The sequence below is a fragment of the Ambystoma mexicanum genome, chromosome 10 (genome assembly GCF_040938575.1).
Source record: "Ambystoma mexicanum isolate Mex_15411 chromosome 10, UKY_AmexF1_1, whole genome shotgun sequence".
Taxonomy (NCBI): domain Eukaryota; kingdom Metazoa; phylum Chordata; class Amphibia; order Caudata; family Ambystomatidae; genus Ambystoma; species Ambystoma mexicanum.
Genome location: NC_090932.1, coordinates 1591051174 through 1591627889, shown reverse-complemented (window position 1 = coordinate 1591627889; position 576716 = coordinate 1591051174). Strand labels below are relative to the sequence as shown.

Here is a 576716-nt window from a genome sequence, read left to right as displayed (position 1 = left end):
GGAGTGATATTGTCCACGCTGCGTGATCCACCTTTAGGACGCGGCACTCACTCTTCGATGCCCTCCTCTCCTCTGTCCAGGTCTTCTCTGCCTCCGTCTACTGTGTCTCCATCAGAGCTTGCTTCCCTGGAGTGGCGAGAGGGTCTTCCCTCTTCGTTGTCCTTACTCCTGTGAGAGAGGCATGGGGACAAGAGGCACACAGACTCAGAAAGTAAGATTTCAAAACCTTTATTTAAAGTTTCTGGGTTGGTGTAATACCTAACTAAGAAGGCAATAAGGAGTACGATCAATGTGGAAGGCGCTAAGGTCCTGAGAATAATCAAGTAAATTAACAAAAGGTGGGGGACAGCGAACTCCAGAAAAACCTATAGACCACCCGTCAGGCCTATGACATTGTACAGTGAAGGAAAAGGCGGGTATCTGGCATTATCGCTCTCCCCAAAGCTTGAAATAACAATGTATTCCAATAGTTAGGTAAAACAGATCAGCAGAAGAGTCAAATCAATGAATACAGTATGTTTAAAAATCTTGGTATACTATCGGTCAGCCGACACGAGTTTCGACCCCTTTTGGGTCGTCCTCAAGGCTGATAACATACATGTAAAATTACATAAAAAACGAAGAACACAAAAAGGTAATCATAGATTACAAATGTTTAAATTCCAAAAACAAATAACATGGAATATTCATGAAAAAATAAAATTATGTAAATATATGCAGTGTACATACCACATTTCCAAATGCCAACAGTTCAGATTACTATAGATTGGTCAATGCAACAATTAAAAAGTGAGAACATTCTATACTAGGTTTTTACAATGAGAGCAAAGTGACTGCAACAGAAGAAGGTGCATCCCAAACTGCCAAACATATACCTTAAACAGAACAAATACTAATAATAGGATAAGAGTCAGGAATGTATGTTAATGTTGCAGAATGTCTGTTAATGATGTAGTGCACGCGTATGTTTCAGACAGCCATATAGCAATGGTGCGGAAGAGGCCACCTTGCCAACACCTGGGAATGGTGAATATAGAATGTGAGTAATGTCAAATACAACACTGAAGATCCCTTAAAAGTATTAAGAAGTATTCCTGTGAAAATAAGCGCAAGAAGTAAGGAGATGAATAACCCCGTTTTAGTCGGGTCCGGAATAAAAGTGTGTGCTGAAGTGTGTACTGAATGAGAAGATTGGCTTTGAAATGCATACCAATTGTCTTTCTCGTGTGGGAAAATGCAGATAAAGTATACCAGTTGCACATTTAGAGTGGTCAATGGCTGTAGCTAGTCTTGTCGTGCCTTCTTCATAAAGTACATACCTAAAAGAGTGAAGTCCAATCATAAATGCATGGGTGTTCTAAATGAAAGAAAGTCCAATCAGAGTATTTGGCGAATTGTTGAAATAACAAGTCTAAACGAAATTCTTACCAAAATTCAAGAAAATCCCTTTGCTCCAACGGGTTAGAAAAGTTCCTGTATTGCTAATATTGGAACAGGTTCAGTCCAAGAAATGATACAATTATAGCGGGTTCAATTCCTGAAAGAAGTGAAAATAAATAAGGCCATTGAAAGGGTGACACGCATTTTATGGTCTGAAATATGAAGAAAATGCGTTGAGCATGACAGAAATTGGGGCAAGGATTTAGCGAAAAGCTTACCTCGTATGGAGTGACAGTTTCCCTGGTAGGGACGGCGATATGCGCTACGGTGAACGCGCGAGCAGCATTGTAAATTAAAAGGCTCTGTAGTATAATTCTTTCAATGAAGACAGGAGCCTCTGATCTGGTGACGATGTATTTAATTACTCAAACAGATTTATGCAGTATACACACAACGGGTGTGCAATAATGATCAAGGCCAACGGGCCAAAGGTGGCAGAGAGGAAGCTTCCCTTGGTAAAAGTCCAAGCCTTGTAAGGAGCGGGCCCCCGTAGTAGGAGGACTATGCAGGACGCGCCTTCTCGCGTCCTCCGCTCGTCCGATAATGCGCGCGAAGCGCGCGGGGGCGGAGCTTGATGCGGCCGCGAGATCTCGCGAGAGCGCGGGCTCTCGCAATGTCTCTACACATCTCCCCTTTTCAAACGCACATCAAACTCATTGCAAAACATAGTCATTATATCTCACCGGCCTTCTGTGTTCCCTTCTGGGACGATCAACAGTCCGGGTGAAATTCTCTCGTTGCTCCTGATCGGGATCTTCCCCCACTGGTTCCAGTTCCTCTCCTGTTTCACTCCTCTCTCTGTCGTCTCCTTCTGGTTCTCCTTTCTCGCCTGCTCCAAAGTCCCTTTCAGTTTCCGCTGGTGGTCTCTCTGGGGTCTTCGCTCTTCCTCGATTCTTTTGGTACAGTGCTACCCTTTCTAAATTCCACGCTCGCCCATCTTCCGTGCGGATGTGGTTTGCCCCTTTGTGAGTTACTCTGATGGGTCGGCTAAACCGAGACCCTGTGCTTTGATCCTTCTTCGGTAACTGGATTTTAACCAAGTCTCCCTCTCCGATGTCTGCCGTCTGCTTGGTTCTTCTTCTTCGATCGCTCCATGATTTCATGTGTGCCTTATCGCTTTCAATTCTCCAGACTACTTCTGCCATGTCCACCGCTTCATCCTCTCGTATTTTCGACAACCATGGTGGGATCAGCGTGGATGCTGCACTCCTCCCTCTCAACATTTTGAACGGGGATATTTGGCCTCCTTGGTAATTTTGAGCGGGTCCATGCCCGAAGCTGTCGCCAATTGGATGGCGCCCTTTATGAACCTGTTGGCCCTTTCGACAAGCCCATTTGCTTGTGGGTGATACAGGGCCGCTTTCTTTTGTTTTATGTGGTTTCTTTTTAAGAACTCCTCCATGTCTTTCGAGACTAGTTGCACCCCATTGTCGGTGACTACTTCCTTTGGAAGACCTTCCCTCTGAAAAATGTCTGTGAGTACTTCTATAACCGTTGCCGTGGTTATGTTCGGGACGAACGCGGCCTCCACCCACTTGGATAGGTAGTCAACCAGTACTACACCGTACCGGTGTTCAGGTGCCATTGCTTCCAAAGGTCCTATGAAGTCAATGCCGACCTTTGACCACACCGCTTCTGGAATTTCTGTGGGTATAAGGGGTGCTTGGCGAACCTTGAGTCTCTTGTCGCTGTTGAGGCATTCATGGCAACGTTCTATCATGGATCGAATTTCCTGGTCCATGGATGGCCACCAGTAGGCCTCTTTCACTCTGCGACGGGTCATGGTGTTTCCCAGGTGGACTCTACCTAGGATGATTCTTCTCATTCCTGTGGGAGGAATAATCTGGTCCGACTTCATGATTATTCCCTCCGTTTCCGATAGTTCGTCCGAGACCTTCCAGTAGGGTCTCATGCCCTCGGGTAACGCCTTTTCACTTGGCCAACCTTCCTTTGTCCATTTGCGGATCATGGCCATGGTGGGGTCTTTTCCATCCTCCTCTTCCCAGTGTCTCTCACTGAGTTCCAGGTACTCTGGCGCTCTCACGTCCATAATCGATGCTACTATGCATTCTCCATGGAGAAAAGTGGTGGCTTTATCCTTACCCTCCGGCAGTCTCGACATGCAGTCGGCTTGTGAATTTTTCCAGCCTGAAATATGCTGGATCTCGAACGTGTACTCTTGCAGCTTGGCTGCAATGCGCGCCAATCTGGGCGTGGATACTTTTGTGCCTCCCGGGCTAAGCATATGGATCAGGGGCTTATGATCCGTCACCAACTTGAATCTGGTGCCCCATACATATGTTCTGAAATGTTCCACCGCCCATGCGCAGGCCAGCATTTCTTTTTCGATGGTGGAATAGTTCTGTCCCGCCTCTGATAATGCTTTCGATGCAAAGGCCACGACATGTTCGGTGTCGCCTTTCTTTTGTGTTAGCACTGCTCCCAGACCATAGGCACTGGCGTCGGTGGTGATAACTGTTTCCCACGCGGGATTAAACGGTTGGAGGCATGGTGCTTCTACGATGTGCTGCTTTATCTTCACCATTGCTGTCTTTTGGGGTTCTTGCCACACAAATTCCGAGCCCTTTTTGAGAACTTCTCTAAGGGGTGCCGTGGTTTCGGAAAACTTTGGTATGAACTTCGCATAGTACTCAGCCAGCCCCAGAAATGACCTTACTTCTTCTTTGCAGACTGGTTCCGGTGCTTTAATGATTGCTTGCATGAGATTCTGTTTGGGACTGATCCCTTTTTCTGAAATCTTATATCCTAAGTATTCTACTTCTTTGACTCTGAGCAAACATTTCTCATAGCGCAACCGCACCCCTGCCTCCTGTAGTTTGTTTAAGACAATTCTCAACGTGGCATCGTGCGTCTGTTCATCCTCCGCATACACGAGGATGTCGTCCTGGAAGTACACTACGTTTTTGACTTTCTTCAGCAAGACGTCCATCATGCGTTGGAACGCCGATGCTGCCAATGACAACCCGAATGGCATTTTGGTGAATTGGTATGTGCCAAATGGAGTGATGAATGCCGTGAGGGGTTTCGATTCGTCATGTAGCTGTATTTGATGATATGCATTTCTCATGTCCAGTTTCGAAAATATCTTGGCTTCTTTCATTAGCAGAATGAGTTCATTTATGCTTGGAAGGGGGTAGTTATCAGTGACGACTTCCAGGTTTAAGCTGCGTAAGTCTATGCATACCCTGAGTTCTTGTGATTGGGGTTTCTTTATGAGCACGACGGGGCTCAGCCATTCAGATGCTTCGATTTCTTCTATGACGCCCTCCATTTTCATCTTTTCCAGCTGACTTCTAAGGGTATCCCTTGCCGTGGCTGGTACTGGCCTCACTCGGTGCTTTACAGGGACAGCATTCCTTTTGAGTATTATCTTGTGGAGAAATCCCTTGATGTGCCCCGGCTGCTCTGAGAACAGAGTAGGGTAGTCGCTTTTGACCACAGGTCCTCTTGTCGTCCTGACTGACAGCACTTGTTCTTCAGTGCTGGGATCCAGTCTGATTTTCAGCTTGTCCTGGTCGTCCCACCCTAGCACTGCTGGGCCTTCATGACTGAAATAGACCCTGGTCATGGTTTCCCTTCCTTTAAATTCGACTTTGGCGTTGATGTATCCTAGTAGATCGACTGACGCCCCTCCAAACACTGTGGGTTTGTGCTTCGTTGTGAGCACTTGCACCTTTTCCTTTCCCACCATGTCCTTGTACGTGCGAAGGGGAAGGATCGTTAGATCGGACCCTGAATCCGCCATGACCCTAGTTTCTATTCCATCAATTTTGATCACGCAGTGGGGCTTCTCTCTCCTCACTCTTGTGCTGTTAACCATGATGACAGTGGGTCTCCCTTCATCGTCGGAGGATGACTCTTTCTCCGGATTGCGATCTGCATTGAGGCTGGAGACTTTCTTGTTCCTCCACCGACACACGATGGAGAAATGGCCAATGCGTTTGCAAATGGAGCACTCCTTGTCTCTGGCTGGGCACTCCCTGTCAAACGCCAGGTGTTTCGTGCTGGTGCACCTGTGACACTTTAGGGGTTCTTTTCTGTTCCCTCTCCCTTCTTTCGTGTCAGCAGCCAGCCTCTCTCTTCTTGCATGGTAACCCACTGCTTGTATTTCTGCCGAACTTTGGGCCCCAGTAAGCTCCCTACGTCTTCCTGCCGTTTCTTCGACTGCCCTGGCGATCTCAATCGCTTTCTCCAACTGCAGTTCTTTTTCAACTATAAACTTATCTTGGACCTTCCGGCTGTTGGTGAGGACGACCAACATGTCACAAATGAGACTCTCTGCGTTGTTGCCAAAGTTACACAGCGCCGCTAATTCCCTCAGCTTGGTGACGTAATCGTCGACTGGTTCAGATATTTCTTGCTTTCGTGTGTAAAACCGTATCCGGTGGAGCACTGTGTTCTCTTTACTGGCAAACCTTTTTATGATTCTCCTGACCGCCTCCTTGAAGACATCGTCATTGTCGCCAGCCACTGGTATCGGGGCGAGACTCTCGAATATTCTCTGTCCTTCCACCCCCAGGGCATTTAATAGCATGGCCCTGCGCCTCGCCGCTGAAAACCCCGCCCCACCTAGGGCCTCCACATATGTCGTGAATAGGGGCTGCCATTGTGGCCATGGAATGGCAGGCCTACCTGGAGTCTGGAGAAATGGCGGCGGTGGCGTTGCTCCTTGCATGTTCTTCCGTGGGTTCTAATAGTGGTCCTCGTCGCCAATTTATGTAGTATAATTCTTTCAATGAAGACAGGAGCCTCTGATCTGGTGACAATGTATTTAATTACTCAAACAGATTTATGCAGTGTACACACAACGGGTGTGCAATAATGATCAAGGCCAACGGGCCAAAGGTGGCAGAGAGGAAGCTTCCCTTGGTAAAAGTCCAAGCCTTGTAAGGAGCGGGCCCCCGTAGCAGGAGGACTATGCAGGACGCGCCTTCTCGCGTCCTCCGCTCGTCCCATAATGCGCGCGAAGCGCGCGGGGGCGGAGCTTGATGCGGCCGCGAGATCTCGCGAGAGCGCGGGCTCTCGCGATGTCTCTACAGGCTCCTTTAATGAACGTCATCAACATGTGACGTCACGCGCTCAGCGCTGCCTCGGCATCGCGCGTTGTTAAGTGATGACCTCATTTGTTTACAATGGGCCTCATTACGACCCTGGCGGTAAGGGGTTAACGCCAGCGTTAGCTGCGCCGACCCCTTACCGCCAATTACGAGGTCCCCTAGCGCCATGGTGCTTTTAACACCTGCTTTTAGCAGGTGTTAAAATCCATGGCGCTAAGGGACCATGGAGTTAATTACGCCACCGTAATTTACGGTGGCGTAATTAACGCCTTCCCCACTCCCATTATGCCCTATGGGGCAAAAATGGGAATGGGGAAGGGTAAATGGGGATTGGGGACTTACCGCCCCGCCTAGGTCGGAATGGGGCGGTAAGTCCGCCAACCACCATGGCGTAAACATAGTTTACGCCATGGTGGTAAAGTCACGGTCCAGGCGGTAACTTACCGCCTGGGTCGTAATGAGGCCCAATGTGTCTACAAACATGCGCAGTCAGGATGTGCCCGAAAATTGGGGAAAAGTATAGAAATTGAAAAGTTTCGAGTCTGTATTCGGTTACATTACTACAGAAGGATTGTAACATGGATTGGGGAATAAAAGAAAATAAAAGTTGAACTTTGCTATGAAAATAAAATCTTACCAGAGCAACTCTAAATGTGCAACTGGTATACTTTATCTGCATTTTCCCACATGAGAAAGACAATTGGTATTTCTTTGAGTTCCTTGGGGTTCCCTTCCACAAGCTTCAACTTATTCAATTTTCAAACACCACAAAAGAAATGTGCCACAGTTCCATTTGAAGCTGCTCGAGGTTCCCTTCCCTGTACTTGAGTCCTTTCAGCACTATAAAGCAACCAGTAAGTCTCCAACATGGTTGGACCTCTTAGGGTTTCCTTCCCCAATATCAGACCCCTTCCAGCTTTCAAACAGAAAATCAGTTTTTATCAGTATGCTTTTTCTTGCATACAAATCCTCTCATGGGGCAGAATTAGAGGCTTTTGAAAAATGCCAGGCTCTTTGTTTTTCCTTAGCGTGACTATTCTGATACTGTGCCCTTCTCTTGATTTCCTACTCGCTGTTGCATAGTGACTACGCAGTGTTGCGCATGCACGGCCAGGAACGAGGCTCGCGCATGCGCAGTTGAAATAAAGACGGTCTCCCGGCAGTTGCGGCCGGGAACCTAAGCAACACTCACACGTCCTGTGTGTTCTCTGCAGCTTGTGTGGATGCCTGCGTGTGAGTGCGGGTGTGGGCCCTGGGCAGCCCACACCATATAACACTGGCAACGAGGACGACGCCGGAGCCCTGTATCACCGCTCCGACTGTGTCGGAGACAGACGCTCTACTCCGCGGCGACACAGACTCATGCGTACGGCTGGTGGCCATTTTCTTCATACGTGTATCGCAGCGGTTATGGCCCAGGAGGGTGCTCGTGCGCCGGCTGCGATCCTCTCGGCTGAGAAGCACATTTTTGGAAGCTTCCACAGCCCTTGTTTGCCAAAGGGCTGTGGCATCAAAAAAAACAAAAACATTTTCAATAAGGAAAGAAGGACAAAGGGAGGTTGTCCCTGGCTATGCAAAGGAAGTGCCTGGAACTTTCTGCACCCAAGCATACAGGGCCCTTTTACCATCATCCATTGGTGCTGGACACCCACACTCCCATCCAGTGACTGGGGCTGTTTTTCCACATTTGAAGAGCGCCAGTCTGTAAGTACTTTGCCCTGCTGCTACCATGGGTGAGGGAGGAGAAGAAGAGGGTGCCCCTGCACCTGTTCCACGCAGGATGCACAGCACATTAGCCCCCATGCCCGAATTTGACACCACTGGCCCACCATCCAAGCTTGGGCCAAAATGGCTTCTGTGGGTCAAGAAACTGGAAATGTTTTTCAGGGCCTCTGGGGAAGAGGATGATGACACAAAGATCGCCACCATGGTGTACTCTGCAGGCACGGAGGTCCACAGAATCTATGACTCTCTCAACATCCCGGTGGTCACGTATGACGCTGTGAAACAGGCTCTCCGAGATCATTTTCTTCCCATGGCAAATGTCCATTTCGACAGATTCATTATGTGTGCGGAGAGGCAGCAAGAAGGGGAGTCGCAGGACCAGTTCTGTGCGCGGCTGAGGCACCTAGCGAGCACCTGCAGGTGGGTGAATGAGGAGGAGATGGTACGGAACCAGCTGCTGCAAGGGTGCAGTTCGGGGAAGCTAAGGAGGCAAATGTTGAGAGAGCCTGGTTTGACCCTACAGCAAATCCTTGACACAGGGAGAGTTTACGAACTGGCGGAGTCCAGGGGAGCGAAGATGGATGCGGTAGTGCACCCTGGCAAGGGTGTAGAAGCTTTCGCTATAGGACGCTCTGCCCCACGGAGGGCGCGATGGACACCAAGGCGGTGGGATGGTCCTCCTGCGACTGGCAATGCACAGTCGTGCTCCTATTGTGGTTATGACCTGCCACATGTGGGAGAGTGCCTGGCAAAGACACGAGTCTGTGGCCAGTGTGGCACACCGGGACATTACGCGAGGGTGTACAGAGCATCCACCCCGGTGATGACATCGAGGGGGCCAGCGAGAACAGGAGGGAGCAACGCCCGGAGAGTGAGGGGTGTGTCGTCGGTCGAGCAAGGCATGCAGGACCTGGACATAGCGGAAGAGGAGATCTTTTTCATCTCGAGCATTGCCACTGGTCCCAAAGGAAGCCGACAACCGACGTGCACGGTGAACATCGGGGAGGTCCCCACTCCGGTTCTTATAGACACGGGCGCGTCAGTGTGCATGCTAGCGAATGAACATTATCAAGCTCTCCCAGGCCCTCCCGTGTTGTCGGATTCCAAGGCGCTGATATATGCTTTTGGAGGAAACACCCCGCTTCCAATCCAGGGAGTGTTTGTGGCGCCAGTGTCCCATGGGCAGAGCAAGATTAAGGCACGGTTCTTCGTGACAAGTGTAAGCCCGCACTCTCTCCTAAGCTGTGCTGCCTCCAAAGCCCTCAATATAGTGCACTTCACGCTGGCCGTCTATCACACGGACATGGAACGCCTACTACAACGTTTTGACACGATCTTCCAAGGGGTCGGAAAGATGAACGGGGACCCCATCAGGCTTCATATCGATGGATCGGTGAGACCAACAGCCCTCAAACATCGCCGAATCCCGTTTCACCTGAGGGCACAGGTGGAGAAGGAGCTACAATCGCTCATTGACTTAGACATTATTGAGAGGGTGGAAGGCCCGACTCCGTGGGTTTCTCCGATTGTGGTTGCCCCAAAGCCCAAACAGCCGGGAGCAGTCCGCATCTGCGTGGACATAAGGTTGCCGAACATGGCGATCAAAAGGGAACGCCATCTCACGCCCACCCTGGATGACATTGTCGGCGAGCTACAGGGAGTGAGAGTATTTTCCAAACTGGATCTGAGGTCTGGCTACCATCCACTGGAGCTTCACCCCGAGTCAAGATACATTACCACCTTTACGACTCACGAGGGGCTGTACCAGTTTAAAAGACTCAGCTTCGGGGTCTTGTCGGCAGAAGAAGTTTTCCCAAACGCCATCCGGGAAGCTGTGTCGGGGCTGAAAGGGGTGATCAGCATGTCGGCCGACATCCTGGTGTTCGCACACTCGGAAGCAGAGCACCTGAAGCGCTTGGAGCGGACACTGGAGAGACTCCGAAGCCTGGGGCTGACCCTGCACCGGCAAAAGTGTGAATTTTTGAAAGACCGTATAGAATTCTTTGGGTTTGTGTTCCACGCCGGGGGAATCTCACCTGACCCGGAGAAGGTTCGGGACATTCAAGAGGCGGCACCGCCAGAGTCTCCCGCAGAGATAAGGAGCTTCCCGGGGATGGTCAATTATTGTGGACGATTTATTCTCGATTTGGCCTCGCTGTCGGAACCCTTGCGGGCTCTGACCAGGGCTGATGTGGCCTGGACGGAGAAGGAACAAAGAGCGTTCGCCGATATCAAGAACGCCCTGTCGGGGCAAGAGACTATGACGTATTTCAGTCCAGACCGGGAGTCAGAGATCGTGGTGGACGCCAGCCCGGTGGGACAGGGGGCGGTCCTCATGCAAGCGGACCCGCAGGGGACCATGCGACCCATCGCCTATGCCAGTAAGGCGCTCACTGAGACTGAGAAGCGATATTCGCAAATAGAGCACAAAGCCTTGGCCATCCTATGGGGCTGCAAGCATTTTCGGATTTACATCCTAGGCAAGCCAGTAGTCGTCGTAATGGACCACAAGCCCCTGATTCCGATCATGTCCGGGGCATCGTCCAAGCCCCCGCCGCGCATCGAGAGGTGGATGCTCTCGCTCATGGAATACGGAGTCAAGCTGCTGTATCTCCCCCGGCACACACAATCCAGTGGACTACCTGTCATGCCACCCCAGGACGGGGCGCCCCCAAGACTCTGCTGAGGTGGCGGACTGTTTGGAAGTGGTACAACTCGTGGTGGAGTCGGCGCTAACTGTAGCCCTGGCGCGCCAAGAAATTGCAGATGCTTCGAATGTGGACGAGGTGTTCCTGATTATCAAGGAGGCCGTGGCCAGTGGAGAGTGGCGTGAAGTGCTCATGAACAATGCCAGGAGGGACTATGGTGCACGGAAGGACTTACAGGCTCTATGGCCGGCCCGCCACGAGCTGTCAGTGGCTGACGATGGTCTCCTATTGAGGGGGTACCAAATTGTTGTCCCACAAGCACTGGTGGGTAAGGTGCTGCAGCTCGCGTATAAAGTGCACCAGGGGACCGCAAAGACTAAGGCACGCCTCAGGTTGAAGGTGTGGTTCTCGGACCTTGAGAGCAGGGTAGACAAATTTATGCGGGCATGCATACCATGCCAGGCGGCGAGTCTAGTGGAGAGAAGGCCGCCCATCCAGGCCATGGAAAGGAGTGAACACCCGTGGGGGACGGTGCATGCCGACTTCGGGTCCGCAGGCCGAGGAATGTACTTTCTGGCAGTGGGAGACCAGTGGTCGCGTTATCCCGAGGTGGAGCTGGTGGAATCCACGGCCAGCGACGACACCATTCTTGCCCTGGAAAAGATGTTTGCCACCCATGGGTTCCCCATTGAGATCTGTTCGGATAACGGGGCGCCGTACCAGGGGCAGGAATTTGCTCAATACTGTGAGGAAAGGGGGATCAAGCATCGGAAGGTCACGAGGAATGTGTCGTTCTTCAAGCGGATTGAGGCTGCGCCCACCCCCAAAATGAGCGACGTGCCTGGACCAGATGCTGGAACGGGATCTCCACCAAGGGACGATGGACCACCAGAGGCTACTGGACACCCGAGACACCCTCAGAGGAGGCCAGAAGGTACCCAAGCCGGGCGGGGCGCAAGCCACCGCAGAGGTTTCAAGACTTTATCATGGACCCTGCCTCGTAACTGGTGGAAGACTGTTTGTATACATTTAAACTGTTGTTTTTGGTTGCACATGTTATAACTGTTTCTTGTTTGAAGGAAAAGGAGAGATGTTGCATAGTGACTACGCAGAGTTACGCATGCGCGGCCGGGAACGAGGCTCGCGCATGCGCAGTTGAAATAAAAACGGTCTCCCGGCAGTTGCGGCCGGGGACCTGAGCAACACACACGTGTTCCGTGTGTTCTCTGCAGCGCGTGTGGATGCCTGCGTGTGAGTGCGGGTGTGGGCCCTGGGCCGCCCACACCATATAACACTTGTGCTTTCCTTTGTACCTTTCTTCTTCAGTGGCTTGTCGTGTACACTTGCACTGTCTTTTGTTCCTTTCACTTTGTTGTGCACACTTGCGCTGTTGTTTCCTGCTCTATATTTCTTCTGCACCTATTGCAACTTCCTGCTTTATTGTGCTTCTTGCACCCTGCTGTTTCACTCACTTCTGTCTTTGGTCGCACACTTGCAATTTCTTTCCTTTGCAGTGTTCCCTTGCACATTTAAACGGTCACTTTCCTTCTCTGTGCCCACTGGCACCTTTTCCTTACTTTCCTTTTGGGCTGCTTGCCCTCTCTTGACTTTATCGTGCACCCTCGCACTTTCCTCTTGCTTTACTTCTGTCCGCTTTAACTTTGCATTCGGCCACTTGCCTATTCTTTCAAATCCATTTGCTTTCTGTCTTTTATTTCTCCTCTGTTCGCACAAACCGTTTCCTTTCCGTCACATTCTTTCACTCGGTTTCTCTCTTTCTACTTTTCGGTTTCTTCTTGCTTTCCACTTCGTGCCGTTTTGCCAATCTTGCTTTTTCCTCCCTTTCCCGCTCCAGTCAACTGCACGCTCCCCCGTTTCTCACTCTGTCATCCGAAACTCACTGGGTAGCGTAGCACTGCAAACAGTCTCTCCAGGATTCTTCGGGTCAATGCCTGGGTCTCAACAACTGCTGCTCAGGCACCTTTTGTCCCGGCACTTGCCCAAGGGAATGAGCTATTGCATGGACTCTGCCAGCAGGGTCCCAGCGGCCTCGCTCCGGCTCTCAGGAGACATGGCTCCACAGCCATGCTGCAGTCCTCCTTGTACACCGGGCCAGCGTCCCAGCACACTGCACTCCTCCGGATCCTCCTTCCTGCAGCTCCCAGCTTTGTGCTTCACTGGTCCAAAATCAAAATGCCTCATCATGTTACTCTGCTTTAGCTTGAAAATCTGTCCTGGTGCCGAGAAGGGATCCCTTGCTGGACTCAGCCATGCAGCCTCACTCCTGCTCTCCCAACTACTTCTGACTCTGCTCTCTTAGCAGCTTTCTTTTATAAACCTGTGGCGTATCAATGGGCTGCAGGTGTGTGGTCAGGGTTGGGCTTGCTTGACCTTCAATATTCCAATTAAAAGGACATGCCTGTCCTTTGGTCCTGAAAAGAAAGTCAAGTGGAGTCAGGTGTGAGTGGTCAGTTAAAAATGCCTGATCCTGCCTGACTCTATTTATGGGACAACCTGATGGTAGTTGGTACCAGTCTTTACTTTGGTTCTCATAGGTAATCCTCACTACTTGCTTCTTCCTCGTCCCAGTATTTGTTGGAAATTGGGAGGGGCAGATGGACTGGGTTTGGAAATACCCCATGGAAGCTGAGGCAGAATGCTGTAAAGGGAAATGGGATCAGAAATTAGATTGATGGCTAAATCTATTTACTAGAATACTATTAGGAGGTCGACAATGGAGATAGGAACATCTTCTAGCCTTATTTTTATTTAATGAGAAAGATTCCCCTTGTGGCAGAGTATTCCGTCTCTCTGATGTTTTATTATACAAGCATGGGTCTTGATAGTATTCCCTGTGTTCTAGAGGGGTAACAGATGATGGACATTAATATCACAGTCCTGTCTCTGTTGTGCTTGATCTTTCTTCTCACCTGATCTCAGGTACTTAACTCTTTTCCTCCTCTTACTTGGACCATGGGAAATGGGTCTTGAAGAAGGAAAGATACTGTTAGGGTCAATAAAAGGGTTTGTCTCCCTAGCCGTCCAGGATACTTTAGTTCCCTTTTCATGAGGGAAGGTCGAAGGATAGGACGGGATTCGGGTGACAATATCCCATGAACAACGAAAGTGGGTAGGATGGATTGGGCAAGGAATGGGGGGGTAGCCATGTCTCGCCTTTGAACGCCCTCCTACAGTCCTCGAAGACCCCCTGCCCAGGTGATCCTCTCTCGTTGGTCCATCCCCAGGGTTGGGATCCAAGAGTGATGGCCCTTCCCTGGTGTGAGAAACCTGAAGGTGTCTCCCTAGCTAGTCCCGGGGATCTGTCACCCAGGTGACCAGGACATGGCCATTGATATTGGATCCAGTTCCTGGGTGGTAGACCAGTGAGGGAGGATCACCTGGATGGGGAGTCCTCAAGGAGTGGGAGTGGTACACCGAAGAGTGAGACACGGTATCCCCCTTCCTTTGACACCTTTTCCCCATCCTCTCAAGTAGGACATTCAAAGCCACTCCCCCGCCCTTTTCCAATTTTCCAACACAATCACTTTTGTACAACACAAAGGACAACGACTAACACCAGAGCTGTTTACCTGACATGTCCCAATACAAGGCAAAGTCAGGCAATTAATCAGAATCACACACACCCGATGGTCCTTTCCCTTCCCCACAGGGATAAAAGGTGGAGCTCGAGAGCACAGGGCGAGCATGACAGACAGCATGATGAGACCGCTAATCAGGCACGGAAGTTCAAGAGAAGGAGAAAGGTGGCAGGAATCAAGAGGGTTGTAAGGAGAGAAGTGGTCTCGCTCTTTTCGTCCCAGACCCACGGAACCTTCCTGGAAGAGAGCCTAAGACCGCAGACAATAGCGCAAGTGTCTTGCAGCAGATGTCAATGGTACACAGGGCAAGCCTACGCTGATAGGAAAGAGCAAGGGAAGCTCCCATGACCATGGTACCGGCCTTGACTCCAATGAAGAAGAAAAGCCAAGCGGTTCATCACAGCTGGTGAGTCGAAGGGGAAACGATAAGAACCAGTATGTGTGGAATGAGAATCGCAAAGTGGCAAGTTTGAACCAAGTGCAATGAACTGTGAAAGAACTGTAAAAGGTGTCAAAGGGGCACATTTGTTGAAAGCCAAAATATTGTTACCTTTTCAAAATTGTTACAAAAGTTATAAAGAGACAGTGGGGAGGAGGGAGGGATGATGAATTACAAATGAAGAAATTGGAGACAAGTTACGCAGCAACGGGTGACGGTAACCCTGAATGGAACGTTGGTCTATGCATTATGACAACAAAGTGTAACGATCATATGTTCTAATTGATTATGTCTCCATTGAAAAATAAAAATGGTTAAAAAAAAAAAGGTGTCAAAGGGGAGACCAGCTGCAGAGACTCTGGTCGATCCCCATCTGAACGAAACTACAGATACCAGAAGGATTTAGGAGAGCCACTGAAAAAGGTCAAAGTAGTCATACTGAGGGTCAAGCAAAATCGTGCCATCTTAATCTCCTTTGCCTTCAAACAGCATCTCTATGCTCTCGTCTCTGTCACACTCGCATCTCTGCGCTTCTTCTTCCCAGTGTTAGCATTCTTTCACAAGCCGCTTGACTTCTGACCTCCTTTTCTCTTTCTTTATTTGAAATAGCTTTTCCCGGTCTTCTTCTGCTTTCCTCCTTGCTATGTCCTCTAGCTCTCTCTGCTTTCTTTTCTCCTTTTCTTCTCTTTCTCGTGCTTCTGCTTGCTCCCTATATTTTCACAACCTTTTGCTTTCCTCCTTCTCTTCCCTTTCCCTTCTATGCACTTCCTCCATTATCTCTGCCCATTCTTTAGCTTCGTCCTCCGCGTCTTTACTACTTGGTAGTTCCTTCCCCACATGCCCTGTCTCACTTGCTGCTTTCCTGTCTAGTTAGAGCCATATATGTCTGCCTACCGATCCTTTCGGGACTATCAATTCTTAGCCCTCACTAATCCCTGTCTTCCCCAAGTCATACTCCTTTAGCTTTGAGTGCAGCTCGCTGCACTTCTTACATTCGCTTTTGATATCTCACTTTACTTTACTTGTTTGCTTTGGTGATTGGTGTATCTCGCCGCTGCTTTTAACGCCTTTACGGGGTAAAATACCTTACTTTCTGTTGCTGCATCTACGTCCGCGGTTTGAGGAGGCAGAGCCGAGAGCCTTATTTATCCCATTGACTCAGCATCCAATGCCGCTGGATTGAGTCCCCTTCCTTGACCTTAAACATTTTCCATGGTTCTAATATGGCCAGTCACTTGCTTAATTTGTTCCCCTTACAGGCTGCATGTAAATAAGTGGTCAATTGTTGCTGCTCACATTTGGAAAAGCTCCCGTCTTTGGGCCACGGCTTTGCCAACTTGCCGCAGTACTGCAAGTCCAGTCTGCGCTATACTTGCATATTTTGTCTTGATACCGCAGGAGGGACTTGCAGAAGTGTTGGAGGGGTGTATCCCTCATTTCGTCACCTTATGTAACACTTGCCAATACTTACTTGACTTCAAATCAGGATTTTGACACATCCAATTCTACCCTGCAATATTGCAATTCACAATCTCATTACTGTCTCTCAAATACCATGTATCCAAATCATGACAGTGTGATGAAATCTTTTCCTTAGCCTCTCCGGCTCACCACCATCACTGCGGGCGTGCTTCGTACACCACCCCACTTCAGCCCTTCGCGAAGGCTCAAACCACAACTCCTGTTGTGCGCTTCTCAAGTTACGCCCCAATGGCCCAACACTAGTTCTCAAACTCAATTGACAGTCTAACCACTGAAATCCACCACTTCCAGTGCACCTCAAGTCCTATTAAACAATCTCGCCGGTGAAGTCACCAATAGCTTGGGAGGAACACTCTCGATGCCTGACCCTTCAACATATATGTTTGCATATTAACTACCCAAACTTAACGACAAACATGACGTAACGCATACATGTCAGTTTCCCTGCCTCACTAACAGGGTAAACCATTAAGTCACGTGGTCCCTCTTCTATAGCATCGCCATATAGGAATACATCTCAGATACATACATTAGGAAACCACCTTCCGTGATATAAGCTAGCTTCTACCGCTAAAACCTATACACGAGTAAACCATACATAATCATCCATGCCCAAAGCTAAATTGCCTAACTTACAGGGAAACCAATATGTTTTATTTATTTATATTTTTCAATGTTTTTTCATCTGCAAGCTAAGCTGCCTGGCTAAACTGACCGCCAAAACTGACGGCCTAAAGATCGGAAAAGACAAATGGTAAGTACTTGGCGACAGCAAAGACCACCACAAGAAAACCCTCACAAAGCAGGAAGTACCTGGTTCACCCTGTTTTATGAGGGTTTTCTTGTGGTGTAATTACCCTTGTAATTGAAAGGAACAAGAATGGAATTTCCCCTGTAAGTATAGAAAGGATATTAGATTCTATTTTGATGGTTTCAGATAGGGTATATTAAATAAGAGTTAAGGAGGTCTTACCAGAACAGGATTTGAAATAACCTAATCAATCCAAGCTAAAAAACAACGGAAGTACAAAACAATAAACAGGAAGGTTAGTAGGGAGGCTATACCCGGGCGGCACGAGGAGCGCACTAGATACGGGTAGGTGCACTTCTCAGCAAGGCGTCCCTGTGTGCACTTTCAGCAATGAGTCCTTTTGTACAATCAGCAAAGCGTCCCTGGGTACACTTGAGGAAATAGTTCCAAAACAACTGAATGGAGTCGGAATCCGCAAAAAGACACTTGAATTGAAGAAGAGTGCAGTTCACAGTATGCCTAAGGTGGAAGTATTGCAGGAGGCTACACAATTAATGTCACAATGTTTCCGTAGCTCAAATGTCCCAAAAAGTAATAGTAACAGGAAGAACTAACCCTTGATTTTGAGAGGTTGAACCTGAGAGCTTGGAGTCAGCTGGGAAGGTGAGGAAAACCAGGTGTAGGCGGCGGTTGGGTAGTTCAGAACAGAACGAGAGAAATTTCGGTTCGTATGGCAGGCAAAGTCCGGTACACGGGTAGGCAGAAGAATAGAGGAATCTCAAGGCAGTCCGTAAAGGGAAAACAGGAAACGGTACACGGGAAGGCAATGGTTAGGAAAGGCACAGAAGACGAAACTTCGGATGCCGGTTGAAACGTTAATCAGAAGCAGCATCCTTCCCGCTACAGTGACTAATATCACCCAGGAGGCGGAGCACCGTAAGCCCGACAGAGCTCATGTTCCGCATAGTCGGAACTACACGCAAAAGGTAGGTTTCCTGTGAGTTGTAGGCAAAGGCTGGGTTGTTGGTAATTTTGATGTTGTTGACCCCAATCTCCAGGGTAACCGCCACCGAGAAAAATAAGGAGCTGATAAACGTCGGATACTGCGACGAAGCGCCACGACTTTGGTAGGTGCTTTGAAAGTGGTCTGTTTAGCCTGGCGTGATGAAGAGGCGAGCGGATCATTCAGACCACGATGTGTGACAGCATCCACCCCCAAAGGCAGCGCCAACCCCTTGCGGGCATGGAAGCGGTGCAGGAGCACAGGAGATCGGATGTTTCCCAGCGGTTCCCAGGATCTATCCTCCGGGCCGTACCCCTTCCAATCAACAAGGTAGAAGGGACGACCCCTGCGCAGCTGAAAATCCAGGATATCCGCCACCTCGTACTCAACATCGCCCCCCACCCTGATCAGGGGAGGACGAGCAGGCAAACGAGTAGAAGGCCGGCAAGTCTTTACCAGGGAAACATGAAAAACAGGATGCACTTTCCAAGATGAAGGCAGAGAAAGCCGCACAGCAACCAGACTAATCACCTTAGTGATGGCATACGGACCCACGAATTTGGGAAAGAGCAAGTGCTTTCCAGGGATCTTCAGGTTGCGAGTAGACAACCAAACTTTTGCACCCACTTTATACCTGGGAGCAGGAATCCTATGCTGATCCGCATACTTTTTGGCTTTAACCTGAGCACGGAGGGGATGTTCCAGAACAGATTTGCGAACAGATTTGAGATCCCGAACACAAGCTTGTGCAGCCGGGTTGTCAATGGGAAGCGCAGGATCCAGGGGCAAGGACCGTGGCTAGTAGCCATACAATGCGAAGAAAGGAGAAACACCAGAAGCCGAATGCCGCGAGTTGTTATAGGCGAATTCGGCGGGTGGCAACATCGCCAACCAGGATGACTGAAAATGAAGACAGAGACAACGCAGGTATTGTTCAAGAGTTGCATTGAACCTCTCAGTTTGTCCATCCGTCTGCGGATGGTAAGCAGAACTGAACCTGTCATCAACACCAAGAGACGATGTCAACGCCCTCCAGAAGTGGGACGTAAACTGAGGGCCGCGGTCCGAAACCACAATGGAAGTGAGCCCAAAAATCGGAAAACATGCTTCAGAAACATGGAGGCCAACACAGGTGCCGAAGGCAGCCCCGAACACGGGATAAACAGTGCCATCTTAGTGAAATAATCGATGACAACCCAAATGGTATCAAAGCCATCCACAGAGGGCAGATCGACTATAAAATCCATAGAGACCATATATCATGGTTTATGCGGTACCGGAAGAGGCTGCAACAAACCCACAGGTTTAGAACTAGAGGTTTTACACTGAGAGCATACAGAACAGGAGGCCAAATAATCAATTACGTCACTAGACATAGAGGGCCACCAAGCCCAACGGCGCAAGGAGTCAAGGGTTTTTTGTTGTCCCGGATGAGCCGCCATCAGTGAATCATGAGACCAGGCAAGTGCGCGTAAATGCGCATCACCAGGAGGTAGAAACAATCTGCCCTGAATGTAGGGCAAGCCCTGCACTATATCGAGGTTGAGAGCCTCAGAATCCCCTGCATGCGAGGAAACCCAATCAGATATCAGGGAGCGAAGTGGGGGCTGAGGGGTGCACCCACAGACCACTCTACAGGGTAGCAGGGGAGAGTGGTCGCTCGTTTTACCACCGGGATTGGAAGGCAAACGTGACAAGGCGTCAGCACAAGTATTGAACCGGGCTGGCCGATAAGTAATGGTGAAGTTAAATTGTGAAAAGAAAAGATGCCAGCGAGCCTGTCTAGCGGTAAGACATTTCATTGATTTGAACGCAAGGAGACTCCGATGGTCTGAAAAGACCGTGACAGGACGACGCGCACCCAGCAAATGATGTCTCCATTCAGAAAAGGCGTCCTTGATGGCCAACAGCTCTCTTTCCGTGATGGGATAATTCTGTTCATACAGAGTCAATTTCCGTGAATGAAAAGCAACCGGATGGATCTCTCCCAAATCAGGACAACGCTGGGATAGTACTGCCCCTGTGGCTGAGCCTGAGGCATCGGCCTCCACTAGGTATGGTAAGAGCGGATTAGGATGCTGCAGTACTGGAGCAGTCGAGAAAGTGGCTTTCAAAGCCTCAAAGGACTGTTGCGCCTCCGGACTCTATTGAAATGACCGTTTAGAGCTGGTCAATGCTGTCAGAGGAGCTGCAAAGGATGAAAATGAGTGAATGAAGCGCCTGTTAAAGTTTGAGAAACCCAAAAAGGATTGTAAAGCCTTGGTCGTAGTAGGCACAGGCCAGTCAAGAACAGCTCTAACTTTAGAACGGCTCATTCTAATTCCGTGATTAATAAGGTCGTACCCCAAGAACTCCAGTTCAGTAGAATTGAACACGCATTTTTCTGCTTTGACAAATAAATGATTGTCTCGTACTCTCTGAAGCACAAAGCGAACATGGTCAATGTGTTCCTCTATGGAAGAGGAGTATATCAAAATGTCGTCTAAGTAGACAATGACAAATTGATCCAGACAGTCATGAAAAATATCATTCATGAATGCCTGGAACGTAGCAGGCGCATTACACAGCCAAAGGGCATCACCAGGTACTCGAACAGTCCATACCGAGTCTTAAAGGCTGTTTTCCACTCATCTCCTTTTCGTATTTGAACAAGATTATATGCACCCCGAAGGTCCAGTTTATTGAAATCTGTCAAGACTTGATGGTCGTGTAGCCGATGAAACCTCCGTCACCAAGTACCACTCGAGCAAACAAGAAATTACTGCCCGAGCAGTCCTTGAGGCCACAGGTGGTGATCTTCGTCAGCCGCAACCAGGAATGCCTGAGGATGCCGGAAGGTGCCCCCTATGACCACTGTAAGGTAAACACGAAGTTAGGTCGAAAACACAGAACCCCAGACTTGTATATGAATGTGTAATAAGTCTAGAATAAGGCTTACCCTTAGGAGTTGGTCGAGACTTAATAATGGTGTAAAGATGTTTGTCGGAGGCAGCCGGCAAGGGTGACGACCAGATGACAGGTTGGTAAAGCTCTAGTATGAATGAAATCACCACCTTACGTAGAAGCCAGAAAACGTACGTCAATCAGTTGAAAAGTGCGTAATCCAAGAACATAGTTCATAACAAAAGGGCAATCCAAATAGCAATCCAGGGACAGAAATGTGGTCGAATCCAGTAGAAAATAGTTCCAAACAACGGTACCGTGAAGGAACAAGCCAAAATCAGAGTCCAAAATCAATCCGAGGTCAATGGTAGTTATCTGAGTCCTTAGTCCGTAATGCGCCCAACAGGATCAGCTGTGAAGCGCTGAAGGGCAGTCAGTGCGTCCCTTTTGAACGGTGACTAATGATCACATGACTCTCATCATCCGTCACGTGATCGAACGTGCTGAAGGAGGAGCTCTCAGGTGCCGGCAACGGAGACGTTGTAGAATACCCGTGGCGCGTCTCCATGGCAACTGCCACCGCCGGAATGGAAACCAACGCTGAGATGGCAAGAACCGGCATCATTGACCTTGTCCCATTCCTTGCCGGCAAGCCTGCAGAGGAGAGTGTTTTTTGGCATGTAGTTTGGTGGAGATAGTGGGAGCTGTTTCGTGAGATGTGTTCATGGAACGTAGGGGCGTGACAGAGCCCCCCCTCAAAGGCCCATGACCCCGTGGGCTAGAAGGGTTCTCCCGATGGAACCTAGACACCAATAACAGGGCATGTACATCAGACGATGGGACCCAGGACCTCTCCTCAGGACCATAACCCAACCAGTCCACCAAGTATTGTAACCTCCCTCTAACAACCCGGGATCCCAGAATAGCGCTAACTTCATAATCCTCCTGGGAAATCACAGGGACAGGACCAGGAGTGGGAGCAATGTGTGTATCATCAGGACAAGGCTTGAGGAGAGATGTGTGAAAAACAGGGTGTAATTTCCATGAAGCGGGGACGGCGAGTCTATAGACCACCGGGTTCAGGACCTTGGAAACCCTATACGGGCCGACAAAACGGGGCAGCAGTTTACGACAACCCGGAATATGGAGATGCCGTGTAGACAACCATACCCGGTCGCCTGGCTTATATGACGGGGCCTCTTTCCTTTTTTTGTTAGCGGCAGTACTCATAGACACCTGGGCCTCCTGGAGATGGACGAGGGTTTGATCCTGGACGGATGCGAGATCTCTGACACAGTCATTTGCCGCAGGGGTGCTGGTACTCAATACAAGGGCATTGGCAGGATTCGAATCAAAAAAAGGTAAAGTACGTGGATGTTGGCCATAGAGCGAAAAAAACGGAGAAAACCCAGTGGACGAGTGCAGGGCGTTGTTATATGCAAATTCCGCAAAATGAAGAGACTCAAGCCAGGTATTCTAGAATTGCAAAGTTAAACACATCAAGTACTGTTCCAAGACCTGGTTTACTCTCTCAGTTTGGCCGTCGCTTTCTGGATGGTAAGCTGAAGAAAAACGGGCATCTATACCTAGTAGTTTGGTAAGAGCCAACCAGAAACGTGAGGTGAACTGAGACCCCCTGTCTGACACAATGACACTCGGCAAACCGAACAGACAGAAAACAGATTAAAAAAACATACGAGCCAATGAGGGAGCAGTAGGAATGCCTTTATATGGTAAAAAACGGGCCATTTTTGTGTATGAGTCTACTACCACCCAAATCGTGTCATAGCCTTGTATCCGTGGTAGATCAGTTATCAGGTCCATGGATACCGTATGCCATGGTTTCGGGGGTATGGGCAATGGATGTAGCAATCCTAGTGGACGACCCTTCCAAGTCTTGCATTGTGCGCATATGGAGCAGGTGTTAATATATGTCTCCACGTCTCGCCGCATCGATGGCCACCAGCACCAGCGTTTCAACAACTCTAGAGTACGTCGCTGACCTGGGTGGCCATTGATAGGAGCATTGTGGGACCACTCTAAGGCCTGGTTGCGAGAGTCATTGGTGGGGAGGAACAGTTTTCCTTGAACAAAAGGCAACCCATCCTGCATAACGGTATCCCAATCATCCAATACTAGGGGATGTTGTATAACCCATTGGCGTATAGCCGTAATCATAGGAGGAGATGGAGTACAGGTACAAACAACATGGCCTTTACCTAAGAGAGTTTCGGGATATGAAGGGAGAGGTATTCCCCCAGGTGAACGGGACAAAGCATCCGCTTTACCATGTGACAAACCCGGTCTGTGTTTGACAAGGAAATCGTATGCAGCAAAAAAGAGATGCCAACGAACTTGTCTACTATTGGTGCATTTCAGAGACGCTAGGTCCTGTAAGTTTTTATGGTCTGTGTAGACGATAGTCTGATGTCTTGTCCCCAGAAGATGGTGTCTCCAGACCAACAATGCGTCTCTGATGGCCAGGAGCTCTTTTTCAGTGACCGTGTAGTGAGTTTCGGTCGGTGTGAATTTCCTGGAATGGTAGGCCACCGGGTGTAGTGCACCGGTGGTAGGACAAGGCTGGGATAGGACGGCCCCTAAGGCAAAGGAAGAAGCATCTGCTTCTACGATATACGGAAGCTCTGGGTCAGGATGCTGTAGGACTGGGGCCATGGTGAACAAGGTTTTAAGGGAGTCAAAGGCTGCTTGATGTGCATCGGTCCAGATAAATGGTACTGCAGGACTGGTCAATGCAGTTAATGGTGCTATAATGGAAGAAAAATTTGCAATGAACCTCCGGTAAAAATTTGCGAACCCTAGAAAGGATTGTAATTGTTTCAATGTAACAGGTACTGGCCAATTTGTGATAGCCTGGACTTTAGATCGGTTCATTGTTAGCCCCCCAGGTGAAATATGGAAACCCAGGAATTCAACTTCAGCTGTATGAAACAGATATTTCTCAGGTTTAGCGTATAGTGAGTTCTTCCTGAGTCTTGTGAGTACCTCTCTGACATGAATGACATGTTCGGCCAATGTTTGGGAGAATATCAGTATGTCGTCCAGGTACGCCACGACATAAACATCCAGAATATCACTAAATATATCGTTTACCAATTGTTGGAAAATGGCAGGGGCATTACAGAGGCCAAAAGGCATCACCATGTATTCATACAATCCTTGGCGAGAGCAGAAAGCAGTCTTCCACTCATCCCCAGGTCGCATGCGGACTAAATTTTTTCCCCCCCGGAGATCTAGTTTGGTATAGATGGAGGCATTGGTCAACTTGTCTAATAGGGTAGAGATGAGTGGAATAGGGTAGCGGTTCTTTATGGTAATCGCATTCAGGCATCTGTAATCTACACAGGGGCGGAGATCGCCTTCTTTTTTCGGGACAAAAAAAATGGGACTGGCCACGGGTGATGAAGAAGGCCTGATATGTCCTAACTGTAGGGCGTGGCGGATGTATTCTTTAAGGGATGTTTCTTCAGATGGTGATAGTGAATATATGCGTCCTTTGGGAAGCGATTCCCCATCAATTAGGTCAATAGAACAATCATACGGTCTGTGAGGGGGCAGTATCTCGGCAGATGTTTTATCAAAAACCGAATGGAAATCATGGTATTCTGGGGGTACTCCTGACAAAGTGGCTCCCACCGTGTGGGTTGTTTCGGGTGGGTCGTTCTCTCCTACAGAGGCTAAGTGTAGGGCCCCAAGTGCCCTCGCAGGGTTGTTGAAATCATCTTCCAGTAAACAAAAGTGTTGGCAAATATCTGATTCAAAAGAAACCTGCCCCGTACCCCAGTCGATGAGTGGGTTATGCTTCTTTAACCAGGGAAGGCTTAAGATTATTCCAAACTGTGGTGTGGATATCAAATCAAAGGACAACTGTTCTTTATGGTTACCCTGAATAATCACGTCCATCTGGGCGGTCTGTTGTTTAATCGGACCAGAAATGAGAGAGGACCCGTCCACAGTTTGGACTGGTTCGGGATGTGTCTTGGTCACTAGTGGAAGGTTCAATGCTTTGGCCAGAGGTATATCAATAAAACAACCAGTAGCCCCTGAATCAATAACTATATGTACTGTGTGTGAACACTCCCTATCAGGATGAAGCACTGCCTGAACGACCACTGGTCTTACTGGGCCGAAAGTAGGAACCCTGGGGTTGTGAATCGAGCTTGTCTTGTCCCCCATACTCAAGAACGAGCTTTCTGAAAACCCGAAGACTTGTTCTTCGGGCGTTTTGGGCACTCTTTGACGAAGTGACCACTGAGTCCACAGTAGAAGCATGCATTGTCGGTTCTCCGACGCTCCCTTTCGGTCTGAGTGATGGGACTTCGTAGACCACCTATTTGCATGGGTTCACTTGCACCATCTGGTGGAGAGGGTAAGGGTTTACCTGAAAAACCAGATTCCGCCCGACGTTCGGTCTTCCGAGCGTCTACCTGAAGAGTTAGGTCTACTAGTTCGGGATATGCATCAGGAAGGGAAGGAATGACAGAAAGAGCGTCCTTCATAGTGTTACACAGACCTTTGTAAAATACCACAGCTTTCTTGTTTTCAGGCCATGAAATCTCAGCTGACAATTGGTTAAAGCGTGTGATGTATTCTATTAAGGTTTGTCTGCCTTGTGATAGTTCTAGGAGCTCCAGATCCCGAGACTGGGCTTTGTACCGGGTATCGAATACTTTGGCCAACTCGCTCACCAGAAGATCGAAATCGTAAAGGGCTGGATGGTTGTTCTCAAGAAAAGGATTAGCCCAGGTAGCTGCAACCCCGGTCAAATGGGATAACAAAAAGGCAGCTTTTGTGGTGGAATCATGGAACACCAGTGGTCGGCAAAGAAAATGAAGTTTACACCGATTAATAAAAGTGCGATATTTTCTAGGATCACCCTGAAACTTCTCAGGAGGTGCCAATGGAAACTGAGTAGGTAACACCACGGGAATAGGTGGTGTAGGAGGTACAGAGGGAACTGGAGGTGGTGTTGCCTGTTCGCCAAACTCAGCATCTGCCGGTAAAAGGTTGCGGGTACATTGGATATTATCTAAGCGATGATGTATCGCGGTTGTGGCAGCCACTACTTCGGCTCTAAGGGATGCAACAGCTTGCATTAGAGCAGCCACAGGGTCCCCGGCAGCAGGTTCCATCGTCTGAACGACCAAACAAATGGCTTCACAGTCTGTCAAGACTTGATGGTCGTGTAGCCGATGAAACCTCCGTCCCCAAGTACCACTCGAGCAAACAAGAAATTACTGCCCGAGCAGTCCTTGAGGCCACAGGTGGTGATCTTCGTAAGCCGCAACCAGGAATGCCTGAGGATGCCGGAAGGTGCCCCCTATGACCACTGTAAGGTAAACACGAAGTTAGGTCGAAAACACAGAACCCCAGACTTGTATATGAATGTGTAATAAGTCTAGAATAAGGCTTACCCTTAGGAGTTGGTCGAGACTTAATAATGGTGTAAAGATGTTTGTCGGAGGCAGCCGGCAAGGGTGACGACCAGATGACAGGTTGGTAAAGCACTAGTATGAATGAAATCACCACCTTACGTAGAAGCCAGAAAACGTACGTCAATCAGTTGAAAAGTGCGTAATCCAAGAACATAGTTCATAACAAAAGGGCAATCCAAATAGCAATCCAGGGACAGAAATGTGGTCGAATCCAGTAGAAAATAGTTCCAAACAACGGTACCGTGAAGGAACAAGCCAAAATCAGAGTCCAAAATCAATCCGAGGTCAATGGTAGTAATCTGAGTCTGTAGTCCGTAATGCGCCCAACAGGATCAGCTGTGAAGCGCTGAAGGGCAGTCAGCGCGTCCCTTTTGAATGCTGACTAATGATCACATGACTCTCATCATCCGTCACGTGATCGAACGTGCTGAAGGAGGAGCTCTCAGGTGCCGGCAACGGAGACGTTGTAGAATGCCCGTGGCGCTTCTCCATGGCAACTGCCACCGCCGTAATGGAAACCAACGCTGAGATGGCAAGAACCGGCATCGTTGACCTTGTCCCATTCCTTGCCGGCAAGCCTGCAGAGAAGAGTGTTTTTTGGCATGTATTTTGGTGGAGATAGTGGGAGCTGTATCGTGAGATGTGTTCATGGAATGTAGGGGCGTGACAAAACTACTGAAGAACCAAGCTGATCCAAAAGAACAGATATCAGCGGGAAAGGGTATTGATTCTTTACAGTTTTTTTTTTTTTTTAAATATTTTTATTCAAAGTTTTTTTTTTTTTTAAACCAAACATACATTTCAACTGTTGCAATATACAAAAAGCATCACGTGTCATTTCGTGTCCATTAGAACTCCCCAACTCAACCCCCCCCTTCAACTAGAGCCAAATCTTCCATGTCAGTTGCTGGAGCATTATCGGGCAGAGCAGTGTCTAAAGGGACAATGCCCAAATCTTCTGTTTCGTCGTTACTCCGGCAGGAATTAGCTATGGAGGACACCAATGGCCGCCAGGCCAGCAGGGGCCCCACTTCCTCTTCGCCCCCCCTGGTGACCGCCTCAAACCAGACAACAGATTCGGCTTCCGCCCATTTTAAGAGGTCTGCCCACCACAGTTCCACCCTGGGTCGATGGGCCGCCTTCCAGCCCATTGCGATCCTGCGCTTGGCCAAAACATAGGCCAAGTCCTTCATTTTACTTATGTGTTTGGAGTGCCTGGGTCTGGGAAAGAGCCCTAGCATGCATGACCAAGCCGATTCTACATCCAGCACCACTCCCCCGCCAGCCAGCCTCGTTTTGACCTCGTTCCAGAACTTGAGCACTTCCGGGCAGGCCCAGAACATATGCAGCAACCCCGCGTCCACCTCCCCACACCTAGGGCATTGCTGCGTGGCTGGGCCCCCGAACCTTGCAATCTTCCCCGGGGTCAGGTAGGCCCTGTGGGTAACATACAGCTGAAGCTGTTGAAATCTAGCATTGCGTGACACCTTTTTATGGTATCTCTGTGCCCATTCCCATTGTCCCAGCATAGGTCCTCCCACCTCCTCCTCCCATTCCTGTCTTAGTCGGGGCAACTCCTTCCCCGCCCTCTCTCGTAAGAGTTCATATATTCTCGAGATTTCGTGCCCGCCCTCTGACACATCATACATGGTTTCTAGGGAGGTCTCAGGGTCCTTCGCAAGCTCTGTCTCGGGCCATCTTTCTCTAGTCTTATTAATAAGCCTGGCATAAGTAATATATTGGCCTTCATGCACCCCCGCCTCCTCCTGCAATCTCTGGAAGTCCAGCGCCTCATCACCCTGCCATATATCCCCGAGGGTGACCAGGCCTACCTGCTCCCAGTATCTTCGGATTGATTCGAATAGCTGAGGGTCGTCCCCGCACAGGGCCACCAGCGGGGCCTGCCGGGAGTATGGCTCTCGATCACCCATCGTCTTCCAAGTCCTTTGCCAGATCTCCCAGCCCAGTCTCAACAGCCGTCCCCTGCCCACCATTTGATCCCTGCGCAACCACACCACCTCCTGCAGGAAGTACGGGGCCGAATCTCCATGCAGAAGTCGAACCTCTGCCGAGTCTTCCACTGAAAGCCACCTAGCCACATACAACAGCTGCCCCGCAAGGTAGTAGAGCTCAAAATTTGGCAGGCCTATGCCACCTTTGTCGTTCGGGTTCTGGAGCTTCCACAGGGCCACCCTATTCCTGGAGCTTCCCCATAGAAAACCCCTGCACATGCTATGTAGTTTAACAAATAGGCTTCTTGGTATCAGAAACGGGATGTTCACAAAAAAGTGCAAAAGTCTAGGCAGGACCACCATCTTGAGCAAGGCCGCTCTCCCCATCATGGTCAGGGGCAATTTGGCCCAAAAAACCATGCTGTTTTTAATCCCTTCCAGCGCTCTTTCCGTATTGTGTTTGTGTTCTGCCTCTATTTTATGGTAGATGTTTAATCCCAGGTACCTGAACGTTTCTGTCTGCCATGGAATCGGTAGGACAGGCAACCTCTGCGGCGGGACGTTCCTGTATCTGCCCAGAGGAAAGAGGCTGTACTTTCCGAGATTCACCGATATGCCAGAAAGGGTGGCATATCGCTCCATTACCTCTAACACATACTGCAGGTTTTCCTCTGGATAACGCAGGTAGAGCAACATGTCATCCGCATATAGTGATATCAGGTGCGTGCCGCTATTCGTACCTATGCCCACCTCCCCGTATTGGTGACGCAGACACACCGCCAACGGTTCTAATGCTAGTATGTATAGCATAGGCGACCAAGGGCACCCCTGTCTGGTCCCTCTACTAAGTTGCCAGGCGTCAGAGATTATGGCCCCAGTTCTAACTCTCGCCAGCGGGGCGCTATAGAGCAGCTGGACCCACCTGAGGTATCCCGGTCCCATTCCGAATCCCTTCAAGACCGCTTTCAGCCAGGGCCATCTCACCGAGTCAAAGGCCTTGACTGCGTCTAGTGACACTATGGTTAGCTCACCCGATTCCCTTTCAGTCTGATCAATAACATGGTGTAGCCTTCTGTGGTTATCTGTAATGTTTCTACCCGGGACGTAACCTGTCTGGTCTGGGTGTATCAGCTTCCCAATCACCCTTTTCAACCTGTTGGCCAGCACCGCCGTGAGTATTTTGCTGTCCTGGTTGAGCATGGACAGTGGTCTATAAGACCCGCACTCGTCGGCTGGCTTCCCTGGTTTCAGGAGTGGGATGATCACGGCCTCGCGGAGGGACGACGGGAGTTCGCCCTGCTCGTAGGCCTCATTAAAAGTAGCTAGCAGTGGTTGGATTAGCTCCTGCTTATATGTTTTGTAAAACTCGCCAGGCAATCCGTCTGTGCCAGGCACCTTACATGTGGGCAGATTCTGGATCACTACCTCCAGCTCATCAGAGGTGATAGGTGCGTCTAACTCTGCACGCTCTAGGTCATCCAGGGTGGGCAACTCTATGTCCTCCAATGTATCCCGTATAACTTGTCCCATGTCCTCCCCAGTGTCCTCGTACAGGTGCCTATAGAACTTATGGAACCGCCTGTTTACCTCCACTTGGGTGTTACACATACAATCTCCATCGCCCTTGACCTCACTGATCACAGAGCGGGGAGTCTCACACTTATATAGCCAGGCCAGCAGTCTGCCTGGCTTGTCGCCACCTGCATGTATCCTCTCCGTGTATCTCCTGTGATTAAGTCTGCACAGCCTGTCCCAGAGTTCACTGCAGGTAGTCTGCAAGTCTTTTATCCTAGTTCTGTTGCCATGAGCGGTGTTTTCACACCGCGTAAGGTCTTCTAGCTCCCTTTCCGCTGCTTGGAGTTCCTTTTCTACACCCCCCTGGAGCCCTTTAGTCTTAGAAATGGCCACCCCGCGCACCACCACCTTAAACGCTTCCCACAGAGTGCCCATTGAGCGTACACTGCCCGTATTTATATCAAAGTATTCCTCAATGGAATCCCGTAGGCCTTCCCGGAACCCCTCATCCTGCAGCGCCTCGGTCCTAAGCCTCCATGTCGGAATCTGCGGTCTTGGGGGCTGGTGTTTCCATTCCACTATCAAGGGCGAGTGATCAGATAATACTCGAGCCCTATATTCCGCCCCAACTATGTCCCCCAATATCTCGGCCGTCGCAAATATGTAGTCAAGCCTGGTATGCAAGTTATGTGGCGCTGCGTAGTGTGAGTATTGCCTATCCTCCGGGTGCATTCTCCTCCATACATCCACTAGGTTTAGGTCCCTTAATAATGTTCCTAGCGCTCTGGCCGCCGGCGACATTTTTCCCGCCCTGTCCATTGATCTGTCCATCCTAGGATTCAGGGTGCAATTGAAGTCCCCCCCCCACACTACCGTACTCCCTGCCAGGGATCCCAGTGTACCATAAAGAGTCCTAAAGTAAGCTGCCGTATCGTTGTTGGGGGCATACACGTTTACAATGTGCACTTCTCTGTTCTCCAAGAGGCCCGTCACCACCACCATCCTGCCCTCAGAGTCTGCCGTGTGGCTAAGCACTCGGAACGGCACGTGCGGCGCCACCCACGTGATGACCCCTCTAGCATATGCAGAGTACGCAGCCCCCACCACCGTGCCCTTCCATTTCTTCTTAACCATCTCCTGCTTCTCGCTAGTAAGGTGTGTCTCCTGCAGCAGAGCTATATCTATGCGCATTCTCTTTAATACAGCATTACTTTATTCCGTTTCAGGTAGCTGTTGAGGCCCCGTACGTTCCAGGTCACAACTTTGAGATTACCCGACGCCATCCGTTCTGGCCGTTCCCATCCCAACCCTACTCCCGATGCTCCCGTTACTGATTAGTTTTCCGGCTCTTTCCCAATAAGTTACAAACAGAATCCCCTTATCCCATCCTCCCCATCCACCCCACAGCACACAACTCCCACCCTCCCCCCTTCCTACCAACCCCCAACAGTTGCCCAGCTCCATCCCTGGATCTCAGGCCTACCCACTTCTGGACCTGTCCCGTATCTGAGGACCCGGACCCTGTAGGGCGTCACCGATCTAACGGTGACCTAACTAAACAAACTACTATTGGGGTCAGAGAGCGCTCCACGGGAGCTCTACCATCTGTGTCAGGAGAGGCGCGCCCGACGGGGCCGCCGGCAAATACCTTGGCTTCCGTCCCACCAGCTCAACAACATCCTATATTCCAGTCCCAATGTCATAACTATGGCACTTAGGGTGCTCTCGTCACGTATTACTTATCCTCAGCCTCTTCCGTCTGGGCCTCCAGTTCTTGAGGTTGGCCCTGCAAGTCCAGCCAGTCCATCGCCTCAGTAGGAGTCTCGAAGAACAAGGATTTGTTCTTGTAAAATACCTTCAGCCTGGCGGGGTAAAGCAGCATGTAGCGGAGGCCTGCTTCCCTGAGCCTCCTCTTTACCGCTCCGAAGTTCATTCGATTCCGCTGCACCAGGAGCGTATAATCCGGGTACGCCGTTATATTCGCCGACCCCCTTTCACTCGTTCCTCCTTTCCGAAAAAATTCAAGAATCCTCACGCGGTCACGATAATTCAAGATCTTCGCGATCAGCGGCCGTGGGGGGGCCCCCGGGGCCGGCCTCCTGGTCAGGGCCCTGTGCGCCCTTTCTACCGCAAACCCCTGGGTCAGCACCCCACCAGTTATCTCCTGCAAGAGCATTGTTTTGACATATTCCGTGGGATTCGGCCCTCAATTCCTTCTGGGACACCCACTATACGGATGTTGCTGCGTCTGGCACGCCCTTCCGCCTGCTCTGCTCTATCCTCCAAGTTGCCAACTCGCTGAACCAGGGCATGCAGCTCCTTAGCATGTGAAGCGCACGCCTCCACATTCGGGATCAACTCCTTTTCCAGTGCCCCCGTGCGCTCTGCGATCGTACGTACATCTTGTCGCAGCAGGTTCACCTCTTCCTGGACCGCTCCGATCTTGAGGTCCAGGCCCACCTGCAGCTCCTTCATGGCCAGGCCCAGCTTCGTTTCTCAGGCCACCTTCAAATCAGCAATTGCTGCCAGCACCTCCTGGATTGTGCCCGGTGGGTCCCCCGCGGCCGCTGGGGCGCTCGGGGGAGACTTGGTGTAGGCTTCCATCGTGGGCTGCTTGGCCCGGGGTCTCACCGCCTTGGCAGACATCTTGTCGCGACAGTTGGGCGCGGTCTCACCGTGCTGTCCCTTACTGGAGTCTGTCTTGTCCACAGCCCCCACAGTGTTCGCTCCCGCTCCGCTCTTCGAACACGCTTCAGGCGACAAGCGAAAAGTTCGTTATTGGGATCTCAATAGTTTCAGGCCCAAGACCACCGCTCGCGTCGTCTTCTTTGTGCTGGCCGCCATTTTGTCTACGTCTTCGGTCCTGGACCCGCTGCACTGCGGCGAGGATAACTCGAGCCCGGAGCACTCCCCACGCACCAAACTTTCAGCGAATGTCGCCACAACATTCATACACGGGTGTGTGAGTTTGCAGCGCCGGCTGGTCACCGCGTGCGCCCCTTCTTCCCAGGATCGATGCAGGATCTGCGGAGCTCCGTGAAGACACGACCTCCTACGTGGCCATCCAAGCCACGCCCCCATTCTTTACAGTTATAGCGTTCAAGGCCCTGTAATCGATGCAAGGGCGAAGGTCGCCCTCTTTCTTAGGGACGAAAAAGAGGGGAGATGCCGCAGGAGATCTAGATGGTCTGATGAACCCGGTGATCAAGGCCTTGTCGATGTATTCCTTAAGTACCTTGTCTTCGGGCAGAGTAAGCGAGTACACCCTTCCTGCTGGTATCTTAGCTCCTGGCACTAAGTCGATAGGGCAGTCATAGGTTCTATGAGGGGGCAGAACATCTGCACCCCCTTTGTCAAAGACATCCCAGAAGGCACTGTATTCTGAGGGAACATGGACTTCTTTGAGAGTAGTAATGGCACCGATAAGTGCATTGGAGGCTGCCAATGCCTGACAAGAAGACACCGGACACACGTTCGAGTCCTGGAAACATTTCTCATTGCAGATCAGGGAAGGAAATTGGACAGTTTTAGCAGCCCAATCAATGGCTGGGTTGTGATAACGTAACCATGGAACACCCAGGATGATCCGAAACTGGGGTGCTTTAATCAAATTGAAGGAGATTGTCTCCACATGTCCGTCTTCTGTTTGCATGCGGATGAGAGAAGTGTTTTGGGTTACCAACCCAGAGATAAGAGAAGTACCGTCCACGGCGTGGACTGCCTCTGGTTGGGCCTTGTCTAATACAGGAACCTTGTTACTGATGGCGTAATCATAGTCCATATAATTCCCTGTTGCCCCAGAATTGATGATAGCCAGAGAAGAAAAAGAAGTGTCAGTAGTTGCAGTAAATACTATTGGCAAAGTGACAGGGGCGGAGGCTGTACCATGAGAGTCCAATGATAAGGTTCCCGGCGTAGGGACTCTATCTATCGCCGGGATTTGGCGTTTCCCGCCTTCTTTTTGGGTTTCTTAGGAAAGTCTTTCAGCGGATGTTCTGCCAAACCGCAGTACATGCATAGATTGTGAGATCGTCGATACTCACGTTGCGCAGGGGTTAGAGGGCCCCGCACCGCCCCCACTTGCGTTGGCTCTGGAGCAGGAGAGTGCGTGGGAACAGAGTCAAAGGTGGGGGTTATGTTTGCTTGTGGCTTGCGTTCCCCCTTTCTTTCGGACCTTCTGGTGTCTATCTGCAAGACTAAATCCAAAAGTTCCCCAAAAACAGTAGGAACCACGGGGACAGTAGCTAGGGTGTCTTTCAATTCCTCAGACAACCCTTTATAGAATACTGCCGATTTCTTCTCCTCAGGCCAATCTGTTTTAGCCGCCAATTGGTTGAAACGGGTGAGGTAGGTAAACAGAGAGGAAGTGCCCTGGCGCAGGTTTAAAAATTCCAGGTCGGTGGCCTGTGACTTGTTGCGGGTATCAAAGACCCTGTTCATGGTTGTGATAAGAGCATCACAGTCGTATAGAACGTAACTGTTAGATTCAAGTAAAGGGTTAGCCCAAGCCGCTGCCGTCCCACCCAGATGAGAAAGAATGAAAGCCGCCTTTGTCGTAGAATTGGGGAAGGCAGTTGGGCGGCAAAGAAAGTGTAGTTTACATTGATTAATAAACGTACGGTATTGTTTAGGGTCACCTGTGAAGCGCTCCGGGGGGGCCAACGGAAACTGTGTAGCCATGAGCACAGGGGTCGCAGAAAACCCGGAGGCGGCAGCCGTAGGGGCGCTAGAACCCGAAGCCGTAGGACCAGAGGAGTCTATGTCCAGAGTCTGAGAAGCTGGAAACCTCTGCAGGCTGTAAATCCTGTGATGCAATGCATCATGCGCTGCCGTCATGTCCGTATGGAGTTCGGACACCAAGCGAACCAAAGCGTTCAGAGAGTCCGTTTCTTCCATGGCTTCTGATTTTGTTACTCACCGGCCGACGAGTCAATAGGGCAAGCGACCGGGATGGTTGTACTGGATGTTGCTTGAAGAGCTTGAGATGGAGCCTCCACCTGAGCCTCTTCTCTATTGAGGGAAATAAGTTCTTTCGGCATCGGAAGGTCACCCCGCTATGGCCCAGAGCTAATGGGGAAGTGGAACGCTTCATGCGGACGCTGAATAAAATCTTCCAAATATCGCTGAAAGGAGGGGAGGAACTCCGACGCAACCTGTTTGAATTTCTGCGTGAATACCGCACAACCCCGCATCAGTCTACCGGGGTCGCGGCAGCAGAGGCCCACTTCAAACGAGCTCCCAGGGACCTACTGCCCGAGGTCGAAGGTCGCTGCCCAGGGGTGATAGACAACAACCGAGTGCGAGCGGAAAGGGCCATTCAGAATGAGCGGAAAGCGCCAGGCGGAACCTGCCGGAGAAGGCGATTGCAGTGGGGGACACAGTGCTGGTCCGGAACAGAAGGCCCGAAGGAATGTTGTCATTGCCGTACAAAGCGCAGCCGATGGGGGTGACCCACGTCAAGGGGTCTATGGTCACAGCGGCCAATGCCCGAGGCACGGTCACGAGGAATGTGTCGTTCTTCAAGCGGATTGAGGCTGCGCCCACCCCCAAAATGAGCGACGTGCCTGGACCAGATGCTGGAACGGGATCTCCACCAAGGGACGATGGACCACCAGAGGCTACTGGACACCCGAGACACCCTCAGAGGAGGCCAGAAGGTACCCAAGCCAGGCGGGGCGCAAGACACCGCAGAGGTTTCAAGACTTTATCATGGACCCTGCCTCGTAACTGGTGGAAGACTGTTTGTATACGTTTAAACTGTTGTTTTTGGTTGAGCATGTTATAACTGTTTCTTGTTTGAAGGAAAAGGAGAGATGTTGCATAGTGACTACGCAGAGTTACGCATGCGCGGCCGGGAACGAGGCTCACGCATGCGCAGTTGAAATAAAAACGGTCTCCCGGCAGTTGCGGCCGGGGACCTGAGCAACACACACGTGTTCCGTGTGTTCTCTGCAGCGTGTGTGGATGCCTGAGTGTGAGTGCGGGTGTGGGCCCTGGGCCGCCCACACCATATAACACTTGCGCTTTCCTTTGTACCTTTCTTCTTCAGGGGCTTGTCGTGTACACTTGCACTGTCTTTTGTTCCTTTCACTTTGTTGTGCACACTTGCGCTGTTGTTTCCTGCTCTATACTTCTTCTGCGCCTATTGCAACTTCCTGCTTTATTGTGTTTCTTGCACCCTTCTGTTTCACTCACTTCTGTCTTTGGTCGCACACTTGCACTTTCTTTCCTTTGCAGTGTTCCCTTGCACATTTAAACGGTCACTTTCCTTCTCTGTGCCCACTGGCACCTTTTCCTTACTTTCCTTTTGGGCTGCTTGCCCTCTCTTGACTTTATCGTGCACCCTCGCACTTTCCTCTTGCTTTACTTCTGTCCGCTTTAACTTTGCATTCGGCCACTTGCCTATTCTTTCAAATCCATTTGCTTTCTGTCTTTTATTTCTCCTCTGTTCGCACAAACCGTTTCCTTTCCGTCACATTCTTTCACTCGCTTTCTCTCTTTCTACTTTTCGGTTTCTTCTTGCTTTCCACTTCGTGCCATTTTGCCAATCTTGCTTTTTCCTCCCTTTCCCGCTCCAGTCAACTGCACGCTCCCCCGTTCCTCACTCTGTCATCCGAAACTCACTGGGTAGCGTAGCACTGCAAACAGTCTCTCCAGGATTCTTCGGGTCAATGCCTGGGTCTCAACAACTGCTGCTCAGGCACCTTTTGTCCCGGCACTTGCCCAAGGGAATGAGCTATTGCATGGACTCTGCCAGCAGGGTCCCAGCGGCCTCGCTCCGGCTCTCAGGAGACATGGCTCCACAGCCATGCTGCAGTCCTCCTTGTACACCGGGCCAGCGTCGCAGCACACTGCACTCCTCCGGATCCTCCTTCCTGCAGCTCCCAGCTTTGTGCTTCACTGGTCCAAAATCAAAATACCTCATCATGTTACTCTGCTTTAGCTTGAAAATCTGTCCTGGCGCCGAGAAGGGATCCCTTGCTGGACTCAGCCATGCAGCCTCACTCCTGCTCTCCCAACTACTTCTGACTCTGCTCTCTTAGCAGCTTTCTTTTATAAACCTGTGGCGTATCAATGGGCTGCAGGTGTGTGGTCAGGGTTGGGCTTGCTTGACCTTCAATATTCCAATTAAAAGGACATGCCTGTCCTTTAGTCCTGAAAAGAAAGTCAAGTGGAGTCAGGTGTGAGTGGTCAGTTAAAAATGCCTGATCCTGCCTGACTCTATTTATGGGACAACCTGATGGTAGTTGGTACCAGTCTTTACTTTGGTTCTCAAAGGTAATCCTCACTACTTGCTTCTTCCTCGTCCCAGTATTTGTTGGAAATTGGAAGGGGCAGATGGACTGGGTTTGGAGATACCTCATGGAAGCTGAGGCAGAATGCTGTAAAGGGAAATGGGATCAGAAATTAGATTGATGGCTAAATCTATTTACTAGAATACTATTAGGAGATCGACAATGGAGATAGGAACATCTTCTAGCCTTATTTTTATTTAATGAGAAAGATTCCCCTTGTGGCAGAGTATTCCGTCTCTCTGATGTTTTATTATACAAGCATGGGTCTTGATAGTATTCCCTGTGTTCTAGAGGGGTAACAGATGATGGACATTAATATCACAGTCCTGTCTCTGTTGTGCTTGATCTTTCTTCTCACCTGATCTCAGGTACTTAACTCTTTTCCTCCTCTTACTTGGACCATGGGAAATGGGTCTTGAAGAAGGAAAGATACTGTTAGGGTCAATAAAAGGGTTTGTCTCCCTAGCCGTCCAGGATACTTTAGTTCCCTTTTCATGAGGGAAGGTCGAAGGATAGGACGGGATTCGGGTGACAATATCCCATGAACAACGAAAGTGGGTAGGATGGATTGGGCAAGGAATAGGGGGGTAGCCATGTCTCGCCTTTGAACGCCCTCCTACAGTCCTCGAAGACCCCCTGCCCAGATGATCCTCTCTCGTTGGTCCATCCCCAGGGTTGGGATCCAAGAGTGATGGCTCTTCCCTGGTGTGAGAAACCTGAAGGTGTCTCCCTAGCTAGTCCCGGGGATCTGTCATCCAGGTGACCAGTACATGGCCATCGATATTGGATCCAGTTCCTGGGGGGTAGACCAGTGAGGGAGGATCACCTGGATGGGGAGTCCTCAAGGAGTGGGAGTGGTACACCGAAGGGTGAGACACGGTATCCCCCTTCCTTTGGCACCTTTTCCCCATCCTCTCAAGTAGGACATTCAAAACCACTCCCCCGCCCTTTTCCAATTTTCCAACACAAACACTTTTGTACAACACAAAGGACAACGGACTAACACCAGAGCTGTTTACCTGACATGTCCCAATACAAGGCAAAGTCAGGTAATTAATCAGAATCACACACACCCGATGGTCCTTTCCCTTCCCCACAGGGATAAAAGGTGGAGCTCGAGAGCACAGGGCGAGCATGACAGACAGCATGACGAGACCGCTAATCAGGCACGGAAGTTCAAGAGAAGGAGAAAGGTGGCAGGAATCAAGAGGGTTGTAAGGGAGAGAAGTGGTCTCGCTCTTTTCGTCCCAGACCCACGGAACCTTCCTGGAAGAGAGCCTAAGACCGCAGACAATAGCGCAAGTGTCTTGCAGCAGATGTCAATGGTACACAGGGCAAGCCTACGCTGATAGGAAAGAGCAAGGGAAGCTCCCATGACCATGGTACCGGCCTTGACTCCAATGAAGAAGAAAAGCCAAGCGGTTCATCACAGCTGGTGAGTCGAAGGGGAAACGATAAGAACCAGTATGTGTGGAATGAGAATCGCAAAGTGGCAAGTTTGAACCAAGTGCAATGAACTGTGAAAGAACTGTAAAAGGTGTCAAAGGGGCACATTTGTTGAAAGCCAAAATATTGTTACCTTTTCAAAATTGTTACAAAAGTTATAAAGAGACAGTGGGGAGGAGGGAGGGATGATGAATTACAAATGAACAAATTGGAGACAAGTTACGCAGCAACGGGTGACGGTAACCCTGAATGGAACGTTGGTCTATGCATTATGACAACAAAGTGTAACGATCATATGTTGTAATTGATTATGTCTCCATTGAAAAATAAAAATGGTTAAAAAAAAAAAGGTGTCAAAGGGGAGACCAGCTGCAGAGACTCTGGTCGATCCCCATCTGAACGAAACTACAGATACCAGAAGGATTTAGGAGAGCCACTGAAATAGGTCAAAGTAGTCATACTGAGGGTCAAGCAAACTCATGCCATCTTAATCTTCTTCGCCTTCAAACAGCATCTCTATGCTCTCGTCTCTGTCACACTCGCATCTCTGCGCTTCTTCTTCACAGTGTTAGCATTCTTTCACAAGCCGCTTGACTTCTGACCTCCTTTTCTCTTTCTTTATTTGAAATAGCTTTTCCCGGTCTTCTTCTGCTTTCCTCCTTGCTATGTCCTCTAGCTCTCTCTGCTTTCTTTTCTCCTTTTCTTCTCTTTCTCGTGCTTCTGCTTGCTCCCTATATTTTCACAACCTTTTGCTTGCCTCCTTCTCTTCCCTTTCCCTTCTATGCACTTCCTCCATTATCTCTGCCCATTCTTTAGCTTCGTCCTCTGCGTCTTTACTACTTGGTAGTTCCTTCCCCACATGCCCTGTCTCACTTGCTGCTTTCCTGTCTAGTTAGAGCCATATATGTCTGCCTATCGATCCTTTCGGGACTATCAATTCTTAGCCCTCACTAATCCCTGTCTTCCCCAAGTCATACTCCTTTAGCTTTGCGTGCAGCTCGCTGCGCTTCTTACATTCGCTTTTGATATCTCACTTTACTTTACTTGTTTGCTTTGGTGATTGGTGTATCTCGCCGCTGCTTTTAACTCCTTTACGGGGTAAAATACCTTACTTTCTGTTGCTGCATCTACGTCCGCTGTTTGAGGAGGCAGAGCCGAGAGCCTTATTTATCCCATTGACTCAGCATCCAATGCCGCTGGATTGAGTCCCCTTCCTTGACCTTAAACATTTTCCATGATTCTAATATGGCCAGTCACTTGCTTAATTTGTTCCCCTTACAGGCTGCATGTAAATAAGTGGTCAATTGTTGCTGCTCACATTTGGAAAAGCTCCCGTCTTTGGGCCACGGCTTTGCCAACTTGCCGCAGTACTGCAAGTCCAGTCTGCGCTATACTTGCATATTTTGTCTTGATACCGCAGGAGGGACTTGCATAAGTGTTGGAGGGGTGTATCCCTCATTTTGTCACCTTATGTAACACTTGCCAATACTTACTTGACTTCAAATCAGGATTTTGACACATCCAATTCTACCCTGCAATATTGCAATTCACAATCTCATTACTGTCTCTCAAATACCATGTATCCAAATCATGATAGTGTGATGAAATCTTTTCCTTAGCCTCTCCGTCTCACCACCATCACTGCGGGCGTGCTTCGTACACCACCCCACTTCAGCCCTTCGCCCCGAAGGCTCAAACCACAACTCCTGTTGTGCGCTTCTCAAGTTACGCCCCAATGGCCCAACACTAGTTCTCAAACTCAATTGACAGTCTAACCACTGAAATCCACCACTTCCAGTGCACCTCAAGTCCTATTAAACAATCTCGCCGGTGAAGTCACCAATAGCTTTGGGGGAACACTCTCGATGCCTGACCCTTCAACATATATGTTTGCATATTAACTACCCAAACTTAACGACAAACATGACGTAACGCATACATGTCAGTTTCCCTGCCTCACTAACAGGGTAAACCATTAAGTCACGTGGTCCCTCTTCTATAGCATCGCCATATAGGAATACATCTCAGATAGATACATTAGGAAACCACCTTCCGTGATATAAGCTAGCTTCTACCGCTAAAACCTATACACGAGTAAACCATACATAATCATCCATGCCCCAAGCTAAATTGCCTAACTTACAGGGAAACCAATATGTTTTATTTATTTATATTTTTCAATGCTTTTTCATCCGCAAGCTAAGCTGCCTGGCTAAACTGACCGCCAAAACTGACGGCCTAAAGATCGGATCATCCTTGCACAGAATAAAAACCGCAACCCAAAGCATCAAGCAGAATATTTCCTCCCTCCCACCTTCGCCATATAGCTGAGTTTATACTTACATTCTGTGGTTCGCTGAACCTTCTCTCCCACAACCTGCTACTGTTACTCACCGGCCGGCGAGTCAACAGGGCAAGCGACCAGGATGGTTGTACTGGATGTTGCTTGAAGAGCTCGAGATGGAGCCTCCACCTGAGCCTCCTCTCTGTTGAGGGAAATAAGCTCTTTTTGATAATATGAATCTCTGCTGTGCTTGATCGCAGACAGAGAGACCGATCACCCAAAAGAGCCGGGAGAACACACCACCACGGACCCAGCTGAAAGAAAAAGACAAATGGTAAGTACTTGGCGACAGCAAAGACCACCACAAGAAAACCCTCACAAAGCAGGAAGTACCTGGTTCACCCTGTTGTATGAGGGTTTTCTTGTGGTGTAATTACCCTTGTAATTGAAAGGAACAAGAATGGAATTTCCCCTGTAAGTATAGAAAGGATATTAGATTCTATTTTGATGGTTTCAGATAGGGTATATTAAATAAGAGTTAAGGAGGTCTTACCAGAACAGGATTTGAAATAACCTAATCAATCCAAGCTAAAAAACAACGGAAGTACAAAACAATAAACAGGAAGGTTAGTAGGGAGGCTATACCCGGGTGGCACGAGGGGCGCACTAGATACGGGTAGGTGCACTTCTCAGCAAGGCGTCCCTGTGTGCACTTTCAGCAATGAGTCCTTTTGTACAATCAGCAAAGCGTCCCTGGGTACACTTGAGGAAATAGTTCCAAAACAACTGAATGGAGTCGGAATCCGCAAAAAGACACTTGAATTGAAGAAGAGTGCAGTTCACAGTATGCCTAAGGTGGAAGTATTGCAGGAGGCTACACAATTAATGTCACAATGTTTCCGTAGCTCAAATGTCCCAAAAAGTAATAGTAACAGGAAGAACTAACCCTTGATTTTGAGAGGTTGAACCTGAGAGCTTGGAGTCAGCTGGGAAGGTGAGGAAAACCAGGTGTAGGCGGCGGTTGGGTAGTTCAGAACAGAACGAGAGAAATTTCAGTTCGTATGGCAGGCAAAGTCCGGTACACGGGTAGGCAGAAGAATAGAGGAATCTCAAGGCAGTCCGTAAAGGGAAAACAGGAAACGGTACACAGGAAGGCAATGGTTAGGAAAGGCACAGAAGACGAAACTTCGGATGCCCATTGAAACGTTAATCAGAAGCAGCATCCTTCCCGCTACAGTGACTAATATCACCCAGGAGGCGGAGCACCGTAAGCCCGACAGAGCTCATGTTCCGCATAGTCGGAACTACACGCAAAAGGTAGGTTTCCTGTGAGTTGTAGGCAAAGGCTGGGTTGTTGGTAATTTTGATGTTGTTGACCCCAATCTCCAGGGTAACCGCCACCGAGAAAAATAAGGAGCTGATAAACGTCAGATACTGCGACGAAGCGTCACGACTTTGGTAGGTGCTTTGAAAGTGGTCTGTTTAGCCTGGCGTGATGAAGAGGCGAGCGGATCATTCAGACCACGATGTGTGACAGCATCCACCCTCAAAGGCAGCGCCAACCCCTTGCGGGCATGGAAGCGGCGCAGGAGCACAGGAGATTGGATGTTTCCCAGCAGTTCCCAGGATCTATCCTCCGGGCCATACCCCTTCCAATCAACAAGGTAGAACGGACGACCCCTGCGCAGCTGAAAATCCAGGATATCCGCCACCTCGTACTCAACATCGCCCCCCACCCTGATCAGGGAAGGACGAGCAGGCAAACGAGTAGAAGGCAGGCAAGTCTTTACCAGGGAAACATGAAAAACAGGATGCACTTTCCAAGATGAAGGCAGAGAAAGCCGCACAGCAACCGGACTAATCACCTTAGTGATGGCATACGGACCCACGAATTTGGGAAGGAGCAACCGCTTTCCAGGGATCTTCAGGTTGCGAGTAGACAACCAAACTTTTGCACCCACTTTATACCTGGGAGCAGGAATCCTATGCTGATCCGCATACTTTTTGGCTTTAACCTGAGCACGGAGGGGATGTTCCAGAACAGATTTGCGAACAGATTTGAAATCCCGAACACAAGCTTGTGCAGCCGGGTTGTCAATGGGAAGCGCAGGATCCAGGGGCAAGGACCGTGGATAGTAGCCATACAATGCGAAGAAAGGAGAAACACCAGAAGCCGAATGCCGCGAGTTGTTATAGGCGAATTCGGCGGGTGGCAACATCGCCAACCAGGATGACTGAAAATGAAGACAGAGACAACGCAGGTATTGTTCAAGAGTTGCATTGACCCTCTCGGTTTGTCCATCCGTCTGCGGATGGTAAGCAGAACTGAACCTGTCATCAACACCAAGAGACGATGTCAACGCCCTCCAGAAGCGGGACGTAAACTGAGGGCCGCGGTCCGAAACCACAATGGAAGTGAGCCCAAAGAATCGGAAAACATGCTTCAGAAACATGGAGGCCAACAGAGGTGCTGAAGGCAGCCCCGAACACGGGATAAACAGTGCCATCTTAGTGAAATAATCGATGACAACCCAAATGGTATCAAAGCCATCCACAGAGGGCAGATCGACTATAAAATCCATAGAGACCATATATCATGGTTTATGCGGTACCGGAAGAGGCTGCAACAAACCCACAGGTTTAGATCTAGAGGTTTTACACTGAGAGCATACAGAACAGGAGGCCAAATAATCAATTACGTCGCTAGACATAGAGGGCCACCAAGCCCAACGGCGCAAGGAGTCAAGGGTTTTTTGTTGTCCCGGATGAGCCGCCATCAGTGAATCATGAGACCAGGCAAGTGCGCGTAAACGCGCATCACCAGGAGGTAGAAACAATCTGCCCTGAATGTAGGGCAAGCCCTGCACTATATCGAGGTTGAGAGCCTCAGAATCCCCTGCATGCGAGGAAACCCAATCAGATATCAGGGAGCGAAGTGGGGGCTGAGGGGTGCACCCACAGACCACTCTACAGGGTAGCAGGGGAGAGTGGTCACTCGTTTTACCACCGGGATTGGAAGACAAACGTGACAAGGCGTCAGCACAAGTATTGAACCGGGCTGGCCGATAAGTAATGGTGAAGTTAAATTGTGAAAAGAAGAGATGCCAGCGAGCCTGTCTAGCGGTAAGACATTTCATTGATTTGAACGCAAGGAGACTCCGATGGTCTGAAAAGACCGTGACAGGACGACGCGCACCCAGCAAATGATGTCTCCATTCAGAAAAGGCGTCCTTGATGGCCAACAGCTCTCTTTCCGTGATGGGATAATTCTGTTCATAAAGAGTCAATTTCCGTGAATGAAAAGCAACCGGATGGATCTCTCCCAAATCAGGACAACGCTGGGATAGTACTGCCCCTGTGGCTGAGCCTGAGGCATCGGCCTCCACTAGGTATGGTAAGAGCGGATTAGGATGCTGCAGTACTGGAGCAGTCGAGAAAGTGGCTTTCAAAGCCTCAAATGACTGTTGCGCCTCTGGACTCTATTGAAATGACCGTTTAGAGCTGGTCAATATTGTCAGAGGAGCTGCAAAGGATGAAAATGAGTGAATGAAGCGCCTGTTAAAGTTTGAGAAACCCAAAAAGGATTGTAAAGCCTTGGTCGTAGTAGGCACAGGCCAGTCAAGAACAGCTCTAACTTTAGAACGGCTCATTCTAATTCCGTGATTAATAAGGTCGTACCCCAAGAACTCCACTTCAGTAGAATTGAACACGCATTTTTCTGCTTTGACAAATAAATGATTGTCTCGTACTCTCTGAAGAACAAAGCAAACATGGTCAATGTGTTCCTCTATGGAAGAGGAGTATATCAAAATGTCGTCTAAGTAGACAATGACAAATTGATCCAGACAGTCATGAAAAATATCATTCATGAATGCCTGGAACGTAGCAGGCGCATTACACAGCCCAAAGGGCATCACCAGGTACTCGAACAGTCCATACCGAGTCTTAAAGGCTGTTTTCCACTCATCTCCTTTTCGTATTTGAACAAGATTATATGCACCCCGAAGGTCCAGTTTATTGAAATCTGTCAAGACTTGATGGTCGTGTAGCCGATGAAACCTCCGTCACCAAGTACCACTCGAGCAAACAAGAAATTACTGCCCGAGCAGTCCTTGAGGCCACAGGTGGTGATCTTCGTCAGCCGCAACCAGGAATGCCTGAGGATGCCGGAAGGTGCCCCCTATGACCACTGTAAGGTAAACACGAAGTTAGGTCGAAAACACAGAACCCCAGACTTGTATATGAATGTGTAATAAGTCTAGAATAAGGCTTACCCTTAGGAGTTGGTCGAGACTTAATAATGGTGTAAAGATGTTTGTCGGAGGCAGCCGGCAAGGGTGACGACCAGATGACAGGTTGGTAAAGCACTAGTATGAATGAAATCACCACCTTACGTAGAAGCCAGAAAACGTACGTCAATCAGTTGAAAAGTGCGCAATCCAAGAACATAGTTCATAACAAAAGGGCAATCCAAATAGCAATCCAGGGACAGAAATGTGGTCGAATCCAGTAGAAAATAGTTCCAAACAACGGTACCGTGAAGGAACAAGCCAAAATCAGCGTCCAAAATAAATCCGAGGTCAATGGTAGTAATCTGAGTCCGTAGTCCGTAATGCGCCCAACAGGATCAGCTGTGAAGCGCTGAAGGGCAGTCAGCGCGTCCCTTTTGAACGGTGACTAATGATCACATGACTCTCATCATCCGTCACGTGATCAAACGTGCTGAAGGAGGAGCTCTCAGGTGCCGGCAACGGAGACGTTGTAGAATGCCCGTGGCGCGTCTCCATGGCAACTGCCACCGCCGGAATGGAAACCAACGCTGAGATGGCAAGAACCGGCATCGTTGACCTTGTCCCATTCCTTGCCGGCAAGCCTGCAGAGGAGAGTGTTTTTTGGCATGTATTTTGGTGGAGATAGTGGGAGCTGTATCGTGAGATGTGTTCATGGAACGTAGGGGCGTGACAGAGCCCCCCCTCAAAGGCCCATGACCCCGTGGGCTAGAAGGGTTCTCCCGATGGAACCTAGACACCAATAACAGGGCATGTACATCAGACGATGGGACCCAGGACCTCTCCTCAGGACCATAACCCAACCAGTCCACCAAGTATTGTAACCTCCCTCTAACAACCCGGGATCCCAGAATAGCGCTAACTTCATAATCCTCCTGGGAAATCACAGGGACAGGACCAGGAGTGGGAGCAATGTGTGTATCATCAGGACAAGGCTTGAGGAGAGATGTGTGAAAAACAGGGTGTAATTTCCATGAAGCGGGGACGGCGAGTCTATAGACCACCGGGTTCAGGATCTTGGAAACCCTATACGGGCCGACAAAACGGGGCAGCAGTTTACGACAACCCGGAATATGGAGATGCCGTGTAGACAACCATACCCGGTCGCCTGGCTTATATGACGGGGCCTCTTTCCTTTTTTTGTTAGCGGCAGTACTCATAGACACCTGGGCCTCCTGGAGATGGACGAGGGTTTGAGCATGGACGGATGCCAGATCTCTGACACAGTCATTTGCCGAAGGGGTGCTGGTACTCAATACAGGGGCATTGGCAGGATTCGAATCAAAAAAAGGTAAAGTACGTGGATGTTGGCCATAGAGCGAAAAAAACGGAGAAAACCCAGTGGACGAGTGCAGGGCGTTGTTATATGCAAATTCCGCAAAATGAAGAGACTCAAGCCAGGTATTCTAGAATTGCAAAGTTAAACACCTCAAGTACTGTTCCAAGACCTGGTTTACTCTCTCAGTTTGGCCGTCGCTTTCTGTATGGTAAGCTGAAGAAAAACGGGCATCTATACCTAGTAGTTTGGTAAGAGCCAACCAGATACGTGAGGTGAACTGAGACCCCCTGTCTGACACAATAGCACTCGGCAAACCGAACAGACAGAAAACAGATTCAAAAAACATACGAGCCAATGAGGGAGCAGTAGGAATGCCTTTACATGGTAAAAAACGGGCCATTTTTGTGTATGAGTCTACTACCACCCAAATCGTGTCATAGCCTTGTATCCGTGGTAGATCAGTTATCAGGTCCATGGATACCGTATGCCATGGTTTCGGGGGTATGGGCAATGGATGTAGCAATCCTAGTGGACGACCCTTCCAAGTCTTGCATTATGCGCATATGGAGCAGGTGTTAACATATGTCTCCACGTCTCGCCGCATCGATGGCCACCAGCACCAGCGTTTCAACAACTCTAGAGTACGTCGCTGACCTGGGTGGCCATTGATAGGAGCATTGTGGGACCACTCTAAGGCCTGGTTGCGAGAGTCATTGGTGGGGAGGAACAGTTTTCCTTGAACAAAAGGCAACCCATCCTGCATAACGGTATCCCAATCATCCAATACTTGGGGATGTTGTATAACCCATTGGCGTATAGCCGTAATCATAGGAGGAGATGGAGTACAGGTACAAACAACATGGCCTTTACCTAAGAGAGTTTCGGGATATGAAGGGAGAGGTATTCCCCCAGGTGAACGGGACAAAGCATCCGCTTTACCATGTGACAAACCCGGTCTGTGTTTGACAAGGAAATCGTATGCAGCAAAAAAGAGATGCCAACGAACTTGTCTACTATTGGCGCATTTCAGAGACGCTAGGTCCTGTAAGTTTTTATGGTCTGTGTAGACGATAGTCTGATGTCTTGCCCCCAGAAGATGGTGTCTCCAGACCAACAATGCGTCTCTGATGGCCAGGAGCTCTTTTTCAGTGACCGTGTAGTGAGTTTCGGTCGGTGTGAATTTCCTGGAATGGTAGGCCACCGGGTGTAGTGCACCGGTGGTAGGACAAGGCTGGGATAGGACGGCCCCTAAGGCAAAGGAAGAAGCATCTGCTTCTACGATATACGGAAGCTCTGGGTCAGGATGCTGTAGGACTGGGGCCGTGGTGAACAAGGTTTTAAGGGAGTCAAAGGCTGCTTGATGTGCATCGGTCCAGATAAATGGTACTCCAGGACTGGTCAATGCGGTTAATGGTGCTACAATGGAAGAAAAATTTGCAATGAACCTCCGGTAAAAATTTGCGAACCCTAGAAAGGATTGTAATTGTTTCAATGTAACAGGTACTGGCCAATTTGTGATAGCCTGGACTTTGGATCGGTTCATTGTTAGCCCCCAAGGTGAAATATGGAAACCCAGGAATTCAACTTCAGCTGTATGAAACAGACATTTCTCAGGTTTAGCGTATAGTGAGTTCTTCCTGAGTCTTGTGAGTACCTCTCTGACATGAATGACATGTTCGGCCAATGTTTGGTAGAATATCAGTATGTCGTCCAGGTACGCCACGACATAAACATCCAGAATATCACTAAATATATCGTTTACCAATCGTTGGAAAATGGCAGGGGCATTACAGAGGCCAAAAGGCATCACCATGTATTCATACAATCCTTGGCGAGAGCAGAAAGCAGTCTTCCACTCATCCCCAGGTCGCATGCGGACTAAATTGTATGCCCCCCGGAGATCTAGTTTGGTATAGATGGAGGCATTGGTCAACTTGTCTAATAGGGTAGAGATGAGTGGAATAGGGTAGCGGTTCTTTATGGTAATCGCATTCAGGCGTCTGTAATCTACACAGGGGCGGAGATCGCCTTCTTTTTTCGGGACAAAAAAAATGGGACTGGCCACGGGTGATGAAGAAGGCCTGATATGTCCTAACTGTAGGGCGTGGCGGATGTATTCTTTAAGGGATGTTTCTTCAGATGGTGATAGTGAATATATGCGTCCTTTGGGAAGCGATGCCCCATCAATTAGGTCAATAGAACAATCATACGGTCTGTGAGGGGGCAGTATCTCGGCAGATGTTTTAATAAAAAACCGAATGGAAATCATGGTATTCTGGGGGTACTCCTGACAAAGTGGCTCCCAACGTGTGGGTTGTTTCGGGTGGGTCGTTCTCCCCTACAGAGGCTAAGTGTAGGGCCCCAAGTGCCCTCGCAGGGTTGTTGAAATCATCTTCCAGTAAACAAAAGTGTTGGCAAATATCTGATTCAAAAGAAACCTGCCCCGTATCCCAGTCGATGAGTGGGTTATGCTTCTTTAACCAGGGAAGGCCTAGGATTATTCCAAACTGTGGTGTGGATATCAAATCAAAGGACAACTGTTCTTTATGGTTACCCTGAATAATCACGTCTATCTGGGCGGTCTGTTGTTTAATCGGACCAGAAATGAGAGAGGACCCGTCCACAGTTTGGACTGGTTCGGGATGTGTCTTGGTCACTAGTGGAAGGTTCAATGCTTTGGCCAGAGGTATATCAATAAAACAACCAGTAGCCCCTGAATCAATAACTATATGTACTGTGTGTGAACACTCCCTATCAGGATGAAGCACTGCCTGAACGACCACTGGTCTTACTGGGCCGAAAGTAGGAACCCTGGGGTTGTGAATCGAGCTTGTCTTGTCCCCCATACTCAAGAACGAGCTTTCTGAAAACCCGAAGACTTGTTCTTCGGGCGTTTTGGGCACTCTTTGACGAAGTGACCACTGAGTCCACAGTAGAAGCATGCATTGTCGGTTCTCCGACGCTCCCTTTCGGTCTGAGTGATGGGACTTCGTAGACCACCTATTTGCATGGGTTCACTTGCACCATCTGGTGGAGAGGGTAAGGGTTTACCTGAAAAACCAGATTCCGCCCGACGTTCGGTCTTCCGAGCGTCTACCTGAAGAGTTAGGTCTACTAGTTCGGGATATGCATCAGGAAGGGAAGGAATGACAGAAAGAGCGTCCTTCATAGTGTTACACAGACCTTTGTAAAATACCACAGCTTTCTTGTTTTCAGGCCATGAAATCTCAGCTGACAATTGGTTAAAGCGTGTGATGTATTCTATTAAGGTTTGTCTGCCTTGTGATAGTTCTAGGAGCTCCAGATCCCGAGACTGGGCTTTGTACCGGGTATCGAATACTTTGGCCAACTCGCTCACCAGAAGATCGAAATCGTAAAGGGCTGGATGGTTGTTCTCAAGAAAAGGATTAGCCCAGGTAGCTGCAACCCCGGTCAAATGGGATAACAAAAAGGCAGCTTTTGTGTGGAATCATGGAACACCAGTGGTCGGCAAAGAAAATGAAGTTTACACTGATTAATAAAAGTGCAATATTTTCTAGGATCACCCTGAAACTTCTCAGGAGGTGCCAATGGAAACTGAGTAGGTAACACCACGGGAATAGGTGGTGTAGGAGGTACAGAGGGAACTGGTGGTGGTGTTGCCTGATCGCCAAACTCAGCATCTGCCGGTAAAAGGTTGCGGGTACTTTGGATATTATCTAAGCGATGATGTATCGCGGTTGTGGCAGCCACTACTTCGGTTCTAAGGGATGCAACAGCTTGCATTAGAGCAGCCACAGGGTCCCCGGCAGCAGGTTCCATCGTCTGAACGACCAAACAAATGGCTTCACAGTCTGTAAAGACTTGATGGTCGTGTAGCCGATGAAACCTCCGTCCCCAAGTACCACTCGAGCAAACAAGAAATTACTGCCGGAGCAGTCCTTGAGGCCACAGGTGGTGATCTTCGTAAGCAGCAACCAGGAATGCCTGAGGATGCCGGAAGGTGCCCCCTATGACCACTGTAAGGTAAACACGAAGTTAGGTCGAAAACACAGAACCCCAGACTTGTATATGTATGTGTAATAAGTCTAGAATAAGGCTTACCCTTAGGAGTTGGTCGAGACTTAATAATGGTGTAAAGATGTTTGTCGGAGGCAGCCGGCAAGGGTGACGACCAGATGACAGGTTGGTAAAGCACTAGTATGAATGAAATCACCACCTTACGTAGAAGCCAGAAAACGTACGTCAATCAGTTGAAAAGTGCGTAATCCAAGAACATAGTTCATAACAAAAGGGCAATCCAAATAGCAATCCAGGGACAGAAATGTGGTCGAATCCAGTAGAAAATAGTTCCAAACAACGGTACCGTGAAGGAACAAGCCAAAATCAGAGTCCAAAATCAATCCGAGGTCAATGGTAGTAATCTGAGTCTGTAGTCCGTAATGCGCCCAACAGGATCAGCTGTGAAGCGCTGAAGGGCAGTCAGCGCGTCCCTTTTGAACGCTGACTAATGATCACATGACTCTCATCATCCGTCACGTGATCGAACGTGCTGAAGGAGGAGCTCTCAGGTGCCGGCAACCGAGACGTTGTAGAATGCCCATGGCGCGTCTCCATGGCAACTGCCACCGCCGGAATGGAAACCAACGCTGAGATGGCAAGAACCGGCATCGTTGACCTTGTCCCATTCCTTGCCGGCAAGCCTGCAGAGAAGAGTGTTTTTTGGCATGTATTTTGGTGGAGATAGTGGGAGCTGTATCGTGAGATGTGTTCATGGAATGTAGGGGCATGACAAAACTACTGAAGAACCAAGCTGATCCAAAAGAACAGATATCAGCGGGAAAGGGTATTGATTCTTTACAGTTATAGCGTTCAAGGCCCTGTAATCGATGCAAGGGCGAAGGTCGCCCTCTTTCTTAGGGACGAAAAAGAGGGGAGATGCCGCAGGAGATCTAGATGGTCTGATGAACCCGGTGATCAAGGCCTTGTCGATGTATTCCTTAAGTACCTTGTCTTCGGGCAGAGTAAGCGAGTATACCCTTCCTGCTGGTAACTTAGCTCCTGGCACTAAGTCGATAGGGTAGTCATAGGTTCTATGAGGGGGCAGAACATCTGCACCCCCTTTGTCAAAGACATCCCGGAAGGCACTGTATTCTGAGGGAACATGGACTTCTTTGAGAGTAGTAATAGCACCGATAAGTGCATTGGAGGCTGCCAATGCCTGACAAGAAGACACCGGACACACGTTTGAGTCCTGGAAACATTTCTCATTGCAGATCGGGGAAGGAAATTGGACAGTTTTAGCAGCCCAATCAATGGCTGGGTTGTGATAACGTAACCATGGAACACCCAGGATGATCCGAAACTGGGGTGCTTTAATCAAATTGAAGGAGATTGTCTCCACATGTCCGTCTTCTGTTTGCATGCGGATGAGAGAAGTGTTTTGGGTTACCAACCCAGAGACAAGAGAAGTACCGTCCACGGCGTGGACTGCCTCTGGTTGGGCCTTGTCTAATACAGGAACCTTGTTACTGATGGCGTAATCATAGTCCATATAATTCCCTGTTGCCCCAGAATTGATGATAGCCAGAGAAGAAAAAGAAGTGTCAGTAGTTGCAGTAAATACTATTGGCAAAGTGACAGGGGCAGAGGCTGTACCATGAGAGTCCAATGATAAGATTCCCGGCGTAGGGACTCTATCTATCGCCGGGATTTGGCGTTTCCCGCCTTCTTTTTGGGTTTCTTAGGAAAGTCTTTCAGCGGATGTTCTGCCAAACCGCAGTACATGCATAGATTGTGAGATCGTCGATACTCCCGTTGCGCAGGGGTTAGAGGGCCCCGCACCGCCCCCACTTGCGTTGGCTCTGGAGCAGGAGAGTGCGTGGGAACAGAGTCAAAGGTGGGGGTTATGTTTGCTTGTTGCTTGCGTTCCCCCTTTCTTTCGGACCTTCTGGTGTCTATCTGCAAGACTAAAGCCAAAAGTTCCCCAAAAACAGTAGGAACCACGGGGACAGTAGCTAGGGTGTCTTTCAATTCCTCAGACAACCCTTTATAGAATACTGCCGATTTCTTCTCCTCAAGCCAATCTGTTTTAGCCGCCAATTGGTTGAAACGGGTAAGGTAGGTAAACAGAGAGGAAGTGCCCTGGCGCAGGTTAAACAATTCCAGGTCGGTGGCCTGTGACTTGTTGCGGGTATAAAAGACCCTGTTCATGGTTGTGATAAGAGCATCACAGTCGTATAGAACGTAACTGTTAGATTCAAGTAAAGGGTTAGCCCAAGCCGCTGCCGTCCCACCCAGATGAGAAAGAATGAAAGCCGCCTTTGTCGTAGAATTGGGGAAGGCAGTTGGGCGGCAAAGAAAGTGTAGTTTACATTGATTAATAAACGTACGGTATTGTTTAGGGTCACCTGTGAAGCGCTCCGGGGGGGCCAACGGAAACTGTGTAGCCATGAGCACAGGGGTCGCAGAAAACCCGGAGGCGGCAGCCGTAGGGGCACTAGAACCCGAAGCCATAGGACCAGAGGAGTCTATGTCCAGAGTCTGAGAAGCTGGAAATCCTGTGATGCAATGCATCATGCGCTGCCGTCATGTCCGTATGGAGTTCGGACACCAAGCGAACCAAAGCGTTCAGAGAGTCCGTTTCTTCCATGGCTTCTGATTTTGTTACTCAGCGGCCGACGAGTCAATAGGGCAAGCGACCGGGATGGTTGTACTGGATGTTGCTTGAAGAGCTTGAGATGGAGCCTCCACCTGAGCCTCCTCTCTGTTGAGGGAAATAAGTTCTTTCGGCATCGGAAGGTCACCCCGCTATGGCCCAGAGCTAATGGGGAAGTGGAACGCTTCATGCGGACGCTGAATAAAATCTTCCGAATATCGCTGAATGGAGGGGAGGAACTCCGACGCAACCTGTTTGAATTTCTGCGTGAATACCGCACAACCCCACATCAGTCTACCGGGGTCGCGCCAGCAGAGGCCCTCTTCAAACGAGCTCCCAGGGACCTACTGCCCGAGGTCGAAGGTCGCTGCCCAGCGGTGATAGACAACAACCGAGTGCGAGCGGAAAGGGCCATTCAGAATGAGCGGAAGCGCCAGGCGGAACCTGCCGGAGAAGGCGATTGCAGTGGGGGACACAGTGCTGGTCCGGAACAGAAGGCCCGAAGGAATGTTGTCATTGCCGTACAAAGCGCAGCCGATGGGGGTGACCCACGTCAAGGGGTCTATGGTCACAGCGGCCAATGCCCGAGGCACGGTCACGAGGAATGTGTCGTTCTTCAAGCGGATTGAGGCTGCGCCCACCCCCAAAATGAGCGACGTGCCTGGACCAGATGCTGGAACGGGATCTCCACCAAGGGACGATGGACCACCAGAGGCTACTGGACACCCGAGACACCCTCAGAGGAGGCCAGAAGGTACCCAAGCCGGGCGGGGCGCAAGCCACCGCAAAGGTTTCAAGACTTTATCATGGACCCTGCCTCGTAACTGGTGGAAGACTGTTTGTATACGTTTAAACTGTTGTTTTTGGTTGAGCATGTTATAACTGTTTCTTGTTTGAAGGAAAAGGAGAGATGTTGCATAGTGACTACGCAGAGTTACGCATGCGCGGCCGGGAACGAGGCTCACGCATGCGCAGTTGAAATAAAAACGGTCTCCCGGCAGTTGCGGCCGGGGACCTGAGCAACACACACGTGTTCCGTGTGTTCTCTGCAGCGTGTGTGGATGCCTGCGTGTGAGTGCGGGTGTGGGCCCTGGGCCGCCCACACCATATAACACTTGCGCTTTCCTTTGTACCTTTCTTCTTCAGGGGCTTGTCGTGTACACTTGCACTGTCTTTTGTTCCTTTCACTTTGTTGTGCACACTTGCGCTGTTGTTTCCTGCTCTATACTTCTTCTGCGCCTATTGCAACTTCCTGCTTTATTGTGTTTCTTGCACCCTTCTGTTTCACTCACTTCTGTCTTTGGTCGCACACTTGCACTTTCTTTCCTTTGCAGTGTTCCTTTGCACATTTAAACGGTCACTTTCCTTCTCTGTGCCCACTGGCACCTTTTCCTTACTTTCCTTTTGGGCTGCTTGCCCTCTCTTGACTTTATCGTGCACCCTCGCACTTTCCTCTTGCTTTACTTCTGTCCGCTTTAACTTTGCATTCGGCCACTTGCCTATTCTTTCAAATCCATTTGCTTTCTGTCTTTTATTTCTCCTCTGTTCGCACAAACCGTTTCCTTTCCGTCACATTCTTTCACTCGCTTCTCTCTTTCTACTTTTCGGTTTCTTCTTGCTTTCCACTTCGTGCCATTTTGCCAATCTTGCTTTTTCCTCCCTTTCCCGCTCCAGTCAACTGCACGCTCCCCCGTTTCTCACTCTGTCATCCGAAACTCGCTGGGTAGCATAGCACTGCAAACAGTCTCTCCAGGATTCTTCGGGTCAATGCCTGGGTCTCAACAACTGCTGCTCAGGCACCTTTTGTCCCGGCACTTGCCCAAGGGAATGAGCTATTGCATGGACTCTGCCAGCAGGGTCCCAGCGGCCTCGCTCCGGCTCTCAGGAGACATGGCTCCACAGCCATGCTGCAGTCCTCCTTGTACACCGGGCCAGCGTCGCAGCACACTGCATTCCTCCGGATCCTCCTTCCTGCAGCTCCCAGCTTTGTGCTTCACTGGTCCAAAATCAAAATACCTCATCATGTTACTCTGCTTTAGCTTGAAAATCTGTCCTGGCGCCGAGAAGGGATCCCTTGCTGGACTCAGCCATGCAGCCTCACTCCTGCTCTCCCAACTACTTCTGACTCTGCTCTCTTAGCAGCTTTCTTTTATAAACCTGTGGCGTATCAATGGGCTGCAGGTGTGTGGTCAGGGTTGGGCTTGCTTGACCTTCAATATTCCAATTAAAAGGACATGCCTGTCCTTTGGTCCTGAAAAGAAAGTCAAGTGGAGTCAGGTGTGAGTGGTCAGTTAAAAATGCCTGATCCTGCCTGACTCTATTTATGGGACAACCTGATGGTAGTTGGTACCAGTCTTTACTTTGGTTCTCATAGGTAATCCTCACTACTTGCTTCTTCCTCGTCCCAGTATTTGTTGGAAATTGGAAGGGGCAGATGGACTGGGTTTGGAGATACCCCATGGAAGCTGAGGCAGAATGCTGTAAAGGGAAATGGGATCAGAAATTAGATTGATGGCTAAATCCATTTACTAGAATACTATTAGGAGATCGACAATGGAGATAGGAACATCTTCTAGCCTTATTTTTATTTAATGAGAAAGATTCCCCTTGTGGCAGAGTATTCCGTCTCTCTGATGTTTTATTATACAAGCATGGGTCTTGATAGTATTCCCTGTGTTCTAGAGGGGTAACAGATGATGGACATTAATATCACAGTCCTGTCTCTGTTGTGCTTGATCTTTCTTCTCACCTGATCTCAGGTACTTAACTCTTTTCCTCCTCTTACTTGGACCATGGGAAATGGGTCTTGAAGAAGGAAAGATACTGTTAGGGTCAATAAAAGGGTTTGTCTCCCTAGCCGTCCAGGATACTTTAGTTCCCTTTTCATGAGGGAAGGTCGAAGGATAGGACGGGATTCGGGTGACAATATCCCATGAACAACGAAAGTGGGTAGGAAGGATTGGGCAAGGAATAGGGGGGTAGCCATGTCTCGCCTTTGAACGCCCTCCTACAGTCCTCGAAGACCCCCTGCCCAGATGATCCTCTCTCGTTGGTCCATCCCCAGGGTTGGGATCCAAGAGTGATGGCCCTTCCCTGGTGTGAGAAACCTGAAGGTGTCTCCCTAGCTAGTCCCGGGGATCTGTCATCCAGGTGACCAGTACATGGCCATCAATATTGGATCCAGTTCCTGGGGGGTAGACCAGTGAGGGAGGATCACCTGGATGGGGAGTCCTCAAGGAGTGGGAGTGGTACACCGAAGGGTGAGACACGGTATCCCCCTTCCTTTGACACCTTTTCCCCATCCTCTCAAGTAGGACATTCAAAACCACTCCCCCGCCCTTTTCCAATTTTCCAACACAAACACTTTTGTACAACACAAAGGACAACGGACTAACACCAGAGCTGTTTACCTGACATGTCCCAATACAAGGCAAAGTCAGGCAATTAATCAGAATCACACACACCCGATGGTCCTTTCCCTTCCCCACAGGGATAAAAGGTGGAGCTCGAGAGCACAGGGCGAACATGACAGACAGCATGACGAGACCGCTAATCAGGCACGGAAGTTCAAGAGAAGGAGAAAGGTGGCAGGAATCAAGAGGGTTGTAAGGGAGAGAAGTGGTCTCGCTCTTTTCGTCCCAGACCCACGGAACCTTCCTGGAAGAGAGCCTAAGACCGCAGACAATAGCGCAAGTGTCTTGCAGCAGATGTTAATGGTACACAGGGCAAGCCTACGCTGATAGGAAAGAGCAAGGGAAGCTCCCATGACCATGGTACCGGCCTTGACTCCAATGAAGAAGAAAAGCCAAGCGGTTCATCACAGCTGGTGAGTCGAAGGGGAAACGATAAGAACCAGTATGTGTGGAATGAGAATCGCAAAGTGGCAAGTTTGAACCAAGTGCAATGAACTGTGAAAGAACTGTAAAAGGTGTCAAAGGGGCACATTTGTTGAAAGCCAAAATATTGTTACCTTTTCAAAATTGTTACAAAAGTTATAAAGAGACAGTGGGGAGGAGGGAGGGATGATGAATTACAAATGAACAAATTGGAGACAAGTTACGCAGCAACGGGTGACGGTAACCCTGAATGGAACGTTGGTCTATGCATTATGACAACAAAGTGTAACGATCATATGTTGTAATTGATTATGTCTCCATTGAAAAATAAAAATGGTTAAAAAAAAAAAGGTGTCAAAGGGGAGACCAGCTGCAGAGACTCTGGTCGATCCCCATCTGAACGAAACTACAGATACCAGAAGGATTTAGGAGAGCCACTGAAATAGGTCAAAGTAGTCATACTGAGGGTCAAGCAAAATCATGCCATCTTAATCTTCTTCGCCTTCAAACAGCATCTCTATGCTCTCGTCTCTGTCACACTCGCATCTCTGCACTTCTTCTTCCCAGTGTTAGCATTCTTTCACAAGCCGCTTGACTTCTGACCTCCTTTTCTCTTTCTTTATTTGAAATAGCTTTTCCCGGTCTTCTTCTGCTTTCCTCCTTGCTATGTCCTCTAGCTCTCTCTGCTTTCTTTTCTCCATTTCTTCTCTTTCTCGTGCTTCTGCTTGCTCCCTATATTTTCACAACCTTTTGCTTTCCACCTTCTCTTCCCTTTCCCTTCTATGCACTTCCTCCATTATCTCTGCCCATTCTTTAGCTTCGTCCTCTGCGTCTTTACTACTTGGTAGTTCCTTCCCCACATGCCCTGTCTCACTTGCTGCTTTCCTGCCTAGTTAGAGCCATATATGTCTGCCTATCGATCCTTTCGGGACTATCAATTCTTAGCCCTCACTAATCCCTGTCTTCCCCAAGTCATACTCCTTTAGCTTTGCGTGCAGGTCGCTGCGCTTCTTACATTCGCTTTTGATATCTCACTTTACTTTACTTGTTTGCTTTGGTGATTGGTGTATCTCGCCGCTGCTTTTAACGCCTTTACGGGGGTAAAATACCTTACTTTCTGTTGCTGCATCTACGTCCGCGGATTGAGGAGGCAGAGCCGAGAGCCTTATTTATCCCATTGACTCAGCATCCAATGCCGCTGGATTGAGTCCCCTTCCTTGACCTTAAACATTTTCCATGATTCTAATATGGCCAGTCAATTGCTTAATTTGTTCCCCTTACAGGCTGCATGTAAATAAGTGGTCAATTGTTGCTGCTCACATTTGGAAAAGCTCCCGTCTTTGGGCCACGGCTTTGCCAACTTGCCGCAGTACTGCAAGTCCAGTCTGTGCTATACTTGCATATTTTGTCTTGATACCGCAGGAGGGACTTGCATAAGTGTTGGAGGGGTGTATCCCTCATTTCGTCCCCTTATGTAACACTTGCCAATACTTACTTGACTTCAAATCAGGATTTTGACACATCCAATTCTACCCTGCAATATTGCAATTCACAATCTCATTACTGTCTCTCAAATACCATGTATCCAAATCATGATAGTGTGATGAAATCTTTTCCTTAGCCTCTCCGGCTCACCACCATCACTGCGGGCGTGCTTCGTACACCACCCCACTTCAGCCCTTTGCCCCGAAGGCTCAAACCACAACTCCTGTTGTGCGCTTCTCAAGTTACGCCCCAATGGCCCAACACTAGTTCTCAAACTCAATTGACAGTCTAACCACTGAAATCCACCACTTCCAGTGCACCTCAAGTCCTATTAAACAATCTCGCCGGTGAAGTCACCAATAGCTTGGGGGGAACACTCTCGATGCCTGACCCTTCAACATATATGTTTGCATATTAACTACCCAAACTTAACGACAAACATGACGTAACGCATACATGTCAGTTTCCCTGCCTCACTAACAGGGTAAACTAAGTCACGTGGTCCCTCTTCTATAGCATCGCCATATAGGAATACATCTCAGATAGATACATTAGGAAACCACCTTCCGTGATATAAGCTAGCTTCTACCGCTAAAACCTATACACGAGTAAACCATACATAATCATCCATGCCCCAAGCTAAATTGCCTAACTTACAGGGAAACCAATATGTTTTATTTATTTATATTTTTCAATGCTTTTTCATCCGCAAGCTAAGCTGCCTGGCTAAACTGACTGCCAAAACTGACGGCCTAAAGATCGGATCATCCTTGCACAGAATAAAAACCGCAACCCAAAGCATCAAGCAGAACATTTCCTCCCTCCCACCTTCGCCATATAGCTGAGTTTATACTTACATTCTGTGGTTCGCTGAACCTTCTCTCCCACAACCTGCTACTGTTACTCACAGGCCGGCGAGTCAACAGGGCAAGCGACCAGGATGGTTGTACTGGATGTTGCTTGAAGAGCTCGAGATGGAGCCTCCACCTGAGCCTCCTCTCTGTTGAGGGAAATAAGCTCTTTTTGATAATATGAATCTCTGCTGTGCTTAATCGCAGACAGAGAGACCGATCACCCAAAAGAGCGGGGAGAACACACCACCACGGACCCAGCTGAAAGAAAAAGACAAATGGTAAGTACTTGGCGACAGCAAAGACCACCACCAGAAAACCCTCACAAAGCAGGAAGTACCTGGTTCACCCTGCTGTATGAGGGTTTTCCTGTGGTGTAATTACCCTTGTAATTGAAAGGAACAAGAATGGAATTTCCCCTGTAAGTATAGAAAGGATATTAGATTCTATTTTGATGGTTTCAGATAGGGTATATTAAATAAGAGTTAAGGAGGTTTTACCAGAACAGGATTTGAAATAACCTAATCAATCCAAGCTAAAAAACAACGGAAGTACAAAACAATAAACAGGAAGGTTAGTAGGGAGGCTATACCCGGGCGGCCCGAGGAGCGCACTAGATACGGGTAGGTGCACTTCTCAGCAAGGCGTCCCTGTGTGCACTTTCAGCAATGAGTTCTTTTGTACAATCAGCAAAGCGTCCCTGCGTACACTTGAGGAAATAGTTCCAAAACAACTGAATGGAGTCGGAATCCGCAAAAAGACACTTGAATTGAAGAAGAGTGCAGTTCACAGTATGCCTAAGGTGGAAGTATTGCAGGAGGCTACACAATTAATGTCACAATGTTTCCGTAGCTCAAATGTCCCAAAAAGTAATAGTAACAGGAAGAACTAACCCTTGATTTTGAGAGGTTGAACCTGAGAGCTTGGAGTCAGCTGGGAAGGTGAGGAAAACCAGGTGTAGGCGGCGGTTGGGTAGTTCAGAACAGAACGAGAGAAATTTCGGTTCGTATGGCAGGCAAAGTCCGGTACACGGGTAGGCAGAAGAATAGAGGAATCTCAAGGCAGTCCGTAAAGGGAAAACAGGAAACGGTACACGGGAAGGCAATGGTTAGGAAAGGCACAGAAGACGAAACTTCGGATGCCCGTTGAAACGTTAATCAGAAGCAGCATCCTTCCCGCTACAGTGACTAATATCACCCAGGAGGCGGAGCACCGTAAGCCCGACAGAGCTCATGTTCCGCATAGTCGGAACTACACGCAAAAGGTAGGTTTCCTGTGAGTTGTAGGCAAAGGCTGGGTTGTTGGTAATTTTGATGTTGTTGACCCCAATCTCCAGGGTAACCGCCACCGAGAAAAATAAGGAGCTGATAAACGTCGGATACTGCGACGAAGCGTCACGACTTTGGTAGGTGCTTTGAAAGTGGTCTGTTTAGCCTGGCGTGATGAAGAGGCGAGCGGATCATTCAGACCACGATGTGTGACAGCATCCACCCCCAAAGGCAGCGCCAACCCCTTGCGGGCATGGAAGCGGCGCAGGAGCACAGGAGATCGGATGTTTCCCAGCAGTTCCCAGGATCTATCCTCCGGGCCGTACCCCTTCCAATCAACAAGGTAGAAAGGACGACCCCTGCGCAGCTGAAAATCCAGGATATCCGCCACCTCGTACTCAATATCGCCCCCCACCCTGATCGAGGGAGGACGAGCAGGCAAACGAGTAGAAGGCGGGCAAGTCTTTACCAGGGAAATATGAAAAACAGGATGCACTTTCCAAGATGAAGGCAGAGAAAGCCGCACAGCAACCGGTCTAATCACCTTAGTGATGGCATACGGACCCACGAATTTGGGAAGGAGCAAGCGCTTTCCAGGGATCTTCAGGTTGCGAGTAGACAACCAAACTTTTGCACCCACTTTATACCTGGGAGCAGGAATCCTATGCTGATCCGCATACTTTTTGGCTTTAACCTGAGCACGGAGGGGATGTTCCAGAACAGATTTGCGAACAGATTTGAGATCCCGAACACAAGCTTGTGCAGCCGGGTTGTCAATGGGAAGCACAGGATCCAGGGGCAAGGACCGTGGATAGTAGCCATACAATGCGAAGAAAGGAGAAACACCAGAAGCCGAATGCCGCGAGTTGTTATAGGCAAATTCGGCGGGTGGCAACATCGCCAACCAGGATGACTGAAAATGAAGACAGAGACAACACAGGTATTGTTCAAGAGTTGCATTGACCCTCTCGGTTTGTCCATCCGTCTGCGGATGGTAAGCAGAACTGAACCTGTCATCAACACCAAGAGACGATGTCAACGCCCTCCAGAAGCGGGACGTAAACTGAGGGCCGCGGTCCGAAACCACAATGGAAGTGAGCCCAAAGAATCGGAAAACATGCTTCAGAAACATGGAGGCCAACAGAGGTGCCGAATGCAGCCCCGAACACGGGATAAACAGTGCCATCTTAGTGAAATAATCGATGACAACCCAAATGGTATCAAAGCCATCCACAGAGGGCAGATCGACTATACAATCCATAGAGACCATATATCATGGTTTATGCGGTACCGGAAGAGGCTGCAACAAACCCACAGGTTTAGATCTAGAGGTTTTACACTGAGAGCATACAGAACAGGAGGCCAAATAATCAATTATGTCGCTAGACATAGAGGGCCACCAAGCCCAATGGCGCAAGGAGTCAAGGGTTTTTTGTTGTCCCGGATGAGCCGCCATCAGTGAATCATGAGACCAGGCAAGTGCGCGTAAACGCGCATCACCAGGAGGTAGAAACAATCTGCCCTGAATGTAGGGCAAGCCCTGCACTATATCGAGGTTGAGAGCCTCAGAATCCACTGCATGCGAGGAAACCCAATCAGATATCAGGGAGAGAAGTGGGGGCTGAGGGGTGCACCCACAGACCACTCTACAGGGTAGCAGGGGAGAGTGGTCGCTCGTTTTACCACCGGGATTGGAAGACAAACGTGACAAGGCATCAGCACAAGGATTGAACCGGGCTGGCCGATAAGTAATGGTGAAGTTAAATTGTGAAAAGAAGAGATGCCAGCGAGCCTGTCTAGCGGTAAGACATTTCATTGATTTGAACGCAAGGAGACTCCGATGGTCTGAAAAGACCATGACAGGACGACGCGCACCCAGCAAATGATGTCTCCATTCAGAAAAGGCGTCCTTGATGGCCAACAGCTCTCTTTCCGTGATGGGATAATTCTGTTCATACAGAGTCAATTTCCGTGAATGAAAAGCAACCGGATGGATCTCTCCCAAATCAGGACAACGCTGGGATAGTACTGCCCCTGTGGCTGAGCCTGAGGCATCGGCCTCCACTAGGTATGATAAGAGCGGATTAGGATGCTGCAGTACTGGAGCAGTCGAGAAAGTGGCTTTCAAAGCCTCAAAGGACTGTTGCGCCTCCGGACTCTATTGAAATGACCGTTTAGAGCTGGTCAATGCTGTCAGAGGAGCTGCAAAGGATGAAAATGAGTGAATGAAGCGCCTGTTAAAGTTTGAGAAACCCAAAAAGGATTGTAAAGCCTTGGTCGTAGTAGGCACAGGCCAGTCAAGAACAGCTCTAACTTTAGAACGGCTCATTCTAATTCCGTGATTAATAAGGTCGTACCCCAAGAACTCCACTTCAGTAGAATTGAACACGCATTTTTCTACTTTGACAAATAAATGATTGTCTCGTACTCTCTGAAGCACAAAGCGAACATGGTCAATGTTTTCCTCTATGGAAGAGGAGTATATCAAAATGTCGTCTAAGTAGACAATGACAAATTGATCCAGACAGTCATGAAAAATATCATTCATGAATGCCTGGAACGTAGCAGGCGCATTACACAGCCCAAAGGGAATCACCAGGTACTCGAACAGTCCATACCGAGTCTTAAAGGCTGTTTTCCACTCATCTCCTTTTCGTATTTGAACAAGATTATATGCACCCCGAAGGTCCAGTTTAGTGAAATCTGTCAAGACTTGATGGTCGTGTAGCCGATGAAACCTCCGTCCCCAAGTACCACTCGAGCAAACAAGAAATTACTGCCCGAGCAGTCCTTGAGGCCACAGGTGGTGATCTTCGTCAGCCGCAACCAGGAATGCCTGAGGATGCCGGAAGGTGCCCCCTATGACCACTGTAAGGTAAACACGAAGTTAGGTCGAAAACACAGAACCCCAGACTTGTATATGAATGTGTAATAAGTCTAGAATAAGGCTTACCCTTAGGAGTTGGTCAAGACTTAATAATGGTGTAAAGATGTTTGTCGGAGGCAGCCGGCAAGGGTGACGACCAGATGACAGGTTGGTAAAGCACTAGTATGAATGAAATCACCACCTTACGTAGAAGCCAGAAAACGTACGTCAATCAGTTGAAAAGTGCGTAATCCAAGAACATAGTTCATAACTGTCACGAGTGGGGCTCACCTGTGATTCGGTGTCTGATTCGCAGGAAGATATTTCAGCCTCAGCAGATGGCGTAGTCCGGTCCGAAGTCTTTTTTTTAGAGAAGAGATACAGTCTGTTCCGGGAACTCGCCACAGTGGTTGCGTAAGAAGGCAGACAGCAACCAAGGCGGAGGATTCCCTGCATAGCCTGTTAGGGGAAAAAGACAGTGGCAGAAAAAACCCCTGAATTGTTTGAATGTGCACAGGGCTGAATGGAAGTCCAACGATCTTTCAGTTCCGGGAAGAAAACAATCACTGAGGTGCGCTCCTGTAAGCGCTGCGAGGAAATAAGGCCAAGAGGTTCTGCAGCTGGGAATCCGGTAAGTGCCAGGTGGCAAATCCAGCGTAGTACCCGACAGAAGAAGGCTGGGAAACCAAGTTCATTCATCCATCTAATACAGGATCGGCAGCAGGTAGGGAGTAAAGAAAACTGGAGAGAGACAAAAGAAACTACCAACCCGAAGCCGTGAAACTAGACGTGATACCGCAAAGACAAGAATAAATAGAAACCAAGGAGCAAACCAGATAATCCTGATGAAATCACCCAAATGTTTACGAGGAGAAAAAGAAAGTATGCACAGTGAAAAAACCAGAAGCTGGAAGGAGCTGTGAAAATGGTAGGGTGAAAGTAACGATGCCCCGGAGGAAAGGCAATACGAAAATGCCGAGAGAAGGAGGCGGAGTTACCTGGAAGTGAAAAGCCGAGTGGAGGCAGAGAAACGGAGGAAAAGCACATAAAGAGAAAAAGGATACCGAGAGTGGTAACGCCAAAGGCGGGAAAATAAGGCTAGGAAACCACGACGCTATGAAAGAGAAATGTCAGACGGGAGGTAAACACAGAGGGCACGGGAACCAAAGGCAACCGTGTAGCGAAGAACAGGAAACAGTTGCAACGCAAGGAGGGGGCGTGGCTAACCTCAATATGAGGCGCACAGAACGTAACAGCTAGAACGCTGCACAGGGCGCCGTGAAGGGTAAATTAATGGCGCTTCCATCGTGTCCAACACTTCCATCGTCCTGCCCTCATGACAGTATGCCCCCTTCTAGGGGCACCTACCCGGGTTTACCGGGATGAAGGGCATGAAACTGCTGTACACATCTGGGAGCTGAAATACTGGTCACGGGTTCCCAGGAATCTTCAGCCTGAGAGTATCCTTTCCACCGGATCAAGTACTGAAGTCTGCCTCTGTAATACCTGGAGTCCAGGATCTTGTCTACTTCATAGACTTCTGGGTCAGGTTCCCTGCTCTTTATCTGGAACCTTTTCTTCCGGTCGTGAAGATCCGGGATAAATGACTTCAACAAGGACGAGTGAAATACTGGATGGATTCGGCTGAGTTAATGAGGAAGTTTTAGTCGAAATGCCACTGGATTAATCCGAGCAGTGATAGAATATGGACCTAGATATTTGGGGGCCAATTTTGATGGATGAGTCCATCTGGGTAGGTACTTAGTAGAGAGCCAGACCTTATCCCCGACTTGCCAGTTAGGATTTTGGGTGCGGTGAAGGTCGGCCTGGTGTTTATTTCGGGTTCGACTTTCTTGTAGATTACTAACCGCTGTCTTTTGGGTCTTGTGGATGTTTTCCAACAAAGAATCCACCGTTGGTAGGTTCGAAGGTTGGATCTTATCCAGCGGAAAGGATCGGGGATGTTGTCCATAAATGCAGAAGAAGGGTGACATCTTATAGCTGAGTGTACTGTATTATTATAAGAGAATTCGGCCAAGGGGAGAAGTGACACCCAGTCGTCTTGTTGATCGTTGACGAAGCAACAGAGGTACTGCTCCATGGTAGCATTGAGTCGCTCTGTTTGTCCATTTGACTGGGGATGGTATCCAGAAGTGAGAGCTCTTTCAATCCCTAGTAGGTCACATAATGTCTTCCAGAATGTTGAAGTGAATTGTGAGCCTCGATCAGATAGAATGGTAGTCGGAATACCATGGAGTCTAATTACGTCTCTGAGAAATACCTGTGCCATCTCCGGAGCCGAAGGTACTCCTTTCAGAGGGCTGAAATGACCCATCTTGCTGAAGCTGTCAACAGTAACCATAATTGCAGTGTATCCTTGTGATAACGGAAGATCGGTTACAAAATCTGTGGAGACATGTGACCACGGAGTAGTTGGTAGTCTGGGTTGTAGTAGTAGCCCCGCCGGTTTGGAAAGGATTGCCTTACTTCTGGCACAGATAGGACAAGAATTAACAAATTGTTTGATGTTAGAGAGCATGGATGGCCACCAAAACATCCGTCGGATCAGGTCTGATGTGGCAGCGAAGCCCTTGTGCCCTGCGATCCGAGAATTGTGACCCCAATGAAGGACTCGTTCTTGGAGATTGACATCGGGTACAAAGAGTCTTCCTAGATGGAACCACATTCCTTCTTTCTTGGTTAGTTTGTTTCTTATCCATCTGGGAAGAGGCTTGAGAGCCTCTACTGAGGTTTCTTTGACTTTCTGAAGAAACCTTGAAATCGAATGGACAAATCGAACTTCTGGGAACATTCCTTCTCCTTTAAAGGGTGGACTGGTGAAAGAAGAAGGACTTCTAGATAAGCAGTCTGCCAATATGTTCTTGCTACCCGGAAGGTAGGTAATGAAATAATCATATTGAGCAAAGAAATAAGCCCACCGGGCTTGTCTGGAATTCCTGCACTCCATTTGTTGTAATACCTTAAGATTGCTATGGTCTGTACGAATTTCGAATGGGTGTCTTGACCCTTGAAGCAGATGTCTCCATTCCGAGCAGGCCTTTTTAATGGCCAGCAGCTCTTTCTCAATTACAGAGTAATTGTACTCACTGGAGTTTAGTGTGCGCGAGAGGTAGGCAATAGGGTGTTCCACCCCGTTATACTCTTGTTTGAGTACTGCCCCCAAAGCCCCAGCTGAAGCGTCTGTTTCAACGATGAAGGGTATTCTTTGATCAGGTTATTTCAGAATGGGTGCGGAACAAAAGGCTTTCTTCAATCCTTGAAACGCTTGTTCAGCCGTGTGATTCCAACTGAAGGGAACGTCTTTTTTCAGAAGAGTAGTGATGGGGAGTACTTGTTCAGAGAAGTTTAGAATGAACCTTCTATAAAAGTTGGAGAGACCCAAGAAGGCTTGTACTTCTTTTACAGTGGAAGGAGAGGGCCATTCGAGAATAGCCGTGACTTTCTTCTGATCCATTTCAATGCCTTGTTCGGATAGGATAAATCTTAGATAGGGTACAGAAGACACAGCAATAAGACATTTTTCAGGTTTTGCAAAGAGTTGATGGCGCCTCAAACGCTTCATAACCTCGGTAAGATGTTCCTGATGTTGATGAGGGTGACGAGAAAAAACCAAAATGTCGTCCAAGTAAACAATTACCGAAACAAACAATAAGTCACCAAATAGATGGTCCATAAACCTCTGGAAGGCTGCAGGGGCATTGACTAGACCAAACGGCATAACTCTGTATTCAAACAGTCCAAAAGGGGTACGGAAAGCCGTCTTCCACTCGTCCCCTTTCTTTACCCTTAAGAGGTGATAGGCACCTATTAAGTCTAGTTTACTAAACAGGCGTGCCCCTTCTACTGCTTCTAGTACGTCCTTGATCAAAGGCATTGGGTAGCGATCTCTCACAGTGATCTTGTTTAGTCCTCTATAATCGATGCAAGGACGCAGTTCGCTGGTATCCTTCTTGGCGATAAAAAACAAAGAAGCCCCTGCTGGGGATTTAGAAGGCCGGATCAATCCGTTTTGTAGGTTCTGATCCAAATAGGTTCTTAAAGCTTGCTTTTTGGGTATGGTCAGGGAGAACATGCGCCCAAAGGGGACCGAAGTCTCCGGAATCAGGTCGATGACACAGTCTTCAGGACGGTGTGGGGGTAGATCCTTAGGTAATCGGTCTTCAAATACGTCAGCATACTCCTGAAATATTGAATGGATATGATGGACCTGAAGAGATTCAGAAGCCACTGAAGGGCACGAGACAGCAACTCTTTCTGTTTGATTATGGAGACAACAATTTTGGACACAAAACTCAGAATCAAACCTTATGGTGTTGAGGGACCAGTTTATCGGTGGATTGTGTCGGCGTAGCCAAGGAATCCCTAGAATTACCGGAAAATGTGCTGCTCTTATAACATCGAATTCGAGGGTTTCCTTGTGATGTGAAATACATACTTGGATGTTGGTCGCTGCTTGCACAATGGGTCCAGAACTCAAGGGGCGTCCGTCCACTCCTTCCACCTTTTGTTTCTCCTCCTTATTCACTAAGCAGATGCCTTCTTGTGTGGCCCAGTTTACGTCGAGGAAATTACCAGCTGCTCCGCTGTCAATGAGGGCTAGGGCGTTTTTCTTAGGTTGATCTTTCCACTGCAGAGTGAGTTGTAAAACCATAAGATGTGGATCTTCTCCTGAAGTTTGAGCACAAGGTGAGCCTTTCACTACACCCCGGTAAGCGGCTCCTTCTAGAACCGGGGTCTGTCGTTTCCCCGACGCCGTGGGGGTACTTCCGGGCAGTCCCTAAGAAGGTGGGCGTCTGATGCACAATACATGCAAAGGCCTCTTTCTTTTCTTCTGTTTCTTTCCACGGAGGAAAGGGGGCCCCTGGCAGTGCTGATTTGCATAGATTCTTCCCCACCCCGGTGGGATGTTTGAGGTGCCGAGGATGGGGGTCCAGGAACTGGGGATATCGGGGATCGACCCTTCCTTTTCTCTGTCTTACGTTCCATAATACGATAGTCTATTTGAAGAACCAGAGAAAATAATTCGGCTAGCGTAGCAGGTCTAGGAACCCTTGCCAACTCATCTTTTAGATCTTCATGCAGACCTCTTCTGAACGCAGTATATTGTACAGCCTCGGGCCAACCCACTTCGGCTGCCAGTCTCTTAAATGCCGAGATGTAGGACATTAGGTCTGTAGATCCTTGCTTGATGTCAAACATAGCTTCACCCGCCGAGAAGCCGATCTCCTGACGTTCAAAAGACTGTCGTAACAGGTTAGTGAAGGCGTTATAATCTTGTAAGACCGGATTGTTGGACGTGACCAATGGAGTAGCCCAAGCTAGGGCATTCCCAATCATGTTCGATATGAGAAATCCCACTCGAGTGCGGTCTGAGGCATATGTATTTGGCCGGAATGTAAAATAGACCATGCAAGCATCCAAAAACTCCTTAACTTTCTTGGGTGCCCCATCAAATTTGCCAACCGCAAGAGAGAAAGGCGGTAGGTCGGACAGATGGGCGTCTCTGGTGGTTACCAGCTGTCGGAGCACAGCATTTTCCGCCTTCACTCCCTGCATCTCCAGGGAGAGGCTCTCACCGCATTTATCAACTCCTGGACTTGCTCTGCTGTGGCCATAACTGGGCGTTGCAAACTGTCACGAGTGGGGCTCACCTGTGATTCGGTGTCTGATTCGCAGGAAGATATTTCAGCCTCAGCAGATGGCGTAGTCCGGTCCGGAGTCTTTTTTTTAGAGAAGAGATACGGTCTGTTCCGGGAACTCGCCACAGTGGTTGCGTAAGAAGGCAGACAGCAACCAAGGCGGAGGATTCCCTGCACAGCCTGTTAGGGGAAAAAGCCAGTGGCAGAAAAAAACCCTGAATTGTTTGAATGTGCACAGGGCTGAATGAAAGTCCAACGATCTTTCAGTTCCGGGAAGAAAACAATCACTGAGGTGCGCTCCTGTAAGCGCTGCGAGGAAATAAGGCCAAGAGGTTCTGCAGCTGGGAATCCGGTAAGTGCCAGGTGACAAATCCAGCGTAGTACCCGACAGAAGAAGGCTGGGAAACCAAGTTCATTCATCCATCTAATACAGGATCGGCAGCAGGTAGGGAGTAAAGAAAACCGGAGAGAGACAAAAGAAACTACCAACCCGAAGCCGTGAAACTAGACGTGATACCGCAAAGACAAGAATAAATAGAAACCAAGGAGCAAACCAGATAATCCCGATGAAATCACCCAAATGTTTACGAGGAGAAAAAGAAAGTATGCACAGTGAAAAAACCAGAAGCTGGAAGGAGCTGTGAAAATGGTAGGGTGAAAGTAACGATGCCCCGGAGGAAAGGCAATACGAAAATGCCGAGAGAAGGAGGCGGAGTTACCTGGAAGTGAAAAGCCGAGTGGAGGCAGAGAAACGGAGGAAAAACACATAAAGAGAAAAAAGATACAGAGAGTGGTAACGCCAAAGGCGGGAAAATAAGGCTAGGAAACCATGACGCTATGAAAGAGAAATGTCAGACGGGAGGTAAACACAGAGGGCACGGGAACCAAAGGCAACCGTGTAGCGAAGAACAGGAAACAGTTGCAACGCAAGGAGGGGGTGTGGCTAACCTCAATATGAGGCGCACAGAACGTAACAGCTAGAACACTGCACAGGGCGCCGTGAAGGATAAATTAATGACGCTTTCATCGTGTCCAACACTTCCATCGTCCTGCCCATGACAATAACAAAAGGGCAATCCAAATAGCAATCCAGGGACAGAAATGTGGTCGAATCCAGTAGAAAATAGTTCCAAACAACGGTACCGTGAAGGAACAAGCCAAAATCAGAGTCCAAAATCAATCCGAGGTCAATGGTAGTAATCTGAGTCCGTAGTCCGTAATGCGCCCAACAGGATCAGCTGTGAAGCGCTGAAGGGCAGTCAGCGCGTCCCTTTTGAACGCTGACTAATGATCACATGACTCTCATCATCCGTCACGTGATCGAACGTGCTGAAGGAGGAGCTCTCAGGTGCCGGCAACGGAGACGTTGTAGAATGCCCGTGGCGCATCTCCATGGCAACTGCCACCGCCGGAATGGAAACCAACGCTGAGATGGCAAGAACCAGCGTCGTTGACCTTGTCCCATTCCTTGCCGGCAAGCCTGCAGAGAAGAGTGTTTTTTGGCATGTATTTTGGTGGAGATAGTGGGAGCTTTATCGTGAGATGTGTTCATGGAATGTAGGGGCGTGACAAAACTTCTGAAGAACCAAGCTGATCCAAAAGAACAGATATCAGCGGGAAAGGGTATTGATTCTTTACATTTATAGCGTTCAAGGCCCTGTAATCGATGCAAGGGCGAAGGTCGCCCTCTTTCTTAGGGACGAAAAAGAGGGGAGATGCCGCAGGAGATCTAGATGGTCTGATGAACCCGGTGATCAAGGCCTTGTCGATGTATTCCTTAAGTACCTTGTCTTCGGGCAGAGTAAGCGAGTACACCCTTCCTGTTGGTATCTTAGCTCCTGGCACTAAGTCGATAGGGCAGTCATAGGTTCTATGAGGGGGCAGAACATCTGCACCCCCTTTGTCAAAGACATCCCGGAAGGCACTGTATTCTGAGGCAACATGGACTTCTTTGACAGTAGTAATGGCACCGATAAGTGCATTGCAGGCTGCCAATGCCTGACAAGAAGACACCGGACACACGTTCAAGTCCTGGAAACATTTCTCATTGCAGATCGGGGAAGGAAATTGGACAGTTTTAGCAGCCCAATCAATGGCTGGGTTGTGATAACGTAACCATGGAACACCCAGGATGATCCGAAACTGGGGTGCTTTAATCAAATTGAAGGAGATTGTCTCCACATGTCCGTCTTCTGTTTGCATGCGGATGAGAGAAGTGTTTTGGGTTACCAACCCAGAGACAAGAGAAGTACCGTCCACGGCGTGGACTGCCTCTGGTTGGGCCTTGTCTAATACGGGAACCTTGTTACTGATGGCGTAATCATAGTCCATATAATTCCCTGTTGCCCCAGAATTGATGATAGCCGGAGAAGAAAAAGAAGTGTCAGTAGTTGCAGTAAATACTATTGGCAAAGTGACAGGGGCGGAGGCTGTACCATGAGAGTCCAATGATAAGATTCCCGGCGTAGGGACTCTATCTATCGCCGGGATTTGGCGTTTCCCACCTTCTTTTTGGGTTTCTTAGGAAAGTCTTTCAGCGGATGTTCTGCCAAACCGCAGTACATGCATAGATTGTGAGATTGTCGATGCTCACGTTGCGCAGGGGTTAGAGGGCCCCGCACCGCCCCCACTTGCGTTGGCTCTGGAGCAGGAGAGTGCGTGGGAACAGAGTTAAAGGTGGGGGTTATGTTTGCTTGTGGCTTGCGTTCCCCCTTTCTTTCGGACCTTCTGGTGTCTATCTGCAAGACTAAATCCAAAAGTTCCCCAAAAACAGTAGGAACCACGGGGACAGTAGCTAGGGTGTCTTTCAATTCCTCAGACAACCCTTTATAGAATACTGCCGATTTCTTCTCCTCAGGCCAATCTGTTTTAGCCGCCAATTGGTTGAAACGGGTGAGGTAGGTGTAACGCTCACCTGATTCCCATAGAGGCGCCGGTCTTGACTGGGCGTATACCGTATCTTCAAAGGTGATGTGTAACACACGGGTGGCTCTTTGGGCTGGACCTCTGTGCACTGTATGTCTGACTCGAAGGGTAAGATGTCTGCAGATAGAAAATATGGGATTAAGGAACTGGGTTATTGAATGTCTCTCTCTTCTTCCCTTTCTCTTCTCCTGTAGAACCCCAAAGGTTAACGCTCTCACCTTAGGTAAGTGAACGCCGTGCTCTCCATCTGCCTCGGGGCAGGGTGCTGTAACCAGTTTCTTCACTGGATAAGGGGAGCAGGCCTCTTGACTTCAGAGGACTGCTGTCCGTCGTTTACTGCACGAACGGTAAGTTTCGAGTAATTCTAATGTCTTTAAAGTCTTTAGTAATGATGTTTCTTGTTTTGCAGGGTTCCGGCGATGGCGGATGACGGGCTGAAGTGAGTTGAAGATGGAGCCCGTGTGATGAATAGAAGCGCCTGGAAGCACGTAAGTAAGCGCTTGTTGCCTGCTTCACGATGCGCTCTAACTGTCTTTTTATTTTGCAGGTACAAGTTCGGAGCGGCTGCAGGGTGCCGGAATACCCACTTAGTTAGATGTGGAAAGGAGTAATGGCACGTGAGTATTAAAGTTCCCCAATGTCTTTAAACGCACCTTGTTTTGTCTTTCAGATGCGGGATGCAGCGCCGAAGGCCTCCGGAGCGTGCGAAGAGTTGATAAGCTTTTGTCTTTCAGATGCCGGAATGCAGTGTGAAGACCTCCGGAGCGCACGAAGAGTAGGTAAGCCTTTGTCTTTCAGATGCCGGAATGCAGAGCGAGGCGTTGGTGACAGCCGATGGACCAGGTAAGTGAAGAGCTGTCACTGAAGACCGTAATGCTAACCTGTTCTTTCTTGTCTTTATAGGTGTTGCTGAAGACTGGATTCAGGATGGTAAGCCTTTTTCCTTAGGCCCAGGATCAGATGCAGAAGACACGATGAGCGTTCTGCTGCAGAGGATGCAGAATAACGCAAAGCAAGATTCATCCATCGGGTGTGGTTTAAATAGCCTCCTGTAGTGCTTAGGTGTCTCCTTCCACAGCCACGCCTAGGTAAGAAAAGAGTTCCTGCTTTCCAGAAGAGTTCCAGTGTTCTGAATCTAGGGAGTGGCTCCTGCCCCACCCAACAGGAAAAATAGTTCCAAACAGAAGAGGATCAGAGGCTCAACTGGCAGGCAAGTAAGCAGCATGGTCTGCTGCAGGTAAGTCCACCCAAGCATTATGAGCCCGGCGCTTCCAGCGCTGGGACTGGGCATATTTATGAGCCTGGTGCCACTGGCGCCAGGACTGGGTCCAAAAGGTCCCAATTGGGACTGGTTGGCACTCGGAACCTGGGTTATGGATCTGCTTCCAAGGGAGTTGGGAAAACCCTGACCTTTTGGAAGCAGAGATCATGACAGTAGGTAAACAGAGAGGAAGTGCCCTGGCGCAGGTTAAAAAATTCCAGGTCGGTGGCCTGTGACTTGTTGCGGGTATCAAAGACCCTGTTCATGGTTGTGATAAGAGCATCACAGTCGTATAGAACGTAACTGTTAGATTCAAGTAAAGGGTTAGCCCAAGCCGCTGCCGTCCCACCCAGATGAGAAAGAATGAAAGCAGCCTTTGTCGTAGAATTGGGGAAGGCAGTTGGGCGGCAAAGAAAGTGTAGTTTACATTGATTAATAAACGTACGGTATTGTTTAGGGTCACCTGTGAAGCGCTCCGGGGGGGCCAACGGAAACTGTGTAGCCATGAGCACAGGGGTCGCAGAAAACCCAGAGGAGGCAGACGTAGGGGCACTAGAACCCGAAGGCGTAGGACCAGAGGAGTCTATGTCCAGAGTCTGAGAAGCTGGAAACCTCTGCAGGCTGTAAATCCTGTGATGCAATGCATCATGCGCTGCCGTCATGTCCGTATGGAGTTCGGACACCAAGCGAACCAAAGCGTTCAGAGAGTCCATTTCTTCCATGGCTTCTGATTTTGTTACTCACCGGCCGACGAGTCAATAGGGCAAGCGACCGGGATGGTTGTACTGGATGTTGCTTGAAGAGCTTGAGATGGAGCCTCCACCTGAGCCTCCTCTCTGTTGAGGGAAATAAGTTCTTTCGGCATCGGAAGGTCACCCCGCTATGGCCCAGAGCTAATGGGGAAGTGGAACGCTTCATGCGGACGCTGAATAAAATTTTCCGAATATCGCTGAATGGAGGGGAGGAACTCCGACGCAACCTGTTTGAATTTCTGCGTGAATACCGCACAACCCCGCATCAGTCTACCGGGGTCGCGCCAGCAGAGGCCCTCTTCAAACGAGCTCCCAGGGACCTACTGCCCGAGGTCGAAGGTCGCTGCCCAGGGGTGATAGACAACAACCGAGTGCGAGCGGAAATGGCCATTCAGAATGAGCGGGAAAGCGCCAGGCGGAACCTGCCGGAGAAGGCGATTGCAGTGGGGGACACAGTGCTGGTCCGGAACAGAAGGCCCGAAGGAATGTTGTCATTGCCGTACAAAGTGCAGCCGATGGGGGTGACCCACGTCAAGGGGTCCATGGTCACAGCGGCCAATGCCCGAGGCACGGTCACGAGGAATGTGTCGTTCTTCAAGCGGATTGAGGCTGCGCCCACCCCCAAAATGAGCGACGTGCCTGGACCAGATGCTGGAACGGGATCTCCACCAAGGGACGATGGACCACCAGAGGCTACTGGACACCCGAGACACCCTCAGAGGAGGCCAGAAGGTACCCAAGCTGGGCGGGGCGCAAGCCACCGCAGAGGTTTCAAGACTTTATCATGGACCCTGCCTCATAACTGGTGGAAGACTGTTTGTATACGTTTAAACTGTTGTTTTTCGTTGCGCATGTTATAACTGTTTCTTGTTTGAAGGAAAAGGAGAGATGTTGCATAGTGACTACGCAGAGTTACGCATGCGCGGCCGGGAACGAGGCTCACGCATGCGCAGTTGAAATAAAAACGGTCTCCCGGCAGTTGCGGCCGGGGACCTGAGCAACACACACGTGTTCCGTGTGTTCTCTGCAGCGTGTGTGGATGCCTGCGTGTGAGTGCGGGTGTGGGCCCTGGGCCGCCCACACCATATAACACTTGCGCTTTCCTTTGTACCTTTCTTCTTCAGGGGCTTGTCGTGTACACTTGCCCTGTCTTTTGTTCCTTTCACTTTGTTGTGCACACTTGCGCTGTTGTTTCCTGCTCTATACTTCTTCTGCGCCTATTGCAACTTCCTGCTTTATTGTGCTTCTTGCACCCTTCTGTTTCACTCACTTCTGTCTTTGGTCGCACACTTGCACTTTCTTTCCTTTGCAGTGTTCCCTTGCACATTTAAACGGTCACTTTCCTTCTCTGTGCCCACTGGCACCTTTTCCTTACTTTCCTTTTGGGCTGCTTGCCCTCTCTTGACTTTATCGTGCACCCTCGCACTTTCCTCTTGCTTTACTTCTGTCCGCTTTAACTTTGCATTCGGCCACTTGCCTATTCTTTCAAATCCATTTGCTTTCTGTCTTTTATTTCTCCTCTGTTCGCACAAACCGTTTCCTTTCCGTCACATTCTTTCACTCGCTTTCTCTCTTTCTACTTTTCGGTTTCTTCTTGCTTTCCACTTCGTGCCATTTTGCCAATCTTGCTTTTTCCTCCCTTCCCCGCTCCAGTCAACTGCACGCTCCCCCGTTTCTCACTCTGTCATCCGAAACTCACTGGGTAGCGTAGCACTGCAAACAGTCTCTCCAGGATTCTTCGGGTCAATGCCTGGGTCTCAACAACTGCTGCTCAGGCACCTTTTGTCCCGGCACTTGCCCAAGGGAATGAGCTATTGCATGGACTCTGCCAGCAGGGTCCCAGCGGCCTCGCTCCGGCTCTCAGGAGACATGGCTCCACAGCCATGCTGCAGTCCTCCTTGTACACCGGGCCAGCGTCGCAGCACACTGCACTCCTCCGGATCCTCCTTCCTGCAGCTCCCAGCTTTGTGCTTCACTGGTCCAAAATCAAAATACCTCATCACGTTACTCTGCTTTAGCTTGAAAATCTGTCCTGGCGCCGAGAAGGGATCCCTTGCTGGACTCAGCCATGCAGCCTCACTCCTGCTCTCCCAACTACTTCTGACTCTGCTCTCTTAGCAGCTTTCTTTTATAAACCTGTGGCGTATCAATGGGCTGCAGGTGTGTGGTCAGGGTTGGGCTTGCTTGACCTTCAATATTCCAATTAAAAGGACATGCCTGTCCTTTGGTCCTGAAAAGAAAGTCAAGTGGAGTCAGGTGTGAGTGGTCAGTTAAAAATGCCTGATCCTGCCTGACTCTATTTATGGGACAACCTGATGGTAGTTGGTACCAGTCTTTACTTTGGTTCTCATAGGTAATCCTCACTACGTGCTTCTTCCTCGACCCAGTATTTGTTGGAAATTGGGAGGGGCAGATGGACTGGGTTTGGAAATACCCCATGGAAGCTGAGGCAGAATGCTGTAAAGGGAAATGGGATCAGAAATTAGATTGATGGCTAAATCTATTTACTAGAATACTATTAGGAGATCGACAATGGAGATAGGAACATCTTCTAGCCTTATTTTTATTTAATGAGAAAGATTCCCCTTGTGCCAGAGTATTCCGTCTCTCTGATGTTTTATTATACAAGCATGGGTCTTGATAGTATTCCCTGTGTTCTAGAGGGGTAACAGATGATGGACATTAATATCACAGTCCTGTCTCTGTTGTGCTTGATCTTTCTTCTCACCTGATCTCAGGTACTTAACTCTTTTCCTCCTCTTACTTGGACCATGGGAAATGGGTCTTGAAGAAGGAAAGATACTGTTAGGGTCAATAAAAGGGTTTGTCTCCCTAGCCGTCCAGGATACTTTAGTTCCCTTTTCATGAGGGAAGGTCGAAGGATAGGACGGGATTCGGGTGACAATATCCCATGAACAACGAAAGTGGGTAGGATGGATTGGGCAAGGAATAGGGGGGTAGCCATGTCTCGCTTTTGAACGCCCTCCTACAGTCCTCGAAGACCCCCTGCCCAGATGATCCTCTCTCGTTGGTCCATCCCCAGGGTTGGGATCCAAGAGTGATGGCCCTTCCCTGGTGTGAGAAACCTGAAGGTGTCTCCCTAGCTAGTCCCGGGGATCTGTCATCCAGGTGACCAGTACATGGCCATCGATATTGGATCCAGTTCCTGGGGGGTAGACCAGTGAGGGAGGATCACCTGGATGGGGGGTCCTCAAGGAGTGGGAGTGGTACACCGAAGGGTGAGACACGGTATCCCCCTTCCTTTGACACCTTTTCCCCATCCTCTCAAGTAGGACATTCAAAACCACTCCCCCGCCCTTTTCCAATTTTCCAACACAAACACTTTTGTACAACACAAAGGACAACAGACTAACACCAGAGCTGTTTACCTGACATGTCCCAATACAAGGCAAAATCAGGCAATTAATCAGAATCACACATACCCGATGGTCGTTTCCCTTCCCCACAGGGATAAAAGGTGGAGCTTGAGAGCACAGGGCGAGCATGACAGACAGCATGACGAGACCGCTAATCAGGCACGGAAGTTCAAGAGAAGGAGAAAGGTGGCAGGAATCAAGAGGGTTGTAAGGGAGAGAAGTGGTCTCGCTCTTTTCGTCCCAGACCCACGGAACCTTCCTGGAAGAGAGCCTAAGACCGCAGACAATAGCGCAAGTGTCTTGCAGCAGATGTCAATGGTACACAGGGCAAGCCTACGCTGATAGGAAAGAACAAGGGAAGCTCCCATGACCATGGTACCGGCCTTGACTCCAATGAAGAAGAAAAGCCAAGCGATTCATCACAGCTGGTGAGTCGAAGGGGAAACGATAAGAACCAGTATGTGTGGAATGAGAATCGCAAAGTGGCAAGTTTGAACCAAGTGCAATGAACTGTGAAAGAACTGTAAAAGGTGTCAAAGGGGCACATTTGTTGAAAGCCAAAATATTGTTACCTTTTCAAAATTGTTACAAAAGTTATAAAGAGACAGTGGGGAGGAGGGAGGGATGATGAATTACAAATGAACAAATTGGAGACAAGTTACGCAGCAACGGGTGACGGTAACCCTGAATGGAACGTTGGTCTATGCATCATGACAACAAAGTGTAACGATCATATGTTGTAATTGATTATGTCTCCATTGAAAAATAAAAATGGTTTAAAAAAAAAGGTGTCAAAGGGGAGACCAGCTGCAGAGACTCTGGTCGATCCCCATCTGAACAAAACTACAGATACCAGAAGGATTTAGGAGTGCCACTGAAATAGGTCAAAGTAGTCATACTGAGGGTCAAGCAAAATCGTGCCATCTTAATCTTCTTCGCCTTCAAACAGCATCTCTATGCTCTCGTCTCTGTCACACTCGCATCTCTGCGCTTCTTCTTCCCAGTGTTAGCATTCTTTCACAAGCCGCTTGACTTCTGACCTCCTTTTCTCTTTCTTTATTTGAAATAGCTTTTCCCGGTCTTCTTCTGCTTTCCTCCTTGCTATGTCCTCTAGCTCTCTCTGCTTTCTTTTCTCCTTTTCTTCTCTTTCTCGTGCTTCTGCTTGCTCCCTATATTTTCACAACCTTTTGCTTTCCTCCTTCTCTTCCCTTTCCCTTCTATGCACTTCCTCCATTATCTCTGCCCATTCTTTAGCTTCGTCCTCTGCGTCTTTACTACTTGGTAGTTCCTTCCCCACATGCCCTGTCTCACTTGCTGCTTTCCTGTCTAGTTAGAGCCATATATGTCTGCCTATCGATCCTTTCGGGACTATCAATTCTTAGCCCTCACTAATCCCTGTCTTCCCCAAGTCATACTCCTTTAGCTTTGCGTGCAGCTCGCTGCGCTTCTTACATTCGCTTTTGATATCTCACTTTACTTTACTTGTTTGCTTTGGTGATTGGTGTATCTCGCCGCTGCTTTTAACGCCTTTACGGGGTAAAATACCTTACTTTCTGTTGCTGCATCTACGTCGGCGGTTTGAGGAGGCAGAGCCGAGAGCCTTATTTATCCCATTGACTCAGCATCCAATGCCGCTGGATTGAGTCCCCTTCCTTGACCTTAAACATTTTCCATGATTCTAATATGGCCAGTCACTTGCTTAATTTGTTCCCCTTACAGGCTGCATGTAAATAAGTGGTCAATTGTTGCTGCTCACATTTGGAAAAGCTCCCGTCTTTGGGCCACGGCTTTGCCAACTTGCCGCAGTACTGCAAGTCCAGTCTGCGCTATACTTGCATATTTAGTCTTGATACCGCAGGAGGGACTTGCAGAAGTGTTGGAGGGGTGTATCCCTCATTTCGTCACCTTATGTAACACTTGCCAATACTTACTTGACTTCAAATCAGGATTTTGACACATCCAATTCTACCCTGCAATATTGCAATTCACAATCTCATTACTGTCTCTCAAATACCATGTATCCAAATCATGATAGTGTGATGAAATCTTTTCCTTAGCCTCTCCTGCTCACCACCATCACTGCGGGCGTGCTTCGTACACCGCCCCACTTCAGCCCTTCGCCCCGAAGGCTCAAACCACAACTCCTGTTGTGCGCTTCTCAAGTTACGCCCCAATGGCCCAACACTAGTTCTCAAACTCAATTGACAGTCTAACCACTGAAATCCACCACTTCCAGTGCACCTCAAGTCCTATTAAACAATCTCGCCGGTGAAGTCACCAATAGCTTGGGGGGAACACTCTCGATGCCTGACCCTTCAACATATATGTTTGCATATTAACTACCCAAACTTAACGACAAACATGGCGTAACGCATACATGTCAGTTTCCCTGCCTCACTAACAGGGTAAACCATTAAGTCACGTGGTCCCTCTTCTATAGCATCGCCATATAGGAATACATCTCAGATAGATACATTAGGAAACCACCTTCCATGATATAAGCTGGCTTCTACCGCTAAAACCTATACACGAGTAAACCATACATAATCATCCATGCCCAAAGCTAAATTGCCTAACTTACAGGGAAACCAATATGTTTTATTTATTTATATTTTTCAATGCTTTTTCATCCGCAAGCTAAGCTGCCTGGCTAAACTGACCGCCAAAACTGACGGCCTAAAGATCGGATCATCCTTGCACAGAATAAAAACCGCAACCCAAAGCATCAAGCAGAACATTTCCTCCCTCCCACCTTCGCCATATAGCTGAGTTTATACTTACATTCTGTGGTTCGCTGAACCTTCTCTCCCACAACCTGCTACTGTTACTCACCGGCCGGCGAGTCAACAGGGCAAGCCACCAGGATGGTTGTACTGGATGTTGCTTGAAGAGCTCGAGATGGAGCCTCCACCTGAGCCTCCTCTCTGTTGAGGGAAATAAGCTCTTTTTGATATTATGAATCTCTGCTGTGCTTAATCGCAGACAGAGAGACCGATCACCCAAAAGAGCGGGGAGAACACACCACCACGGACCCAGCTGAAAGAAAAAGACAAATGGTAAGTACTTGGCGACAGCAAAGACCACCACAAGAAAACCCTCACAAAGCAGGAAGTACCTGGTTCACCCTGCTGTATGAGGGTTTTCTTGTGGTGTAATTACCCTTGTAATTGAAAGGAACAAGAATGGTATTTCCCCTGTAAGTATAGAAAGGATATTAGATTCTATTTTGATGGTTTCAGATAGGGTATATTAAATAAGAGTTAAGGAGGTCTTACCAGAACATGATTTGAAATAACCTAATCAATCCAAGCTAAAAAACAACAGAAGTACAAAACAATAAACAGGAAGGTTAGTAGGGAGGCTATACCCGGGCGGCACGAGGAGCGCACTAGATACGGGTAGGTGCACTTCTCAGCAATGCGTCCCTGTGTGCACTTTCAGCAATGAGTCCTTTTGTACAATCAGCAAAGCGTCCCTGCGTACACTTGAGGAAATAGTTCCAAAACAACTGAATGGAATCTGCAAAAAGACACTTGAATTGAAGAAGGGTGCAGTTCACAGTATGCCTAAGGTGGAAGTATTGCAGGAGGCTACACAATTAATGTCACAATATTTCCGTAGCTCAAATGTCCCAAAAAATAATAGTAACAGGAAGAACTCACCCTCGATTTTGAGAGGTTGAAGCTGAGAGCTTGGAGTCAGCTGGGAAGGTGAGGAAAACCAGGTGTAGGCGGCAGTTGGGTAGTTCAGAACAGAACGAGAGAAATTTTGGTTTGTATGGCAGGCAAAGTCCGGTACACGGGTAGGCAGAAGAATAGAGGAATCTCAAGGCAGTCCGTAAAGGGAAAACAGGAAATGGAACACGGGAAGGCAATGGTTAGGAAAGGCACAGAAGACGAAACTTCGGATGCCGTTTGCAACGTTAATCAGAAGCAGCGTCCTTCCCGCTGCAGTGACTAATTTCAACCAGGAGGCGGAGCGCCGTAAGCCCGACAGAGCTCACGTTCCGCATGGTCAGAACTACACGCAAAAGGTAGGTTTCCTGGGAGTTGTAGGCAAAGGCTGGGTTGTTGGTAATTTTGATGTTGTTGACCCCAATCTCCAGGGTAATCGCCACCGAGAAAAATAAGGAGCTGAGAAACGTCGGATACTGCGACGAAGCGTCACGACTTTGGTAGGTGCTTTGAAAGTGGTCCGTTTAGCCTGGCGTGATGAGGAGGCGAGCGAGTCATTCAGACCCCGATGTGTGACAGCTACTCTGCCGTCTGGTCTGCTAGGTGTGCCGCTGGAAACAGACAGGAATTTCCTCCAAAGGTGGCTTCTGTCGACCTCTTGTCTTTTTGGCAATGTGTGGGTTTTAGGCGTCGGTTTCCGCGGGTCGCCATTGTTAGGGAGAATTCTCTGTATAGGCTAATTTCCCAAACCTAGTGAGTCCCCCAGCAGCTTTGCTGGATTTTTGGGGTTTATTTTTTTATTCTGCTAAGAGTGAGACTCTTTTTCTCCCACTCTTAGGCATGATTTGAGAATGTCCTTTGAATTTGTAATGTGTTTTATGGGCTATGGGGTCTTTTACTCCATAGGGCTTCATGTGTTTTTGGTATGTGTGTGTCGTAAATCTCCCCCCGTGTCACCTGTGATCTGGATCTCTCTTGTTCGGCCGCAGGACTCTTCCTGTGGGTGGTTCGGGTCTTGAATAGGCTTGCCCGAGCCTCGTCGGGTTGCAGAGCACGTTCAGAGTTCCGGGAAGTTCGTGGTTCCAGGGTGTCCAGGATTAGCGATAAACAAGCAATGTAGGGGGGAAGTCCAGGAACAGGAAAAAGGCAAGGAAGGAAGTATGAGGATCAAGGAAGCAAATGTAGAGAGCAAACACACGTCGGGTCACTATCGAAGATAGAGTTGAGACGCGCTGACCCGCAAGGGCGTGACCAATTTATAGTACGCGCTACGACGTGAAAGCTAGTGCGTAGCACGGAGCTTGGTACGGCCATGTTGGGAGGAACAAGGAGTACAAGCCCTTCGTGACAATGACCATGAGGTCCAGAAGGGGCAATTTCGCCGGGTCATGACAGCATGCCCTCTCTGAAGACTGGTTCCTCCAGGCTTGCCTGGGTGAATAAGATGGAATCTTCTGAGCAAACGAGGGGTCTTTAAATTAGAAATTGGTTCCCATATTCTCTCGCTAGGGGGGTAGCCTTTCCACTCGACCAGATTTTGTAATCAACCCCTTCTATACCTGGAATCACATATCCTGGACACCTCATATTCCAACTGGTCGTCCACAACGACAGGTGTGGGTTTGAAGGGTTTTCGAGTAGAACTAACGTAGGGTTTCAACAGGGAAGTATGGAAGACTAGATGTATCTTCTTCCAGGAATCCCAGAGCTTAAGTCGGAAGGAGACAGGATTGATGATCTCCTTTATAGAAAATGGACCATAATAGCGAGGAGCCAATTTGTTTGGTCGTAGATGTCGAGGTAACAGTTTCGAGGCTAGCCAGACTTGATCGCCAACTGAATAGGAAGGTGATGGTCTTCTCTTAGAGTCCGCATATCTGTTCTAACTGATTCTTTACCTCTCTTTGTAAGTCGATCAGCGTCTCAATCCAACAGTCAAGGGTAGGTACCGGAGTAGATTCTGGAAGAACTGATGGTAAAACAGACGGATGATAACCTTGACTGCAATAGAAAGGGCTGATCTTGAGAGCTGAATGATCTGAGTTATTGTAGGAGAATTCAGCTAAAGGTATAAGGAGAGACCAATCGTCTTGAACCTTGGTGGCAAAACAACGAAGATATTGTTCCAGGGTTTGATTTACTCGTTCTGTTGCCCCATTGGTTTGTGGATGATAGCCTGAAGAAAGGGCACGTTGGATTCCTAGAACATGACAGAGATGTTTCCAGAATTGTGAAATATATTGAGGTCCCCGATCCGAAATAATCTTGGAAGGGAGGCCATGAAGACAAAAAATATGTTCCAGGAAAATTCCAGCAAGTTCTGAGGAAGATGGTAGTTTATACAATGGTGTAAAATAAGCTAGATGAGTGAACAAGTCAATGGTTACCATGATGGTTGTACATCCTCGGGAAGGTGGTAATTCAACAATGAAGTCAGTGGCAATAACTTCCCAGGGTCTGGTTGGCAATGTAGGTTGTAGAAGCAGACCCGCCGGCCTCTGATTATCGTATTTGTTCTGACTACAAATTGCACAGGTCTTGATGTATTGAACTACACTGGACTTCATCCCTGGCCACCAGAACTGTCTTTGTATAAGACGGAAGGTGTTGGTTACCCCTTGATGGCTGGAGTGAAGAGTATCATGGCATAGATACATTACCTTCTGTTGAAGTTCTTTTGTCGGAATGACCACTGAATTGTTCTTGAATAAATATCCTTCCTTGATTGTCAAACGCCAGGGATTCTTCTCGGATATGTCCTTCCAGAGTTCGGATGATTGAGTCTGTACTCTGATTTCTTCCAGGAGATTGATCGCTTGAGCTACAAAGATTGTAGGTGGAAACATTTTAGGATAGATCTTATCCTCCAAGGGAATGTAGTCGGGACGCCGAGAAAGGGCATCAGCAATCATGTTTTGCGGTCCAGGAACATGTGAGATTTGAAATTGATATTGAGCAAAGAAGTAGGCCCATCAAGCTTGTCTACTGTTGCTGCACTCCATGGATTGTAGGACCTGAAGATTTCGATGATCAGTACGGACTTGAACTGGATATTTAGCACCCAGGAGTAGATGTCTCCATTCAGTGAAGGCATGGCGAATGGCCAATAACTCCTTCTCCAGAACTGAGTAGTGAGTCTCACTGGTAGTCAGGGTCCGTGAAAGGTAAGCAATGGGATGTTCCAACTTATCATCGGATTCTTGTTTTAAAACTGCTCCTATGGCGTAATTGGAGGCATCTGTTTCCACTAGAAAAGGACGATTTATGTCAGGTTGGGCCAGGATGGGGTCCTGAGTGAATTCTTTTTTCAAGCTTTGGAATGCCTTGTCTTGTGGTATAGACCAGTCGAATGGAACGTCTTTCTTCAGGAGATTAAGAATGGGTTGAACAATCTCGGAAAAGGTGGGAATGAATTTCCGGTAGAAATTGGCAAGCCCCAGGAAGGACTGTATTTGCTTTACAGATGTTGGGGCGGGCCAAGCCAGTATGGCCTTCACCTTTGAAGGATCCATACTAATTCCTTCTGAACTAAGGACAAACCCCAGATAGTGAACTGATGTAGCATGAAACAAACATTTTTCTGGTTTGGCTAAGAGTTGATTTTCACGGAGATGTTGAAGTACTGCCTTTACATGTTCTTCATGTTTCAAGGAATCCTTTGAGAAGATCAATATGTCATCCAGGTAGACGATAACATTGAGAAATAACATGTCAGAGAACACCCTATCCATAAAACGCTGGAAGACTGCGGGAGCATTAGTCAGACCAAAGGGCATGACTAGGTATTCAAAGTGACCAAAGGGTGTTCTAAAGGCTGTTTTCCATTAGTCTCCTTCCCGGATACGGATCAAATGGTAAGCACCTCGGAGATCCAGTTTCGTGAATATCACTGCACCTCTCACAGCTTCAAGGATATCCGAGATCAGGGGTAGTGGGTATCTGTCTTTCAGGGTGTGTTGATTTAGGCCCTGATAGTCCAGGCAAGGTCTGAGCTCTTTGATATCCTTTTTAGGAACGAAGAACAATGAAGCACCAGCTGGTGATTTTGAAGGTCTTATGGCGCCATTCTCAAGATTAGTGTCTAGGTATTCCCGGAGGGCTCTCTTTTCTGTTTCTGAAAGGATAAACATCCTGCTAAAGGGAATCACTGCTGAGGGTTCAGTATCTATGGCACCGTCTTCGGGTCTATGTGGAGGTAAGGCTTGAACGATGGCAGTAGAGAATACATCAGCATACCCTTGATAGATCTCTGGAACTTGTACAATCTTGGAAACCATGAGTGGTGTCTCTGGACACCTTGGTGGACTTTTAGGGGCTGTGAATGAGGTATCCAGGTTTAAACAATGGTTCATACAGAACTCCGAGCCCAGGAATAAGGATCCGGCCGTCCAGTTGATATATGGATTGTGCCTTTGTAACCAGGGCATGCCCAAAACCAAGGGGTAATGGGCTGATTTTATAATGTCAAACACGTTTCTTTCTTGATGATGATTTATGGAAAGATGGATCTCCCTAGTTTGCAGACTTATGGGTCCTGAGGAAAGAGGTCTTCCGTCAATCGCTTCCACTGGCTGTGAAAAACTTCTTACTTCATACGGAATGTTCTGACTTCTGACCCAATCTTGATCAATGAAGACTCCGATTGCTCCGCAATCCACCAAGGCCAGTATGGGGTAGACCTTGTCCTTGGATGGCGATAAAAAGGCCTGTAATATCACCAATTTGTTTTGTCCAGGAGAGTTCAAGGATGGAATTGATGTGGAGCAAACATCGCTCTCCCGAAAACTTGCTCCATTTAGGATCGGGAGCTGGCATTTCCCGAGCGTCGGGGAGGAGCCAGAGGACATACTTTAACTAGATGTTTATCCGAGGCACAATACATGCATAAGCCTGTGTGTATTCTTCTTAACCTTTCCTGCGGGGAAATTGGTCCACGAAAGGCTCCAAGTTGCATGGGTTCAGAATCAGTGCTCGGACTCTTGGCAGATTCTGTCCTTGTAGTATTCTCTAGGGAGTATCTTTGAATTGATACTTTATTCTTTTTCTTTTCGGCCTTTCTTTCTTGGATTCTAAAGTCTATTTGCATAGACAAGTCCAGGAGGGCCTGGAATGAACTAGGACGTGCCACCCTGGCTAGCTCGTCCTTAATCTCTTCATTTAGACCTCTGCGAAACAAAGCAAAACTGGCTTCCAGGGGCCAGTCCGCCTCTTTGGCTAGCTGTTTGAATCTGGTAACATAGGTCAACATGTCTTGGGATCCTTGTTGGAAGTCAAGTAGCTTTTCTTGAGCACTGTGAACCAGCTCTGGTCGTTCGAACATGGTCTTGAGTTCCGCGATGAAACCTTCATAATCATCCAGGAGAGCATCCCCTGAATTGAGTAATGGAGTGGCCCATGTAAGGGCATTACCGGAAAGATGCGATATAATGAAGCCAACCTTAGCCCTAGGAGTTGTGAAATAGTAGGGCTTGAAGGTAAAATGTACCAAACAAGAATCCAGGAATCCACGTAAGGTCTTTGTTGAACCGTCGTATTTATCAACCACTCCTCCCAATAATACGCTATCCTTGTTCGCGGAGTTGCGTGACAAGACGAGCTGTCTTAGCGCCGCATTCTCGGCTTTTATATTCTGCATCTCTGTGGAAAGTTCTTGCATTCCACGCATCAGGTCCTGAATAGCATTCTCCATGGTAGAATCCGTATTGATCGTTTGGCGTCTCAAACTGTCGTAAATCTCCCCCCGTCTCACCTGTGATCGGGATCTCCCTTGTTCGGCCGCAGGACTCTTCCTGTGGGTGGTTCGGGTCTTGAATAGGCTCACCCGAGCCTCGTCAGGTTGCAGAGCGCGTTCAGAGTTCCGGGAAGTTCGTGGTTCCAGGGTGTCCAGGATTAGTGATAAACAAGCAATGTAGGGGGGAAGTCCAGGAACAGGAAAAAAGGCAAGGAAGGAAGTATGAGGATCAAGGAAGCAAATGTAGATAGCAAACACACGTCGGGTCACTATCGAAGATAGCGTTGAGACGCGCTGACCCGCAAGGGCGTGACCAATTTATAGTACGTGCTACGACGTGAAATCTAGTGCATAGCACGGAGCTTGGTACGGCCATGTTGGGAGGAACAAGGAGTACAAGCCCTTCGTGACAATGACCATGAGGTCCAGAAGGGGCAATTTCGCCGGGTCATGACAGTGTGTTACACAGCACCCTCAGTGCAGTAACACAGGGGTGTCATAGTGACCCCCAAACATAGACTCCATACCCTGGGACTGACTACTGTCTCCCAGGGCATGTAAAGTCACCATTGGCTTTACTAGTCTCAAATTGTGAACAGAACCAGTGCAAACCATCATATTGTGGAAGTACTGGTAGGCGTAATTAGATTGCCCCTGGGTCTGTTTTTCGAGAGGGCACTGTGCAGTCCCCCCCTCGTCGAGTTTCTGGCTGGTGGCAGTGGTTACCACGCGAAATATTCCACCAGAATATTTCCTATGGGATTTTCCCATTCATTTTAAACGCACCACTTTTTTGGTGCAATGTTAAAGATACCGCCAGGTTATTTATTTAATATTTATTCCCCGGTTGGGTCTTTTTGCCAGGACGCGGTTTTAAAATGGAGTTGGTGTTCGTCTCTGTAACTCTAACCCAAGTCGAGCCCTTTGTTCCACTTTTGGCAGGCTTCTGCACAAGAGCCTCCAAAAGTGGTGCCACTCTGTCTGGGTCTACAGGATGTGTGGGAGGGGGGAATAGGCACCCTGTACTGAGTTGCCTCGGCAACTCAAGTCGCACTCTTGTGTGATTGGCTCAGTGGTGAGCCGCCCGGCTCACCGCTTAGCATGTTTGAGTGACAGCTAGGACTGATGAATGGGGGTTTTCTGCATAAAAGCAGGGCTTTGGGGACTGGAACTTCAGAAGTTGCCACAGGACCTAAAGAATCCGAAGAGGGAGAAGCTGAGCCGACTTGCAACGACGACACCACCGGTGGAGCCCTGCTGAACCGACTCACCACTTCCCAATGACAGAGAAGATCTTCTTCCAGCAGAGTCTTCTTCCTTTGAGCTGGTGGGGTTAACCAGTTCGCCCTTTTTCGCCTTCCTGGATCGTCTCGTGGTCGAATCGCTGTGCCAAGAACCCGAGCGGCCGGATAGCCACGCTTCACCACTACCGCGAATAAAAGGGTAGTACCTTTTAACCGGGAAAATAGAGAGTCAAGGATTTACAGGACACTTTGAACAGTCTGTTGCAAGGGAGACCAGGCGGGACACAGTACCTGAAATGGTGAGAAAGCTCCAGCGGGGGCAGTTGTTCCTAGCAGCAGGTGCAAGTCGGTGCTTCATCCAGAGAGAAGAGAAGAGCTCGACGTGGAGGAAAGCTGGAGGTCGTTGCACTGCCAGGGAAGAACCCACGCAGGTCGCCATGCAGCCCCTCAGGCATGTGGCAGGATGAGGCGGTTTACTGCCGAAAGGTCTTAGCGACCATCCCTCTGCTACCACCTGTTGGAGAGCGCAAGAGGCTCTATAGTAGTCACCCCAATTACCAGCAGAGAAACACTCCGGCCCATCAGAATCTCCCCGACGCAAGAACAAAAGACTCAACTATGGGGCAAAGTTTACTGTCTTTATTATCTAATAAACGACAGGGATCACACTAGAAAAACATGAATTGTCCAGGGGTCTCGTCTTCTGAGCGTGTGTGTCACCCGGTTTTCTTCAGGTGGGACGTCACAAAACCAAGCTCCGTCCCCGAAACCTATCAGGCATTTACATTGGTCAGTTTAGGGAAGCTATATACACATTCTATAAAGGTTAGCTCTCCTACTCAGTAGCCTTATCTGGTGCTCCTCCTGGGATCACCTCTACATGTTTCAATCTACAATGTTGCAGGGTCGCAGGAAGGCCGCTGGCCCCTACAACATATATCTTCATGTGAAAGGTGAGTCTGGATTGGGTAGAATGAGACCTCCCAGCCCTGGGACCCTGGACAATTACCAGGCTGAGTTACCTTCTCAAGGCAATGAGAATGAACAAGGAGGGGATCCATAATGTTCATAATGTTGCCATCTCTGATCACATAAGCATGGGAGAGTGCATTCAGTTAGCAGTTTGTGAGCAACACGTGTATCTTACCACCTCCGAGTTGGTGGGAACATCTTCTCTCCGTCCACCTCGGTTGAATGGGCATTGTCTTGTTCTACTGGATCACGTGTGTTGAGACCAAGAAATTGAGCACTCTTGTCTGTAACTGTGAGGATTTTAGTCTGAATGTCGTGCAGGTGGCTTATTGTCTTGGTAACCAGGAACTTTCAGTCTCTACTCGTCCTTGGCTGGGTGCATCGTTCTTCTTGCCTCTGGTTGCATCGATCATGCAAGCCCTTCCATGTACTCGAAGCCTGTCTCCCCTTCCTCATCCATTTCAGTGGGCCTGTGGTTTATATATTTGTCCTTATGGCTTTTCCATGTAAGTGGCAGTCAAGCATATGCAAACTTGGTATACGTATACTTTGGCGTCTTGCGGTTCAGCTTTGGCAAAGAGTGTGACTATATAGAGATATGTATGCGTGTCTGTCATTTACCTGCGTGAGTCATAAGCATGTGTTTTGTGTCTGTATGCAATAAACTAAGGCATGTTTGTATCACTTTGTGAATGGATGGCTATGTACTTCATGTCTAAGTGCTGCTACTTAGTGATGTCAGTGATGACATCATTCATTTCTTGATTTGCAGTCAGTCGACTTGTTCGATTCATGGCATCTCTATCTCCTCCAGCTCATCAACTGGGTGTGGCCTGAATGGCTATCTGAGAGAGTAACGTTTCTCACATCTGCAATATATCGACGATTGCGGTGAAGGACCTAAGAGTGAGGTGTATCTGTTGTGTCTCAGTCTTCGGGCTGAGAGTCCTGTGGGGTCATGAGGGCCATACTTGGACACACAGCCCGTCCATGTTAAGCTAAGGAATACCCTCAATCTGGTCTGGGCTAATGAAAGCCTGTTGTCTGCTTCCCTAATTCAACCAGTAATTTGGTCCGACCACTATCTGGTGACCTGTTTGCTTAAAGTGGCTCGGGCACCACAAAAGTCTGTACCCTCGAAAAGGTGGCAGCATTGTTGGCTCTCAGTTGGCCTTCAGTGCCTTGCTTCATTAATAAAAGGTAAATGTGATGCAGCCCCTGTAGTTACACTATCTGTACTTTCTCAATCATTGATTGAGGCAGCAGATGAGGTGGCTCCTTTACGATTAGTCCAGCCCCGGAGGCTCCCTTCTGAGCCCTGGTTTTCAGAACATCTTAAAATGGCTTGTCTGTGTCTTAGACATGTATAGCCTATGATGATGGCTTAAGAACTCAATATAAACTTTCTGTAGCCCATTCTGCAGCAGTTGCTGATGCCAAGAAAGTTTACTTTGCACAGAAAAGTGAGTTTTCATTGGGTCAGTCTAAAGCTCTCTTCGCTGTAGTGAACTCTCTTTCGTCCTCAGCCAAACTGGTGCCATCAGTCAGCCCTTCTCAAGAGCTATGTGACCGACTGTCACAGTATTTCATTACTAAAACTGAAAATATTTGCGCTAATATTGCACTGGTTACAATGTCTGCGGCTGTGATGGAGCCCCACGTTCTCAGCCGTTTAACCTGCTCTGAAGGATGGTCCTCCTTTCCACATATCTGAGGCTATTCAAATCACTAAGTCAGGTGCTCCGCCTGATGTTGTTCCTCTTGCTGGGATGAAGAAGTTCTCCTCTGTGCTTCTGAACGATATCACAGCGGCAGTTAACACTTCATGTCAGACGGGGTGCATCCCTCTGGAGCTTAAGGTCGCAACTGTGATCCCCCTCCTAAAAAAAAGCCCTCCTTGGATCCTATTCTGCCTTCTAGCCATCATCCTATTTCACTTTTATCTTTTTTGATGAAACTTCTTGTATCGCTTATCTCTTCACTGCTTTCTTTTATGACAACTTTTTGACCCCGCCCAAACAGGCTTTAGACCTGGCTGGGGCACAGAAAGTGTGTTGATATCAGTCTTGGAGCACATGGCCAGGTTGGCTGATGCAGGTGGGGTGGATGCCTTGATATTATTAGATCTATCAGCAGCCTTTGACACCGTAGATCATCCCATTCTGCTAGCCCGTCTGGCCCAGACTGGCATCTCAGGTCAGGTGTTCGCCTGGTTTACTTCTTTCCTGGTCGATAGAGCTCAAATTCTTTTACTTTGACCCTTCTTCTTAGGTTCTTCGGTTCTGGGCTGTGGGGTCCCACAGGGCTCCGCCTTGTCACCCATTCTCTTAAACATCTATATTTGGCCTCTTGTGTTTCTCATCTGCTCTTTCGGCATCAGGTGATATTCATATGCCAATGACACTCAGATCCTCATTGGTTTAGATCAGGACCAGGCTGAGCTGTCATCATGCTTGCATCAGTGCCTGTCTGCCGTAGGAATCTGGATGAACCACAATTGGCTGAAACTTAATGGAGACAAGACGGAGGTTCTGGTGGTGGTTGTCCCCACCATCCCCCGATCCTCTTCTTTGGGTTTCATCTTTTTGACCGTCCTCTCTTGGTCCTCTTCCGGTTCCAGTGGACAAGGTAAAGAACTTGGGCGTAGTCATTTCTGCCACCCTGTGGTGGCAGCCCTAGTTGTGAGCCGTCTGGACTATTGCAATTCACTATACTTGGCTCAGCCTAAGAGCCTAGTCCAGAGGCTTCAGCGTTTGCAAAACCTAGCTGCATGTACTGCCACAGGCTCCCCTTATGGGGCTCACATTACACCAGTACTGCGTTCTTTGCACTGGTTTCCAGTTTGTCAACGCATTAGGGTCAAGACTGGTTCATCGTGCCAGGGGCTGAATATCTTTGTGCCAAGTTTATGCGTTACGCCCCTTCTCTGCCATTACGTTCAGCATTGGCAGGCCTGCTATGTGTTCCCTCTTTTCGCCGTGCCCGTATTGGAGGCCGGGCCTTTTTTGGTGGCTGCAGCCCGGATATGGAACGATCTCCACTGCACACTGAAAAATCTGTCTAACCACTTGGCATTTAGAAAGGCCGTGAAAACGCGCCTGTTCTACATGTACCGCTTGATGGTTTAGGGATGTTGACCTCTCTTCATAGCGCCATGATACCTTCGAGTGACAGTGCGCTCTATAAATACATATAACATAACATAACCTACGTCTTTAATTGGTTATGCTGTGTTATGTTAATCTATTAGGTTTAATAGAATTTCTTTAGGATATTTTTCAATTTGTGGATCTATCATAGAGTTGATGTTATTACAAACATGCCAACATTTGATATAAACCCAGGAGATTTTGTGACCAAATGTAATTCAAGTTGACAGATTGGCCCCGACTTGTGTTATTTTAATTCGGGCGAGAAAATAAAGAAATCTGCATGCAATATTAACATTTTCGTTAAAAAAACATCAGAGGACGCATCTCCTAAATAGGGAGGGCTGACATGAATGAAACTATTGTTAAGTTACAAATATGTTATGTTAGTGTGTTTTGGTACTGCGCCGAATCATCATCGTAGTAAAAGCGCCCATTATTCTTATATTATATTATCATCACTTTATCACCTAATTTGCGTTTCTGTCTGTTATTTTATCATGCAATCCGTTTATTTGTTTACCTTTGGTGTTTTCCGTATTCCATTATTTTACTAATCCCCATCTTTGATGTTTTAAAGTGGTTTGTATACAAACATAAAGACTACAACCCCCGACAGGCATATCGCGGGAGGCGGGACAGACACGCCGCCTCTGGCCGCACCAAGTACTACGGGACTTGTAGTTCGGGAGTTATTCGAGGTCTAGGGGAAGGCGAAGATCTATTCCCATTTCGGTTCCTCTTCGCCGTTCTGTTTACCTTGGCGAGGTACTCCAGTGGCAAGGCGAGTCCTTGTTGTCGTTCTGACATTCCGTAGGCTTCGATATCGGTCTGAACATCTGCGGCCTAGCACAACGCACGGAGCCCCGGCCTCCCGTGATGGAGGCAGCCGGGCAGGGGGTAGCTCCTTCCCCCCTGTCACTGGTGGCTGTGAAGGCGACTGACTCCGCCTTGGCCGTGAAGGAGCCAGAGCAGAAGAAGACGCGGGACAATAAGAAAGTTCTGAACGAGGAGAGCTACATCGAGGTGAGGAGATGGGCAGGACCCCGACTACTCTTATACGCACAGGAACATAAACCCCTTCTCACGGACTCTTAGACTAGATCAGGAATAACACTGGCATAACACATTCCCATTTGGTTCTGGAGCTGTCCGGCCTGGTGTTTTTATTTGCCTGCTGGGTCATGTAGTCATGTGTTTTCCCAGTATAAGTCTGGGAATTACAAGCCCCTGAATGCAAAGAAAAAACAATACTCGTCTTTCCCCCAATGGAATGGAGCATGTTGATATCTATTAAGGCTAGTAACAAGGGAGACTACTAACACCAGCCAAGTGAGAGACTCTCATTTCTGGGTGGTATCAGCTACTTCGAAGTTATGATCACCACAGGCGCATGCCCAGTTAGCCAATAATTATCCAATTAAGAGAACGCATCCCAGGGGGACACCATCACAGCGATAGAGCACACTGAACAGAGAACCTCAACATGTTTACATACAATGTTAGAACATCTTAATCAAAAGAGGGAGAACCCCAGGGGTGACAGTCAACACCCTCTCAGAGTTGGTGTAACCCGGCACATGCATGGTTGACCTCCATAATCAAAAGGTAGGGGAGACCATCTCAGTGAGAATAATTCCAAGAGGTAGCATTAGCAACTTCTCTAGCAGTTCACACCAGGCACGTCATCAAAGGACCTCCCTAAGAAAGAGCTAGTGTGATTTACGACATACTGCGTGCTAGAGCCATACAGTTGATCTGCCTTCTCTTCTCAGCATTGCCTCACCTGCCAACGGGGCCCCCTTGACTCAGTTACTTGCCCTCCCGGACATCCTCGCGGACTGCCTCCCGGGCCCCTTGCACCAGGACCTGTTATCTGTACCCTTACAGGTCCCCCCACTCCTCTCCTGCACTTATCAGATGTTACCCTAGCTGACTTGCCCCACACTGCTCCCTTCACTGGCTGCACCAATCACTGCTCTTATCACCTTATTTATTCACTTATTTTATCCACTAACTTATAGTTATCCTATGCCCTGCACTTCTTTGCCACCCTCTCTTTTTCCTTGCACTTTTCCCCCTTTCCCATTCACCTGCGCGTTCTCAATGTCACTGGGCCTAGTAAGATCGTTTTTGTTTTTATTTTCTCCTCTGCTCCCCCTCCCTTTGCCTGGTCGCGCTCTGAAACACCTGTGTATGGGTACGATATAAATAAAATATCATATCATATCATACATCCACTCCAAAGGTGGTCTAAATGCTCACGTTGGGCTCTGGCAGGTTCTGTGACAGAGAATAGTGCTGTAATCTGAAGTAAGGCTCTGGAGAAAGTTTGGTCTCTGTGCTTTAGTGCAAGAGAAACTACTACCCCAAGGCACCTGGCATGCTTATTGTTGCACAGAAGTATTGTCCGTGTACTTTCTGGGTGAATCTTTGTATCAATGCTTTTTAGCCTTGTATGTATGATAAACATTAGATGGTATCAATATCTTTCCAACAGTTTTATCACTAGCCCAACAAGTGTTTTCACTTGCAATATATTGGCCTCATTACCAGTGTGGGGGTCCAGAAACAAGGATGCTGGTAAGCGTACCGGCACCCTTGTGGCCGGTCTGCCACACTACGAGTTTTCCTGCCGGGGTCGCTGCGCCCGACAAGTCTGACCCTGCCGGGTGCACGGCTATGGCATGCAGAGTTGCCATGGAAGCACTGGCACGGTTGGCAACGGCGCCGGTGCTTCCTAGTCCCTTTTCTAATGGGATTCTATGGGAAAGGGGACGCGGTAGCATCAGGAAGTCAGATGGTGGATCCGGTGTTTTGTCGCGTTACCGCTGACCTCGTTTAATGAGGCCCATTGTCTTTTAATAGAATCACATTTGTGCCTTGAAACACCTTTTGCTGTATCGTTGCATTATAAATAGAAATTATGCCCTCACTATCTTGTTCATCATTTTTGTATATTTACTGTCTTGTAGATATAACATATGGACATTCAAATAGATTAGTCAAACAATAAAGTAGCTGAGTGGAATCCCAGCATCATACTCTCACATTAACTTCTAAAATATCGACAACCAATCAACAATGTGTGTGTGTGTAGCCATTGGTGGCCCATTATCACTCAAAATCATAAAATTGTGATGCCGGGGATTGGCGAGCCAGAGGACAGATAAGGTTCTACAGTGTCTTCCAGACCAGGCCCCTCTGTTGTCCACAGTGTTGTAGTCTTGAAATTTCAGGAACTTCTTTGACTTGTCTGATCTGATATGTGACATGATAGGTTATTTATAATCCGCTTCATACCCAGAGGTTTCTAAGCGCGGACCCAGGGATCGAACCTGTGTTGCTCTGTGTCGTCTTGATTCCAAGGTGAGCACGTTGCCCCCGAGCTATCCTCAGGAGACGAAACAACTGGGTTAAAAAGTCTTAACTCCCAGCCCTGTTAGCCAATCCAATAGGAACAGGTAATGAAGTCCTTCATGTAATCAGCAGAAATCTTGATCGTTAGCATTTGAAATTATGCCATTCTTGTATCTGATTCATGGAATTTTTTGCGTGTAAAACGGCGGGGATTTCCATGCCATTCTGCCTGCAAATCCCTGTTTGACGAATGGGGATTTGCGGGCAGAATGGCACGCAAATCCCCGTTTTACATGCAAATAATTCCATGATGAATCAGAGCCTTGTTGCTCATCTTTCGAGTTGGCATGTTTGAACAAGCTGAGTCTGTGCCAAATAGTAAAGGACAACAATTTTCTTCATAACAATTCATTTTTGGCTTTCAGCTTGTCCTTATGAATTATTAAGCGTTTTTGCTGGCTTGGCTTATTGTCATTAGTTTGAACTTCTATCCTTTTTGTTTACGTAAAGATTATTGGATGCAGCTATGTTTGCAGCCCATGTTGCGTTTGTGCTCCGGTTTACAATGAAATCTTTTCTAAATCATTTTCTTCAACAAATATTGAGTTTGTTTTGAAAATCCTGCGCTTTCCATGACTATGGTTTAAAATGTTGCTCAAACCTAATTGTAGCAAAGCAGAGAGATTATTTGTTTTGAAAAACAATTTGCAAGTGAGGCCTCTTCTTGTAATAATGGTGTAATAATCGTTAGCATGCGCCACATCTAGATAGAATTGTAAATGTCAGCATATGCCGCACTTAGTTGGAATCCTCAACGTAGCCTGCCTCGCATCTAGATAGAATTGTGAATGTTGGCATGTGCACACATAGAGGGAACTCCTAAGCTTAGCATACGCGACATCTAGATAGAATTGTAAATGTCAGCATATGCTGCACTTAGTTGGAATCCTCAACGTAGCCTGTGTCGCATCTAGATAGAATTGTAAATGTCAGCATATGCCACACTTATTTGGAATCCTCAACATAGCCTGCGTCCCATCTAGATAGAGATGTAATTCAGTGATTGATATACGACTCTCCTGCCAAGCCTAGACGAAGTGTGCAATCGTGAATCAATAACCAACCCACTAACAATTTCACTCCTCTGCATACACCTCTCAAACTCAAACCAAACACAACCACAAGCCTTAAACGCAGCAAACCGCACAAACTTCACTACACTGCAACAACGAAACAAACCACACATAGACTTGCGCAACAGCACACGACGACTACCAACCGAAAAACACCCGAAACCCAGCCAACGGACCCACCGGGTTGAGGTTGCCAACAGCACATCACTGCTATCTTGCACTTTTCCAGCTCATTCCCACTAAATCGCCCCCCTCTTCCTTTTTCAGAGCCGCCAGAGCGCCAGGGGACCATTCCGGTGGTGGTAGTGCGGGGTACAAATATCCTTTAACATTAACATTAGGATTGCAACTATTTTGACGACACATGGATCCCACAATGTGGTAACTTTGCTGAAAATGTTGGTGGGGGGGAGGGGGTACATGACATCTAAATGAAAGGGCCCCTGCCAAATGAGTGGGAAAAAATGTTGTGCCAGAAAAGTTGGGGCGGGGGGACAACCACTATTGTTCCCCTGACCCCCTAAAATTACTGGAACAAAATGAAGAACTCTATCTTCTCCGCAGCATCCTCTTCAAAAGCCACTTCCTTTTACAGCCCAGCTTCTTTCACCTAACGAGGCATTATTCCCAGGTGATTCTTTATGCTTGTGAAAGAAAAAGAAACAGAAGCCCTCTCAAAATCTCTTAAACTTGAACTTGAGCTGATCAAACAACACAACACAGCCGCTGCACTCTTCCATAAGACCCGACTCCTTTCTCCCCAGACATGAACAACAACAAAAAACCAGCCAACCTGCGCCTTCCGTCAACATGCTGCACAAACCAAAAGCCTTCATTTAAAGCGAGCTTGCAAGCTGAAAGAGTTCCCATGAGGAAGAGTTTTGGGTGGGGAAAGGCAGGCATGGGTTGGAATGGCTATGGGGCTGGCAATGATGGGCTCGTAACCAACCTATGTTATTGTTTAGAGCGTGCCTAGCTCGAGAGCAGCAGAGCGCTGTACAGAGAGTGTACAGATAGTGTGGGTAGCTAGCATTTGGGATGGCATCTTTGAACAGCAGGACAGTACTGTGAGGTCTGTACACTGTGTGTCCCTCCTCAAATGGCATTCCTCTGTGTCCCTCATCATATGCCATTGCTCCCTATCTGTACTTGAGTCAGTACTCAAATGCAATAGTTTGGGCTGTTGAGGTGTTTCGCAAGCAACACCTAATAGCCCAAACTAAAATTAATGTTTGTGGTATGCACCAATTCAAAGTAAGGGCGATGTGCTTGCTGAAAACTAGAGAGAATTGAACACATTTGACGTGGTTGTTCAGAAGTGACCAGATCAGTTTCTTACCTTATTTGGTGAATGTTAATGGACAAGATCAAAAGTTAAAGGAACATGGTTCCTCGTTGAATGACATTCGGACACAAGTTAGCTATGTTTTTGACCTAATACTTTTATTGAAAATAAAAGGGTTGGGGGGGGGGGAAAAGCCTTTCCAACCCTGCTCTAAGAGGCATTTCCCTACTTAAACCAAAACTAAGGGTCTGTCTGGGTCAAAAAACAAACTGTCTTGTGTCCAATGTTCTATTCTGAGCCTCACACTAAAATTAAACTGAAATGGGAGGTTTAGAAAAGTGTTCACAAAAGAAGAATAAATGGCTCCAACACAAAAGTTCACGATGAGAGTTACTTGTTCCAGAGGGGGGTTCCCTTCCCCTGGATTTCTCTTTGCTCTCCGAAGCTTCACATACAATAGTTCTTTCGGCCTCTCTCGGCTCACAAGAATTAATGTACAAACTTGTTTGTCTTTGCAATTGTATTTTTAGAACACCTGGTATGCTTTCCTGGCAGGCTTTTATTTTGCTTCTCCCGCACAACACAATTCCTATTCTAGTCCTGATATTTCTTCTCAGGAACTTTTGTTTTGTTTAATCAACACAATCCTTTCTTCAACCTGATGTTTTTTCTCAGGATCTGTTTCACACAGGTTTATTTTCCTGGCCTATTCTTCTGCCAGGATTTTCTAGTTTCACACACTTGTGATTGCCTGATATACTCTCCTGGCAGGGCTCCTGCTGTTCATGGACTTCTAATTGCTTGGTATACTCTCCTGCCAGGACTACTTATATTCGCGAAGCGTTTATGCCCTTCTCCAAAGTTGTATCTACACTCCTTTTGTCAATCTGTCCTCTGCATATATTATCTGATCTGAGTTTCTCCTATATGTGCATAGCATATATCCTTTTAATTGAAAGGGATTTGTTTAATCTTAACTCCCCTTCCCACATCCATTTGTTTTTTCTCTCTCAGTTGCTTGTTCCTTAATTACTTGCACTTGGCGTTGCCGCCGACACACCCCAGGGTCCCCACTGCCTCTGGGTGGACTCACCGGCTCCTGTCGGTGTCTTTCATTTCTCCCGCGTTCATCCAGAGAAGAGTCTCTGTCTACTTCCTTCTTGTGACTGCTTCCTCTTGGTTCCTTCGTTTCTCACTGCTTCCATTTGGCGTGTCTGTTTCTTTCCGGGCTCTGGTAAGTAAAGTGCTGCCCTTGGTTACTTGCGAATGCCCAGGAGTCTCTCACTGGCTCCTTGCGTTCCTGCAGCATGTCCTTCTCGAGCAGCCTCTTCCTTCTTTGTTGGTGAACTGCATGGCTCCACCATGCCGGTAATTTTCTTTCGGTATCTTTACTTTCAGAGTGACGCATCTCCCGCCAGCAGCAGACCTCGATTCCCTGCTTCAGTTGCCATTTAAACTTCCCGGGAACAGGCGCATGGAAGCAACCAATAGAGAGCGCGCTGGGCTTGTGGCCTATCGCTCTGTCCTGCTCGATTTCCTCTTCCTCGTCACAGTATTTTGGTCATTCTGGGAGATGATGTTCAATTTTGAGAATTGATTTAGAGAACTTGAATAAACATTTCCAGTAGTCTTGAATGGTAAATGAGTGCTGAATGATTGATAAGTGGAATTGGAGAGGGTGATGTCCCTATTCTTCGTAGGATAAGGACTGGATGCATCACAATAGGCCATGAGGGTGTTAGATATGGGAGGGTTGTTTTCAATAAAAACATGGTGGCTACCATGTCTCTCCCGATGAAGCCATGACATCTCCCGGGGGTTGTCTTCCCCCATTGTGATCCTCCCTTACATAGCCACCCCCGGGGTCTGGATCATGTAGCGGTAAATAGGTGATTACTCCATTGGATTCATCACATTATCCTATTTAAAGTGTCATGCCATTATCGCAACACCTATCATCTATGAATATGGAAAGTTGCCCATTTAAGGCATTTCTTCAGGAGTATCATCTATATTATCTACAACCAAAAAGATTACATCTATACATATGAACACACTCTTAAGATATTTAGAGTTCCTCACATATTGTGTAAAACTCACTAACCTGAACTATACGTCATAGTTGTCTGTCCACAAGCAATATATATAGATAATCTATCCAGACAAAAAAACGAAAACCTACCAGCCGGTAGACAAACCACACTCTGGATCAAGGGCTTCCATAGTGTAAAGACACGATTACCAGGAAGAAATAATTTGGAACATGTTTTATTGGGAAATGCACAGCATGCTAAAAACACAAGGGACAAAGTTACGCATTTCGCGCTCGCTGAGGGCTTGATCACACAAAGAGGTGGCGGTATTGTTACATTCGTGGTTAAGAAGAACCCTTTGTCCTTCTTTCATGTCTGTGTTGCCGTGTGTATGGAAATCATTGCACTAAACCACACGGCAGACATCTTTATAAAGTAAACAAAATGATAAAGCAGTAATCAATTCATACCGCAGCAGTGAAAAATAATGAGACTGTGGACAAAGTAAAATTGCAAATGCAGCACCTAGTGTGCAAACATATTCATATACACTTACCACATATTTGTTAAAAACATGCACAATAAAAGAATATAGTTTTGGGGTGTGGCCTGGAGCGCGATGTGGCTGCTCCTTTAATGGCCTCCGTTCGAGTCCCGCGGCACCCGACGAAAAGCTGACCTGTCGGTGGCCATCCAGCGATAATTTTCTCATCCATGATAACGTGAGAGGCTGAGGCACCCATGATGGTCTTGTGGGGCTCCTAATTCCTTTGGAACCCCCGAAATAGCCCGGTCTAGTGCTCTTCCCTCACCCCCCCGGCTCGGAGCTCCACTTTCAAGATGGTCGCCGGGAGTAGCAACCCCCATCCAACGCTGTGAGTGGCGGGCGGGGTGGCTTTGGTGCAGCCTAATGGAGGAATGAATGGTGGGAGAGCCAAATGATCAATCCCCGTACAGTCGGAGAGGAGCTGGTGGATCGGCGGGACAGCGGGTGCCCTCGCTCACTGGGCACAGGTGAGTGCAGTGGCGGAACCCCAAAGGGTAACAAACCCCCACCGCCGATGGACCTGCGGTGAGAGGGGGGCGAAGCTACAAGTCCAGGGAGGCGGTTCCCTGCCGACGTATCTCTGGAGGGAGGCGGCGGAGACACACCGAGATCCCGGCGGACATCTTCGAGGCGGGTTATGGCCCGCACCAGAGGCGGAGATGGCGGAGCCCAAGAGCTTCTGGTACAGACGAGGTGGTGGCCTAGCCCCGACGGCCCCCGCACCCGCGCCCGCCTCGAGAGCCCAGCGGGAATCAGTGTAGCAGTGAAGCCTAAGAAGCGATGGGGACGGACGGCGAATCAGCCCGGGAGAGACCTGACCCCCTCCCTTCCCTCTTACCTGATCCGGGTTGGGGCGCCATGGTCTCACGCTGTGCGGGAGGCAGCCGAGATGAGAAGCTGAGGCCCGGGGAGTCAACGCCAACACGACGCACAGAAGAAAATCTACGTGGTGCCTGAATAGGAAGTTAGTAACTACTCCTGGATCCAGGTATGCGCCTCCAAGGCATAGCTCAGCCCGCGCCCGCAGCTGGCTTCCCGCTGCTGGTGAGGGCGCAGCGCCGGTGGGCCCCACTCCGAATCTCTGAGGGGCTACCGTTGAGCTGGGCTCCCTGGACAGACTCAGAGCCCAACAATAAAGTGATTCTGGTGGGGCTCCAGACTTTCCCCCCTTAGCGGTGGCAGAGGTCATTGTGCCTGCAGCTGACCGCGCGCTTGAAGCCCCGGTGCCAGCGAAGCCTCCAAATTGGGTGACACCCCGCTGCTCAGGCCACCCCGGGGATAGCTGTTTCCTGGGCCCCCTTCTTCAGTGAAACCCTCGCTGGGTGACATATCCAGGCCAGCCTGTCACCCATGTTACAGTGGACCTGGGCTAACCCACCCTCTGATCGGCCATTGCAAAGTGCTCAGGTTGGACCTCCCAGCCCAATAACTTCCTGGGGCGTCCCAGCCCACTTTCCTTCCCGCCAGGCTGCCCGCACGCGGAAGCAAGACGCACCAGCAGTCCCTGAGAATCCCCCTGTCGCTGGAACCAGGCAAATACCACAAAGGATCTCGCCCGAAGGGGTGCCTGCTGACTAACTTCGAGGCATCGCTCTTTACGAGTCATAAGATCTTCAGCCAAGTCAGGAGCGTACAGATTGACCCATCGCAGGCCCCCTTCCAGACCCCCCAAGGTAAAGCTCTGAGGCCGTTGCAATGACGAAATCCGTAAAGGGAACCAAACATTCTGATATCTCCACGATGCTGTTGGCAACAGACAAGACCAAGAAATCGGACCCTCCGAAACTCACCCCACAGAAGACCTCAGAGGAGCAGGGAATGTTGGCAACAAAGGGGGATATTCAGGCCTTTATGCTAGATATCAAAGAAGAATTTAGATCTTGCATAGCCGAATTCACCGCGAAACTAGAGCGAACGGACCAACGGGTCACAGAGGCAGAGCAAAGACTGAGTGAGGTTGAGGACTTGACCCAGAGTCATGATGCAACCATTATAGAGATGCAACAAGCGATTCAGGCTCTCCAGAATAGAAGTGAGGTATTAGAATTTAAACAGGATGACCTGGAAAGCAGGGCTCGAAGAAATAATCTGCGCATCCGAGGGGTGCCCTCGTCCATACAGGATAAAGACCTCCCAGAATATATAGGAAACTTCTTTCAAACCCTACTCCCACAAATGGACCAGACCCAACTGATCCTCGATCGGACCCATAGACTACGTCAGAGGCGGGGGGAGAACACAGATTCCCCACCAGACGTGATAACTAGGGTCCATTTTTATACTACTAAAGAAGCACTTGCAGCAATTAGCCGTACCAAAGACGAACTGTCCTTCATGAGCTCCCTGCTCCAGATCTACCAGGATCTCTCCCTGATGACCCTACAAAAAAGAAGAGCTCTCAAGCCCCTGACCCTATTTCTGCAGAGCCAGAAGATCCGATACCAATGGTTATTCCCTACGGCCCTCCAATTCACCTACCAAGGGACTCAGTGCTCAATGTCGCCTGGAAGACGCTGAATCTATTCTCCACCCAGCTTCTCCGAGAACTTCGCCCTCTCACAGTCCGACCTCCACTCCCGACGACCCAAACCAGCCTCCCCGGAAGCAGGCTTATCCGGCTTGGTCAAAGACGCAGAGATGCCGAAAATAAGACGGATCTATGGGAACCTCAGCACAGAGTTCTCCTACTCACTGATTTATGAAAGTCAATAATGATGCCGCAGGACCCACGCGGTCCATACCCCCACTCCAAAGTGTATGCCATCGTCCCACCTTTGGAGACAAACCCAGTTATGTTTGATGGTCCTAGCCGTGTTGGCTACTTGGACAAAGAAGGCCCGGTTGGCCATTGGAATCGCCGAACAGGAACAATTGGCCTCCCCCAAAATGACAAGTTTACTCTCCCGTTGGAGAGAACATAAAACGCGACCACTGGAGAACGACATCGGAATCAAGTCCACAGATGATGCCTGACCCCCACCGTCCCTCCCCTCAAAAGTCGCCCCAGCCACCCGGAGTAGAGCATGAGACCCCACAACCACATCGGAAAGTGAGATTCCTGACGATCAATGTCAGAGGCTTGAATGCGCCGCAGAAGAGAAAATCCATGCTTCGACGTATGCAGAACGAAGAGGCCTCGGTAGTATTCCTCCAGGAAACCCACCTGATCCCAGCGGATTTCACTAGACTCCACGACAGACAATTCCCGTTACAGTTTCTGGCATCGAATGGCACCAAGAAAGGAGGGGCAGCAATACTCTTCGCCAAGGGTCTTCGACCACAAATCCCAGACACCCTACTCTGTCCGGAAGGCCGCTTTGTAGCGATCAAATGCCAGATATACGGCCAACTATACTCACTAGTCTTGGTCTACGCCCCTAATGAAAAGCAGGAAGAGTTCTACACAGCCCTAGAAGAAGCCTTGCCGCAATTTATAGAAGGCCAGACGATAATAGGCGGGGACTTTAATGGGGTCCCAGACCCAATTAGAGATAAGTCTCACCCCCCCGGCTCGCAAAGACTATAGCATTGCTACGGCCCTACTCAAATTTTTCCGAACCCTAGATGTTGTGGACACGTGGAGAGTTCTTCATCCGGAGATCCGCGACTACTCATTCTATTCCTATGTACACAGAACCTAATCCCGCATTGACCTGCTGCTGGCTTCTCCCCAAACGTTGGCCTTCACGGATGATGTAACCATTGGCCCTAGAATCCTATCTGATCATGCCCCAATCATCCTAACCATGAGAGCCCATGACCCGGATCCGCTCCCGACACGCAAGTGGTCGCTCTATAACCCGATCTTGGGTGACATGTCACTGAGGGACGTAATAGCGAAAGCTATCAAAGAATTCTTTAAGGAAAATAAAAACGAGGACACCTCCCCGGCCACTACATGGGATGCAATGAAGGCAGTGGCGAGAGGGGTCTTAATCTCGCAAGGGGCAGCCTCTCATAAAAAGAAGCGGCAAATCCGCCAGGCCCTACAAGACGAAGTAGAGAAAGCGGAAGCAATATGTAAAGCAAAGAACTGGCCGCATAGAACCCACCGGACCCTGCAGGTAGCCCGAAAGAAGCTGGAAGCACACTATGTGGAAAGCACAGCACAGATCCTAGCTAGAACTGAACAAAGCTACTATGCTAAAGGAAACGAAGCCAACAAATTCCTGGTGGAAAAGCTGGCGAAGGTTAGGAAGAGGAACGCAATACTAAGCCTCCGCGATTCTCAAGGTAGAGTCCAATTTGCAGAAGAAGAAAAACGGCATATTGCAGTAACTGATCTCACTGACACGATGACTGCGTCCCTGAGATCGCCTAGAGACCAACAATCTTACCTCCGAGACGCAGCCCTTCCTCCAGATCCCCCCTCCGATCAGAGACGAACAAGAGGCCCTGATCTCAAGTGAAGAGGTGGACAAAGCTATCAAGAGTCTCAAACCAAGAGCCCCAGGCCCGAATGGGTTCTCGACCCGCTTCTACAAAATCTTCCGCCCCCAGCTGGTAGCCCCTCTGACGACTCTTTTTAACTCTTTCGCTGTCTCTGGAACAACTACCCCATTGATGCAAGAGTCGATCACAGTCCTCGCATTGAAACCAGGAAAAGACCTGAGAGATGTCATGGCATATAGACAGATCTCCCTATTAAATCTAGACGCTAACATATATTCAAAAGTCCTGGCTAACCGATTGGCGAAGGTGCTCCTAGACATTATCGACCCAGACCAGACGGGTTTTATAATGAACAGGTCTGCTCCAAACAACATACGCAGAGTCTTGAACTTGGTTGAAATTGCACAGTGGAACTCACGAAAATTGGCTGTGTTGGCTCTGGATGCGGCTAAGACCTTCGATAAAGTAGACTGGTTGTTCCTCCGGCTCACCCTAGAGTCCTTTCACTTCGGCCCTGCATTTCAGAAATTCATCCTGGCGAACTGTCAATCCCCAAAAACCTTGCTTCGAGTCAATGGCCTCCTGTCTAACCCGATCCCCCTGACATGTGGAACCAGGCAGGGATGTCCCCTATCCCCCCCTGCTCTTCGCCCTGGTCATGGGACCCTTGGCCCAACGAATCCGCCTTAACCCCAGAATTAAAGGTCTCCAAGTAGACCCTTCCCAACATAAAATAGCGTTATACGCAGATGATGTGATGCTAACCATAACAGACACCGCCCAATCGTTGAGGTCCTCCCTGGCAGAAATTCACTCCTTCGGTAAAGTCTCAGGATTCGCTATAAATTTCACTAAATCATCTGTCCTAGGGGTGAGACTGGATCCGGAAGATAAAGAGTCCTTCAGAACCCTCTGCTCGATCCAATTGTCTGAAAAGGCGATACCCTACCTGGGAGTCCGGATCACAGCCCATCCGGAAGACACCTATCGGGCAAACTTCCAGCCGTTATTTAAGTCCTTAGAAGAAGACCTCGATTGCTGGCGCTCACAGGAGATCTCGCTACTGGGCCGCATAGCGGCATGTAAGATGATCCTCCTCCCACAACTTCTTTATGCTTGCTCAGCCCTTCCTGTTATGATCCCCAGGCCACCGCTTCACGTCTCCAGAGGAAGGTGCTCCATTTTATCTGGAAGGGTAAAAAATCGAGGATCCCACTGAAAGCGATGCTGACCAGTCCGAACCTAGGACGCCTAGGAGTCCCAGATCTCCAGAAATATCAGATAGCGGCTCAATTAGCCCGCACCCTTGCCTGGATAATTAGCTCAAACCGACCAAGATGGACAGAGGTGGAACAATCCCGCTTACCCCTCCCCCTCCGTTTCCTCTTACATCTGCCTTCCGCCTCACGGAGAACATGGCCAGCCATTCTATCCTCCACCAAGCACACCCGGAAAGCCTGGGAACGGACACATAAACATAGGGGTATTCAGAGAGACTTGGGCCCATCAGCCCCAGTTTTTCATAACCCGACGTTTTCACCAGGACCCCACCCCGCAAATTTTAAAAACTGGATTGCGGGAGGTCTTAGCTCCTTGGGTCAGCTCTTTGAGGGAGATCGCCCACTTACCTTTGAACAATGTAAGAGCGCCTTTAGCTTAATGGAATCAGACAGATGCTCATATGCGCAGCTACCACATTGGTGCTCCCATCCATCAATTAGCTTGGCAGCTACTCGAGATTTGGACCCCATAGAGCTGATACTCGCAGACCCTCCATACCAAGGACGAATCTCGACGATATACAAGCTGTTGCAGACAAACTCTCTCGTAGCCAGAGCAGCCTACATGACCCAATGGGAAACGGACCTGGGTCATTCAGTAGAGGACCAGGCGTGGATAGATATCTGGTCTCGTACCCGATCCTCCTCCTATTGCATCACGAATCGAGAATGTGCTCATAAACTACTCTTAAGATGGTACTATCCGCCACTCCGACTACACCACATCAACCGATTCTTAGACCCCCGATGTTGGCGCCAATGTGGCCTCCCGGGATCGTTTATACATATGTGGTGGTAATGCCCAGTGGTAGCAAATTTCTGGTATCAAAGCATACTGACAATAGAAGACATAACGAAGATCACATTGCTCCTGGAGCCAGAATCAATTCTACTAGGAGCCCCGATCCTGGGCATTTACCCAAGATCTGGCAGAGCGGCTGCCCTCCTAACTCAGCTACTTTTAGCTGCTAAGATCACGGTGGCACGAACATGGAAATCTCCAGAAGGCCCCCTGATGGTCTTGTGGTGGCTGAAACTATGGGACATTTTCATAGCGGAGAAAATCACAGCGGCAAGCAGAGGCCTACACCATCGCTTCACGAACGTTTGGTCACCGTTGATAGACTACGACGGGAGCTACACGGCTCTAACATTCAAGCCACGTGCGAGAACACAGACGTGATACAGCGAGCGGAGGAGCGAGAGTTGGATGAAGACTGAGGGTTAATGGGAGGAGGGTGGAGTGCTGGCTGAAAGAAAGGGGACTAATGGGCTTGATAAATTGCTAATATTTCTATTGCTGTAATGTATGTTTCTCCTGTGTGTCGAACAAAAATAAACATGTTTAAAAAAAAAAAAAGAATATAGTTTTCAGAGTGCAATTGCATTCAAACAAAGGGTACAAGTCAAAATCCATTTTGCACAATGTAAAAACAATGGTACAGACAATATCACATGGTTTCAGATTGATGAGGCTGATAATGTGCTTAAAGATAGCCATCAATATTCCATAATCAAATTGTAGCAAGGCATGACACCCAAGCACATCATTAGTGTTGCAAACGTTTGATGCAACAAGATTTTAAAAAAACTGCAATTCAATGACATTGACCATGGTCAGTAAGAAGCTAAATAGTTGGTGATTCATTGTGTGCTACATGTGGAATAAGAATCTGCAATGTCAATGCAAATTGAAATAAAACAGCAATTGCAGTAAGTGGTCACAGGGCTGACAGTGCTGACCCTGTGCCAGATGCACAGAAAACTGAGGAACAAAGTGAAAGTACATTTGAACCCAAATTCACCAATGCCACAAGTGTGTGACAGCTGTCATGTAATAGAGCAGCACACACTGTCAATGGGAGATGTCAATGAAGTACACGTGCATACAGGACCACGTGGAGAAATATACCCACAATGGCCATATGTAAACATAGCTGTCTTGAAAAAAACGTACTAAATCCTATAGGACTGAGAGTCAAAGTGCAATGGCATGAATATCCAGATATCTAATCCTATGTGAATATCATACTGGCTGTAAACATTGACAATAAAGGGCAAATGTAAGGAATATAAGACGGTCAAATAGGCCAACATGGTCCAAATGTAAGCCTGTCTTAAGACGGAAAAATCCAACCTAATACCAAATTTCATGCCAACCAAGAGCTGACACAATAATGTCTAAAGTGCTGCGTGCCTGTCAAGGCGCTACTATGACTAAAAGGAAAGAATAATCCACAACAAATACTAAAACATGGTAAACACCACATCAAATGAATTGTGGTACCAACAGACCAACCTATTCCATAAAGCAATACAACAGAAACCAGACAAAACCAGAACACAACAAGAGTCTAAAAGTAGAGCCTCCCAAATTCAACAAGTACCTAATAAAAAACAAACCAAGGAAAAAAACGATATGCCTCTTTCTAGGTTAGCACCAACAATCAATACCTACCAAAAGTGGGCATGCCCAAAAATCACATATGCAGCTTTCCAAACAGTCAATCAAGAATACCCCAGTGAAAACCAATAAAGACAGAAATGAATCAAATTCAAGATGGCCTGAGAGAACAAAAACCAACGAAAAACAAATGAACAAAGGAGCTGCCATGCCTAACGAAAGCACATAAAAGAGTCAACAACAACCATTCAAATAAGTTAAAAACAAGCTTGAGGCAACAAGAGAGTTTTTATAGAGGAACAAATAAAAAGAATCTGAATTTATCAAAAACCCAACAGCAGAAAAACGCCATCAAAAACCAAAGCCATAATCAAGTTCCTACCCAAAGTAATTGTCCATGTGTTGCTAAATGGAAACTAAGTATGTGACAAAAGAGAAACAGAAGATCACCAACCTGTTAAACTCCTATGAACTTGTACAACTCGTCATCTATATTATGACCCAGCGGGGCCTTCGTGTCCAAATCCAAAATGTATCTGGTCTCAAGCTGGTAGAGCCGTACTTGATCACCGCCTCTGGGGTTTATATATGTTCTAGTAAAAATAATCAGTTTTCTGTATTGTGGTAATAGTGCTTCTGTCCGCTATGGGCTGGGTGGAGAAACTTGTAAGTCCTTCCGGTCAATAGAGGGATAAGGCAAGGTTGCACTCTGGCGCCCTTATCATTTAACTTCTATATTCAAGAGGTTATTGATACTCTATTGAAGGAATGTCAGGACTGTCCTAAAATGTCCCCAAACCTATACCCAGCATTATTTGTTGCGGACAACGCAGTTCTTTTGGATACCAAACCCCAGTGCCTGGAGAAAGCTTTGGCGATTTTCACTTCATGGCACTTGGGTACAGACTCTGTTAGGAGTTACTACAGATGCCAGTTAGTTACATAGGGTGATTCATAAATCAAGCCCCTCGCTCTACCAACATCACTTCTCTGCCTCTCGGGCCTACTGTTGCTGCCTGGCACTACCAGCTTGACAGCCACTCCACGATTTTGCTCCATCGCTCCTTCCCTTTGCTACTTTGTTTCCCCTGTCTTTCACTTTCTGACGCTCTGCCTCTCACCCTTACGTGTTGCAATGCCACTTTTTGTGGTCTGTTGCTCTGTCACTCTGCCTCTCCCATCTTGAATCCTGTTGTTGATTTTCCCCTGCTATATCTCGCTGTATCGGTTGATATAACTCCTCTTCCTCTCTCATGTCATCACTCAGGCTAAATCTGTTTCTTTAATTTTCTCGGTTGTGGTTGCTAGTCTTTTGATTATCTTTCTTGCACTGTCTCTTATGTTATTGGCCTGCCCTTCTCTAGTCTTGCTTTTCTATGTCCATCTCTCCCCACCTGCTGTTGATCTGTGTTTTATTTTACTGTCTCCAAATGTCTCTTTTGCTCTGCTTCTATCCCTCACTCATATTGTGTGTTTGTCCTATTATGCAGACCTTGCAGGATATTGCAGAATGAAATGGCAAATTTTGCGGCACAAAATGGCAAATATTGTGGCACAAACCTGTATTTATTGCTGTAAGACCATATATGGAATAAAGGCACAATAACCATATAGTAATGACACGCCAGTCGTGAGGTTCATTTCCCAAACAAGTCTGGTTTATTTTCAGAGTATCTCAGTCGGCCGACCGGGTCTCAACGCCTCACGACGTGTTTTCACAGACACCGTGAGAGGAGAGAGAGTGAGCATCGGTAAAGCGGTAATATATATACACATAAGGCATCGGTCTGGCCATAAACGTGACATGCAAACTAGGGTTCAGTAATTGACAGTTATGCACGTAACTTTATTCAGTCTAAACATTTGGTGTTTTTAGCCGAGGCTGCAGAGACAGCTTTCTGTTTTGGGGAACACGGGGCACTGGCATGGGGAAGGATATTGTGTTCTAGTAGGGAGACATTCCAACTAACGTTATCTACTCACTGCGCTCATGGGCTGAGAGTCAGACAGTTCTGAAGCAGGGAAAATACCATCTTTCATGAAAGAGCACCGTTAGTTGCATATAATTCTTGTTTAACTGTCTTCTAAAACAGCGTTTGCAAGACAGGCTGGCACCGGGGTTGCTGATTAGTCGCAGCTTTTGTACAGCTTCAAGGCTTTCTGCAGGGTTTCACATTCCTGTCTACGTTAGCATTCAAAGTTCAAGCTGTGGTCTCACACCGTGTGTAGGCCTGAAGTACAGAATATATTTGCCAAAAGCATTACAGAAAAGAAAATGGCAGGCAATTACAAAATGGACTCCCAATGGTCACATTCAGGCTCCATGGTTTGCTATGTTTGTCACATGATGCAATTCGCTTTTGGCCAACATACTATTCGGGCCATACGATTGCATTACAGTTTTACAAACCCTCCTTTCGGCCTTAAGCCAATAGCATCATCCAAACATTGCGTCATCATCGGAACAAGTATCACTTTCCAAACTACCCAGGTCACTATCATAATCATTATCAGAAATATTGATTGTCATAAAGTCCTTGATTATTTCATTTTCATGTTTCAGACCACCAAATATCATATTGGGTTCGGGCTTCAGGACCTTTTTGTACTAATCTGTACACCATAATTTATAATTATGGAGCAAATGGCCGGCAAACATTGTATGCAACAACAGCAGAGTACGAGAATACTGAATATCCTGATCAAAATTGCAATCAATTTCCATCCCCAGGATCGTAACAGTTCCCAGAACCACGTACTTGGATTTAGATTCCAGCCACCTGTGGGAACATGGATTTCAGAACTTAGAACGTGTAATTTCTTAATCGCTTCAAATATTGTAGGGGAGGAGTCGCTTACAAAAACACAGCACGCTGATCCCACTAATTTGCATACACCTCCACGGTCAGCCAAAATAAAGCCAAGAACCATTCTATTTTGAAGTGCAACTAGCCTGATTGTTTTTTGTTCCAGTGTCATGTTATATAGTATGTCAGTGATTCCATTAATTGTTTTTTCTAACACACTGGACAGTCTTCTAATATTCCATGAATGTATTGCTTGTCCCCAAAAGGGTATAAAGGATTTAGCTATGTCACCAAAAATGTGCCCAGCAGTATCATCTTTTTGCTGCCGAGATCTGGATACTTTTGCTATTTCAGAGGTTGTAGCGAGAAATACACCAGGCAAAAGTATCCCTAAACAACAGGCACCTTCCCAGTTTCTAGGTAACCATGGATAGGCTTGATCCCCACATACAAAATAGACTGGGCCTCCTATATATAATGTTTTTTCTTCGTGCTCGAGTACAGCAGTATTCATACATCTGGTAAATGTTCCCATTGGGTGAGAATCTTTTTTCTGCAAACAGAATGGAACAGAATGTGGGCTATGGTTAATGGTGTAGGAAGAAGGCATGGCATCTTTGTTACCTACAGGTGCCATTTTAAAAGTAATCAGTGACTGGTAAGGTCTAGAGAGATGGGACTGTTCGATGCATTCATTTTGCTTCTATTTGAGAACACAGAACAACCCAAGGGTGTCCATACCAATTTTTCAAATTCATTTATGTTCGTTCCATCAAAGTTTCCAGTGACACTATCATAACATCTCCCAAAAAATTGAGCTCTTAGTGATGCATAACAGGCAGTACTCAGGGGCAGATGATGTATATACCAACCTATTCCTCTTTCCCCATGCTGGGGTAATGTGAGCACACCCAACAATTGGATCGATTCAAGATTACATGTGTCATATTCGTAATTAATAACAGAGTATTGTTAGCACAGCCTTTTCTGTGTTTAACATCTCTTGGAGGGAGAGTGCAAGAAAGCACATGAGCCGGGGCCATAGTGGGAGCATTGCCCTGCTAACCGTCTCATGTACCATGTACTCTTGACTTCGGCCTGCAACGTCTTATTTTCCTGACACTCTGCTGGCCCATGCTAACTATCAACAGTAGTGCCTATCCTAAACCTCTGCACACTAGTCCTCGACCTACCTTAGCCTATGGACACACGTGCTGGTACAGTCATTATGCACTGGCAACTCGCACCCTTTTCTGCCAACCATCTTGCATCGTGCCTTCTCCCCAAGTTAATAGCCTTGATTGGGACCTTCATATTTTACTTTAATACCTTACCTACAGCCCTATCACATACTAGGACCTACACACATCCACTGCTCCCCTGCGCTCCTCAACCTAGGCTCAGCACGTATCCCATTCTATATGTCCAAAGCCTTAGTGCTACTCTGCTCAACAGCTTGCAGCCCCACCCCATCTCAGCCATGGCCACTCTCACACACTGCACCAACCCATACCTTAACTCTCCAGCCCTCTGGCTTGAACACTTCGCTACCAAACCTACACCTAACCAACCATGCACTGTACCCTTGAGGAACCTCAGCCTTGGTTCCAGACTCCATCATGCCTCACATCACTGCACGAACACTACCCGGCACACCAACCCATCACCACCAGCTGCAGCAGCCTACACCCCTTTACTACCACCACTAACCACGAATACTAATCTCGATATGAGCACCCCACCCACTCCTAAAACCTTTATCAAGGGGGCATTGATCAATGCCAGATCCCTTACGGCACACACACTTCACATGGCCTATCTTATCATATCACATGACCTTAACTTCATAGCCATTACAGAAACTTGCCTCAGAACTGCTCCTTTCACTAGCTATCCCTACAGGGTACACCATCATTAGAAGCGATCGCAATACCAGCCAAACCAAAGGAGGTGGCATTGCCTTTTATACATAAAAACTCAATCTCTGCATTACCCCTGCACATCAAATCACTTCAGCGGAACTACTTGCAGTTAAATTGGCACTAGCTCCTAGTCAGACTATCACATTCCACCTAATATATAGGCCTTCTGGTCCTATATCTAAATTTGCTGAAGACCTATCTTACATCCTTGCCGATAACTCTAAAACTAAATCTCAAATCATTGTGCTAGGTGATTTTAAATCTGGGTCTCCAAGACCCCAATGATGCCCCAGCCCAAGATATCCATAACATGCTGTCCATTTAGGTTTTATACAACATATCAATGAGCCAACTTATTCCAAGGGCAGAATCCTTGACTGGATATCTGACCTAAATTGCAAAATCAATGTTGAATCCACCCAACCGTGTGCCTGGACAGACCACCATCTAATCACCTTCAGAATCCCTGCCAGAATTATCCGTACCACTCCTGACATTGCACCTGCGATCTCCACAAGAAATAAGAGAGACATAACATGTGAAAAACTACTCCTGTTAATCCTCCCAGCTCTCAATGAACACGCTTCCTTCTGTACTGATCCAACTGTCCTGATAGACATGTTCAATCAGACTATGCTGAAAGCCCTCGACTACATTGCTCCCATTAAATCTAGAAACCCCAAACCACGGGCTCACCTCAACTCATGGTTTACAACACAGTTGCGAGTTTTTTGCAAAGAAAAATGGAACCTTGAAGCGCATTGGAAAAGTAACCCCACTGAAATAAATAAAGCGAGCCTGGCTGTAGGCACCTTGAACTACAAAGAGGCTTTACTTCAGGCTAAAAAAGACATGTACAACAAGCATATCGAAAAAGCCAAATAAAACGCAAAAGAATTATTCAGAATACTAAAAGAACTGGAATCCCCTGTCAGCCCACCTGACACTTGTACCAAAGATAGCATGTGGTGCGCCAATATCCAAAAGGCGCTCCTTGGTAAAATAGCCACTCTTCAAACTAAAATCAATGATGAAAAAACCTGCCTACAAATCGACCCACAACCTAAACCCCATCAGGTCAGAAATAATACTAATCTCCTCTCTTTAGCTTTTTGCCCCTCACCATCAGTAGAAAATATTATCAACAACCACAAACCCTCCAATTGCTAGGGTGACTTATGTCCTGCCCCTATTATCAAGGAGGCCTCTCATAATCTAGCTCCTTTCATTACCGCGTTCATAAATTTAGCTCTGGGATTGTCCCTGACAACCTGAAGGATGCTTGGGTCATCCCGCTTCTTAAAAAACCCTCACTAGATGCAAACATACCAACTAATTACAGGCCCATCACCACGGTGCCGTTCCTGCTAAAAATCCTTGATCGAGCTGCCTACTTGCAGATCCAAGATTATCTGGAAACTAACAAACTCCTGGGACTTGGACAATCTGGGTTCCGCCCGGAAACTGCCCTCATTGATCTTAAAACACACATTGAAGATCTAAAAAAAAAGGGTAAACTGGCCCTTCTACTCCTACTGGACTTATCTACAGCGTTCGACCTAGTAAATCACCAAATCCTCTGACGACACTCAAACTAGCTGCTCACTTTTCGGACAAAGCAACAACCTGGATCAGTTCTTTCCTAGATAACAGATCCATGAGGGTCTTCTCTCCTTCTGCCGCTGCTGAACCCTCACCAGTCACCTGCGGTGTACCACAAGGATTGTGTTTTTCCCCTACACTCTACAATGTGTTTTCAAAGCCACTATTCGATATCTGGGTGTCACCTATATCAATTACGCGGATGATACTCATCCCCATCACCGGTGACCATATAGCTGACACACTTGCCGTCAATTCCATCTACCAAGTCATCCAAGCCTGGATGGCGCAACATGAACTCTGTCTGACAGAGCTTCTCATTCTAGGCTCTCACCATTCCACAAACTTGACCCCTCATTTAAATCTTTTGTCATTGATGGTAACATCATTAAAGTTACAAAGGACACTAAAACTATAGGTGTTTATATTGACTCCACCCTCTCTTTCGCCAGACAAACGAACGCAGTATCCTCTGCTGCAGCGCATAGGTGCAAGGTCATTACAGCGTGCCGACCTTTCTTATCACCAGCCAACTGTACCACATTAGCCAGGACCCTGGTCATGTCTAAAATGTACTATTGCAACGCCCACTATCTTGGCACCAACCAATGTAACATTAATAAGTTACAGATTATCCAGAACAATGCTATAAGGGCTGCACTAAACATCCCCAGGAACCATCACATTTCTGACACCAGACAGAGCCTCCGATGGCTCTCAGTAACACAAAGAATCTCTCTAAAAACACTTGCACTAACCCATAAATGCCTCGCCAACCTAGCACCTAGTTATCTGGCCAGTAGATTCACTGTCCACATTATCAGCAGACCCCTCAGAAGTGCCCAGACTAATTACCTCTCATACCCTGCTTCAACCTTCAGAGATCTGGGGGACCAGTTTCCCAGTCATGGCGGCAAAACTCTGGAACTCGCTACCCAACCCCCTTAGAGCAGAATCTTCCTTCCTGGCGTTCAAGAGTATGGCCAAAGCCTTGCTGTCTGCCCAGGATGTGCCCTTAAAGCAGACTGCCCGCTAGCCTCCCCTTATGCTCTTGCCTACGATGTAACTCTGTTTTGTACATATGTAATTAACTGGCCCTATAATTTGAATCTGTATATAATAATATGTACCTGCACATAATTTGTAAATATTCTCCTGCTTCTTGTACTGCCTACTACCCTGTTCTACTATGCCTATACTATGTTGTAACCTAAGTTATGCGCCCGGATGCCCTTGGACCAGGTGCGCTATATAAATAAATAAAATATAAAATATATCTTCCAAATACCAGGACATTCGGAATTAGTGTAAATATAATGCAAATAAGTATGATGGCCAGGAGCAGTTTAGTCTTAATAGACCAAGTCTTTCTCGGAGCAGATTCAATGTCAATATCTATAGTTCTATTTGCTTCTTGGTGACCTTAACTTGGGCCTTCTCGACACTAAGGATCACCTGGCCTTTGAGGTTGCTACCACATTAGTTAACTTAGGCTTCCAACAACGCATTCACAAACCTACCAATATTAAGGGCAGGACGCTCGATTGGATCACTGACCTTAATTGCAACACATCCATAACCTCCAACCACCCTGTGCCTGGCCTGACCACCACATCATCATCTTCCACCTACCAGCAACCAACCCTCTCATTAAGCCCACGACAGCTCCTGCCATTCCCACAAGGAATAAAAAAGACATCACCAAGGACAAACTCCTCCCACTCATCCTTCCCATCTTGAATAAATACGTGTCCCGTCATAACGACCCTACAGTCCTAGTAGATATCTTCAATCAAACACTGCTTACAGCCATTGACAAAATAGCACCACTCAAATTACGGAAAGCCAAACAACAGGCCCACTTGAACTCCTGGTTCACCCCGCAGTTAAGAACTTTACGCATAGAAAAACGTAAGGCTGAATCTGGAAGAGCCACCCGTGTGACGCTAACAAAGATCGCCTCATCATCACCACACACAATTACAAAGAAGCGATTCTACAAGCCAAAAAGAGACCTACAACAAACGTATCTTACAAGCGGAATCCAACACAAAGGAGTTATTTAAAATCCTTAAAGAATTGGAATCCCCATCCCCTACGCCTGACTTGCATTAAAGACAGTAAATGGTGTAACAATATCCAAAACGCTCTCCTCAACAAAATCACTACCTTGCAATCAAAAATTAATGCCTAACAAACTACCTTACTCACCAAACCAACCAGCAAACTTTCCAATACTCAGACGGCCTCTTTTACCCACACCCCCTTTAGCTTCACCCCACTCACCATACTTGAGGTCGAAAACATCATGTGCAATTTATAACCCTCTAACTGCCAAGGCGACTCTTGCCCAGCAGCTATCATCAAGGAAGCAGCACATGACCTCGCTCCTTTTTATAACCACCTTCATTAATTCTTCATTCCTAACTAGTACGGTACCCAATAACCTAAAGGACGCGTGGGTTATCCCTCTCCTAAAAAAAACGACTCTAGACCCTGAAACACCAACTAACTACAGACCAATCACCACCGTACCGTTCCTTCTTAGACAGAGCAGCATACCTGCAGATTCAGAACTACTTAGAGACCAATAACCTCCTCGGCACAAGACAATCTGGCTTCAGACCTAAGCACGGGACTGAAACAGCTTTACTTGATCTCAAAACGCAAATTGAGGACCTTAAAGACAATGGTAAACTGGCCCTCCTACTACTTCTGGACCTATCTGCTGCTTTTGATTTGGTCAATCACCAAATACTTTGTCGGCACTTGAAGTCATCGGCACATTTCTCTGACAACGCCTCCAACTGGATTAGGTCATTCCTTGACAACAGGCACATGAGAGTTTTCTCCCCTACTGCATCGGCCGATCCCATACCAGTCCCGTGTGGAGTCCCGCAAGGATCCTGTGTCTCCCCAACCCCCCACAATGTCTTCACCAAACCATTATTTGATGTGTTTGATTATCTGGGTGTCACCTACACGAATTACGCTGATGACACCCAGATACTCATACCCATCACTGGTGACTACATTGCTGACTCTAAAGCCCTTAATGACATTTACCTTGTCATACAAGCTTGGATGGCCCAGCGGAACTATGCCTCAACGATGACAAGACTGAGCTTCTTATCTTAGGCACACAACAGAGACTTGACAAACTAAGTCCACTGTTCGGCTCCTTCAACATTGACGGCAATCTGATTAAAGTAGCTAAAGACACCAAAACTCTGGGTATATACCTCGACGCCTCCCTGACACTCACCAGACAAACCAATGCAGTTGCCGCTGCATCCGCATACACATGCAAATTGATCTCGGCCTGCCGCCCTTTCCTTACTGCCCATAATTGCATTACCTTGGCCAGGACCCTGGTTATGTCCAAATTGGACTACTGCAATGCACTGTACCAAGGCACCAACCAGGGTAATCTCAACAAACTTCAGACAATCCAAAACAATGCTATTAGAGCAGCCCTCAACATCCCCCGATCAGCCCACATCTCAGAAACCAGGAAGAACCTCAATTGGCTCTCAGTTGCCCAAAGGATCTCCCTGAAAGCACTGGCCCTCACATACAAATGTGTTAACCACCAGGCCCCTACTTACCTAGCCTCAAGATTCACTCAATATAGTCCAGCACGTGTACTCAGATCTGCACAAATTCAAGGTCTTGCAATCCCTAGATTCAAGCTTCATTCTGCCGGTGGCGCTAGCTTCCCTGTCCTGGCAGCCAAGCTCTGGAACACTGTACCACTCATGATCAGAACACTACCCTCCTTCAACCAATTCAAACATAAAGCCAAGCTCTGGCTAGCAACATCCCACTAACAACCGCTCGTCTATTTGAACGGGCAGTCGTGGTCCTAGCTCTGTTCTGCTCCGCCCTGACTACTGCTTGATGTTGTAACGTCCTCTGTATACTCTGGGTATAATCTGCTGGGACTGCTATGATGACTCCTCCACTATTGATTGTAATATTACACTACCTGTATTGTAAAGGGACTTCTTGTTGCTATGTCTACTACTGTAATGTAATGTAATGCTCCACTACCTGTAATGTAATGCTCTACTAATATATGCGCCCGGTTGCCCATGGGCCTGGTCTGCGCTATACAAATAAAACAAATACAAAAATACAAATAAATGTATTCATCAGCGCAAGAGGCAGCAGGAGTGAATACAGGCATGATCTATAAAAGGATTATCTCAAAAGTTTCTCAGCGTCTATCGAAAAAAGTCTCACACGGCAACACAAGTTTAATCAGTAGAGCGTAAGCAAGTTCATTTCGGCCTGCTTAAGATGGCAGCAAGCTGGTGTTTACCTCCGAGGCTCCAAAATATAGGAGCAAGTATCAATATCAGATTTTCATAGTGTCGGTACCTTTGCCCCTGCTTGTCCACGCTAGGTTGCAAAGCCCTTCACTTTCAATGATAGTTCTGGGAAATTGCGTGTCAGAGCTTTCATCCGATACAGCTCATACGCTTCCTTTCCCTAGGCCTCCATTTCCAGCTCCATCTCTGAGCTAGAAACACATGCTGTTACAATTACTTCCGAATTCGTGAACGCAGATTGTACCTTAAAGTTCCAGGTACACTGTGATCGAAGAACAGTGCACTACCATTGTTCGTAGGCAAACAAGGTTGAGGTAACACTGCCGTTTCAGATTTTGTTGCAGTCTCCGCAGGCTCCTTCTTGGGCTCAGGAAGTGATTTCGGCTGAATTTCGGTGATGTCTTTGTGATAAATTACAGCTGGTTCACTCTGGAAATCAGAATCATCGGTCTCTTTCTCATGTGGCAAAAGACACAGAATTCTTTTCATGTGCGTTGCATGGATCCAATGCTTCCGATGGTTTACTCGAACCGCAGTCTGCGTGGCCAGGAGTACCTGGTATGGCCCCTTCCACCTTGGTGCAAGTGAAGACTTTCTCTCAAAGTTCTTTATCAGGAACCTGTCCCCTGGTTGCAGACTATGGCCTGGGCCCGTGTATCTGACAGGAAGAGCCTCCTGCACCTGCTGATGAATCAAACACATGTTTTCAGTCAACTGTTTACAGTATTCAATAACTAATGGATACTCTATATCCTTCAACCTTCTCGAACGTGGCACATTCCATACATTGGCTGGTCTCCCCATTATAATTTCGTAGGGGGAGAGACCAGTCTTTGCTTGCACAGACGTATGCCTAGATAACTAGGCTAGCAGTAAAGCATCTGGCCATTTCAAATTACTTTCGGCGCATACTTTTGCCAGTTTATTTTTAAAAATACCGTTTTACCATTCCAAAAGACCGGCACTCATCGGATGTCTGGCTGAATGGAATTGTTTATCAATTTGGAGGCCTGCACAAATCTGTAGTATCACGGCAGCTATAAAATGCGGCCGTTATCTGACCATATCACACGTGGTAGCCCAAACCTCAGAAAATATTCTTTTAACATGGATTTCACTGTTGACATAACTGAACAATCTTTCAGGGGATGGGCCTCTACCCATTTGCTAAATGCACAGACTACTACAAGGACATAATTGAAGTTGTGGTATCTCTCAATTTCTATAAAGTCGAAATGGATTACTTCAAATGGCATTGAGGGAGGACCAAAACTTCCTACTGATGTCACTGTTCCCTTTCCAATGTTGTGTTGTAAACAAGGCATGCAGTTTTGAACCAATATCTCTGCAGTTTTCGTAATATTTTCATTGTACCATACAAAATCAAGGTGCTGACAAATCCTTCTCGCACAAATGTGTTGGACCATGGGCCATAGTAACCATTGCCATAACATATGCATTTGGCAACATCCATCTACGGTTCACTTTGTCTACACAACAACTATCGTGATTTAATTCTGCTGGACTTTTGGCCCATTGTTTTATTTCTTCAGGAGTAGCTTCTGCTTGTGTTTCTTTTACATTCCCAATTTCATCCTCTATCTTGCAGGACAACCTCTCTGTTTCTACATACATTTTGGTGTGCAAAATCAGTAGCAGTTTGTTTCGCGATTCTGTCCGCAAATAGGTTTCCTTTTCCAACGTTACACGTTACCTTTTTATGGGCGTTACATTTCATTATTGCTAATCGCTTAGGAAGTGCAAGTGCTGACAACAGTCTCACTATTAAAGTGCCATGTTGAATATTGGTTCTATGTGAAGTCAGAAAACCCCTTTCAGTCCATAATTGGCCAAAGTTGTGGACCACCCTGAAGGCGTATTGACTGTCAGTGTATAGGTTCACACTAAGGTTTTCAGAAATTTCACATGCTCTAGTCAAAGCTATTATTTCCGCAGCTTGTGCTGAGTTATGTGGGATTCGTTTGCTCTCTATAATAGTTTTCAGTGTAGTAATGGCATAAGCAGCAGTTGATATGCCATTCGGAAATTTAAAACAAGAGCCATCACAAAACAGTTTTCCATCTAGCCCTTTCAGGGGTATATCGGTTAAATCAATTCTTCCTTTCGTCTCGTGCTCAGTTATAATTAAGCAATCATGTGATAATTTCTCCTCACTCCCTCCTTTACTTTGAGGAGGCAATAACTCTGCTGGATTCAAAGAGCAACATCTCTTAATTTGGATATGCGTTGCAAATAGGCTCAGTTCATACCTTGTTAGTTGGACGGATGTGAAATGTTGTGTGTGCGTTCTATTTAAAAGAAAGTCTACTGAATAGGGTACCATCACGGTTAAAGAGTGACCTAAAACCATCCCCTCGGTTTGTTTCACTGATGCGGCAGCAGCAACTGCTTGCAAGCAACGTGGCAAAGCACATGCAACAGGATCCACCGTAGAAGATAAAGAACCAAATGGTTCTGCCCCTGTGTTCCTGAGTCAAAACAGCCAAAGCACATCCATCACTTTCATGTACAAACAACATAAAACACTTCTCATAATTTGGCGTGCCCAAAACCGGAGCTGAACATAGCGCAGCTCTGAGCAGGTCAAAAGCTTTTTGACACTCCATGTTCCATGGCAAAGGTAAGGTAACATCCTTCCTTGTCAGTGCCACTATGGGTTTCACAATCATAGAAACATTCTGGATCCACTGCCTACAATATGAAGCCATGCCAATTAGTCCTGCCTTCCTTTCGCGTATTTGGAATGTCAGAGATGCTTTCTATGCATTCTGGTGTCAATCTTCTTCCCTCCTTCGATAGGAGGTAGCCCAAATAGGCCACCTCCTCTTGACAATACTGGAACTTCTTCAATGATGCCTTGTGTCCGTGTGCCTCTAAAAGTTTCAATAACAATACATTACCTTCTTTGTAAATATCCTCTGAATGCGCTACTATACGCAGATCGTCAATGTATTGCAATAATATGCAGCCTGTCAGTAACTCAAGCATATCTAGCTGTTCCTTCAATGCTCTACTGTAAATACTTGGACTTCCAGTGTAACCTTGTGAAATACGTGTGAACGTGAATGAGCGTCCTCCTAATGTAAACGCAAACAAATATCTACTGTCTGGATGAACGGGAATACTAAAGAATGCATTTTTCAAATCAATCACGCTAAAATGTGATGCAGAAGCTGGAATCATAGTCCAAATTGACATCGGTCACTAACAGGAATTGCAGAGCAACAGCTTCGTTCACTGCACGTAAGTCAATTATAAAATGGTAAGGGATTTCATTACCTCCTTTCTTGTAAACTGGAAGAATCAGACAATTGCATATACTTCCAGAAATATCTTCAATTACATTTCTGGATATCGAATCGGTCACAATGCATTTCAAAGCTTGCTCACCTTCAACCGAAATTTTGGATTGCGGAATACGCTGCAGTATAAATCCTTCTTTCAAAAATGTTTGACTGGTTCCACTTTCAAACATGCTACATCGTTATCATTTACTGCCCATATACAAGGCGGTACTTTACTTAATTCAGTCGGTAATGCCAGAGACACAAATTGCGATACGGGAGATTGTTGTGGCGAAATCGTCAAGTACACTCCATCAGGAGAACAATAAATTACTGCATACAATCATCAAAAGAAATGGACAAGATTCAGTAAATGGACCTAACATGATTGGCACTGGCTGTGAAACTGGACCTATTACTGGTATACCTGAGAACCCTACTGAAACATTACTATGCCCTGACAGTGGTATATTTGGAACCCGCTGATGGTCGATCGAACATTTCTTTGCACCTGTGTCCACTAGAAAAATATGCTCCCTATTCCCAACCTTCATTTCTATGTAGGGCCCTTTCTGATTAACGGGAATAGGCACTGGCCCGTAACCCTGCTTCGGGCTGTCCTATGGGAACAGTACATCATCAGATGTAAAGTCTCCGGAGTAATATGCATTGGAGGGATTATCAAACACATTTCCACCATTCCTGGTGTTCTGTTGCTGATTCTGATTAACTTGATTATCCTGAAATAGTGGCTGTATCTGACTTCTGTTCTGGCCCGCTATTCCTGGACGACCTCTAAACAGTCTTCTCAAAATAGTCCCATTGCTAGAAAAAACTATGACTACGAAAGACAGCAGCCTTATCCAACTTCATCTCGTACTCTACATCATGATTATAGAGCTGCCCAGCAAAATCACAACAAAAACTACAGAGCCGATCGTAGCTTGCCCTGATAAATTATCTAAGAAAGACAAATGGTCATGGATCCGGAATGCCCTAACACCGGGCTTCAAAAGATAGCAACCACCAAGGGATGTTGCTTTACTGCCACCCAGACCAAACTATGAATACTCCTCCAAATCTACTCTGAGTATAGCGTCTTGGAACACTAGAGGTCATGTCCACCTTACTAAGCCTGATGGTCATGACCTGGGAGACTATGATGTACTTTGCCTCCAGGAAACCTGGTTGTTGGAGAAACCGGCTCTTGACGGCTGCTCCATAGAAATATCACTGGCCTCTAGAGGTCCGCTGGGTCGTCCCTCGTCTGGTCTACTGATAGCCACACGTACAGGTTCCGGCATATCCATCACAAAGTTAATAGTCCATAGTTACAAACTCCTGGACGTATTGACCACGCGGAACACCTCAATTCAAGTAGACCAGTCCGCCCCGTCTGACTTCCTAGCTATCAACATATACTGGAATCCTCAAAAAACATCAACAGAGAATTTCTGTGACACAGTGGCAAACATCGACGAGATTGCTATCAAATACCAATCTCCAAATATTCTAATTTGCAGAGATCTCAACGCGAACTGCACCACCTCAAACACCATCAAGAAGAAGCCGCCCACTAACACATCTACAACTATCAGGGGACTTGCATGGATAACCCTTATGAAATCTAGGAACCACCGCAGTACAGCAACTGTCAGCAACACACATACTCTAATGCCAACGTGGGAGCGAGACAGATCCTCAGCCACACTTGACTATATTTTCGCTTCAGAATCTGTGTTCCTCGACATAATGTCCTTCAAAGTAATTAGAACCAAGGTCAGTGACCACAACTTGCTGAAACTTATTTGCAGTAATAATACTCGTCAATTGCAAATCTACGAACCGATCATAGAGACCAACTCACAACAAACTCGTCGCTGCATGTCCTCCGCAGATGTTCATAAGATCACGGAACAATACAATTTCCTAACATCTGACATGACGCGGCACTCCAGAGTTCACTTTCAGGTCCAGCTACATTCCCCTGCTTCTTGCTTTCAAAAAACCTAAGAAGAGCTATAACAACCTTACTCATCACTATAACCATGAGGACAACATGACTCTGGTTTCCAAATGCAGACACCTGAGAAAGTTGAAAAGAGAGGCAGTTACCACGAATGTAACCAAACTTTGGGAAACCTTCAATCTTGAAACAAGAAAATACAAGCAGTGGCTTAGAAACACCAGATCTGCCCTATACCAGTCTGACGCAGAGGCGATGATGACAGCATTAGCCAACAAAAAATCTTGTGCGTTTTGGTCGCTCATCAACAAACCTATTAACCACTCTAATACTCATATGATCAACCCAGTCTCGGAAGAAAACTGGCACACTCCCTTTTCAAAATTGTTTGAATCCCCAAAAGAAAATCTTCTAAAAATTAAGAGACCAAGTGATTCAGATTGGGTGGATCTGTCTGACATTGACGAGATAAAAAAAAATCTTAAAATTGAAGATGTCGAGAGCGCCGGGCCCTGACGGCCTCACCAATTGTGACCTAAAACAATACCCGGAGGACTGGTCAATTCTCATTAGCGCAATCTTCAAGGACTGTGGAGAAAGGAAAACTATCCCTGATTCATGGACCGAAGCTGTGATTGTCCCGATCTTTAAAAAGGGTTCTAGAGAAGACCCCCTGAAATGCCAATAGCCCTTCTTGATGTTATTGGGAAAGTCTTTGCTACAATACTTTTGGCCCGCTTCCGTGAATGGGCCATTACCTCGTCGAGCACTGATCCCCTGCAAACAGGATTCCAAAAAAATGCTAGTACAAGCATCAACATTATGCTCCTGAACATACTGAAGGAAAGAGTCTTATCAGGCGCCCCGCGTGGCTTTCTAGCGTTTGTTGACTTGTCCCAAACGTTCGACAGACAGAGTGGACAGACAAAAGTTATGGTTCAAACTAAAGGCCTGGAATTGCCCAGAAGAAATCCTGGACCCTATAATTGCCCTTCATTTGAATACCAAACTTACCGTTCGCCTAAACCATCAAGGCCTAATTTCCGATCCAATACCTTCATACCGCGGAGTGAAGCAAGGTTGCCCACTGGCACCGGCCCTTTTTCTATCCTTCCTCTGCGACTTTAAGGTCAGTCAAAATATTATTTGGTCATTCGCACCCAAAATAGGAAATGAGACGGTCCCTAGACTCTCATACGCTGATGACCTCATACTGCTTGACCACACTCAGATCGGTCTCCAACGACAGCTTGACAACCTGATGCAATATACTAAAGAAAACCACCTCGAGATTAACAAATCAAAAACTAAAATACTGATCTTTCAAAAAACAGGGACCAAAAAGAAAGAGACCTTACAGTGGCACCTACATGGGACACAAATTGAAGTCGTCCGTACATTCAAGTATCTCTGAGTCCAAATTGACTCCTCCAAGAAAGCCTTGAATATTCAAGAAGCATTGTGGCTAAAGGCTAAGAATTTAGCTGCTCAATTATGTGCAGTTGATAGAAAATACGGCAAATTTTCACTCCAACCTGCTATTAATTTCTACAAGGCTAAGATCATTCCAGCACTGACTTATGGGATGGACACCACACCGACAATTCCTCCTTCATTGTGGCAAAAACTTGAAGGTTTCATTTGGAGATCGGTACTAGGACTCCCAAACTCAACGTCACAGCCTGCGATAAGACGTGAACTTGGTCTTCTTTCCCTGAAAGCAGTGGTGGACTACAGTACCATTCAGTTATATAGGAAAACTCAACATCCAGGGAGTCTCCGAATTTATCATCTGATAGCAGAAGAACTTGCTAAAGGAAACAACTGCTTCCTGAACAATTGGGCAAACGCCCAAAAACTCAAATTACGGGAGATTGCATGTACAGAGGAGGAACTAATGGCATTAAGGATTAAAACAAAAATGGAGTGCCTAGACTGGATAACAACAATCGAGAAAGCCTCAAACAAACTTCTAGCCCATCTTCCTTTGACACCCAACAAACTGAAAGAGCCCATGTTGTACTGTAAGAAATACCCAAGTAAACCCCTAATGAGGACTCCATTACAAGCACGTCTTAACTTACTACCAACCCAGGAAATCATAGCCATCACAACAAGATCGAAGGAAAAAACATGTAGACTTTGTAAAAACCTGGAAAGTACAGAATCTATTGGACAGCTCCTGATGATTTGCCCTGTTCTACATCAGGATCGGAAAGCCTTCTTTAGCCCTCTGCTTGTAAACTCTTTCGTCAGTAACGAAGCACTGTGGTGGAACCGTCTTATCACAGGCGACAAGACTAGATGGTCCACAGCGACAGCAAAGCATTTGAACCTTGCAATGGAAAAGATTAAACTCGGCACAGCTGCTGAAACACTTCCTATTTGAAAATTCAATCGACGTGAAGACTGCTTGTTGTCTTTTTTTCACTGTTTACTTCAATGAAAACTCTGTTGTAAAAATCTAAATGATTATACACAAGTAAAATAAAAAAATAAATAAAAAAATAGTCCCATTTAACCTCTGTAATTGCGGGCACTGTGCTTGCCAATGGCCTTCTTGTCTGCAATAGGCTCATTGATTTATACCTATCGGACCCCCATGTAAGTTGGAAGATAATGCAAATTGGACTCTAGATGGTGCGTTTCCGCCGCCTCTATTACCTAACACTCTTGTTTTCAAATCTCCTTTCTTCCTTATTTCCCCTATCCTTTTCTGAATTTACTCGGTTTTGATAATATTGGGCCATATGTAATACTTCACTTTGCGACTTTGCTTGCCATGCACTTTCAGATGTCATTATCAGTGGCTGAATTTCCGGTAACAATCCTCACACAAATGTATCAACAAATAATCTCTTTCCAGGTTCCCAGGTTCCGTACTTAGATCTTGCCCACTAAAATCTGCAAATACTTCTTCAAACCGGTTAAAATAAATCTGTCGCTCCTTCCGATTTACCTTGTAAACAAGCAGTCAATTTATCCCAAACTATTCTCTTACCAGGCACTAAAGTTTTCAATTTCGCTACTATTCGTGAGGGCAAAGTCAGAATTACTTGCAGAGGTTTCTCTCCAGCTTTTCTCTCACTATCGATTTTAATCAAAGTTTCCCATGTATCGCCTAGCATTGGTGCATCATTTATACTTCTAATTTGTTTACATATGTCAGCAGGAAGAATCACGGGGAACAATAAATAAATATCACTCAGTGTAAAAACAGTTGAATTCAAAACTGGTTCAATTTCCTTATAAAAAACAGGGGACCGTCTGTTTTATAGTGTTCACGTCTTGCCTAGAAAAGGGCACATGTACAAACTGTGCGATATAATGGGCTTCTATCGTACGTGCAGGAATTTCTACTTTCGGGACAAATGTGGGAGACACCTCCCTCATAGGTAATTGTAATGTAGCGGATTCTGGATCTGAGCGTCTATTAAGTAACAAAGCTAAATCAAGGGAAAAAGCAGCAGTTCCGGTGTCAGACGAAAATGCTCTTTTATAAATCATCATCAAATCAGCAGGACAACAAACCTTCTTCTTCAGGCATTCATCCTGTAAATATTCCACCATAACCTGTAATACCTTTTTCTGCATTTCCGGTGTATATTGACTAAATATATCATGTACTTCAACCGGGGCAATGGCAGCATCCGTAATCCATCTAAGTGCATCTCGCGTACATATTCGCATCTCTTCACTAACAGGTTTCAACGGCAGAAGAAATCATTTCTGGACATATGACATATGCGATTCACGCTGACTCATTATATCGTTATGCAATTGGTCAAGTTCTCGCTTAAACACAAATATTCGCCCTACATGTTCTCGTATTTTCGCAGCACTATCGCGTGAGTACGAAAGGACAATCAAATCGCGTACCTTTTGCGGTATCACACTATCAGTTAAGTCACTCCATACATTAACAAGATAATCTCCCATATATTCTAACAATACATGTTGTTCGCTTAGGCCTCTATGATCAGATATGGAACTTTGCACAGCCACTTCATTGCCATCATTAATATACGTCTGAGCCCACTGTTTCAGTCCGTCTTTTCGTTCCTTACTAATCGTATTACCAGTCTGTCTAATACTTCCTCTTTCAGGCCCCACTGATGTAGAACTGCCAGCTAAAGCGTATAACTCATGCTCTGTAGGAGTTGGAGGAAAGTATGTCATTGGCGTAAGATGGGACGGTTACTGCAGGTACAGATGCAAGCATGGGAATAGCAGCAGGAGGAGATGCATATGGAGGCGGTTCTACTGGGTCAGTACTTGGATGTTCATTTCTTTGCTCATTCAGTATCTTATTTATTAATTCATCTGATGTATGTGTAAAGACTGGAGGGAGATGTCTGTACTTCTGCTCTCTATATGGTAGAGGAAAGGCACAGAGGACCTCAGCCAAGATTCTCTATTATTGGTAACGTAGTCGAGCAATCAAGGCCTAGCTTCTCAGGAGGTGATGCAGGCTGGTTCTTAAGTACAGCGTAGTCCCCAAACCCCCACAAAGGAATATCCACACACTGTATTAGTTAAAACACAGTCTTTATATAATTAATATTCAAGATTATGTACACTATCACAATAACTCACTTTTTGCTCAGAAAATCCACAATGGCAAATATATACAGTTCTAAAGTGGTACCACAATTATTATCAGATCTCATTAAAGTGCATCAATTATACTCTGGTCAAATGTCGCACAGATCAAGGAATAAAAGTAACCAACAATAGTTAAAGGAGGAATGCAGTTGGTTAGAACAATGGGCAGCATATTTACCCCCCTACCAACTAGGCACAACTCTGTGTGGAGATCCCCCCCCCCCAAACCGGGCAACCTGTAAATTAAAGATATATCACAAGCCCAGTCCATATATTGTTCTATAAGTCTTATTTCCTTCTATAAGGCTTCTATCCCCCCCCCAAATGTACCTGGTAGAGCAGAGTTCTTCGATGAGGCGTCAATGAATCCTTCTTGAGTGACTCCCTTTAAAGCAGCAGCCACGGATCGTCGAGAGGCGTTGAAGAAGGTGAACTTGGCGTCAGCGGGGTCAATGAAAAGTTCGATGGTGCCGATCCAGGCGGTGCTTTTCTGCGACGTCCTGCGAGGATGAGGTATGCGTGGCACCTCAGTGTTTGATAGTTCAGGACCGCAAAGGGTTTCTGAAGAACTGTGGCCCAACGAGGGCGTTCGAGTCGTCAAAGTCTTTGTGGTCTTCGGGTGGCGGGAAACCCACCGGCGGATGCTCCTCAGCGCGTCGACGGCCTGGCCTTCTGTGGCGGGATAAGGCAGGCGGCGGTGCAGAAGAGCGCGTCCGTGAATCAAGTCTTAGGCAAAGGAGCGTGCGGTTCCGGTCGTCGGCGACACAGCATCAAGCGGTCCCCTCTTCTGGGCAGCACAGCTTCGACGGGCCTCCAGTTGTTACGGCGATACTCCGAACCCTGGTCGAAGGCAATGGACTTCGACAGCGTCGATGTCGGGTGCTTTACTTCGTTCTCCTCGGTGGTCCCCGTCTCTGGTCAGCAGCCTTTCGAGGGTCTGACTTCCAGGGAGCTTCGGCGAAGGTTAGCGGTGCTCGATGGTCCCTCGGAACAGGGGAAGAGGACGCCTAACCAGGTCCTCTCTCGGATCAGTCCTTGAGGAACTCGACCGCTTTCGGATCAGGTCGAAGCAAATGCAGCAGCAGTTCTTTTTCTTCCAACTGGGCGTCAAGGATAAGCAGTTCCAGTTACTCTTCAAGTGTCAACTCGCCTTCTGAACAATTTCCAGTGGGGAGAGGTACCCAGATATACTATTCTGTGTCTCTTCCACACTGCTGGGTCACACTCAGCAGCCAATCATACAGAAAGGCATTCATGCAGTCACCCAGCCAATCAGGCATACAGTGCATTCAGGCCATACTCCTCCCTCTCAGACACTCTCAACAAGGAATGTGAATTGGGACAAGTACCCATCCATTCAACACTACACACTGCATTCATACCAGTTTCGGGCAGGTCAGGTTTCTCAGTCATTGTGTCATACACCAGAAACCAAACATCCACAACAAGAAGTGCATATTGGTCACACACTCCATTCACCCAGGTCCCACCCACAGGGTGTACCCACAACATACAGTCACTGGAAAGGCTCCAGCCAGTCTTGCCTGGACTTCACAACAACACCATATATGGAACTTCCACCCAACAGCCAGTCAGGGGGAAGGGACAGAGTCAGGGCTTCCCAGGACTTTGGGAAAACAAGGTAACAGGCAATAGAAAGCAAGAGGCCACAGGGGCCATCTGATTCCAATGGCAGAGCCTGCATATCCCAAAATGGAGGATACTCATAGCACCTGTCAAATTCAGCATGGAGCTGCCACCAGCCCATACCCTGCTCCGTGGGCCACACAAAGGTGCCCAAAAACATACACTAGGGGCACAGGGTTGCACCCCCACCCATGGGTGCCATAAGGGTATACCATGGGTCTGCACACCAAACCAGAAACAGGAAGAGCTGCACTGCCAGGAGTCCATATGGACTCCTGGGCAGAAGAAAATACAGAACACAAATGAAAAAGGCCTACAGGACAAGGATAGGGAGGCCCTGTCCCACCAATGCGTTTCCAGCATCACAGTATGCAAATCCTGTGAAGGGTATATTTTCTGTATGTCTATTTGGAAAGCCCTATCCATGTTCCGAATGGCTTCTGTCTGCTTCTGTTGCTCATGCACTAACGCTTTCACTGAATTTGACATATGTCTACATGCGTGTTTTTCTCTACTTTTCAAGCGTTGATTTGCTTCCTTCCTCCAGTCCCTTATACCGTCGAACGATGCAGGCCTGGCCTTTTTCCGTAGCAATGCTGATTCCAAATGTTCTATGCACGCTAGTTCGAAGCTCCCATTGTTCGGCCACTGAAGGTCTGATATAGTCTGGTCTGCCTATGCCTAATCGCATTAAACACTATTGCCCCTATACCATACTTAATGTACATATCATATGCCGGCGACCCCTCGGCTGGTGCGGCCTGGCCAGTTTCCAAAGACTGTCTACCGCAGTGAAAAAAAACTCACTAAGCAGGAAGACAATTTCCCAGGCATGGTTAACTCTTACCATTTTCACTTGGGCGTTTGTACTTACAAGTGCAACACTCAACCAATATCAGGTCGGTTAAGAATCGGAGCACGACTCACCTGATCAATCAATTCGTCACTCAGGACGCAATTCGCCCGTATACAGGCACAACCAAGAATTGTCACAACCACATGTCTGGCTCAATTTGCCTCTGGGTGCTGCTCGTTGATCGGGGATCAGCTGTGTACAGATCTGCAGAGGAGTCTCTAATCACTTCTGCAGGGGCACCCCGAACACCTTCCGGTCCTGGTCCGACAGCTTCGTCCTTGACTCGTCCTTGCCTTCAACGTACGCGATGGAGCATCAAACGGACAGTCCCTATTCGGGCGCCATTTTTGTAAGACCATATATGGAATAAAGGCACAATAACCATATAATAATGACATGCCAGTCGTGAAGTTAATTTCCCAAACAACTCTGGTTTATTTTCAGGGTATCTCGGTCGGTCGGCCGTCCGGGTCTCAACGCCTCACGACGTGTGCTCACAGACATCGTGAGAGGAGAGAGAGCGAGCATCAGTAAAGCAGTAATATATATACATAACACATCATCATTGTACAGCATTATTCGGTCCACCCATATACGTGACATACAAGCTAGGGTTCAGCAATTGACAAATGCACGTAGCTACATTCAGTCTAAACATTTGGTATTTCTAGCCTAGGCTGCAGAGACAGCTTTCTGTTTTGGGGAACACGGGGCACTGGCACAGGGAAGGATATTGTGTTCTAGCAGGGGGACATTCCAACTAACGTTATCTACTCACTACGCTCATGGGCTAAATGTCAGACAGTTCTGAAGCAGGGAACATACCATCTTTCATGAAGGAGATTACTTTGTCGCATTAGGCCATATCTTAATGCCAAAAATAGCGCCACCATCGCTGGAGCCTCTATCCTGTCTCGACTCGATTATGGTAACGCATTAATGCTTGGGTCTAGCAACAACTGCATTAAACAATGCCAAATGATCCAAAACAACGCTGTCAGATCCATCACCGGGAAACCCAAGCGTGACCATATTACCCAAGACAGAATTGGCCTTCATTGGCTCGCCATAGAGGAGCGCATTAAATTCAAATCCTTGACATTGATCCACCGCTGCCTATATGGCACGGCTCCATCATGCCTCAAAAAGGAATTCAACTGGTACGAGCCAAGCTGTATTGCTCTCCCCAGAGTGCACGGAAAAACATCAATCACCAATGCAATTATAGAGCCAATACTTTGAACGCAGAAAGACGCAATAACTAGAGGGTGCGAGAGGGCCGACCAAGATGGCCGCTCCCCTGTGAGCTCCCGGCTACCTCCCGCATGAATCCTGATTAATCGTGGCAATCCTGTGGTGAAATCACTAAATCCGCAAGAAATACTCTATCCCAGCGCAGCACCTCATCCCTGTCGAAAATTCAGAGTGAATCGGACTCGCCCTCCGTGAGAAATCCGCTGCGTAGTGCGGCCGGCACAACCACGAACTGCGAGGGGCCTGGAAAACCCGACCCGCCTGTCCAAAATCCTTCAAGACGGACAAGAGCCACCCGCGGGACCTGCCGCGGCCACCTTCAGTGGAAGGCGGCATGCTGGAAATCGCTCGGAACCGGGGCGCCGCCCCGCCGGCCCTGAGGAACGGCCCCACAGCTCTCAGCCAGCAGTAGGACAGTGGCGGAGCGAACCACCCGCAGGTGAGGGGCAGGAGGTGCGCAGAGACCCACAGAAGCACGCAAAACAGGCGGGACGGTGAGACTACGCTTGGCCAACAGACCAGGGTCGCTCTGCGGCGCCCCCGCCATTTTGGCCCATAACGACCCCCGCGCGGCTGGGCCTCGGCCCCTTGCACGGCACAAAGCGGCCAAATCTGATTGCCTCGACCACGCCTTTGCTACACCCGAAAAGCAGACGCTCCGACACCGTAGCCAAGTTCAAGATGGGGAAGCCGGACAAGTCCCAGAAAAGACTCATTTTTGATGCAGGCCCAGCGCCTAAAACACCCAGGCCGGAACACCGCCCAGAATCTCCGAACAATCAGTCGGAGGCCGAGCTGCAGCACCAAACGGACATTAGGGAAATCCTGATGGAACTTAAAGCTGGGATAGTCGGCTTGGACAGCGAGATAGACTCGCTCTCGTCCAAGGTGGACCTGTTACAGCACCAGCTCGACAAACACAGCGGCAGGCTCGACTTCGTCGAACAGAGTGTCAGACCTGGACGACGGCACATCAGCACTCGCTTCCCGTGTCTCCACGCTTGAGGGCCAAATGAAAACCGTACTCGCCAAAAACTAGGACTTGGAAGGCCGCTCCAGACGAAATAACATCAGGATAGTTGGAGTCAGAGAAAGACGAATATCAGTCAGAATGGAAGAACACATCGAAAAACTATGCACGGAGCTATTCGGTCCCCCAGTCCTGTCGCAAATGTTCATAATGGAAAGAGCCCAGAGAATCCCTGCAACAAGACCTGCTGCGGGAGCCCCTGCCCGCCCGATCATTGCCAAGCTCCTAAGCTACAAGGACAGGGACTCCATCCTCAGAATGGCAAGGGAAAAGGGCAAACTACACTTCGACGGGGATGACATCCAGTTTTACCCGGACTTTTCGCTGTCAGTCCAAGCCCAAAGGAGATTGTTCACCCATGTGAAACACAGACTATGCGCCAACCAGATTACGTACTTGATGCTCTTCCCGGCGAGGCTTCGCATTCAACTGGAGGCAAATACCCACTTCTTCAACTCTCCAGAAGAAGCCACACTATACCTCGACCGGCAGGGATGTAAATCCGCAAACCAAATGCCCGGAACCTCAAACAGAGAAAGAGTGGAGAGAGTCCCGCCGTGATAAACACCTGCGACACTGATCCAAAGCAAGCAGGAATTAAGCCATCAGGACAATCTTTGCAAACGGGAGGTTGGGGACTAAGCCTCAGAAGGCCACCCGCGCCCCGTGCACAGCACGCATTATGTGCCAGTTGGGAGGGGGGGTTCCAAGCGGACGAGTTGGGGGTTGTCCGTGTAAGGAAAATTATTTTATTGTTGTTGTCGTTCGAAACGCACACAATGCGCCACCGCCTAACCGCCTCATCCAGATCCCCGCCGCCGCCCCCCACAAGCCCTCCCGCCTGACGCTGCTCCCATGCAATCCAGCCGTCCCATGTATAGGGACTCCGACTCCGGTCTTGCTGCAATCGGGTGTCATATAAATCATCACCGGTACATTCAAAGTAGCAACCTGGAACATTAGAAGGGGCAACATCCCGGCCAAGACACGTAAGATCCTGCAATTACTCAAACGCCACAAGGTTGAGGTGGCAATGATTCAGGAAACCCACCTTTTACCGCAAAACGAGCACCTGTGGGCCCGCAGCTGGGGATGCCATCGCTACTTCTCTTCATATTCATCCTATGCCAGGGGAGTCGCAATTCTTCTTCACTCTTCACTGGGGTTTCGCCTGATCCAAACAGAAAGAGATAACGAGGGAAGGGCTCTTCTGGTTCGGGGCATACTGGAGGGAGAGGAGGTGGTTTTCGTCAATTCCTACGCCCCCAACACAGACGGTGCAAACAACTTTGACTGTGTGCTGTCCCGCCTCTCGCAAGTGCGAAACTCTACCATAATCTGGGGAGGCGACCTGAATACTCATCTTGACCCACAGAAAGATAAATCAAAGCTAACAACCGCACATCCGTCCAAAGCTAGCCTACAACTGCAGGAGATCTGCAAAGCGTTTGACCTATCGGACATGTGGAGGATCCAGAATTGGGAAGCCAGAGACTACACATACCACTCAAGTGTTCATAATACGAACTCCTGCATCGATTATCTGCTAGTCTCCGCTCACAGCAACTGGCAATGGGGCACATGTCAAATACTCCCCAAAAACTTCTCGGACCACGCCACAGTAATACTCGGATGCCACTTGCTGACCACCAGACCACAACCTCCCCAATGGCGTTTCAAACCCAGATCTCTCGCTGATCCGACATTCGCCACGGAGCTAAGCGAGGAAATCAACACCTTTCTTGACATTAACCAAGGCACCGTCAACTCCGCCGGAATGCTATGGGAATCTCTCAAATGCTATGTAAGAGGCGTCTGCCTAGCCAAAGAAAACGGAATCCTGAAACTTATCAGATGCGAACTAAGGACCAGCGAAACACACCTGAAGGAATTGGAAAAGCAGCAAGCCGCTCACAACTCGGATCACATCCGGGCGCGGTTGAAAGAAGAACTTCTAAACTTTAGAAACTTGGCTGAACGGGAGATTAAATTTTTGGGTCACAATCACAGAATTAGACAATACAGCGAAGGCCAGAAGCCTGGAGCCCTTCTTGCTCGTTTTATAGCGGCAGACAGGAGGCCAACAAGGGTGGACAGCATCTGGACGCCGCAGGGAAATATGCTGCACAAAGAAGAAGACGTAGTCGAAGTATTCAGGGCATTCTACCAAGATCTATACAGCGCCGGGTGCCCAGCAGATTCCGATGCGATCCAGAACTACCTCCACGACACAGAAATGTACTGGGTGGAAGGGGAACTCCGTGAGCCACTGAATGCGCCCATAACGCTGGAATAGATCCAAGAAGCCATCAAAAGTCTGCCGCCATCCAAAGCCCCAGGGCCCGACGGGCTAACTGGTGAGTTTTATAAACACTTTGCCCCTCTCATTGCCCCTCTCCTGCTAAATGTCTTTGAAGAAGCGATCTAATCCGGCATTCTCCCACAAACATTAAGAGAAGCCAACGTAATACTACTACACAAAAAAGACAAGCTGGTCTCACTCCTCCATAATCAGCCCCTATCAGCAATCGCGCTCGGGTTGACTCGCTCGGCACATATCAACCTCCAGCGTGGCACTAGGCAGGGATGCCCACTATCCGCCATGATATTTGCCCTTGTGATGGAGCCCTTAGCAGCGGGCCTAAGGGAACGCCATATCCAGAGAGGGCTTAAAATAGGACCTCACCATCTAATAATATCCCTCTATGCCGACGACATACTCCTGTTCATGCAAAACTTTAGCGAAAACCTTAATCCGATCATGCGAGAAATAATTACGTTTGGGCTGGTATCAGGGTTGAAAATTAACCAATCTAAATCAATCGTCTTTCCCTTAAACACAAAGATCAAAATAGTTTAAGACGATTTTAACTTCCGTTGGGAGACAGCCCACGTCCGATACCTAGGAATGAAATCATTAAGAGACGAGGTGAACAGGTGGAAATCGCTACCGCTCACCTTCTGGAGAAGAGCCTCATTGGTAAAAATGGTAATCTTACCCAAACTCCTGTACCTTTTCGCCAACATCCCCATCCTGCTGTCCTGGCGCTTCCTGGGTAATCTGAGAAGCCTGGTTCTGGACCTCATGTGGTCGGGCAAACCCGCAAGGGTGGCATACTCATCCCTCGTGCTTCCTGTCACTAAGGGTGGCCTAGCTCTACCCGATTTGGAACGGTACTACTTGGCAGCACAAGCCCAGTTTCTCAGTCACTGGTACGAGCCCCAATTCGTAAGACCACACGTACAGGTCGAACGGGCACTAGCCTCACCCAACTTGCTAAGGGCCGTGATTATCAGCAATCAGAATGTGCCACACACGACACTGAACATAGTGCAATCCACTCACACAATATGGCGGAAAATGGCCCAAAAGTACAAGATTCAGCTTAGATACTCTCCTCTTCTACCCGCGAAATTCATTCCCGGGATCCCACTCACCGCTGAGAAAGTGTATCTGATCTGGGCGGAAAAGTGCAAAATAAAAACACTTGGCGACCTCTTCACACAAGACACCTTCATAACACCCCAGCAGGTGAAGGAGAAGGGTAGCACGTCCTCCCTTGACATCGTTTTGTACTTCAGAGTGCTTTACACCTTGCAGGCCCTCATCCCATCATTCCCACAACAACCTCCCACCTGGCAACTGCTGCATGGAACCATTCAGGCACAAGGAGAGGGAAAACTGGTCTCATCTATCTACAAAGCCCTGCTCACGGACACTCTTCCCTCGAACCCCAAAACAAAGGCAAGATGGGAAACCACGCTTCAAACCCCCATTCTAGATGAAGACTGGAGCTATATCTTACAACAGACTCAAAAAGTGGCACTCAACTCCTGCTTCAAACAAATCCACTTTAACTTTCTGCACCAAACCTATTATACCCCTAAAAAGAGAAACAGTCATCACCCCGGGTCTAATGCATCTTGTGACCGATGCGGGTCCCCGAATGCTGACTTCCTGCACCTAGCGTGGAGCTGCCCACCAGTGTCTAAATTCTCGTCAGATGTGCTTGACGAAACTAACACAATAATCGGCGAGAGAGTGGGGCACTCACCACTGGTGGCACTCCTCGGACTAACGAGACCCCTGTCCTCACACGTCTGGAAACTGGCAAGCATGCTATTGGTTCCGGCACGTAGAAGAGTAGCCATGGCGGGGGACGAGGCGCACCCCCCACTCTTGCGAACTGGAGGAGAGACATTACATACTGCCAAGAAACGGAAGGAGAATTTATAAAGACACTTCCTCACCACGCAAGACCCCCAGATATTTGTGGCCCGTACATCTCGCACCTCCTCTCCAGCGCAGCACCAACCGAGACAACTGATCAGCCACCACAGACTTCACCTGTGTAAATGCAAATGCGTTAACTGCTTGTTGTGTGATGGGACTGTCGGAGGGTGGGGGGGCGGGCGTGAGGGGGCAACGGCGGCATGTTAGTAGCTCACTGTTTGGGCTTATTGGTACACATGTTTACTAAAATGCAAAAATAAAGTAAAAAAAAAAAAAGAAGGCGCAATAACTCACAACCACACACTCTTAGAAGATAATCAGCACTTATACGGCTATTTATTCAAAGTTTAAAAGCAACCAGTAATTACATAGTAATAACTCACAGCAGTAACATAGACATAAATCACAGAAGAAGCAAATAATGCAAAAGTAAATACATCACCGTGAGCGTAACTGGATTCCTCATCTCGCCCAGAAGCTGCTGGAAGACCCCGGGAACAGCCGGGCTGAGAGCACGACAGCTCACAGGAATGTGGGACGTAAGCGTCCTCCTCCGGCTGAAGTCTCGCCTGACCACCTCTGGGTTTCCGCATATATACACACTCCGAAAAGGGGTGGCAGTTCTAAAACCTTCTGGAAATGGCACTTGCGCAGTTGATGAGCAGCCGTCGGTTGCCAGCTGGGTCAATCGACAGCCACCCTCAAGGAGCAGAGTGCCTCCCTCCTCTAAAAACACGCTCCACGGAGAACAGTAACAAACCATAACAAAGTTAGCTTTCCCAGCAGAAATGTCCTTGACCGCATACCAGGTCTAGAAAGCATGTTTTCCTCAGCACCGTGAATCTAACACTCAGCAAAATGTGTGCAGCTTTTCACTGCGGCATGAAGTAAATATCCATCATGGCTCCGAGCACTCCCAGAATGCACTGCGCACCAGCGCCATTTTAGTTCAAGCATAACACAAGCTAATGTTTAAGATCAGCTAAACAAGGGCTACTCAAATCCGGCCATACCAGAGTAAAAGCCACTGGACTTGGGAGGGCCTTTCCCACCAAGGCAATTGCTCTCTGGAATGAGCTTCCGGGCAATCTTAGGCTGGAAAGTAACTACCTCTCCTTTAGAAAGCAGCTGAAAACATTACTCTTTCGGTAATCTGGTACATATTCAGCTTCTGACTCATATTGAGTCCATCTCTCCTCTGTTTTATGTAGTCCCGTGATCTCTGCACCCTTTGTGTTTTTGTCGCGCCCTGATGCTTGCGAGCTGCGGCGCGTTATAAATATATAAAGAAATAAAAATAAATAAAATAAAGGATCACCGTTAGTTTCATATAATTCTTATTTAACTGCCTTCTACAATAGCGTTTGCAAGACAGGCTGGCATCTGGGCTGCTGGTTAGTCTTGGTTTTATGTACAGCTTCAAGGCTTTACAGAATAAGAAAAACAATGTATTTCTGCAGGGTTTCACATTCCTGTCTACGTTAGCATTCAAAGTTCAAGCTGTGGCCTCAAACTGTGTGTAGTCCTGAAGCACAGAATATATTTGCAAACAGCATTACAGAAACAAAAGTGGCAGGCAATTACAAAATAGACTCCCAATGGTCACATTACAGCTCCATGGTTTGCAATGAGGGTGTAAGATTGCCACATTGCATGAAAGAGGCAGAGTGCAAGGCCACAAGAGAGCCAGGGTGTCATTAGTATGCATCGTTTGTATTAATTTAATAGGAAGAGTCCCTCCCAGCTGTGTCTAGCTTGTCAGAACAGTTTTTGTTTTGGCTACATTTTTGGTTTAATGTGCATGCCTTTTTAATAGTATTAACTAAATTGATCATTATCAGTTGTAATGCTGAAAATATTCCCCTTCTATGTTCTCCAATCCCTCATACACCTCTCTCACCAACGCACATCTCATCAACTCCCCATCACAACTTGCATTCCTGAACCTCTCATTCTGTCATACAAATACACTGTCGAGTCACAATTTGCCCTCCTCAGCCCCTGCCACACTCCAAATCATACTCCCAACTCACACCTTACACTCTAAAATTCCTTCCGCAAAATATACAATCCTTCCTTCTTTTGTGCTGCTTCTGAATCTTGCGTCCTTTCTATCACACTCTTTATTCATCCGTTTTCCCAATCTGCAGCTCACTGCCTCTTTCGGCCAACCGCTTCCTCTCTGCTTTCTGGCTCACTGCTCCCCCTGACCACACACTCCCTCTACTTTCTGTACCCACGCTTGCTCTCAGATTTCTGGCCCACCGTATCACTGCTTCCTCTGCTCTCTTGTACACTGCTTCCTCCTCTGACCCACTGCTCTCCCTCTGCGTTCTTGCCTATCACATCACCTCACCCATCACTCTCCCTCTCTCCTTTCCCTCTCATAGTGTGACCATTTTTTAATGTTTTAAAAATATTGATTTTGACCTAGATCCTCAAACAATGGGGCATTTAAAAATAGAGCCGAGGATATGCTATTTTTAGATAACCCATTTTTGGAAATGAGCAGGTCACCTTATTCTCAAAGGTGACCTGCGCATTTCCACGGGGCTGAGCTGTAGTGCAAATTGTGTGCTGGCCAGCTGCTTTGAATAGGGTTCTGGGTTCTTTAACCGAAGTGTAATTATTTGCGGCGGAATTGACCGTAGTCAATTTCACTGCAAATTGATTTGCCCTTCAGCCAAACAACCCAAAACGTACCTTTCAAAACCACCTCCCCTACTTAACTGTTTGGTCGCTGCCGCTTCCCCTGCAAACCTGCAGTGTCAGATCCGTCCCTCTAACGCGGGTCGGATCCGACGGTGCAGGGTTCCTTTTTAGTTCTTTTTTTTTCTGACCCCACCTCCAATTTTGAGGAAGCAGGGGCCACCCCTGCAGCCCCAAGCCCTAAAATACCGAACATGGGGAGCGGGTGACACCCCTGGAATCCCCGCTCCACATGTTCGGTATTTATAAGAATCGATCGAATGGTACTGGCCGAAATAGGTCAAATTCTACCATTCGATCAATTTTTGTCAGTGGAAATGGGTAGTACCTTGAATAGAAGCGCTCTCCCGACAGTGTTCTGCAAGCTCCCTGCGCCTTTCACAGTGACGGGCCCTTCAGGTGCCTGCCACTGTAAAATGCGATCCAAAAAATGCATTTCTATCCTGGTTTGAGGAACAGAAATTCAAGCGATACAGCAGCGGTTCATACCTTAAAATAAATGTATGACAGGGTCAGGAAAGACCCTGTCATGCAGTGGCAACCCCACCTCCCGTGCCCGTAGAGTTGCCTACAATTTCTGCACATTTAAACGTGCATCTTGCTTGAAATTTTAGGATGTGCTTTTAAATGGGCAAAAACGCTCCCCGATTTGCCCACTCAGGTGTCCCTTGCGGATTGGGCTCCTTTTTTTTGGGCACAAGTAATGAGATGTGTTAGCGCATTTAATTTCTTGCATTACAAAGCTTTGGGAATCTGGTACTCAGAGTATTTTTTTTAAAAAACAGTTTTTGCATGTTTTTTGTGTGTGCAAAAACAGCAATTTTTGTGCAAAACAGCTGTTTTTGCAGTATTTTGCGGGATCGCTATAAGCTAGAGGGTCTGATTATGTTACGCTCACCTGGCTCCCACAGGGACGTCGATCTGAACTGGACAGTTGCGGTCTCCACCAATGTGACGCATAGTGCCGAGATGACGGACTGGACTGGCCCACCTAGCTTCGTTTGCTTGTCCCGTAGGAATATTCTTCTGCAAATGGAGAAAGGGAATTAACTACCCGTGGAGTTGAGCGTAAATCCCCCCACCCCCGCTGTTCTCCCCACTGATCACCTTTGATGTCTCCTCTTATAGTCTCACCTGATGGTTTGGAAAGATGAGCTCTCCATCCTGCATTGAGCGTAGGAGCGCGTAGATAACCAGTTGTTTCACTGGCTCGAAGGAATTGGTGAGTTCCAGAACAATATTGACTCTGAGATTTCCGGCAAGACGCCGTAAGTATGTAGTTCGTAAGAGTTCAAATGTCTGACTTTCACTCTTGTCCGATTCCTTGCAGGTTGCAGCTTGACTCTAGCGAAGAGTTCCTCGTGGCAACCGGTAATGTTCAGGTAAGGATTTGTATTATCCAGCTCAGTTCGATAAAATAATGTCAGTATGTAACCTGTTGCTTTCTCCCTTATTCAGACGTTGAGAGAAAGTATGAAGTCTCTGGGAATAATGCCTCTGGCGGTAAAATCTGGTAAGTCTATTGTGGTGAGGTGGTCTCCCCTTGTTTGTCCTTTTGTTCCACCTTGCTGTCCTTTTGTTTCCCCTTAGGGGCCGGGGTACGGCGAGGATGCAGTGGAGGCTGCGCCGACCCGTGAAGAGGAATAGTACCCCTGGTGGTAAAATCAGGTAAGTCTATGGGGGTAACTAATATTGCCTCTGTTTATTCCCCTGGCTCACCTTGCTGTTCTTGTGTTCTCCTTAGGTGCTGGAGTGCGGCGGGAACATGCAGAAGCATGCGGTGGATAGTGAAGATGCTGCGAAGGCCGGTGAGTTCAGCGCGGCGCTGCAGCAGGTGAGGCGACGCGCATAAAATAACTTCTTTCTTCCAGCTCGAAGACGCGTTGGATCGGGAATTCAGGTAAGGATCATAGGTATTGCTCTTGTTCTAACCTTTTCTCCTTTTTTCTCCCTTTTTCTAGGAGCTCCAGACTCGAGGCGGGCGTGGCACAAGACTGGATGCAGGCTTGCAGGCACGGCGAGCGTTACGCTGCTGGATGCAGAATAACGCGAAGCGTGTGCTGCTCTTCGGGCGTGGTTTAAATAGCCTCCAAAGTAGTCCCAGGTAAGTATTCCTCCCCAGCCCCACCCGAGTAAAAAATAGTCCCTAGGAAAAGTAGTCCCTTCCAAACCAGGACTCACTCTCCATATGAGCCTGGCTCCATAGACGCCAGGACTGCACCCAAATAGCCCCTAGCAGGGGTTGTTGGGCTTGCTTGGAATAACTTGATGCCTGCTTCCGGGGTTGCTGGACTTGGTCTGGGTCCCCGGGGGTAGGCATCATGACAGATTATTAACTCTGTTTCCCTTCTGTCTTTCTTTGTTGGCCTATCATGTAGCTCCATTGTTCGCTCTTCCTGTTGCTCTAATTCTTGGTTTGGAATGTCTAGTCTGTCCCCTCGCCCCACCACACCTTTGTTCTTCTGTATTGCTTAGGTTCACAGTTGCTCTTCCTCTCCTGTTTTTCTGTTTGTCTTTTAACATAGCACCAATGAAATTCCAAGAAGGTGCGTGTTCTGAGCCATTCCAAGTATAGCAGCCCAGATGAGATGTGTCTGTTCTGAGCCATTACAAATATAGCAGTCCAAATAGGATGTGCTTCTTCTGAGCCATTACAAGTATACCAGCTCAAATGAGATGTCTGTTCTGAGCCATTACCAGTAAAGTAGTCCTCATAGGGATGTGCGTGTTCTACTTCTGAGCCATCACAGGTATAGCAGCTCTGATGAGTTGCGTGTTATGAGCCATTACAAGTAGAGCATCCTGGATTAAATGTGTGTGTTGTTCTGAATCACTGAACATTTAGTAGTCCTTTTGATAAGTCGAAAGTTAAGTCAACTGTGTCACAATTGAATGTTACCTGCATCTTAAAATGCATATTCGGGGGTGGAGAATGAGAAGAGAGGGTCATGGAAGGTCCTTGGCATGAGTTTACTCAAATAGATAATTTTTCACCTGCTCTTAAAGAGTTGCAGATTAGTGCAGGACCTCAGGTCTAGAGTGTCATGCCTGCGCCATGGGCACATCCATTTTTGCTCCATTTGGACTTTGCTACTTAATGATTATTGTCAACTAACTACGCATACCATAATGCACCTGGCCGCAAGCATTGTTTCCTGGCCGTTCCTATTGGATTTCTATGGAACTACACCCCCCAGAAGCCTTAGAGTCTGGTCCTGCTTCCACCAGCCCAGGAACAGAAAGGGAGGTGGCCGATTGCCTGCAGGTGTGATTCGCCGGGTGAAACCAATTGGCCTGCCTCTGTGCTGGGCTAGGCAGTATATAAGGCTGCTGTCTGCAGTGGCTCCGCCTCTTGCATTGAGAGTCCTTCCTCCACCTTTCGCGAGTGTCTTCGGATCCTTGTATGCTGTTTACCCTCACTATTGCTTGGACCCTGCCTTGCAGCTTGTTACACCCTGCTGCCTACAGCCCTAGCCTTTTGGGCTCCCTGCCTTGTTGCTTGCTCCACCCTGCTGCCTCCAGTCATAGCCTTCCAGGCTCCCTGCCTCTCAGCCCTGCTCCTCCGGGCTCTCCACATTGCAGCGGATCACGCTCTGCTGCCTTCCAGTCTCCGCCCTTGCCCTGCCGGGCTCTCCACACTGCAGCTGATCACGCTCTGCTGCCTTCCAGTCTCCGCCCTTGCCCTGCCGGGCTCTCCACATTGCAGCGGATCACGCTCTGCTGCCTTCCAGTCTCCGCCCTTGCCCTGCCGGGCTCTCCACATTGCAGCGTATCACGCTCTGCTGCTTTCCAGCCTTAGCCTTTGTCCTCAGGGCTCCCTGCTCTGCAGCCTGCCTCTCTCCGGCTGCCTTTGCCCTTGTCCTCTGGGCTCCCTGCTCTGCAGCCTGCCTCTCTCCGGCTGCCTTTGCCCTTGTCCTCTGGGCTCCCTGCTCTGCAGCCTTCCTCACTCCGGCTGCCGTAGCCCTTGTCCTCTGGGCTCCCTGCTCTACAGCCTACCTTTCTCCGGCTGCCAACAGCCCTTGTCCTCTGGGCTTCCTACTTGCAGCTTATCACGCTCCGCTGCCTACCCCCTACCTTTTTCCCCGCTGGGTCCTCGGCCTAGCAGCCCTCTACAGCCCTCTGCAACCTTCTACATTTGGCGGCCCTGCCCCTCAGGGTTCACTCCTTACTGCCCGGCCCTTCTGGGATCCTTGCCGTGCAGTCTGCTTTACTCTGATGCCCTAAGCCCTTTTCCTCTGATATTTCTACCTTACCGTCCCACTCTTGTGGGCTTACTCATTGCCTTCCTGCTCCTCTGAGCTCTCCACCTACCTTTCTGTCCTCTGTTATCATATCCTGTTACTCGACTTTCCCTTCCTATCCTTCTGCTAGTTTGCTATCATCTCCTTTCCTGGATTTGTCTGTTGTATCTTCTCTTGTACTGTTTGTAGACCCTTTGTACAGAGCTTGTCTGCTGGTTCCCATCCGTCAACCTCTGCCCCTTCCCTTGTCTCGTTTCTATATCACAGACACCCATAGCTGCTGTTCCAAGTTATGAGCAAACAGCGTGGGACTCTGTTATAGCAAACTGTGCAGAAAGCTAGAGAATTTCCAAGGTTCGTGGAATACTCTTTTCCTATTCTGCATACACCCCAAGAGGGTATTCACTCTGTACCTTTTCCCTTGCTACTCTTCCCTACTCTTCACTCCCTTTCCTTTCCGCTGTGTGTGTTCCTATCTGTCCACTTTATTTCAGCACCCAAACTCTTCTGGGTGTCTTGTGCCACTCTTATTAGAGTGCCATTCGTGACATAGAGGAAGGGAATTCCATATCCATGGGGCAGCATGAGGAAAATATCTATGCTCCACATAAGACAAATTGTTCTCTTGGTGTTTCTAGCAAGCTAGTGTTGTTAGATCTCAGCACTCTACGTGCCGATAGGCATGAGATACGGTTGGCCAGATACTTGGAGGCATGCCCTGAGAGACAATTGTGCGTCATGCACAACACGCTGTAGATAATACGGCTGCAAATGGGGATCCAATGTAATGTTCTACTAGCCGCTGTGACGTGTTCTCTCCATTACAGGCTTGCTATGATGCGCTCTCGTTGTTCCGAATCACCTGCAACCGGGTCATGTCTTGTTTGGAGATTCCTAGCAGTAGGCTAGAGCAGTAGTCTATTTTAGCTCCAATAATTGCCTGCGCCAATATGGCGCGATTGGCTGATGACAAAAAGGGCTGTAGCTGAGCTAGGAGCTTCAAATGGTAGCACGTACAGGAGACAAGACCATTGACCTGATTTTTCATAGACAATTCTTGGTCTAAAATCAATCACACCGAGTGTCTTAACCTTATTCTGGGTATTGATATTGCAATCTGCAATTTTGAAGGATAGGTATTCGGCATTGAGCTTCTTTAGTTGCGTAGTAGTACCTTGCATCATAAGTTCTGTCTTTGAACTATTTAGGGCCAGCTTATTGACTTGCATCCAGGATTCAAATAGTTCATAGGTGGAATTTAATGAAGCAGAGTCAAGAATGTAATCCCCTGTCAGAGGCACAAGGCACTGTCTATCATCCGCATAATTCGCGTATATCACACCAAGTTTGTCTAATTGCTCGATTAGTGGGAGCATAAAGATGTTAAAGAGTGGGTGAAATACATGAACCCTGTGGGACCCCGCACATGACAGTGAACTCCTCAGCCATGACGTCATCGAAAAAGACACTTGCTCTACGTTCCTGATGCAGATTTATTAACAGGATTTGAACTAACAGGTTACACAATAATCTCTGCAGCAGGGTTATTGACCCACTGAGCAGCTTTCCCAACAGGCTGTTGACACTGAAAGCACAAAGGGTTAGGGCACTGGCAGTTCCATGTGAGGCTTGCCTGACATAAATGGCTTGCCAAAAGCGCGAAGCCTGTTTGGACTAGCCTACATTAGTGTGGAGATTCATAATGAGGCTTTGAAATGTGCTAGATTTTTGGCAGCGGGACTCAGTAATCCGACATGGGAGAAGCAGAAGTTTTGAAAAGTGCAAGACTGAGCAGAAGGGATTGAAGTATATGATAGCAATGCCATTTTTCTCACACTGTCAGAGGTTGGTGGAACGAGCTCAGACATTGTTCTTGCTCTGTGCTTTAGCTCGCTGAAGAAAATGCCAACACATGTTTGTGCTTTCTTAACAGCAGCTCTGCTAAGAAATTCAGTTACTGTCCCAAAACATAGCAGTCCTGCTAAGAAATGTGGGCATGATGCAATCATTGATTTGGCATTGTGCAATGACATGCGTACGGTATAGCAGCTCTGTTGATAAATTAGGCTACTTTTCCTGAATATATAGCAGTCCTGTTGAGAGGTAAGGGTACAATCTGTGCCACTGAACCTTTATTAAGGTTAAGCACTACTTCTACCTGTATCCATTATACCTGCCTGCGGTGGGTGGTCAGAAAGGGAGTTAAAGTTCAGACCACATGCCTAGCTATGCAATTGGTGTCCTTCTGTGATGAAAAGAAAACAAAGTATGAAATGCCCATGCTGCTGCAACTGCGCTACCCCTATTAAAGCCAATTAAGCAGAATTGCAGACCTTGTTTAAGACCATTTTCATTGTACACAATACACCACACTGCCTGTGTCCTAAAGCAAAGTGAAAAGCATGTTCGTGATTCAAGATAGTTTAATAACACTGTAACCTACAAAATGCAGGCAGTTGAACAAAGTGAACAAAACATCCCCTTTTACATTACTCAAAGTATTATCTTGATAGAATCATTAACAGAGGAGAGTGTTAAATCGGACCAGGACTCATTCCAATTGCTTCTTTCAAGGAACTGTGTTGATTACTAAATTAAAGAGTGGACTTGCAAGCTGCTGCTAGCCAGGCTGTCACCAGTGAGCTCCATGATTTATGGGGGTGCTGCCATAAATAGCTTATGTAAGTGGTACGCAAGGACGAATTAAAAGGGCTGTATTGACAAGATTTCTGTGCGTTAAAAGGCCTCATACGCACCTAATCTGGAGGGCTGGGTGAGGTTCCCGGATACGGGAGATTGGGTAGAGCAAGTGAGGCGTTCAATTACCACTATGGGGAAATTTAGCAGGTCTATCAAGTCCTTCCATGTAAGTCACGGAAGCAGTGCTATTTCCTCTGCCTTGAATCTCTACGAAAAACAAGCTTTACCAGCAGCCATATATGGGTTGGAACTATGGGGCAATGCCAATGTAAAAAGATATTACCTCAAGTGAACATAAGGTCCTAAAAACTGTTGTTACTGCCAAAGAATGCTCCCTGCGCATTGGTTCTCATGGAGCTTAATATTGTCCCTGTGTCTGTTCAGTTCAAACTTCAAGCTTAGACTGTTTTTATTTTGGCTAAAGCTGTGGACCCAAGCAGGGTTGGAAAATTCTCGGTTAGCACTCGGCCATTTTATGACATCAGATGGTGGGAAATCCTTAGCTTGGGTTCTACATATAAAAAAAAATCCTTTTTGATGTGGGCAAAGTCAACTTGTGGATTAACCCTGAGAGCCAGCCCATGGCCATAAAGAAAAGAATTAAAGAGGTCTTGGTTAATAATGCCCGTGACAATTTGCTGTATGATGCAATGAAACCTAAAACCGGTCTGGCTTGCCTCGAAATCACCACTTTTGGCTTCAAATCATATTAGGTCTTTATGTGGCCATCATTTGAAAAGTATATGTACCTAGGCCTAAGAATAGCCACATTACCAGTGGCTGTTCTTACAAAATCATGGGCTCTGGTTAATACTGCGCAGTGATCGATGTGTGGTAACATAAACTAAATGGTCCTACGTTTTATGCTAGTTTGTGAAAAATCTAAGCATTTAAGACGTTTGTATTTGAGACCGGTCCTGTTGAAGGTTGGATGTAGGGATATAAACTCGGCAACGAAAGCATTAAGGCAGAGTTTGGACCCTTTTGTGGTGTTCGGGTGTGCATGCTATATACACAGAACTTGGCTTTTAAGAATAAGCTGCCGAGTCACACTTAGTGTTAAAAGCCTGCTTGGAGTCAGTAGGACGGCCGATGGCGTCTTCAATTATGCCCCACTGAAATATCTAAGCAAAGGAGTAATTCAAATTTATGGTAAAACTGTGCATTGAAGTTGCGAGCTGGGCTCCCCTCACTGTTATCCATCCTCCTGATTATATTTATTTTAAGATTTTAATGTTTTTATGTACTGTACATTTTCCAAGCACCATTATGAGCTAACTATGCATTTTTACTTATATCTGTGTTTAATGTGTATTTTGTTCTTTTACTGAAAACTAAAACTATGGCAAATGGCAAAATCGTGCATTGAGGTTGAAAGCAAGGCTCTCCTCGTTGTTTTCTATTACCTTGACTGACTGAGTACCTGATATTGTGATTTTCTTTTATTATTATTTTTTTTTACGGCTTTTATGAATTCCAAATTTTACCAGCACCAACTGTATATTAACCATGTATTTTATATATATTTGTATTGACTATGTATTATTTTCTTTTTTTGTCCTTGTGAAATGATTATGTTGACTTTTGCAGGCGCAAAACCGAATAAAAGTTTATTAAGGTTAAGGATATTGTATGTGTGTGTGTGTGTGTGTGTGTGTGTGTGTGTGTATATACATAATTTTATTTATTTATTTTTGACTATGTAAGCCAAGTCACACATTCCACACATATAGTAACCATCACTGGAAGTACACCTCCAGTTCAGAGCGACATCAACAAGGCATTGTGGATGTGCAAATGCTCAAAAACAAGCAAGCAGTTTGCTCCAGAAAATTCCCTGTCTCTTACAGGGCAACGGCTTGCTTTTGAGCTAATTTGCATACCCACAATGACTTGCTGATGTGGCTCTGAAATGGAGGTGTACTTCCAGTGTTGGTTACTAGGTGGAATATTACACTTCCACAATTCAGGTGGAAGTTTCTTTTCAATCCTTTTCAAACCCACCATAATTTAGCTGGTGTTTATATATAATTACATTTTGCTTAGAGTGTTGATCCGAAAGAAAACAAGTTGATACCTTAATTGGGCTAATAGTCATTTATTTGGTTATTTGCAAGCTTTTGTGGTATTTTACCTCTTCCTCAGGCAGGGCTGAAATAAAGCCGTATAAATAACCCTTCCTATTTCCATGAGGGTCTATTTAAGCTGTAATGCTGTCATGATAACATTACTTTGCAATTTGTGAAGGCATCATGAAGTAGGCACAGACAACTGAACTGAAGTTTGGACTACAAACCTTTATTAAAACCAAAAGGTTGTTGGAAAAAGGTCCATATTGCCCTATGCTAAGGTGGGATTTCCCTACCTAAATGGACTAAGGATAGTCTGCGTCAGGAAGTCCAAAGTAAATATCTGTGTGTACCGAAAACCTATACTTAACCTCGCATCTATTTGTGTACAATGTGTAGGGGTTTCAATGTCAAAAGGATAAGTGTTCAAATAGCTGTTCAGAGCTTCTTACAGCTCCTGGTCTACACAAGGGATTCCCTTCTCCAATGTTTGAAATAATTCACAATGCAAAAAAGGGTTCCCTTACCATAGGTTCCAAGTCTTTCAACTCCTTCAAATACACAAGTCTTAGTGATACTTCCCAGCTATTCTGGTTTGGTTTTCTTTCACTGGTTTCACAAACCACAGTTCCTTAAATGTCAGCTCATACAAAAGCTCTTTCAATCGCTAGTCTCTTTACTGGTACTTTAAATGGCTTTTCCCTAAGGGGGTGTTTACGGTCTAGGCGCAGTTATCGGACCACACGGCCCACCCATTACAGGTCACGCAACCGACACACCTTACTTGTTTCTTCTTCCTTGTATGCATGTGACCACTGTTTCAACCCCATAGTGAAACGCCACTCGCTTTATTCTCATTTCATATCCTCATGATGCTTTACCATAGCTTGTTTTGCCACTATTCATCTGCTGCAATTTCACATGCTCGTGTGACTATTGCCAATGCTTGTGCTCTCAGGTTATACAGTTCTTTTATAGCGTTAACAGATCAGTATTCAATACTACGTGCTTTCATTCGGATTGATATTCAAAAGTACTTGCTTTACTTCGAATCAGTATTCCAAAACCCCATGCTTTCATTTGGTATGCAAAATTACTTGCTTTCATTCAATTCGGCATTCACTAAAGTTCCTACCGGTTTTACATGCTCTCCTGCCCTCCCGGTGTCCCCCTGCTCAGGTTGACTCACCTGTCGGTGCTTCCGGCATTCCCATGAGGCTTCCCGTGCCTCGCTTGACCTTCACAGCTGCTCTCCGTGGCTTCGCTCCTCCAGCTCGGGCCACTCCAAAGCTTCGCCAGCTCACGCCGGTTCCTTTTCCGTAGTTCGCCACAGGCCTCCAGCCTTTCTTCCCGCTGCACTGCATCCACCTGGGGTTCTGGAGCACTCCGTCTGCCATGCCGCCTGTGTTTCTCAAGCAATCTGTAGACTTGCTGATACCATTTTCCCCGTTCTTGCTGCTTTTAAATCTCCCGCCAGGTTGATTGGTCCAAAAAGGACTAGATCACTCATTGAGGCCTGAGAAGTTTTGCATCGCTCTTGCTTGCTGTCTCCTCATCTCAGTACCTGTGGAGTGTGTATGTGTGTGAATCAGTAGAAGGAAGATGTATTACTATGGTTTGTCTCTTCCTCATCATAGTACGTAACTGGTTTCTATTGTGGCATGATTTAGGGGCGAACTGGGTAGGGACTGACAAAAGCCTATAAAGGGCTGAGGGATATTTGACTCCTTATGGAAAGAAATGGGCGATACCATGTCCCACCCAAGGGTGTGTCACCTCCTCCCTCCAAATCTCCCCCACCCAGGTAGTCCTCCCTCGCATATCCACCCCCCAGGGTCAGGATCCAATACCGACAGTCTTTCCCTGGCCACCCGGGAGGAGGCTATCTTGGAGAAAGAAGTGAAGACGCCGTCAGATTTTTCATATATCCTAAATAATGTTATCGGCTTGTTGTTTTTTCTTTTGATCAACACTGTATATAGCCTATGGATAAGGCATTTTGTAGTATTAGGAGACCTCAATTTACGTTTTAACTCCCCTAGACCTGCCAATACAAACTTTTTGTTTGATGACCTATCCGACCTCGAGCCACATCAATTAGTTCAAGATCCTACACATATATTGGGTAACACCCTCGATTTGATTTTTTTTCCAAAGATTCTTTGCTGAGCCTTGTCACCATTGAACCAGTGGTTTGGTCAGATCACTTTTAGATATCTTGTACATTTAAGTCCTTTGATCCTCCTATTAAGTGCCCGGCGCCTAAAGTACTGTTACGCTCCTGGTGCTCGGTTAATACTAAGGATCTTAGCGCTCTGATTACTTCTAGATGCAACTCTGTATCACCTATATCTCTGTCACTGCTGTCTCGGGTATTTCAAGACACGCCCAATAATCTTGCCCCTCTGAAATTGATACAATGTCGTAGACTGCCTTTGCAGCCATGGTTCTCTGATCAACTTAAAGCAGCTTGTCTAAAGGCAAGGCAAACTGAACGTAAGTTGCGTAAATCCCACGATCTCCTTCTCAGAGAATCCTACAAATCCTGCCTCTCTACTTATTAAACAGATATTAAAACTGCCAAAGCAAACTACTTCTCCAGTAAAATCGAAACGGCCTTGTGTCAGCACATTATTCTCCATTGTTAAATCACTGTAATCCTCAGACTCTCTTATCTCTAGGGTTAAGCCAACTCAAGAATTATGCGATGGTCTCTCCCACTTGTTTCTCACTAATATCGATAATATCCGGACTAGTCTTGCTGAATCACTAGCTGCGCCTGTTGACAATACTGGTAGGATCCCCATTGTTAAATCTTTAGAGAAAAATGTCAAATGGTCCACCATCCCCCTCTTTACAGAAGGAGAAGTAATAACAGCTATTAAAAAGATCAAATCCTCCTCTCCATCTGACGCCAGTCCAGTGGAGATTATGAAAAAGATTGCACCAGACCTTCTTGAAGCTTTAATTATGGCTATAAATGACTCTTGTCAATCGGAGATTGTTCCACCCAAGCTGTAATCCGCTAGGGTCATTTCGCTTCTTAAGAAGCCTTCACTGGACCCTACCGTTCTAGCCAACTTCCACCCTATCTCTTTGCTTCCCTTCCTGTCCAAGTTACTCAAATCAACACCCTTGCTTTCTTCTTTTGTTGAATCCTCCAATGTTTTCAATTCTGCACAGGCTGGCTTTAGACCTGGTAGAGGTACCGAAAGTGTGCTAATATCCGTCCAGGATGACATGTCCAGGCTAGTGGATTCAGGTGGGGTTGGGGCCCTGATTTTATTAGACCCATCAGCGGCGTTCGACACTGTTGACCACCACATCCTGCTATCTCGCCTTGCCCAGATAGGCATATCTGGTCATGTGCTAGCCTGGTGGTTCACCTCATTCCTGGCGGATCACACAGACCCTCTCCATGCCACCTCCCCCCCCACCCACTTAGTAGATCAGGAGCAATATCAGACGAGAGAACTGTGGCGAATCACAGCAGCGTGGAACCATAGTGACGGATACAATGCACTGTTCCTAAGGGACGGTGCGTTGATAAACAAATGGTGGCCATCTTGGGTGAGGGCTAGACTGTGTTCTGTGAAGCGTCACAATGATATTAATACTTCCACCTATGCCACAGCTTCCAGCCACGTAGCCTGACAACTACTTGTAGAGAGTGGGCTGGATAAAGTGCCTAATGAAAATGATATTCTAGTGCATGGCTTGGATGCGGAGAGGAATATGAAATGTGCCTTAGTAAATCACGCTCCCTATTGAAGCATGCTATCGATATTGAAGATTATATGCAAGAGCAGAGTGTTGATTTACTAGCCATTACAAAAATCTGGCTGTATTCCTGTCTATAGCTGTATTAGTGGGATTTAATATTCTCTGTGTGTACAGATGGGAAGGGACGGGAGGAAGAGGGGGAGTGTGGCTCTGATTTATAGATCATATTTGAATATCGGGGAGGTTGACATTATTGCTCCCACTGGTTGTCATGGATTATTTTTTTAAATTAGCAGTGGATTTGAATACCACCATCAGCTGTATATATTATATTATAATATTATATTAGCCGCCTACTGGAATGCCTCACTTGCAAACACAATTCTCTGCCATGCTGTTTCCTGTGGGTAAGCAAACCACCAGAATGGTGATCTGTGGGGGCTTTATAATGTGACAGATCATAATGGTACTGCCGTAGAAGCCTTGCTACAGGAAATGGGATTTTCTGAGCATGTTTTTGAGTCAACATATTTTAAATGTACAAGTGTCAGAAGCGGACATACACCCATGTTCATGGTCAGACCATATATTAGTGGATTTCTTCTGGAGATGCCTGTATGGTCTACGAAGAAAAATAAGTCAAAGGATTGGGAATTGTCACTAGATGTCTTGAATCCACACCTTACTTCCTTAACAGATCAGCTGGATAGTTTTTTGGCAGAGGAAATGGCACACGTGTATCAGGATACCCTAATGAAAGCAGTAGATAATATTGCCCCATTAAAGTCTCGTAATATGTTGAAGAAAATGTCTAAAACATGGTACTCGCCAGAGAGTCACAAAATAAAAGTGATAGGAGCTCCTCACTTTAATAAATGTCTGTCTGAAAACATCAGCGAATAGAGACGTTTTTGTGAAGGTGTCTAAAAATTAAAAACTGGCTATTTTGGAAGCAACAATATCAGAATATGATGCTAGGATTAGCAAGGCTGGTAATAACGCAAATTAGCTTTTTACGGTTCTGAGAGAATTAGAGAAATCATTTGTGATAGAAGATAGTATCACAAAGGATAAATCATGGTGTACTTATGTTCAAAAGGCCATGAATGATAAGCTCCAAAACAATTAGATGAGACTTCAGCAGAAGGAAATGGTAATAATTCTTGTCTTGTGGAATTGGGTGAAATGAGGAGCCTGGGAAGGATCTCTTTAGAAGAATCATAACACCCATTAGAAGAGTAGGTACTATCTGTAGAGAACCATTATCCATTATTAGACTCACTGTTAGAGAATCATTAGAGACACCATTACCCAATCACCATTACTTTGCTATGGAATCATTCCATTATTGTATTCTGTTTAGTTCTAATTAGTACATTGCTGAAGTAGACACTATCTACATATTAGACTGTCACCTTTGTATGCATTTGCAGATTTGCTTATAGATTGATATGTATGCATATTTTGCTTTCCATTAGGAGAGAAACATGCTGCCACTTTGCACTTTGCCATTTGCAAATAGAATGACACTTGCATATATCTGAAGTGCCATGTAGTGTTTTAGAGACACGATATATACTCACCATGATATGCTATATATTTATGTTTGTATTAGAAATACCGCTTAGGCTGTGAGAGAAACTTATGTTTGCACTAGAGAGAAACGAATTAGGCCTGCAATGACACACACACTGGCATATTTGAAATGCACGTAAAGCCATTCACACATTGTTATGCTTTGCAGAGACACATTTAGAGATATGTTTTGTATGTCATGTATGTATGTATGTATGTTGAGTATGTATTTAGAATGAGTTTTGCATTATGTTAGTGCTTGCATTGCGAGAATAGCGTGAACGGTAGAAAGCATTAGGCTGGTATTTGAATCCATTTTTCTGATGGAGAGAGACAGAAGCACACTGGGCTCAGTGCGCAGAATAGTTATGAATTACACTGAGAAAGTATTGGTAAACATTGGCAGAGAGACATAGATAACATGAACCCTTGTCCGAGAGGGAGCCTAATCAGCTTGGCTGGCGTGCTTCGCAGAGAGACTGCAAAGGTTGGGGCTGCGCCATGAGCACGATGGAGAGGTGCCTTTTGTATGAGAGGGACGGGGCCTAAAACAGCATTTTTGTAAATGCACACAGAGCCTACAGTGGAGTGAATGGAGAAACAGGGAATAGATGGTGTCTTTCACAACAGACTAAGAATGGCCATGAAAGAAAGATATGATGTTCTAATGTCACGCTGACAGCCCACGAAGTGACAGGACATGCCGTGCAAGGAACACGCAAGCAGACAGGCAGGCATTTTGCTATACGCTGAAAGAGACATTAATAGAATGCAAGTAATTATAGAAATGTGTGCGTTATTGGAGCTATAACCAAGGAGGCTAGAATTGGCTGGAGAGAGGACTGCATGAGAGATCGAGAGAGCCAGAGAGTTGCAGAGAAGTTGTTTGCTGGAGCTAGTTCGAGGGAGTTCGGAAGAACCAGAGAGTTGCGGGGAGTTCCAGTTGTTGATTGCTGAAGGAGAGTTGCCAGAGAGTTGGAGAGAGCCACAGAGGGGTTGCTGAGGTTGCTGGCTGTTGGCTGGAGATGGTGATGAGGCTCTGATGAGATTGAGAGCTTGGCAGTTGGCAGTTACCAGATCTTGAGGCCTGGCAAAGACAGAGCTGGAAACAGAATGGGAAGTATGGTTTTGGCCTAGGCTAAACTGATGGAACAGACACACACACACACACAGAGCCTTGGGTGAAGGGGAGACTAGACAGGGATTGTCTAGAGTGAGAGTGTGGATTGAAGGAGAGGATTGTTGGATGCTTGAAGCTTGCATTAGATTGCATTAGAACCACACACTTGCAGCACAGGCTTACATAGTTACTGCATGTTAGCTTTGCACCAGAAGTATAAAAGGATAAAAGGTGCAAATTAGACCTAGCATTAGAACTGCCTGCATTGTTATGCATTATGCTTAGCTTTGTGTATATAAATAAATGTATCCCATTGATATAAATTGAATCGATTCTTTGTGTTTTCTTTGTGTCTTAATGTTATTTGTTATTGCACACGGTAGTAAGATGGGTGTATATTATTAGGCGTAATCTAGGAGTACACGGTGCACATAGGGCCTTTGATACGAATGCAGGGGTTGTATAGTGATCCACACCACAATAGGAGATTGTCTAAGATTGTCTGAAGACCGGAGCGTGCTTGCCCAAAAGGGGGGGGGGGCAACACGATGGTTAGGGGTTTGGTTTATTCAGACTGACAGTCTGTGTGAAGATGCCCTGAAGAATTCTGGGGCTGATAAGTCACAGGAGTTGTTTAGTTTTAGACCAGTCGCAGAAAAGAAGGCGTGAGACATGGTTGCTCCATTGAAACCTACCTCTTGTGAAGGAGACACCTTCCCAGCTCTGGTGGTTAAGGTGCTACCATTGCTGAAAAAGCACATATTGGACCCCACAAACAGCCAATTATCAACCTATTATGAATGCCCAGTGTTTACTTAAGATACTGGATTGAACAGTGTATTTGTACATTCAGGAAGTCCTGACTGCAAACAAGTTCCTGAGTAAGCATCAATCTGGCTTTAGGTCAGCTAGTGGTATAGAAATGGCCCTTCTAGTTCTGAAGGATAACATCTTGGACCTTACGGATAAAGGCAAAATGGCATTGTTTATGCTTCCTGATTTATCCGCTGCTTTTTGATCTGGTGGACCATAACCTTGTGGTAAAAAGGCTATTACACTCTGCGCATTTCTCAGAGCCTGAGGCAGCATGGGTAAAGTCCTTTTGGTGAACCGCACGTCAAGAATATATGTAGTAATCACACTGGTGATCATAGGGACGTATGCTAGATTGAAAAAACCTAGTAAGGATTATGATAACTTTAATATTGCAGGCTGTTCATAAATTAAAAACGCTTGGAGTGTTTTTTGATCAAACCATGAGCATGAAAGCCCATTAAGTGAGAAAGGGCCAGAGTACCTTGTAGAAAAACTTCTATGGTTACGTAACAGGAGAGTGCTGAGATCTAACAACTTGAAACTATTGAAGGTTACAAGCGCTAATTTAGTTGTCGCTAGTCAAGAGGCCTTCCACGTTCTAATTCCTAAGCCATGGAAGACTCTGAGATGGTTTAAGAAATTATTGAAAACACATTTGTTTGCTTGATTTATCTCTGGCCTAGATATGTTGGATGACGGCTTTCTGGTTGCTTTTTCTTTATCAGTGCCCTGATTCCGAGGGCTTGATAACTGGCACTATATAAGTATAAAATAGAAATAGAGAACCATTGACATCCTTATCGATTCTGAACTGGAGAACCCCCAGCCCTTTAAGACGGGTCAGCAATACGTTTGAGAGGAATGGGGATGCAGAGGTTACTCAAACATCAATAAACAAAACGACTCAGGAAGTTGGCAAAAAGATAACTGTTTTAATATCAGTTATCTAAAACAGGGAGTACAGCAAACGTCATCGGATGTATCATAGTAAGGTCTCAACGAACTTCATAAAAAGCACACCTTTATACTAAGATCCCATCCTAGTTTACGTACAACTTGCGTATTAATAACGTCGTCCTACCTAGCAAACTACAAAAACCTACTGAAGAAAGTGATAGGGTCTAGGGGAAGATCTAAGTATACAATCCATCTCATCTAATGGGCGTGAGAAAGGTGATTGGGTTTCTTAACATCCGGTGGGGCAACTAAGCCCTTCCCTCAAAGCAGGTCACTATGAACGTCATTAAATACACAACGTCCCATTGGTTACAACATTATAGGACCGCCAATCATGTAATCCTCCATAATTGGTTGGCTTCTAACCTCCGTCAGCATCCATCAGCCCGCGCTAGCCGCACGCAGGCCAGACTGCCAGGTGCTGGTCAGTTAGCCTTAAACAGCCGCTTCCCACCAATTAGAACATCATCCATCATCACCTCAGTGGTCGGTTGTCAATTAGAGCCTTTGAACTTGTCCTTGGGAGTGTTCTTTTGCTTTGGAAGATACAGGGGAGCAAAGGCGCGCTCTGCCCTCATGCGTGGGTGTGACATCATGCTCGTCCAACTCCTCCTCCCCACGTGACTGGAGACTACGAAATTGAGCTTTCGGTGTATTAAAAAGAGTATTTTTCAATGAGCCTCTGACGTCTTCTTTGTTCTCTCCACGCTTCTGATCAGGAGGTTCATTCCTTCACAAGATTGTAACTAATTTCAGTTTTTCTTAGCCCAATATGACCTTGGCTTTCTGAGATTTGTTTTCTAACTGCACCATACGTGGAAAAGATGGCCTTTCTTATTTAGCTCAGCTCTGTTTGTAGTTCATAATGGGACATCCATTCTTTACTCATGCCTATGTACCCATACATTGGCGCTTGCCGCAATCTATTTTACTATAAAGCTATCCTCATGAAAACTTCATCTGCTTGCGTTTATTTGCATTTGTACACGTGTACACTGGCTAAATAACTTCACTGTTTCTTCAGCATGCGCCTCTTCATCTTGAGCCCAAGATGTTGCTTATCTTTGATACTTTCTTGATGCTTTATAGAATAGCCGCATTCCCTGTCTCTGCATCTCTTCTATGTATGTCAGCTTGACTCTCGCGTGATGTCACCAATCTGCTTCGTCAGTCAGACGTCCTGCTTCCTCCTGAATTTTGTTTAAACTGCTATCATACTGTCTTGAATGCAAGTATGGTTTTCTCAATGGGAACCTTGCCTCCAGGATTTCCTTTGGCATCTGTCGTTTCAATTGTTCTGCATAGGTCACAAACCCTGGTTTCCAACATAGAGGCATTCTGGACAAAGTGGTTGAAGGGGTGGGGGTACTTAGCTCCTCCTCCACACCCCTTCTCCCCCCGGGCGATTCATAGACCACTCTTCCTTTCTCCTTCATATCCAAACATCCTCGTCTGAAGAAATGCTTTTTTGGGACCCATATCTTTATGGCTCCCCTCGAGCATCCAGCTGTCTTCACATGCTCATCCTTATTCCAGGTCATAAGCATGCACTGTCCATTTGGACTGCAGTAGATCCATCTTCCCACATACTTCTATATGGTCCTTTAGATACAGGAATTTAGTTACCTCGGGTGGAATTAACAAAGTCCCTGATTTCATCATCTGTCAGCTCTTTTGGTTTGAATCCAGATTCAACATCAATCATAATCTTCATCCCTATGGCTTTCTTTGCTGTCTTTCTGCATTGTGAGATTATTATCTTTATGTCAGAACGTTGCCTACCCTCCCGAACCTTCTCCTCACCTGATATTTCAGATGTGCTGTCCTTACGTTCAGAAGTTCTCTTCTGGTGAGGTTTCCTGGCGTCAGTGTCCTTTATGTCCTTGGTTTTCTTGTCTTTTTTGTCGTGCAAGTAAGGTCTAGCTCCCTCAGAGGCCACCTTGGCAGCAACTGATACCTTCCCTCGGAGGACTCCTTGGAGCCAAACCCCAGACCAGGGAAAAAGCCGGTTGGCAACAAAAAACCCTGATAGTAAGACACTGGGATAGTACTGGGCTAGTAGTAGAAGATGATGCAGTTCTTGAGTGATGACTTATGAAGGTTTTCATAGAAGGCACTGAACACTGGGAGGTGTAATCCGTAATCAAGAAAGGGAATGTCTTCGAATGGCTCGGGCAGGAAGAATTGGCCACCAGGTACTGCTTCAAATGCCAAAAAGCAGCTGAATGGCCAAAGGAGAAAAGAACCGTTGCACGGTCTGTCCTTCTCCAAGAGATGGGTACAAACAATACTCCGTAATGAACCAGGCTGTCACCCCCACAATGCAGAAGGGACAGCAGCCCTCCAACTAGGAACAGAAAGGTATGCAAGAGCGCGAAGGCAAGTACAGAAAGGAAAGGAGAATACCAGAACGTGACAGAAAACCACTGAGTACAGGTAAGTATGACCAGGTAAGGTTGAGCAAGTACTTTGGAAGCAAGCAGTCTGAAAGGATTGAAGAAGATGAAGGCAGAGTGAGGTGCTAGGGCACGGGAACCATAGTAACAGTAAAAGGAGGGAAAGAACAGTAGAATGCTGCGGTAATAGTCCGCCTGGAAAGGACCGGGTACAGCTGAAGAAAGGCGAGTAACCCTAAGAAGGCAGGCTACCCAGCTAAGACAAACAGAAAGGAGGAGCTAGCGAGCGAAAGTCAGCAGCAACAGATAGAAGGGTGAGAGAGAGGATAGTAGAACTTAGCGGTGATAGTCCACCCGCGAACCTGAAAACTAACACAGTGGATACAGAGAGAGATGGAACAGGAGTCGAGGAGGAGAGGAGTACCTAAAGGAAAATTACCGACAAAACTGTCGGAATCAAGGCAGAGATCAAAAAGATCACTTAGGGCAAACGAGCGCAAGGAGAAGGAACTCTGTGAGACACAGCAGCGTCGGCAAGTCAAACGACGGATACAACGTGCTGCAGAGGGGGCGTGGCTCTAAGATATACCTGCGGCGGCCATCTTGGGGGTAAGCTAGAATGCACCGCCGGTTCCTCACTAGGTATACCTAATGCTTCCAAGCTTGCCATAACCTCCAGGGGCGAAGCCTGACACTTGATCACACAGATTCCTAAAACACTATCAAGATCAGTGCTCCAAGGAATTTGAACATATCTGCCATCCATTGTGGAATCCAAGAAAAGAGCAATCCAAACCAACTGTCATCAGCAATGTCTTCTACTTCTTCTATCATCTGGCCGTGCAGTTTTGTCAGCATTCCTATGGCTTCTGTCAAGGTGCCATTCTCGTCATCATGAGAAGGTATGAATGTGCAATATGATTCTCCAATTTTTGCACAAACACCTACATCCATTGTCGTAATCCTCTGTTCTGAAGAGCCATCATTCTTACAGATCTCAATTCTTCCTTGATAGCATTGAATCCCTTTATGGTCATGTTGATCCTCTGCAGCAATTCCCATCTGGTAATCTGCAGCCATTTGGTATTTGCTCCAACCTGGATTCTCGGCATGAAGATCATCGTAAATATTGACGAAGTCTGACTGAACAGTTTGTGCTTATAGGGAATAGAGTCAAAAGCTTCTATTGATTTGGCTGGGAAATAGTTCTCTCTCTTCATTCAATATATCATTCTCCACAGATCTCTTCTTCCTCAGGTGAGCATCTGCTTTCGGGAAACTGTCAATGTTCAGATCACTTTTTGGAATCACTAATGCTGGAACATGAACATTCACCAAGGTGCATATTCCTCCCCAGTCTTCGGGTAGTTTCATGTAAGCCTTGGCTCCGTATGGCCAATAGTGATCCATGATCACTGCTGTCCCAATACTTCTTAGTATCTCAGAATGTACATTCACCTCAGTTATGATGTCACTCAAGAATTGCAACAGTACTGTATTGTTTTTCGGGTCTCTCAAGAATGTTCAGACATCGGTCCGTCTTCCAACAACATATGGAAATTCATGAATTATCAAGAAGAATATTTGAAGAATCAGTATAATTGCTTTATCCGGTGGCAGGAGCATTTGCGTTTCCCCACTAACTCACAAAGCCTCAGAATTCGTTTAGTGATTGCTACTGCGGCTATTTTATTTTCGACCATTCTTAAGAGTCTGAAGGAATCTTTGGTTGCCAAAGTTCTTCTCCTCTTTAGCGAAAGATGAGCGCACAGTGCGAACCGAAACCTTGCTCAAATGTTCCCTACAATGTTTTCATTGGGCACCACCATAGGCACTTTCAAAAAGAATTTCAGTAAAAAATGAATCAGGGCTACTGCTCCCTTTTCCAGTTATCGAAACGGGAACTTCATATCTGGCCTCTTTGCCTTCGAGATCGAGACTTGTATGTCTCAGTCCAACATCGGCAAGCTCCAGTGGATTAAGATCCTAGAACTTCCCCTAACTCTTTGATTTTCAGCGACTGAAAGAGTGTCTCGAAACAAGCCACAGTCAATTGAACTACTTGACTGCTTCTACGTCCTTCTTCCTCAGCACACATTTAGTCTGCATGTGCTGAGGTTCTTCCCCGATGCTTGCTTCCGATCGTTGCTTTCGCTGGGGTTGGGGGTGAAGGGAATTTTTCAATTAATATCTTTGTCTTTACGGATGACTAGCCCTGTGCCTTTGTCTTGCACCTTGGCTGCAGGTAAAGTCACGTCCCTCCCTAATGGACAGCTACTTGAAGTGCAACTCGCTCCTCTCCTTAGTGAAATTTTGCAAAGTTCATGACCTGATGTCTGGTGAAAAATTTGGGAAGACAAAGTCCTTTAATTCCATTTGTTGTGGCATCTCCTTCTGTTTTCTGCACTGCCCCACATCCCTTTCTTTGGAGCTCATCTGAAATGACAAGGATACTTGAAGTTGTACACATAAGGAACACACGTATTTCCTTTCCCCAATTCTATTGCTGCTTGGGCATCAGTTCTAAGTCTAGATGGAGGGGTGAGGGACTTCCTCATCTGCCTCTCTGTCACTTTCTCTTTACGAGATAGGATGGTGGTCCACCCCTGGCCAATTCCATATCTCATACAATGCCGGTGATAGACAATGCAACACATCCTTTCTTTCATAATAAATTCCCATTTGGCTATTCTTTCCTTAAGCAGGCTGTCAAGTTTCTTTCTAACTCTTGTCTAAAAAGACATATTTGTATCAAATCCGTTCTATTTGCATACGGCAAAAAGGGTATTCCTCAATATAATTTAGTCATCCTTAAACTGGAGTCTACTCAATGTTCCTTCTTTCCTTCATCAAAGCCCCTCTTTTATTCTCCTCAGCTTCATTCAGCAAATCTTTATCCATAATAAACTAAACTAACATTCTCCATGATATCCTAATCAAATTATTCCTAATGTAAAAACACACCATACTCCTAATTAATGAACAAAATCATTATAATTCAACCTTTCTATTACTAAATCTCAATCTACAATACTGATACATTTCGGTCTTAATAATACCCAGGCTGAAACATGTTTGGGGATGCTTGTGGTCTCGTGCAGAAGGGATGTGACCTAGCAGTTTGGACTGGACTGCCCCTTTTGGGGTGGGACCAAGCATGATTTGCATATGGTCTTTCCCCTTCTGTAATGGCTTGGCAGGCGAAGAACGATGGTCTGGAGGGTTGCCCAGAGCAATGCCATTGGTTAACATTAATTCTAAACCTTCCAACCATCACCTTTGTTTTTGCTTAATAATACCCATAACACAATCATGTCACACTCTCCTATAAAGACTAACAATCCTCCAATAAATAAATTCTTCTTACAGCTCCTTTAAAGACTTAATTATTTATAACATTTCCAAACCTCAAAATGTCCCCTCATGTATACATGTATGCATGGCATTGGTGTCTAAACGAAAACGTTTACCTCCCAAGTCAACAGTGACACCCCCTTTATGCTAAAATCATCAGGTGTACTATACTTCTACTCTGCTGCTTCTGCATGGGTGACTGCCGTGGCTACCTTTTTTTTTATAGCAACGTCATTGGGATCTGTTTTTCCTAAAGCCTTATGGCATCCTCGGCGCTCACTTTTGCTGCCCTGTCTGATCCTGAGCAAACCTATTTCCATTCCTGTTGCAAATATGCATGCAGGCTTCTCGTCCCCCCTCTGACCATAGGGTTGTCCTTTTCTTTTAGATTGATACAGCCGCGCCAAAAGTCTTTTGGCGCCCGAGAGATAGGGAGGCCTGGACTCGATCACCTAACTTACTTGTTTTTTCCAACAACCCACCTGCAGAAACCCCTGTATTTTCTCCCTCTTATTACCAGAAGGCTTCCATATCTTCGCCTAATTTATCCTATCTTTAATTTGTGCGACTTCTCTCCTCTTTGTTTTTCTTCAGAGTCAATCTGTCTTCAAACAGCTCTCTGGGCTCAAAACTAGATGAGCCTCCCCTTTTATACCACGACTGCGTACTTTTAAAGCGATCATTCGTATCCTTCCCTTTGTCTTCCTTCCTTTAAAAAATTCCTGTCGTCGAGTGTTTGGACACAATCTAACCATCCCTCCTTCATCCTGCATGGGCACTGAACCATCAGTCCTTATCCTTTGTTTTCTTCTATCTCCTTATTTTTCATCTCATGTCTGAGAATACACTTGTCCCATCACTCTTCTCCTTATCGCGTCCCTCCCTCTCCTTTGGGATCTTGGAAATTACATCTTTTATCAGGAACTTTATCTGTTCTCTCATCGCCACTTTACGCAGGCGGCTCATGCGCTTGGTCACTTATACCTTGTTGCTACCTTAAGCCTTCTCAATGGGCACAGCCCTTCATCTTTCTTAGTATCGCTGTCTACGTCAGGTGTGGCGGGTGGAGCAGAGGCCTCATCACCCCCCTCTTTGCATTTGTTTAAATATCCCATCCATAGGAGGTGGATATTCTCTCTCTCTCTTCCTCATTCATTCTTCCCAGACGTCTAAGCTCGCTAGTCGCTTATCTAACTTCATCCCATATACGCAACATACAATCATGTCGTCATGTGTTGCAAAAAAACTTTCAATCCCTTTTATGATCACGGCATGATCATAATGCCTGTGGTCTCTTTACCCCTGATACACTACACTATTTTAACTCGAGTGGATGGTTGTAGCAATGTATAAATGGAGCAATGCTTCTCATGTTGACTCGTGATTTTTGACAGTCAATGCTCCCCTGTACACTTTGCAATTTCATAAAAATAGTTTATCAAAAAAATAACGTAATATGAGCTTGCACTAGTCGTGGCATGCTCCAATCCTTTCTACGTCACATTTTCTCTTCTCACTTTATATTGCCACTATGCACCATCAATATAATATCATTTGAATTAATTTCCTTATCTAGCAATGTCTCCATTAGTTTTTCACCATTTACATACATACATAAAACAAACAGACATACTTGTCCGGTGACATATATCAGTCTATGTTTCAAGACTCGTCCTCTTTATACCCCTAAAAAATACTCCGGTTGAGTGTGATCTTCCCTCTTTAGACTGTTCTTTAAAAGAAGTTTGTCTCCTACGTCACCCATAATAGGGCTCTAGGGAATAGATCCTGCTGACATTCTTTAAAACTCAGGAAACTGGGAGTCCCACACTGTGGCGCTCCTTGTCTCACAGGGTTTGTTGCTTGAAGCTCATCGCCTCAAGTCAACCTTCTCTAAATGACTTGATGCTCTTATTGTCTCGAGTCAATTATCCCCATTAAACTCGACGTTCATCGTCTTGAGTTGATCATCCCTTTCCAACCCACTGTTACTCAATTTTCCCCTTATCACTCTCCTTTCTTACTGCCCGTTCATACTTTTTGCCATCTTGGTCAGTTTGTACTCACCATTCGTATGTTCGGCTTCCGATCCTTGGGATCGCGTGGCCTCCCCAACCTTATGTCCGTTCTGCTTCCTGTAGATGCCGGCAGGGGTTATCATTGAAACCGAGGAACCTGTCACACCCACGCTTGTACAGGCCTTAACCTATTCTAACCGCTATCCACAGGGAGCTTCACATCCTTCCAGAGGTCATTCGATCTTGCCGGGGACCCCAAAGCTTACTTATCTCGATGGAAATCTAACCATCCTCTCTCTGCTACCACATGAACTGGAGAACTCCCAGCCCTTTAAGACGGGTCAGCAATGCATTTGAGAGGAATGGGGATGCAAAGGTTACTCAAACATCAATAAACGAACCGACTCAGGAAGTTGGCAAAAAGATAACTGTTTTAATATCAATTATATAAAACAGGGAGTACAACGAACGTCATTTGACGTATCATAGTAAGGTCTCAACAAACTTCATAAAAAGCACACCTCTATACTAAAATCTCATCATAGGTGACGTACAGCCTGCGTATTACTAACGTCATCCTACATGGCATCTACTGAAGAAAGTGATAGGGTCTAGGGAACATCTAAGTATACAATCCATACTCGTCTAATGGGAGTGAGAAAGGTGATCGGTTTCTTAACATCAGGTGGGGTAAGCCCTTCCCTCAAAACAGGTCACTGTGAATGTCACTAAATACACGACGTCCAATTGGTTACAACATTATAGGACCCCCCAATCATGCGATCCTCTGTCATTGGTTGGCTTCTAACCTCCATCAGCATCCTTCAGCCCACATTAGCCGCACGCAGGCCAGACTGCCAGGTGCTGGTGAGTTAGCCTTAAACTTCTGCTTCCCACCAATCAGAACATCATCCATCATCACCTCAGTGGTCGGTTGTCAATTAGAGCCTTTGTGCTTGGGAGTGTTCTTTTGCCCTGGAAGATACAGGGGAGTAGAGGCACAATCTGCCCATATGCATAGGTGTGACCATCATGCTCGTCCAACTCCACGTGACTACAGACCAAGAAATTGAGCTTTCAGTGTATTAAAAATACTATTTTCCAATGAGCCTCTGATGTCTTCTTTGTTCTCTCCAAACTTCTGAACAGAAGGTTCATTCCTTCACAAGATTGTAACTAATTTCTGATCTTCTCAGCCGAATACGACCGTGGCTTCTTGGCTCGTTCAACCTTGCCTTTCTGAAATTCGCTTGTAATCCATTTGTTTTCTAACTGCACCATACGTGGAAAAGATGGCCTTTCTTCTTTAGCTCAGCTTTGTTTATAGTTCATTATGGGACCATCCATTCTTTACTCATTCCTATGCATCCATGCATATGCGCTTGCCGCAATCTATTTTACTATAAAGCTATCCTCATGAAAACTTCATCTGCTTTCATTTCTTTGCGTTTGTACACATGTAAACTGACTTAATATCTTCATCTTTCTTCAGCATAAGCCTCTTCATGTTGAGCCCAAGATGTTACTTATCTTTGATACTTTCTTGATGCCTTATAGAATATCCGCATTGCCTCGTCCCTGCATCTCTTCTATGTACGTCAGCTCGACTCTCGCATGATGTCACCAATCTGCTTCATCAGTCAAGTGTCCTGCTTCCTCTGGAATTTTGTTTAAACAGCTATCATACTGTCGTGAATGCAAGTATGGTTTTCTCAATGGGAACCTTGCCTCCAGGATTTCCTTTGGCATCTGTCGTTTCAATTGTTCTGCATAGGTCACATACTCTGGTTTCGAACATATAGGCATTCCGGGAAAAGTGGTTGAAGGGCGGGCGGAGTACTTACTTGTACTCTGTACAATGGAAGTGTAGAGGAGGAGCTAAATTACTTTAGTTTAGGGCAAGTCAGTGAGACTTTTAGTCTTCATGGCTAGGTTCTTGTTTTTTATTTACTTTGTTCTTAATGAAACTATTCTAAAGAACCTGAAGTCACAGGTTACATCTAGTCATAGGGAATTGGGTGTACGCAAGGAGTACAGTGCCAGCTCCTTGACGCCCAGGTAGTGCGAATCCTGCACTATCCTTCCTAGCGGTGAGATTAACCCCTTACATTGATTTCCGAATTTACACACTACCTACATTAAGGCCTGATCGCTCTTCAACATTGGTAAGACCAATATTTTTCTATATTATGCTGATTCTTTGTGCCTTTCCTGACCCTCATTCCACGTTATTAAAACTACTACAGAAAAGCTGCTGTCCGATCAGCTTCCTCACCATACTTATTATCACAGGCAGCCAGACTGGGCCAGTGATCGTTGCTTACACATAAAGCAAGGGTCCCTAACTGCATTGGTGGTTTAGCAATATTCTTCTGGCACCGACCTTCACATTTGAACACTTCAGGTACTAGCAGTCCCTTCTCTATGTGCCTGTGTGATTGAAAATGGCACCACTGTTATCTCTCCATACCTCCATTTCCAAATGAGCGGCAACAGCCCGTAAAATCCTCTCCAATGGTACCCTGAGTCGGTGCCTCCCAGCCGACAGCACAACACCATAGAACCGCCATGAGACCTGAAAGAATAGACAGACCCAAGTGTTAGCATGTGTGCGCAATGCTGTCATCCGCTCCTTGGAACAATCGGCATGCCCATACATCAGACCAGGGAGTGGCGTTTCAACACAAACTGTCAGCCACTTAGCCGCTTAACTCCTAGCAACTACTGGATAGTGTGGATAGCTCATGTGTTAAGTGATAACCTCAGCCATGTGCCCAGCCTATACTTCACGAGTTCAAATCCCATCGAGCCCAAGTCAAGCCTTCATTCTTTTGGGGACTTTAAATTAAGTACCATTAAACTGCGTCACACTCACAGCTAATGTTGGAGAACTTGGGAGAGGGAGCAATTTGGCATTGAAATTATAATTAAAAACCTGATGATGTTGGTATTGTATTTATGTCGGTTTGGTCAAGGTTTAAAAAGAGGCCCCTTGTTTTCAAGATAAAAGCTGTACAATCATTTGAAAGATCATTATAGTGACTGTTTTGCCTTTTTGTCAACAGAGCGTGCAGAAGATTATCCAGCGAGATTTTTACCCTGACGTGGAGAAGTTGCGAGCTCAGAACGAGTATTTGGATGCTGAAGAATGTGGCGACTTAGAAAGAATGAGACAGATCGCCATCAAGTTCGGCTCTTCACTGGGGAAGTTCTCCAGAGACAGCCCAGCACCTTGTAAGAACCACTTACTGAATGAAGCGAAAAGCCGCAATATTCTCCTCCATGAGACCCCCCACCCAATCTAGCAGCAACTAGGCTCCAGATCAAAAATTAAGTTGTTGGAGGCTTTAACGGGCCGCATGTTGATACTTTTTTCTTCTTTTAATGAAGTCCTCTGTGGGTTTGTGGCCGTGTGCTCTCCTAAGAGGACAAGCCCATAGGAGAGCATCCAGCATGCACTTGTCACTGGTATATTCCTCACTACACCACCTACCTTCTCATACCCTCCCGCCCCCAGTCTCCATCATTTCTCCATCATTTCAAAATGGTTCCTACTGTCGACCAAATTAGAGCGAGGGTGAGCGGTCTACAGAACGCTTTTACTGAAGAAGCTGAATTTGCATTTTGTTCAGAGGAGGAGGCTAATGGACAAGAGAAAGGTTTGACCATTGTACCTTGTCTCTCAACATTTCCTGGTATGTAGCTTCTTGGACTGTCAGAAATTACTTGCTGGGATTGCCGAGTATATGCGCTGACAGTGGTCACTTAGCCAAATGATTTGCTTACATACTATGTTGGCCATGCCAAGAAAAACTTTTCAGTTTGCTGTTCTTTAGGGGCCGATTAGTAAATGGTTTCCTATTTAATTGGTTGAGACACCTTTGCTATAGGCTTTATTGGAGGCCATCCTTTGATGCTAATACCTATCACAAATACCACCATTATTGAAGTTGTAATTAACACTGTGAAGGCATCATGAGTCAGACAATAGGTTCAAGTTTCATTTCAATGAAGGTAGCAGGCGCTCCTCTCCAGAAAGAACATGGCATGATAACCTGTTCTGAGATGAGAGTTTGCAGCACACGCTTTTTGCTCACTGTACCTTTCACAGATGGGAAATATCCATTTGCATATCAGTCTTTGTCCCGCCCACATGGGCAGTCCAGCACCCAAATGCTATGGCAATTCCTCTCTGAACAAGAGTACCAAAAGCAACCCCATACACGTGTTTCAGCCTTGTTGGGCCTCATCAGTGAGGTGAAGCTTTGTCTCTCTAAGCACAGTGAGCAGGGAGTTCACGTCTGGCAACTCAGGCAACTCAGGGTGACCATCCCCAACTTCCTTACAAACATTTCAAAGAAGGTAGCAGGCAGGTTCAAGTTTCAACTCACAGAATCTTATTAACTTAAAGGTCAGGATCGAGTAAGACCTAACTTGCCCTATGCAAAGGTGGGATTTCTCTACCTAAAGAAAACTAAGGATAGTCTGCACCAGGCAGTCCAAATCAAAAGTCATTCTGTGTCCAAAGCATATACTTTCCCTCACAATTAACTAGATACAAGGATATTGCATGTGTAAGGATATCGGCATGAAAAAAAAAGTGTTCAAAATAAGTTCTAAGTTTCTTCCAGCTCTTGGCTTGTAATCAGCTTCCCCTTCCCAAAGTTACCAAAGTTCACAAAATATCGGGGTTCCCTTCAATAACAGTTCAAATCTTCCAGCTCTTCCAAAATAACACAGTTCCTTGGGACTCTTTCCAACTCTTATCAGTACTTTTCTCTGCATCACCAAAATGAGTCCTGTCTCTTGACTTGAAAATCACTTGAGCAACTGTAGCAAGACACAAACATTTTTTTATAGTGACTTTTTTTATTTTTCAAAAGGGCCACTTGGTTTAGGCGCAGTTGTTTGAACACACGGTCCACCAGTTACAGGTCACGCAACCGATACCCTGGTCTTATTTGGTTTTCATCAACAAATGTCCACTGCTTTTCCTTGATGGCGAAGATTGTTCCTTTTCTCAGGATTATACTTTTCCAACACTTTACGTGGCTAGTTTGGCCACCATTCACTTTGTTACACTTAATCTACTCTTCCGGCTCTTGCTAATACAGGTTTCCTCTTAAACTGCAGTTCCTGAACACTGTGCTTGTGCAATACTGGTTTCTCCTTTCATTCCCTTCTTATTGACTTGTCAACATTTTTTCAAACAATTCACTTTGTGGTATTTGCCTCTTGTACCGCCTTGCTTTCATACACACTACACCCTTCTTGGGATTCCATTGACTTTTTAAATACGTATCTTTCAAACAGTTAATTCCGTTCAAACATGCTCATGACTTGCTTTAGCTCTGTGCGGCATTCATAAACACTTCATTACTTCCAGAAAGGTTCATAACTTGATTTGGTTTTTTACGGAATTCAGAACTACTTGTAAAGTCTTTCACTTCTTTCGGTATTCAAAATCTGTTCAGCATTGAAACTATTTTCAGTTTGTTCAAGATTTATAGGCACTTATTTCAACAATCAAAGGTGTTTACGGCACTTCCCAGTTCGTTCGATATTCAAGAAATGCTTTCTTCATGTTCCCAGAGCGCCCTGTTATGAGTGTTCCCTGATAACGCTCACTGGCTTCATGCAGCAGCCCCGCCGGCTTCGATCCTTTCCTCGTTCAGCATTCAGCTTACAGTGCTCTGCTTTACCCTCGCAGAGGTGGGAGAGAGCACCACTCACTGTCCTGGTGGTTCAGAGTGCTTTGGCGCCCCACAGCTCCTGCTGCTTGCGCCCGACAGGGGGTGTCCAGGCCCTCAAGACCTTCTCTGGGTCAGCCCCGCCGACTCATGTCTGTGTTCGAACCGACTTCAACACTGTGTCTCCCTCCTGCTCCTGTCTCTCTGGTCCGCCTCTCTCCCGCACAAGCTGGGTCCAAGCTCCAGCCTGCTGTTTCTCTTCTGACGATTTGCCAATCACAAGACTCAACCCCAGCCTCACAGGGTCCTCGGTCTCGGTGCACCCGACAACACGGCACTACTCTCAGTGTTGGTGATGTTTCTGGGGAACATTTTGGTGGTAAGAGAAGGGACTGACAGTAGCCTACAAAGGCTGTTTGAACAGAAGGTTCATTCTTAAGGGTAAAAGGGGATACCATGTCTCACCGTCGGGTTCCACTTCCTCCACATGTCACCTATCACCAAGTAGTCCTCCCTCGAATATCCACCTGCAGGGTCAGGAACTGGTAGTGACGGCCATTTCATGGCCACCTGGGAGGAGGATATCTGGGGGAAATGAAGGGAGGATGCCCTCAGTTTTCTCACAACACCCTCATTATAATGGTTAATTAATGCCATGGTGTCGAGGCAAATAACACTATTTTAAAATGTGTATTTTGTAATACCACCTTTGCTTAAAGCCGTTAGAACCTAAAACGTTTGGAGTCTACAGCGTGGTTCCCATTAATCTTGAGCTCACTAGGTACCAGATTATCAAGATTTGCAGTAAGGGCAACATGCATTTCGTGCCACATTTGCTGACTAGGTAACAGGAAATTTTGCAAACGTGTTTACTCTGAAACTATATTATTTAAAGCTGTTTGAACTAAGTCAAAATGTAGCAATGTGTTCACTACATTACTTATTACTTTACTCAGGATACATACAAAGAAAGTCTAAATTTTGAATGGATTGTGTCCTCCCACGTATTTCTCATCTTTGACACTCCCAAGTCTGCTTGCACCTTGCTTTGGAATTCTTTTTTCATACAGTCGAGCGTCTTGCGGCAGGCCCTCAACGGCCTCAGTCCTGTCCTCGACTTTGACGTCGACGCTGAAATAACAAGCAAGCGCATAGACCGTTGCCTTGTTTTTTCTGCATGCTATCATGCTTCGGAGCAACATATCCTCTGCACATTTTTTAACATGTACTACTATCAACCGTTGAGATTTAATCTATTCGTTGAAGACTGTATTTAAACGGGTGTGCTGAGTGTGGGGCAGAAATGTCAATTACAAACTTGCACCAAGTCTGTCTGTGGTGCCTCAATGACTGTGGCTCCTGCCAGTCAATGACGGCCAAGGCCTTGCATGATAGTAAGGGGAAACTCGAAGCAAAAATCTCTACAAAATCTCCCTCCATTACCCCTTTGAAAAGAAAATCTTCCTCTGAATCTAGGGATGTGTCCCCTTAGAGTGAATGCACTAGGCATCAAAAGCGCTCTAGATCGAGGTCACAACACTCGTCATCCTCCCACAAAAAGAGCAAGATGCGAAGCCGCCGATCTTCATTGTCTACCTCCTCTCCTGACGGTGTCTCCTTCCTGACTAAGACATCGACTCCTGCGGAGTGGGAACATTTCCGCTTGAATATGTTTGATATTTTCCAGAGCACAGCTCCTCTGAGTGCCCCTCTGAAGGAGTCGAAGAAATCGGCACACTCTTATGTGTCTCTTAAGACCGGCAGGACGTCTGATGTTTCACCTTCTCATGCACCTAAGAGCCCGGGAAGAAAGATTCCTTGACAAAAGTCGAAGGTGTCTTCCTCAACGCACAGAGTTAAATCACAGTCTTGCTTCTAGAAGAGCAAGAGTTCAGGTTCCTCGACACCGGTCTCGAGGCATTCACCTTAACCGTTGAGGCATTTACCTTTTTGTTCCTTTGAAGCCCCCTGCCCCCTCGACCTCATCAGTGCCTTCAGTACCTTTGAAGCCTTTAAAGACTTTGGTTGACTCTACAAAGTTATATAAGCCCTTACCAAGGCCAGATTTCTTTAAATCCATGGTATCAATATTCCAGGGAGAGTGGAGGAATGAGGAAGCTCCCTTTGGGTACAAATATGGGACTCCCAATGTGCCACAAGAGCTCATTTCAGAAGAGTCCAAGATGAAGTATCTTGTTGCGGAGGTGAAGGGGGGCGGATAACAGTTGGGAGACTTCTCCTGAGACAATTTTGGCAATCCAGAGGTGGCTGGCTACTCTTACCCAGTAATAAGTGAAGTGTCGGAGTATCTTGGTTGGGGCTAAACCAGCTGCTATGGTAGAAAAAGGTGACCGTACGGATATACTCGACAGTGGACCAGTGAGGGAAGCGGTGTTGCCTTTCCACACTGCATTGAGCATCAGGGTCCAGGAGAATTGGCTTAGGCCAGATTCCATTCGGCCAGTGAACGAGACACTAACAAAGTGTAGACCTGCCTCCATAGATCTATCTTTTCTCACAAAACATCCCACGTCAGAAAGTGTGATCGTTCAGGCAGCAACATCTTCATCTAGGGTATTAGCTTATCCTTCTGTTCCAGCAGATAAAGATGACAGAAAGATAGATGCCCTAGGAACAAGGATGTTCAGTGCTGGTAGTATGGTGCTGAAATCTGCTCTTGCCAAATAGACACATAGCCTTTGGGGAGGTGCTGCCTTGGCAGCAAAACATATACCAGAAGGTGAAGAGAGGGAAGGATTTTTGAATTTTATTCAGATTGGTAAACATGGCATAAATTCGTTTTCAAAAATTGATTAGCAGAGTTTGCCAATTACATTTTTCTTGATTAGCAAACACACCCATTTGATTAGCAACGTTGTACTAATATTTGTAATGTCAACAGAAGTAATTTGCATCCAAAACATAAAATGAGCATCAATACCGCATTTGTGTGTACCACTGAAGTAAGATATTACTGAGACGAAACAGGCCGTGCAAATTCTTTAAAATGACACTAGACCTATAGGTTAAAGTAATTTAGTTTACCTATTCTACCTAAAAAAAAAATGCACTCGACCCATAGCAATGGGTGACAAAGAATGTAAATGCGCTTTCTGTAAAATCGTGCATGTCGCCACAAAGCCACTTTGTTTGACACACTACTTCCAGCTATGTGCAGTGAAACCTTTTTGACGTTTATTGCAAAAAAGTAAATGTTAAATAAAAATCTACTTGACTATGAAAAGTGTTCACTCATCAATGTGATGCATCTTCCCCAACAAAAAAACAAATCTAGTTGACACTATGAGATTTAGATACACTAAAAACAATGCAGTGTTTTACAGAAGCAATACTGTAGTTATGCGTTATGTAACAACTTAAATTGTTAGGAATGGAATTGCATGGCTGTTTTATTCTGTTACACCTGCTGGTCTTTGCCAAAGAAGAGATTGTTCGCTTAATAATACTATCAACCAGATTACTTCTGGTTTTCAATTGTTTGAAAAAGAAATAAAATCATGCCTAGCACTCCCACACAAGCATTTGGAACTTAAGAGTGAAGGAGAGGATTACTAATGCACTCTCTCCATTAGCCCCTTTGAACTTGCAGTGAACAGAGAAGAGGGTGGTGAGAACCTTGGGACCCAGAGAGGAATTCAGGGTGAGCAGTGCTTTCATTGAACAGGGTAACTTGAATAGCTACACAAGTGCCAATTTAATTAGCAAAGCTTCAGAATTGCATAGCAAAGTGCTATTTGGCACTGCTTATTCTATGCATTGGTAAAGAAGCTGAGGCAGTCATTACAATCAAGCTTTGACATGGTAGACTCAGTAAGCAGGGCGATGGCAGCCAGCACGGTGTTAAGACTCCTGGCATGGATCAGGAAATCAGGTTTTGCGTCGGATGTCCACGCATGGTTGCAAGACATACCTTTTGATGACACTCAGTTGTTGGGTGAACAGGCAGATGGCAGCATGGAGAAGCTGCAGGCTTCTAGAGCAGCAGCAACATCTCTGGGGGCGCCAATAAGTCAACCTTCACTATCTTCTGCACAGGCATGGAGAGGATGTCCTCTTCTCTTCGATTTCGAGAGGACAATACTCTCAAAGAGGTCAGAGAAGGACACCACATGGATACAGAGGTAGAGGGAGTAGAACTCCCATGCAACACCCTCCGATTTGCCCTCCGCTGCGGCTGGGTCAGCAAAAACTCTTTGACTCCCTCACCCACAAGTGGTAGGGGGAAGGCTGTTACAGCATCTCCAGAGTTGGTGGGGCATATCAGGTGCATGGGTTCTACAAACGGTGGCTAACGGTTACTGCCTTCTATTAATGGAAAAGCCCCTGGATTGTCCACCAAGAGACTGATCTTTGTTGGTTCCAGATCTGCTCTTCCAACAGGAAATTCTCGTCCTGTTGGAGAAAGGTACAATAGAACTGGTACCTGCAGCGGAGAGAAACCAGGGTTGGTACTCTCCCCATTTCCTAATCCCCCAAGAAGGACTTGAGATGCTTGAACAAGTTCCTCAGGAAGGACAAGTTCAAGATGGTAACTCTTTCACAGATCCTGCAGGGCCTTCGACTCCAGGATTGGTTAGTATCGGTATCCAGGCATTGCATCAAATACATAGTATCGAATGCAAAAGCATTGAAAAAAATGCATTTTTTGTAGGTAAAGTTTATTATTATTTTTTTTTACTATAATGGGTTTTAAGGGGTAAAAGGTGTTGGGCGGGACCACCCATTACATTTTTTTCTTAAATTAATTTTTTCGATGCATTTATTTAAATGCTTTTGCATTCGATTCTTTTGCATTCGATGCAATCACTAGGAACCGTTGGTGTCATTGGACCTTCAGGATGCTTACTTCCATGTGTCCATCCATCAGAAGCACAGAAAGTACCTGAGGTTCGCAGTTGGCAGTTCTCTCAATCAGTTTTGAGTTCTGCCATTCAGGCTCACCTGTAGGCAGAGGATCTTCACCAAGCTTGTGGCAGAGGGATTCACATCTATCCCTACTGTGAGATGCCAGAGTAACAAGACACCAACACAGTGGTGTGCTTCACAATGCTTTATATTTTAATTGAAGAGGGGAGGAAAAATGCCTCACTGTTCCTAATTATATGAGGGGTTTCCTTGCCTCATCATAACTAAATAATGGAGCATTTGCCTGGATCAGCAAAATTAATGTTCATAGTCCTGTGTGCACAAAAAACCTACTCTGACCCTCACACTTAATATATTAAAACTACTCCTGGGAAAAATACACAAGACTTGGCTGTCTTCCTAAAGCCGTGGGATGCCTTTTACACCCACTGCACTGTCCTTGAAATATATGCCAGACGGACACTTCCCTTCCCTGTTTTTTTCCCCTACTCAGGGCTTTGGAGCTCATAATGCCAGAGGGATACTCCCCTTCCGTGGTCTTTTCCCATGTGTCAGGGCTTTGAAACCCGCAATGCCAGGGGGACATTCCCCTTCCCTGGTCTTTTTCCACATGTCAGGGCTTTGAAGCCCACTGTCTCTGTCCTTCCATGTTGGTCACTTTGTACATTTTCCTGGCCAATTGTGCAATCTGTTTGTTTTTGTACAAGCCTGTCACTCATTCTGAATCTATTGTATGCATAGCCACTCAGACGGTTGGAGAATGACACCATCCCTTTGACGTTCGAGCTCCCCCTGGCAGGGGGAGCACAGGGTCCTCCAGCCTCCGTTGACTCCTGCAGTTCTTTCGGGTCTGGCGTTGATCCTCAGTGGCACACACCTCTCCTCTTTGGCTGCGAGCGTTCACCTGCTGATTCTCTCGGGGTGGCACACTTCCCCCTCCCCTCACATAACCACCACGCCACGCTCCCATGACTTCTACTTTCAAATGGATTATGTCCTCCCACGTATTCCTCATCTTTGATATACTCCGATATCCTGTTGCAGCTTGGAAACTATTTTCAGCAGAGGGCGTCGTCGTCGACTTGTGCCCCTCGAGAACCTCCGTCCTCCTAGAATATGACATTGACGTTGGTGTATACATGGCATGCACCGCGCCCGTTGCCTCAGTTCTGTTTTTCCGCACAGTGCTGGAAGCAGTTCTTCGCATTGGCGTGTTATTTACTGCATGGTTACAAGTTTGTTACAAACAGGTCTACTCAAATCCCGAAAACGGGTTTCAAGAAATGTGCTGAGGGTTCGGCTAAGAGGTCTATAACCATTCCTCATCGAGCATGTCCCTGGTGCCTGGGGGTGGGCCACATCGTCGAAGATTGTGGCTCGTGCCAGTCTATGACTGGAAAAGTGTTAAAGGAGAGGAAGGGGAATCTTGCTTTGGGCAGACCATCCCTGAGTTCGTCGTTGGTGACCCCACATAAATGTTGTCTGAAGATAAGAGCCCAAGAGGGAGATCTCTGCACTGGGCCAAGAGGCACAGTTAAAGTTCAAAGCGTTCGAGATTTCGGCGGTCCTCTTCGTCATCTTTGAGGACATCAAAGAAAATGAGTTATCACTCCAGATTGTCCTCTACGGATTCCTCGCGTAGAAGGGAAACGTGTAAGATATCCTAAAAAGGGGGCTAGTAAAGTGGAGCTGGAAAAGTTCAGATGGCAGATGGTAAAAGTGTTTTGAGACGGCGGCAGAGCCAGCATCTTCAATGAAGTTGTGAGACTCCCGACCCAATTGCGCGAAAAAAGCCGACAGGGTGTCGTCTGTGAAAACCACTGACCGGGACCTCGAGGTCCGGACAGTAGTCCGTAGGCTTTGAAGGATTCAAAGGCCTCGACGGCATCTCGTGCGCCTCTCATTGCCTCCACGCCTCGAAGGGATCCTCCTTCTCCGACTCATTCGTCGACGTTGAAGGCATCGAAGCCGAGTCTATCGACGCTGAAACTTCAGGGTCGAAGCCCTCAAGGACTTTTGAAAGTCCGTTAAAGGTTTTTAAACCTCGGGGGGGAAAGGAGATTTCTTTTTTTGTTAAGTCCATGGACTCTATTTGGAAGGAAGAGGAGGAAAGCCCTATTTATATTATTGGTAGGGAATACGACACTCCTGGTGTTCCAGAGAAGCTGATATCACAGGAACCCAAAATGAGCGACCTTGTGGACGCCCTGCAGGATGCCAGTGGTATAGACACCTCTCCAGAGGGTGGTTTTGGCACTCCTGAAGGTTCAGGTCATGCTGATGCATCTTCGATCAGTAGTGGCAAAGGTTATTGAATACCTTGGATGGGGTAGATCATCTGTTGAATTGGAACAGGATGACCTTACAGATATTTCGGACAGGGGACCTCCTAAGGACCCAGACCTTCCCTGCCATACAGCAGTCGATAATAGAGTTCTAAAGAACTGGAAACATCCAGATACCATACCAAAAATACAGACCTCCTCAGTGAATCTAGAGCCTTGTTGTGCACGCAACAACTACTGTATGTAACGGAGCAGCCTATCTCACAGTACCTCCGGACAGGGAGCATAAAAGGCTTGATGCCATGGGAAAGGAAGTTTTCTCCGCAGGGAGTATGACACTGAAAGGCACAAATGCAACTTGTGCTATAGCGAAGTTCACCTACACTTTGTGGGAGGTGACAGCCATGACATCTGAACACATCCCAGAGGATGAAGAAAGGGATGGCTTTATGAACATTATTCAGGGCGGTAAAGATGCTATGTGCCGATCATTGCAGTCGGGGCTAGACACTGCAGTTTGTATTAGCCATTCTATGGCTGCTGGTACAGTGCTTAGACGATTAGCCTGGCTTTGTAAATCGGGGTTTGCTTCTGACATGCAATCCAGATTATTGGATATGCCGTTTGAAGGGTCTTACTTGTTTGGATCTAAAGCATACGAAAGTCTTGAAAAGTTGCAGTCGTCCAAGGCAGCAGCAAAATCTTTGAGTCAGGCTATTAGGCAGCCTCAACAAGGTCGAACAGCTCCATCTTCTGCTCAGGGATGGAGAACTCGTTCATTTCATTACTATTACTCAATTAGCAGAGGAAGAGGTCAATTTAACCAGAGGGGACAGAGAAGGCAACCTTGAGGCAGTCAAAGACATACAGGTAGAGGAGCTGCCTTGCCTTCTGCACCAACCGGTGCCACAAAACCACTTTGAAAACTTGAATCAATTGACAGTGGTGGGAGGCAAGTTATCCCAGCATCTGAAGGTACCACTACATATTATCCCCACCAAGAATATTGCCGTATATATGGGCGTCTGGAACGGTCATAGGTGATATTTTTGGGGAGAGGGGTTATTTTTGTGGTTTTTGGGAGCAGAGGTTGCGGTGGTGTGCCCCGCTCCTTTAAAAATAATGCAGGGGTTGCAGGGGTGTCCCCCACAGGTTCCATGCCTTAATATCACCGCAAAAATATGGCAATATATTTGTATGGCGATATCTTTGCAGGGATATTAACACATGGAACCCATCTGAAAGAATGGCAAAGTATTACAACAGATGTATTGGGCACTACAAACAGTCGGCCATGGTTACTGCCTCCCTTTTCTAAAGAGACCACCAGCCTGTCCCTCAGGAGGCCAGTCCTTGAAAGTATCAGATCCGCTCCTCCTATAGGAAGTTCAGACACTGTTGGCGAATGGTGCAATCGAACAGGTACATGAAGTGGAAAGAAATCGAGGCTACTACTCTCCTTATTTTCTGATCCTGAAAAAGGACAGAGGGTTGGGACCTATCTTGGACTTGAGATGCTTGAACAAGTTCCTCGGGAACAACAGTTTCAAGATGGTCACTCTCTCGCAGATCCTCCTGGCCCTTCAGCTCCAGGATTGGATGGTGTCATTGGAACTTCAGGATGCTTATTGTCTTGTGCCGATTCCTCTCAAGCACAGAAAATACCTGGGGTTGGCCGTTGCCAGTTGTCACTATCAGTTTCGGGTACTGCTGTTCAGACTGATCTCCGCCCCAAGGGTTTTCACCAAGCCGATGGCGGTGGTGACAGCAAATTTATGGAAGGGGGGTGGGCGCGGATTCACATCTACCCCTACTGGAGAATTGGCTTATCAGAGTCTGTTCTCCTAAACAGGCTCTGGAACATCTGAACAGCACCTGTCATTCTCTCCACAAGCTGAGCTTCTCCCTCAACTTCAAGAAGTCCCACATGACACCTTTCCAGAAGCTGCAATTCATTGGCACAGTCCTGGACTCTTCCTCATGGAAAACTTTGCCACCCAAGGTGAGGGCTATCCACATAGCACAGAAGGTATACAAATTTCAGAGTGCCTCAAATCTTATGCCCTTCGAATTTTCTGAGTTTGCCTCGTCTCATGGCATCCTGAATTTTTCTGGTGCCAAAGTCCGTCTGAGAATGAGGTCTCTTCAGTGGCCCCTCAGGACTCGGTGGTCACAGTTTTCCGGCAGGATGACAGATCTGGTATGGACCGTAAACAGGGTCGCGCAGGATCTCCTGTGATGGTCCGTCAAGGAGAATGCGTTGAAGGGGTAACCCTTAGGGCACCAATGGCCGGAGATTACAGTGGTTACAGACTCCTCGCTATCAGGTTGGGAAGGTCACACTGACGGTCTCACAATCACTAGACGCTCGTCTCCGTCAGAGTCCAAACTGTATATCGACCTTTTGGAGCTGATGGCCTTCCTGCCCTCGGTACGAGACGAGGAAAGAGGGTCCTGATAGTAACGGGCAAGACAGTGGCCATGCATTACCTCAACAATAGAGGAGGTGTAGGGTCACTGCCTCTGTGCTGTCCAGAGGCAATGCAGCTCTGGTTTTGGGCACTGCAAGAAGGCATCCCTCTGTCGGCAGTTCATCTGGCCGGAGAAGAAAACGTGACGGCGGACTCTCTGAGCAGGCAGACTACAGTCTCCGACGAGTGGGGGTTAGCTCAGGAAGTCCTTCAAGAGATCTTCACCCATTGGGGAACCCCACAAGTGGATCTGTTCACAACCAGTGTCAACCGGAAGTGCAGACCGTTCTGCTCCAGGGAATGTACCCCGAGAGGAGCTCTACGCGTTTCCGCCAGTCCACGTCATTCCTCATGTTCTCAGGAGGCTAAGAAAAGTTTGGAAATCCATGTTCCTGATTGCCACGTCTGGTCCAGGAGGGCTTTGTACCCGGAACTTCTGGAAATGTCCATCTTCCCTTGAATTCCTCTTCCACAAACAGAGGACCTCCTCTCGCCAGAGGGGGGTTGCATTCTTCATCCAGAGATCAGGACCCTCAATCGCCACGCATGGTTTCTGAGAGGTTGAGGTACAAAGATTGGGACCTTCAGGAAGATGTCATGGAGTTGTTGCCGTGGGCCAGAAGGCCAGCAACAACATCTTTATACCGTTGCTATTGGAACACATTTTGCAGCTGGTGTAGAGATAAATGAATTGATCCATTTGCCTGTGACACACCATCGGTTTTATCTTTTCTACTACATTTAACCCACCAGGGTCTACTGGTTGCTACAGCCAAGGGCTATCTGGCTGCGCTGTCTATTTTCAAGCGCTCACCGGAACAAGTTTCCTACTTCAAGGTTCCTATAGTCATCCAGTTTTTTAAAGGGTTGACCAACATCTTCCCAACGGTCCCATTTTTTCCAGTCTGGGACCTTAACCTAGTTTTAAGCTTCCTGATGGGTTCTCCATTTAAACCATTACATTCTTGTCCACTTAGGATGTTGTCTTTAAAATCTGTATTCTTAACAGCCATTCATTTTGCTTGCAGAATGAGCGAGCTTCTGGCCTTTTGTTCAAAACCACCATACACAGACTTTCGTAAGGACGAGGTAGTTTTGAGGGTTTGTTCCTCTTTTCTGCCAGAAATAGTGTTAAATTGTCATCTGACATAAAAGATTGTCATACCGGCCTTCTACACTCCTCCTCATCCATCTAAAGAGGAGGAGTGATTACACAGGCTTGACCCTAGAGGAGCCTTGAGATTTTACATCAACAGGGTTTCTAAAATAAGAGTAGACAGCCAACTATTTGTTGGCGGTGCCTGCCACAGAATGGGACAAACTGTCACTACACAAACACTGTCTTTGTGGATAATACTTTGTATATTCCAATTTTACAACCTGGCCCGGAAAGAAGTTCCTGAAGCTCTAAGGGCACACTCGGTCAGAGGTGTAGTCACTTCTTCTGCCCACCAGAGAGGGTTCATCTGCAATGCTACCAACTGGTCTTCTGTGCATACGTTTGCAAAATATTACTTTTTAGATTCCCTTTCGGGCCGGGCATCCAGATTTGGAAAGGCTGTGTTACACAGCATAAACCAAAATGAAGCAAAAATAAAAACCCTTCTTTCCAACCTCCTGCAACACACTGCTATGGATGAATATCAAAGATGAGGAATACGTGGATAAAAAGTATTCCTCATCGCCTTCCCCTCTGTCAAGGAGTTTCTGTGGTTTACGCCTTCCTCATCGTCAAGTATTCTTATCTTCGAGACTGCTGTGTTGGTTAGAGGAAAAACATGAACTGAGGCAACAGGCGCGGTGCTTGCCATATATACCAACGTCAACGTCATAATCAAGGAGGACGGAGGCTCTCGAGGGACCCGAGGTAGACTATGCACGGCACCCTCTGCTGAAAAAAGTTTCCCAGATGCAAGCAGGATATCGGAGTATAAGCAAAGATGAGGAATACGTGGGAGTAACATCGAGTCGAAAGAACATTACTAGGGGTAAGTCATTTGTTCTTCTGCTGGTATCTCCTGACTACTGTCAAGCAAGATAGGACTGAGATTCTGCCTGGTAGTTTTCACTCCTTTTGCCTCCGGATGCAGCCTCCTCGTCCTGGTGATTTGCCTTACAGTAATACATATACCCATATGGTATTTAATTGGTACGGTGTGGTGGGATTTTACCTTAATTTTCTAGATTTTGGTGTGGGAATTCCATTCCTTCTCATTAACTCTGGGACACGATTTCCTGATTCGTCACACTACCTGGACTGGTTGATCAGGGCTTGTGCTCCGGAAGCAGACTTAGTCACCTATGTCGCACTCACCACTTCCTCCGCGAGCTTGGCTTCTCTCTGAACTTCAAGAAGTCCTACTTGACACCATCACAGAAGCTTCAATTTATTGGAGCAGTCCTGGATTCAGCCTTGTGGGCGAAAATCCTCCCCACCCGAGTAGAGGGCTCAACATCTCCCGGCCTTTGGCTTTCTAAGGTTGCTCTGCCTCATGGCAGCCTGCATTTTCTGGTTCCAGAATCCCATCTGAGAATGAGGTCCCTTCAGTGGGCACTCAGATCTCAGTGGTCTCAATTCTCCAGACTTCACAACAACCTATTAGAACCAAAGACAATCAGACTAGCACTGATGGTCTGCCTGCCCTCGATACGGGGAAGAATTGTCCTGATATATACAGACAACACAGTGGCCATGCATTACCTCAACAAGAGAGGGAGTGTGGGGTCCCGGCCCCTGTGCAGAGAGGCAGTACAGCTCTGGTTCTGGACACTAAAAGAAATAATCTCTCTTCTGGTATTTCATCTAGCCGGAGAAGAAAATGGAGCAGCTGACACTCTGAATAGGCAGAGCGCCATCTCCCACGAGTGGAAGTTGGCTCAGGAAGTCCTACTGGAGATCTTCGCCCTTTGGGGAACTTCTCAAGTGGATCTATTTGCGACCAGTCTCAATGGGAAGTACGAGCAGTTCTGCCCCAGGGAATTTCCCCAAAGAAGAGCTCTAGGTGACGCGTTCGTGGTGGACTGTGAATTTCCACTCCTGGATGCATTTCCGCCAGGACCAGTCATTCCTCATGTCATTAGGAGGTTGCTCCAGATTGGGTACCCAGAACATCTAGAAATGGACATCTGCCCTCCAATTGTCTTCCCCCAGTGAGAGGACTGGCTTTCACAAGAAGGGGGTCTCCTTCGTCATCCTGAAATCAGTGCTCTATACCTTCATCCCTGGTTTCTTAGAGGGCGAGATACAAAGATTGGCACCTTCTGGAATATGTGATGGAGGTGTTGCTTTTAGCTAGAAGACAAGCAACTAAAACCCTATACCACTGCCGTTGGAACACATTTCTCAGCTGATGCAGGGAGAAGTTGATTCTTTTACATGTAAGTTAGCCCATTCAGGGCTACAATCAAGTGCTACTTAGTTTTAGGGCAAATTCTCAGAAATGTGCTAATTCCCTCCACCTTAGAGACTCCCAGCACCTTTGCTGGATTTTGAGGACTTGATTTCTTTCCTGGAGAGAGTGAGACCTTTTTTTCCCACCCTCTCATGTATTTTAAATGTGATTTTTGAACACTGTTTCTTTTGGTTATGGAGTTTGACAAACCATAGGCATCATCTTTTACATTGTGTCACACAGCACCTTCAGCGCAGTGGCACAGGGTAGTCTTTCAGAATTCCCCAAGGTTTAAATACCTTCTCTTGGATAAACTACTGTTTCCAAGAGCAGTAAAGTGAAATTGACTTTACTTACATTTGTAACTTTCTAGACTTAGCACACACTATCTTACAATAGGGTGCTGGAGGAGTTACTTAGTATCCCCTTTGTCTAGCTTCTCATGTAACAATTTTATGTTACCCTTTCCTCGATGAATGGCTGGTGGCAGTGGTTTACTTTTAACTACCGTGGTGTGCATTTACCATGGGATGCGTTCGCAGCTGCAGCTGCAGTAAAGCACCCAAGGATGCCATTTTTGTCAAAATGTCCCTGGCCCTGGTCTTCTTTTTTCGCCATTTCTTCATGGAAAGGTCCTTCTTGAGATTTACTGTGTGCCAAACCAGGTTTGGTCCCTTTGTTCACTTTGCCTTTGGCAGGATTCACGAGGGAAGCCCGCCTCTGGCTCCAGGGTGTCTGGTGGGTGCAGGAAGTGAGGGAGGTGCCCGAAACTCCCTTTGCTTAGTCTCCCAGGAGACCCAAATACACTCTGCGGGTTAATGACAGGTAGGCTGGAATTAATGGGAGAAACCTGCATAAAAAGAGAGGCTTTTGGCTTGGAAGGCGTAGTCGACCACTGGATGAAAGAACCAAAGAAGTACTTGAAGAGGACGCCTGCTGCAACCTCTGGACCGTTGGTTTGCCCAGTGAAGCCCTGCTGCTGTGCTGAAACTCATAATTCATATCGACAGAGAAGCCCCTGCAAGGACGACTTCTGCCCTTGAGTTGGTGGGACCAATCAACTCCACGGTAAGCCACCTTGACATCCTCTCTGAGCTGGTTGAAGTTGCTGCTGGAAACCGCAACGCAAGGAAGAGGAACACCAGATTGTGTGCATTGCTTTTGAGTTGGCCAATAACTCCAGGAAGATCCTCCGGACTCCCAGGAAGCAGGACTGACCAAGCCTGAGCCACCTCAACAGAGTGCTGGACCCCAGATGCAAGGAAAGTCTATCTTGGCAGCACGAAACCGCAGTGTTACTATTTGCAGTAGTTGCAAGGAGCTGAAACACCGAATTGCCACTTGTTTGAAGATTGCCGGTTGCGAGCAGTGACAGTCCCATTGCAGTGCAGGAGTCCCCAGAAGTCCTCCCTCTTGTCCCCACGACTGAGGCCCAGGAACAGTGAGATCTGCAGAGCTGCACAGGAACAGAAGTCATCTGCTGCACTTTTCTTCAATCAAAAGGTACTGTAAAGTCTGAGAGAACTTACCTCTTGTTGTGTAACTACTTTTGTTCTCTGTTGGTGAGACTTGTTGTGGTTGCTCTGTAAAGTTGCTGATAGCTTCTTTACCTCACAAGCCTAAACAGCTTGTGGCCTTACTTTGAATTCTTCTTTTCCACAAAGACTTTGAAAAACATTGTGCAAGACATTTACCTAACTCTGAGAAGTGCTTCAGCTTCACCTAGACTTTTGCTCAATTGACTTTGGCTTACCCTGGCTCCCTGAATGACTCTTCTTCCCTCTGTGAATGTGTTTGGTCTTCCTTCCAGGAAAGGGTTAACTAACTTTATATATATATATTTTCAACTAAATGTACTTACCTGCTTTTAAGAATCTTGTTGTGTCATAATAACCTTTCTCTTTGACACACTCAAGTGTGTGTTTTTAAGTGTATTTGCTTGTTACTGTTATATTGTCTCCTTCTGAGGAAGGCTTACTCTAACTGACTGGTAAATAAATTAATAATTGTTTATTCAAGAAACCTTGTGTGTATGAGTTTATTTGAATAATTGTAACTGTGAAACTCTGTGTACCTCCCCTACTAATCACATTGACCCCTCTTAAGATAAGCATGGCTGCTCAACACGCTACCAACCTGTGTAGTACAGACATATACCAAAGGTTGAAATAGGAAAATCTGGGGGTCGTAATGCTGATTTCTTGCTGCTACTTTGTCATGGGGATTTGACCCCACTACATCACAAGAGCTATTGAGCTTCAGATATTCCTATTCACTCCAAAGATGCATACCCACTGGAGGGCAACAATTTTCTTGCTTCACATACTAATCTGCTCTTCACGACTCTGGAACCACGCCTTGATAACGACCTGAAAGGTCGAAACACGTGTCGGCTGTTCAATAAATTGGGACTTTAAGCCAAAACAATACGCTGTTTTATGGACTTTCAATGAACTTTGGGATCTCCGCACTGAGCTTACCTTCCATCTCCAACTTCATGTACACCAAAGGTTGGGTACCTATTGCCAGGAGGTCAAGGTTGTTGTAGTGCACCCAAAGGGTACTGCATACAAGCTTGCCTAACACTTAGCGGCACCATCAATCTTTGAGAGATCACCTGAGGGGTCTTACTTTAAGGTGCCGATTGTGATCGTTTCCAAAGGGTCTAACAAACTTGGTTCCACCGGTTCCTTTAATCATACAAACATGGGATTGGAACCTAGTGTTAAAGCACCTCCTAGAAGCTCCCTTTGAGCCCTTACATTTGTGCCCCTTAAGGATGCCAAGACTCAAGACTACTTTTTAGTTAGCCATCACATCTACCCGCAGGGTGAGTGAACTACAAGCCCTGTCCTTAAAACCACCTTTCACAACCTTTTTTTAGAAAGACAAAGTAGTGTTGAGGGTGCGTTCATCTTTTCTCCCAAAAGTGGTGTCGTAGTTCCACCTGGCACAGAGGATAGTCTTACTGACTTTTTATCCACTACCTCATCCGTCGAAAGAGGAGGAGAGGCTTCACCGACTAGACCCTAAAAGGGCGTTAATTTATTACATTTCACGAATGACAAATGTTAGACAAGATTACCAACTTTTTGTGTGTTAAGCAGGACAGAGATTAGGTTTGACTGTGACAAAGCAAACCATTTTGCGATGTATAGTGTGAGGTTGGTGGGCAGCCGTCTCTAACGTGCACGCTCCGGCCTTGTACACGGGCCAGACATTCAAGAAGGCGCAGGACACGTAGAGGAGGTTTCACACGTCGTACTTTATTTTTTAAATTTTTTTTTTATTTGAAAAAGACTACAGTTTTTACATAAAGAAAAAACTTTGTTTCAAAACTCCATTCCTTCATTACATATACAATAGTTAACATACAGTTCGCACTTCTAAAACATCAAAGAGGACAGAATAGATGATTGGGGCCTTAACTCAACGTTTCATCAACCTATTGTCTAAAGGCAGTCAACCCAGACCTACTTCTGAGAAACGGGGGGAAAGGAAAAAAAAAGAAAACCTAAGCAGAAGAGACGAGACAAAAGAGAAAAAGAAAAGAATATCCAACGCGGTTATCCAAGCAGCCAATTTTGACACAACAAGTGGTGTGGAATTACTCCACCCAGTTGGTGAGCTCCTAAGTTATCTACTTTGTAGTAATCAGATTAGAGAGGGAACTTCAAAAGCGCATTCAAATAATTTACAATAGCACAAACATGTTTGGTGTTGTTGCCAGAGGAAATAACACACCATCATGCCGCCATGTCCCCATCTAGGGGTGCAAATTGTCCCAGATGTAAAGAGCGTAGTCACAAATTGCCTGGCAGTCCAAAATTAAATGTTTCAAGGATTCAACTGAATCAAAGCAGAGGCAGCATTGGATATTTTTTTTCCAGAGGATTTTTTTCTTTGTCATAAGATTTCTTTGGATTTCAGGATGTTTAATCGAAATCTAAGGAATTGCTCATGATAGTATTGAGAATAGCATTGTGTCAAATAAGATGTCTGAGAGTTACATTTTTTTTGTTCATTGCCTAGCCAGTTGGATGAGGCCAGCTTTTCACATTTTTCTAGGTTGACAATCCATTCCCAGGCTTCAAATTTTCTTTTAGCATGTTGTGGCCGAGAGAACAAGTCGAAATTGCTAATTGCTGCAGCATCGATCCATTCTTGTACTCTTGATCGCCATAGGTCCAGCAGGCAGCCATGTTTTGACTCATGACTGTTTGTGAATATGTGATAGGCTGAAGCTCTACTATCCACTCTTACCTTTCGCATGAGCAAGATGGATTTCCAGATCACGTGACTAAACAGAGAGTTCAGTGATAGTTCATGTCGTATAGATATAATTGAAGCACATTGCGGAAGGTTAAGGGCACGTCTCCAAATGTTACCTTCAAGTTGGTTCCATGTTTGCTCATTAATGTTCCAACCTGCTTCTGCGCAGAACGTTAATATTGGCACTACCTTTTGTAGGTAGAACATTAGGATTGGTGCTAGAGAAAATTTGCCAAAACTTTTATTTCGTTTTACCGCTTGAAGAGCTAAACTTGAGGACTCAGTTTTAGATCTTTGACCCATTGGTCTTCGCAGATTGAGTTGTTAAACTGAACTCCCAGATAGCGAATGGAGTTGACTGAGGACAAAGGCTGGCCACCAACAACCCACCTAAAAGCTCTGTCTTTTCTACTAGTCACAGATCTAATTGACACAATTTTCGTTTTGTCTGTGTTTATTAGGAGTTCGTTAGTAGATAAGTAGTCATAAAGACAGAGAAGAAGGCGTTGTAGGCCGATCTGAGTTCTGTCCATCAAAACCAGATCTGAATAAGCAATATATCTTACAGGGATCTGGTTTATTTTAGGTGGAAAACAATGAGCCTGGTCAAGATGAATGGGAAGATCTGCCAAAAACAGTTTAAATAGATCAGCTGCAAGGGGGCATCTTTGCTTGACTCCCCTTGTTGTTGGAATATTAGCTGATAATTCTCCGATCTTGTTGAGACGCTCTCGAATCGAAGTGTTCGAGTGAAGAGCCATTATTGGATTGAGGATATTGGCAGGGCAGTTCCATTTATGCAGTTTTGACCAGAGCAGGTCACGATTTATACCATCAAAGGCTTGCTTCAGATCGATGAAGGCTAGATGGATTTTAGATCTCATTTTCAGGCCATCCAATTTCAAAGTTGTTAGTATTTAAAGGTTTACATCTACACCTACACCCTTTGAAAAGCCAGTTTGACGTGCATCAAGGATTCCTGTCCGTTGAGCCCAATTCACCAGCTACATTCTTAAGTTGGAACCAAAGATTTACCGATTGAATCCAAGAGGGCAATGGGGCGATAATTTTCGGGGAGATCCCAACTGCCCTTCTTGTGTACCGGAACCACAATTGCTGTTAACCATGACTCTGGAAGTTTGTTAGAGTTGGCAATTTTCTTGAAAAGGCACTGAATGAAGGGAGCCCACAGCAATATGTTTTTCTTTAGCATCACATTGCTAATCATATCGGGGCCAGTGGCGCGAGAGTTTTTTAACATCGTGATTACTCGAGTGATATCAGTCTGTGACATTTCTACTTCCCAGGGCGGGGTTTTGACCCTAGGAACTTGTTTAGTCACATGGGTCGCACTGTTGAATACTGTAAAGAAGTGTTTGCACCAAATATCACCAGAGATGGTATTCTGGGTTGAGTTTAGGCTGTTTACGTAGCCTATGTTCAAGATTTGCCAGATATCACGTGTGTTTTTCGTTATCATGAACTTCATCATTAGTTCTGCACGGTCTTGCTCAACGATAATTCTGTGAGATATTGCCCAGTTTCTATAGATTACTCGAGATGTTTTTTTTTTTGTCGCAGGTCTCTTCTTAGCTCTTTCTTTTTGTCATGCATAACCCTACTAAAATGTTTATGGCATTTATGTTGTTGATTTAGGTCATTGTTATCTATTATGTAGGTCGATAGTAGGGGGGTGTAGTCCACGCCATTTGGCGAGCTCAGAAGTTGAGCAGCCGATCTGATTCACGCTTAACCGAAGGCGGTTGCCGCCAGTATTCACCTCTACTAGTAGAGTGTATAAAGAAGCAGTGGCTGGTGCTGCCAAAAGGCAGCCAAGTTTTAGCAGCATATGGTCACTATTAGTCATTTTTTGAGAGTGGAGTGTGGTGACTTTCGACTCGAAATTCCTTGAGACCCAGAAGTAGTCAATAATGCTGTGCGATGACTCTCGATAGCAGGTAGGTTGCGCAGGGTAGTCGCCGCTAACTGCGCCATTCAGCATCACACAGTCACGCATTTTCATTGCATTTGACCATCTTTGCTCTTTCTCACCAAGATCTTCGTAGGAAATTTGACTAAAACTTTGGTTTTTGGGATTTTAATTGAACCATGAGCAATTTAAGTCTCCACAACATATGATTATCAAATCGTTGTGCCTCAAAATTGTGTCATCCATTAGAGAACATATAGCATTAACAAAGACCTTTTTGTAGATTTTAGCAGGATTCCAATAGCAGTTGATAATCGGAAGAGATGATTTTGCCTCTGGGTTGTCGCTCATTGAGTGCATGATTGAACCTTGAACAAATGGATTTGGGTTTGAGCAAACCGGAGTTGACCAGTTTTGAGACAGACGCACCATGGTCAATAGGCCTGCACTTCGACGGCCTTGTGCATTTTTAATTGCCGGGTTTGACTAAAATGGTATAACCGTCTATCATGGGCGCTTCAAGAAGCCACGTCTCCTGTAGGCAAATTGCGAACACATCTTCAAGTGGTACATCAAAGCCATTGTACAAGTGGTGAAACCCACGAATATTCCAGGAGAGAATGGAAAAGGGTGCATCCTGAGGTCTCAATCATGGCTATTCCTGTATGTGTTGTCTCGAGCGATTTGCTTGTTTGCCATTTGAGTGACTTGAGTGACCGTGTATAGCAGCAGAACTCAAAATGCTTCGTAATTGTGTTGCATCTACTGCCTTTTTTGCAGCTGAATTGTTGGCAGGACGCTCAAAGTTGTTATTCCAATTATCCTTCTCAGGTTCAACAGAAATGTCAAAACGGAACATCATTAGGTCATCAGCTGCTTTAAGTATTGTGCTGCAGACTCCAGCTGACTCAATATGAAGCAAGACTGCATCAGAGCATTGTTCGGTTACATATTCAACGATTTTGATGTTGTCAGAGTTGATCAGACGCAGCAGCGGTATATGTTTAAACAGCCTCAACACATTTGCGCGGTTGAGGTTCAACTCAGTATCATCTCTGTGAATATTTTGTAGTCTTAATTTGCAGCTGTAGTTAACAGCCTGATGTGATTTATTTTCTTGTGACCTTGATGTGAAACAGTTAAGCTGTTTACGTTGATTTAAAGTCAGTTTAGGATTTAGGCTTGGACCAGCCACGGTGGATTTTGCAGACTCCTTGTCTGCAGTGGCCAGACTTGACATCTGGGCTGCTTGCCACTTCGGAGGTGAGAAGCTCTTCCTGTGTTGTGCTGCTCTAGAAGGGGGCCGTAAGAAATGCCGGGTCACTTCATCAGGAGTTTGAGACTTTTCGTCCTCACCTGGAGTTGAATACGTGGATAAATCGCATAAATCAGGTGAGGCCGATTTCACTGAGGTAACATATAGGCAGTTGTCCGAACTTATGTGATGCCGTTTTGTTCCAGGTTTCGAAGGTAACAATTGACAGTTTTTTTGGGATGCTGAAGGGTCTCTGTCAACATCAGCGTTGCGCTTAAACAGGCCCAAGCGAGGTGGTGTAGTGAGATTCCTTATGAAGCTTTTAGTAGATGAAAGGGTTGATGGCTTCAGTTTCTTTGTTGTCATAGTAGGCTTTGCCTTTCTCGCTGGGGCCAATGGCTTGGTAGTTGAGGCAGCTACTTTCGTTTTTGGAAGGGTTCCCACTGCGCCTGTTTTGGCTGGACCTGAAAAGATGCCAAATGAGGAAAATGGATTTCCCGGTAAGTCAGTTTGTGGTGCGGCTTGTGGTATTAACCCCTCATCATTTGTAGGTGCATCGACAGCCACAGCAGGCAGATTATTTTCTGAAGAGGCTTGCAAATGGAAGGCATCAGATGAAGATTGTGCAAGTGCCTCTGCAGATTCTTGGGCGCTTGAGGTTACATTGAATGGATCTGCCAAGCGATCGTTTTGTGCAAGATTTAAGTCAGAGATCTCTGCTCTTGAGTTTGTAGCAGGAGGCTTGGATATTAAGCTTGACAGTGTAGCAGAGATCGACTTGGCCACCTTAGAGTTTTTTGGACTGCGGGCCGAGTTGGACGTTTGCGCCAGCTCTTTTAACAGACCTTTTATCAGGTGCTCGTGCCTGTCCTTTTGGATTGTGACAGTCACTGAGGTGCGATTGCCAATGCAAGCTTGTCTGTTTCTTCTTGCATGTGTTGGTGTATGAACTTGGTAAAGTTATCGATTTTTTTTTTTTTTTTTTTTTTTCCAGTTTTGTAGAGAGATTCGATAACAGCGCCCCTTGATCACGAATGGTTTAGTTCATGGCCTCCTACAATTTCACGAAGGGAATCATTGCTTGGTACGTCGCCGCAAGCACATTGTTGTGTATCTGAATTGCAGCGGCAACTGAAAGACTGGCTTTTGAGTTTTACGTCTTCAGGCACTCCTTTCCTGGGCTTAGAGCATTTAATGTCTCATTATTAGAAGTAGGGAGGTTCGACAGAGTCGATGCGATTACAGATACGTTTGTTCTTTTTGAACTGAAGCGACCTTCCGACTGTTTAGCTGCGGACAGCGTTTTTGATGATCTATTTTGTTGGCCACATTGCAGCGTGGGCTGAGGTGTCAAGGTTAGTGGAGCCATCAATGTGATATTAGATAAATCCGAATTCTGCTGATTCAAGATGAGTTGGGATCGTTTCAAAGGCAGCCGCTCGTCATTCTGGAATGGCTGCTGAGTTGGTACATTAAATATGTCATTTTGTGCTTGTAGTTGAAAGGGCACCTCAAAGATAGAAGTCGATGCGCCATTTGCTGACTTTGCAGGAGCATAGGTAATGTTTCGAATGCCAGGTGCAGGAACAGAGTCATGTTGTAAAATACGTGCCTTTTTAAAGTATGAGCTCCGCTATCCATTGGCGTGGAGTTTAGCAAAGAATTCGATGATGGCCGCAAATCATGAGTCGATATATGCGGCGATGATGGCAGAAAGATTTTCGGTGTCGTTGGCGACCTACTGATAGGTATTTGGGTTATCAGGCCAGACAAGTTGTGGTCGCTTTCAAGTTGGACACGGGGAAATCAAACTAATACATGCAGGCACCGTGTTAGCTGAACGGTCACCCGCACATGCATTATCGTCGATTTCGTCAGCTGAAACGGGCAGAACTTCAGTAGATTTCTCCTGTACTACAGTCGATGTGCTCATAATTTCCGCATCAGTTAAATCCAAACGGAGAAAAATAAATGTCGGGAGAGGCGGTTTGCCTTGACAATGAAACTTCTGCCTTGTCATTCTCCACTAGCGGCACCGGAGCTAGATTAGCAAGAGAAAGCGGCGCAAGTGGTTTCATTGGATTTTCAGGTAACGCGACACACTGCGTTACTGGTTGAAGGGTCAGCTGCTTTTAAGGATGTATGGCATATGGAGTCAGGGGTAGCATGGGAGACAGCTTGGTGCACTTGAGCAGTGATCTGAATAGGGACAGCAGGTGGCATTAAGGTAACTACTTGCTTGCTTACCTTATTGCCTGCGGTGCACTTTTGAGGGATAGCAGTCCAGGGGTTCAGCATTCGACGTTGCTGAGGCCTGCTCGTTCAGGAGTCCTTTGGAGAAACAACCATACCAATGTCCGGCACCCCGGGCACACCCGGCCGAACTGGGCAAACTGGGACTCAGTGCCGTCTCTACGCCGCGCTCCGCGCTGGAAAAGAGGTTTTATGCAAAAACCTAATGGAGATAGAAATAGGACTGCTGTTTCCATGGCGTTGTATCAGCAGCTCCTCAAATCAAAGCACAAGGGTTCTGGGCAAACTGGGACTCCGTGCCGGACTCCGCGCCGCGCTCTGCGCGGGAAAAGAGGTTTTATGCAAAAACCTAATGGAGATAGAAACAGGACTGCAGTTTCCACGGTGTTGTAGCAGAAGCTCCTCAAATGAAAGCACAAGGGTTCTGGCCAAACTGGGACTCAGTGCCGGACTCCGCATCTTTATTTTACACTCAACTGGAACTGAACTCCTCCCGGACTGCCTGCTTCCCTTACCCCAGCGTCACTTCCCTTGAGGGGATGACCGCAACGGCAGCCATCCCACATAACGACGTGGTGGGGCTGTCTGAGCATTCCTGCACACCATGACAGATAGTTCTGTGCATTACTAAATGCTACTCTCTAGCAGGGAAAGACTCGCCTGATGGCTTGAGGGCGCATTCCACTAGTGGAGTGGCTGCTTCTTTGGCTCTGGAAAGAGGGGGTGCCGGTGCAGGACATCTGCAAAGTGACAACTTGGCCGTCCCTTCATACCTTGTGCAGGTATTAGTGCCTAGACTCTGTCAGGGGAGGAGGCTAAATTTGGCAACGCTGTTTTCATAGCATTAACAAATAGGAATTCTTAGCACCCACCTCCTCATACAAACTGCTATTGGAGAATATCAAAGATAAGTAATTTGTGGGAGTACACAATTCGAAGTGCAAGTTTCTTACCTGTGGTAACGTTCTTTCGACTGGATGTTCCTCCCTTGCTTGCCATGAATTTCTGTGTTACACCTTCTTTCTCGCAGCAACAAGTTTGTCTCCATCAATGGCAAAGCATGCAAAATAGGAAAAAAAATAGAACTGAGGCAACGGTCACCGCACATGCTTCTTGTACCAGACTCAACGTCGCGGCCGAGGACAGGACGGAAGGCCGTTGAGGACCATGACTCGGATGTTGCACGGCACTCCGTGGAAGCTGCAAGGGAGTAGCAAAGATGAGGAATATGTGGGAGGAACATTCAATCAAAAGAACGTTACCACGGGTAAGTAACTTGTTCTACTGAAAACATTTTTAGAGCATAGAGATTGGGGCAAAATCTAGTTGCGACATTCCCTATTTTACAAGCAATGAAATTGTCGGTAAATTAATTCCATTTTTTTACTCAAGTGCGAAGTTTAGATTATTTGGCCTCAGAATGTTATTCAAGCTCAACGTGATGGGCTCAAGATTTTACTCAAACTTGCACAGGTGCCCTGCTTGTTGGTCGGGGGGCATATTGAAACAAATGTTTGGAATCTTTATTGACCGTGAGGGTGTTGGATGATTTTTAGATTCTGGGGTCTCCTTCAGAAGTACATGTCACCTTCTCCACTGGTACCCAAGAGTGATGGTACCTTTCTCTCTGCTTAGCTGGGTGCAGCTGCTGCCTGTTTAACTATATGTGGCTCTTAGGACTTTCTACCTAAAGCACAGACACGGGACCTGTCTGGTTTCCTTGCCTTTTTTTGGCCTAGTTAAATTTGTCAAATTATCTTTTTACCCGTTTTGCTGTTATATTTTTAAATGGCAAAAGTGGGAGGGGGTCCCCACAACCACCTACCACGCTCACTAGTCTGCACTCTCCCCTTTCTATATACCTAATCCAAACGCACCAATTATCTATTTTGCTGTAAAATACAATCCAAAAAATGCAGCAAAAGTAATTTGCCAAATAGAGGGCTGAAAAAACTGTAATGCCCCTTTTCCTACCTTGCACTGTTGCAACCCTTCTGTGGCTCTTTCTTGCTAATCCGGTGCTGTGGCCATTTGGTTGGGTGGCAAAGGCAATGTACCACAGTGGGCAGGATTTATGAAGTTTTCTTAACTTTAGGTTGTGTTCTTTCATTGCTTTCAGTGCTCCTCTTTAAACTTTTGCCTAAAAGCTCACATTCATGTTTGTCTCCATAGCCCTTGTTGGAATGAATCGAGAAGCAATACATTTTGCATTATGTTCAAAAACTCACACCTGCTTCTGTATCTACGCCTGGATGGCTGGTGGAGGTTACAAATGGACATGCACATTTCCCACTAATTGTTTTGTAAATCTGCTCACAACAGTAATTTTCTTGTTGCAGATGTTACTCCTGCCACGTTTGAAACACCAGAGACTGAGTTTGGCTCCCCCTCCTTAATGAATAAACTCCGTTCTGGAAGCAAAGCTACGGGAGAAGGTAAGAATACGAGAGAATTGTGGTGGGCACATCTATAAGGCCTGTAAGGATATGATGGTGATGAAGAAGTGGCTGGCTATAGGACATATAAGCATGAGAGAATAATGGTTATTGGATAAGAGTCTTGGGTGGTGAAGGAGAGACATAGTATGCGAAATGTTAATAGGAGAGGTCTGCTGGATGAAAACAGGGGTTGATGATGGGAAAATGTAAGGAGAGAAGAAAAAGATCATCTAGATGTGAGATGAAGGTGATTTGACTAAGTCAGTGCCCTGAACCTTCCGAAGAGCTAAGAGTGACTCTAGAGACCACACTGACAATGGCCCATGGATCACAGATTTGAGCTACCTGGAAGAGGTTATTATTAGGGTCCCCCATAGCCAACCTCCCAATAACCAGAAAGTCCATCCCTCTGATCCATTCTGCCTCCCTGACCGGCTCTATAAATCTCTCATTGATGTGATAAGTTTGGCTGTGAATACTCCAGGGAATAGGAATGCAATGCCGAAAATACATGGGAGCGATAAGGGTAGAATTATGAAGAAGCCAGTCTCTGCTGCATCCCTACTTCAAGAAATGAAATTGCTTGTGCTACATGAATGGGTCAGAAGCAGATTAACGCTTACTATAATGACTCTGCTTTTTTTCACCTGTATGTCAATGGAAGGACATTGCAGGAGAATAGCCAGCCGACCATGAGCAGTGGCAGGACTTCTAAATTTTGACCCGAAATGGCCAGTGAGCCATTTGAAGACTTGACGGTATGTGCAGAGCTTGCATGTAAGCCATATCACCAATCCAAGCCTGCTAGACGATCTGAAGGACTAAAGGGAATCTCAGCTTGGAATAGTGAAACCTGAGCACACCTGTTAAGGTGCAAAAGAACCAGACCAAGTGATGCAGTGACCAGGAACCTGCAGAGAGAGCATATAGAAGAAAGATGGAACCAGAGGTCAGAGAGAGCTGAGGGGCCAAACAGCTGAAAGTCAATGAAAGAACAGGGAAACTTAGAAATGCCTAGTTGCCCTGGAGAACCTAAAGATCCAGAGCGGAATCTGATGGCTCTGGGAATCCCAAGAGAGCTGTGCAAGGAGCCAGGAATGAGACGTGGACCCAGAGGAGATATGTTTGTGGTTACATACTTAAACAAAAATGGGGTTTGGAAAATACCTCACTATCCCTAATCTAAGTTAAATTTCCCTACCTCAGCCAAAACTAATGAATCTGTCCATTGTCAAGATGTCCAAACAAAAGGTCTGTCCTGTGTCCGTATTCCTATTCTGGCTCTCACACTGTAAATAAACTCCAAGGTGTAAGGTTATTGACTCTTGAGTTTTTCAAAGTATTCAAATGTTAAAGTTCAACACAAAAGATCCAATCCAACAAAACAGGTTTCCAATCAACAATGTGTACAGTTTAAGGGATCAGCTTCCTTCCTGTGAGAAACCTGAGGGCGCTCTCCCTTATACACCCTAGGGCTTCTTTGTTCAGGTGGCCGGAGCACAGCCATCGCCTTTGAAACCCGACCCTGGGGGTGGTGGACCAGTGCAGGAGAGTCACCTGGGCAGGGGTCCTTGGAGACTGCTGGAGGAATGCCCTCGGGTGAGACGAGGTATTTCCACCTTTACGACGCACCACTATCCAACATTTCCTCCACCTTTATAGGTTGTTATAGGTCCTGTCCCGTTGCCCCCTACCCAAGTCCAATAGGTATCCACATCAAGGGGAGTCGTGGGAAAACAAACCTACCACCCTATATTTCACAATAACAGAATCGGCCCCTTCTTCTGACAATATTCTTCTTCCATTTTCTTTTTAAACTAATCGTATTATTCCATAATGTTTCAAAATAGGTAAAAACAAATTTTCATTTGAACTAGTCGCGTTATTCCATAGTTTTTCGAACGACAACATAAAATCACAACATAAAATGGAAGCACTTCTTCCGCGGAAATTTGCAGACTACCATTTAATACTTGCAAACCTTCCTCAATTATACTCACAAGTCTCACTGTTTCCAGAATGATCGAGTTGCTATGTCCCCACATACAGCGCAACCAGACCATGTTGCGTTCAAAGTCTGTATTGGCTACTTCTTAAACAAGTAAGTCTTTGAGGTTCAAAGTACACACAATACATAAATAGGCGCTCCAGGGTTTCACACACCTTCTCCATGGCACAAAACTTACAACACTCCCTGAGCCCAGACTCTTTGTAACCAGACCAATTCTTGATACGGGAACCCGTATGGATTAAATCCATGCGGAATCTCATGTAAATCTTCCTAGCATTCCTGACAGGACAACACAAGAGATAACGCAAACGTGGAGTATGAGCATGTCTAAATTTAGCATAAGATGTTAATGATGAGTAACCTGCAATTAAGTCAGTTACGTGCCCAAGCGTTCCTAAAGAGCCGTAGTTTGGTCACCCCAGGAGAGTCGATTCAATCTTGATTTGATAGGTTCAACGATTTTAAGACTAGAGTCATCCTCTAGCATAGGCCTAAAGTCCCCATAAAGAGAGTTGGCGGGGGGTGACAACATTTTCATGTAGGTGTTGAGCATACGCCATTCATGCCTATCCGCCAAAGCATGTAGGCCTAGTTCATGTAACAAGATGGAATTTGGCAAGTACTCAGGGAGACATAGTACCCTTTTCCAGATTTTTCCCTGAAGTATGTTCAGTGTTGGACCCGTATTCAGCGAGCAAACGTCCAAACTGTACAATAAGATAGGCTCTACTTTCATTAAGTAGTAGTGTATTACTTGCAAGGGCGAGAGAAAATTATTCTCATCTGTGCAGACAGATGTGTCAGTTTGGCGTCTAAAAATACTCGCCATTTGCCGATAGACATGGGGCCTCATTACGAGTTATGCCGGTAAGGGAAAAATGATGCCGGTATGTAAATACTGGCATCATTTAACATTCCGTAGCATTCTGACCCACAAACCCGGTATTAACGGCACCATTATTTACGGTGCCGCTAATAGCGGCATAGGCGCGTACACGCGCCTCCTCAGGTAGTAAATACCGGCATGCCGGTAATAGGGGGCAATCACAACCCACGCAAACATGCAAATACCGGCATCGCGAACACTGTAATAACGGGCTGCATGATGCCGGAAAAACAGGCATCGCGGACCACCCGCAAACAGCAACCAAGATACAAGGCAGCTGCCACAGGTGCACACAATCCCCACAGGTGGAGTCAAAGGAGGCTGTGCCAGTATGAACTGAGCACACCCACACACCACAACCCTCCCCACAGGTGTAGGCAATGCAGAGTGGCCCAGTACAAAAGGAACACACCTACACACCACACCCCTTCCTACACCAAAATGCTACCACTAGCATTTGCAATCATGGCGCAGGAGGACATGCCTATACTGCTACAACTACAGCAACAACAACAACAACAACAGCAACAACAACTACAGCAGCAAGAACAGGCAGCACAGAGGAGACGCAGGAGGAGAAGGAGGGTGAGACAGGCCCAGCAATTACCACCAGCGCAGCCACCAGCGCCTCGTAGGCAGCCACCAATCCCTCGCACCAGACCCAGCCCATTCAACCTAACCCCTGAGCAGATCCACACCCTGTACCGGTTGGACCGTGACACCATCACCACCATAGTGGACATGATACACAACGACATTGCCAGCCACATACAAATACGCACTGCCATCCCCCCACTACTGAAGGTGGTGTCTGTGCTACACTTCCTGGCCACAGGCACCTACCAACACACAGTGGGCCAGCTGCACGGCATTTCACAACCACTATTCTCACGCATGCTGAACCAAGTGCACGATGCCCTCCTGAAGCACGCAAGCACCCACATATCCCTACCACGGACTGGCCAGGAGATAGCCGAAACCAAAGTAGGCTTCCATGCACTGGCCGGCATGCCCAATTGTGTTGGTGCCATCGACTGCACCCATGTGGAATTGGTAGTCCCCCATGCCATAGAGGCGGTGTACCGCAATCGCAAGCAATACCACTCCATCAATGTGCAAATGGTATGTGACTCCAGCAAAATCATCACCCATTGCTGCGCCAGATTTCCTGGATCCACACATGATGCCATGGTACTGCGCAACTCCACGCTACCCCGTCACATGGAGCGACATGCTGGACCACGTGCCTGGCTGCTCGGTGAGTTGCACAACAGGCCCGTGCCCATGCTGTGGGGTACTCATGTGTGTGGATGCAGAAGGGGGGGGATAATACACCTGGGTGGGAAAGGGGGGGGGATAGTTCACCAGGGTGGGAAAGGGGGGGGTAGTTTACCAGGGTGGGAAAGGGGGGTTAAAAGTACACCTGGGTGGCAATAGCCAGTGAGTGGAGAATGAATGCAGAGCTAAACACTCCTCACCTGACACAGCCAAACGGAAAATGACACATCACTGGCCCACATATCACAAATAATGCAAATGGATGACAACAAGTAAGAGGCACAACCGGGGCACCATGGTGATGGCAAGCAATGCATGACTGAATAGGATGGCAACTGTGCCAATGCAGCCAGTGTGACCATGCAAAGGAAAGAGTACACAGCATGAATTGGAGGCTAAACATTGTTGCACTGCCACAGCACATCTGCCTCAGCATGCATGATTACACCCTGCATCATCTATTCAACCCCATCCAGTGTTCCACACCTCTTTCCAGTATACATCCCATATAGGTGACTATTTGGTACACGTACAGGGACATTTGCATGCTCACACCTAATAGCTGCTGCCATGACCGTGCTCCCTGAAGGTGTCAGTTCAGAGTGACACACACCTATTTGTATCTGCTTGCAGGTGATGGAGGATATCCCTTGAGGCTGTGGCTACTTACCCCTGTGCGGAACCCGCAGAACAGCCATGAAGAGGAGTACAATCGTGTGCACACTCGTACCCGTGTCGTGATTGAGAAGACCTTTGGCCTGTTGAAGGCGCGGTTCCGCTGCCTAAGCAGGTCTGGTGGGGCACTCCTATATAGGCCTGAGAAGGTGGCAAAGATCACCATGGCCTGTGTCATGCTGCACAACATGTGCGTCCGAAGGAATGTACCACTGCCACCTGACATTGACAGAGACGGAGGCGAAGGAGCCCCCCTGCAAGTACGTGATGTACGGGACGGCCATGCTGTACGCCAAGCACTAATTGACGAATACTTTTAAGACACAGGGACCATGAATGACTTTTGTCAGTCAGACACTGGGCCAATGTGAAAATGCACAAAGGGAATGTTGTAATTTTGAGACTGAACACCGTAACACATTAAATGGATGCACACCAAAAATGACAATGTCCAGCCATGGATTGTTCTCCAGAAAACTTGTGTATTATATGAAAGTGCAAAACTGTGCCCACTCCCCCCTCCCACGATCCCCCAACAAACTCCCTCACCCACCCCACAGACCCCAGTGAACAGCCCAACAAACTCCCTCACCCACCCCACAGACCCCAGTGAACAGCCCAACAAACTCCCTCACCCACCCCACAGACCCCAGATGTCCCCATGTGTGCAACAAACAGTGTTGCCTTCAACAATCCTACTCCTCACATTTCTTCCATTTTTCAAAAAGTCACTTTTTGGCGACTTTCAGGTCTGGGGGTGCCATGGCCATGCACCGTGCACTCCTGCGCGTTAAGCGCACGGGGCTTGATTGGACAGAGGTGGAAGGTGTTGATGTGGTCGAGGTGTCAATTGTCAATCCTCTGTCAGACCCATGGTGTGGCTGCTGCACTTGCCTGATGTTGGCTAGTAGGGCCTCGGTCAGTGACCCCATGCACTGCCTGAATGCAGACGTGGACGCCTCCACGGCTGCTGTATTTGCGGCTGTGGCTATGGCCTTCATGGCCTCATTACCGGCAACGACCTGTTGCCGCATAATCTGCAGCATCTCGTCTTGGCGGGCCTCCACCCTTGCCAGACGGACCTCAAAGGGGGTTTCTGTCGCAGGTGTACCGGTGGAGGGCTGGGTGGCGGAGGGCTGGGTGGCGGAGGGCTGGGTGGTGGCAGGCACCTGCGTGGGGCCCTCGTCCTGGGCACTGTTGTCCTCAAATATGCTGATGTCCGAGTCCCCTAGGTCGGAGTCATGGAGACATGGGTCATCTAGGCTCTCTGTCTCCGCAGGGGGGAAAGGGGGGCCAATGGGTGTTGGGCTGGGCGATCCCGAAAATTCTTCGGCCTCTTCAACCACCTCTGTGGACAGGACGTCCGTGGTGGCCGGCGGTACAGCTGGCACTGTCGCAGCAGGTGCCCCCTGCAGAGATGATGCCTTGCGTGGCACACTGGGAGTGGTCAGAGGACATTTTTTGGAGGAGGGGGTTGCGGTGTCCCTGGTCCCCTTGCTTGCACTGGATGTGCCTGGCCCCCTGTCCTGGGTTCCACCTTCCTCATCGGTGCCTGGGGGATAGAAGAGATGCAGGTCATCAGTGAGATTGCCAAATGGCAGCTGTGATTTGTGGCAGTGTTATATCTTGATACATTCAGGCATGATTTCATTTCTGTTGTGTGGCATTTGGTGTACTGAGGGGACATGTTGGCAATGATTGCATGGCTGGTGGCAATGGATTGTCTAGGTGTGGGGGGGACATGGGCATGGATGGGTTTACAGATTTCATGCAGCATGCGTGTGGTGCAGGGGGTGGCAATCAATATTCTGTTGGTGAGTTGATGTTGCCTTGGGTATGGGAATTGCCTTGCCTATTCTGACTCCCACCTCACTTGTGTCACATCATGTTTTATTATAGGTGGATGTGATGGTTCACTCACCTTCCTCTGTTGTAGTAGCTGCCCCGTACTTCTGCTCTCCAATCCCCTCGATGGATTCTGGATCGATGTATCCACTTGCAATCTCTTCCCATGTGGTGAGCTTAACAGGGGAGTGTGTGCCACCGCCTGTCGCCATTGCGGCCCTCCGGTTCTCCGCAAGGATCTTCCGCACACGGAGGCGGAGGTCGTCCCAGCGCTTTCTGCAATCCCGGACACTCCTTGGGGTAACCCCCACTGCTGTTACCCTCTGCGCAACCTCCCGCCACACCTGTTTTTTATGCGTTTGGGCCGCATGCTTCAGGTCCGTGCTTCGGATAATGTCAGCATGCTGTTGTAGGGTGTCCGCTAGCATTGTCAATTCTGCATCTGAGAAGCGCTGCTTCCTCTTCCTTTGTTTGCTTTGTTTGCTTTTTCCGGTGGCCTTTGACATCCTGGTTCTGTTTTGGCACTCAACAACACGGGTGTAGTGGTAGTAATGGAGGATGGCAATGGATTGTCTTTTTAAAGATGGCCGCCGGCCCATTTCCCGTTCCTGCGCGATGACGTAATTTCCGGGTCTGTTTTTTGCGAACACGGTAATACCACGGTGGTATTACCGTGCCGGTATTTACGGGTTAGTGTGAGGCGGTAGCGCAATGGGTGGGCCCCGCGATGCCGGTATAGGGGGCTTGGAGGCCCTTTACCGGCATGGTGGTGTTGCCACTACCGGCATGGGGGAACGCGCGTGCTTGCGCACTCGTAATGACCCGCTATTAGCGGGTTCATACGTGCACGGACCCGCTCATTCCGGCATGCCGCTAATGAACACGATTTTACCGGCATACTCATAATGAGGCCCATGCTGTTTAATATCTGATGGCCCAAGTATGAAATCTCACCCATGGTGTTAATAGGTTTAGAGTTAACAGTAAACTTGTAACCTTGGATTTTCTTTTTCACTGTGAAGACTGATATTCGATTTAGCCGAATTAATTGTCAGATTGTTCATTTCACAATATTGTTGGAAGAGGTTTAGTTCATTCTGTAACCCAAAGGGTACTCTATGACATCATCGGCAAATGCCAGCCATTCCTTTTTTTTTAATATTTTTTTTTTTAACCTTTATAGAACAGTGAAGGGCAACCAATGCATTTAAACAAAGCAAATCTGAGCAACACTCTGCTTTTTAACAACATAACAAGAACAATGTCCGTGACATACCATGTGCCTAAACAAAAAAAACATTCACAATTATACAGTGTTAGACAGTTGACCTCGCAAGTATTCTTGAAATGGTCCCCAAGGTTTATAGTGACTTTTCCGACAGTCACTATTTCGAAATACCAAAATGTCGAACCAAAAGTGCCGATCTCCCCCCCTCATCCCTGTTTTTTTTTTTAAAAAACATCTTTTTTTTGCTAACTAAACAAAACTAAACCCTATAAAATAAAAACAGTACATTCGAAAAAAAAATGTCAGCACTTTTAAATCGACATTTTGGTATTTGGAAAAAGAAATTTCAACATATTTACTGGATAGCAGTCCCCAAATGTTTTTTAGGTCTGCAGGGCGATACAACTGGTGAGATATGTTTCTTCACATTCGTATACACGAGTCATTTCCCTCAGCCATAGTTCAGTCTTCGGTGCAGCCGGAGACTTCCATTTGAGCAAAATACATTTCTTGGCTATCAGACAACCAATATTGAACAGCTGTCTATTCTCAGTTGTTGCCTTCCCAATGTCTCCAAATAGGTACCTGGGAAATAACAGAAATTGGGAAACGTTGGTGCATACATACAGGATCTCAGCCACTTCACCCCAAAACCGAACAACCAAGGGACCGGACCAAAACATATGATGGGTATCAGCCTCAGCAGCTCCACACTTAGTACAGTTAGAGGAAACCGAAGAAGCAAATCTGGCGACCTTTAAAGGAGTGTAATGCAGCCCATTGAGCAATTTAAATTGGATAAGGCGATGTCTTGCGTTCAGCGAAACATCCCTAGTGAGCCTACACCATCGTGCCCACTTCGCATCATCAATTGGGGTGCCTAGGCACTGCTCCCAGTACAGCCTGGCAGCGCCCGCCCCTCCCCCCCATGGCCTGGCAATTCCTATACAATGTAGAGATCAGGCGTCGGGTATAGCCAGTGGTGACCACAAACTCTAGGGACTGGCATGCAATAGGTTCCGCAGGGAACGATTACCATCTTGATCTAACTGCAGCCCTGACTCTGTAGTATTGCAGTGTGCGAATGGGGCCTCCCCCTAACTTGTCAACAAGCTCAGGTAGGGTAATGTAGGTGCCCTCAGGAAAGCGATCTCTCAGAGACATCTCTTCCCCAGGATCCCAATCTTCCCTGATCGTTTTGTCATAAGTGGGTGGAAGACCAGAGCATCTCCATAGAGGGATGGAACCTGCATATGGCTCGGAGAGCTACAATCCTTTGAATACTCTTGCCAGGCGTTGACAGTGGTGCGAACCGGGTCATAAGTACATGCGTCTAGATGTTTGTTAGCAAGTACAATGGAGCGCAAACTTGTAGGGCAGCGCTGAATCTTTCAAGCACCGTGTGTACAGGGCGGGAGTCCGAAGCGTACCAACGGCTCGCTAAATCCGCCTGGGCTACTTCGTAATACAATTCAAAATCGGGTGCCTGTAGTCTGCCTTTTTTATACCGTTTAGTTATGGCCTCCCATTTGATGCGTGGTGTGTCCGAACCCCAACAAAAGCCTATTGCCATTGGTCTGAGTTTATCGAAATACTTCCTTCCAGGCCATAAAGGTATATTAACAAAATAATAGAGTACATTGGGGACCACAACCATTTTCAGAAGGGATAATCGGGCGTACAACGATAGAGGCAGCCTGGACTATAAATTCAGCTTATCGACAAGGATAGAGATATATTTTCAGTGATTCTCTTAAAGCAATGTTTGATGATGCCGCGTGACAATGATTCCCAAATATTTCAACCTATCTTGCGCCCATTTGAAGCCCAGCTAATTTTCAGGTGGGACCGTTAACTCATTTAACGGGAAAAGCTCTGACTTGTCTTTGTTTATGCGGTACCCTGAGAACATAGTGAATTTACGCACTTCTTCAAGCATCGGGAGAAGATTGACTGATGGGTTTCTGATATATAATAGAGAGTCATCCGCATATAGGGAAATTATATGAGATGGGCCAGTCATGCGAAGCCCGCGATGTATATGTTGGAGCCGCATAATACAAGCTAGTGGCTCAATGGAGAGAGCAAAAAGGAGCGGGGATAATGGGCACCCTTGTCGCGTGCCCCTGGCAAGTGCAAAAAATAGGGGATATTGTGAACCCAGTCCTGACCCTCGCCATCGGAGAGGAGTAAAGCAATTTGACACATTGGATAAAGAACTCGCCCATGCGCCTCAGTACCGAAAACAAGAAATGCCAAGACACGGAGTCAAACGCCTTTTTGCCATCTAATGAGGCGACAACGGCCTGTGCGTCTGGGTTGATTTGCGCGAGCACATCAAAGAGCCTGCGCAAGTTATATGCTGTTGTGCGCCCCGGATGAAACCTGACTGGTCTAGGTGAACCAGCTCAGTCATTTGCGGGAGCAGCCTTAAAGCCAATAGTTTAACTAGGACCTTAGTGTCTGAATTGATCAGAGATAGTGTACGATAAGAGCCCATATTTTCTGGGGCTCTGTTAAGTTTCAATAGCACCGTTATCAGCGCTTCCGACATTGAAGGGGGAAGAGCACGGCGTTGTAACAACTCCTCCCAGGTATTGAGCAGTTGAGGGGACAGAACCGAGCTCAGTTCCTTGTACAACTCGATCCCAAGCCCATCAGGCCCAGGGGCTTTACCAGAAGTAAGTGATTTAATAGATTCCACTATCTCCTCAGCCATGAGGGGAAGACCTAAATTCAGACATGCCTCCTCCGAGAGTTTGGGAAGCGGGATAGAATCAAGATATTGCTCCAGTTCCACAGGGGAACACTGGTCGGAGTTGGAATAGAGCGACATATGGAACTCAGAGAATTCTGCATTGACAGCCTCAGGAGAGCTGAGAATATCGCCCGACCCCGCTCCCCTGTATTCCTGAAATATAATACGTATTCACATCTCCACGTACCGCCCAAGCCAGGTGCCGCCCTGGCCTGTCTGCCTCCCCCTATCTCCTAGCCTGAATAGTGCGGTAAAGCATGTGGACCTCTAGGTCAGCAGGTTCTCTGAACTTCAAGAGATTATCCTTAATACAGCCAAGCAGCGCCCTATCCCCGGTGCGTGCATGTTCCTCTTCCAAGTTCTTCAAATCAGTCTCAATCACAGCAAGTTTTTTGTCTGGTCTCGCGCAGCATTCCAGAGGCCCTAGAAATTCTCACCCCTTACCCATACCTTATAGGACTGCCAAGTTGGGCCCATCAGGGGAACCGAGGGTGCGTTACGAAGGAAGAATTCCGTTGATTCAGTGTGTAAGTGTTCAGATAAAGCCGCGTCAGATAAGCAACCCGGTGGCATATGCCATAAGGGCCGCGACTGCAAAGCATCCGCCCAAGCAAGTGTCAAAGTAATGGGAGAATGGTCAGACAGGGTGCATGGGTAAATCGTGGAATCAACAACCCGCGCCATAAGGGTGGAAGGAATCCGCTATAGATCGATTGTAGAGTGGGCATCATGCACGGTTGAATAATACGTATATTCCCGCTTGGACTGGGGTACGACTGCGCCAGGGGTCAACCAACCCTAGATGGCCCATAACATTCACAACCATGCGGCCCGCTGTAGAAAGCTCCCTCTGCGTGACTATTGAACGATCTAGTTTGCAATCAAGAATAAGATTAAAATGCCCCCACAAATGACATGCGCGAGTGGGCCTCTAAGTAGGAGGTCAAGGATATGAGAGTAAAATTGAGGGTCGTCCACATTAGGACCATATGCATTAACCAGCACTACTTTTAGCCCAAGCAATAAGACCCACACTAACACATACCTACCCAAAGGGTCTATTTCTCGCCTGTGCTCCAGAAATGGGACAGATCAATGTATCAAGGTTAGCACACCACGCGCTTGGGACGAGTAGCCGGTATTAAAACTTTGAGTGCCCCAGGTTTTGGCAAATCTTTCATTAGTGGGCCCCAGGGCATGAGTCTCCTGAAGCATAACTATTTTGGGTGAACAGCGGTTTATATATGCAAACACCTTCCGGGCTTGAATGGGGTGGTTGAGGCCACGCACATTCCAAGACAAGAATGTAAGGTCAACATTTACTTTATTCATACACAAAGCAGTATAAGTATCTCAGCTGATTAGCCTTATGCAGAAATGAGCCATGCAAACTGCAATTGGAAAGACCTTCACTTGTTTTCAAACTATGATTAAACAAACTTAACAGCGGACAGCAACGGCCCGTCAAAACCATGCTCACATTTGCATCAACTGCAACAGGAAGATGAACACCAACACCACCCCCTACCGCCCCCCCACCCTCATCATCGCCCAAACCTTGACGATGCATACCCAAGCACAATAGAACTTAACAAACTCCAATGGGTGCACTGTGAGGTCGCCTACTATCCTTAAGACCTGGCCAGCCCCCTCAGTACAGCCCTCCCGCCGGAGAAAGTTACACCCCCTCTAAGAATGTGGACGGGGAAGCATGTCTGGCGTCAGTCGCCATGCACGGTGACCGGAGCATCAGCAAGTGCCGGGGATCCACCCCGGCCTCCACGGTCCCTGCACGGCAGATGGATGGTAATATTAGCTTCAATATATGATATAGCATCACCAGGCTCTTCAAAAAAGTGGGCCCTGCCACCATGTTGCAAACAGAGTCTGGCCGGGTACAACAGAGCATACTGCACCTGGCGCATCCTCAACATCTTCTTGACAGGGTCAAACGATTTGCGCCGAGAGAGCACAGCCGTCGCAAAGTCAGGATAAATGTGAATGTCAGAGGATTCATAGCGCAGCTTGCCATGCTCGCGGGCCATATGCAGGTTCAAGTCTCTGTCGCGATAGTTCAGAAGTCTTACCACAGTGGTCCGAGGAGGAGCACCCAGCTTAAGAACCGGGCCTAGGACCCGATGCGCCCTTTCAACAAAAAAATGTTGTGAGAATCCCGAGGGATCAAACAGGGTTTTGAGGAGTCCCTCAACGAACTTCTCCATCGGACCCTTACAGGCCGCCTATGTGTCAGGGTCCGGCTTGACTGAATTCTTGTTCAAATTGGATCAGCAAACGATATTCTTACTTTGGTAGATTTTCTGAGCTCTGGAAAGGCCTTACTTAAGGAGCTTAACTAATACACAACCAGCCACTGAATTTCTCTGGATGAAAGGCAGTTTAGAATCTTGCTCATCTCCCAAGAATCAAACCCATTGTCCTCTCCACCAATCAGGCAACCAAACATATCATTGTTTCTTTAACCAATCAGAGTAAGTTTCTTTATCTCCATCTTGACTTGGGCAAGCACAATGTTAATTCTATGAACAAACTCTTCCTGTTACTAAACCAGCCAGTTCTAAAAGCACAACTAACCCAGCCAGCTCTAAAGGCACAATGTTAATCTTGTTACTCTTCCTGTTATGAAACTAGTCAGTCCTGACACTATGGAATGCCGACAATTCTAATATTATTGCGGCGCGACCGCGATTCAAGATCATCGCATTTATTCTGGACTCTGTTGAACTCCTGCTGAAGATGAGCTATGTTCCGACCATGCTTTGCAACTTGATCCTCCGTTGCCCTGACTATGGACTCCACCTCGGTGATGCGAGCTCCTTCCTTTTCCAATTTCGACTTCAGGGAGCCAATATTGGAAACAATATCATCCAGCTTGACGTTTACGGCAAGAAAGCCATTTTGCACTGTCGCTAACACGTGGTCCTCTCGCAATGCCGTACAAGAGGGGGATTGATCAACTGCCGGAGGGTCAACCACAGGAACGGGGGATTTGACAGGAGTGTTGGTATAATTGTGCATTGGGCCCTTCTTCTTAGATGCGGCTCCCTTGGTCATCTCTCGGGACCGTTTTCGCCAGGCCAGAAGTGGAAAGATGAGCGGGGGGGGGCACCCCACAAAGGCACCAACAGCTCAAAAGCAAAAAAAGGGTTGGAAGAGCCAGAAAACTAGTGCATCACAAAGGAATGCCAAGGAGATGTCCTGCAGACAATCCAAATTGGTGGAGGGCGCACAGGAACTGTAGAAATGAGTCTGTAGGTTAGGCACACATGTCCGTCAATTGGCCACAGAGCTGTGCAGTACAGGGACTCGGGCTAACCGGAACAAGCAATGCAGTGCAGTAACAAGTCCAGGCTAGCTCCACCGACTTCCCAGGAGCCATTTCAAATCACAGAGAGCAGCCAAAGTATTGCCTCCACTCACCCCCAGTAACGCATCACAAGCTCCCAACTGGTGTCCGCAAGGTGGAATGTCCAGCGCGCAATCAGATCCACAGCATGTTGCTCCCACGTGAATACCGCTGTGAATACACTGTATGGCAGATCACAAAAGCACGCAAAAGTTCAGGCAACAGAAGCTCGGATTTCACAGCAAAAAGCACTTGGGTCACCACCGTGTGCAACGACATCCACAGAGTGCAGCAGCAAGGCGCAGAGCCACGCGGGGAATGGCGGACTCCACAGCGATCCTCCCAGTCACAGCACAGAGCTCAATCTGCCGCAGGGGCCCGCATGCAGGCTAATCACAGTATGTCCCCAGCACCACCGCGGAAGGCCCCGCCAGGCAACCTCAGCCCGCCGCACCCGCTCTCCTCACCTCAGGCGGGCAGGCAGCCACCAGTGTCGGCGATGGGGCGCGGACCCTCAGCCCACCGGCGCCTCTCAGCCACTGCGCCTGACGAGGTCCTCAGGAGCTGCAACTCTCCCCGATCCAGCCGAGGGATTCAGATCACGCCCACAGACCACAGACACCACCGGCAACACCGAAGGACTCTGCCACTGCAATCCGGAGCCCCACATAGTCACCTAGCAGACCAGCAAATACCGCGCCAGATCTGTGGGGTCACAGCATCAGGGATGACCAGCACTTCCTGCCTTCCACAGCCGTTCTCTGCCACGTAGTAGTTTCAATGGCACCGAGCATGAGGCACAGCCGCCGACGCTACATGGATTGCCGCTCGATGGGATAGTAAACACACCTCCATCCACCAGTAGAGGAGAGACGCTGCAAAATGGGGGGTAATCAGATTAATTACAGAAAATGGATTCTGCTCGGGAGGAGCTCGTCACCTAGGCACCCATCTTGTACGTGGCTCAACAGCGCCCCCCCCTTCTTCCTTTTTCTAACACCACTCGAAAAAACAACTCCTCCCGCAATTCTTGCTTCCACTCTAGAAATCCCATTTCTATACTAGACCACTAAGAAGAAGAAGAAGAAGAGGAAAAAAGGAGCTATGAAGATTACCAATGCACCAGGGATTCCTATGGGCAGTTGCCATTTTGTCCCAGTAATGAGGCCAGGCAAGGTCGGTCCTCCCTTAACAATCATTCCCACCTGAAACCAGTGAACCTCCCAGACAGTATTAAAGGCAGAGCACACAGGCACACTCTGATCGAGCTGGCGATGCTGGATGGAGCACAGAGGCCAGGAGGAAAATTTGAGCTGGCGAGACCCTGGAAGGCCCGGAAGACCAAAGACTGCTAATGGCTGGGCTTCTGAGTACAGGGGAAGCTGGAGGTTTCCTTGCAGTGCCCATACCAGAGCTCCTCCCCTGGGCAAAGCAGGAGAAGCCCAGGCCTTTGAGGGTCAGGTGGTAGGATGCTGACCTCAACAAATATCCCCTTGATCTCCTGCAGCTCCCAAAATGCTGGAATGGGGGAGCTAGCGAAGTGGGAGCAAAATAGGAAAAGTGCATTTTGGGACTTGAAGCCCAAAGACATTAAATCTTGCAAATTAAGAGTAGTCCAAGACCGACTGAAGGAGACCCATGGAGAGGACAAGCAAGGAATGCACACACCCGGTGAGTTGGCGAACAACATGAACGACCGGTGTGTGTTAAGCAAAGATTGAAGTTGCAATAGTATATCGCACAATTTAAGGCTGCACGTGTGTATTTGAGACACAAAGGAAGTGTGAGAAACCTTAGGCATTTCTCGCAGGCTATTTATGGGGATGCCTTGTTCAGGTGACCAGGGGAAGGCCATCGCTCTTGGATCCCACCCCTGGGGGCAGACAGGCGAGGGAGGACCACCTGGACAGGGGTCCTTGCGGTCTATGGGAGACGCACCCTTGGGCGAGACATGGTATTCCTCCTGTTCCGATACACCCCTACCCAACATCCCACCAGTTGTCATGGGATATTATCAGCAGAGTCCCATCATACCACTAGTTGAAACTACAAATATCCTCCTGACTCATACCAGCTCCAGGTTGCCCTATGGGACTTGAACTCGTGACTCAAAAATCCAGCTAGTAAATACGTGAGTTGGCATTCTCCAGTACCAAATCCAAAATGTGTTATTCCTGTTGGAAAATAGGGCATGTGGCATGAAATTGCCCCTTCAGAAAAATGAAGCCTATCATTCACCAAGGGCCCACCATCGGGAAAAGGGAACGCTCTGTTAAAGAATCACCTTCTAGATCCCTGGGGAGCGGGTGTGGGACACCTAATAGTGAGATGCAGTATCCCCTCCACACCCCCTAAAACCTTTAGTTCCTCTTTCCCGATCAAGTACAGGAGTATTGTAACCCCTCCCCTTCCCTGCACAAACACATATACATTCCTTTTACACACTGGATAAAGACAGACTTGAACATGTCCCAGTGCCGGGGTCAGGCAGAGTCAGGCAATAGCGTGGAACAACTCACACCTGAATCCCCTTTACCTTCCTCACCTGGATAAAAGGTGGAGCACGGGAACACGGGGTCAGCAAAGCGAGGAACGTGACAGAGCACACAAAGGAGCAGCCTATTCCAGAACGCAGCTTAATCGAGGAAGCCATACGGAAAGTCGCGGAACGAAACCAAGGAGGGAGATGCCCTTGGCCCGTTTGACAAGTAATCGCTGGGTGTTGAAAACTCGGAAGCAGCATGTGTAAGGTAGAGAAGGGAGTCCAGAGAACCCTGTAATGCGTGTCCCAGATACCAGGGGCCCTCCTGTCTGACTAGTCGAGTTGGGGGAGAAGTGCAGCCGCCGTGGTATCGCCCTTGGCTTCATGATCAAAGCTGCGAGCTGAACCTTGTATAGGGCCGGTGAGAGAAACCGGGCTTCGTATGAATGAAGGTTACGGACGGCAACAAAGTGTCCTAAGAAGTTGAATGGGAAAAGCGTTTGATGAAAGTATCGAATGAAAAGGGAAAGCCGATAATTATTTTCTGAACTTTGAGACGTGAGCACACAATACTAAGTAGCAGAGTGGTCCGGCACTGCATGTGTGCCCAATTGAAAGGTCTCTGCCAGAATGTATCTCGCTAACAAAACTTATGAAATGTGAATTTATGAGGAAGGGAATCGAAGAGGTCCTGCGAGGGTTTCAGCTCCTTTGCACAATCGAAAGTCTTCGATTTGTAGTGAACTGAGGAAGAAAATCAGAGTCTGAGCCTGACAGAGGTGGACTCAAAGTGGAAGTAAAAGACTTACTCCTACGTCCCGTCCCCTTTCCCCCATACTTATGGGACGTTCCTCCGTCCTGTGGGACGGGACCGGAGCACTTTGTAAAAGCATCAAAATTTTGCAAAAATGTGGCTTTCCTCTTTTTACGTGGGGTACCGCACGCGCCCGTATCCCCGCCCACCTTAGCTTCGCCCATCAGTCCTTTTCTCCGCTCGTTCGAGACTGGATGCACTTGCATCTGCGGAAGACTTTTTCTTCCAGTTTCCTCCTCTCTGGCTCTTGCTTAGCGATCGCGTGGTAGACCATATATGCCGTTTCAGCTAGACTTTCCGAATTGTTCTTCCTGTAAGCGATGCTTCGCTAGGGCGGATCCTCCCCGATGCCTCAGTTGAGGTTATTGATACCGAGCGACAGTTCGAGGCCAGACGTGAAGAGGCTTTTACCAGACTCGGGTCCGCGATCCCTCGTTTAGTTGCTAAGGTGACCAACAGTTCTGAGAGGCCTGTTAAGGTCTTGTCGGTGAGGTGTGTACCTCATCGTTCCCGCTTTTGCTGTGACTCCAGATCTGTTGAGGGGGCAAGGAGTGAGGTTTTGAACCGTAATTCCTCCTTTACCGGCAGTGCCAAGGTCCTTCCTATGAAGGCTAGTTTGGCTATTAGCATGTCACAAAAACATCCTAGGCCACACAGTACCGGCTCAGCCGAGGTTCCTTCTGTTAAGGCTAAAATGAAGACTCCTGCCCCACCTGTGGGGACCCCTGCCTCACTTCCACACGTGTCGCAATTCTCCTCATGTGCTGACAAAATGGCGACCGTTCATCCCTTATGACTACGCCATCGGCCCTAGGTGTAGGGGTTGGTTCTGTGGGTGAACATCGGTTTCCTTGTGCACGTCAGTTTCCTCCAGTTTATGACTGGGAGGCTCGGATGCCCCTACCGCGCAATGTCTCACTGCCTGCGGCATCAGCTCCCTTGATTTATGTGGAAACCGCTGGGGAAGGGCCCTCTTGGCAACCCTCTCCCTTGCGTCCCTGGAATTACTCCCCTAATGGCCTTCTCCAGTCATGCCTAAATCGTCGGCCTAGGATGCCTTTTTCGTCAAGTCTCAAAAACATATGCGTTCCGACCCCATGAAGGAGTACTTTCGAGGCTTGTTTAGGGAGATATGCCTGCCTGCGCCGTCGGTTCCAGCTGCGGTTCCTGTTGTTCTGCCGGAGCCGCCTTTGCCTGCTGGGCCTACCCCGAATCTTGCACCCCTGCCTCCGTTGTCCCCAGTGGACAAGGCCATTGTGGTGCTCGATGCGACGACGCACAGGGTGATCAGGACAGCGAAGACCAGCCCCGCTCTTTCGTAGCCTTTCATGACAGGGTGCTGGACATGATGTGTCTGTTGGATGTTCCAGTACCTGAGGCACCCACTTCGCAGGAGGGCGTGCTTTTGGGGGCATTCACCTTGTCTCCTTCGGAGCGTACCGGCTTGTTCTTGCAGAATGGCGTTTTTGCAGAGGTCCGTAGAGCCTGGGAGAAACCACACTCTGGACAGTTTGTCAACAAGAAAATTGATGCGCACTACAGGCTCCATTCTTCGGAAGAGGTGGCCTTAGTGTCATGTCCGCCCCCCTCTTCCACGGTAGTGGCTGCGGCCACTTTGCAATCCAGGCCTGCGGCATCCTCTTCTACAACGGCTACACAGGTTCTGGGCAAAGAGGATAAGCTTCTTGACTCCCTTGGGAGGAAGATTATTCACTAATTCAGCCCTGCAACTGCATAAAGCCAATGCAGAACTGGTGTTAGCGGGGGCGAATATGAAAATGTGGAAAGGTCTGTCGGAGTTTGAGGAGTTTATTCCTGCTGAAAAGCTTGAGGATTTCAGGGTAGAATTGTCGGATGCCAGGGTCCTGGCACAGGATCTGCTGGAGGCTGCAGCGCATCATGTCGACACGGCATGGATACTTCAGGTCAGGCTTGGCTGCAGGCCACCAAGTTCTCTAAGGAGGTGCAGGATAAGGGTTTGGACCTGCCCTTTGAGTGCAAGGAGCTCTTTCATTCTACAACAGACGTGGAGCTGACCAAGGACAGCACTCGGACCGTCAAGTCCTTGTCTGTCTTGGTAAAACCACCTCTGGTTTCAGGGGTTTTCTAGATCGAAAATCCCGCAGGGTTGACACCCCTTCGGAAAATTCCCGCCGAAGGCAGCAACGGAGTTGGTTTTTTTCCCACTCCTCAGCCTCCTCCTCAGGTTCAGGTGGTGCCGCCACCGAGAAACCAGCTAAATGAGGGTTTTCTACACTTGCATAAGGCCCCGGTGGGAGGACGCATTGCGTCTCATTTGAGGCGTGGCAGACCATCACCGAGGACCGCTCGGGAGGGCTTCCGCTTACCCCTTCCCCCTACTCCACCCATCAATCCTCCCTTCCAGCAGTCTGGGTCGCCCACCCTCAGAGCCGAGATTTAAAAATTACTGGATCTCAGAGCAGTGGAACCCGTTCCCTTTGGTGAGCAAGGGGATGGCTTCTACTCCCGGCTGTTTACGGTGCCCAAATCCAACCAGGCTGGCCTGCACACCATCCTAGACCTTTCCCAGTTCAATCTTTTTTCTACCCCAGATAAAGTCCTTGTGACAACCTGAGTTATGAGGAGCAGACCAATAAAAACCTGGAACCCGCGTGGTGGGGCACAGACCTAAGCACGGACATAAGGTTGGTAACTATTCCACATAGAGAACAGATGCTGATGTGGAATTTCAATGTGAACAATAAAGTGAATTTCGTTCAGGCTGCCAAACGCAGAGTCACGGCAACGAGGACTCCTGAAAGCACTGTTGCGTCGCTGGGAAGCGCACGTTGTGAGCAGACGCATGAAAACAACGGAATATTGTCTACCCAGCGAAGCGGAGAGCATGCAGGCGTTGTCAGAACAGGACGTCGTAGCACGGCCACATCGCGGGACTGGAAAAGAACACCGTATGAGCTGCCGCTCGAACGGCAGTTGCAAAAAGGGAAAACAAATGCACACAACGGAAAGGAGAATAAAAGTCTACCTGACATATCCAACATTCCGGTTTCTGAAGGCACAAAACCCAGTCTTAACCGCAAGGAACATGTGTGGGTTACATCATGGGGGCCAGCATCTAAAAATGAAGGGGGCGGGGTTTGGGGTTTTACCAAGCCTAAACTGGGTGGAGGGCACTGATTGGTCCAGGGTTCTCCAACCCCTATTTAAGCCAAACAGGGAGAAAGGACTGGCGGTGAATTCTCCTCTTCCTTGCAGAATCGAATTTGAATCGAAGAGACAGCAGCCCAATATCGCTGGGCTTACGAGGATTAACCCCAGGTTTATGCCTTATCCTCCACGGAAACCTAAAAGACTACTTTATTTCTGGAATAAACGAAGGACATCAGGGGTCCTGATTGCTTAAGCATTTTTTTTGTTTGATTTAAAGTCAATAAAGAAAAATGTTTGTTAACCCACACTACCTTGCCTGAGTGATCCATCACAGTCCTCTTTACAGAAGGGCGATTGGCTCAGCGTGATGGACCTTCAGGATGCGTATATGCATATCCTAATCTGGAATACACACTGGAGATGCCTATGGTTTTCTTTTCGGGAGGAGCACTTCCAGTTCCGAGTGCTCCCTTTTGCCCTCAGCTCCGTCCCAAGTGTCTTTACGAAGATGATGTTGGTTATCGCTGCTTATCTTCGGCTTCAGGGTATCCATGTGTATCCGTATTTGGTCGATGGCTGTTACGCAGTCCTTGCCCACTGAAAGCCTCGAACAATCTTCAGTCCCTCCTCCAGCTCCTGTTCCACCTTGGGATGTCGGTTAACTGGCGGAAATCTTCCATGATGGTCTCTCAGGACTTGACTTTCCTGGGTTTTCGTTAGAACACGATCGACTGCAGAGTTTACGTGACCGGGGACAGAATGGCGGATCTGTTGGCCACGTGTCAGATGTTTGCGCAGTCGGAGAGCATGTCGGCCTGGTGGTTCCAGAGGCTTCTGGGTCTCATGGCCTCATGCGTACTGGCTCTTCCTCTTGCTCAGCTCAAGATGAGGCGGACGCAGATGGCTCTTCGGAATTCTTGGCGTCAGCCTGTGGATCCCCACTCCAAACTGATATCGATTCCAGCTTTCATGAGAGTGGACCTGGTGTGGTGGTCGTCTCTCTGCAACCTGTCAGTGGGTGCGGGTTTTCAAGACCCTGCTACGATGGTGACAATCACGACGGACTCCTCCCTTCTCGGGTGGGGTGCGACGTTGGATCTTCTTCAGGTCTCTGACCTCTGGTGGCCCCAAGACAAGTTTGTATTTTGTATTTGTATTTATTGATTTATAAAGCGCTGTACAGTGGAAGAACTTAGTACATAAAACATAAACAATATAACGGTGGAAGCGAAATTACAATATGGATCAATCACCAAAACAGTGAAAAGAGCAATTAACTGAAGGGGAAAGGGGTGATAGGGGAGTGGGACTGGGTAGGGGGGGAGGTGATGAGTTGGAGGAGGGAAAGGGAAGGGAGAGAGAGGGGAGGTAGGAGAGGGGAGAGAGATAGTCAAGGGGAAAGAATAAGGAGGGAGGGGATGGAGAGGGGGGGGGTGTTTCAAGGAGGAGAATGGAGGAGGAGGAGATATTTAAGGGAAGTCCGAAAAGAGGAGAAGGTAGGGGTGGAGCGGATTGCGAGAGGAAGGGAGTTCCAGTGCAGAGGCGCTAGGAGTTGAAAGGAGCGGAAACGGGAGGAGGCATAGGGGGAAGGAGGTACAGTGAGAAGACAATGATCAGTGGATTGAAGGGAACGGGAGGGGGTGAAGAAAGAGAGAAGGGGGGGAGATATGAGGGGGAACGAGACCATGGAGGGATTTGAAGACAAGGCATAGAAAGTGAAGAGTGAAATGGTAGCCAGCCAAGGTAAGATAGCGAAGTAGAGATGGAGTCACGGGAGGTAAGGAGATATAGGGTACGAACAGCAGAGTGGTAGATGGATTTAAGGGGGGGCAAAATGAGATGTAGGTAGTCCAAAGAGTAGGGAAGAGCAATAGAAGAGGCGGGAGAAGATGAGTGAGGAGATTGAGTTTGGAAGCGTGGAACGTGAGGGAGGGACGGATTTGCGAATATTGAAGAGGTGGTAGCGACAGGTGCGAGAAGTGAGGGAAATATGTTGGGAGAGAGAGGAGAAGGAGAAGTTCCTTCACATACATCATCTGGAGTGCCTGGCGATTTTCCTGGCTCTCAAGGCGTTCAGGGCGTTCAGGCCGGTCATTGCCAACAAAGTGGTTTGTGTCCGCACGGACAATGTGGTCTGTTAGGCAGAATCCTATGCATAGCCCTTAGGGTCCATTGCACAGATGCACAGAGTTAAGACTACAAGTGGTAATACAAGTTCACGTTTGGTACAAGCCTGTACTACACAGAAAGAGTGGTGGCAGTGACTGAGCAGCCAGACTTATCTCAAGAGCAAATGAGCAGTAGTAGAGATTACACAAAGGACTACAATTACTGTGAGTCAAGCAAACACTGACTCAAGGTTTCTGGTTAAAAAATATAAGTACATTTATTTTTAAACCATCTGTTCACAAAACACTCCACTTCTAATAAAATAAAACCACACTTCAAATACACTACACACAACCAATTCCCCTTTGTGCAGAACAATTCAAGGTAAGTACCTTAGGATTTGACAGACCGGTGTTATGAAACAAAGACGTTACCGGGAGTTCATATGCGATCACTTTTTGACAGTATTGACAGTTCGGTTTTACTAAAGATACGCGTACCCGCGGGAACAAATGTAACCGTAGTCAAACACGCTTAGCACATGAATTAACACAAGAGTGTTGGGGATAAAAAATCCTAGGCAATACTTTTGTCAAGGCAGAGAGATTCAGAGGGCACATTCTAACACGAAGATAAGTCAATAGGCCTGCGCCAGTGTCAAGTGGAACAGGGTCCCTGTTGCCGAGGATCACACAGTTAGAACAGTTCACGATTCAAGGTTACCAGGAGTACTTTGATATTGTCAGAAGAGGAGGCAAAAGTTATAAGAGGGAAGGAAGAAAAGGACAAGCCTTTGGTGAGGAAGAACGGTTCACCCCAATCCCTCAAAGTCGGACACAGTACCTTATTCGCTGAAGAACGCTTGTGCCACGGCAGTTGTTCCTGGTAGTTTCCTGCAGACTCACGGTTCCTGGAGCTTCTGTCGTGGAGACAAGAAGGACGACGTCTGGAGTGATCTGCACTACCCAGGGATGAAGTCAGCAGCAGCAAAGGTAAATAAAAGGTGCGCTCCTTTTAAAACAGGAGAGGCTGTTCAGATGGCTATCTGGACCACTACAGCAGTGTGCAGCTATTTCGACCACGGAGAGGATCCTCTGGCCTCGGGGGTGCAGCAACCGTCTTCTTCTCTACTTCTCTTCGGTTCATTGCAGTTCCAGTGGCGATTCTGACTTCCAGCCCAAGAGTCCTGCCTTTTATGCGAAAATCCCCCATTCACACAGCCTGGCTGTCAATCACTCAGCAGGGGGGTTGTCCGGCCCGGACAACCACTTCAGCCAATCAGTACAAAGTGCGACTTGGGTCTCCAAGAAGACCCTGTGCAGGGGGCGACTACACCCAACCCACCTAGAGACCCAGGTGCCAAAAGGAGGGCTTCTTCGTAGAAGCCTGCCCAAAGACGGTGAACAAAGAAGGCAAACCTGGTTTGCCGCGCAAAGTAAAACACAAGAAGGACTTTAACAAAAAGAAATGGTGACTAAACCCGACCAGAGCCGAAATAAAAAGTATTTGGGCAAGCGGGTTTATGTTCGAGGCTAATACAGTAGCCTCGAACAGTACCATGTTTATATAGTATAATCGCGGTAGAAAAGTTAGGGTAGCAACCACTGCCACCAGCCAAGTCTAAATGTTAAAAGAGCAAAACAAAGCTCAGAGAGGCACAGACAAAAAAGGGGTAGGCATGAACCCTTTCCAATATTCCATGTAAGTTGGGGTGTACTGGGTCTGTAGTTTTAAAGTGACTATATAAAGTTAATGGCAACTTTACATGTTTCTGGGGGACAATAGTCAGCCCCAGAAAAATGGAGTCAGTGGGAAGTTTAAAAGACAACCCTGTGTCACTGCACTGAAGGTGCTGTGTAACACACACAAAAAGTGGGGCTCATGGAGTGGTGTGCCCCAGATCACACAAACAGTAGAAATACACATGGCAAAACACATGTAAGAGTGGGAAAAAGGCTCACACTCTTACCAGGTGGAAAAAATAAACCGCAGAAATTCAGCAAAGCTTCTGAGGGACTCGCTAGGTGAGGGAAATTAGCGATAAATGAGAATTCTCCCTAGCGCACGGTGTCAATGTTTTACATGAACAAGCAGGGAGGCCCCAAGTCTCCTCCTCTTGTGGATCCGGCCATTCAGATTTGGGAATGGGCGGTTCAGCATGGCGTCTGGCTGGTAGTAGTACACATCCTGGGCCAGCTGAACGTCACGGCAGATGCCCTCAATCGACGGACAATGGTCAGCTACAAGTGGGAATTGAAAGCGGAGGTCTTCTCACAGATATTCCTGTGTTGGGGCAACATCAGCAAACAAGAAACTTCCTCTGTATGTCTCCAGAAATGGGCTGGTAGCCTCCTCTCTGGGATGCTCTCGAGATTCCTTGGCACAACATGAGGACCTATGCTTTCCGCCTCTGCCTCTGATTCATCGGACGATTTGCAAACTGAGGAACACAGTGAACTGTTCTCTTCTGCTCATAGCTCCGTGGTGGCCGGCCAGGTTCTGGTTTTCAGAGCTTCAACATCTGTCGGTGTGTGCACCGATCAGGCTCCCTTTGGTTCCTGATCTACTTCGCCAGAGGGATCGGCAGCTGTGGCACCCCTCCCCACAATCGTTCAGCTTGGCGGCATGGTGCCTGAGTTCAGATCTTTAGAGCATCTCAATCTGTCTGCTGAGAACAGCCAGGAAGCCCTAGTCAAGGTCTCAGTACAGAAGCAAATGGCTTTGGTTCTTTCACTGGTGCGTAGCCAAACAGCTGGACCCCAGGGTGGCTACGATTGACACTGTACTGTCTTTCGTTTCGTAGGGATTGTGTCCTCCGACGTATTCCACATCTATGACAGTAATCCCCACAGCTGTGCTGCTTCGGAACATTTTCGGCGTCTGCGTCCTGCGTCAATGACGTTGATGGGCCCTTCGGAGACCTCCGACGGCTGACGTCACCAGATGTTATATGTAGGAAGCACGACGCCTGTAGCGTCGGTTCTGTTTTTTTCGCAAACGTGTTCGCTTTGGAATCTCGGCACGCCTCTGTTCTTCTACCTGTTGAATCGGTTCTTCGTTCTTGGTTTCTTGTTCGAATGATGTCTTCTTCTTCTTCTACCCCGAGGTCGAGCTTCAAGAAGTGCAGCGGCTGCGGATCCAAGATGTTGCTTACGGACCCACACAACGTCTGCCTGTGGTGCCTCGGCGAGGACCACGCTACCAATGACTGCGACGAATGCCAGTCTTTAACATCGAAGGCCTTGCGGGAGCGAAAGAAGAAGCTTTCTGTAGGTAGCGTTTCCAAACCCCGTAAATCGAAATCCGCTCGGCTTTTGACCGACGATTTGAGGGGCGACTCTCTGCGTCAGCGTAAGTCTAGGGGGTCTCGGTCCCAGAGTGGTTCCCGCCATTCCTCTGCCTCTTCTAGGAACTCATGGAAGCGCCGTCACTGGTCGCCTTCCTCGTCTGAGGACTCCGCCAGACGGCGGGTAGCTTGTCCCAACAAGCATTCCTCTTCGACGGAATGGGACGCTTTCGTAAGGCGATGATGGGGATTTTTGAATCGCAGGGCTCCGTTCTGTCCGCTCCTTCGAGAGAAGCCGGCAAGGAACACGCTAAGGCAACCTCTCGCACGCCTTTGGGCTTGGGCGGTCGGCAAGATCATCAGGAGCCATCGAGGTCCCGATTGGACAAGGTAGATTGCGCTAGCCGTGCCTGATCCAGGTCCCGGTCCTCAACGCCCTCGAGACTGTTGGAGCCTGTGAGGCCTTCTAAGAAGGCATCGATGCCATCGGCGCCATGTCCGTCGAGGGACTCTCTCGAGGCTCCGCCTCCGAGGAAGTCATCGACGCCATCGGGCTCCAGCCTCAAAGCCGTTGTCGAAGCCGTCGGCGCCTCCGATTCTGTCAACGCCTTTTGAGGTGGCTTTATCGGAGGCGGCCTGGAGACCGGTGGAAACCCTGAGGAAGGCCCTGAGTAAGTCAGTGAGGCCTGTGTTTGAGCCTTTTTCTGTACCCTCATCCAGGGATTTATTCCAGCCTTTGGATTACATCTCTGAGGTGGATTAAGGGTCAGATGTTGAGGGGTTGTTCCTCCTGAGTTTCCTGATGACCTGTTGTCTGGTCACAGCCAATTGGAAGACCTTTGTCAATCTTTACCTGACGCAAGTGGTCTTGATACCTCCCCGGAGATTGAGTTTGGCAGGCCTGAGCCTGGTACACATGCTGACTCATACAGGCGCCTCATGTCGAGGGTGACGGAGTATCTGGGGTGGTCTGTTCCACCTGTGGTGTTTCTGCAGGATGACCTGACAGATATCCTTGACCAGGACCTTGCGCCTCGCCAACACTCTACAATATCTTCACCAAGCCACTCTTTGACGATCTTGACAATCTGGGTATCGCCTACACCAAGTACGCAGATGATACTCAGATTCTCCTACCACTTACCGGGGATTATGGGGAAGATCTGGCTTTGGTGAACAGAGTCTATAGCATCGTTCAGGCATGGATGGCCAACCATGGCCTATGCCTGAACGATGACAAAATGGAGCTCATCATCATGGGCACCGCTGCTCGCATTTCTAAACTGAACCCAAACTACTCAGCATTCATCATCGATGAGAACACTATCAATGTCGCCAGAGAAGTAAAAACGCTAGGTTTCTACCTCGACTCGACCCTATCCCTCACCAAACGGGTAAACTCACTGGCCTCATCCACGGCCTATACATGTAAATTAATACGAGCCGGGAAACAATTCCTATCAGATAACAGTTGCCTAATCCTATCCAGAGCCCTTATCCTATCAAAATTAGATTATTGTAATTCCCTCTACATAGGGGCAACTAAACAAACCATCAACAGATTACAAGTGCTCCAAAACAATGCACTTAGAGCGGCCCTAAGTATTCCTAAAAGAGTACACATTTCTGAAATGAGACGGAAACACAAATGGCTCTCCACCCAGGAAAAAATCAACCTCAAATCTGCCTCCCTCATCCACAAATGCCTAAACAACAAAGCCCCTCGTTACCTAAGAGAACGTTTTACCAGAAAAAATGTGACTAGACCTACTAGAACAGCCAGTCCCAACTGCCTGCTAGTGCCCAGATTTAAACTGACCACTATTGGAGGGTCCAGCTTCCCAGTCAGAGCAGCTCAATTGTGGAACTCCCTACCTCTTGCTTAGATCTTACCTTAGATCTGACCAAACGTTCAACAAATTCAGAAAGAACGCAATAAAATGGCTTACTGAGAATGCTATGTAACCTGCATTCTGTACTGCACCTGTTCATACACTTGCTATTATGTAAACGTCAGCTATATGATAACTTGCTGTCTGCATACTGTCTTGTATATATACTTTACTGCCTTACCTGCACCTTGTGGAACCAAGAAAATTGTTTTTACATTGCTCTGGATACTTGTACTATACTGTATGTACTTTACTGCGGTTACAGGTCATTTGGTCGAAAATAAATGGTCGACAGGACAAATGGTCGACGCAATTTGGTCGAAAGACAAATGGTCGCATTTTTTTTTTAGTATTTTCACATTATTTTTTGGGGGCGGGCCTCCCAACCCCCTTTTTTTTGCTAAAAACCCCTTTTTTTCCTAAACGAAAACCTGAAAAATATATATATAAATAAAAAATTAGACCATTTGTCTGTCGACCAAATGACTGGACAGCCTTTACTGCCTTACCTTCACCCTGTGGAGATAAGAAAATCGTTTTTACCATGCTCTGTATATTTGTAACTTCTGTAACCAAGCTGTAAGCCCTCTTGTCACATGCGCCCTGCTACCTCAGGGTCCGGTGCGCACAATAAATAAATAAACAAACAAACAAGGTCCACGCACTGACCCGGTGTTGCCATTTCAAATGGCCTTACAAAGAAGGGTGGCGGCGGCTTGGACTGCTCCAGAGAGTCTTCCGGCAGTAGATAAATTGTTATCGAAAAAATACCGTCCAGCCAGTGGCGACCCCTGCTACTTGTCCATGCACCCCACTCCGGAGGGTTTGGTGGTACAGGCGGCTACGGCCCCAGTGACGCAGGCGTCATACCCTACAATCCCTCCCGATAGGGACGACAAACGCTTTGACGGTTGGGCGAAGAAGGTATTTTCTTCTGGGGGTATGGCTTTAAAAGCAGCCAACTCCGTTTGTGGCCTTGCGAGATTCACTCACACTCTGTGGAATTGTGTATCTTGGTGGCTGAACATATTCCCGAAGGGGAGTAACGGGATGGTTTTCTTGCCCTCGTTCAGGATGGCAAGGATGCCATATGTGAATCCGTTCAGTCGGGTCTGGACGTGGCAGACTGTGTCAGCCGGTCTATGGCGACGAGCACCGTGATGCGCAGTTTTGCGTGGTTGCGGAAGTCGGGGTTTGCTCCTGATGTACAGTCCCTGCTTCTCAACATGCCCTTTGATGGTGACCATCTTTTTGGCAGCAAGGCTGACTAGAGCCTTGAGAGGTTGCAGACCTCCAAAGATGCAGCAAAGTCATTGAGCGCTGCAGTACGTCAACCTCTGCCTTTTCGTCCGAGGGGACAGCAATGGAGGGGAGGTTCCTTTCGATACTGCTCTTCCTTTGGTAGATCGAGGGGAGCTGCCAGTCAATGGGGCCAACGTAGGAGTACCAGAGGTGGTAAAGAAGGTGCTGGAGGTGCCAAAGCCGCTCGGGCAGTTGCCTCTTTGCCCTCAGGCACTGCCGCAGCCGCTTCAGCTCAGTCATGAGGCCATGTCCCATGGTTCGCCGTTTGGGGAAAGGCTGGAGCAGCATCTTGTAGAATGGCGTGCCATTACTTCAGATGTGTGGGTTCTGGAGATCGTAGCCCACGGCTACTGTCTTCCTTTCCGGCAGAGGCCTCATGACAATCCACTGGGAAAGCTCTCTTTGAAGAGTCAGGATCCGCTCCTTGCGCAGGAAATCAAATCCCTGCTGGAGAAAGGCGCCATAGAACTGGTGCCTGTTGCGGAGAGGAACAAGGGATGGTATTTCCCATATTGTTTCATCCCGAAAAAAGACTGGGGATTGAGACCCATCATGGACCTGCGTGGTTTGAACAAGCTCCTCAGGAAGGACAAGTTCAACATGGTTAGTCTCTCTCTCTCAAGTCCTCCAGGCCCTTCAGCTTCAGGACTGGTTGGTGTCCTTCGACCTCAAGAATGCTTACTTTCATGTGCCGATTCATCCCAAGCACAAGAAATACCTGAGGTTCGCGGTTGGTGACTCGCATTTTCAGTTTTGGGTCCTGCCATTCGGATTGACCTCCACCCCGATGGTCTTCACCAGGCTCATGGTGGTGGTGGCAGCGTATCTCGGGGAAAGGGGGGATTCACGTCTACCCCTACCTGGACAATTGGTTGATCAGGGCGCGCTCTCCCGAGCAAGTCCTGAATCATTGGTCAGTCACCTGACACTCCCTTCACGGGCTGGGCTTCTCCCTCAACTTAAAGAAGTCCCACTTGACGCCTACCCAATGGCTCCGGTACATCGGAGCAGTGCTTGACACATCCCCGGGGCTGTGTTTGCCTCCCCAGGTGAGGGCTCATCACATTCTGCAGATGGTGCACAAGTTTCAACATGCCCAGAGTCTCCCGGCGTTCAAGTTCTTGAGGTTGCTCGGCCTCATGGCATCCTGCATTCTACTGGTGCCAGAGGCCAGGTTGCGGATGAGATCACTGCAATGGGCTCTTAAGATGCAGTGGTCACAGTCCTCCGGCAGGATGTCGGATCCCGTTCAGGTGCCGCCCTCGGTCGCCCAGAATCTTCTGTGGTGGGCCGTCGAAGGCAATCTGATGAAGGGGGGCTCCATTTTGGCTACCCTGGCCGGAGGTAATGATCGTGACGGACGCATCCCTCATGGGATGGGGAGCACATGTCAACGAATTGACAGTCAGCAGTCGTTGGTCTCGGTCGGAGTCCAGACTCCATATCAATCTGTTGGAGCTGTGGGCTGTCAGGCTAGCCCTGAGGGCTTTTCTGCCGTCTGTGCAGGGGAAGAATGTCCTGATTCTGACGGACAATACAGTGGCCATGCACTACCTCAACAAAAAGGGAGGGCAGGGTCTCTCCTACTGTGCAGAGAGGCGATGCAGCTCTGGTTCTGGGCCATCCAGCAGGAAATGTTCGATCTCGGCAGTTCATCTGGCTGGAGACGAAAACGAGGTGGCGGACGCTCTGAGCAGGCAGAGCATGGTCTCTCATGAGTGGGAGCTGACTCGGAAAGTTCTCTTGGAGATCTTCGCCCTTTGGGGGACCCCACAAGTGGATCTCTTCACCACCAGTGTCAACCGGAAGTGCGAAAGATTCTGCTTGCGGGAATTTTCTCCAAGAGGAGCCTTAGGGGACGCGTTCGTAGTGGAGTAGTCCTTCCCACTGCTGTACACGTTTCCTCCAGTCCCCGTCATTCCGCAAGTGTTGCGGAGGTTACAGTGGTTCGGTTCCCGAATGATCCTCATTGCTCCGGCATGGGCTAGGAGAGCGTGGTACCCGGACCTTCTCGACTTGTCCATCTGTCCTCCACATCGTCTTCCCTACCGAGACGATCTGCTCTCACGGAAGGGGGGTCGGGTTCTCCATCCAGAGCTCAAGTCTCTCAGCCTTCATGCTTGGTATCTGAAAGGTTGAGGTATAAGGATTGAGACCTCCCTGAAGACGTGATGGAGGTGTTGCTTTCGGCCAGACGGCCCGCAACCAAGTCCCTGTACCGTTGTCGGTGGAGAAAGTTCTGCTACTGGTGCAGGGTACAGAATGTGGATCCTTTTTCATGTGCCATTCCTGTGGTTCTGTCTCTTTTGCTTTCGTTAGCCCAAAAGGCCCTGCAAGTTGGTACCATTAAGGGGTACCTGGCGGCGCTGTCCATATTTAAGCGCTCGTCTGAGGAGTGTTCTTATTTTAAGATCCTTTGATTTCTCAGTTTCTGTAAGGGCTAACTCATGTGTTTCCATCGTCGCCTTTCTAGGTGCCGGGATGGGATTTGAATTTGGTTTTAAAGTTCCTCATGGGAGCTCCGTTTGAGCCCTTACATTCTTGTCCATTGAGACTGTTAACTTTTAAAACTGTATTTTTAGTTGCGGTTACTTCCTCACGCAGAGTGAGTGAGTTGCAGGCACTTTCCTCCAAACCACCCTTCACTGTGTTCCCTAAGGACAGGGTTGTCCTTAGGGTTTGTCCTTCTTTTCTTCTGAAGGTTGTGTCGGAATTTCATTTGAGCCAGAAGGTAGTTCTTCCAGTGTTCTGTCCTCCTCTGCATTCTGGTAAGGAAGAGGAGAGGCTCCATAGGTTGGATCCTAGGAGGGCTTTAAGTTTCTACATCTCACGCATGTCCCGGGTCAGAGTGGACGATCAGCTCTTTGTTGGATACACTGGAAGGCGTTTAGGTCAAGCTGTTTCTAAGCAGACCTTGTCCCGTTGGATCATCTTGTCAATCTCTGAATGCTACCGTCTGGCGGGTAAGGACCCTCCGGTAGGCTTACGGGCCCATTCTACTAGGGGTGTGGCTGCCTGTACTGCTCTGCAGAGGGGTGTTCGTAATATCTGTGAAGCAGCCACATGGGCCTCTGTCCATACCTTTGTAAGACACTTCTCCCAGGATTCTATCCATGGGCAAGATTTAGCCTTTGGTAAGGTGGTCCTCTATTCTGCAATTTGATTGGGCATTCTAAAATATCTAAATTCTTTTCCCACCTCTATACGTTGGTACTGCTTTGGGAGTCTGTCATAGATGTGGAATACGTCGGAGGACACAATCCCTTCGAAGAACAAGTTACTTTCTTACCTGGTAACGTTCTTTCGATGGGATGTTCCTCCGACGTATTCCACATCGCACCCTCCCAGCCTGCCCCTCTACAGAATTTCTTATGCGATTGCAGCTTCTGTTTCCGCAAGGCTTTCTGTAGTCGTACTGGCAGAAGATTGGTGCCACACGTTCTGGGAAAAAACTACAACTGAGGCTACGAGCGTCCTGCGTCCTACATATAACATCTGGTGACATCGACCGTCGGAGGAGGTCCTCGAAGGGTGTATCGACAGGATGCAGACGCCGAAAATTTTCCGAAACAGCACAGCTGTGGTGATTACTGTCATAGATGTGGAATACGTCGGAGGAACATCCCATCGAAAGAACGTTACCAGGTAAGAAAGTAACTTGTTCTTCTCACCTAGCAGAGTCGGGCATTCATGTTCTGTCATGCAGAACTTATCTTTCGGCTGTGGCCGCCTATCTATCCACGGACCAGTGCTCTTATTCACTGTCAAATCCAGTGGTTAAGAGACACTTTGCGGGTCTAATACGTCTCTACCCTCCGGTTCGCAAGCTGCACCCGACGTGGGATCTGAATGTGGTCCTTACGGCATTGTGCCATAAGCCGTTCCAACCAATGGCCACGGTAGATCTTTGGCACCTTTCGTGGAAGGTGTCTTTCTTGGTCACCGTTACTTCGGCAAGGCGAGTGAGTGAGCTCCAACCTCTGTCGGTGGAGCATCTCTTCTTGGTTTTCCACAAGGATAAGGTGGTCCTAAGGACAAATCCTTCTTTCCTTCCAAAGATGGTTTCTGATTTCCATCTGAATCAGTCAGTCTCCCTGCCTGTCTTCTTTCCAAACCCAGCTTCAGAAGTGGAGAGGGTTTTGCATTGCTTGGATGTTAGAAGAGCTCTTAAATTCTGTCTGGACAGAACATCTGAATTTAGGAGTTCTTCTCAACTATTGGTGACCTTTGGTAATCCACAAGGTAACCAGGCCTCTAAAGCGACTATCTCCAGATGGATCATGCCTGTATTACGGAGTCTTACACTGTTCAGGGTCTCTAACCTCCTAAAGGGATTCATGCACATCTGGTACGGGGCAAGGCAGCTGCTTTTCCTTTTCAAAAATATGTCCCCTGGGAGACCATTGCGAAAGCGGCTACTTGGGCCTCCCCATCAGTTTTTTGTAAATGCTACTGTTTGGACCTGAGCTCCAGATCCGATGCTCAGTTTGGCCAGGCTGTGCTGAAGAACCTTTTTCAGTAGGGGATTTCCATCCACCCGTAGTTCCTGTGAGGAGTGCTTGGGAATCTCCCATAAGTATGGAGGAAAGGGGACGGGACGTAGCAGTATAATAAGGTTACTCACCGTAGTGACCACCTTACTCCTAGTCCATAGTCCCCTTTCCTCCATTCGCCCGCCTGCCATCCCCTCTAATAAGGTTCCTCTATTATTGCTTAAAGGTCTCTGACCTGGCGATAGAAAAGGACTGATGGGCGATGCGCTGGGCGGAGCTAAGGTAGGCGGGGTTACAGCCGCGTGCAGTACCCCACATAAAAAGAGAGGAAGGACAACATTTCTGCAAACTTTTTATGCTTTTACAAAGTGCTCTGGTCCTGTCCCACAGGAAGGAGGAATGGCCCATAAGTATGGAGGAAAGGGGAGTATGGACTAGGAGTAAGGTGGTCACTATGGTGCGTAACCTTATTATTTCTTGATTGAAAAGTAAACTCCTGAGGAAAGGAACTTTGAACACTTTTTGTTGAATTTTTGTCTTGCAAGGGAGAAGCCTTTGTTGATTGAGGAAGAGATTTTTGGTTGCAGAGAGCTGACATATGAATTGGAATCATGCCCTTGTGATTAGCTCAACTGAAGTGTGTTCCAAGCCCAAGTGTGCCTCCTTGTCCTGTGGTGAAAACGTGGGGAAGTGGAACCAACTATCCAGTCATCCTGACATTGTATCATGACCTACTTTTTATTATCTACTTAATTTCCCACACTGTTTGTTGTTTAGAAGTCTGGATTGGCAATAGTTTTGTTTTAGTGTAGGCCCTTTTATTTTGACGAAGACACTACTAGGGCTGCGTTATCATTATTTGATGGCCGTAGCTTGCTCCCATCTTTAGATTTAGGATTAGATGGGCGTTTTTTAAACCCTTTTTGATGTTGAACTGTGATCACTTGTGTCTGTCGTCTTACTGTTGATACCATGCCTTCCTTACAGAAGGCAGACCTGCAGTGAACTTTGAATAACCAATAGCTGTAAAACCAGTGATACTGAATAGTGGCGTGGTCCGGTGAAAGCAAGTAGCACTTTGGAAAGTCTCTGTGAAAGGTGAAATGTTTTTATCATTAAAGTGAATGAACTATAAAAGTGAAGTGATAACTTTTTGTGCTTATGACATTGAACTTCCCAGACCAAGAGACAGTGGGGCAAATAACATGAAAGTGTGAATTGACAGGAACGTGGAAGTGGTCCTAAGGAGGTCTATAGTAAAAGCCATACACATTTGAAGGTCTTTGAAATCAGAAAAAGGTCTGAGCCCGACTGAGGGAGACCAACGTGAACTTTTGCTTTGAAAGGTCCGAGCACGATCGAGGGAGACCAGCATGAACATTTTGTTGAACTTTATTTTGAAAGCTGGAAAAAAAGAGACTTTAATGTGGAAGGCCAGACAGGTCTCAATCCACGTTTTGAATGGCCTTTGCTTTGAGAGCCTGAGCCAGAGTGCGTCACCCTGCCTACAGGGACCGCCATACTCTGTGTTGCCCAACGTGAGGAGGAGGGCTGACTCGGCCACATTTATTCTTTATATTTGAACAATGACTTCCCTTTACATATTCTCCTTTTCACACTTTTTGTACAAGATATTGGGCAGGCATTAGGTTTTTGTTATTACAGGCCATTTTGATTTGACGGACTCGACTGGGACTGTTTTATTTATTATTTGATGGTCAAGGCTACTCCCATCTTATCTATAGGGCAAAGTAGGAATTTCTCCAACCCCATTGAAACTTTAATAAACCTTTTTACAAACTGTACCTTTTGTGCCAGTGTTATACTTGTGATATCATGCCTTCCTTTCATTCCCCAGATTCCTTGTACCAAGTTTCACCAACTCAAAAGCATATTCAGGTTCCAAGAGTAATACTCTCTCCCCTATGTGTATTTACTTTGCTTGGGATATCAGCTCCCTTCCCCGAGCTTTCTCTTCCCCTTTTAGACGATGCAAATCCCAAGGGCATACCCGGCATTGTACAATTTCACAATAGTTCATTAATTTAAGGGCATGGCCTTCCTTAAAGTTCTTTACAATAGGTATTTGGTCTTCACCTGGGATACTCTCCTGCCAGGCCTTGTAACACAAATGCCTAACATTCACTTCACATGGTGCACTTTCCTACCAGGACATATATATATATATATATATTTCTGAGGCTTGTGGAATCTGCTTAGATCACATGCTGTGCATAGGCCGACATTGGAAGCTGCGCAGTATTACACTTGTTTTTTTCATAATTCGAAAAGGGACATCGACAGGGCGTGCCAGTAATACCAGTAATACTATGCTTAGTGTGACGTCCACTGTACCCATGTTCCTTCACACGCCAAGGTCACTCAGATTATTTTTTCCCACCATCGTAGACGGACGCTATATCGCAGAGTTCTGATTTCAGCTTAACGCCATTGATTTATCTAATAAGAGTTAGTTACTTTTCCTATCTTTTATGTCTTCGTTCACCGACTGTCAATAACATCCCCGACAGTTGTGAAGAAAACGACCATCGAAGACTCCCATTGACGGATTCTTCTGGTCTGCGAGGGCCGCTTCTGGCTTTGGCCCACAAAGCAGGGAGAGAGTGGGGCAGACTTTCGAGAATGTTTTTAGCCCTTTTCATACATTATCTTCGCATAGCTGCCATTTCATTTAATTATGGATAGAAACCGTTTCAATTCCTGCCCAAGAGCAACAAAAAATTCCCCTGGGTCGACAAGCACATTGTGTGCAACCTGTAAGCCTGTAAGCTCTTTAAACCTAAGACGTTAAAGGACCGTTTAACTGAGCTCTTTGGTTTCCCAAGTGCAAGCCCCCGCCCCCAGCAGACAGGCCGGATGCCCTGTTTGGGGGACGACCCCCGGCGGCATCAGCGCTTACACAGCCCCTTCCACTAAGCACACAGCCAAGGGCTGTGACTCGATGCGTTTGTCGACCGAGGGCCCATACACGATGTCTAGGGAGAGGCCCGTAGAATCCCTGTCCTCTGGGCACTCGAGGTCCCGATCGCCGCATGACAGGCCCCGACTGTCGAAAGACAGCGCAGACGTTGTGTCTAAATCCATTAACGGCCGTCGCACGTCGACAGACGAGACGGCGGGTCTCCCCACAGCCAAAGTTCGACGTTCCTCTTCAAAAACGGCTAAAGACTCGATACAGTCTGGTTTAGCCCACCTGCTAAAGAAACACGTCTCGAAAAGCCTACTAAAAGGGAAGGAGTCCAAGAAGCACACTTCTACGACACCTTATAAGGAAGCGTCTCATTCTACGCCCAAGGAAAGGGATTCACTTCCTCAGGAGGATTCCTTGACAGCTGCCTCAATGAATAAGGATCAGCCATCACCTCTAGCCACAGTTACTCCTCAAGCTTTTACACTAGGCCCTATATCCATTCTTAGCTCGGCCCAATGGACATGTGAGGACATCACTAGAGTCATGAGAAGGATGACCATTATGGCAAAATGTTTCAAAAAGAACCCAGATTCTTTCCAAAACTTCCAAATCGCACCTCCGACTACAGCTGCCTCTGGTTCTCAAGCCACTGCAGATGCCCCTACTCCTCAGCTCCTCCCCCAAGAGGGCTTGTCCTGAGACCCTGGCTATCCCATTCTAGGTGGACCCTCCCTTCATTGATCTCTATGACCCAGACTCTGACACTGTAGACACCTATACACCTCAGGAGGGCACAGAACCAGACTATGGTGAGGAGGATGAAGAGGAAGAAGTATAATATAGCCTCTCCCATCCCTATAGACCCCCCCTAAAATGGATACGCCTATAGACAACCAGCCACTACAAAATGACATGCTCAGCAAGGCAGCTGAACATTTTCAGATTAAAACGCAGGAGACTGAACAAGACAAGGACTTTGTTGAGGACATTTTAGGGGATAAAAAGGCAGTCACGCAGTTCATTCCCATCCTGCAGTCTATCCAGTGGAGGATTCAGCCATCCCTGGAAACACCTTACCAGACGCGGGCAGTTAATCCGCGCATAGGGAAGCTCTTCAGACCTGCTCCCAAAGATCCTCTCTATATCAGGGGACAGCTGAAGCCTGACTCTCTGGTAGTTACAGCGACAAGAAAGGGAGCAGTGACACCCTTAGCCTCTTCAGAGGCACCGCTAGACAAGGAAAGTAAGAAGCTTTATACCATGGGGCCGAAAGTAGCCTCTTCGGTGGCCTTTCAGGCTCGAATTGCTAACAATACCACACTTCTGGTGAGTTATGACTGCCATAAATGGGATGAGGTATCCGCATTATTGTCTTCAGCTCTTGAACCCTGTATTTGACCCTGGTAGCGGCAGAAGGCAGAGCGGTTTTTAGCTGCATTCTGAAAAAGTAATCTGGACGCTGCTGACAATGCAGGCAGAATTATTGCAGAAGGGGCCATTATTAAGGGACATTTCTTGCTACGGCAGTCCGGCTTCAAGCAGAAGACTCCAGCTACGCTGCTTAATATGCCTATTGAGCCCAACGTCCTCTTCGGGAAGGCCATTGAAGATGCCCTAAAATCAGCTAAAGAGGAATACGACAATGATATAGTCCTTGGGCCAGCTTTATCAGTAAACCCACAGGGCAAAGAGGTAACAATAGTAATTTTCATCGCTTTCGTTGACAAAATTCTCAGAGGGATTCAAACTACAACCAAAATCAAGGATCGTCCTGGGGTAACAATCAAGGCCAGGCCTCGCAGGGTTACCAAAGAGGATCGCGCAGATCTCACGGCCGGGGGAGGTCCTCCTCTTCTAGAGGTAGAGCCTCACCTCCAAAACTGTGACTACCCGCTTCAGGTGCCCTCCTATGCCTCTCCAGTAGAACGGCGTATTTCAAACGTCACCCAAGCATGGGAGGGAATCGCCTCAGACAAATGGCTGCTATCCACTGTGGCGGGCGGTTATTGTGTGGAACTGATCCAGCAACCCCAGAACCATCCCCCATGTCAAAAGACTCACTCGAAAGAAAAACAATGCATCCTTCACGAGAAAACCGCAACACTGCTCCAAAAGGACGCCATAGAAGTCGTCCCGGCGAACCAGGTATGCCAAAAAAATCTTACAATGCGCCCAGTATTAGACCTACGCCCTCCAAACACCTATGTCAAGCCACAAAACTTCTGCATGACTACGCTACAAGAAGCAATCCCCCTGCTAAAGCGGGGAGACTACATGGCAACATTGGATATGAAAGATGCCTATTTTCATATTTCAATGTTCCCAGCACACAGAAAATTCTTGTGGTTCATGATAGCAAGCCAGCACTACCAATTCAAAGTGCTACCCTTCGGAATAGCATCCGCACCAAGGGTGTTCACAAAGGTACTGGAGGTGGTGGCAGTGCACCTGCACAGGGAAGCAATCCCAGTGTACCCTTACCTGGACGACTGGCTGATTATAGGGGAGAATCCCCAAATTTGCAGGTAAAACATTCAAAGAACTATCGACTTCTCTTTCAATTGGGCTTCTCAATAAACGAGAAAAAATCGAGTCTAGTGCCAAGCACGACCAAATATTTCCTAGGAGCTGTATTAGACTCAGAGTCCAAAATATGTTACTGCAACTACCTCATTATCAGGCAGGCTGCCAGATAAGCGTACACAAAGCTATGCTTCTTCTAGGCATGATGTCATCTTGCATTTACCTGGTACCGCATGCACGCCTGCACATGCGACCCATGCAGGAGTGGTTGGCAAAACAGTGGTCTCAGACAAGCAGTCAGGAGGACAATCTAGTGTTCATTTCGCCAATACTGGTACAAATCCTTTGCTGGTGGACGAGAGAAAATCTGTTGACGGGTAAACCCTTCCACGATCCAGAAGTGCAGGCGATAGTTATGACAAACTAATCTCTCGCTGGGTTGGGGGGGGTCATCACCTTCATCACACAGCACAGGGTCTGTGGACTCGGGCCATGGCGCAGACAGAACCACATAAATCTGCTGGAGGTACTGGCGGTATTCAAGGCCCTTCAGGCATTCGAGATACACCTAGTAAACCTGTCCATGCAAGTCATCACCAACGGCACTATGGCGATGTTTTACATAAGGAAACCGGGGGTCACATGCTCTCCAAATCTGTCCAAACTAGCTCAGAAAATGTGGACATGGGGACTCAAACGGAAAATGTTCCTATCCTCACAACACGTTCCAGGGGTACTCCACTCTATAGCCGACTCACTGGGTACAGATCCCCTACCAGAGGAACAAGAGTGGCAACTAGACACAAGGGTCGTAGACCACCTCTTCTCTCAATGGGGGTTTCCCACGCTAGACTTGTTTGCTACAATCTAAAACAAACAGTGCCCAGACTTCGCGTCCAGGTTCCCCCAACCAGGCTCCAAGGGGAATGCCCTATGGATGAACTGGTCAGGGAGATTTGCTTACGCTCCCCGCCACCCCCGCCCCCCAACTCCTCTCATGAACAAGGTGGTGAACAAGATCCACAAGGAGCAAGTGACGCTCATCCTAGTTGCTCCTATGTGGGCAAGACAGCCATGGTATCCACATCTGCTCAAACTGGCGATGTGCGATCCCATCAAGCTCCCGTGCCAGACCATCTTACTCACTCAGCACGGGGGATTAACAGTGCACCCGCAACCTCACTTGATGAGCTTGGCAGCGTGGCTCCTGAAGTCATAGAATTCGGACATCTTAGCCAGCCACAGAGGTGTATGGATATCCTCAAGGAGGCACGAAAGCCAAACACTAGACACTGTTATTTCGATAAGTGCAGGAGATTTGTAATTTGATGACGGTCTAAACAAACCACATAGAACGTACCCCATCCCACATTCTAAACTATATGCTCCACTTGCTAGACTCCACCTCCCACAATAAAGTATTGTGGTGTAAGGTGCCTGTCATCAAAGCATTCCACTCTCCAATTTCAAACCCACCGCCATGATGGGATCTCAATGTAGTACTTGCTAAGCTCATGGGTCCACCTTTCGAGCCGATACACAAGTCAAGTCTTAAACACCTGACTTACAAGACTGCGTTCTTGGTGGCTATTACTTCCATAAGAAGAGTTTGTGAATTGCAAGCATTGTCAGTCCAGGATCCTTTCTTTCTCACATACAAGGACAAACTGGTTTTACGTACTCAACCTAAGTTCTCTCCTAAATTCATCTCAAAATTTCATGTGTACCAGTTCATTGAGTGTTAGGCAGAAACCTGTGCAGTTCCCTTAAGGACCACTACAAAAAGTTTGACTACAGGTGTTAGCAGTAAACCCAATTGGTAGCAGTCTGTACCACCCAGATTTACCTGGTAGCTGTGGCTGAGCAGTCAGACTTCTCTCAAGAAGAGTTAGGCAGTATATAGAGTATACACAATAGGGCTAAAAATACAGTAGCACAAGCAAACACTGACCAGAGCTTTGGTATAAAAGTATATAATTATTTAAAAACACACTTGTAAAAATACACTGGACCCAATATGTCAAGCAAGTTCAAACACAGTCACTAGAAATATATACACCTCCCTAATTAATTATTTGACAAGTCTAGGTTAAGACACCACTTATTTAGCAAAACAGAGGTGAGTGCGTAACCATAGATGGCACTCCAATAATTTGTTTAAAAAGGGAGAGAAAAGGCAGAATAGGAAAATCACACAGTATCAACACTTTTAAGAACCCACAGCAAGTCAAGAAAGGCAGGGTCTACTGTAGAGCAAAAAGTTCATAGGCCAGGCCCACTCTTGGAGAGAGCAAGGCGGAATGTGCCCAAGATCACACAGTGTAAATACACTCAGTCTTTGCAGGAAAGTCAAAAGAGGTTGGATCAAGTTAGAAAGGTAATGTTAATAAGGTCCGAGGTCACCCCAGGATAGAGAGTCAAGGATTTACGGGACACCTTGGACAGTCTGTTGCAAGGGAGATCAGGCGGGACACAGTATCTGAAATGGTGAGAAAGCGCCAGCGGGGGCAGTTGTTCCTGGCAGCGGGTGCAAGTCGGAGCTTCGTCCAGGGGAAGAGATGATCTCGACATGGACGAAAGCTGGAGGTCGTTGCACTGCCAGGGAAGAAACCAGCCGCGGAGTTTCCCGGTTAAAAGGTACTACCCTTTTATTCGCGGTAGTGGTGAAGCGTGGGTATCCAGCCGCCGGGGTGCTTGGCACGGGCGATTCGACCGCGAGACAATGGCAAACTGGTTGGTCCCACCAGCTCAAAGGGAAGAAGACTCTCCTGGAAGAAGATCTTCTCTGTCGTCGGGAAAGTGGTGAGGTTCGTACAGCAGGGCTCCACCGGTGGTGTCATTGTTGTAGATGGCTCAGCTTCTCCCCTCCTCTGATTCTTTAGGTCCTGTGGCGACTTCTGAATTTCCAGTCCCCAAAGCCCTGCTTTTATGCAGCAAAACCCCCATTCATCATCCTAGCTGTCACTCAAACATGCTAAGTGGTGACCCGGGCGGCTCACCACTGGGCCAATCACACAAGAGTGCGACTTGAGTTGCCAAGGCAACTCAGTCCAAGATGCCTAATCCCCCTCCCACACATCCTGTTGACCCCAGTCAGAGTGGCACCATTTGGAGGGCTTCTGTGGTGAAGCCAGCCAAAAAGTGGAACAAAGGGTTCGACTTGGGTTAGAGTTTCAGAGGTGAACACAAATGCCATTTTAAAACACAGTTCTGGCAAAAAGACCTGACCGGGGAATAAATATTAAATAAATAACCTGGCGGTATCGTTAACATTGCACCAAAAAGTGGTGCGTTTAAAATGAATGGGAAAATCCCATAGAATATTCCGGGGAAATATTTCGCGTTGTATCCACTGCCACCAGCCAGAAACTCGACAAGGGGGGACTGGACAGTGCCCCCTTGGAAAACAGACCCAGGGGCAATCAAATTAGCCCTACCAGTACTTCCACAATATGATGGTTTGTACTGGTTCTGTTCACAATTTAAGACTAGTAAAGCCAATGGTGACTTTACATGCCCTGGGAGACAGTAGTCAGTCCCAGGGTATGGAGTCTATGTTTGGGGTCACTATGACACCCCTGTGTTACTGCACTGAGGGTGCTGTGTAACACACTTACCAAAAACACATGAAGCCCTATGGAGTAAAAGACCCCTTAGCCCATAAAACACATTACATAGTCAAAGGACATTCTCAAATTATGCCTAAGAGTGGGAGAAAAAGAGTCTCACTCTTAGCAGGAGAAAAAATTAAACCCCAAAAAATCCAGCAAAGCTGCTGGGGGACTCACTAGGTTTGGGAAATTAGCCTTAACAGAGAATACTCCCTAACATTGAGCTTCCAGCTTTCTTCCAGAACCCAAAAAGCTCAGCTGAGGTAAAACTCCACACACTAGATGTAAGGAGGGCAGTCCTTTACTATGTAAACAAGACCAGACCGCTATGAAAAACAGACCAACTGTTTGTGTCTGTAGCCCCAGGCAGAGAAGGGGACCGCATTTCTGCCATCTCCAAATGGATAGTCAGATGCATATAACTGTGCTATTCCCTGTCGGACAAGACACTGCCTTTCACACCAAGAGCTCACTCCACAAGGAGCACAGGAGCTACTCTGGCATTTATTGCAATGACCCCTTAGACATCATTTGCAAAGCAGCTACATGGAGCTCAGTACATATTTTCACTCAGCACTACTGCATTGACACCCATTCCAAGACAGATACATAGATGGGACAAGCGGTTCTAAAACGTCTGTTTGCCCATGAACCTTCTCACAACCCACCCTTCTCACAACCCACCACCTTCTCCTAACACTGCTCGCTAATCTATGCCCAACATGTGATCTACGCAGATTCCACAAGCCTCAGAAGGGATACATTATTCAACGTAATCGTATTTCTGATGCTTGTATCTTCTTAAATTCACATGCGCCCACCCTTCCTCCCCTGGAGAAGAAGGTGCATGGATGATTGAGCTTGTCTGATACATATTTGCTTGGCTGCACCTGTACTCACGCTACACTTCATGCTACCTCATGTCAGAAACAAAACAATCTGAGGGACCTCGACGCATGAAGGACCATGGGTACAGTAGACATCGCACTAGGGATAGTGCTACTGGCACGCCCTGCCGACATCCCTTTTCGAATTTTCGAAAACAACAACTGTAATACTCTGCAGCTTCCACTAGATGTCGGCCTATGCACAGCATTTGTATGTTGCGTTCTTGGGGACATAACTCCTCATGAACGGTGAGGTCTGGTGTCATGAAATTTACATGGCATATTCTTTATTTCATTGCCGAATTAATGCAACTATTTCTGATTCGATAGGTCGTCCCGTTCCCGAGAGAATGAATCTTTTTGGTTTTTTGCCTTTATTTTTCGGCATTACGTTTTGTGGTGTTACACTGGCATCTACAGGTCAACACGTGATTAATTTCTATCGCAAAATGTTGTAAAGGACAGGTACTTCACCCTCATGACATCAAATGGAATTTTGCTTCAATTTGCAGATGACCTAGTTGAATCGGTTGATTTGAATCAGGTTCCATGTTTAACAAAAAGACTTCTCTTCTGTGTTCTCTCCTTTCATTAATGCTTTAATCCCACGGATATATTTTTACAGAAATGCCACGAAAAAAGAGAGCATTATTTAATTCCACCCGAATCAAAACAAAACATCGACAGCTGAAACGTGTTCAACCTTCTGAAGGTCGATCTCAAGACCATGAAGCTGATAGAATTCAACATGCTTTCAGACAGAACAATGAAAGTGCTCAAGAACCTGAAGCAAGACTTACTAATCAGAGAATGTGTGCTTCTAAAAAACAAATCAGCAAAACTGCTAGAGAAACTGAAACACGACTTGCTGTTAAGAGAATAAGTGCTGCTGAACATCTAAGGAATGAGACTGCTGAAGAAACTGAAGTGAGACTTACCGATCAGAAATTTAAAAATCTGAGAATTGAAACCACGGGCAAAGCTGGGTAGTTAAGCTAGTATTAACATCAATCTTCACCTGATATACTCTCCTGCCAGGACTTTGTTACACAAATACTAACCTTCACCTGGTATACTTGTTTGCCTGGCCTTTACCATACGTGTCACTCTTTCTTTCAGATTGGGGTTTAATAACCCATGGATAACTTGCTTTGCTAATACTCACACTTCTTTAGTAACAGTGCTGTTTGGCTTGTGCTGTGTTCTCAAGGAGTGATTTACTTTATTTGGCCACCCGTTAACCCACATTTTCCTTTTAGGTTGACCAGTTGTTTCTATTGCTTCGGCAGTGCGAAATATACTCGCCGGCAACCTGGTAACCCTTTTTCTTTCCCAGGGCTTACCGGTTGTCTCAGTGTTTATCCGTTCTCCCCTGCTTCAGCGTACTGGTTTCACGTGCACCCTGTCACGCACTGCACTCTTGTTGTGTCGGCTTTTGCTATGCGCGTTCCCCCATGCTCTCATTCTTTCAGCAGTGACTCCCCGCACAAGGGTTTCTCCGTTTCCTTATGGAATTCACCTTCAGGTCGCCTGCTATGGCATGCTTGCCTTCAGCGTGGTGCTCTCTTCTCTTCTCTTCTTCTCATTAGCTGCAGCGGGGGGCGTATTTGAACTTCCCAGCTTGCTTACTCATTTGCCAATAACTAGACCGCTGCATTGGTTGCCCGGTCTTCATGATCCTCATTACTCCGTTGTTTTTTCTCGTGTCAGTCAGTCATTGAGTTGCTTTCTGACTGACTTGAAAGATGTGGATATTGAGCCTCTTGGGAAGTGATCCTCACTACTTCCCTACCTCTTCCTAGCTGTCAACATATTCTTCCTAATGGGAGTTTGGGGATTAATCACAATAGATCTATTAGGAGGTATGGGATGGGTGTAACGAGATGCCATGAAGGCATGGGGGACTGAGGAACCATCCCTGAAGGGAAAAGGGGGATATGTGTTTTCCTCCAACAATGTCCTGTCATTCATCTGAGGTGTACCTCCTGCTAGATGGTCTTCCCTCATATAGCCTCCTAGGGTCAGGATCAGGTAGCGGCTGCCGCCATCTGGCCATATCGGAGGGGGTTTCCTCTGGGAAGTGAAGACATAGTCAGATTCTTCAGAGCTGATTCAGGGAACCTTGCACAAGAAAGTGACCCAACTGTCATGACCACTGTGAGGGGGCACAAGTTGTGCCACAAGCAGGCTCCCACTAGAACCATTAGGGCCTTAAAACCACTGCAAAAGGGCTCCTGGAGCCAGTCCCTGCGGCTTTGGCACCAGGCTCATAAGTAGGAAGGAAGGGCTGTTCAAACTAGGTCCCATTTATGTACATGGGCCTTTAAATCCAACATGGAAGCACCCACACAGTCTAGTTCTAAGCACCAAGCCATGCAGTCTAGTGTTCTGGGTGTGGCAGGTGGAACTACTGTCCAGCTCCTGGTCTTCAGCATCTTCCTGTAATCCTACAAGAACAAGATTATTCTGTATTACCTGAGAAAACACCATCCAGCACTCAGCATCTCAACTGGGCTGCAATCTGTGGAAACCGAGAGAAGAAGAAACATCACTCACCTGTGAGTACTAGTTTAAGGACTCCCGGCGAACCGCTACCACAGCTGCTGTTCGAACATTGCGACCTGCAGTAACGAGAAAGGGACAAACAATATTAGAACGCACGCTTCCAAAACATCGAATTCCATCAGTCTTACCTGAATTCCATCGCGCTACGACACGCTTCCATCCGGAGCACCACAGCAACATCTGCAAAGGAAAAGAGACATATTCAGGTTCGCTTTCAATATTAAACAACCGCACAGCGCTGTACTTACCTTAACGCATTCTGGGGGCCTGTTTTTCATCGCGCTCTCATCCACTTGCAGCACCACAGTGGCCTGTGAGGAGAAGAAGAAGAAAACACAGGTTAGCTTTAAAAAACAATATAGGCGATGCGCTTCACGCTTTCTCACACCTAGAAACGTGCCTCTCCATCCGGCACGCCAGCATCAAGACCTTCGCACCTGAAAAGAAGGAGTTAAAGACATTAACAAGTTCCCACCATAAACAGAACAAAGATTTACAATTAACAAACCTACCTGCCTACCAGCAGATTCGGGGTCACAGCAGGCCTGGGCCCAAGGAAGGCGTACTGCACCAGTAAAGCAACTTGGGCAGCTCGCCAACAAACGTCAAGTGCCTGAGCACAAGAAACGCAGGACGGATAGCTCACCCTACAAATAACTAAGATTCATTATTCAGCACTGGGCAATGACGCATCCAGGGTTCCAGATCTCAGAACCTTCAAGACGCCCCCGGGGATATCAGGTGAGCGGAACACCAACTAGGGGGCAAGAATATCTAATGCTGGCAGAAAGTAAAGCATGCCATCCATAGGTACATAGTGGGCAGGGAACTCTTTCCCAGAGACGGTCAAGGATAGGGAGCCAGGCAATATATTCTTTGGTGCTATATCCCGGCAAGTGAGCTGGCCCATACCCAGGGGACTTGTAAACAGTAAGCTATCCGCTATTTCAATGAGACTGTTTAGAGGGTCAAGAAATGGGATGGGAGATGGTAGCCACCAAACTCTTCGCCACAGTTTTGCCACATTTTATGTGGCATTTTTAAGTTGGCTTGACGTTAGGGTATTTCTTTTTAAATTTTGGGGTCAGGGGTATGGGGGCTTTCCCCCCCCCATAATAAAATGCCATGAAAATGGCAGGAAAACGGCAATAAGTTGGCCTCCTATCAGTTGTACCAGATCCTGGGAGATATAACCCTGGAACAAGACCGTGAGATTACACAGAGAACCAGAGATAGACCATTTTCCCTAACAAACATGTGTGGAATATATTGACCCACTCAACAACATTTACCCACATCACCAAGCTGCATTTGCGCAAAAAACAGCAATATGGCTGCGCTGGCTCCTATGCGCACCAGGACTTCAAAACTGCGTTTTTGCAGCAACACAAAAAGATGGCTGCACCGTCCTGCCAAGCACACTTCAGGCAGGATGGAACAAGGGGACAAACTGAAGGAGCGTGCCATTGTGGTCTGAAACATATAAATGGAATAAAGTGAAAAGGCAGCACTGCTTTGTTGAAAACCCAAAATTCCCCTTCAAAATGAAACTTTTCACCCTTTAAAAATGCTGTTTTGACGCTAATTGCATCTCTTCTCTCTTAAACTACTGTGATTAAAAAGGCCCTGCCATTCCCAGGATATTTATTTTTTATTTTTTTTATGTGTTATGGTTGTCTTAACAACTTTTCAAATGTTCTAACACATACATACATATACTTCTAACTTTCTCCAGCATGAGGTCTGGCATGGATTCACATACTCATGAATATTCCCCGTCGTCAGGCTGGGAATCCTCGGTAAAGAAAAATCAGTATCAGTTTTGTTTCTGATCTGTCTTTCGTAGTAATAACCAATCACTGATCTCTGCGTCATACTGACCACAGCCAATGACTGCCATCTCCCTAAGCCCCGCCTCTGGCAGCCATCTTCAGATTTTTACCGCACGTTCAAGTGTTGGTAGTCCTCGTGCTTAGCTCTCAAGCTTTTGCTGCGTTTTCGCGCTTTTTCAGGTGAATTTTCAAATTTTTTCGGTTAATCGAGCCTCAAGCGCCACTGTTTCTACTCCCGTTAACGGGTACCCATTGCAGGATTTTCCTACACCCCTCAAGGGTGAAGATTTCGTCAAATCAACCTTTTGGAGGATTCCAGAAGATTTGCGGCCTACTTCGAGATGGCCCAGGACGCGAGTTAGTCACCCGGACCCAAGCTGTTTCGCAGCTGCCCTGGATGCGGGCTGCAGAATGTGTTTAAGGAGGATGAACATTCGCGATGCCTCTACTGTCTTCATGGGGACAAGACTCATGTAGAGAAGGACTGCCAGTTCTCCAAGAACTTGTCGGAGCGGACCATGACGGACCGTCGATCCCGTCTCGCCAGCTGGTTGGAGAAGGGCTCAACGGGTGAGAAGAAGAAGAAAGGGTCCGAGCGGGCTTCTAAGACCTGTGCGGGCGCCCGGCGACGGAGGCCCAACACCAGGCCAAGCGCCGCGATTCCGCTGGCTCCGGGAGCGCCGAAAGGTCGGGCTCTTCGGTCGCCAGGCAGGGCGCACCTTCCCCGGCACCGTCAACCAGGAGCCAGCGCTCCAGTTCGGGGAAGAGGAAGTCCGAGACCCCGGGTAAGCTTCGGGAGAAGCCCCGTCCGATCTCGGGAGAGGGGGAGCGAGGCGTCACCCCTCCCCCTAAGGAGAAGGCCCGGGACGCACCTAAGGTGGTGAAGGCCCCTACCCAGCAGGCAAAGGCCTCTATCGAGGCGATCGCGGCGACTCTGGCCAAGCCGGCAGAGACCCCGCCAGCAGAGACTGCCTCCGGGACTAGAGTTTCCCTGCCGCCAAGGAGGGAATCCTCTTTTCAGCCCATCGTCATGGCCACCATGATGGAAGAAGCGAGGGGGGGCACGGTAGCCTCCTCGAGCTCGGAGTCAGCCTCGGAGGAGGAACTGACCGAGGCCGTGAGGAATCTCGAAGTCCAATTCGAGAAGGTTCGATCCCGTAAGGAAGTTTGCCTACGACGACGGGGTTGGCTCCGTAAGGTAGTTTGCCTACGACGACGGGGTTGGCTCCGGGCGACCGACTTCCGTCAGGACGTCCAGACCAGGGTGTTGGACATGCCGTTCGACGGCAGCAACTTGTTCGGGAAGGCGGTGGACGAATCCCTCCAAGCTATAAAGACGGACACGGAGACAGCCCGCGCCCTAGGAGCCCTTCAGCAACGACGGCCCTTTCGGAGCTCTGGAGGCAGACAGGGGGCCTCCAAGGGATCCAGCGGTGGCTCGTCGTCCTACCGCCAGGCGGCACGCTCCTCGTCTCAGGAGGCCTACAGGGGTCACGGCAAGCAGGGATCGCCTCGCCGCCATTGGCAAGGTGGCCAGGGCGGCAAGGCCACCACCTCCAAGCAGGACTGAACCGGCCGTGGCCTCGGGCCCCCACCGAAGCACCCCGGTGGGAGGCCGGCTGACGAATTTCGTCGGCGTGTGGTAGTCCATCTCCACCGACCGTTGGGTGCTGGATACCCTGGCAAGAGGACACTCTATCGAATTCCTGAAGAAGTGCCCTCACGTTCCACCTGTGGCCAGGAAGGAAAATCACGTCCCGCAACTGCTGTTGGAAGTACGGGCAATGCTCAGGAAAGGCGCCATTGAGCTTGTCTCAAAGAGTCTCCGGGGCTCCGGGGTGTACTCAAGGTACTTCCTCGTCAGGAAGAAGACGGGCGGCTGGCACCCCATCCTGGACCTTCGTCATTTGAACAAATACATCAGGTCACAAAGGTTCAGGATGGTCACCCTCCAGCACGTGCAGGGACAGCAGGAGGAAGGTGACTTTCTATCGTCGTTGGACCTGGAGGATGCATACTTCCACGTTCCCATCCTCAAAAGTCACCGAAAGTTCCTCGGGTCCGTCGTCCAGGGACGCCACTACCAATTCAGAGCAATGCCGTTCGGATTGAAGTCGGCCCCCAGGGTCTTTACCAAGTGCCTAGCACCTGTGGCGGCGCGGCTGCGCCTGCAGGGGATTCACGTCTACACCTACCTGGACGACTGGCTCATCCGCTCAAGGACGAGGGAACTCGCCGTCGAACACACTGCGAGGACCGTCCAGCTACTCACAGACCTGGGATTCGCCATAAATTACCCAAAGTCCCACCTGGTGGCGTCGCAGGTGGCCCTGTTTCTGGGAGCGAAGCTCGATATAGTGAGGCGCCTGGCGGCACCGTCGGAAGAACGGACGAAAACCATTCTGGGCAAAGTGCAGCGCCTGCTAGCCACGGACGTGGCCAGGGTGAGGTCCATCAAGTCCCTCCTGGGTATGATGTCCTCTTGCATCTACCTGGTGCGCCTCTGCAGACTACGGATGCGCCCTCTTCAAGAACTTCTCGACGCCCGTTGGATGCAGGCAACGGGCACCTTCGAAGACGGGTCCCCCTCAACGAGGTGTTCCGGCGGGCGATTCAGTGGTGGGGCGTTCGAGCGCACCTCACGGCGGGCAAGGACTTTCAGATGCCGGCGTACCAGGAGACGGTGACGACGGACGCCTCCCTGGAAGGTTGGGGCGCCCACACCGGAGATCTCCACGCAAGAGGCCTCTGGCTCCCGGAGGAGAGGCTCCTGCACATCAACATCCTGGAACTCCGAGCCGTGTTCTGGGCTCTCAAATCGTTCCTCCCGTCGCTCAAGGGCAAGGTGGTGCGGATCTTCACGGACAACACCACGACAATGTTTTACATACAGAAGCAGGGAGGCACAAGATCCCCAGCCCTATCTAAGGAGGCACAGGATCTGTGGCACTGGGCGGTCGCCCAGGGGATGTTCCTGGTTCCCTTCCACCTGGCAGGAGAAAGAAACACCATTGCCGACTCGCTCAGCAGAGCTGCGCGCGTGTCACGAGTGGGAACTGCGCCAGGATCAGGTGGATCAACTCTTCCGACGATGGGGCAAACCCCAAATCGACCTGTTCGCAACAGCGACGAACTCGAAGTGCCAGAGGTTCGCCAGCAGGTTTCACCAGCCGAGAAGCATGGGTGATGCGTTCTCGTTCCCCTGGGACGGCCTAAACCTGTATGTGTTCCCTCCGTTGCCGTTGCTGCTTCGACTCATCAACCATCTCAAGAGGTCCCGGTGCAGGATGATCCTCGTCGCACCGGCGTGGCCGAGGCAGATCTGGTTCCCGGACCTTCTGGACTTGTCAACGTCCCCTCCCATCAAGCTGTCGGCGGACATGGATCTTCTCTCCAGAGAAGGAGGCGCCATCTTCCACCACGACCCGGCGTCGCTGAACCTGCAGGCTTGGCTCCTGCAGCGCTAGAGTTTGGAGGGTACGATATACCGGCCGACTGCAGAGAGGTTCTTGCAAAGGCCAGGGCATCCTCGACTCTCAAATGCTACGGTCACAAGTGGAAGAGGTTCTCTATCTGGTGCCGAGCACAGAAGATCAACCCCCTACGGATTACGGCCCCTCAAGTGCTGCTGTACCTGCTATCGCTGGCAAAGGCTGGGCTAGCCCATGCCTCCATTAAGATTCATCTGGCGGCGATCTCCAGATATACCAGAACCACAGGACGGACGTTCCTGTGGTCCCATCGACTGGTAAAAGAGCTTATGAAAGGACTGTTCCGGTCGTTCCCGCAAGTGAAGACCCCGGCCCCGGCGTGGGAACTTAACGTGGTGCTGACCAGGCTCATGGGGCCCCCAAATCGAGCCGATGCACTCCGCACCAATGAAGTTTGTGTCGTGGAAGACTGCATTCCTGGTGGCCATTACCTCTGCACGACGAGTGGGAGAGATCCAGGCCCTATCCTGCATAGCACGGTACTTGACTTTCCATGCCTCGAGGGTGGTGCTTAGGACGCACTCCTCCTTTATGCCCGAGGTGCCGTCGGACTTCCATCTTAACGAGCCCCTGGTGTTACCTGTTTTCTTCCCGTCTCCTTCGTCGCCGGCCGAGAGGACTTTGCACTCGCTGGATGTGGCTAGAGCGCTGAAGTTCTACGTGGACCGCACAAAGAGTTTTCGGAGGACATCACAGCTATTCGTGAACTTTGGACCTGTGAATCAAGGGAAGGCTTTCTCTAAGTCTTCTATTTTCAGATGGCTCTCCGGCTGCATCATGCACTGCCACCGGTTGGCTAACCGACCGCTGCCAGGCCGTCCGAGAGCCCATTCGACCAGAGCGATCGCTGCTACTATGGCGTTCCAATCTGGTGTGCCCCTGCTGGACATCTGCAGGGCTGCTACGTGGAGGTCGACGCACACCTTCACGAGATTCTACTGCGTCGATCGGGATTCCAGGGAGGAGTCCAGGGTCGGCCAAGCAGTGCTGCGCAACCTGTTCGCTTAAGGTGAGCCTGGTGAGGAGGTAAGAGATGCTTAATGTTGAGTTTTTGTATTGCTTAATGTTGAGCCTTTTGCCACCCCCCGTGGTTGTGCATGTGTGTACTGCTATGTATTCTTATATTCATGAGCATGTGAATCCATGCCAGACCCCATGCTGGAGGAGGAACAAGTTACTTACCTGTAACTGTTGTTCTCCAGCATGGGTCTGGCATGGATTCACATGCGAACCCTCCCGCCTACCCCTCTGCGTCTCTTCACTTGGTCATACTGCCACTTCACGTGCTACCAAATCTGAAGATGGCTGCCAGAGGCGGGGCTTAGGGAGATGGCAGTCATTGGCTGTGGTCAGTATGACGCAGAGATCAGTGATTGGTTACTACTACGAAAGACAGATCAGAAACGAAACTGATACTGATTTTTCTTTACCGAGGATTCCCAGCCTGACGACAGGGAATATTCATGAGCATGTGAATCCATGCCAGATCCATGCTGGAGAACAACAGTCACAGGTAAGTAACTTGTTCCTTACATCATTTCTATTTGGTTTCTTTTAAAAGAAAGCAAACATTCTTTCAGTTTATATACATAATTACATAACCCATTCGCAAGTGAAGAAATACTTAAAATTCATTGTGACTATTATGATTTAGCACAATCGAAAAAGAAAATACAGAAGATTCATTGTGACTACTATAATTTATCACAATAGGATGTCTCGACCATTATTTGCTTATTACAGCCAGTCTCTTACCCTCAATTACCCTCGATAATAATTATTTTCACCTTTTAGGTTCCCAGCCCTTGTAGCACAATTTGCAAATACTGTACTATGGCTAACTGGATCCTTGTGCGAGTACTTGAAAACAATAAATGCCACCTTTCATTACTCTCCATGGCTCTTTGCGTCACTACCACATCATCAAAACATCTAGCCCGTACATTGCAAAGTGCTTCACGTTCTACTATTAAGTGTTGCAAGTTTTCTCTTTGATGCAACACAGCACAGTATCGACAATAGGTTTGTTCCTTTGTCAACTTTTTCCTTTTTTATAAAGGACGTCTCTAGTGTACCATAGATTTAGTCTAAATCTCAGATACCCCATTCTCACTTTTGGTGAAGGACTTTTTAGTAAATAACTTGCCATGGATCCATATTTTTTAACACCAAATAGAAAGATATCAAAATCTTTATATTGGGAGCATTTTATCATGTTCTCAGACCAGTCTGCTAGATATATTTTCATTTTTGCTCTGTCCGGATTTAATAATAATAGCTCAACTGTGACATCTGCTTCAGCCAATTTGTTAAATACATGGTTTCTCCATTCAGTAACAAAAGCGCACGTGGATTTCTGCATATAATGGGCTATCGCCTACAATATGTTATTACTTTTTCGCGCCAGCAAACACTTGCGAAGGAGTGCGCACTGTTTCCATGTTACCTGGGCATACATAGATGTAAGGCCAAATTCGTAGCGTAAAATCGCAATTGGAACAGTATTAGGTACATTTAATATCTGTTTCCATAGCTTGATTCCAAATGGTCCCAGTAGCACTTCGGGAGAGTTCCTTCACTACCATATAGCACAATTAGGAGTACTTTCATTTTGTAGAACAGGACAGTGTGTTTCATGGAAAATGTCCCATACTTTTTAATTAGCAATCGAGATTGAGAAGTAAGTTGTTGAATTTTGTTCCTTGTTACGTCTTCCTCTGATTGTCTATTTTTTGCATTATTAATTAGAACCCCTAGATACTTATATTGGGACACACTCTGCACTAGTTCATCATGGACTCTCCAAGAATGCTTTTTACTCAGGCTACACTTCTTCTTTTCACATCTTAATATTTGGGTTTTTTCGATGTTAATTTCCAAATTATTTGTCTGCACATAGGATCCGAGTTTTGTCAACATTTTCTCTAGACCTTGGGGGGGTGGGGTTCGGTAGGGGGTGGGGGGCTGGGACACTAAAACAAGATTGTCCGCGTAAAGCAAGTATGGGATCTTTTGGTCACCTAACTTAGGGGGGGTCTCCCATACACTTGTAAAATTCTTCTCCAAGATCCAAAATAGAGAAGTCAAATAAGAAGGCCGCCAAAGGACACCCTTGTTTTAGCCCTCTCTGCGTCTTAATTAGGGGGGATAGTTTACCATCTAGGGTGATCCTAACTCTCAATGACGTATTTGAATGAAAAATAATTATCAACAAGAGAAGAGTATCAGGGCAGTCATAATTCTTTAACATCTTATATAAGATGTTTGTATCTATAGAGTCGAACGCGACTCGAAAATCTATGAAGGCTAAATACAAGGGCTGATTTCGCACTGCCTGCTGCGCTTGTATCATATTTAGCGAGATGATATTCGGGATAGTACCCAACCCCTTCATGAATCCCGATTGGAATGGGTCAATCAGCCTTTTATTCTTCACCCATACCAGTAGCTGTTTGAGAATTACCACTTACAAAATAATGTCTAGAAGGGAAATGGGTCTATAGCTGGTCAGAGAAACTCTATCACCTTTTTTGTATATTGGTACTATGATTGCTTGAGTCCAGGTCTCTGGAAAGGACTGTGAGATGTACACCATTGAAAAGATCTTACACAATATTTAAAGGATAGTTCCGGGACTTTTTTTTTATTGTCCCTACGGGTCGGCCATGTGTTTGTAAGCATAAATCGGTAGATCGTAGGAAACTTTCCTATGGACCTTACCCGACTTTTCGCCCATTATCGCACTCGAAATCAGCCTCCATTTTGTGATAATCCTATCATTCCGCCGCATCGACCTGGCTCACCTGCCTTTGCGGCACTAAATCAAATCCCCCGCCCCTGAGCCTGACATCAGCAGACGCGTACTGCCCATTTCAAGCACGTCTCGTGTCAACAATCGCTGCGCCTCAGCTATTGACGTGTTGCCATGGAAATGGCAGGACGCCTCTTTCCCCAATAAGTATAAACAGACCGTTTCACAACACACAGCAGCAGATTTTCGATTCCATTCCTCTCTCTGTGTTACTTTGAGTATTCTGTGACTCGTTTCAGTGCTCTGGTCAGCTACCTTCGCCGCTTGTAGCCCGTGTGAACACCTGTACCATCTCTGTAAATTATTTTACTATCTTTACCGCACAATGGCCACAATAATGCCGTATATGTACGAGCCCGAGTACACCGAGGAAGAACTACTGGAAAGTCAAGCACGCGAAAACGATGGGGATTCGGACGGCAGTTGGGAGGACCAGTCAACGGATGAAGAGCCTGGACCATGTCGCATGGACGGCGTCTCCACCTGGTGCACGTGCAATCGGTGCGAGCTAATGCCAACTGAGGAGGAGAACTGCTGCTGCCGTGAAAATTCCGGGTGCTTGGCCTACATTTCGGAAAGCGAGCAAAGTCTGCAGGAAGGCGAGCAAAGTCCGCAATGCATCACCGAGCTGCCAGAGTTCAGGGAAGCCTGCCTCTCACGGACCGTGTTGAGGATGATGATGGTGCTTATGCACGAACTTCGCGGCACTGTTCGTCCGCGTAATCCGAGTAACGAGTAAGTATACTCTGTTTGTGATGTCAGTGATGCCACCACTATTTCATGGTCGTCTCCCACATATAAAATTACATTTACATATCATTCGAACGCATGTAAATTTGTTCCATATAGTGCATTTTCTAGATATAATTTTTTTCTAAGAAAAATGACATGTGTTACCTGAATCGACATTGATAAGAAAGTTTGGTCAGTTTAATACAGTTTGCATCTTTTTTTTTCACAGGTGGTACAGGCTGGTGGCCTATCGTTGCTTCACTTGGTGGCTTCACGGGAGGCTCGGACACCGCGTTCGGAGAGTAATACCTGCCTGTGCGGTACTTGCCATTAGACAACATTTCCCCAGTGACAGTGGACAATACCGCTGATTTTCCCTCGATGTGCTGCAACCTCAACTTTACAATGTGTAATGTTTATTATTTATGTTTAATTAAAATCTAAAATAAAGCCTAACATATATTTTAACAATGGTTGTTTTGATTTTTTAAATGAATCTAGTGTATATTCTCCTGGGAGGGTGAGGTATTTATAAACTCACCCCCCTGCATTCCATGTAGTAGATCCTGCAGCCATCCTCTTACATTCAGTTAGATGGCCTCTCCTTGGTGAGGCCCTGCGGCAAACGGGTCTTGTCTGCACGACCACCGCCCCGATCCACCCCCCGCCCTATCAAAGGCAGTTCGCACCGGGGTACTTGTGCTGGCAAGTGGAGCTGTCAGGGAGCGATAAAGGCCAAGAGGTGCCAAAGACCATGTACACTTCAAAGTGGTCTATAGAGCATGGGTTGTTGTTCCCATGTCTACCTCCAGACCCCGTGTCTCCTGCCAAGCATCCCCCCTCACGCTGGACGGCCCCCTGCAATCCACATAAGTGTGTCTCCATTCACGAGTCTTCCTGTGTCTTGTCTGCACGACCACCGCCCCGATCCACCCCCCGCCCTATCAAAGGCAGTTCGCACCGGGGTACTTGTGCTGGCAAGTGGAGCTGTCAGGGAGCGATAAAGGCCAAGAGGTGCCAAAGACCATGTACACTTCAAAGTGGTCTATAGAGCATGGGTTGTTGTTCCCATGTCTACCTCCAGACCCCGTGTCTCCTGCCAAGCATCCCCCCTCACGCTGGACGGCCCCCTGCAATCCACATAAGTGTGTCTCCATTCACGAGTCTTCCTGTGTCTTGTCTGCACGACCACCGCCCCGATCCACCCCCCGCCCTATCAAAGGCAGTTCGCACCGGGGTACTTGTGCTGGCAAGTGGAGCTGTCAGGGAGCGATAAAGGCCAAGAGGTGCCAAAGACCATGTACACTTCAAAGTGGTCTATAGAGCATGGGTTGTTGTTCCCATGTCTACCTCCAGACCCCGTGTCTCCTGCCAAGCATCCCCCCTCACGCTGGACGGCCCCCTGCAATCCACATAAGTGTGTCTCCATTCACGAGTCTTCCTGTGTCTTGTCTGCACGACCACCGCCCCGATCCACCCCCCGCCCTATCAAAGGCAGTTCGCACCGGGGTACTTGTGCTGGCAAGTGGAGCTGTCAGGGAGCGATAAAGGCCAAGAGGTGCCAAAGACCATGTACACTTCAAAGTGGTCTATAGAGCATGGGTTGTTGTTCCCATGTCTACCTCCAGACCCCGTGTCTCCTGCCAAGCATCCCCCCTCACGCTGGACGGCCCCCTGCAGACCGCATAATGCCACGACATATACACGTCATTCATTCACAAACACACCCCTGTTTCGAATTCTTTATAACCCACTTCATATTTCTAATGAGAACTTCTTTGCGCTTTGCTAGTCAACCCGTGAAGGTGCTGGTTATCTGCTCTTCGTCTCTGTGAACTTCCGTGACCACTTTGAGCAAACTCGTCAGTTTGCAACCTGTGAACTGCTCCCTGTTCTACGACAAGAAACTACTCTGATCCCTGCATCTAACTGTTTGTTCGTCAAGGTAAGTCCATGTACCATAATCATTTTGCGTCCAATTTTTTAATTTATATCTATTTGCTAGTAGTCATCAAATTGCATCCATGTTTTCTTTTCGTTCACGACAGTACATGCAAGGAACTAGTCACATGTTCTGAGTTTAGTCAAATTACTTTTTCTATTTTTTGAAAGTTATTGAAATACTTATCCGCATGTGAATAACATGTATAGTTCCAAGAACCAAAACGGACCTTGCATTGAACCTTTTATGTGTCATTTAATGTTTTAACACATTGGTATTCATAGAGAATTGTTGATCTTTACTTTTCAGAACTTTCCATAATGCCTGCCTGTTCCATTGGCGGTTGCCCTTCGAAGACCCATAACAAATCTGAAGGTACTATAATGCATGTTTTCCCTAAGACAATAGATCAGATAAGAGAATGGGTCCGATATTGCGGATATCCAGCCTCTGAGATAGAAAGTAGAGTCCTAGAAGTCTTTGCGGACAAGAGGGGTGATCGATACCGCATCTGCAGCAGGCACTTTAGCCCAGACATGTACTCCACATCATTGCTAATAAGGACGAAAACACCGCGAGCGAGGCGAAAATTGCTCTCAACCGCTATTCCCACTCTATTCGTCCACATCCCTCCACTGGTGAGTCAAGTTTACGTATTTATCTCTCGGCATTGCGGTAGTGTGTAGCATTAGCTAACAATAATTTCCCCATTTATGTATCCACTCAATATGAAGGCTGAAGATTCTCCATCCGTGTCGTTATTGCAGTCATCAGCCACTTCAAGCGCCTATCGGGTAATCTTACTTAGCTATTCTGACACTGACTTGTTTTAGGCATGTAAATCAATAGTTTTAATTGATCGTGTAATTATTTTACCTGATGGTACACCACAGTACTCGTGCTCTAGTCTTTGTTTTCAGTTATAATTATTGTTATCCAAAATAATGCAAGTACTGTCTTTCAGGGAGATGCTGAGGAGTCCAACGCATTGACGACAACCGTAGATGTCACTCAGATGCTCGAGGTACGTTTCCGGACAGTTCCATCGATGGAGATCATCAGATCTTGCATTCTTGTAGCGTGATTGTTACACACAATGTTTCTTTCGTTTTTAGCCATTGGTATGTCCTTCTGTCGTCGCCCTCCTATGTGTCTTCTTTTTTCAATATTGTGTTCATTACTAATGAAAGTCCTATGTTTCAGGGAGTCGATGGAGCATTAGTCCAAGAGGAAGGGGGAGCATGCAGTTACGGGTCGGCGCAACAGCTTGCAGAAGTGTGCACCGCAGTTACAGCGTCCCTTGATGTTCTTATGCATTTCGAGGTATGGATACTGACAGATCAATCATGCGAGATCAAATGGCGTGATTACATCCGCTATACTTCCTTCTTTATTAACGCAAGTACTATGTTTCAGGGAGCTGACGGAGCTTCTTCAACAAGAACATCACCCCTAGTAGTTGATGCAGATCTCTGGGTGGTGACACTTCCAACGATGGAGCAAATCGAATCATATTTAGATATCCATTATTTATTTTAGACAACTGATCATTTGTGCAGGTCTATTTAGATGAGCCGTTGACGCCTGCAGAAAGTTTATGATCTTTTAAACAAAATAGAAAACCATACTAATGCAATTACTGTGTTTCAGGGAGTTGCTGAAGCGTCATCTTCAATAATATCATCAATGGAAGTCTATGCGGAGCCCGAGGTATGGATCTTGACAGTTCAATCTAACTAGATCAACAATGCGTGAACTATTGTCGTTTGAATGTTCTACACAATGCGTTCATTCGTGTTTTGCTATTGAGATGTACGTATGGGTATTGGTCCCCAAGTACATTTTGTGTTTTCAATATTATTATACATACTAATGAAAGTTCTATGTTTCAGCGAGTCGATGGAGCCTCAGTGAGTGATGGATGTGCTTATCATGAAAGTATAGTCGTTGCAGCGCGAGAGGAAGTGGAGACATGCACACACGAGTCGGAGCAACAGCGTCCAGATGTTGAAGTTCGAGGAAAGAAAGTTTCAAAGAAAAGAAAGCAAAAGAAGGTTAGTGTCCTGTTCACTATATTATGTTGTCTTTCACTGTCAATAGTTCAATACTGTAAGTTGTGTTTAAACTGAACATCCCTTTTCTAATCTGTCCTCTAGTTGCGAGTGGGTGTAAGAACTAGATCTACACAGACAGTGAAGCGAACGAGAGATGTTGCTTGTCAAACCTTTTGGCAGGGACTTGAGACTGGAGATGCATCGTGCCAATGGGAAGAATATGAAGTGATTGACAACGGAGCTATACCACCACCAGCCATTGATAGTGAATGTCCTCCTGGTAGTTTGGATGCAGTCGTAGATCAATTCACAGAATCCACACCCGCAAAAAATAAGAGCACGCGAAAGTTGAAGACATTGTTTTTTTCTCCCATCTCCGGACAAGGAACAGATGTTGCAATGGAAGAGAATGAAGTGGACGACAATGAAACACCATCAATATCACTCAGCATAGCGGAAGACGATATCAGAGATTGTACCTTTCATGCGAGTGACATGTCCTCAACGTTACAGGCCGAACCAGCTGGGATGCAGAGTGACAGTATAAGGAAAGAGGCCAAATTCATTGTATTCGATAGCTGTTTGATGGATATTATTATGATGATGAAATGTGGGCATTGGGTTGGTGGGGAAGTATGTGGGGAGCCATTGATTAATGTGACTCGTGCAATTCGAGGCACTAACCTTAAAATACATGCCACCTGTACACAATATCATCCGTTCGCATGGTCTGCACAACCCATGCTGGGGCAACTGCCAGCAGGCAATCTACTTTGTGCAGCGGCCGCACTTTTTAGTGGTTCAAGTTTTAAAAAGTTACAGTATTTCTTTCAGTTTGTGGGAATCCATTTCATTGCGAAAAGTCAGTTCTACAAATACCAAACCGATTATCTATTTCCAGCCATCAGCGAAGCTTGGAGAATGGAAAAAATGTCAATGGAAAGTACATTCGCGGGCAAACGCTTCAGGCTAGCCGGTGATGGACAATGCGACAGTCCAGGATTTTCAGCCAAGTACTGCACCTACCACTTTCAGGACATGGAAAGTAAGAAAATTGTGAGTTCGGTGGTCGTGCAGGTGTCACAAAGTACATCCTCAGTGGCCATGGAGAAAGTTGGCTTTGTAGCATCATTGCAAGAACTACAATCGCGGGGAATGGTGATCGACCTGATAGCCACGGACAGACACGTTTCAATTGCCAAGACAATGAGAGAACAGTACAAAAATATAAATCACCAATTTGACGTATGGCATCTTGCAAAAACAATCAATAAAAAATTGTCGGCTGCAGGAAAAAAAAAAGATATGCAAGGTATTTCACAGTGGTCCAAGTCAATCAGCAACCATCTTTGGTGGAGCTCAAAAACATGTGAAGGGTCGTTGGAAATTCTACTGGAAAAATGGCGGTCAGTAATGTTGCACTGTAGCAACGTACATCAATGGTCGACAAATGAGCATTTCCACAAATGTGAACATGGCCATTTGTCCACAGAGGAGGCACGGAAGAAGAAGTGGTTGATTCCTTCATCACCCACTCACAAGGCCATTGAAAAGATTGTATTTGATAAAACTATAACAAGAGATTTGAGGGGACTCACGGAATTCTGCCACACAGGAGATTTGGAGGTGTTCCACAATATGTGCCTAAAGTACAGGCCCAAAAGATTGCATTTTGGCATGGAAGGCATGATAAATCGGACTCTTCTAGCGGTCTTGGCACATAACCATAATGTTGGCCGTCAACAAAGTAGGACGACCGGAACTTTAGGGACGCTTCGCTACAATAAGGCCTTCACTAAAAGAAGTAAACAATGGGTGATCAAACCAGTGTTTGAGGATATGCAATATGAGTTTATTGAGAGACTTATCGTAGATGTCCTCGATAGGCACATACATGGAGTGGTGAACGAACCTATGCAGGGGACAACTGCATTGCCACCCAACATTGCCTCTGTTCCATGTCCACCTAAAGCAGAGCTCATTGAGAAATACACATCACGGTTTAAATGATTGTAATTCGATTGTCTGTTCTCTCGAGTCTCCTCATGTTGCAGGCCCATTGCAATTAAACCAAACAGTAATATAAATCATTTTTACAAAAATTATAGAATGTTTCCGTATTACAAACACATGGCCGACCCATAGGGACAATAAAAAAAAAGGCACGCAGACAAGATGCCCTTACACTAACTGGAGCTAACTAGAAATGTGTGCTCGCTCAAAGTGAAGGTCAGCTGCTTTGATGTTTTGCTCGGGTGGCGGAACGGCCCACGACCCAATATAAGGTTCTATTGTGATTTGACCTTGACAGGCCGGGACCATCCTGAAAGACTAAGAAAAGATAATGAATAAAATTTCAGAAACGAAACGATGAGCCACGTTCATTAGAAGAAGTAACGTCGGCAAAGAAGGAGTGGTGTTTCGGGTCTGCCCTACACAGAGACACAATGGAAAATGCAAATATAATGTAAGTAACTTTTGATGAGTTTATACCGCAATTTCATTACTATACAGTGGCTTTAAAGACGGGTTCAGTTGTACTTGTTCGTTCTATGTGGCATAGTGTTTTCTACCGCGCACTATCTGGAGGAGAACCATCTTCTTTTACTGAAGCACCTCAAAACCTTCCTCTTTGCTTCTGCTTTCTCTCTCCCTCTCCCCTGCTACAACTGGTCCACTGTCTGCGACCTCGGTCCTGGGCCCTTCCACTCTCCACCTGCACTGCCTCCCTGTCAACCCCTGCACTGGGGGACTGTCTCAGTATCCTACAGCCCCCCCTTCCCAGCACTTGTTCTGCACTTACCTTGCACTTGCCACCAGCTGGCCCTATTTATTTATTATTTTATGCTACTTACCTTGTACTCCACTCCCCCCCTCCATGCCTCGCCACGCCTTTAAACACTTGTGTACACCCAGTAGCGCTGTCCTCGCTATGAAATGAATAATTTTAATAAGGATCTGATGGTGAGACTAATTTCATTTTTTATGTTTTTAGGTACATCATTCACTACTGTCTGTGTCACGAGTACCAGACACCGGCGGACGGCTTCTACAGCCGCCAGTTGCTTCTCCGCGTGAACAACGTTACCACCCTGACCATTTTATGGGACGATCGCCAAGTACAAGTATGCCCTTACGCGGTACTAACGGTTAGATGCAACATACCTACCGTTGTGGTGGCCTAGTGCCTCGTTGTTGGAACAGCCATGCGATTATCAGTGCGACAGAAGAGCTTATTTTTATCGTAAACCAACACCCTGTGTACTGCACACGAACATCGCTTCCCTCAAGACGAACTAATTTGGATCGAGAGCAAATAAAAATGCAAATCGCTGAATATTCTCTAAACATTTGATGTCCAATAAACGTACTTTGCCAAATGTACAATCTTGCCGTTTGCTTTTAAACCACGGTTTCACATTCCGAATTGTGGTGCTGTATTGTGAGATGCTCTAAGACCCTGTGTACAGCAAAGGACCATCGCGTTCCTCAATACGAACTTTTTGGAACATGAGCAAATAAAAATGCAAATCGCTGAATATTCTCTAAACATTTGATGTCAAATAAATGTACTTTACCACATTTACAATCTTGCGGTTTGATTTCAAAGTACAGTTTCATATTCCGAATTGTGGTGCGCTGTATTGTGAGCTGATCTGTGTTGATTTCCGGGGTCTGTGTGGAGTCGCGTAGAAGACGCCTGGGCGCGTTTGCCTACGCAGCACAGTCACGTCACGGATAGAGGCGGGGAATATGAATGTTTTGATAAAGTCTGTTTCAGGGGCGGGGGATTTGATTTAGTGCCGCAAAGGCAGGTGAGCCAGGTCGATGCGGCGGAATGATAGGATTATCACAAAATGGAGGCTGATTTCGAGTGCGATAATGGGCGAAAAGTCGGGTAAGGTCCATAGGAAAGTTTCCTACGATCTACCGATTTATGCTTACAAACACATGGCCGACCCGTAGGGACAATAAAAAAAAAGTCCCGGAACTATCCTTTAAGCCCAACTCTCTGGATGCTTTTTAATTGGTAATTAGACAATCCATCTGGCCCACTAGCTTTAGAATTACTTGATAGTCTAATAAGTTCCAACGTATCAGACCATTCAAATTCAAGGTGAAAAGCAGGAGGTGCATTCCACTGTTCTAATAATGAATCCCTCTTTACAAAGGCATAGAGTTGTGTGAAATGTTCAACCCAAATATGTATCGGGACAGCTGTTGATTGCATTACTAACTGCTGAGTTGCTACAGATTGGTTTATCCCAGTCCACATTCTAGAGATGTTTTTGCTGGCCAGGATTTTTAGCATTTTAGAGCCATCCTCATGAAACATAATGGCTTGATGGGACTTCAACCAATTCCTATAACGCGTTCTAAGAGTGTGTGCTAGTTGCTGTCGAGAGGGATTGGGCTAATTTCTTATTTGTATCAGGTCAGCTCTAAGTTGAACTTTCCGTTCCCTAATCGCTGGATCAAAGAGGTGGAGATGAACATGACTAGCTTTAACTTTATAGCCTTGCTGTTGGATAACCTGGATTAAGTCGGGATATACATGTTTCAATTTACCAGACTCACTGTCCAGATTCCCAAACATGAGACCCAACTTATTATCCAAGTGAGCCAATTCAGGCTCTGACCGTCAGAGGGGATTCCTCCCTGCGTTCACCACGCTAAGACCCAGCACAGAGTCTAATTTGTTGGATTCAGGAACACTCTTCATTCACTATTCAGTTGTCAGCATATTATGATCACTCACATTTGATTTTAATACAGAGAACTTTGTCACCAATGGCCACAACACTCTGTTTACATATATATAGTCGATAATCGACGTACTGTCACCCTTATGCCATGTCTCGACTGGTGGAATATCTCGGGGTAAAGCTCCATTAAGCATGAACAATCTCAAGTACCTAGCCTTATTCATGATTTCCGGATTCTCTAAACACCTCAAATTTAGGTTGCCCGCCAAAATTGGCTTGCTAATCTTTAGATCGTTCATGACAAGATCTAGTAAGTAATTTAAATCTTGGAAGAATTTATCTTCTGACATGGCAATCTGGTTCCAGTATACGTTTAGTACCGAAACCCCCTCCTTTTCAAACATTACTTTTATCAGTAACATATACTTATTTGGGTCTGCCCAAAATTGCGAGGCCATCCCTCGCCCCATTTTTTCTGCTATTAACAGGCCAGAATTTGGCTGCCCACTAATTGATTTAAGTGCAGCATTTATATGAATTTCGTGTTTATACCAAAGGGGAGTTTCTGAGAGCCACGTCTCCTGTAAAAGTACTATGTCCCATTTATTTAACTGGCTTTGGTCATTATTAATAAGATGTTTAAACCCTCTTGTATTCCAGCTCAAGAGGGTTATTCAATCTTCTCTTTCTAGTTACTTTTGGTTATGTTGGGAACAACACACACACATAACGTTATTTAGATTACTTTTCTTCGTAGTGTTAGTATGACCAGGGATCCGCACCTGTGTCCCAACACACTCACTATTCTGTTTTTGTTCAGTCAATCCCGCAGTCTCAATGTTTAGTGCAAACCCCAATTTAGACAACTCTTCTTTGTTTAGCCAAATTAGATTTTGTACTCCCCTGGATTTAATCCAGAGCCTTACAGAGTTTAGGTACCCCTTCCTCGTAAATTCAACCAAGGCTAAATCGGATGAAACAATATCCTCCAACTGCAGAATTTCTGAAAATATCGCCATCACGGCTCTCTTATTCGGGTCATATTGCGTGGTCAGTGGAGGTCTACATGCTAACACCAAAGAATAGAGTGCAGGAATGTTCCTATGGGGTTTTGTTACATTTCTCCCATCCCCTTTCAACAATCTGTTATTGGGGGCCAACTGAGTTATCTGCATCTTGTTCGACACCACTTTGCCAACAGCATTTTCTATTAAGTTAATAATGATACTAGTTATATCCTTCTGGGACCCCTCGCAATCACTTTGGCATTTACTTTCTAATGTTCTCAAATCACCCTGAACAGTATCGGGTAGAGTCCTTGTCAACTGCTTTTCATCTTCCTTAACGGAAATTCTTCTCTCAACACACTCTCCTTCACAACATTTTTTACGCACAAGTTTATCACTCTCCTTCTCCTTATTAACAACATTACGCTGTCCTTATTAACAACATTACGCTGTAACTGCAGATGGGCAGTAACGTTTCCACCTGTATCCAATGCAGGGGGTGGTACAACAAAATGATTACGAACCTCAGTCATGTATGCATCAACTGCTTTCCTAATTTCAATCATTTGGGCCATCAATTGTGCATCACTCCCCACCTTTTTCTGTGGACCTCGCCTGGGTCCTCCTTGAGATCTCAGCTGGTCCTGATTCTGAATATTAGTCTCCTCAACGTCCTCTACATTTAACACTTCCATTAACTCATCTAATGGAAGGTATTCCATAGCCTGTACTGGCACAAACTTAATTGCTGGTATTTTTCTTTAATCGCTTGGGAGGCTATTAGAGTATTTCGCTTAGGTAGAGAAATAGTTTTAAAGAAATGTTTCACTGATGCTTTTCCAGCACTTTTGGGGGCCTGTTGGGTTTTAGGGAGTTTTTTCATCATGTTTTTCTCTTTTTTTTTTCCCCTTACCTCAGAGGGTCTTAGTCCCCGTGATTTAGTTTGTACTGTTCTTTCATTTTGTTTAGCACCACCTTGGTCAATCAATCCAGTGTTCCCTTCCAACTGCCCTGGTGGACTCAAGAGTCTTATCATATATAATCTCTGAAATGCACGGGAACACGGGCTCAGGGTCTACTCTTGCTTTATCAGGGGTACTTTTTTTACAAGGATGAGAAGATACCATCGGGATTTCTGTTTGCGTGGCTACCGAAGGATCACCACCCTGGCTCCTTCTCTCATTGAGCTTATTATCTCTCGCATAACCCCCACTCTGAGTTTGCCATAGTAGTATTTTTTCCAATTTTTCATCCTGCGCAAATAATTTACACTCACATATTTTTAGCATTTTAAAAAGAGCTTGCATTGTTACATTCATAGATTGGAGAGTTATATTCAATATTATATATTAAATATTTTATTATCCAATTGATGAAAAAAGAAGGATGTATTTGTACTATGATTGGACATTAGCACATTAATTGAGGACGGAGGAACATCCCGAGCCAAGGATTCTTCCCTACCTTGCTCACTCTCAGAAAACATAGGAGAGCTTGAGAGGTTTTCTGACATTAAACTATTAGAAAACACTGAATCATTAGGATCCAAATCAATAACCACAATGTCATTAGTCACCTGCTGATTCAATTCAGGCATGTTTGGTGTCGGACATGTATTAGGCAAGGATTTTAAAATAGCGGTGTCGGTTAGGAACTGTTCTATAGGGGGGAAGCACACCCCCTACTACTCTTAAATGATCAATTCCCTCCCTCTCAGAACGGTCTAAATCGCTTCCTTTGCGGAGTTCTGTATAGCTCTTGTCAGTCTCAGTCTTTTACTGTAACGCTCACCTGATTCTCGCAGAGGCGCCGGTCTTGACTGGGCGACTACCGTATCTTCAAAGGTGATGTGCAGCACCCAATTGGCTCTTTGGGCTGGACCTCTGTGCCCTGTATGCCTGACGTGCAGAGTAAGATGTCTGCAGATAGAAAATACGGGGTTAATGAACTGGGGTTATTGGGGTGTCCCTATCTCTTTCCTCTTCTCCTCTCCTGTAGACCCCCACAGGTTAACGCTCTCACCTTAGGTAAGTGAATGCCGAGCTCTCCATCTGCCTCGGGGCAGGGTGCTGTAGCCAGTTTCTTCACTGGATAGGTAGCGCAGGCCTCTTGACTTCAGAGGACTGCTGTCCGTTGTTTACTGCACGAACGGTAAGTTTCGAGTAACTCAAATGTCTTTAAAGTCTTTAATAATGATGTCTCTTGTTTTGCAGGGTTCCGGCGATGGCGGATGACGGGCTGAAGTGAGTTGAAGATGGAGCCCGTGTGATGAATAGAAGCGCCTGGAAGCTCGTAAGTAAGCGCTTGTTGCCAGCTTCACAAAGCGCTCTAACTGTCTTTTTATTTTGCAGGTACAAGTTCGGAGCGGCTGCAGAGTGCCGGGATACCCACTGGGTTAGATGTGGAAAGGAGTAATGGCACGTGAGTATTAAAGTTCCCCAATGTCTTTAAACGCACCTTGTTTTGCCTTTCAGATGCGAGATGCAGCGCCGACGGCCTCCGGAGCGTGCAAAGAGTTGGTAAGCTTTTGTCTTTCAGATGCCGGAATGCAGTGTGAAGACCTCCGGAGCGCACGAAGAGTAGGTAAGCCTTTGCCTTTCAGATGCCGGAATGCTAACCTGTTCTTTCTTGTCTTTATAGGTGTTGCTGAAGACTGGATTCAGGATGGTAAGCCTTTTTCCTTAGGCCCAGGACCGGATGCAGAAGACAAGATGAGCGTTCTGCTGCAGAGGGTGCAGAATAACGCAAAGCAAGATTCATCCACCGGGTGTGGTTTAAATAGCCTCCTGTAGTGCTTAGGTGTCTCCTTCCACAGCCACGCCTAAGTAAGAAAAGAGTTCCTGGTAAAAAAAGAGTTCCTGCCTTCCAGAAGAGTTCCAGTGTTCTGAATCTAGGGAGTGGCTCCAGCCCCACCCAACAGGAAAAGTAGTTCCAAACAGAAGAGGATCGGAGGCTCAACTGGCAGGCAAGTAAGCAGCATGGTCTGCTGCAGGTAAGTCCACCCAAGCATTATGAGCCCGGCGCTTGCAGCGCTGGGACTGGGCATATTTATGAGCCTGGTGCCACTGGCGCCAGGACTGGGTCCAAAAGGTCCCATTTGGGACTGGTTGGCACTCGGAACCTGGGTTATGGATCTGCTTCCAAGGGAGTTGGGAAAACCCTGACCTTTTGGAAGCAGAGATCATGACATTTACATTGTCTCAGCACCTAACGTTACTGTTTTAGCTCGAAAGGCTGATAAGGAACCATTGCAAAATATCCGAATATCGGCATTCCCCAAAGTTCCATTGCCAGCCAGACCGCGTCAAGGGGTAGGGAAAGCAAGGGAGATGGACCTATTCTTAATTAGTAACAGGTCTTTCTTCTTAGGTACAGGACTTTTTACAAGTAGTCATGTTTTCTGAGACCGGAGGATCGTGATCTCTTGTTTTGTTTTTTTACTCCGAGGTAATAGAGTTCTCAAATTTAAAGGCTCGTCACCAGCAAGCTTTCCTCCTAGTAGTTGGGGTTGGGGGAGGCTTTCTGCCCTCCTTCACCTCAACGCTGGGATCACAAGCACTTTCCACCAATGTACATACACTTACTACTACCTTGCTACCTCGCACCATGCGCTGCGCACAGTAAACAGTACTTCGCTGCTTCGGAAAATTTTCGCCGTCTGCATCCTGCGTCGATGACGTCGATGCGCCGTCCTTGAGAACCTCCTCCGACGGCCGACGTCACCCGATGTGATAAGTAGGATGCACGACACCCGTAGCCTCAGTTCTGTTTTTTCTGCAAACGTGTTCGCTTCGTGAATCTCGGTACGCCTCGACTCTTTGGAGTTTCTGTTGTTCATCTCGGTTCTTCGAACCTGTTTGTGTACGATTTCTTTGTGAAGATGTCTACCTCGTCTTCCACACCCCGTCCGGGCTTTAAGAAGTGCAGGGACTGTGGGTCCAAGATGTCGGTCACGGACTCGCACAACGCCTGCCTCTGGTGCCTCCGGGAGGCCCATGACACGGATGACTGTGTCGACTGCCAGTCGCTCATGTCGAAAGCCTTGCGGGAGCGCAAGAAGAAGTTATCGGTAGGTAAGGTGTGCAAGCCCCGGAAGTCGAGGTCTGCAGGGCTTTCGACGGACGACTCGAGGGGCGACTCTCCGCTTCGTCGTCGGAAGTCCAGTGGGTCTCGCTCCCGGAGTCGGTCTTGCCACTCCTGCCTCTTTGAGGCACTCCCAGAAGCGCCGTCATCGGTTGCCTTCCCCGTCCTCATCGCTTACCCCACCAAGCATGCGACGCCGGAGGAATGGGCTTACTTCGGGAAGAAAATGTTGGCGATTCTCGAATCGCAGGGCACTGGTCCGTCCGCACCTCGGAGTGGGGTCGGTCGTGATCAGCCGAGAGACGCCGCTCGCACGCCTTCGGGCTCGAGTGGTCGTCGCGATTCGCGGGAAAGGTCCCACTCAGACAAGGGGAATCGTTCTCGGCATGCCCAGTCCAGGTCCCGGTCCTCGACGCGCTCCAGACCGCGTGAACCTGTGAAATCTTCGAGGAAGACGTTGATGCCTGTGGCGCCGAGGTCATCGATGGACTCTCTTGAGGCTCCGCCTCCGAGGAAGTCGTTGACGCCGTTCGGCGCCCAGGATGTCGAGGGACACGCTTGGGCCTCCGCCTTCGAGGCATGTGTCAACGCCGTCGATGCTGTCGATGCCGCTCTGTCGTCGGCGCCGATTCACTCGACTCTTTTCGGGGCTGTGTCGACGGGGGTACCGCGTGGCTCGGGGGAACCACCTAGGAAGGCTCTGGCCAAGGTCAAGCATGGCTTTGGTTCCAGTTCTGTGTCTTCTTACCGCCATTTGGAATTCATTTCAGAGGTGGATGAGGGCTCTGATGACGACATGGTGCCTGACACGGTGCCTGACGAGATTCTCTCGGGCTATAGCCAGTTTGAGGACCTGAGGCAGTCCCTACATGCTCGTCCGGAGGTGGAGTTTTGTAGGCCTGAGCCTGGCACTCATGCCGATTCTTCATACCGGCGACTTACGTCACGGGTCTCCGAGTACCCAGGGGAGTTTGTTCAGGATGCACTTAAGGATATCCTCGACATTGGTCCACCAACTGACCCGGTACTGCCATTCCATATGGCTCTGCAAAGAAGGGTGGCAGCGGCTTGGACTTCTCCGGAGAGACTCCCGGCAGTGAGCAAGTCTTTGCCGTGAAAATACCGCCCAGCCAGTAGTGACCCCTGCTACTTGTTCAAGCACCCTACTCCGGAGAGTTTGGTGGTGCAGGCGGCTACGGCCCGGCAAAGCAGGCGTCGTACCCTACTATCCCTCCTGATAGAGGGCGACAAGCGTTTTGACGGCTGGGTGAAGAAAGTGTTTTCTGCAGGGGGTATGGCGCTTCAGGCGGCCAACTCCATTTGTGCCTTGTCTCGTTTCACGCACACTCTGTGGAACTGTGTTTCCTTGGTGGCTGAACATATTCCCGAAGGGGATGAACGGGATGGCTTTCTTGCCATGGTTCAGGATGGCAAGATGCTATGTGTGAGGCCATTCAGTCGGGTTTGGACATGGCAGATTGCGTCAGCCGGTCCATGGCGAGCACCGTGATACGCAGGTTTGCGTGGTTGTGGAAGTCGGGGTTTGCTCCTGATGTGCAGGCCCGGCTCCTCAACATGCCTTTTGACAGGGAACATCTTTTTGGCAGCAAGGCTGACGAGAGCCTTGAGAGGTTGCAGACCTCCAAAGCTGCAGCGAAGTCGTTGGGCGCTGCAGTTCGACAACCTCCGCCTTTTTGTCCTAGGGGACAGCAGTGGAGGGGAGGTTGCTTTCGTTATTACTCCTCCTTTGGTAAAGCGAGAGGAGCTGCCAGTCAAAGGGGCCACCGTAGGAGTGCCAGCGGTGGAAAACAAGGTACTCGAGGTGCCAAGGCCGCTCGGGCTGTTGCCTCTTTGCCCTCAGGCACCGCCGCAGCCGCTTCAGCTCAGTCATGAGGCCATGTCCCATGGTTCGCCGGTTGGGGGAAGGCTGGCGCAGCATCTTGCAGAATGGCCCCCCATTACTTCAGATGTGTGGGTTCTGGAGATCATAACCCGCGGCTACTGTCTTCCTTTCCGGCAGAGGCCTCAAGACAATCCACAGGGGAATCTCTCTTTGAAGAGTCCGGATCCGCTCCTTGCGCAGGAAATTCAATCCCTGCTGGAGAAAGGCACCATAGAACTGGTGCCTGTAGCGGAGAGGAACAAGGGATGGTATTCCCCTTATTTTTTGATTTCCAAGAACGACGGGGGATTGAGACCCATCATGGACTTGCGTAGTTTGAACAAACTCCTCAGGAAGGACAAGTTCAAGATGGTTACTCTTTCTCAAGTCCTCCAGGCCCTTCAACTTCAGGACTGGTTGGTGACTCTCGACCTCAAGGACGCTTATTTTCATGTGCCTATCCATCCAAAGCACAAGAGGTACCTGAGGTTTGCGGTTGGCGACTCGCACTTTCAGTTTCGGGTCCTGCCGTTCGGCTTGATCTCTGCCCCAAGGGTCTTCACCAAGCTCATGGTAGGGGTGGCAGCGCACCTCAGGAAAGGGGGGATTCACGTCTACCCCTACCTGGACGATTGGTTGATCAGGGCACGCTCTCCCGAGCAAGTCCTGGATCATCTGTCAGTCACCTGCCACTCCCTCCACAAGCTGGGCTTCTCCCTCAACTTAAAGAAGTCCCATTTGACACCAACTCGGAGGCTCCAGTACATCGGAGCAGTGCTCGACACGTCCCTGGGGCAGTGTTTTCCTCCCCAGGTGAGGGCTCATCACATTCAGCAGATGGTGCACAAGTTTCAACTTGCCTAGACTCTCCCAGCGTTCGAGTTCTTGAGACTGCTCGGCCTCATGGCATCCTGCATTCTTGCCAGGTTGCGGATGAGATCTTTGCAATGGGCACTCAAGCTCCAGTGGTCTCAGTCCTCCTGCAGGATGTCGGACCCTGTTCAGGTGCTGTCTTCGGTCGCCCAGGACCTTCTGTGGTGGCCGACGAAGGCAATCTGATGAGGGGGGCTCCATTTTGGCTGCCCTGGCCGGAGGTGACGATCGTGACGGACGCATCCCTCACGGGATGGGGAGCTCATGCCAACGAGTTGACAGTCAGCGGTCGTGGTCTCCGTCGGAGTCCAGACTCCATATCAATCTGTTGGAGCTGAGGGCCGTCAGGCTAGCCCTGAAGGCTTTTCTGCCGACTGTGCGAGGAAAGAATGTCCTGATCCTGACGGACAACACGGTGGCCATGCACTACCGCAACAAAAAGGGGTGGGCAGGGTCACTTACTCTGTGCAGGGAGGCGATGCAGCTCTGGTTCTGGGCAATCCAGCAGGAAGTTTTGATCTCGGCAGTTCATCTGGCAGGAGACAAAAATGAAACGGCGGACGCTCTGAACAGGCAGAGCGCGATCTCTCACGAGTGGGAGTTGGCTCAGGAGATTCTCCTGGAGATCTTCGCCCTTTGGGGGACCCCTCAAGGGGATCTCTTTGCCTCCAGTGTCAACCGGAATTGCGAGAGGTTCTGCTCGCGGGAATTTCCTCCAAACAGAGCCTTAGGAGACGCGTTCGTGGTGGAGTGATCATTCCCACTGCTGTACGCGTTTCCTAAAGTCCCCGTCATCCCGCAAGTACTGCGGCGGTTACGGAGGTTCGGTTCCCGGATGATCCTCATTGCTCCGGCGTGGGCACGCGGAACGTGGTACCCGGACTTTCTCGACTTGTCCATCTGTCCTCCACGTCGTCTTCCCTACCGAGACGATCTGCTCTCATGGGAGGGGGGTCAGGTTCTCCATCCAGAGGTCAGGTCCCTCAACCTTCACGCTTGGTTTCTGAAAGGCTGAGGTATAAGGATTGGGACCTCCCTGAAGACGTGATGGAGGTGTTGCTTTCGGCCAGAAGGCCCGCAACAAAGTCCCTGTACCGTTGCCGTTGGAGTAAGTTCTGCGACTGGTGCAGGGTTAAGAATGTGGATCCTTTTGCATGTGAAATTCCCATGGTTCTGTCTTTTTTGCTTTCATTGGCCCACAGGGGCCTTCAAGTGGGTACCATTAAAGGTTACCTGGCGGCGCTGTCCATATTGAAGCGCTCGTCTGAAGTGTTCCTATTTTAAAATTCCTTTAATTTCTCAGTTTCTGAAAGGGCTCACTAATGTGTTCCCTCCGTCACCTTTCCAGGTGCCCGGTTGGGATTTGAACCTTGTTCTCAAGTTTCTGATGGGTGCTCCGTTTGAGCCTTTGCATTCATGCCCTTTGAGACTGTTAACTCTGAAAACTGTATTTTTAGTTGCGGTCACTTCCGCTCGTAGAGTGAGTGAGTTACAGGCACTTTCAGTTAAACCACCTTTCACTGTGTTTCATAAGGACAGGGTTGTCCTTAGAGTTCGTCTTTCTTTTCTTCCGAAAGTGGTGTCGGAATTTCATTTAGGCCAGAAGGTTGTTCTTCCGGCATTTTATCCTCCTCCAAATCCTGGTAAGGAAGAGGAGAGGCTCCATAGTCTTGATCCTAGGAGAACGTTAAGCTTTTATATTTCACGCATGTCCCGGGTCAGAGTGGACGATCAGCTCTTTATTGGTTACGCTGGAAAGCGTTTGGGACAGGCTGTGACGAAACAGACTTTGTCTCGCTGGATTATTTTGGCTATTTCTGAGTGTTACCGCTTGGCGGGTAAGGACCCCCCGGTCGGCTTTCGGGCCCATTCTACCAGGGATATGGCTGCCTCTACTGCCCTGCAGAGGGGTGTTCCTATTCGCAACATCTGTGATGCAGCCACCTGGGCTTCGTGACATACTTTTGTACGTCACTATTCCCTCGATTCCATCCGGGGGCAGGATCTGGCCTTTGGCAAGGCGGTCCTTTACTCTGCAATTTCATTGGGCATGCTAAATTTCTGTTTTCGAAATTCTTTTCCCACCTCCTTGCATTGGTACTGCTTTGGGAGTCCGTCATAGATATGGAATACGTCGGAGGACCCAATCCCCTCGAAGAACAAGTTACTCTCTTACCTAGTAACGTTCTTTCGATGGGATGGTCTGACGACATATTCCATATCGCTCCCTCCCTACCTTCCCCGCTACAGAATTTCTTATGCGATTGCAGCTTACGTTTGCGCAAGGCTTTGTATGTCAGACTGGCAGAAGACTGGTGGCACACGTTCTGGGAAAAAACTACAACTGAGGCTACGGGCGTCGTGCGTCCTACTTATCACATCGGGTGACGTCGGCCGTCGGAGGAGGTCCTCGAGGACGGTGCATCGACGTCATCGACACAGGACGCAGACGCCAAAACTTTTCCGAAGCAGCACAGCTATGGTGATTACTGTCATAGATATGGAATAGGTCATCGGACCATCCCATCGAAAGAACGTTACCAGGTAAGAGAGTAACTTGTTCTTTCCGTACCACCGCAGTGCGCACGTACGGTGCCCTGGCCGCTGGGTAAAATTAGTGGGCGGAGTCTAATCCAATAGGTAGACTAAACAGAGGACATAAAAATACAGGAGGGGTCGGTTGCGTTATTGAAAAAACACCTGTACTCCCTTTAAACAGCATTCACAAAACATCCCACCCCAACAAGATTGAAAGTCCCCGCCTCCCACTGTGTCCAAACGTGTGCAAGGCTATTTACTTTTAAAAGGCCAGTAATCCACTGGTGCAGCAGTGAATATGCTTCTCCTTGCACAGCTTTGTCACAGTCCGTAATGTTATTTCCTGGGATCCCAAACGGGACAGCAAAATGAGCAGTCTCCCAACAGTAAACAGTACTTTCTGTACTTCTGCAGCATATTTCATTGTGCCTCAGCAAAACCAGGCATCATTCCTGAATGGCTGTCATGATGCCTACGTCCGGGCATCCGGATCGAGTCCATCAGCCCCGGGAGCAGGCATCCAGATACTCATTAAAACCCCAACAGCCCCGCCTGAGGCGCCAGGCTCATCATAGAAATCAGTCCTGGCGTCATAGACTTTACTTACCTTATGCAGACCATGCTGCAAATGAGTCCAAGCCAAAGTGAGGCCTGGATGGGACTATTTTATTACAGGGACTATTTTTTACTCGGGTGTGGTTCTGGGGAACTTCTTACCTGGGACTACTTTGCAGGCTATTTAAACCACAACCGAACAGCAGCTCATGTGAACATCGGACATATTGAACTCTTTGAACTTTATAGACACCAGAGTCAATATTCCTCCGGAACTCCTCCAGTACCTTCAAACCAGTGAAGTAACTGGTATCTACGTGCCCCTGCATGCCTTGCAGGATGGAGAGCTCATCATTTAAAAACATAAGGTGAGGTTACCAAGAGGGGATATTGGAGGTGATTAGTGGGGAGAACGAAAACAGTTGGGGGGGGGCATCACTAAAGTCCACGGGTGGCTAAATCCCCCCTTTCTCCACTTGCCAGAGAATACTTCTACGAGTCCAGCAGACAAGATTAGGCGGGCCAGTCCAGACTGTCATCTCTTCACTATGCATCACGTTGGTGGAGACCGCAGCTGTCCGGGTCCGATCGACGCCCTGTGGGAACCAGGTGAGCGTAACAGAACACGAAGCCTATCTACAAATCCCCACCTGGGCGTAATGGGGACCTCAGAAACCGACCAACTAGCCCAATTGTTAGGAGAACTTAGGGCAGAAGTGCACTCCGCGCACCAAGAAACTAATGCCCTCAGGAGAGAACCGATTGCGTCAAAGGAGCAAACACCACTACCTGGACTTGGGGGGAATTCAACCCCCGTTTCATCGAGCAGCCCTGTGCAAGTGGTTCTACCAGGGAGCATTCCTTTAGCTCCACCCGAACGCTTTGTCGGGGACCCGAAAAGGTTTGCCGTGTTCATGAACCAATGCTGCTTGCACTTTTTATGCAGACCAGGAGCTTTTCCAAACGACCAATCCAAAGTAGCCTTTGTACTGTCATACCTTAGTGGCAGCGCAGCGGATTGGTCAATTCCATTAGTCAACCACGATGACCCTCTTCTTCAGGATTTTCAGGGTTTTCAATTGAGCGTGGAAAGACTATTCGCCAGACATTCACAGGGACAGGCCCTGGATAACGAACTTCTATCCCTACGACAAGGAAACCAGGACCTGCTAACTTATATCGCAACCTTCAATAGGTTGGTGGTGGAAACCGGATGGCCAGAGGTAAAGCGAATTACATTATTTCATTGTGGACTTCGGGGTGAACTCAAAGATGTTTTGGCCCAAATTGTGAACCCACCTCAGGATTGCGCAGAATATATAGACTTAGTGGTCCAGCTAGACCACCGACTTCAGAATAGAAAAGCTGATCGAGCTAAGTTTGAGAATCGGGTATTGGTTAAACCCAATGTTACTCCCAAAGGAACAGATGCATCAGAACCAATGCAGATCGGGGGGGTTAAGGGACCCTTAACTCAAAAAGAAAGAGAAAGGAGACAACAGATGCATTTGTGTCTGTACTGTGGGGCCTCAGGACATTTTCTACGGGATTGCCCTATGAAACCATCCAAGAAAGTAGTCGGAGTTGCTGATAGAAATCAAACAGAGCCTGATTCGGGAAACGACCACGCCCGACAAGCGTAGAGGTCCGCTTGCCGAGCTTAAAGAAGGACACTCAGACCTTGCACCTAATCATACCAATGGTCCTTATTGATCCAAGGCAGCCATCACGTATGCAAGCAGTTAGGGCATACATTGATAGCGGGGCCGCAGGAAACTATGTGGACCACGAATTGGCTTCTAGGATGAATCTACCTCTCTGCAAAAAGACCACTTCGGATGTTATCACCACAGTCGATGGAACTGAAATTGCCTCTGGGCCTGTAACTCATTCCACAACAGAGATGACAAGATGGGCATCGAGAGACTATTGTGTTTGACTTAATCAAAGCCCCGCAGTTCCAAATAATACTGGGGATACCTTGGTTGGAAACACATAATCCTTGTATTGATTGGCGAGAGAAGAGAGTAACCTTCCCGGAGTGTGCACACACCTGTTACCCGGAAAAAACCTTGAACAAAAGCCTGGCCACAGTCGCTAATCCAGTCATGCAGTTACCTCAGGAATATCAAGAATTCCAGGATGTTTTCCAAAAAGAACAGGCAAACACCTTACCACCTCATAGATCATACGATTGTCAAATCGACCTCATACCCGGTGCACAACCTCCATCCAGTAGGATCTACGCCCTGACGGAACCCGAAAACCGTCACCTACGACAATACTTGGACCAATACCTTGCTAATGGCTTCAGATGCGCATCTAAGTCCCCCGCATCTTCAGCTTTATTCTTCGTGCCCAAAAAGGAAGGTGACCTCAGAACGTGCATAGACTACTGCGCATTAAACCAGATCACGGTGAAGAACCGATATCCATTGCCTCTGATCCCCGAACTACTAGACCAAGTAAAGGATGCTTGCATCTACACTAAATTAGATCTCCGAGGGGCATATCATCTGGTATGTGTAAAGAAGGGCGATGAATGGAAGACCGCTTTTCGCACCAAGTACAGATTATTCGAATATCAGGTGATGCCCTTCGGGTTGTGCAATGCACCAGCAGCCTTCCAGTATTTTATGAACAATGTCCTTCGTGAACTCATTGACGTCTGTGTTGTCGTATACATTGACGATATTCTAGTGTACTCCTCCTCAGAATCAGACCATGTTAAGCATGTTCGTGCAGTCCTTGAGAAACTACGCCAGCACAAGTTATATGCAAAATTGGAAAAATTTGTTTTTCATTCTACAGAAGTTGAATTCCTTGGATTTATCCTGACTCCAAAAGGAGTCCGAATGGACTCTTGAAAGGTGGACGCAATTCTCAAGTGGCCATCACCCAGTTCAGTTAAAGAGGTGCAAAGCATGCTTGGATTTGCTAATTTCTACCGCAGATTTATTCCTGACTTCTCATATGTTGTACACCCCATCACAGCACTTTTGCAAAAACACAAACGCTTCTTGTGGACCGAAGAGGCTGAAAAAGCCTTCCAAGAACTGAAATTGAAATTCACGTCGGCACCGGTCTTAAAGCATCCACACCCTGAGCTCCCATACATAGTTGAAACCGATGCATCCAGTTTTTAGCCATGGGGGCTGTCCTGTCCCAGAAGGATCCGGAAACCGGCCAACTTCATCCAGTAGCATTTTGGTCCAGAAAATTCTCGGCCCCCAAATTAAACTATGCGGTTACTGATATAGTTGTTAGCCATCAAATCCGCCTTCAAGGCTTGGCGGCATTATCTTCTTGGTGCCAGTCATACCATTACTGTAATCACCGATCAAAGGAACTTGCAGTATTTAAAAACAGCCAAGGCCCAATCATCGCATCAACTTCGATGGGCCTTATTCCTTGCCGAATTCGATTTCGTGATCACTTATCGACCAGGTTTTAAGAACGGTAAGGCAGACGCTTTATCCCGAATTGGGATGGGAGAAGCATATTCGAACCCGAAACCGGTGCCTATAATTCCCGAACAAAGAATTCTTGGGATAACTACTCTACAGACCTTGGAAGATATTAATTTAAAGATCCAACAACCTTTTGATTCAGCAGCCCTGCAGGACTGGGTTAAAAAGGGCCCAGATTATTCAGTTGTCAATGATCTACCTTACTATCAAGGGCGTCTATTTCTACCACACAAGGAACTACAAGAACAAGTCATCTCCAATTACCATGACGCTCTGATGGAAGGGCACCCAGGTATTGCAAAAACTGAAGGCAAAATTAAAAGACAATTGTGGTGGCCCACCTGGCGAAAAGATGTAAAGTCATTTGTACTGTCTTGTGGCATCTGCGCCCAGAACAAAAGTCAAAAGAAGAAACCAGCTGGTCTTTTTCAAGCTTTAGATATTCCACCCACACCATGGCACACTTCGTCTTTAGACTTTATTACAGATCTACCGCCATGTAATGGATTCAACACCATTCTAGTTATTGTGGATCTTTTTTCCAAGATGGCCCACTTTATTCCTTTAAAAGGATTACCTTCTGCTTCAATCTTGGCCAAGGAATTTCTCAAAATATTGTTCGTATACATGGATTTCCTTCCGTATTGATCTCTGACCAAGGTATTCAGTTCATTTCGCAATTTTGGCAGAAGTGTTGTCAATTGGCACAAATCGACGTAAGGTTGTCAACCAGTCACCATCCCCAAACCGATGGTCAGACGGAGAGAACCAACCAGACTCTTGAACAATACCTACGTTGTATGCTCCACCAAACCGAAAGTAATTGGAAGGACATTTTATGGATTTCTGAATATGCATACAATAACTCTGTACATTCAGGAACCGGACAAAGCCCCTTTTATACCATATATAGACATCATCCTCGAACCTCAGAACTCGATTCGCCCCAGCATTTATAAATGCCGGCAACAACTCATCTGCATTCTACTATTACACAAGCTTTTAAAGAGGCAACAAAACATTTGAAACAAGCAAAAGAGAAATACAAGAAAAATGCTGGTCAACAGAAGTGAGACCCCACCATATCGAATCGGAGACCCAAGTTTGGCTGGCTACAAGACATATACCTCTGACAGGAACTCAGACTTTTAATCCTAGATATTTGGGACCTTACACCATTAAGGACATTATCAACCCGGTGGCCGTCAAATTAGAATTACCCTCTAATATGCGGATTCATCCTGTCTTTCATGTTTCACTTCTAAAACCAGTTCAAACCGGGACAAGATTAACCAAACCACCTGACCCCATCCAAATAGATGGAGAATCTGAATTCGAGGTAAAAAACATCCTGGACTCTAAAATGGTTAAATCAAGACTTTTTTATTTAATCGACTGGAAGGGTTACGGACCACAAGAAAGGTCATGGGAACCTAGTGACCACGTTCATGCTCCTCGATTGGTGAAAACATTCCATCGGGACTTCCAGACAAGCCAGGGCCAAGGGGAAGAACAACTTTAGGAGGGGCCTTGGGGGGGCAGTGCTGTCATGATGCCTACCCCTGGGCATCCAAATCGAGTCCATCAGCCCCGGGAGCAGGCATCCAGATACTCATTAGAACCCCAACAGCCCCGTCTGGGGGCTATTTGGATTCAGTCCTGGCGCCTTAGGCGCCAGGCTCATCGAATTTACTTACCTTTTGCAGACCATGCTGCAAATGAGTCCAAGCCAACGTGAGGCCTGGATGGGACTATTTTATTACAGGGAATATTTTTTACTCGGGTGTGGTTCTGGGGAACTTCTTACCTGGGACTACTTTGCAGGCTATTTAAACCACGCCCAAACAGCAGCTCATGCTTCGTGTTATTCTGCATCCAGCAGTGTAACGCTCACTTTGTCTGCAAGTTGGCATCGAGTCTTCTGCCACGCCTGCCTCGAATCCGGAGCTCCTAGACAAAAGGAAAAGAAAGGAGAAGAGGTTAGATCACGGACATTATTTGATTCCTTATCTGATTCCGGACCCAGCACATTTCCGAGCCTGGAAAGGACATTATTTCAGCACGTGTCGCTTCGCCAGCTGCAGCGCCGCGTTATACTCACCAGTCCACCGCATCTTTCAACTCGGCGCTGCCTCCATCATTTTCTTCATCGAAACCCAGCACCTGGGGGGAAAACAAAAGGAATAACAAGGTGAGCCGAGAAAACCGACAAAGACAATCTCTTTGCCACCATAGGCTTACCTGCTTTACCACCGAAGGTATTATCCTTTAATTCGCCGCATCTTTCTATGCCGCACCTATAAAGGGAGAGAAAACAGCAAGTTAAACTTGTGCAACTTTTACCGGACAGTGTTTGGTAATACAGACTCTTACCTGAACGCCATCAGCTGCCTCCAGGCAATATTCTTTTGGACCCAGCTGCAACCTAACGAGGGAATGGAACAAGAGTGAACATCGGACATATTGAACTCTTTGAACTTTATAGACACCAGAGTCAATATTCCTCCGGAACTCCTCCAGTACCTTCAAACCAGTCAAGTAACTGGTATCTACGCGCCCCTGCATGCCATGCAGGATGGAGAGCTCATCATTTAAAAACATAAGGTGAGGTTACCAAGAGGGGATATCGAAGGTGATTAGTGTGGAGAACGAGAACAGTTGGGGGGGCCATCACTAATGTCCACGGGTGGTTAAATCCCTTTCTCCACTTGCAGGAGAATACTTCTACGAGTCCAGCAGACAAGATTAGGCGGGCCAGTCCAGACTGTCATCTCTTCACTACGCATCACGTTGGTGGAGACCACAGCTGTCCAGGTCCGATCGACGCCCCTGTGGGAACCAGGTGAGCGTAACAATGACCGACCCTGTCAAATCAACTCTGAGAGAAATAATCAGCCAGGAACTTCACTTTTTACTCGCACTGGAACATGCGTTTATTTCTCTACAAATGTATCCAAAGCTCAGCAGTTCAGAGAGTCCAAATCTATGGGCCTGGTCAATTTCAAAATGACTTTGGCTGCAAAGACAGTGTGGGAATCTGATGGAGCTGCCAGACAGAATTAAAGAAAGAAGCGCTAGCTTTTTCACCACACATGTAAGGATGGGCCTTTTCCAAAATGAAGGAGAAAAAAAGGGCCTGTTTAAAAAGGAAATTGTTGAATCAAAGCTTACCTTATTTAGTAATGTAAAGGGGTTTGTTGTTGGTGATAACACACACATGGGCTATATTATTCCACAGGTCTGTTTAATTCAGGACCCAAAATAAGAAAATAAAGATTTCAAATACATGGCTGAATTTGCAAGCTCTCAAAAAAACCTGTTGTTCCAGTTGGCAGGGCCCTGAAACTTCTCCCTCAGAAAGGGAGCCACACCATAAACTCTCAGAAGATACTAACACCTGAATGATAATTCCGGGGTTGGAAAGAATCTTGTCTAGGCCAACCCACTGACAATGGAACTCCCAGGGCAAGGAAGCTTGAAGTGTGAAGGGTCAATAACACATTCATTCAGGCTGAGAAATCCCCATCTTGCTTTGAAGAAAATGGAAATGACAGTTGGTTACAGTTGAAGGAAGGAAAAGAAATGATCCAGTGACAAAGGACTACATTTGTTTCCAAAGACAATTTCATAAAGAAACTTTAAAGACTTTTATCTCTGCAGCAAGACTTTGTAAAAATGTAGAATTTTCGCAGTGTATAAGTACATTTTTGGGCTTTATTTTAATACTTGGTAGAATTCATTGACACCTGCGGGACAGAAATGGCGAAGTATTGCGGATTCCCCGAAAAGTATCCATGTTGCAAATGTGAATTTTGTACATACATCCCTAATGATAATCCACACCCATGTATAAAGTTATAGAATTTTGAGTAATATAAATCCCATTGAAAAGCACAAAAAACTGGTGGAAGGCCGAAACAAGGTCTCACGGACTGGAGGATTGGACTGCAATGAGCTGTACAAAATATGATGTAACCTGTGTATATAATTTGCTAAGAGATTGCAATTGTCTAAATGTATGTTTGTGGCAGAATCGGTTTTTTAGTACCTGTGGGAGGTTTTTGGACATTATAAAACTCATATCATAAATCTGACATAATTTTCCTGAAATCCAACCACCTGAGAGCGAGGCGGAGACTATCACCCTTGTCCAATCCCGTTGTTAGAGGTGTGTTTAGTTAAGCCTGCCCGTGTCATATACTTTGATGATGTCACTAGGCATTATAAATAAGAGTCCCTGACAAGACTCTACACACACACTCTTCCTGAAGGTCCTGCGCTGCATTCTTGTTTCATCCATCTAGATTCCAGACCCCAACTACAAGGCCAAAGCATTGCTGACCCTACTTCAGGGCTCACTGCAAAACCCAATCATTGCTGATTCTGCTCCAGCAAGGCCTCAATTCTGAAAACCCACTAAAATTCCCAAATAACCAAAGGGAAAAGCTGTGGTGTTTATGGGAAGCATCCTGATGCCACTAACTGCATGGCATCCTGCCATACAGCTGATCTTTAGTATCCAGTGACCCAAATTGCCAGTCCAGAAGTGCCATCCGGTGACCAGAACTGCCCAGCTGTTAGCCAGGTACGCTGCTGTGTAGTGACCAGAACCGTTGACGGTCCAAAAATCCCAAAACTAAAAAGTGGATTGTGAGTATAATCGCCACTGCATAGAAACCCATAGCATATCTTGTCTTTGTCCTTATCCCACTCTCTAAGTCATCCTTATCCTTATCCTGATAACTTGTTACAACTGTCAGAATCATTCCTGCAACCTTAGCCTTGATTTCTAGTGCTAGCGCCATCTCTTTCTTGATCGAGTTAACAATTAAAAGGCACAATGTAGTGTGTCAATGTTAAAATAAATGTAGAGATGCACTAAAAGTTCCTTGCAAAACTCTTAACATCAGAATTTAATGAGGCAATATATGAGAAATATATACCTGAAAGGACTACAAAACACAAAAGAAGAACAAAACAGACAGGACAATACAAGACACAAGAGGAGAAGGAGGAATAAACATAACAAACTGAGGCAACAAATGAAAATGACACTGCTGAGGAGGCATTAAGGTATTTGATCAGTGGACTCCACTTTTAATTATGTTTACGTACATCAATTATAGGTGCCGCAACCCTTTTCTATTCTGTGAATGTAGCATATATAATTTCACCAAGTAGCACTGTATGCTTTTGGTAATCCATTCTTTGCGATTGTTAGTGTCTTTACATTGTTGCTTAAGTGAGGAATTATATTTGCTTCATGGTTTTTAACACACATTCATTATTTATTTGTCAATTTCAGAGTTTCATTTCATAACATTGCAAGGGGTTTAAAATCAGTTTTTCCTCTCGTATTTGGGGAGGGAAGGTCATATTTGAATTACGCTTCCTGTTTCTTATTCCTGATTACCTGCTGCTCTGTTTATCCACCCAGAATTGGTTATTTATGGGTTGAGGGAACATTGCAGGGGGAAATCCTAACCTAGGTGCTATCTTTCCTAAGACAAAAAAGTGCTCCTATTCTGCTGTGCTGTGTATATGTTCCACTAGAAGGTTAAATCCAGTGCATTGCTCACATTCTCATTGTAATTATTACCCCATTGGCGATTGCTTCCCCATATTAAAAAGTGTTTGATTTATTTTGAATTTTAAAATAAATAAATATTGTATTTTGCCAACCAGTCTGGTTCATGGTCCATTGTGACTCAGGGTATTGGAAAAGGGGGTGTGATACGAGTGGTCTACCATCTCAATATTGAAGCTACATAGATAAAAAGATGAGCATTTCGGTCGTGCGCTGCATACTAGGCCGAGACCAAGGTGTGTTTCGCCTGATTGATATCCTTAACACATGAAAGTCATGGTGCACAATAGTTTATCCATTTTCCTACAACTTTTGTTTTGGTTGTTCAGGGAATGTTCGTCTCAGGAGGATAGCTCAGGGGCAACATACTCGCCTTGAAAGCAAGATTAAACGGAGCACAACAGCTTCAATCCCTTGGTCCGCGCTTAGAAACCTCTCGGTATTAAGAGCGTTATAAAGAGCCTATTGTATCATCATATCAATAGAACACCCTTTTCCTTTGTTGAGAAACCCATAGGATGTATAGGCGTTTTTTCTTTACCCATTGTGATGAATCCAGTGGCGTCATCACGGATACCCCGGCGGTTACCTCCTCCCATGTCACCAAGAGACAGCAGCCGCTAACTGACCCTGGGGGTGGCTATATGAGGGAGGATCAGAAGGGGGAGACGGCCTCTGGGGAGATGTCGCGGCTCCATTGGGTGAGACATGCTATTCCCCATTTACCCATGGAAAAGACTCCTTGGTACTGAATACCCTAATGGTATATTATCAAGCATCTATACCCCCTTTTAGGGAAAATGAGGAAACCTTTTCCCAAGGCCCTTTTAACCAAACTTCCATTCCTGGACAAAAGGGTAATAGCTCAAAGATTGTCTTTTCCGATTCTATTTATCATCCATGTAGAACTGTCTCATCATTTGGAAAGAATGTAAGTGATTCTTCAAGTAATTTTCATCAGTCACTATCAATGGACTTCATATCCCCCAATTACACAAGTACTGGAACGAGGACGACGAAGGGAGTAATACAGAGCGAAAGAGCCTCAAGTTCAACGAGCATGCTAGTGCTTCTGGAACGATGTAGAAGCAGTCCAGAGTGTAAAGCGTTTTAGAAATGTTTGCCATGATGGGACCAAAGATGCCACACATAGCCGGTGAGTCAGCCCAATCGAAGTGGGAGCCCCGAGGCGTTTTGACGGCTGTGCCAAACCCAATTTGAACACTATAAAGCCACAGAAATGGACAGTAAAGAGGTTGTTTGCTAACCACGAAGGGATATTGCAAATACGAGCCCCAGCCATATATCAGAGTATGGAATACAGATTTGGGGGAACCAAGAGCGAATGTTGATGCAACCAGATATTCAGAGCCAAAGAAGATATATGCAATTGTGGAATTAAGAGGAACCGTTTACCTATGAATTTGAGACAGCTCGGCAGGCAATTAAACCAGGGAGCAGGTAGCTACAAATGCATGAGAAGTCCCGGCAGAGGAGTAAACCAGGCAGTCACAAGTGCATAAGAAGTCCTGGCAGCAGAGTATACAAAACAGTTGCAAATCTACAGGAAGTCCCAAAAAAGGACTGTGTTCAATCAAGAAGGAACTTTTGAAAGAAGGAACTACAAGGCTAAGCAACTTTGTATCAAAAAGCATTGCTGTGCGCCAAGAAAGGTACAAAGAGCTGTTAGACAAAGAGTAATTGGCATAGTGTTGAAGAATCCGAATAGTGTCATTGTAAACCAAGAAAGACATCAAGAACTGTTACAACATTGGTGTTAAGGAAGAATCTAGGGGAAGGGAATGCACCTCTGGAATCAAGGCCTGCTGCTCTTGCTGGATTGTTGTGCTGGAAGGATTAATTAATCTTAGACCAGGAGAAGGCAATACCTGTGGCACTAAAATCTTATTTCGACTCAGGAATACCTCTTTTGTATTTGAATTGGGAAAGAAACCAGGCAAAGGGAATCACCTGCTGGAAACAAGCTTTTTTTACCTTGGAGAACTTGTATGTTGGAGCTGTTTTATTTTTCTTTTATGATCTATTTTTGCAGTCACCAGGTTAGACATTTTCCCTTTTCACCTCATGATCTGGTTTGAAGTCTAAGGTTCAGATTAGAAAGTTTGGACTCCAGGACAGTTTTGATTTGCACATCCTGACACAGACCGTTCCTTAGTTTTCGGTTTTAGGTAGGGGCATTTCTCTAAAACCAGGGTAAAAAAATAAATAATTATATATATGAGTCACAGTGGAAATGTGAGGAAAGAAAACAACGCGTTACACCCTACAAGGTTTCGTCAGATTTGGTGTTAACACTGCACATAGATCACATTTACATAGTTCATTTAGTCCCTCTTCGTTGTCATTCACCCCTGGAAGCTGTACTGCTGGATGGATTGTTCCCTCTGCACGGCTTGCCGACATCTTGAGTGAATTGGGTCTATTGCATAAACATGTCTGAGAACAGAGTAAAGTACACGGTGCTCATGGATACATATATAGCCTGATATGTAAATATTTGAATGCGGAGTTGCAAAGAACATCTGCTAACCTTCATAATCCAACCCAGTTGCGGCTTAATTATATTAGGCAAGGCTGTTAGTGCATAGCCTCGTAAAATAAACCTAAGTTACGTTGTTACGAAAGGGTAGAATAGAACATGTTGGCAAGATGTCTTGTTGCCCCAATCCTGCTACCTGGTCTCTCAGTCGATGTGACATATATATGTATATTCTTACAATTTACAGTGCATTCTGTGCTTTTAAACAAGTATTTTCTTTGTAGCAAACCCACTTTATGTTAATAAAAGTCTTTAACCAAAAACATGGCACATTTGTTTCTGCCTTTTCATTACTGACTCTTCACACCATTCTGACAAGATTGAAGCCCTTTGAAGCTTAAGTATTGTGTGCTCTATTAGTCCACCATAGCGAGGAAGAAGATGCTTGATAGGGGACATTTTAAATGATAGTTGGTGAAAACACGGGGGTGAATACTGCTGTTTTTGTGTATATATTTTACATTGGTATTTTTTGAAAATTAGAAGTGCTTTGCAGAGATGCAATGTATGAATGGTATATTGACGGCTAGAGCCATCCTATTTATGGATGGGTGCTCATGAGGAGGAATGGAGGGATATAACTGGGAGTTGGGGGGATTCCTGGTGAGAAATTGCATCTACATGTGAAATCATTAATTCATTGCGATGCCAACTTGGTGGTTTGTTTGCATTTTCTGCCACATACGTGAGGCCTTTTGGTAATCGCAACTCTGGTACCTCTTCAAGAGAAGGAGTAAATATAGCCTACACTACACCTTAGTTGTTTGAATGACAAACTCTTGGGGCCATTTTATGTAAGATTTGCGGTGGGCTACAGGGATTCAAAGCGTCAAAACTCAGGAGAAAGAGCATTGAAAAGCACTTGCCATTCTGATGAGACATCTTTCTCATCAGTTTTGACCCAAAAATCCTTGAGCTTTAATATTTTTGCTTCTATAACCTGTACCTTGAAGTCTTTCAGCAATTAACTTTTATAACTGCAGGAAAGCCATGTTTTTCCACATTGATGCATGGACTACATTTGAGTACCACAATATGGTATGAGCATGTCTTTATCTCCTCCTTAGCATAGTCTGATGCTGAGGGCAAGTTTGGTAACTGGTGGTGTCTTAACCTTGCAGGAGATGTGGAGAAGGATGAGAATAAGGCACCGCTTCCTGGACTGGATGACTTCTTAGCCAGACACACCAGTGAGGACAATGCATCCTTTGAGCAGATAATGGATGTGGCTGAAGAGCGGGAGAAAATGAGGCACAGCTGGCTTTATGAGGCAGAGGAGGATTCAGCGCAGGTGGGATATCTTACTGCATATATCGTGCTATACTGTAAAAATAGCGGTGCATGGTCCCGCAGGAGGACGGGTCCTTATAGCTGCTATCCTGTGGTGGGAGTTCTTACTGGTGAGGATGTTGCATGGAATATGGGAGTTGGCCTAAGAATGGGAGAGGACTGCACGCGGCAGTGATGGGGCCTTACATTTGGAATCACACTGTGCAGGTGACTCCATCCTATTTGGGGATGGAGGAAAAATGGTCCTGCACAAGGCCAGAGTTGTGGTGCTCACCGATTGGAGCCTCTTTGGTGATATGGTATAGGGAGGCTGTACATGAGTGGAGCTGCATAATTCAGAGGAGGGGGACTCTTCAACGATGGCGCCCATACCGGGAAGATAGTATATGGATTCTATAGGGGGTTTTGTGTTACATAAATAATAGGAAGGGGACTCCTTCCAGCTGGGGTCCTCACTGGCGCCCTTACTGGGTATATAGTATAGGGATGCCATATGGGGTTTTGGGTCAGACAAGGAATAGGAAGAGTAGACTTTCCAGCTGGTGTCCTCACTTGGTATATCGTGTCTTTCCTCTGGGGTGGGGAGTGCTTGGGATGTTGCACTAGACAGGGAAGGACTACCGTTGGGAATAATTCTTTCGAGGCTTTCTTGAGCAAGATGATTGATATTGCATAAGGCAGAGAAGGCCTCATATGTAGGTGCATTGCTGGATATCCTCGTGATGGGGCAGAGGAGACTAAAGGAGGAAGAGAAGGAAGCCTTAAATGTTATGGTCTTCCTGGGTAAATGGATGGTTACTGCTGGATTGGGGATGAATGCACAAGGCAGTTAGCGAGTATCTCTAGTCACATGGGGCTGTTCTGGGTGGGCTTCCCAAGTCAGTGATTGACTCCTTAAAGGTGCCATCAAGACTAGAAAATAAGGGAGACAATTGGCGGGCCGTGGCATTAAGGTGATGTTACAAGTGTTTGCACTACTGTGTATGTGGGGGTGGTCAGTGGGATTTATGAGGCAAATATTGAGTGATTACATATCTGGGTATGGGTGAGTATTTGTGGAATGTCCTCGGTGAGGGCGTTGGGTGGGGGTAAGGCAAAGGAGGAGTATTTTCATACACAGAAATACTACATGTATAGGGTATCTTTTTGTGAGGTATAGCTACATGGAGCAGAAGAGAGGTTCTTAAAGCTGTGGGGGGCTTGTTGCTAGGTTTATGGGTAGTTGTCCTGCAAATGTGCAAGGCAGGCCAATGCCTAGAAGTCTTTGAGGGATATGGTTGCTAAGTCTATACAGTGGTGTCTTGTGGCTAAATGTCCTATTACAAGGAACGTAGAAATGATATATATATTTTTTTTTTAAATACAAACCCTGTGCCTTCACTATTGGACTTGAGCTGGCTCTGTTTGTGAGACTGGTGCAGAATGTGTAGTCTCTTCCTTCAAACAGGCTCAGAACAACTTACCCCATGGACGTATTTAATTTTTGGTGGGAGAATCTATTTTGAGTGAATGTCATCTTAAATTAAGCATGTGCTTACTCCCTCTGTCCCCACAGGCCATCCCCACCCCCTCTCGTCCACCCGTGATATGCCGTGTGACCCGCCCGGCGCACACAGGTGTTGCCTGTTTTGCTTGATTCTTCTACCCTGCGTCCCCCCCTCCCCCCTCCAGCCTACTTCTGCAGGAGTCTGTCCTGATGCATTCTGGTTTCACCATCACTGTCTTGTGGCCAATGCTGGATTTTACTTTTATGGACTACATTGATTCATGGTGTGCCAACCTTACTCAACTCTCATGCTGAACTTCCTTTGCATCTTGTACTCATGGTGGCCCTGAATCATGCTGTTCCCATCTTCATCTGGTAGCCTGGCTTGCAACACATGTGTTACTACTGACTTTTGCTATTGTATTCACTCTCCCCTCTTGTTTCTCCACTCTTTTTAACTGCTAACTCTCTGTTCTCTCTTCCTCTCCCTTTCTCCCTTTTCCTATCTCCTCCCCTCCTCCCCTTACTTTCTTCCAGGCACTTACTCTATCAGAATTGTTCCTGGACCTAGTATGATAGCAACTTCGTCTGTCTCCTCCCTCCCTCAACCCCCCCCAGCACTATCTGAAATGTCGCCCGGCCAAGTACGATAGTCGCTTGTTTTGTTCCTCCCCTCTCTTTCTTCACTCCTCTCCCTCACCTTTTGTTTTTCTCCGGCTCTACCAGAAATGTTGTCGGGCCTAGTACTGTAGTCGCCTGTCTGTTTTAATTTCCTTCCCACTCTCCCCCTCCCGTCCTTATCTATGTCTTAGCTCTTGCACTATCTGAAATGTCGGCAGGCCGAGTACGATAGTTAATTTCACGTCCTTACTGTTCATGGCCTGTAAGAATGTCAATGTATTTTCCATTGTTCCCACCCTTGCTTTGAAACACATTGTGTATAGGCGCTATGTAAATAAACGATCATATCATATTGGCACATTCACTGACTGCTAATATCTTCTATGGGGCCTAGGGATTTATAGGCATAAGCCCCTTTGAAAATGGTGTGTGTGTGTTTCCACGTGCGCCCCATAGAAAATATTATCAGGCAGTGACTGACAAATTAATTGTTACACAATTTCATTATAGTTCAGTTTCCAGATGGCTAGTATATCTCCTGTCTTTACCATGACTTTTTTCTTTTGTGTCACTTGGAACAATCTTGATATGCCACACTGAAACATCCAAAATAAGCCCTAAATAACTGGACCCACAACCTACTGTTGTAAAAACCTGTCTGCTTGTGCAGTGCAAGCTGAACAGACTTCCTGCTAATATTTTCTATGGTGCTTATGGAGATGCATAGCAATATGTGTGTGTGTGTATATAATATGTGTGTGATTGAGTGAGAGAGACTTGGCTGAAATGGCTCATTTTGCATAATATATGTACACATATATATACAACACCAAGAAAGTTATGGTGGGTTTAAAAAGGTTTGAAAAAAAAAAAAACCTTTCACCTGAAATTTGAAAGTAGGAAAGTCAATTTGAGCCAAGTCGCACATTCCACAATGCTACCTAGTAGCCATCGCTGGAAGTTCACCTCCAGTTCTGAGCCACAACAGCAAGTCATTGTGGGTATGAAAATTGGCTCCAATGCAAACCTTTTTCTCCAGGAAATTCTTTGTCTAGGAGGGCAGTGCTACTTTATACAGCCCAAGCTATATAAAGTAGCACTGTCCTCTTAGACAAAGACCATTTCCTAGAGAAAAGGGTCCGCATTTAGCTAATTTGCATACCCACAATGCCTTGCTGTTGTGACTCAGAACTGTAGGTGAACGTCCAGCGATGGCCACTAGGTGGTGTTGTGGGCACACGCACTAGAATAAAGAACACTGGAACATACTGGAAATTGGGAAACTGGCACTACAATTAAACTGGAATTGGGTTTACTGGGATGTTTAATAAAATGGGAAATATTGGGATACATTTGAAATATTTGAAGGAGGCATTCATGTTGCACGATGATAGATGTAGTCCCAAGCACCAGCCCAAATTTAAACAACATCAAAGAAATACATCCTTGTTACTGAGCAAGTTCACATGAAAACAGAATTGAAGAAAGTCTTTTATGTTGCATACTAGATTTTGGGGTTTAAGATTACCAGCTCAAGTCCGAAGAGAACGCCGACAAGAAAGTAATTTGAATTTTGCACCAATATTCGGAGTTGCAAGACTAACATTTGAAGAGATGTGAAAAGAAGATGGTCTTTTATGTTGCAAACTTGTATTTATGGTGAAAGATTGCCAGTTCAAGTCCAGATAGAACTGTTGTCCGGTACAGTTCTCCTTTTTGCAAATTTCCCTCCATTGATTTCAGTGGAGCCCCCAGGGTATCTGCCAAGGACCTGGTATCCCTGGCTACTTTTGGGATGAGTAAGATCTTTTTAGCTTTACTCATCTGCTCAACTAGCGTGTTTTGGGGCACCGACCATTCACTAAAGCCACCAGTGGGGATAATGGGTGCGGCGGGGGGGGGGTTCTTCTATTAACCAGTGTTTTGTTTTTACATTGCAACACAAGCTACATTAACTGGAGTATTACAGGGACACTTTTTTGATACATTTAATATGCAAATGACCGGCAGTGAAACGTGTTTGACGTTTTTCTCACCACGCTAACGTGCACAATCCTTTTTATGACAAACCCATTTTTAGTACCAAATACTCAAAATGACTGCTCCTTGTGGTATAAGTTCTATCTTTGGTGCCATCTTGCTTTTTGGCCATCTTTCTGCCCTATAAGGCCAAACATTCCTAGGCACATTTGCAGGATCTGGCCTTAGATTCTCTCTGTGTTTTGCATGCCCGACACTGGGAGAGGGACTAGCTGGTCTCAATACTCATTCCAGCCAGGGGATAGTGTCCCCTAAATCGTAAAATCTGAAATGCATTGAAAGCACTTATGAAAAGACTTCGAACTATCTAATGAAAAAGAAGGCACTTAACCTCCCTCCTTAATCTAGTTAATTTGGTTGAACAACTGGTTTTAATACATTTTTTAAAATGCACTTTAAGGGGTCCAATAACTATAAACTTCACCGATAATGAACTGAAAACTATCAGCCAGTTATTAACAACTGAATATTAACAGTAACACCTTGCTGAAAGGGAAGTTGGCTAGTTATTATGAACACAGAATATTAAATGTCCAAATATTGGGCCCAATTGCTTCACAACAGTCATTATGTGGTACTAAATGGTGTTTTTAGATTTGAGCATCATTAAATCAGATAATCAGTTTCCATAATGCCTGTATTTATGCTCTTCAAAATGTTTTAATGAACCCACCTTGTAAATCAATTGTGAACAGCACAATTAGCCTTTTAAAACCGTAAATATGTTGATTTTGCTTTGTGACTTTGCAACATTTGTCTAAATGAGTGTACAGTATCAAGAGCTTGTGCAAACTATTGTATATGGGTCAACATTGCAAACACTTCCTGTGCGGCGAGTCCAAAGAACATTGCTTCCTCCGTATAGGGAAAACAGAGCTACAGGAACGTGGGTAGTCAGACCGCTGTCCCATGTGCCCCCCCACCCAATCGGTGAAAGAAGCTGAATTCCCTCTGCTAGGGATCCGACTAGAGGATCAGGGTGGTCCCAAACCCAGGGGTGCGACCCTGGCTAGAGACTTGTAAAAGGGACTAGCTGTCCCAGCATTCCTGCAATATGGACCTCATAGACCACGGGGCAAACTACTAAATAAGGAGGAGACATGTCAGAGAAACACCCTGCTCAGACTTGCCCGAGCAGAATGAAATCACTTGTTCGCTTTCTGCATGGACCCAAGAAATCCCCATTAGCATTTGCCAGAAGGCAGCCAATGACTGCAGAATGCTGTGGAGATGCAAACAGGCAGCGCATGCCTTTTGAAACTTCACAAACCTTCAAACAGGGAAACTAAGCTCCTGTTAATCCTGCTTTCTCTATTATCCAATCCAGATTACATTTAATAACTGCTTAAAAGGAGGGATTTTTTTGGGGTCCCTAACCAAGGGCCAATCTTGTATAGGGACACTGAGTACAGCTAAAAATAGCCAATGGAAGGTTAACAATAAAGCCCACAGCCTCATGGGTATAAAAGAGGGCGCACACAGTCATTTGTTTTCTTGGAACCGGAGAAGGTAGACTTATCTACTGCTGCCCTCTGTCTGGAAGGGAGAATGCTGCCTGATATAAGGAAGACTTGAAGGGATGCTGACTTGGAGGAAGTGGAGGAACCCTCCACTGCACCCCTATGCGAAAAGGAAGACCCCTACATGAGAGAAGGTGGACAAATTGCTGGAGCTGGTGCAGCTGAGACATTTGCAACTGAGGGCTGGGAAGGTTCTAAGGGAGGTGCATTGTAGCTCGTAGAGTGAATCTGCTCGAAAGAAGTTGCAAAACCTGGTGAAAAGAATGCCAAGAAGGTCCCAATACTTAAGAAAGTGATTCCTGGTGAAAATGATGACAGGTGAATTTCAAAGCCTGTGAAAGTGAAAGTTGGTAAAAGGATGCCAGGGGAATCAAGATATGTTTGATACATGGGGAAATTGATGTCAGGGGTATCCTAAGGCGTGTGAGATTTCTACCTGGTTAAAAGGATGCCAGGTGTATCCAGGAACTGCTGAACTGAAAGGGCTGACACTGAGACCTTGATCGTTGAAACTGGGATCCTGGTGAGAAGAAATCTGAGAATGGTGAATGAAGAAACCTGGTAAAAATGACATCCAAAGACTTCTTACAGTTAGGTAGAGTAAAAGGCTGGTTTAAAGACACCAGCCAAACCTTAAGAGTGGAGGAGTCGTCACCTTGTGGGAACCTTGAGTAAGGTGCTGTAAAGGAAACCTGTAAAGAAGCCCGATGACAGAGAAACCCCTGGGTACTGTAATTACTTCTGAAGGGAGAATAAGGGCATTCATTTTGGTAGCTTGTTTTGTAGTACAGGGCTGGATATTCTAGGGCTGTAACTTTGAACTTGGTGTTGCTATTCCTAGGGTTCTCCTGGAGCAAATGGGACTGCTAAGAGTAGGAATTCTGGAACATTTTGGTTCGTCATCTCGGTGGAACATGTGTATAGCATAGTCCTCCCGATTAAAAATGGGTTTAGATACGTTTGATTTAAACGCCTTTTTCGAGGTTTGGAACACCTCGATCCACTAGCTTTGAGTGCATCCATCGCAACACGTTTTCCCTTTTTTGCATTTTTAGTAATTTAGCCTAGACACTATAAGCATTTTATCAACACTATCCTGAGACTATCTTTAAATAAAAGCTTGGTTGGAACCTGTTTTAAGTTGTCTCGTATTAATCGCTGCTCAGCCTCTCCATAGCTGCAATGAACACACATCTAATAAAAAGACACATTTCTAAATCAACTGTAGCAAGACATTTCATGGATAAGAAAAACAACCCAGCACAAATACACTTTACTATTTTGGAGGTAGTATGTGCAAAGGTGTTCAGAAAAACCACAAAGAGGTGGTGATGTGGATTGAATGATTTCACACAGAGAGCCCTTTTGGATTGAACATCTGACAGCTCTTTTGCATGAATGGTGAATTTCAGTTACACTGCTTCATTTAAAATGTGTTCAGCTTTGTGTAACATGCATAACTAATAGTATACTGTTCAGTTACTTGTAATGCGCAAGACCGAGCAGAACTCGCTGCATCTGGGCTCAGATGTTAAATTAAGACGAAAACCGTTCCAATGAGAATCAAAGGGCCAGTGAAAACAACCTTTCTATGTGGATTTGTGGATTTATTGAGGAAGCTCTTTAAGTTCCTAATCTTCCACGGATGAGTGTTCCACAGTCTTGGTCCGTACACTGAGAAACTTCTGTCTCCCCTAGAAGCACACAAGATGGCAGAATAACCAGTAGCAGCTTGTCGGTTGAGTGTAGAAGTCGACTAGGTTTATACTAAATCAACTTCTTCGCTAGATAGGAGGGAGCAGGATCATGTAGACTTCTAAAAACCGTACACAAAATCCTAAAATCAATTCTATCTAACCGAAACCCAGTTCAGAGAGAAGTGCAGGGCAGAAATAGAAGACACATTTGGAACTTAAAAATGAACCTAATTCCTGGGTTTAGTTTGTCTCTTCGGGATGCTAGTCAGCATGCAATTTCCATAGTACAATCTGGCATTAATTAGTGTCCCCAATACACTGGGATGGTCTTTTTGTGGTGTATGCGGAAGGCCGAGTTGCAGAAGTCCCAAAGAATGCTCCCAACTGGCTATCACACCCTAGTTTGGGTTGCCAGACACAGCCCAAGTTATTAATCTTAGCAGCATAGTTTAACCTTAACCCCAAAAAGCATGGGGGGGTGCTTTGCTTCCTTGATCAGCCAATGTTTAGGACCAAACAATTCTTGATTGGGTTTAGCTGTAACCCATTCTGGGACATCCAGTGTCCTACTTCATCCAAGCATTGGCCCACATTATAAAGGGATTCCTCAAAATTGCCCAATTTAAGATAATTTTGAGTATCGTCGGCATAGGATTGGAAACTGATATTGTTTCTCATGCTACTCATAAGTGGTTGCATGTAAATGTTGAACAAGAGTGGCAAAAGTGACAACGCTTGTGGGACATCACAGTTCTGAGATATGGTGTCTGATAAGAAACCTCTGAATTTCACTTTTTGACAGCAGGTCGATGAGAATGACTTAAACCAATGAATGCCTTGGAGGGAACTGCCCTCCACCCCCAAATGTGGTCAGGTGATTTAATAGGATGCTGTGATCCATGCCATCGAATGCTACATATAAATCCAGCATCACCAGAATGGTCAGTTCGCCTTAGTCTGAGTAACTGCTGACAAGGCCGTCTTGTTTCCATTTACTGGTCGAAACCCTGATTGATGGGGCTCCAGTAATGCGCATTTCATACACATTGTCTTGTAATTGCGAAGTCGCCACTTTTTCCAGGATCTTTCCTGGCCAGGCCTGCCACTGGACAATAGTTTTTCAGATCATTGGGATCAAGTGACATTTTTTTTAACAGGGGGTATTTGGTCAAGCCTTTCAGCTCTGATGGGATATAATGTTGTGACAGTGATAGGTTGGTAAATGTGGTCATAAAATGTCCGATATCTGCGGCCTTACTCTGGGCAACAGAGACAGGCAACACAAATAACATGTCATTGGTGGGTTTTAATTTCTGTGTCAAAGTAGTAATAGTGTCACGAGACATTGTAATTCCTCAGTTTCTAACACAAGATTTTGCAGTTTTTTTTTGTCAACAAATATTGTCATTTTAATGTTTTGTTTCTTGTTCATCTTCTTTTATCTTATATATTTTAGTTCGGCTTTCATCTTATTACTTTTTAATGTCATTGCCCTAATAAACTTATTTGCTACAGAACTGACATACATGGAACTAGAAATCCTGGATTTTGAAGTTGGTAGTAAACAAACTCATGGAACCTATGTAGTGCTGCTAAAATGTTTTTTGTGGACCATTGATTTAGTTATGGCTAAAAAGGTGCCATAGCATAGTAAATATAGATTTTTGGGCCACCCTCAACGTTTGGCCTTTATGAGAAAACCACCCCATTTTCAACTTGTTTGCCACTATCCGAAAGGGAGGTGCTTTTGGTATTTTGTGTAGAGTTGTAAAGTTTTGAACTTTGTTAGATCTGTAATTAGTGATGGTCCACTTACTTATTTTGGGGATTTCTACTGGGGTCACTCGGGGGTGCGGAGGTGCTTCAAGCCTCTCCGAGCCGGTGGATGATGGTCTTGGGGGGGTAGTTTGGGGAAAATCCCTGGGTCATCCTCACTTAGCCTCCTCCATCATACAAGGACAGGCGCTTGTGTACACTGTAAGGGTGCAGAAGTATGAGTCTTAAGACAGTTGTGATAAAGTGATTGGCATGTAAACAAAAGGAAAAGAAAAGCCTATCTTACCGTACTTGATATGAGGGGTTGACCGACTGCAACAAAAATACTAAGGATCCAGTCAAGATATCCGTAAGTAAATGTCCACTGTTCTGTGTCTAAACCCATTTTTGTCCCTTAAACTTTCAACTAACGAACGAAAACTGCATTTCCTATTCACCCAGAAGGAGACCCCTCTCACTCTGTATGCAGATTCCAAGGCACAGTTCTTGTGCAAAGAATATATGGTTAAATGTTTATTGGTTGTATGTTCAAATCGGCAAGAACACACTGTTCCTCAAACTCCTCGGTGGAACCTCTTTCTTGAATCTTGTCCCTCTTGTGAACGTAATGCAGTTCCTCAAATCTTCTGGAGGAATACTTTTTCCTCCGTCCGTTTAAGCAAAACACAGTTCTCCTCCTGTCTGGAGGGAACCTCTCTCTCGCTTCAGTTTCTAAACCTTAAAACAAAACACAGTTCTCCCTTCTCCTGGAGGGAACCTTTTTCGTAAGCAATACAATTTCCCCCAATCTATTGGAGGAAGGGGAAACCTGCTGCTTTCATCCCCTTGTGGTCCACAGGATGTAATTACATTACAAAGTTCTTATCAAATATAATGCCTCTTGTATCCTTTTGTGCATTTCGGGATCTGTTTGCGTGGTTCACAAAGTTTGTATCAAATAAAACACCAATTACATCCCCTAGTGCTCTTCGGGATATGTTTGTGTGTGTTTTCAGCTTCTCCAGCTCTCTCAATGCCCTAGCCACTGGACCGACCCTTTCCCTACCGTCGGGGAATCTTTTCAGGTGATGGAGTGGAGCTTCTCTGCTGTCGCCACGCTTGGCGTTCTCCTTCTCCTTGCGGTTCCCCAGCTCCAGATTTTCCCTCACGTCTCCGGATCCCCGCGCCTTCCTTCTTGCTCTGCTTCTACCGGTCTTGTTGTTTTCCTTCCTACCACCAGATCAGGTCCACCTTGCCTGGACCTCTGTGGTCATCACAACTCTCTGGGTCCCAGCTCTCAGCCTTTGGATCCTCTGCCACGGGATGAGCGTCTTGTTTTGTGTTCCGCCAGGGCTGGTTTGATGGACCATTGAGACCACCTTCCCTTTTTACCATAAGGGCTGCCTCTTGACAGCTGTACTGCGTCTGTTGGTTCTGCGGTGGGCCTGCGGCTCCTTGTTCAGTCTTTTTCATCTCAGTATCTTTCGCATCAAGCTTGGGTAAGTCTCCCTCTCCCTCTTCCTCGACCCAGTCTTAGCAAGTACACCATCTGGTTTACTATAACATATAGTGGTATGGAGAACCCGAAGGACCTGAAAGGGGGATGAGGTGAGTGGGGACACCAAAGGAGTAAATGGATACTGCGTTCTCCCAGGGCCATCATAACCAGTCCCCTTAAGGATTTCCCTCCCTATGAGATTCACCCACTGAGCACAACACTTCCTTCCATTTTAGGAGAAAGAACTATATGGCAGAAAACCAAGACGTCCCCCACCCTAAGGGTCAGGGCCCTGAACAGCAACACCCCCTGACAATGGAATCCCAAATATACAGTGGCCTGCTCATGTCCAGCAAACCTAGTTTACTGCAAAGGAAAATGTAATTGTCAGTCACCCTCTATAGACAGATCACTCATCACAAGCACTCACTAATCGGAACGTTTCAGAAGCTGCCTTGTTCCTAAAGTGGCGCCTGTAACCTCATCCACGGAGAGACTCATTAGTATGCCCCAAGATGACAGATGTGGTTTTGAAAGCCGCAGTCCAGCCTCCAGGGTTATTGAGCCAAAACAAGTGAATAATAAGGTAAAAATGGAAACCCTAACCCCAGGTTCATGAATGAAAGGTATCAATATGGACATTTGGACCAAGAAAGGAGCAGAGTTTGGAGCGAGTTGGCATTGGGAGAGAAAGCTCCAAGGAGGAGTGAAGTGGAGGAGGTTAGCGGCGAGAGGGGGAGAATGGCAGAGGTTGGAAGGAGGAGAATGGCAGAGGTTGGAAGGAGGAGAATGGCAGAGATCTGAAGGAGGACGACGACGGCGGAGGGTGGATGGGAGGACGATGACGGCGGAGGGTGGAGGGGAGGACGACGATGACGGCGGAGGGTGGATGGGAGGAAGATGGCGGAGGGTGGATGGGAGGAAGACTGTGGAGGGTGGTTAAGAGGACGTCAGAAGGGGTGGAGTACGGTGATGGGAGGAGAACAGAAGAGACTTGACGTGAGGATAAAAACAGTTTATGGTCATTAAGAGTCATCCAGAAGCAGCTGTAGATTAGAATGAGCAGGCACAAACTAGTAAGGATAGTACTAGTTGGAAGAGAAAGGCATGAGAGGGCATTCATTGCCCAAGGCAGTGCATAAGGGTAAAGTTCCAATCTGAAGGGGATGAGTCCACTGCGGGAGGAGGAATGAGTAGGTGACGGGGCAAGCAGGAGGGCCAGGATAAGAGAAGCAGAGCAGAGGGTAGACATCAGTACGCCAGTAAAGGGAGGTTATATTTTCAGACTCTCCTGTGCTGCCAGTGGACGGAAAGCTACAGTTACACCTTGATGCTGAGACACAGCAACAGGGACTGGAGATGGCATATTTTTGGTAACCAAGCCACAAAATCAGTGCCAGGGAGTTACCCTAAAATCCTTATGAACCTTTGAAGGCCAGCCGTTTTGGTAAAGTTAATAATCCAGGAAGGGGTTGGGGGTGTGGTCTGGCAAGAGCCAGATGAAGACGTGAATCTCCAGAGCTCCACAGTACTGCAGTGAACAAAGCAGAAACTCATCCGAAATAGCTTCCAGAAATGACATCAGCCACCTGTGCTGGGAGCTGGGGCACAGGACTTGCTTGTGAGACTTCCAGATTTTAGTGGAACAAGTGAGATTAGCAGAAACTATATCGGCACTAGCGGTTGCATCCTGAGTCCCGCAAGATGGTGAACCTTGGCTGATGTCTGCTCGACTGCATGGAAGGGCAGCGACATCTGAGCATAGTAGCGGGACGGATCAAAACGGCAAGTGAGGGGGAGAAAAGCTTGCATCTCTGCTTTGAAGTGGATTCAGGAATGCTGGCCTGAGCGTCACACACTCGCTAATCTGGGGGCGAGGAGATGGAGCAGGACAACCAGTCTGGGAAACCGGGCTGGAGAGTGGACGGCGGAAGAATCTTAGTTAACGTGCAGGTGGTGGAGAGTGTTGGTCTTCGAGCGGGAGGGACAGCAGGGATCACGAGTGACACTGATTACTGTTGGCGTGTCGTTGAGGTATATTCTCGCTGCCCCTACCCCCTCACCAGCCCCCTGGGTTCATTGGGGGCAGGAGGCACTTGCCGGAAATAGAGGAGGTGGAACTGGTGCCCCGCTTCCCCGGATAGAGTTCGCATACACAGAGTGACTGAGGCCAGGAACCAAAGCGGAACTTAACAGAAGACCCATAGGAGGAAATTGAGTCAGGGATTGGTAGGCCGTGCGAGGCAGAGATCGAGGCTTAGGCTGCCTGGGGAGAGTATCAGAAAGACAAGAGCTCCCTGGATCTCATGAAGCAGTGGGAGTAGGGGGGGGGAAGTCTGACCCACCCCCCCCTTTCAAGATATAAAACCACTGCAAAGAGGACCTTCAGGCCAACTACCCACATGCACAGGGGGCTGGTGCGCACTTCAGGAGTAACAGATACCAGGCCACTTAAATCAGGATGAGCACCTCTAAATAGAAGAGCAATAATTGACCATTATCCATATGGGCCATGTTACAATCAGCAAAGGAAACCTCCTCCAGCTTCTCTCTGGACATGTCCACAGCTGCACGACAAGACACCTAGTGACGAAAGGGGCATAGCATGATTAATGCAATCCCTGTAGCAGGACACAATGGTGTGCATGCAGAGATGAAGGAGTCCCTCCGAGACGTCTTTCACAACTCCCAGGTGGCGGAGCAATGGCTTACGGACTTGGAAACAGCATTCTGCGAACACACATATAATTAAACTAGTCTGGAGCAACAGGTTCAGGAGTTTAACAACCTGGGCTGCTGGTGGGTTCGGAACACACATCCTTGTGCTTGCAGGCATTTAGTAAGCATTTTGCACAGTATCGCGCTTGCCGTGAGGTGTAATCCATTCCCCCTTCCGACCCTGACCTGCTACCTGGTTTCAGCCCTCTAACAACCTTCTGTCCCGTCCCCCATCCTGTGATTGGCCCTGCCGCCCGGGTATAACATCCTTGCAAAGCGTGCAATCCTCTTTTACATCCTGGAATGCATGTGAATTTGGAACATAGAGCCATGTTCTTGCAGGCCTTTAGTGAACATTTTGCTGTCATTTTTTAAAGCATTGTGCTTACCGCGAGGTAGAATGAATTCCCCCGACCTGCTACCTGGTTTTGGCCCACTGCACACCTTCCATCCCACTCCCCGCCCTGTGATTGGCCCTGCAGACCTCTTAAGACAGCTCTGCTTGGGAAGTCCTCGGCTAAGGATCCTAAGGGAAAGGGCAGCTACTGAAGAAGCAGCTCCAGTACATGTTTGCCTGTGTTGGACTGTGTAGCCAGCCGTCAGTCAGCAGCAACTGATAAGGTAAATGTCGTCTGGGTGTGGAATACAGCAACTACTCAATTACTGTATTCCATTAAAGCCCTAGCTCTTATTACCTTACATTGCACGGCACACCCATTCTTAGCCGGCTAGCATGTAGTCTTCCATTTACTGCTTTGTCTCAAATTCAGGCATTTTCTATTTATTGCTATGTCTCGAATTTAGGTGTTTTCTATTAACTGATGTGTCTCAAATGCAGGCGTTTATATTTGTTACTGTCTCAAATTTATGCGGTTTCTATTTATTGATGTGTCTCAAATGTAGGCTTTTTCTCCCACTGCTCAGGTATCTCAAACTTGGTTGTTTCTCCATGAGTGTAGCTCATTTGTGTTGGTGAGCCATAGCTTTCACTTAGTTTATCAGTATTAAGGGGCAATATCTCACACAGACGGATTGCAGGGCACAGAGTACACATCACCCCTTTAGGAACCCGTGCGGGAGGTAACTGCTGCACACCAGAATGTGCGACAGGGTAAGGAATATGGGCCACACTTAGTCAGAACACTCACACATGTGTTGTAGTTCTCCTCAGGTGCTGACAAAATGGCGGCCGTTCCCATTTTGGATTCCTCCCTTACACCTGCGCCATCGGCGTTAGGTGCTGGGAGCGGTTTTTCAGGTGAATATAGTTTTCCTTGTGCGCTTCCTTTTCGTCCAGTAAATGACTGGAACCCTCGGATGCCTTTACCGCACACCGTCTCGCTCCCTGCGGCATCTGCACCCTTGACCTATGTTGATTTGAGTGGAGAAGGGCCTTCTTGGCAGCCCTCTATCTTGCGCCCCTGGAGCTACTCCGCTCATGAGAGGCCCCCTCCTTCCACACCTACACCGTCGGCGGAGGACGCCTTTTTCGGAAAATTTCAAAGGCTTGTGCACTCTGACCCCATGAAGGAGTATTTCCGAGGTTTCTTTAGGGAAATATGCCCTCCAGTGGCTCCTGCGCTGGCGGTTCCAGTCGCGGCACTGGTGGTTCCGGTAGCTCCGCCTCTACCGGCCGGCCCGCCACCAGCTCTCCCTCCCTTGCCTCCCTTGTCTCCAGTGGACAAATCTTCAGCAGGGCCAGTTGTGACGCAGCTTGACCCGGATGTGTGGGATGACACACAGGGGGATCAGGACAGCGAGGACCATCCCCGCTCTGTTGGAGCCTTCCACGACCGCGTGCTGGACATGTGTCTTCTGGATGTTCCAGTACCCGAGTCACCCGCTCCCCAGGAAGGGCTGCTGTCTGGGGCGTTCACCTTGTCTCCTCTGGAGCGTAATGGCTTGTTCTTCCAGAAGGACGTTTTGGGCGAGGACCGAAAGGTCTGGGATAAACCACACTCTGGACTGATAGTTAACAAAAAGATTGACGCTCGTTATAGGCTTCATTCTTCGGAAGAGGTAGCCTTAGTGTCTTGTCCGCACCATACCTCCACGGTGGTGGCGGCTGCCATGTTACAATCCATACCGGCTTCAGCATCATCTACAACGGCAGCCCAGGTTCTGACCAAAGAAGACAAGATTCTTGACTCTTTGGGGAGGAAGATCTTTGCTAATTCAGCCCTGCATTTGCGTCAAGCTAATGCAGAGCATGTGTTAGCGGGGGCGAATATGAAAATGTGGAAAGGTCTGTCGGAATTTGAGGAATTCATCCCCGTGGATAAAGTAGACGATTTTAAAGCGGGTTTGACAGATGCCTGGTCCTGGCACAGGATATGCTTGAGGATGCGGCCCATCATGTTGACACCTCGGCTCAGGGCCTAATGCTTGGCGTGGACACCCCTTCTCAGGCTTGGCTTCATGTCACAAAGTTTTCCAAAGAGTTGCAGGATAAAGTTCTGGATCTGCCTTTTGACGACAAAGAACTTTTTCATTCATCGACAGACGTTGAAATGACCAAGACTAAGGACAGCACTCAGACCGCCAAGTCCCTGTCTGTCTTGGTGAAACCGCCTTTCAGGGCGCAGAGGACGTCTTTGCAGCCTCGGCCTTCCTCTGGTTTTCGGGGGTTTCTGGAGCGAAAGATGCGTAGAGTCGCTACTCCAACAGGAAACTCCCGTCAGCAACAAGGCCGGTTTTTCTCTCGATCCTCGGCCTCCTCAGGTTCTGGTGGTACAGCCACCGAAAAACCAGCTAAATTAGTTTTTTTCTGCTCTCGCATGGGACCCCGGTGGGAGGGCGCATTGCGTCTCACTGGGAGGCGTGGCAGACCATCACCGAGGACCGGTGGGTCTTGTCAGTTGCTCAGGCGGGCTTCTGCTTGCCCCTTCCCCCTACCTCACCCTTCAATACTCCCTTCCAGCATTCGGGATCACCTTCCCTCAGAGCAGAGATCCAGAAGCTTCTGGATCTCAGGGCGGTGGAACTCGTTCCATTAAGGGAGCGAGGGGAGGGCTTCTACTCTCAGCTTTTTACGGTGCCCAAACCCAACCAGGCTGGCCTGCACACCATCCTAGACCTTTCACAGTTCAATATCTCTCTTCCCCAAGAGAAATTCAAGATGATCACACCCTGTCAGATAAAGTCCTCTTTGCAGAAGGGCGACTGGCTCAGCGTGGTGGATCTTCAGGATGCTTATATGCATACCCTTATTTGGAGTCTGCATCGGAAATACCTACGGTTTTCCATGGGGGAGGAGCATTTCCAGTTTCGTGGGCTCCCGTTTGGCCTCAGCTCGGCACTGCGTGTCTTTACGAAGATGATGTCGGTCATCGCAGCTTAACTTCGGCTACAGGGTATCCATGTGTATACGCATTTGGACGATTGGCTGCTGCGCAGTACTTGTCCTCTGTCAGCCACAAACAACCTTCATTCTCTCCTCCATCTCCTGTTCCACCTTGGGCTGTTGATGAACTGGCGAAAATCCTCCATGACGGTCTCTTAGGTCTTAATTTTCCAGGATTTCCGTTGAAACACGATCAACTTCAGAGTATACCTGACCGTGGACAGAATGGTGGAGCTGTTGGCCACGTATCGGGTGTTTATGCGGTCGGAGAGCATGTCGGCCAAGTCGTTCGAGGCTTCTGAGCCTCATGGCCTCGTGTGTGCTGGCTCTTCCTCGCTTCAAGATGAGGAGGACGCAGATGGCTCTTCGGAGCTCTTGGCGCCAAGCTGTGGATCCATATTCCAAAATGATCCTGTTTCCGATCTTCATCAGGATAGATGCTCTTGTGGTGGTCTTCTCTCAGCAATCCGTCAGTAGGCGCAGCTTTTCAAGACCCAGCCCGCTATTGACGGTCACAACAGACTCCTCCCTTCTGGGTTGGGATGCGACGTTGGATCTTCTTCAGGTTCACCGCAGGACAAAGAGCTTCACATAAATCACTTGGAGCTCCTGGCGATATTCCTGGCGCTGAAAGCATTCAAGCCTGCCATTGTCAACAAAGTGGTCCGTGTCTGTTTTATATCATCAAGCAGGGGGGGTACCAAAACCCCTCCCCTTGTTTTATGGATTTTGCCATTCAGATTTGGGAATGGGCTGTTCAGCATGGCATCGGGCTGGTGGCAGTACACATCTCGGACCAGCTGAATGTTACTGCAGATCTCAGTATAAAAGTAAATGGCTACGGTTCTGCCACTGGTGTTTGGCTATGCAGCTGGACCCCAGGGAGGCTACGATCGACGAAGTTCTGTCCTTTGTCTCACATCTGGCAGAGTCTGGCATTCATGTCTTGGCCTGCAGGATTTATCTGTCGGCTATTTTCGCTTATCTGTCCACAGATCAGTGCTCTTTTTCACTGTCAAATCCAGTCATTAAAAGACACTTTGCGGGCCTCATTCACCTTTACCCTTCTGTTCGCAAACCGCATCCAACGTGGTATCTGAATGTGGTCCTTACGGCATTGTGCCATAAGCCTTTTGATCCCATGGCTAGGGTAGATCTAAAGTACCTTTCATGGAAAGTGTCCTCCTTGGTTGCCGTGACTTCGGCAAGGCATGTGAGTAACTCCAGGCCTTGTCGGTGGCGCATCCCTTTCTGGTTTTTCATAAGGATACGGTTGCCCTGAGGATGAATCCTTCCTTCCAAAAGTGGTCTCTGATTTTCATCTGAATCAGTCTGTCTCCTTGCCTGTCTTCTTCCCAAACCCAACCTCAGAGGCTGAGTGGGTTTTGCATTGCGTAGACGTTAGAAGAGCTAAGTTCTATCCGGACAGAACATCTGATTTTAAGAGCTCTTCCTAGCTTTTGGTGACTTTCTGTAATCCGCAAGGTAAGCCGGCCTCGAAAGCGACCTTCACCAGATGGATTGCTACCTGTATTGCGCAGGCTTACGCTGTTCAGGGCCTTCAAGCTCCAAAAGGGATTCATTCTCATCTTGTACGGGGCAAGGTGGCTGCTGTTGCCTTCCAAAAGTATGTCCCCTGGGAGACCATCGCGAAAGCGGCTACGTGGGACTCCCCATCAGCGTTTTGTAGGCATTACTGTCTAGACCTGAGCTCCAGAGCTGATGCTCAGTTCGGTCAAGCTGTGCTAAAAAACCTTTTTCAATAAGGAGTTTTCCATCCACCCGTGATTTCTGTGAGGAGTGCTTGGGAATCTCCCAAAAAGTATGGAGGAAAGGGGACGGGACGTAGCAGTATAATAAGGTTACTCACCGTAGTGACTACCTTACTCCTAGTACATAGTCCCCTTACCTCCATCCGCCCGCCGTCCCCTCTAATAAGGTTCCTCTGTTATTGCTTAAAGGTCTCAGACCTGGCAATAGAAAAGGACTGATGGGTGATGCGCTGGGCGGGGCTAAGGAGGTGGGGATATGGCCGCTTGTGGTACCCCGCGTAAAAAGAGAGGAAGGACACATTTTTGAAAAATGTGATGCTTTTTACAAAGTGCTCTGGTCCCGTCCCACAGGACAGAGGAATGTTATGTTATGTTACTTGGCATTTATAATAGCGCCTTATATATATCATTGGTATGACCTCAAAGCGCTGGTAGGTTGAACGCCCTCGGGAACCGCAGTTCAAGTCAGTAGAGAGAGAGAGAGTGTTGTATGGTATGTGGGTGCACCGGATATGTGTGCAGCTGGTGTCGTTGTTACAGGATAGCAGCTTCTTAGCGGTAGGTGTGGTGCTGAGGAAATCAGTTGGATGTGTTCAGTCTGGAGGGTGGACACCCAGACTGAGTTCTGGCTGCATTAGGCCTGAGGAGACGCCTAAGCTAGCCGGAATGTGCTCAGCTAGCTGTTTTATTAGGATGATTTGTTTGTGGGCTCATGTAAGTATGAGAACAGCTAGACCGAATTTATCATGGTATAGCTGTGTTCTAGTTGAATGATGGTGTACAGGAGAGAGTAAGCGTAGTAGTGTGATATGGTGGTTATCAGTAAAGTGCTTGCAACCAGGCACGAGAGCAGGACATGGGTTGCATAAGGTGGCATGCGTATATAAAGCGACAGGATGGATAGGGGTAAACATGTCATACAGATAACATGGAGATACAGGTACGTAGCACATATACAATTTTAGCACAGTGACGCTATTAGGCACACTCGATGTTGTTGGGAACACTTTCTAAATTCAAATTGTAGCACAATCTAGATGCAGGATTCGATACAATGACGTCATTAGGGCACACTCAATGAAAGGGCGCACTTTCTAAATTCAAATTGTAACACAGTCTAGATGTGAAGCTCACCACAGTGAAACAATTTGGGCACACTCAGTAATCTTGGGCGCACTTTCTAAGTTCATACTTTAACACTGTCTAGATGCAGGATTCGATACAGTGAGGCTATTAGGGCACACTCATTGATACTTGAGCACACTATCTAGATGAGTAACTCAACACGGTGTAACAGTTTGGGCACACTCAAAGACGTTGGCGCACTTTCTAAGTTCAAACTTTAACACAGTGACGCTATTAGGCACACTTAATGAAGTTGGGAGCACAGTCTAGCTGCAAGGTTCAGTATAGAGATGCTATTAGGGTATGAGTAATCGTTTGATTTTTGTAACATAGTAAAACTTTTAAGATTTTTAAGTAAGAGTGGTAGGGCTTTCTGGCGTGAAGTAATTGCTTCAGTCCCCACCCACGTCCCATAAGTATGGAGGAAAAGGGACTATGGACTAGGAGTAAGGTAATCACTACAGTGAATAACCTTATTATTATGCCTTGGCTCAAGGGACATTTGGGTGTTCACAACAGGAGTGGCCTACCCCCAAGAGAAGCCACAATGGATTTCTGGGACGCCTACATGTTAATTGTGCCCTTTGAAACTCTATATTTACCAGGAGGCAGAATATCACACGTGCGTCAGACAAAATAGCTTCTGGGACGCTTATGTGTGACTTTTGGATAATCACCTCCCCTCAACTTCTACTGGGGAGCTTCAAATCCAACTCCAGAGCAGCCATGCAAGTGATGCCTTTATTTGGTAGACAATGCTGGCCATCTGGTTTCAAAGGCTATTTTATTAATACATTTCAAGACTTTTTATCTCTGAAATTGGACAACGCAGTAATCGCAATCTAGATGTAATTTTGGTGGCTTTAATTTAAGACGTGGTAGCCTTCACTGGCATATCAGGGACAGAAATGGCAGAGAATTGGATGTTCTGAGGAAAGTGTATATGATGCCACTTTGAAATTCAATACTCGCATGCCTTATGATAATATATACACATGTATAAAGTTATAGAATTTTAGGTAAAATAATTTCATTGAAAATGACAAAATTATTAGACGGACGAAACAAAGTCCTACAGATGTGAGAATTGGACTGCCATGCTCTGTGTGAAATATGTAATCTGCTTACGTAATTTGCGAAAGTGCCACAACTGTACAAATGTGTGATTTATGTTAAGATTGATTTTTGGACAAAAGGACTGTGGGATGGTTTTGCATCTCATAAAATACAAACCCATAAACTGAGTCCCCTCTTGGAGGAGGCAGCCAATTTAGGCTGACCTATCCAGTTCTTGGGGGTAGGTCTAGCTTAGTTCTGCCCAACAATATACCCAGTGATGTCACCTGCTTTATATAAGTGGTGGGAGCTCACAGGGACAGGTCTCCCTCCTGAATTTCCAGCGCCTGTGTATCCAGACATTCCAGATCTACCTTTGCAAGATTCCAGAATCTACTGCCATGCCAAAGCATAGCTGAGCCTATCTCAGCAAGGCCATTGATCTAGAAACCCCACTAAAAATCCCAATAACAAAGGGGAAAAAGCTGTGGTACCTTTTAGGAGTATCCGGTGACCAGACCGGCTTTTTGCCCACTACCTGCATTCCCGCTGTACCCTTGCCATCCAGTGACCAGACTTGCCCATCTGTTTGCTGTAAGGGGTGCCTGCTGTGCTGTGACCAGAGCCCTTTGAGTCCAGAACCCGGTTGGCTGTCCCAAATCCCAAACTCAAGTGAATATTTCCTCATCCTATAGCAACACATAGCCTATCCCATCTTGACCCTTTGTCCTATGTTCTAAGTTATCCTCTTCATACCCTGGTAACTTGTTTAAAACAGCTAGAATTCTCAGTGCATCCTGTCCTTGATTTCCTATCGTTAGTGTCCTCCTTTCATTCACCCCATCTTATAACTCCTTAGCAATATTTTGAATAATTTGATACATTTCCACATAAAGAGACATGCGGCGTGAAGGGGGTTAATGCGGCCGCTTAACCTTTTTCATGGGCAGCGCTATCTTCTTGATGATCTAGTTTTAAGTAAAATGTGTCCTTTTTCTTTCCAAACCAATTTTCTCTTTTGTACTGCTTTATTTTACCAAAACCGAATTTCTTTCACCTTGAAAATCTCATCCAAGTATTCAGCTATAGTCACTCCTTCACTGCTTTATGATCCCTGTGATGTGCATCTATCACCCAGCCTAAAAACTTCATTCCGATTCTGTATATTTCACCCGTTTAAAAAAAAAGGTTTTGACATTTAAAACGGCAAAAAGTGTAAATAGCTACTTTTTCATCGTGTGATTTTGACTGTACTATGTTCTCCATTTCAAGTTGCTTTTGAACTGTGCCTTTTGCGATACCTTACCTTATAGTTGCCAGTGATAAAACATATGTTAATCTTTATTTAACCACACATATAATTAATTATTTGTCAAATTCCCAGTGTCATTTTATGCCATGGCAAAGGGTTTTTGCCTTTTATTTTGGGAAGGTCGGATTTAGATTCTGTTTGCTGCCTCATATCCCTGACTCCCTGATGCTTCCTTCTATCCACTCAGAATTCGATTAATTTGGGTTTGAGGGAACATTGCAGGGGAAACCTTAACTCAGATGCTATCTACCGAAATAGAAAAAGTGCTCCTATTCATTTGTGCTTTGGATATGTTCTTGTAGAAGGTTACCCAAGTATATTTCAGGGGAGTTTATTGTAATTATCACCCCATTGATGATTGCTGCCGAATATAACAATTGGGTGATTTCCTTTGAAAATAAAATAAATAAATATTGTATTACCACCCACTGGCCTGGTTCCTGGTCCATTGTGACCCAGGCTATTTGTAAAAGGGGGTGTGAGATGGGATGAGTATCGGTTCAATTAGAATTCACAGCAAATGAAGAAAAAGTATTCTCATTGAGCGCTACATCCTAGGCTAAGACCAAGGGTCCTAGTCCGGTGTGTGACGCCCGATTGGAATCCTTCACAATCCATAGACACTGAAGACAACAACAGTGACCGGTTTTCCCCAGCTCCCAACCCTGATTAACCTATGTGTCTCACCTGTCGTTATACCGCCTGTATCAATGGATACTGTAATCCCAACTGCTGTTAATGCTCTGTATAATTTCCTGCCAGTCTTTGTATACGAGTGTATGATTATTGACTATCTGTATGCTGCTTGCTCTCTCCATCGCAATGTCAAGCTCAATAAATAAAGTAAAAAAAAAAAATAGGGTTGCTTTAGGGTAGTATTGGACCGCAGACGTATTTATTTTGGACATTCACGACTGACGAATGAACACCTTAATAACGTAGGCAGGGACAACCCAAATTGATAGGGAAAGGTAGGCCTTTTTAGTTACTTTAATTAAACAGTGTACATCATGTCATACAAGAGTCTGTGTCCGCCAGAGCGCCTAGGCAGGTTCCGCTCTACATGCACGGGTGAATCATGCGTACTGTGTTCTATAACGCAGGCAATGGAGGACTTAAACTTGGTAGATGTATGGAGGCATTATTACCCAACTCAGAGGTCCTGCACACATTATTCACTTGTTTACTGTAACTATAGCTACTCAAGATTAGATTACTTTCTGATTGCACACCCATTACTATCCTTGGTGTCTGAGTCCTCGATAGCACTCGCCACAGTCCCAGATTGTTCTCCCATTTTATTACAGTTAGATTTAAACAACTTTCAAACCCACAAATCTTTCCAGTGGCTTACCAGTAACTCCCATGCAAGAGATCCTGTATATCACGCTGCAATTCCCACAAGGATCACCCACTACGTTTCCAAAAATCCAGACACCAACACCTCAATAGAGATGATGTGAGAGGCTTTTAAACCTACAATCATGGTGGACCTATAAGTCAAGCCTCACATAGGAAAAAAATCTGTCAGTGCAGCAGGAGGATATAGAGAGATGGGTGAATGAGTTGGAAGCTCAATATAAACTTAAAAGTTCAAGGAACATATTTGGACAGTTACAAACTACAAGAGTGGAGATGAATGCTTTATGGGTTTCTGAAATCTCCTTTAAATCGTTGGAAATTAAGCAATGTCATTTCAGTATTTCTAATAAAGCATCATGACAGCTGGTTTATAAGCCAAAAACTCAGCCGGCAAGGAATACAAACGAAGCAGGGTAGAGGTGGGGGGGGTGGGGGGGAGTACAAAAAGCAGAAGGTCGTAAGATAAGGATCCTCTCCCAATATTATATATAGATGGTTGTTTCACACAGAAAAATTGGATGAAATTGAAGAGGAGTTATCTGGGATGCCGCCCTCCCTAGGTTATCAGATCAGGATAGAGAGGCCTTATAAGTCCCAATTGCCCCAGAAGAAGTTACACGAGTTATAAAATGTTTACCAGTGAACAAGGCACCCGGGCCAGACGGCTTCTCCTCTTTCTTTTACAAATGATTCTCAACCGTTTTAATCCCTCGCTTTTTCTTTTTTAATAGCTTTCTAGAGAAACGGAGGGTCACTCCATCCATGGGGGAAGCGACTGACGTTACTGATAAAGCAAGCGAAGGACACAACTAAATGCTTTTTTTGCAGGCTGATGGCTGTAGTTGACTATGATGCCCAGATTTACACTAAGGTATTCGCGAATCGATTGACAACAGTTATTCCGGACCTCGTGTATATGGACCAGACGGGCTTCATCTCAGGCAAGGCAGACGCACCGTAATATCCGCAGGCCAATTCATCTTATCGACTTATCGACTGGCGAAATGCCATGGCACCTCCTTGGGAGTCCTGTCGTTAGATGTGCAAAAGGCATTTGACCGCATCGACTGGTAATATCTAAAGAAAATACTACATCATTTTGGGATTGGGCCTAATTTTGTAAAGTTCATTCTGTTTTACTATGTCCTTCCAACTGCAAAAATAAAGCAGAACAGGCATCTCTCGGAACCTATACCACTAACGTGAGGCATGCGTCAAGGATGACACCTGTCCCATTATTGTTTAGCATTATCAATGGAACCATATGCCCAGAGGGTTCATGCCCACCCTTATATCAAGGGGATAGAAATAGCCAACACACATCATAAGACAGCACTATACACCGACCATCTATTGTTTTCCATGCAGAACTCTAACACGTCCCCACCAAGTATATTTTCTATGTTTTAACTATTCCATAGAATATCAGATTTTAAAATAAAGTGTACTTAATCACACATTTTAAACATTACTGAATCACAGCTGGTGGAAAACACATTGAAAGAGAAATGGCCTTCAGTGGAGTTGACTTGACTACTACCCACACATTGCTGTATCAACAGAATGTCTGACTGTTCAAATTTGAAGGGAGACATGTTGCGATGGGCTAAACAAGACATGTCATTGTTAGAAATGGTTACGCAGTAAAGAGGACCCCTTTACCTACGCTTCTATTTGCAATGCAAGCTCTGCCGGTAATAATCCCGAAAAGGTCCTTTTAGATCTGCAAGCGCATATGTTTAGATTCACATGGGTCAAGAAGACACCAAGGGTTTCCGACCATACAATGATGGCACTGAGAGAGAAAGGGGTCTGGCAGTACCATATTTGGAAAGTTACTTCTGTGCAACCCAGGTAGCCCCACTTCTGGATAGAAGATCACATGGTGTTACCAAACAATGGGTTGGAATAAAACAGCAGTGATTGGGAAGGGAGATTCACAACTGGTGCTGGACCGCCCCAAATATGAGGAGACAGTCTAAAATGATAATGCCGGCCACAAGGGCTTCAATCTATTACTGGGACAGGGTACGGAGGAAATCTAGACTGAGTCACTTCACCACCCACTCCCATCTGGAAATTCAAGATTTCCCACCAGGCTTATATGTAATCTTTGGAAGGAGGTTGGGCACATTATTTGTAGATATTAGAGCTCTATCCTTTACTGAATGCAAACAAGCATTCACCCTCCCAAAGTTCGCCAAATATGCTTATGTACCTTTATTCATTTATTTATTGCATTTGGTTACACGCCCAAACCCCTTACATACTTCTTGGTGAGCTTATACGGTTACATATATCTTGGGTATCTTGAGCAGTAGCATTCCTCTTGGGTATCTTGGTTAGTTGCATCTTAGACAAATACATACATCTTGGGTGATAACATATAACTTTGGCATTAAGTACAGTTACATGGGTTGAGAAGGGAGAAGTGTGTCCATGCAGAAGTGTGGGGTAAACCAGGTTAGGGGTCGGGTTGGGTTGGGCTTAAGCTTTTAGTATTTGTTAAACAGCCATGTTTTTAGTGCTTTCTTGAATTTTGGGAAGGAAGTTTCGTTGCTGAGGTGGGCGGGAAGTGAGTTCCAGATACAGGGTGTTGCTGTGGGGAAGCTCGTGTTGCCTGCTCTGGAGGTTGTGAAGGGTGGGATGTGGAGGTGTGTGTTGGCGCTGGATCTGAGTGTTCTGGCCGTGGTTTTGTGAGAAATGGTTTGGCTTAGATAGATAGGGGCGTTCTCTGTGATACATTTATGGGCGATGGTAAGGGTTTTGTGGATAATTCTAACTTGCACTGGAAGCTACTAGGCATCTCTTCTGTGCTGGGAAATGTGTTCTCTTCTGTTAAAGCCTCAAGCTGCTCCGAGAGCTTTGTTTTGAACGAGTTGTAGTTTATTTAGATTCTTTTTAGAGGTACCTAATAGTAGGACGTTACAGTAGTCTATTTTTGTTAGGATGAGGGCTTTGGCAAGTGTGAGGCAGTTTTCGGTGGAGAGGAGAGGTCTGCTTAATGTGATGAATTTAGCAGTATATGCTGTGGAGGAGGCAAGTGCGCTAATATGATTATTCATGGTGAGGCTTGAGTCAATGTGAACTCCTAGGGTTTTGACTTTATGGGAGATGGGGATAGGAGTGCCATCTAACATTATGGAAGAGTAGTCAGGGGGGAGTTGGCGGAGTCTCGTTTGGGAGCCGACTATGAGAATCTGTTTTTTCTCCATTGAGACAGACTATTGTTGGCCATCCAGTTTTGGAGGAGAGAGTACATTTTGTTAATGGAAGCTGTGCCCTGTTCGAGGTTGCCTGTGATGGGTATGAGTATTTGTGTGTCATCAGCGAAATTTGTATAGATGACTCCCATGCCGTCTGGTGCCGCAAAAGTAGCTTTTTGTAGGCGTTATAAAGGGTGGGGGAGAGGCAGGATCCTAGCAATAATCCTAAAGGTACTGGGATTAGGTCGGCTGCTTCATCTCCTAGGGTGACTCTTGAAGTGTGGTTGGACAGGAAGGATTTTATCCAAGTAATTGGTTTCATAGAGAAGTGAAAATTGGTGGTTAGGGTTTGGCATAGCTTGTCGTGGTCGACTAAATCAAAGGCCGCACAGAGGTCTAGTAGTAGTAAGATGCATAGTTTACCCGAGTCTGATGGAATCCATCTGTTTTTTTTAAGTCTAGAAGGGCAGTCTCAGTACTGTGTCTAGGGCGGAAGCCTGACTGTCTATCCCCTATCAGGTGGTTTTGTTCTAGGTGAGTTTGTACTTGGGTATATGCTATTTTGTCGATAAATTTAAGCTGCAGCATTGGATTGGGAACTCTAAAATAACCAGGGAGGGCGGAGCAGGGGCACCACGAAATTTAAGGTCCTGTTTATTGGGGACCCACCGGATCAGAAGATTTCTACACGATACAAGATATTGAATAGCAACCTCTTTGGCCCCCCCATACTTATATGACCAAATGGGAAGAGGCTATTGGAGCCCCCATAGATGATCGGGAATGGTATAAAATTAGGAGCAGAGCGTCCAGATCTTCATGATGTGTACAACTAAAAGAGAACAGCTATAAATTGATGTGTTGTTGGTATCTCACTCTGGTGAGGCTTCACTGTATGAATCTATCACCATCTCAGAGCTGTTGGAGATGCCACGAAGCTCACGGCACAATGTTTCCTATTTGGTGGTCTTGCACCCTCATTTAGCAATACTGGAAAGCGGTGCTATCGCACATCAAGAAGATAACTGGGGTTGACCTGCCATTAGAACCTCTTGTGGTCTTAATGGGAAATGAAGATCCAGGAGGATAGGTTATCAAGTAAAAGTGGCAAACTCACCTATTGGTTTCAGCCAGGATTACGGTAGCCCATAATTGGAAGGTAAACACAACCCTCAATATTCGAGAATGGTGGGCTAGGATATGGTCTTGAGCAGCCATGGTTAAAATTGAGGCCTCCATTCGGATCGAGATGCCAAGATATCTGGAGAACTGATATCCCTTATTTCATTCAACAAAATGACTTCTCGACTGTGCATCATGAACCCCATGACATGCAGGCATTTTCGTTGCTATAATGAGTTCTTGAGATCTCCTGTCTTTTGTATTGTGAATAAAGACTGTTAATGCACATTTTGGTGTCTAGACTATTTGTTGACAACAATCAGCTAAGGTGACAAATGATTGAAAATTAAGTTGTTTATTTAATCAATTTCTAGCATTAGTGGGTCCCCGTGAAGAAGGGCGTAAACGTAAAACATGGAGCAGATAAAATTGATTTTCGCGGATGTGGAATGTGTATCATTCCTGTACATGTATTAAGAAGAAATATTAAATGAAAAGCTGGAAAACAACTTATAGTTGAAACTTACTAGGAGTACTGGGCGGCATTAATGTTTCACTGAGGGAGATGTCTTTTAGTGTACACAAAGTGGTCTGGCTAGTACTTGTGGTTGGCATTCAGTTTCACTATGTCAACATTTGGTTCTATGTGATATTAACACATTTTGAAAGTTGAACACCAAAAAGACACATTTTCTCATTTGGGTTGTTTTGGTGTCGCTTTCAAAATGCTGTGATGACACTTTGGGCCATGACACTCTCAATGCCCTCCTTTTTTACATTTTTTTAAAGTTTTTTTGTATTTGGGGAGTTTCACCCCCCAAACTACCCTTTCACACCACCTCCTGTCCTGCCCCCTCCCATTCCCGCTACATAAATACACACCTCTCACTCATACATGTACACACACAGGCACATACCCAAACACGTGCCTTGCTTCCATGATGTCCCTCGTACGACCGCACATTGCAGCCCCTGTTCGCACTTGTGTGCGTCGCAGGGAGCAGCTGTCATTCCCAAAATGGCCACGCATTGAGAGGAGGGCAGCGTTGATGAACATAGGTAAGTGAGGGTGGGAGCTAGAATGGGTGAGTGGAGAGTGAGTTTTAGGTGGCTGAGAGGGATTTTTGGATCAATTTAGAAAGACCGAAATATGGATGTATGTGTTTGATTTTTTTTTTTATTCAGTCTGTCAAATGGATCTTTGTGGTTTCGATCTGGTGAAAACAATTTTTCACCTAACTTTACTTTAACGACTTACATAGCGCAGGCATGGACCCATAGGAATAAGCGCGCTAACAAAACAAAATCCGGGAGAGAATAGGGGAGGTACAGAGAAAAGGTGAGGGCAATCAGGAAGCAAAATGATCAGTTATGTGAACAGCCAAGTTTACAGGTTCTTTTTTGAAGGACTCAAGAGAGGAATGAGCTCTGAGATGTAATGGGAGGTTATTTCAGGCTGTTGGAGCAGCAAGGTAGAAGGCTCCTTTTTCGGCCCTTCTAGTTCTTCTTCTAGGGATGCTCAAAGGTTTCTGATTATTAGATCTGAGAGCACGACCGTGAATTTAGTCACGGTGAGATGCTTCATATTGCCAATAAATGAAACTGTACTCGAGCCTCCACAGGGAGCCAATGTAGGTCCCTTCTAGCCGCAGAAACGTGATCACAGCGTTTAAGGCCCATCACGACCCGCACTGGACCGTTCTGAATAACTTGGAGTCTATTTACTTCGGTTTTATTGAGGTCTGCCAAAAGGCTACAATAATATGATACGATAGGTTATTTATAACACGCTTAATACCCAAAGGTTTCTAACCGCGCACCCGGGGATGGAACCTGTGGTGCTCCATACGTCTTGCTTCCAAGGCGAGCACATTGCCCCTGAGCTACCCTCCCGAGACAATAATGTAGCTAAATAATCAATTTTGGCTCCAGCAATCGCACAGGCGATGGTTTCAATGTTTTCTTGATTAATAAAAGGCCTGAGATGAGCCAACAGTTTTATATAAAATGCTGCAGCGGAGACCTGGCTACCCACGTGGGCCTTCAATGATAGTTGCTGATCAAGGGTTTGACCTTTTTCAAGGGCGCTAATCAACCGTGCCAAGAAGAAAGCTAAGATAAGACAGGCCCAGCTTTGTCAATAATGAAGACGAGCCCTCAATCATGAGCTCCATCTTGCTTTTACTAAGTGCAAGGTTGTTATTCAGCATCCAATCCTCTATGGACAAATGCACACGATTTAGCGCGGCCTCATCCACAGAGTGTGTGCCCATCGCGGGGACAATACACTGGGTCTAATAAGGCAAAAAAAGGGACCATGTAAATGTACAGGTGCCTGCAGGACGCCAAAGTTAATTGGAATGGGGGGGTTGGGGCTTCCGCTTCCCCAGAAAAGACCTTGCTTTCCCGGTTGTTCAAGAAGGAAGCTATCCATTGTGCTGCCAAGGGGGAAAGATTGGCTACTGCCTCCGTCCTGTCGATCAAGATGGATTGGTCGACTAGGTCAAAGGCACCGCAAAGATTGAGAAGCATTAGCAAGGATGCCGATCCCTTGTCCTTCCGCTCCATGAGTCTAGATTTAAGTTCTAGTAAGGCAGTCTCTGTACCAAATCCTACTCTAAAGCCTGACTGGCAAGGGTCTAGCACTGGAAAATTATTAAGATGCTTTGCGAGCTGTTCATAGGCAACCGTGTCCAGGATCTTTAAAAGAAATGGCGTGTTAGTGATCGGCCTGTAATTAAGGGGGTCTTTGGGACAGAAGCTGGGTTTTTTGATAATACGCGTAACCCAAGCTTGTTTTAGGTTTTTTGGAACAGAGCCATCTGAGAGAGAAGCGTTGACACATTTGCATATGACAGTCAAGAGGGCCGGAGGGCAGGTTTTAATAATTAGGGCAGAACAGGGGTCACCTTCACAGGAAGTGACCTTAATGCGTTTCACTATAACAGATAGCTCCTCCTCCGTGATGGGAGAGAAATTAAATAGAGGGATAGCGGGGTGCCTTGTAAAGGGGTCCAACCCTATCTTGGTGGGGATGGGCGGCTGCTCTTTTTTCCTGCGGGTCAGGTCCTCCCTTATGCCTTTTAATTTATTAGACATGGTGTGCTGGACACCTGAGTACCAGGCAGCATCCTTAACGACCGGGACCATGTCGGGTGAACCTATATTCTCGTGCTCTTTGAGTATTTTAAAGAGTTCTTTCGGTTCAGATTGAGCTTTCTAAATCCTCGAGTTAAGGGAGTTTTTCTTTGCTTCGACGAGGGGGAGTTTGTAGATGTTGGCTATATTACGATATTTAGCCACAGCGTTGGGCGAAAGATTGGACATCCAACTGTGAAATGCTTTTAATGTAGAAGAATTAAGTGTTTTTAATTTGGATGTGAACCAGGGTTGTTTGTCATGTCCTTCTTAGGTTTCCTATTTTTATGGGGGGCCAAGTATTTGGTGATACTTTCTAGTTTGACTAGAAGAGCATTAGCCATATCTGTGGGGGAATCCTGGACTGCGATTTAGAAGCGGTTCCACTCTTTCCCGAGTGATCAGTTTAACATTTCTTCAAGAGAGATTGTAGGTCCTCTTGGATTTAATTTTCATCGGGAAGTCCGCCTGGATGGAAAAATGCATGAATGAGTGATCCGACCAAGGGCACAGTAACAGAAACAGGTCCTTCGTTTGGACATTGCTTGCTGAAATCCAATCAAGAGTGTGTCCTAAAATGTGAGTAGGTGCATGAATAAGCCGTTTAAAGTCGAGATTCTCCAGTGCAAGTTCCAGTCCTTTCGCCTTCCAATCGTCCTTGTCACCTAGCCAAAAATTAAAATCCCCTAAAATGAGGTATCTAGAACACCCTGTTCTAGATACCTCATTTTAGGGGATTTTAATTTTTAAGGCGTGGCAACAAATAGTTGGACAGTGTGAATGCAAAATCTTCTGAGAGGGACGGTGGTCTTGTCATGATTCCTGCCCCTCATGTCCCCAGCCCTCCAAGATGTCAGGCTGGAGCCAGGCCACGATCACCTACATGGCCCTCAAGGGCCTCTCAACTCCTCCAAAGACCCACTTGGAGTCAGACTTGGCGCTTGTGGCACCAGACTCACACACTCCCATAGGATAACATTGGGGATTGGACTTGTAGTGCATTGATGGGGACAGGATGGATGCCCCCACATATTTTGGTTCCCAGAACTGCATGTGCAGTCAAGTCTTTGGGGTGTGGTTCAGCCCAGAAAGACCTGGGATACCCAGAGACTATTTAAGCCACACCCAGGCTGAGAAACATGCTTTGTGTTTTCTGCACCTGCAGCGTGACACTCACCGGGTTCGGATCGGTCTCCAGTAGACCTGCATCTTTCTTCTGCGCTCAGCTCCTGCAAGAACACCATTAGGAACGGCCTTACCTTGCGGCGCTTCTGCCCATCATTCATCGCTTCTTCTGTTCTGCGGGTATCTTCGGCGGTGTCATTCCCATCCCGGCACGCTGCTTCCTAAGGAAAAGGGAAAAGAACAGAAAAAAGGCATTAGTAAGCATTCAGCAAATCTTCACTTATTTTTAAAGACTGTTCAAGCTTCAAACGCTTAACTGAATCCCAGCCGCTCTGGGGGAACTCTGTCTCTGGAACTTCTCATCCATCTGCAAGAGGGAAAAGACACTCCAGGTTAGCGTGGAAACATCTAGATGCGCCGCATACCGCGGTTACTCACTGCATTTCTTATTCATAACCAGCATCCACGCTGAAAACGTCACGGCACCTAAAAGACACAGAAAAATAACTCAGTTCAATACAAATACGAAAGGGCCGCATCGCGCATCGCGCTCTCACTCACCTTCAGCGCTACTCATCTCAGCAGCACATAGCCATCGCCGGACGCCGGCCATCATCTTAGGAAGGAAAGGAACAAAGTTAGAGAACTGTTCAAAAGACTCATTATACTTACCTGTCGGACTCTTGCCAGTGAAGTAACTAGGCAGCAACGAGCACGCATCAATCAATGCGCCCCTGCGCTGAAAGCAGGACGGAGAGCACACTTTCCAAGAAAACAAGGCCCAGTCTCCGGTCGAGTAGACTCCAGGGAAGGGTTCGCGGTCGTAAGAGGTCAGAACAGGCTGAATGACGTCCCCGTGGATACCAGGTGAGCGTTACAGGTCTATAGATAAGAATGAGATTCGATGTAGATTCCGCATTCATCCTATCTTGATATGGAGAGATTCTATACCATTCGTGATTTTGCCTTTAGATTCCCAGATGGTGAGGGCAGATTTAAAGATTAAAGCCACCTCCCACCCCTCTGCCTTCCTTTCTGTCCTGTCTTAACATCCTGTACCCAGCTGGGACAACTAAGACCCAACCACTGCCATTTGTCTAGAGAAAAGACCAGCCATGAAGGATTATTTTGATGGGGCTTCGACTAGAAATGCAGGTGCAAGTGCTACTTAGTAATTGGGTGGGTTGTAGACACAGCACTTTTGGGACATATTCTCTTGGTGCTTTGTTCAGAGTATGATAATATCTTACCCATGAGCTATACAGCAAGAGTTCTTAAGTACTCCTGACTTTGATAGTGGTAAATGTTGCAGAGCAGTTGGGGTGATTATCATGAGGGGAGCAGGTTGTGTTGAAAACACCATAGCACATACAACATGAACTAATAGAATGTCCGCACCTACGTTGTTGCATACATTTGATCTTATGCACTCTAAAGGTGAGGTAAGTTGTGCAGGTCACAGGTAAGTAAACTGTTCCAGAAAAAGTGTTTTTGGCGTCCAGTGTTAGGTACCTGTTAGAAAGATTTTTCATTTTTATGTCAAATCCCCTGGACCTCTGGACATTTTGCTGGACCTCTGGACATTAAGGCCTCTGTGGTTCACTTTTGCAGCACACAACACCCTTTGGGCTCTCCTTTTTATATTCTTTTATTTTCCTTAGGAACTACTGTTTTCAAGGTTGGGGGATACTTTTGATCTTTCTGAGCTTTTCCTTTTTTGAGAGCAGCACACACAACCCTGTGTGGAGTGCTGAAGGGTTACCTTGTATCCCCTTTCTCATTGCTCCTGTAACATTTATAGGCATACACTTATGGCTGGTGCCAGGGGACATGTTCTACTGACTTTTATTTTTTAACGTAACTTTTTATTTGCTTTTTAAACATACAATTTCAACAATGGTTGAGCTCGCCCCTCCCCTTGCCCCCTCCTCCTGCTGGTCAGACGACAGTCCCTGGGCAACAATTGTCTTCCTGAGATGCCCTGTTTCTCAGTGCCAGTGGATATTTGCTTTGCTTTCGCCCGCTGGTCAGACCCTTGGTGTACCCCCGGAGCTCTTGCCTCGTCTAGGGCGATCCTACCAGTCAGAGGATTCTCATTTTCCTTGGGCACCAGGCCCCCTTTGATCCTGCCTGTAGGAAGTCCAGGACGTTCAGCCATTCTGCTCGATAGGCACGGTGAGTTTGGGGATGTTTGACCATCATTTTGCCCACTCGGTCTCCTCTATTGTGTACCCCGTGGACAGCTCCCATCTCTTCATGTAAGACCTTGGAGGCGGGTTCTCGCCTGATTTTATGTGTGCGTAAATCGATGCCACCACCCACCGGGCTCCGTGGTCAGTTATTTTTCAAAGGGCGTTAATTGACGTGTCCCTGCTACTTTCATAGTGGGATGGTGCAGCCAGTGCCTTATTTGCGTCTAGCGAAATCTCTCCTCCTCCCCCAGTGCAAAGTCTGTTTTACATTTATTGAATTGTTTCACTGGTGAGCCCTCGAACATGTCCCTGATCTTTTGACACCCCACCTCCCCCTGCCATTTGGTAAAGGAGCTAGTTTTATGCCCTGGGGTAAATTGGTAAAAGCATATAATCCGCAAAGGCAGCTATTCTATGTGTTGATCCCCCAAATGTAATACCCAGTATTTCTTTGTTAGCCCGCACCGCTGCCAAAAGGGGCTCTAAATGGATCGCATTAAGTATGGGTGACAATGGGCACTCTTGTTTCGTACCCCACTGCATTGCAACTGGTTCCGAGAACTGGCCATTTATGGACAGCCGGAGGAGCGGGTGCTGGTAATTGGCCCTTACCTTATTCATACATTTGTCCCAAAAGCCCATCTTTCTCATGGCTGCGAACAGAAATCCCCACTCCACTCGGTCAGATGATTTCTCTGCATCTAGGGCCATGAGAAGAGCAGGGATTCCCTTCTTATTTGCTTTTTCGATTAGGTGTGCGACTCTTCTAACATTGGCGGAGGTCTGACGCCGCCTGACAAACCCTTATTCGTCTGCTTGGACTATACGGGGCAGAATTCGATGGACTCTCTTTGCTAGAAGTTTTGTGTACATTTTGACATCTGCGTTAATCGGGGCACTTGGGTGGTACGATCCGCATTCTGTGGGGTCCTTCCCCTTTTAGGGGATGAGGACCACCTTCGCCTCTTCCATGGATTGTGTGATGGCCCCTTCTACACCAAATTGATTGAATAAGGCGTTTAGGTGGGGTATTAGTGTTTCTCTGTGGGTCTTATAGAATTCAGAGGTGAAGCAGTCAGGTCCAGGGGTTTTATTGGTGGGTAATGCTTTAATTGTTTCGTGGATTTATTTGCAGGTAATGTCCTGCTCTAGGGCCACCCTTTCTTCCTCAGTTATACGCACCAGCAAGATCTTTTCTAGGTAGGAATCCTGTGCTCTTGGTGTGGGTTTGTCTGAACTGTATAGGCTAGAGTAAAACTTGACAAACTCCCTCTCAATGTTTTTGGAGGCAGACCTAGTCCTGTCCACGTCGAGTTTAATTTTAAGGATAGTTTTACCTTTCTTCACTCCTCAGTAACCTGGGTAACAACCTGTCCGATTTATTTGGTTAATATAATATTTTTGTTTCAGGGCTAGCAGGGTACGTTCCGCTGCCCAAGTTTGTATTAAATCTAATTGGCCTTTGGTGGTTCTGTACTGTCTTTTGGTGTACCCACTCAGGGTAGACCCCATGCACGCCATTATCTCCTTAAGTTTGCTCTCTAATTGCATTTCCTCCAGCTTCATTTCCCTGTCTCTCCTCACTTTAATGGCAATAATCTGCCCGCTTATTGTCACCTTGAAGGCGTCCCATCTAATCTGCGGCTTTATATCTTCATCTTTATTGGACTCAAAAAAAGGACAAAATCCCTCCCGTAACCTCTTGAGTCAATTTCTCATCTTTAAACCGGGACGAAGTGTATCACCATTTCCATAGGCCCACAGGGCCTCGGTTTCTTTTTAGCTTTAGTGCTATGGGACCGTGGTCGGACTGGATTATTATGCCCACCATCACCCCCAGAGTTTGCCCCAGGAGACTCGTGGAGACCCAGACATAATCTATCCTGGAGTGTGTGAGGTAGACGTGTGAATAGAAAGTCTATCCTTCTTTGTCTCCTTCGAGCTCCCTCCAACCGTCTATCTGGGCCAGATCTTGTATTTTCGACCTGTATTTTCGACCTGAGCTCCCCCAATGGTTTCCCTTGAGATGCTAGACCCTCATTACTTGGGGTCCCACGCTATGTTGAAGTCTCCTATTAGGATAACAGGCATTTTTGCAAATTTCTCAAGCTTGGTAAGTGCCTTTTGAATAAATGCATCCTGGCCTAAGTTGGGGGCATATAATGTAGCTAATGTATTTGCTTCCACCCTCCCCGTCAGCACTGCCCTGATCAACAGTAGCGGTCCCAGTCGGTGTAAGATCCAGTCCGTCCCTCAGGGCTATCGGAAACCCCCCTTTCTTATTTTGTTGCGTTGCTTAAAAGAGTCGGGTGTAACCCCAGAAACTGATTCTCCCTCTGTCGCGGGAGTGGACATGTGTCTCCTGCAGAGTCAATATGTCGGGACGTTCCCTTCTTAGGAATCTCTCTATTATCCTTTTAAGCAGCGAAGTTAGACCATTGACATTTAGGGATAGGATTGTAAGGTTATTATTAGTGGCCATCGTTGCATGGGTGTTTCTTTTGTAGCTGCCGGACTTTCGGGACCTCTCTGGAGTATCCCCCATACTCCTTCCCCACTCTGCCCCCCCCCCCACCCTGGGCCCTGCCGCCGACCAGGGCCCCATCTCCCGCCGGAATACTCGCCCCCCTCCACAGTCTGGGTGAGTTCAACAAGCCTCTAACCCCCGCTCAGATTGGTGTCCCAAGAGTTGAACCCATGACTAACCCCAGAAGTGTCCTGCGCAGGTTCGCCCAAACCCATTCTGAAACTCCCCCTCAACCGCCCCCAGGACCTTATGTAGACCCTCTTTGTTTGTGCCCTCCCCAGGCGTTATGTTGACCTCTGGGCCCCTGTAAAGATGCCTTTTCACTTGGTGTTCTTTGTGGGCGGTTTGCCATTGTCCTGACCTTCTCCTGCAGCAGGGCCTTTGAGGCGCGGCTGATATACCCCTTTCTTGGGTTTTTTAGATCTGACTGTGGACCATTCCCAGGATCTGTGATTGTTTTGTTGAACCTCCGTTAGGCGGGCCTGCGTCTGTTGTTCCTCTTCTATCCCCAGGAGGCGTGCACTTTCTTCATATGATGTTATCCTATGTTGCCTCCCTTGCCAGTCAAAGGAGACACCGAATGGGAATGTCCATCTGTAATGGATCCCCTTGTCCCTTAGAAACGCCAGGATTGTGGCCATTTTCTTCCTCTTGGTAAGCGTTGATTGCGCTAAATCCTGATAGCCGAAGATTCCTGTTCCATTGTATGTAATCTGCTTTGTTTTTCTTGCCTTGAGGAGTATTTATTCCCTTGGTTGGATAGTCCTGGAGGGCTGCTATGACATTCCTCTGTCTTGCCCCTTTGTTCCTATCTACGGGAGCTCACTCTATGGATCCTGTGAAACTTTACCTCTGGAGTGTCGTCGGGCTCCAAATGTCCTGTGAAGATGTTTTTGACAACTTCTGCGAGTACTTCTCTTTATTTCTTGGGGCCCCTTTGCTAGGTCTTCTCTCAAGATGTTCCATTTGTTTTTGCACCATGGAAGTTATTTTATCCCTGAAGCCCATGAAGAACTGTTTGAGTAGCGATTTGGTCACCGGACGATCCATTTCCTCCTGTGAGGGGATGTCCTCTGCTTCTGGAGGCACAGACGTTTGTGAACCCCCTGAGAGGATTTCAACATGATCGATGGTTGGGATGAGTGCCATGCTCCTTGAACTGTTCCCTGGTACCTGGTGCGTGCAACCGGATCGGCTCCCAGTGAAAGAACTGATGTCTTGTGTGGTCTCCTCTTGTCCCTTGAAGGCGTCGACTATCTTGAGATCCTTGGCCCCCAAGAAATCCCCCACGGGAGTCGCGGGTGTTTGTGCAAGCAGCAGGACGGTCCGTCCACCACAAGCCTTGTGTGAGTGGTCACTGGATTCATGGGGCGTTGCTTTGGGTATGTTAGGTAGTATGGGTGGGCAGAATTTTGCCTCAGTGTCAGTGCTATGGCACCCTGCGTGATCCGCTCTGTGGCGGATGTGGTTCCACCGGGACCTGCCCCTTATATTCCCTATAGCGTTCCGGGTCCCTCAGGTGATGGCGTATGGGCCTCTGGGGGGGGGGGCGTTTTGGCACCCTTTCCCTTGGTTTGTTGTATCCAAGCACTGTGGTTGGGCCTTGGTCGTGCCCACGTCTCCTTTTTCAGGAGGTTTCTAGGTGTAATTGCACCTGGGTTCGGGGTGGAGGTGGGGGTTTGGTTCTGATGGCCAGCCGGGGCTGGGATGGGTCCGGGGGAGGGCCTTGCGCTTGTCTTTGTCCCTGGCTCCGGACTAGGTTGTCTCCCCCTTCCTGAAGCCCTGCCCCTGGTCAGTGCTGCTTTATTTACCTTTCAGCTGAGAAGCCAGTTCAGTGAGGGTGCGGGGGAATCCACCTCGCTGTGTCTCTATGGGTAAAGACTGCGGGTAGATGGGAGTGCGATCCTGGTTCCCCCCTGCTTACATGTGTCGTGGCTTGTGTGGGAAGTGCTCTGTAGGTCCATCCCGGCGGTAACGCTTACGCTGGGCAACTGCACGCTCCGATAGCTCCAGGGAGTCTGAGTCATCAGGACCTGCTGCTGGTGGGGCTCCGGGTTCTCTACCTCTCGGTCGGGACTCCCTCTGAGTTCCGATCTTGCTTTGGGGACTATACAGGTGTTTCTCTGCTCCGGGGGGCAGGCCCCGGGGCAAATCCGCCTTGCGGTGTGCTGGCACGTTCATCCTTGCTTTGGGGCTGCGCTCCCGACTGGTGCTCTCTACTCCGGGGGGCAGGCCTCAGGGCACGACCGCCTCCTGGAGTGCTGGCCTGTTCTTCCTTGCTTTGGGGTTGCTCTCCCGGGTGGTGCTTCTCTGCTCCAGGGGGCAGGCTTAAGGGTACTCCTGCCTCCCGCCGTGCTGGCCCATTCTTCCTCTTCACTGGGCACTCTGCGGCTTCGACTCGTGTCTTGGTTGCGTGTCCCCCTGTCGCCAGCTGTGGCGGGGCATGCGTATTATGACCCTCCTCTCTAACGAGCACCCGGCTCCTTCCTGTATCGTTTGTACGCGCAGGTGATCTATTTTTGCTCGCTACGATCCACGGGTGTCTGTGCTAGCTTTTCTGTGCATGGGGAGGGCTTAAAAGCTGTTTTTGAGGAGTTAACATCCTGTGGGTCGGGGGAGCGTCGGTCACAGGGCTCTCGGCATAGCGACCATCCTGGAATCCCCGTTCTACTGACTTTTGTGCAGTTTTGTCTCACAGGCTCTCTCCACAGCTGTGGTTATGCACAGAAGTGTCACCATTGTCCAAAATGGTGGCTTCTTTCTTTTATCGCTGTTTCTTCTGTGCTTGTCCTTCCTTGGTCCTTCTTCTCCAATTCAAGGTGGGGGAAGTCATGGCTTGAGTTTGTCTTTATCAGGAATCCTTTGTGTAGCCTCTGAGGCTCCAGTTTGTCTGCGAGGACAGGAAGCATGGGAGCATCCAGAAACTCTGCTACCCTTTGTCTTCTGGTGTGCCTAAGAGAAACCAGTTCCCACTGGGGAAGGCAGGGCGGCGGCTGTCTTGATTGGATAGCCATCTGCCCCTTTCTGTAAACTGCAGGGAGAGTTTGCAGAGGATGGGTGTGAATTCCTGAGGCAGAAGACAAGTTGGCCACTGCTACAGAAGAACCAAAGAAGAAGACGACTAAAGACGCCTGCAGCCCTTCCCAGCAACCGCAGAGACCACTGCTGCCCTGACTGTTTTCTAATCGGTCTGGTAGGTCAGTCTTCACGTATAGTGAAAACACAACATTTTTCTGAGTTTGAAAAGCCAAAGTTCACTAGGGGCAATATGTCATCACTGGCTTGTGCGGTCTGGTGTTCTCCTGTGCCTCGAGACTCATCCCAAAGGTGGACAAAGTAAGAATTGTAGACTTGTGGTGTACATAGTAAAATTGGAATCAAAATATAAACATGGCTTCCATTGAAAAGGGTGCATCCAAACAAAAGTTTGTCTGACACACAATCCTTTGGCCGCTGCCACATTCAAACTTTCAGAGACTCCTCAGCACTCACCCAGGATGTAGATTCCAGTCAGAAAGTCCCAGATATCTTTTTGATTCACCATTCAGATCTGATATTGACCTATTGGACCTTTCTGTACCTTATGACACGTTACTGTGGTTATTTGAGTGCTCTAAATGTATATTTTCCATTTCACTTCCCTCCCAGATCCACTTCGGGTTTTTGATAGCCATTATGCTTCTTTATTTAAAAGGGTGTGCTTCCCAGAATGCCTTGGCATCTCCACCATAGCAGGACATAGCTGGGTGGAGGATAAGGAACACTCGTGATTGGCCGGTTCTAGCAAACATCACACCTGAGGCATGTGATCATTAGTGTGCTTTAAAATCCTGTTTTCGGTTTATAATGATTATTTCGAAACAAAAGTTTCGAAAAACTAAAATTTTGAAACAAAAGTTTTGAAAACATAAGCTGTGACATGCCATATTTAACATTCAAAGTGCATTTCTTTCTAAACCAATCCGTCGACAATAGTCATGGACTGGTTTCAATTGAAATGCACGTTCACATGTTAAAAGTAGCATTTCAATGCTTTTTTTTTTGTAACTTTGAAACGTTACATGGAGCTGTCCAGTGCTGTAATTTCAGCACTGGACAGCTCCATGTAACGTTGCAAAGTTTCAGTGTATATTGGCATTGCAATGCTTTTTTATTGTAACTTTGAAACGTTACATGGAGCTGTCCAGTGCTGTCATTTCAGTACTGGACAGCTCCATACAACGTTTCAAAGTTTTAGGGGTCGATTCATGGAGCAAACGTGCGCCGAAAATCCCAGCGCAAGCAGGCGCAAGGTAGCGCAAGCGCGACAAACGCAGCGCACGCGTCGATTCAAGGAAGATGAGACGCGTGTTTCTCGCTGTCCGTGCGCCCAATCCAGCCATGGCGCACGCAGGCATACACGGCGTGCGCTACGCGCACAGCAAAAGCGTACATAGCGCAGCGCAAACAACAAAAGTGGGCGGAACAGTGGGCGTAACACGCAGAATGGGGAATAACGCATGAAAAAGAAGGCGTAACTGGGGAAGTACTGCAGGAAACTACACGGAACGCCCACACGCACGCGAACAACCCGTATTCATGGATTCGAATACGGGAAACCCGTGCACGGCAAAAGACGCACACAGGCGTCAACGCGTCCGCCACACGAAGGCAGGCGGAAGCGTCCCCGTGCACAGTATAAAAGTGCGCGCAAACAACAAACACGGATATACAGCTACGATGAATGCCCCATTTGTCGCAGCACTGATCGTGGGGCACTGCAGGAGGAGGAGAATAGCCAGGGCACGCATTTTCGCACCACGGACAAGCCTTTTTGGGATGCCTGACGACCAGGTCTATGGCAGGTATAGGTTTCCACCCCACATCATCCTAGACCTGGTCAGGGAGTGGGAAGATGACCTTACATCCCCCACCCTTTGCTCCCAAGCATTAAGCCCCTTGGAGAAGCTGCTCAATGTCCTGCATTTTTTGGCTACTGGGTCATTTCAGCAGACTACTGCCATAGTGGGGGGGGGGGTCTCACAGGCCACGCAGTCACGCTGCCTACACCAGGTACTGGCAATCACGACAGCGCGCCCCTCAGTCCGCAGGCACATATATATGCCCAGAACACCCACAGAAAGGCAGGCCGTTGTCCTGGATTTTTTCAGGGTGGCACACTTCCCCAAAGTGCTCGGTGCCATAGATTGCACCCATGTGGCCCTACGTCCACCTGGGGCCACTGAGCACATCTACCGAAATCGCAAGCACTGGCATTCCATCAATGTACAGGTGGTATGCGATGCAAAGGGAATCATCACCTCTGTCTATGCAAACTACCCTGGCTCCACCCATGACAGTTTCATATACAGAATGTCCGCCCTGAGCCGGGCCCTGTAAGCTGGGCAGCATGGCGACACATGGCTCCTAGGTGAGTACAAATGCCCTTGCACATGCATGCATGTCACACACACACACACAAATAAACAAACCCCAATAATCACAACCATTTACACCTCCCCAGGGGACAGTGCCTACCCTCTGAGCAACCACATGATGACGCCAATCCGGAACCCCACCACACCACCACAGGTAAGATACAACGCCGCCCATATTGCAACCAGGGCCATAGTGGAGCGCACATTCGGAGTGCTCAAGTCACATTTCCGCTCCCTTGACCGCTCTGGCGGGTAGCTACTCTATGCACCACCAGTAGTGTGCAGGATCATTGTGGCAGCATGTGTCCTGCACAATGTTGCAACACGGCAGGGCGTCCCGGTGGACATGGTGGTGCCCCCACATCCCCAACCACAGGCACAGGCGCTGCCCATGGGAGGGGACAGGGCACGTGGCGAGGAAGCCCGGACCCAGCTTGTGGCCACATTTTTCACCTAAACTCCCACCCCTGCGGAGTGCACACAGGCCTGGCACATACCAGGTGACAATCGATGATGACAAAGAGACAGTCAACTGTCACAACCCTACCACCCTGAGATAGTTGCCATGGAAGTGCCACATTGTCTGCATCCCTAGCTACTTAAACACAAGCTATCCTGTGTGACCAAAAGGCACACATATGACATGACATGATATGGCCTATACACAAGTATTTCAAGGTGCGATGAGGCAGGGAGGGGGGAACAAGGGAAGACAGACAACGGTACTACTAGGCCAGGTGTCATTTAGATTGTGCAAGTGCAGGGGTAGGGGGAAGGGAAAAGTGCAAGGGGAAGGGGAGGGGGGGGAGTGCAGTACAGGGTAAGTAGACCAAAAAACAAATACATAGGCCAGCTGGTGGCAACTGCAAAGGTAAGTGCAGACAAGTGCTGGGAAAGGGGGGCTGTAGGGATAGAGAGACAGTACCGCAGTGCAGGGGTTGCCAGGGAGGCAGTGCAAGTGGAGATAGGCTGGGCCAGGGACCGAGGTCGGTGAGAGTGGCCCAGTTGCAGATCCAGTGCAGTTCCAGTGAAGAATTTTGCAAGGGAGAGGCAGAGAGAAAGCAGAAGCAAAGAGGAAGGTCTTAAGGTTCTCCTCAAGTTCCAGTGAGGCAGGAAGGCTGTTCCAGAGGGTGGGCCCTGCCGCGGAGAGAGATCTACCCCCAGCTAGTTGCTTTGAGAAGCGGATGACGCTGACATGCAAGGTATGAATCACACACACCTGCAAAACAGGCCATGGCCATCACTGTTATGTCACTCAAACCCTCCCAAACCACAACATGACATGGCAAGCAATACCCATACACCAACACAGTAACAATAAGGTACACATTGCCATGTCCAAAATGTACAGTGGCATCAGACAATGATGCCTGACCTGGAATCAGATGAAATGACTGACCAACAACCTCCCACCCAAAATAAGTCATTTCCAAATGCATTACAAGAGTTGTAGATGTAACATAACAATGAATGCCTGTCTACATGCACATTGTGCATTGCAAAATCAACACTGCAGCTTCTGTGTGCTGTGTCCTACTCCTGCAACACACTGCTCAGCGCACAGCACAGCGAACAGCCATTGTGTGTGATGCACACCCTGAGCATCACATCTAAGCGACAGACCACATCAAAAAGCACATTAGGCATGTACAGGATCCATAATTGGTCACAGAACATGTGCTGCAGGGACACAGTGGGCACCAGAAGGCAAACAGTGTACATGTGGATATGCAAGGGTGGTAGTACATGTAGTGCATCAGAGTGCAAGTGTGTGGGTCAGCAAGGACATGCACTCAACATATGAATGTGCAATCAAGTGACCATCAGTGTTCTCTACACATCACATGTGAACATTCACCATGTGTACACCCCAGCATGTCAAACCACAACTATCCCCTCGCACCTGAAAGGTAAACACAACACATGAACAGGCATTGATCAGCAGAACACAACATGTACATAGGATACCACCATTACAATGTCAGGGTTCCCATCACACTGCAGGGCAAGGCAACTATCAACAACAACCCCCCCCTCCGTCACAAATGACCATGACCCACTGAACAACTGCACCTGGGTCATGGAGCCTTCAACCCTCAATTCCACCTGGCCACAGGATCACCTTTACCCTTCGTCACCATCTCCCACCTTGTGTGTAAAAAGGTGCCTGCACCCTCAGAATCCACACTCATTTCCAAATTCACAAAATCCAAGGCATAAAAACGAACCAGAACACCCTCCAGTAGATGACTTGACGTAGCAGTACCTCACAAAGGCCAAGTACTACCACAATGATGCAACAACCAAGGTAGCACAGTAAAACAATGTCACAACAGGATGTGAACCATGTGTGGTACATAACATAGAATGATGCACCATGAACGGATGTGTACTGTTACAGGTCCCGTGTACAGGCGCGGGAGTGTCACGAAACAACCACCCCCACCGTGTCCCGGGTGCCTGCAAGGTCAAACTCACACAGGCCCCTGAGACCTTGGTGGGGAAGGAGGTTCAGGGATATGCAGTAGGGACAGGTGTTGGCACACTGGATAACTGGAATGAGTGGCAGGAGAGGGGAGGAGGAATGACACATGAAAGTAGGGAATGCATGAAAATGTACTACCTGCATGAACACATACACAATCCAAACAAACTTGGACATCATTGTCATGGCCTTCTGTAGTCCAGGCTTAGGAGTGGCACGAACCAACCACCTCCTCTAGGGTTTTGGCGCCTGCAAGTTTGGGGCTTACACAGGCATCTGCAACCCCAGCGGGGAAAGAGGGTTAGGGAACGTTGCTTGGATAGGTACGGGAAGCAGGAACACCGGGTAGAGGGTACAGGGTTCAAAATTGCATAGGATTCCGGGTGATTAGGGGGAAAAAAACATACCAAATTGAATTACACATTCATCCATGCATTAGTGCACCCCCCAACAAGCCTATGCAGAGCAGTTTGAAAGAAAAACAACAAGACACTTAGCTCTGGTTTTGAGTGCTGGCCTCCTGCCTGCGCACTCTCAGGTCCGGTTACAGGAGCACTGCAATGCTGCAAAGAGAGCCACAGTCAACAACCTGTACGTGCCAATTACACAAAAACACACCACCAAACATGCCCCATAGCAACAAACTACTCTACAAACAGACAATCTGGTGTAGATGCTTCGTACCCATATATAACATTACCCCTGTGATGGGTCATACACAGTCAATGCAGTAAGTGAGCCGCCGGTGGGTGTGTGGCAAATGGAACACCAATGTGTCACAATTCACACAACATGCAATGTTCCCTGGGTAAGCAGACATACCCATATAGCAAGCCATGACTTCAGAGCAAGTTGTGTGCCACCATGACCGAAACAAAGTTGGCAGTGCATTTATCATAATGTACATGGAAATGAAATGCACTGCACCCGAGTATGTCCCTTGCTGTATGTCCCTGTGAGCTGCCCCTTTCCATGTCTCGGAAGGCTACATGGTTGATACAAGTGCCTCGATGGACCTTGGTGTACCGGAGGGTATGTGCCACTGCCCCTGCAGGCGTCCCCGACAACCTTACAATCAACAGCCATCAGTCCACCAACAATTCTGAGCTGCATTGTGTGCTTCAACACCAATATTCGTCCAAGCTCACCCTCAGTGCTGTGACTAAGCCTGCATGTGCAACTCGCCTGGTGCAAGCTTTGCTGTGTTGTGGCCCCCCTGTGCTGCTCACCTTGCCTGGAGTTCCTTGGAACACGTCAGCAGTTCTAGGATGTAGGTCTGCAATCCCTGTGCCTTTGCTTGTGCACACATGTGCATGTGGGCACCAACAAACGTGTCCAGAATTCTGTCGTCCAATGGGCCATGTCTGCTGGCAAAGGTGCTCTGGAGGTTCATCCCCCTGCAGAAAGGGCATGAAACACATGATTTATGCTTCAAAGTCATCTGTGTGTGTCTCATCAGACATCTCATTACTTGACCATGTCAGAGAGTCACATCATAAATCACACCATCAGTCCGTCTTTCACATCCAAAGTGTGGAACACTATCTACAGCATGAATTGCAACAAGCACGTGTACAGTAAAGATAAGAAACATACTACACAATGCATAGCAATGAATGTACACAATGCATAGCAATGAATGTACACATTAATCATGAAACACCCCATCTAGCAAAAGCTGAACAGTGGACAATAACACCAAAATCATCACCACTAGGGGTGTAAACACAAGTCACACAGCACCAGACATGCCACAGATATGACAGTCCAAAAGGTTGTGACACCGAACCATCCTTGCGAGCCCATGGATAAGGGAGGCAGGAGTGGCATATGTGAGTCAAGGACCCCAAGCATCAAACACATACACAAGACAAGCCTGAAGGGCCCAGCCGGAACAGACAGTGGATGCCTTCAAAAGCCACAAAGCACCGCACCGTCACATGAAAGCACAATAGACAAGCAATTTTAAACTATATTAACTAATTACACTAACTATGGAAAACCTACATTACCTAATTAAACTAACTATCAAACAGAAACTTAACTAACTAAACGAAAAGAAAAATCAAAAATGGCCACATACGACCCGTGGGGGAGGGGAGGCACCCAGGAGGGGGGAGGTACAGGGTGCTGCTCAATATCCACATGCGATGATGCTGAGCCAACAAAAAAACCCCTCCATGGGCTCAACGCCTGCACAGCCCGACCTATGTGGGAGATAGATGGTCGTCCGAGTCTGGCTCATCCTGTAAAGGAGGACGTGGCACAGTAGCCTGGCCACGCCTAGCCGCAGCTTGCCCCTCGTCGGCAGCAAGTCTGCCGGACGGGTGAGCCTGGTTCTGTGTGGCGATGTGACGTAGGTCTGCATGCAGAACCTCACGTGATACACGTGCTTCCTCTTGCAAGGTAGCACGTGTAACACGGAGTTCCTCCTGCAAGGCCTGGCTGGACAACCGCTGCACCTCCCGGCAAGCCTGTAGCTCAGCCGAGATGGTACGCTCAAGCTGTGCAAACCTCTCCTCTGCCCGCTGCCTCTGGGACATCATAAGGACAGCCAGAGTGGATTTGAGGGAAGCATACTCCTCCCTCAGGGCATCCATGTGCGCCTCTGCGTGAGCAGCAATTGCTTGACGCAGAGACGACATTTCAGCCTGGCGTGCCCTGTCTGAGGCCGCCATGCCCAGCCTGAGCGAGCGGGCCGTGGAACGTGCTGCCTGCTGCTGGAGAAGCACCTGCCTAGCGGGCCACACGCTCCATGCTCTCAGCGATGTTCTCCATTGCTGCCCCCTGCCGTTCTGAATTGGCAGTCATGTCTTGCTCCCACTCAGTATACTGCGGCTGCGCCCGGCGACCGCGTTGCCGGGCTTGACCCCTGCGGGACCCAAGGACCAGGGGTCCTCGGTGTGTTGGCACCGCCCGCGGCTGCACGACTACATGCCCCGTCGACGTGATGTCCCAGGCACATCAGTGACTGGTGTGGAGGGTGACCCTGCGTCCCGATCCACCACGGGCGGAGGAACCAAGACTGTCTGATCCCTCAGTACAGGTGTCGCAGACAGATGAGTGTCCACATCAGAATCACTCACCCCTGACACATGGACTTGATGCTCATCCAACTCAACATGGACGTCAGAGTCGTCATCAAGGCTGGACTCATAGGCAGCCAGAGACAAGATGGACTGTAGCACTTGGGGGTTTTCGTGGCCTACCACCCCACGACCCCCACTAGTGCCGGGTTGATGTAGTGGTAACAACCCTGTGTCTGGCATGACAACACCATCCTCCGCCTCCATTGCGCCATCACCTGAAAAATAGAGAGAAAAAAGGTCACTACACATGTCAGAAGCACACAACACACACACACACACCCCGACAGCAAACGCATCAGGCAGACATGTGACACACAACATATAACCTGGCATGCATGCTGGGTCAACTTTGAATTGCTTCTGTGATCAGACCTGTTAGTTTCCATGTAAGTGGGTCTATGCTGTGCAGAAAATGTGTGCCAGGAAATGTGAAGGCAGTGCAATGTCAAATTCAGACATCACGTGCATTGTGCATTCAATGTGTACCATATCTAGAAGCCAAGCACCCCTCCACCCCAGTACCAAAGCAGGGATGCCTAGCATGGTATCAAAAGGCTGACCATACACCTGTGTATTGACAGCCAGTGTTGACTGGCATCAACAGCTTAATGTGATTCAAGTGACAACACTGCAAATGATGCTGGGACAGTAAGCAGGACACATGATGAAAACTCTGGATGCCGCCCATGTGTGAAGAAGACACAACAACAGTTGGACAGAGTCATTGGCCATTGAACAGGCTGAGGCCTGTGAGCCACACAGATTGTCAGACCCTAAACGTGTGCAACGCAGGACTGAGCCACAGTTGACATGGGAAGGCTGATGAGATGGCAGGCAATGTATGTAACCAAGGACTTGTATTACAGTGATCATCCAGTCAAGGACACATAGGGGCATGCGTGCAATGCACATGGAGCATGAATGAGCACTCATGTCCCTGCGGGACATCTGACCTATGCACAGTACAAGTGAGATACCCTGCATCAAGTACTAAGGCTGTACCACACGGCATATGTTTGGCAGATTCTACGCTGGAAGTTAGCATCTACACAGGACGCATGAACAAGAAAGTACACATTGGCAAGATTGAAGAACACCAGTGCAAAGGTGGAACTGGGGTGCAGAGTGGCGGAGGAGGGGCAAGGGAGCATGCCTACATGGAGTCCCCGCATGCAGGCAGAGGAGACATGCATGACGGAAGCATTGCATTACTTACACATCAGAAACATGTACACGTCACATGTAGTGGCAATCATGCACAACACATCCCACAAGTGAAACACACAGGTCCTCAACAAACATGCATCAACACTCACTGGACTGGGCATCAAAGTCCAGCATCTCTCCCACTCCTTCGACCAATTCAGGTGGTATGAACTCCGCAACGAGTGCCTCGTGCGGAGTGAGCTCTTCCTCCTCTGGTGCAGGCCCACCGCCAGTCACCAGAGTCAAGTTGTAATTAGAGGCACGCTTAGCCTTAGTGCTGCGTTTGATGTCATTCCAACACTTTTTGCACTCTTGCGCCGTGCGCACCTCATGGCCGAATGAACTGACATGTTCTGCAACATGCTTCCAGTGGGTGTCACATTGGGCAGCCGTAGTCTGACTATTGGCACCTACTAGCATGTCACGGCTGTGGCCCTGCACGTAGTCCACGAGGAAGTCCAGTTCCTGCTTGCAGAAAGGCTTCTTCCTCGACGTGCAGGAGGTCGTGGCTGTGTGTGGGGTGCCAGCCTGTGCTGCAGGTGCAACCTTCCTCCTCTTGGACTGTGGCGCAGACCCTTGCTGGCTAATGCCGCCCTGACCAGTATGGCCAGTGGGTTCGGTGGATTTAGCCAAGGGAGTGGCAGGTGGAGGGATGACCAAAGGCCTGACTTGTGTCAGTGGCAGCTGGGTGCCCACTAATGGACCCTGCGCAGCAGCATCAGCTGTGGCAGGGTCATTGACCGCAACGGTCCTGGTTGGCAGACTCACAACCGGGGTGTTGTTGGGTGCATCTGCCCCTGCACTTGCCAACACCTGGCTGTTCGGGGCAGCAGATGACATGACTGCCCCAGGGACACGTGTCTTGGTCTGAGCAGCCCAGCCTGCCCCTATGGTTTCCCTCCTGGCCTGTTGGAGATCTACCAAGGGCTCCTCTAGTGCCAACGCAGCCTGCGCTGGCAGACCCTGAGCCTGGGTGGCGGTGTCCACAGCTGCACCTGCAGCTACCACTACCCTTGGGCCCGTGGCAGTCGATGGAACGGACTGCCGGGTCACACGGGCGCCAGTGCCAGATGCAGAAGCTGCATCCCCCGGAACCACAGGGGGTGGTGGCATGACTGCACCGACACATGGCACAACATTGTGCTCAAGTGGCGCACCCCTGCCTCTTCCCCCTCTGTGGCCGCCCTGGACACCCTGGAGTCCCCCTACTCCCTGGTCGCCACGTCCCCGACCACGCCCGCCACTAGGAGGATGCCCAGCTGAGGCGCCCCTCACCTTTGGTGGCCTCCCAACCATGGCACAGATGTAGTGCCGGCACAGATGGAGTGGTGCCAATGGGAGGTGTACACCACAATTGACCTGGGCAATTGGGGTGAAGGGGGTGGGAAGCAAGATGTTAACAACAAGGCTGTATGTGACCCCGGTGATGTAGTGACGGGTCACGCAACGCTCAGGCACCCCAAAACTGCAGTAAAAACGTGCATGCAACCCTGCAGCCTACGTGCGTGGATTCAACCTCCCGCAGTACGCGGTGGCACCCAGTAACACGAATAACGCGTACGCGTGGGACACGCAGGCTACTATGACATCGAAAATGGGTGCGATACACAGGGGCACCCGCAGTGGGAAAAAGAGCGTGTGCGACTCACCGTCTGACTAGCGCGATGCAGAAAAACACGCATAGCCAATACCCCCGCCAAAAGAAGAGATCTGTCCTTGATAGCTGTGAAGTTGTGATGGCGCGCGAAACAGGAAGCGGCAACACACGTCGGTCTCCACGAAAGGCACGTATAGCGAACTGCTGGGCCCGCTCACCTTTAACCTGTGCTGAGGGAAACGCCCGCGCGCGTCACGTCACTTACGCGCATGGGCCCTTTCCTCGGATTACACGCGGACGTGCAGTTTTTCACGCGCCAAATCACTCCGTATCAAGCTGGCCACGCGTAAGCACACGGAAGACCATGCTCCTGCCCAGAAGGCCGAATTACTGCCCCCCAGATCCCCGAGCACGCTCCCACCTGCCATCTGCTGCTGCCTGACTGCCTGCTGCCCACGTGCCCTGCCATTTGCTGCCTGCACATCAGCCAGGGGTGCTGTTGCTGTGACCACCCCTGCTGGAACCGAAGACTCCCGACTGGGATTCCATCGCTCCACAGCCCAGCCCCAGTTGCCCACCCACTCCTGCCTCTGGGGTTGTCATGTTGGGCATTGCAACATCTGGCACCACTGACAACCCCTGGCCAGAGAGGCAGAGGGGCACCAGCTTCAGTGCCAGGGAAGTTGGTGTCCTGGTGGAGCAAGTCCTGGGGCAGTATGATGCCCTCTTCGGAAGTTCCCGCGCCGACAAGGAAGGACGGACTCGGATCTGGACTGACATCGTGACTGCCATCAACGCGGAGGGGGTGGCAGTCCGCGACTTCCAACATGTCAAGAAGCGCTGGGAGGACTTCAGGTCCAGGACCCTGAACAAGGCCCGGCGCCTCTTGAAGGCAGCGGATGCTAAGGGGCGCCGGGGCCACTTGTCGGAAGATCAGATGAGGATCCTGGAACGCATATCCCCAGCGCTCCACGTCCACGTCCTTGAGAGGCAGACCCGTCTGGAGTCGAGCGGTAAGTGTACATGCATCCTGATTGTGAGCTGTGCGTGTGGTGATGTTTCAGTAGTGTGCAGGTTGCATATCTGTTTGTATGGGGTCGAGTATGGGTGGGGTTGTACAGGGCCATGAGGCTAACACATGCGAGGGCTGTAATGTGTGAGACATGGATGGTGCTTGTGTGTGTAGGCTTGCATGGCAAATGCAGTTGTGTGGGCACACATGTTTGGATGAATGTGTATGTAAGTAGACATGTTTGTGATGTCACGCATGTATGTTGTTTTCAGCTGCATGTATCAGCACTGTGTACATGTGCATTTGTGTGTATTTGACAAGGGTGCAACAGTGATGCAACATGGATGCATGTGACAGCGGGATGTGGAAGCCTGATTGGCAGATGTGACATGGATGCCCATCTGAACATTGCGACACTTGGCAGAGGTGTACACATGCATGCAAGTGTGGTGGTGTGTGTACATGTGTAGTGCACTTCCTGTCTTGCATGTGATGTCGGGCTCAGCTTTGCCTGCTCATGCTGTTGTATGTGTATGGATGGTGCTGGCAGTTGCGATATGGCTGTGGTATGGCTCATGTGTGCGAGTTGAGTGTGTTGGGGATTGTGATGGCATGTCTGAGGTTTGCCAATGCCACTCATGTACAACTGTCATGTGTGTATGTGTCCATTGTACAGTGCCCTGATGCCTGTGTTTTATTTCTCCCTGTCTGCAGCGCCAACTGATGAAGAGGGCGCAGAAGGTGATGTGGAGCACAGCGGCGGGGATCCCACCGCCAGCCGGAGACGCAAGGCCCGGCTCCCCTCCCAGGTTGTGATCTCGTCGGGGAGTGAGGGGTCCGGTGCCGCGTCCCAGGCCGCACCTGCCGGGGGGAGGTCCAAGAGGCGGAGGTCGGAGTTGGACTCCTCGGCAGCAGAAGGGGCAGCTGGGACCCCACAGGGCCCAACGGGGGAAGATGGCACGGAGTCATCAAGGTTGGTGGGGGGTTTGGTGGAGGAGGAGGCCGTGCAAGCAACAGAGACGGGGTCTGGAGGTGGGGATTCCACTGGTGCTAGTGGTGCAGTGCAGGACCAGGGACAGGAGGCAGCACAGGCCGTCACGGAGGTGCCTGTGTGCAATCCTGCCCCTGATCCTGTCCCTGCATCATCTTGCACCAGCAGGGATGCCTACTTCCAGACCCGTTTTCAGGCAGGGGATGAGCTCACGACAACTGGCCTTCCTCTGCCTGCGGACGTGGCTATCCGGGTCCGGGTTGAGCCTGTCCTGAGTGGTGTGGCGTTGCGTCAACAGGCCATGCGAGGTGACCTGCAGTCTTTTCATGAGGAGACTGCACGTCATCTTGAATGGCTTGTTGACCGCGTCGGCCTACTGGGACAGGTCACCTAGGCCAGATTCCTCCGTTTGATGGGGCTTGCTGCGACCCCCCTCCTCAACTGAACCCCCTATGCGCCAGTCGTCCTCCGTGCCATCTTCCCACCCATCAATCACCTGGGTGCCCTGTGGAGCTGCCTCTGACGGTGCGGCCAGGCTGGTGGAGGAGGAATCCCTGCCACAGTCGGGAGTCGGACGTCCAGCAGGGGTGGCCACATCAACGACTGCACCCCAGCCAGCGGAGGATGTGCAGGCAGCAGGAGGCAGTGCACGGGCAGAGGCACAGCAGCAGCAGCAACGTGGTGGGAGCCATGAAGGCTCGGGGCCTTCGACATCGGAGGGGCAGGCATCGGCCGGAGGGCAGGAGGACCCAGGACAGAAAGTGTCTTCCGTGTGGCAGCAGTTGGGCCACGCCATAGATGCGGAGCGGCAGCGGGCGGAAGAGGCACGGCTCACGATGGTCAGGGCGGAGAACTCCATGCGGAGGGCCCTGAGGCGGGCCGAGTGCCTCGAGGCAATCCGCAGGGGGTTGGAGGTGGACACGTCGACGGCCCTGCGGACCCTCGGGGCCATGGAGGAGGACCGCCTTCGGGACATTGAGCAGGAGTTCGATGATGCCCTGGCCCGGGACATCCAAAAGTGAGCCGTCGGACTAGCCCGCTGCCCTTGTATATAGTTCTGTAGTTAGTGTTAGGTTTCCTTTGTTTTTGCATTTTCTTTGGACCTTTTGGACAATGGGCCACATTTTTGTATATAGTTTTTTTTTTATTAGGTAGTGTTGTTAGATAGGTTTCATTTCTTTTGTTGGGATCATGGACCCTGGCTTGTTCATCTGTACATAGTTCACTGTTGGATTTTCTTTTCATTTTACAATTTACCCATGGAGCAATGGCTTTCAATTATAATTTTCCATTGGATTTTCTTTTGTGGACTGTGACTTTGGACACCATTCCTTTGGATTATGATTTTTGGTTTTGCATTTTTGCACGGACATGCTTCTTTTAATTTTTTTACATTCCCATTTCTGTTTGTTTATTTTTGATTCAATTTATGTTTCCTTTAATACATATTTTTTGATCAAACTTCAATGTGTAGTATCATCTCATTGGTTTCATGAATATCATGATATGGGTTTTGAGATTCACTGACACCCATTGGGTGTATGTGAGGGACATGGGTTCGTTTCCAAACTTGCAATTGGTGTTCTATCATGTTATTGCCATTTCTAAGTGGGTGGATGCAATATTCGGGTGGGTGTTTTGCATTTGGAGGCTGACCATAGGGACCAGGGATCTAGATTGTGATGACATGTTGGCTGGGGAACATGAGTTGGGGCCTGGTCAAGGGTGCACCACAGTGCTGGGGGGTGATGGGAGACATGAGTGGGAGCCTGGTGGAGGGTGCACCACAGTGCTGGGGGTGGGGGTGCAGGGGAACATGAGTGGGGGCCTGCTGGCAGGTGCCCCACAGTGCTGGGGGGTGGGGGTGCAGGGGGAACATGAGTTGGGGCCTGGTGGAGGGTGCACCACAGTGCTGGGGGGTGGGGGTGCAGGGGAACATGAGTTGGGGCCTACTGGCAGGTGCCCCACAGTGCTGGGGGGTGGGGGTGGTGGTAGACATGGGTGGGGGCCTGGTGGAGGCTGCCCCTGGTGGCTGGGGGGTGGGGGTGATGGGAGACATGAGTGGGTGCCTGGTGGAGGCTGCCCCTGGTGGCTGGGGGGTGGGGGTGATGGGAGACATGAGTGGGGGCCTGTTGGAGGCTGCCCCTGGTGGCTGGGGGGTGGGGGTGATGGGAGACATGAGTGGGGGCCTGGTGGAGGCTGCCCCTGGTGGCTGGGGGGTGGGGGTGATAGGGGACATGAGTGGGGGCCTGGTGGAGGCTGCCCCTGGGGGGTGGGGGTGATAGGGGACATGAGTGGGGGCCTGGTGGAGGCTGCCCCTGCACTGCTGGGGGGTGGGGTGGTGGTAGACATGGGTGGGGGCCTGGTGGAGGCTGCCCCTGGTGGCTGGGGGGTGGGGGTGATGGGAGACATGGGTGGGGGCCTGGTGGAGGCTGCCCCTGGTGGCTGGGGGGTGGGGGTGATGGGAGACATGGGTGGGGGCCTGGTGGAGGCTGCCCCTGGTGGCTGGGGGGTGGGGGTGGTGGTAGACATGGGTGGGGCCCTGGTGGAAGCTGCCCCTGCACTGCTGGGGGGTGGGGGTGATGGGAGACATGAGTGGGGGCCTGGTGGAGGCTGCCCCTGCACTGCTGGGGGGTGGGGGTGATAGGGGACATGAGTGGGGGCCTGGCGGAGGCTGCCCCTGGTGGCTGAGGGGTGGGGGTGATAGGGGACATGAGTGGGGGCCTGGTGGAGGCTGCCCCTGCACTGCTGGGGGGAGGTGGTGGTGGTAGACATGGGTGGGGGCCTGGTGGAGGCTGCCCCTGGTGGCTGGGGGGTGGGGGTGATGGGAGACATGGGTGGGGGCCTGGTGGAGGCTGCACCTGGTGGCTGGGGGTGATGGGAGACATGAGTGGGGGCCTGGTGGAGGCTGCCCCTGGTGGCTGGGGGGTGGGGGTGATGGGAGACATGAGTGGGGGCCTGGTGGAGGCTGCCCCTGGTGGCTGGGGGTGGGGGTGATGGGAGACATGGGTGGGGGCCTGGTGGAGGCTGCCCCTGGTGGCTGGGGGGTGGGGGTGATGGGAGATATGAGTGGGGGCCTGGTGGAGGCTGCCCCTGGTGGCTGGGGGGTGGGGGTGATAGGGGACAGGGGGACATGCGTTGGTGGGCAGTCGTGCAAGGTGACGTGGGTTGGCTGGGGGGCATGGCCATGGTGGATGGGGTGCCTGCAGGACATGTGCAGGGTAGGCCCCTGTGGTGTGGGCCACCTGGAGGGGCCGTGGAGGGTGTAGAGGGAACACCTGGGAGGACCCACACGTGCAATTCACGTGTGGTGCTCCCCGCGCACCCCTGTAATACACGTACCCTGATGGAATTGCTTGTGATACTTCCCGCGCACCCCTGAAATACACGTACCCTGCTGATTTTGCGTGTGATACTTCCCGTGCACCCCTGGAATACACGTACCCTGCTGTTTTTGCGTGTGATACTTCCCGCGCACCCCTGGAATACATGTACCCTGATGGAATCGCGTGTGAAACATCCCGCGCACCCCGAAATACACGTAGCCAGGACATTCGCGTGTGGAACTTCCCGCGCACCCCTGATATACACGTACCCTGTTGATATCGCGTGTGAAACTTCCCGCGCACCCCAAGATACACGTAGCCTGGTAGCCTGGACATTCGCGTGTGGAACTTCCAGCGCACCCCTGGAATACACGTACCTTGCTGATATCGCGTGTGAAACTTCCTGCGCACCCCAAGATACACGTAGCCAGGACATTCGTGTGTGGAACTTCCCGCGCACCCCTGATATACACGTACCCTGCTGAATTCACGTGTGAAACTTCCCGCGCACCCCTGATGGAATCGCGTGTGGAACTTCCAGCGCACCCCTGAAATACACGTACCCAGCTGAAATGACGTGAGGTACTTCCCGCGCACCCCAGTGATACACGTAGCCCGCTTGCCGTGCTGGTACAGGGTTAGCGCAGCCCTTTGCGCTGGATTGGGGATTTTCATGGCTTTTCCCTGCGCGAGAGGCGTTCTTGGGGGCGTAACTGGCGCTGCTGCAGGGTCGCTGCGCCACTGTGCGCCACGGCTGGTTTTGGTAGCTGGAATCCATGAATACGCTGTGCGCGGAAATGGATTTTAGCGCACGCGGCTGGCGCAGGGATCCGCACGCGCACACAGTGCGCCAGCCGCGTGCGCCACTTGTGCGCTAAATTCTATGAATTGCCCCCCATGTGTATATTGGGGGGGGGCTCAACTCCCCCAAACCCCATGCCACCCTCCCACCCCCAACACTAACCCAAGCACCAACCCTAACCCATGTCGATGGCACTTTCACATTTTTTTCAATTAAATTGTCATTCGAAAGAAAGGCATTTCGGCATAAAGAATTTGAAAATTTGCCATTCGAAACTTTTACGTTCGGTAAAATGACCGGATATGCCTGTTTTCTTCAGTTCAGGACTAGTCTGTGTTGCAGTGTTCCTGTTTATGGCTGCTTCCTTGTTCCTGGTCCTTTATTCTTAGTATATATTTCCTAGCTCCTTATTCCTGAATCCTTGGATTTCGAATTTAGTGTGCTTATTAGTAACGTTTGCCTTATGGATTCCAACCATAGCTTTCTCTGTTTTTTAGTCAGCACTTTCTAGTGTTTTCCCATTCCTGTGCAGCCCAGTTTGTCTGTTTTAAAGACCTTTCACCTAGTTGTGTTCTGTGATGTATATTTGATCCTTTACACACTCCTCTTTGAAAGAATTTGTTTGTTGCCTTTCCTTCCCTGGTTGGGGATGGGGGTCTTTTTGGGCTTGTGATTGCGCTTTACCAGCTCCTCTTAGACTCGGTTCCTGGATTTCCCCTGCACGTCTCCCTTGGTTCCCTATTGTTTGTTTGGTGTGATGTTTTTTCCTGCTCTTGTGTCAGTGCCTATGGTTTACTTTCTATCCTGTAAGCACTATTCCAATTTGTCTCTTGTCAAGAGTTTTATGCATTAAATTATCCTTGTATTTGTATTTGTTTATTATTTGTATCGTGCGCCGAACCCTGAGGTAACTGGGCGCTGGAAAAAACTTGTGGTCCTTTGCTATTATAGCCTTTCAGGGTCCTTGTTTAATCATCAGGGTTTATCGGCGTCGCTGGCATCTCCGGTCTTTTTTCTCATCCTGCTTAGTATTGTTTTGAAGTTGCTTTATATAATACAATTAAGGGTGTCGGCTCTCAGAGCCTGTAATTGCTTGTCCTATATGTAGCATTAGTGCTCAAAAGTACCTATAACATCAACTGTGGGCGAGAAGCTTGCTGACATTTCTCCTATTTGTAAAAGCTTCTAGGTGCTTACCCCACATCTCTTTTCATAGGTATATATTACGTTCTACTTGCACATCCAGAGTGTTAGCATGCCTATATCCTGATTCCGAAGTACATGTTGTTTGATAAGTATTTAGTGTAGCCAGATGTTATGATCAAATAAGGGCACATATGTTTCCTTTCACAAAGTGAACAGGGTTTGAGGGAGAGGCCCACGTGAGATTTCTATGCAGAGGTGCCCTCTATATTTTCCCTTGGGAGGCAGCATACTATTTTGTGGTTCGAGACAGACACACCTGTAAAAGGAGAAATGACTGCCATCAATGTGAGACCATAACTAAGTGTGCATAGTTAACTGCATAGGGAACAAGGTAGGGACATCCTTACCCTGAGAGGCATAGAAGCATAGGGTATCTCAAGAAGCACATCAGAGTTGCCTCCCTAATGAGTCCATGGATATGGAGACTCATCTGGGAATAAGATCTGTACATCAGTTTGGGAGAAAAAGGGAAAAGTTTGGGACTCATGCCAGAAGTAGAGTTTAGGATGTTTATTCATCCTCACAAGCATGGTGACCGGATTTGTGGTGCATTTAGGGCCACTGTTAACACCTTTCTGTGGTAAGTATGCTGGTTCGTCCACCTATATAGACCGAGTGATCTCCAGCCGAACTTTGTAGTTTCACTGGGTCTGTGAGCAGCACAAATCCGGTTACTCCTTCAGCAGGGATGCCAGATCCAATTGGGTCATCACACTGGCACTACAACAAGTCATTTACCTATGCAAAAAAGAAATTCCCAGATCAACCCCTCCCCCACTCTTTCTGCTGTTGGCTTGAGGTTGGTTATTTGTGGCTGGTCTGGAGGTCCAGACCGCCCTCTAAGCCAATAGCGGACACTGACTGAGAAACAAGCTTTACTGTGGTGTTTAACGCAGGCTGTAGCTATGATGCCTGTCCAGACCATTGACAATATGAGGAACATTGGGTTGCCTTATTTCTGGTAGCAGTTTAGGGGAGGCAATCGTGGGTGAGAATATGGAAAGACTACCATGATCTGCTACCATGGCATAACCAAAACTGGCATTAATCTGTTAAGTTCAAGTATTGTACTGGGTGCAATGTAAATTGGCAATGATGCACTATGGTGTATGGTGAAAATGGGTCATTTTGTGCTAAGCATAATGTAAACTGGCAATGATGTGCTAGCTAGCAGAAATATAAATACATACATAAAAACATGAGAATAATTCTTAGTCATCAAAATAGTTGGTATCTTAGTAGTGACATTGCCATACTGATTTATAATTGGACCTTCATTTTTTCATATTTAAGTGTTTTTTTATAATGCACTTAATACCGGAGTTCGGTTTCTAAGCGTGGATCCGGGATTGGAACCTCTTGCTCTGTGTAGTCTTGCCCCTGTGCTGTCCTCCGTTCACAATTGCCGGGGCGTTCCACGGCATCCAGAGCAATGCCGAGAGGAGACCGTGAGAAGGACGCAGAACCCCGTTGACAGGTGACCAAAACGAAAATGAACACTACTTGAGCCTCGAGAAGGAGTCCCTTGAACCAGAAGACGCAAACCGAAAGCAAAGGTACACAACCTGGTGAAAAGGAACAGGCGGTCCGGGAGAAGCACAGAGAGAACAGTGAGAGGGTTGGGAATTCCGGAAGTCGGAGAGTACCACGGCTGACACCCTGAGGGAAATATGGACAGAAAGAGACTCAGATACCTTAGTTAACAGCGAAACAACGGCAAGAGGAAGGTTAACTTGGCAGGTTAGTGAACTAAGCTATCCAAGAGGAGAGTTGCGAGTCTGGGACTCACACCCACATTTAAAACGGTGGAAAATAGGGTCAGAGACCCTAAAAGAAGAGAAAAAAAACACAAAAGAAATACAGGCTTGGCAGGAGAGTGAACCAGGTTGTCGGCGAAATGTATTGCCAGTCTGTGACTTGCACCCATATTTAACCCACATAATAAAAGGGGCAAGGACCCCAAAAAGAAGAGAGGGAGACAGAAAAGAAATACAAGCGTGGCAGGAGAGTAAACCAGGCTATCAAAGGAACTAACTACGAGTCGAGGGCTCCACCACTATCTAGGCCGAGAGAGGAGGATGGTCGGGGACCCTCAGAGAGAGAGAGAAAAGGGGATTCTGAGGAGAGCCCTTGGTGAGAGAATAAATCCGACTAGGTATAAACTGCACAGCGGGTCTGGAACTCAACAGATAGACACCTAGAAACCATCACATTCCCCTGGATGAAATCTACTGACTGAGAAGAAGAGGGAACCAGAACTTCTCGGAGATTAAATAACTAACCAGATTTACAAACGGCACAACGGGTCTGGTACCCAATGGGAAGAGACACATAGAGATTGTGATATTCCCTTGGACACAATCTATTAGAGAGAGAGAGAGAAGGAATTACTAAGAAGGACCATACTTAGCAGGAGAGTTAAACCAAGTTGGTTGCAACCAATACCACAAGTCTGGGACCCGCACACATATTAGAAACCAGCAGTAAAGTGAACTTTTGTTGTTTCTCATAAGTCAACTTGTGGGCTTGTGAAGTGGAACAAGCCAAGAGCCAGAATAATTCCTGCATATTGGAACACCTCACCCTTGAAAGGGGACATTTCTTTTGATTAATGCCATCACTGACATTTAGAACTTTTTCTTTGAAGGAGTTTTATCAGCACCTTTTTGAGAACAAAGTATCATTGGACTTTAGATTTGTCATTAGTGTTACGGCCAGAAGTAGGGTTTTGGGACACAACAGTGATTGACATTTTATATTGACATCCTGACAGTTTTGCTAGTTTCCTTAGAGGCAGGGAAACCCCTCCTAGTACTTGGGGCAGGGAGGCATTTTTCCAAACCCTCATTTTTACTTTAATAAAGGTTCGACAATAACTACATCACCTATGTCCGAGTCTTCCTTCTACACCCTTACAAAGGATACCACCATGGAGAGAGAGATTTAAAGGGAGCTTGTGAGCCAGAAGAACAAAATTGAGGTGTGCCGGTGTGGTGAGGCGCTGGGTTAGAACTAAATTTGAAAAGACAAACTAAAGTCAATGCGACCCTTACTAACCAAATAAGATTGGGTTGCTGCACGAAAGAGGGACCAGCAGTCACCTCAAAAACTGCTAATAGAAACAAACACTTGAAAAATGTCACCTCTAAATGATTGCACAGCCCTAAGCGAATGGTAAATGTCCTATTCAAATTGAATGTCTAACTGGACAACAAATACAGTGAAACAAAGAGTCCAAAGCAATAGATTCTTCAGTAAAAAAAAAACGCTGTTGAAACAGATTTTATGAGTTGATGCAAAAACAAGACTGCCGACACATGTTTCGACCCAAAACAACGGGTTCTTTTCAAGGCAAGACAAATGTTATTCAAACTGAGTTGGAAAACCCAAGCCCTCCTTAGGGGCAGATATGTGGGCCAATTCTAAAGTAGTTGATTCTCCTCAAGAATATAAACGGCAAATAACTGAAGCAGTCTCTGTTACTGATACATTGTAGTACATTCCCAGAGCATGGGAGTTTGTTCAAACATTGCAACTGTAAGTTCAGGGGCTGGTTCCCCACTGTGGCCAGAGTCCAAAAGCTTGTGAGCCAGAGCTTCAGGTTTGAAACTATCTTGTTGTCTTTCTTTCGATTGCAGAGGCATGAAGAGAATCTGGCACTACCTTCAGCTGAAAGACAGGCCATTCAGAGTATACAGGCTGGTGTGGATTCCTGGAAGTACCAAGCCAGGAACTCTCTCATGTATTACCCTGCAGGTGAGTCAACACGTTAAACCAGCCAATTGCACGTCAACACTCTGTAAACCGTGAGTCCTGCCACCTACAGAGGCATGTTCTGCACATAGCTTGCCCATCTTCCCCTTCCATTAATTTCCCTTCCTTTAAACCCAGTGCCTTGTTAATGTGCTGCACAGGTGTCAACTGTTTTTACCATTGATAGGGGTGTGAGGTTTCATATTAAGGCCAGCCCAAGTTCTGATTTTCTTTCCTTTACTCCCCTAGCTGGTGAAGCTCCCTTTTAATTGGGGATGGCTCATATTTTAGACTTGTGAGCCATACACTTTTTGGCAACACTGTACTACGATCTTGCTTCCTGGTGCTTGTCAGACCTTTCTTCTGGTGTGAGTTAGTGATGACTTGTAATTAAACTGTGACAGTGTCCGAGTATAAAGGGTCCCCAGGGCACGGAATCTGCACTTTGTTACTTCACTTGCACTGCCTATTCAAATGTTTTATTTTTTACCCTTAGGTGTACCCGATCTTGATGATGTATTCAAGAAGCCACGAGATGTGATTCACAGAAACACCCGTTTCCTGAAGGACCCCTTTAGTCAAGCCCTCAGCAAAACACAGCTACAGCAAGCAGCTGCACTCAATGCACAAGTAAAGCTGCTTTCCCTGGCCAACATCTGTCCCGCTTTCCCTCATCACACTTCTCCTCTGTTTACTTCTTTTACACAATGTTTCTTCTGCATCGGTTCTTTTATGGGGATTTTTGCATTTGCCTTTTGTCTTATTCAGCCCTCCCACCCCCTTATTGCTTGCCTCCTTCCTCCTCTACATTACGTTTCTTGCCTCTGTTTATTGCCACTTCCTCTTATCATTTCCCCTCATGCATTTCCTGTTTCTTGGTGTTTCATCTTGGGATCTTACCTATCTTTCTTTCCTGTTCCTTTCTTGTCCCATTTCTACCCCTTGCATCCTCTTCCCTTTTTTAGCACTTGCTTCTGCTAACATTGAAAGACATTTGAAGTAATGCTTTTTCGTGTGACGTGCCTGTGCATTTCAGTCTTAGTGATTTGTTTTGCTTGTAACTCCCAAAAAGAGAGTGTGTAAGTGAGTTGGCCTGTTACAGCTTTGTGGGAGATGGGTTGGAGGTGACAGAAGTTCTGTTAGAAAATGGAGATATGTCTTTACTTTTCTCCTGAAATCTTGATTATAAAAACCCTGAAATATCTGCCACGAAAAAATGTGGAAGGCTCTCTCACCAGTCACATTACTTATGCTGTCTCTTCTTTCTTTACCCTAGTACAAGCAGGGTAAGGTAGGACCAGATGGGAAGGAACTGATCCCACAAGATTCTCCAAAGGTCCAGGGATATGGATTTGTTGGCACTCCATCTCCCATTCCCGGTAAAATGACGTTTAAAATTGAATTAGAAGTTTATGTGCTAGTAATGTATGGCTGGTGTTCTGGGGCATTCATATCTTCACAGTTAATATAATGGTGGTGTATACTGAGCCTAAGGGAGCTGAATGAGGTTACTTTAGCAGTGGGTGTCAAGATGCAGCAGAGTAATTAAAATATTCCACATGCTTTTATAGTACATAAGTATTTCTCTGTTTGTTAGGGGATGCTACCTTGAATCCAGGAACTCGATGGTTTAACATCAGCACTGTCCTAGAAAATCTTTTTCTTCCAGATCACTGGGCCAAATAGAAGTTAAGATTGTTGTGATTGGAAGTTCAGGATTCATGGCACTTAAGTTTATCATTAGCCAGTCTACGTTTCTCCGTACTTAAGGATATTCTTGATCAAACCAGCTAGGAACAACCATTGTACCCATTCTCACGCCACAATCCACCCAAAATCACCAACTGCACTACCAGTGAACAACGAGTGAACACGTATTATAATCTTTAAACCTGAACAATAATTGCATGCCCTAGGATTGCCATATAATACATGCCTTTATGACAAAACTCATTAGCAGGCTCTAATCCTGCGCAATCTGTTTGCAGTACACTCCCACCATGCAGCAGACCCATTTCACTGCTACAGAGGTCAGGCACCCCTAGAATGTAGTACCACCATCAGAGCCCATCACTGGCTTTTACCGCAGATAACCCACAAAAGACAGTCCGTAGTGGTGTCGGGAGGGCTCAACCATGCTTCAAGGAAAACCCTAGTAGTATATGTGTGCACTATACAAATGTAATTTAAATTAACAGACCTTTGCAGCGCCTCTGGTCTCTCTTGCAAAGTAATCAGTGGTCTCAATTTGATTCCCAGCAGATTAGCGGTACCCAGTTATTTCATTGCACAATACTCGCTGCACACATTTTTCAGTGCGGAATATTAATTCCACTGAAATTAATGATCATTTAAAATATGAACGAAAAAGAAATAGATGGTTGCTTTGGCAAAGGGGATATTGAGTTTTCAGAGAGCGGGGCAGGGTTAGTTGTTTAAGAGAGCTGCATGGAGTGTCCTCCCCGCGTTTGAGAGGTGAAATACGTTTGAAATGTGGTTTAAAAAAACAGCATTAAAAAAATCAGCTAATAAAAAAGAAATCAACTGTATAAGTGTTCCCTTTCCTAGAAAGCTTTTAATGATCCACTCTATTTGAAATTCTGGCTCCCGTTAAACAAGCTGATGTTTGAAAGCTTTTGGAGTTTTCCATGTTCTCCTCACCTTGGACAATGTTGTGCACCATCCACTTAGTAGTGTGAGAAGACATGTATTTATTTAATGAAAAACCCCAGGCAAAAATGGCATAAAAATACTTACATAACTTTTTTAATTGATTTACAGAGCGGAGGACTAGTGTCCTTAACAATGGACCGGATGATGCATAAGGGTATGACGAATCTGGGTAGAGCCAGCTCCTTTGAGGCTAGGGTGGTGAGCCTGCTAAGCAAGACCCTCCCTCTGGGAAAGTTGGACCTCACTTGGAGTTATTCCCTTCTAGGGGGCAAGGACTCCCAAAAAAGAACATAGTGTCTGCCTGCATGGGAATAGAAAAGACTGATATTATTGCTGTGGATTGGCATACCCAACAGACTAACATTACTCCAAGATATTTGGCTGAAGGCAATGCTGGGATTCTATTAAAGTAAACAGCTGATGGAGAGCAAACACGCTCCATGGGAATATGGTGGCGAGAGTAAAGAGACAAGGAATCTGGAATGGAGGGAAAAGAATCCTACGCAGAGGTAAGCCTCTGACGTGAGAACGTCCTGGAGGGGCGGAGCCATGCAACACCACAGAGCCAGTGGTAGAGTGGAGGGAGAGCAGGATGAGGGAAAGACACCGGGAGACAACATATGGTAGGCCTGGGGCCCGTCAAGAGACACCAAGACCTGGCTGCAAAGGGGAAACCAAATCTCTAATCTCCATGCGTGCCAGGCAGGAAAAAGGAAGTGAGCACCCCCAGAGGATTTAAAGCCAGGGAGAGACATGGAGGGTTTTTAACTAAAAAGAGTGAGACAAGAAGCTGGAGAAGCCAAAAGGGTTACAGGAGCCTGAGAAACCTGATTGCTGGATACTGGCAGATATCCAAGAGAGGCCCTGCTGGGTTGATCCAATCAAGGGGTCAGAAGGCTTTGGAGAGCCCTAGAAGAATGAGGATAATTTTTCAACACTTGGAAAACCGGGTAGCTTGATGGTTCAGTTACTCAATCCTAAATCAAGAAGGATATGAAGGACAATGTCCAAGTTTTCTCCTTTTAAGGAATTGAACCCATTGTATTTGTGTCAAGACTTAAACTTTGTTATAAGGATCCTAAAGAGAGGACTGAAAACTTTACTATGAAAAACCCACGTTAGACTGATGGACAGTACTTGGGAGCAACCCAAGTAGTTTTGGCCAGAAGAAGCTTGAGTGGAAGGGTTACTACTCTGCCAAATGTTTCTGGAAAGTTTTTCTAAAAGTCGTAGGGGCACATTTTTATGGAAAGCTTTTCTAAAAGTCGTAGGGGCACATTTTTACGGAAGGTTTTTCTAAAAGTCGTAGGAGCAGTTAGTTTTCGGACTGAGGTCTATTTTGATTTGGATAGTTGACAAGCACCCTGATTTCAGTTTTTAGGTAGGGAAATGACCTTAAAGCAATAGGAACAGGTAGGCATTTTCTCTTTATTTCAAATAAACACCATTGAAATGTCAATCTCTAGTGCGACTCCTTCTGGTTCGCCACAGAAGGTAGAAACATGAACTCGGTACAAGGATAGTAGTCCATGATATTGGAACGGGATAGTGGAGAAAGTGCTTACTATTAGGATGAAGAGGTGAGGCATATGTGCTGTGGGGTTGTGATATAGAGGTAGGGGGAGATGTGGTGGTGTAGAATGCTATGCATGTGGTTCTTCAGAAAGGAGGAGGGCTAGGAGGTTGGCTTTAAATATGGATAGAATGGGAGTTGTGTGGAGAGGAAGAGCATTCCTGCGTAAGGGAGCGAGGTGTGGAAGAGCACAGAAATGAGAGGGCGCACAAGAGGAGACAAGGAGGTGAGCCAACGATGATAGGAAGTGAGGGCGGGGTGGCAGTGAGATGGGCTGAGTATAGTTTTGAAGTTGATGAGACTGAGTTTATACTTTGCCCTCTGATAGATAACCAGACTAACTAACGACGGGCTGGGGTGGTGGAGGTGAAGCAGGGAAGGTTGAAGCATAGTCAGCAAAGTTAAGGACTTTGTCAAGAGGTGAAAAAGCATAGTTGGGAAGGCTGTAGAGTAGACTGGCACAGTAGTCAGATCGATGGAGTACTAAAGAGGAGATTAGGTGTTTTTTAGTGTTGAAGGGAAGATGTCTTATTTTTCTGATGTTGAGGAGATTTCTTCTGGCTTCAGTGACAGATTTGAGATGAAGAGCGCAAAGTTTTGAGATGGGTCAAAGACGACATCAAGGTTGCGAGCAGAAGCAGAGTAAGGAAGGTAGTCTGGAGAGAAGAATAGAAGGGAGGCGAGGAAGAGATGGCCTTTTTGGATGGAAAGTAGAGACCTTCAGTCTTAGTGGAGTATGAGTGAGTGAGATGCCATCCAGTATTTGATGGTGGAGAGACCGTTGGACATTTATGAGCATAACTCATCCAATAAGGAGAAGATCTGAGAGTCATGAGCAAAGAATTAATAAGAGAAGGCATAAGAGTAGATCAAAGTGCTAAGACAAGAGGTATAGAGAGTGAAGAGAAGTAAAACCAGGACTGACCCTTGGGGAACACCAACAGTAAGGGTTGCGAGTGGGGAGGTTAGGCTGTTCAGGACACCTAGAAGTATCTGGGGGTGAGATATGAAGCTCTGTTTTCTGCCTTATCTGCATAATCGTTATGGAACTCGGTGTCCAGTGATCACAATTGCAAGATCCTTCACAATTGCAAGCCTTCACACAACCTAGAGAAGAGTTTCCCAAAGATATATTCTTAAACTGTTTCCATGGCCCTCCCACAGATCACAGTCACCAGATTGGCATGTCTCCCAATGCAGAGGATTAGGTTTGCTCTCGGACATTGGGCCTCTCATGTATGCCCTTGCTGGCCTTTATTTAAAAGCATAAACTCCCACATTTTCTGTGGCTGTCAGTGTCTCCAATGGAAGCACACAGTCACTTGTCACAGCATCTTGTTAAAGACAGCAGTAACCTGGTTACTGTGCTAGACCATCTGTGAAAGGGTAAGCAGTGGTCTCTTCGCTAGAGTTAAAATGCAATCCTCGGTATAAATCAACAGACATTTGTTTTAAAAGTTTTACTGGCATTTGTACTTTTCCATACCTCCTCCCCAACCAAGTTATGCTATTTCTTCCCCTTAATCTTGTTGTCATTGTGCCATAAATGATTTTATTTTTTTTGCACAGAAAAAATTGGACACTGGCTCATACCTTTTTATATACCCTTTCTTAGTTCATATTAATAGGGATCTTGTTTTCAGTTCACCGAGACAAGAGGCTTCCTCGTCATTGTTGTGACTGAGTTTTCTATACAAGAGACTGCATAGTATTTCTTTTAGTTACTTTGGTTAGCAATACATTTCCATCATGCTACATAACCTTTATAGCCACATTGGTTTCGTGGGTATACACATCACACAAGTAAAAGATTGAGATTTTTTTCAATTAGAAGTAGGTGCGCTCACAAAATACCACTTGGGCCGGTGCATTGCACTTTTTGCTCCAGTCGAAAATTGTACCGTTCCAATACACTTTTGCACTGGCACAAACACTGCACTTTACCAAAGCAAAGTTTCTGTAATATAGGCCTCGATGCCTTCAGAGGAAATCTATTGGGTGGGAGGCATCCAGTAGGATGTGTAGCAACACATCCGGTTTGACTAAACACATTCTCTCTCTCTCCTCTTCCAAGCCCTCCATGCATGTAGAACATTCTCTGTTGGATGCAGCCCCCGAAATTGACATCAATTTTAATGAAAATCTTTTTTAGACTCACTGAGGTGTAACATCAATAAGGCAGTAACTTGTAGCTGAGCCTATGCTGGGCAAACATGCAAAAGATAATAATCCTGGTTTGTCGGTTTTCTTAGACTATGTTGTTAATGTTGCCAAGAGTAAAGGATAAGGATCTATAACCCCCGCAGTTCTGCAACTAAGAATTACATGGTTGGTGTTGGGTAGATTTTCATTTATATGTGAAATCCCCTTCACATGCGAGTCCCCCGGCACGTTTGGCTGGAATATTGGATTTTTGGTCTCTTCCCCTGAGTAAGTGGGAATCTTTTTCCACACTCACTCATTCTTTTATCCTATCTTTGGGTTCCTTTTATATTTCGTTTGTATACCTTTTTCTTGTACTGCTTTCTTCCAAGTTTTGTGGCGTCTGTCTTTGAAATTTGAAGCACACTCTATGCAGTGTTGCCTGGAGCCATTGGGGCTTCTTTTTATTTTCTTCTATAGGGGGATATGTTTATCCTCCCTATCCTTTTCTATTGTGAGATCAACAATCCCCACCTTATGTGGAGTGCTGTGGGGCTACACTGTATCCCCTTTCTCACTACTCCTGTAACTGTTTTGTTACAGTGATTAGCTAATCTGACTGGCTGTGGCAGTGGTTTTATCCTACCGACTTTTGTGCAGTTTTTACTGCCAGGCTGTACTCACAGCCGTGGTAGTGCACAGAAGGGTCACCATTGACCCAAAATGGTGGCAGTGTTCTTTTTTCACCAATTCAATATAGCTTTGTCCCTTTTTGGTCCTTCTTCTGCTGTGCAGGGTAGGGGAGGTCCTGGTTTGACTTTTGTTTTCAGAGGGATCCCTTTTTGAAGCTCGTCGGGGTGTCTGTGAGGTCAAGAAACGGGGGAACTCAGAAACTTCGCTGTTCTTTGTCTTCTGCTGTGCCTGCCTGGAACCAGTTCCAACTGGGAGGCTGGCTACCCCCTCCCCCCAGAGTTTGAATGGCGCATGGGTGCTGATTGGATGGGTTCATGCATAAGCAGCATGGATCCTGAGGCTGAAGAGAAGCTGACCACTGGAACTGAAGAAACATTGAGGAGAAAGAGGAGAGACGCCGCAGCCACTTCCAGATTACCAGAGATGACGTCTGTGTAATCGCAGCTGCCCGATCCCTTCTTCAAAGCATCCAGAGAGGCCCAAAAAGGATGACTCTCTCTCTCTTAGGCTGATGGGTCCAATCAGTCTCCAGACGACCTGCATTTCGAGCCATCCCACGATGAGCAGTGACCTTCACCGGCTGCAAACCGCCAATACCCTGGGACGTGTGGCCACTATTCAGTGCATCGCCTTCCGAAGATCTAATCCTCCCAAAACTTTGGTGGACTCCTTCCAGGTTTCCAGGAATGAGATTCCACTTCTTGAAGACACCTCAATAGAGTGCTGGACCGAGAAAGCAAGACAAATCGACCAGGCAGTAACCATTCTTCACTGGTGCTTTGAAAAGAGCGCCAAAATCACAGAACCATGAAGATTCCTTTGCCCGGAGCTTCTTCACTCGACTGCTGCTGCGAGATCCATAACTAGATGGGGATGGACTTCTAAAGCTTAAGGCCTCTGTGAAATTATTGCAAAGTATTTACCTGCTTATGTTGATCGTGTCATTCATTCTTACCTAAAACAGTTATTACAAAAATATTTTACTTACCCTTCGAATTACGTACTGCCATTCTCAAAGTATACAAAAGTGTTTTACTTACTGTGAATATTGCATCGGTTCTCCTATGTGCTTATTGTGTATTATAGTACTTACCTTTCCGAAGAAGCACTTTTATCTTAGTATATATATATATATAAAATAAAATAAACCATTTTATTTATATAACTTTTAGTGTGTTAGTGCATGTTCTAAGTTCTTTGTACTGCCAACAAAACGTGGTTGGTTCAGGCCTATTCTATGAGCCTGAGCCCTGTGTTCCAAGTATGAGTCTTCTAAAGTCCTGCCAATGGTGGAAATTTGTAAAACTCCCTAACAGTTAGCAGTAAATCATGTAGTAGTTTACCGGCGGTTGCAATCCATAATTCACAGTATATATGTAGCTGGGAATTATCCTAAATAATAGATTGATAATTCATGAGTATGACCAAATGCATTATGGTGTGTCTTCGTGCAACACTGTGAAACAAAAATCCTTAATTAAACATACAACTTTTCTTAGGAATTTATTTTATTTTTTAAATGTTATTTTGATGTGTTTAGCTCATATTGGATATTTCACATATTTATTAAAACATATACAGTGTAAACATATACTAATAAAAGAATGTTAATAATACATTTCCTTCAAATAAAATACAGTCCACAGAACATACAACAAATACTCCAAATAAACTTGAGGATTCTAAATTAAAATAAAATTCAACTATTGCCCAGATTCGATATAAGGCAATCTGCAATTGTGACAAGCCAGAGTTCAAGCAGTAGAATAAACATGTTTTACTCTCGATTTCATTATAGTTATTTACAAATGTTTCCAAATGAATCATATACACATTTCCTAATTTTAGGCACCTAGTCATCATGTGTCTAGGGGTCTCGGGAGTATGTGAACATTTACACATTCTGCACAATCTTTTGCTATAATCCAGGCCCAATCGAGGGCCTATTGTTTAAAGCCCTGGGAGATGATTGTGTAAATTTAAAAGGTGACAAAAATGAATAGGAAAGTTCCCCAATATGTTTGGTGGCTATATGGGGCTTAATTTGGGTGATAATTTAAAGCTATCTGTGAGGACGGGTACATTCTAAGAGACATTGGGAAGCCGAACATAAACTGTGCCGCAAGGCAGAAGCCCCATTAAACAAATCTCCCCCAAAGGAGGGCGAGGTGGGGGAGATCGGGAACCGGGCACCATTCAGTTAAGAAGGCCAAGGACCAAATGTATTGTTCCTGAGTTTGTTTTGGTTATTTGATAGTGGGGGGGGGCAGAGTTTAGGCAAGAATAGGTTTTGGGCAGGGGACTTTATTCTATTGTGTGACATCCTGACAAGCACACGTTTTACAGCTTTTTTGTCATAAAAGAGGATTCAGTTGTTAAGGCTTGGGGACAGCTCAGGGCTTGTTTTCTCTAATCTAATAAAAGTAAGGCTTGAATATACCAGTGTCCACCCAATCACAGGGGTGTCGCCACAGTCAAACTTTCCTGAGCTTTCATTCAAGAAATGGACTACTTCCTTTTATGCGTCCTGCTGCACGACCTCTGCAATAACAGCTGCTGGAGCAGAAGATCCTCTAAGTACCAGCTACTGCTCGACATCCGACAGTGGCTTTTTCTCGCTCTTCCTGTTTCTGCTCCTGCTGCAATGGGGCAAGTTCACAACTCCTCTACTTACGACTACTACTCTGCTTCTTCTGCTTCCTCATGGCCTGCACCTGAGGGGCCTTTTTTTGGAAAATTAGATTTTATTGGCATTTAGGTTATAACATAATGGAATAACAATCGTACAACACCACCCAGTATCAATTATAACATTTCCCCCCTCCTCTGCCTCTCCGCTCCCCTCCTAGCCATGGTCCATTAATTTGTTACTGCATCAAGAATTGGACGCACTTTAAATCCCTTCACTGCCCGCTCAGGGTAGCTCCACTATGTACGCAAGAACATTGGTCGTGTCCACCTCCGCATTTCACCGTGCATCACAGGCAACATGTTCTTTGAGTACAGTATCATCCCGAAACAGTCATGCTACCAGGTCCCTCCTGTTGTTGCTCCCCAATCCCATCAAGCATACCTTCTGTATTTTTCAAAAAAGGGGATCCACATTCCTTCTATGTTAGACCTGGATTCATCTATGAGATGAGTTAGATACTCCATATCGTCAATTGCCCGGACTTTGGTGATCCACTCTTCCTCCCCTGGCATTCGCAGACTTTTCCATCTCTGGGTCAGGAAGCACCTAGCCGCCACCAGCATAACCTGAAACATATGTCCTTGTGTCTCACCATAGTCCCCATCCACAACAACCCCAAAGAGAAGCAGCCATCGGAATAGGGCCATCTCTATCCCATCCACCCCCTTTATCCAGACAGGACCTCTCCTCAATACGTCTGTACCACCGAAAATTTCCACCACATGTGAATATAGACCCCTTTTTCAGTGTGAACCATTCCAACAGTGTGGGTCATATTCCTCCCTCATCCGGGCTATTTCTGTGGGGGATAGTGCCATCTGTGCAGCAATTTCAGGGCCTGGTGTTAGCACTGGAGTGATACAGTTAAGCGATTGGCCTGTCAGCACATAGTGGTCCACCTCCTATCATCAATATCCTCCCCTAGATCTTGCCCCCACTTCACCCGCACGGATCCCTCAGGGCCCCCAGGAGCAGGAATTTATAGAGCCTGGATATTACTCCCTTGGATCCCTTCTGTGAAATCAAGAATATCTCAAATTCTATTAGTTCGCTCCTAAGGGTATCCCCCCCCATCTGTATTCGGTGAGGGTCCCCTTTAGTTGCAAATAAGCGAAAGGGCGAAAGGTTATTCAAGCCCAGGGCCTCCTCCAGCTCCTTTAGTGACATGAAGGTTCCTCCCACCCACAGCTGTCCCACCCTGCTAAAACCAGCCTCATACCACTGTTGGAACGCCAGTGGTTCACCAATCCCGTCCCTGAGCGGGGGAGACCAAATGGAACTCAAAGGCGAGGGCCATGTTGTGAGCATCTATATTCACCTCCATTCCTTCCACACGGACCACAAAATGCCCAACACTGGAACCTCCCTAGGATGCGTTTCTTGGAGACCCATAACCATTTGTCTAATGTGACCGGGGCTTGGATCTCATTGTCCATTGCCACCCATTGCTTCCCAGTCCCCGGAGCAAAGTGATCCACCAAGATCCTCAACTGAGATGCCCTATAATACGCCCCTAAGTCTGGGAATCCCACTCCCCCATCCTCCTTTGGCCACGTCAGTACCTCGTAGGAAATCCTGTGCTTTTTTACCCGCCCAGAGGTAGCTCAACAGGACCTGTTTGACTTCCATCAGAAATGGCTTATATACCGGTGTCGGGAGCATTTGAAACAGGAATTTGGGGAGGATTACCATCGAATTGAGGCGTGCCATCCATGAAAATCCTAACCCTGCCCACCGCTCAATATCCCGCTTCACCACCGACCAAAGAGGGAGGAAGTTACTGGCAAAGAGGTCCCCTGGGTTCTGTGTCACCCGAATCCTGTGGTAACAAAACCAGTGTCTCCGTATTCTAAAGCGGAGTTCCTCCGCATGTTTCCCTTCGGCATCCGATAAATTCTCTGCCATGAACGCCACAGACTTCCCCAGATTAACCTTAAAGCCTGACAGGTTTCCATACTGCTCCAAGCTTCTCAACATCCTTGGTACCGACTGGGATGGTTTAGTAACGTAGAGTAATGCGTAATCTGCAAACAGGCTAATCTTGCAATGTGTGTCCCCCACCCTTACCCCGCTGATCTCCTCATCATTCCGGATAGATGCCACCCATGGTTCCATCACCAAAGCATATATGCAAGCATAACCCTGTCGCGTGCCCCTCCCCAGATAAAACGACCCTGATTCATTTCCATTCACCACAATCCTTGCCGAGGGGCCAGAATACAAGGCTGACATCCAAACCAGCCATCTCGGGCCTACCCCCAGGGATGCAAAAACGTCCCCCATGAAGGCCCAGCTCACCCTGTCGAATGCCTTTTCGGCATCCAAAGATAACAGAAGAGCCCCCTCCTCCTGTACAAACCTCAAGCTCAGCACATGGAGGGTCTTCCGCATGCTGTCTGCCCCCAGCCTGTTCAGCACGAATCCGATTCTGATCAGGGTGGACCAGTCGGGGAAGGTATGTCTCCAGACGCGTTGCCAGGATCCTGGCGATGATCTTTGCGTCCACGTTTAGGAGGGAGATGGGCCTATGTGAACCAAATTCCACCGGGTCCTCCCCTGGCTTGGGTATCACGGCGATCAGGGCCTGAAGGAATGTCGGTGGTATTGTCTTGCCCCCTAATCTGTTTAAACAACTTGGCCATTGGGTTCACCAGAGTGGATTGGTATCGTTTAAAGAAATATGGAGAATTCTCAGAACTGTGCTAATTCCTCTATACCTTAGAGACCCGCAGCTCCTTTGCTGGACTCTAGTACTTTTTCATTTTTACCTAGAGAGAGTGAGACCCTTTTGTCCCACTCTCTCATGTATTTTAATGTGATTGTAACTCTGTTTCTTTTGGTTTTCGGAGTCTGCAAACTCCATAGGCATCTTTTTATATTGTAGCACACAGCACCTTTAGTGTAGTGCTACGTGGAAGTCTTCCAGATTTCCCCAAAGGTTTAAATACCTTTCTCTTGGATAACTACTGTTTCCAAGAACAGTAAAGTGAAATTGGCTTTACTTACACTTTTACATTTGTATACCCAGTCCACACTATCTTACAATAGGGTGCTGGGGGGGTTACATAGTATCCCCTTTGTCTAGCTTCTCATGTACCATTTTTATGTTACCCTTTCTTCGATGAATGGCTGGTGGCAGTGGTTTACTTTTTACTACCGTGGTGTGTCTTTACCGCAGACTGCATTCGCAGCTGCAGTAAAGCACCATTGGGTGCCATTTTTGTCAAAATGGCCCGGTCTTCTACTTTCGCCATTTCTTTGTGTAAAGATCCTTCTTGAGATTTACTCTGCACGGTTTGCTCCCTTTGTCCATTTTGTCTTTGGCGGGATTCACGAGTGAAGCCCGCCTCTGGCTCCAGGGTGTCTGGTGGGAGCAGGAAGTGAGGGAGGTGCCAGAAACTTCCCTGTGCTTAGTCTCCTAGGAGACAGGAATGCACTCCTAGGTGATTGGCCGGCTGGCTGTCCGGCAAGGACAGCCACCCTGCTGGGTGATTGACAGCCAGGCTGGAATGAATGGGAAAAACCTGCATAAAAGGCAAGGCTTTTTGGCCTGGAAGGCAGCGTCGACCACTGGACGAAGGAATTCGAATAAGAACTTGAAGAGGACACCTGCTGCAACTCCTGGATCGTTGGTTTGCCCGGTGAAGCCCTGCTGCTGTACTGAAACTCCAAATTCGTAGCCCCTGCAAGGACGACTTCTCCCTTTGAGTTGGTGGGACCAATCAACTCCAAAGTAAGCCACCTGGACATCCCTCTCGGAGCTGATCGAAGTTCCACAGATTTGCTGCTGGACACCGAAATACCAGGCAGAGGAACACCAGTTTGTGTGCGTTGCTTTTAAGCTGGCCAAGAGCTCCAGGAAGATCTTCCGAACTCCCAGGAAACAGGACTGACCGAGCCTGAGACACCTCAACAGAGTGCTGGACAACAGATGCAAGGAAAGCCCATTTCGACAGTCAGGAACCGTGGTGGTGCTGTTTGCGGTAGATGCGAGGAGCTGAAACACCGAATTGCCACTAGTTTGAAGATTGCTGGTTGCTGTCGGTAACCGTCCCATTACAGTGCAGGAGCCCCCAGAAGTCCTCCCTCTTGTCCCCACGACTGAGGCCCAGGAACACCAGGATCTGCAGAGCTGCACAGGAACAGAATCACCTGCTGCATTTTCATCTAACCAAAGTAAAGTCTAAGAGAACTTACCTCTTGTTGTAGATGTACTTCTACTCTTCACAAGCCTAACAGCTTGTGGCCCTACATTGATTCTTCTTCTTCTTCCTCTTCTTCTTCCTCTTCCTCTTCTTCCTCCTCTTCTTCCTCCTCTTCTTCCTCCTCTTCTTCCTCCTCTTCTTCCTCCTCTTCTTCTTCCTCTTCTTCTTCCTCTTCTTCTTCCTCTTCCTCTTTAATATATTTGTGATCTCTTGCTAGTTCTTAAAAACCCTTTCTTTAAAACATTGCAGTGCTATTCTAAATGCTAACAGTAACATATCAATATCCACAGTGTCCTAACTATTGATGTCACCTGAGGATGTAGGAAGTGTCTGTGTGGCATCCCAAATGGGTGCTTGCTGATTTAGGAACTAAGAGTGTGTATTTTGGAAGGTATTTGTGTGTTGCTATTGTATTGCTCCCTTCTAAACAAGGCTTATATAAATGACAGGTAAATAAATAATTGTTTTATCAAGAAACCTTGAGTTTAAGTGTTTGGTTGAATACTTATCACTGTGAATCTCTGTGTAACCACTCTACAGCTCACATTGACCCCCCTTGAGATATGCCTGTCTGCTCTACCACACTACCAACCTGTGTAGTTCAGACTTGTACCAAAGGTTGGGTCCTATTGCCAGGAGGCTGAGATTGTTGTAGTGCACCCAATGTGTCCTACCCCAATAATCCTAGCGTGCCCCTTCAATGGTCTCTGAGTAGGGGTGCCCTGTCCGCTTGGACCCCCTGTAACTTCCCTCACTGATGCGGGCAGCCTCAACGTGATTAGCTGCAAGCCTCTCAGTCAACCTCATTCGCCTCTCCCCACCCCACCGGACATCATCTTGCTTCACCTGCTGTGTCCAGGATTCCCAGCAGGAGGGTGTATTTCCCCCAACTCTTGTAATGCCACACTTGCGGGTGGGTGGGGGGGGTGACGGCCCTGGCTAGGGGAGCCTCACTGGCAGGGGGAGATATCCAGCTGCTGAGGCCTGGCCCCCAAGAATCTTTCCTGTTCTATGCAGCCGTAGCAATCTCCCCTAAAGGAAAATGATATGACTAACAAAACGCAAGAACAGTGAATAATGATCCAGTAACCAAGAAATCCAGCCTATTCTCTAACAAAGAATGTTTTCAAATTGTTTCTAAAAGGCATAAAAAAAGGGGTCAGGCCGCCAACACATGTTTCACAAGGCTGAGGCAGAGGTCTGAAAGGCTCTACCACCTGCACAACTACGCTTATAGATCAAAAGTTGTTGTGAGCAGAGGGGACGAGATGGTTTGTAAGACTGTAATCGAGCCTTAAGGTAGGAGTGAGCTTTGCTGTGCATACATTTATGGACAATAGTCAGCATGGCCTCCAACTTGATTCTCTGAGCAACTGGAAACCAGTGAAGGCGTTTTCGCGTTGGAGAGATATGTGATCTTCTGGTGACATTAGACACAAAACGAGCAGCGTGTTCTCTATCACTTGAAGCCTTGCAGCATCATATGCTGGCATGCTCACAAGCAGTGCATTCCCATAATTTAGTTTGCTCCCAATACTATCCCTGGCTATAGTAGCAGTGTTAGTCAGATATAAATGGGATTAGTGACAAGAACTAACAGTGACTGAAACCTGGGCATGATATAGAGTCATAAGAATATCAGAGTTTCTTAGTGGTGTTCGGAGCTGCCAACAGTAATAGTTCTGTCTTTTGGTCATTTAAGCAGAACCAGTTGTCCCTCATCCATAGACTGATGACATTAAAGATGTTATTAATCTGATTGGTATTGCTGGTTATATTGCCAGACAGCATGAACAGCAGCTGGGTGTCATCAGCATAGCTTTGAAATTAGACCTCACTGCTTCACAGATTATCATGAGGGGGTTTTATATATAGATTGAAAAGGAGGTTAGACATACATGCTCCATCAGGGACTCACTGCATAATCAAATGAGCATTAGAGGTGTGCTGTCCCAGCACCACAGTGGGTGGAAGGGGGGGGTGGACCTGATGGTGTCTACCTAGCTAGTTCCCAGGGAGCGGTCATCCAGGTGGCCAGGACACGGCAATCACTATTGAATCCAGTTCCTGGGGGTGGACCAGTGAGGGAGGATCCCCTGGGTGGGGGGTCCTCGGGGAGTGGGACACCGAAGGGCGAGACGCGGCATCCTCCTTCCTTTTACACATTTTCCCATCCTCTCGCGAAGGACATTCCAAACCACTGCCCCCTAGCCCACCGTTCTAACTAACACTTTCGTACAACACAAAGGACAACAGACTAAAACCTGCGCCATTTACCTGACATGTCACAATACAAGGGTCAGGCAAAGTCAGGCAATTGATCAGAATCACACACACACCTGTCGATCCTTTCCCTTCCCCACAGGGATGAAAGGTGGAGCCACAGAGCAGACAGCAGACAGCGGACAGCACAACGAGACGGCTACCACGCAACAGTTCAAAAGGAGAGGGAAGGCAGCAGGAATTAAGAAAGTCGCAAGGAGAGAAGTGACCTTGCCCTTTTCAACCCAAACCCGCAGAACCTTTGGAAGAGAGCCTAGACTGCGAACAATAGCACAAGTGTCCTGCACCAGATGTCAGCGGTACATGGGGCAAGCCTATGACGATAAGCAGGAGCGAGGGAAGCTCCTGTGCACGTTATATCGCCTTGACTCCAGAGAAGCCAAAAGCCAAGCAGTTCATCACAGCCAGTGAGTTGAGGGGAGAACTGTTAAAAACTGGGCTGTATAGAGGGAAAATCGCAAAGTGACATGTTTTGAACCAAAGCTGGTGAACTTTGATTGAACGGTAAAGAGTGTGAAGGGGAGGCCAGCTACAGAGGTGTAACCAGCACCACGTGGGTGCTAACTCAAGAGACTCTGGTCGAGCCCCATATGAGAGAAACTACAAATACCAGAAGGCCGGAGGAAGGCCAGCGAAATAGGTCAAGGTGGTCATACAGATGGTCAAGCAAAATCCCTGTACAATCGAAAAACTTTGATCTACAAGCGCTGTGAAAGAAAGAGAAGTCAACCCTGCATTGGGAGTAAACAATGATAGACCAAGGGAACGGATCCCGTTAAAGGGAAGAGGAGTCTGAGGGAGATCCAGGGGTGAATCCATCACCCAAGAATATAACGTATAGACTGGTTGAAGCTCAGAAGGGAGGGACCCTGGGGTGAACCTATCACCCAGCGAACATTGGGAACAAACTTTCATTTCGTTAAAGGAACTTTTTGTTTTTGTTATTTGAACACATCAGGCCCGAAGGCAAGAGACTTTCTAAGGAAATGAGTCTTGGCCAACAGCGACTCTAAGAACTGCCATTGGAACTATCGTCTCGCACAGGAGAAGCCCGAAACTGTACTGTGCTTCGAGCTCCCATCTTACCCCGTGTCCAAAATGTGGGGAAGGGAGACCCAAGCTATCGCGCATCCTGACCTATTATTTTTTCTTTCCTTGAGAACTATCCCACACCCCTTTTTTGTATTCGTTGTGAGGTTTTGGCAACAGGTTTTTTAGTATAGGCTCTTTTTATTTTGACACAACTCCACTAGGACTGCCTTATTTTTCATTTGATGGTCAACGCTTGCTCTAATCTTAGATTTAGGTTTAGATTAAGCGTTTTTCCAACCTGCATACAGCATTCATTGTTCAATAAACACCCTTGAACTGTAATCACTTGTGTCTGTCTTACTTGTTGTCACCATGAGTTCCTCACGGGAGGGGGAGGGGGGGCTACCCTGTAGAAAAGAACAGATCCAGCTAATCGCTAGGTGATCTGGGGTGATGGGTGGTTTTTGATCTTGCGCTGGTTGTGACAATAGTATGCCGTGATCAAGCACATCAAATGCTGCTGAGAGTTCCAGGAACATTAACAACCCAGCTTTTCCATCATTCAGAATGTCAAATATGCCAGACTAAATATCTAGGATTGAAATCTCTGTACTATGTGCTGGGTGAAAGCCCAACTGTTAAGTACCCAGTAGTTGTGAGTGACAACAAAGCATTTTTTGAGAAGGAAGCTAACATAACTTTGTCATGGCATACATCACTGGCACAGTTTGTTGCTCTAAACTCCTGGATAATTTTAGGAACTTGAAAGACACAGGTGAAAAAGAAAACTGTGGAAAATAATGAACCATAGTTATTGAAGGCACTTAAATATTTGAAGTCACCTCAGTGGGCCTTTGAGTAGATATTTTAGCCCTTATGTTATCCTTGATCTTGGTGATTTTTTTGTTCAAAATATGCCATAAGCTTATTACTCCAATCAGACGAGGCAGGAGGACCAGCAGTGGTAAAATGCCCTTCCTCAAAGGTGCTTAATAAGCTGAAAAGCTCTTTGGTTGAATTCTTCGTTGAAAAATTGGATTATTATAGATTTTTCTTAGATGCAACAAGAGCTGACCTGTATTGGGCCTGTATGGTTGCCCACATTTTGGTTCTCATCATGGCCAGTTTTACGCCATTTCCTTTCAGCTTTCCCTTTAGTCGTACAGAGATTGTTAATAATAGGATTGTCAGTAGCAGAGTTATTCTGAGTTCTTGAAGTTTTTGGCCTAATTGGGGGAAACCGTATCCATGGCTGTTTGTAGTGATGCATGGTAGACTTCAACCTTCTGATCCAAATATTTTTTGCAAAAAGAGTTTTACAGTAAGGTTAAGCATAGGGGCCATAGCTTGAAGAGGTAATTATCCTAGTATTGCGGCATAGAATTTTGAACGTGTTGGCAGGACTGACTTTACTAGGCATTAATAAAGCAAATCGCAAGGTGGTCTGACCATGGCCACCTAATGTAACAGATATTTGAGATGACATTATTAGCATCTATCCAGTCAATATTACGACCCCTCTTAAGCATGGAGCCTCTGAATAATTGAGACAGGCTAAACTCTGCAAGGGTAGGTAAGCAGTCCTGCTCCTCCTTGTCGTTGGGGTCCAAATATCCGGAATTGTACCGTTACTGCCACTTAATAATTTTGCATGCTACGAAAAATGCGCCTTTGTGCAGTCCCAAAATCCCAACACCCATCACATAGACTAAGAGAAGGGTGGGTTGCAGGGGTCTTCCCCGCTTCCGTTACATGGAGAGCAGTACATGGAGAGCAGGGGACATAGTTTAAAAAAGAAAGAAAAGAAAAAAAGACCCTGCAGCGCTAGCTCCCACCCACATAAGTGGGTGGGAACTGACGCAGCAGGGGATAGAGGCGAGTCGGCGGCACACTTCTGTGCCGCTGAGACGGTAAGTGTGTTGGGTTGTAGGGGGGGGCGGGTAGAGGGATTCAGGCGATGAGTGATCTATGTAATCACTGCGCCGTGCCGTAATGGAGGCCGACATATTTGTTGTCGACATAACGGGCGAGGAGTGCTCACAGAGATCTGAATATCCAAAGTTCAAATCACCCAAGATAATATTGGTTGACGTGTTTGTCATAGAAGGTTCAGTTTCTTCAAACAGTGAGTTCTTAAACTCATGCATATGATCATGAGGACGATACACGCATGAGAGGCTGTATGACAACTTGGGATTTACCAGGAGGGCAACATTTCACACCCCGTTATAGGATGAACATCTAATAATTAATGTTAAGCTCTTTAGAGAAAATGACAGGAACTCCCCCTTTGACCCTGTCTGGTCAGTCTTGACGCAAGAGAAGATGGGAATCGGGTACAGCTAAAGATAGAAATAGACCGACGGCTGGGTGAAGCCAAGTCTCTGACAAAAACATAATGTTGATTCCAAGGTTGTTTGGGTTGATATGATTTTTTAGGAGGGGTTAGACTTTGTTGCCTTGATAGAGGCTGAGAAGATCACAGAAGCTTTTAGGACAGTGTTTCCCAAAGGGACTTTATGAATCTATACCTTGGGCAATACAGAAACTCCTAACTCTTAGTACAGGCCCGTACCACCTGATATTATAGTAGCATGACAGAGCAGCGGGAGGGCTGTTGAGAGATACAATGAACGTGTAACATATATATGGTTGAAAGAAACACTTATACACTGATGTATTGTATAAATTAAGGTTTATATATATATTTGTATATACACAGGCATAGATAAATGTTAAGGTAACTACTATTAGAAGTCATAAACACATTAAAAAAACAATACAATGCTTACGGTAAGTAAACCAAAGCATAAACCACATTTAGAATAGCGGTATGCAATTCAAGGTGAGTAAAAAATCGTGTTACACAGTTGGAATGACTGTATGCTATTCAAGTCGAGTTAAACCACATGAATAGACTGGCAGTATGTAATTCAAGGTAAGTAGACCCTATTGGGAGTAAACTGTTACTTATTCAGTTTCAGGAATTATACAGTTATACCAATAATGTTATATGTATGTACTTTGGCCACTTATGCAAGTTATTCAGGAATAATACAATTACAGGTAAGCACTTTGCAACATATGTAAAGTTTTCTTATTTCAGGAATAATCCTGTTACACCCATATTACTTTTTAGAATAGCGGAACGCAAGCATTAACTCATGAATTACTTTTCAGGGAGGCAGTACACACTTCAAAGGTAAGTAAGAACTCCAGGTGAGCAAAACCCTATTGATAGTAAACCCTTACACTTATTCTGTCTCAGGAATATGTAGGCACACTAGCATTACTTTTTATAAGAGCGAAAGACAATTCAAAGGTAAGTAAATAAATGTGTAAACTTTTCAGAATGGCAGTGAGCAATTGACAGGTAAGTAGAACTTTGTAACACATTGCAACTTATTCTGTTTTATGAATATATAGTTAGAACACTAACACATAGCAAGTAACACTTGTTATACTTTAGAAGTCCTTCCCTGATCTAGGGCTTGACTGTTCTCAGAGGCAGATGGGGACACTGGTGGTCCAGTTGCCAACAGTAGGCAGGTCAGGATAAGGCAGACCTGTAGAAAAGTCAGAGTTCCAGAGGATTTCTCGTCCAACAAGTAAGTAACAGACTTTAGAATTAGTTGAAGTGTTCAGGGATTTCGTAGAAGGCTCCCTAGATGCGCTCCAGCGTTATGCCTTGGCGAACTGCATGGGCGAACTCCCAAACCCACAAATCGCCACCATAGCCACACAAGAGTGACACAAGACTTTAGGTAAGTATTGCCCTCAGCCACACAGTACCTCAGCAGCGACGGTGAAGAAGCTTGCAGACAAACGCCTTCACGATGCAGAAGCACAGGGGTTCTTGTTTGTAGTGAAAAAGAAAGTACACTGGATGGGAACTTGCAGCAGCAGTCGACAGAAAAGGCTCCCAACAAAGGATTCTTCGGTGCGTCTCTCAGCTCTTTGTATTTGGTGCCCTTTGCAAGCTGTGACCACAAAAGTGATGGGTGGAAGGTTTCGAATGAATCTGTACCACTGGCATTGCTCTGGGCAACCTTTCACACCACAATCTAGATCCCAACTCACTAGTTCACGAATATAATAAAATCATGTTAACTACCATGGATAAAATTGCCCCACTCAAACTTCGCTCCAGTAAGCCTAAAACCCATTTAAACAAATGGTACACACCCGAACTCAAAGTCCTCCGTCTAAAAAAGCGCAAATGTGAAGCTGATTGGAAATTATGCCCCTCCAGTGAAAAGAAAGCCATCCTGGACACGATTTCTCGTCATTACAAAGCTGAAATTTGCTTAGCTAAACGGAATTCCTATAACATCCGCATTGCCAACTCCAACTCAAGTATGAAGGAGCTCTTCTCCATACTAAAGGAACTTGAGTCACCCATAGACACACCCGACACCTGCACCAAGAACCAGACCTGGTGCACAGACATCCAACAAGCACTAGCAAATAAAATAAACACCTTACAAAATAAAATTCATCTAAAAAAAGATTCCCTAAACCTCACTAACCCTCCCACATCTCCGCCCAAAGTCTTACCAAGTATACACACTAACTCATTCACCTTCTCTAAAACTACCACCCTTGAGGTTGAGAAAATCATCCTCTCTCTTAAACCATCAAACTGTAAAGGCGATATCTGCCCTGCACACATAATAAAGGACGCAGCCAGAGACCTGTCACTCTTTATCTCCAAACTTATAAACGCCTCCTTCTCCTCAGGCAGTATCCCCTCCAACTTAAAACAATCTTGGGTACTCCCCCTCCTCAAAAAACAGACGCTCGATCCCCTCATCCCCACCAACTACCAACCCATCACAACCGTACCCTTCCTACTGAAAATCTTGGACAAAGTTGCCTATGTCCAGATTCAAAAATAGCTAGAACTACACAAGCTACTAGGCGCCAGACAATCAGGTTTCCGCCCACTACACGGCACGGAAACAGCCCTCATCGATCTGAAAACCCAAATTGATGACCTGAGGGATAAGGGCAAGACAGCACTCCTCCTCTTACTTGACCTCTCCGCGGCTTTCGACCTCATCGACCACAAGGTCCTCTGCAGACACCTTGACTCAGCTGCTCATTTCTCCCCAGAAGCTATCAAATGGATTGAATCCTTTCTGAGTGAGAGAACTATGAGAGTCTTCTCCCCTTCAGCAGCAGCAGACCCCTCTCCTATCACTTGCGGAGTCCCGCAGGGCTCATGCGTCTCCCCCACCCTATATAACATCTTCACCAAACCCCTGTTCGACGATCTGGACCATCTGGGTGTCACCTACACTAATTATGCTGATGACACTCAGATTCTCCTCCCACTTTCAGGGGATCACAGTAAGGACAGTGAGTTGGTGAATAGGGTATATCTCATCATTCAGGCATGGATGGCATCTCATGGTCTATGCTTGAACGATGACAAGACAGAGCTCATCATCTTAGGTACCCCTGCTAATATCAATAAACTAGGCCTTGAATATGCCGAATTCAACATAGATGGTAATCTCATCAGAGTATCCAGGGAAGTAAAAACCCTTGGCTTTTATCTGGATGCCACTATGTCATTCACTAAACAGGTTAACTCACTAGCATCTACCACTGCGTACACTTGCAAATTAATAAGGGCAAGTAGACCTTTCCTATCCAATGACAGCTGCCTGATCCTGGCAAGAGCACTCATACTATCTAGGCTTGATTATTGTAATGCCCTCTATAGCGGTGCCAACGAAGCCATTATCCACAGGCTCCAAATCCTACAAAACAATGCCTTGAGAGCTGCCCTCGGCATTAATAAGAGAGATCATATCTCAACCACTAGACGCCAACAGAAATGGCTCTCTACAGACAACAAAATCAAACTAAAGTTGGCCTCCCTAACCCATAAAGCCCTCAACAATGCCGCCCCCAGTTATCTGATGGACAAGGTAAAGAGAAAGTCCTCCATCCGACAAACAAGAACTATCAATTCCAACCGTCTGATAATCCCCAGATTCAAACTCTCCACCATTGGTGGGAACAGTTTCCCGGTGAAAGCTGCCACGCTCTGGAACTCTCTGCCTCACAACCTAAGAGCTGACCAACCATACTCGCACTTTAGAAGACACCTCATCAGTCACCTTAACTCCAATAACCCTTGTATTTAGCTGCACTTTCCTACACCTATGTATAGATAGTGATACTCTTGTTCGTATTTTTGCCTTCGCCTCTAACAGCCCTGCACACTTCTGTACACTTACCTCCTGTATAGATATTGACTTTTAATGTTTGAAGACTTGTATACCTCTTATTCCTTATTAACTCTGTAATCCTGAATATTCTTTTAGGTTTACCCGCCTCTAACAGCCCTGTACATATCTGTATATTTACCCCTGCATAGATATTGACTCTGTTTATATGAAGATTTGTATATTTTTTATTCCTGTAATTCTGATTATTTTTATGACTACCTCAAAGTGTATATTTCTGCAACATTGTAATCTTCGAATTATCTTTTGCCTGCGCCCTGTTGCCCCTGGGTAAGGTGCGCCATACAAATAAATAAACAAACAAACAAACAAACAAACAAACAAACAAACAAACTGTTTCTTTAGCCCGTCTGCGCCATTGCAAAAGGGGTCCAGCCATATGCAAATCAATCTGGTACTGCCACCAATGGTAGAGCCCAGCCCGAACTGCTAGGCCAGGTCCCCTCTGCAGGGAAACACAAGTAACCCCAGACATGTTTCGGCCTTGTTGGGCCTCCTCAGTGAGGTCCAGCTTGGTTCCCTATGGCTCAGCGAGCAAGAGATCCACGTCTGGGCATACCCTCTCTCACATAGTGAGACAAACTGTGACCACAAAACTGATGGGACGGGTATGCCCAGATGTGGCTCCCGAGTCTGCCGGGCCTAGAGACCTAAGCTACTCCTCACTGATGACGCCCAACAAGGCTGGAACCTGTCTGGGGATGCTTGTGGTCTCGTGCAGAAGAGGTGTGACCTAGCAGTTCGGGCTGGACTGCCCCTTTTGGGGTAGGACCAAGCCTGATTTGCATATGGTTTTTCCCCTTCTGTAATGGCTTGGCAAGCTGAAAAACGATGGTCTGGAGGGTTTCCTAGAGCTTTGCCCGTGGTTATGATTAATTCAAAACCTTCCAGCCATCACCTTTCTGTTTTGCTAAAGTCACCCCGAGTGGGACGGGTTGCCCAGACGTGGGTCCCGAGTCTGCCGGGCCTAGAGACCTAAGCTACTCCTCACTGATGACGCCCAACAAGGCTGAAACCTGTCTGGGGATGCTTGTGGTCTCGTGCAGAAGACGTATGACCTAGCAGTTTGGGCTGGACTGCCCCTTTTAGGGTAGGACCATGCCTGATTTGCATATGGTTTTTCCCCTTCTGTAATGGCTTGGCAGGCTGAAAAACGATGGTCTGGAGGGTTGCCTAGAGCTTTGCCCGTGGTTATGATTAATTCAAAACCTTCCAGCCATCACCTTTCTGTTTTGCCCTTTGCAAGATACCAGATGTGGAATGGTCGTCCTATGATCGATTTGCCTCGCTATCTCGATCCAGCACTCTGGTGAGGGGACATCAATGAGTGGAATCTCGCTTCTCCAGCATGGGGTCTGGCATGGATTCACATGCTCATGAATAATGAATATTCCCAGTCGTCAGGCTGGAAATCCTCGGTAAAAGAAAAAACGATTTCACTTTCACTCTAAAACTGTATTTATCCTCTAAACCAATCGCTGTCCTCTGGGTCATACTGCCTCATCCAATGACAGTCCTCTCCATAAGACCCGCCTCTGGCAGCCATCTTCAGATTTGTACTGCACGCTAATGTGTTGGTAGTCCTTGAGTTGCTCTCTGAGCTATTTTGTAATTCCTTCCATGTTTTTTTATGTAAAAGTTACATTTTTGTTTCATTGGAACCCTTGTGCTCCTATCTCCATTGGCCGGCAACGGGGACCCGTTGTCAGTGAAGTTGCATGCCCCTCAAGGGCGGTTGTTCGACATTTCTAGGAAGGCCGTCTTGGGCCTACTTTGCGCCCTTCCACCATGACGGAGGAGAAAAAGAAGTGAAGGACCCTCTTCAAGGCCCGCACCCAATGCGGGCTATGAAACGTCTTCTTGGAGGACCAACATCTAAAATGTCTATACTGCCTGCACCGGGACCACAACAGGGATGGGTGTGAGCTATGATTGGGTTTCTAGAAAAAGACAAAGGAAGACAGGTATAGCAGGTTGGTGGCATGGCTCAAGTCGAGCAAGGCCCTGATCCGTGCTCCAAGCAGGGTTATGCCTCACCCAGAACTGGCCGATCTGAAGAGCGGTCTCCCTCCAGGAGGAGGTCAAAGTCATTTGAGGACGCCCCATCCGTGGGGGTCCAAGATAAGGCAAGGACCGCAAGTCTGTTTCCACCGGGTTTGCCGCTGACGCGGGTCCCAGGTTGGATAGGATAGGTCGCGATCACCATCGCTGTCCGCCTCCATAGCCAGCCTGCCAGTGAGCTCCTCCTCAAAGAGGAAGTCATCCACCCTGGCCAAGTTACGGGACAAATCGGAAAAGCCAAGGCCGGAGGAAGGGAAGTCTTGGATAGGATAAAGCGGTTTTGGTAGTTAAACGGAAAAGTCTCTGCACAAGTTCTTGGAGGTAGTTTGTAAAAATAGGAATCATATGTTGGGTCACAAGCTGATTAGGCCTGCAAGTTGCAAAAGTTTCAAGCACTTTCACTGTGATCTTGCTGTTCCTGGGCCTCAGTCGTGGGGACAAGAGGGAGGACGTTGGGGGACTCCGGCACTGGTTAAAAGCTCGCAACTGGCAAACTTCATTTTCAGTGGCTGTTTCACGCTTCAGCTATTGCACTGGTAACAACGCTGGACCTGGCTGTCAAGGTGGACTGTCCTTGCTTCTGAGGTCCCAAACTCAGCTGAGGGGGGGGGTCAGGCTCGGTCGGACGGTCGGTCCGATGTCGTGGGAGTCCGGAGGATCTTCCAAACGTTTTCGGCCAGCTTACAAGTAACGCACACAATCTGGTGCCTCTCTCCCTGGCTCTACGATTTCCTACAGCACTCTGAGGAAATGCAACCAGCTCTGAGATAGGTGTCCAGGTGGCTTACTTGGGAGTTGATTGGTCCTACCAACTCAAAGGCAGAAGTCGTCCTTTGCAGGGCTTCTCTGTCGATGTGAACTTGGTGTTTCAGACCTGCAGCAGGGCTTCACCGAGTTGCAGCAGCCGTCCTCTTCAAGCTCTTCTTCGGTTCCTTCGTTCCAGTGGTCGACTCTGCCTTCCAAGCCTAGAGACTCAACTTTTGTTCAATTCTCTCCCATTCATTCCAGCATAGCTGCCACTCACCCAGCAGGGTGGCTGTCCTTGCCGGACAGTCTGCCAGCCAATCATTGGAGTGCATTCGGGTGTCCTAGGAGACTAAGCACAAGGGTTACCAGTCAAATGGTCGAAAACATTTGGTCGACAGACAATTTGGTCGACACCATTTGGTCGAATGCCAAATGGTCGAATTTTTTTTTTTACCCATTTTTTGGTTTTTTTTGGGGGGGTCCCCCCCCCAACCCCCTTTTTTTTCTTTTTTATTTTTTTTCCCCACACGAAAACCCACAAAACACATATATATATATAAAAAAAAAAAATTCGACCATTTGGCATTCGACCAAATTGCGTCGACCAAATTGCAGTCGACCAAATTGCAGTCGACCAGTTGACTGGACACCAGCACAAGGAGTTTCGGGCACCTCCGTCACTTCCTGCCTACCCCAGACACCCTGGAGCAAGAGGCGGTCTTCAATCCTGAAGCCCGCCAATGACCAATGAGATCAAACCTGGTTTGGCGCACAGAGAAGACTAAGGAGTCAGTGTGGACCCCTGAAGGTTTACTCTTGCATCTGGGATCTCCTTTCACATGGTCATTTGACCCACACGCATAACATTTTCCAAATGTTTTGACAAATGGGGGCTTCTGCTGACCTCCCTCTGGTTTTGCACCAGAGGTATCACTAGACTGATTCAGTTTCCCTGGTGGCTTACCCTTTTTCTGTTTGGGGCCCTCTTTTGGATTGGAGGTATTAGAATTCTCTTTTCCATCTTTCTTTTGCTGCTTCCCTCATCCTTTTTCTTAGTTGCTCCAGAATCCCTGTGAGCAGCCCTGTTGGCAACCCACAAGTCAGCAGCTTTTGCAAGCTTCTTGGGATCAATCTCTTTAAAGTCAGCCAAGTGCTGTCTCAGCTCAGGAGAGCAGGCATCAAAAATAGATTCCAGCATACACAGATTTCTCATTCCTTCAAAAGTGTTAATTCTGTAACCCTTTACCCAACCATCTAGGTTCTTCAAACATGCACACACCCAGGTAACCCTAGGGGTATCGTCAATTCTTTTGAGGGTCCTAAACCTCTTAAGGTACTGGGAAGGAGTTTTCCCAAATCTACCTATCAAAGCTAGCTGCACATTTTCATATTCTAATTTTTCAAGTTCCCTCACCTCTATTACAGCCTCAGTTGCAACCTGGGGGAGCCTAGACAAAAGCCAAGGAATCAACTGATTGCCTGTGAAACCCTGAATCCCATAGTTAAACTCAAAAGCACCCAGCCAATCCAAAATATCAAGTTTCACATCATACATACTCACATCTTCCTTAGGCATGTGGGGTCTCTTAGGACTGGAAGACCTAGAAGACTCTGGGATAGAAACATTGGCAACAGACAATTTCTTCATTTCAAGAGCATGTTGCATTTCCATTACCCTTAGTTTGATTTCTTGATGTTTACTTTCAGTTTGCATTTGTAGCCTTTTGAATTCTAACTCAAGTCTCATTTTTTCAAGTGAGACAAATTCTGGACACAGTACTGGACCTGGCAGGGTCATGTGGCTAAAGGTTGAGGCCTAAGAGCTTGTTGAGGTAAGTAGGGGCTCACATCCTGAGACTCTTCTGACTCCTCAATAACTTCAGAGTTAGACTCTGAATCATTATCATCCTCATCAACATTTGATAAGGTGAAGGGAATTAGCACATTTTGAGATCTCTCACTAACACCGCTGAAGACAAAAATCAAACCAGAACCTCCCCCTCCCAGGACGGCAGAAGAAGGACCAAGAAAGGACAAGCACACTCAAAATGGTGGAAAAAGAAAGAAGCCACCATTTTAGATGAATGCTGACCTTTCTGTGCATTACTGCAGCTGGGTTGACAGCCTGTGAGTAGAAAATTGCATAAAAGTCGGTAGAACATGTCCACTGCCACCAGCCATAATTGTAAGCTTGTCACCCTAACAGAAATGTTACAGGAACAGTGAGAAAGGGGATACAGTGGATCCCCTCAGCACTCCACGTATGGTGGGACGTGCTGATCTCACAATATAAAATGCAGAGTGGATACAAATATATCTCTCTACCCTTGAGAACATGTGTTCTACACAGTAAGTAACTGTGACAGAAAAGTTACTGTGAGCAAGGGGTTTTTATTTATCACCAGCATGAGGAAAACCACCAACCACCTCGCTTTCAGAAAAGCGCTTAAGACCATCCTGTTTTAGCTCTCTATTTTATGGCCTCTTAGTTGTTCAGTCGTCCCTCCTCTGCGCCATGATGCCTTCAGGCGACTGTGCGCTATACAAATGAAGGTAACATAACATAACATAACCTTGGCACTCCACATAAGGTGGGATTTGCTGATTTTCCAATGGGGATTGTAAAAAGGATCAAAAGTCTCCTTCTACCCTTGGGAACAGTAGTTCACACAAGAAACCCAAGAGAAAATAAAAACCGAAGCTCGAGGGGCACCCCAGCAACACTGCACAGAAAGTGCTGTGTGATGCAATAGGAAAATGCAGATGTCCAAAAAGTTATATGGCAGTCTAATTCCCACAATAACGAATGAAGAGTTACAAAATACCATGAAAAGAGTAAAATAAAAGGGTGAGTGGAGAGGGAGGTTCCCACTCACTCAGGAATATAGAATAATAATCCAAACGTCCAGCTGAAAGTGCTAGTGGTCTCACATGATGTGACGGAGATTTAGCATAAATATGAACATCTAACCTAACCGGTGTGAGGAACTCATAGTGGCAACAAGTAAGACAGATACAAGTGATCACAGTACAAGGGTGTTTATTGAACAATGAATACTGTATGCAGGTTGGAAAAACGCCTAATCTAAACCTAAAACTAAGATGGGAGCAAGCGACAACCATCAAATGAAAAATAAGGCAGTCCTAGTGGCGTTGTCAAAATATAAAGGCCTATTCTAAGAAACCTAATGTCAAACCTCACAACTAATACACAAAGGGGTATGGGATAGTTCTCAAGAAAAGAAAGAAGTGTTCTTAAATAATATGTTAGGATGCTGTATCCTGGGCCTTCATCCCTAAGTTTTGAGTACGGGGTAAAATGGGAGTTTGGAGCACAGTACAGTCTGACTTCTCGAGCACGAGACGACAGTTCCAATGGCAGTTCTCAGGACCGTCGATAGCCAAGTCTCATTTCCTTTGAAAGCCTCTTGCCTTCGGGGCCTGACGTGTTCAATTAACAAAACAAAAGTTCCTTCAAACAAATTAAAGTTTGATTGATTGATTGATATTTTATTTCTATCGCACTCGTACACAAGTGTTTCAGAGCGTGAGTTCTTTTAGGGTGATAATGGTTCACCCCTGGGTCCCCCTATTCTGAGCACGGACCCTTCTCAATTGTTATCCACAGTTCAGATAGGGTGATGGTTTCACCCTTGGGTCCCCCTCTTCTGGGTACTGACCCTTCACGTATCATATTCCTCAATTTATATGCCAGTTCTTTTCTTACTTGAAGTTTGGATGATAACTTCACCCCGGATCTCCCTCGGCCAGACTCGGACCTCTCTTGACTGCTAGTACTTGGGTGATGCCTACACCTTGGTGTCTCTTAACGTTTGCTTTCACTTTTCTCAATCTTGTGGTGACATCTTTTCACCCTTGGATCCCCCTCTGCCGGGCTCCGACCACTCTCGGTTCTTAGCTTCCCTTCACCAGGTTTACTGTGGCTCCCGATCAGGGTGATAGTGGCTCACCCCCGGATTCTCCTCTTCTGGCCGCTGACCCCTCTTTACTTTCAATGTTTTCTTTCTTACACAATTCATTATTTTCGGTATTCCCTTCCGTTTCTTTCACAGTGCTTATAGATCGAAGTCTTTCGATTGTACAGGGATTTTGCTTGACCCTCTGCATGACCACCTTGATCTATTTTGCTGTCCCTCCTATGGCCTTCTGCTACTTGTAGTTCCGTTCAGCTGGGGATCGACCAGAGTCTCTTGAGTTTAGCACCCACGTGGTGCCGGTTTCCATCTGTCGCTGGCCTCCACTTAATACTTTTTTTACAGTTCATTCAAAGTTTCTTGAAACATAGTTCAAACTTGCCACTCCTGCAATTCTCACTCAACACAGCCAAGTTCTTATCGGTTTCCCTCTCAGCTCACTGGCTTTGATGACCGCTTGGCTTTTGGCTTCTCTGGAGTCAAGGCCGGTACCACGGCATGGGAGCTTACCTCGCTCCTGCTTCTTGGCATAGGCTTGCCCCTTGTACCGTGGACATCTGCTGCAGGACTCTTCTGCTATTGTTTGCGGTTTTAGGATTTCTGCCACGAAGGTTCCGCAGGCCTGGGACGAAAAGGGCAAGGTCACTTCTCTCCTCAACACCCTCTCGATTCTTGCCGCCTTTCTCCTTCTCTTGAACTGCCGCGTGGTAGCTGTCTCGTCGTGCTGTCTGCTGTACTCGCCTTGCTCGTCAGTAAAACGGCTGGCGCGTGCTGTGCTACCAAATCTCATTTCATTTGCGGGCATCCCATTACCGCAGAAGGCACTCCTAATGTAGAGCATTTGGCTTCCTGACGTTTGCAGAGGTGTAGGTTACAAAAGAACATTGTTTGTCTGTCACAATTTTACCAGCCAGGCCTTGGGCTTGACCGGTACCGATAATCGAACGTTCAGTGAAAGATCTTTGACACATTCTATCACCACCTGACTACTGTACTCCAGTTCGAAGTCCCCCTGAAGTGATGATATGAAATCATTGGCTGACATACAGTAAGATGAGACCATACACTCTGTTCATTCTGTAGATGCTAGATCTTTAGTGTCCTGTATATTTTAAACCTTGAACGCTTATTTATTGTGCATGTTCTACCTTTTGCATAGCAAGAGGCACTTTACCAGCTTTCAAAGAATTTTGAGGTAACAACTGAAAAATCCTGTTTTGAGGGTCTGCTCCCCTTCTAGGGACCCCCAAACGCTTTCCCTTTGCCTTCTTTTATTTTTTGGATCTCTGGCCTATTTTTGTGGTCCCTGCCATGGCAACTCTTTCTGAATATAAGGTTCAGCAGTGCCCATGAGGCTCCCAGACCAGCAGTGCTTTAAGGGTGATTATGCCACCCTACATTGCCTTTGGACAGTAGGCTAGTTGCAGCTGTAATTTCGTGCTGGCTCCACACAGGGGTGCAAACCGCATTTTTGCATTGGTAGCCCATTGTACCTTTTAAATGGTAGCCATTGGGGTACCAAAGTATTTTTTTAAGTCCTCCTGTCGCTCATTTCATTATTTGGGCTTTCCTTTGTTCAGGGGAACCATGAGGCAGGCCTAAAATGGTAGTTATACACATGTGAGTTCATTATGAGACCTAACCCTCTGTAGTGATCTAGACCAGTTGCTGGTCCTGTGCAAGCAATTGCACTTCTTGTGGGTGTTTTGCAGTTTTGGGGACCAACCTGATTGGCTGGCAACCAAAAGAAATGCGTTTTCTAGTTAATCCCCTAGTGTGATTGGTGGGCTGACTTATGCCAGCCTCTGTGGGTGTGAGTATGTATAGGTAACCCTGTCCCTGCCTTCATTTATGTAACATTTTCTAAAAGTTAACAAGTTTACTTACCTTCTAGAGGCGTACTCGCCTTTTGAATATTGCTGCATTGTCTAGGCCCTCCAGAAGCAAGCAGTATGTGACGAAGCCACAGATGTCATCCCTTCTCCCCTAGGGGGAGCCCCTTCCCATGGGGCCAGGGTAGAGCAAACATTGCCAAATAAGGTTGGTGGACTGTGGGAGGATCACATGAGGAGGGATTCCCCCTTTGGGATGATGGACAACCATACAAGGAGTATGTTGCACCCACACATGCCCACTCCCTCCCTACCAACTCTCCTCCCACTACATTCATGTACACCCCTCCCTCCTACTGAGACGAAGAAGAGTACGTATGACTGGCTTGGGAGCTGAAGACCCAACAATGTAATGAGGAAGAGGTGCAGAGACATGCAGATCAGTGCTGCAGACTGGACAATGTAGTCTAGTATGCAGCATAAAAAGCTAAGGGGGACTCAACAGGAAGAGAGCCCACCCTTGAGGAACATGGAGTTTGAAAGTCTGTGATCTGAAGCAGCCGAGGACTGGATGCTTGCCCGTCAACAAAGACGTCCCCGAAAAGTCCACCGTTATCGTTTCATGCCTGGAAGCAGGAGGAAGAACAGCCAGAGGATCAAGAGAGCTGGAGCATGTGGTCCGCCTGGCCATGGGAAGTGAATCGTCCCACCCTGGTGTTTGTGAACATTGTGTGAGAAGCCACTGGAAGGGAGTCCTTTCCTTGGCATTGTGATAGGCCCATGAAAGACCAGAGGAAGGAAGGCAATCCCCCCTGGCATTATGAACTGCACAATAAAGGCCAGGAGAAGGAAGTTGTTATCCTGGCTCTGTGAAAAATGTTGAGAAACCTGAGGAAGGTTAGGGGGAGAGGGAGGCTCTTCCCACCACCCCCCAACACTATGACGATACAAAACTTTCTCTTTCCATTTGCTTTGGTGGAGTGCCAAGCCAAGGAATCTTTTGAGACTTTTGGTTTTTACCTTGTTGAAGAACTTTTGTTTTGTTTTATTCATTCAAAAGTGAACTTTGGTCTATCGTCCAGAAGAAGGGAGCCATTCTTCCGGACCAAGAAGCTCACCCCTTAATTTGATTTAGAGTGCAAGGGAAGGAAATAGATTTTCGACGCATGGCCGTGGAGTATTTGTTTTGACGAACATCCTGAGAGAGTCCTTACTATTTGGTTGAGGTAGCGATCCCCTCTGAGTACTAGTGCCATGTAGGGTTTTCTCCTTTTAGGTTTGCACAATAAAAGTTCTATAACCAAAAATATGCCACCTGTGTGTCATTATCCTACTTCTACACACTTACAAATAGGAAAAAGCCATAGGATTTATGCTTTTCAGTAGATTCATATCTTAAAGGGAATTTTTGCCACCATTTTAGCACTTATTTTCAACATCATGATTGAACAGTCTTTGTTAACCAATTTGTGGCAACGTGTCGGTATTTATTCGAAATTTACGAAGGGAACAAGATATTCTATGGCAGCATTTAAACCAACGTACTCAATTCACATTTTTGGTAGAGTGGTTCTTGCGCATCGGGTCGATGAGGCTAATGATGCAAACATACTATAAGACACTCTTTTGGGTTTCAGGGAAAGGGTTGGCACTAGTGAGCAAGGCCTAGATGTATATCTGATGGTATCAAAAGGGATAACTATGAAGAGCGAAACGATGTATTTGACAAGATATATCCTGTGCACCACCTTTGTCAATGTCAACAGGGAAAAGTTGTGGAAGTGTCTTAGGGACATGATTTCCCAGGAAGATCTGATTCTTTTATTGACCTGTAAACATAAGGACATTGAAGCATCTGTTTGTTCTGGCACTGATGGACATTGTACTTCATGGTTTCCAGTTTATACTGTGGTCAGGCAACTGTGTCCTAGCCCTCTTCCTTTTTCATTGTTCATCAATGGCTTAACAGATTGCTTAAACTGGTGTAAAGCGGGTGGCCCCCATTTTGTGCTTACACATCCCAGAAGTCGCCTTTGTAGACAACACTATCCTGATGGCAAGAACTTCTAGCTCACTACAGAGGCTTATTGGCACATACAGAGTTTATGCATGGACTTGATTTGAGTGTCAATGTATCTAAATCGTCATTGATGGTGTGTGGCCCAGGATGTAACATTAACAACATCAAATCGTTGCCCCTGAGGTCTGACAAAAGGTTGATTAACATAGTGGACTCTGTGATGAATTAAGGGAATTCACCCCCCCCCCCTTTTCGCACCACCCCCCATCCTTCTGCCCTCGTGAGGCTAGGGAGGTGAGCCTGCCCCACAACTCCCTCTCTGGGGGTTGAGGTAAGTGGTACCTCACTGGGAGACACCTCCCTCCCCCTGTGAGGGACAAGGACTCCTGTTCCTATGAGGAACTCCCTAAAGGACACCTCGAAATGGCCTACTTGGGACTACAAGACCCACAAAGAAACATGCAATACAGAGACTTGTATGAAGAGAGAATTTCCATATGTTATTGTCAATAAGAATCGGAGCCTGTCTCTTTAAATGGAAACCTCCATCTTAACTGGGACGAGGAGATTGGAGTGGAAAGAGATGCTGCAACAAGCGGAGAGAGAGGGACACGAATGTCCTCCAGGGAAGCCGCACATCGGCGTAACAACTGAGAGGGGAGGAGACTGCGGACAGCAAAACCTACAAGTTTGTAAACCGCTGTTTTCCGAAAGCAGTGTGCTTGACGCACAGCGACCTTGGAGAAGGCAAGAGCGAAAAGCTGATGGCGGTGGCGTGACCACAGAGATTTTGTGGTGGACCAGCGGTCCACAAATCAACGCCGGACAAACTAGCCGATCAAAGCGGCAAACCTTCTGGGTAGCAATGGAGCTGCTAATCCGTCCAGAAGAAGAGAACGGAGACCAGAACTCTGTAATAAGCAGAAACGCAGCAGTGAAGAGAACAGCAAACGCTAATCGAACCGAGGCCTCAGTGACGTTGCCCCTGAGAAGCCAAGGTAACTGGGAGAACGGGAGACCCGGGAGGCCTCCGGGGAATCGTTATGGGACTACTCGTACTCCTCCCATTCAAATCAACGTAAATATAACACTGAAAGCAAAAAAGTGGAAGGATGGCAATGAGAGAAACACAAACGTAATAAAGATTGAGAGAGAAACAAAAAGACACATGCCTGAGAAGAAAGGCAAGAGCGTTAAATTTGTCTAAAGATAGAGACTATAAAGAGAAGGAATCTCAGGAATTAAGAAGCATAGAGTCCCAAGAGGGAGAGTTCTAGAGGCTGGATATCACTACCTGGGGGAAAGGGAACAACAACCTCTTTTGTAGAAAAAAAGAAGAGAATTTGTTATTTCAAACCTATTAATACGGATTAAAGTATTCGTCCAAAGTCAAAGAAACTAATTTCTGAGAAGGAACACAAGTTTAATGAAACCATGAAGGAGTTAAACCAACTGGTTAAGGAAGTCACTATTTAAAAATCACCTATTAACAAGGACCAGAAATAAGAGATTTGAAAGAAGCAAACTCTGGGAGTCATTCTCTGGTCTTTGATTGTTAGAATAGTGTTAGGGTCAGATTTGATAAGTTTGGACTGTGGACACATTCCTTTGGACACTCACAGATGACTGGCTAACATCTTAGTTAGTTTGATAGGTAAGGAACGCCACAGAGCTATAGGGAAAGTTAGGCCTTATTTCTATTCTTGAATAAACAGATCTTTGACATGTCCACCAAGAGTCTGACTCCTTCTTCTGACCCACCACAACTCCTATGACTATCTGGTGTGATGAAATGCGGAATTCAGTCACTTCTCCCCAAGGTGGAGCCTTTCCCTGTGATGCTAGAGAGGTGTGCCCACTACGCGATACCTTCCCTCCAGGTAGAGCAAGCGGAACCTCTTTTGGGGACAAGGACTCCCATTTCGAAGAGGAACTCCTTAAGTTACTAACGCACAACCCACCGCCAACAACTTCTAACCAAAAAGGACATGAAGGACAAGTAAATATTTGCTACTGTAGTATATAAACCTTAAATCAGCATGAGAAGGAATATGAATGCAATCCTGAGAAGAAGATTGTCCGGGTATTGCAGAGTACTCTGACAACTGAGAAAAAGGTCTTTGATACTCTGCCAGGGAAGACTGAGTAACGCATCATAAATGGAGGAGGAGAAATCCTGTCGAAGAAAGAAGCCCATAGTTTCAAATCAGCCGGGCCACATGAGCTGAGCCAGACCAGGACGTGCAGCTTTTAAGCGTGGAAGAAAGCTGGCGAGTAACAGCAACATGTGAGAGGCATGAAGGGCGAAGAGCTGAGGGAAGAAAACAGAGTCCTAGGTGGTGGCGTGATTGAGAGTCGGTGGACTGCTGAGTCCAACATTGACGCAGAGACAACAGACCCTTTCACAGTACGGAGCAGGCATTGAGGAAGAAGGAAAAGCCAGAAGCCAACCTGGAGAACCGAAGAAAGGATCCCATCCTGATCGCAGGCCCGGTGACGCTAACCACAAGAGAAAGAGGTAATGGGGAAGGTGGAAGACCCGGTAGGGATACCGAATATAACAAGCATAATAATCATACACGTCCCAGTGAGGACCTCAAGTTAATATTCCCTAAAGAGAGTGGGAAGTCATATAAGAACATTCATACTCTCAATAAACACAAAATAACGGAGAGCACTAAGAGTTATTATTGAACCCTGATACTCGTACCATTAAGGAGAGAACAGTAAAAACCCAAGAGAATCCGTACTGGTACCCTCATACTCGTCCCCGTAAATCCAACTAGGTGGAGAAAACCAAGCGTCATTACTGTAACATTCATACTCATCCCAGTAGAACTAAAGAAGTGCCACCCTACTTGGCCATGTTTACAAATCAGTTTTTTAGATTTGTTTTACTGCACCTTAGGTGGAACTTGTTGCCGACTAAAGAGGTGCTGTAATAAAAGGGAAAAATATTTGCATTGGGGAGACTTATTGCCAATTTTGTAAGGACAAAAAGCCAATAGAAACAATAAAGCATTTACTAGTTTTCAGATCTCTTTGGAAAGAATGGCTTACTTTAAGAAATTGCTGCTTTCAGTAAATTGGCTGATACTGAGAATCTCTGGAAGAAGTGTTTAGGTGCCAATTTAACGTCAGACGGGATTGCTGTGGCATATTTTCTAATTCTTTGAAGTTAGGCGCACCGCTGGATCTTAAGGGGTCTGCATCTTAGACGGTATTGAGTCCTTTTCTTCTTTATCTTTTAATTACTTGAGTTTTTATTCCCTTGTGTTTTAGATATGGATTTTAATTAATAAGTGTTTTTCAGTTGAATGTTTAAATGAAATGGGGTGTAATATGATAATACGGTTAATACTGTTATATATAATAGTGTTTTAATAGTTAATGTAATGAAGAATATGCTAATTGATGTTTTTAATTTTCTGTATTGATGAAGTGTAAATGTTTTTTGAACAATATGCAATAAAAAATGAGTTTTAAAGTGGGAACAAGTTGTGATGCTGGAAATGCATTGGAGGGACAGGGCCTCCATGTCCTTGTCCTGTACTCCCTTATCATGTGTGTTCTGTGTTACTTTCTGCACAGGAGTCCAGTTCGGACCCCGGACAGTTCAGCTCTTCCTATTTTTGGTTGTGATGTACCAAGACCCTTGGGATAACTTTATGGCACCTGGGGGTGGGGGTACCATCCTGTACCCCTAGTGTACTTTTATGGGCACCTGTGTGTGGCCCACAGAGCAGGGTATGGGCTGATGGCAGCTTCATGCTGATATGTCAGGAGCTCGAAGTATCCTCCATTTTGGGATATGCAGGCCCTGCCATAGGAATCGGTGGATTTCTGATAGAAGGCAAGATGGCCCCTGGGGCCGCTTGGTTTCTATTGATGTTGCCCTGTTTTCCCAAAGTCCTGGGGAGCACTGATTCTGTCCCTTCCCCTGGCTGTTTGGTGGAAGAACCATATACGGTATTGTGGGGAAGTCCAGGCCAGACTGGCTGGAGCCTTCCCAGTGTCTGTATGTTTGGGTACCCCCTTCGGGTGTGACCTGTGTGAATAGCGTGTGTGACCTATATGCATTCTATGTTATGGGTGTCTGCTTTCTGTGTGTGTGACACAATGAATGAGACACCCCAGGCTAAAACTGACATGAATGCAGTGTAGTGTGCTGAAAGGCTTGCTCCAATCCACATTCCTTGTTATGGGTGTCTGGGTGGAAGTGAATGGCCTGAATGTCTGTGAGCCTTATTGGCTGCCTGCCTGCATGAATTCCCTTCTGTATGATTGGCTGAATGAGCCTGTCTCAGCCAGAGTGATCGAGGGGCAGATGTGTATATTCCCAATTTGTTCAGAAGCTGAAGTCGAAACTTGAAGCTCATACTTAAAGCCCAGCTGGAGGAGAAGATTGCTGCTGCATTCCTTTGATATAATCCAAGAGCTGTTAAGTCTGTCGAGGACTGATCCAAGAGGGGACATGGCTAGGAGACCTCTCCCCGAGCTACGACGGACCATCGTCCAAAACTGCTGCTCTTCATCGGAGCACCCTGGAAGCCAGTTCTGAAAGGCTGTCGCCCGGAGAAGGGGTCTGCTGAGAATCCTGAAGAGAGCGCCTGGACATGGAGAGTCCTCGAAGTCCATTGGCGTTGACCGGGGTCGGAAGATTTCCGTGACCGCTGGAAGCGAAGTTGAATCGTGTTGCTCAGAAGTGGGGACACCTTGATGCCATGCTGCTTGACGCCCAGAGCAGTGAAGCTCCACTTTACCTAAGAAAATTTGCCAGAGGGCTCCATTGCGATCCCCGCCGGAGAAAGTAGAGGTCGCTGGCTACTCAGGAAAGTCCGCTGGTGGGTTTCCCACCATCAGAACCTGACAAAGACGCGCCCAAGGACACTGGCAGAGTGAAGATCTGAGGTCCAGCCCAGGGTCGAGTCTCGATCGCTGAAGCCATCCCGAGGTACGTGCTGCCGCTGCAGCACCGACAGGCTAGAGAACCGACGCCCGCTGCATGGCCTGCATCCATCACCGCCGAAGGTTTTTCAAGTCCAACGGGTCGTATTTGCGGCACTGAACACTTTGCATTGAGGTTTACCACGCGCCTCATCTTCCCAGGACTTCCACCATCGAAACGATTGATCGTCAAAGAGCACTGCGAAGGTCGAAGCTGCTGTATAGCCGCAAGTGTTCCACTTTTCTTCAAGGATCTCAGCGCCCAGTGGCTCTTTCTACAAAAGCAGTCCATCCTCCAAGGAGACCGTCGACAAATGGTCTAAGAAACTCTTCTACCTCGGGTACATTGGGGTAGTTGAAATCTTTAACTAAGAAGCAAGGCTTATTAAACATTTATGGACTGGGCTTGTTAATTCTTTCATTACAAGTTGCCCGGGTGGGAGATCCTCACACAGAATTGTTTGTGTATCTATATCCAAAGAAAGCATTCTGCCATTGTTTAACCTTAACCTGCCTTCCTCCTTATTGTCTATGTTGATACACCTTACTGAATGATTTGTATGCTCTATTATAACTGCCAGCAGTTGGTTAATTTTAAAGGAATCTAAAGTCGAAGTGCGGTACCACATAGAATTGTATAGATTTGTCATTATAGTATTACCAGAGCACAAAGTGTGTTTATTGAATGTTGCCCTCCACTTCCTCTCTGCCACCCTGCACTTGCATTCAAGGGTGACGCGGTCAGAGTCGTACCAAGAGTTGCACTTGGATTCAGGCTTCAAACGGATCCTCATGACAGGGGCAAGTACATCAAGGGTGTCGGAGATAGAAAGATGAATGTTGGAAAGGGCTGTGTCAGGGTGTGAGTCAGCCAAAGATGCAGGAGGAGGAAAGAAAGTATCGGCGAAAGCCTCCACTGACACACGCTTCATGGGTCGGATGACCGAATGGGTAGGAGGCAGTGCTGGAGTCGGCTTGGCCTGAGGGGTAGAGAGAGAGAGAGAGAGATGGGAGGAAAGGAGAAAGTGATCACTCCAGGAGAGAGGAGTGATGAGAGGGTTGGAGAGGGACAGGTATGAAGAGATCAGAACATCCAAGGTGTGCCCTGCAGAGTGAGTCAGGCCAGAGGGAAAACTAGAGAGCGTCGCAGAGGTTGCGAAAGAGTCCTTCAGAAGGACAAGAAGCATCCAAGTGGATGTTAAGGTCTCAGAGGAGGAGAAGTTGGGAGGTAGAGGCGAGGAGGGAGGAGGAGAGGTCTGCCCACTCAGAGATGAATGAGGCTACCTGACTAAGCAGCCAGTAGATAGTGGCTGTAGTGAGGGAATGGCCAGGAGAGAGAGAGAGAGCCTCCAGACCAGGCATTCAAAGGAGGAGTAGTCCTGCATAGGAATGATAGAAGCAGGGATCCACTCTGGGAATATCAAGACTACACCGCCACCAAGACAGTTGGTTCTGGGCACAGAGAGGATCTTGTAGCCATCAGGAAGGAGAGTGTCAGAGCTTGTGACAGAGCTGGCTGTGAACCACGTCTCGGTCAGAGCGAGAACATCCAGATAGAGTTCAAGGATATGGCAGATGTCAAAGGAGGGTTCTACAGCTGAGCGAGAGTTGAAAGTAGCAATATGGAGCAGGTTTCCCCCTTTGAAGGACTTCCGTAAAGGGGTACAGGTCAGAGGTACGCCCTGTAGAAGTGTTGAAGGCGCCCGAGAATGGGCAGAGGAGGAAGGAGGAGAGGGCAAGCTAGCCAAGGAGGATGAGGTGGGTGCTAGAGAAGTGGTGGAGGAAGGAGCCAACAGGGTGGCCGGAGAAGCAGAAGAGGCAGCCGTAGAGGTTGCAGAGGATGGAGAAGGCAGAGAGGGGAAAGAAGGGCCTGCAGGAGATGAAAGGAAGTTGATAAGGCACTGAAAGCTTGGAGGATTGGAAGGGGGCCAGGAGGGCCTCCCATCGGATGCCACCATTAATTCTAGGACCAGGTTTGGTTATACTGGCTGAACTCTGTGTACTAGGGAAAACTCTGGTCCAAACCTTTGGCTTCCTGGGAACCTCCTGGGTCTTCCTCGTCCTCTCACTGGGGCCAGGACTTGCATCTTGAGATTGTCCATGACCCCAACACCCTGCCTCGCTGCTCCTCTGGTCCATCCTGGTACGCTTCTACTGTCCTGTCCTGGGACCTTTTCTGGTGGGGTGCTGCCTCCCTTTGCCTGGCAAGCCTCTGGAAACTTCCTTTGTTGGGCTCTTGTGTTCTTCTAGAGCTACCTCTGTCACTTCTTTTACCTCTGGATGGTGGGTTCCAGTCTTAGAAAAGATGATTGTTCTTTTGGGCCATCATGGTCGTTAACTCAGGGTTTAGAAACACTGGGTGACTGGAACTTGATTTCTGCCCTTTAAAAGAAGAGTTGAATTAGTTGGGTTGTCTTGGCTGCTGGAAAAGTATTTTTGAGTGTAAGCTTTTGGTGTTCCGTTCTTAAGTGTAACTATCCCTGTTTCTCTCCCCTCTAGGGCCATATATTTACTGTGGAGTCCAAGTTTGGATTATGTTTGTTCTTATGTGCTATAGGGGCAGGAATACTGTGTTCTTTGGTTGAGTATCAACTTTGGCACTTTGATGATTGTGTGTATGCAGTGTATCCCTATATATGCGTTCTCTCCTCTCCCCGACTTCAGACTATATGTATAGACCTATCGCCAGATAGTACCCTCACATATGCAGTTGGGGTGAGAGCTGTCTTTATTGACATTTACTGTTTTCTATACATTTGCTAGCTCCATCTAGTGTTTTGTGCCTAAAGTACTTATTGGTAACCTGATTGGTTTCATAGGTGTTACTTTATTAAAGTGCATAGTTTTTCGATATATCAGTGTTTGGTGCTTCCTTTGGGTAATTGTGCGGACTAGCTGGTCTCCCCCACCAGCTCCTCTTCCCTCCTGTAGTTAAGCCTGACTGCTCGGACATGCCTACCACTTTGGGAGGATTTGGGCCTCCCTCCCCTTCCCAAAGATTCTGACAATTAGTACCCGACTTATTCTGATGAGGGCATATGTTTTATGACACCCTCCTGCATTGCTGTGCGAAGTGCCAGCTGTTTTGGGTAAAGGAAAATAAGCGAGGCAAATATCTTGGTTCTGCAGGACAACATACCATAACTTTGTGCTGCCCTCAGTTATTCACATTCACAGGCAGCAGTTACATGCTGTGCCCTTGACATGTGGGAAGATTTACTTTTTGATTTTGACATTTTGCCTTTCAGCTGATTCAAGTGCCTTGACTCACTGCAGAGTGCTGCAAAGCTAGAAAAAGAAACAGTTTAGAGTTGCATACCAAACCAAACAAGCATTTGGCCATAACAAGGACCATGCTGGGGCCTTGGACTCTAGCTCTGGAGAACGCTGGATACACTTAAATGCTAATTTCTTTAGAGGGGTACTTGCATGGCCATTAGGGGACTGCCAAGTAACATTGGGTTTCAGTTTTTAAGTTGGCTTCTCAATGACGGCCCTCCTCTCTCTGACACTTTCCTTTTGGGCTTCCACTTTGGTTGAGAATGGCCCCTTTTAAGCCAGCACTAAGCTCTTCTGGGAGTCCTTTGCTTATACCATTCTCCCCCACCCATCCTCCCTGGGTCGCAGTTACATCCTTGTGTTCAGATGGCAGCAGGTGAGCCTTAAATAGGTTCTTAAGAGACAGTTCTTAGGAGACTAGCACATTACCCAAAAAATGTCAGAGTTGCGGTTGTTCCACATCAGCAATGCAGGGAATGATCCAAATACATAAGTGGAAACATTAGCTACTAGTCAAGACAAACATTGGCAATTCACAAGTTAGTGTGTGCTAGATGTTTGTAAAATGTGGTCTACCTTCCGCTAAACTGCTGAGATTGGGAATACCTCCCATACCTCGAAAGTACGTTTGGGTATTAAGGCTCCTTTGGTGGACGGAGTGCCATTTTAAACATAGTTTTTCATTTATTTGGTTATTATTTATTTCTTTATTTGTTAGTACTAAATGTCAATTTGCTTCAAAGTGGTTTTCTGCCTTGTGGGTGTTGTCAAGTTGGGAAGTTTGGACCGCATGTTCGTAAGTCGCCCTGACTGTCTGATCGCCAGGGAGTGAAGTCATCTCAATTGGAACAGAAGTGTTCTCTTATTGATGGTGCCTGATTGCTAAGTGGAGGGAGCTTGGTCCATGTCTGGTCTGCAATGTGGCAAAAACTATGTTTTAGGTCTCATTCTTGCAAACACTAGGGTAGCAAAGCAGCGTAATATCCCCCTGCGTCACCTGTGCAGACCCTATTCCATTCGACTGGTCTGACCACAGCGCTATCCCATTATCAGTCGCCCACTCGAATACGGCTCACAAAAGTCAGGCTAAACTCCCCCGCACTCAACACTGCTAATTTAAAACCTTCCCAGTCAATGAGCTGGAAGCACACTTTGCAGACTTCCCCAGCGCAGGGAATGCCTCGGGCCTCCTGCAACTGTTCAGCAACTCTGATATGAAACTGGTGGGCATTCATGCCTCTCTAAAATCCAGCCGACCAAAGACCAAACCCTCTGCCCCATGGTAAACCCCTGATCTATCCTCCAACAAACGCTTAATCAGAGCCCTAGAGAGACGGTGGCACAAAACACATAATTCAGGAGACTTCTCCAACCTCAAATCTCCCAGCGCAAACCATAGCATTCTGATTGGAGGCCAAAACTATTTACTACTCCACCATCATTGCAGCAGCCTCCAAAAGGAGCAAAGCCCTCTTTGAAGTAGTAAAGCACTGTACAACTCCTCACCTGACCCCGAGGTACAAGCAACTCAGGAAAAATGTCATGGAATTAATAGACAAAATCTGAAAGATCATTTAATCAACCTCTTGCAGCATTCGCATCCCCTACACCCCAGCACACACTGCTCCTGTGGACTGAATTATTAAAAATGATTGCCTCCCTCAAACCTGCTTCTTACTCTGACGATTTAATTCCAGCCTCGATCATTAAACAACCGACAGGCCCAGCGTTCGTGCGCTCCTCAGCATCATCAATCCCTTCTTCGCAGAAGGATCATTCCTGGACACCCTCAAAACTGGTCTCATATGAGCTCTTCTGAAAATAAAACCTAGATCTAGACGACCTAGCCAACTACCGGCCCATTACAAACCTCTCGTTCATTGGCAGAATCTTCGAAAAAGCAGTTGCTACACAACTACTCACAACAATTGAACAACTGCACCTCCTAAATCAATATCAGTCAGGGTTCTGCCCTCCAAATCATAAAAAGGGAGACTCGAGTCTCCTCCTAGTCCTTGCTCTTTGCTGCATTCAACACAGTCGAACGCTTTATCCTTCTCTCCCTCCTTTCTGACAGGATGGGATTCTCTGTCACCGTCCTGCATTAGTTTACCTCCTACAGATCAAGCAGATACCAGGCTGTTCAAATTAACTTGTTGCGTTCTAACTGACTCCAGGTCTCCTGCGGAGTCCCCCAAGGCTCCATCCTCTCACCAATCCTTTTTTTTTTATAAACAATTTTATTTTTCATCGGAGGCAGAAACAGTTGCAACTTACAACCAACAAGGTTGTGAAATTCCTATCCATAACTTGTACAACCAAAATTAGAGTTTGTTGTTGTCAGTAAAGATTCAATTGCCACCAAGGTTTTACTTTATTTTCTTAACTATTAACTCCCCTTTACCCCCTTCCCAACTCCCCGTTTCTTTGGCCATAGTCGTCTTCTTTCTAGGTTTCCTTCCGATCCAGGCATTTAGGCCCTTATTCGTTTTCGTTCAGTCAACGAATATGAATCTTTTTAAGAGCTTGCGGTTTATAGAAGTTGGCTTCTCTCTCCTTCACAAAGTCCTGGAAGGGGTCCCAAGTCGATACGAATTTCAGGTATTTACCTGCTTTTAGGGCACATATTTTTTCCATTGCCATGTCCCCACAGACCTTGACCCACCACCAGGGCGTTGATGGACCCTCCTTAGTCTTCCATCGTTGTGCCAGTGACATTCTCGCTGCCATCAGTAGGTGTGTGATTAGGGTAGTCTTGTTTCCCGATGCAGTGTAAGGGCCCTCCGATACAGCGCCTAACAAGATTGTTTTTGGCGTCAACGGTAGTCCCGCTCTGTTATGTCTTTGATGTGCCCTAGGATTTCCTTCCAATACATTACCACTTTTGGACACGTCCACCACATGTGGTGCAGATCTCCTCTCCCCCCACAGCATCTCCAGCACTCCTGGGGGTAACTTGGCATTGATTTTGTGTGGGCGATAGGGGGATCTGTACCATCTATAACAGAGCATATACGCTGATTCCTTGAGTGACTTGTGCGCTCTCAACCACATCTGACCCCATTCTTCTTCCATGATTGTTTCTCCTATATCCTTTTCCCAGTTCTGCTTATACGGGAGTTTGTCTTCCATTTGCGCATTGTCTAGCAATCTGTACAGTCTGGATATCCCACCCGCCGGAGTCCCCTCCTGCATGGTTAATTCCAGCCCAGTCGGGGTCCTTGCTCCTGCCTTTTTTCACTGATGGTTGGGAGATCCAATGTCTTATTTGTATCTGTATCGTTCTTTTTCGCCAATTCCAAATTTCTTTTTACATTCTGTAAAGGGCAGAGGGGCTTCCTCATGATACATTTCCATTAGGGTCAGTATTTCGGCTACCCTCCACCCCTCCCAAAATCTTTGCTGAAGGCCCGGTCTGAAATCTGCATTGTGTGCAGTAGGGGAAAATGGGCCCAATCCTCGCCGGATGTTCTTCGTGTTCAGTGCTTTGTCCCAGCTATGCAGCGATGCCCTAGTGGCTAACATCAGTTTACCCCTGCTCTCCCGGTCTCCGGTGTTAAGGGACTGCAGAGCTTTTAGCAGAATTATGGTAGATGCTTGTTCTATACCACACCATCCCTTTAAGTTGTCCTGTCTCACCCACTTGAGCATTGGCGCTAGGTGGGCCACCAATATGCATCTCCCAATGTCCGAGACTCCCAGACCCCAAGGAGTGCAGGGCGTGTGCACGGCGTGTCAAGATTTGATTTTGGATTCAAGGCTTTTTATTTTGCCAAATAAAGGTGTATATTGCCTTTGGGAGTTCCTTAATTAGGCGGGTGGTATGTCTGTGGGCACCAAGCTTACCACATACAGCAAGCGGGGGAGGAGGGTCATTTTTAACGCTGCATTTCTTGCGAACCAGGATAGTCCTTAGGTGTCCCATCGTTGCTGATCATCCCGTAGTTGCTTCCAGTCACCAATCCTTTTTAACCTTTACATGACGCCTTTGGGCACTCTGCTCAAAAATCTCAATATAGCCATCCACCGATATGCTGATGTAACTCCCTTGTACATGAGAGTAAATAGTGCGCAGGACATCATTCGTCGCCGTGATTACCTAGCTGTAATTCAGTCCTGGATATCGACTGCCTACATCAAACTAAATACATCCAAGACTGAATTTGTCTCCTGAAATATCATTTGTAAAACTAGATGCTTTACTAAACATCGCACCTACAATACCATCTGCAAAATTCAGATGTTTGTACTGCACTTTAGCATATCCTTTATGATCTCACCAGTGATATATGCCATGTTACACGATCAAGGACTTTGTACTGATTGATGTACTGAAGCAAAACTGTGATTTCTATGTTTCCGTTTTTATTTATGTTTAAGAGTATTTGAATTCTCACACACAAAGTAGTTGTAAATGTTTTCTTGTTTATGTTTGAATGATCTTTGTCTCAATACAAACCATGTTTTATTCATTACCATGGCTGTATGTGATTCTCTTTATTTAAACCTCACCTTCTTTCTGGACATCCCTATGGAGTAGAATTTTAGAGTTTTTTTTTTCCAGTAGTACCACCAATATCAGGATTCCCGTCCACTAGGATACAATTGTTTCATACATTGATAACATATGGGAACATACCTGGTCAGTAGCAGTACTAATTTTTCTTGGTTTATGAATTTGTCTCCTCATCAGTCCGCCTGCTAAAAAGCAACTTGTCCAACAATGGCTCAATGAAATGCACCTACAAAGATTCAGACTCAGTAAAACCCTTAGGCTTCAGAATTGATAGCAGCCTGTCCTTCCAGAAACACATAACCAAGACGGCCCAAACAGCCTGGCTCAGAATCTCTACCCTTCGAAAAATGAAACCCTTCATCGTGCTGCGGGACCTCCGGACTGTAGTGCTGTCCCTTGTGGTCTTGCACATCAATGGGGGAAATGCTTTCCTGAGAGTATGCCCCCAGCTGCTCACTTGGCTTCCCTAAAAGCAGTCCACCACGCTGCAGCACATCTTATTACAGGAGCACGGAAATCTGACTGCATTACCCCCATCCTACACAAACTACATTGGTTTCCACTCCATGCCAGGATACCTTTCAGGACTGCATGTATCATCTACAATCTATTTGACATTTGCACCTTTATGCTCTTGCCACCCTGCTTCCTGGGGTAGGCACTATCCATGTTTTTGTTAGCACTCATGTAACTAATTAAGCCTTCTGTAACAGCACCACGATGCCCAAGGGCTGCGTGTGCGCTTTATAAATGCAAATAAAATTAAAATAAATAAATGCAAAGCAGTCACGAGTAGCACACCAGTGTACCTGGTGGCTAAACTCTACATATTTGGTGGCACACGCCCTTCGTGCAGCAAATCGAACAACCAGCTTAAATCACAACTTGTCCTTAAAGAGAAGATGCGCTAACAATCCCTTTCTTGTCATGCACCCACCCTCTGGAACTCGTTCCTGGTTTAGGCTTGGAATGCCCCCATAATTCTCCAATTTCACAAATCTCTCAAAACATTGCTCTTTCAACAACACCCGACCAAGGACTATTTCCAATGGACACACATACCGACGCACAGACCTTGCAATACTGCACTACTGTTAAAAGATGCCAGCCCAAATGCTCCCAACCTCTGTGCTGTGTTCCACTGCTCTCGAGCTAGGTCTGTGCTTTAACTTTAAAAATAAAATACAAATAATGTGTTTTAACAACCTCGTGCTCCAAACCAACCATGAATAACATATTCCAACAACATAACCTAGCACAGAATAACCTAACTGTGAGAGGTTCACTGGTATGGCCCTGTCATGAGGGAATGGGGACCACTCGCCACCTGGAGGGAAGCCTCCTTGCACAATAACTGTACGGCACAATTCTGGTTAGTCTCTTTTCCCGTAGGACTACCTGTCCCAGAAGACATCCCAGTGGAACAAACCACATGCAGCAAAACCTTTAGTAGGGGGTGGGGGCAATGAGAAATCATAAACCGGTGGAGATCTCATATCAGTGTAATCCTTCCAGCGCAGTCCATAGTACTGACCCACACAATATCGTAACTGGGACCGTAGAATGTTTCACACAACAGTGTGGCAAACCCAATGCTATATGTGCCTTATACACTCACTCTATCTGCTGCTGGGCCATGAAGCATTCCCCACAGCTAAGTAGCGAGGGCCGAACTCTACGTGCCATAGACTAGCTTCTTACCTGCAATGAGGCCGCACCACAGGGCAGCAAAATGAACAAGGGCATTGGCTGTATTCTGAGCAAGCCGCTGTACCGGGATACAGATAGACTCAAACAAATGAAAGGGGCATGGCTTAAGCCTCCCTTTTATGTTATGTGTTTATTCACCTGTAAACCTTCCTCTGGGGAAATGTAAGACAGCAGCTGGTCTAGTTACCAGGGGAAGGACTTAGCCAGTGGAGAAGGGAGGGGAGGATAAAAAGGGGACCAGAAAGAAGGACATTGTACTTTGTTTGGGTATGTTCTGATGAGGTGGGGGTAGACCAAGAGACCAGGTGGTGGAAGGGTAGTGGCAGATTATTGGAGGAATGTGCCAGGTGAGTTATTGGTTGGTGGGATATAGTGGTGCTTTGCTTTGAGTGTGTGTGCACTGTGAGTGAATGTTCCTGACAGAGGAAAAGTAGGGAGTGAATGACAAGGTGACGGAAGGAGTCAAAGGAAAGGGACTGTGGGAGAAGGTGTTGGTGATTGGAAATGGTGTGCTGAGGTGAAGTAATGGTGGTGGGGAGAGTAGTGGTGGTGTGGAGAGGAGAGAGTAGTGGTGGTTCGGAGAGAGGAGGGTAGATTTTAGTGGGGAGAGGAGAGAGGGAGAATAGTGGTCAGTAACATTGGAGGGAAGAGGTAGGTAGTAGAAAGGGGGAGAGGGCGAGAGAGAGAGCAAGGAAGAACACTAGAGGGACAGGAGAAAAAAGGTACGTGGGAAATGGGTGAGACGCGGGAGTAGTTGGAAGGAGTATAGTAGAGAGGGAGAGGCAGAATAGGGCCCAAACTATAAGGTTGTGAAAGGTAGACACAATTTGGGGCTTGGGTGTCTGAAAGCCACCTATCAGTAACTGTGCCATCTTGAGGATATTGTATTGGGTACCAGCTAGATTGTGTGCTGAGGGAGACTTGGACAAATAAGGTGTTTGCCTTTAGGCCATAACTTTTATTTAGACAAGCATTAGACAGTAGGGGGTTACCAATCTCTAGTAACCAACCTGGGGTTGAGGGATGTCTGTGCTATGTAGGGGCACGTGAGTTCGGGCAGGAGTTCCAGTCTGACTGCAGTGTTGATGAGAGAGGAGCATTTTCTGTACGAGACCCGTGTTACAGCATATTCAGAGACTATCACTTTAACTGCTGGAGTCCGCCCATATACCCTTCACATGCGCGTAGCGCCACGCGGGAGTTCGGGCAGGAGTTGCAGTCTTACTCCAGACGGAGTAATGGAGGACCTCTCTGCACTGCCTGTGAACCAGCCGAACACCAGGGGGAAGCCTCGTCTGACGTCTGCGCGAGAAAACCAGACTTCTGCCCTCCTCTGGAAGAAGCCATATACACGCTATGTGAGTTAAGCGTGCGTGCAAAGTAATAACAAATCTGTTGCAAAAGTAAACAAAATGGGGGGGGGATTACTTTGACAAGAGTCCGTCGACCATAGCCAGTAACAACAATTCTCCTCCCAATAACTATGACTATGCCACACATGGATGTTAAAACAGGCAATGTAGTGTCAAACAAGATCAACACGAAAATTGGTATTATGAACCTCATGGATGCAGAGCTGAGTCTCATTGGGACTCTCACAGACACACAGCACGGCCGGCGAACAAATGGGTGAAATTGGCGATGCAACAGGCTTAGAGGTGCTTATAAAGTCACAGGGTGACTTAACTTCGGTATCGTTGATAACCTCCCCACACACAAACACAGTAGAAAGGCAACGCGACTCACACAGAGAGCTAGTATTTGTGGAAGAGGGATCACCAGATGAGTATCCAATAGGCGCACCGGTTCACTGTGGAATAGTCCCCCAGGTGGATGGTAGAGGTGAAGACGCTGATGGTAGAGGTGGAGACTATGATGGTGCGGTGAAAGTTAGCCCTAGCTTGAACAGGGAAGTAGTCCCTGAGTCAGGCAAGAACCAACCTGAGATAAAAAGCGGCCTAGCAATGGCAAAGAAAGTAAGGAGGAGGAGTGTGGTGAGAGTGAGGAGCGAATGAGCATGAAAGAAGGTAACAACAAAAAATCTCTTGCAAAAAATAATCCACCGGGAGCTACCAAGGATTATAGACCAGAAACAAAGGACAGGACAAAAAGGATCATGAGAGTGTAATACCTCACATGCATGAAGAACGCATTCACCCTTAGACCAATAATGACTCGAGTACTTTCCTCACTAGGTGGTGGCGACCTCAGAGATACAGATGCACAGAGCAGATTGCTGACCGACAAAGAGGACTGTACTATTATAAACCATAATTAGTGGGATGACAATGAAAACATTTCAATCAACGATGATGATGACGATGAAGAAATATGGCTCGATAATGTGTCAATGAACAAAGAAGGGAGCAATTTGGAACCAAGTCGAAAAAGCAAAAAAGTGACCAGTATTAACCACGCAGAGGGAAATTACAACATCTGGTCCATCAAACTCTTGAAAGAGTAAATGTTTCGACCCTGCTGATTGGTAAACAAGGGAAAGGCAGAAACAAAAGCCTTAATGATGTTTCCATAGCTGAGGAAATACGAGAACTGGAATGGTGAGACAGTTTTATAAAAAAAGATGAAAGCCCAGAAGAACAACTCTACAAATAAAAATCATAGCACATCCTTGAATGTTCAATAAAATTCATTACAGAGGTGCAATTTAACAACATGTCCAGGCTTGTTTAAAGGTACACAGGACAGCTCCGAAAAAGATGCTGGAGCCAGTGCTCATAGGAATTTGCAACAACTTAACAAAAGAACGTACAAACTTGGTCCTTTGCATTTATACATACTAGTGGAGAGACAAAAACAAAAAGCACAGACTTATAATACTACAGAAGACAAGGAAAAGAAATCAAAGGACAATCAACGAGCGAAAATGCAACTCGTCAGGGCTTGAACATGAGAGACAGATGAACAACGTAGCAAAAGTAAACAAACTAACTTCAATGAGTAACACTGCAACCGACTCTGGGGAACAGGTATCATCAGAAAGTCTGAGAACACATAATAAGTACTTATGAGAAGGTAATAACTAAAGAATAGATGATTCCCCACTTCAACCATCAGAGAAAAGTCAATTATCAATCGCAGCAGGGATGCAGATCCATAACAGTGGCATGGTGGCACTCTCTATTTCTCTTGCAATTACACAAAGTTATACGAAACAATGAATTAAAATCTAAAAGACAACACACACTTGCTTGTGCAAATTCAAACAAAGTTAACGTCTTTGGAACTCTTCTCAGGCACACTTGAAGAGAGATTAAACCATGAGGCTGAGAATTCCTTACTTTGGCAAAGAAGGCTTTGTGACTTAGCAAGAGGAAACAAAGATGAGCAATCAACATTAAGCTCTATTAGACGCAATTAAATGGATGAGGAAAACAACAGACACAAACGAGAGGGAGTAAATGACAATGCTCTGTAAGAGCCAATGAGACTTCCACTAAAGGATTAAATAAAATCATTCCTATGTATAATAATAGTAATCCGATGAAAAGGCTGCCGCTGATTAAGGGAAACGCAGGAAAAGATGGTTTGACCTGGTATTTAATGCAACCCAAGGTCCAGCCTTGGAAGGCATGGACAGTGAAGAAAGTCCAGTGATCGAACAGAGGGAGAGCTTAAATCTGGTGGTCACTCAGATTTAAACAAAAAGCCTAAGAACATTAAGATGAGCTCAAGGAACAAGGATATGGTATCTAGAGTATTTCTAATAGACATTCAGGTCCTACCACCACCATCAATGTTTTAACGAAATAAAGTGGAGCAAGATCAAGGGAAAGTCACTAAAGTCATCACAGTGAATTGTAACACACTTTATGAAAATGAGGTGAATGAGAAAATTGACTCCAACACGGACGAGGGTGAAGTAGAAGGGCAGCATGATCTAATAGATGACGCTTCCTTTTATATCAAAGAAGCTCACTCAGATTCAGAAAGGAATGCTAGCATGGACCTGGCGAACCCAAGATCTGTGCCAATAGAAAAGTTGCATGCTTCAAAGCATAATAGTGAGATTGTGATCACGGATGATGAATGTGATAATACAAGTGACGACGATGACACTGTTTTTATAACGATGGATGAGAAACGAAAAATAAGACACATATCTAACTCTAAATACAGACAAAATGAGGAAACGAGGAAAAAACAAGCAAAAAGCCCAAAAAAACAATTTGGAATACAAAACGACCAGCTGAAAAAACAAACAAAATCCAAGAGCGCCCCACAAAGGAAGGAAACGCTACTGATGTATCAGTTGGTAAACCAAAAATTAGAACTGAAAATATCCTAAAAGAGAATGAAGAGACTAATTTGAATAGAAACAACTTGATCCACCTACTGCACTGTTTTCTCGCTGAAGTGACTCTCGTCAGATGAAATTGCAGTGGTGGAATATGTAGATGAAAAGCGAGTCAACCAAGTAATACTCCACTTGGACTCACTGAAAATCAAAAATAAAATCTTACGCGACACCAGTAAATTAAAAGAACTGGGATACGATGTGTATGATCATATCCCCTTAACAACGGAAAAGATTGCTTCAGCATCAAATAAAGGAATTCAAAGAGACGACAAACACAAAATGGAAAAAAATGTTGTCATAGTTGCCGAAGCAGACGAATAGGGACATTATAAGGATAACGGTCGAAAATTCCAATAAAGAACAGGACCACGAGCAAAAGGGGGCATCTCGGAAAATAAAATCTAATTCTGATGATGATTGGTCATGATGATGATTGGTCATGGATAGCCATTGCCTTGTCTAAGAAACACTAGCAAAGAACTAAAGACACAAATGGGACAGGAAAAAAGGCAACACTTGTTTCTTGGAATACCAGGGGCTTCCAACATTTATTAAATTCACTAAACAAAGATTTAAAGGATGTATCAATTGTTTGTTTCCAAGAGACCTGGATCCGTGAGTTGCAAATATGCAACAATTATGAAGTGTTTATAAATCCGGCACAAAAAGGCCCAAATGGTAGACCTCATGGCGGACTGTTGACACTAGTCGAGCATGGAATTTTATTCAGAATTCATCAATTATGGGAATCCTAATCAATCAATACAATGGGCCTTGATTGAAAAGAGCAGGTGTTGTCACAGAAGCAACGCCTATTAATTAATGTTTACTGGAACCACCTAAAAATTAAGACCCACGTATTGCTGACAACAATTGCTAAATTAATCAGAAAGGAAAGGAATAGGAGTCATCCTGTGTGGAAACTTAAACAGTAAATGCTTGAATAGCCAGGGAGCAGACCTAATAGACCGCATGACGCAAGGAAACTCGGATGGATCCAGATGGCCAAGGAAAATAACCTAATTGTTATGAACGGACAAGTGAAAAGAGACATTGCGGCAAAATCAGCATGATCCAACGGCATGGCTACCTCGATATTAGACTATATATGGACATCAAAAATCAACATAAAATCAAAAGCCTAGAGATTATGCCGCAAAAAGAAAGTGACCCTAAATTTGTATGGCTGATATGGATGACCGAGGAAGTGCCTGAGGCAACGGGTACTGCCATCCCCTTAGAACTAAATCCAGGCGGAAACCGCCTGAGATTGAACAAAAACGGATGTACATAACTTGCTGGATAAATATAGACTCCAAACTGAAAGTGATAAATCAGATCTCGCATATGATTCACTTTTGAAGACCTATGAAATAAAAAATGTGGGATCGAAAACTACGCAACTGACGCTAGAACATCAATACAGTAAGAAGTTGGTAGCCAGGAGGAAACCACTAAGAGGTGAAATTCAACAACTAAAGAAAACATTTATGGGCGAAGATCTCTACTGAAACAAATTAAAAATAGGACCCAGCAATGTAAACGCTGGCTAAATGAATTCCGATACCTACGAGACCAATAACAGGGGGAAATAATGTTACTTGCTATGGCCCAATCCGCAACAAGAAACATGTGGGATATCATCAACAAGCAAACGTTAAATCAACAGTGCTGGTTAATAAATGGAGTCTCAGAAGCACGATGGACAACACATTACAAAGCTGTTTTTGCGAGCCATGAGTTGACAAGATCTACATCCTTACAGAGGAATCGTCCATGGAACATTACAAAAGACAAGGCATGCATTGGACAGATGATTAGGAAATTGAAGAACTCATCAGCAGTGGGTCCTGATTGCCTTGCAAACATGCATTTTAAAAATAATCCGGACCAATGGTCCAGAATAATTAAAGTGATATTTGAGAACATCGAAGCCACAGAACAAATTCCAGATTCTTGGACCAAAAGTATCACTGTCCCAATATTTAAAAAAGTAAAAAGAAATGACCCTTGCAATTATTGGCCAATATCCTCATTATACACAATAGGCAAAATATTTGCAGCAGACCTGCAAAAAAGGCTTCCAGAGTGGGCTGATGGAAATAAAATCATTGATCCTCGTCAGACAGGATTCACCAAGGGGACCGGAACAGACCTAAATCTCTTTATTCTGTCAATCTTAAAAATCAACACCATCAAAACAAGGGAAACATGCCATCTAGCCTTCATTGATATAAGGCAATCCTTTGATGGTGTAAATTGGGAACTTCTTTGGCAGAAATTAGAGAAATGGAAGTGCCTGGACAAAATACTGGAGCCAATAAAAGCCTTACATAAAAATACTTCAACTCAAGTAAGGATTAACAACAAAGGCAATTTATACAGAGTGCTTCAAATCAATATAGGAGTAAAGCATGGGTGTCTCCTTGCAACCACACTTTTTAAGCTGTACATCGCCGATTTGCCAGAGGCCCTAAAGCACGTAAAACACTTACCTCTGAAAATAACCAGGACATTTTCATCATCTGTTATGCCGACGACGTCGTCCTATTAGATCAAACTCAAATAGGCCTGCAGCTGCTTTTATCTAAACTTCAGTCCTATATTATTCAAAATCAACTAGAGATAAATGTTGGAAAGTCAAAAATCCTGCCGATAGGAGAATCAATAAAAGCAAATCGGAGAAAGTTTATCTGGAAAATTGGAAAAGATATAATCGAAAAAGTGAAAGAAATACGTTACCTGGGAATAAGAGTGAAGCAATCAGTCGTTGAAAAAGCCTGGGAAGAGGAACTATTTACTAAAGCAAGAATGTTGAGTGCACAAGGGTCCATTCTAAATGGGAAATTTGGAAAATGTTCATTAATTCCAGTCCGACTGTTCTACATCCAATAAGTTATTTCAATTTTGACATACGGAGGGGAAGCAGGAGTGAACCTCTCTTGGAAAATATGGGCAAGATTGGAGTCACAGTTTTGGAAGATAATATTAAAAGTGCTGAGATGTACACCAATAGCTGCTATAAAGATGGAGCTAGAACTGCAATCCTTGTATTCTATTATAAAATGGAAGTCACTAGCTCTGTTACGGAAGATCTCCGTGGCATCCCCAGAAATTGGGTACCAAGTGCTTGCTTATCACACTGAGGGAAAGAGTGCAACCTTATTAAACTCTTGGAAATTAGAGTGGGAAAAACGACTCCATAGACTCCTCATTGCAAGAATTAATAGAGAATCCAACTTGTGTAAAAGAGAAACTTAAAAGACTGGACTGGATTCATACAAGAGAAGCGACACTAGCTTGTAGGTCTAATGAGGCTGTTTTACAAAAGTGTAGAAAAAGAGACACAGTGCCACAATATGTAAAGAAATTTCCATCAGAACATCTCTGTGAAAGATTGATGCAAACCAGTCCTGGAGTGCTCCCAACAAACAAATTTAAAAACAGAACAGGCAAACGAGGAGTCAATAATGGAGTATGTAAATTTTGTAACGTCTGCTCTAAATTAGAGACTGCGAAACATCTGTTATTGGAATGCATTGCTTGAGGGGCGGAAAGAAAGAAATATCTTGAAAGCCATGTGTTGCCGTTTGAAGAGAGGTCTGTAGATGCATGGTGGGAAAAAGTTTATATTGGGACGAAACATGCGATTCACCAGCGCTGGTATAAAGTTTCTAGATTAACTTTTAAAGAAACAAGCTCAGAGATCACTAGATATGATCTGAAGTTAAAGTGAGACTACGCAACTTATTCCAGTCGAAACGGCCATTTAAAGAACATAGATGTAGAATGTATGGAATGTGATAAAAATGTTGTACTAATAAATTAAATCACAAAAAAGTAGGGGGAATGGGCTGCACTAGTCTCAACAGAGTGGGCCCTTAGTGAGCCTTTTTCCAAATATATTAAAATAAAAAGCCTTGCACAATCTTTGGGAGTCGTGTGTACTTGATACCATTTGCGAAATACATTTAGTGAGGCATACCAAACATAGTAAAAGGCCGATAACTTGAGCTGCCGGGCCATTATCCTCCGTTCCAGCCCCTGGAACGGGAGATGAACACCACATTGTGACACTGCATGGTTAAATAATCCAATACTTCAGGATATGTCATGGTATCCAAGAGCATTTTCCTCTGCAGCAGTTATGTGCCCATAGTAAATAGCATGCCTGATCAAACCAATAGACGCACAGCAGGTACATACTGGCTATCTGAAACACTATGTTGCTGTATAAACAATTATTATAAGTATTGCTGTGCCAGGAGAAGTAACAATAAAGATACTGCCAGAAGTTATAATATTAATCACGGTTTGCCTTTTAGGATCTCAGAAAATATAATTTCAACTGTGTAGTGTCTGCTTTGGATTTCTGCTTCTGAGTTTCTGTTTTCTATTCCGATCACCTCAGTAGTTGTTGATTTAGGGATGCAGCAACTCCTCTCCCTACCTCTGTCTTTTGCCATTCAGCAGTTGCTTCTGTGATGACTCCAATAGACTCATCATGGATTTCCAGGCAGTGACCTCCTCACAAGAGGCCAGGGGATGGCAGCTGCTACCTGATCCTGATCCTTGGGTGGTTATATGAGAGAGGATCACATGGGAGGAGACCAGAGAGATGTTATGAATTAATTGGAGGAGTCGCAGTGTCCCCCCCTTTCCCATGAGAAAGACCCCCTGAACCCCATGACCTTTATGGCCTATTGTCGGACAACGATTCCACCCCCTGCAACCTCCCCATAGAGGAAGTCAAGAAACCTATTCTCTACATCACTCCAAACACCCGTAGAACACCTTTTGTTTGTGATGTGCCTATTGTAAAGTCCAGTGGGGGAAAAAAGAGTCCACAAGTAATCATGATCTCTAATCCTGTTGTGGCTTGTTTTTTAAATCTGTGAGAAAAACCATCCAGGAGTTAAAAGTCCAAAGAAAGTTATGGACTTCAACTCCCATAACCACTCAAGTACTGAGACGAGGTGGACGAGGGAGTTTGTGCAAAGTGACAGGAACTCATAGTACAACACACAGACAAGTTGTTTTCCAAACCTGCAATGAACAGTTCATTTAAAAATGGCAACCGCACTATGGATGAGAGCGGTGCAGAGGCAGGTGCAGTGAGTAGTGCAGAAGGAGGCGTTTCCAACCACGCCGGGGCTTCAAATCGCAACACTGTTGAGCACAAGAGAGCTGTTTAAGCAGAGAAGGCCACAGTGTGAGCAAATAGGGCGGTGGAGACACCGGGAGCAGTGCAGGAGCTCCTGAAGTTTTGGTTGCTCGGCAAGGCATTAGACTTCCCTTCAGGATGAGAAGGAGAGCTGGTATGTGACTGCAGAGCCGCGGGAGAGCGTCTGCACACTCCGACCTGGAAGGCAGCAGGAGAAGCCATAACGCAGAGTCGTGAGTAACGTCGGAAACACTGGAAAAGAACTGTGAGTCTGCCCAAGGCAGCTGCAGACCCCGGGGTGTTCCGACAACAGCGACAGCAAGTGATTGAGTGGTACAAGATTGCTAATGCAGATAATATACAAAGGCCAAGTTTGAATGCAGTCAAGGCAAATTACAAATTCAACAACCAATAAGAAAAATATTTGATGCAGAAAATATACAAAAGCAAAGTTTGTTTGAATGCAGTCAAGGCAAAGTACAAAGGCAAGATTCAATAACAAGAATGTTTGAATGCAGACAAGACAAAGCATAAAGGTACACACCCCAATGCGTGAGTTATTGCTGTGGGGAAGATGTTTGAGCAAGTACATTTTGAGCAAAATGTCACCACAGATGCCAAGCACCACATGGTATATGCTATTGTGGGATACCCAGGAACTGTGAAACACTTAAGAAGTCTTGGCAGGCGAGTATACCAGGCAGTTGAAATTGTACAGCGATCCCTGGCAAGAGAATACACCAGGCGATCTGAGAATTCTAAAGAGAAGTCCTGGCAGGCGAGTACACCAAGCAGTTGCAAATTATATTAAGATTCCTGGCAGGGCAGTATACCGGGTAATCTTCAAAGATGCAAGAACATTTACAGAAGGACTGTTACAGAATGTTTTGCTTGAACAGAACCTTTTTATTGAACAAGAACTCTGTGAGTCCAGTGAAGACACCAAGGAACTGTTAGCTAAAGAGAGATTTTTCCATCCTGTTTTAGAATTCAATGGAATGGGATCTGGGTCTGGATCCACGGGTCTTTATCTTGGAGAATGTTTGTTGGAGTAATTCTTACATTTTTGGTTTTGAACACTTTTTCTAACAACAAGTTAAAGACATTTCTTTGCACCTTTTGTTGTTTGTTTATATGTGTGAGGTCCAGGATAGGTTGCTTTGGACACATGGATGTTTTTTTCAGTTATTGACATCTTGACACAGACAGAATTCTTAGTTTTAGTTACTAGTTAGGTAAGTTCCTCTTTGGAATAGGTCTAGAGAGGTGTTTTTCCAACTCATTTTTATTTAATAAAAAAGTTTTTACTTAAGAATACAGCAGCTGTGTGTCCGTCTCTCATTTCCGACCTGTCACACTTCTCTCCCCATCTTCTCTAGATTTCCTCTTTTCGCACTCTAGTCTTCCTGGCTGCCTATACTTTTTACCACGGTTCCTTTTCAATATGTGAATTTATTTTCCTCACCCTACTTTTCCCGCTCTAGACCTCCTGTTTTAATTGTTTTTGCACCCAGTTAGTTTCTCCCCTGTCTCCTTTCCTCTAATCAACATATACTTCTTCCATACTTTCCAAATGTGGAACTCAAAACTCAGAGGCCTATTCACAGCAGGTAGTTTGCTGGACTGTTACTGTCGGAAGCAGCTGTTCTTGCCTGCAAAGCCTCTGTTGTGACACTGGGAAAGCTCACTTTTTAGGGGTTTGTGTGTAACATTTAGAATGTAGGTTTGAACCTTGGGGATATAATTTATCTTTCAACCATTGCAGGTTGATAAAATAAGTTCTTTTAAGATTGGTTGCAAAATATATTTCAGTTTGTTTTGTGTACTGTTTTAACTTATCAAAGTATTTATATAATATTCCCAGGACCACTCTGACTAGTAGGAGCAGGTTTATGTTAATGCATGTGCAACTGTAGTATTTTTTTAAATGTAGACGAGCAGCATTTCTCTACAAATTCACATCTTTGCTTTTTAGAATTAGTCTTCTGCATCTTTACTGAAATCTCATTGACAAAATAGATGTAAAATGTATTTTATACTGTTGTAAATTACTTGTAATTGTACATTTTTTACCACTTACCATATGTACCATTTTGATCTTTCCTTGAGGCAATATCTTCAAATCATTCATGTTAATATTCTTCATTATTTTGTGACATGTATTTGTCAATGTTAGGATGGATTTCTTATAACCCTGGGGGGAAGATTTTAAGAGGCTACCATAGTTTTATTTATATTTCCACAACAGTGTGACCTTACGGTCCGACAGCTTTCTCAACATGATAATGTCTTCAAATAACAAATTTGGCACAATAACAAACAACTATGACATAACCTGTTGAATTAACAGCGTACCCTCCCTCCTATCAGTCTTGCAGTGGCACAGTTCCAGCTAATATGCTTCCACATAATAAACATTGTTTCTTGTACTAAGTCCTCATTACAGTAAGGATGTCCCTAATGACGCTTACACCAGAATCAATGCACCCCGCTAGGGAAAACAACATCAAAGGCGATCTTGTAAAGATAACAAGTTTAATCTTACAAATGATGATGGTTGCAAAGGACTCTGCTGCCTGAGCGTTCTTCTCCTGTCCCTTTCTGCCAAAGTGGTTTCAAGCAGGGGTTTATATAGGTCCAGCTTGATATGGTGATGTCACTGGAGCTGGATCATAACTCCAGCCCAATCTGTCCTTTTTCCATAATAGGGATGCTTCAAAGCCTTCTTTCTTTGTTGTCAGCAGTTTTGTCAAGGCATGCTGCTCTACATTTTACTAGCTACGCAAAAACACATTGCAGCTCATGCTTTCCTCCATTTTGCTAACTATGCAAAAACACACTGCAGCTCTGCAGACTTTTACAAACCTTAAGGCATATCCTAAGGAAAACTCAACATTGTTATCCATGTACAAACATTTTTCATCCACCCATATTCCACTTATCCTGCTGACGTTATTTGGGTCTGTAGTTTCCTCATCAAGTTAGACACATATTTACCTCATTCTGCCCTTTTCTGCACAATACATGCAAGTCCTATTTTTAACCCGCATGGACCCTTGACGGACAGTGGGCACCTGGTGAGTCAGTTCGTACTTCGGCCATAGTGAAGAACACTGTACACTAGGCGCCTTTAGTCTATTTAGATCTCACTGGCTGCATTCCTTCTGGGGAGGAGGGGGGACTTCGACTACCCTACAGCACTAAGCTTTTACAGTGCCTAGGATCTGACATTACAAATCTATCCAGCTAATAGTTAATTGCGCCTTATATATCCTTCTGTAGACAATAACTACCTTCTTCAGTGCTCGCCTATGTCTGTGTATGTGATTATGCTTGCATGAGAGAGCCTTACCAGTGAACCCCCTAGTCCATTATAGTGCCTTGAAGATGTCTTACCTAACTCTTAAGTGCTTGGGGGTTCGGGAGGACCCTGGTTCCTTCCCAACATCACCCACTACGTTACAATGCCCCCAGCCCCCTACCACCGACCGTGCTCCTCCTTCTGCCCACGCTGCTCCTTACGGGGGTTTGTCATCTGGTGAGAGGAACATCAGTTGTACCAACACATTCCAGGCCCCCACATCTTTGCTAATTTCCCTCATCCCTCTCTGCAAAACCCTATACCCTGCCGTAGTTTCTGCCATGGACCACCTTCTCAAATCCCTCCACCAGTTATCTAGGTGTGGACCGCTACTGAACTTACAGGCCATAGCAATTCACATTTCTGCTAGCACACAGGCCAAGTTCGTCATCTTATTAGTTGGCCTGGTCTCAGGAACATCCACAGTTGAAGTGTGTTATTCCACCTCTTCTCACCCTCCTCTCCACCTCTCCCCAGAACCTCCTAATCGTCACACAATCCCAAAACATGTACATCATTCCCGCCCCCGCCGCTGCACATCTGGCAACCCTGTGTACTGTTCACCTGGGAATTGTGCTATCCTATGTGGCATCAAGTGTGCTCTATGCATTAGTGTATGATAATGTGTCTGTCCATTCCTGACACCTGAAACCCCTACCCAAGTACTCCTCCCATTTGTGCTTCACCCTCTGTGTATCCATGGGTAGCGCCAACAACCGTCTCTGGTATAATCTTGAGACCCCATGGCCTCTGTCTGATAGATTGTATAGCAGTTCTAAGATGTTATTCTCTTCCATTTCGTCTGGGAAGCTCGTTAAATTATCCCTAGCCTCCCTTAGTAGTCTGTTAGGAGGCTACCCTAGTTATGTTGAACAGGGATTCTCTAAATCTAATCAAGGTAACATGGGTGAGCAGACAAGGCTTAATCTTAGAAGTGAGTGAGAGTGGTCTAGGGCCCTAATGAGTTCAGACAAAATTGCACACAACAATTCAACTTGGACAGTATGTCTAAAAATACAGGTATTTATTAGGCTTTTTAGAACGAACATGCTAAGAAATTAAACTAACAGGTAGTATTTTCACACACAATGCATTGGTCAATAGTTTACCTAGGTAAGTAATTCAGAGGTAGGTACAATTATTAGAACCAATCACAAGTACAATTCCCCCTACTTAAGAATTCCAGCCCTAAGATGTCTGGGGGCCTGGTGCCAACGAAGCCACACGTTCCATTACATGGTTCTCCAGGGAGGGTATTCTCTAAAAGGATGCAATGTGCTTGTGGTGTTCAATAGTTGAAAAGTGGAATAACTAGTTTTCGAGAGACAGGTACATTCTCCTTGCTCTTCCAGTCCCAAGGCTAGCCCAGGGGTAGGATAACTGGCCCAGGTTCGTCGACCAAAGTTAAGCAAAGCGGGAGTTAGGAGACCAAGGGCTTTGCACCCAATGTTATCCTATGGTGGGGTGGGGACAGGAACAGTTGCATTTACTTACCCCATATTCAGATTTTCCCAGATCATATGATGGTTAATCTGGGGGTCTCTGGGACGACTGTCTTCCGTCCGTTATTCAGGTGAGAGGTAGCCATGTGTTTCAGGTTCGAGTGCTGCTTCCTGTTGGGGTCCATTTTCAAGATGCAACACCAGAGGATGAAGAAATAGACGTTTTCGATGCAGACCGTTTCAGGATACTTCATGGGTTGTAGGAAGGAGGTAACCCTTTGCAGGCAATGACAGGGGATCTTCCAGCTGCGATCATAGATGCAGCTCCAGGAAGGGTTCTCTTGATGCTAGGAAGCTGAAATTACATGGAACAAGCTGTCGACTGCTAATGTTCTGATCTTGAACGCAGAACGGTGACATTTCTGGCGAGGTTACTCATGAGAGAGTGGGTCTGTCCACCAGGCAGTCCAGTGTACACTTCCGAAGTCTATTGAGGCATGGAACATCGAGTAGGCATCGAGACTAGTTGTTCCCACTAGTCCAAGGGATGAAGCACTGACTATGGTATTCTGAGATCTTGCAAAGGAGGAGGGCTTCACTGGGGCAGTGACTGGATAGGATGCTGGTCCTCTGCAGAGGTTGCGCGTGTGTCATCAGCGGGCTACGCTTGGTCATAGAATTCATGGCTCCAACATAGATCTGAAGAATGTCTGCAGGAGTCATCCTCTTATCCAGATTCAGGCTGGAAGCAAATCTAAGTGCACCAATGGAAAGGCTCTGCCACATTCAAACAGCCAGCAGTAGTCCAATCAGGGACAACCACTGGTGTTCATATCAGGCCAGCAGCAGACTCTGTTGCACTAAGGGATGTGGACTGGACCAGACAGTCCCAGCACCTCCCTTGGGCACAGGCATACAACAGCTCACTAGCCCGCGCAAGCAGCACTTCCCCAGGCAATTGCATGAATTTATATGGGATTTCCTGACCTGTAAGGGCAGGAAGAAGGCCAAACTACAGTATGGCCAAAGGAGAAGTGAAAACCCTTGTGGCGCGGCCATCTAAGTGTGCTGGCCAGCTTTGATAGCCGTTCGTGGTAAATGCAAATGTGCACAAGGAAAATGAAGCTAAAATTGTAAAAATGTTCCTGCCGCCACCAGCTTTTCTTGGGCATATATAAAAAGTGACCAAAAGATAAAGTTATGAGGATACAGAGTATCCCGATTTCACTGCACTTGAAGTTGCATTTGCCTAAATAGGGGATTACCAAGAGAAACAAAGTTTCACAGTGCGAATAGGACTAGACTATTTCCCCATAACAATGAGCAAAAGGCAAGGGACGTGACTCTGAAGGCTTTACTTCCCTTCAAAAAGTCAGGCTAGGTACACAAATCGGCAAAACGAAGAGTGTATAATTGAAATCAATGGAGGAAAAGGTGCAAAAGAGAAAATCTTTCCTAACGATCAACAAATGGAAACTCCCCATATGGCCGTGTAGCCTGTACTGGCTGTCTACAGCATAATAATTAATAGTCCCAAGCAAAGCGGGAGCCTTTAACAAGGGCTGGCAACACTATTGCTGACTGGTTCAGCCCACCAAATCTGTGATTATGGCTATTAGCACCTACAGGATGGCATAATACCAATGACAACCATATTTGTTTATGAAAATACATTCAAGAGAATGCATGTTTGTAAGTGAACAGGATGCCCAAAATGGTTTCCAGGGTCAAAGCAGCCCAAAACCTAGAGCTCCTTTTTTATTTCCATGGTCATCATAGTGAGACACTTCTTCTGAGTGTTGAGAACAAAGGTACATTTTAGATTTTTGTAATACAAAGGAGGTGGGTGAAAGCCAGGCGGGGATTGAATTTAAGATTGGATAAGCAGGAGCTAAAGGCATTTCCTAAGTATCCAGCATTCCCCACTGGATACTGTGAGGAGCCTGGAATGAGACGGAGACACAGAGAACTCATGATGATTGGTATAAACATTTAGTAAACAATAAAGGGGTTGGAAATGCCTCATTGTCCCTAATCTGCGAGGTATTTCCTACCTGAACCAAAAAAAAAAAGTCTGTCAAGTGTCGAGATGTCCAAAGCAAAATGTCCTATGTCGGAAATCCTATCCTAGCCTTCACATTCTAAAACTAACTCCAAGGTGTGAAGGGTATTGTCTTTGCCTTAGAAAGTACACAAATGTTCGGGTTCAACAAAAACGTGCAACTCCAACAAAAGTTCCACACGGATGATGTTTACAGTTCCAAAGGCAATTACTCCCTTTCTCATTCATTACAAGGGGGTGATTTCAATGAGGATTACTCTCTCCCCTACTCTTGTGTACCAATTCACTCTTTCAGAGTCTCTTTGCCTCAGTTTTGGTGTTCCCTTGTCACCTCTGGGTTTGCCGATATCACATGCGTTCTCTCACTCCAGTCACACACATTCGGGTACTTGTCTCGGTATCCCTGGAGTCGATCTGCTTTCTCCATTCAGCGGCATGTAGCGTTGTCGCTCCTTGCACCAGAAAAAAACTGTCCTGGCATACTGTTCCCGCTGCGACCACCTCCTTCTGGCGTTTCCAAGCTCAACCGGCACCGCTTCACTACGTGGCTGGTCTGGAACCCACCTCTGCACCTCCCCTCTCGCTGGCAGCCCTCTGTGGCCACGGCTCAGTCCCATCTGTTTCCTGGTCTGACTGACCGGCCTGGAGTGGATGGGTCGGCTGCCCCCTTCACTGCCTTCACTTGCCTGCCTTACGGGTTCGATCCCAGTCCGGTCTGGTCTGCCCTCCACTGCAACCTGCGTCTCACGTCGGTCTCCAAGCTGAAGCTTGGAAAAGGAACGTCTTTCCATTTTCTCACAGTAGCTGATTTAAACTCCCATCTCCAGACTGACAAAGGTCTTGGACCAATCACATTCTTCACAACACTAGACTGCAAATTATGGTTCACACTTTTTCTATTGGGAATCTTCTTCCTCATCTCAGTACATGTCATTTTACTAGGTGAACAATGTTCACGAGTTCTGTCAACAGCCTTTGCCGGATGGTATGGTATGATATGTCATTTTAAACGCACCTGTACAAAAGTGTTTGTAGGCGCGACAAGACAAGGGAGGGAAGACGGAGGGAGGACAAGACAAACGATCTTACTAGGCCTTGTGTCCTTCCTATTGTGCAAGTGCCAGAACGAGAGCTGCAGGGGGAAAAAGAGGGGGGGAGTGCAAGGGAGAGTAGAGGGGAAAACGGGGCAGCAATGCTCTGAGTAAGTGCAGCCAGGGCAGTGTGGCTCTGGGTAGTGCAAGGAGAACAAGGGACTGTAGGGTTACAGCTACAGCTCCTAAGTGTGTGGAAAGCTCGGAGGCAGTGCAAAGGTGACTGATCAAGAAAGAGCCTGTTACCCAGTGAGACTCTGTAGCCAAACAACCAGTCGGCACAGCAGACATGTAGGTCAGCAGGGAAGAGAGAGAGAGAAGGCAGAGGAGAAGAGGAACGTTTTGAGCTGCTTCCGGAACTTCAGGTGGTCCGGCTCATGTTTGAGAGGGGCAGGGAGGCCATTCCAGTGGAGGCATCTGCAGAGGAGAGAGATCTATGCCCCACACTCTGCCAGGAGAAGTGTCTAACCCTTAGCGAGTTTGAGGTAGCTGAGCGAAGGGCTCAAGAAGGAAGATATTTTGGAAAAGAGCGTTGACTGTAGTGTGGGCCCCAGAAAGTCTTGTGAACAATGCAAGGGGTCTTGAACTTGATCCTTGCAGCCACTGGGAGCCAGTGGAGAGATTTCAGGGCTGGAGAGATACAGTCCCCGAGCTTGAGGCCAAGGATAAGTCTTGCAGTAATTATAATTGGTTATTTAAAACTTGCTTAATACCCAGAGGTTTCTAAGCGCAGACCCAGGGTTCGAACCTGTGTTGTTCTGCATCGTCTTGCTTGCACGTCGCACACGTTGCCCCTGAGCTATCCTCCATGATAATCTGAGGATGTTGAGGGGGTTGTCACAATATGCCATCAAGGCATGGGGAATGGAGGGGATATCCCTAAAAGTAAAGGGGATACCATGTCTCATCTGATGATGCCTGTCCATCCCTCTGAGAGTCACCTCTCATCATGTGATCCTCCCTGGTATATCCACTCCCAGTGGCAGGATCAGATAGCGACTGCCGTCCCCGGGCCACATGAGGAGAGGCTAGCTCTGGGAAATGACCTCATCAGATTCATCACAGTACCGAGGAGCTAGTACATCGGGTTCTGCAGATCAAGCTTCTATATAAGATGCAAATGTATCATTTTGTCCATCGTTTGACCATTTATGCTTTAAAAGTTCTATAGATGTGTCCTAATGTTTATTTTAAGGTTGCCCCAAATGCACAGAGTAATATTCACATAGTTGTGTATGTTTGGTATCAAACGTAGCTCCTGGTAGTTGTTGGTATCAAGCTACTCAGGCTCTTCTAGGCCACAGGCAGGAGCTAAATAGCTCCCAGCTCCCCTCAATTTCGAACCCTGTAGAAGCAGCATAAAGGTGGGCCAGCAGGAGAGGGTGAGTGGGAGAAATATGGTGGCAGGGAATAGAGCTAGTCCGAGGTATGCAGCTCTCGCTGCTTTTGCTGCTGCTTTGCTGATGTCTGTTTTGAAGGTTTGGACTTGGGCTTTAAGCCTCAGTTCAAAGCTTCCTGTTTGGTTCTCTCAGTGCAGCAGGGTGCTAATGTGGAGTACGGTACCTGTAAGTGATCAGGAGTAAGACTCTGACACAGTGGCATTTTAAGTGTTGGTTCTAGACTTTTATTTTCAAAATAATAGTGTTGGGGGGAATCCTATCTATCCCTAACTCTAAGAGGGGTTCCCCTGCCTTCACAAAACTAAGGAACGTCTGTGTCAGGATGTTAACAAAAAGATCGTCCTCCATCCTCTGTCCAGACCCTAATCTGACCCTTGCACTCAAACTCAATATATTGTGCACCAGGGGATTCACACAAGCTATAACAAAGTTCCACCAGGAAAGGGGTTTTCCCTTCTCCTAGATTACTTCTGGTAATCAAAAAGTCAATAAATCGTGGTTCACGTCACTTTCTCAAACTCTTTATTTCCATTGTTAAAGGGTTAAAAGGGTTCCTCTTGAAACACCTGGTATACTCCCTTACCAGGGTATTTATGACTTTCTCATTTATCCTCCAAAAAGGGGTATGCCTCCTCCCTTCAATACTTTACAATTGTTTGTTCGCAAATGTACTTGCTTTCCACTCAAGTCTGATTTCTTTCTCACTCCTGCTTTACTCACCTGTGTTTCATGGATGCAAGTTGCTTTCTTTCTCACTCCTGTGTGTGAGAGTCCAGCCTCACTGTTTGCCTGGTTCAATAACCTGCCAGGGCTTTTGTCCTATCTACTGATTCTTTCTTTTATCCACAATATTATATTTGTCCAATATTGGTCTGCTGACCCCTTTTACCTAAGTTTGTAACGCTCTCTTTCAAGTTTTTGACTATTGCCCCATTTTCACCATTATTCGCATTCAAATTAATGTTACTTTTCATGCAGTGGGTTGCCAACCCTTTATCAGTATTATTTGCAAAGACACCAATTTCCTAAATGGCCTCGCTTTGACTTCCTTGCGCTACTTCTATAACGCTGCATTCACTTGTAGGCGCTCTGATATCCCATTTAGCTTCCCTGAGCTTACTGGATGTCTTTCGGGTCTCACATGTCTGTTTCTCGGTTTTCTCTGGTTTGCTGACTCAGTGTGTGTCCTGTCAATTGAGCGGCCGTCGCATTCCCTCTTCCTGCAGCATCCGGCTCCCGCTGCTGTTGGCAATCAAGCAGTGGGCTTCCTTCGCTCAGCCACAATCGTTCTCCTTTCATTTTGCTCACATTCTGCTTCTCCTCCGTGGCTGTAACAGTCCCCAGCTCACTTGGTTTCTGCCTCTCTCTCGCTGATGGGTCAGCTGTGGCAGATTTAAACTTCATGCCACCCCCAGGGTCAGTGTCCGGTAGCTTCTGCCTTTCCCGGGCCAAGCAAGAGGAGCCAAATACTTAAACGCTCCTAAAAGGTATGGGAACATATAGTCCATTCACAATACAACAAGGAAGCCCCTAAAACAACATTATGGAATCTTCAAGCAGCCATAGGACACTTCCCATGTGGAAATTGTGTGGCATTTAAGTTCACCCAAAAAATTAAAACAGGTGACCTATTCTGGTGGGTGCCTGACGTGGTTAAAGGCAGCTCTAATTTCCAGTGTACCCTATTAGATAAAGAGACCTGTTGGATGCATAGACTTAACTCCCATGCCAATGAACAGTTTACGCCAGTATTATAAACCCTGTGATGTGCTGCTTTAGAAGCCGCATTTGTTACTTTGTTTCATCCATCAAGTAGCATTGCGAAAAATATTGGGATGATTTGCTTTTTCTCTCCCATTATCTTTATTGATCAACCATGCTGAATATACAGGCCCACAGGGCTCACTATGCGGACCGCCGACAAGACCGATTTGATCCATTTAGCCATTCGATACCACATGACTGGCTACATTAGAATGTCATGCACTGAATTTCAGATGCACAGCGTCTTGTTACCTTGGTTACTACTTGAGTATCATCCAACGTCACCATGTTCACATGTAGCCACTTTGCTGGCCTCAATTCTACATTGCTATCATGACCAGGGCAATGTTTACTTCATTTGCTTTTGCGCTTGTTCACGCTCACGATCTATACAGCAACCTTAACCCGATAGTGTGCCTTGCATAGGTAAGCATTTATTTTGGCTGTCTTCATTAAATGCAGACACGCTTGCAGCTCTTTGACAGCTATTCTGACTTTCTGTTTCTCGTAGATGTGAGAAACCATCTGTCCCGTTGACAACGCCTCGTGCGTGCTATCCCATTTGCCACACAGAAAAGATCTGGACACTGCAGGAGTCGGTCAAGTCATTTCGCTTCAGGTATTTAACTACTGCCTCGTCTGTCCTGCATTTATAGTCTCTGTAGCTTGTCTTTACCCAGTAGGCAATATTCAACCTGCACATTGCTTTTGTCTGTTTTTTAGCCTATGCCCATTTTTAGGAATAGTTCACGTTTTGACTCTTCCGCACCTCTGGCTGACATATGTCCTTTCTACGCACTGATTGATTCAAGTCCTCTATACTATGTCTGCATTGAGTCTTAACATCGGGCAAGCCACCACGGCAAATACTTATTCATGGGTTTACAATAACCAGCAGCCCCACTATTTTAAGTTTAAAGCAACAAACACATTGTTTTTTGTCATTCTTTATATATCCCTCACAAAATCGGGGATCCGTATTCATTCAAGTCCTGGGTATCCTGTCCTCCACTCACCTCAATCCCTTGAGGCTCGACTGCTTTGAGTTTTGATATAGGGTAAGCTTCTTTGGCTGACCTAGAGGTGAAACAATTACAGTTCATCTATGTAGTATGTTGGTCATCAAAATGACACGTTTTTACATTGCAGGTTCCGGTATTCAGCCCATTATCTCCATTTTACAGCACTTGGCGTGTGGACTCAATCACTAGCAAACAAGCACATCAACCTCCCAGGCAACAAGGCCACCAAACCGATGAAGGAAGCTCTCCTCAGCCTTCTCGACACATCAGCCTCACACAGCACACGAATGACCCAACACACGAGAAAGCTAGCATCCTTGACCTAATCATTACCACACTATCTTCCCTCCACTACAGCTTTCCTCTCCCGCTTGACTGGTCTGACCACCTAGCCATGTCTTTCAACATCCTTCACACCACCCAAGTCAAGCACTCATAGCAGAAACCTACAGGTCCATCAAGAACTTCCCAGTGGACGCCCTTGCAGAAGACCTTGCCAAACTACACTTTACATGGACCAAGCACCCCAAACCGAACTGTGACTCTACTGGAAGCGCTGAACGCCATCCTCTCTGCCTTTATCGCCTGACACGCGCCTCTGAAACAACGCACCTGCAAACCAAAACCGTCAGCACCCTGGTACACGCAAGAACTCAACCCCAGCAAAAGAGGCACTGGGAAATAAGAGCAAACCTGGTGCCACTCCAGGACCGCATCAGATCTGGCCTTCCTAAAGGAACTCTGAGCAACCCACCAACAACTAATCAACACAGCCAAGGCCTCCTATCAGAACGCCATAGCAGAAGCCGACAACAAAACCAGAGCCCTCTTCAAAGCGGTCAGGCACTGTGTCAACCCGTTACCCAACCCTGACGTACCACACGCCATTGAAAAATCCACCACCATCAAGACCACCTTCATCGACTAATTCAGCAAGATCCTCAGCACGTAGACACCAGCTCTGCATCCACAGTCCCACCTCAGGTCTCGTCTCGTGAAATCTCCACACCCTGGACAATATTCAAGACACTCTCGACAGAGGACCTGGTAGAAACCCTGGCCGCCCTCAAAGCCATATCGTATACAGACGACATCCGCCTAATATCCATGCTCAAGACACTCCCCGCAGGAGCTCTCTTTCCATACCTGGAGATCATCAACAGCTCCCTAACTCGAGGCACCTTCCGATCGACCCTAAAAACAGGGCAAATCCTCCCTATACTAAAGAAACCCACTCTGGATCCGGACAACCTAGGTAACTATCACCCATCTTCCCTGCCTGGTAAGATGATCGAGAAAGTGGTAGCCGCGCAACTGCAGCAACACATCGACCCCCAACAATCGCCTTCAAACCTACCAATTTGGGGACGCTAGAGAGCCTGATAGAGATAACGGCTCTCCTTTGAGCTCCATGCTGAGCTCCCAACTATCCTGACAAAATCGCACCTAATGTGCAGATAGAACCTAGTCGATGGTGCGGGAGTCACTACGAATATCCCCAGACACCCGTGTAAAGGTGTGACTGCCTGTGGAGCTCCCCAGGCAACGTGCGGACGACCGCGGTCTCAGGCCAACGGATGGTGAGACGCGCCACGAGAAAACAGCAGCCAGCGCAGAGCAGACGGACGGATCCATGGGCCCACTGTGTAGTGTGGACAACCCGCTTGTTCGTCCACAGCCCTGCTGGGTTGTGCAGTAGAGAACCTAGCCCCTGCTCGTCGCAGAGTGGTACCGCGGTACAGGGGACTCTCTCCCAGGCTAATGACAGCACTAAGAATGACAACACAGCAGTGGTACTGCCTGCGACAACACGCTAGAGTGGTGCGTGTGTGTGTGTGTGTGTGTGTGTGGGGCAATCCGCCCTCACACCAACAGACAGCGGGTATCAGCGGTGCTGTAGGCCCACATGGAGTTCAGGAAACAAGGCAATCTGTGTAAACGGGCTGTGAGAGACCAACCTGACGGGCCTGTGAGCCAGCCACTCCTATCCTCCCCACTCCGAGAGACGACAAAGGACCCGGTGTAAAGACTGGAGGGGGGTGTCTGTACTCCTGCTCTCTATATGGCAGAGGAAAGGCACAGAGGACCCCAGCCAAGATTCTCTATAGGGTAGCGCTGGTCGAGCAATCAAGGCCTAGCTTCTCAGGAGGTGATGCAGGCTGGTTCTTAAGTACAGTGTACTCCCCAAGCCCCCACAAAGGAATGTCCACACACTGTATTAGTTAAAACACAGTCTTTATATAATTAATATTCAAGGTTATGTACACCAACACAATAACTCACTTTGTGCTCAGAAAATCCACAATAGCAAATATATACAGTTATAAAGTGGTACCACAATTATTATCAGATCTCATTAAAGTGCATCAACTATACTCTGGTCAAATGTCACACAGATCAAGGAATAAAAGTAACTAACAATAGATATAGGAAGAAAGCAGTTGGTTAGAACAATGGGCAGAATATTGACCCCTACCAACTAGGCACAATTCTGTGTGGAGATCCCCCGCACCTGGGCAACCTGTAAATGAAAGATGCATCACAAGCCCAGTTCATATATTGTTCTATAAGTCTTATTTCCTTCTATATGGTTTCTACCCCCCCCCAATGTACCTAGTAGAGCAGAGTTCTTCGATGAGGCGTCGATAGATCCTTCTTGAGTGACTCCCTTTACAGCAGGAGCCACGGATCGTCAAGAGGCGTTGAAGAAGGTGAACTTGGCGTCAACGGCATCAATGAAAAGTTCGATGGTGCCGAGACCACGGCGTCGATCTAGGCGGTGCTCGTCTGCAACTTCCTGCGAGGATGAGGTGTGCGGGCCCCTCTGTGTTTGATAGTTCAGGACCGCAAAGAGTTTCTGAAGAACTGTGACCCGACAAAGGCGTTGTGTCGTCGAAGTCTTTGTGGTCTTTGGGTGGCGGGAAACCCACCGGCGGATGCTCCTCGGCATGTCGACGGCCTGGCCTTCTCTGGCAGGATAAGGCGGGCGGCGGTGCAGACGAGCGCGTCCGTGAATCAAAAGTCTTAGGCAAAGGAGCGTGCGGCTCCGGTCGTCGGCGGCACAGCGTCAAGCGGTCCCCTCTTCTGGGCAACCCGGCTTCGACGGGCCTCCAGCGGTTACGACGATACTCGAACCTTGGGCGACGGCAATGGACTTCGACGGCGTTGATGTCGGGGTGCTTTACTTCGTTCTCCTCTGCGGTCCCCGTCTCCGGTCGGCAGCCTTTTGAGGGTCTTACTTCCAGGGAGCTTCAGCGAAGGTTAGGGGTTCTCGATGGTTCCTTGGAGCATGGGAAGAGGGCGCCTAACCATGTCCTCTCTCGGATCAGTCCTTGATGAACTCGACAGCTTTCGGATCGGGTCGAAACAAATGCAGCAGCAGTTCTTCTTCCTCCAGCTGGGCATCAAGGATAAGCAGTTCCAGTTACTCTTCAAATGTCAACTCAGCTTCTGAACAAGGTGAGAGGTCCCCAGATATACTATTCTGTCTCTCATCCACACTGCTGGGTCACACTCAGCAGCCAATCATATAGAAGGGCATTCATGCAGTCAGCCAAACAGGCATACAGTGCATTCAGGCCATATTCCTCCCTCTCAGGCACTCACAACAAGACATGTGTTTTGGGACAAGTACCTAGCCATTCAACACTACACACTGCATTCATACCAGTTTTGGGCAGGGCTGTCTCAGTCATTGTGTCATACACCAGACACCAGACATCCCCAACAAGAAGTGCATATTGGTCACACACTCCATTCACCCAGGTTCCACCCACAAGGGTGTACCCACAACATACAGTCGCTGGGAAGGCTCCAGCCAGTCTGGCCTGGACTTCACAAAAACACCATATATGGAACTTCCACCCAACAGCCAGTCAGGGGGAATGGACAGAGTCAGGGCTTCCCAGGACTTTGGGAAAACAAGGTAACAGGCCATTAGAAAGCAAGAGGCCACAGGGGCCATCTTGTTTCCTATCAGGATTCAACTGATTCCAATGGCAGGTCCTGGATATCCCAAAATGGAGGATACTTGGAGAACCTGTCAAATTCAGCATGGAGCTGCCACCAGCCCATACCCTGCTCTGTGGGCCACACACAGGTGCCCAAAAACCTACACTAGGGGCACAGGGTTGTACCCCCACCCATGCGTGCCATAAGGGTATCCCATGGGTCTGTACACCAAACCAAAAACAGGAAGAGATGCACTGCCAAGAGTCCCATATAGACTCCTGGGCAGAAAACAATACAGAACACAAATGAAAAAGGACTACAGGACAAGGATAGGGAGGCCCTGTCCTTCCAATGCATTTCCAGCATCACACCCAGGCAGGAAGACGGATCCAGGGACACCCTCGCAGGAGCACAGTTCAAAGACTGCCAGAAGTGGAGGGCGTGCCCATCGGAGACCTGTGGAGCGCAGGCAGGAGGGAGCCCACTCGAACCACCCAGCATTTGCACCACAGCACCACGCAAAAAATAACAGTGCTGAGAGCGGATCAGCAGAGGCTTGCGGGTACGGTAAGAGTCGTTGGACATTAGGAGCCAAATGAACCCCCTGGGTGTCCCCGAGCACCACGAACAGAACCCCCGCCGTATCATTGAATTAACACTTCCTCACCTCCCCGGGTGGTGGCCATCGCCTTCCGACGGGAGGTTGCAACACCAAGATCCAGAGCCGGGCCGCCTCCCTGGAGGTAGGGGGATGGTGAAAAGAGCGGAGCCCTCGCCTCTTGTGGCACACCCATAGCAGGGCCTGCTTGACTTAATCAACAGTCCGGAGTGGCCCACTGCCAGCCTGCCTTTCTGTTGGGGGTTGGAGGCGGTCTGGAGCCCACCCCCAATAGCTAAAATAAAGACGGGGGGGCAGTGGGCTCGGCAGGTGAGAGAGATCCCTATGAGACCACCCGAATTCTGATCAGCAGCCTCGGAGTACCACGGGGCAGGGAGGAAGGAACAAATCTATTGGTCATCTATGCCAAAGGTGTCCCGGCGTGACTGTGGGACCGTCACGGCCATCTATTGAGCCAACAAACAGTGGGACAGAGGCAGGTTGGAGCCCGTCCCATCCTCAGCAGTAAGTAAAGCATGGAGGATTAAGTAAACCGGGACAGGGTTAGGAGAAGGCTGAGTGGGTCAGCCCAGGCTACAACAGATCCCACTGACACCTAACTAAGCGGTGCGACGGGGGGGGGGGTTGCAGGTCTAACAGCAACCGGACAGCGCAGGTGGAGCCAGAGGATTGTCACGCCGTCCGCTCACCCAACAGACAGCAAGAGTGGAAGCAGCTCGGAAACCGCCCCTCCCCCCGTGAACATTGGGCAAGCGGCTAGGTGACTAACAAAGCAGCCGCAAGGATCAAGACTCGTGTAAGCCTTGGAACACCTGCTTAAAACATTGCTGTCCCTCAGCAATAGAGAGATGCGCCTATTGATAAGTAAAGGAGAGGCAATAGAATAACATTCACTATGCATCTTTGCTAACAGCGTACCCCATCGAGGAGTCAAGAACCTCACACCCAACGCCGAGATACAGCAGGGGGATCACAAGACCAGACTTTTCTGCATCAACCACTTTAAGGCTGGGCATACTCCTAAATGTAACGCTTTCATGAACTTCATCCCCAGGCTACCACAGTCCCAAGGAGGAACAGTTCAACCTTCCGACCCAATCAAGAGCAGGCACACGATAACCGGACAGGCCGCCGCTTATAAGCGTACCAGCGCTGGCCTACCAGCCTCGGAATTCACACGTACCAGAAGATTCGGGAGTCATCAGACACTATTAGCCTCCCGAAACCAGTCCTGAATCGACGTCCCCAAGCCGAGTGTTAGGTACAGATTTGGGGTAGTGCTCTTAGGGAGCACTACAACAATCTCAGCCTCCTGCCAATCGGACCCAACCTTTGGTATAAGTCTGAACTACACAGGTTGGTAGTGTGGTAGAGCAGCCAGGCTTATCTCAAGAGGGGCAATATAAGCAGTAGAGTAGTTACACAAAGCTTCACAGTGAAAAATATTCAAACAAACACTTAAACTCAAGTTTTCTTGATAAAACAATTATTTATTTATTTGCCGGTCATTTATATTAGCATTCCTTGGAAGGGAGCAGTATTAAAGCAACACACAAATACCTTCAAAATACACACTCTTAGTTCCGCAATCAGCAAGCACCCATTGGGGGTGCCACACAGACACTTCCTGCACCCTCAGGTGACATTGATAAGTTAGCATTTGGAGTAGCACTGAGATGTGTCAAAGAAAAGGTTATTGGGAACAAAGAAGGTATCACAAATATTCTTAAGCAGGTAAATACTTTTCAACCCTCCCCAGCGTCAGAGGAGCAAAGAGTCTTTCAGAAAAACAGTCTAGGCCAAAGTCAATAGGCAAAAGTCTTTGTAGTTGAAGCACTTCTTGCAGGTCAGTAGAAAAGTCTTTGCACAATGTTTTAGAAGTCTTTAGTGAAGAAGAATCATCAGTGTAGGGCCACAAGCTGTTAGGCTTGTGAAGAGTAGAATCCAATCTACAACAAAGGTAAGTTCTCTTAGCCTTTACAGTACCTTTAGTTAGAAGAAAGGCAGCAGATGACTTCTGTTTCTGTGCAGCTCTACAGATCCTGGTGTTCTTCGGCCTCAGTCGTGGGGACAAGAGGGAGGACCTCTGGGGACTCCTGCACTGCAATGGGACCGTTACCGACAGCAACCGGCTATCTTCAAACAAGTGGCAATTCAGTGTTTCAGCTCCTCGTGTCTACCGCAATCAGCACCACCCTGGTTCTTGGATGTCGAGACGGACTTTCCTTGCATCTGGGGTCCAGTACTCTGTTGAGGTGGCTCAGGCTCGCTCAGTCCTGCTTCCTGGGAGTCCGGAGGATCTTCCTGGAGCTCTTGGCCAGTTTAGAAGCAAGGCACTCAAACTGGTGTTCCACTCCCTGGTAGTTCGGCTTCCAGCAGCAACTCTGTGGAAATTCAACCAGCTCCGAAAACAATGTCCATGTGGCTTACTTTGGAGTCGATTGGTCCCACCAACTCAAAGGGAGAAGTCGTCCTTGCAGGGGCTTCTCTGTCGATACAGCACAGCACTGGGGCCTCAGCGGGCAAACCAATGGTCCAGGAGTTGCAGCAGGTGTCCTCTTCAAGTTCTTCTTCGGATTACTTCGTCCGGTGGTCGACTCTGCCTTCCAAGCCAAAAAGCCTTGCCTTTTATGCAGGTTTCTCCCATTCATTCCAGCCTGGCTGTCAATCGCCCAGTAGGGTGACTGTCCTTGCCGGCCAGCCAGCCAGCCAATCACCTAGGAGTGCATTCCTGTCTCCTAGGAGACTAAGCACAGGGAGTTTCGGCCACCTCCCTCACTTCCTGCCCCCACCAGACATCCTGGAGCCAGAAGCGGGCTTCACTTGTGAATCCCACCACAGACAAAACGAACAAAGAGACCAAACCTGGTTTGGCGCGCAGAGTAAATCTCAAGAAGGACCTTTCCACAAAGAAATACCGAAAAAAGAAGACCGGGGCCATTTTGACAGACATGGCACCCAAGGGTGCTTTACTGCAGCTGCGAACGCAGCCCGCGGTAAAGGCACACCACAGTAGTAAAAAGTAAACCACTGCTACCAGCCATTCATTGAGGAAAGGGTAACCTAAAAATGTTACATGAGAAGCTAGACAAAGGGGGTACTATGTAACCCCTCCAGCACCCTATTGTAAGATAGTGTGTGCTGGGTCTAGAAATGTAAAAGTGTAAGTAAAGTCAATTTCACTTTACTGCTCTTGGAAACAGTAGTTATCCAAGAGAAAGGTTAGTTAAATCTTTGGGGAAATCTGGAAGACTTCCCTGTAGCACTACAATGAAGGTGCTATGTGTACAATGTAAAAAGATGCCTATGGAGTCCGTCAGACTCCAAAAACCAAAAGAAACAGTGTAAAATCACATTGAAATACATGAGAGAGTGAGGAAAAAGGGTCTCTCCAGGCAAAAATGAAAAAGTCCTAGAGTCGAGCAAAAGAGCCTGGGGTCTCTAAGGTAGAGAGGAATTAGCACATTTCTGAGAATTATCCCTATCACAGAGGGAGTCGTTCTCTGAATATGGAAAAAACAGATGAGCTCCAACGAAAACTCAACTTCGAACGCGGCATCTCCGCCAGAGCACCCAGAGCACACCTTCAAGACGAGCCGCCCGAACCAACGAGAGAGTCGGATAGGAGTTCAGCTCAGGCACCTGAGGTAGACATATGGGAGATTCTATTAGACCTTAAGGCAGGCATTGGAGGACTCGATTCCAAACTAGACTCCTTATCCTCCAAGGTCGACTTGATGCAACATAGAATTGACAAACATTGCCACCGCTTAGATGAGGTTGAGCAGAGGCTACCCGGGATAGAAGAGTGGAACACCTCCCTGGCCGCCAGAGTGTCTGCGCTCGAGGTCCAGGTCAAAGCAGTATTAGCGGAAAAACATGCCGCAATAATATTTGGCTGATCGGCATTAGAGAGAGGCAGGGCCTACCTAAAATGGAGGAATTCGTAGAAGCCGTGTTTAAGGACCCGTTTGGTGAGGCCATACTATCCCCATTGTTCGTGGTGGAGAGAGCCCACTGTGTGCCAGCAACCTGCCCAATACCGGGTGCAGCCTCCTAAACTAACGAAACCGCAACACAATCATTCGATTAGCCAGGGACAAGGGGGCGCTCCAGTAGCCACCGACTCTGGATCCAGAACGCAGGTAAAACACAGTTCTTCACCTCGCCAGAGGCTTCAAGCTCCGTCCTGGACGAGATAGGAGGGCGCTCGAGACCCGCAGAGATGAGTACGACAGGAGAGACCTGAGTTGATGGCGCCGGTTCTGCAACATGAGGGGAAACCATGCTGCAAAACTCGAACTGTACTGCCCACCGCATTGCCACACGCTGTTTTTCATCCACATAAATCCTATTTAGTAAGGGAGCCGGCAGTCCTGGCCAGGCAGTAGTGCCCCAAGCTCTGCAATGTACTTGGGATATAGGCTAGGGGGGTGGGATGTGATAACTGGCGGGTTTGGGGTTGTCCGGTGGGGCAGGGGAGAGTTGAGGAACTAGTTGGGGGTGAGTTTAGAGGTAACTATGGTTATTGGGAGTCCGGTCCTTGCCAGCCCACTCCACTGGCATATCTTATGAAACAAGCAAGACTTACTCAGATTAAGAAGGCAATGGTTGAGAAAACTCAAGTCTCACTGACTAAATACACCAGGTACCAATGGGGTTTAATGTAGCAACCTAGAACATAAGAGGGGACCCTGCAAAGAATCGGAGAATATCTCAATATCTTAAAAGGCACCACATAGATATGGCACTAATACAGGAAACTCGCTTCACTCCACCCTCTGAGGGAAGGTGGGGGATACATTGGGGATGTCGCATATACTTTTCCTCCTTCTCAGCCTATGCAAGGGGAGTGGCCAGAGTCTACGTTGGGAGATCATTACTGGTGCATGGGATTCTTGAGGGAACGCCGTTACTTCTGGTAAACTCATAAGGGTCAAATATACACAGTACAAATGCATTTGACTGGGTAATGATTCAACTAGCTGGGTTTCGTACAGCCACAATCATATGGGGAGGAGATCTGAACACCACCCTGGACCCCCTGTGGAATAAGTCAAGGTCGAAACCGAGCAGTATGACCAAAGCGGCCCTTCAGAGACAGGAAATCTGCATGGCGTATAACCTAAATGACGCCTGGAGACTCCGTCAGCCACAGGTATGTGATGTTACATACCACTCCTGGGTCCATGGCTCAAACTCCAGATTAGACTATGTGCTAGTGTCTCCGGAAGGTAGATACCGCTGGAGGGACAGTCCCAATCCGCCCTGAACTCTCTCTGATCACTCCCCAGTGACATTAGAGTGCGCACTTGAGATGGGGGGAAGGGTGGTCACTCTTGGAGGTTCAAATCAGAGGCACAGCAGGACCCTGTGTTTGCTCAAGAGTTACAGGCAGAAATTCAGTATTTTCTCACGCATAACAAGGGATCGGTCTCCTCTAGCGGGGTCTTGTGGGAAACTCTCAAATGTTACTTCAGAGGGGTCTGCATGTCCAAGGAATGTGGAATCCTACGGGTCATCAGAAGGGAGCTTGCCGAATGAGAAACCAGATTAAAGTGATAAAGGGAGAATATGTAGAAAAACAAGAACCCCAAACACTGGCCCGCCTTGGTGAAGAATTAGATAAATTCAGGACAAACGCAGATCGAGAAATCCAGTTTCTGGCACTAGGACACCAAGTGCGACAGTACGGTGATGGGCAGAAGCCTTGAGCTCTCCTGGCACGGCTGATAGCCGCAGACAGACGCCCACCCTTCGTGGAAAGTATACTGAACATCCAAGGGGATATGGTCCGCCTTCTACCAAGAACTGTACAGCTCCAAATCCCTGAGGGACTCTGAAGCCCTTCGTGTCTACCTCGAAGAAACAGAATTATATTGGGTGGAGGAGAACTTGCGAGAATCTTTTAATAAGCTGTTCACCCCTGACGAAATATTAGCAGCGATCAAAGAACTCCCGGGATCCAAATCACCTGGTCCTGATGGACTAACAGGGGAATTTTATAAGGCCCTAGCCCCTAGCCTGGCGCCACTCCTCCTCCTCCTTGTATACAAAGAGGCGCTTGACAAGAGAACACTGCCCCCCATGATGTGCAAAGCCAACGTGATTCTAATACACAAGCCTGGGAAACCCCCCGAAGACTGTGCCTCCTACAGGCCTATCTCCTTAATAAATGTAGACAGTAAAATATTTTCCAAAATCCTGGCTAGACAGCTGTTCCCACTAATACCCGGATTGGTACTGGCAGACAAAGTGGGCTTCATAGCTGGATGGAGCACGTCGTTTGGCATTCGCCGCTTCTTCGGAATCATCGAAGCTCTGAACCCTTCAACCCAAGCAGTCGCAGCTCTTTTAGACGTGGACAAGGCCTTTCAACTCAGTCAAAGGGCCATATCTCTTAGCAAAGCTGCGGAAATTAGGGCTCAGGCCTATTTTATCAAACTGGTCTCACTCCTTTACAGGAACCCATCCGCCAAAATGATGTCTCACTCCTTTACAGGAACCCATCTGCCAAAATTATAATGGGGGAGAGCGCGGTCGGCGCAATTCGAAATTAAAACGGGGACCAGACAGGGCTGCCCTCTATCGGCACTGCTATTCCCCTCACGATTTATTTTTTTATTTATTTATTTGCATTTGTATCACGCACTTGCAGTCCAGGGACATCGAGGCTGTTAGATGAATATGTAAGATGTTTGACGTACAGTTTAAGGCGCCTTTAGGCTTCATGGTTAGTTAGAACATAGCATGACAAGTTACATGCATGCAGAATGATAAAGGACAATATGTTGGTTCTACCTGAGAAGGGTGGTGCCAGTTTACAACTTTTCAGTTAAAGAGCGTAGTTTTGATGGCTTTCCGGACAGCTAGGTGGGACGATGGAACTGCTTACAGCGGGTCTCGGAGAGCAACAAATCGAGAGAGGATTTAACCTTGGACCACATAGGCTCATCATATCACTATACGCCGATTATGTGGCCCTCTTCAGTAGCGATCCAGAATCCATCTTGAATCCAGTGATGCGAGAGGTTCTCAGGTTCGGGGTATTCTCAGGTCTCAAAATCAACCATAACAAGTCAGTGGTGTTCCCTGTTAATGAGCTGAGTCTCAGGTGGGAGAACTCAGCCGTCGGGTACCTAGGGGTGATGCTTTCCAGAAACCATGAGGAACTGTTTTGGGACAATTACAGGAAAACCATTGAAACGCTCCGGGTAAAAATTACAAGGTGGCCACACCTTCCACTCACGCTCCTAGGGCACATCGCTATTGTCAAAATTATGATGTTGCCCAAACTTCTATACTTGTTCGTTAACGTTCCCCTGTTGCCGGGAAGCTTCTTTCGGAGCCTACGGGCATAATCATAGAACTAATATGGGCCAAGAAAGCAGCAAGAGTAGCCCACACAACGTTAATACAACCAACAGCAAAGGGAGGCCTAACCCTACCAGACCTAGAACGCTACTATTGGGCAGCATAGGCACAATTCCTGGGACACTGGTACGCCACCCACTTTGTTCGCCCTCATGACCAAGTTGAGCGAGCCTTGATGACCCCCAACTTGCTACGAGCAGTGATCATCGGCGAAATCCGAGTTCCACCTCATGCACTAAATGTCGTCCTGATTACGTATGCAATATGGAGGAAGATGGCAAAGAAAGGTGGCATTTCTAATCTGTACTCACCCCTCCTACCAGCAAAACATATCCCTGGGATGCCCATAACGTTTGAGTGCGTATACTTGCAATGGGCAGACAAATTACGAATAGAAACTCTAGGGGACCTATTTGTTGACGGAGTGTTCATTACCACCCAACAAGCAAGGGGAGCGGGGAGCCCAGTCAGCCCTTGATGTATTTGTTTGCTTTCAGGTCCACCATATGCTTAAGTCCTTCTTTCCCTCGTTCCTAGCAGAGCCACCAACACAGTAACTATTGTACTGGTTAATTCAGACACGGGGGGATGGCCGATTGATCTCACAGATCAATAGAGACCTGGTGGTGGATGAGACATTTGGCATGGCAACTCCGAGGAAAAGGTGGGAAACATCCCTGAGAGGCCCCATTGTAGATGAGGACTGGGTCTATATATTGAGGCAGACCCAAAAGGTTGCTTTCCACTCCAGGTATAAACTCATTCATTTTAACTTTGTCCACCAGGCATACCACACTCCAGCCAGGCTGCACAAACATTCCCACTCTATCTCAGAAGCATGCTCCAAATGTAGTTACGCCCCAGCAAACTTCCTCCACCTTGCATGGGAATGCCTGAGAGTCAGTCAATCCTGGTCATGAGTGATATCCAAGATATCATTGATCATAGGGGAACAACTTGCATCGAGTCTGTTTACCGCACTACTGGGATACACCATTCCCCATCGGCCCGCTGTGAGGCGGATCGCAGGGATTACTACTGGTCTTGGCATGTAGGAAGGTAGCTATAACGTGGGGGAGAGGCCGCCCACTCAATGCACAGATGTAGCTCCAAGATGTCGCCTACTGCCACGACATGGAAACAGCATTCATAAGAACCCTGCCCGCACACCCCACCCCCCATAAGTGTGGGGCCCTTATATTCTCTATTTGATGACCGCTACTGACTGATATAACACCAGGAAGTAACTCCTTATGTACTCGAGACTGTGATTCAAATGTGTTGCTTGTAAAATATGATTGTTGGGGAACAAAGAGGGGTGGGAGTGGGGGGGACTGGACTCCATGTTGTATTGTTTGTTGATGTTGTAAATATAAAAATAAAGTATTTTTTTTTAAAAACTACCAATCTGGATTCAGATGCAGCACCTTACAGGAGGTCGATGACGCCCTTAACATCCTTGCACCCACCACCCCTGTCTCCTGGTTCTATTCGACATCTCGGCCGCGTTCGACACAGTAGACCACCAGGCGCTACAGACACCCTACAGTGGCACATGAGGAACAGCAACCTTGTCCTATGTTGGTTCAAGGCATACCTCGCCAATCGCAAGTAGTTTGTTCAGATGGACTGCCTCTAGATCGCCAATGCTAATAGTCACCCGTGGAGTCCCGCAGGGTTCCATGCTCTCTCGAGTGATCTTCAGTCTATACATGGAGCTGCTGGGAGCCCTCCTAGCCACAAACAACATCAACCAATACGCAGACGAGACACAGCTGTACCTCAAGATCGACTCCATCAAGGACATCCATAGGCTCAAAACCTGCCTCACTGATGTCTCTTGGATGTCCAGTGCATACTTGAAGCTGAACCCCTCCAAGACCGGATTCCTACTCCTCACCCACAATACTGAACACCTATACATACAGGCCTGGCTATCAACCATGAAAACTGAGGGTGTCGCACCCGATCTCACCTCCTGCGCCAAGTCCCTCAGGTTCCACATCGACAAATACCTCTCCGTCAAGACACAAACAACAGAGATAACTCAGACAGCTTGGTATCAGCTCTCCCTCCTGTGGAAAGTCAAGCCCTTCCTCCCTCCGGACAGCTTTAGATCCGCTGTTCAGGCATTGGACCTATCCCACCTGGATGAGGACAATGCACTCCTCGAAGGCCTCCCATCATTCTCACTTGTGACCCAGAGAAGAGTCCTACACGCGGCTGCACGCCTCACCAAGAGTCTACGCAGATACGACAACATCACCCTGGCCCTCCTCGACCTTCACTGGCTCCCACTTGTGAGAAACCTGAGGCGTTTCTCCTAGGCTATTCCTGGGGATCCTTTGGTCAGGTGACATGGGGAGGGCCATCGCTCTTGGATCCCAATCCTGGGGACGGACGAGCGAGGGAGGATTACCTGGACAAGGGGGACTATGGGAGATACGCCCTCTGGCGAGTTATGATATTCCTCCTGGTCGATACACCACTACCCGACATCCCTTCAGTTGTCATGGGATATTGTCAGCAGATTCCCATCATACCCCAGTACCTTCCTGTAAGAAAAAGGAGAAAACGACCAGGGAAATTAAAACCCAATAGACAATCCATTCACCCATCACCATACATTTACCCCCTTCATCCGGACAGAAACCTATGTGGTTTTTCCATGATCACCAGGAAAACCTACTAGTCTCACAATCCCTACTTGCATTCTAGAAGTCCAACTACTGGGACGAAGAAGAGGCAGTTGGGAGCTGGGAGGATTACCCATAGGAATCAATGGGCAATGGATTCCTGTGAGCAGTCTCCATGTTGTCCCGATAATGAGGTCAGGCAGAGTCAGGTAGGGAGGGACAACTGCTCACACCTGACTCCAATCAACAAGAGTATAAAAGGTCAGCTACCCAGGCACACTCTGAGCAAGCAGGGGATGCTGAAGGAACCGTGAAGACCAGAAGGAGAAGTCAGCAGCTGAGAGATCCTTGGGATGCCAGAAGGGGGGGTGGGGCGGACTGCCAAGACACTGAGGCCTGTGAGTACAATTGGGGCTACAGTGTGGCAGGGAAGCCGTGCCCCATCGAACCAAAACTCCAGCTACACTTTTCTGTTAGTGTTAAAATCGGTGCTGGCTCCGGATGTGAGTTCCAGCAACCCAGGTAGTTGAGGGGCAGGTGCTGGGACCCTGACCTCAAGTGAATCCCCATTGAGGACCATCTAACACCTCATCACTGAAGGTAAAAGATGGAGACCCTGTGACTCGAGGGAAGCTAAGGCAGGATAACCTGTTGTGTCAAGAACTTTGTGTAAATCCCAAAAGTGCCTGTAATTGGCGAAGTGGGAGCAAATCCTTGAATGTGCATTCTGGGGACTTGTAGTCCAAAAGAGCAAAACTGTGAGACAGAGTGGTCTGGCGTCGTATGTTTTCCCAATCGAAGGTCTCTGTAAGGTATCCAGCTGAGAAGTGGCAGAAGTGAAGGTTAAAGAGTTGTAAAGAATTGTAAATCTAAGTGGTCCAGCAAAGGGTCAAGCAAAATCCTGCGCGCAGTTGAAAGTCTTCGATTCTGATGTCAAAAGGGATCTGAGCCCATAAGAGGGGAATCCATGGTCCGAGCCCGGATGAGGGAGACCAAATTGTGAGCATGAAGCATTGTGTGAAAAGGGATCTGAGCCCGGATGAGGGAGATCAAGTGGTGAATTGTGAACATTGTAGAAAAGGGGTCTGAGACCGGACGAGGGGGACCCGTGGTATGAGCCCAAAATAGGGAGACCAATTGTGAATTTATGAAGGTGAGAATCTTGACAAACGAAAGGAACTTTTGTGTTTTGTTTGCTACATCACTCTGCATTAACCCTTTAAGTGCCATGGGTATTTCCCCCCAGTGCCAAGGCCTTTTTTGGTGATTTCGGTATGTGGCCATTCAATGGCTTGTAACTTTTTTGTTACAAGTGGGTGGGGCAGTAAGGTTTGGGCACCCCAGGGTCAGATTGGCACACCGATGTGCCCCTCTGCGCCAACTCAAGTTTAGTAACAAAGAAAATAATTCAAAATGGCAGGCTGCCCTTTAGTGGGGGATGAGGGGCCCCCTACACCGCTGGGGAATTTTCTAATGTGTAGGGGGGTGCACCTCTCCACCCCCACCCCAATTGGAGGGGTGGCGCATCTCATGTTGCCCTCCCCGGGGGCAGATAAGGAGGGGGCTGTCCTGCGCTCCTCCCTGGGCTCAGGCGTCGCTTCCTAGGAGCAGATATCTGGTCCCAGGGAGGGCTGCATGACATGGCACCCAATCCATTGCGGTGAGGGGTTGGGGGAGTCAACGCCCCATCCCATTAGAAAATTCCCTGTCCCTTTGAGGTTCCCCACTGCCCCCCCTAAAAATCGTTCCACCATTTTCACTTTTTTCCTTTGGTAACCCAACCCCCCTTGGCGCAGAGGGGCACATTGGTGTGCCAATCTGGCCCCGGGGTGCCCAAACCTTACAGCCCCACCCATTGGGGGGCCTTTTCCCACAATTTTTGGGGGCCCTCTCCTCCCTCACCCCAAATGGGTGGCGGGGGCACCTCATGGGCCTCCTAAAACGGCTGCGTGAGGTACACCACCTGGTGGTCCAGTGGGGGGGCTCACTCCCCCCAACACCAGCCATACTAATTTATTTTTTTCCCCCACCCCTGGGGGCAGATGGTCACCCATCCGCCCCAAGGGGTCTCCATACCATGTGGGGGAGGGGGGTGCTTACCTAGTAAGCTGCCATCCCACCTCCCCCTCTGTAACACATCCCTGGTGTCTAGTGGCCATTGCTGGTCCTTGATCGAGTACCCTACGCCCAATCCAGGAGCAGCAATGCTTATAAACAGGGTGTTTGCCGGAAAGGGGAGAATCTCCCTTTCCAATGGCACCATTCCTGAAAAAATCCCTGGTGGCTAGGGCCCCCAAACCTCCCCCCTTCCCATCACGTTTTTTTTCCACCCGTTTTGATTTTTGTTTATGCCCCCACCCCTGGGGGCAGATAGTCTCCTGTCTGCCCCCAGGGGTCTTTATATATGTGCCCCCATGCTTTGGGGGTTGGGGGGGAGAGGGCTGCTTACTGTAAGCAGCCCCCCTCTCCTCCACGTCACAAACGTATCCCTGTTGGTGCAGTGGGCATTGCTGGGCACGAATCGAGCGCTCTGCTCCCTCTCCGCACCCAGCAATGCTGTCACACAGGGTGTCGTTGGAAAGGAGAATCTCCCCTTCCAACGACACCTCCCTCGATCTCCTGCTTGAAATACAGCCAGATACCGAGGTGGAGAAAGGTGAAGACTCGCCTTCTATTTTCACCGCAGCAGCCCGAAATGGCTGCTGCGGTGAAAATTACTTTCACTTTCACGTCGGCGTGCTTTACGCACTCAGACGTGAAACTGAAGGTAATCCAGCCCCCTGGCAGTGAGGGGGTTAAATTACTGCTTTGCAGGGATCGCTCAAAACAAGGTGCCAAAAAGGACGAGCTATCTCGTCCTTGGCACTACGGAGGTAATGTCAAGGACGAGATACCTCGCCCTTGGCACTTAAGGGGTTAAGAGACTTTGAATGGCAAAGAGACTTTGGCACAGAAGCACCTGATACTGAGATATTGAACTGTAAGAGCAACAAAAGGAACTACAGGTACCAGCAGTCACTGGGAAAGAAAGTAATAATGTGTGCTTTGACAAGTAAAGTGAACTTCAGTTTCAAGGCGGTGGAAGCCTGTATTCTGACAAAGGAAGTCTGCATTTGACAAGCAAAGTGAACTTTGTTTCAAGGCAGAGTAAGCCTGTGTTTTGATAAGAGACGTTTCTTTTGAGAATCCTTTTTATTTCTTAAAGACTTTACCAGAGTGGTGTGAGACCAGCTGAACCATTGAACAGTGTCCTCGTGCCAAGGAAGCCAGAGTGTGCATGATGCTCGATCGTGCTACCTTGTCCTGTGCTGAAAACGTGGGAAAGGGACGCCAACTGTTCAACTGTGCTGACATATTGTTTTGTGAACACTTTCCTTTTTTTTTTGTTGCATACATTACTGTCCCACACCATTTTGTATTTAGAAGTACGGATTGGCTATATGCTTATTAGGATAGGCCCTTTTACTTTGACAGACTCGACTAGGACTGCATTATTATTATTTGATGGTTGTAGCTTACTCCCATCCTTAGATTTAGGTTTAGATAGGCGTTTAACCAACCCTTTAAAATTCAATAAACACCCTGTGTCTCATATCGGTCTTCATTGATGATACCAAGCCTTTCCTTAGACACTGCACGCACAAATCGTTTTCAAGTCTTGCTGCATCATCTATAAGGCAGTTGCTCTCAAGTCACCCAGCTACCCCACCGAGAAACTCAGCATCTCTGGCGGACAACGCACCACCAGAAGCCAGGATACGTGCAGACTTGCAATCTGCTGCTGCAAGAAAGAAAGGACCAGAAAACAAGCCTTCCCTGCCTACGCCCCAAGACTATGGAACCTTTTCCCAGTCGGCATCAGACTCGCCCCCACGCTCCTACAATTCAGAAAATAACTCAAAACCCACTTCTTCAAGGAGTGTTGCCTCTTCAACACCTAGGTCATCATATTGCCCGTTGCGCCACCTGACTCGCTAGACGTCGCCCGCCCATCTGCCCCCCGGTACAGCTGTACCCCTCCTCTGTGCCCCTTTCTATCCTACCCCCACTGTATATCTGTTCTGTTTTTACCTCTGAAAAGTTCTCAGTTTTGCATCTGCAATGTTGTGCACATCCTGTAAACCACTCGGTTATGTATCTGCATTGTTGTATACCTCTGTAAAGCGCTTAGTTGCTTCTCAAAGCTAGGTCCGCACTCAAAAATATCATGAAAATAATAATGGACGTTCTTAAGGAGGCATGTAAACCTAATACTAGACATTGCTATTTCAACAAACGGAAATGCGTTATTATTTTGTGTAGATTACATTGCATCAGTCCTATTGACTGCACACCTTCTCATATTGGTCTATACCTTCTTTACCTCTGATTCAGGGATAGCCTTTAATTCGCTGAAAGTGCATCTTGCCGCTCTTTCTGCTTACTCCACCTCGCAAAGTAAAGTTTCCTGGTGGAAAGTCCCTGTCATTAAAGCCTTTATGGAAGGGGTCAAAAGAGTACACCCTCCAATTTCTAATCCACCTCCCGCATGGGACTTGAATGTGGTTCTTACTAAACATATGGGCCCTCATTTGAGCCATTGCATTACACCAGTCTTAAGTGTCTCACTTATAAGACAGCTTTTCTCGTGGCCATTACATCTTTGAGGGCATGTGAACTGCAGGCTCTCTGTCCAAGACCCATTTATACCCACTCACAAGGACAAAGTGGTTTTGCGCACACATCCATGTTTCTCTCCTAAATTCATCTCAAAGTTCCATGTCAACCAGTCTATAGAACTTCCAGCCTTTTTTCAAAATCCCACAAATTCAGAGAGAAGCTTCCATACACTAGATGTAATGAGAGCTGTAATGTATAGAACACAGATAAATTCATTGTTTCCATTGCCACTGGAAGAGGAGGGGATCCTGTCTCTAAGTCGGCCATTGCAAAGTGGATTGTGAAATGCATACAAATGTGTCATTCTCTTTTAAAGAGAATCTTACCCTTTTCGCCCAGAGCTCACTCTACTCGAGTCACAAGGGGCTACCTCAGCTTTCATTGCAAATGTACCTTTAGATGCATTTGTAAGGCAGCTGCTTGGAGTTCCGATCACACTTTGACACAACATTACTACTTAGATACACATTCTAAAACTGACTCCTAGTTGGGTCAAGTGGTGCCAAGATATCTTTTTGCGCTGTACCTTCAGACAACCCACCACCATCTCGAGGTACTGCTGGCTAGTCTATGCTCAGAATGTGATTGCTAGCAGATCCACAAGCCTCAGAAGCCATACATTATTTACCGTAATCGTATTTCTGATGCTTGTATCTGCTTAGATTCACATGCACCCGCCCTTCCTCCCCGCATGGAGTTGAAGGTACATAGACATCTATCACCTGCACCCTCTTGTCAGAAACAAAACTGTCAGAGGGAACTCGGCCCACAAAAGGATCATGGATACAATACAATGTCGCACAGGGATAGTATTACAAACATGCCAAAATTCAATACTCTGCACCTACCACTAGATGTCTACTTATGCACAACATGTAAATCTAAGCAGATACAAAGAACCAAAATACGATTACAGTAAGTAATGTGTGTCATGTGTGTGTGTGTTTGGGAGGGGAGGAGAGCCTTTGATTGGGTGGTGTGATTAATCCAATGGAGTCATCACAGCTTCCCCGGCGGTAGCCTCCTCCCATGTGGTCAGGGGTTGGCAGCGGCTACCTGATCCTGAGCCTGGGAGCGGCTATATGAGAGAGGGTCACATGGGACGAGATGGCCACCATGGGGATGTCATGGCTTCATTGGATGAGACGTGGTATCCCCTAGTTTCCCTTGAGGGAGGCTTATTGTTATGCTAATTCTCTTTCAACTAGGACTGATCTTCCATGTGACATCTTTGAAAAAGATTCTCCGACTTTTATGTATCAGAAACCATTAATGAACTTCAATTCCCACAACCACCTAAGTGCTGAGACGAGGAGGATGAAGGAATTGACACAGAGCAACAAGTGTATGGAGTATGCTAGTTGTGGGGTGAAGGTACCTGTACGCAGACCTTTAAATATGCAAACCAGAGGGTAAGAGGCAGCTCAGGAGAAGAAGTGACTGCTTCAGGGAAGGCGGACAGAGGCTGCAGGCACGAGTCTGCATGCAGAAGCTGGAGGCATGAGCTCGCTTGGCGCAGCGAAGGGGCTCACTGGCAGAGAAGGAAAGAGACATGGTGCGAGCGAGGTATGCCGTGGAGACGGCCGGAACTGTGAGAGGGTCCCTTGGCGTCCCGCAACCCGGAGAAGCAGCGTGGTCCTTATCGGAGGAGCCAACATGCAGTAGTGGAGCCACGAGGAAGCCTGGAGAGACATCCAAGCCTTCCAGAGTGGGAAGCAGGTGGCGAAGGTTTGCCACGTAAGCTACAGAGAACCTATGAGTCTGCCAGAGCAGAGTGGGGACCCCAGAGCGTTTCGGTGGACGCACCAAAGAGAAATAGAACATTGTGAAGTTGCAGAAAGTGAAATGACAAGAAGAATGTTTGATTTGAAAAGGTAGAAGATTTTGAACATTGTAAAACTACTGACAGTAAAGTAATAAGAAGATTGTTTGCCAAGTAGATATACCAAGCCAACCGGAAAGGTATATGCTACTTGGGAATAAAGAGAGACTGTAAGATAAGAGAGGTCCTGGAAAGCATTCACCAGGCAGTTGTGAATACAAGAGTGTTGATAAGAAAATACCTGGCAAGCATACACCAGGCAGTTATGAATACAAGGGTGGCGCCAAGAGAAGTCCTGGCAGTGAAGTAGGCCAGGCAATTGTGAGTGCAAGAGAAGTCCTAGCAGGAGAGTCCACCAGGCAGCTGAAAGTGCATGAAGAGTCCTGGCTGGGTTAGTATATCAGGCAAATTGCAAACCTACAAGGCGTATCAGGCAGAAACAGTGTTTGATAAACAAGGAAGGAACTATAAAAAGGAATTTTTTTGTGAAAGAGGAACTTGCAAGGCTGTTTCGTGTTTGTCCAACAGGATTGTTGTGGGCTAAGACGGACACAAAGGAACTGTTCGACCCAGAGATATTTGTGATACCAATGAAAAATCCAGGGGAAGGGAATCCCCCTCTGAAATTAAGGTCCTTTCCGAATTTGGAGAACATTTACTTTGGAGCTATTCTATTTTTATTTAAGAACCCTTTTGCAAATACCAGGTTACAGACATTTCCCTTATCACGTTTTTATTTGTTTTAGTGTGAGAGCCAGGATAGATTGTTTTGGACACAAGGACATCTTTTTGACAATATCCTTAGTTTTTGGTGTCTAGGTAAACTCCTCTTTAGCCTAGGGTCAAGCTCATTTCAGTTGAATAAAAGTCTTAAACCAAAAATATGACAACTTTGTTTCCAGCTTTCATTTCTGACTCCTCAGAGTGGGGGCTGAGGAGGGGAACAGTCTCTAGACCCTGAACGGAAAGCTTATTTTTGATTGTTGTTCTGGGCAAAGCCAACATGAGTGTTTGTATGTGGGACTACTGGCAAACATTGGTGCAGCCGGTATGAACAGATTTATTTTACAGTGTACTGCATTTTTAGAGGCATTTTGAGCAAAGCTAGCATGTGTTCTTACATGTGGATACTGATGTATATTGGTGCAGCCAGTATTGTGGATATGAATAGTGATTTGATGAGCATCAGCTAAAGGTGGCTTTATGGTGTCGGACATTAGCAAGAAAGCTGGCGCTATCTCTGAGGCACAAGGAGATATTATTCCTTAGTGTGCTGCAAATCTAACCATCATATTAGATACAGACCACATAATGTTTTGTCATTTACATATCGTTTTGTCATTTACATATGACACATGATTTTAAAAATCTTCTTAATATGTTACACAATGCTTATTTTGTACCCACACCCACACCTAAGCACAAGCATTTGTGTCACTTAGGTATATTTGTATTGCACCAGCTGTCCAGTGGAGCCAAACGTAGCTCATGGTAGCTGTTGGTGTCGGGCCAACCAGGATCCCATGGGCTGTTTGTTTGTTTTCATGGAATTCATAAAGCATCAACTCATCTATTGGTTATTTAAGAACCCTTTTGCCTGTTAACCTGCAAAACTGACTGCAAACCATGTGACTGTTTACCCAATTTTATACAGAAAGTTTGTTGTAAAAAGCACCTATCTGCAACACAAGTGTACTTAAACAGCACTCTGCAACTGAAGTCAAGACTTTTCAGACACTATCATAGCTACATGCAATTATAAGTGCTGGAAGGACATAACTGAGTTTGCAGGAGTTCTGCCAACACCGCAGGGTCAGTCGTTTTTCAAAGAAGCGAGCTGGGGGTAGATCTCTGTCTTCGGCTGGGGCCTCCCTCTGGAACAGCCTCCTTGCCACTCTGAAACTTGAGGAGAACCATCTCTGGTTCCGGAAGCACCACAAGACCTTACCCTTTGCTTCTGCCTTCGCTGCTCCCCTCCCCTGCTAATCTGCTCTGTTCTGGGCATCGTGCACCTGGCTTACACTCCGACTCTTGGGCCCAGGTACCTGCTCACCCTGCCACACACCCGCACTGCCTCATGGAGATCCCTTGCACTGGGGTCTGAATCTGTAACCATACAGTCCCCCACCCCATCTTCTTTTTTGCATTTGTCAGACACAACCTGTCTGTTGCCTTATACATAGCACTTGACATTTGCTGGCTGCTCTACCTCTGTGTGTTGCTTTTTACTATTTATGTATTTATTATTTATCTGTATTCCTTTGCTCAGCACTTTCCACTTCTCCCCCTCCCTTGCACTTTTCACTTTCCCTCTCCCATGCAATTGTGCATTCTCAACGTCACTGGGCCTAGTAAGATCGTTGTTTGTACTCCCTTGTTCCCCTCCCTTGCCTCGTTGCGGTCTGAAACACGAGTGCGATACAAATAAAATATCAATACAAACAAGTTGTTTCATGACAAATTGGTAGTTTTAATGACATTCTGGAATCTATGGCAGATTATATTGACATGTCTTTTAGAGGCATGCGTCTGGGTCTGTCATTCAGGGAGAGGTGTCTGGTAAAAAGCACCAAACTCATCACAGAAGCCCAGCAGAAAGTGCAGCCCTTCCTGTTTGAAACCCCACTCTTCCACTCTGAAGCTAGTCTTCTTTTTGTCAAATTCCTCAGCCACTGTAAAGTCTTTAACAGCTATAACTAAGCCCCAGCACAAACAATCCACCTCTTCTAGCCAGAAAGGAGTCTTGAACAAGGTCTTCCAAGTGTTGAGAGGGTTAAAGCATAGTGCTAAGACACTCAAGTTCACAGGGACTCCTCATTAACGGCACAAGAAGTGGTAGCACCCCAGAAAAGTGTTCGCTCCTGCACCTTCAACCCAGGAATGCACCACCCCAATTGCAGGCAGAGTTGCATTTGTTTTCTGAATTCCTATGAGAACATCTCCAAAAATCCTTTGATTGTTTTGGGGTGGACAAGTGTTTTTGTCTTCAGCTCCTTTGATTTTCCGTGACCAAACAACTTTTAATAAACTTTGGACAAAGATTGCCAAGCTTTTGAAGATGAATGCAACAGAGTTTAGATTTCATACCTGCTTTTTTGCAGTGCTTAAGAAGGGTAAAGTCGGTGTAAGTACCATTTTCCATCTCTACAACCCTATGTTCCGAAGTAGAAGTTAAAGATCGTCACCTCTGTTCAGACCTCGTCAGATCCTCAGCCGGGGAGTTGGATGTGTGCTCTGGATGTGCAGGATGCATAGATGCATATTCCCATTGGGCCACAACTTCGAAAATATGTTTGACTTGCCACAAATCCAGGTTGATTTTAATTCAACGTTCCACCCTTCAGACTCTGGTCTGCCTTCTTTGTAAGAAGGTCATGGCAGCAGCAATAACCTTTATCCATCGAAGATTTCATATTTAGCACTGCCTCAACGATTGGCTTGGTCTTATGAAAGCAGCGTCTCTGCTTACAAACCTGGACTTGCCATTTTCCAAGGGCTTATTCATTATACTCTGATTAAAAAAAAAGGATCCCTGCTGGAGAATCTGATTGTGGAGTCCCTTTCTACATACTGGATTGTAAGATTTCTAACGCTATGGACTTCTTCTAAGGGTGGGAAGCTGCAACAGTAACTCTTCACGTGCATGATATACAGGTGCTATGAGGATCTAGACATGGCATAAATGTTCTACAACTCAAGGCATTTTCCTAGAACTCGAGAGCTTTTTATTTACCATCAATGGATCAAGGGTATTGTGATGGACTATACCATGGCCATGTTCTTTTCAGTTATGCACCTAGCACAAAAATGGTGGTACTGGATAATCCAGAGAAATATCCTCAGAGGGACTACACATCTTGCAGGAGTGAGAGCAGACTCATTGGGCAGATTTACTTATACATTCGATTACCAAATATTCAACAGCTGATGTTGTCCTCTGTTTGAACACATGGACTGGCCACTGTATGTCTATTGAAGTAAACTAGGAAAAGGCTCTCTAGGGAATGTGTACCTTCTCCCTTTGAAAGCGCTAACCCTTTACAACTCTCTATTTGCTGGCCAAAGTTCTTCACACACAAGAGGTCTCTGAACTGTCATATAATATTACTTGACATGGCTCAATCGATTGTGGTTTTCAGAATTATAATTTCTTAGAATGATCCCCGGAAACCCCATTGAGGAGAAAAGTGCTGACACAATAGTGGAGTAGGGAGCAATTCTGCATACATCCCCAAATGAATGTCATTACCCTAATGCCAGAGGTCCTCATTTATGTTGACTCGGGTTTTTCATCAGAGAATCTAAAGATCTAGAGGGCATCATTAATGATTATACTGGGAACCAATGCACAAGTAAGTGGGCACTTCTTTGTTTACTCGTGTGTGCGATGGGTGGTAAACTTTTCAAATGTACCGTTAATGATTTTGTATCTTTCATTTGAAACTCAACTGATGCATGAGCTACACATCCGCTTTGCAGGCATATTGGAATTCTTGGACAGACAACCTTTCTTTTTTCAATCATATGCTGAAGAGTCTGTTAAATTGCCTGAAAAGTCTGCCACAGTCTTAATCGGTTTCCCAACCTAGAACTTAAATGTTCTTCTCTCAGCACTGGTGCATAGCCCTTTAGAACGGTTTGCCTCTGCAGACATGAAAGTTGCACAACGGAAGGCTGCTTTCCTGCTGCCTTTATCTTCTGCTTGAAGGATCAGTGAATTAAAGGCTTTGTGTTCAGAAGCCTCATTCTTAATTTTTCAAAAGTAGTATTATGTACACATCCTAATTTTCTTCCAGGTCTATCTGAGTCTCATCTTATTTGAGAGATTCATCTACCAATATTTTCTTTATAATGCAGAGTTGAAGACAATGAGACCTCCCACGTATCACATTGATAGGACGGACGAGATCAGAAGTTCAGACCATTGGATTGTCTCTCAAGGTGGCAACTACCATTGCCTACTGGATTGTGGCTTGCATTTTGAAGGTCTTTGCTGGGGAACATTAAGCCTCCTAAGGCACTTCACACCATGAGAGCCAAAACTGCCAAAACAGTGTTTTGAAGGCCTGTTCATTTTAGAGGACATTTGTCAGTGATTACATAGGCTACTCCCCATGCAATCTGTGAACATTATTCCATGGATGTTTGCTCAAGGGCAGATTCACATTTTAGGCAGGGAGTGCTGCTTAACATGTATTAATTAGTTTTTCTTAGTACTTGTGGCATATGCAGGTTCTTTCATCCGTCCACATTTTAAAGTGATTTGTAATCTACCAAAGTATGGAGAAAAGGGGACAGGACATTAGGAGTAAGAGCATTTTACACACTGTAGTGTATAGTGTACTTGTAGTCTATAGTACCCGTTCTACATACATCCTGCACAGCACTGCCCATAATAATTGCAGCAACTCTGTAACACTGCTACAAATACTCATGATCAGGGCCATGAGTATGAGCGAGGGAAGTGCAGTCTGTGGGCTTGTCCATGCTAGCTCCCTGCCTCATTTATTTCTGCAATATTAGAGCTGCTTCAGTCTTATTGTCAGGTCGTCTTAGAACTGAATGTTCCCAAAATTGACATAGAAAGGGGACTATGGAGTAGGAGTACATTAACATCTTCCTAGTAGTATATTGTATGAAGTGTCAAAAAGCATATTATTTACAGTCAAACACATGAGCTAAATTCAGTGCCCAGAAACAACCTTTACAACACCCCACAACTTTAAGGTCAATGGGCATGACCTCTTTTTTTGCAACTAAAAATATAGCCCTAGTCGAGAGGTTGTTTGGATTTTCAATTGGTCAACCATTGAGAGGTTGTCGGCTTAACTTTTCTCCCTCAGACACATGAACAGAAGGACTATACCGGCAACGTGCCTGCAGGTATGCAGAAGCCATCTTCGAATGGTGCTCCCACCCATTAGAGAGCAGTAAAGCAATCTCGAAAATAACTTTTTACAAACATTCTGAATGCTTCTTTTCTGTTTCTTGTAAGATACATTTTGTAATCATTCTTTTTATCCAATATATTTGGCTTCCTAGGAGGAAGCCACAATGTTTGAGAATGGTCGCCACCTTCATTTCACAGTCGTGAAAGTCTGTCTGTAAGTCCGTTTCTGTGGCGGCAAGGGGCAGGCAAACAAAGATGACTAGTGCAGGCTTCACTGGGTATGTTCTCCACTTGTCCTGCTTTTTGCAGACTAGCGGGTAGGCACAGCCGCTTTCACCAAGACATAGTTACACAGAATGCTAAGAGTTTTTTCTGGGGTGATGCATGCTCTCCAAAATGCACTCTATTCTCTAACCCCACAAGTAGGAGGCACCAGGGCAAAATTAATTTGTGTAGTCATACTCTAATGTACACTGGATAGAGACTTGTCAGAAATCTGAAACACCTTCAGGTGTAGTGTCACAAAGCCGAGAAGGATGGACACACATAGACTTCGATTTAAGGTTTGACAAGGTTTTATTTAAGGGTAAACAGTACTGGTGTGATGCAACAGGTAAGTGATGAAGCCCATTAGTTCTTGGCTCCAAAAACTAGGATAAGGACAACAATGAAACAGGATGGCTTCTCTATAAGTCCCAGAATAAATTAATCAAAGTTCTTCTGCTTGAGTCTTAGCAGCAAATAAAAAGAAAGTTCATAGGCTTCCAATAGTCTCAAAAGGTCTAGGCCCCTCCCTGCAATCCTTGAGGTAGGGGAGGGAGTGGAGTTCAGTAATCCACAATATGGGGTGCTTCACTGGTCCCCGGCACTTTTTTCAAACTATGTCCCGAGTTGCTGTCTTCTCCTTCCTTGTCGGGAAATCTTCCAGGGGTTAAACTACCCTCTGCCGATGTCCAGATCTTAGCACCTACAGGAATGATGAACATTTTACAGTTATCTTACTCTGAATATTTTGCCATAAAATGGAATTATTTCAATATGTTTTTCACAAGATATTACATGGCAGTGAGAATGCATTTTGTTTATTTCAGCGGGAGATAATATCTCAGTATTAGGTTCCACTAATATATTACTTTGTCTGTTCTTGATTAAGCCCTATGTGCATACTTAAGCTGTTATGTGTTTTGCCAAAGCAGGAATTTTCACATCTTTAAAATCCTTTATAAAACAAATAGGACATTTCCTGGTCTGTATGTAAATCATAGTTGGTACAGTTAATAATTCTGGGCAAGAAACAAGGTAGGGGTAAAATTCTTTCAATTAGCAGCTACAAATAGCTTGTGCCTATTGAGGAGTTCCTCGTAGCCTGTGCCATTGATGCAGAAAGAGGTTAAATGTCACCAAGCTTAAGCTTCATCAGCGACCCTCTTCCATTCCTTTATCTACTATAATCCTATATTATTCCTCACAGTGACCTCCTGTTAACTCCCTTTCGCCTCATCACATGCTCACTCCACCGCCTGTCTGCCACAAGGTGAATAACATGCATTGGGAATCTTCCCTCACTGTCTAAGACTCTCCAAACTGCTCCTTCTCTCTTCTTGCTTTTTTCCGAGTGGCTGTACCACCTCATGGTCTATCTCCACTGCCTCATGCTGATGCCTCCCTGCCTTCTCCTTCTCTTAATCTCTCTTAATCTCTCACCACCTCCTTCTCTCAATGTCTTACACCTACTTTCTGCCAACTCACTACCTTCATCGCCTGATATTTCACCACCTTCTCCTGATGTCTCTAACATCCTCTTCATAAATCGCTGTCTGTTCCCAGAGTCTGTCTTCCACCACCTGATATCCCTCATTCTCTTTGCCACACCCTTCATCCTTGTTCCCAACCAGTCTCCTGCTCTCCCAGTCACCTTTTTTCCTCTCCTTCCAGTCTCCTCCTCTCTTCTAAATCGCATCTTCTCTCCTGTAGCCTAATCCAAACCTTCCTTTTTCTCTCTCCACTTTTCTTGCCTCCAACACAACCCATCTCTTCACCTCTGCTCCCTCTGGACTCCCACCCTGTTCTACCAATGTCTGCCCCTTGAATTGGGGCCTGGGTCGTCCTCCAAGAAAGTATGCTGCTCAATGTCTCTCAGGTATCTGGGATAATGTTATAATAAATAGGATTAATCTATTTGTATTTGTGGTGATCCTTGTATGATATTGTGAGCGTATCTCCTTTCTATGAAGGCTCCACGGATCGAGCTGGCACCTGGGCCAGCTCCATCTTGGATAAGACGTATGCGCATGCTTGCTGTCGGGTCTGAGTTTGCGAGGGCAAGCGATTATATTTACTTGCACCGTTGCTAATAGACATCAATCTGGTAAGACCTATCTTTTGAGGTTTCTCCTCTTAAGGTACACTGCTCTCACAGCAGTTGCTCTGATGTCACCCTGCTGCCTGCTTGTGTCTGAGTCCCTTAAAGGAACAGGCCTCATTGGTGATGTCAAGCGATCAGTCCCTGCCCACTGGCAGTGTGGGGTTGACCAAGATATCCTCCCCACACTGCCTCACGTCCTGCATCACTGGGCCCCATCCATTACCCTCTGAGCCTGACGGGACACTATGGATACATCCCAGCTGTTGAATTTGGGACATGACCATTGGGATTCTGTTAAGCCCGTCAAATAGAATAGTGAGTTAAACACTACATGCTATGATTTGTATTTATCCTGCAGGCCACAGAATCAAATTTTGGCATGGCCATCTTCGACAGTTAATCGCCCACTGCTGATCTGTATTCGGCCGACAGGTCCCAGAGTTTAATTCGGTCAGGGCATTTTCCACTTTTAAGTACCATCAAATTGTCTAACAGCAATATCTGTCATTTACAAAGCTAAGAAGGGGTAAAAATTGAGATAGCAAGCGCTATATAAAAACAAGTTCTATTTATAAAAGATGAATTAGGAAACATACAATTAAAGGCGATTAACATGAATAATTTCTCTGCAGGTGTGGCAGACTCCCCACTGATGACATGGGGTGAGCTTGAGAGCACCCCATTTAGGTTGGAAGGTTCAGAGACCCCCTATGTGGACAAATCCCCTGGACCAGCATTTAAGGTAGGGACTTAAATCTTTCATAGTCCACTTCTTAATGGCTTTAAATAATGTGTAACTTGATGGACATGATTCATGCAGAATTGGAGGTGAGTCCATGTAGTGAATGAAAATTGTATAAGGCAACAGTGTGTGAAATTCTGCACTGAACCGTGTGGCAACTTTCCACCGTAGATTACAAATTGTGCTGAATAGAGAGAACTGACGTCAGCCTCTCAAGTGTTGCAGCATCCCTAATTGCAGTATGGTATGATATGATATGAGTCATTTATAATGTGCTTGTACAAAAGTGTTTCTAGGCATGACAAGACAAGGTAGGGAGACATAGGGAGGACGAAGAACGATCAGACTAGGACTTGTGTCATTCAGATTGCGCAAGAGCATGACCATTGCCTTGTCTGTGAGCACCATGCCTTAGGTAGCAATGCATGTAACGGGAAGCATTTCAGGTGTGGAGCACCCCAGATCTTCTCTAATTCTGACTTCCTTTCAGATTCTGGAGCCAGGGCGAAGAGAACGACTCGGCTTGAAAATGGCCAATGAAGCAGCAGCCAAGAATAGAGCCAAAAAACAAGAGGCTTTAAGACGTGTCACTGAAAATCTAGCCAGGTAAATATTTCTACTCATATAAGGATTTTCTATCTATCTACAGCACGTTGCTGTACTAAATAAGCAGTCTCTCTTACAAGCATGGTACTGTACCCATACAAGCAGTCTCTATTTCCCTAGAATGGCATTTTACCCAACTAAGGAGTCTATCTCACTAGCAGGGCATGCTACGCATAAATCTAGTCGCTTCCTCACCAGCATTTTCCATTAGTCCTACCATATTTTGCTCTCTGTTTTCTCATGTTTTAGTATAAAAAGTGCTGCCCTTTTTATTCTGCTCACATGGAAAAAATCCAAAAAAACCCTGCCCCTTCCACACTTTGAGTAAATGTGCTAGGGTCTTGCTTTGAAGGATTCAGCAATGTGTATGTGCAGTGTAGGCATTGAGATTTCCTGTGGTGTTCTGCTTGGAGAGAGACATTGGAAGGCCTTTCAGGTATATGCCAATCTTCATTCATTTACTACAAACCATTATACTGAAAAAGTGGAATAATGCCATAAATATCAATGATCTGATTTGAGTTGCTATCTCTTGAATTCCTGGGTGATAAAAGTGACTTGGGGAAAGACAAGCCTGTCTTCAGTTTTAGTCAGTGCTACTCACAGTGTATTTGTGACATTGTTAACAGTGAACCATGGTTTGTTTTTCTGCATACAGTTTTTTCTCTATCAGAATATTGCATTCCCCTCACACTCCTCCTTTCCTTCTCCATTACGGAGCTGGGCAGAAGGTCCAGACACTGCTGGTCAAAGAATGAGGCTACTTTAGGCACAATGGGAGACCTGCTGCTTCCAGATTCCCTTTTAGACCTGTGATGCTTCTTAGCAGCAGGTGTCATTTTCTGGATAGGTAGCACAAGTTATAAATGTAGCAAGGCCATCATTTTGTCTGGGCTAGGAACAGAAGAGCATGGCAGTTCTAGCTTTGTTTTTCTATCATGCCCTCTAATAGCTATTTCTGCCATATATCGCCTTTGAGCGCCAGCTTGGCTTACAATGCAGATGGCTTAGCAGGCTACAAATCCTAGTACTGTACTGTTATTTTTGACCACCGATGTGCAGGATGATCAGGCGGTATGCCACATCTTCATCTGGTCTTGTGTAGGAAGGGTCCTCTTCACATCAATGCAGATTCATATCAGGTTTTAAGATTTGTTTGTTTGTGGTTTAGCACTTGAGTACCACCGATCAAGTCAAAACATATCGCGTAGGAGTACAAATAGGAGGGTTATCGAATGTGAGGATGGGTGTTTTATGGTTTTTTTACCCACCCATTTACCACTTATGGTAATGCTAATACCTATGGTCATTTCCATCCACTACCTGCCCCTCCCACACCCAAAATACACCATCATGGGGTGTCTTTGAGCTAATACTGCTGTGCAGTAACATCAACCTATGGGCTTTTATGGTGCTGCCTTCTGAAAAGTAATGGCTTAAATACAGCTGTAAATCTGCACCTGGTGTATTAAAAATGTTTTCACCAGGTTTTCACCAGTCCTTGCATCTGCTTGTTAAACTAAATCCCTATTAAAAATAAGCTTTGGAAAGGCCAAAAGTGTTTGGCTCTTTTGTGGACATTTTTGGGCTAGGTAGAGAGCCTGGGAAATGCCTATCTGTTGGCTTTGCCAAGTCTTGTTTGTTTATGTTACCAAAGCAGGCCTTGAGGCTAAATAATGTTGGCAGTCGGACAAAGGAAAGCACCTAAGTTTGAACTGTAGTAGTCAAACACTTTCAGCTATTTAAAGGTCAACCCAGTAAATCCCTCTTGGTGCTAGGACAGAAGGATACTGAACAGAACGCCACAAAACAAATGTAGTTTGAGTCCAGCTATACTTGGTGGGCATTCATTGATACCGCTACTGGACTATCCATCAAAGATACACATGATCTATTACAAAAACATACCAACATTTCTGATGCTTGTTAATCTGCTTAGAATCACATGCTGTGCATATGGTCCGACATCCAGTGGTAACCGCGGAGTATTGCATCTGGTCTTTCGGGGACCCAAAGAAGATGTTGGCATAGGTGTGTCTCTAACACTATCCCTATCGTGACGTGTAGTGTACCCAAAATCCCTCACGTGCCGAGGTCCCTCAGATAGTTTTTTCCTGCCCCCATATAACTGGTTGCCCTATTGCAGAGCTCTTTAAGAGACATTGTTATATCCTTGTTTTTCGACTTTGTCGATTATGCCCTTAAAGTCATTCGACGGTGCTTCCTGTACTACACCGAAGACAACTGGGGACTTTCAACACCTAAGACTTCGATGCCTAAGATCCAGCGGCGGAGCCGTCCACGTGGCCGGGCCCTCTGGCCTACACAATAGGGAGAGTGGGGTTGAGGTGGCCATATTCTTTCAGCTATGTCTCGCCTCTTTCCCCCTCATTGCCCTCTAGGTCTGGTCATCGGCTTTATTGCCTTTTGCTATGGAAAGGACACCATTTAGGTTTTGCCCCTCTTGCAGGGCCAGATACCTTTGGAAGGACGAGCACGATAAGTGCAATAATTGTCTACCCCTTGACCACGACAAAGCGCAGTGCGCGGCCTGTAGACTCCTGCGACCTAAAACGCTTAAGGAGCGGCGCATTAAGCGGTGGACCGCCTGCAGCATGTCGCAGGCTGGATCTTCTTCCCCCACCGCAGCACCTGCCGAAAGTGTCGGGGGTACTAGTGATGACCAGGCGTCTGTCGGATGCCATCGACCTCACGGCGGACAGCTCTAGGACCGCCACTCACGTCCCTGACCCAGCTAGGCCTGACGTGAGTCATTCTGTGGGTAAAACACCAGACGACAAGGGTGTACAAGATCCCCACACTAAACACACAACCCCAACCCCAGTTTGAACGGTTCCGCCGAAACGGGCGAACGCGCCAACAGGACCGCTGAAAATTTCAACGGAATCCTCTGATTCTCCAAATCGACAACCTTCCCCGCATCCGCAGCAGCGTCTTGCGACTGGACCTTCAAAAACTAAGGGCGCTACCTCCAAAACACATTTGTCCGTCGAAGCGTGCTCAGCTGACGCTCAGACGCCCCCCAAGGCCCCACTAGGGGAAAAATCTACCACTAGGCATCCGATTCTCCCGGTAGGGGAAAAATCTACTGCTACGCCTCCTAGTCATACGCACGCTCTGCTTCGCCAAAAGCATTGCTAGGATCCCTTCGGCAGTGGGGCTGAAGGAGTAGTCTAAAGACATAACGAAGCGCAAAGAGCGGGCCGCGGACACATCAAAAGATGCGCCACAGCACCCCGATGCTCGAGAGGACTACGAAGAGAGTCATGAGCCTTTGGCTAGCGCTATGGGAGTAAAATGTCAGCGCCATAAGGAGGAAAGCAAAAGGTTTACACCCTTAGACCCTTCTGGTTCGTCTAAATGGACCAAAGAAAAATTCGAAGGGTGTATGGACCATTTGTAAAAGTTTGTCTCACTCTCAGAGCAACCTACACTCAAGACACCTCGGGAGGACCCTCCTTTTGTGCCTGCTACTAAATTTCCTAGAAGGTTTGAACCTTCTCAAGAACATTACACTTCTGTCCACCCCGAAGATGTGACCCAGATGGACACTTATCAAGATATTTATGATGAGGAAGAGGATACTACCTTCCTATAGGACTACACTGTGGATGACCAGGTGGATCCCACGGAAGGCTGGGAAGACACTCACCAAGTTGAGATGGAACCATGGGCGCTCCCTACTCACGACCAGGACACGGGTGTCCTGTGTTTGGATTCCACTCCCTCCACGCCGGCCCGCCAGTCTTCCCCAGTGGACGATCAGATGGCATACAATGCCAGTTTAAGAAAGGCGGCAGATTATTTTAAAATCACCACCCAGGAGGCCCTTCCTGAACAGGATTTTGTGGAGGATATTCTTAAAGAAAAGCCGCCTCCAGCTAAGCCATAACTCTCCTGAATTCCATTAAAAGGAGATTGGCTCCTTCCCTGGTCACACCAGCCCAGACTAGGGCAGTAAGTCCAAGAGTGGAGAAATTATTTCGTCCATCGCCTACCGACACTACATATATTAAAGGCCACGCCACCCCCGATTCCCTAGTGGTTACCACCACCCGGAAACGGAAACTGGCGGGAGTACCCCTTGCTACGGGAGAGGTACCTCCCGATAAGGAGTCAAAAAGGCGTGGGTAAGCGAATCACCATGGCAGCTGCTTTTACCACACGCATAGCAAACAACACTACGTTGCTTGCCAGTTATTCCGATGTACAGTGGAACCTATGTAGGTCTCCAGGAGGTGCCTAAACCCGCAAGAACCAGATTACTCGCCATCGTGGCCGAGGGCAGGCATGTCAACCAAAATGTACTAAAAAAAAAACTCTAGATACTGCAGAGACAGCAGGAAGATCCCTAGCTCAGGGCACCCTCTTAAACGGCACTCTTGGCTCCGAAACTCGGCCTTCAAACTGGAGACCCAAGCAGATCTTATTAATAAACCTATCGAGGAGTCGAATCTCTTTGGTAAAGCAGTCGACAATGCTCTAGAGACTGCCAAAAAGGAGCATGAGACTCTTAAGTCCCTTCAGAAAATCACCCAAAAACCCTCCCCCAGAGGGGAAGCAGTTCCCGCCGGTCCTTTCAAGGCCAACCCTGTTCTGCACAAAACATGTACAATACGGGAAATACCTGGAACTCGGGACAAGCACCCAGCACCCCTGCCAACTATCCACCTAGGGGTCAGCAGCGTGGAAAAGGAAGAGGCCCCAACTCCAGGGGAGCCGCAGCCTCTGGTAAGGAATGACCTACAGATCCAGGTACCCTCCCATGCCACCCCAGGCGGTGGACGCTTAACATTTTTCCTTTCGGCATGGGAGGGGATTACATCAGGCCAGTTGCTTCTAAAAACGGTTGCCCATGGGTGCTACGTGGAATTCGCCCGACCTCCACAATTCAGACCGCCCAGAGCATGATGCCTGACGCCAGACCATCTGCGAATGATAATACAAGAGGTGGATGCACTTCTGGAAAAGGACGCCATAGAAGCTGTCCCTATTCTTCAGGTAAACAAGGGTATTTATTCAGTGTACTTCCTTGTACCCAAAAAGGACCTCACCATGCGCCCTCTGTTAGACTTGCACCCAGCGAACAAATTTGTCAAACCACAAAAGTTTCATATGGTAACCCTGCAGGAAGTTATCCTACTGTTGAAATAGGGGGACTACATGGCAACACTGGACATGAAAGATGCATACTTTCATATTTCAATGCTGCCAGCGCACAGAAAATATCGAAGGTTCATGATATAGGACAGGCATTATCAATTCAAAGTACTCCTTTCGGCATTGCCTCGACGACTGGCTCATAACGGGGGACTCTTACGAAACGTGCCTATTGAATACTCAGAAGACAATAGACCTCCTGTTCAGTCTGGGATTCTCCATCAACAAGAAGAAATCCAGCTTAGACCCTCGTCTTCCCCTCCAACAAAAGGGTTCAGAACATGCTTTCTCAGATCCCTCAATATGTAGCCAGACGGGAAGTGACCGTACGCAAGGCCATGCGCTTGCTAGGTACTATGGTGTCATGCATTTACTTAGTTCCCGATGCGCGGCTGCGCTTGCGTCCCATGCAAGAGTGGCTTAACAACCAGTGGTGCCAGGCCAGCGGACAATGAGAAAATCTGGTAGTTGTCTCGCCAGCCCTCGCTCGCTCTCTGCAGTGGTGGTCGAGGGAAAACCTCTTGAAGGGGAAGACCTTCACCACCCCCGCAGTAGAAGCCACTCGCACGACAGACGCATCTCTCACAGGGTGGGGGGCTCACCTGCTTCAGCAGAAGCCCCATGGAGTGTGGTCCCCACAGGTAGCATCCAACCATATAAATCTGTTAGCGCTATTAGCGGTATTCAAATCACTGAAGGCCTTTCAAATACAGCTACAGGTTCTGGTCCTGACAGACAGCACCACAGCCATGTATTACCTGAACAAACAGGGGGGCACACACTCTCCAGGGCTACCCAAGCTGTCCCAAAATATTTGGATGTGGGCTCTCAAACACAAGATGTTCCTGATGTCCTTGCACATTCCAGGGGAACTCAATCTTCTAGCGGACGTGCTCAGCAGAGAATTCCCACTGCCCTTGGAGTACGAATGGCTTCTACACAAAGACATCATCTTCAACATCTTTGCAGAATGGGGCTTCCCAGAGATCAACCTGTTCGCAACTCAGAACGCCCAATGCCAAGACTACGCCTCCAGGTATCCCCAGAACCGATCCAAGGGGAACGGACTCTGGATAGGTCAGGGCCCAACCTCCCCCCCACTCAACAAAATAGTGCACAGGATGCACCAGGATCCAGTTACAGTGATATTGGTCCCACCCATGTGGGCCCGCCAACCCTGGTTCGCTCCTCTAATGGAACTGTCCCTCCCCCTTTCCCCCGTGAGACTACCCTGCCCGTACAACATGTTCATTGATTTATTTATTTATTGAGCACCTTACACCAAGTACAATGGAACAACAAACACAGAGAAATAATAACAATTAACATTGTGAGCAAGATTACAACTTGAATCATTCTACAAAACAGTGCAAAGAGCAATCAACTGAGAGAGGGGGAAAAGGAGTGGGAATAGGAGTGTTGAGGGGGCAGGAGAAGAATAGAATAAGTGTAGGAGGAAGGGAGAAAGAATGTAATGGGAGAGGGGAGAGAGGAATTAAGAGGGGAGAAACAGGGGGGGAGTAGAGAGGGTAGTGGGGGCTTCAAAGTGGGGAATGGAGAAGGAGGGATTTAAGGGAAGTGCGAAATGAAGTGAGGGTAGAGGAAGAGCGGATTGGGAGGGGGAGAGAGTTCCAGTGCAGAGGAGCAAGAAGGTGGAAGGAGCGGAACCGGGAAGAAGCGCAGGGGGAAGGAGGTACAGTGAGAAGGAAGTGCTCAGCGGAACAAAGGGAGCGAGAGGGGGAGTAAAAGGAGAGAAGGGAGGAGAGATAAGGAGGAGCAAGATCATGGAGGGATTTGAAAACAAGGTAGAGAAAGTGGAATTTTAGTTGTAGGTGGAAAGGTAGCCAGCCAAGGTGAGAGAACGAAGAGGAGATAAAGTCACGGGAGGTAAGGAGACAAAGGGTACGAATGGCAGAGTGGTATATGGATTTAAGAGGGGCAAGCTGAGAAGAGGAAAGTCTGAAGATTAGAGAGGAGCAGTAAAAGAGGCGGGAAAAAATGAGCCAGGAGATTAGTAGTTTGGTAGCGTGGAATGTGAGAGAGGGGTGGATTTTGCGAATATTGTAGAGGTGGTATCGGCAGGTGCGGGTGGTGAGTGAAATGTGTTGCGAGAAGGAGAGAGGAGTCAAATAGAATGCCCAGATTGCGAGCATGGGTGGAGATAGGGAGATAGGAGGGAGGAAAGTGGATAAAAGGTGGAGGAGAGGGAGAGAGAAGAGTATTAGAGGGGAAGAAAAGGACTTCGGTTTTATCTGTGTTGAGGGAAAGAAAGCAGGAGGGAGACACTACACCCATGCCCGCAAACTCAGAACTTAGCGGCCTGGCTCCTGAGGTCATAGAGTTGGGACACCTTCAACTCCCTCAGAGATGCATGGACATACTCAGGGAAACACTCGATATTGCTATTCCAGTAAGTGGAAACGCTTTGTCATCTGGTGTAATACCAAGGGGGTCAATCCCATTGACTGCTTGCCTACCCACACTGTGTTGTACCGAACTCATTTGTTAGACTCAAGACTGGTTTTTAATTCCCTAAAGGTTCATCTAGCTGCTCTCTCAGCCTACACTACGTCACAACAGAAAGTGTTGTGGTGGAAAATACTGGTTATTAAGGCTTTTATGGAAGGGGTTAAGAGAATTCATCCCCCCATTTCTAAATCCAGCTCCCAGATGGGATCTTAATGTGGTTTTAACCAGCCTCATGGAGTCTCCCTTTGAGCCAATACATAGAGCAAGTCTAAAAGACCTTACTTACAAGACGGCCTTCTTAGTGGCTATCACTTCAATGAGAAGGGTTAGCGAACTACAGGCCCTTTCAGTTCTAGACCCTTTTGTTACAGTCCACAGGGATAAGGTGGTTCTGCGCACTCATCCCAGATTTGCGCCTAAATACATTTCGAAGTTCCATGTGAACCAATCAATTGAACTACCCACTTTCTTCCAAAATCCCACTAGAATGGCCGAAAGAAGCCTGCACACACTAGATGTGCGCAGGGCAGTCATGTTTTACCTGGAAAAGACTAAACCACTGAGGAAGACAAACCAGTTTTTCGTTTCAGTGGCTGTGGTAGAGAATGGGATCGATCCTGTCTCTAAATCGGCTATCTCAAGGTGTATTGTGAAATGCATCACACTATGCTATACTCTTGCTAAGAGAGAACTGCCCTTCAAGCTTAGAGCAGAGTCTACTCTGGGCACTGGGGCTTCCATAGCTTTCATTGCAAATGTTCTCCTTGAGTCCATTTGTAAAGCGGCTACCTGGAATCCTGTACACACGTTTACAAAACACTATTTCCTAGACGCTCATTCTAGATCTGATTCTCAGGTGGGACAAGCAGTATTAAGACATATTTTCACTACTGTTCCTTCTCACAACCCACCTCCAACTCCAGGTACTGCTTGCTAGTCTATGCACTGCATGTGGTTTTAAGCAGATTAACAAGCATCAGAAGACATGCATTACTCACTGTAATAGCATTTCTGATGATTGTATCTGCTTAGATTCACATGCGCCCTCCCTGCCTCCTTCCCACCACTCCAGGGGGGGGAAGGAAAATAGATGCCTTACTACTTTCTCTCTTTATGTACTCACAATAGCCTTGGGCTCCCTCATGGCAGAAAAAATACAATCGGAGGGACCTCCGCGCGTGAGGAATTTTGTGTACTCTACACATCACGATGGGGATATGCCGACGTCCCCTTTTGGTCCCCGAAAAACAAGATGCAATACTCTGCGGTTACCACTGGATGTTGGACCATATGCACAGCATGTGAATCTAAGCAGATACAATCATTAGAAATGCTATTACAGTGAGTAATGCATGTCATCACTTCAGCCATGCCATTTCACACAGATGCATCCTTCACACTTGCATGTGCAGAGAGCACCCTTGCGCCAATACTGCATCTTGCCCTGAGATCCCTCTTGCCCAGAGATATGCCCCATACTGAAGCCACGGACCCGATAGGATAAGTAATAAGTGATAATGTTTGCCCCTCAGGCGCAGGTACAGGGATTCTCACATCTGAAACGATGTAGCTCTGGCTTCAGGGGCCAGCTCTTCTAAATTATTTTAGTTGTATATGCTGTTGAATGGCTTGCTTTGTTAAGTGCTTTGACTAATGTTAGTCTCAAAATGATACTGTGCCATTTCATAATGTGCCAGTGTTACAAAAAATATAATCTGCACTTGCTTTTCTTTGTCATGTGGTTTAAGCCTGAACGTAAAGGGTCAAATACTACACAAGATTGAACTGTAGAAGGCATTGTTCTGTCAGGAGAGTACACTCCTCCCCTGGGGCAGCAGGATCGTCCTTATGTGATGGTCTAATCCCTGTATGTGGGCGGTATCTCACGGTAGACTTGTTTTGGCAGTTTTAACGGAATTAAAACTATGCTTACTCTGGGTTATGGAAAAGGTGATGTAAATTTAGGGGTTTTATTACCAGCACAGTTTTGTTCCATTTCTTTTACAACTTGTTCATTTTATGTACATTATTGACATACAGCTCTTGGAATTTGGCATTCCTCTTAATTTCCCACCCTCTGTCTGACCAGAACCAATTCAGAGCTGCAGACACTTTAGTCTGGTCCTCACAGAATTGCTCACTGACCACAATTTTCCTCTCATCTTATAACCTCTGTGAGGTTGTTTAAGCTGTTATGGTGTGAATGCTTTTAAGTCATTAGATGAATGTTTAGGTCAGTAGGTGATCTTTTTAAGGCAGGACTATAGCTATAAAAAGCCTTCCAAAGGACTTGACTGTTAGTCGACTATCTTACTTTTATAAAAGATTTAATATGATGTTTTCTGATATGTGTTAATCTGCTTAGAATCACATGCTGTGCATAGTCCGACATCCAGTGGTCACTGAAGAGTATTGCATTTTGTTTTTCGTAGTCGAAAAGGGGACGTCGACCAGGCGTGTCTGTAACGCTATCCCTATAGTGACGTGCAGTGTACCCACAATCCCTCACGAGTCGAGGTCCCTCAGATTGTTTTTTTCCGGCCAGATATTGGTCGCCTTTACGCGGAGCTCCTCGAGAGACATTCCAAATATTCACTCGACCATTTGGTCGTTATTTAGAAATTCACTCGACCTTTGGTCGTTATTTAACGTTAGGTTCCTCCTTCGACGAAGCTGTTCTCCGCCGACAAGATCTTCGACGGCTGTGCCTTCGACGGAGGAGACCCTTCGGCGTCGCCGAACACGTGGCCTGGCCTCGCCAGCCTCAAACAGTAGGGAGAGTGGGGTCGTGGGACATTTCTTGCTATCTCTTTAAGAATGCCTTTCTCTTTCCCCACCTTTTCCTTCGGGGTTGTTATCACGTCTCCGTTCCCTCAGCTATGGAGAGGACACCCTTTAGGTTTTGCCCGCGCTGCAAGGGCAAATTCACCTGGAAAGACCAGCACAAACGGTGCAACCCTTGCTTGCCCCTCGACCACAAAGAAGACGGTTGTGTGGCTTGTCAGCTTCTTAAACCTAAGACTTTAAAGGACCGCGGGGTCAAGAGGTGGGCAGTCTACTCCTTGTCTAGGTCCGATTCCTCACCCGCCGCCACCGAAAGTGGCGAGGAAAGTGATAACCCGACCTCCGCATCGGAGGTTGTACACCCCTCTAGGGAGCGGTCACGCTCCTCGTCGTCTGTCCCCGGCCCCGACAAGCTCGGCTCATGCCCTGCTTATGGGGATGAACACACCGGCGACACAGACGCACACAAGCACTCACATAAGCACACGGCCCACGGCTCTTCCTCGTTGAAGACGAAGAAAGGATTAGCGCCAACGGAGACGCAGGTCCTACCGGCGGCCTCCACGAACCGTAAGGGTCCAAAGCCCCCCTCGCAACCACAGAGGTGACCAGCGACTGGGCTACCCCCAGATAAGGGCGCTATCACCAAACCGACAGACGACGGCTCCCGCCAGCGAGCGCCCGTCGGCGTAGAGGACGCGACACCTGTAACGTCGAGGCCAGAGGAACCCTCGACAGACCATTTAGTCATCGAGAGCCTGGTGCGTATTGTTTCCACCGATAGCCAGAGGCGGACGGCGAAAGAGATGCCGAATACCGCTCGCAAGGCCAGGGGAAATGCCGAAAGGGACGGAAGAAAGGCAGGAACCGCCCCCTCCGTCGAAAGGGACTCCTAGCCTACTAGAAGGCTTTTCAGAAGGCGATGGGAGCTTATCCTTGACGTTATGGGATAGGTCAAAGCGTTTACAGGCCGAAAGCCTTCCCTTTTCCCCCCAGACCGCTCTCGGCTACCACAAGGGACCTTAAAGAGACTCCAATTTTGCATGGACAAAATGGAGAATTGTATGTCTACCCAATACCTGCCCACACCCAAAAGACCAAGAGAGGGGCCTCAGGAGGATCCTAGGGCTAAATACCCTAGGCTGTTTAACCCCCCACAGGGGGATGTAGAGTTGTATGACCTCACTGAAGAGGACTCCCACTTTCATGAAGGTGAGGAGTTCTTAACTAACGAACAAGAACAAAACATAGACCAGGAAGGTTTCGAGGATGACCCAGACATGGGTGATGGGGCTTTGAAGAAGGCCCAGAAGAAGGTGCTTCACAGCCCTGGCAGTCCCCATCAGCGTCTACAGACCCCGACGCCCTAAACCTGTCCCCTTCCCCCCCAAGACTCACCAACTAGGAATACGTCACCTATAGACGATCAACCTACCTTTAATGCAATACAACGCAAAGCAGCAGTGCATTTGGAAATAGAGACTGGGTAAATTTCTCCTGACATAGACTTTGTTGAAAAGATTATCAAGGAGAAACCCCCTGTCAGTCAAACCATTCCCCTCCTTGCCTCTGTAAAGAGACAAATCATTCCTTCGCTATATACACCCGCATTGGTCAGAGGGGTCAACCCAAGGATAGAAAAAAGATTTAGTCCTTCTCCATCGGACCCGTTATACATCAGGGGCCACTCAGTACCGGACTCCCTAGTAGTAACAAATAAAAGGAAAAGGGCAGCGGTCCTGCTATCAACCAGCGAGGCACCTCCAGATAAAGAAGGTAAAAAGCTGTATGCCATAGGTAAAAGGATTACAACCTCGGCAGCCTTTTCCACTAGGATTGCCAACAACAACTCCTTACTGGCAAGTTATGCAGATGCCCAATGGAGCAAACTATGCAAAGACATTGAGGAGGTAACTGAACCCCTAAAAACTCTGCTTCTGGCCACGGTTACTGAGGGAACCTTAGTCAACCAGAGCATCATTAAGAATATTCTAGATGCTGCAGAAATGGCTGGCCGTTCCCTAGTCCAAGGAATCCTCCTCAAACGTCATGTCTGGCTACGTAATTTGGGGTTTAAACCCGAAACACAAGCATCTCTCATTAACAAACCAATAGAGGATGCCAACCTCTTTGGGAAGGCGGTGGATGACACGCTAGAGACTGCAAAAAAGGAATTTGACACCATTAACACCCTAGATCAGATTTCAAGGCCTCCCAACAAGCGAGGTTATGGAAACGGACGCTTTTTTCTAGGCCAACAGTAACATCAGCAACAGCAGCAGTACTCTGCAGGCAACTGGTCCTCGAATCAAGGAACCAGTGGACAATACACCCAGAGAGGACAGCGTTGTGGCAAGGGAAGAGGTCGGTGTTCCACCCCTAGAGGTTCCCAAGCCACCAACACCAAGTGACCCGAAGATTCGGGTCCCCTCCCATGCATCGCCGGTCGTGGGCCGGCTAACATTCTTTCTTCCAGCATGGGAGGGAATAACATCAGACCGCTGGGTACTATCAACCATAGCCCGCGGCTACTGTATAGAATTCAACCGCTCCCCGACGTACAGACCCCCAAGGGGACGACGCCTGTCACCAGAACACCTCGCCATCCTTCTTCAAGAAGTGGACCAGCTACTAGAAAAAGGAGCTATAGAGGTCGTGCCTCTATCACAGGTAACGGAAGGTATTTATTCAGTGTACTTCCTTGTACCCAAAAAAAGATTTAACCATGTGCCCTGTACTAGATCTGCGCCCAGCGAACAAATTTTTAAAACCTCAAAAATTTCGTATGGTGACATTACAGGAAGTAATCCCCCTGTTATAGCAAGGGGATTACATGACAACACTGGACATGAAAGATGCATACTTTCATATTTTAATGATGCCAGCGCACAGAAAATACCTCCGGTTCATGATAGAGGGCAAACACTACCAGTTCAGAGTGCTACCCTTCGGCATAGCGTCAGCGCCGAGGGTATTCACAAAAGTACTGGCAGTGGCAGCGGCCCACCTGCGCAGATTGTCCATCCGAGTATACCCTTACCTCGACGATTGGCTCATAACAGGGGATTCTTACGTGACTTGCTTCTCAAACACCCAAAAGACTGTAGACTTTTTGTTCCAACTGGGCTTCTCCATCAACGAGAAGAAGTCAAGCCTAGAACCCAGCCAAATCAAACAATTCCTAGGGGCTCTAAATCGAACAAAGGACGGCCTCGTCTTCCCCTCCAACGAAAGGGTCCAAAATATGCTGTTTCAGATTCCTCAATATGTGGCCGGTGGAGAGGTGACGGTGCGCAAAGCAATGCGTTTGCTGGGAATGGTGGCGTCATGTATATATTTGGTACCTCACGCGACACTGCGCATGCGTCCAATGCAAAAGTGGCTCAACAGCCAGTGGTGTCAGGCCAGCGGACAATGGGACGATCTAGTGGTGGTCTCGCAGGCCTTGGTTCTCTCGCTACGGTGGTGGTCGAAGGAAAACCTTGTCATAGGAAAACCATTCGTCACCCCCGCAGTGGAGGCCACTCTAACCACAGACGCATCCCTCACAGGATGGGGGGCTCACCTATCCCATCAGACTGCACAAAGAGTTTGGACTCCGAGCGTAGCATCCAAACACATAAACTTGCTGGAACTGTTAGCGGTTTTCAAAGCACTGAAGGCTTTCCAGGCACACCTGCAAGGGAAGACAGTGATGGTCCTCATAGACAGCACCACAGCTATGTACTATCTGAACAAGCAAGGGGGCACTCACTCTCCAGGACTGTCCAAGCTGTCCAAGAACATCTGGAAGTGGGCTCTCAAACACAACATGTTCCTGTTGTCACAACATGTACCAGGAGAACTCAATCTGCTAGCAGACGAACTCAGCAGAGACTTCCCTCTACCCGCAGAGTACGAATGGCGGTTACAAGAAGACATCGTCTCCGACGTCTTCACACAATGGGGATTCCCAGAAATAGATCTGTTCGTAACTCTGGAGAACTCCCAATGCCAAGATTACGCCTCCAGGTACCCCCAGAACCAATCCATGGGGAACGGTCTATCGATACCATGGTCAGGGAAATTTGTTTACGCTTTTCCCCGACTCCCCTTCTCAACAAGATAGTGCACAAGATGCACCAGGAACCAGTCAGCATGATACTAGTGGCCCCTATGTGGGCCCGGCAACCATGGTTCGCTCACCTGATGGAGATGTCTCTGTCTCCACCGGTGAAACTACCCTGCCCGTACAACATGCTGTCACAGGACAAGGGCAAGACACTACACCCATGCCCACAGACCATGAACTTAGCAGCATGGCTCCTGAGATCATAGAATTTGGTCATTTACAACTCCCGCAGAGCTGCGTGGACATTCTCAAGAAAGTTAGAAAGCCTAACACTGTTACTCTAGCAAGTGGAAAAGATTTGTCATATGGTGTCGAAATAAGAGCATCAACCCGTTTGACTGCTCTCCCACACAAATTGTTCTCCACCTGACTCACCTACTAGACTCAGGATTAGTGTTTAATTCTATTAAGGTTCATTTGGCTGCACTTTCCGCATACACCACTTCTCAACTTAAAGTGTCGTGGTGGAATGTCCCAGTTATTAAGGCCTTCATGGAAGGAGTTAATACACACTCCCATAGCTAACCCAGCTCCCGGATGGGACCTAAAATGTGGTACTAACCAGGCTCATGGGCTCACCCTTTGAACCCATGCACAAAGCAACGCTTAAGGACCTCACCCTTAAAACTGCTTTTCTAATAGCTATCACCTCCATCAGGAGAGTAAGTGAACTACAAGCGCTATCTATTCTAGACTCCTTTGTAACAGTTCACAAAGATAAGGTGGTTCTACGCACACACCCTAGGTTTGCACCTAAATTAATTTCTAAGTTCCATGTGAACCAATCTATAGAACTACCAACGTTCTTTCAAAACCCTTCAAACTTGGGAGAAAAAAGCTTGCATACACTGGATGTGCGCAGGGCTGTTATGTTTTATATGGAAAGAACTAGACCACTGAGAAAGACTAATCAGTTCTTTGTCTCGTGGCAGCAGGAAGAGAAGGAGATGCAGTTTCAAAATCCACTATATCTAGATGGATCGTACAATGCATCACCCTCTGTTGCACTCTTGCTAAGAGAGAACTACCCTTCAAGCCAAGAGCACACTCTACTCGAGGCACTGGGTTTTCCATAGCATTCATTGGAAATGTCCCTCTTGTGTCCATTTGCAAAGCGGAAACCTGGAGTTCTGTACACACCTTTACAAAACACTACTGTCTAGATGCCCACTCTAGATCTGATTCACAGGTGGGACAAGCAGTATTAAGACCCCTTTTCTCTACTGTTCCTTCTCACAACCCACCTCCAACTCTGGGTACTGCTCGCTAGTCTATGCACAGCATGTGATTCTAAGCAGATTAACAAACAAGACCGTAAAAGCATTTCTGAAGGTTGTATCTGCTTAGATTCACATGTGCCCACCCTTCCTCCCCGCTCGGATGGAAGGAACATAGACATCTTTTTATCTCTCTCTCTTTTCTGTACTCACTCACGTCTATAAGGCTCCCTCATGGCAGAAAAAAATACAAACAGAGGGACCTCGACGCTTGAGGGATTGTGGGTACACTGCACGTCACTATAGGGATAGTGTTACAGACACGCCTTGTCGACGTCCCCTTTTCGACTATGAAAAACAAAATTCAATACTCTGCAGTGACCACTGTATGTCGGACTATGCACATCATGTGAATCTAAGCAGATACAACCATCAGAAATGCTTTTAAGGTAAGTAATGCATTGTCATTTGCCACATGTAAACTTCCCATTGCTTGCTGCAGACGTGTACACACATACCCGCACTTTACGCGGTCACTGATTAATGGTTTCATTTCAATTTTTGATAAGTATATTTTTTTGCCTAATTAACAAGTTCATGAAAATGACTGGATAATGAAGGGAAATGTGATTGTTTATTTTTTATTCTAGCCTTACTCCGAAAGGGCTGAGTCCCGCCCTCTCACCAGCATTGCAGCGCCTTGTTAATAGAACTGCTAGCAAGTACACTGATAAAGCACTGCGAGCCAGCTACACGCCGTCTCCAGCACACCCAGCCACCCCTGGATCTAAAACGCCAGGAGGCACACTGCACACCCCAACCGTAACACCATCACCAAGGAGCTCTTCTCGCAGTCCTGCCGTGGCTCAAGATCCTGCCTCTATCACCGATAACCTGCTGCAACTGCCTAAGCGGCGGAAAGCATCTGATTTCTTCTGAGGGACACTATGGGACTAGGAAGTGGAACACTTGGTGTCTGACTTGAAGCAGCAGTGGAACGAAACCCGCCTTGTTACTCTTTCCTTCACTCTGCTGTGACAGCACTGATCCTTTTTTTGTAATGATCAGTCATAAAGGCAATTGTGACTAAGGACCTACTGTCTATAATAACAAGTGTTGGGACAGTTGCAAATCTACATGGAACTAGCCAGTGCCCTGCAATTGATAAAGACTGGACCTTGTTCACTATGGGTTCCTTTCTCCATAAAATACCAGTGAGTCTATTTGTTGTGTAACTGAATGCAATAGCATTGTCTTGTCAACTGTTGAATGAAAGAATGAACAGTATCATTGGACTGAGATCAGTTATGTAAGGTGGTGTCACACATGCAGCTTGTTCAGTGAGTGGAGCGCACTGTAACTCCTAGAAGCTAAAAAAATGATTAGATCAAATGATTTCAGGAATAAGATTTCCTGTCTTCTCTGCTTTCTAGTCAACACTGGTGAACATTTGCACACGGAAAAGTGCCAATGCCCAATATGCTTTAAAAAAGTTTTTATTCTAAATCTTTTTCAAATAAAAGTACCATCTGGGGGATTTGTTGAAAACGGTTTTAGCTGCCATTCAAAGGCAGTCCAGACCCCAATGGAAAGCAAGGTGCAGTAAAAATGCAAAGGTGTTTCCCCCCTTCCCTCATGATGGCACTGAAGACTTGTTCAGGAAAGTACATTGGTAACCTTCCATTATTCAGCAGGAGGGCAGGCCGCCCCAAATTCACCAGAAGTCTGATAAAAGGTTTATTCAGCAATCCGGTAAAATATAATGGGATTCAGGATACGCACAATAGGTGGAAATGAGTGCCAATAAACAGGAAATTCACAGCAGTCTCCTCATTCCTGATGAAAATATATTTCAATGTCTCAGAAATGAAAAAACATATTAAAAAGCTTGTTTCATTCTTCTCATCTCTAAATTGTTTATAATACATCATAGTAAAGAAGCCATCAGCGGGTTATCAGATTTCAGGAAAATATCAAAGGATCCCTGGACAACATTGGTGATACTCAAAAAATCCTTCAGGAAGAGCCCCCTTACCTTTCATGTGCCCGTTTCTCCCATGTTGTTTTAACAAGTCCTAGGCCTAACATGAAACTCACCATCCCTCTTGAATGAATGTATATGTTGTGCATTTGATAAGTTCTGAAAGAAATAAGATTCATAATGCAGACTGTATCCCAATTTGCAGTTATATGCCTATACATGTGATTTGTGGTTTCTATCACCAATCTTTTTGTTCACCCTCAGTATGGACTTCTCAAAACCAGCTTCCATTTTGCATACCCCTTATCTGCATTCCTAAAATTTTGTCCGAGTGTGGTCTGAAATGCAGATCTGATTATATTCCTTCACCTTTGTTTCGTTATTCTTTTAATGCAATGTACAGCATGTATGAGTTGGACAACGCTACACTACCTCAGCCTGCGGTCTAGAAGGAACCGTTTACTTGATGGGAACCTCAGATTTAATCAGCGGCCTATATGTTATGACCTGAAAACATTGGCACACAACAACCTTAACTGACTCACAATCTCACACAGGTGACTAAACTGCAAGCAGAGATTAACGACTTTTAGAAAGAACTCTGTTAATGGATTTGAAATAGTTTTCTGTAAAACTCTGCCAACAACCACATCCCATGGAGACAGCATGACAAACCTGGATTATTATATTTGTCCTTGGGGCACAGAGGGGGTGATTCTTGCGCGCGCCATGAATACATAAACAGTACTCCACATCTTCAGTCAACTTGGTGCTCCATAAAGCACGGACCGCATTTGGTGGAAGGAATGTCGTATGTGTCTGTATGGGCAGCCATAATACTACTGGAAAAAGCAATCAAATGTCACAGATTGAGCTCTCATAGATCCCCCATTGTCAATGTACTCCTTCCCACAGTTTTCTTCAAGCGAAGGGCTGTCTGTGATTGCAGTTCCTTCCTGCATGGTTATTTCTCTGAGTCTCTCCTGCAGGAGATTGGCTCAAGTCAAACATTCTGAGGACTGTAAGGAAAGTCTGTGCTCTTTGCAGACTTGAACACGTTGACCCATTGTAATGAAGTGAAGGATCTGACCATTGGGAGCTCTGGTGTGGCCCAGCATCACAGCAAGCAGAGGACAATAGGATGATGTCACCAGGGAGTGAATGAGTTGATTGACAGTGATTCAGAGCCAATAGGTTGAGGGGAAAGGGAGTAAGGTGTCTTTCTCTAATTCTGGCGTTGATGTTGTTTGTTTTGAACAGGGACCGAATCCAGAGGAAGAGGAACCGTCATATGAATGGGCGTACTGAAAGGCCCTAAGTAAATCCCGTTGAAAAGGAGTTGATCTGGCACCTGTTGTGCCGATATTGATGTGGAGGAAGCCCGTTGGCCGAAATCCGCAAGTTGAGAAGACACGGGTTGTGTCCTGTTATAAGAAGAGTGAGCGAGTGAGCAGCGCGCCTCGGCCCCCTCCGTTGTGTGGGAGGAGTTCGGAGGAGAAATCCCGATGACGAGCGGTTGGCCGGGGAAACCCCGAGAAGACGCGACATTACGCGTAAGAAAACAGCTGATGTGCTGCTGATCGAGAGCGTGAATGACAGAGGAGCCGGAGAGTCGTCTCACGGCGTTGCAGCGGCTGATCGAGGGGAGAGGTCTAATCTGGAAGGGAATTACCGAAGCTGCCAAGGAACTCGTTCGAAGGAAAGTGCAGCGGAATGACAGACGGTGAGCCGCTCAGCGTATGGGGAGAGGCCCTGTAACGAAATTCCTGAGTCCATCTGTCCCCGAACACAGTGGCCAAAAGGGGGTACTGCAGCCATACTAAAGTATAGACTCGGGAACAGCTGGGAAACTAGGATCCCGTGTGAGACGTCCTGCATACTCTGAAATACTGTAAGGGGAAAACATCTCCCTCCCCATCTCTGCAAAGTCACTCAATATTAAGAAGGGGGAAAATTAACAGAGATAAGTGGGGAATGAGCAAGGAACATATCTGAGGGCAGAGACTGTTGGGATCGTATGTTAGCACAAAGTGGAGAAAGTTCGGGAGAAGAGGAGAGATCGTCTTCCTAAAAGAAAATCCTTAAGCTAGAGTATCTAAGAAAACTCTTCAACAGGATAACTCGCCACCTACCACAGATTCCTATGCAAAGTCCTTACTTCTGATGAGACATCTTTTGTTTATTTCACTTCGTTAGGAGTTGTCTGAATAAAAGAAATCTGTTGAATTAACCAAACGGCCTCAAGAGTGTTTATCCCTCCTGCTAAGTTGTGACACCCATTAGAATGTTGGATCGAGAGTATGCATCAGTACAACACCAAGCGTCAGCAATGGAATCCTTGCCATCAGGAAAATGATACAATGTCTCTGTCATTTAAGATTTCTGCAACATTGACCTGAACACCAGAAAATTCCAACACCTGCAAGGCTGCTATATTTTCAAAGGTAGTCCCTGTCTAACCTCAAAAATTGATTGCTTTTAAATGAGTCAGTCACATTGGAAACCTTGGGTCACTGTCATTTCTTTAGTATGCATATCCGGGTGGTAGGCATCAGCTTCTCCCTTGATGGTACACAACAAATCTGCATCTCCCAACTATACACCATGATTAACTGAATGCTGAACTGTATACCCTTAAAATGGCCAGTTTCCTGGGGCCACCCCCCATCAACAGTGACCAAGAGAAAAAATCTGAGGCTCATTTTTAGTATTGCTAAATTTTTACTCAACCAGTGAATGCACCAACATAGAATGGCCACTTCCAACTAAACCTTCAGAAAAGGATCCTACCTTTTCAGGTGATTGACATCTTTGTTATAAGTTCACTTGTCACACCACAGCCAGACTCTTGTAAACAGTCCCTACTGAAGAAAGTTACAAACCAGTGATATCTGATAAAGAGCTGCAACGCCGATTCTGAGCCTCAGTATCTCTCTCCATTATCCCCTCACCCCCCCGCTCATTGAACAAAAACTACAGAACAATGTTCTGTGCATGCTCTAAACAGCCTTTGGTGCCTTGGTACGAAATTACTTGCCTGTCCCCACACCCAAGACCACCCATTAATGTGTCTCGGATTCATGTCTGTGAGGGAAGCTACAGTATTGTTTCAGCCAACAAAGTGAAAATAGGAACTACGATGCCACCCATCCAGTGTCAACAACCCTAGACAATAAGCTCAGAAAGACCCTCCGAACAGAACTCTTCAAGCAGAACTCCCCATAACTTTTTGAAAATATTATTTTTTATTTTTTATTTAGCAGTGACACCTAATCTGCCACACCTTGACTGCTGGTCTTGCCCTTCTGCATGAGCATTTGCTGTAGCGCTAGAACATGCATTTAGTCAAGCTCTTAAGGGACCTTCTCTGTTGCCCTCCTCTCGCCCCTCAATCTCAAATCAGTCACTGGCTTTGTTCTGCTCATCCAACTCTACACCCTCCCACCCCCCACTCCCCCAGGTGCCCTAAAGTGACTCGGTCGTATGAGGAACATTGCAAAACCTGCCATAACGGCGAGAGTATTCGGCTGTACTGGGAAACCTATATTCACTGTGATCGCATATTGCCACATCAGGATTTGCGCATGCGCACTATTTTATTTAGGTTCTTTTTGTAAAGCGCTACATGTATCTGGTTGCTTCAAAGAGCTTGTCAAGGGGAATGGATGGGTGTGCAATGTATTGCTGTTAATTAATGCAGGCATATTCTACAGTAGTAAACAACTGTCTTGCATTTGTGTAAACAAAACAAGAGGTGATGGCTGGAAGGTTTAGAATTAATCTTAACCTCTGGCATTGCTCTGGGCAACCCTCCAGACCATCGTTCTTCGTCCTGCCAAGCCTTTACAAAAGGAGAAGACCATGTGCAAATCAGGCTTGGTTCCACCCCAAAAGGGGCAATCCAGCCCGAACTGCTTGGTCGCATCCCTTGTACACGAGACTACAAACATCCCCAGACATTTATAGTCCTCGTTGGGCCTCATCAGTGAGGAGTAGCTTGTGTCTCTAGGCCCAGCAGGCACGGGACCCATGTCTGGGCATACCTGTCCCACTCGGGCTGACTGAGCAAAACAAGAGGTGATGGCTGGAAGGTTTAGAATTCATCTCAACCTCCGGGATTGCTCTGGGCAACCCTCTGAACACCAGTTCTTCACCTGCCACTCCATTACAGAAGGGGAAAGCCCAGTGTCCGGATGCAAAGGTTGTGTTTTTATTGGTTTTCTGAATTTTGGCAGGGTAGTTTCTGCTCACAGGTAATGGGGTATTTGGGACCAATTTGTGGAAGGAGTCTACCGTCCAATCATGTTTTTGAGTGGCTTTCATTGATTAGTCTTGCAGATGTGGATCCGAATGATCTTGAGCCTGAGAAGGGTCTCGGGTAGTTCCTCAGGTACGTTGGGCACTTATCCCACAAAGCTCTATGAAAAATACAGATAATCTTGCAGGTAATTCTCTGCTGTATCTGGAGCCCATGTAAGATTATCAGGGGCTCTGTGATGTGGTAATGGCTTTTCAATCTAAGTATCAAATCTGCTTCTTTATTTTGGATTGTTTTGAGGTCTAGGATTGACATTTTGGCAAGGCCTAGAAAAAGATTGGTCAAAAGTAGGTTAATCTACTGGGTTAATCTTGTGGCTTACTTTGAGGAAAGGAAGGATTTTTTTCTAAGCATGGAGGTAGGTTTTGGCTAGGTGCTTGGATTGAAGGATAACTGACCGGGTTGCATCCAGTATTATGCCTAAATGTTCTGCTGGAATGTGTGGTAGAATGGGCCCCTAGCAATGGCGGCCTGGAAAAAAGAGGGGCATGGGATGCTGATTGGGGTTCTACGTTATTTCGCCGACCTATTTTTCAACGTGGGACTTTTCATCGTCAGAATTTTCATCGCCAAAAACCCTGTTCTTTTTTTTATTTTTTTATTCGGGGGCGGGGAGGGTTCCCCCCTGACCTCCTGTACTATTATAATCATACCCCAACCCCTACAAAACACCCCCCAAAATAAAAAATTTAAAAAACTGGGTTTTTTGCCAAGAAAATTCTGACGATGAAAAGTCCCACGTTTAAAAATAGGTCGACGAAATGCGTGTATACCCTAATTGGGCAACACAGTAAGATCACAGTTTTATCAATGTTGAGGGACAGTTTGCTGTACCACATCCATTCCTGGAGGCGTCTAAGGCAACTGGAAGTTTTTATGTTTGAAAGTATGAGATCAAGAAATCTCGACATTAGCTGGGAAGCATTGGAGCGCTGTACAATGGGTACGCTCACAGAATGTACCAAGTACGATACAGTAGGAGCTAGGATAAGCTGAAAATCACTTGGGTGCTGTCTGCATATAGTTCTGTAAGGCAAGCAATACGATTCATGCAAATATTAAACTATCAAGGGCAGGTTCTGTAACTTGGGGGGGGTGGGGTCATCCTCAATGTACTGGGATGTAGCTAGGGGGTGAAACTCCATGCTTGCTTGGAATGAATGATCTACCATGATAGATTTAATCCTGCCAATGTTGAACTTTTTTTCCACACTAGATTATTCAGTCTATATAAGAGAATTATGATACAATAGGTTATTTATAACACGCTTAATACCCAGAGGTTTCTAAGCGCAGGCCCGGGGATCGAACCTGTGTTGCTCCATGTCATCTTGCTTCCAAGGCGAGCATGTTGCCGCTGAGCTATCCTCCCGAGACAATTGGCTAGTCTACCATATCATATACTACAGGTATCTACAGTAGGTCTAGTGCAGCAAGTTTGTTATTGGGGGAATAAAGGATCTCTTTACAAATGTTTAGTCAAGTGTATTGTGCGTTTCTCCATAGTCTGAAACCAAACTGTTCACCGTGAATCCGCTGCACGAAGTTGGTTCAATTCACTTTGTGCTTATACATGCAAGGTCTGTTCCAATATCTTTGCTTCAATAGACTAGTTTGCAAATTGGTCAGGATTATCGTGCAGTGTTTGCTTTTTTCTTTTAGTTTGTCTGTACTTTATTATCCGGACAATTGTTGATGAAGTGATAGCTGTTGAAAAGATGAATAAGGGAACACTGACCGTATACACAATGAACGGGTATCTTTATGTATTTTTTTCAAAATATATTTTCAGTATTTGGTATAGAGGAGGCTTGGCTGCGAGATGCAGTGGCAAGCTTTACTGAGAAGATTTGTTATAGGTTCTTGCACACAAGGAGCGACCAAATTGCATAAACTAGAACGTGATGGCAAGGGACTAGGACGCTACTAGAAGAAGCACTATTCAGATGATTTTTACATAATCGATATTATAATTTTGGGAGTGCACAGAGATAAAGTAAATTTCCTATAAGTACATAATTCCTTTGGCCAATTGCTCAACCGTCAGCACTTTAATCAGTAGACCACATTCTCTCCCAAAGAAGAGATGATGAATGCAACATGCCTTTTTCACCCATTGGGTTGCCTTCACTGTGCCTGCCGATCTTGGACTATCTAAGTCTTGCTTAATGGTGTTGGCTTTAATATTACGCCTGCTAGTAGGTCAAATAGGTTATGTGTTTTCTTTGCAGACAGTCGCACATTTAGCATTTCAGCATGCCATAAGATCCAGAACTTCCCATCCTGCAGCAGAGATCTTTCAGATTTAATCGCATATGGTTACTGCCCCCCCTTTTTCAGATATTGTCTACCATAGTCTGTCCTTTAAGAATGCTCTTTACCATGCTTGAGGTTCTGTGAAAAAGACTAAGTGTGCCCACCTAGAAAGATCACATGAAAGGTGACCGTATTGAAATATAGACTCCAAGGTGATTAAGGAATATACGCATGTTCCACCTGTGACTGGATGGGGGAGATATTTCCTGGGAACAGTATGGCTCTTGTATCTTGAGATAAATGTGTGTATCATCTTTTGGAATTACCTTCTTCCTTCAGACATACAATAGGTAGATTGCCAGTGGAAAATTAGAGGTCTGTAGACATGGTTGTGCACCAATTAACCGTGCTGGGCCACAAAGGTACGACTTTTTTTTTTAGCACCGCTGCAACAGTCCCACTGCTGGTCACAGCAAGGGATTTGTTCAAAAAACGATTAGGGAAGCACTCATATGGTCCAATGAGTGAGCCTGTGATGGTTAGGTTTGGGTAGATGCCAATTCCTCAACACGTCTCTGCTTCTCATAGCAACAAAACAGAAAAGGCAATATATAATCCTGAATGAACATGCAACCAAGCAGGAGGGGTTTCTTAAACTAAAACATAGATTTCATCCTTAAAGGGGTAAGCAACAGTCAGATGACTGGAGCCTGTCAACTGGGACGAGGGCTAGAAACTCATTGACTGTGCATGCATCCTCTACGCAGATTCCAGAAGCCTTTCAATTTTTAAATATGTGTGTACATTATCCTTGCTTTGTTTGTTTTATCATACAACAGTGTTTCCAAATGACCACAAGAGGCACTAGTAATTGATATCGTCTCATCTTGACTGAATGGTTAATGATTGCAAATTACTTTTGGTATTGCTAACAAAAGCCCATTCTTTGTCCGTCATCCCACTCCCAACACATGTAAACAACGGTAACCAATCATGTAGAAGGAACCGTTCTGTCCTTGCTGTGAAGTGTCATCTTTTTAGCTTCCAAGGGAAAGTAACTGGTTTTGGCCTTCTGCTATGTTGATTTCCTTGCTGCGTGGGTGTTTTAGCAACACTTCCTAAAAATACAAAGAAAGAAAAACTGCTCTTAATTTGAGGATTAATTAAATAAAGCCCTTAAATCCATAAAGGGATACTTCATTAATACACATTCTTTCCCAAAAAGGCATATGGCGATATGGTTCACTCTGGTGGGGCTTGGAGGAGGGAGCGGACACGGTGTGGCAGTTGTAGTGAGGAGGAGGTGGGACTGGTTGTGTCATCAGAAAGTACCCTTAGATGAATAATTCCTATGGTGTCACTCTATGGTGTGAAGCAAGGAGGATTCATTAAGAAGGCCACATATGAAGGTCACAAAATCATGACTGTCTGTTATTTATGGATAGATTTTAATTTCAAAGGTTTTATTTGAAATATATTTTCAGGCTTAAAAAGTGGCTCTAACAACATTTACTCTGAAGTCAATGGGGTCTCAAAAAGATTCATATTAGTAAATCTAATTTGTACTTTTTTTCAAAAGTCAGTGCACCAAAGGTCTGTTGCTTTTTTGTAATTAAGAATTTGTATAGGTCCAGAGAAAAAGTATAACAATAGTGATCATTCAGACAGAGGGAATGGCGCAGAACATTTAAACTAAATAACTTCTACAAACAGTCCATACACCACAAATGGTCAAAGGTTACAGTTCATTGAAGTGTTTCTTATGAACCCTTCTGGCATACCCAAAGGTATATCACAAGGGGACAGATACAAACCAAAGACGGTACGAATACACAAAGAAGTTATTGGGATGGGTGGGTATGCAGAGGAGAGCCAAGAGGGTCCTAGTGATCTTTTAGAAGACGAACAGTTGAGTAGTATAGGCCACCCCATCAATCAATGTGCCAGGCTCAATCATCTATATAGTTCGGTTGAAGGTGCCACATACAAGATCATAATCTCATTCCATTCCTCTTCTCGCAAACCTAAATTTCTACTAGCTTGACAAATGCAGTGAACTTTCAACCCAAACCCCTACCTGGTGGTGCCTTGCAGTCTTCCAAAGCTCCAGAATGTATTTCTTTGCACATGTGAGATCTCTTTACAGCCACTTCTTTGTATGAGCTGATTGCACCGTCACACTTGGGATGTAGGTAAACACTGCTGGTAGCGACTTGCGGGGGAGATCTATTCCACTTACTATTCCAGATACCATCACCATTTGCTCAAACACCTTCCACCTCTAATGTTGTATGTACCTTTTTCCTTACAGGGCCAGCAAGTATTGGAATATGAAAGGGAGAAACGGAAAAGCTTTTAAGGTGTCCAAAAGTGGCTCAACACCATGTGCAGCATGATGCACCCAAGGTTGAGGGCGCTTCCACTCCTTTTAATGTCCCCGCAAATAGATTCCCAACTGTCCTCATTCACTTTGTTCCGTGTCTGCCTCACAGGCGTCCCTATCTTTGTCACCCAGCCCCCGAAGTGGCCCGAGCACAGGGCAGTAGTCTCTGGAGTATCCCTGACCTGGAAATTAAAGCTATCAAATTTGATAAATTATAACTTTATTTAAAATTGTAAAATATTACATACCAGGACAGCACTGTTGAAATTACTAAACTTGAGATAACATAATGATATAACATCTTTTAAAAGGTCTCTAATGTTGATCAAAATCACCTCTGCTGTCAGTCTGCTAAGTTCCCTACAGTGTAAGACTCCATATCCTCCAGTTTGTTTCCTCCACACTCGAACGTCTGTACAAGGTAGGTGGTACTCTAAACATTTACACAGTGGGCTGCAACAGTTCTTCAAACACAAACATATTATCTACTGCAAAATAGAGTCACAAGCACATGGCATTTCACAGATAATGTGCGCTATTTCCTGTTCTTCATGTACCATCCTTGTCCAGTGGAGGACGGAATTGTTGGCCATGATTGGTCATCTTGGTTCCAGATCATGACCTCTTAATTGACGCGCTGCACCGCAGGCGGGAAAGTACTATTTGTAGGCTGTGGCTTTTACCAGCTCATCTGTTCCTTAGAAAACACAGTCCAGTGCAACTGCAAGTTTAGTTATACTGGTCCTGGATACCTGGAAAATTAATCGTTCCAGTTTATCCATTACGTGTTGAGGAATTTGTTCTTTGTACTCTTGGTGAATTATATGCCAAAAGTGTTTATTCATTGCTATTGTGAATGCTTTCCAGTATTAAATTGATTGTGCCTTTTCCAGCCAAAGTACCTGTGCAATTGGATCCAGACAACGTGTAAATTGCAGGTAATGCAAGTGGCCTAGTCATTGAAATATCTCTGCAATTTGAATAAATCGTTTTGAAGGAGGAACAAAGTAATATGTTGGGTCGTTTTGAATAGCTTCTTATAGCAAGAATGAAAACATCTTTGTCCTGTGCAAAAATATAAACATTTGTAACTCCACTTTCTGTGGCATTGATGGCATGAAGTATTCTCTTCCTCTTGTGTACTATTAAGACAGACCATAGAACGATATGGGGCAGCCACTTCTGTATCCCACGTCAAAAGGTCTTTTATGGTCATTCATGCATGCTGATAGGTCTTTTGCGCTAGGTAAGCAGTTGATTAATCTCTGTGTTAGCTTCCTCACAGTAATATTAGCTATGTTTGTGCTGTCCGTGATTTTGTCCATAAGGTTGGCTCAATTCCTTGATTTCTTTTTTGACTCATCATACTCTAGATGAATTTTTCTTTGCAGAGACATCAAGATTTCAATCAGTTTGTTTTTGTGCTAGCAAAGATGCATAGTTCCATCATCATTAAACAGTGATTGTGGTACAGCACAGAATTCATAGAGCCGTAATGTTTCACGTAAATCTACTTAAGGGTGGGGCAAATAATGATCTGTATGCTCTTAAATCTGTAACAGTCCAGTCATTTTTATTTTCATTTCCTTCTTGGCGCTTGTACACCAAGTTAGTTTTTCTTGCGAAGATCCCATGAATTCATGGTACTAGTTCCAAAGACAATTCTGTGTTTTGGACTCGGACCATCTAATACCAAGAGCATGGAGCTGATCGTCATCTATTGTAATACTCACAATAGAAATTACCCTGGATCAATATTGGCAAGTTCTTATCCATCATATGAAAATGGATTTCCAGTCCATGTAAGTTCAATAAACAATTTGTTTATTGAAACGCCAACCCTGTTTCCTGCTTCTAATAATGTTTGTGTGATGCAGTTTGCTCGGGTATACCTGCCATGCTGGATGTATTTCCAGGTTTATCATCAAGTGTTGGTGCCGTTAAAAAAATAGTGTGCAAGGGCCTGGGATTTTGTGTTATGGCTACTAAATCTCCAGTAACGTTCAAAGCTCTGCTTTGATGTTCAAGCACTTCAACTCCAATAGCGCAAAATGGAATATTAGCTTTCCTTGCAGCCAAGGTTCCTTTCTCAACCTTTTCCCATATTGCAGGATCTGTATCTTTCAAAACGCTAGTTTCTGCGAGATAGTATGTCATCCCAGGGTAATTATGAACTTTTAATATGAAGAAATGGCCAAAGATTATTTCCACCGATAAATGTGTGCATTCCACATCCAACTGGCCATATTACTTGCAACAAATATTCCACCATTGCCAAGTAATTCCACATCAATTTAAATGTTGGCTAAGAATGCCCTTGAACATTATCAAACTCCTTCATTTTTTTCTGTCCCATTACATTTCTTTGTGGTTGCTAGCAGGTTTTGACTATCAAAGCTCTTGATACATTTGGTTTGTAATTCAATATTATTATGAATTTCAGCACATGAATGCTTCTTGAACACTTCTGGGAAGCATGCTACATTGCAACAAGTGTGCCTTTGTGAACTTCTTCATATATGTTTTCTCATGATCATTTTTTGTACAGTCCTCTTATGTACCAGACATACCACATTTCAGGAATACCAGATCCAACAATAGAACAGCCAGCAGCATAAAGTAATACCAGTTCTAAACGTTGTTCACAAAGATAGTTTTGAGATATGATTAGTTGCTGCACAAAACAGAAGAGAGACAATTCTAACACATTTTGATTGTGTTATACAAATGTTTCATTAAACCTTCAAGATATGTCAAAGTCAACTAAATTGGTCAATCTGTCTGACCATCCAGGAGTGGTGTGCCGCCATTGATCTCTTCCTTAATGCCAGTAAGCGCAAGATTCTCATCGGCCCACCTGCTCCCTCCTTTCCTCTCACTCTCTGGCCGGCCTGTCTTGGCCTTCTTCCTGCTCCCACCTGTGAGGCTAAAAACCTCGGTGTCATCTTCGATTCCACACTTTCCTTCTCCCCTCACATCTCTGACGTCTCTAAGAAGTCATACTAACAGCTGCACCTCCTCGGAGGTATTCTTCCTTTCCTCTCCTTCCCCCAGAAGCTCACTGTCTCCAGATTCTCTGGTTCTCTCTAGGCTGGACTATTGCAACACCTCTTTCTAAATCTGCCTGCCTCATATCTCTGCCCTCTGCAACTCATCCAAAACAGGACTGCGAGACTTGTCCTTGGCCTCAAGCGCAGGGATCGTATCTCTCCAGGACTGAAATCTCTGCACTGGCTCCCAGTGGCGGGCAGGATTAAGTTCAAAACCCTCTGCATTGTCCACAAGGTCTTCTGGGGCCTGGGACCTCAATACCTTCAACTCTCTTCTTAAATATCTTCCTTCTTAAGGTCTTCGCTCATCTGCCTCCAGCTCACTCACGGTTAGTCGCTTCTCCAAGCAGGGAGTTGGTGGTAGATCTTTCTTCTGCTGGGGCCTCCCTCTGGAACAGCCTCCCCGCCTCTCTGTAACTTGAGGAGAACCATCTCCGGTTCCGAAAGTACCTCAAGACCTTCCTCATTGCTTCTGATTTCTCTCCTCGCCCTTGCTGATCTCCTGGCTGATTCTGAAAGTTCACTAGTTACCTGTCTATCCTCTGATCCCGGGCCCAGGTTCCCTGCCCCTGCCAGTTGCACAACTGCATTCCCCTTCCCTGGCGACCCTTGCACTCGAGGACTGTTTCTGTGTCCCTACAGCCCTACTAGCACTTGGCACCTTATGTCTGCACTAACCCTTGGCACCAGCTGGCTGCACTTTTATTTATTGCGTTTATTTATTTTACTGGTATCCTATGTACTGCACTTCCCCCCCCTCTCTCCCCCTGCACTTGCGCAATCTCAGTGTCACCTGGCCAAGTAGGATCGTTGTCTCTGTCTTCCCTCTGTTTCCCCCCCCGTGCCATGCGCACCTTGAAACACTTGTGTATAGGTGAGTTATAAATGCCACATCCCATCATAGTTTTTTGGCGTAGCTGGTATGACTGGCAGAACACGTCTGCAAGTTACATGCTTTGGCAATTCTTGCAGTGTTGGACTGAAAGCAGTTCTTGATGGAACACATCCAGGATAAGAACTTGTTTTCGTAGGTTTGGATGTCTGTCACCATTGTTTCGTCGTCTGTCCTGCTTGCAGATTCTGTGCTCTCACCATTCAAAGTATTAGTATTTGTTATACTTGCAGTTATTCATAGAAACCATGCCAAGTCTACTTCTAGAAAGGATTTGAAATCCTTAGCTCTTCTGTAAACATCAGATTGGCTAAAATTGAACTATTTGCCTTTAGAAGAAATCTGTCATGTACCAGGGTACTTTCTGTAGTGAGTGACCCAGCGTGCTTGTTTTGTGCAATCTTATGGATTGTGATTCATCTTTGTCATGACATTCTTTTTAAGAAGTCATCACAATTGTATGATGGGAGTGTGTGCCCAAGGAAGTCCACATTCTCTGCAGCACAGTACACACATATTCCTTTCACACAGTTTGGCGGTACATCTACTCTTACATTATCTTCAATGCGGTGGAGAACTTCATTAGCTAAAGTGGTCTCAAGCTGTAGAACTTTATTATAACCCATGCCATTCATAAGGTGCACCAAGAATTTGCTCCAGGTTTTGGAGCTTTATTGTTAGGCCATTGGCAACCTGAAGGTGAAGGGCACTTGTGTATCTTAACTTTATTGAAGTTAAGGCATCCTGTGAGGCCCACCTTTCTGTTAGGTGCTCTCGTACATAAACGTTTGTAACAAAGCAGCAGCCTTCTGGTTCAAATGTATTTTTTTAAGTCTGCAAGCTGTGAAACCTTCCTCCACCCTTTCACCATTTGAAAAAGGATAGCTCTTCTTGTAGTATTGCTTTTGTACCTGTAGTTTTGTCCTGACTGATGAAACCTGTACATTTCCACTCTTCGTTTCCCAGGATGGATTTCTGTAGTAATTTAGCAACCGGATATAGAGCCTTCATATTTGAATTCATCTTGGATCTTGCATCTGCATGTGAAAGCACTTGCATCATTAACTGATTTCAAATAAATACTCTGTGATTGGTTCTCATATGTGTGCATCAGTACTTTGGGATGTGTAGAATGAAGCTCCTTCCTGTGCACCGAGCACTCAATTTCATCTTCATGCTCTGCCAGTGCTTTTATATCTGGCCTGAAGTCTATCTAGATTACCTCTGGTGTGTGCACCAGTAGCAGGACGGATGCCAATATGCCTTATATTGATCCATTAGATTTACAGTTGTATTTTCGAATACAGAAGTGTACCGCAAGGTGTTTTAATCAAAGTCTTTGCACTTATTTTGAATTCTTCCAGCATTACATTGTTTTTCAGTAGATCTTCAGTTCTAAACTAACAACTACTTTTGATGGTGTTGGAACAATAAACACAAATTAAAGTCTATACCACCCAAATAATCGTGTTTGAGCAACAATGGTCGTCTGCATTATACATTCCAAAAATAATACAAATTAAAATGAATCATTGAAGACCTGAAAGTATGACATTACTGCTGTAATTGCATTATGGACATTTTTGAGACACTGTTGCCTTCAGACTAAATGTTGTAACAACCCATGGTTTTAGACCAGAACATATCTTTCAAATGAGATCTATATTAACATCCATCCATAAATAGCAGAAGATTATGAAGGTTTTATGTACCTCGTTGGTGACCAGCTTGATGTCATCAGTAGTACTAAACACCATGTACAACAGAATGACACCATGGTGATGATCCCTCTATATCTAGTATCTGATGACACAAAACCACTCCCACCTTTTTCACCCTATAAGTGCTACTGAGCATCTTGTTCTCCATATGTTCCCGTACTAATAGCTAAGTCAGTATGTTGGCAGACAGATTGTGTACTGGGGTGCTTTCTGCTGCTAAGTTACGTAGTTAATGGGAAGCCCTAGACCATAAAGTTAAACTTATTTCCGATGGCCAACATCTCTACAGTTATATAGGGAAGCATTAATTAGATCAAGAAATTGTTATACAACCACTCCTAATCTTATCCCAGAAACCGAAGATGTACATCCTTTTCTGTCCCCAGATTTCATGATTTGCACAATTCTGCTGAAAAAATCTTCCTAGAAATTGTAGGAAAGTCGTTACATCATCACACAGGCAAGTCTGCTCCATGTGTCGTGGAGGCGAGGTCCCAGATTGAGACCAATTGTCAGACCGGAAGGACCCAGATGTGGATTGGATTCAGTCTCTTAGCAGTTAGCCTGAGGGGTTGGCTTACGCTTTAAGGGAGTCTTTTTTTTTTGTCCCACATCTGGAGTGCAGTGTGCGTTGGGGGGTTGTCTTCGTTCTAAGCCCAAGAAGGAACATGTGAGACATTTTGACAGTCTAGTGAACAATCATGTTTTAAGATTTTCCAGAATATAAGGTGATCATCACTGTGCAGAGTTCTCTGCGTATGGCATTTCATATACTGGTGATTTAAGACTACAAAGGGAGCTCCTCCCTGGCATTCCAAGTTCAAGAGAGGAGCTGTTGCTAAAGTTCCCTTGCTATACCAGAGCATCCTACCCATCTGGTTTTCTGCTGGCTTCTTTGCGTTGGCTTCTGTGCCCCTGATCTAAATTTGGCTTGCGGGCTATGCAAAGGGAGAGAGTTATTAACTCTCTTTGTAACTATGTGGCCAGAAGGAACAAATATGTTATGTTACCTGGACATTTGTTAAGTGTTACAATGCTGAGAAAGCAGGGCCTTGTTGCACTGTGAGCTTTCTGTAGACCATAGTTTGGCACAGCAGTCGAGAATAATAGTTTATTACAACTTGAAACAGTAGAGTCAGAGTCAGAGACTCCAAGGGATCTTATCTCTACCTCTGTGGTGTATTCCATATGCAGGGTTGAGGATACTATGTGAGTGGATCATTCAGTAGCTAATGTTGACTGTTTGGGGGTCGGAGCTAGTGTGTGAAGTTGCTTGACCCGCGCATTCAAATCACATAAGTCATTGAGGCTCATTAGGAATTTTCCGGTCCGGAAATAAGGTGCCAGTAACACCGGGATGTAAGGTGGCAGAGACAGTACTGTAGTTCCCTGGTATCCCACCGGAATTACCGGCGGGAAACCAGGGAACTTTTAATGAGCCCCCATTGTGAGCCACCATTATGGGGTGACTAGTGTTAGGGGAGTTTTCCTGAAGTGCCACTTGGTGGTAAGACTTTAGTAACTTATCACTGTGGTTTATAGATCCCCAACTGTTAGTGTCAATCTGTACTGCTTAGAGACCTTGGTAGAATGGCAGTGCAGTCCGGCTTATCACAAGAGGAAGTTGCGAGCTGTAGGTAACTACAACGAACCTAGTTAGCAAGGCACATCAAAAAACACATACATTTATATGAAAATGTAGATTTATTATATTTACACTAGTCACTTTATTATATTAGCACAATAAACCAACACACATAGGTATACTGTACAATACTTTCAAAAGGCCACTTCTAGGTTGATAGTTGCTGAGTGCGCACAATTGTTATAGAAGTTTGACAGGTCTACCGTACTATTGCTAATTATGCGCACCCACAAAGTAATACATTAGTTGTATTTAGTCAGCATACATATATAAGATAGTGATTTTTGGGAAGGAAAACAGGTGGTTAGTGTTATCCTAGCAGAGCATCAAGTTCTCGAGGCGGTTTCCCTGCAGAACAAGTCTTTTAAAATCCAAAACGCAACCCTAGCTAAAAGGTAGTTCAGAGAAGCTTAAAGTCTTGAAAGGTAGCAGAAGTCACAAGTTAATTTGGATTCTTTCTAGTCTCTAGGAAACAAGATACAAGAAGACTTAGCCAATGTTGGAGATCCTATTAAAGGACTCGCTAAATGGACACAAGCAGCGGCTTGAGTCTGATGTAATCGAGGGTTGCCCTGAACACTTCTACGTGCACTCCAATGCTCTGGAGCGACTTTCTGCAATAAGGTAAGCAATAACTTTTCTCCCACTGTACCTTAGGTTTGAAGAAATCTTTTGTGGTGGATCCCCTGCAATGTTGCAGCTCTGGACCCGACCTCTGTATTCCTTGGTCAGATGACAAAAGGCAGGGCAATGGATGGGATCTCTCAACAGCAGTCTCTAGGGAGGACCTCTGGCGTGGCTTTCATCAACTTCTTTGGTCATTCTGCGTTTTGGCACCTTTTCTGCAGCACCAACAAAGGATGTGATTCGCCCAGTCAATCTTCAGTTCCTGTAGTCCCACACTCTGATGAGGAGGTCTGGTCGAGTTGGATTGGGTCTCTGGAGTGTCCTTGAGGGCTCAGCAAATACTTGGACAGATTCGGCTGTCCACGACGATGCACTCCAAATGGGCAGCAAATCTCCTGGTATTGGGGTTCTGCAGCTCTAGACACTCACAGGACCTTGGGAGATGGCTCAAATCAAGGTTAGTCTTGGGACTGGTTGCTCCCACCAGTTGAAGTGAAGGAGTCATCCTCTTTGGACTATCTCTGTCGCACAGAAAACCGGGTCAGGACAGCAGTGGTTGCTTCCCGGTGTTGCAAAGGGTCTGCGGGCGTCTCTAGTCATCAGCTTCTTCAGTTACTTCAGCTTCCAGTGGTTGACTTGCTTTTCACTCCAGGAGCCTCACCTTTTATACAGTTCCAGCACTCACTCCTCTGCAATCTTCTTTAGCAGTTTACAGAAAGGGGTGTTTGGCTGTACAATCAGGACAGCCAGATCCCCGGAGGGAGCTGGTCCCATTCAGGCTCTCTGGTAGACAAAGGACAGGGGGTGGAAAACTCCTCTCCCACTTCCTACCTGCCCTAGACACTCTGGAGCCTAGCCTGGGACACCCAAGGGTCCCGCCAAAGGTAAAACGCGTGCACAGGCCTCCCCTTCCCAGAATGATAGAAGAAGGGCTAACAAAGAACTATCACTCTAGTAATGGCGAAAAAAGAAGGGAGGCCCCAAGTTGGTACTTGGGTGCCCCTATTGTGCGCTCTCGAGGCTATGGACATAACCTGCAGTAGAAAAATCGCACAATAGTGGTAGAACACGTCCACTGCCACCAGCCATTCCTAGTAGATTGTCTATGTGACTAGAAAGTCACAGAGAGAAGGGGGATACTAGATATCCCTTTGGCATTTTACATAAGGTGGTGTGTGCCAATCTCTCAGACTATAACGTTGTTGGCGAGATACTAGGTATCTCTCTATCTTTAAGAACTGTAGTTACTCTAGGGTCTAGAAAAAGAATCTCAAAGGAGGACCCTACGGGTCCCCAGCAACACTGCCCTTAAGGAGCTGTGTGCTGCAATAGTACAATACAAATGCCTTTAAGAGATATGGAGGAAAGAGAGACTTCGTAGGACAGGTCAAATACAAAGAATAGAGTTCCAAAAGACAGAGCCCATAAGAATGTATGAGTGGAAAAAGGCTTGTTTCATTCCGGATTTCAGAAAAAGGCCCAGAAGTTCAGCAAAAAGTGCTGGGTTTTCTCTAAGAGAGGGGAATGAAGCAGAAACATGATAAATCACCCTAATAACTGGCCGTTAGAGACATACATGACATGATCCTATTATCACCTTCAAAAACACACATCCAACCTGCTTTCAGCCCCATGCCCCTATTTGCATTCTAGTTGACCCTTAGCCCAAGCCCATTCAATGCCAAGTCTCTTTGTATCCCTTAGGTAAGCACCTCCTGACCCAGGTTAGTATGGGTTTATGTCCTAGTCCATTCAGACCTGGGGAGAGGTTGGGGAGAATGACTGAAAGCAGAGGACTGCCTTTTAAAGGATGGATGGGGCTGACAGGCTGCTGAAATAAGCAGTGCTGATGGGTTTTCAAGCAGAAGCAAATGATTTTCTCAGGATGCATAGTAAACCATGACAGAGTGTGGGAGATGGAGCGGAAATTAATTTGTAAAGGCAGGAAGAGAGGGAGAATGTTGCAGGAAAATTCTTGGGGAGACTGAGAATATGCACATTCTACCTAGGAGGATATGGGAGAGTGAAATATAGTGCTGTCTCTTCCTGGACTATGTTTGCTAAGTAACTTTAGGGGTTATGCACTGAGTCTTGGGTATTTGATCTACGTTCACAGTATCTCTGGCATCAGGGCAATTCAGAAAAATAATCAGAAAATGGCAGTGAAGTCTAAAAGAACTCCTGTGATGAAGTCCCCATTATTATATGGAGCTAAAAAGAAAGGGTACATCCCCATGTAATGAATGCAAGAATGTAATCAATGGATCAGTGATGCAACATCCCACGATTGGACCGAAAGTATACTTGAGACATTTTTCAACCCGAAACATCACAAATGTAATCCAAAGTAGAAAGTACCCATGTGGAATAGTATATGGTGCACTAGCAACCAGGTAAAAACTCAGTGGATTGCCATCCTCACTGGCAGAACACTTTGTGGAAATGAAGCGCAATGATCATTAAATGTACATTTAAATTTACGTTTTTGAGATTTCTTCCCCTTTTGTGTAAGGTGGAGATTGTGAACACAGGGTATTACAACAGGATTTTAATATTTGGGGCTTGCCTGGTTTGAGGTGCGCTTAGGTTTAAATAGGATTAAATGCTATAATGTAGGGTAATGACGGATAGCTGCAGACTCTGTGTTGCAGAGACTCTGACCCTATCTCCTAAAATTAAACTGTGAAAAAGTTTACCTCCCAGAGTATTGCGCTTGCCCTTTTCAAATATACATTATCCAAATTATGATTAGTCAATATTTTTTGGATGCGCTCAGCAGACACGTGTTTCGACCACTGGTCTTCCTCAAGGCTTTAAACATTTACTTTCAAACTGCAAATGCACTTCCTGATTCTTTATCTCTTATTCTTCAGGCAATGAACTGCTGTGATCGCGGTCTCCCTCCCTTAGTTGGGGTTTTCAAACCTGCATGTGTACTCAGTCAGTATTACCACCTGAGATTTGGTCTAACATCCGGTCTAGGGGTGATTCCTGATAGGACATCCCAAGAAACAACGGGTTATCAGTGGAAACTAACCAGACAAGAATTGATGTGCAGCAACTGGAGAAGTTAGACCAAATCTGAGGTGTTAATACTGATTACACATGCAAGCATTACAATGATTATGAAATGGCATTTATAATGCGCCTATACACAAGTGTTTCAAACAATCTGGATTTATTTTGTGATTTCTGTATCCCACATGCTCAAAATGAGCAGCTGACACTGGGTTATTTCATCTACAAAAAGGTGGATTTTGTGTTTCAGAAGAAGTGATGGGGTTCACGCTTGATACTGACTTAAATGGAATTAAATGGACCCCTGTTAGGGATAGTGGAAATCAAATGGAGCTTTGATGAACCTATTGACTTGGGGTTATCTGATCGTCACACACAAGTGTGTAATTGTAATTTCTTGATTAATACATAGAGGAGCAAAGACTGCTGCAGTTACTTTGAGTAACAACAGTGGACGCTGTAGGACTTTTGTCACAAGTTCAAAACATTAAGATATGGAACGCCCTTCCCAAAGATCTCCGTTCTCTAGACCAGCTCATGGATGTTAGACGTGAACTTAAAACCTATCTATTTTATTAGATACTAAAATATCTTCTATTAACTTGTATTTTTGGTTTCTGGTATTAGCACTTGGATGGCTTTCTGGCCATAGGCGCTTCACCAATAAAAATAGAAGGATAGACTGACTGTGTCTTTAATGGAGACAATAAAATATGATGCCAACTAGAAGATGGAGATTTTTATCTACATAGAAAACCAATCACAATTTGGGGGTTGAACGTAGTATCTTGATAGTTAATTACTAGAATACACCTGAATGTCTGCAGTTGGAAAGTTATTGCAAAGCATTTTCTGCAATACTTGGGCTGGAAAAAGAAGCAGATTTGCAGGTGGTTGCACATAACCTTTTTAAGTGTAGCAAGAAGCAGTGGCAATGCTTTTCTGAAGATGGAAAATAATTTAAAGTAATCATTTTGGTTCTCCTGAAGAAGGGAAATGGTGTCCTGAAATGCCTCTACTTTGGGAAAAAATTAGTTTCAACTGGTCTTGATTGTTTTTTAAATTTCTTGTTCAAGGTGTTCTTTCTGAAAGGACTTATTTCATTTTGTTTCACTACAACAGAGACTGTTTTACTTTGACAAGAATGCTTTTTTCTTATGTATACTGATTTCACCAGCTTGTGGATTTAACAATAAATATTAAACTACATTTTTATACGAATTTCTTGAAGTGGGCTAATGTGCTCCTCATCATAGTGAGACACCAGATCTACACCATTCCTGAGTATTGCACACAGCACTCCTGCCACAGGGATTTTAATTCACCCCATTCGCGTTTACTGCAAACAAAACAGTTCATGTATACTTTTCTGACTTGGGTCTTTGCATATTAGTAAACCCTGCTAATGTCTGTTTTGAAGGAACTACACATATGAAATGTAGACAGTAGCTCACTGTTGGCATCTACAAATGCCTGTTTTAGTTCAGCAATACCCCTTACTGTGCAAGGAGAGGGCAGGGAAGGGAAAGAGTACGAATTCTGAGGGGGAGGCTGTGAGTATTTGGAAAATAATTCAGATCGCAGTCTATCCACGGTGCAGCTAATGTTCTCAAGTTCCCCCACTTTGCTATCAAGCACCAACGAAAAGTATAATTTGCCCACATTTGGTGTCTCATTGCCGATTTGTAAAGGTACGATAGCATGTTTCAGGGCAAGTAGAAAGGTCAATATGTTGGTTGCTAATGTAGTGCTTAGGCCTACATAGGGCAGCCACAGCGTGTTGAAGGGGACGTTGAGAGAGAAATGTAAGAACAGGGAGTGGCCCGGTCATATTTTATGTGGAGGGGTCCTGTTTTAATGCTTAATTCCGCCTTTAGGCTGCTTCAAAGTACAACACAAAAAGAAACAGGACAGGGAGAAGGTGGGGGAAGAGCAGGATGGCTTGGTCTGATGGGAGTCCAGGGGTAATGGTGAAAGGAAAGCAGATTTTGTAAGATTCCTATTACAATAAGCATTTCCATAAGCCCATGCTAAGGACAGATACAGGGGGTGGGGCATTTATTGCAAAGCCAGTAGATGGACCTGGGCAAGGGGGCTACATTTTAGGCATTAGTATGTTGTGAAATCTCAGAGAGGCCCACCTTTTTGGAAGTTACCTTCTAGGACACATGTTTGCTCCCACTGGCGCTAAAGTATTGTGGAATTTCTAAGGCTTTATAGAATTTTCATCATTTGCTCCCGCAACTGTAGAACAGTTTACTCTCCAAATGTGCTCGTAAATAGTATTTTTTTTTAATAATAAGAGTTCCACCCCCCAAACAAATCAGCAAAGCAGATTTTCCAAGGTTTGCAGATGGATAACTTAATGTACAAGTCACATTATTGTACATTCGGGCGATGTAGGCAGATCTAGCATGGAGTCAACCCACCTCATGAATTTGTAGGATAAATCTCCATTATAAATATTCAGGAGCCATTGCTCTGATAGATGTAACCATGTAATGAGCATTTTGGAACCAACGCCATAATGAGTATGCAGGAACAGCCCTTTCCTGGATAAGGCAGGGCCAGCCCCCTATAATGCAACAGTCATCCCGAAGAAGCATGTACAGTAGCATGTCCTCAAAGAAATCTGCATGAGACGTCCGCCGACTAAATGAGTATGAGGTGATCCTCAAACGGGCATACAAGAGCCAGTCTGATAATGAATTTGCAAGACACTGAACATGTATTTATTGAAAATGAAAAGTCTTTCTCCCAAAAACACTTTACAAAGGGCATATTCATGGCTGGAGCGGATCCGTGACGGCTGCTTTACAAAGTCATGACATGGTAACTAATAGATTAACCCAGATTATGGAGGGGAGGGAGATGGAAGCAGTGAATGGGGATAACAAAAAGGCAGATTTTAAATTCATCTTCGGAAATGACAGATATGAACAGATCTACAATCCATTGGTGATTGGGAACCATTTTGGTTAGGGTTAATGATGGCACTGACGTTTGGAAGTTGGTTCTTAAGTGCTTTCTTAAAGCCAGTCACTATTACGAGGCCCTTAATTTCAGGGTGGAGTGAGTTCAAGTGATGGGCTGTCAAGAGGGCGTAAGAGCAAGCAATGGCACAGGATGGGTTAAATTGAGCGCATGGGAGCGTACAGTGCAAGGGGGATCGAAACTAGTAGATGAGTTCCACCAGGGCATATGGTAGGTAGCTGTATAGAGATGGTGTAGCCCATTAACGAATTTAAACACAGAAGGTTGATACCTGCCACGAGTGATTTAGGTGGGCAAGTTTATGCAAGGCTTAAGAGATTACAGGTGGCAAAGAAATAACTTGTTGAGAGGAGAAAGAAGTAAAGTGGATGTCCATTGAGGAGGTTAGAGCAGTAACCGTTCCTGCTGAGGACCAGGGGGCAGGGTGTGTATTTTGCTAGAGGGAAAAGTGATGATGGATTTTAAAGATGTTAAGGAGGCCAAGCTCTGCAGCTGTAGCAGTGGGGGTGATGAGGTGCTGAAGCTTTAGGTTGCTGTGAACGAAAATGGCCAGATGGGAGCCTTGGTGGAATCACTCTCACGATGCATGAGGTAAACTTCTAATGAACACGCATGGGGGGGGCATCACTTTAAGGAAGGGAAGCACAGCTCTATAATTAACATGCAAGTGTCAAAGCAGACAGCCTTTTATTTCTGCATGATGCGTGGAACTACATGTGTCATGGACCAAGCAAAGCCGCAATCATGATACAAGATGACGTGGTATCCACAGGAAGTTTTAGGGATGTGGCATGGTGAGTAAGGCAATTGGTAGGTACAAGCACGAGAGCCCATAAGGACATGCAAATGTTGCATCAGACTCTGTCCAAGGTGCAGGTATGCCCACTTTCCCGCTCAATGTCATCATTGAAGGTGGGCCACACCATCTGAGAACCAAATTGAGTCACATGGTCACTAGGTCACTAGATGCTGGATCAGGCCTTATTATATGTAATGGAAAAGGCCAGTTAGAGACGGTGGTCATATCACGTGGGTAGGACAAGCGGAATTGTCCATGCTTTGGATGGTGCTGTAAAGCCATTCTGTTCCTAGCCAGGGGATTTGCCATTAGGAAGTTCATTGTTCATGTAGCCAACTAAATGTATCATACTGACTTTTTTGTATATGGCACATTGTGTAAAACCATATTAAAAAAACAAGGTTTCTGTGCACACATTGTTCGGGACAGGGATACATTGCTAATTTCACTATTCATTTCTTCACAACTTTATGGAAATAACTTAGCTAACAGGTTTCCTATTGGATTTTTATGGTGGTGAGCTGCGGCTTTCTACAATTTGCTGCCATTACACCTCAGATCCACCATGGCAAGCTGAGATGGTAACGGATGGAGCACACTGCATCCATTCAAGCTCCTCTGCACGACTGGATAGGTAACAGGCCTAATTGAAACCTCTAAAGAGGTTCTGAAGGGTGCTGCATGTGAAGCTTGATGTTTTTCATTGGGCTGCGCAAAAGCCTACATAGTTAAGTTAAGGCAGCAATGATAGACACAGGGAGAGTACAATAACTTGAAGGGAAAAGCTTAACCAGGCCATGGGTTAAACTATTTTAAAAAGAGGTGTTTGTAGGGAGGTTTTCAGTGTATTAATAACACAATGCAGTGATAAACTTTAACCGGGTAAGAAAAAAGTAAGCGGGGAGGTGGGTACTGAGGGTGGAGCCATTGAGGAAATGGAGCTGATGGAGAGAGGCATCATTATTGTCAGGACAATTTTTTAGGAGATCCTGTCTTATAACAGTTGACAAAGGAGATACAGAATCTGAACATACATGCCAGCAAACAGCTAATGATGAAACTGAAAAAACACAAAATGGGGAAAAGTCAATCTAAAGAGCCTCACTCCCCAAATTGGGGAACGGTTGCGAGCTATGTTCATAAATTATCGATTAGAGACCTGTAAATATTTAGAAAAGTAGAGCTCCATAACCAAGGGGGATAGGCAACGACAATTATCAGTATAAATAATGATTGACTTAATAAAGCTTTTTCATTTAAGACACATCCCACAAGCTAGTTATAAAAACATAAAGCCACAAAAATAGGAGGTTTTTCTAAACTGGTTTGCAGAGGGATCAAAAAGAGAAGAGGGAATCTAGATAAAAGTCTTTAAAGACACAAAAGCAAGATCGGAAATAAACTAGACGGAGTACAGAAGGAGAGGAAAACTCGAGAGAAGAGCCAGGTCTAATTCACCAGCTCCGATGACAAATGTATGCCCACAATGAGCAAGGATGAATAAGGGTGGGGAAGATGAGGATGTGGATGAGGAAGATATTGCCAATACATTAGGAAGTATAGGGCCAATCTATGAACACGCTGCACCAGTGCAAGTGCGCAAGTGATCCAGCAAGCCCAAGCAGCTCAAGCACAATCCCAAAGCTCCAGGTGGATGAAATCCCTAAATACGGCGAGTGCAAGCATGAAACCACAAGCCCTGGCCGGGCAAGCAGTGAGTGCGTCCACCATAAGCCCATCTTGCATAGACGCTATAGAGTGCATGAACTGTGCAACTAGAGGTCTCACTGAGACAGTCACCAAGAGTGGGTGATGATGGAGTTGGTAGCCTGGCAATGATTCATGCCCCATAGCAAACAGAGGATTTGAGGAATGCATATAAGGAGTTTCCTAGTGTGAGACATGAAACGGTTACTGAGGAGTTGAAAATGGTAATTTTGTGCTGTAGTTATCATGGGCTGATAAAAATCAGCTTGATGAGTTTGATTATGCCTGGATAGAGGTACAGCAGAAGTTGACTCAAGGGGGTGATTGTCCTATTGAGTATATGGGACATTATGCTGAATTGGTTAAGACTAGAGATGAATTGATAAAAATGACGGTAGACCAAGTAGGCCAAAATCAATAACTGTGGTCAAAGGGACTAAACGCCCCCCACAGATCATTTGGATTGTTTGAAGGTTGCGTTTAAACATAATTCTGGTATAACTAAGACACTGCACAGGAAGCTTCAGTGACTGCCTTTTTACAGGGGCCGTTGGCTACAAGCCCACCTCAATACAAGTTTCTGCAGTGAATCATTTTGTTTGTCAGGAGCAAAAGAAAGAAATTAATGAGTGCAAATCAGTGATCCCTCAGTTGTACAATATATAGCAGCAAGGGCAGGTCAAGGAGTTTTCATTGAGTTGAGTGGTGGGGGCCAGTGGCTACAATCGGAACCAGATGACCCAGAGGAAAGAGAGAGGTTGTTGCAGTGGTTCCCCGACCCACAGGGTAATTAATGCAAGTGGTTTTGGGACCAGTAACAAGGCATGTTACTATTGTAAACATGAGGGGCATTAGAATGACGAGATCCTGAATCAAACTTGAAACTAAATGGGAGGAGCTGTTGCTCCCTCATCCCCTCCTTTTACAAACATGAATGCCAAACCATTTCTTGTATCAAACAAATAGCAAAATAGTGGCTAGAAATAGCAGGGGAAACTGACGTCATCCTAAAAACTTTGATACTTCTTGAACAGGAGAGACCCTTTGTAAATTGTAAAAAATGGAGGAAAGAGTGGGTTGTGTCTTATTGACTTGGGGGCAAACCGCTCTGCAATTAAGAGTAAGAATTTTAAAAATGTCCCATTGTCTTCAGAAACAGTGTGAGCTGTAGGGATTTCAAACAATCCAGTGATTCACCCAGTATCTAAACCCTATGTACTATTGCATTCTGGCAAATGAGCATGACTGTTTATAGTGATTTGGTCGAAAACAAAAATGTCGAAAGTCAAAATGTTGAAAAAAAAATGTCGAAAAAAAAGTCGAATTTCTTTTTCAATACTTTTTTTTTTCTTAATGGGGGGGTTCCCCCCAACCCCCCTTTTTTCTATTTTTTTTATTTTACCCCTTTTTTTTACTTACCGAACCCAAAAAAAACATAAAAAAATAATACATTCGACTTTTTTTTTTCTATATTTTATTTTCGACATTTTGACTGACCACCGAGCATGACAATGAAGGGATGGCTAGGTTGAAAACAGAGCAGGCAGATGAGAAATAGAAAAAGGTAGAGGAAATGAAGCAAGGAGACATTGAACAATTATTGCCAATGGTGCCCCAAGAATTGTGGCCACAGCACGCAAACGAAGTAGGAGTAGGGTTCATTCTTTATTTTTTTTTTCAATATTTATTTTTAGCAATTTCAGATATCTCAACAATACATTACCAAAACCTCAACAGAGCACATATCTCACCACTCTGCATTAAATAGGCAAATAAATTAAAATTAATGCAACGTATGAAGAATCACTATAATATTGCAGATAACTTAAACTACTCCTTCCATGCATAAATACGTAATCAGAATCCCCTGCACATAAAACCCCACCACTGAACAAACACAAAGACACTACACAGACTGAACAAAAAAAGACAAAAGCGGGAGTAGGGAATCTTAGATCAACACTCATGCTCATTACCAACCCATTAAAACCTATAAAAGCAATCAATCCTCAGATACTCATCCACCATACAATTCACTAAAAGGTGACCAATGAGTCAGATACTTATCTTCCATGCCCTGTCTTTGAAACATCACCCTGTCAAAGTCCGACAATACCAATACATCATTAATCCTATTCATCACTCCAGGCTTTTTCTTTGTCTTCCACACCATGAACACCTGCTTCACCGCAATTATAAGCACCTTATCAATCCACTGCCCATATCTACGAGCAAACGCGCATCGCCCCTTTCCTGACAAAAGCAACACCTGCAAAGGCATCCTAGGAATACTAATGGACAAAATTGCATCTAGTGTATCTAATATTCCCACCCAGACGTCCAACACACGAGAACAATACCACAACATATGAATGTGTCCCTTTTTCCTTCCCACATCCCCAACACAAATCATTGTCAGCTAGTCCCAATTTACACATACGTAACGGTGTCCAATACAAACGCCTCAATGTTTTCAGATGAATTAGTCGCAACTTGAGGTCCAATCTACTTCTGTATCCTACACCCCACATAATTTCCCAACCCTTCACCGTAATCTCACATCTCTTTCCACTTCTCCAATACTTCCTTCCCAGAATCAGCAACCGCAGAACTCACTGGCATCAAGTTAATATATGTGCTTACCATCCACAGTGACGACAAGAGAATCTTACTACCCGATGACACCTCCTCTAATGGCCTCATCAGCATTGCCAACCTCTTGCCCAATAACCTACAACCAGTGCATTTTAAGGTAGATGCTACAAAACCTTTACCCAGAAAACCACAATATCCTCTATGGAAGCAGAAGCAGGCATTTCAGTAGTAATACATTCATTTTTAGTGCAAGGAGTAATTGTGCCAACCAAAGCCCAAGCAATATGACAGTTGTACCCATAAACAAACCTAGCTGTGATGTCTGTAGATCTGTAAAATATTTAAGAATGATAATGGGTTGGTTTTGCCAACCTTTCCCATAGTACCCAATCCATCAATCATATGATCTTGTATTCCACCCATGGCCACATATTTCACTGTTGTCAATTTATGTTCAAACCTGATACGCATAGATAGTATTGCTTCACCTTTATGTGGAGCCATTTACTGCACAGAAAGTCCAACCATCTTTTCACAAGCCCCGAAAAAAGCTCTAGATGTTATCAAATGTCTAGGGTTCAACATTGGCACAGTATATATGCAACCTGTTGGTTGTGCCACGTGCCTGTGAGGCGTGCAAACAAGACATGTCAGTATTGTAACTGCTCTGGAAAGAAAGGGGCACAAAGGCACCCAGGAAAACGCTACAGTTATGTGAAGAGAAAGCATGTTACTTAGGCTATGATATATAAGCAGAAAGTAGAAACCTTACAGAAACCGGAATTAAAATGATTCTAAATTTGCCCAAACCAGTAACGATTAGTCAAATTAGTTCCTTTTGAGGCACTGCTGGGTATTGCCGCGAGTGGATATTAGGTTAAACAGTGATAACCAAGCCATTATAGATGACCCATTTAAACAAACCTGAACCTTTAATATGGACGGAAGAAGCAAAGCAGTTATTGACCAAAATAAAGGAAGCATTAGTGAGTCAATCTGCCTTTGGGTTACCCGATTACAAAAAAACATACATTTTATATTGGTGTGACTAAGAAGGTTATGCACAAGTATTGTTAACACGGAAGCACATAGACAAATATTGCCTGATAGCATATTACTGTACAGCACTAGGACCTGTAGCAGCAGGACTACAGCCTGGCCTGCGATCTGTAGCCGCAGCTCCACTTGTAGTCCAAAGCAATGAAAATATATTACAGTCATAGCTTTGTTACTCAAAACTCGGCAGTTGCCTACTTCAAGAATGACAAATTATGAGATAATACTGTTGAATCTGTTCAATGTCACCCTCACACAGTGGCAGCTGATGAATTATTTTAATTTGAGTGGCATAAATATTTGCCACAGGTAACGCTAGAGCAAACAAGTGTAGCAAGAGTGGTTATATTCACCAAGAATATATTTTGAATATTGGTTTAAATTGTGCAATATACAGCATACTTTCTGTGAAAAATTGTGTAAAAATCCAGACCGAAATAATCCCTTAGATGCAACTTGCCAACAGTGCACAGTAGCAAGCATTTTCATGATGTTTTCCCCACAATATATGCCAGTATAAAAACATGTTCATGCTGCCTGTTCCCATACATTTCCATGCTGGCCATACCAATATATACCAGTATTCCCATATAAGAACATATTCATGTTTGCTTTGCGTATAATGCCAGTAATAATATTATAAGGAAACATGTTCAAGCTGGCTCTGCCAAAATAAGCCAGTGTCCCCCATATAAGAACAAACTCCTGTTGACTTTTCTGTAAAAAATGTCATGCCACAATAAGAAGCATGTTTAAACTGGCTTCTGCAACGCAGGCCAGTCTAGACACGTAACACTGATCATGTTTGCTTTATCATAGATGTCCATTAAAAATTGACATTCCATAGTAAAAAAATGCCTAGACTTGCTGCAGCAAAATTCCAGTCTAGCAACATAATACTTATCAGTCTTGATTTAGCATAGATGCCCAGTAAAAAAATGTCATGCCACAGTAAGGACTGGCTGCACCAAAATCCAGTAAAAAAATGTCATGCCACAGTAAGGACTGGCTGCACCAAAATGTCAATTTAGCCACGTAATAACACTTCTCACGCTTGCTTTATCATAGTTGCCCAGTAAAAAGTGTCATGCCACAGTAATAATTGGCTATAATTATGGTCCCAAAGTGCTGTTGGTTGAACACCCTCAAGGGACAGCAGTCCACATCTGGGAGAATTGGGAGGTGCTATTAGGCATGTGCGCATTTCAGGCATTAAAATTATGTGAGGGTGGCCAAGATCCTGCTAGTCGGCCATGTCTGAATGGTGTGTAGATGGGTGCAGCCGAGGTAGACTATGCACTAAACAGCTGGATTGTGTTTAAGGAGATAGAAAATTATGTGGAAGCTACATTTCGAATTTCTGTCATTAAAGGTAGCTTCATTCTTATGGCAGAGGTGATGGGCAGTAATGTTTGTGTTATTTATAAGTGCAGGGTGTGTGGAAGCCTGTGCCTTCCACTAAGTTACGAAGGCGCGGTGTGTGAGGGGAGAGACTGGGTTAGCTGGACAAAAAACAGTGTCCACATCCTGGGTTTCATCAATGTACAAAGAGCAGTGCTACGCTTCACAGAGGAGCTAAGTGCTCAGTGAATACATAGTACTCACCCTCTGAGAGGATCTTGGAGTGATAAAATGGCATCCCTAGTTCCTTTAGTGTGAGCTAGGCACCCCATTCATGTTTTTCTTAAGGTGGCAGGGCCCACTCTCATAGTGCAGACTATGAAAGAGGAATCTGAGTGGCTGATTGTCCTCCTCCCAGAGGATCTGAGTGTTTTCCTAAAGTGCAGTTTAAGTGCGATGCATTGCCCAACCTCTGGACCCTTATGAGTGCAATAGCCGGCCCACTGTCAGTATTCTTGTCGTATGCAAGTTACTGGAATACACACATTAAACTTTAAACTCAATCTTCCCTTCTGCCTCAATCCGGATTCTTCTCACTATGTGTGCTTCGCTGAAAGCCCTCCAGCACGAATGGGAACTAGGAAGCAAAGAGCACTTCCTGGTTCCTGCAAATGTACCTCGGAGCCAGAGCGTCCCTGAAGCACTTTCCCCAGGCCATCTGAATGTGCGGGGAGGCGCTGCAGCGCCTCTTTCCAAATTCGACATGCAGATGCCCAGCATGCATCCCCAATAGGCCATGCAAGGCCGGGAGGCAAAACGCTTTCAGCCTTACATGGTCCATTGGACAGCCACGCTGGGGAGCACAGAAACTGTCATGAGGAAATTATATTTCATTTTGGCAGGCCAAGCCCCGGCTCCTCCATAATGGCCGCGAGTACTGGCGGATCAGTGTCCCCTTCCCCATTATGTACGAGCCACCCTTGCAGTCCTATATATTCATCACACAAACAGCCAAGCACCCATATAGTCGTCATATGCCTGCATACACATTTTCTCTCTTATTAAAAAGAAAAAGTAAATGTACACACATACATTCCCCATTCATACAATGCAATCAGCAGCATTCTTTCATTCTCATATTCAGTCGCAGTCACCTGCACATTTCTCATTCACTGTCATATTCACCACCATTCAGTATCTCCTTGTCTCCTCTTCCTTGTCCCAGTACTTGTGAGAGGCGTGACCTTAAGTAAGTACTGTGATGAGGAAGAGCAGGTCTAGGAGTAATAAAGATTACTGGTAACTAATCTATGTGTCCACCCACATGTTCCCCATTCAGACACTGGCACAATCGGCAGCATTCATTTACTCTCATATTCACCAGCATGATTCATGGTGAATATTAGAGTGAATGAATACATTTGCATGTGCCCCTTTCATACGCTCATTCAATCGGCAGCATTCATTGGCTCGCACATTTAGCAATCACATACATATACACGTTTAAACAATAAAATGCTTACCTGGTCAGCTGGGCTCCAGGCTTAGGCCTCTCCACAGCTGCTCCAGAAGGCCCTCCCTGCAAGCTCTCCAGACAGTCAAACACCTCTCCGTGCTACCTGAGGGCAGAGCGAGGTGGCAGGGACTGGTCGCCTCAGGCCCTCCTAATACATGGGCAGGCACAGGAGCCACCCCTACACATTATGAGGGCACAGTACCCCAGCCCGCATAGTCAGTGGGTCATGCAAGGTTGGGGAAGCAAAATGCCTTGCCCTTGCATGGCTCATTGCCCATGCATAGCTTAGTTACAGCAGCCAAGGGGAAATCTTGTATCCCCACAACACAGCCATCCGAGGAGCGCACCTTCAGATTTAGCTGTAGCTGAGGGAGTGCTCGGATTTTCACTGGGCTCTGGCTTCGTCTCCTCCATAATGGGGGTGGGTTGGCACTCAGTCGCACGTTATGGAGGAGCCGCCCCTGACCTCATGCCTTGTCCAGTGCCAAATCCAGATTTATTGCTGCCATGCCTGGCTTCATTCTAATGACAGGAATGGTTAAAATACAGTGAAATCCCGGAAGACCCATGGTAAGACCTTGATAATTATTATTATTTAGATGCTTCTCAATGAGTAATGCAGAAGGGCAGTTAAATGTTTGGAAGTCTCTGGAAGAGGACAGGTTTTCTAACAGCATTAGGGACACCAATAAAAATACCTATGTTGTAAGCGTCTTCTTAGAACCAATCTTTCCTAAAGAAATTGTGGCCATATAATGTACCATGCACTAAGTCCCAAGGGAAGGCGTCAGTCCAGAAACTACTCTTGCAGATGAAACTGCGAGAAAGACAGCCCTCTTCCTTGAAGCCTTCGGAGAGAAAAGGATGCGTCAAAGGCAAGTGGGATCTGCAAATGCACCATACGATACACTCACGCAGTTGGAAGAGATACAAGGGTCAAGCCCCAGATACAGAAAGAAGTGCATGGGGCAGAGCAGGTAATCCCCTTCACAGTGGTAAGCTTTGGCGATTGCTTGAAGGACATTTGGTGGTTCCTAGGGCACTGCGACATTATTTTCACACGACTGCTGCATAGTGTAGCACACGTTGTGAAAAGGGGTATGACAGTGCAGATACAGAAAGAATAGCATGCTCCCAAGTTTTTCACAGCAATTAGTATGTCAGTGTTTGAATAGCTAACAACACAACGTAGCAAAATCGTCACACTTGGAGCAGGAGGCACACCCTGTTCCATGGGAGCTGTTTGCGCAGTTACAGTAGGGTTTTATCCAGATGCCGAAAGTGGCAGGTCATGAGCTTGTCCTGGTTTTTGTTGATGTATTCACAAAATGGAGAGAGGCTTATACAACCCTTAAAGAAGATACTCCGGCCATGGTAAATGCTCTGATACATGATTGTGTCCCTAGGTCTGGAGAGTATTCACATCAATAGAGGAACACACGTCACAGGGAAACTAGTACATTCGATAGGTCAAGTACTTAATATGCAGTAGAAGTTCCATTGTTCTTATCACCCACAATCGACAGGATTTTCTGAAAAGCACATGTTGTGGAATATTTGCAGCAGCTGGTATGAGGTGGCCAGATGCATTGCCGCACACTCTAATGAGCCTGCAGGGAACAGCGAACAGAGTGACAGAATTAAGTACAAAAGATCGTCATCGGCAGGCCAGGGTGTCTGCCAGAAACTCCGCCAGGGCCCTGGAGCCAGTGCAATATGCAGGAGATGGCTGACAAAGTTCCTACTGACTGTAAAGAATGATGGATCTATCGGCAGGTGCAAGAAGTCCTTGCGAAGGGACCAGCAGCACTGTCTCATTCATGTCAACCAGGCTAGTGGATCTATATGAAACGCCACTGTAGGATGAACTGCCTAGAAGTCTGGTCATCCGGTCCCAGCGAAGTGTTCTTCACTGCAGACACTGCGGTTCACTGGAAGATTGTCCCCGCCTGGACCCATACCATTTACTGTAAACCAAGGATGCTGCCAATCGGTGCAATACTTGCTGACTCAGATTTTCTCGCTAGCCAGTAGGTTGGTTGTCTGAGAAACTAGCAGTTGCATAAAGAAGTGGACATGGCCCTATAATGAATATTAAGAAAACAACCAACTAAAGAATATGCATGAGACAGCCTTCTTATGATCATGCAAGAATCAGCCTTTTAATGATTATGGAACTGACCCTTCTGGCTGGCCATTGCCATGTACCAATGATAATACTCCAAATACCCCATTGCTTCCTCGTCCTCCCAAGGGAATGGTCAGTTGTACACAGGAGTCTGGGTGGAACCCTGTATGATTTACCCTATAAGGGTGTCCATTTGGCCCTTAAGTGTATGCAATGTGTTGTGATGCTCTAGTGCTGTGTTCTCCTTACTGAATCTAGGGGAACATATCTTGTCCAAGCTATCCCCACATACCCTCTTGTTTTTCCAAAAGTGTAAAAACATTGCATCAGGTTTTGTAAATATGCACCTGAAAATACTTTTAAGTATAGGCCCCCATGCCTTAATATATTGCAGGGGCACAGCTCATGGCGTTGGTTAGCATACTGTGCCCAGTAGCTAAATGTTTTCCCGCAAGCGCAATGCAATATTTATATGTTCTGCACCTATTAGCAACATCACAGCAAGTGGAACTATGAGATAATTACTGTGCAACAACATCTTTTCAGGTTGGCATTTCTGTCTTGTAATGGTTCCCTACTTAAAAATACCTGTTTTTGGAATGTGCCACCATTAAAGGGAATAGGTGTTAAACATAAAATGAACACATTCTTTTTTACACTGAACAATCATCTTCCATTGACCCTCTTTTGAAAACCCTTCTTCCCCAACCCCATTATCACATCTGTCCTTCATATTCTGGGGCTAAGTTATACATACCCTTCTTGGGGTACTGTCCTAGCTAATCCCTCTCTTAAATCAAATTGCCATTCATCCCATTTAATTTATCTAAGAATGCTTGTAGTATAAGGACAGAGAAATGGCATTGGCCATTTGGAAGATCATGGGGAGCTTCAGGATACCTGGATCAGCAACAGAAAGGTACCACGAAAATTAAGCCTGTCCCTGAAATTCCCACCACCCTAATGCATACACAGGCTGAGTGAATCTGGGGTGACTGTTATGATGCTGAATGGCAGCTCTACAAGCTTCAGCACATCACACCTGCTGCTCATGGACAAATGGTGGGGGGTGTAGGGAACATGATTTGATGGTGCGAGGATGTTCGAGTACACGGACAGGCAGTGTGAAGGACTTTAAGCACAATGTCAGACTGCGGGGCATTCCAGTATAAGGACAACATGTGACACATTGGCATAGTGAGGAGCTGGAGACACGTGAACAGACTGTGGGAAGTGTGACAAATTCAAGCAGTTTGTCTCTTCACCCCAAGAGGGATGGGGGGCACCCCCTTTGGAACTAGGGAGGGGAGCCGGCTACATTTATTAACCCCTAGGGGACAGGGTAAGTGCCATCACTCTGGAAGTGACTCCCTCTTAGGTGACAGGAATAACCCAGAAAGGGACTTAAGTCACCTTCCCTTCCCCTCAGAATGGAATGAGATATGTAGGAACTAAGGTGTATCATAACCATATGATCCCTTCAATGGCTGACCGTGCCTCTGGTCCAAACCTTCCTCAGTTCTTATGGGAAATAGCAGAAATATGGAAAGAACCACTTTTTGGAAGTATGTCCTCTAAAGAGCCAATTAAAACGGAGAATCTGCAGAGTTCAAGAACGTCCCAGTGTACATAGGTGGTGTGGCCTGGAGGAATGCGAGAATACCAGACGAGGTATCCCAGGCCACGGTGTGGGCGTGGCAATTGCATCAAGGCCTTGCGGATGGATAACCATATCTGCCCAGAATGGCAACTCCTCAAGCAGGAGCAGAGAACCTTGCAGGGTAGCAGACAGGCCCTGAAGAGCAGCCACCCGATGGCCCCTCAGACAGATAGACCAGGTAAGAAGGGAGGCCACCATCTGAAGCGCAGTCCAGTTGAGCATTTGTGTAAGCGGCTCCATGGAGAGAGGATTGCCGGGCTGATTGCACAAGCCTGCAGAGGAGCACCGCACATCATCACCAGGTATGCAGTGGCTCCACCGCAAAGTGAGGAGAAGGACCGAGACAAGCCCCTGAGTGGGGCGGAATCAGAGAAACCCCAGAGTGTGGAAGGAGAGAGAAACAATCCCCTGAGCGGGGAAAGGGCTGAGAAGCCCCAGGGTGTGGAGAAACACATAGGGAAGCCCTGGAGTGAGGAAAGATCAGAGAAACCCCAAAGTGGGGAAGGATCGAAAAACCAGCCCAAAGCGGTGAAACAACTGATCAACCTCAAGGTGGGGAGAAGAACAGAGACAAGCCCTGGAGCAGGGAGAGATCAGAGAAACCCCAGAGTGGAGACAGAGTGGGAAACAATCCGTGGAGCAGGAAAAGAATAGAGAACCCCCAAGGTGGGGCGAACAGAGACAAGCCCCATAGCAGGGATGGATCAGAGAAACCCCTGAGTGGGGAAAGCGAGAGAAACAAGCCCCGGAGCAGGGAAAGAACAGAGATACCCCAAGGTGGGGAGAAAGACAGAGAGGGGCTCCAAAGTAGGAAGAGAGAAAGAGTTAAGCCCTAGAGTGGGGAAAACACAGTGAACCCCAAGAGTAGGGAGAAAAAAGGAGACAAGCCTCAGTGTGGGGAATGAAATAAGGGCAGTGAGACAAGCCAGCGAGTGGGGAGAATACCGAGAAGTCCCAGAGTGGGGAGAGAGACGGAGACAAGCCCCGATGTGGGGAGAGAACCAAGATAGCCCAGAGTTAGGAGAAAGAGATTGAAAGGACCCAGATTGGGCGAAGCAAAACAGAGTAAAGTCTCCCTAAAGAGAGAAAGATTGTGTGAGAAGGTCAGAGGTCCTGAGAAAGGCGGTCAAATCTAGGCACTGCCGAAACGTCAAGCTAGCAGAAAGGGATAGGATGTCCTTACTGCAAGCAGCAAACATATGAGAAATCATATCAATATAGTGTTGTAGACAGAGGCCCTACTTTTGGAAATAAAAATAAAAAAACGTGTTACCTTGGGTGATTAGTGGGAATCACAACACGAGGGGATAGCTGATGAATAGATCCTATGCTCTTGTTTTTTTATGTAATTGATGTTTTTATGATACTATGTGCTGAACCAGTAAATGTTCAATCTGTTTAAAAACTAAAAAACGGAACCTGTTCTAAACAACATATAAAATGCTTAATTCGTGAAAATATATGTTGGAGGGGAAAGGTTTGCCCAAAAAGAATTAATGCAAAATCATAACCATAAAAACCATGACATAACTTTTTTTTAAAGTACCAATAAATAACACAAATTGGTCAAAAATAGAGTTCCAAAAACGTATATTATTCATTGGTTGAAGTATAAGTAATTTGAAATCGTTATTAATAATGCAAAGTTTTGGGCACACTTGTGATTTTTTTTCGATAGAACCTTTTGTTCCAACAAATAGGGTTCTCCCATTTGTAAAGACACTCCAATATGATCACATCACTCCCATCCTGATCTTGCTGCAATGCCTACCCATTAAAGTGGGAAAGTAAATTGGGAGTTCCCCCCCACATTAATTATTACCCTAACCCAAACACATATTTGCGGTGAAATTCGTTCAAATAAATGCGATCATTTTCGGCAGAATCTTCTGTGGTGTGAGTATACCGAGACAATCACTATCTTTGCAGGTTCTCGGGAACAAGGAAGAGTAATGCCTTGAAATCCCAATATTCAAAAGACAACAAACGCTAGGACAACCCTCCTCAAACTTGGACAGCATTAAGGTATTTATTTTTGCATTTATAGCAGCACACAAAGCCCTGAGGCATCTAGGCATATTACCAAGTTTTCTTCCTTCGAAAAGTCCTTCCTACCTGATATCCACCATACAGAACCTGGAATTACCTCAAATCACACCACTCACTGACCTAACTACAACCACCACTCCCACCCTCTGGAAGGTTTCCGCCATGCCATTGTCCACCTCTTCAAAGGGCTCCTCATCATACATACACTGGTTCAACTTCACTGGCTACCCCTGCAAGATACATCACTGTCAAAGCCACCTGCATCAAAAGATGTCACTGTGCATAGTTCCTCCTTCCTGTCAGACAAGGTCACCATCTCTGGCAGGCGATGCCTCTTACTGTGGAACCTTATGCCTATCAACATCTGATTTGCCCCCCACCATCATGCAATTCATCAATGAACTCAGATCGTCCTCTTCAAGGAGAGCAACTCCTTCACACACAGTAAGATCCCCCCAATAGGATAAACTCCCACCAAACCCATCCAACGAAGTATTCCTCCTCACATCAAATAATTCAGGATATCCTGTCCTCACTCTCTACCCCCATCTCCACTCCCCCCTGCCTTTCTTGGTACCTCCCCCAACACTTCCTCTTCTCCCTCCTGCCAAGAACACATTATGAGGTCTCTAGAGTTGTCCGCTCTATAAAGGTCTCATCCAAACAGGTGTGTCCCATGCTCTTCTAGAACTTTTAAGGACAATATCTCCTCTCTCACACCAGCCCTTGCCGATTTCTGTAATCGCGTCTTGGCCACTGGCTCTTTCCCTCTGTCCCTCAAGCACTCCCTTGTGCACCCACTTCTGAAAAAAGCCATCTGCTTCCACTTTCTGCCCAGCTAACTATCACCCTATCTCCACCACCCCCTTCCTGTACAAACTCTTGGAAAAGTTGGTCCTCCCCTCAACTGATCCTTCATACTGAACCTGTTGGTTGCCTCCATGACCATCAATCTGGATTCTGGGCCTCCAGAGGAACAGAAACGGCTCTCCTGAACACCCATGAAGACATGCTTGCGCATCTTGACTCAAACACTCCTGCTGTTCTCGTTCCCCTCGATCTCTCTTCTGCCTTTGACACGGTCAACCATTCGATCCTCATAAAACGGCTCTGTGATACCTTCAGTATCACGGACCGGGGCTGGATTGGCTGACTTCCTTCCTCACTAACCACCCTTCCCAGTTGCAACTGGGCCATTTGTCCTCCACCACCTTACTCTCTACCTGCGGCATCCCTCAGTGCTATATGCTACCACCGTGGCTCTTTAATATCTATCTCACCCCTCTGGCTCACTGCATCTCTTCCTTCTCCCCTCATTTCCAGTGTTATGCTGATGACCCACAGCTTTCCTTCAAACTTCCCTCTACTACATCCTCTTCCTCGCTCATCCCCGATTGTCTGACTGCTATCCAGGTATGGTATGCAGCTAACAATCCCTGTCTCAATGCCAGTAGTAAGACGGAGATCCTTATTATTGGGACACTTGCGCCCTGTTTCCCTCCTACTCTCTGCCTGTCCTCTTTGGGCCCTCTACCTTCACCTACCTGTGAGGCTAAAACCCTGAGGATCATCTTCGACTCGTCTCTCACCTTCACCCCTCACATCTTGGACCTTGCCAAGCAGGCCCACTTCCATCTTTACCACCGTAGAGGCATTCTCCCTTTTATCACCTTCCCCCAGAAGCGTAATGTCTCCAAAGCTCTGGTCCTCTCTAGCCTAGACTGCTGCAATAGCCTCTTCCTCAACTTCCCCCTTTCTTCCCTACGCCACTTCCAGCTGATCCAGAATAGGGCTGCAAGACCAGAGACTGTATCTCTCCAGCCCTACAATCTCTCCACTGGCTCCCAGTGGTTGCCTGGCTCAAATTCAAGACCCTCTGCATCATCCACAAGGGTTTCTGGGGCCTGGGACCACGCTATCTCCACCATTCTCTCCCCAAATACATACTAGAGCCCTCCGCTCCTCTAACTCCAACTCTCTGCTTCTCAAACACTTCTCCAAGCAGAGAGTAGGGGACAGGTCTCTCTCTTTAGCTGGTGCCTCTCTTTGGAACAGGCGCCCTACCCCACTCAGACTTGAGCTGGATCTCGTTAAGTTCCGGAAACTTCTCAGAACTCTGCTTTTCTCTACCTCTTCCCCTTCCCTACTAAACCTCCCTCTGCAACTGAGAGTGATGACCTGGTCTCTGAGGAATGCCTCCCACCCTGGCACTCCTCTGCCCTAGCACTTAGCCAGTGTCCTCCCGCCTTGTCACCCCCCGGCACTTCCTTCCCAGACTCCCACTAGCACTTGTCATACCCTGCCCCTCCACCCCTGCTCCTTCCGTTCCTGCACTTCTCTTCTTTGCACTTGCACGTCCGAATGCCACAAGGTCTTGTAGGACCATGATTGTTATTTTTGTTTGTCACTGTCATTTACTCCCTTCCATTTGCCTTGTGGCTCCTGGAAACACCATTTGTTGTAAAGACGCCTAACAAATGCACAATACAATAAATAAAGAAATAAACTAGCCACCCTTTGTAGTCTAACCCCCTGTACAATCCCCTGCCCTCTTTCAGCACTGCTACATGATCCCTACTGATTCTCTTGGAGTACCCAAACAATATGGAACTCCCATCTGAAGGAAACATGCTGTGCACCGGCCTGCATTCATTTCAGAAAAGACTTGAACAAATTACTCAAGAAACACTGGCTTGGAAGATCATAAGCCTGTTTTGACACCGCACCACTTTTACAAGACTGCTCCTACATCGACTTCCCACTCCCCAAATGATTAAGTGTACATGATTAAATACAATAATGGTCTAGCCCAGTGAATTATGTTTTTCCACCTGAGACCCCTTACGCAGGCGAAACCTATCAAATTGACGTATCTCTCTCCACAGCACTTCCGGCTCAGACCAAAATAGTACCACTCAAAGGTCCATGAAGAAGTACAAGTATGTCTTGTACCTATAACTTATGTGTCATTAACATGGATGTGTTAGGCTAGTAAGATATGTTGCCTAATATCCCACCAAACCCACCTTCTACTCTGAAAATTATACTACTGAGGTTATGGTCGCATCTCTGATCTCTCCTTCCTCCACTCTCCAACCCAAATGAACTCTCCTACAAGGAGGCAGACCCATTGTTAAAGGATAACAAGAAGTTATATGCTGACAGACGACGCTGTGACCATAAAATTAATACACTAAAGGAACATCTTTCTCAATGATATGTCTTCCAAAAAGTGGTTTGAAGATTTTTAATAAGGAAATCGAACACAGCCGACACGTGTTTCGATCTATGGTCGTCCTCAAGGCAACTTGTCCCCGCAATTAGTTTCCCTGACAGTAATGTCTGCCGTGTGGCCATCTGTTAGTAACGAGAACTTCACGACAGTTCCCTAGGGTAACCACATCAATTCCAATCTATTGTCGTTGCATGAATATGTGGTTCCCCGCTTAGTTCTTATATATTCACAATCCAATATTGTTATTTCTTATTTCAGGTTCTATCACAAAATTTTGTTCCAAGCAGTAGCCACGCGGGACAGATCCTGTTAATACAACATCCTTTAGGTATTGGGACCTATTAAACAATCATGGAGTGAATTAATTAACTCGCCAATAATACATATAAGAAGGATGATTTGGAACCAGATTTTCTGATGCAATCTGAAATAAGAAATACATTACTTCCCATCTTCCGGAACATCGTCATCCCCAAGGATGTAAAGCCCACAAGATATGATGTCACTTCCTCCAGCCCCTAGAATCCAGTCCATCTCGGTAGTGCCTCCAATGTAGGCCAGGTCTACTTGTCTTGGCCCGCTGGTTGTTCCCTTACCAGCAGGCCAGGGAAGAACACCATCACACTCCCGACCCCACGGTGGGCTGTAGTTCCCGATCCTGCGCCTCTCTTGACTGCTGCATGCGCGGGTACCACATGGCAGAAGCGATCCTAGGACTTTCAGTACAGGCCATAGGAAACTGACCAGACTCTCCACAGCACCCCCCCCCAACCCCTGGGGCGCACCGGACACGGATTCCCGTGGGCATGAGGTCCCCAGGGTGGCACCCAAGACGTCTCATCCTCCGCCTTGGGCTCCTGCTTGCGCTTCCACTCCAACCGTCTTAACATTTTGCTTGGCCCTGCCCTTGCTGCCCATCTCAAAGGGCCTGACGAGGAATGGAGTCCCAATTCCAGTTGTACCTATATATTAAAGCCTCCCATAAGGGGATGGTATAGCCTGCTTCCTGTTAGGTAAAGAGTTACACTGCAAATATACACATACACATGCATTAAATACATTCTTTTGCAAAAAAAGAAACGTGTGTGTGTCTTTGTTTACCTTTTCACCTATAGCAAGGGCTGTAACCCCAGCCTTCGTGGCCGTAACCTGGCCAGGGGCTAACCTCAAAACTAACTATACCCAACCCCTTCACCCAAAGTTAGCTAGATGCAAGGTCTCTGGCAAACCATTTCCCTATTTCTTTCTCCACATCCTCCTCCGGGAATTTTCAGACCAGATGGGAAGGCACCCCCAGATCGTTCTGCATTTTGTTGCACTGCTTTTCTGATTACCTAAAAATGATACTATATAGATTCCAAAGATGTCTTTCCTGGGCACCATTGTAACAGGGTGCCATCACCTTTCATGGCCGCCTACCCTATGCTATAGAAACCTTTATAAATAGAAATAAATAACATGACGCTCAGGGCTGGGAGGGTTCAGAAGCAATGGTTCCATGTAATAATGTGCACCCAAAAATGTCCCCTGACAAAAAAGTCGCTGTTTTTTGCAGAGACATTATTACATTGAAAATGCGGTGGACACCCCTGCAGCACCCGTTTTGTTTTTTTAAATGGGAGCAGGAGACATCCCCGCAGCCCGTTCCTGTACACAATGTGTCACCATATATAATGTTGCCAATGGCTTTTCCAGCCCACATGTATGGGGACATTATGTGTGAGGACATTATTACCCGATACTGAAGCAGCAATATGAGTCACTAAGGGACTGAATGCCTCGCTGTAAGATGCACTTATTTCAGTCCTGCAGGCAGGGTCACATTCAGTATTTCAGTGTTTTTGTCCAGTCCGGTAACAGGTTCCAATTCTGAAAATGTGGGCTACCTTTTCATGTTTTGTTGATGTTGCCATCTGAGCAGTTAGGGGCGCTTTCTTCAGTTCTGGGGTCAGGCCCCCCTTGCAGTACTGCAGCTGTGGTGCCCAGAGCTAGGAGTGGTCAGTTCATTGCTGTCATGAGTATCACCCTTAAGTATTGCAGTGACGACATCCTCTGCGAAGTACCCTCATTTCAGTCTTGCAGTGAGGACTACCTTTCAGTGTAGCAGCGGTTGTACCCTGCGTGAGGGGCACTCATTTAAATCCTGCAGTGAGGACCACTTTCCATTACTGCAACGCTCGTGGCCTGTGTCAGGTGCTCTGGTTATGATCATGCAATGTGCGCTATCTTTCTGCATTGCCCGGTGGTGTCTTCTTGTCAGTTTCACGTGTATCCGCCCTCCAGTGGCACTCACCAACTAGTGTTATGGTACTGTGAGAAGCACGGTTTTTCATCCCTCCAGTGAGGGCCATCGTTCAGTATGACGGCAATCTGTGATCCTGTTAGACGTGCGCCTAGGGCAGTTCTTCAGTGATGGTCACATTTTAGTATTTCAGTTGTGTATCTTCCTGTAGTAGGCGACCTTGTTTCAGTCCCATAATGACAATTGTCGCCTTTCAGTATGGAAATGATACGCTTGCCTGCAGGGGCGTTGCTAGGGGGGGGCTAAGGGGGCTATAGCCCCTGATCTTTTGGTTGTAGCCCCGGATAGAATCTCAGGAGCTACAGCCAAAAGACTAGCTAGCCCCCAGTCCCAACAGTTCCGACATCAGCTTAGCCCCGGGTCTTTTCCAGACCTAGCAACTCCCCTGCTTGCCTGTGAGAAGCACCAGTCTCAGTGCGTATTTCAGTATTCCAGTGGTAGTGCACATATCTCAGTCCTGCGGTGAGTCACCTTTCAGTATCACAGTGGTGGTGCCGAGTGAGGGTCTCTTGGTTCAGCTCTGCAGTAAAGGCCCCCCTTCAGTGTGGCAGGCATGTGCTGTGCTGTTGTCTCTGTTCTTCACCAAGTGAACTGTTTCAGTATTCCAGTGGTGATGCACATATCTCCATCCTGCGGTGAGTCACCTTTCAGTATCACAGTGGTGGTGCCCTGAGTGAGGTTCTCCTGTTTCCGCTCTGCAGTGAATGTCCCCCTTCAGTGTGGCAGCCATGTGCTGTCCAGTTCTTCACCAAATGACTTATTTCAGTATTCCAGTGGTGGTGCACATATGTCAGTTCTGCAGTGAGTCATCTTTCAGTATCACAGTGGTGGTGCCCTGAGTGAGGTTCTCCTGTTTCCGCTCTGCAGTGAATGTCCCCCTTCAGTGTGGCAGCCATGTGCTGTCCAGTTCTTCACCAAATGACTTATTTCAGTATTGCAGTGGTGGTGCACATATGTCAGTTCTGCAGTGAGACATCTTTCAGTATCACAGTGGTGGTGCCCTGAGTGAGGTTCTCCTGTTTCCGCTCTGCAGTGAATGTCCCCCTTCAGTGTGGCAGCCATGTCCTGTTGTCTCAGTTCTTCACCACGTGTGTATTTCAGTATTATAGTGGTGGTGCACACATATCAGTTCTGCAGTGAGCCATCTTTCAGTATCACAGTGGTGGTAGCCTGGGTGAGGTTCTCCTGTTTCCGCTTTGCAGTGACGGTCCCCTTCAGTGTGGCAGCCATGAACTGGCCTGTTGTCTCATTTCTTCACCAAGTGTGTATTTCAGTATTCCAGTGGTGTTGCCCACATGTCAGTGCTGCAGTGAGTCACCTTTCAGTATCACAGTGGTGGTGCCCTAAGTGAGGTTCTCCTGTTTCCGCTCTGCAGTGAATGTCCCCCTTCAGTGTGGCAGCCATGTCCTGTTGTCTCAGTTCTTCACCACGTGTGTATTTCAGTATTCTAGTGGTCGTGCACACATGTCAGTTCTGCAGTGAGCCATCTTTCAGTATCACAGTGGTGGTGGCCTGGGTGAGGTTCTCTTGTTTCCGCTTTGCAGTGAAGGTCCCCTTCAGTGTGGCAGCCATGAACTGGCCTGTTGTCTAATTTCTTCACCAAGTGTGTATTTCAGTATTCCAGTGGTGTTGCCCACATGTCAGTGCTGCAGTGAGTCACCTTTCAGTATCACAGTGGTGGTGCCCTAAGTGAGGTTCTCCTGTTTCCGCTCTGCAGTGAATGTCCCCCTTCAGTGTGGCAGCCATGTCCTGTTGTCTCAGTTCTTCACCACGTGTGTATTTCAGTATTCTAGTGGTGGTGCACACATGTCAGTTCTGCAGTGAGCCATCTTTCAGTATCACAGTGGTGGTGGCCTGGGTGAAGTTCTCTTGTTTCCGCTTTGCAGTGAAGGTCCCCTTCAGTGTGGCAGCCATGAACTGGCCTGTTGTCTCATTTCTTCACCAAGTGTGTATTTCAGTATTCCAGTGGTGGTGCACATATCTCCATCCTACAGTGAGTCAGCTTTCATTATCACAGTGTTGGTGCCCTTACTGAGGGGCACTTGTTTTTCATCCTGCTCCAAAATCACCTTGTGACCAGTGTCTCTAGCAAGCCTGACATCTGAAATCTTTCTGATTAGCACATTGAAGGTGCAGCTCATTTTAATGAAGACGCACACTCAGATTTGCAGAGTGAACGCCCACTTTTGTTCATTGTGCACAGTTGTTGATCGCCACAAAGCAAGCCTTGTTTGCTCCATCGTATAGGACTGCATAAACCTATTTTTGGGAATATCTTGTAAATCATAATAGCACAAAGGTCAGAGTTTGTATTTTTACAAACAGATTCTGCATGGAATTTGAACACAAACTCAGACATTGTCTTTGAGAAACTGTCCCTATGCACACCGCTGTTAATCGAAACATATGCCATGTTACATGCAGCAGTGGCAGCTTGCTAGGGCCCAGTGTCACCTATAGAACTTGTCGATTTTGCACCCTCTGTAGTTTCCAGGCCTGCCAAAGTAGGGCTATACTGCATTACCATGGTACTTCCATGCCCAATTTTAGTTTTGGCTATTTATTTATATACAGGAGCAACAATGGTCTTTTTATCACAAAAGAACGTACAATAGCTAAGAAATCAGATTTGATGGGAAGCAGTGAGCTTCTTTCTTACAATGGGGTGAGTTTGAGGGACATTCTGACCAGGTTGTGGAGGGGAGTAAATAATAATAATTTGGCCCTTATATAGCGCTACGAACCCTCAGGTATCTGAGCGCTGCTTATTATTACCCACGGTGTGTGGTGCTCATTTATCGACCTCGGAAGGATGAAAGGCTGAGTTTGGCCTTGCCGGGATTCGAACCTGCGTTAGCAGGCTCTGCACGGATGTCAAAGCGAGCGCTCTACTCGCTGTGCCACTTGACCGGCTATAAATGGAACAGTCGCCATGGACAATACATAAGTGGACATACGTAGATAAAAGACAACCAACCGCAGGTAGGCGGCACGGCCAGCTTTGCTCGGGAGGTGACCAAGATGGGAGAATTGCTAGAATGGAGGCAGAGGAAGTGAGAGACAGAGCAGGTTAGAGGGGAGGCAACATTATTAGCTAGCAGGCAGATGATAGGTAGCTTAAGAGGGTAACCCAGAGGTGAGGAGGTAGGCTTTTAGTTTGCTTTTGAACAGATCCATGTGGACTGTTTCTCGGATGCCCGGAGGAAGAGAATGTCATGCAAGTGGAGCAAGAAGAGAGAAAGAGCGGAAACGAGAGGAAGCACACAGAGGGTGAGGAGCCACAAGGGTAGTCGAGGAGGCAGAGCAGAGATTACGAGAAGGTCTATAGAGTTGGATAGAGGAGGATAGATACAGTGGTGCTTTACCATGGATAGATTTGTGTACCAGGAGAAGAAATTTAAATCGGGCCCTGTTTTGCATTATCAGCCATCCAGCCTGGTGACAGTACGAGGAGGTAGGTGTGAAGTGAGGGGGTACAAAGAGAGTCCTTGTAGCGAAGTTAATGATCTTGTTGAGAGGACAGAAAGCATAGATGGGGAGACCAAATAGGATGCTGGCACAGTAGTCCAGTTTAGAGAAGACAAAAGTGGTTAAGAGATGCTTGGTGATGTTTAAAGGAAGGTGTCTGATTTTCCTAATATTTAGGAGGTTGGGGTGAGCTGCTTTTCCAGTTATGGAGATGAAAGTAGAGAAGGTTTCTAGCTTAAGAAGGTATATGCAGAGGAAGCAATGGGAGAGAGCTTTTGGCAGGGAAGAGTACCACCTCTGTTTTTGATCGTTTAACATCAGAGTGTGCAAAGCCATCCAGTATTTAATGGCAAAGAGACAGTTGGAAATTTAAATGGAGAGATCAGAGGAGAGTTCAGGAAAAGAGAAGAAGCTTTTGGTGTCATCCACGAAGAGTTGGTACAAGAACCCAAAGCAGGAGATTAGTGCCCCAACAGCAGACGTGTAGAGTGTAAATAGGAGCAGACCCAAGACAGGGCCTTGGGGAACACCAACAGTTAGAGGTGAGAGGTGTTGTTGCTTCAAGAGACAGAGAATTGGCAAGGTACAAGATAGGATTAAATCCATGCAAGGGCTTGATCGCCAATTCCAAGAAGAAAGAGAGCATTAAGGAGTTCGGGGTGATCAACTGTGTCAAAGGCAGCAAACAGGTCAGGGAGAATTATGATAGAGGATAGGTTTGAGTGCTTATCAGAGGCAATGACGTTGTACACCTTTATGAGAGCAGTTTGCATGGTTCCATCTAATCATGTCCCCGCAAAACTGTCCCCTGACAAAAATGTTGCTGTTTTTTGCAGAGACATTATTACATTGACCATGCGGGGGACACCCCCGCAACCCCTCTTTTTATTTTTTTTAATGGTAGAAGGTAACATCCCTGCAACCCGTCCCCATTCATAATATCACCATATAGAATGTCGCCAATGGCTTTTCCGGCGACATTATGTATGGGGACATTATTACCTGATACTGTTTGCGTGACAGGAGCGGAAACCTGCTTGTAGTGTCTCTCGAAGGTTGTGGATATCTAAGAAATTGGTAAGACAGTTGAACACACGCTTTAGAGTAGTGTAGAAGGAGAGACACAGGGCAAAAGTTAGCCAGTAGGTTCATGTTAGCCCCTTGCTTTTTTACGAGAGGGATGACCGTGGCTGTTTTGAAAACAGAGGGAAAGCAATCAGAGTCGAAGGACCGGTTGAAGAGTTCAGTCAGGTGAGAGGCCACTGTAGGGGCAATAGGCTTGACTAGCCGAGGACCAAAAGGGTCTGATGGGGCACACGAGGAGTTAGCCTTCATCAGTAGAGATAGCACTTCTTTTGTATTAGGTGTTTAGTAAGCACCACCTGTAAGTCACAAGTATTCCGTTGGAGTACAGCTAGTAGGGAGATGATATTTGAGGGGCGACACAAATGTAGGGGATGGTGTTTGGTTATTTACCCACTCATTGGCTGCCCATGCCCAGGCTAATCCCTTTGGCCATTCCCGTCCACATCCTATCCTTCCCTGCCCAAAACTCATCCTCCTCGGATCTCTTTGACCTAATTCTATCAAAAAGTAACATCAAACATTGTGTAGTCTGCTTATAGTTAACGGCTTCATTTTACCTGTAAATGTGCTACTGGTGTATTATAAATGTCATAACCAAGTATGCTATCAGACACTTGATTTATATCTGTTCCTTGCACTGTCATCCTGTTAAAAGCATAATTTACAAGACCAAAAGTTGCGGCTTGTGCATAGGTATGAGATTAACATTTGCCAAGCACTCCTATATTATGCCCCCTATACAATGCTAACATACATTCCAAAACTATTGTATTTGCCAATGCTTGTGTTTTCATTCATTGCAGAATCCAAAAGGTAAAACCAACTTCCTAAACAGTTGATATGGATTGAACCCTGGATGTCTTGCGCTGATGAGTACAATAAAGTAAGCGTGGTTTCCCACATTTTTCACAAAAAGGTTTTAATTAGTACTTTAAGTTGGTCAGCCGATAGTACCCCTAATTCTTCACCAAAAAGTTCTGACATTGACAGTGAGCCTGAAAACACAATGCAAGCCCCTGCAACTACTGATCACACTAATATGAACAAACGTTCTTTTTTTATAGAACAAATCAAAAGACACAAGAAGGTGAACCGCCAACTGCCGATAAAGCACGTACATTTTTCATGTTTGGCCACTAAACCTACCATCCATCATTGCCCTGTATCTAGACCTCCTATGAGTAGTATTACACTAGAAAATCTGATACATACTCACTAATTGTTCTCACTAGACGATACTGAAACTGTTATCAAAGAGGATGTGATTGCGTATCTGGCTATAGATGAGGTAGCCATGAAAATACCAGAGCTTAAGAAAAAGTCAAAATGTATGCCAAATTTACAAAATGAAAACTATACAGATACTTCAAAAGGTAGTCATATTGGACCTACACCAACTCAAAGACAACAACAAGAGGGGGCAAATGCCAAGACACAACTTGAAACAAGAAATCCAAGCACTATGGAATATGCAAAAGGGCCTAGAGAAAATCATGAAAGAGGCCGACAAAGGTTGGAACATGGTTCTGATGAACAAAACAGTTAACAAAATGGCCATGAACCATTTAAACACAACTAGTTGCTATGTCACACTTAAGTCCATTCCAACAAAGAACATACTTATTGAGTACACTGCAACTATCAACCATTGGTTCAAAAAAGGTTTGCCAACCGATATCTTGGAGGTGCGCATCCTAGAATGCCAGTGCTGTGTTTCCTTCCTTAAGTATATACCACATACGAGGGAGTGCCTGAAGGAGACCTATCCTGGGTGGTATAGGTGGGATCGCATAATCCTTATTGAAATATATCACTAACATCATACAGAAAGAAGTCGCTAACATACCAACATACTTAAGGGACACCATGCACACCCTACAGATCTTTGACAGCATAACTTGGGAGCCTGACTTTATATTGATCACCTTGGATGTCAAAGCGCTCTGTACATCCATAGTCTCAGGAGGATAGGTCAGGGGCAACGTGCTTGCCTTGGAAGCAAGACGACACGGAGCAACACAGGTTCGTTCCCCGGGTCTGTGCTTAGAAACCTCTGATATTAAGCTCATTATAAATAACATATCATATCATATCATAGAGCAACAATTGCCCCAGACAGCATAGATTTAATGTTCCTAAGAAAATCGGCCTCATATTACAGTCACTTAGAAATGACAACACTTTTGTGATTTTCTTTAGCAAATAATGTTTTCCTAGTTAATGGAGACTACTGTCGCCAGATAAAAGGCGTGGCAATGGGTGCTAATTATGCACCATGCCTTGCAAACATCTTCATGCATCAATACGAAAGCACATATGCCCTTTCTAACAGAGAATTTTATTTTCGAACAATATCAAACACTGGCATCGATTTATTGGTGATATAATAATGGTCTGGCAAGGAATTCAGGAGAACCTTGAAACGTTTGTGACGTGTTTAAACACCAATCAGTTTGGTATTGAGCTCACCAGTAATTTTAGTGCCACAGAGATCCAATTTCTAGACATTATCTTTAAGGGTTTGTGATCATGGCCTAGTCACACAAAGCTAGAGAAAACCGACTGAAGTAAACTCTGTATTACACGCCTCGAGCTATCACAGAAGGTACGGTTATCAAAAACATACCGAAAGGCGAGTACATAAGAGCACGCAGAAACTGCAACAATCAAGAAGCATTTAGTAAAGAAAGCAAACTGCTCAACCAATGCTTTCAGAATCGGGGATATAAGAAACTAATTTTAGATCAGCAGAAACAGCAGCATGTAAACTAACAAGACAATTGTTGCTAATCCCTAAACATAAGACAACACCCAATGACACAATATTATTCTGATAGCTTTAAAATCCAAAGAATTGTAAAAAAGCATTAGTCATTACTTCTGATGGACAAAGATATTAAAACATATCTGACGGTCCATATTGAGCCCATCTTTCATGCTATCTAATCATAGCCCACAAGCAGACTGGCTTACGAAGGCCCGATTTGTGGGCTTTTCGTAGTGTGGGACCTGTTCAATGTGTGCATTTGCCATGAATGCACAGAATGTGCAATTAATGAACTGCAACCATTTCACCAACAATGAACACATACATTGTTGCAAGTACGTGATGTATGCCATTGTATATGTCTGTGAAAAGATTTATGTGGGAAGTACCATAAGGCTTCCCCTTGCTACAAACTGTCAAAAAGATCATCAGCTGAACAACAAAAAAGACGTCCTCTTTGTTGTACTACAGACACAGTCTCCTGTGGTACCAGAGGTGGCAACTGAGAACTAACATTGAGATGACTGGAAGCAAAACTAATCTTCTGGTGGCCGTCCTGTGCAAATGATCAGGTGATCACAATTAACGTAATAACTGCCCAGATACCATCTGAGCATATACATTGCCTATGTGAAGATATGCACTCAAGCAGGGACAAAGTCAGCATTTCATCCTTCCGAGGTCCATAAATGAGCACTACACACCGTGGGTAATAATAAGCAGCGCTCAGATGTCTGAGGGTTCATAGCGCTATATAAATATGAATTATTATTATTATAACCACTGCTGCCCTAGGTCCCCAGGGGCACGCATGTTATTATCTAAACCGATGTTATACTAATAGGTCATCCACTGACTGGAATGTTAAAATGATTACATACAGATTCATCCACCAAACGTGGGAAACGCCGAAATAGCCTTTATAAGGCTTCTTCCGTGCCTAGGCTGCCAGCATCCATTCTAAAATCAAGCAGAATATGCAATCATATATCAAATACTAAAACTTTGTTTTTCTTTCTCTCTCCCCTTCCCCCCTCCCTGTCTCTTTGACACAGGGCCAATTGCATCAAATCTGTATATTATGTCGATAAACCAACAATTTTTAATTCTATTTGTGACATCGATTGCAATGTATTCCAAATGGAATAAATGGCACACATGTTTAGTTTCTTGTTTGTTATTGTTTATTTTTACCACCCCCTTTATTTTTTGTGCATCTTATAAATCATGGTTTGGATTGTGACATAACAACCATAAATGCTTTTTTCTTTCCAATTTCCCCCAAAACGCTTTTGACATGTTATCTACTAACACATGTACTGATTCAGCCTTGAGAAAGACCTGCATGAGTTGAAACACATGTCCAGACATCATTGATGAGCACAGGAGTGCCATCCCTATCCGTGTCATTCGGGATTCTCCGAACCAGCATCGCAATTCACCCACCAACCATGGGAAGACTTGAAATTTCCTAGCCTTGAGAAAGACTTGTATGGGTTGAAACACATGTCGGCTGACCAACTTAAGCTACTAATTAAATCTTTTTATGAACATTTTGGGAAACCTTGCTTACCTTCTTGTAATCAGCAGCACAAAATATCTGGGGTTCAATTCTTACCAGTTAATACACGAGGTGTGGGTAACACCTCTCCCTCCCGTGATCTTGCTGCAAATCTCCACCGAAACATTGATATAATACACACCACAAATTTCATTCCCCAGTGCTGTGCCAGTTGATTCAGCCTCTAGTGCCTATTCCCACATCTTTTTGTAAATCTTCCTAAAAAGTTGCTCTTTATGATTGTAATTAGAAAAATAATTGAAATATAATGCTTATCTAATCCCAGTCGAAGTAAAACAAAAGTAAATTTAAAGTGACAAGCTACTTCCCTATACAGACAAGTCAAGGGTCATGTTAATCTGTCAAAGCATTTCTGTAGGCTGCAGTCAGTGCAAAGCATTGAGATAGTCCTCACTAAAATGGGATACAGGCAGCCTTTTAAGTTGGGTGGTCCATGTGCCTTTACACATGCCCGTGAGTGGAATTTATTCTAGCTTGTTAGGCGCTTATACAGCAAGTAAATTCTGTTTGAAGGCCCTCATAAGGCAACAGGGAGGGGACATGGGAATGAGACATTAAAATACATAATAAATCCAGTGGAGGTGGAAAAGGATGAACCTATTATGCCTTGTGAGTATTCAGAACGTGATATGATATGGCATTTATAACGTGCCTGTGCACAAGTGTTTCTAGGTGTGACAAGACAAGGAAGGGGAAACAGAGGGAGGACAAAAACAGCAATCTTGTGTCATTCAGAACGAGCCTGTGGAAGGGGAGAAGTGCCGAAGGGGGTGGCGGGAGAAGTGCAGGTACCTCATAAAGTGCAGCCAGCAGGTGACTCAAAAGTGCAGAGATAAGGGACTGTAGGGTTGCAGATACAGATCATAAGCGCTAGGTGGGCCCGGAGGCAGTGCGAGGGCAACTGGAAATGCAGGAACATGAGCCAGAGTTCAGAGGGTGACCAGTGCGCAGAGCAGTCAGGACATCAGCAAGAGAGAGGAAGAGAGAAAGCGGAAGCAAAAAGGAAGGTCTTGAGTTGCTTCCGGAACCGGAGGTGGTTCTCCTCAAGTTTGGGGGCAGGGAGGCTGTTCCAGAGGGAGGCCCCAGCCAAAGAGAGGGCTCTGCCTCCAACTCTATGCTTGGAAAAGCATCTGACCCTCGGAGAGTTGTAAGTGGATGAGCGAATAACTCGAGAAGGGAGATGTTTAGGAAGAGAGAATTGGAGGTAGTGCGGTACCATGCCCCAGAAAGCCTTGTGGACGATGTAAAGGGAGATACGATCCCTGGGCTTGAGGCCAAGGGCAGGTCTAGCAGTCCGTTCTGGATAAGTTGTAGAGATCGGAGTGTAGAGGCAGGCAGATCTAGAAAGAGGCTGTTGCAGTAGTCCAGCCTAGAGAGGACCAAAGCTCTGGAGACAGTGAGCTTCTGGCGGAAAGTGAGGAAAGGAAGAATACCTCTGATGTGCAGCTGATAATTTGACTTCTTAGAGACATCAGAGATGTGAGGAGAGAAGGAGAGGGTGGAGTCTAAGATGACACCAAGGTTCTTAGCCTCACAGGTTGTAGCAGGAAGAGGGCCCAGAGTGGGCGGCCAGCAAGAGAGAGAGGAAAGGAGGGAGCTGGTGTTCCGATGAGGATCTCAGTCTTACTGGCATTAATGCAGAGATTATTGGCGGCACACCATTCCTAAATTGCGGCCAGACAGTCTAGAATGAGAGATAGGCAAGAGGCGGCTGAGTGGAGCCTGAAAGAGAGCTGGGTGTCATCAGCATAACACTGAAAGTTGGAGCAGAAAGTAGCGATGCAGTGGGCATGAGGAGCCAGGTAATGGTTGAAAGGCCAGGGAGAAAGCTTAGACCCTTGGAGAACACCAGAGAGAGAGATAGAAGAGAGGAAAGACCCCAGTTGGACCCGAGAGTGTCGGTCAGTGAGAAAGGAGGTCAGCAAGGCCAGGACCTGGTCAGTGGTCTTCAGGAGAGCAGTTTCCTTGCTTATGGCAGATCTGAAGTCAGACTGGTGGTCGTGGAGACAACCAACATATTCAGTGTGCAGATTAAGCTGGGAGTGCAGAAGGCAGAGCGGGTAGGTGCTGGTGTGCCCATGCTCGTGCGTGAGCAACAGATGAAGTGCAAGGTATGGTAAGTGCGAGCCTCCAGGGCGGAGGGTGTGCATCGGCAAGTGCTGGAGATAGACAGAATCTGGGGGTGATTCAGTGTGGGAGGTCAGGGCCCCAAAGATGCATACGGGCCCTGGATACGAAATCAAGCAACTGTGAGATTAGCAGAGGAGAGAAGGGGGGGAAGGATGAAGTAAAAAGGAAGGTCTTAAGTAGTTTCCGGAATTGGAGGAAGTCCTGCTCAAGGCGCACAGGGAGGCTGTTCTATAGAAGGGAGCCAGCTGAGGAAAGCGATCAACCTCCTGCCCTCTGTTTAGCGAAACGCTTTAAACATAAAGCGTTGGTGCCAGAGGATCGCAGAGGTCTACAGAGAGAATATTTAGTAAGAGAGAGTTACAGATAGTGTGGTCCCAGGCCCCAGACAGCCTTGTGGATGATAGAGAGGTTGAATTGAATCCGTGAAGCAATCGGGAGCCAGTAAAGACTTTTTAGGGCAGGAGAGATGACTAGCTTGAGGCCAAGGATAAGTCTCGCTGCCCTATTCTGGATTAGCTGGAGGAGTGCAGAATGGAAGATGGAAGATTTAGGAGGAGACTATTGCAATAGTCAAGCCTAGAGAGAACCAGGGCTGGTGTAACATTCAGCTTATGGGGGAAGGTAGGTAAGAAAAGGTAGAATTCCTTTGAGAAGGAAGAGCTGGAAGTGTGACTTCTTGGCAATGTCCTGAGTGTGTGGGAGGAAGGCGAGAGAGGAGTCGAAGGTGACTCCCAAGGTTTCTGGCTTCAGAAGACAGAGCAGGGGGAGAGCCCATGGAGGAAGGCCGCGGTGAAGGGAAGAAGGCGGGAGCAGGGGTCCCAATGGGAAGGATCTCAGTTTTGCTGGCATTGATGCAGAGATCATTGGAAGTGCACCAGACCTGGATCGCAGATAGGCTGTCAAGGATGATGGAAGGTGCAAGAGGGTCAGCAGGAAGTTTTAAAAAGAGTTGTGTGTCATCTGCATAATACTGGAAGTTGGCAGATGAGGAGGGCCAGCTGAGTAAGGTAGATGAAGGGGAGAGGATAGAACCCTGGGGGACACCACAGGTGGAGAAGGACGTAGGAGAGAAGAAGCCTTTGTATAAGAATGGAGTGGGTCACTGCGTAAAAGGCAGAGAAGAGAACAAGTAGGATAAGGACAGCTGGGGAGTTGGAGTCCAGGGATGCAAGCAGTTCTTCAGAGGAGTTCAGAAGAGCAGTTTCCGTGCCTCTGGATGCTCGAAATCCAAATTGATGGTTGTGGAGACTGCCAACAAGTTAAACCTAAGACACATGGAGCAATTGTGTGAGAAGCTTGGTGCACAAAGCTGGAGAATAGGGCAAACTTGTACATGGATAGGCTGCTCAAGAAACTTGGGGCACATGAGCAGACAATGTGGGCCGCAAGGATAACTCGGGGGCAATGCGTTTGTCTTGGAAGCAAGACAATGCAGAGCAATACAGGTTCAATTCCCAGTACTGCGCGTTATAAAAGATTGATTAATTATGGTGAGGCAGAGCTAGAAGTGTAACAACAAGGACATGTGGAAAACTGGACCTGCCCTATTTGGGCTGGAGTAACATGTTTTGTGGGGTGGAGTGGCAGAGCAGATATAGAGGCAAGTAATTGGGATGGGCAAAAGAAGAAGAACATACTGGATTGTTTTGCATTTTGTTCTCTTCGGCCAGAACATATTTCAAATTACATATGACGACTATGAGAGTTTTAGGAGGGTTCCCCGTGCAAATTATAGAAACAGCCACCATGTCGGCTTCCTTTTCGTTCACAACACTAGTGTGACATTTTATATTGCTGTGCATGAGTTTGTAAGGGGCTGATAACGTGGCACCTCACGCCACCTTAACCATGTAACCTTAACCATGTAATGCATAAAAAAGTGACAACGGGCCCCTTTGCGCTTAAACAAATGTACAGCAGTTGTGTGAATGTAAAAACATATACATCAGTTAGCCATTTTCACCTTCACATTTAGGGGAAATGGAAGAAAAAATGGTAAACAAAATATATACTTTTTGTTTACCACTTGTGGAGGCGGTATTTCTGGAATACCGCTTGTGGTGGTCCAGAAATACCACCTGCACCAGTTGTAAACTCTGAATTGAGTGGATTTTCTGAAATACGACCGGCAGAGGGGTTAACTTCTTCAAGCTGTATTTAAAAAGTCCACCCAAATCTAAATGTCCCCCTGCGCCTTTATAGAGTCTGTTTCATCTTAAACAACATCCCAGAGTGACATACTCTTAAAAAGCAAACTGCTATTCAAAGGACCTTTAGAGCATGCACGTGGTACAAATCTTAGTAACAGAACATTTGAAGAAGACCCCCTCTCCCTCAATGAGTTGCTGTGTAAACTAATTTCCCAAGATGAAATAGCTAAGAATGGGATGCTTTATCTATTGGAAGGAAAGATGTTTTTATAATATAAAATAATCCGCCGCAAGGACAAGGGAACACAATCTACTTCTGGAGCGAAGATAGGCGTTTCAATGAAATAATGACGATTATATATTGTCGTTGTGTCAAATGAAATAAGGCGTCATTCTAAACTGTAATAGACGGCTGTGGCATAACAAGTTATTTCCTGCAGCTAGTCTAATTAAACATTTCAAATTTTATACAAACATTGAAAACCCAAACCTTGCTGTAGCTCAGTGTCTGTTTAAATAATTACATGTTGTTTTCGCCAGTTTTCTCCATCACAAATTACAGTGCAGTCACTGTGAACTGGGCGAACATCGCCTCGGAATGATGGCTCAGGGGCAATGTTCTCGCCTTGGAAACAAGACCACATGGAGCAACACAGGTTCGATCCCCGGTCCGTGCTTAGAAACCTCTCGGTATTAAGCGCGTTATAAATATCATATATTCCAAAGGGTGGAAAGGACCACCAAAGTAGCTCCACCAAGGCTTAAGCAGACATTTCCATTGGATGTCAGCAATGGTCATTAAAATATCAGTGTTTCTTGGTGTGAGACAGAAGGAAATCTGCTGTGGGGAGGTATAAAGGGGCTCAGCGAAACGATGGTACTAGCTACCCAATGCTCTGGTGTTGCAATAGGATTGGGTGAAATGTTGGAGTATGTCCGCCCCCCTCCCCATTTCTATGGGTCTGTATGGGGATTGGCCTGCTGAGCATTGTAAACCTAAACGTTGGTATTGGATTGGACAGTGTGTCAGTAGTTTTCTGACTTGCGATATAGTCTGTTATCTGAAGGAGGGCGTATGTAAATAAAGCTGGGGCAGAAGCAGATTTAGAAATAGTCCCTGGGGGTGGAGGGGAGGCTGATAGAGACAGCAAAAAAGACTACTCTTTCATGAGCAGGTTTTCTGAATAGACCCTTTGTAGGGTCTCCGCATGATTCATGCCAATACCTGATACACAGTGACTCATGGCTCATGTACTGATGCACTCAGTACATGGGCCATGAGTCAAGGTGGAGATTCTTCTGGTATCTGAGGTTCTAGTGAATAGGCATATAAATTGGGGGATGCATTTTGTGGGCTGACGCGGTTGGGTGAGAATCCCCAAGATGTATTATTGTGGGTGAGTTGCCCTGGCCTTCAATTTCTCTAGGAGTCACCTGCTACCTGCCACCAACGAGATCAAATCCCCTTGCGGTTAGACTTTCAATGTGATTGACAGTCAAAAGGCAGACTTCTACACATTGCAAAGGAACCACAAATAGTTTCCCCAAAGCCATGGTTTTCCTAATAGGGAGGCAAATTAACTTGGACCATGGGATGTGTCCAAGAGCTCAATGGTAGCTCGGGTCAAGACACCCTGTCTGGGGAGAGGTAGGAGTTTGCTTGAGTCCAAGTCGTTTTTACGTGGAGTTGGAGCAGAATGGGTTTCGTGTCTGTAGACGGACTACGTTTGAGGAGTTTATGAATACAATTTATATATGTCCCACCTTTTCACCTAATGAAGGTTCTGGATGGATGGTTACACCTCATTGAAGAGCTTGTGTGAGCTGTTGTGGAGATGCTCGGAGAGGTTAGAACACTGAGTACATGCGGAACCCCTAGAATGACGAGGCCCATTGCATGAATGGAGAGTTAATATCCTAGTCATTGATTGTATTATTGCCAAGGCCCTTACTGCTCTGCATTCCCCTGCCCCTGCTCTGGATAAGAAGGCCACCATTGAGCTGAGTTTGGAACCCCAACGTGGTGAAACCCAGATCTGAGGTATTGTGCCGTGAAACATTTTGATGTGCTTTAACCCCTTAGTGTGGATATTCATGCAATATTTGGCTAACTGGCTGAATTTTTGCAGGGGAGATTTATGGGGCATTGTGAATGTTATATGGGGGAGGACAAAGACGCTGAAAGACATAGCAATTCAACCAGCCCATGCTGCTAGGGACCCACGGATTACCGACAATCCTAGCAAAGATTTCCCATCATCTACCCTGAGAGACAACAGTACTATTGGCCTCCTTTTGTGCCATCTCGACAAAGGGCTGAGAGACTGCGAAAGACGGAACTGGTCCAAAATGGGATTACACATGAAAATGGGATGCAAAGCCAGATGCCTGCTTACCCCAGCCCTATTCATCGTGACGGAAGCTCGTAAAATCTGCCTTACCATATCGGAGTAGATTTCTGATTCGGGCCTTCCAGCAAATGTAGGATTGCGCCTGTTTGACTGAAAGTGGCTTACTTTAACGACGCAAAGTGGAGAAACACCGCTCCTTGTCTTTCGCCGCTTTGGCCAGTGGAAGCTTTATTTATTTGAGCTCAGTAAATGATTTTGACATTAGAACATTATATTAAGGTAATTATTTCCCTAGGTTGATAAATAAAATTCTTCCCAAACTTGAAGCACCCTCCTCCTCCTGTACGTTTATATTTTGAATGTTGAGGTGTCATTTTCTCAGTCTTTGTGGTTGGTGCCACGTAAAATGCTCTCTAGTTTGCTCTTGGTGGGAGATGTGGTTAAATGATTGTCATGTTTCACCCCTTTGCCGTTCGAACTTGTCGGCTGGGCTGAGGTAATGTCCAGCTTACCGGCATCCGACCTTGCCGCCGACTTCGCATCCATGTCCTTCTCGTCATGATTTGGATCCAAGCCTGTTGCTGAGTCTGCTACTTTCTTTGAGGTAGATGCTGCAACCTTAGGTTTAGAAAGTCCCTGCACCCAACCATGACCTAGGGCATCGTCAACAGTCAACCGCCGGTTCACATCGGGCTGCAGCATGTTGTAGATAAGATCTTTCACCTCTACCGACAAGTTCTTGGATCTGGGGAAATCGACACGGTGCTCTTTCTGTATCCTCAGCATGCGTTTGATGTTGCTGTCATCATAGGGCATTGTTCCACAGACCATGATGAACAAAATGACCCCAAGGCTCCATATATCACAGACCTTGGGTTGGTAGGCCACACCCTGAAGCACCTCAGGGGCCGCATAGGCCGCTGAGCCACAAAACGTCTTACTCAGGTGGATCTTCCCATTCTCGTCATGTTGACACCGCTTGGCAAAGCCAAAGTCAGAGACCTTGATGTTGAACTCTTTGTCTAGGAGGAGGTTCTCACACTTAAGGTCCCGGTGAACAATGTCCATATCATGGCAGTACTTGATAGCAGAGGCCAGCTGTTGAAACATTTTGCGAGATAGCTCCTCTGGCAGACTTCCTCTGGACTTAATGAACTCAAGGAGATCGCCTTGCACCCCCAGCTCCATGACAATATAGACCTTCCCATCTGATGTTTCAAAAATCTCGTAAGTCCTGATGATAGAGCGATGGTTCACGACTGACAAAATCTCCATTTCCCGGGGCAGAAATTTTTCCAAGAAATCTGCTGGAGCCTTTTTTCGGTCTACGATCTTAACTGCTACGTTCATTTTGAGCCGGTCAGAGTAGGCAGATTTGACTTTGGCATAAGATCCCTCGCCGAGATTTATTCCCAAGGTATAGCCTTTTTTTTTCAGAACAACAGCATCATCCATGATGCTGAGGCCAACAAGCCGATGGGTGGCCTTCACTTGGGCCCACCTGATGCCTACATAACATCAGCATATGGTGTTGAGGCCTATCACAGAGCTGAGGACAAGCTCTGTAAGCAGTTGCCTGAAATCCAAGTTCTTCCTTTTCTGGAGCTGTGGATGCAAAAGGTTCCATTCATGATGTCAGAAGGTGATGTCATAAAGATTGGTCTTCAGAGCAGGCACTGCAGATGAATGAAGTTTAGAACCCTCCCCTGATCAATGCTGTTTTGTGCTCATGTTTGATTTGTCTTTTGTTTGCAAATTCTCCAATGTAGCACCTTTTATTTGATTTTTTTCAATTCCAACTGTACCTGATGCACTATGTAGGTGTAGGTGAGAAGGTATATCCTGATTATATCATGTGATGTGAATGGGTTTTGCCTGACTATACCCAATTTAAAACACGCAGCCAAATATAGTATGGCCATCAATGTAATATTTTTGTATGTAGTTCCTCACTTTTAAATGTAAATATTACATGTTATAGTATGGCATGTCATATTATTTGGTGTGCATATTACTATCATAGCATCTCCTCACTAAACCTTCCTATGGATTTGTCCTGGCTGCAGGTGGTATTTATTGAGTAAAAACTAGATCTTTTTTTTTCCTAAATCTGTGTCCTTGCATGTCTGTATTTAAATAGGTTGCTTGTTTACAGCTTCAGAGTACCTTTTCAAAGCACTACGTGATAAGAAAAAGGTGAGAAATCAGGGGGGTGACAATGTAAGGAGACAGTAGCAGCTGGTGAATTATTAAATTGGTATGGTGTAAATACTTCCCCCGAGGTATAGCAAATGGCCAAGCCCAAACCCCAAGACATTCTTTCTTGAATAAAGTGTCTAAAATGTTCATACTCATACGTCCGGTCCCCTTTCCTCCATCCTTGTGGGCGTCCCCCAACATAGAGACAATACCGGAACCTTTGGCAGCGAAGAATTGAGCTTCCCTTTAAATTTAATATAATGCGTGGGGGGCCTCTGCAGCGCCTCACCTCAGTCCCTTTCTCGCACAGACGGTGTGGGACTGCAGCCAGCTTTGAGACTGTTTAGCTTTCCACTTCTCCCTGTTTTTTTTCAATCTTATACCATTGGGTCTGGTGCGCATTAAAAATGAATAAACAAACAAACAAACAAACAAATATGTAACTTCTCTTTGGTGCCTCACCTCTCCTGGCGGTTGTTGGCCACAGGAGGATTCACAAGTTGTGGCTTATGCGACTGCTCGTTCCTGGTCTCGGACCCCCATGCACTCTGTCTTGAGTGTTTGGGGCCCGACCACCGCTGGGATGCATGTTCGGCATTCAAGCACCTGATCACAGGGCATTGAAAAATCAGTTGTCGTGGTGGAGGGAGATCTTCCATACTTCTCCTCCCCTCTCCACCTTAAGGACTTTGTCTCCAGGACCTCTCCTCAAGACAAGGTAGGCTCTCTGTTCAGCACGGCTCCACTGCATGGCAACTCCTTCCCTGGGGTTTCCACGGATCAGGGTTCCTCAAATTCAGGTTCTGGCAGGCCCGAAGCAAGCCTCTAAGGCTACTGCCCCCAAGTCAAGGGGCCCGGGGGCTCTTCCGGGCGCTCCGGGGACAGATCTGAGGCCGTCCTGGCTCCCAAACTGAGTGGCTTAAGGGCCCTAACATGGTGTCCTCGGAAGGGCGATCCACTTCGTCCTCTTCTTCTACCTCAGGGGTTAAGGGATTGTCGAAGTGCCACCTCCAAGAGTCTGTCCTCGGAACAATCCAACGCGTCTAACTGCACAGGTGCAGGGGGCGTCCAGCCTACCGGAGCTCGCTCTGAGGCCGTGAGTAAGGGCATTATAACTACCGGCTCTCTATCTGAGGGCTCAGTGCCTACCAGAGGGATCTCTGAGGTCAACGCCTCTGCTTTGGGTGCAAGACCCAAGCTGTATCTCCCGTGCCTGAGGCCTCTCTTGGCTCAGGGCCTCTGCGCCCTCCCACCCAGGGCATGGCGCAGGGCTTCAAAATGGCGTGGAGTCTCCCCTGCATTAAAAAAAAAGTAGAAAAAGTAAAAAGAAGATTTCGTTTTTCGGTGAAATGGATTCAGTGAAATCTCTATTAGGAGAAATATATTTAAAGAAATCACATACATCCGGTCCAGGCCCTAACAGTTGTTCTGACCCCTCCAACTCCTCCTGTACCACCAGCACCTCCCCCTCAACAGCCGTTGGACCTGTCTGCGGCTCCGTACCTAGGGGGACCCTGCTGGCACCTGTGTCCCATAGCCCCGATTCCCCTCGGTGACAAAGGGGGGGGATGATGATGCCCAGGACAATGAACCCTTGGCATCTGTTAAGGCCTTTCATGACCGCCTTCAGGGCCCGGCAGATTTCTGTAGTCTCTCTCTGCCTGAGGATGCTCCCCAGCAGTCCGGAGTGCTAGCAGAGGTCTTGGAGAAGCACACCACGATCCGATCTGGCATCCCTCTCGAGAAGGATGTTCTACAGATGGCGCGAAAGGTCTGGGAGAAGCCCAGGGCCAATGTCCAGATGAACAAGAAGTTAGACAGCAGGTTTAGGCTGATGGACGGGGAGCCAATCCTCCTCGCCTCCCACCCACAGTCGCATTCCTCAGTGTTGGCTGTGGCCTCCTTGTATTCTAAACCATCGTCGTCTTCCTCCACGGGAGCAACCTCCAGCTGCCTCTCCGAGGAGGATAAAGTCCTTAAGCCTTTCAGAAAGTGCTGTTATTCCATCTCAGGACTGCATCTGCCACAGGCCAACACAGATGCCCTCTTGGCCGTGGCTAACCAGAAGGTGTAGCGGAAGTTCAGGGAATTTCTACCTGACCTCCATACCTGACAAGCAAGCATCTTTCAAGGCCGGGCTGCCGTATGCCCGGACCGACATATGCATGGGCCATTGCGCAGGACCTCATGGAGTCTTCGGTCACCCACATAGACACAGACAGCAGAGGGCTGGGGTCGAGATGAGAAGGACGGTGTGGATGCACGCCACTAAGTTTTCATCTGACGTGCAGGAACGGATCCTGGATCTGCCCTTTGAGGGCGTGGATCCTTTTCATCCATCACCCAAAGATGAGTTAACAAAGAAGAAAACCTCCACTCAAACCGCCAAGTTTTTGGCCATCCTGATGAAACCAGGTCAGAAATCCTTCCCTCAGTCCTAGGGCAGGACTGAGTTCAAGCCATGTGCATTCTCTGGCTTCAAGGGGTTCTGGGACTGCGGTACACGGAGGACTGACAGGTTGCCGACCGACAACAGGAAGAAGCAGCAATGAACGTCGCACAGGTTTTTCCGCTTCCCCTCCTCTGGCCCCGCCTCTGACATCAAGAAGCAGTGATGTCAAGGTTGGGGAATAAAACTTGCCTGTGGAGGGCCATTTGGCTCTGTTCCAGGACTCCTGGAAGCGTCTTTTCAGCAACTCATGGCTTCAGTCTTCCTCTTCCTTTGCCTCCACCATCCTCTCCTCCTCTTCGTCAGATTAGGTCCCCGGCTCTTTTACGGGAGGTCCTCTCGCTCTTGCAGATGCAGGCGATAGAACCGGTTTCTTTTGCAGACAGGGGTTCCGGGTACTACTCCAGGATTTTTGCGGTAGAACAAACAGGATGGCCTGTGGGTGGTCCTGGACCTGTCATTTCTAAATCTGTCTTTACCGCTGGAACGCTTTAAGACGATTACTCCCATTCCCATAGCCCAGTCTCTGTGTGCAGGGGACTGGATATGTTCCCTGGACCTCAAGGATGCGTACCTACATGATCCCATCTACCAACCGCATCGGATGTTTCTGCGGTTCACGATTATGTTGTACCACTTTCAGTAGAGGTGCTGCCATTCGGCCTGAACTCGGCATCCTTGTGTCTTCACAAAGTTGATGAACGCAGTGGCAGGTTTCCTAAACTTGGAGAGCCATCATCTGTACCCTTATTTGGATGACTGGCTGCTGAAGGCGGATTTCCTTCATCAGCTGGGGTTCTCCCTCAACCAGAGGAAGTCACAGCTATGCCCCTCTCAGGAACTGGTCTTCCTAGGGGTGCGTTGGACCACTACCTTTCAGTGGGTGTTTCATACGCCTGAGAGGCCTCTGTCCCTCTGCAAGGTGATGGGGCACTTTCTGGCCAACACGACCACCTGGCATGGTGGTTCCAGCACATTCTGGGGCAGATGGCCTCCTGCGTGTTTACTGTACAGTACGCTCTCATCCTCAAGATGAGGTGCCTTCAGCTCCAACTGGGTCTCAGTCGCACAGGATCCCAATACAACCGCTCCTACTGCCCAATCTTCGCTGGCAGCTGATGGATGGTAATGTTTCAGTGGGAGCCCTCTTCACCCGACCAGAGCCTACCCTGGTGGTGACGATGGACTCCTCTCTTTCGGCTGTAAGGCTATTCTGGAGGGCTATGTGATTCAAGGTGTATGGTCCAAGACTGAAGCCCTCCTGCGTACCAATCTGCTTGAGTGCAGGGCAGTGGACCTGGCTCTCAAGGTGTTTTTGCCCCTCATAAGAGACAAGTCGGTCCTGGTCAGGACGGACAATTCAACTATGATATTTTACCTGAACAGGTAGGATGGCACCTGTTCCCCCTCCATTTGGGAATGGGCTCTGTCGGAGGGAGTTTGGATTTCAGCAGTCCACCTCCCGGGGGACAGCAATGGAGAAGTGAACCAGCTGGGCCACCTGGGGTTCAACACCTACGAGTGGGAGAAGTTTTCCAAGTGCCCCCTATTTGCTTCAAGGGCCAGACAGGGTCTCGGGTCTCTGGGAGATGCCTTCCAGATCTGTTGGCACGGCCACAGGTGTTATGTGTTCCCACCCACCAATCAGCTCCAACCTACCCTCTGCATGTTTCGGGCCTCGTGGGTTGCAGCCTCATTCTGATTGCCCCCCCACTGGCTTTTGAGACCCTGGTTTTTGGATCTGCTGCAGTTGGGCTTCAAAAGTCCCGTCCACCTTCCGATCTCCAGCAGTGGATATCTGACGCATCAGGGTGGGCGATAGAACATTTGGATCCAGCCACGCTGGCACTGGAAGCCTGGTTCCAGGTAAACTGGAGCTTCAGCATGCGCAATTTTCGGATAACAAAAGGGACATCATTCACCAGGCCAGGAGGCCCTTGATTCAGTATCAGTATAAGAGTAAATTGACTTGCTTCTGCCTTGGGCCCGTGACAGGGGTCTGGACTCTGTCACCTGTCCTCTGGATGACATACTGGCTTTTTCATCACACCTGGCTCGTTCTGGAGTTCAGGTAGATACGTGCCGAACTTATCTGATGGTCATTGGGGCTTACAAGATTTCCCCAGGGCATGTATTTTCAGCGGCCAACCCGGTGAGTAAGGGCCACTTTAAGGGGGTGTCTAAGCTTTTCCTGCCAGTGCATTGGCCGCACCCGGTCTGGGACCTCAATGTGGTTTGTGCAGATTTGCAGTGCAAGTGATTGGAGCCAATGGCCTCTCCTTTGACATCCGCTTGGTGACACTAAAAACTGTTTTACATGTGGCTCTCACCTCTGCCCACACGGTTAATGAGCTGCAGGCATTGTCCTGGTGCAAGCCCTGCACCATGTTTCACAACAGAAAAGTCATCTTGCGCACTCACTCAAACCTCTTGCCCAAGGTTGTCTCTCCATTTTATCTCAATCAAGAGATCTGCCTGCTGGTGTTCTTCCCGAACCTGCAGTCAGAGGCGCAGTGGGCCCGGCATTCTTTGGACCTGAAGAGGGTCCTCAAGTTTTATCTCTCTCGGATATAAAACCTTCAGAAAGTCTGAGCATTGTTTTTGACTTTTGGGGGCTCCTCCCCTGGCTCTCAATCTTCCAAGGCTTCCATCGCCCGTTTGGCCATTTCAGAGGCGTACACGGCCATAAAACCTGTTCCTGAGGGGATTCATGTCAATGCGGTCAGAGCCAAGGCCACAGCCATCGCGTTTCAGAGACATGCTTCTTGGGATGTCATCTGCAAGGCGGCTACTTGGGCTACTCAGTCGGCCTGCTGTAAGCACTACTCACTGGACATCAGCTCCAGGCACGATGCAGTGTTTGGTCAGGCTGTTCTGAAGAACCTTTTTTGCTTTGTCCTAGATATGAGGCGGAATATCACAGCTCCACCCTATGATCTTGTTCGGTGGAATCACCCACAAGGATGGAGGAAAGGGGACGGGACATATGAGTAATTAAAGTTACTCACCATAGTGACTATAATACTTATAGTCCATAGTCCCCTCTCCTCCATAAGTCCCACCCGCCTTCCCCTGCTAATATGCCAAGAGCTAATATGTACTAAGAGTAGCCTGTATTTAAGAATCCAATGTGTTCAAAGGAGACTGAGGTGAAGCACCAGAGGGCAGGGCCTCGGCAGGGCGTTCCTGCGCCCGAGGCTGCACCCCCACGTGCTATACTAAATTACTAAAGGAGAAGCTCAATTTATCGCTGCCAATGTTTACGGTACCGTAACCCAGTTGGGGGAAGCCCACAAGAATGGAAGAAAGGGGACTATGGTCTATGAGTACCCTAGTCACTACGGTGAAAAATTGTATGAAAAAGCCATAAGATTTAAAGGCTGCTCTTGAGGGGAGTGCATGACATATTCCAATACTTAAGATGTCAAGTCACCAAAAGTACACATGATCATTTTACAATAGCACATGATGCATGTACTAATCAAAAAAAGTGTGTGCTTAATGGAAGCCTTGGATGCCTGTTAGACAAATACTTGTGCCACATTACTGAAAAATTGTCTGTCTGATATTGTGCCAAAGGCACCCTGGGAAAATGGCAATCAGAAATCATATGCTAGTATGTCTAAATAGTGTGTCCCGAGATTAAAGAGTATATCATTCTTTCAATGAAAGTTACAAACAACAAACATAAATGCCGGTATATAAAATATAATCAGATTAGGGTGCCTGGTCAAAATGGCGGAGCAGTAGGACGCACGTCCTGGATCCGCTGTGACCGCTGGCCCAATAACTGAATGTAACAGCAATGCCAGCACAGCTTCCTTCTAGAAAAAGTACTGATGGAGTACTGGAAATAGAGGGGAGCGATCTAATGATGCAGTGTAGGTGCTATTGAGCCGCGTGATGGTCCGGGGACACAAGAGCAGTGCAGCGTCCAACTCTCAAAATTGCGGCCGCAAGTCGGCCGTAAGCAAAAAGAGGATCAGAGTCAGTGGTGAACGATTGCCCTGATTGCTGGAGCGCAGCTACACCAGAGCATGAGGGGGCGACAACCAGGGATTGAAGGAGCACACTGGTGCTAAGCCGAGGCAGCAGAGACTGGTGCACCAGGCTCCTCCCCATCCCCCCACCTGCAGGCTCTCATCCACAACCAGCACCTCCACGCCCAAGGGGCATAGGACCTCCTGGCAGGGGCCTGCCTGACTCCAGCGCCATACATGCGAGGGGGAGAGATAGGATGAGGGAGACCTCCATCTATATAACAACAGTTTAATACCTAACCGGAACAACAGAGCAAGATGCCCTGGCAGAGCAGACAAGGGAGCACATCCCAAGGCACCTGTGGTGGACGGAGGTAGGCCTGTAACTCCCCCACACTTTGGGAGGCCCACCGCCACCCCAATGCCCCCACCAAGTAGGAACCTGTCACCCTGCTCCCTTAGGTATCATGAGCCCAATATCCTTCTCAGAGCTCCGAACCTAGACCTCAGAAACCCCTAGTTGTCCTTCCTGGTGAAACACTGACCTTAGCAAGATCTAATGGATCTTCCTTGTCCAATCTCCTATTCCTGAGGCAAACCAACGCTCCAAGCGCGTCAGCCTCTCCTTCCCCCCGCCAGGGACCTGTTCCTCCATGTTATTCCCATTACCGGGTGGCCCATTGACCTAACTCTCAAACCCTGCGTGGAGCCTAGCCCGGAGTTCTCAGCCGGTACTTACATTTTCTCCCCTACCTACTTCCGGGTGCCCCACCCCCAGTTGTCATTGTCATCCACTAACCTTAACGAGAGCTAGTGGATCTCCCTTACCCAATCTCCTATTCCTGAGGCAAACCAACACTCCAAGCGTGTCATCTTCTCCATCCCACCGCCAGGGATCTGTTGCTCCATTTTATTCCCACTACTGAGTGGCCAATTGATATATCCGGGACGCAACTTGCAAACTCTGCGTTGAGCCATCTTACTCTTCGGTGAGCGGCCCGCCAGTACATAGATATTCACCCTTACTTACTTCAGGGTGACCCACAGCCTTCCCAGGGCATCCTGGGTATCCACATGCCCTTACCGCTCATCCGTACAAGCAGCCCATTGACAGTTGTTACCCGCCGCTTGGCACCGGCCAGAGCGTTGGGTCCAAGCACCCCTCGACTGATCCCCGCCTCCACGACACTGTGGATCACCTTTCCGGGAGTTCCCCTCGCAAACCGTGTTTTCTACCTCACCTGCGTAAGCCCACTTTACCAGTGCTGCTCAACCAACCACTCTGAGATGTTGCCGCACTGTATCTCTTTCCTGGCAACCTTCTGCCTGGTCCTTTGCTCCTGTGACACAAATTCCAAAAATGTGTAGTTTAGACATCCCTTCCCCCACAAACTCGCAGGCTGCCTGGAACTCGGGGGGCATTAAAGCGTCAGTGAATGCTGCAACCTTGCTACCTATTCCTCTACAGCGCCCTCCTGCTGTATGTAGCCGCGGTTCACAAATAATCATCTAAATCCAATTCCCACATATGACACCAACTTGAGACACCAATTCCCACTTTGTCCACCCTTGATAACCTCTTGCCTTCTACAATAGTGTAGATCTATGCATATTGTAAACTATTGTAAACTGTAATTACCTCTATCTGCACCCTTCAAACCGTGCTGACGTGTCCTCCACCACAAATGTTCACCAATATTGGGGTGTTATACCTCAACCTAGTCTTATTTCACTTTACCAGCCCACCGAGGAACTCTGCGCTAGTACCTAGTGTTCCGTACATCCAAAGTTCACCTAGAATGCAAACCCATCCGTGGGTCCAGCAATCCTTACAATTTCCCATGTAACCGTTGTATAGCTCTGTCCCAACATTCCGTTTTCCCCCCATTGGTGCGTGGAGACCGAAGCGGCACCTGGTCGCTATTGTTATGCAAATAACATCCATGTATCTCAGTTTGAAACAACTGTGAGAACCCCACACTCCAACTAGGAGTAATTAAGCAATGCCATACTTAACGGAATGGTTCGGTAAAAACATTTTATTGCCCCTACGGGTCGGCAATGTGTTTTTAAGCCTAAGTCGCTCGATTTTAGAAAAATTTCCTAGGGACCTTACCCGAGTTTTCGTCCATTGAACGCACGCGAAAACAGGCATCAGGGAGCTGCCATTTTGTGATAATCCTATCACTTGCCGCATCACCCTGGCTGACCTGCTTTTGCGGCACTAAATCATATCCCCCGCCCCTGAGCCTGACATTATCAAAACATTCATATTCCCCGCCTCTCTCTGTGACGTTACTGTACTGCGTAGGCAAACGCGCCCAGTCGTCTTCTACGCGACATCACACAGAACCCGGAAACCAACACAGATCAACTCACAACACAGCGCGCCACAATTCGGAAAATGAAACTGTACTTTAAAATCAAACAGCAACACGGTACATTTGGTAAAGTACATTTATTTAACATTAAATGTTTATAGAATATTCAGCAATTGCCATATTAACTCGGAATGTCATTTATTTTCTTTTATCTCTATCCGCAAAAACTGTTCCGTTTTATCGTGAGTCACGCGCTATTCCTTTATGGTACACAGGGTGTTGGTTTTCGTTAAAAGAAGCACTTTGGTCGCACAGTGAACCGCAAGGCTGTTCCATCAAGTAGGCACTAGGCCAGCGTAAAGGTTGATATGCTGCTTCTAACCACTAGTACCGCGTAAGGGCATATGGGTCCTTGGCGATCGTCCCATAAAATCGTCAAAGTAGTGCAGTTGTTGACAAGAAGCTGCAGCTGGCGGTTGAAGAAGCCGTCTGCCGGGGTCGGAAACTGGTGGCAGTAGCAGTAGGGAAGGATATACCTGTTTTGAAAACATAAAAATTATAATCAGTCTCGCCAGCCGATCTTTATTAATATTATTCATTTTATTTATTACGGCCAAGCTGAAACTATTTGCTTTCAAGGATAGTGCAATGGAGTATGTTCGGCTTTAAAATCAATGCGAAAAGTAACAAAATAAATCGAGGTTAGCACACAATTAGAAACGACTGTTTGTCTACATGCGTGTGGAATGTGGACCTGCATGCCTATGTGCCCGTTACAAGGACGATCCCACAAACGTTTTCCTAGCTCTTCATTCATTCATTCATTTATTCATGCACCCATTCATTAATTCTTCATTCCGGTATAAAAGCATCTAAAGAGTTACTTACATTATATTTGCAATTTCCATTGTGTCTCTGCGTAATGAAGTCTGTAAATCCCACTGTGCTCTTGACAACGATTTTTCGTATACTGAACTAACATGAAACTCGGTCTAGTTTCAGAATTTTCTGCCTTATCGTCTCTTACGTTATTGCACCCCCCCCTTCAAATGAAGTTCTTTCGGCATGGTCCCTGTCTCTCAAGGTCAAAAAACAATAGAACCTTATACTGCCAGTGCGAGTTGTGGGCCTCTTCAGGCCGCAAGCTGAAAATCAAAGCCGCTGACCTTCACTAGAAATGAGCATACATTCTTTCTTTGCAACATCCCGTAGTAAAGCCATCTGTGAGAACTTGAAGTTTCAAATCCATCTATGTACTGCGCCTCAATGTGCAAATGCAAACTGGCTTCTCTCCCATCTGCAACGGCTCGCTTGGCGCGTTCTAAGGCCCCCAGTTTTGTCCTCGTTGTCTGCGAGCTTTGCAGCCCCAAAGAACCATAACTATGGAGACTTTTAATTTTTTGGGGAAGGTCAGGGAAAGTATAAAGTACCCAAGGAGTTGAGTTGAAAGTGAGATTTATTGTTTGTTTGTTTTATTATTTGCAATACGCAAGCCTTCACTCGGTTAACAGTGCGCAGCATTTACATGAGATTGCGAAAATTAGTTACATCAACAAAAATATATACATACACATATAGACAAGGTCAGCAATATGAGCTCAATAGAGAGAGAATTCAAAGATGACACCCAGGTTGTTCGCCACCCAGGATGGTGAAGGTAGTGGTTAGGGTTAGCATACTTTGTATGTACACTGTACAATAACATTTATTTACAAAAAGACAATCGTATTACAATTATTTAAACCGGGATTTGTACTTCACAACCAGCTCTCCTTTGGGTGGACATGGCACAGTGGCAATGTTTGGTGGCAATGGATCAGTGCTCTGCACAGAAACCTTCAAAATTCCATATCTGTGCTTCTCTAATACAGCAACAATAAGGCTTTTGACAAAGTCGAACTCCATTTCCTCATAGACTGGTTTGATCACCCATTGCTTACTTCTTTTTGAAAAGGCCTTAGTGTAGCAAGGCATCCTTGCATTACCCGTAGTCCTAGATTGTTCACGGCCGAAATTCTCGTTATGGGACAAGACGGCAAGTAGAGTCCTATGTCTCATGCCCTGTATGCTGAAATGCAAGCGCTTTGGCCTGTACTTTAGGCACATATTGTGGAACACCTCCAAACCTCCTGTGTGACAGAATTCTGTCAGTCCCCTCAAATCTCTTGATAGAGTTTTATCGAAAACAATCTTCTCAATGGCTTTGTGTGTCGGTGAAGATGGAATCAACCACTTCTTCTTCCGTGCCTCCACTGGGGACAAAGGGCCAGGTTCACATTGGTGGAATTGTAGGTTTTCTGACCAGCGTTGCACGTTGGTACAGTGGTGCATCAGTGACCGCCATTTTTCAAGTAGTATTTCCACTGACCCTTCACAAGTTTTGGAGCTCCACCAAAGATGGTTGCTGATAGACTGGGACCACTCTGAAATACTTTCCAAACCTTTTTTTTCCCTGCAGCCGAGATTTTCTTATTGATTGATTTAGCAAGATGCCATACGTCAAATTGATGTTTAATATGTGGGAACTGCTCTCTCATTGTCTTGGCAATTGAAACGTGTATGTCCTTGGCTATGAGGTCGATGTGCATTCCCCTCGATTGTAGATATTCCACTGATTTTATAAATCCTAGTTTCTCCATGGCCACTGAGGATGTACATTGTGTTACCTGCACGACCACCGAACACACAATTTTCTTACTATCCATGCCCTGATAGTGGTAGGTGCAGTACTTGGCAGAAAATCCAGGGCTGTTGCACTGTCCATCGCCAGCTAGCCTGAATCGTTTGCCTTCGAATGTACTTGCTAGAGACAATTGTTCAATTTTCCAAGCATCACTAATGGCCGGAAACAGATAATCATGTTGGTATTTGTAGTACTGCGTTTTTTAAATGAAATGGAGTCCCACAAACTGAAAGAAAGACTCTTAACTTTCTAAAACTGGAGCCACTAAAAAGTGATGCAGCTGCACACAGTAGATTGCCTGCTGGCAGTTTCCCCAGCATCGGTTGTGCAGACCATGAGAACGTATGATTTAATCTACAGGCGGCATTTATTTTGACGTTACTGCCTATTTTTTGACGAGTGACATGAATCAATGGCTTCCTACATACTTTCCCTCTAACAGAATGCCCACATTTCAGCATACTTATAATATTCATCAAACAACTGTCGAATACTATGTATTTGCCCTCTTTCATTAGACTGTCATCCGGCATCAAAGTTGTTTCGGCCTGTGACGTTGAGGACATATCACCACATTTGAAAGAAATATCGCTGCTATCAAGTTCTGATGCGTCGGTGAATGCTGCTGCTGGTTCATTCTCTGTCATTTCAACATCTGCTACTTCAACATTGATGGGCCAACACAACAATGTCGACAGCTTTTTTGGTGGCAATTTTTTGGCGGGTGTAGATTGTGTGAATTGATCTGCGACTACTGCAGAGGTATCTTCAATACATCCAGTATCATGTTGTTGTGGTGGTGCGGTCGCACTGTAGCAATGGTCCAATACAACTTTGCTGGATTCTCCGGACATATTCATTTCATGTTCTGGCCATTGGACATGAGCATCTCGAGTCTCAACACACCGCGTCTGAATTAATAGTTCCTCCATAGTGTAAATGGTCTGGCAAGCAACATCTGTCATTCGCTTCACTGTCTGTGTATGTATAGTTCGGACACCCACGGGTAACTAGAGGATAGATTGGAAAAGGGATGTTCAGTTTAAACACAAGATAACGTATAGTACAATTGACTGGAAAAACATAAAATAGTCCCCAGCACAAAAAAATTTCTAAAGTTATGAACTGTTTGTAACTAACCTTATTTTTGTTTCTTTTCTTTGCAACTTTTTTGACTCGACCTTCAACATCTGCACGCTGTTGCTCTGATTCGTATCTGCATGTCTCCCCTTCCTCTTGCGCTGCAGCGACTATATTTTCTGTATCCGTATAGACAGCATGGAATGAGGCTCCATCGACTCCCTGAAACATAGTATTTTCATTACTGTGTATCAAAATATTGTTAGCATAAAACACACGTGAGGACGAACACACAGGTACATCTCAATAGCCAAACACGATTTAAACATTGTGTGGAACAATCAAACGACAAGTATTCGAGCTCTGATGACCTAGTTCGATGGAGCTGTCAGTATCCATACCTCTGGCTCTGCATGGACTGCCATGAATGATTGTATTGAAGAGGAGGCATCAGCAACTCCCTGAAACACAATACTTGCGTTAATATGGTTTTCAATATTGTAAACATAACACACACTTGGGGTCGACGGCACAGGTACATATAAAGAGATAACCACAAATGTTGCATTGTCTAAAAGAATCAAGGAATATTTAAATATGATCAGATTTAATCAACTTATTTCTCCGATTTCTTTACATCTGCATCATCTAAATGGGATCTTGTGATTGTAGTAGAAGCTCCATCGTCTCCCTGAAACGCAGTACTTGCGTTAATAGGGAAGAAAGTATAGCAAATGGAATCACGTTATATGATCACGCTCGATGGAGCTGTCAGTATCCATACCTCGTGCTGCTGAAGAATATCTATGGATGTTGTAAATGTGGTGCGCACTTCCGAAAGTTGTTGCGCCGATTCGTATCTGCATGGTCTCGCTTCCACTTCCCCTGGAATTACTTGAAGGTCAGGCTCCGCATCAAGTGCGTGGGTTGACGCTGCAACAACTGCCTGAAACATAGTATTTGCATTAGTAAGGATTACAATATTGAAAACACAACACACACTTGGGGTCGACCGCACAAGTACATATCAATGGCTAACCACGAATGAAACATGGTGTAGAACAATCAAACGACAAGTGTTCCAGTCCTGATGATCACGGTCGATGGAGCTGTCAGTATCCATACCTCGTGCTGCTGAAGAACATCTAGGGCTGTTGTCAATGTGGTGGACGCTTCAGCATCTCCCTGAAAGACAGTACTTGCATTAGTATGGATAACACTAATTATAACTGAAAACAAACACCAGGAGACGACAACTAAGGTGTATATCAATTGGAAAGCACTAACCAAACAATTGGTAAAATAATCACACGATACATAAAAACTATTACTTGACATTCATAAAACAAGTCTGTAGCGGAATAGCCAAGTATGATTATCTGATACGCGCTAGAAGTGGTTGATAACTGCGGGCACGTCACGGATGTAGAATGTTCTTGCTTCAGATTCAGTGGCTAGTCAAGCAGTTGTAAAGGTAAATTATTGTTTGATAATGAAATGCAAATATAAAAAAATTGCCATGTAAACCGACAGAATACTTGAGAATAATGCTATTGAAAATGCGCAATATAGTACAGTTCCCTGTGCCCATAAATAGATTTCCTTTGGGGGTTGTAAAATCGAAAAATAATTTATTGATAAATGTCATTATTCAAAAAGCTATACACTCATATCAATATCGAAAGTATTACAAGGGAGCATTACAAGGGACACAACACCTAAAATATCAATTAATCCATTCGGCTACCTACACACTACCGCAAGGCCTAAAGCTAAATCCGGACACTTGACTCACCAGTGGCGGAATGTGGACGAATAGAGTTGGAATAGCGTTTGCGAGCAATTTTCGTGTCGTTCGCCGTTTATTCTTCTTTGTTACCCAAGATGTGGCGTACATGTTCGAGGAAAAGTGCCGGCTGCAGATGCGGTATCGATCACCCCTCTTGTCCTCTAAGACTTGTTGGACTCTACTTTCCAGCTCATCCAGTAGATATCCGCAATGTCTGACCCATTCTCTTATTCGATCAACAGTTTTCGGGAATACATGCATTGTAGTGCCTTCAGATTTAGCATGGGTCTTCGAAGGGCAACCGCTAATCGAACAGGCAGGCATTGTTGAAAATTCTGAAAAGTAAATATCAAGATTATTATAAAACCTTGATGAATAAAAATGTCATAAAAAAGTAAATGAACCATACCATGTTCAATGCAAGGTTTGTTTTGGTCACCGGAACTATACCAGTTCATCATGTGCGGCTTAGTATTTGCATAAGTTACAGACATTTTTTAAATGATGTGACTAAACTCTGAACATGTGACTCGTCCCTTGGATGTTCTGTCTTGCAAGAAAAGGAAACATGCTTACATTATAGACTGGACCCCCGAAGGATGCAATTCGATGACACAGGTGAAAATAAATAGATCTATTGATAGCATAACAATTGAAACTCAAGTCAATAGCAATGAGACCAATGACCATAGCTCTATTAGGTACTGTAATCGCAAATAGATAGAAATGTAAAAATGACCGAAATATGACTAGGATACATGGCCTTACCTTGACCAACAAACAGTTGGATTCAGCAGGCCGAGCAGTATGTTGCAGGAGAACAGGTAGATGGCCACAAGTAGCGCACTGACGAGTTTGCTCGAAAGCGGTCACAAATAGCACGGCGACAAGCAGATTAGCATAGATCTCAGTGCTTCTCAGGTAGAAGGTTCAGGGGTTGACTTGCAAAGCACAAAGATGTTCTCATGAGACATATCAAGTGGTTTATAAAGTATTAGAAACAGGGGTGTGTTTGTGAATGAATGATGTGTGTATGTCGTGGTACTATGTGGTTTGCAGGGGGCGGCCTGCCTCAGGAGAGGCCTGCCCGGAGACACGGGGTCTGAGGAGGCCATGTGAGCGATGGCCCCTGGGCGTGGGATACCTTTTGAAGTGTACATGCTGTTTGGCAACTTGCCCGTTTGCGCCCGTGACAGCCCCCACATGCCAGCGCTCATCCCTGGGTGCGAACCGCCTTTGATAGAGGGGTGTGGGATGGATGGGCCTGGGGCGTGCAGATAAGGGACAGGAAGACTGCTGAATGGAGGCACACTTATGTGGATTGCAGGGAGGCGGCCTGCCTCAGGGGAGGCCTGCCTGGAGACACGGGGTCTGAGGAGGCCATGTGAGCGATGGCCCCTGGGCGTGGGATACCTTTTGAAGTGTACATGCTGTTTGGCACCTTGGCCATTGGCGCCCGTGACAGCCCCCCATGCCAGCACTCATCCCCAGGTGCGAACCGCCTTTGATAGAGGGGGGTTGGGATGGATAGGCCGGTGGGCATGCAGGCAAGTGTGAGGGGGCGAGGGGCCATCAGGCCCTTCTCATCCTTTACTTCTCAGTAGAAACTCGGACCAAGTACCTCCAGTAGTGGGTTCGCCCCTTGCCCTTATGTGATGTTAACTTTGGTTGACATTCGCGTAGATGGGACCACTGAGCAGGACACGGGGCATCCATTTTTGTACCCCCTTTCCACTCCATCTTGGTGACCAGGGCTCACTGCCAGAGCACATGGCCCCCACCCTCGTTCCCACTCTGACTGGTAAACTCCAGAGGTATTTGCAACAGCTAATAAATGTAACACATCACTCTTCCTCTGAGATCACTGTCCTGCATGTGAACCAGCCTGAACTAAGCACATAGCTCGTTCATCTCCACAAACGTGTCCTTGCCCACGCACCCTCGCCAGTGGAAACTTACTGCCATTCTGACCCTGTGTACCTGCAAGGTATTCTCTTCATGTGCCAGACCACTGACCACGCCATGATGCCCACCTAGCAGATCCCCAACTAACATTAGACCCCTACTGCAGTATATCGTTGCCTATCAATAACAAATGCCACATACCGGAGATTCTTGTGAGCACAGACCCACACTTCAAACAGTGTATTATAGTGGTCAAGACCCTTAACCTAAGGCCTGTATAATCCAATGTTGATTGATAGTATAGATATATGTGTGATTTTTATAGAGACATAAGCGACTGAAAGACTTTGAACAATTGTTATTTAGTGCATGCATTATTGAGAATATATTATCTTAGCTTAGATAGTGACCACCCTGCTTCACAGCGACCTGACCTTCACCCATTCGGAGCACAGATGTCTGACGTCCATCCTTGAATGGAGACACACTTGATTCATTTAAAAAATTGAAACAACTGTGTTAAAATATTTGTGGTGTTTTATTTTGTATCTTATTTTGATGGCACAAAAATACAAGACTTTACACATTGTACAGGTCAGGTTGCAGCACAGCGAGAGAAAATCCCCTGTACTGACCGCTGTCACTCGGGAACGTTTCTCTTATGGCACGAACGGCACAGGCGGGTATTACTCTTCGAACGCGGTGTCCAATCCTCCCGTGAAACCACCATGTAAAGGAACGATAGGCCACCAGCCGGTACCACCTGTGAAAAAGAATGATACAAACTGTTTTTAAATGAACAAGATAAGTTTAATAAACGTTTGTTGTCAATGACAATTCTTGTAACTAATGGCAAATGCTATCTAGACACTGCACACTACTGAACGACTTTCATGCGTTACAATGATATGTATATGTAATTTTGGATATAGTAGAAGAACATGAAATAGGAGTGGCATGACAAGCAGAGTATACTTACTAGTTACTCGGATTACGAGGACGAACAGTTGCGCGAAGTTCGTACATAAGCACCATCATTATCCTCAACACGGACCGTGTGAGGCAGGCTGCCCTGAAGTCTGGCAGCTCGGTGATGCATTGCGGTTGTGGCTCGCCTTCCGAAATGTAGGCCACGCATCCCGAGTTTTCACAGCAGCAGCAGTTCTCGTCCTCGGTTGGCATTATCTTGCACCGATTGCATGTGCACCAGGTGGAAACACCGTCCATGCGACTAGGTCCAGGCTCTTCAGCTGTTGAATCGTCCTCCCAACTGCCGTCCGAAGCCCCATCGTTTTCGCTTGTTTCCCTTTCCAGTAGTTCCTCCTCGGTATACTCGGGCTCGTACATGTAGGGCATTATTGTAGCCATTGTGTGTTAAACAAACTAAAATAATTTATAGCGGTGATACTGGTATCTGTTCACACGGGATACAAGCAACGAAGGTAGCTGACCACAGCACAGAAATGAGTCACAGAATACTCAAAGTAACACAGAGAGAGGAATGGAATCGAAAATCTGCTGCTGTGCGTTGTGAAACGGTCTGTTTATACTTATTGAGGAAAGAGGCGTCCTGCCATTTCCATGGCGACAAGTCAGCTGAAGCGCAGCGAATGTTGACACGAGACGTGCTTTGGCGTTGTGAAATGTGCGGTACACGTCTGCTGATGGCTCAGGGGCGGGGGATATGATTTAGTGCCGCAAAAGCAGGTCAGCCAGGGCGATGGGGGAAATTATAGGATTATCACAAAATGGCAGCTCCCTGATGCCTGTTTTCGCCTGTGTTTAATGGACGAAAACACGGGTAAGGTCCATAGTAAATCTTTCTAAAATCGAGCGACTTAGGCTTAAAAACACATGGCCGACCAGTAGGGGCAATAAAATTTTTTTACCGAACCATTCCTTTAATAAATGAGTCCCATTAAACCCAAGTGTAAGACTTCCAATGAATTCCTGTTAAGTCTTTCTTCCACACTTTCTGGGACACACCCTCCTAGCTTCAGGGGGTGGGTTGGCCGTGCATAGACTAGCAACCAAACAGGATTAACCCCAGTACTGGAAGAGGTAACCCACTTACACAGCCTTAACTTTTGTGCTGCAGTGCGGCATATTACCTTGCCCTTAACGGCTGAAAATTAACCGCTACCATGGAAGCGTGACCTTCACGTCAATCTTCCGTACAACACCCGAGCGAATGGCCGCAGGCCCTATGCAAAGCAAAATCACCATATTCTTAAGTGAACTGAGTAAACCTGAATCCGAGCGTCCACCCAATCCCCTTTGTATGCAGTTAAGTGCCCCAATTTGCCCAATGGTCTCCAATCACCTCTCCATTAACATACGTGTAGCTCTGTTCAAAACATCTTGAAATTTACGGGATAGGGATTGTGCTTGTATCTTACATGTGCCAGCAGACACTTCATACACCTTTCCTGTTCTCCCAATCCTCTCCTGACCTGCTTTATACCGTTTGGGGCATTGACATGAAATTATAAGTTAGTTATAACGCGCCTGATTCCCAGTGGTTTCTATGTGTGGACTGGGCATTGAACCTGTGTTGCTCTGTGTCGTCTTGCTTCCAAGGTGTTGCCCCCGAGCTATCCTCCATTCGCACCTTCGAGCATTCACTGTTAAACCTATTCACTAGACACTTTCCCTACTCACGCTAAAATGAATGTCACTAATAATCCATTTGGAGGAGTCGGTCCATATGCGCCAGGCCCGCTGACGGACAGACAGTGCTGTGCTATCCTAAACCTGCTATAATCCCACCTCCTATCAGAGGGCCTTCCCAAACGGCAGTGGGTGGGCACACACTTGTCTCTAGGGCCCTACTGCATGGATCCCATCCGGGAGCCAGCAAGGCTAGCTGACCAGACAATAACCCTTTCCGTTAGGGGGCCAAGTTGTCTAGTTTATATAATATCTATTCTGTAAACAGCTCATTACTGCTTGCTTGGTACTCATGCATTTCAAATCTCCGTTTGTGGCAATGTTCTGTCTTTTGCAGATTGCATTCTGGGATTTGTGGTCCCTTATCCAGACAAGGGAGCACAGTGCCCAATTTAACTATTTTAAAAATTGTCTTAAAAACGGCATATTCTGCCAGCATTCTGGCATATGTTGTCCTCTATCCAATACAAGGGAGGGGGCACAATGACCCAAGTGAACAAGCTTCTGACGAACTTGTTTCTATCAGCATTTATATATTTGTGTTACTACCCGACTTGGCCTCGTGCATCTTGCAATCTGTGACATAGTTTCGAGGCTAAGGGTCCTCAACTGCCAGCCTAATCCATGTTACCCCGATGAATTGCGAGCAATTGCCAGGCCTCCGTGTGCCTGTGTTCATTCTCAGATGACCTCTGAACTGCGAGGGGCAGCACTGGGCCCTCTCCTGAGGCTACTGGGGAATGGGCTTCATGGGCAGGGATCATCATCCTCCAACAGGTGCTCCTGTGATGAGTGTGAAGAGATGCAGGCTCCATGGGAGCGGGATTGCTGCTACAAGCACACCTGCATCTGGGAAAAGATGCAAGAGTACGATGTGGACTGCATCACCGCCCACCCGGGGTTCCAGACTGTGGTTCTGGATCCGTTGTGCTGGAGACGGACTACTACAGCTACAGGAGAAAGCACAAGCGGGACAAGCTGCCCGTGGGTGAGCTGAGGTGAGTAAGGATCCTGAGACGGGACAAAAGTTGTAGATTCAAATAAATGTACTTTATTGTCCATACCAGTGTAGCGCTTACCTGTGAACTCTGCGGGGACGCCCTTGAAGAACTCCCTTGAACTTCTGAGAAGAAGCAATTCCTGTAGAAATGACAAGAGAAAAATAACCCTCCTTAACTATAGCTCCCTCATAAACTTCACTCCACTTGGCTAGGTGGCTATAAGTAAACAATACCTATAAAAGCTCACCTTAATGTCTAATTGTGTGAGCTCTCCATCCTGCGTTCACGCAGGGGCGCATGTCCTGAAGAGTGGTGACGATCTGGTGCCAAAATAGATAATTTCAAAAGGATGACAATGAGCAAACTTTCGTGGCAAATCAATAGGGCACTCTTAATAATAATATGGCTGATGTGGAACCTTGCTGTGGAAAAAACAATAACAAATAAAAGTGGTACCTACAATGAGGGAGCGACTGTAAGCAGCAGTAAAGGCTCTAACATGCATTAGAAAATGGATGACCACGGATGGGGGTAACAAGGCTCTAAGTGAATTCACAATCTCACTAAATACCAACACTGAAAGAAAACTAAGCGGCAACAAATGGCATGAAAATTGGAACAATGTGTGACAAGACCTCAGCAGAAAGAAAACATTAAGCACAGGCGCGTCGAGCAACAATAATGCGCAGAGCTGATGCGGATTGAAAATGAAAATGTCAATATTGAATAACCAACAACCTCCGTTGCTAAATAAATACAACCTCACACGAGTGCCACCAAAATCACTTAAAATACACTGGGTAAGCTTGAAACAGTACTTGCGTGAGGAACAGCAGTTTTCATTCAGGACCTCTGAGGAGGGAGACAGGGTGACTGGAACTACGGAGCGAATGAAGGGAAAATAAATAACAGAAAACGGGGCAGAGCGCTAGACTATTGAGGGGGGCATAAACAGAAAAGGGCTAATTCTTCGGAGACTGTAGAAAAGCAAATAGGGCTGGAACAGAGGCTGATGCTATGACTGGAATTCTGCACCGACCACGGTAAGCGTCCGTACTGCAGGGCAGTCAGCAACACGAAGCGCAAGTCTCCTCAAGAAACGACTAATTATAACAGAGGTCAGTCAAAGACTAGACCAGTAATGTTAGTTCCTCAATGGCACAACCTGGCGGCCATTGAGGGAACATGAACTCCAATTACTTTCAATATAAATCTGACTTTAACCACAGGACCTCTCAATACTCTAACAAGGTTAACCCTTTAAGGACCCATAGGCTTAATCTGGGAACTGGCTGGTGATCATGACAACCAGCTCTAACACACTGGGCATAAACTTGTTAGTTTTGAATTCTAACAACACTCATCCTGTGATTTATTAGGTGAGAATTAATTGATTTAACTTCAATTCAATGAGCTAAGGATCTACACAGCTCCCTTCCCCCCTCCACACAATTTGCTGGAAAGGATTAAGGCAGGCTGTTCCAACACAATTCAATTTAAATGGATTGGGTGATTTGGTATAGTGGAATTAATTTGAATTGGATTTAATACAATGTGCCAAGGGCCTAACCAGTTTCACTCCCTACCCACTAATGGAAAGGGATAAAGTCAGGTAGCTTCCCACACAATTGATGGCTTTTGGATTAATCTACTTACATGGGAGGCCTTGATTATGGGTCATCGAGGGAAACAGCAGGGCTCCTCTGAGGACAGCACAGATCTGTCCAAGGGCTTGAGTCAAGGATTTTCTCCTGCACCCAGACTTCCTATCGCTCCTCTGATGGGGGTCCCAGCTAGCTTCTAGATTTCCCTGTCACTGTCTCCAATTCAAGGACTGAGGCCTCTCTGCTAGTTCTTCCTCGCAAGAGTCCGGCAGTACACTACCTCCAGGAATTAAGTGAAAAATCCCTGTTCTGATGCAAAATTCTCCTCTTATAGGGCTGATGAAATTCCCACATTATCATAATTCCCACAGTAAGGATTGGCTATCACTCTCCCTTCACCTCCGACCAAGACGCCCACTGGCTGCTGATAGGACCAGAAGTTGGGAGGTATGAGTTATGGAAGGAGAGGGAGGAGGAAAAATGCATCATCCAAAAATGACAGGTAGGTTTGGCCTTTTTGGGTTCTGAAAATCCAACATGGCAGTTATGCTAATTTTCAGATAATTACATACGTCTGTATATTTTTTTCGAATTCTACATTTTATGGGAAGTTGGAAAATAATGTTTTTATTTTGGCACTCCCTTCCTGGGCAGAGCCAGCCTTTTTCATGCTTTGTGGCTGCGCCATAATAGTTACAGCTCTTGACACTACATACTTCCAACATAATTTCACCGTCTATCACTCTATCAATTTTTCCAGTTGCTCAGATTTATGAAAATGCCAGAGTCATCATTTTGATCACAACTAAAGTTATGCACATCACAAACATTTTGTATTTACATGGTCCCGATGAGCTCTTTATACCCTTTAATATGACTCTGGGCTGGACTCACCGGGAGACGCAATGCTCTTTTTATTTAGGAAAACGTGTTCAATGTTTAACAAATCGAAATGCATTATATGAGAGGTAGTTTCACATTCAGACCACCCCAAACAGTTTAATTTCCCCTCTAGTTTCCATTTCTCCATGAACACATGACCAGGCCATCTGCTTGCGCTAATGTTTATTCTACCCTCTTCTCCTGACCTTCAAAGGGCTTTGCTCATAGCTAATGCACAATTAATGGGGACCTGACCTTAAAGGTCATTTCTGTTGAACATGTTATCTATATCACCGTAGTTCCAAACTCTCTCGCAACATTTTTTATATTTTTAACTGAAGTTTCAAGCCTAAACCCAGCCCCAAAGGTCTTGTCGAAGTTTCAGCTCAGAGAGAAAAATAAGTTGCAGTTCACAATTCTGAAATGCTAGCATATTACATTTACCCACCGTGTACATGTAACTGTCAATACTGCACCAGGGCCTGCTGGCAAGAAATAAACTCTTTCTTTACAGAATGTTTGAACAGAAATAAGTTCCCTCTGGATATTAGTCAGACAGACATAGATCACTGGATGACTACAAACCACCTCTTGCTAAACCCCTCCAAAACTGAAATCATGGTATGTGGCAACACCAAACTTCTTCCACACCCCCTACCCAGGCCATCTGCAATGGGCAACTCGCCGACACCCTCTAATTCAGTAGAGAACCTTGGATGCACCCTAGACTCAGACCTAACCCTCTTGCGCCAAGTCAACAACGTCTCAAAGTCCTGCCACTACCACCTTAAAACTCAGAGGCGCATTTTTCCATACCTCTCCTTTCCCAACAGACTCTCCGCAGTCCAATCAATTGTTATGTTAAGACTGGACTATGCTAACCCCCTCTACCTCGAGTCCACGCATACCAACTGACTAAACTACAAAGAGCACAAAATGCTGCAGCCAAACTGCTACTAGAGCTTGACCCAAGAGATCACATCTCCCCAGCCCTCAAAACTCTGCACTGGCTTCCGGTTGCCCGAAGGGTGACTTTCAAAACCTTATGCATCTCTCACCGAGCAATGCATAAAACCGGACCTCAATATCTTCAAGACAAACTAAAACCCTATCATCTTGCACGTACTCTAAGATCAAGCTCTGCCGGCCTCCTAGTCATACCAAAAACAAACTCAGTCAGGTTAGGTAGATCATCTTTCTGAGCCCTGGCCCCCTCTCTGTGGAATACACTCCCACCCCTCATCCGACTCACAGAGGACCTCATGTCTTTCCGCAAATTACTCAAAACATGGCTCTTCCCCTAAAATCGACTCTTAACTCATATTAGATAACAGCAATTCAGTGACCTTATCCCAAAACTGCTACATCATAAATAACAATCTAGCATCATGATCCGAACAAGAAATCGAAAACTAATAACCGCTAATTTAAATTAAAACGGACAAACTGAATAGAACGAGTAAAGTCGATGAAAGTAGTGAAGTGGGTGAAAGGAACAAATTGTATGAAAGCAGTAAAGTGGTTGAAATAAATGAAATGGATGAAATAAATTAAATGGACGAGAGGAACGAAGTGGACGGGAGGAATAAAGTGGACGAAAGGATGGAAAAGATGAATACATGTTACGGATTACAGCGTGTATGGAATGGATAGATGGCACGGAATGTAAGAGTGCATGGAATTAACGGAATAAATGGAATAGATGAATGTAGAACATGGGAAAGTTGGAGTGCATGAGATGGATCGAGTGCGTGCAACGAATGACGTGTGTTGAACGGATAATGCGGGTTGAACAGATGAAGTGAATGGAGCGGATGTAGAGTGTGGAGCGGATGTAGAGCGTGGAGCGGATGTAGAGCGTGGAGCGGATGTAGAGCGTGGGGTGGATGTAGGGCGTGGGGCAGATGTAGAGCGTGGGGCGGATGCAGAGCGTGGGGCGGATGTAGAGTGTGGGGCGGATGTAGAGTGTGGGGTGGAGTGGATGAAGTAAGTGTGTGGAGCGGATTAAGTAAGTGTGTGGAGCGGATGAAGTAAGTGTGTGGAGCGGATGATGTAAATGTGTGGAGCGGATGATGTAAACGTGTGGAGTGTATTAAGTAAGAGTGTGGTGCGGATGAAGTGGGCGAAACAGATAATGCTTGTAGAACAGGTAAGGTGGTTAGAACGGATGAAATGGGTGGAATGGACTAAGTGGGTGGACTGGATGATGAGGGCGTAACATTCACAGATCGGACGAAGTGCATGAGAAGGAATACATGGAACCGTTTGAACAGATAGAGTGCATATAACTGAGGGAGTACTTACAACGGATGTAAAGCATGCAGCAGATTGAGAGCACGGAATGGACACTGTATGAAAATGATTGGAGTGCATGGAATGGTTGGAGTGCATGGAATGGTTGGAGTGCATGGAACGGTTGGAGCGCATGAAACGGTTGGAGTGCATGGATCGGTTGGAGTGTGCTCGATCACAAGCACCTAATGTAAACCACCATATCACATTTCCACGCTTACTCTCTTCTATACACCACCACTCAAATAGAACACAGCGATACTATGACACATTTGGTATAGCTGTTCTCATACCAACACCTGCCTCATACTCCCCATCATCCTAAGTAAACACAGCTGGCTACACACCGGCCAGCATAGGCGTTCTCCTCAGGCCTAACGCAGCCAGAATCGGTCTGGATAAAACCCTGCCAGAACGAACACATACTCATGATCTCCCAACCACCACACCTACTGCTAAGAAGCAGCTATCATACGAATACCACACCTGCTGCACACATATCCGGTGCTCACACGCACCTTTTGACTCTCTCTCTCTACTGACTTGAACTACGGTTCCCGAGGGCGTTCAACCTACCAGCGCCTTGAGATCATACCAATGGTACATAAGGCGCTATATAAATGCAAAGTAACATAACAGAACCAAGCGACAGCACGTACAGGGGAAATAAGTTGAAAAAGGACCTAGAAGGCCATAAACGCAGCAAAGAGATGAAGCAGACCAGTGCCGCTATACTGGTTTGGAGCAGAGAATAAACATTTGGAAAGCCCTGGGCTGAGAAGATAATCGAACGGAGGAGCTTGCACAAGAGGTCAGTGAGAGACTGCCAGACACCCAGGTCAGACCGGTAAGGGCTAATTGCACACAAGAGGGGCTACAAGTCTAACAAAAGGGCACTAGCAGGAGGGTGACATTCCTTTTCTTAAGTTATTTTTGCCAGAAGTTGGTGAAACGGCAATACCATGGAGGAGGTGGATTAAATCATTTGAGCACTATGCAGGTGTTGTGTGTGGCCAACATTGCAGCGTAGAAAAAAGGAAATCATTATTATTACATTGTTTAGGCCTGGAAAAGTTTGAGGATTTACCGGATCTCCTTGCCAATGAAGATATTAATCTAAATGAATATGTACGCACTGTCAAGAAAATAAGCAAACACTACGAAAAGAAGTTAAGCACCATCTTAGAGCAATACAAATTTGGGAAGAGAGTGCAAGAAGAAGGAGAAAGTGTTGAGCAGTATATAACAGGTTTGAGAAAGTTAGCAAGAACATGCAACTTCAATGAGCAACTGGATGAGAGACTGAGAGACCAGTTCATGTTAGAGTGCAGGAGTAACAAAGTGAGGGAGAAATTATGGCCGGAGGATGATCCACCGCTAGATTCTGTCTTACGTGTGGCAAAAGAAGTTGAGCACACAGAAAAGTGTGTGAAAGAGTTGGAAAGTAGAGTCAAGAATGTTGAAATTAAACATGAAACTATCAAGCCCAGTGTCACATCTTTAAGTGCTAATACTAGTAATGAATCAATAGCTCAAGTAAATGATGTAGCCAGTAAGTGGAGTTACACAGGAGAACACGCAAATCATCCTGCAGTGACGATAAGAGAAACAGAACATCTTTCAGGGAACAGGCTACTAACCCAATAAAGAGAAGTCCAGGCAGACAAAGAAATATTCCGAGAAGAAGAAATCCAGGCAGGTGTTTCAGATGCGATGGTGTTAATCATTGAGCAGACGACCCTAACTCTCCTGCTTTGAAAATAATTTGTGGCAAATGCAAAGGAAAAGGACATTATGCTAGATGTTTCAGAATTGTTCAGCTCCCCAGATGATAGACCCCCTTGAACTAGATCCCACTGCGAAAGTCTGAGCAGCAATAGATGTGTAGAGTGCAAGAGAAGAATCGTTGTCAGACACACATCAACTGCTAGGTCTACGACGGCGAGGAACGTTGGAAAGTTGTCTGCCTGTGACCAGTTGATGTAGCATGTTCTAGTTTTGCTTGGGTTTACGTTAAAAGTAGGACTATGGAGGGAGGCAGGCAGGATAAAAGTAAGAAGGACATTGAGACATACCACAATGCTATGCTTTCTTTTTGTGCTTTACTAAACTTGGAAACTAATAAACAAATTTAAAAGGAAATGCTTGGCAGGAGAGTAAAACAGGCTATGGCGATAGCACATTGTGGGCCTCATTACGAGTTTGGCGGCAGCCATGGAGCCATGGCTGCCGCCAAACCGGGCTCCTTTACCGGGTTCCCTGAATCGGGAATTATCGGGCCATTCCGAGTTCGGAGGGCCCGGTAATTCCTCCCTCGGGGAACCCAGGCCCGGACCTTCCCCATTGCCATTTCAGCCCCCATGGGGCTCAATGGGAATGGGAGAGGGAGCTAACAACGGGCCGATTACGACCGGCCCGTTGTTAGTTCCCTCTTCCCCTCGCGGGACCCGGTAACGATGCCTGGTTCTACCAGGTGTCCTAACCGGGTCCCGCGAGGGGACCTCGTAATCAGGCGGAATGGTGTTAACGGGTCCGCCACCATTAGCAGAGCCGTTAACCCATTCCGCCTGACTTGTAATGAGGCCCTGTGAGCCTTGGACCCGCACCGATATAGGAACCAGAGGGTGTGCAACCCTGAGAGAAACAGAGACAGTCCAAAAAAAGGTATATGCTTGGCAGGAGAGGAAACCAGGCTATTGCAAACACGCATTGTGAGTCTGGGACCCACTCCCACATGAGAATCCGAGAATAAGAGGGTCTGGGACTCTGAAAGCAAAAGAGACTGATCAAAAGGAAATATACGCTTGTCAGGAGAGTACACCAAGCTGGTCTGATACAGCCTTGCAAGTCTGGGACTCTCACCCATATGGAATTGTGAGAACACAGTAAAGATAACAGAAGAAGGTACGAAGTCTGGGACCCAAGAAGACAAAGGAAATCACATAAAGAGCTCAAACAGAAAGAGAAGGAATCCAGGAGAAAGGAGCTTACCCCTTGAGCACTGGAGTTACATATACAGGGAAAAGGAAAATGCATTTGATTGTTTTTGACCACCCAAGACTTTGGTAACTTTTCTGTTGGCAAGAACTATCATTATAAGTTCTAGAAAGATCATCTTTGCACATTAGATTTAGGTTATTAGTGTTAGTATCAGAAGCAGGGTTTTTGGACACGACAGTGACAGACTATTTATTGACATCCTGACGTTTCCATAGTTTTCTTTGATGCAGGGAAACCCTGCTTAGTTTTAGGGACATAGAGGGAGTTCTGCCAACTCTTTTATTGGTTAATAAAGGTTTATAGCCAAAACTATGTCACCTTTGTTTCCAAGCCTTAAAAGCCACAATGCAGCACTATACATTATCAATTTTTAGAATCGCCCCTTCCTGGAAACAGAAATGGTGGAAGTAAAGTTAATTGACCTTCTCCTTCAGAGGATAACCATTACCACAGCACAACACAAACGCTGCAAAAAGTGTTGTATACCCTGGGTACACTCCCAATGTATATTCTCTAATGGTTAAGAGAAACAAGCAGTTACCAGTTTATAATCTGTATCTGAAGAAACACACACGTGTGTGAAAATGAGTAATTGTTTTTGTGACAAGCTACACATTACAAGTATGGTGGAACTATTTATAATGCATGTACACTCAAACCATATAGGTACACTTTTGAATGCAAGCATTACACTTGCATTCAAAAGTGGAGGACATCTCCAGGCAGACAGCGTTGAGTAGGCGCTGGTCACATGACCAGGCCCTGCCACTCAGTTGCTCTGCCCACCTCTAAATGTTCGTGCCTTCCATGCCTCTACTTAAGGACTGTAGGCCAGCTCCAGGCAGACGGCATTGAGTAGGATGCTGGTCACATGACCAGGCCCTGCCACTAAGTTGCTCGGTCCACCACCTATTTAATCAGTCCTCCTTAGGCGTCCTCAGCAAAGGACGTGCGAAGACAAGGACCTCACCTGTTAGTGCCTGTTCAGGCCTGGTAGGGCCAAGGGCCTGACCTGCTATCCTGCTTTTCTCCTAAAACCTAATCGCTACTACTGCTAATCACCAAAAGACATTGCCATGTGTCTCCTCCCCACTCTCACTATGGTTCGAATGGCCAAGTGCCCAGGGTAGCCCCGGCAGGCTACCCTAGCAAACCTCATCAATATTGCCCTTGCCCCCATTAAACATCCATGGACCACATGCACAAGCCCTCTCTTGTTGATCAATGCTCACTCAGCAGGCGCTAACGCTGTAGAGATTGCTGACCTTATCTCGAACAACAACCTTAATGTCCAGTTAACCACTAGAATGTACTTCGGGTCGCGTTGGAACTCACCAGTAAAAATGACAAAAGTAGTCTAAAAAAGAATGTACACACAGAAAGAAGTAACAAAATGTATTCTGGGCTCAGATTCAACTGGAAAGTGAAATTCAAATAGAATGAGGAACAGAACTGCATGAAAAGCGCTATCAAAGATAGTGCCCAAAAACAAAAACAAAAGCTTTTATAATCATACAAACTAATTAGCATCAATACATATTGCAACATTAGGTCAATCCTCTGAATGAGGCTAATTGGCAGTTCTCCGTTGATCCCCTATAGCGGGACATACATTATTGAAAAATGATCGGATCCTGCAAATGTCACCACACCACCCTCGACCCCCTCTGTGATGCCACAGTCCAGCCCATAGTTCCCACATCATAGTGAAAAAAAAAACATTGAGACATTTGAGATGACTAGCATATCTTTAATTATTTATTTATTTTAAACTATTTTTATAATTTTTTTAATATAACCATAGCAACTTGCAGACTTTTTTAATCATTACAAACATTTTACATTACATTGTCTGACTGCTTTCCCACCCCCCACATCCCCCTCACCCATCCCCGGCCTATGTCACACACAATATTCCATCTCCCTCCTTTATTCGTCATCTACCCTCCTGGCTACAGTTTCCTCTTGTTTAGGAGTTTCCTTCAGGTCTTGGCCCACCTGTTCAGAGGTGGCCAGATCCGCTATTAATTGTCTCCAAGTCTCCACCCCCCCTTCCCCTTGTTCCGTGTTCCTACCTATCGCCTCTTGCCAGACCACCGTCCCCGCATTAGCCCATTTTAACAAGTCTCTCCACCACGTATGCACTGCCGGCCTCATTTGTGCTTTCAAACCCATCGCTATTCTTCGTTTCGCAAGTATATATGCTAGGTCCCTGAGCTTACTCACATGTCTAGCTTGTTCAGGCCTTGGGAAGCCCCCTAACCGACAAGCAATGGGGGATCCAACATCCAACATCTAAGGTGATCTCTGCTTTATCTCCCCGCATTTCGGGCATGACTGTATTTCTGTTTGGCTGAATATGGCTATTTTGTTCGGGGTCAGATATGCTCTATGGGTCACGTATAATTGGATCTGTCGTAGTCGTGTATTCCTTGACACCTTTTTGTAATACACCATAGCACTAATCCACATCTTGTCCGACACTGGCTCCTGTATGTCTGCTTTTCAATTCTGCCTCGTCTGTCCAAATTCCCTTCCACCCTTGGACATCAATAGCTCGTCCATGAGACTTTGGGTCCTCTTTCCCACACATCATAAAATGTCTCTATAATCTCGTCCGGTTGTGAGGACGTCTCGATCTTTGGCCATCTGCATCTGAGGCTCCTTAAGAGTCGGGAATACATTATGTGTTGCCCTTGGTGTACCCCCGTGTCTCCTATCAGTTCCTCAAACTCACTGGGCAACCCTTCCTTCAGCACATCTCCCACTGTCGCTACCCCCATGGGTTCCTAATACTTCCTCACATTGAGCCTCACTTGTTCATCTACCCTTTCGAGTGCAACTAGCAGGATCTGCAGAGAATACAGTGTTGTGTTCTCCATCAAAAGACAGGCCCTGCGCCACATTATGCACCCCCAGGTGCAACAGTAGGTGCGAGCAGGTAGTGCGTGAATCTGTTAGCCATTTAACTTTGTTAAAAAAAACAGAGTACTTTCTGCTCGTAGTAACCTTGATTCAGTTGTTTGTCCATCTGACACCCATTTGGCTACAGATTGCAGCTGGCTAGCCATAAAATATACCTCACAATTAGGCAATTTTATTCCCCCTTGTTCGTATGGGTTCTGGAGCTTCCATAATAACACTCTGCACCTAGAATTGTGCCATATGAAGCTCCTGCATGTGCTATGTAGTTTTCTAAAGATTCAGTACATTCATTCAGTATCGCAAAAGGGGTATTTGCAAAGTAATGAAGGAGTCTCGGTAGCACCACCATCTTCAATAAAGCGTCTCGTCCCATCATGGACAATGGTAACCAAGTCCAGAATGATATGCAGTTTTCAATTTTGCTAACCGCCTTCTCTGTGTTTTTTATATGTTCTGTTTTAGGGTTGTGGTATATGTCCATCCCCAAGTACCGGAACATATCTATTTCCTACTCAATGGATAGTACCGGCAGTTTGTCTATGGGCTTCCCAACGTACCCTCCCAGAGGGTACAAACTTGATTTCTGTCGGTTTATGGTTGTACCTGATAGTGCGGCATAACGTTCCAACACATCCAGGATATATTATAAATTCTCCTAAGGGTACTGCAGGTACAGAAGCATGTCATCCGCATATAATGAGATCACATGCCCTTCCCCTCCCCCACAAGGTATTTATACCCACCTCCCCATATTCTTCCCTTAAATAAACCGCTAGTGGCTCCAACGCTAAAATGAAGAGCATCAGGGACCATGGACATCCTTGCCTCATGTCCTTACTCAACTGCCATTGCTGTGAGATACTGGTGCCCGTTTTGACCCTTGCTGTCGGTTCATTGTACAGCAACCGTACCCATCTAATGTATGTGGGCCCGATACCAAACTCTTTCCAGACCGCTAGCAGCCAAGGCCATCTGACTGAGTCAAACGCTTTTACTGCATTAAGTGACACTACTGCTACTTCTTGTGTTTCTCCCTGGGTATAATCTATTATATGATGCAATCTCCTTAGGTTGTTGGTAATATTTCTGTGTGGGACATATCCTGTCTGATCTTGATGTATGAGCTTATCCATGACCAGTGTAAGCCTTTTTGCCATGACTGCTGTAAGAATATTCCCGTCTTGGTTCAGCAACGAAAGGGGTCTGTACGAGCTACATTCAGTATCCGGCTTATTTGGTTTGAGGAGGGGGATCATTATCAACTCTCTCAGGGACCCGGGCAATATGCCCTTGTCCAGCACCTCGTTTAACTTTGCTAGTAGTGGGGGAAGGAGTTCAGCCCTATATTATTTATAAAGTTCACCAGGTAGTCCATCTGCCCCTGGGACCTTACAGGTCGGTAGTTCCCTTATCACATTCTCTAGTTCTTCTATTGTGACGGGTATCTCTAGGCTGCCTCTTTCCTTTGGGGAGACTGATCTCGGTCAGTGCATCCTGTATATCCGACCCATCCTCTTCCATGGTTTCCTTATACAGGTGTGTATAGTAGTCATAAAAACATTTGTTCACCTCCTCTTAGGTCTCCCACAACTTTCTGTCCTTTCCCTTCACTGCTCTAATTGGCTGCCGTGTGGTCTCACTTTTATACAACAAGGCTTGCAATCGTTCCGGCTTGTCCCCTTCTGAATGTTATCTCTCGATGTATTTCCTGTAGCTTAAATTTACCCAACCTTTCCCAGTGTTCCCTACATTCCTGTTGTAGGCGGGGCATCTCCTGGGCCTCTTCTAGGGACCTTTTTCCAGCTTACATTATGGTTACAAACTTTCTGTTTTTTTTGTAAATCCTGCAAAATAACATCTTGCATCCCTTTCGACTTATCTATAGCCTGCTCCTCTCATCACTACATTAAAAGCCTCCCACAGTGTACCAGCTGAGTTTACGCTGCCAGTGTTGAAATATTCTTTCACCTTGTCTCTCAAATGCTCTTGGAACCCTGTATCTTTCAGTGCTTCACACTGAGTCTCTATGTCGGGATTCTGGAATGGGGGGGGGAACCTGCCAACTAACAAACAGTGAAGCATGGTCTGAAAGGACCCGAGCTTTATACTCAGCCTGTGTGAACTCACTCAGTGTTTCCTCCCCTACAAACATGTAGTCTAATCTTGTGTATAAATTCTGCGGGGCAGTGTAGTGAGAGTATACGCGGTCTTGCGGGAGCAGTGTTCTCCATAAATCGGCTAGCTTAAATGTGTGCAACAACGTCTTTAGAGCTTTGGCTAAGGGGGTTCGATGAGCAAATTTATCATCTGATTTATCTCTCGTCGGGTCCATCGTACAATTAAAGTCTCTTCCCCATATCAACGCACAATCCCTATATGGACTAATCCTGGGATATAGCGATCTGAAATAAGCTGCAGTATCTTGATTCGGGGCGTACATATTAATAACACATATTTCCTTATTTTCAACTAATCCCTGAAGTATTACCATCCTACCGTCTTTGTCTAGGAAGGTTTAAAGGATCTTGAATGGGCCTGTCAGTGCCACCCATATTAGCAACCCTCTAGCATACGCTGAGTATGTTGAGCCCAGGGTCACCCCTCTCCATTTCCGTGCTAATGTGTCTTGTCTATCTTTGGTCAGATGAGTTTCCTGCAAAAGAACTATATCTATTTTCTGACTTCTCAAATATGACATAAACTGGTTCCTTTTAATATAGCTGTTCAGGCCTCTCACATTCCAGGTTGCTATTTTGAGTTCACCCATATTCTCCGACTGTTTCCACTTTTATCTCACCCATGGCATCACCGCCCTCTTCCCCCTGTGCGTATCGATAGGCCAACTTCCCTTTAACTACCCGTGGTCATTCCGCCCCGCAGCTTCCTCTTCTCGTACCTCTTGCGCTGTTGTCTTAACGCTGTCTGTTATTTGTGCAGGTGTGGCAAATGCATCAATTGACGACTGTTTCCCTTTGCTCTCGTTGGCCTTGGATGTTATTGTTGCGCCCCTTTGCTCTGTAGCACTCACTTCTGCTTGGGTTTGTGTGGTGCGGTCACTTCACTTTGTCAGTCATGTCTTTCTGGGGCTTGCGTCTATTACTGAAGACCACTCCTTTCCCAGTGCCTTCTCGAAGTTTCACTCATGGTGGGGTCTGCTCTGTTGCTTTTTCACTTCAGCGCCCCCCTCTTCTCCTTCGTGCCTGTAGCTGCTTCAGTGAGAGCCTCCTGTGTCTGATGGGAGCCTACTGGTCTGCTTAGTCCTCCACCGTGCACTCTTAGTGGCATCACTCTTGGGTCCCCCTCAGTTCTTATCCTAGTGCTTTTTGTGTATTTCCGCCTGCCCCAGCAGTTACCATCATATAGTGCTTGGCATTGTATCCTTTGAGCACCCCGTACCTTGGCTCCGACCAATGTGTGATCCTTCCAGGTCTGGTGTATCCTATATTCGGGGGACGGAGGCAGTGTACTTAGTCTCTACTTCTTCGGCCGGGGCAGTCGTTCACTCTAGGGGTCTCTTGCTGTCAAGCACCCTCAGCAGGCACCGCCACTCCTGTGTTCCAGCTCTCCTGAATGACCAGGAGCTGTAGGTCCCTGTCAGGGGCCAGGAGCGCTCTGAGTACTGGTGTGTCCCTTGTTGCTGCACTGTCCAGGGACTGTGTACCATTTATAGCATGTGGCGGGGTCCTGTGGCTATGGTTAATCCAGTTGCAGTCTCCTAGTCGCTCCAGGTACCCTGTCTCCTTCGTTAGCTGCCCCGAACCCTCTGGAATTGCCTGCGCCCATCTGCTGTCGGCCACTCTTTTTCCTTTCTCTGTCTTGACTTTTTTACACCAGGCCGTGTTGGCCAGCTTCAGAGCTGCACTCCGCTTCTCTGTTTGTGTTTCTGTGGCTTTGTATTCTGTCCGGGCCGGGCCGCTCTCCTTCTTCTGGGTCTTAGGTTGCGGCGCCCATCCATGTAATTTGGCCCTCACTCTCTGTGTGAGGGTTGCCGTGGTCTTGCAGCTAATTCTCCAAGTTTACATATGTTTTCCACCCTTGCGAGGCCTTCTCCTTCCTGAAGCTATCTCACCCGGTGTTGTGTATTTCCTAATCCACTGCCGTCTGTGCGAATCCAACACATTCACTTCAGTAGTCAATTTCACGGTTTTGCTGTGCCCGGCCTGCACTTTCCCTTTATTGCTACTGTAGCTCTACACGAAACTTCCACTGCAACTCTTGTGGCCTTCCTCTGTGAGTTTCACTTCCACTCTGTAACTATATGCAATCTCTGCTTTCGGGCGCCTTTCAATGAAATGCCACTCAGCTGTCTATTTTCACACTGCCTCACCATTCGCACCCTGCAGCGGTACAGCATTGTGTTGACTGCTTTGCATATATTCCTGCAGTCGTGCCCTCCGTTCGAGTAGCCTGACGAGGCTTCTGGCCCGCTTTTAGTGTTCTTGTTCAATATAGCTTGTACATCCCTCAGTGTACATCCCTCAGTGTGGGAGCTCCGATGTAAGTGTCGCGTCTCCTCAGACTTGCTGCTTGCGCCCCTCTATTCTGTTTTCACCAGCTCCTTCTTCATTTGCTGAACTGCAAGTCTGGCTTCCGCCTCCTTTCGGTACTAAAGTACCAGCCGACTGGAGCCTCCTCCTGTCTCGTCAGTGCTGCAGCCACTCTTCATACTTTACTGTGGTCCATTGGCCAATTCCTTTGTTCTCCACCGATCGCCATTTTGTTTCGTTCGCCAAGGGATGCCTTGCCACTGCTCTAGCTCACCATTCACAGATCCTGTTATGATTCACTACGAAATTCTGATCACGTTGTTCCTTGCATGTTCATGTACCTGCAGTACCAAAAACTTGTTTTACAGCTCATTCAGTGCATCATTTTTCCTCAGGATCATTAAGGATCGGCAGGTGCACCTCAGGATCACGTCCTATCTCATGGCTTTGTAGTCACGCCCCCACTAGCAGATCTTTATTCATCTGCCGTCGGTCACTTCCATCTGTTTCTCATGGGAACACAATCGATCATGACACTAAAAGAACCTTGAACTGTTAACAAGTTACCTATTTAATGTTGCATTTTAGGAACTCTTCTTACGACTTCCCTGGCTGAGATGTTCTAAGGGGCAATTTGAAACCACCATGGGACATTTTGAAACCGTGAATAGACCAGTTTCATAAACTAAGATGCAGAATTATGAAATGCTTGTGCATTAACTGCCTTCCCCGGGACCCATAAGCTTTGTTTCCTGACTGTGAAAGTATCAAAGGCTGCTCATCTCTCACAACGTGATCCTGGGAACATGTAGTTTGCAAAGTGCGGTCAGTTTCTACAGCTGCTAGGCAAATTAATCAAATGTGAATTCATTTCTAATAAAAGCAAGCTCCAGGGTCCTGCTACATTACCTGTAGGTTGTTTATCTAGAACAGAATGTGTTGGGGTCAGCTAAATGCATAGGTTGCGCTGTGTGGCTATCAACAAAGCTCCTCTCGTTTAGTGGGCTAATCCTGCAGCTGATAAGTTTGTGCCGCTTTACTGCGCTGAACTTGCATTTTTACCACATTGTTCCCCCCTTTTATTGATCCATCAATAACTACTCTGATAGTTTCTGTTTAGTGACCATACTCTTATTTTTTTTAACTTTTTTTTTTGGTCTTTTCAAACAATGCAATTTACATTACAAAAAAAAACGGTGGCATGCTGTCCCTGATTACCCTCACCTCCCCAGCCCACCTGACATTCTGGACATAAAGAGTTCCCAGGCTGAGATGTACTAAGTGGCAATTTGAAACCACCATGGGACATATTTAAACCGTCAGTAGACCAGTTTCATAAACTAAAATGCAGAATTATAAAATGCTTGTGCATTCACTGCCTTCCCCGGGACCCATGAGCTTTGTTTCCGTTCCTTGAAAGTATCAAAGGCTGCTCATCTCTCACAACGTGATCCTGGGAACGTGTAGTTTGCAAAGTGCGGTCAGCGTCTACAGCTGCTAGGCAGATTAATTCATTTCTAATAAAAGCAAGCTCCAGGACCCGGTTACAGTGCCTGGGTCTAATGTTAAACCTTACATACTTACCTGTAATTCAAGCTACATTACCTGTAGGTTGTTTATCTAGAACAGAATGTGTTGGGGTCAGCTTAATGCATAGGTTGGGATGTGTGGCTATCAACAAAGCCCCCTCTTTTAGTGGGCTAATCCCGCAGCTGATATGTTTGTGCCTCTTTACTGCGCTGAACTTGCATTTTTACCACATTATTCCCCCCTTTTATTGATCCATCAATAATTGACTCTTCTCCGCCGGCTAATCCCTACTCTGCTAGTTTCTAGGGATCCATACTCTTTTTTTTTTACTTTGTTTTTGGTCTTTTCAAACAATACAATTTACATTACAAAATAAAAACTGTGCATTGCTGTCCCCAGTCACCCTCACTTCCCCACCCTCCTCCTGACATTCTGGACGTAAAGAGTTCTTGGCATGCATGCATACGTATTGCAGTTCATATGCAGTTGTTGTAGAACGGCGGAATTGTGTGTCAAAAGTCGGCCAATTTGGGGTTAGTGCAGTGTGGTTCAGTCTGACGATGTCAGCAGGTGGTTGACGTAGGGTCCCCATATGTCTTGTGGCCGAGCATGTAGGAGCAACATTTTAAGGAAACTCAAGTCCATATTGTGGCAGTACGCTACGTCCTGTAACCATCTTTGTGTACTGGGAGGTTGTCCCCTCCCCCAAGCCATGGCTATGCATTTTCGTGCCATTAATAGCAGTAGTCGGGCCAGTTTCCTCGCTGAGGGTTGTAGGTCCCTGGTACATCCCATCATTGCCACTGTAGGGCAGTGTTTGATTTTCTCTCCTATGATTGCTGAGGTTTTGTTCAATGTCCCCATAATCGACTAATTGTCGGGCATTCCCAGGCCAGGTGAAAGAAGTCCGCTGGGGTCATGCCACACCTCTCGCAAGCAGCTGTTATTGTTGAGCATTATCTGTGGAGTCTGGCTGGTGTGTGGTATACTTGGTGGAGAAAGTTGAAGTGGATAAGTTTGTATCGTGAGTTTAGGGACACCTTTTGTGTCTGCCATAATATATATGTCCACTCTTCTTCATCAATCGTGTCTGCAAGTGCATTTTCCCATTTCAGTTTTGGAGCCATTGGTTGGTATGCAGAGATGGACAGTAGATCTTTGTAAATTCTAGATACCAGCTTACCCCATGTAAGAGCTGCCATGTGGGTGGTTGAGCAGAGAACAAGGGGAATAGAGACCTGAGAGTATGCCAGAGTCTGAAGTAGACAAAATGTCTAAGGGTGAATCAACACCCCATTTCCAGGCCTGTGGGTTGTCAGAAAGCATCCCTCCACAAACCAGTTGTTTAGTGTGACTATCTTTAGATTGTCTGCCCACTGGAGCTATATTTTCTCAATCGTGAGTGGTATCGCTGGTATAACTCTCGCTGGGAGAAGGGGAGAAAATCTGACGGCGATGTTACTTTTATGTGCGATCTTTCTCCATATCTCGTATGTGGTCTGCACCACATTCAGGATTTTTGGTGATACTGGGAGTTCACCTATGATGGCTGCATGCAGGAGGTTGGGGGTTATTAGGGCCCTTTAGATCTGGACATGTGGACGGATGGACTGGGTGGCATACCAGTAGCTCAGGAATTTGCCTTGGCAGCCCAATAGTAGCATTCAAAGTTGGGGAGCTCTAGACCACATTTTGCAATTGGCTGGACGAGGATCGCATGGGCTACTCTTGCTGGTTTGCCAGCCCAAATCAGCTCAAGAATTAGTCCACGGAGGTGTCAGAAAAAGCCCAGTGTCAGTAGCAGTGGTATGTTTACAAACAAGTATAGGAGTTTGGGCAATATGACAATTTTAACGATTGACACTCACCCCCATAGTGTGAATGGGAGGTCTCTCCACCTTCATATTTTATCATTGAGTGTCTCTATCACCTTTCCATAGTTGTCTCCGAATAGGTCATCGTAATTTCTGGACAATTTCTGGACATCATTACACCCAGGTAACTAACGCCTGAGGCCTCCCACTTGAACTCAAAGTCATCTCTAAATTCTACTGTACCCAGAGTTAATAGGAACATTATTGTGGTTGATATTTAGTCCTGAGAAAGCTCCAAATTTGAGCACTTCTCTCATCACTGGATTTAGGTTTGCTGCCGGGTCGCCGACCAAGAGTGCAACGTCATCAGCGTAGAGGGACAGAATCAATTTGTGGAGCCCAACGGAAAGACCTTTGTCCATGAGTTTGGTTCTGAGGCTTGTGGCCAGAGGCTCCATTGCTAGCGCAAACAACAGGGCTGACAGAGGACAGCCTTGCCTGGTTCCTCTTTTTAGTTCTATGGGCTCCGATTTTGTTTTCCCCAGTGTGATGTTGGTTGAGGGGTGTTTATAGAGGAGCGAGATTAATCTTAGGAAGTACTTCCCCAGGCCTAGTTTATTTAGCACTCCGAAGAGGTATGGCCACTCGACAGAGTCGAATGCCTTCTCTGCATTGAGCAGGACTGCTACCACTTCCGCCGATGGATCTAGGGCCTCGATAATGCCAAAGAGTCGACGGATGCCGAATGTTGTGTTCTGTCCTTGGTTAGGATTTTGGCAAGGATCTTATTATACACGTTTATTAACGATATCAGTTTGTATGAGGCACACTCTTCTGGGGGTTTCCCTGGTTTGTGGAGTAGGATAAGGTTGGCTTCGCGTAGTGTGGGGGCAGACACCCATTCGTCAGGACCTCTTCATATACTCATAGTAGGATTGGTGCAAGGGTCGGACATGTCTGACATGTATTCTCAGACATGTCTACAAGACAACCTGCTGTCCGAAAGTGCAAGCCTAGGTTCCGTGAACCTGAACATGCTTGCCGACACACTTGTAGAACACTCTGACGAGGTGTCCTGCACCGATCTACGGCGACAAACACAGACCCATAGAAAGGCAATATGGGAGGAGGTTGCCAGGAAGGTGTCAGCGGTGGAGACAAAATCCAGGTCAGTGCGGGACTGTAAAAAGAGGTGGGACGATCTACGTCTTTGTGTGCGCAACCTCCTTGCCGCAAAGCGTGCCCATGGCACGGCCACAGAAGGAGGAACACCCTCCCCTATTAAACTGCAGGCATGGGAGGAAACGTGCAGCAGTGTCATGCACATGGAGGCGATGGAGGGAGTCAGAGAAACAGAGGCTGGAGCTGTGTCCTCCAATGATGCTGGTGAGTCTCTGTACGGCCAAAGTCACATCACACACACTGTAACCCCAGTGAAAATGGCTAGGCCAATATGTCAAGTATGTTGAACCCGAGGCACTGCTGGCATTCCACCCACTGTCAACCTCGTTGCACTTTGTACTTGCCCGTGATTCCCACCTATACACCAATCACACATCACACAGGTCCCCTGTATTGCACTCACTAATTCCATCCGCATGCACTCAGACACACATTCTCCAGACAATGCACTACTGCTGTCGTCACCGTCGTACTACCACATGGCCAAAGTGGTGTCAGTGTCACGTACCCCCAGCAACAGCATATGAAAAGATGCACACATCAATGAAACATGCGGCACACTTGTCCCACCCACCATGTCACATCACGAAAAACACCATCAACACAGCAATTGCCATAGGCAGCAGTTACATGTGAAACATATCCGTCTCACAATCAGACACATATCACAGAGCTTTTGTGGCACGCCCCAAACACACAAACGTTAAACACCAGTACCCCAGGCAATAGACGCTGCTCACACCATTTACCCACACTACACATGCACCCACGCTGCATACCCGACACACGCATGTCTGCACCAGGCCATGCCCTCCACCAAGTCCATGGCAATGCACATGATTCAGAAAGTACTAGTATTGATGTCTGTCTGATGGATCCACACCCTGTACCACTTACACAAGTGGGTGGAGCAGACAACATTGGGGACGAAGGTGGTGTGGAGGACATACCCAGTGACCAGAGCAATGTGGATGCTGCTGGATTGATTCAGTCCCATGGGTCTTCATAGCCCACAACCCATACAACAACTACCAATGCGTAACATACGTGACATTGAGGGGCACCTCTCAAGGATGTACGAACGTCAACAAGCAATGCACACAATGGTGCAGCAATACCTTGCAAAGGTGCAGCTCATGTGGCAGTCAATGCAGTACACTACCAGGAACACTGCGCTAATGCTGGGCAGAGCCACGGAGGGTGTGTAGCATCTTGCATGGCACGTGAGGGAGGGCAATGGCAGCATCTCGTCCCTTGTGGAGTCCATAGCTGTGTTGGTCCAGGCGTTTGTCGAACAACGGCACATAACAACGCCACTGGGGCCACCCTCCAGCAAGACACCCACTAGTTCCTGGCAAAGCAGCCCTGTGCTGCGGTCACAGCGGCTCACTCGCCTGGCTGAGGGGCACACCCGTCCAACAAATAGGGGGTGTAAATAGGACAGGGATGTGGTGCCTGTGGGGATGGATAGTTGGGGAGGGACTGTGGGGTGGGATAGTTGGGAAGGGGGTGTGGGGAGGGATAGTTGAGGTGGGGGTGTGGGGAGGGATAGTTTGGGAGGGTGTATGGGGATAATAGGATGGGATGGTAGTGTTAGGTAATGACGTTCACAATTGTACATAGTAAATCTTCTCACAATACATCTGGTGTAGCAAAAAAACCTGACTGGACATTGCTCTTTGAGTGTGAGTGCATTTATTCATGTACAGTGTCCAGTGCCCAGTGAGATCCATGTCTAGTGCCCAGTGTGATCCATGCCCAGTGCCCAGTGTGATCCATGTCCAGTGCCGCGTCTATCTTGGCTGATCAAATAGTGGTGAATTAGTTCTCGCCATGTGGCACGTCCATCATTGCCATTGTGGCGCTGTGCATTATCCTCCTCCTACTCATCATCATCGTCCTCAGCCTCTGGTGGCAGCATGTCCATGTCGGGGAGCAGGGGGGCATTGTGCCGGATGCACATGATGTGCAACATGGCACATACCAGCACAATTTTTCCCACCTTCTCTGGCCGGTACATGAGGGCTCCTTCAGATCTGCAGAGGCAGCTGAAATCTGGCCATCAACAGGTCAAACGTCTGCTCAATGGTGCAGCGAGTGCATACATGGGCACAGCTTTATGCCTGTTCATGCCTGTTGTGGGGTTGCCTGATGGGGGTCAGGAGCCATGGCATTAGGGGATACCCGGAATCACCTGCACGGGAGCAAGAGAAAGAGTACATGTCAATTCCTTTAACATTTAATATTGCTACAGGCTGTATGTTGTCCATTTGAGAAGACTAACATGCACAGGCAATAATTAATTTACATAGCATATCTTCTTTTCAGTTTACCCCAAGGGAATTTAGGCAGGATGTGTGTAGGGGGCTGGTGGGTGTAGTGCATTTGCTTTCACATGGCCCATTGACAGTCAACTTGGCCTCTGCGATGTCCGTACGACTGACACCAGTTGATGTAAGATCCATTGATGTGTTACAAATGAAGGTGGACTGTTCCGGTACAATGGCATCTTAGACATTAACGTGATTAGTATTGGTGATTTAGTGGTATTCATGGTATGCAGTCCCTCTTTGAAATCCTTCATGCAGACATCCTTGTACACCGTAACCCATTTGACCAGAACACATATCTTTCGATTGGATGTGTGAGGGGTTATGGGTGTGTAAAGGCTCACTCCCTGACTTACAAATGCAAACTTATACCTGACTTACAAATGCAAACTTATAAAATATAACACATCCCAGTATGGAATGACACTAGGAGAACAGGTTGCAAGATTAATAAGTCTTTATATAAAATTGGCATCCAGAGAACTCTGCTGCCTCGTGAGCGCTCTGGCAAACAAAACACATACATTGAATTATAAAGCAAAACAGCATCATCAATGACATCATTAACATAGGGTATTAGATTAGAACAGGATTGGTTGGGGAATGAGGTTGCATATAGTCGTATAGGCGCTGCTTCTTCCAGATAGGCTGCCGGTGTCCGGGAGCGGTGAGAGTTAGGTCATGGCAAGATAAAGTTGACACTAACTAAGCTGGCATGAGAAACTACCACTATACATATAACAAATGATGGTCATTAATATACCTTTGAGTAAATCTCTGCAAACCTATACATTGCATTCTCATGATTACATCTTCTTTCATTGAGACTTTTATGCAATCCAGGGCTTAGGGGTCTTGTCCTTAGTGATAAACTGTGTGACTGGGTGGTTATTAGCACATCAAGGCGACTGGGGGGTATAATGACATATGTTAGTTTTAGGACACAATATACTGTGAAAGAGGCCTGGATTTAGTGGGGGCATTCTGGGGTGGGCTGCACAGCAGGGTCACACTTCTGGTACATCAAGAGAATACCTTAGGAGGGAAAAGCAAATTGTGGGGGCGGGAGTGCACAGCTAGTTGGTCTTATATGTAGGTTTGGAGAGTATACATTTCGAGTCGTTAAGTTGAAGGATTTGAAGAAATATTCAGGTATTATTTCCGGTGCATGCGGGCTGTCATCACAAGACCACTTGGGACACAAAATATGTAGAAAACCTGAACTGCGTATTGCTAAGCAGTAAGCCCAGATGCACTACTAAAGAACCTACGTTCAATTGTTAAATTCACACAACATTAACTGATTCTTTATTGCCAAGAGCTTGCGTTAATGCGGGTTATTTCAGAAAGTTCTATGGTAATTATTCAGTAAACATTTCAGCAGTAACTTCAAATCAAACTTTGGATTCAATAGACCAGAAATGTCAAACAACATTTGCACAAACTTTTTAGGGATAAGGTTCATTTTAATTGACCTGTCACCATTTTCTTCAAAGTAAGGTTTCAAAACAAGGTTATAAGAAACACAAACAGTATGATACACACTTTCTGGGACATGACATAGACCTTCTTAAAGTCATGCAATTATTACAGTGTGTCGTATTAATCATCAAATCCAATTTTCTCATGTACATAGTTCCCTATTCGAGAGACTTTGTGGGAGTTTTTTTTTACAAAATAGCAGCTCCCTCCAGGGAAGCCCTTTTATAGATGTTGCAAATAACCAACGCGTTTCGGATCTCATAGATCCATCTTCAGGGTGGGGCTTCACTGTTCCTGTGTTCTAAGGGTATTCTAGCAGTGGGTCTATTCTTTAAATCTTTTCCTGTGGGAAAATCAAAAGTAACAGATATTTTAATCTAATTAGTTCAATAGGCTAACTAATGAGGCTGAATTGTCAAAGGGAGGAAACTGGCACTAACCTCTCGTGGAGGAAAGCAGTGGTCCAAATTCAGACCTATCAATGAGGAAACAGTAAAGTAATTTAAGTCAGTAATCTCAATTACAACGAGCCAAATGCTCACAGTTGAAAAGTCAATATGAACTAGATCCAAGCACTCACCCAGTCTTCAAATGAAAATCACGGGAGACTGGGAAGCGGCAGAGTGCGGCAGGGGAAACCCTAAAAGAAGATTATGTATATATCATTCTTGTGTGTAATTCATCCTGAGTGATCATGAAGCAGATCAGAGGTAGAACGAATGGGCCGATCGATAGTTTAATTAAATAAATGCCACAAGCCGCGTGCATCGCACCACGCTAATAGGGGCACCTCAGGCGACTTCAGAGGAAGTCTGCTCGTTCTAATGCTGTCCAGCAGAGTAAAAATGCTCACCTGTTTACAGAGGATCCACAATGCGTGCCGGCTGCTACAGAGTCCGCAGCCCGAATGCCGGTAGCGTTCAGTGTAGTCCCGGCAACCTCGCGCATGCGCCGCAGGGCCGTCTGGGAGTCGGCCATATTGGTGTGGGCGCTCGGTCGCCATAGCATTGTCATAGCGATGCCCCACGCAAATCGTACAGCAGGTACTGTATTTTACCTGTATTGCAATTCACAGGGTCACACTGTTCTAAGTATGTTCCTGAGGCTTTTATACGAAGGAGTACTGGTCGGGACTCATGGTGGATTTTAGCCATACATGCTGGGGCCGCAGGGTCTATTGGTGTTCCGTAGAGACGGACTCACTTATGTGCAAGCTACAGATGATTGATGCGAGTGGGGGCACAACCGCGGCTCAGAGTGAAACCGCGGGGTGCGCCCATCTCGCATCCATATAGTGGTATTAATAGGAGGGTTTCAAAGGAGCCTATGGTCTGTCGCTAGTTAGAGTGATTAAGGATCTGTCATTAGAGGGCAGATAGTCTCCATATTCAAATGTAGCTGCCGAGATCCAACAACATTCAGGTATGTTACATCACATCAACATTAAAAGATGTTACATCACATCGCATTAAAAACCAGACATTAATTCGAAAGCAGGCAAGAACAGTTGCAGTTAAATAGGGTCACAAGACAAGTTAGATTCATCGTTATATGGTATTAAGGAACATTCGAATGAACCAAAGTCACCATCAAGTAATGGACATCATTAGTGTAATCTGAATCTCTGTAGAACCAAAAAAAGGGAATTTCACAGAAAGCACATGAGATCAAATTCGGAGTTCATGCCCCGAGGATTCAATGAGTCCAAAAATTCAATCCATAGAATTTCACATTGGGCTAGTTTCCGTTGTACATCCCCCCTCTTCTACCAGGAGTTACTTGTTCTAGGATGACGCATTGCAGTTGTGCCACTGTGTGTCGTGCCTCTGTGAAGTGTACCGCAGCGGGAGATTTTGGGCTCTTCGTGCAAATGTTGGACTTATGCTCGGTCCATCTTGTTTTGGCTTTTCTAGAAGTCATTCCTACATAGTAAAGTCCACAGGGACATTTCAGTGCGTATATTACGTTTTGGGCATCACAAGTGCAAGAGTGTCGTAGCTGTATGTGTTTCCCCGAGTGGGGATGTGTGATGTAGTTGCCCTTTATGATATTGCCACAATGCTGGCAATTGTAGCACGTGATTGTTCCTTTGTGTTGAGTTGGAGTACTTGGAGAGGAGATCTCCGCTTTCACTAAGCTCTTCCGAAGGGATTTGCTATTTCTATAGGCAAATGTTGGAAGATCAGGAAAAAGATGTTGTAGTTGCAGGTCCAGTTGTAACATTGGCCAATTCTTTTTTATCACTTTCTTAATTCTCGTGCTCTGTACGGAATAAATAGTGACATATACCAATGGTTCTCCGGGTTTTTTTGGTTTGGGTACCAGTAGTGTATCTCGGTTGATGTTTCTGACCTTTCCTGCTATGTCAGTGATTAGTGTAGAATAGTAGCCTCTTGCTGTGAATTTGGTTTCCAATGTACTCGCTTGAAGTTCATATTCAGTATTATCAGAGATGTTCTTCCTGTAACGTAAAAATTGACTAAGAGGTACGCTGTCAATAGTCCATTTTGGATGAAAGCTTGTGGCCAGTAATAAGCTGTTCCTGTCTGTTTGTTTGGTATAGATCCTAGTTTCCAATTTCGCTTCAGTTACATAAGCTTCTACATCAAGGAAATGAATGGTTGTCATGCTTGTCTCTGTAGTGAACTTGATACGCGGATTCATCCCATTCATCATCGTGAAGAATTCTTCCAACTCATGTTGAGGGCCTGTCCATATACCGAAGATATCATCAATATACCTCACGTATAGAGACAGATGTCTCATCCATCTTGGCGATGTTAGGACGTGTTCATTTTCCAAGTAATAAATAAATGCATTGGCATAGCATGGTGCTATGGCTGCTCCCATGCTGGTGCCTGATGTTTGGATGAAAAATCTATCTTGGAATTTGAAGAAATTATTGCTGAGTACCAGTTTCAAAAGGGTAAGGACAAACAGTCTGTCACCATGGCATTTATCGGTTTTAAGTATAAGCAATTCAATTGCCTCTAGCCCGGCTTTGTGGGCTATGTTAGTATACAGAGACGTGACGTCCATGGTGAATAATGTGTCTAAAATCTACCATGAGTCACGACCGGTACTCCTTCGTATAAAAGCCTCAGGAACATACTTAGAACAGTGTGACCCTGTGAATTGCAATACAGGTAAAATACAGTACCTTCCGTACTAATCCTGCTGTACGATTGGCGTGGGGCGTCGCTATGACAATGCCATGGCGGCCAAGCGCCCACACCAATATGGCCGACTCCCAGACGGCCCAGCGCGCATGCGCGAGGTTGCGGGACTACACTGAACGCTACTGGCATTCGGGCTGCGGACTCTGTAGCAGCCGGCACGCATTGTGGATCCTCTGTAAACAGGTGAGCATTTTTACTCTGCTGGACAGCATCAGAACGAGCAGACTTCCTCTGAAGTCGCCTGAGGTGCCCCTATTACCGTGGTGCGATGCTCGCGGCTTGTAGCATTTATTTAATTAAACTATCGATCGGCCCATTCGTTCTACCTCTGATCTGCTTCATGATCACTCAGGATGAATTACCCACAAGAATAATATATACATAATCTTCTTTTAGGGTTTCCCCTGCCGCACTCTGCCGCTTCCCAGTCTCCCGTGATTTTCATTTGAAGACTAGGTGAGTGCTTGGATCTAGTTCATATTGGACTTTTCTACTGTGAGCATTTCACTCGTTGTAATTGAGATTACTGACTTAAATTACTTTACTGTTTCCTCATTGATAGGTCTGAATCTGGACCACTGCTTTGCTCTGCGAGAGGTTAGTGCCAGTTTCCTCCCTTTGACAATTCAGCCTCATTAGTTAGCCTATTGAACTAATTAGATTAAAATACCTTATCCCTAAAACGTTTGTGCAAATGTTGTTTGACATTTCTGGTCTATTGAATCCAAAGTTTCAGTTGAAGTTACCGCTGAAATGTTTACTGAATAATTACCATAAAACTTTCTGAAATAACCCACATTAACGCAAGCTCTTGGCAACAAAGAATCAGTTAATGTTGTGTGAATTTAACAATTGAACTTAGGTTCTTTAGGAGTGTATCTGGGCTTACTGCTTAGCAATACGCAGTTCAGGTTTCCTAAATACCTTAGGAGGGCACAGAGTTGTATTGGCAGTAATTTTCCACCAGCGGGGGCAAGGGAGTAGGAGCAGGTTTGTGGAGATGGATGAGCTACAAGGCACGCTTCGAGCCGGTTCACACACAGGACAGTGATCACATAGGAAGAGTGAGATGATACATTTTACTATTTGTTTCAATTATCCGCGGCACATCCGTGAGAAAGTTATTTGTGAGGCTTTCAGACAGTGGAAAAAAAGGTGGGGCTATAAGCGCACTGTGCGCAGCGCTGCAGAGGGGAGAGAAGCCTTTTCGTATTATCGGAGTGAGGCCTAGTTCAAAGATGGAGTCGAGGGCACACAAAATGGAAGCCAAGTGTATCAAGCAATAGCCCCATTTATGCTAATGTTAGCATAAGGGCAAAGGAGGTGTCCCCCGCTAATGCGTGAGCAAGGGGTCCATATCGTGCAGAATGTACGAGGGGGGCCCAAACGGCCTGTCACTCCCACACATACCCCCTTTTCGTTACATCCAAAGTAACAAACTAATTTTTCCGATTATTTTCATTCCGATAGTACTCTGCTTCTTGTACTGCTTCGTCCCATGCGGGTGTCCCTTTGATTGGCATCCAAGCCCTACACATACTTCGTAAGCTCTGACCCCTTCTGGCATATTCATCAGGTGTACATGTCATGTATATTCCCCCATCCCCATCCAGGTCCACCCAGACCCCTCTATACAACTGTAATTCTCGTGGCAATTTGATTGTGGTGTGATACAAATTATCCACCCTATCCCCAGGATGGAGGTATACTGCAGTCATGCAATATTTAGAGGGACCTGACTCCCCAGTTTGGACCTGTGCATCATTCATATTTTGCACCGTTTTCGATTTGCCCATTGTTACCATCATCATTGCAGAACTAGGCATTGATTTTGCACAACATCGAATTCCCACCTGGCACGCACAGAAAAATAGTGACAGAAATACTATGAGTGGGACATTTTCATCATCACGCTGAACCAGGACGGTATCCAATTGAAGATGTCATCAAACCAGCTACTTGGCTCTATCCCTCCTTCCTTCCGCATTCTTTTCCCCAAACTATGCACGGCCGAGATGACGTTGGACAGTGTCCCATTGTCCGCGTCTTCAGAAGGTACGAATGTACAGCAGGCACTCCCTATTTTTCAGCAAACACCGCCTTCCATTGCTGTGAGGATATCCAGGAAGTACCGGTTCTGCATTGTCATCAACCGCAGGTCGCGGAGTTCCACCTTGATCACGTTGAATCCTTCTTCAGTGTCGTTGGCCAGTTGGATCAGCTCCCAGCTCATGATCTGCAGCCATTTGGTGTTTTTCGCGCCTGAAGTCCTGCACCAGGTGGGAAGCAAAAAAGGTTTCGGCAGAGTTGAAGAGCTTGTATTTATCTGGAATCCCAGCCAGGAGTTCTGATGACTTGCTGGAGATGTAGTTGGATGACCTTCTTTTGCGGGACTCTCTGGGCCTCATTACGACTCAGGCGCTGGACCATGGTGCTATTAGCACCATGGTCCATGCCGGTCTCCGGCATGGTGGATGGCGGAATTACCGCCCCCATCACAAGGTTGGCGGGGGCGGTAATTCCCCATTCACCATTTGCCCTTCCCCATTCCCATTTTGCCCCATAGGGCATAATGGGGATGGGGAAGGCGCTAATTACGGCACCGTAAATTACGGTTGCCGTAATTAGCTCCAAGGTCCCTTAGCGGGTTGGATTTTAACACCTGCAAAAAGCAGACATTAAAGCCTCCAACGCGCTAAGGGACCTTGTAATCCGGCGCTAATGGTTAACGGCGCCGACGCTCTTTACGGCGCTGTTAAACCATTAGCGCCAGGGTCGTAATGAGGCCCTCTGTCTTGTAGTTAGTTTTCAGACAGAATGTCGTATGCGGAGGGCTCTGCAGTCGCTGGCTGGGGTGCTGCCGATGTGTCAGCCGAATTTCTCCCCCCCTGGATATGGCTTTCTGGAATCACCATTAATGCCGAATGCAGTGTGGCCATGGCACAAGTACCCCTCCATGATGGTGGGAGATGCAGGTATGCTTGCTTTGCCACATACACAATACATGTCCATGAGTGTTGCTGTACCCTTTTTCATATCCGAGATGATGATCGTTTTGTTGCATTGTCTGTTAGAGCCCACCTGTACCTTCCCTTCGCCATGGAAACAAAGTTCATGTGCAATTTCTTTCTGTGTTTTGATGGGTTTCTCGAGAGCTGCAACCCACGTGAGTTTTGTGATCTGCTGTGACCAGACCAGAGTGCATGTCTCTTTGACCCATTGAAAGTTCTCTTCTGTTAGACCTCGCAATGCCTCTGCTTTGCACGTGATTGTCTCGTCATGCCACTTGTTTTCAGTGAACCGTATCCCTTTGATAACAAAAAATGGTTCCTTGTGGCTTACTAGTGCAGGTTTTTTCATTCTGCAGCATTTCTATTGTAACTGTGTGTGATTGGAAGGTGCTTCAAATCCTACACAATACTAGATGAACTAAACATTGGGCATCCGGCAAGGGCACTTCTTGAGGTATAAGAACTTTGGGTGTGCCCGAGGCATGAGGAATGAGAAAGCAAACATAGCAGCTCTCATTCGTTGCTTGTTTGGCTGTTGCGCTCATGTCTGAGTACCATTTGTTAGATTGGTCTGGGTGGCAGGGGTCTTCAATCTCATCTAATCCCAGGCCATGGTATGCATCATAACTCTTCCCTTCGGCCGTCCTTTTTCGTCTCCTCCTCCCCCCTTGACCATTACATAA

The 576716-nt window shown here is 46.7% G+C and overlaps 2 protein-coding genes across 3 annotated transcripts; one reads left to right on the top strand and one right to left on the bottom strand.

The window, feature by feature from the left end:
• Window positions 1–92866: 92866 nt before the first annotated feature.
• On the top strand, window positions 92867–467647 carry ESS2 (ess-2 splicing factor homolog). The gene is made up of 10 exons (XM_069619940.1): window positions 92867–93275; window positions 168989–169157; window positions 196698–196793; window positions 285114–285283; window positions 346667–346784; window positions 347278–347411; window positions 348058–348160; window positions 446954–447063; window positions 447554–447669; window positions 464082–467647. Exons 1-10 carry the CDS (start codon window positions 93129–93131, stop codon window positions 464368–464370), a joined length of 1452 nt encoding a protein of 483 aa, XP_069476041.1. The 5' UTR covers window positions 92867–93128; the 3' UTR covers window positions 464371–467647.
• On the bottom strand, window positions 444514–525839 carry TSSK2 (testis specific serine kinase 2). 2 transcript variants are annotated; one of them, XM_069619941.1, is made up of 2 exons: window positions 524751–525839; window positions 444514–444923 (listed from the first exon to the last, which is right to left on the bottom strand). In XM_069619941.1, exons 1-2 carry the CDS (start codon window positions 525691–525693, stop codon window positions 444784–444786), a joined length of 1083 nt encoding a protein of 360 aa, XP_069476042.1. In that variant the 5' UTR covers window positions 525694–525839; the 3' UTR covers window positions 444514–444783. The 2 variants fall into 2 exon arrangements, with proteins under 2 accessions (XP_069476042.1, XP_069476043.1); XM_069619942.1 differs by lacking the exon at window positions 444514–444923 and adding an exon at window positions 472856–473104.
• Window positions 525840–576716: the final 50877 nt, after the last annotated feature.

Excerpts from the sequence above, each read along its gene's own strand:
- ESS2 (XM_069619940.1), top strand. The coding sequence starts at position 93,129 with ATGGAGGCAGCCGGGCAGGGGGTAGCTCCTTCCCCCCTGTCACTGGTG. Across the intron at positions 169,158-196,697 it reads CAGAGACAGCCCAGCACCTT|ATGTTACTCCTGCCACGTTT; the intron begins GTAAGAACCACT and ends TTCTTGTTGCAG. Across the intron at positions 447,670-464,081 it reads GTCACTGAAAATCTAGCCAG|CCTTACTCCGAAAGGGCTGA; the intron begins GTAAATATTTCT and ends TTTTTATTCTAG.
- TSSK2 (XM_069619941.1), bottom strand. The coding sequence starts at position 525,693 with ATGGATGATGCTGTTGTTCTGAAAAAAAAAGGCTATACCTTGGGAATA. Across the intron at positions 444,924-524,750 it reads GGCGGCAAGGTCGGATGCCG|GTGCTAAGATCTGGACATCG; the intron begins GTAAGCTGGACA and ends TCATTCCTGTAG.